This window comes from Anastrepha ludens, chromosome 2 (assembly GCF_028408465.1).
Source record: "Anastrepha ludens isolate Willacy chromosome 2, idAnaLude1.1, whole genome shotgun sequence".
NCBI lineage: Eukaryota > Metazoa > Arthropoda > Insecta > Diptera > Tephritidae > Anastrepha > Anastrepha ludens.
The window spans coordinates 21,821,019-22,397,734 of NC_071498.1; the positions used below are offsets into that span (position 1 = coordinate 21,821,019).

General features: G+C 36.9%; 16 protein-coding genes and 1 long non-coding RNA gene across 47 annotated transcripts; 10 read left to right on the forward strand and 7 right to left on the reverse strand.

Moving 5' to 3' along the window:
* The first annotated feature begins 9,815 nt into the window (after positions 1-9,815).
* On the forward strand, positions 9,816-12,226 carry LOC128864700 (vacuolar protein sorting-associated protein 33B). The gene is made up of 2 exons (XM_054104452.1): positions 9,816-10,509; positions 10,581-12,226. The coding sequence occupies exons 1-2, from the start codon at positions 10,024-10,026 to the stop codon at positions 12,081-12,083; spliced, it is 1,989 nt and encodes a 662-aa protein (XP_053960427.1). The 5' UTR covers positions 9,816-10,023; the 3' UTR covers positions 12,084-12,226.
* A 1,699-nt stretch (positions 12,227-13,925) lies between these two features.
* LOC128864708 (uncharacterized) lies at positions 13,926-15,415 on the forward strand. The gene has a single exon (XM_054104462.1). It carries the CDS (start codon positions 14,071-14,073, stop codon positions 15,268-15,270), a length of 1,200 nt encoding a protein of 399 aa, XP_053960437.1. The 5' UTR covers positions 13,926-14,070; the 3' UTR covers positions 15,271-15,415.
* Positions 15,416-19,650: 4,235 nt separating this feature from the next.
* On the reverse strand, positions 19,651-59,459 carry LOC128864718 (F-BAR domain only protein 2). Of its 10 annotated transcripts, XM_054104518.1 has the most exons (17): positions 59,285-59,445; positions 37,628-37,884; positions 36,985-37,551; positions 36,814-36,912; positions 36,644-36,740; positions 35,887-36,555; positions 29,393-29,656; positions 25,755-25,860; positions 25,324-25,688; positions 25,076-25,248; positions 24,836-24,993; positions 24,406-24,771; positions 24,164-24,337; positions 23,659-23,994; positions 23,357-23,586; positions 21,105-21,287; positions 19,651-21,021 (listed from the first exon to the last, which is right to left on the reverse strand). In XM_054104518.1, exons 2-16 carry the CDS (start codon positions 37,655-37,657, stop codon positions 21,190-21,192), a joined length of 3,732 nt encoding a protein of 1,243 aa, XP_053960493.1. In that variant the 5' UTR covers positions 37,658-37,884; positions 59,285-59,445; the 3' UTR covers positions 19,651-21,021; positions 21,105-21,189. The 10 variants fall into 10 exon arrangements, with proteins under 10 accessions (XP_053960493.1, XP_053960486.1, XP_053960461.1 ...); XM_054104511.1 differs by lacking the exon at positions 29,393-29,656 and having other exon boundaries at positions 59,285-59,444; XM_054104486.1 differs by lacking the exon at positions 29,393-29,656 and having other exon boundaries at positions 35,755-36,555; positions 59,285-59,444.
* A 1,155-nt stretch (positions 59,460-60,614) lies between these two features.
* Positions 60,615-66,140, reverse strand: LOC128864766 (ras-like protein 1). Of its 2 annotated transcripts, none has more exons than XM_054104527.1 (5): positions 65,967-66,140; positions 64,882-65,313; positions 64,575-64,715; positions 64,401-64,516; positions 60,615-63,180 (listed from the first exon to the last, which is right to left on the reverse strand). In XM_054104527.1, the coding sequence occupies exons 2-5, from the start codon at positions 65,018-65,020 to the stop codon at positions 63,004-63,006; spliced, it is 573 nt and encodes a 190-aa protein (XP_053960502.1). In that variant the 5' UTR covers positions 65,021-65,313; positions 65,967-66,140; the 3' UTR covers positions 60,615-63,003. The 2 variants fall into 2 exon arrangements, with proteins under 2 accessions (XP_053960502.1, XP_053960509.1); XM_054104534.1 differs by lacking the exon at positions 65,967-66,140 and adding an exon at positions 65,643-65,865.
* Positions 66,141-69,245: 3,105 nt separating this feature from the next.
* LOC128864783 (uncharacterized) lies at positions 69,246-71,376 on the forward strand. Its single transcript, XM_054104545.1, has 3 exons — positions 69,246-69,390; positions 69,454-69,615; positions 69,675-71,376. The coding sequence occupies exons 1-3, from the start codon at positions 69,361-69,363 to the stop codon at positions 71,085-71,087; spliced, it is 1,605 nt and encodes a 534-aa protein (XP_053960520.1). The 5' UTR covers positions 69,246-69,360; the 3' UTR covers positions 71,088-71,376.
* Positions 71,130-72,298, reverse strand: LOC128864794 (39S ribosomal protein L47, mitochondrial). The gene is made up of 5 exons (XM_054104554.1): positions 72,128-72,298; positions 71,770-72,070; positions 71,575-71,711; positions 71,378-71,518; positions 71,130-71,320 (listed from the first exon to the last, which is right to left on the reverse strand). The coding sequence occupies exons 1-5, from the start codon at positions 72,223-72,225 to the stop codon at positions 71,170-71,172; spliced, it is 828 nt and encodes a 275-aa protein (XP_053960529.1). The 5' UTR covers positions 72,226-72,298; the 3' UTR covers positions 71,130-71,169.
* A 2,114-nt stretch (positions 72,299-74,412) lies between these two features.
* Positions 74,413-79,185, forward strand: LOC128864800 (myelin expression factor 2). 2 transcript variants are annotated; one of them, XM_054104565.1, is made up of 7 exons: positions 74,413-74,580; positions 74,724-75,286; positions 76,410-76,548; positions 77,529-77,925; positions 78,079-78,524; positions 78,592-78,727; positions 78,799-79,185. In XM_054104565.1, exons 2-7 carry the CDS (start codon positions 74,730-74,732, stop codon positions 78,852-78,854), a joined length of 1,731 nt encoding a protein of 576 aa, XP_053960540.1. In that variant the 5' UTR covers positions 74,413-74,580; positions 74,724-74,729; the 3' UTR covers positions 78,855-79,185. The 2 variants fall into 2 exon arrangements, with proteins under 2 accessions (XP_053960540.1, XP_053960536.1); XM_054104561.1 differs by having other exon boundaries at positions 77,529-78,524.
* A 1,068-nt stretch (positions 79,186-80,253) lies between these two features.
* LOC128856792 (SAP domain-containing ribonucleoprotein) lies at positions 80,254-81,724 on the reverse strand. The gene is made up of 2 exons (XM_054092135.1): positions 81,585-81,724; positions 80,254-81,522 (listed from the first exon to the last, which is right to left on the reverse strand). Exons 1-2 carry the CDS (start codon positions 81,612-81,614, stop codon positions 80,488-80,490), a joined length of 1,065 nt encoding a protein of 354 aa, XP_053948110.1. The 5' UTR covers positions 81,615-81,724; the 3' UTR covers positions 80,254-80,487.
* A 6,801-nt stretch (positions 81,725-88,525) lies between these two features.
* Positions 88,526-93,968, forward strand: LOC128864811 (uncharacterized). The gene is made up of 3 exons (XR_008454718.1): positions 88,526-88,730; positions 93,573-93,631; positions 93,702-93,968. It is a non-coding gene; the product is annotated as an uncharacterized LOC128864811 (long non-coding RNA).
* Positions 93,969-95,465: 1,497 nt separating this feature from the next.
* LOC128864814 (ras-related protein Rab-23) lies at positions 95,466-120,671 on the forward strand. 4 transcript variants are annotated; one of them, XM_054104573.1, is made up of 3 exons: positions 95,466-95,794; positions 118,030-119,984; positions 120,152-120,671. In XM_054104573.1, the coding sequence occupies exon 2, from the start codon at positions 118,471-118,473 to the stop codon at positions 119,209-119,211; it is 741 nt and encodes a 246-aa protein (XP_053960548.1). In that variant the 5' UTR covers positions 95,466-95,794; positions 118,030-118,470; the 3' UTR covers positions 119,212-119,984; positions 120,152-120,671. The 4 variants fall into 4 exon arrangements, with proteins under 4 accessions (XP_053960548.1, XP_053960564.1, XP_053960553.1 ...); XM_054104589.1 differs by having other exon boundaries at positions 118,030-119,353; XM_054104578.1 differs by having other exon boundaries at positions 118,075-119,984.
* Positions 120,672-134,257: 13,586 nt separating this feature from the next.
* LOC128864836 (RB1-inducible coiled-coil protein 1) lies at positions 134,258-171,666 on the reverse strand. 3 transcript variants are annotated; one of them, XM_054104610.1, is made up of 7 exons: positions 162,816-162,991; positions 162,533-162,695; positions 137,288-139,106; positions 135,617-137,226; positions 135,281-135,551; positions 135,048-135,153; positions 134,258-134,979 (listed from the first exon to the last, which is right to left on the reverse strand). In XM_054104610.1, the coding sequence occupies exons 3-7, from the start codon at positions 138,815-138,817 to the stop codon at positions 134,357-134,359; spliced, it is 4,140 nt and encodes a 1,379-aa protein (XP_053960585.1). In that variant the 5' UTR covers positions 138,818-139,106; positions 162,533-162,695; positions 162,816-162,991; the 3' UTR covers positions 134,258-134,356. The 3 variants fall into 3 exon arrangements, with proteins under 3 accessions (XP_053960585.1, XP_053960579.1, XP_053960571.1); XM_054104604.1 differs by having other exon boundaries at positions 162,533-162,747; XM_054104596.1 differs by lacking the exons at positions 162,533-162,695; positions 162,816-162,991 and adding an exon at positions 170,701-171,666.
* Positions 171,667-174,315: 2,649 nt separating this feature from the next.
* LOC128864858 (pre-mRNA 3' end processing protein WDR33) lies at positions 174,316-183,215 on the forward strand. 2 transcript variants are annotated; one of them, XM_054104623.1, is made up of 9 exons: positions 174,316-174,578; positions 174,704-175,094; positions 175,164-175,433; positions 175,756-175,907; positions 179,363-179,460; positions 180,357-180,483; positions 180,551-180,784; positions 180,849-181,060; positions 181,135-183,215. In XM_054104623.1, exons 2-9 carry the CDS (start codon positions 174,762-174,764, stop codon positions 182,352-182,354), a joined length of 2,646 nt encoding a protein of 881 aa, XP_053960598.1. In that variant the 5' UTR covers positions 174,316-174,578; positions 174,704-174,761; the 3' UTR covers positions 182,355-183,215. The 2 variants fall into 2 exon arrangements, with proteins under 2 accessions (XP_053960598.1, XP_053960594.1); XM_054104619.1 differs by having other exon boundaries at positions 174,318-174,578; positions 174,707-175,094.
* Positions 183,216-187,447: 4,232 nt separating this feature from the next.
* On the reverse strand, positions 187,448-191,822 carry LOC128864872 (A-kinase anchor protein 17A). Of its 2 annotated transcripts, XM_054104641.1 has the most exons (7): positions 191,621-191,822; positions 191,155-191,340; positions 190,626-191,086; positions 190,315-190,572; positions 189,831-190,038; positions 188,435-189,084; positions 187,448-188,374 (listed from the first exon to the last, which is right to left on the reverse strand). In XM_054104641.1, exons 2-7 carry the CDS (start codon positions 191,266-191,268, stop codon positions 187,558-187,560), a joined length of 2,508 nt encoding a protein of 835 aa, XP_053960616.1. In that variant the 5' UTR covers positions 191,269-191,340; positions 191,621-191,822; the 3' UTR covers positions 187,448-187,557. The 2 variants fall into 2 exon arrangements, with proteins under 2 accessions (XP_053960616.1, XP_053960607.1); XM_054104632.1 differs by having other exon boundaries at positions 191,155-191,822.
* A 7,859-nt stretch (positions 191,823-199,681) lies between these two features.
* Positions 199,682-293,164, forward strand: LOC128864889 (neprilysin-2). Of its 3 annotated transcripts, XM_054104658.1 has the most exons (12): positions 199,682-199,783; positions 200,318-200,434; positions 274,969-275,102; positions 279,281-279,658; positions 279,736-279,950; positions 280,030-280,206; positions 280,281-280,657; positions 281,051-281,083; positions 288,457-288,866; positions 288,930-289,180; positions 292,730-292,916; positions 292,990-293,164. In XM_054104658.1, the coding sequence occupies exons 2-12, from the start codon at positions 200,418-200,420 to the stop codon at positions 293,139-293,141; spliced, it is 2,331 nt and encodes a 776-aa protein (XP_053960633.1). In that variant the 5' UTR covers positions 199,682-199,783; positions 200,318-200,417; the 3' UTR covers positions 293,142-293,164. The 3 variants fall into 3 exon arrangements, with proteins under 3 accessions (XP_053960633.1, XP_053960627.1, XP_053960638.1); XM_054104652.1 differs by lacking the exons at positions 199,682-199,783; positions 200,318-200,434 and adding an exon at positions 260,557-260,738; XM_054104663.1 differs by lacking the exons at positions 199,682-199,783; positions 200,318-200,434; positions 281,051-281,083 and adding an exon at positions 260,558-260,738.
* A 4,443-nt stretch (positions 293,165-297,607) lies between these two features.
* Positions 297,608-306,676, forward strand: LOC128864908 (kelch-like protein diablo). Of its 2 annotated transcripts, XM_054104680.1 has the most exons (7): positions 297,608-297,721; positions 297,785-298,031; positions 298,162-298,258; positions 298,320-298,556; positions 298,633-298,739; positions 303,777-304,428; positions 304,485-306,676. In XM_054104680.1, the coding sequence occupies exons 2-7, from the start codon at positions 297,903-297,905 to the stop codon at positions 304,892-304,894; spliced, it is 1,632 nt and encodes a 543-aa protein (XP_053960655.1). In that variant the 5' UTR covers positions 297,608-297,721; positions 297,785-297,902; the 3' UTR covers positions 304,895-306,676. The 2 variants fall into 2 exon arrangements, with proteins under 2 accessions (XP_053960655.1, XP_053960646.1); XM_054104671.1 differs by having other exon boundaries at positions 297,608-298,031.
* A 5,995-nt stretch (positions 306,677-312,671) lies between these two features.
* Positions 312,672-457,769, reverse strand: LOC128864919 (uncharacterized). Of its 10 annotated transcripts, none has more exons than XM_054104705.1 (12): positions 457,425-457,769; positions 444,632-444,770; positions 423,116-423,178; positions 372,589-373,420; positions 364,066-364,272; positions 349,473-349,615; positions 348,119-348,272; positions 341,239-342,525; positions 320,997-322,671; positions 319,442-320,918; positions 319,063-319,376; positions 312,672-315,715 (listed from the first exon to the last, which is right to left on the reverse strand). In XM_054104705.1, exons 4-12 carry the CDS (start codon positions 372,865-372,867, stop codon positions 315,528-315,530), a joined length of 5,724 nt encoding a protein of 1,907 aa, XP_053960680.1. In that variant the 5' UTR covers positions 372,868-373,420; positions 423,116-423,178; positions 444,632-444,770; positions 457,425-457,769; the 3' UTR covers positions 312,672-315,527. The 10 variants fall into 10 exon arrangements, with proteins under 10 accessions (XP_053960680.1, XP_053960689.1, XP_053960697.1 ...); XM_054104714.1 differs by lacking the exon at positions 457,425-457,769 and adding an exon at positions 445,066-445,496; XM_054104722.1 differs by lacking the exon at positions 444,632-444,770.
* A 96,179-nt stretch (positions 457,770-553,948) lies between these two features.
* LOC128864961 (uncharacterized) lies at positions 553,949-555,022 on the forward strand. The gene is made up of 2 exons (XM_054104780.1): positions 553,949-554,152; positions 554,209-555,022. Exons 1-2 carry the CDS (start codon positions 553,988-553,990, stop codon positions 554,347-554,349), a joined length of 306 nt encoding a protein of 101 aa, XP_053960755.1. The 5' UTR covers positions 553,949-553,987; the 3' UTR covers positions 554,350-555,022.
* The last annotated feature ends 21,694 nt before the right edge of the window (positions 555,023-576,716 follow it).

The following is a 576,716-nucleotide window of genomic DNA, read 5'->3' on the forward strand; positions in this document are numbered from 1 at the left end:
TTAAACACCCACGAAAATGGTGGCATAGTATTTCAATTACAAATTGTGCACAAGGGCAATTTGCAGTGAGTTTTACGAATGGATACCAAAACGAAAATTACAAAACTACATACCAGAACATTGGCATTCACTGTGCCGGTGAAGGTAACTTAATTTGTAGCGCATCAGTAACTCTGCGGTACTACAGGTAACGCGTAGCATTTGTAAAGGCTTTTTGCTGTTCTGAGCTTTGTCGAGCTGTTAAATTTGTGAAATCGTATATTGCAATCACTAATCTTTTCGCGTTCAATATCGGTGCTATTTTCTATCGCATTGTAATATAAATTGTGATCCAATTTCTAAACTATGCACGGTTTCCAAAAACTGTTAACGCATCGTTGAAAATAAAATGTTATGTGTTCAAATTGTCCAAACCGGCATGGTTTTATGCCTGGGCACACCACGGTCTCCAATCTGACAGTTCTTAGCGAAAATTGTATGTCGACTTTTTCTTTTGGATACCTGGTAGTATTTCTCCACAGTAGGTGGATTCACTATGTGGTGCAAAACTCTTGTAAAGTGCCAAAAAATCACAATGTTTTCAAGACGTGCAATGATACACTAACAAAGCACATACAAGAAAAGAGTCCAATACATGCAAAAATTGCTACTCCTACATATGTCCGTGCATATTTCCTTACAACAAAGCGTAGGTAAAAAAATGCGACTCTGTGCTAGCTGTTTATTGTTGTTTCTTTTAAGAATGCTACAATTCTGCAAAACGGGTGCTCTCGTTATCTTGCATATTTTAGTATAGGATCTTTGCAGACTTTTGGAGGATTCTTGTCTTTTCGAAAGCTTTTGACTTGATATACTTCCATTTTGATTTTCTAAGTCATATTTGTGTCGCAGGCGGTGCGTTGTTATTTTAAAAGAGTTTTCGTTTGATACTTTCGTTGCCGCTTCAGGCGTTTCCCAATGGAGTATTCGCTAGCCGCTACTTTTTGTTTCTTTATAAACGACATTAGTTTATGCTTCCCTTTCTCCAACAATATGTTATACGCCGTTGAAATAAAACTATTGTCGAAGCTAACGAGAATCGCTGACACGATTATAATTTAAATTTAGGTTGGTAAACCGCGCTCCTGGAGCCTAAATCGGGTCTCTCTCTCTCTCAATGTCAACAAATGATTTCATGTTACTTTAATGACGTTTACCATTTTGAAAAATATTTCGAAGGTGTGGCGAATATCAGACCGTTAACCGGCTCTCAGCGAATTCGAAAGAATCAGCTGATGGGCTGCCGCATGATGCAAAGAATAATGAGATAGCGCCCATCGTGGTCCCGTTACTTTGCGCTCAGCGAATTTGACAACTAGTTACGTGATTTTAGCTCCAGTATGGCCAGATTACCATTTTCGTAACTTGATTTATCTTTTTTTTTTTTGTTATTTTTATTATTTTGTGTCTCGGAGTTTTAGTTCTTTCTTCATGACATTTTTCTAGTTGTTCTAATTAAAATGTCATGTTTATAATTTTGTAAAATATACATTTTTTAATAATTATTTAAATAATTCACTCAGTTTTATTTAGCTTTACTTTTTTTTAACATCTGGTGGCATTGCCCGCGATTTGCGGTGTTGTTGGTGTTCTTCTGCTTTCGGCAGTCAAATCTCTCTCTCGGTACTGCAGAGTTGCCTAGCTTTGGATATAAAAATGCACTAAATGCCCATTTAAAGAAAATAAAACACGAAATTTTTATTGTGTTACTTAAAGAACTTTGTATGCGTGACAAATTGTCTGTAGAATGTGCGTTTTTTTTTAAATAAATGTGTTATGCTTATGTACAATTTAATTTATGAGTTTTTTTGTTAAGCGAAACTTTTTTGTTAAGGGAACGACTTTTTTGCTATATTTGAAGTTCTGTAACTAGATAAGGTACTCTTTTCGTAAAAAAGTCAGTATAGTTTCTTTAGTATTTTCTGGTATTTTGTGGCTTATTTTTACAATGAATACATCTATTGATGCCCTATGTCCCACTAAGGATTGATGGCCGGGAGGAACGATTACACCTCTATGGTTTCAATTCGCATTCAGTAAATTCAAAGGCTTTTTAAAATGTGTAAAAAGGTTTTCAATCTTAAGAAGAGTTGAGAGAGGGGCATTTAATATTTTTGCATAGCCTTAAATGGAGCCAAAAATAAAATTTTCACTTTCAAATTATCAAATTTTTTAAGAGTAAAAAAATTGTGAAGAGCAAATGATTGACAGCACTGAATGTAATGTTTATAATTTTGTAAAATATACATTTTTTAAAAATTAGTTCAATAATTCACTTAGTTTTATTTAACTTTCTCAGAGTGGCCTTTTTTAAACTTCTTCTGTATAATAATACAGTTTTTTTTTAACCTAAAGTCTCGGTAGCCTTAAATTAAAAACAAAAAGAAACAAACACCAAACTTAAAAATTGTCGCATTTTCGGTATAAAAAAGCACTAAATTTATTGCGAAGAGCAAATGGTTGGCAATACTGCACAACTCAGCAAACGTGACGTCACGTACGCTCTGATGGGCGCAATCTTGTTTATATCATTCTTGGGGCTGCCGTAACAGGCGTCATGAGAGCAGTTTGTTTAAAAAAAACTGAGATCTTGTTGATGATATACGAAAAAAAATTAACAGTCTTCACTCATGTTGCTTCGTTGCGGGCTGAATGACTGATTAAACGAGTGTGTGAATACGTGTGTAATGAGTGGTCAGAATTCTGCTACCGATTACCCGGTGACGTGGCAGCCGAAATCCTCGCTTGACCATAGCGGAAGGCCAAACCTGGTAATCTATCATCCTTGAACATTTTCGGTACCACGTATTGCATTTTTTAAGGTGTACGCGGCAGCCTATGAAATAAATTAAGAATCTAAGATGTATAGTATGTAGCTGGGAATTAAGCATTGAAGAACGGTCTGTGGGAAAACAAGCAGCCAAAATGGGCATCCCTCAGAACACATACTGTCACAGTTGCAAACAACTGGAGAAAAAGGAAACAATCTTCCGTTTCCGCTGCGAATGCCTTACCCTATGGAAGGACAGAATGTTAACCCTGGGCAAACACCGCTGATAAGGTTCCTGAACTGCACAGACTGGATATAGTCATGCTGTAAATAACTGGTAAACAAGTTGGTAACGAGGATGTGGCAACAAAATGGTGCGGAAGCGCTAGTTTGATTCTAGACGAATCACCACTTAAACCAATCAACCAACCAAGATTTATGTTTAACCATTTAGCAGCCATGTTGGTTTTATAGTCTTAAAATCAAAGGCTGTGTTTGGCTTCGTCAGAAGAAATAGTACTGAGTTTTCTAGTTCTTAGCCCCTCAAATTGTACACTTTAAACTTTCTTAGTACGCTCCTTTCTATTTGCCATCCGTTTCATCAATTTAAGATAGATGGGATTGGACGCCTTGAAAATGTTTTAAGGAGAACGCCACTGTGAAAATTCAAAAAAAAAAAAAAAAAAACCATTTTGTTTTGCATAAATTGTTAGCGTAACTACTCAAGAAAATGTGGTAAAACTTTTAAAGCGAAATTCGCTTTATTCCCGAATATATGTGCACTTAAGTGAACGCCCGTCGGTTCGGCCCCGTAGCGCTTACGATACGATGATTTATTTCAAACGCGTTTTTCTCGAAACAACTTTTTTTGATACGGTGGCAACAATTTTTCGAAGACTAATGAACCGATTTTAATTTTCTTTTTTTTCAAAATTTTTGTTATCGCATTGGCTATCGTTGTACGTAGCCGATTTTCCAAATTTTGAAAATAACTATTTTTTTGGGCCTGTTGAAAATCAAAAAAATGGTGAAAAACACTTACAAAAAAAATTTCCCAAAAATCTACTATTTTTTGACCCCTCACAGTGGCGTTCCCCCTTAAATACGCTTTACGCTCCTTATAGTTCTTTGAGCCGATTCCGATTGATCTGTTCTTCATAGAAGAAATCACTTCATGCCTTTCCTTTGTTTTCGCACTTGGAATTTTTCAAGGAACCGTTGATTGCCCTTACATTTTGGAATTGTAATTTTCCCTAAAAGGCCCTTTGATTTTGCTATACCTTTTTGGGTGGCAATGATAAAACAAATTACATTTAGAGCGTTTTTCTAAATCACTAATTCGATTGATCTCGATTTTCCACTTTTCTGTCGAAGTCATCTTTTGTGAATAATCCAAATTCAATTTTTTAATTTATGCCGTTAAAATGCTACTTTTTTCACTTTCTGATAGTATGTAAGAACATTTTGATTATAGACTAAGCACAAAAAAATAATTTAAATGTTCAATTCCACGAAGTATTTTTGTTGGTCGTACATAGACCATATAATACGCAATGATAGCACCACTTAACACAATGAAAATCAGCTAGCCAGTACCTCGTAAGTCAACGCTATATTGCTTGCTTTGCTCACCTTTCTCTCTCTTTCTTTAAACTTTGTTATTTCGAACTTTTACAATTTTTAAGCGTACATTTTAAATGCATATTTGTTTGCTAAAAGTTAAATGAAATAAATGTTTATTTTCACTGCAATTGCAAAAAAAAAAAAAATATTTCGCATTTCTGCTGGATGCACACGCATACATATACACAATTATAAATACATTTAGTCGACTTGATTAACCACATTTTCTCCGCAGGTTTTTCTTTTCGTAACAGTGCCTATACAAATACAAATTCCAATCTAATTTTTTGTATTGCCATAAAAGCGTGAATAATTTCCCTTCGCGCCGCTGCATACTACAACAAAAATTTAAAGATATTTCTGCTCCCATACATACAGAAGTGGGCAACTAAACAGAAACTAAACTTCATAATGTGGATTTGGTGCTATTAGAGTTTACTTTGAACACTTGAGACGCAAAAATTTCGACAGATTCGCCGGTTATCTATCAACACGCGCCAAGTCAACACGCTTCCTTCTTACTCGGAACTCGTTAAAGACCACTTTTTTCTTCCTTAAAACTGCGCTTGATAAAGAAACTGTCACTTCATTTAATATTTCATTCGATTTATAACAGCCGATCAACTTATAGCGCGGATCAACATGTGACATCCGCACACAACTCGACACATGAATGCCGATGTTTTTTGTGGAACAATCAAAGCGGGTAGCAATTTTCCTTTGAGAATTTTCAGCCTTACTGAACTCAATAATTGGTGTTCATGGACTTGGAGTATTGTTTAGATATTCCCATGGTTCTCTGAATGGACTGCACAATTCAAGTAGTAAAAGTTTATGTTCACTTGTCTACAAAATTTTCCATTAGCAAGATATTTATGTCCACAAAAATACACCTAAGATATTAATAATTTTAATTCGCATTAAAAAAGGAAAGTACAACTCTTTACAAAAAATTATAAAATTTAATAATGACTCTATTTAGTTTTCTACATCTGTACGTAAATTTGTGTACCATTGCACTTGGGAGCAAACGTTGTTTAGATAACCATGTATTTTTTCTTTCTTTCTTTCTTTTTGTCGTATGTTGTGGAAGTGTAGTAGGAGCAGCGGCAATTTTTTTTTTTTTGGAAGGTTGCCAAATAATGTAAATGAAAGCATTTTGCTGCGAGTACATTTGGATTTTCAGCACACTTTCAGAAATATTAATAACTCAGCAAGTAATTAGAGATTGAGTAATAAGTAATTTCTTCACATCTTAAATGGAAATTTCGTAATGCATTTCAGTGGCATGAATTATGAGTGAACTCAATATTTATAAAATGCATTCTTAAGTATGCAGGATTATGTTTCTTGCATGCAGTTTAATTAACTTATTGGAGCTCAACATACTTACAGGCATATTAATACTTCAGTAATTACATGCTATTAAATAATAGCTAACTGAGAAAAGCGTATATAAATCTTTACTACAATTAACTTTTACAGTGATTAAAGTCATCAGTAAAATATAATTGTTTCTAACATAAAGCAAAGCACTACCTATAATAGCATGATTCCTAATTACTAGTCTAACAAACACTTAAAGTAGTATTGTATTGAATAAATAAGTCTTCTGACTTTCCCATATAATCTAGTGGCAAGGGTATCCTTCTGCATATACGTCCATTTGTATGTGTTTTAATACCTCACACACCTTTTCACTTTCTTTCACCTTCGCTTTAACATCTCAACAATTCGAAACTACAACACAATAACAAAATTTAATTTTAATCATCTTTTGCCGATTAGGCAATCGGTTTTATTACTGGTCTCAGGCCAGTCGTCTGGCGCCTTAATAATTCAGCTGCAGACAGCCTCCAAAGGAAGCGAGAAGTGCACATGTGAACTATTTTTTTTTTCATCTGTACATTTATTATTATTATAGCTTCTAGAATAAATAAAAAAAAAACATTAAATTTTTGATTTGCCGAAATAAACAACAAATGCTTCATAATTTTCCAGAACTCTCATTGATGAGAGTTTAAAACGGCATTTTCGACAACCAACGAGCATGAGATTTGGAGAGAGCGGGCATATTTTGGTGTGAGCGGTAAACGAAATACCAGAAGTAAGAAAATCCAAAACATTTGACAACCTCCACCTCCGCCAACTGCCCGCATCTTTGCTAACAGACTTTGAGCAGTATGTTGTTACATCGACTGTCATTGCTTCTGCCGCTGCCACTGTCGCCGTAGCTATTATCTTGCTGACCAGAAGACACGAGACGAGCCGGACAGAAGCGCTAGCCGCTGTTACTAAAAATGTGGTGAGCGAATAAGCACACAATTGTGACGAAAAGGTGAATAGGGGATATAACAACTACGGCCACTTTAATGTTGACTGCGGCGCCAACATCTACCACAAACGTCATTTTGCTTCTTTTGCATATTCTTTTTCTAATAGTTTTTTTCGTCTGCTGTTTAAACGTGTTACTTCTCAATTTGTCTTAATTTGTGGTATTGTGTATATAATAAGTATGTGGGTCTTTAGTGGTAATTTGTTAGTCCTTATGTGCATGATTAAATTCCTCAAGAAGTGATGATGCTCTTCCAGGAGTATTTACCTTAGAATAATTTTTAGGAATCGTTTTTTCGCCTCTTTCTGAATATCAATACACTTTGTTTTGTTTATTTTCTGCTGTGAGTTGTACGATGCTCGGCTCACAGGCTCGTTGTTATATTTTTTTCTATTCTCTTTACTTCGCTCTTCTTTAGCGAATTTCACTCACTAACCACTTCACTATATCGCCGTTTGCAATTATTTATGAAATTTATTTAATGGTATCTACTTTATCAATTGTGAACACACACTTTAAACTAAGACCTCTAAAAATTTACCTTCAACGACACTATTATGTTAATACACTCCCGTATTCATTATTAATATTTCTTCACAAATTTTTCATACATCGAATTTTCGAATTTAACAAGCAACAACCATCAATAGGAAATTACTTTGTATTTACTTCTCGTTAAATGTTGTTGCTTGATTTCAATCACAATTTCACCCACTGCTGCTTTAACTATTTGCAAGAGGCTCACACTCACTCAATGCAATTAATTAATAAAATCAAACTCAAATTGAACGTGTGTGTAGAGCGAGAAAATCACAGCAACGCGTTGAAAATTTCGTACACCTTAAACATGCGTCTTAATATGCGAGCACGATGGCGTTTACAGAGCGACTGACTGTAATTTTGACATACATTTCTCCATCGAAAACTTGTTTTACCTCACTTGTTTCGCGATGTCTCAAACTCTGCTGTTATGCTGCCTTTACGCTGTTTATTCTTGTTGGGTTTTATACAGTGCTGCGCCGCTAGCAGCTGTACATTTATGTTCGTTTGAATATGTGCTACTGGCAATTCGTGTTTTTCGCCATGTGTTGGTTACGTCGTTGGAGCACTTTTGAGGGGGCGCGACAAGGTAACATAGTTCTGAAATGTTTTCGCAAATAACATGAGCGCAGCTGAATTCGCCGTAACATATGACAATTGGAATTGTAACAAAAACAAATGCGCACGGTTGTATTTTGAGGGTATTTTAGAATACAGAAAGCTTTCCAAAAACCGGTACTTTATTTTTCGCGATTTTGACAACCAGTTGACGTCACCATAGATTGGGAATATTGTGATTTTTAAATATAACAAACTAAAATAATAAAGTACCACGTGTTAAATTGTGAAACCAAAAATTAAATGTTAAATTGTGAAAGCAAGTGGGTTTTTTGCGTTTGTTTGCCGATGACGCCGTGTTAAGAAAGTTTGTATGATTTCTTATGCTTAACTGTTTCTATTGCTTTCCTTTACTCTTCCTCTTTTCAAATTGGTAATTTCTCTTCCTTTCCTTTGTATATTCGCAGCGTTAACGTCAAAGGGAATTCAGAGAGTGCATTCTTATATTCCATTATTCTTGACTTAGCAAGCGCAATTGAAGCAATGGAGAATATATTCAAAATATATCATACATTTTTCAGTTGTTTAAATTAAGTTCAAACTTCTTTTTATGTGGCCCAGAAAACAGTATAAGGTTCCTCAAATATGCTTAACTTTTACCAAATTGACGCCGCAACCGCCTGAGCGATTTTAACCCAATCCAGCAAAGCGCTCCATTTATTTCTCAAGCTAACTGCATCCCGAGTGTAGAAGCTAAGTGAAGCCAAGTATTTGCCAGCTTCAACTTTTCTTCCCACTACCAGCAGGTAACGCATTTAACACTTTATTTCCTTCGCACAATCTAAATAACACGACTTTATTGTTATTGTCATTATACGGCGTAATTTTTGTGAGGTTTCTATGCATTATCAATAGGACATGATGAAAAAGGACTTTATTTCTCAATTTCCGATTTAGTAAAAAGTATCATTCATTGGAAAGCGCATTCTTTTTTAAAATATTATTGAGCCGAAGAGTTTTTAAAAAGTATACCTATGCTACTTACTCCCATAAAAACGGACGTGTTGATAAAGATTTCCATTCTAATCCATTACAAGTAATACTCATTTCATGCTATTCTTCGACACAACAGCAGATGTACTTTCTTTTGTCCTTTCGTAGGCTACATTAGGATGTCAGCACAAAATGAATTGATGAAAAGCCGTTACTTACGCACAAGCATAATATGGTTCTAGCTTCAACAGCGATTCGGCTGTTCAACGTATTTCGTCCTGTTCTTTTGTTTTCCTACCTTCTTTCGTCGTGACATTATAAGGTAGAAAACTTTATGCTGATCTAATGACTTTTGGTATATCTCCTTTACTGAATTCACCTTGAATACGAGCATGCACGACTTGGAAAACTTGTAGGAGCAATTAAGAAACGTATAAATACAAGAAGGCGCAGTTGTCGATCCGTTTCACTAACAAAACTCGACTGAAGCACCCAAATTCCAATTGGAACTAATTTGAATCAGTTTAGATTCTTTACGTGTTCTTTGGCGCTATATTCATTTAAGCTAGAAAATAGAGAACTTACTTCTAAACTACCTTTTATCACAGCTTTCTAAATATCAAACATTTAATTTGTTTATTTCATTAGGATATTGTTCTTAATACAAAATCCACGGAAGTAACAATTTTGCAAGTGAAAGCATATGTTGTTGTTGTAGCAGCAGAAACATTCCCCGTACATGTACGAGAAATGCTGCTGGAGTGCCAGTTCCAGACTGACGTGAGAACCAAATCGCTCAAAATGCCTTTTTTTGGGTTCGAAAACACGTGAGTAAACTATTCAGAACAACACACAGATATTTATTATTGCTTGAACAGCACTGATACCATTTGTAATGCAACACTTTTTATTCACCTCTCTCCCTCAAACAGTTTTCTTGTTTTCTTTGTTTGTGGTATTGACAAAACAGCTGTTTCTGACATCGCTTGTATCATCTGAAAACAACACGTCTACAATGTTTTGATTATTACTCTATATTGAGTCATAATTCGGAAAACTTGTAGAAATCGCATCTAACTATAGTTATGGCCAAGTAATCAGCGAACAAATTATTTTGCTGGAGAGGTGTTTTAAAGCAATTGCCACAGCATCAACTATAAGCATAATGGAGTTCACCCTGGATAAAAGATTGCAGGGGTTCCAACTTATTGCACAAGAAAAATTGCAGGCTATAATTTGTTCGATACCAGGCAAAAAAGACCTTATTATCGAGCAGGCCCTCATTAAGCCTTTGGAACATGTTTGTGCTGCCTCCTGGCTAAAACTGAAAGGTATTCAGCGTATTTTCAAATTTGATGCAGAGCATATTATTCCGCGCACAGCTGAACATCAAGTACTTGTGTACATAATACATAGCAAATTGCAAATATTTCAACATGTACTGCGGCACATACACCAATTAGAACGGCAAGAGCCCACCGACATGGATGCAGCTGTAAAGAATTTTCATATTATTTGTGTGCCCAGCTGTTTTAGTCACTTCCATAATTTGTTAGAAGAAGAAGGACTATACGGATTGGTACAGCTACATCGTTACAATTGGGATTTCATCTGTCTTGACCAAGGTGTACTCAGCATGGAAATCCCAAATGTGAGTACCTGCCAGATTAGTTTTGAATTAGCTTGAAATTTAACAATAAAGAGAATCATGTACATATGTAGGTATTCTCAACGCTCTTTTTACGTAAGGACACATCCTTGTTACCAGCAATAGCACAATCGTTACGCCTGTTGCAAGCTGTGTGCGGACGACCTGAATTGGTGCTCACCTTCGGTGAACATTCAGCAAATTTAGTGAAAATGTTGCACAAACTTGGAAAACTTGGCAATGACAGCAGCAGCAAAGAAGTACCGTCAGAGTTCAGCACTATGCTCATTATTGATCGTGACAAAGATTACGCTTCAAGTTTACTTACGCCCGCTATTTATGCTGGATTACTATTAGAAGTGTTTGGTCGTCGTGCAACTGAAATAGAATTACAAACGACTTCAAATAAAATTTCACTGCAGAAATTGGCAATTTTCCAACTACCTCGAACTGAGCAGCAAAAACAAACTGCAAATCCACCAGCCGACAAGTTGAGGTCTGCCAAACCGCCTAGTATACGCATGAACGTGCTAAGCGATCAAATATATGGCGAGAATCGTTACAAACACTTCGCACAGGCCAGCAGTCAAGTACGCGCACAAGCGAAAACCATTGGCTTGGAGGTGCAAAAACTTAACGATATGAAGCTTGATGAGATGCACGACTATGTAGCGCGTAAGCTACCCAAAATTACCGAGTTAAAAACGAAGGTAATGCACCATTTAAACGCCAGCGAACAAGTAATAGAGATGCTAGGCGGCAACTTTCGACGCATACAGTCACTTGAGGAAGACATACTCAACAATGTGGCGCGCAAACGTATACTCAGTGAAATCGATGAGCTGCTCACATCCGATGGCCAAAAATACAATACTCTGCGCTTACTTTGCCTCTTACACATCTGTGCTGGTATAAGTAGTGATGAGGTGATACAATTTGCGCGCAACTATTGCAACTACTTTGGCCAAGAGCACCTAGCCGCTTTCCAACAATTGGCAATGGCTGGATTATTACCGGTTGCTTGGGAGGAGGAGCGAGCAAACACGCCGGCCAAATTGCTGTCAAATCTACCAATACCAAAATTCCAACAAACCGAATTTCAAGCAAATGCTAACCGGCTCAGATTAATGGTATCGTCTGCTGGTGCTGAGCCGCCGCCCGCGAGTTTGGGAGCAGCGAGTAGTAGTGGTACTACAGCGAATGGAGCTAGCGGCTGCCCTAGTTATGTGTTCAACAATCTATATATCCCCATTACAGCACAACTGTGTTCCTACTTACTAAAAGCACAATCCGCAGAAGATTTCGCCACAAAATTGGGTATGGTAGACAAGTTAACGATGCACTTAGCAGACGGCACAGCACTCAATGCAAAGTCTTACGCCAACTCCGTCAAACTAAACGAGTTTAGGGATATCTTCCCGATGCGTAAGCAGAATATCTTTGTTTTCGTACTTGGAGGAGTCACATATGCAGAGATTGGTGCTTGCGAATTAATTTCGCGTATTAATGGGTCTCAAATTATTGTGGCCTCTGACACTATTATTACCGGTGGCGATCTCATTGCAGGAGCTTTCTGACACAACTCGAATATTTCTAAAAATCTCACTCAAAAGACAACCCACTTACATTTTAAGTTTATTTCACAAATTTGTATAAAACATTTACAATTTTTTTATTATAATAAAATTATACACACTTATTAAAATAGCGTGCACATTTAAGAAAATAGTTGTGGACTAACTTGACGTTAACAAAGCAAATTCAAAGAACAACTGTAACGGTAAAATTCTTGAATCGATTAATCGCGCACTTCACCCTCAGTTTTGAACAAGTCGAATTTATTCATAATGAAAAAATTTCTCTTTAACAGGTCGTTTTTGGGCTCTGACAAAGCGCATCCATTAAAGGTGGTGGCACTAGACCAACAACACTGTCCTGTACAATTGATTGTCAAATCAATTGTGAATTCGCCTTGTTTCATTCTGAGCTGACAGCCACATGGACACGGCGAAAGAAAAAAACAACTCAGCTGATTTACCAACACCCCCCCAAGGTGGATTTATTACGGTGACAGCATTCACCCAGCTGAATTTTTCGCCGTAGATATGGCTTACGTCAAAATGATATGCTTTGTTTGTATGTATTGGTATGTTTACATTCGTATGTTTACATTTGATTACTGATTTTGACGAGATGCTTGGACAAAACGCAACAACAAATACATGTAGGGTTTTACTTATATGTGGTTGCTGTCACATATAATAAATCCACCTTGCACCACCCGTAATAATTCGCCTTGGCTCTGAACGAATTTGACAGATTAGCTGATGGGCCGACATTACTCGAGGTGTGTTTACAAAAAAACTGATATTGTGTTGGTGATATACGAAAAAAAAAAATTAACACAATATTTGCTCATGCTGCTTCATTGCTATTGAACAACGACTAATTGGACGAGTGTGTGAATAGATGTGAAATGATCATGTAGAATTCGGCTGCCGAGTCCCCAAATGACGTGCAAGCCAAAGTTCCCTCACTATTGCTAAATATCAAACCTGGTAATCTATCATCCTTAGAATTTGTTTAAGGTGAAAGCAGCAGACCAGCTGATTTCTTTATTGTTTTTTTTTTTTCCTTCGCACTGTACATTAGAATCCCAGCACAAAATGAAATGACGAAAAACAGTTCCATTCACACCATTGCCGTAAGCTTCTAGATCCAACTGCATGTCGGCTGTTCATGTTTCATAGTTCTTCCTTTTCTTCTACAATTTCGCCCTTTTGTCGTAACATTTTACTAAACGTTATTGTTGGTCTAGAGACACCACCTTTAATGAATTTGCCTTGGTTTTATAGCAAAATTAATAAAATACAAATAAACAAACAAAAGAAAGGCAATTTCTTGTTTGTGAAGTGGAAGAGTAAGCAATTCTTGCCATCGCATTATCGACAAAAAAAAAAAAAAAAAAAAAACTTAATTAGTTTGTATAATTTAAAAATCACAAATCTTGAAACCAAAATATATATTACCAGCCATTCACTGAATATTTGCAAACAACTAACTTCTCTTCTTTTTGTTTATATTGTTTTGAATTATTATGAGGATGATGATGTCAAAATCGCGAAAAATATTCTTCTGTATTCTATTCGCCTCGATAGTTTGTAACAACTGTCATAAGGCGCATGCATTAAAACTGGTGGCAATAGACCAACAACAATGTTTTATATGTTTGATTGTAACGGCAAAATATAGGCAAATTAGAAAACAAATAATGAATTCGCCATGTTTCGTTCTGCGCTGACACCAAGAAAAGAAAAACAAATCAACTGATTTACCGATACCAGCTTAAATAGATTCGCCTTGAACCGTTACAAATTATCGTGTACATGTACAAAACTATGTAAAGAAACATAGCTATGATTAGTGCTGAAACCAACATGGGTTAAATACAACCAGCTGTTGATCATCTGTCTGCTTAAAGGGGAATTGCGTTTAGTTTTTCGTTGTACGATGAATCTTAATTGGAAATAATTAGTTTATTGATATTGATATTGACATATTAAAATGTTATCCACATCTCAAATTCGTTGCTTTCACACTGCCGTATCGCGCCTGGCGCGTGGTGTTGGGCGACGTTCTAACCCCGGCATCGGCCATCAACTCACTATGGCAGAAACGGTCGACGAACGGCTCGTACAGGATCCCGAGGGATTTGGTGACTTGGAATCTGACTTTATGACAGCCAGCCAGGCACATCGTGAGCATGAACGTGAAATGATTCAGCAACGTGAGCGCATTCGGCACCATATGATTAAGCACAAATACTTCCGGGAACCCAAACTACCAAACTTACTCACCTATGCTGAGAAGGAGCAAATACGTACCTTACATTTGAGTGATCCTGATGAGTGGACTGCAGAGCGTTTGGCGGAAAGTTTTCCCGCTACTATCGAAATTGTACAGAAAATAATATCAGCCAAGTGGCAGGCTCGTAGCACTAAGCGTATCCATAAACATGATGAGGTAGTCATACGAAATTGGGAAACATTGCGAACAAATCCAAAACTGTTGCAATTGCCACCGGATTTGCAGGCACATGTGCAAAAATTTGCCACAAGGCGCGCGGAAGACTTGCGTGTGTTGTCCGCAAAGTCGAGTGAGATACCGACATTGCCCCGCCCGAAAAAAGATGAATTCTTATCCATTATTACAAGTTGCGATAAGTATGCAGAAAAAAAGGAGGCACCGCTGCTGTCGGCAGGAAAATCGACCAATCTTATGCCAGCACCGGAAGCGGCGGCTGAGGATGAGACGTATTTGTTGGAAAAAGTTCACGATAAAAGGAGAATGCGTCTACAAGAGTTAAAAAAATACAAACTACCACCAACTGAATCGGACTTGTCTTCTACCTCAACTGATTTAACTGCTGCGAATAACGAAGTCCAGCACTCAACAGGAACACACAGTATAGAGCAGCAAGCAGCAGCTAAACTACAAAATCCGAGTGGTACTGGCATAATTTCCACGAGCGAACACGACAACACATTAGCTGATCTAAATCTGCTTGAGAAATATGAAAGCAGCGAAATTGTTATTAGCGTTGAGGATCAAAAACGATTCGAAATAACGCGCGTCAAAGATCGCATACATATTCCACGCAAAGTATGGCGCAAAGGAGCTACCTATCGAGTCGAGGATGTGTACTATGATGATGATGGAGAATTTCTCTACCGAGTGCCGGGAATGATAGGAAACAAGAAATAGACTGGCTTCATCGTGGTGCAAAACTAAACATTTAAAAGCTTTGTAGTTAAACATATAAGAGTTAAATAATTTTACTGTAAATTTATGCTCAAATCACTGTTTGAAGGAAAATATAAATATATACGTTTTAAAAAGTGTATCGTTACATTACTCGGCTTATCATACATTTATCCGTGCTACGACAGTAACGCAATAAATTACAAGCCACGAAATTTACTTATGTACGTCAACACTTGACGTATGTGCCTTAATAAACATTCATTGAAGAATTTGTTTCAATAATATAAAATATTCGATCTCTAAACATGAAACGGTTAAAAATATACGAAAACCAACCAGTAACGGAAGAAAAACATACAAGATATTATTTGTTTACTACCAGATATCCCTCCAGTTTATCATGAACATTTTAAGAATCTTAAAAACTAGAAAAATTTGGTAAAAATGGATTAATTTTTAAAAATAATTAATAAATGTTCATTTCATGTAAATTATTTCATTAAAGTCATTGTTTCAAATAAAACTCATAGTTCTTGATTGCATTAAGTCATTTATAGGACATTCAATTAATTCTGAAAATGGTCTAAGTCAATTAGAGCTTTAAAAACAACATTTTCGTATGAAATTCATACAAAATTTCTTATTGATAATAAATTGCCATTCATCAAGACTAAAAAAATTATAAATTAAAATGTCGCATAATATGAAAATATTTTTTAACTCATTCAAACGCAATTCATTAAATATCACTAAAGAAGAAATATATGACTTAGACCGCTTTGATAATTATGGGCACAAATATCTATTTGCTTCTGCATTGAGTGGCTTGTGAACAATTGTTGAGTACTATCGGACCGCTCTATTCAAATAGAAGATACCACTTTCAAGGTGAAAGTGCTAAAAAGCTATTGTTTTAAAATTACAATATAAAAATAATTTTTTTTTTTTGCTTTTACATGCATAAAAAATTAATGTGATTGAAACTTACATATGTTCATTGTTGTTTTTTTATTCAAAAAAATATGATTTTTTAAAGCCAAAGCTTGTTTGGAATCTTAAAAATGTCCGGGTCCACCTCGACCGAAGTTCGGTTCGGCCTGTTCGCTTATTGTCAATTTGGCATGATCACTTGAAGCATATGGATGTATTCAAGCTATGCAATAATTTTGGCCATATTGCAATCCTGTTACTGGTTTAACCTTCAAGCAATGTTTGTGCCAATGTGACATATTGAATTGATTTCGAGTTGAAGTATATGTGGTGGGTCTTTTAAGAGCTGGAGCACTTAAAATGATAAAACAAAACAGAAATATTCTTGGAATGAATTTTATTTTATTATAATCTATCTTTCATAGAATTTTTTGTAATATGACATCCGGCATATGTCCGCCTCGGCTACCAGTTAAATACATGGCCCATTCGACCAATGCAATTTTTGCTAATTTTTCCAATAAATCTGGCTGTATGACGTTAAGAGTGGCTTAATTTATTTTTCATTGCGGACTCAGTACTTGCGACATTAGGAAATTTTTACCTCAATACTTGCAACATTTTTGGTATTGTCTTTCTTTTTTGCTCTTTTTACGTAGTGTTTGTGAGAATAAAGTTCAGGGAAGTAACGTCGATGTCATTCATTTAATGAAAATTTCTGAATTGAACCAGCTGAATGAATTTAGGTAAACAGATTTTTAGAGGGCCATTATTCGGCTCTGAGCGAATTTGACAGAACCGGGTGACGTTACTTGGGATGTGTTTAACAAAATTTAACACTTCCCACCAAACCATTACGGAGGCTGGGTGGTAATGGTAATGATTGTACGAGTTAGGCTAAGGCCTTTATGCACTGCGACCAGATTCATCTGTTGTGCGCCCCTAGGATATATTCAGAAACGCATTATAATGCGCAACGTACTTTTGCAGTGTTGGCAATGCGTTCAGAAATGCAAATATGGCAGTACTGCAAATGCATCGCGTTCCAAAACGCCATTTTTGTATCAAACGTCACGCATTATTTGCAGGAAAAATTTTAATACTGCCGCTGATTACGCTAATATGATGTCTGATGAAAAGTGAGTATAAAACTAATTTTTTTAGCTTTTAATGCAAAGATATATTAAATATACGTTATTAAAACAATATTTTATTACATTTTTCTTGATTTTAGCGATTATCTAAGTACATCGGAAGTAAAGTTGCTTCTCAGAGTCCGACTGAGCATGGAAAGTGAATTTGCTTCAGGGAGGAGGAAAAAGAGTGTTTTGTGGAATAAGGTGGCGGAAGAAATAAAAAAAGTGAATAAAGATTTGAAAATAGACGGGCAAATCGCGCAGCGAAAATTTTCTAATTGTTTCAAAAAAAGATTTTTTTTTTTGAAAATTGGAAAAGTAATGAATTACAATCACAATAAATTAAAAAGCATTAGGGACTAGGGAAAAAAGATTTGTTTTTGGGAATTTTTCGTTTTAATGAACATCTTACTATATGTGATCTTCTTTTTAGCTTTACACGTCTTTTACTTCAAATATATCGTCAACAACTAAACTCAATAATACTTCCATTTTAGTGTAAAACGCGTTCATAAATGCAACAAATCTTTTTGCAAATCGTCAACAAATCTATCAATTGGCAGTGTTGCCAGCGCTGCAATTACTGCGCATTTATAATGCGTTTCTGAATATATCCCTATTTACTTAATTATAATTATTTAGTATACTGAGGAATCGAACCAGCTCCTTTGTAGGTCTTCGACCTATAGTAGGCCCGAGCCCAGGATTCTGTGTCTCCTATGGCCTAATGCCTCACAGTTGGTAATTAAGTCTTCCATAGACTCCTCTTCATCACAGCAGAACCTGCGTGATCTTGTACTAGATAACCCTATTGTATTAAAGTGTTTATTACAGGCAAAGTGACCTGTTTTTGGAGTGATTAAGGCCGCTTGTGCCGTTCCAGTTCCAGTGTTCCCTGATTTTAGTTTGGATCCATTTTTTGGTTTCCTGTTTTATATTATTTTTGTTAAAGCCGAAAAATGGGGTTGGTCCAATAAATAGCCCTTCAGCCCCTTTTTTGGCATAAAAGTCTGCCTTCTCGTTTCCTTCGTGTCGCTGGTATCCACATCAACGAGACCTGATTATGAGTGCATTGTTACACTCTATTAGGACTGGATGGTGGCCACCCTGAATCCTTGGAACAACATTTTTTGCGTCTATAAAAGTTTTAGCATAGATTTTGTCGTTTCTTCTTCAACAGTGAAAATTTTCTCATCTGTGGAAAGAATATTTTCATAGCCGTTGACCGCGTGCCACCGAAGAAGTTGCTTGCATTTGACGAGTCTAATTTTCTGCAAGCGCGTTGTTAAAAGATGACCAGTTGAGCGACAGAAGGCTTTCATCTGAAGATCAACTGGGAATGACTTTCTACTTTCTAAGGTGATTTCTGAGAATTTTTTCTCGAACGGCTTGGCTGCACTGGTACGAACCACTTCTTTTTCTGTCTATCACTTCAGAATTTATGGCAAGACTAAGTATTTAACAGCTGATGAGATAATCTAGAAAAGCAAACACGCAAAAAAATTTCTTTATAGGTTGTAACTATGGTTAAGATCTAGAGCAGCTTTCATGTAACCCTCAGTACTTTGGCTCAAAGCATCGTTTTCCGACCTACTAATGACTTTCCGAAATATTTACTCAAGATTTCTGAACCTCTCTTAAAATCATCCGACTTGAAGCATTTCTGTTCCAGAGAACTTTGGACGATTTTGCGAACCTGCCTGGTTGAGGTGTTGCGTTCCCGGCGACAATTTTGGCAATTGTTTGAAGTTACCGCTAAAACGTTGTTGGTATTTTTCCACTTTTTGGCAACATTTACGGCAGACGCCTTGGATATTCCATCGGTTCTTGCTATGTCTGCATAGTTTAGGTTCTTGGCTTAAAAAAGAACTGCAATTTGTTGCTTTTGTCCCGATTTCAAATCCGACTTTCGACCCATTTTCTAAAAAAAAAATGGTTAAATTGAAAAAAAGAATAAGGATCAGTAATCATAGCAGGCCAATTGACCGGAAATTCTTAAAAACATATAAGAACAGGTTAAAAACCCCCTAATACCCATTAATTAGATTAAACATTTTACCTGATATTTGAAGTTTTCAGGAAAAATGCCATCGGTCATAATTCAATGGACAGGTACTGTAACCCTCAGTACTTTGGCTCAAAGCATCGTTATCCGACCTGACTAATAACTAATAAATTCGTTCCACACGAGCTTCATTTTTAGATAAAAAATGGTGAATAAGCTCTGTTTATCATAGCATATTAATTTAGCTTTATTACTAACTTTACTTACTTTTCGTGCTGCATCTCAATTTTGCAGTGAAGAGTTTAGAAGTGATGTTGTCTCATAAAATATAACACGCCCGCAATTATTGCAGCTCGAGCACATCTTATATTGTACATATTTTACACCGGTTACAGTTAAAGCTCATTTACAATTCAATTTAATTAAACATAAGGGTAAAAATTAGGATAGTTATTTCATTGGCTTTCCAAAACAAGAACAAAAAAAAACACAACTTCACATTAAACATCAAGGCATCTCTCTTTGAACTACATAAGAATTCTAAATAAAAGCGAATTATTTGTTTATATGTGTGTGTATTTATGCATGTTTACATGCGCCGTTATTAAAGCGGTAATGAGCAAAGCAAATGGATGAATACATTGCAACTAAAACTAGTTTTAAATTACTGGAAAATGGCTGCAAGCTCAACAACAAAGTTAGACTAAAGAAATTATTTGAAATAATTCTCACTCACTATCTTACAGAATTTATTTTAAAATTAAGTTGGAAAATGCATATTTTTACATATTGATGTCATGTGTATTTTTGCGAATATAATAAATTTCTATTGGCGTTATCGCGTATGCACGTAAATAGTAGGTTTCATGAATGTAGGTATGTCGGCATGTATGTACGTACCATTACATTCACATACAACTTCGGCTTCGAAAAGTGGACTCTTCTTTTTATTTGCTTTATATCATTTAAAAAATAAACATAAAATCAACACTTAGTGTTCTACAGGTATATTAGCATATACAAATACATATGTATATATAAAAATCTACATACACACATACTCTTTAATATAGTTATGTTTACAGTAATAATAAAGAGTTTAACAATACAATACGTAAAAGTGCAATCCTCTCGCGCTAAATATTCATAATCGCTCCAAATTTTAATGGAATACAAAAAACGGTAGACAATTCAATAATCTGGCTCGTTTTTTCGCAATGCTATACACAAAAACTTAGGCGTAGCCATATAAAGAAACAAAACAAGTTCATATTTATAATACAAAAGAGAAAATAAAAAGAATGTAGCGCGCACAAACTTCTCGCTTAAATTCGGCATTCCCCCACAAGCAATTGTAGTTGCTCCGTTCGTCTATTCAGCAGCATCAGCATTTAAAACAAATAAAGCTAAGCAACAAATACATCTGTTACAAAATTTTCTTAGCACATTATAGTGTTCTTCAAGTGGCATATTCAGGTGCCCTCATTGAGTTTTTTTTTTGTTTGTTTTTTTTTGTTAAATAAATTTTTACTAATTCACGAGCCTATTTTTCTACTTTACATTATGTAGCAAATGTTTAGCGCGTTTTCAAATGTTTATTCGGTTGTTTAGCTGTGTGTGTGTGTGTGTGTGTAGGTATGCATATTTGTGTTGATTTTCAAAAATGTCGTTGCTTTTATGCTGTTGAATAATTGAAGATAATTAAATTGAATCATTTTTATTTTTGGCTACTTAGACTCTGTGGTAGTATCGGGTACACTTACGAAAAATCGTGTAACACATTTGCTGTTGCTAGTTTATATAGTTTGTTGTTGTTCTTCTTTCTTATTAATTTTAAATAGTTTTCAACTAATTCGATTTTGCTGAAAATGGACTAGACGACCCCACAGACGGTGGTGTTGGTGTGGCGCCACTGCGCACGCCATCCCCCTCGCAAACATATTTGCCTGAAAACAGCAAATAAAATTAATATAAGTACTACTGTATGATGCGCATATTGTAAAGGGTGATCAGATTGGAGGTATTTTTTCCACAATAGTATTTTTTTGACAGATCACGCCGCCTAACTGCTGTCAAACTAAATATATATTTTTTTAAGTATATAAAGGGTTTTCCAATAAGAGGTGTTATTCCCGCAAAAGATCGATGGTTTCGTTGCTTGTGTGGCACGTAGTGCCGTCTTGTTGAAAATAAACGTTGTCCAGATCAATACCATCCAATTCTGACCATAAAAAATCATTAATCATCTCTCGATAGCGCAATCCATTCACCGTAACTGTTGCCCCAGCTTCATTTCCGAAAAAGTAAGGTACAATGACTCTGCCTTACCATAGACCGCACCAAACAGTCACACGCTGAGGAGAGAGAGGCTTTTCAACAATAACTCTTGGATACAAGGATAAGGTACAATGACTCCGCCTTACCATAGACCGCACCAAACAGTCACACGCTGAGGATAGAGAGGCTTTTCAACAATAACTCTTGGATTTTCTGAGCCCCAGATCCGACAATTTTGCTTGTTGACGAAGCCACCGAGGTGGAAATGGGCCACATCACTCAAGATGATTTTTCGATGGAATTCCGGATCATTTTTATGCATTTCAACGCCCCAATCAGCAAAGACACGACGTTGTTGATGGTCGGCCGGCTTCAGTTCTTGTGTTAACTGGACTTTATAAGCCTTAAGACCCAAATCTTTATGCAAAATACGGATTAGTAGAATGCCTAATTCCAAAGAACGACGAGGAATGGACAAACTTGGGTTTTCTTCAACACTTTCGGCTACAACAGCAACATTTTCGGCTGTTCTCGAGCGACATGCACGAGTTTTATTCTTCACATCACTAACTTGTCCCAACAGCTCGAATTTTTTCACCAATTTCTGTATTGCGGTCCGACAAGGTGCTTCACGATGACCCAAAAATATTCGAGTTTTACGAACCGTCTCTGCCAAATGTTCACCATTTTTATAGTGCATTTTAAAAATTTCAATGCGTTGTTTAAGCGTGTATCGTTCCATTTTTATTATTTTGGCGTAGTTTCTACTTGTCAAATATCAAAAAATGACAGCTTCAAAAGTGGCATCTACCGAAATAGCGGGCTATTCAAAATAACACCTGTTATTGGAAAACTCTTTATATATATATATACATGCAATATATATATATATTATATATATAATTGGCGCGTACACCCTTTTTGGATGTTTGGTCGAGCTCCTCCTCCTATTTGTGGTGTGCGTCTTGATGTTGTTCCACAAATGGAGGGACCTACAGTTTCAAATCGATTCCGAACGGCAGATATTTTTTTTTTAAGAAGAGCTTTTTCATGGCAGAAATACACTCGGAAGTTTGCCATTGCCTGCCGAGGGGCGACCGCTTAGAAACAACTTATTTTCCATTTTGATCTTTCACCGAGATTCGACCCTACGTTCTCTCTGAATTCCGAATGATAGTCACGCACCAACCCGTTCGGCTACGACGGCCGCATATTTTTCAGTATTCATTGGCATTTCATCGTTTACAAATCGTACAAATGTATTACGAAAATCGACGCTCTGTGAAAAGGTCATCGCGCTCTCAGACCAACTTATGGTGTACATAACCGACGAGGCCAATTTTTGGCTTAATGTCCACGTCAATAAGCAAAATTGCCGTATTTGGGCTGAAGAGCAACTCGAAGCCATTACATCCGAGCCATTAAAAACAAGCGTTTGGTGCGGCCTATCTGGCGCCAGTTAACAGTGAATGGAGATCGTTCAAACAGGACGGCGGACGGCGCTACTTGTCATATAGCCCGTGAAACAATGGATTTTCTGCGTCGTCGTTTCGTTTTAAAATCCGATACCTCCAAATTGATCACCCTTTACAAGTCGATGAAGCAGCTCAATGATTCGAATCGAGATTTTTGTTTTGAATAATCAATTAAAAATTAATCATTTCACTTATCGCCATCGAATTATTAAGAAAGGCTAAATTGTAATTTTTTAGATTTTAAGAAATCCTTCACCACTTACCCGACACAAAACGACGCTTCACCAACGATAGCCGATAACCACTACCCTGCAGCTCAAACTCAATGCCCGATAGTGTAGTGCCCTCACAATTGAATTGTGTAGTCAATAGGGCCGGTATGGATGGACCTTCGTTCAGTTCGAGACGCGCACGTAACGTACCGACGCCTCCATCTTGGGAATTTTGTGAGATGTCAGTGAAATTCCAAACCAAGCGATTCGACTCACCGAGCCTATAAAAACGAAACATTTTAATTTTTCTGTCAACTAAGTAAAATGAGTAGGCAAAGTGCAATAGGACCCACCAAGCGGAATGTGGTTTCGACTGCACGTTGCGCACCGAACCGTTCACCGGCACCGACAGCGTGACATTCAGCAACGGTGAGGCGCTTGCCATTGCGTGATTATTGTACTTGTAATCGATTTTGAGTGCCGTAAATGTGGACTCACACTTCCAATACGATACCAGCTGGAAGGGACATGACGAGGCGCCTGGTTTGGAACGCACTTGATACTTGAGTATGTCCACATTGAAATACGACGCGTTGGGACTGTGTTCCGCTTGGTGGCGCAGCAAAGCGGTCAAAGCGGGCATATTGAATTCCAACATTGTACTGAAGGAGCTCGATTGATTGCGATCGCTGGCGGGGTATACGACATTTGGTTAATTTATATAAATCGATAACAAGAAATTTGATATTTAACTCAAGTGTCACATTAGCTTTGTTTATATAATATTATTACACAAAGTGTCAGTTTAACAAACACATCTGTTGTCTGAATATCTTTCCAAGTGGGTTTGGTACTTACATTTGAACTAATTTCGAATTCGGTATCAAATTTTCCAAGTTTTGCACATTTTTGATGCGAAAACCAAGTTTCGCTGGATTCGGATTATTTGCTAGAAGGCCAACAATGCCGGCAGGGAATGATAACATCATATCGCCAGAAATTTTCACCTGACAGCGCGACTCGTCGCTACCTCTGTTGGAAACAAAATAAAAACAAAATATCACAAGAGTTGATAGCATTTGCACCACGCTTTGACGCACCTAAAGTAGGCGTGTATGATCTCATGGAATGCTACTGCTATTGGGATCGTATCCGAAATGCCAATGGTGAGCGGCGATGGGCCACGCGATGACCCAATACCACCGATAGCAGTACGAAACTCTAAACTACCAATACTGTCTGCACGGTTCATCGCCGGTGATGGACTTATACGCCCACGAGCCGCCACCACTGTGGGCGCCATGCCCATCTCAGAACGGCGCGAAGGTGGTCGCGGTATTGCAATACTACTAGTTGATGTAGGTGTCGGTATCTGACGACTGTTGGATTTTGATAGTGTGGCGGAGGCGGGCGCCGAGGCACTTACATCGCCCAACTCAGAGAAAATATCTCCTAAGTCGGCGTATCTGCTCAAAAGTGAAAATGTTTTCAAAATATGTTAAAATGTAAATCGAATCGAATGCAAATCACCTAGAATTATTCGACATGGAGAGTGTGGGGCTCTGCAGTGGCGCATATGGATGCACCGTGGCCGTTGGTGTGGATGCGTTGGATATCTCAGGCGATTGCTGACGTGAAGCGATGCGAGATTGTTGCAGCTGCTGATTGCTGTGCTGTTGGTTGAAAGTCTAAATGTAAGTGCAAAACGCAAGCATATAAGAAAGCTTATTGAAATGAGCATAATTGATAGGCAATATGTTCTATGTTTACCGAAAAGACGCTGGTGGGCGATAGTGAGATATTCTCCACCGTAGCGCGCAACTCATCCACACTTGCAGACATTGGCGCTTGGCCATTATTCAGTGGCTTGATTTTCACATGAATGCGCCGCTCCGGCTTATCGTTATCTGAGTCTGAGTCTGAGTCAGAGTAGAAACTGCCAGCTAGAAAAATGGAAAAGTAGGTATTTAGAAAAAAAAAAAAATTTAAAACTTTATTTTTGATATTTTTTCACATACTTTTATCGTGATTTTCATTCCAAGCATTATCTTTCGGTGGCTGCATGCTGTAACCATCTTCATCAACCTCATTTGCGCCATATGCTTTAGTGGTGGCTGCACCACCTGCAGCCGTGCCATTTCCAGTTGCGCTGCTGCTGGCATTCGCATTGCCCGCCGCATTAGCAGCGCTGCTTGTTAAGCCACCTGCACTATTGCCAGAAGCGTTAATACCCAGTACTCCGGCGCCACCGCCTGACGAGTCTACACTACCCGGCGCTGAAGCAGAAGATATGCCTAGGCCACCGGCGCTGCTGCCGCTGGAATTCTGCGCCTTCATTTTATTGTTTTCGTCATTATCGTAGGAATTGTTGGACCGATCCACACTAAACACGGGGGCGAAAAAAAGGAGGAATTAGTAAATGAATTAAGAAAATTTTAAAGGAAACTACCTTCCGAGTCGCTCCTCTTGGATATTGTCTGCAGCTTCGCCATCTTTCTTCTTTTTAGATTTTTTAGTTTTCGCTTTGTCACGACGGCTACGCAAAATGCCAGACACTGTGCAAGGGGAAGAGATGAACGGTTGGAAATTGTAATTGATTTTCAGTGCCTAGCATTTTGTTTCATAATTTATTGGGATATACACGAAATTTACGTATGCAAATTATTTAATTATTATGCATCAAACCGAATAGTGGCAGCCCGAAAGAAAATCTGTACTTTGGATACATCACCGTTTTTTTTTTTTAATTATACTTAAATTTTCTATAAAGTAAGTTAATCTGCTCGCTTTTCATCTTTATCAACTTTATGATAGGAGGCTTCCATTCAGATAATAGATCTGTTGATGAAGCAATAATTTGTAACAAATTACAAACTATCAAGTTTTGGTGATCATGTATTGCAAAGTAGGGGAAAGGGCGAGAGCAAAATGTCATTTCATTTTGAGGGGAAGTTGCAAGTTTTTATTGGATAAATTTTTACTTGAAAGAATTTGCAAGAGAGAAACAGCTAACCGCAAAGTAAAAATAAACACGAATTAAAATTTACGAATTGACTCAAAGTTCTAAATTTAAATAAAAGTGGTGGCCAAAATGGAAAACGTAAGTAAATATATTTCAGAAAAAATGTATAAAGTTTATTTGAATGACAATTGCGGCGGAGTGTCTAGCAGCTAAATCCGCCGTAAGACTCAGCGCCTGTAGAGCATTCGGACATAGGAGGGATGGAAAAAAGGAATGAAACCTAATCCAAATACTCTTAATATATTTACTGATGGCTCAAAAATGTTAGACGGAGTAGGGGCAAGGATCTATTGCGCAGAGCTAAACATCAGGCAGCCATTTAAGCTTTTTGAGCGCTGCATAATCTTTCAAGCTGAAGTATTTATTTGCTGTAGGTAAGGCTGCGAAAATAGCATTCGCAAAGACATCAAGCAACGCCAAAATAAATATGATATATACGTTGACAGCCAAGCGGCGATAAAAGCAATAAACTCGTATGAAATTTCATCTAAAAATGTTTAAAAAAGCAGGGAAACCATAGAGAGATTAGCGGTTGCATATCTATTGGGTACCCGGACATAAGGGCATTGCAGGAAACGAAATTGTAGATGAGATTGCCAAAAGCGCTGTTTACAGACAATTCGAACAAGAAAACGACATACTGAAACCTTTAAATACGGTATACAATCACATCGCTGCGGACATGAAAATACGGATAGACAGGAGGTGGAAAATCATGTCTATGCGAGTTTTCATGTCCGCAGCGATGTCATTGTACACCGTATTTAAAGGAGGTGGAAAATCATGTGTACCCAGAATGCGAATAAATACGCCAGATTCGTATTAGCCCTGTCAAGAAAGGAAAGCAGAACTATGGTAGGTATACTGACAGGCCACAATTTGCTAGCGGCGCACGCATACAAGATAGAAATTACAAACAACGATAGCAGATTTTGCAATGAACTGGAAGAGAGGGATACTCTTGAACACTTTCTATGCTCTTGCCCTGCATTAGCTAGAACCCGAATGAAATGTTTAGGAGCTTTACAATATGAGAAGTTAGAATGCCTCTCGGGGATAGAGCTTCAGAGTTTACTTAGATTCGCAAAAGACGCATACGTATTACAAGATGTCTACTACAAGGAAACGTAGGGGTCAAGCTCCATCTGGTAACACTAAGGATCAATAGGTCTATGTGATGGCTTTCAGCCAGCCAGGTCAACCTAACCTAACCTATTTGAATGACAATGACATAGAGGTTCATACGTATGCACTTCTGCACCACAGCCTCCAGTCACGGTTGCTACAGTTTCCGAAATACAAAACGAAACGCTTGTGCTTCTTGATTATTAACTAATTCGGCAATAGGAAGCAAGGAAAATATGAAGAAAGCTGTGATTGCCACAACAATACAATTGCTAATGCAATGTTCTGCATCTGACAGCGATGATGAAACGGAACAAATTATTGTGGACAAAATAAAATCAAGTGTTGCTAACCTCGTTAATTTGCATTCTATGTGCTTTTGTTTTTTAATTTAATACGAGTTAGCTCAGCTGAAAAAATGTTTAATTTTAGTGATTTTTTCCGCCAACAATTTAATCAGCTGTTCTTAAAACTTAGAAATTGTTATTGGTTTAGCGTGCATGTACTTTTTTGATATTTTTCTCTTTGAGAGCGATTTCTTAGAAATTAACTTACTAGCAAGTTGCCGGATAATTTTCAGATACTAATATACAAAACACTAAAATTTTGTTTCGTGAGTTTTGAGTATACTATATACAGTTATATACTTGTGCAAGGTGGCGCAAAATTAATGACTCCATAGGAAGATGGCGTCGTACGTCAATCATAATTGACACTTGTGAACTAAACGGCTGGTATCTGGTTGTAGTGGAGCCCAAAAAGGTCAAAATAAAGATTCCCATCACTCAAAATCTTTTGTTTTTTTTGTTTAGTAATAAAAAAACTTATTCAAAAACCAAATTGTATGATTAATTTTGCGCTACATTGTACATAGAACATAAAATATTTTCTATTTAAATTTCCTTCGCCTTTATGTGGCTTTCAACGTCGTTTAATTTTTACTTGCACTCAATATTTGTAAGTAAATTTGTGTATATCCCATTATACGATAAAATAACAAATTTGATAGACGTTAGGGGGTTAGTATTCGCAGAAGAAAAATTAGTCAATATATGACCGATGGCATAATGAAGATTATAAACATATGTATGTATGTATGTAGTTGGCAAAATCGCATGCGTTGAAATAAATAAGTTTATAGAAAAGGGATGTGAGACGACAATAAGAGCAAAATGCAGAAATCTACAAGTACTATAAACGAGCAACGAGACAAAAAGTAGCAGATATGTACACGTACTCCTTTCACCCTAACATGAAATAAAATGAATAATAAAAAAACATGGATAATTATTTTTCTAAATTATATAGAAAATATCATAAAATTAAATACTTATTTATTAGTGTATGTGAATTTTCAAGTGTATTGAATTTCTGAAATACTATAAAAGTGTCACCCTGCAAAAGTGGACGTTTGGATTAAGTTAAGCTAATTAAGTAATCTCGCACTAAAAAGCTAAATAACTAACTAAAAATAAATAGCGAGTAAATATAGTTTTAACTTTTCGATAATTTCCCCAAGAGTTTATAATTGAATTATTTGCATAAAACACTTTAAATAAGCAAATATAAAAAAAAACCAAATTAATATACAGAATAATACCAATCAAGCCAAATATATAAGAGAACAAATTCTTATTGTGCCCGAGAGGCTAATACAGAAGCAAATCACCGACAAAATATTCCAGTGCAGAAATTATGAGAAGAGTTATGAGAGAAAAAAAACTGTACCACCAACAAATATTATGCATCCGCATAAAGTTTAAGTTTGTAGGTAAAAGTAAACAAAAAAAACTCAGTGTTAGAAGAAAATATGTATGTATGTATGCATATAAATTTCCGCATTCCAGCGCACAACTTCAGTAGTGTTGGTAATTTACAAAATATAAAACACTTAATTTGTGTATTTTGCATTATTTCTTTTGTTTGGATTTCCTCCTCACCCTGAGAATTTGATGTGAAAATATTCAATAGTGATGTTGTGCGGCGTGAATTTCCCGCAGCCGCACCCGCACTCGATGCTGAGACAACAGAAGCGCCGCCACTAGCAGACGTTTGATGTGGATGATGATGATGTAGATGATTTGAACGTTCGTTAAGTGATGTAGAAATTGGTTCAGTGTATTTCCGACTCGATGCGGGCTTAGTGGCGGTTGGTGTTGGCGATGACGTGCGTTTTTGTAGGTGCTGTTCGATAGCAGCTTGATCTAGATATAAGCACAGGTTGTTTTTGTTTTGGTAGAAAGTTAATGGGGAGTTGGTTAATCACATAAAAACAGGCACAGCAAATCAGAAATTTTTAAATATTTAGTCAAAATAAAAACAGTATAAGGGCAGAATATATATACAATAGCAGTCCGTAGTAAATGGCCAGCTGAGGCAGAGCTTCCGTTGCAAGACAAAATAAATATGTTATAGACTATTGTGCATAATAGGGATGCCAAACCTAATTTTTTTTTTTTTTTTTTTGAATATCGAAAATGTAGAGGAAGTTTAGTAATTTTTTGTAAGATTTGAAATGAAAGAAAGAAAAATTTATATTACAAAATTTTACACTTTCGCCCTGCAAAAGACCAGTAAGAGTGTGCATCACTGCTAATTCGAAAATATATGTAACGCTTGCTTTCAGGGCGGTGGCTTTGTCAACAAGTTTTATACGCAATTTGTTAAGAATACAGTTAAAAAACCTTTTAATTGTGATAAACTGAATCTCACTGGTTGTTTTAAACTCATTATTAGTATTTTCATAATTTTGTAAATATTTTTTTTTTGACTAAAAATACTTTTTAGTTATGAAAAAAATGAGTATTTCTAGTTATTTTAAGCTCGTTATTAGTATTTTAGTAATTTTTTAAATATTTTTTTTGACTAAAAATACTTTTTAGTTGTGATAAACTGAGTATTTCTGGTTGTTTTAAACTCGTTATTAGTATTTTCATAATTTTTTTAATATTTTTTTTACTAAAAATTTAGTCGTGATAAACTGCGTTTCTCTGTTTCTTTTTGTAACTCGTTAATATTTTTTTATACTAAAACATGAATTTTTGGGGATATATGTACATACAATTTGCTCGATTTGTTTAACGGAGTGCAGTAAATATGTGTGCAAGCTATTTATGTTTTTGCAGGTGTTAAGTTCATTATTTTTCGTATCGTACTTAATTTAAATAAATACTTTAAAAAGTACTTTTGTAATTAAACTTAGCCAAACTAGACTTAAATAAATAGTATTACATTTTTTAACTAATTTGAATTGACGAACTAGTTCCTAAACTAAATAAACTAAATAAATAACATTCAAAACCTTTTTACCTATTCGGAAAGGTTAATACAAGGTGCAAATGACGAAATGTCTACAAGTAGACAAGCAATGGAGCGCGCTCACTAATTCCACTATTCACAAAATTACGTACAACACTGAACCGTTAATGCGGCTTCATTATCACTGCTTCAAACTTTCGGCAGCAAAGTGCGACAAAATTCAAAGCATTTTCAATTAAATCATCATCTCTTACAAGATTTGAATTGTCTAAAAATTATTTTTTTATTTAGTAAAAAAAGTTATTCAAAAACAAAATTGGATGATTAATTTTGCGCCACCTTGTAAAAGAGCACAACATGAGAGATAAGTTAAAATGACGCTCTTTTTTTTTATAAAACATTGGCTCATTGTATTGAAAGTAATACCAAGATTCCGAGATTACATTAAAATATCCCTAAAAATCTCAGGATCAAAACTTGCCGCTAATATTGGCATCCCTAACGAATAATCATGGGAAGACTATAATGCTAGTATTGAGTTTTTGAAGGTATTACACTACTTCAACCCTTTTGCATAATTCGGCAGAATAATCCGCAAATAAAAACTCTCTCTTCCAAGAATATAATAATCCGCAATAAGTTATTTTTTTGTTTGAGGGAAGTTTGAGGAAAACAAATAATTTTGGAAATCATGTAACATTCTTTTTCATTAGAACAAACAGTAAAAGTCTTGCCGTTGCAAGGTATTTTGAGTACAACTCGCACTTCGGCTGGTGATGCGAAGAGTTAAAGTTGTAAAAAATAAATTAAAGGCTTGTGGGGAAGTTATTTGTGTGTTTTTCGCGTCAAGATTTCTTTAAACCCTTATGGGATATTTTAAAATTTTTCATAATTTTTGTACGTTTTTGTCGATTACACAAAGAAAGCGCAACGTTATTATAAAAAAAAATTAAAACAAAAAAAAAATGTGGCCAATAAAAATCAGCATCATCCAGCTGCGTAAAGCATTTCGAATTTGAGCGATATGAATAAAAACTATAATTACTTATTTATTTAGATATATTTTTTCCGGATATGCAAAGCCAAATAATAGAAAAAGTCAGGCAATGCCAAACCTCCCAGTGTATTTGTGCCATAAAAAACTGCTCATAAAAAACCATCTGCCGTTCGGAGTAGGCATAAAACTGTGGGTCCCTCCATTTGTGAAGCAACATCAAGACGCGCACTACAAATAGGAGGAGCACTGGGCCAAATACCCCACAAAAGGGGCAAGCGCCATTTATATTTATATGCATCAGCCCGTCTAATGGAAGCGTGACCCCCGTGACTTCGAAACTATTTGAACAATCCGATTCTAACAAACTGCATTATATAATAATATTTATTTTCTTCTAATATTTCTTATGTGCAAAAAATCCAATAATATGTATAGACACCAACATTAGCTATAATGGCTTCAAATCTTCGAGTCTTATTAGGTGTTAATTTCTGCGCACGCGCAAATTGTGGAAGTAATTGGCTACAAACGAGCCGAATTTGTGTCGATAACTTTTTGACCGTCCACATTTGTTTTCCTTTGAGTTTTTGCTTAACTAATTGCCCAAACATTTTAAACAGGGCTGCCATCAGGCGACTGTGAAAGTCAATCCAATTTTCATGCCCATTTTGCTGTTTCCATTCACACAACTTCGGCTTCGAACGAAGAGTTGGAATTATTGGCTTTTTCTAAAATCCAAGGTTGGCTAGTTCTTCCAAACATCTTCGCAGCTGATACTAATCATGATTTTTGGTAAATTTTATACATGAAAGCTGCATTCAAATTGGCGCTAAACACAAATAAACGACCAAATCCTGCTCCGGAAAATAGCCCCAAATATGAACCTTAGCTAAATGCTTAACAATTCGTTGAAGTTGTCGTTTATAAGCAGGACACCAGGACTGACGTATGCAGCTAAATTCTCAAAAGGAATATTCACCCGGGAATATTAGGTTAGGTTAGGTTGACCTGGCTGGCTGAAAGCCATCACATAGACCTTAGTGGTACCAGATGGAGCTTGACCCTTATGTTTCCTTTTGGTAGGCTTCTTGTAATAAGCCTGCATCTTTTGCAAATCTAAGTAAGCTATGAAACTCAAACCCGAGAGACATTCTAACCTCTCATATTGCAGAGCTCCTAAACATTTCATTCGGGTTCTAGTTAATGCAGGGCAAGAACATAGAAGGTGTTCAAGAGTTTCCATCTCTTTTAGTTCAATATATTAAATTATATATGAATATTAAATTTGTCCAATTCCGTTCTGAATTTTCCTTAGCCCATTCAAGCTTTTTTTTCAATGCGCTCCGTAATTTTAGGTCTTCTGCACACGTAAACCTGCTCGAATCGTGTCTTTGTATGCATTAACACGACTTTTCCTTAAAACTGTTTCAGCTTTACTCAACGTTAACCTGGACTTCATCACAAAAAAAAAAAAAAAAAAAAATTAAAATAAATTTTCTGATTTTGCTTTGCAAAGGTGTTTTTTCTTAGAGCTGCTCTGGGGAAGTCTCAACGTTTTTAACCCTCCGTTGGACACTTTTTTTAAAATCTTCGGTTGGGCACCCGGGTCTGGCCTTTTTTCGTCCTGTTCGAGGATCCGCTTTTAAAGTTTATATCTATAAATCGATAGAAAATAAAATTTTTGAAAGCTACCTGAAAGCTTAAATCGTTAGCTATAAAAGAAATATGTTAAATTCACGACCAAAGTCGAAAAAGTCATCTCCAGTCGCAGGTGCCCAACACGCGGTTAACTTCGGTATACCATTGCACGCATTTATTTATGAACTTTTTCGAGTTCTTAACACTAAACCTACCTATACTTTATGTATAGACGTCTTTAAAATGTTAGAGCAGATCATATATATTTCTCTGTAAAAGAGTTGGCAAGAGAGAGGCGTAAATCTTGAAAAATACATTCGATGTACTTTTTAAAAAAAATCGTGATTTAACAATGTTATCTCAAAGAACTTCTGACAAAAAGTTTAAAATGGGTCATTTGACCCCTCATGGTAGGTTTAGTTTTAAAATATTTTGCTATAGGATGCACGTGACATTTATGGATCTTTAGGTTCTGTACACAAGAACACTGCTGCAAAAAGTTGTTCATTCATTTTGTAGAAAAATTTACGCTTTCTAAATTTCTCCGAAAACTAACAAATTGCACAATGCGTATTGCGAGAAGGATACGCCTATTTAACAGCATTTACATTCTTTTATAACGGAACTTTAATTCTGAATTGTGCCGGTCACGCTTTCATTAGACAGACTGTATATAAATTTTTTGTTACAAAATAATTATTATTTTGTTTTTATGTAATTTTGGGATTTTCCAATGGTAATATTTTTTCGATTTTAATTTTTCTTCTTCTTTGCGGAAGAATAATGATCATTTCCTTTTTTTATATTCTCAACATTAAACATGGGACATCAAACAGCGAGATATACCCAATCAGATCAGAAAGTACCGGAAATGTTTAATTTAAACGAACCGCGCACGTGGAAACCGGTCCATATTTTTTTCTTAGGTATGTTGGTAGACCAGACAGTCAATAAAGAATAATTTTTATCCGTTTTGAAGTGTTTGAGCAATGCTGTTCGTCGCAAACGGCCGGAAATGTGGGCAAACAAATCTTGGATTTTGCATGAGGATAACGCGCTATCGCATCAAACCCAAATTGTGCTGGATTATTTGACCAAACACCAAGTAAATACCATGATGCCAGCACCGTATTCACCTGATATGGCCCCGTGCGACTTCTTTTTGTTTCCCAAGTTGAAGTTATCACTCACTTCGTGGAAGGAGATTTCAGTCGATAGCGGAGATCAAAGAGAATGCGACGAAGGAGCTGAAGCCACCCCTTCGTCAGCCTACCAGGGGTGCATCGAGGACTGGGTTAAACGTTGGCAAATGTGTGTTGCTTCAGACGGGTCATATTTTGAAGGAGATAAAATAAATTTGCCTGAAATTTAACTCTGTTTAGTTTTATTTAAACATTCGCGGTACTTTCTGATCATAGAGTATGTCGGCCGTTTGCTAAAAGCTTAGTGTTAAGAAAAGGAATATTTTTTTTTAACAAAAATTATTAAAATTAACAATGATTACTTGTTCTTGCGCAAAAAAGAAAAACAATATTAAAAATTTAGTATCATTTTTAAATAAAATACGATACTGAACAAAAAATTAAAATCGACTAGTGTTATTTTTAATGATAAATATAAGAACTAATTAATATATTGATCGGAAAAAGGTCTAAAACAAAATTATGCCTGGTTGTGATTTTTCTTTTATAACTTAAAATAATTACCATATCTACTTCATGGAATTATCGAATCTTAATTTTTATTACTTAGTGCGTTAAATTATAAGAAACCAAATATTCTGGACTCGCTATCGCAACTTTTTCTTAACAAAATATTTTTCTAAATGAAGACTATCTAAAATGCTTCGCAAATATACATAAAAGTGTGCTACTATGTATTTACAAGTAAAACGAAACGAGTGACGAACGACCGATCTGCTTTCATCACGGCACATACACAAATAAAATGCGGCATCAAACGAGATAAATTATAAATAGAAACCAAATGCTAAAATAAACTCAATTAACAAACAAAAAATTAAATTCGAAAGTAGTAGCAAAGGCGATAAAGAACGTAAATCAAATTTAAGCAAATAAAAGGGAAGCCATGATAAAAAGACTATAAGGTGAGGCTGCTGAAAGTTGGCATGAATATTTTGAGCTTCTGTGGCTTTGTAATAATTGGCTTGCTCTTCACTCCTAAAATATAGCCAATTTCCACTTTTTAATTTTTTTTTCTAATTATACGACATTTGTTTCGCTCTCCTTTTAGGGTAAACAAATGTCAAACAAAAACAAAAAAAAATCAACCGTTCACCGGTTTTGCTTTATAGCCTTTTTATCATGGTGAAAACTGAAAATTAAAAATTCAAAAACGAAATATAATAAAAATAAATTGAAAAAGAACAAAAATAAATGAAAAACCTACTTGTTAAAGAGGAGGATGTGGATGATGTAGTGGTATTGTTGGTAGTAGTAGAAAGAATAGGAGGACTAGCGGTAGTAGTAGTGGCATTTTGTTCGGACAGTAATTGTGTTAAAGCAGACGACATAAATGAACCTTGATTATTATTGTCCTGCAGTGACTGAAGCTCTGAATTAAGGGAATTTTTGATGATGGCTGTGCCGGTGTGGGTAGAACCATTACTATCCGTACCGAAATTCCCACCACCACTATTAGCGGTTGTTGTTGTTGTTGTCGCTGTTGCCGCTGCTGCAGCGTTTGCGCCTGTTGTGGCATTTGTTGGCTGCTTATTGCTTGGAATGCTGGATGAAAACCAATTCAAGAAATTGCTGCGCACAGTAGAGGTAGCAGTCGACGTGCTTGACGATGATACTCCTGCCGGCGTAGTGCTGATGCTGCTGGTAGTGGTGGTAGCGTATGTCGTTGTAGCATTTACTAGAATTGGTGATGTTGCACGTGGTGATGCCTGTATACCGAGTATGGTATCGTCGGCGTTTAGTAGGCTATTGCTGCCACTGCCACTGCCACCGGCCGCGCCGATACCGCCACCGCCACTACCCAGTGAACCGGCCTCAACATTGCCACGTTGATCTATTGACACACTACCGCTGGTAATTCGTGATATGGCACCTTGTATGCTTGTTGCTGAGTTGGAATTGGAAGCAGCCGCAGCAGAGCCGCCCGATTGATTCAAGCGTGTGGCTGAGGCGGACTGTTGTTGTTGTTGTTGTATAGAGAGTGGAGTAATTTCGAGTTCGGGCACTTCTGCAATCCCAGCGGCGCATGGAAAAGTGTGAAAAAAGATTTATTAATTATTAAAATATATTTTAAATCGAGTTTAAGCCAAACGAACTTGGTTTCTCTAAGCCAGTGTACTTGTTGAGCACAAATTGCTCCAAAAGCTTGTCCACCGTCATGTCGTTAAATTGACGCTTAAAATCTGAATGCACCTGTTGGCGAAAAACACAAAATGATGCTGCTTGCCGTAAGCATGAAGCTTTTATTAATACTTGATAAACGCACCTGTCCAACCATGTCATGATTATTTTGAAGCATCTCTAAGAATGTAGACAAAAATTCCTTCATTTGCCGCAAGTGGACCTCTTCAATTTCCTGAAAACGCTGCAAAATAAGTTCATGTGTATAAATAGACGTTGAGAGCATTAAATTTCACACAAGTTTTATTTGTCACACCTTACACGTCTGCGTCATGCGCCGCTCGAAATCATTTTTGATCGGATTATGCTTGTCAAGCAGCGTTTTGTACTCTTCTTGCAACTTGCGCAATTTCGTTTCGATTTTTTCGATGTCCTTTTGTGATGCATTATCCTTGCGCACCTTCTCCAATTCTAATACTTTGCTGTTGTAGAGATCGCGTAGCTTTTGCACGGCCGCCGTTGATGCTTGCATAGCTTGTACGCATTCCAGGGTGTGTGATTCCTCTTCCTTAACCGTTTTATGTTTTTTATGTAACTCATCGGCATACTTGGCGACATCCTTCACCAGCTCGGTGAGCTTTTGTACCATTTGTAGATGCAGCGTGGAGAGCTTCTCTGCCGAAGTGCGCAGTATGGTCCAGACGGGCGCAAAGGTGCTGTTTAATGTGCCAGTGCTGGCTTTGTGTGCTAGCTTGGCCATTAGTTTGGAGTTTTGTTCTTCGATATTGGACTTTTCGCGAAAGAACTCCGAGAGTTCTTTGCTCGCTACCCAGCCAAATTTCATATTATGATAGAGTACATCGAACCCATTGTTCTTCTCCCCCTTTACGACACAGAAAAGGAAAAAATATGCAAAATATTAAACAAAATTAAAAAAGAAATCTGCAATTGGTATATACCCAAAAATAATCGTTGAAATCGACCGTCATTTTGTCGTCGTTCTCCTTTTCGGTAATGTATCAAAAGTTATTTTTTAGACTATATATTTTTTTATTAAAGACCATTAACCATTTATGTAGTTGCTTTTCATTAATTGACCTCTTGTAGCTGGATTTGCTATCATCATTTTAAGTACCAAATTCGTTCGTTCATTTTCTTCAAATAAATCGATCTTTCTGGAGACACAAATATTGCCCGGACGTTTGCGGTAGTTCTTCTGTAAAATGGAATAAAAAATTCTGTTTAAGTATACACAAAGATATGATATATATTTCTAAACAAAACATGCACCCGTATTAACCCTTTGGGGACGGAGCCGCTCGACGGGCGAGCGTCGCTGAGGACGAGAGGTATTGGAGTGCGCAGTCAAGAAAATAAATATGTTGAACGTTAAAAAAACTAAGACTTTATTTAACACAAGAAAAAAATTTCATAAAATCAAAAAATAATTATAAACAAAGAAATTAAAAAAAAGGAAAAAACAAAAAGAATTTTGGTTGTATTTATGTAAACATTTTTTTTTTTTAATTTTTTTTTATTTTATTTTATTTTATTTTTTATTTGAAAATTGGAAAAGTAATGAATTACAATCACAATGAATTAAAAAGCATTAGCGACTAGGCCATCAGCTTTACGTAACATAAGTATTTATATAATAATATTCGTGTATAATTTAATTTTCTACGTTAACTTCGGACAGAAGTTCTTCTATTGTGTGGCTTGATATTGATTGTCTTATTGAATGTAATGCTTCACAATTTGTAACGATGTGTTGGATAGAAAGTGTCTCTTCGTTGCAGAATTGACAAACGTGGTTTTGTGGGTTGTTGTTTTGGAAGAGGTTGCTGTGGGTCAGGCGTGTATGTCCAAGCCGAAAACGGGTATAAATAATCGTGTTTCGCCTTGTGGTTGTTGCTGGGAAGATTGGAGGGTTGAAGCTTGGATTAATGCATTTATAATAATGGTTTATGTTTTGCCATCGTTGAAACATTTGTTGTCGATTTGCTTTGTTAGTTGCGTTTTTAGGTCGACCTTGTTAAAATTGTATATTGTGTGTAACGGCGATTTAGTGGCAAGTTTTGCTGCTGCGTCTGCTAAGGTGTTTCCACGTATTCCAATATGGCTAGGGATCCAAAACAACTTTATTTTTTCAGGGTTTGAAATTAGCGTATCTCTGATTTGAGATATCAATATATCATTTTATATTCCGGCATTGGGTGGTATGGTTCACATTGACGAAGTAATGCCGGCATCTTCCGTCTTATCAGATTCAAAATAATATTCGTCAGAACTGTCACTATCTAACGTATCATCTTTAAAGGGTGAACGATATGGAGTGTTACCAACTTCACACTGCTTTAATCTGTAAAACAGCTCATGACATCAACGTCAAAATTGTTCTAATGACAGTTCAATATATTGTTTATAAGCCATCAAAAGCATTTGCGTCTCAGTTGTGTTGAATTTTTTTTTTTTTTTTCTGTGATGGAATTCAAACGTAATAGTGTGATTGCATTATATTTGGCTGGAAAATCACAACCAGCCATTGTTTGTGAGCTCAGTCACCTCAAAGTGAATAAAATGTTTGTGTATCGCACTATAAAACGTTACAATGATACTGGTAGCATTGCAAAACGCTATGGAGGTGGACCAAAAAACACCGCAACAACGCCAGAAATGGTTCGGAAAGTGAAGGCTCGACTTGAACGAAATTCACGTCGAAGTGGAAGAAAAATGGCCAAAAAACTGAAAAAATCGCCAGACAGCATTCGAAGCATTTTGAAAATGAGCTCAAGGTCAAGGCTTACAAGTTCCAAAAAGAACACGATCTTTCACCCCAGCAAAAAAAAGTTTGGAGCGAAAGAGCAAAGGAGTTGTTGCGCTTGCACGAACGTGGCGAATTTCCTAACATTGTGTTTTCTAATGAAAAAAATTTCCTAATTGAGCAATTCATAAACACTCAAAACGATTATGTTTACTTGACCAAACGCTCATAGGAGAATTTGAGCCTACGTGTGGCCACTCGAAGCAATTTCCCATCGCAAGTAATGGTTTCGGCCGCAGTGACCGCTGATGGACGCTCTTCAATCATTTTTATTGGGCCTGGTGTCAAAGTGAATGCGACTTATTATCGGGAAAATCAGAAGTTGCTTTAGAGCCGTGGACACGCAAACATTTCGGTCGTAGAGCATGGACGTTCCAACAGGACTCGGCACCGTCTCATAAAGCTCGTGTGAACCAAAAATCGTTAAAAAATCGTGTTACACACTTCATTTCGTCTACACTATGACTTTCGCATTCGCCAGACGCAAATCCGATGGACTATTCCATCTGGTCCGTTTTGGGGAGCAAGGTGAGGACTAAAAAATATGCCAGTATGGATGCGTTGAAAAAAGCGATTATACGAGGATGAGCCAAAATACCTCAAGATCACATTCGTGCAGCATGCAACTCATGTTTTGACCGTTTGAAGGCTATAGTCAAGGCAAAAGGTGGTCATATCGAGCTAAAGTGAATATACCTATGTTAAAATTTTAATCATTTTTGAACAATTTTGTCTTTGAAATCAATAAAAGCTAATTTCACACAAAAAAGTTATGGTGTTTTGAATAAGTAACACTTCATATCGTTCACCTTGTAGATCGCTTAGCCATCGTGCTTAGGATAAAATATGAAATACGAGTATATAAAAAGCCTGCTGGTTCTTCTGGCAGTGACCCTGAGAGACTAAATTGAAGAACTGAAATTCGTTCTGACTCTACCGTCGTCTCACATCGTCAGTTTACATTACAAGGAAGATAAGACTTAATCGCTAATGGCCCTTCTTTCAATAAAAACGTGACTCTTGTACTATACCTATGCGTATCTTATCGCTCAGAACGACTGACGTAGCGAGCCCTACAGCTACGAACTAATTTGGGAGGCTAAATGCCGACACGCGTCTGGTACGGTAAAGCGGCTTGGGCGGCTATGTGCCGACACTCGTCCCCAAAGGATTAATAAACTGAACTAAAATAAATATGTATGTATGTATGTACATATATTAACACATTAATAAGTTTAAATGGTTACATGCGTCCAGACAGATTAATATTCTTTATAGTTTTAGGCGTATTTCTGTGTTAGTCGATTATAAAAATTCCCCATAGATACGAAGTTATGGTAGAAAATGTAACTGCCCAACGAGAGTTTGATGCGCACAGGTAGCTGACCTTCGTTTGTGGCACTTGAACTTTTGCATATTTAAACTCGTTTTTCTCGAAACTACTTTTCCGGCACTCATAGTTTTTTAAATTTTTTATGTGGTTTTTTTTTAATATTCGAAAGTATTTTCTTTATAGTCTGTCGAGCCGGCTTTTTGATATTTTTATTAAAAAAATTTTATAAACATAATAAAAATGTGACATTTATGACGTAAAACGCATATTTTTTTTTTTAAATACCGTAAATTGCAAAATTTTTCGACTACAACTTTATTCTACGAGATTTGAGAAATAATGCAGACCGTGGAGCAACTTTTTTTTTCCATTGTACTTTTATATACTAATTTTTATAAAGAAAAATTAAAATAAATCTTTTTATAAAGTTTAAGTACTAATAAACAATGTATAAAATTTTTTTATAATATATTTACTTCTATTTTTATCCCTTTTAAAAACAGTTTTTATTTCAGCGCATTTTTGTCGCTGCTGGACGCATGTAACCCCTTTAACACTAAAGCTGGGTTAAAAATACTGCGTCGAAAAAATGACCCTAAATATATACAGCTGTGAAGCCTATAAATCATATAAAAGAAAATTTCATTTTCAAATATCTATGAAGGGTTAAGGGATTCGAGATGTGTAGAGTTTATTTGAATAAATCTGGCGACTCCGTAAATAACCGTTCTTTATTGGCGTCGTTTTAAGTGAAACATTGAAATGGCAGTACCTTGAATTTTTTAAGGTTATACAAAGAATATTGATCAAATTTTGCACAGATTTAGACCAAGGATGATAGATATCAGGTTTGCTCGTTAGATGTGGCGAAAAAAAATTTTGAGGCGAACTTTGGATTCTAGGTATGTTATTCGTTTTGTGTTTCACTAAAGCTAAATTTTGTGAAACACAAAATGAATGACGTCGGAATATCTGTCAAATTCGCTCAGAGCAGAATAACGGTCTACTGTGAAGCCTATAAATCAATCTGTAGTACACCTCTAAAAATCTTTTCACCATGGATTTAGACGAAAGTTCGTTTTTTATTATTTATTTCCATTTTTTTTTTTAATTTTAGTGAGTGCCATGCATACATTTCTTATGTTTTGACTATATTGAGTCGAGCGAAGCACCACAGAACAACCGGAGCAGATTCTGAAATTGATGAAAGATAGAAGATCTTACACAAAAATACAAAATATTATTTCATTTTCAGCAAAAATAATTTCAAATGTAATCAAATTTGTGAAAAAGCCCGGAAAAAAGAGGAGGAAATCGAAAAAGCTTCCTACAAGACGATCGCAGAATTGTAAGGTCCCCCAAAGATAATCCCATGAAGTCAGCGACACAAATTAAAAAAAAAAAAATTGAATGTTTCTGACATGACAGTACATAGAATACTACGGAAAGCTGGATTAGCCGCTCGCAGCCCACGGAAAATCCACTCCTGAAACCAAAACATAAGGGAAAACGTTTGGAATTTGCGAGAAAACATGCTAGCTGGACAGCTGACATGTGGCGTGATATTTTATGGACTGACGAGTATAAAATAAGTTTGTATGGCTTCACGAGTTCACGATAATATGGAATATGTATGCCCACCTCCGAAAATTAGCCCCAATACCTCTAAAACCATTAAAAGTGGGGCTCAAGAATAGTGGTATGGGGATGTTTATCATATTATGACACAGATCTCATTCACAAAATTGGAAAATCCAACTAAATATTAATTAGAAATCATTGCAGTTTTTCTTTAATTTTCTATAAACTTGGTCGGAATGCGTTACTTACATGGCCCCTGCCATTTTTAATGTGAAGCTTGAATTTCTATCTTTGGATAATACAAAATTTTGTTTGTCGTTCTAGACTTGATTTATAATGTATTCAGTTAAAGAATAGAATATTTCAAAACATTTCAAAATAAAAATAATCAGATCATGGATTAACCATTTTTAGATTTTTGTATTCTTTTTTTGGTAATGCTATTTTCATGTTCGCCACTGTGCCTCATGTGGTAAGAACTACAAAGGCAGATCTGCGATGACTTTGCCACCGAAGGAAACCAGCAAAATCCTTAGAATTGCATCAAATTTCGCCCTTCGAACAGCAAAAATTAAAGAAATAGCAAACGTTGCAGCCTGCAAATCCATCGTTCAAAGGGCTATTCTGAGAGCGCCACATCTGAAGCATTCAAAATTACAAAAAAAAATCGAAAAGAAGTTCAATCTGGATGACATTCCATGATTTAAGAAACGAGGAAGGGTACTTGAGTCGACATGGCAGCCGCGAAGGTGGTGTTATGATGCATGATGAAAAGATTTTTAGAGGTGTGCTGTGTAGCAAACCGTTATTCGGCTCTGTGCGAATTTGATGGGGTTGATGTCACTTGAGCCGCGAAGCGGTTTGTTTACGAAAGAACTGAGATTGTGTTAGTGTTATACGAATCAACCAATGACAACACTTCGTTGCCATCTGAACAACGGCTGATTGGACGAATGTGTGAATGCATGTGAAATGATTGTGCAAAATCTCTCAAGTGGCGTGCAGCCAAAGTTCCCCTCACAATTTTTTTTTTCACCATAGCTAAATAGCAAACCTGACAATCTACATCTTTCGATGTTATGATATATGATATTGTCACACACACTTCTTTACTCATTCTCTCCTTACCTCTCGTACTTATATTCTCACATCTCTTCTTCACGTTTCTTAATTTGCTCCCTTATTAACTGATCTTTAACTTTATCTAAACCAATCTCTTCTTACGTAACAACAACAACATTTTACACTCTCTCCCACCATTAGTTTTAAGCTCTTCCTTGTTAACTTAGTTGTAAGAATTGTGCAATATTTGAATAAATGTATAAAGTTGACGTCAAAAGGAACGGATCATTATTATATGTTACGATACTATGACCCGTTCGAATTGAAAATTGTTTACTACAAAATGATGGAAACAGCTGATTAATGCCAAATGAACCAATAAATCAAGCACAGTTTCACAGCTACTGCATTTTTACTACTGCGAAATACAGTTAGATGAAATATTTTGATGCTCATTTGAAATCGACGGAAAGTACATAGAGAGAGAGAGAGTTGGCAAGTTTAAATAGCTAGGCCTATGTATCGGTAATAATACTGGCATATTGGTAGCAATTGCGAATCACAAACTGGAAAGACGTAGTTGAGGATTAATCGAAGTGAAGAACTGTAGTTGCAGAAGCAATTGTCTGCACAAGACTGTCTTGCTATGATGATGATCATCATGATTCACCTTCGCCTATCTAAGCCAAATATTTCGTAAATGGCTCTTCAAAAAACTATTTAGTCTTAATTAAGAGAATGGATGATCAGCCTGGAACATGCGCTCCCATCTGAGTAATTCTTTTTTCTGCCTCCAGCTTTCAGGTTTCTGGTAATTGACTTTGACACCATCACGGTATCAGCAGTATCCCTTGCAATGGCACTCTCTCTGCGCATGATACAACAAAGAGGGCAGGGCAGATAGTTCGATACATTGCTATATTTTTTGTTAAAAAATCAAACGTTCCGAGAGGCGTAAACATTTGCTTGGTGCATTTTTTGGTAGAGCGGAGATTTTATATTTAATGATAATTAAGCTTCTCTTGCACACAGTAGTATTTATTTTGTTAATATTGTACTATTGGGTTGTTCGGAAAGTAATTTCGTTTTTTTCCCGACAGAGGATTTTATTGTATTTTTTCACATTTCTCAATTAAGTCGCATTGCCATTTTATGTTTTGACAGCTGATATAGCAAGGCTTGTGTGTGAATAAATTCAATTGACTCTACGCAGTAATTTTTGGTTGGTGCCCTTTTAAATATGGAGAGCAATAAGCAGCATTTTCGTCATATTTTACTTCTTTACAATAGAAAAGGTAAAAATGCTGATCAAGCCAGAAATAAATTAATCGATGTGTATGGAGAAGATGTGTTGACAATACGCCAGTGCCAGAACTGGTTTGCAAAATTTCGATCCGCCAATTTTGATGTCGAAGACGCGATAAAGGCATTAGTTGATAACAACACGTGAGATCGGTGGGAGGTGAAATTCATCGAATTCAACTGTTTATGACCACATGAAAGGCCTGGGTTTAACATCGAAGCTCGGTATATGGGTTCCATTTGTCCTGACGGAGAAAAATTTGTGTCGTCGCGTTGACGTCTGTGCTTCACTCCTCAAACGTCACGAAAATGATCCATTTTTGAAGCGCATCATTACTGGGGACGAAAAATGGGTTGTCTATAACAATGTCAAACGCAAGAGATCATGAAGCAGAAAGATGAACCGGCTGAAAGGGTTTCAAAAGCCGATATCCATCAAATAAAGGTGATGCTGTCTGTTTGATGGAATTTTAAAGGAGTCACTTTTTGGTACCTACTTTTACCGGATAACACAACAATTAATTCGGAAGTCTACTGTCATCAGCTGGGCAAACTGAATGATGCACATCAACAGAAAAGGCCAGAATTAATAAACAGAAAAGGTGTAGTGTTCCACCAAGATAATGCGAGACCTCATACTAGTTTGGTCACTCGCCAAAAGCTTTTACAGCTTGGATGGGATGTACTGCCACACCCACCATATTATCCAGACCTGGCTCTTTCGGATTATTATTTATTCCAGTCACTGCAAAATTTTTTGGACCTTTACTTCAAATGAACACGTCAAACATCACCTGGATCAGTTTTTTTCCAGCAAAGGCCAAACATTTTATTAGCGTCGAATCATGCTACTACCAGAAAGATGGCAAAAGGTGTTGGATCAGAATGGCCAATATATAATATAATTTAATTAAATATAATATTTATTCATTATACGAAGATCGTCTTTCATTTTTTCCACAAAAAACGAAATTACTTTCCGAACAACCCAATATTTATTTAAATTGACGCTTACTTAGGGTCTGGAACTTAACCATCAAATTCCTTAACAATACTAGGTATTCATTCCGAGTACAATAACCGCTTTTTCGCCCCATCAGAGCCCAGCCAATAAAGAAAAACACATTTCACAAAAATTACAGATAATTATATTTTTATTACGAAACATAAACTTACCAAACTACGATATTATAATGCACTTTCATAAATTTTGAGATGGTAAATATGTGGAATAAAAAATGTTATTGAAAAAAATGGGTGCCGTGATAAAATTACTTTACTTGTCCTTAATTACACCTCCGCCGGTAAGTTTAGCTGCAAGTTCTGTTGCTTCAATGAGACTCATTTGCGCCTTTGCATTCTGTTCCTCTACTTTAGCTAACTCTTCGTCGAGTCGCTGGTCCAGCTCGCTCACCAGTATATGGCAACAATCTTTGATGGCATGATAAATTATGTTCTTAATCTGCAATTTGTCTTCGTGATTTGTGTGGGAGTGCGACAAATGCCGAAACTCATGCGTCAAATGATAGCAATGCGTGATATTCTCTGGTGAGACGAAGTCCTCTGCCACTTTGATGCAGTTATGTAGATTTTGTACTTGATGTGGCGCACCTGCGGGAATGAAAACTGCATCACCAAGACACTGTACAATGGGATAACCCTCGACACCGTATTCCTTGAAGAGCCGTGCACGCAATTTATCATCCAAATACCAATTCTGATCGTGTATGGGATCGTGATCGGGTTCCAAACGAAAGCCTTTTTCGATAGTTACACGATTAAGCAAGTCGCGGATTTTATCAGCGTCACGTGCAGGAAAGATGTGCCACAAGGCGCCTGGAAGAACGTTAGGCGATTGACAGCGTGCGCGTGTCAGATAATCGCAACCACCCAAGGCGATTGCTCTTTGTGTGGCCACTAATTGTGGTTTGCTGTCTGCATCTTGTGGTACGCCCACATAAACCATAATATTGACAGCATCCGAGATGTCCAAGTGTAGATTTGTGGTGCCCTTGTCAGGATGTAGTGCAGAGCCATAGGCGTTGTACATCTTTGGACCCAAGTCAGGTGGCACAAACATCTTCGGCAAAGAGCTGGCAATATTTAGATTACCTGTACGCAACGTGTACTCTGGCATGGGCAAACCGGTCATAAGATCAGCAAAACGCGTTGGTAAGATTTCAGCAAAATCGTCGCCTGGCGGCCAATCCTTCAACTTCAACAACATCGGTTTGCCATATGCGTCAAGCAATCGCTTCTTAATGCATTGGAATCCCTCCCAAAAATAGCGCATCGGTTGATTTGGCACTAGATTACCATTCAAACAGTTTATCAAGTCGTTCGGCTTGTCACCAAAATCATTGCAGAAAGCTTCTGGGCGCCACAAATCGAGGTTCAGCGAACGCGCCACCTCCGAGATCACTACTGGTTGTCCGCATTTCCATACCTCCTGAAAGAGTATGCGATTGTCAGGATGCATTGCGTTAGTGAGTCGTAACAACTTGCCATCACATAGCCATTCGTGTGGTACACCGGGAGCCAACAAGGTCGAATATGTTAGTGTCATTGCGCGCGGCGGTAAAAAGCGACGCAGACCGGCCAAACCTTTGCGTAAAAAGTTAATGTGTTTGAAGTTGTCAAAAGCTGTTGTGATTGGATCCTTTCCCAGTGTCTCCTTGGTCCATACGCGCCCGGGCACATAATCGATACCTCTGGCACGCGCGAATTCCAACTTCTTGGCGTGCAGCTCCTCCATGCGTGCCTGTTTGCGCAAAGTTTCTTCAGTAGCCAGTGATGAAGCGCTCGTTTGCTGTTTTAATTGTGACTCCTTGATCATGTCTTGTATTAAAGTTCCCAATTCCGTGTCCGGCGGTAGATCCTGTTTACTTAACAAGCAGCCGCACATCTGCGGCACTTGCCACATAGCGCGTATATCGTGCAACAGTCGACCCAACACATTCAGTGCGTCGCCAGCAATAATCTGCGTCAGCATGAGCTCACGTAGCTCGTGTTTTTGATGGGAGGGTGTGGTGGCGGTACACAGCATCCAGTGAAACTCGTCGTGGCCACGTTGCGTTTTATCGCCCGTACGCCTCTTGCGACAGCTACGCTGTTCTTTGCGATCTTTGAAACAATCGAGGCACACACCAAATCCACACTTATCGCATGTCCAGTGAAAATTAAAAAGTGTTGTGTCGCAGACATCACAAATTTCTCGCAAACCCTGCACCACCTTTTTCCAAGCGATAACTGTATTGGGGTTTTCATGTAAACGCAAAGCCTCGGCTTCTTGCTGCCATAAGTAACAGAACTGATCGCCTGCATGCAACAGAATATAGCGCGCAACTTGAATGTCCATCCAACCTGCAGTAGGTTCACTCAGCTTGTCCGGTTGCCAAATCCGCAAGTCATCAGGCGTGGGATCCTTATAGGGGTTGGGGAAACCGGCCACAAGCAATTCACCCACCTCATTATACTGTAAACGACGAAATTCATAAAAACGACAGTAGACATCTGAAACTCCCTGGGTATTGCGCCGTCGGCACTCGCGGCACCTGGGTATGGGTTGGCTTCTGGCAGCATTGTCATTGGAGTCTACCTCGCTGCTGCTAGCGCTGACTGAGTTCCGCTGCAACTTGAAACAGGGTAAGTGTTGCAAAAATGTCGCACGTGAAGCGCGCAATTCACGATCGCGTTCTTCCTCTTCGGCAGTGAGTTCTTCTGGCGGCAAATTATGATCAGGCTCGCCTGTGATGGAATGATTACTGCTCTCATCGGGCGGAATTGAAGTAGATGGTGCAGTTGTTGAAGTGGTGGTAACTGCTGTCGATGTTGCTGCTACTTCTATTGATGTCGTTGGCATCGTAATTGCGTCAGTTGTAACGCCAGGAGATATGTCAGTAGCGGTGACATTCTTATTTTCGTCGCCAGTGTTTGAATTGGTAGATTCTTTATGGTTAACAGATTCAGTGGATGGTACAGATTTAGGACTAGCTGGTGCCGACGGCACTGGTACTGCGCAGGCTGCCGCTCCTATATTCCCTTCCGTTTCCGCATCAGTGTGTGCCTTCAGTATTTCGACGGCGTTATTTGAATTCGGCAATTCTTCTTCACGGGTCACATTCTCAGATGCTGTTGCAATCTCCGTAGCAGTGATGGTACTCATTTCGACGTCGGTGGTTAAATTCGTCGGATCTTCACTATTAACATTCTCGATGGATGGTAAAGATTCAGCGCACGCTGGCGTCGACGCCGTAGTTACCACGGTTACTGTCTCCTCTGCACTCCCTTCGTCAACTTTGTTTTTTGTTTCAATTTTCTTTTCAGTTTCTTCTTCCCCTTTCTCTTCCACAACTACTTTCTTCTTTTCAATAATTTCCTCGTTTTCACTAGTCGGAACATCGCATACTTTCTTCTTTTCAATAATTCCCTCGTTCTCATTAGTCGTAACATCGCATTTGTGCTCTATATTTCTTTGCAATTGCTTATTTATAGTCTCGATTCTGAGCAGCTTATCTTCCTGACATTTCAATCGATTTAATTCGATAATCGTTTGCTCCTTAAGCTTGCGTATACGCTCTAACTCTGCTAGTGCTTCTTTATCGTCGACCACCTTATTGGCGATATGAATTTCAATAATCGACTTTCGTTCGGTGGGAATTTCCAACTTTGGCTTCTTAGCAGCGATCGGGCAGTCGTCTGTATTCAGCTTAACATCTTCGGAACTTTTGTTCTCACAAATTGTAGTTTCTGTTTTAATTTGCTCAGTGCATGTTTCATTAACCTCCTGCTTCTCCACCTTTTTCTCCTTCTCCTCGTTCCCACACTCTGTTGAGCTAATTTTTACTTCCTTAACCTCCAGCATATCTGTCGATTCCATTGCTTTCACATCGCCATTAGCAGGCGTGTCAATAGATATGCTCGGACATGAATTTTCTAAGTCCAGTTCTACATCAGCTGAGTTTTTACTTTCTTCTACAGCATCCACATTTTCTGACATTTTTGATGGTTCTTCTTGTATTGCTGAATCAGTGTCAGGACTTTCTTTGGCTGCTGGCGCTTTCGCATCGTCTTCTTCTTTATTTTCTTCGATGTTATCATTACTTTTCGACAATGCATCTTTTAATTCCTGTTCGATCTCGTCTTTCATATCGGGCATTTCACGCAGCAGCTCCTCTGCCAAACTGCGGCAAGTATCCTCTGCTTCCAGATCTTTGTCATTTTCTTCAGACATTTTTTTTCTACGTACATGGTTTGCGGTTCGGCCAGTGAGGAAGCGAAAAAAGATAAAGAAAAATGAAGAGAAAATAGCCATGTTAATCTCCACTGCTCAAACGTGCACATATCGCTATGTATCAAATGCGGTCGTATGCGGGTAATGCTTGGGCGGAAGTGAGTACTCAGTAATCGGTGCCAGCTTTGTAAATTGTTTTTAACGCAGTTTTCACAACTATATTTCTTTCTTATTCTTATGCTAAAGTGTAAATTAATATTTTTTGTAACATAAATATTGTGCCAATTTGAAATATGAAACGGATGAAAGGTAATGTGGCTGGCAGTTAAACCGTATCTTTAAATATTACCTACTAACTGTAATTTATTGCGAAATCTTGCAAGACAGTTTTTCGTATATACGAATTTTATTTTTGACAACCAAACGGCAAGAAATGTTGAAAAATGTATATTGGATGTAAAGGATGGACTCTCTCACACCAGACGGTAAAAAATCTACTGGGGGAGTCTTATCGGATTTGACCAAGATCGTTTTTGCGAATATAGACGGGCACAACAAAAGAATCTAGATAGTCATAAAGCAAGCAAAATATATATTTATACATAAAAAGCGACTGCTAAAAGTATTAAACGATTTTAAGTTTCAATTTCTGGACATAAACGGGCTTTGCCCACTCACTACCACCACATTACCTGCACTTACCGTATTTACTTTAAAATTATTCTAAAATCAACAGGTGTCTAAATCTATGAAAACCATAACGCAAAGAAATGAAAATAAACGATAAAAATGTATGCGAAAAGAAATGCATCGCTGCAACTTCGATCGAAGCGATCAACTTTTGAACGAGACTTGCCACCGACGTATGAGGCCAAAGATAAAAAAATTGACTCGGGGAAAATATTTGCCAAATTTCAATCAGCTAAATTGTAGCCTTAGAGATATTTTCGACACTAATGCGGTTTTGGGCCGTCTCCGACCGACAGATAATTTTAATAAGTAAAATTTGCAAAGCAGAAATACACTCTAGAGGGATACCCATTATTATTGGATATGGGAATAAGTTTTCGCCCTCGTAAAGGAGATGGCGCAGCTGATACTATTTTTGTGTTCGCTCTAATAATATACTGGTGATTTGAAGGTGTATATGTGAAGTCTCGATCGTAGTAATTGACATTCGTTTGAGGTGTAAATATCCTTTTTTATCTGACATCACAAATGTCTACGTTCGTCCCAAAATAAAACAGCATTTGCGGGAAGTCATGCTTCACTATTACCTTTTAAGGAAAAGAGCAGCTGGAACGTGACGTATATTAACCAATATTTACGGTAATCACGCTCCATCAAGTACAACTTGTAAAGAGTAGTTTCGACGTTTCCAAAGTGGCAATTTGGAATGGTCCAGAAAGCAAGTAACTGGGTGCTACATCAATTGAAGTAAAGGGATATTGGGAGACGTTTGGTGGCGTGGGAGATGCTTCTTGAACGACAGAAAAGAAAAGGTTTTCTGCATCGCACCGTCACTGGCGATGAAAAATGGATATCTTATGATAACCCTATGCATCGAAAATGTTGGAGCCTACCAGGTGTAAACCTGGTTCGACAGCGAAAAAAAAAATTCATATTCATATTGTCAGCTATTTTGAACTTCTTAAACCATCTGAAACCATGACTGGCGATCGTTACCGACTGCAGCTAATAAGTTTGAATCGAGCTCTTTAAGAAAAGCGGCCGAAATGAGACGGTAGACATGACAAACTGATTTTGCCGCATGACAACGCCAGGCCACACGTTGCTAAATCGGTTCAGACATATTTAGAGGGTCTGACTTGGGAAATCTCGCCGCACCCGCCGTATTCCCCAGACATTGCACCTTCGCATTACCATATGTTGCGATCAATGCAGTCAGCCCCTATTGGCGAGTGGTTCACTTCTCACGAAAGAAAGCATCGCAAAATGGCTCAATGAATGGATCAAATCAAAAGAACTCGAATTTTTCGTCAGAAGAATCAGTATGCTGCCTGAAAGATGGAGTAAAGTTGTAGCTTCCAATGGCATTGGTGCATTGTTTAACACGTTGGCTGCCACGTCGCACGTTTTCATGCGACACCTAAATGTTACCCTGAGGCCACGTCTCACATTTGCGTGCGACACCTAAATGTTACCCTGAGGCCACGTCGCACATTTTCATGCGACACGTAAATGTTACCCCGAGGCCACGTCACACATTTTTGTACATTTTAATATAGAATTTTACATAGAATTTGGATTCTCTGGCCTGTGGTGAACATTTTGGTGTATTTCCCATGGCCGTTGTGTATTTTTAATGGTATTTTTTTGGATAATAAAAAAGTTGTAAATTAAAATTTGTCTTTTTATTAATTCTTTTAAAAATTAATTCATTCATGAACAAAACAAATATAAAAATGTATATGTATGTAAATTCAAATGGAAATCAGTAGAAAAACAATAAACTTAAAATTAAAAATTCAATTTTTTAATGGAGATCAGTGCAAAAATTAATTTTTCTGGTGGGAATATTTAGGAAAACATTCTACACATAGTTGCGGTTTATTGTTTGTTTGTGGCCTTTTTATATATTATAAAGGCATTTACGGCAGACGTTCCTAGTAACAGTTCAAAAGGCACTTTGCGGTACCACTTAACACCTCTGTGGTGGCGTAGGCGGTCATTTGATCGGATATATCAACACCTAATTTGGCTTTGTTGTAATCAATAACAGCAAGAGGTTTTTCAAAAGCTCGTTGCCTTCGCTTCCTGGTGAAAAACTAAGTAAAATAAACCAAAAATATCAAATACAACTCAAAAACTACAAAAAATTACTGTCGCACATTTTCGTGCGACGTGGCCCCACGACATGTTTTATGATCTCCCAGGCCATGTCGCACGAAAATGTGCGACACAAAAAAACCATTATAACTGCAAAATTAGCGACCAAAATAAAGTCGCGAGTAGTCAAAACTTATTTTTAAGCACTAAGAAACAAAAAAGAACATAAATAAGTTGTTGGCCTCAGGTGACCGAAATTGTTAAATGACACTGCTACTGAACGATGAAAATTCTAAAAAGGCTTTGGCAGCCAACGTGTTAAGTAATTCGTAACTTTTTTCTAAGAAAGGACGGAAACTTATTCTCATACCCAATAAAAAAACACTTTTCAAACATAGTGACGTTTTAAACCCAGAACAAACTGTTGGCCGTAACGATATTTACAGACGGATTAGAAAACGAAAAAAAAATATTTCGATTGGGGTCAGTGTCGCATATTTTATACCGCACCTACCGCACCCATGTCTTGTACAAATAGTAAAAGTTTGTGTCTATACATAAGAAGACACAATCAACATAGCGCGAGTTACTGAATATAAAGATAAAAACGCATTCTTTCGTTAGTATTCAGATAGGGCTCATTTGGATTCTGCTTTATTACGCAAACGATAATTTTTTACAAACAAATGAGCATCATATAACAAGAAAAAGTAGACAGAAAGGTTTAGGAAAAGCATTCGCCTGAGATAGCATGAGAATGTGGCGTAAACGTTTTTCGTAAGTTGCGAACTACACTGAAACCTCGATACATGGAATTTTTTTAACACAAAAAACTGAAGATTTTAGCGATATTAGTGTATCGCTGAGTTAGCTAAATTATTTACAAAAAAAAAAACAGCGAGTGTGTTCGACCTAGAATAATTGCGGCAGTGTTACTTTTTTTGAGATGGCTTCATATAATATGTACAGAGAGTCAAAAAAGTATTGGCACACTCGAAAAATCAAAGTTCTCAGTACTAAAACTTTTCTTCTTATGAAAGAATAAAAAAATGGAAAACTGTATGTTCTAAATGTATTTATTTATTACGTATCTGAACAAAAAAAAAATTTATTTCGACTTAGGTTTACAAGCTCAATCTTGAACGGTAAAATAAGGCACAAATTCACATCAAAAAAGTATTGGCACAGGTAGCGTAATCAGCTTGCTCAATTGCAGCTGTAATGCGCTAATACTTTGTGGGTCCTCCTTTAGACTGAATAACGGCGTGCAAACGTCTCTTCATACTATTTACCAGATTTGAAGTTTCGGAAGGTGTTATTTTATTCCATTCAGCAATTATTGCCTCTTTTAGAGAATCCTTTGACGTTATGTGGTGAGATCGTATCTCCCGTTCCAGAAGATGCCACACATGCTCGATAGGATTTAAGTCCGGCGATTAGGGGGGTGTTTTAAGCTGTTTGCAATGGTACTCCTGTACAAGATAAGACGAATATTTTGGGTCATTATCTTGTTGAAATTGCCAAATTGTCCCATTAAGGCCCAGTTTTTCGACACTTGGACTTAAATTTTCTTTAAGAATGTCACGATACACATGCTTATCCATTGTCTCATCTATGAACACGAGCTTTCCGACACCAGATGCCACGAAACACCCCCAAACCATCACATTTCCTCCACCGTGTTTAACTGTTTTGAACAGGTTGTTCTCTTAAAGCTCTTTATTTGGCTTTCGCCAAATCTTTTGTGCTCCATCTGACCTAAATAAAATGAATTTTGATTCATCACTAAATATGGTGGTGTTCCAAAAAGCGTTGGGCTTATTGAAATGCTGTTTAGAAAATCCGAGCCTCTTTTTCTTATTTACCTTCGAAATTAAGGGTTTGCGTCGAGGAGCTCAAATCTCCCACCAAGGATAAACTGAGAATGCTCACGGGCATTCTCATAGACCATTGCAGCCTGCGAACGCAACTTCTCAGGAGAACTATAGCGCAGGGATATTTCAGACATCTCGGTAATTTGCAGCCAGAAGAAAGACACATACGCTCAGTCCAACCCAGCTCATAAGGAAACTGGGTCTGGATGAGGTACTGTGATGAGTAGAGGGCACAAAAGACAATGAGTTCGAGGTGCAAACCTCCAATAAATATAAATCTTAAAATATACCTTTTTTGTGAAAGAAATGAAATTTAATATTATCTTTTAATTTTAATTTAAAAGCTAAACCTTTAATGTACATACATAAAAAAATTGTGGAAGATTGTGTGAAAAATTGTGTTTTGTATGGAAGAAAATGCGTGAATAATAAAACTTTTCAAAAATCAACGGTAATGTGCACCCACTTGCAACTTGCGGACTTTGTTGTACAAAATAGAATGGACTAGAGTAAAACTTTATACCAAAAATTATCCTGATAAAAAAGTTTGAAGTTTTAATCAAAATTTCCAAATTTTTTATAATTTTTACACAAAGTTTGATGAAACAATTATATGGTTTTTATTATACTACGAATTAAACTTTTATAAAAAATAATACACTTAATAAACAAAAGTAGTATAAATAAACAAATAAACAAAACTAGCCAAAATATCACACACCTATTTTACTCCATGAATATAAATTACTTAGTAAACATTAAGACAGTTAAAAAATAAATCTGAATCAAACCAGGATTTTTAAAATTTATTACGTCTTCCTTTCTTTGGAAAGTGCTGCTATTAATATGAGCGCAACTTTACAAACTTATTAAAAGTGCTTAATTAAGTTTTCATCATTAGCAACGTAAATTTGCAACAAATAAATTCTGTAGAAAAAAAGTGATGTTGTTAATGGTGTGGTTCCTCTTCAGCAAACAACAGTATTTGTCGAAAAAACTATTCGTAATGGCCTTCATCTGACGTCAACGCAAATGAACAACACAAACCAGCAACGACATCCAATTCAAAAAAAAAATTCTAGTCCAAAAATACGATTGTGCTGCGCAAAATTTCAATCGGATCTCCAGTCTGCCAGCAATGGCGATTAAATGGTCGCTTCCTATTTGCATTACAATTACCTTTGATGGAAGAAACCCTTATGTTCGTTCAGTTAGCGTCCTACACATTCAAATATGTACATATCTACTAAGCTAAAGTCTGTTCTCCCTGCTTCGCAACATGTCATCAGCAGCAACAACGGTCAACATTTTAATCGAGCTGCTGATAATTTTATTTTCGAGTACACCCCATGACAAATTGATACAAATTGAAAAAGTTCAAATGCCAAATGACCTTATTGTATGTTAAATACATTAGTCTGATTGAGCTAAGTGTAAAGTCAAAGTGTTGAGCCACTCCGTAAGGCGTTGGTTCTTGTGGTCGGAGCAAGAAAGAGACGTACAATTAGTTGTTCGCTACCCACAATTTCGCAAACCAAAATTGATTGTATTTAGTAAATAACTGCTGTCAATAACAGCTGAATGTGGGGAAAATGACAATTAGCAGCTATTGTAAAGTATATACTCGTATGTGAAATTCTTGTATGTGTGTACGTTGTTTTTATTTGGCGTTCTTTGATTGTTTTGTTTTGATTTTTGACGATTCGCGTTTCCCGCTTGGGTATGTTGCGAAAGCTATTACCAGTATGCGATAACCAGAATGCCGCAGCGAAAGTAAATTAAAAAATAAAATTATATACATACATTTGTTGATTTTTATTGCATATTAAATATTATTGCATGAAGCTATTTTAAAAAAGATTTGCATGTAAACAAGAAAATCACAAAAAACAAAAAATATAAGAATAAGAAAAATAAATAAAAAAAAAGTGGGAAAAATTCCCGTAATCCCATGCCATGATAGAATATAAATGATATTGTCGTAAAGCTTTCAACTCAGTGCATTTTTAGAATACATGTACATATTTAATTATTGTATATAACGACAACGAAGTATGACTATGTTGATTTTTTTTTTCACCAACACAATCCCGGTTATGTCAGCCAATCAACTGACTTCTTCAAAATCGCTGAGAGCCGATTAACGGTCACATCTCTCCATTGTACACACCGTGATCTGCACAACGAATGATTCGACGAGTGTGTGTAGTTGCCGAGTACCCGTAACGTGGCAGCCAAGGTTACTATAACAATTTTACTTCCGATGGCCAAATATTGTAGCCTATATTTCTTGATATGTAGCATGACATCCCTGACATCCGCCAGGGATAATAGTTTACAAAGTTTGGACCTCTGAAACAAAATTGTGAGAGTAGCTTCTGCTGCCATATCACCAGGGATTCAGCATGAGAAGTATGGCCGCTCATTTCGCACGTATTCACACAGTCGTCCAATCAGTCGTTGTTCAGACGGTAGGACGAAGTAACAGGAGTAATGGCTGAGTTAATTTTTTACGTATATCACCAACACAATCTTAGATTTTCTGAGCTATTTTCATTATGACATCCGCCAAACGCTATCCCGCTCACAGTGAATTTGAAAGAATCAGCTGAGTTTCTGACATAATAATAAGGCATTTTAATTTATTGCTTACAGGCAATTCTTTACTGTAGCGTACTCGCATAAAATGATTGCTGAGGAAAGGCATTACTGGGCGAAATAGTTGTACTACGCCGTTCTCTCTCTTGTTTGCAGAATTGTTACGTCACAACCAAAAATACTCTCACAAATCTTGTAGTCTGTCATCCTTGACAGCTCCAATACGCGTTTTAGAAGACCATCCTATTTTGGCAGAATTAAGTAATATTGCCCAAAGAATACCGATTGAGAAAGCGAGCTGTTGAACTAACTTGATTTCTTGTTTTGTGTGTTTTTCCCCCCAAAAAGAAAGAAACAGATTATAAGACGAAAAACTTGCATATCCAAATAAGCCGAGAGTGCCTTGCCGTTGATCTATGCTAATCAGCACTACTTCAACTTACCTACATAAGTACGAGTATGTATGGATGTATGTATGTATATTAAAAGCTACAAAAAAAAGAGTATGACAAATATGCGACCAATGTGAACGCCCTCAAATTACAAATTCGTACATACATATATGTATACACAAATATATATATACATAGATATGAAAGTACATATAATTGAATCTACAACGCAAGCATGTTAAAGTTCAAACAAGTGGTTTTATAATACAACTCGTGTATATAGTCCTCTAAGTATTATTTATAAATATTTATTATTTCTTTTAGTATCATTTATTTATTTTATTTTATTATTACAGGAACGTAATACCTCGCACATATATGTATGAATATACCCACGAAATTTAATTAGAGAGAGCGTACAACTATTTACTATTTCTGGTGGTTTATACATTAAGTTAAGAAGAAAGTTTAAATATGTAAATCGGTTCAATCAGCAAAATAACTTTGTTCCAGAAATGAACTGAGTATGGGGTTTAAAAAAATACAAGTACCTTTCAATGACCAAATGTTATTGCTGTAATTGGTTACCGTTGCCATGCTATTAAACTGTTCGTTTTAAAGCACTAGCATATAAATAAATTTATTTACTTATTTCCAAGTTTTCCCGGCTCACCCCATTAGACAAACACTTATACACACACAAACTGAAATAAAACTCCCAGGCGTTTTAAAGCTTTGGATTTGCTGTCCTTTTTTATGTAATTTTGTGGTTTCGCTTAGGCACTTTTCCCATCACACTTACGCTATTTTACGAAGGAAGAAAGTGATTTGCAATTCAGCTACAGAAGCACTAATTTGAAAACCAGCATACATTAAGCAAATACCTTCAAGAATTCACAAATTGTCACTTTTGCAAAACCCGTGGCCTTTGAATTTAATCAATTTCTTCCCCACCCTTTTGCTTAATTTTTGATTACTTTTTGTGGCACAAACACGTACTACGGTTTTCAACAGCAAACTGCATCATTGAGCGTACACACATTTTTGTGCTGTAGCGCTGAATGGAAAAAACACTTTATACGATAACATTGAATAACCGAGGGAAAAACGATACGTCCGAAATGAATGTACAAAATCAGTCATTAAGGGACAGAATCAAAATTTTCAAATTACTTCGTTAGCAAATTTTATTAAAAATTTATTTTAAACGAGATTTAATGTACTAAATCAAATAAATGTTCTTGAATTACAAGAACTTAAAAATCGAAGCTCATAAAATTTATCTGAAATGCACACAATACCCATACAATTCTTCCAAAGGCAGAAGATAAAATTTAAAACTTATTGGAGCACAAGGCAACTCTGGTTAAAGGCTTCTTTTCATGTTTTTTCAATTTGCGTGCCTTCTTTCAATTATATCTTTCTCTTAACAATATTATAGTTTCCAATCAATACAAATTTGTTTAAATTACACTTTGCACTCATTGAATACAAACATTTTACTTGTGACTTTCGGATGTGAATACATTTGTCATTACCACAGAAAAAATAAGAACGGTGCGAGTGTCAGCAGATGTGCTTGACTAAACTCAATAACTATGTCTTTTACCGAATGCCTTTTACTTACATTTTATTATCCGCTAATAGTAAACAAGTTCTTTTGACTTTACAAGCTCCTTTTGTAAATTTTAAAACGATTTTACCACATTTCAAGGCGTTTAAATTAAGCACTAGTATTCATTCCGCTTATCGCTTTTAATCTTCTTTCGTTCCTTGCCGTTTTCATATACGTGCACAGAGTTGCCATCACTCCACAATGTTTATGCAATGGTGGCCAATTAATACGAATAGAGTGCTTTGTGCCATTTAATTTTCGAACTATTGGAAATAAACTTTACTCACTTTTGAATCCGTTGATATGTCGTGAGTTGTTTCCCTTTTCAAAATGTTTTTGTGTGGGAAAGGAGAATCCAATTTCATTAATTTCCAAAAACGTGATGTTGTGGCTGCTGTATCAGCAAGAAACACTCGTCAAATTTCAGGCATAGCTCCGGCTGATTGCGAAGGCGTAGACCCAATGGTCCTAGGAATAATAAAAATACTTCCTGTAAGGAATGCTGCTGACCTCATATCAGATCGAATGAAATACGTGCATGTATGGTTGAATTTGATTCAATGGTTATAAAAAGGCATGTACTTGTGATTCCACGTTTATTCTCTAAAATTATAGCAGATTCTCTTCTATCATCCCAAACGTGGGCATAGATCTTTTAACCGATTGAGCTTATTCTTGCAAAGATTTTAATTTTAGCATCTCGTGGAAAATAAAAAATAAATAATTGTCGCGTACCCTTTAGTTAGGTTTTTGGCCCAGCTCTTCCTTCTATTTGTATTGTTGTTACATGTTATTTTTCATGGCAGAAATCCACTCGGAGGTTTGCCATTGCCGAGCCAGGGCGATCGCTATTAGAAAAAACTTGTTCTATCATTTTGCTGTTTCATGCACGAAGATTCGAAGCTACGCGCTCTCGAATGGTAATCAGGCACCAACCATTCGTCTACGGCGGTCGCGGCGGTAGAAAATCGTAATATCAAGTATTTTATTTTTCATAAATCTGTAATAAAAGATATAGTTGACACCAAATCTACTTAACTTATCTCAAATATGAAAAACAGCATCTTATACTGTATGTGTTATTTTATTTATTTATAATTGTCCTTTAATTTACATTTCTTGTTATCATATATCGAAACATATTTTGAAATCAATTGGTTTTTTATTTTTGCATACCATATTTATGGATTAATTTTAATAATAATAATTAAATAATATCGATTACAAAAGTTTTTTATATCCCCAATACTCAAAAAATAAAAAGCAATCCAAAAACTTCTTGACAAAAAAGTTAACTTACATCCGGCGCGCATTTTCACAGAATAATTCAAATTTATTTAAATGTAATATTAAAAAAAAAAATTTTTTTTTGCAAAGATACAATGCACAACGATACAGAAAATTTAGCACATTTTTTTGTTCCTTAAAACAGATATTATATGAAGTTTTGTTTTACTTCAACATTACATTTATTATACTCGAAGTGAAATACATATCTGGATTAGTTTCAGACTTGCGATTTGTAAACAAATACGTATATTAGAAATGATAATAATATTAAGCCAAATATGTAAGTATGTATTTGGTTAAATGAACCAAAAATTACTCTCTGATGTCCAACAAAATGGATTTATTGGAACTAAATACACAATATGAAGCAAATAGACGGTGAATATAGATACGCTTTATGACTGATTTCCATAGAAAGAATCTGTCAAGGCACGAAACTATTTTTAAAACCGACTTTTTCCAATATGAATATGCGCTAAAGAATTCTAATTGAATACTCATTGCTGGCAAAATCAAATCGCTTTATTAATTTAGCTTAGAGTTATAGAATTAGCGAAGTTCGCATTCTTCATTTTTTTTAAAGAGCTACGTAGTTACAATCTCATAAGAATCGGCGATTTTAGCTCTTTTTATAATACAACATTTAAATTAATCAAATAAAGTATGATTTATCGACTATTGTTTCTTTGACTGACAAAATTCGGAAAAATGTTTATACTATTAAATTATTTAATTGAACCGTTTTCATGCACAAGGCAAAACCAACCGTTTAATTTTTTTTAAACTTATGTGGATAATTTGATATATATGGAAAAATGTACATAAGCACATGTGCGCCTACATATGAATAAACTATAAAAAATATAATATGCAGTGACACTCAAATACATCACTTCTTAGACATGGAAACTGCAACTATATAAAAGGTTTAGAACACACATTGAGTGGGTAATCGCTTATGGAAACTTTACACCCTCTTCTGCCGTAATTACTTATTCATTGATAAAAATTCATGTTCCCATGAAAATATTGATTAAAAGTAAATATGAGTAATTTTTTATGATTATAAAAAATGCACACTAATTTTCACTTCAGCACCAAAAAGTAGAAAACCGCCTTTAAAATTCAATTTCAAACACAAAATATGTTGAGAACAAAGTTTACATAGTGTTTGCCTTTTGTGCGTTACAGTTGGTCCACTTATCTTCATACCCTTTTATTTTGTTATAGTTATTTACTTTAAAATATATGTACTTAAACGAATTTATTTCATAATTAACCATATGTTTTATCTATGTGTCAACGAACAATAGATAAAAAGCAGGCACATATACACAAACGACACATAAAAAATATTGAATTGGGGCAAGTGATATTTTTCATATAAAAAATTGATTTACTATATTAAATACAATTGAAACGCGATAACTTGCACGACCATGATTTTAAGTTTTATAACTATAATCAGATACTAAATGATGGGAGTTTTTTTTTGTTTTGTTTTGATAAATCGTTTGAGGCAAATATCACTGCAGCGATAAAGTTTCGTCCACATTACCGAAAAAATTCTTAAAAAATATACAATTACTCAATACATAAAGCGGCACAATATTTAGTACATGACATTGCATAGTTATAGGCGTAAATACCATTTTTTAATATCCTATAGCAATCTATACGTGCATACAACATATAGAAATCACAAATAGTCCGCAATAAAAATAGTAAATAGAATAAACAATTGATCATACTAGGTAAAATTAAAAATTATTTTTAAGCCATGGGTGACAATTTTAAATGAGTAAATGAAAACGTATTAAAAAGCAACGTGCGCAGTACCATAGGGAAAAGATAGTACACATAAATACTTAATATTTTTTCTTTTTTACTTTCGATATCTTATAACTTTCTTTTTGCATTCATTTCCTTTAGCCGGACAGCACTTAACACAATTTCTTAATAAAATCGTAAGTGTTATGATCAATAAATTGATTTCTTTTTTATCAAAATTAGTAAATGTTTCCCATTTTACTTGTTTTATGCCTGGCAAAGGTTTCTTTCTTTAATTGATTATACTTGAATTTGTTAAACTTTCTTTCACTTTTATACACAGTTTCTATGTTTTCCTTTTTATGTTTCTGTGCGCATAATAGTTCGTCTGTGTACGTAAAGTTTGCGTTTCTTATGCGTGTACGTATATTATGTGTTATGCTGGTTTATAGTTGAAAAAATATGTACTTTGTGTTGATTAATTTCCAGTTCTCGGAATAACCACTGTTTTTATTTATTGGCTTCCTATTACAGCCTCCTCATCACAGGCTATCTCACTGATTGAATGTCTGTATGGTTTTTTTTTCGTTGTGCCGTTTGGTTTGTTGTAATAGTCCGGTTGTCCGAATGTGTGGGTTATTCAATCTCTTTTTGCCTTCCTACAGGATCATTTAAAGTAGCTCGCATTTAAATTTATGATGGGGCAGCTTGTGATGTTTGCGACCCTTTTTCCCTCTATGCTCCTTGTCTTTGCGAATCTCACGCACCAATGTATAAAATGCGTCATCTACACCCATTCTTGTCTTCGCAGAAGTCTCAACAAATGGAATGCCGTATTGTTTAGCAACCTGAAAAATAAATAGTGTTTAGATAAAATGCAGTTTGTACAATAAATATTTGCACATGTATGTATATCAGTGAACTTTTGACCAAATAACCAATTTCGTCACACTACTTCATGCCTATGAGACAATGGATTCAGCTTTTATATAGGGTTCCACAAAACTCTTGCAGGAAATTTTCTTTTAAATTAGAAAAAAAAATTTGTAGAGAACCACTTTTTGCTTTTTAGATTAGTTTTCTAAATACATCCCTAACATAAACAATATCGAAACCACTTTTTGAAAACATCTCGTACATTACTTGCCCATCATCTTATTTTCATTTGATTTTTAAATTCGCTTTTTGGATGGAGCTAATTTAAATTTTGAATTCGCTTACACAAATTATATTTTTAAAATAATATAATATACATATTTATATTGAGTATAAAGAAATAGAACGATGTATATCCATTTTTTTTTTTTATAACATTTTTCATACAAATATTTTAATGAACTTGTGTTCACACGTAAACAAAAACACACATTCGCCTGGTCAGAGTACAACAGTTGGAGAAACCAAAACGAAAATTTGACAGCGCTAGCGCAGGGTGGAATAAATGCAACATTATTGCGAGAAAAGAAAATACCCTAGTTTTTTTTGTGTAGCGGCAAACAGGAACACAAAGCATAAACGAAAAATGAGTGCATGTGTGTAGAAACAGTAGGTGTGTAGGGAGGCACTCGTATGCATGCAAGAATGTATGCGCGTTGCTGAAGGAACGATAGACCGCTTTCCATTGGTACATACATGCATATATTCATCGGTATGTCAACGAAGCACGCTTGCTGCTTTTGGACGTTCTTTTTTCATTTTATGCAAAACAAAGTAGTGTTACTAGAACAGATTATTGAATTTGTTTGATCTATACTACTTCGACACTTAATATGAGTTCGTCTTTGTTTAGACTTGAAAGCCATCCCTGGCATAGCTGCCAACAATACACCAAAATTTCAACGCAATCGGTTGAACGGTATAGAAGTGTAAACGAACAAAAATTAACATTTTTTTTAGTTGCTTACATACATATATGTATATACAAATGATAGATTGCAATTTATATACCCGAAAGAAGAAGGGATAGATAGATAAGGTGTAAGTTCACGAAATTTTTTCTGTTGGTATTTTTGAAAAATAAAAAGGACCTCAAATCATTTGAGGACTCCTTATTCAATTGTACACTTACCTCTCTAGCTTGGCCCATATTCACCGCCCAGGCTTGCAGATCACACTTGTTGCCCACCAGCACCATTGGTACCTCCTCGGCGTCTTTCACTCGCTTTATTTGCTCTCGGTATGTGCCTGTCATAAAACAAATAAAAACAATAATTCGCAGATTTTTGGAATGTTTAAAACTCACCAATATCTTCAAAGGATTTTGCACTGTTCACGGCAAATACGAGCAGGAAGCCCTCACCAGTACGCATATATTGGTCACGCATAGCCGAGTATTCTTCTTGGCCAGCTGTGTCCAAAATATCCAATAGACACGTTTCGCCATCTGCAAAGTAGAAATGGTGTTTGGTTGGCTTTAACAAATTGTATAGCATAATAGTTTGACATCAACTTAATATAGTTTCAGGATTTTATTCTTTATTGTTCACAAACGTACTTTAGATTATGTGTAGTTTCGAAATGATAACAAAAAATTGTATTTGCTTACTCACCGATAACTACTTGCTTCCTGTAGGAATCTTCGATCGTAGGGTCGTATTCGTCTACGAAATGATTTTGTATTAATTGGATAGTGAGTGCAGATTTACCAACACCTCCGGCACCCACGACAACCAATTTGTACTCTGTCATTATATTTTGTGTATATTTTCTGCTCCTAATAAATCAGTGATCCTTGTGCTTTGTATTGCTGTCTTATTTATTTATTTACTTAGGGCGGCTTAATGTTTATTTAAGTGTGTATGGGGAATTCCGTTTACTACCTTGCTGATTCTTGCAAGTAACTGGCAGTACTTGCCTTTGTCGATTTTCGTTGCTTTATTAATTTGTTCCCCCTTAAATGCTTTACAATATTTGTGCTTTGCAATCCAGCAGCCAGTGCTCTTTCTAAACTTCGTCGTTCTTGTTTTCCTTAGCAGCAAAAGCTAAAAGAAAATTAATTTAATTGAAAAAGTGTGTAAGGAATAAATAAAAAAAGAGATGTTTATGCAGGTATAAGTTCTTTTAAAATAAATAAAATAAGGTACAACAAGGCTAATACTGCGATTGGGTGGTAGCCGCTTGTTTGTTGTTGTCTTCTTATTGAATTGTTCGGCGCTACGAGTGACTCATGTTGAGTCAATTAAGTCCCAAATTTATATGAAATAAAAACAGTGCTACATACAATATAGTGTATTGCACTTCTCCATCAACTGCACATACGCCCATAAGATATGTCAGTGCAGCGAAAAGTATATACGAAGATGAAACGCACCCGTTATCCCACTCAACTATTTCTCATCTAAGGCGCGCTGATTTCTGATGTGGGATTTTGTAAAGTATGTACTAGAGTTTTTTTTTATCGGTCGGGAAAACAATAGTTGCAGCAACTTTAAAACTTCTGCACTTTAACGCGTAATCTTCATCACCATTTGCTGCACGAATACTACCTGCACCTTTAGATTTTTTTTGCTATAAATCGCAAAAAATCATGTTTCTATTGTTAATCTTTCTATCTGTTCTTGTTCTTCTTCCGACTTTTTATTCACATCATTTGCCCTTATATTAGCTAATATTTCGTAATAGAATGTAAACTCACTATCGTTCCCTTACTGCACCAGCCGCACCTAAGTTATAAAACTAATTTGTTTATGTTTTTCCACAATTTCACAGCAAGATATTCGTTTTCAAAAAATCAACAAGACACTTTCCGCCCCGTTTTTTTCGTTTTAGCTTTTAACACAACTTCGTCGCCATTTTGCCTTTACAGGGCTGCATTAGCTGTGCACTAAACCACACGAATAAGATAATAGGTGCATTCAAGTCACGAAATTGTATAGTAGAATTACTGTAATGGATATTTGAATAGAATCGAATAAATTTGGAATTCGATTGAACTTAAAAATTATATGCTTGAAGTAATCTGAAAATTCTCATGTGTTATCCTTCGAATACACAGGTATAAAGCTAGTGTGTATAAGGATTTTACCTGTAATGTTGTGAAATTAGGACTCTGTCTCTATTAAATTCTTCTCTATTAAATCAATTTTCTCTAGCTTCAGTCCTGGCCCGTTTCATTATTTTTTGTTAAATTTTTACCACAATTTGACAGCAAGATATGAAAAATAACAAGGTTAAAGAGGAAATAAAAGGTACGCTTATATTTTATGTTACGTATAGGGTTATTCAATAGGTGCGCTTCAACTTTTTTCCGATAGGGAGGGCGAACGACGCAATATTTTTTATTTTTCGCTTGTCATTAGTAAACTTCATTAGTATACATTTCATCATGGAACGCTACACACTTGAGCAACGATTGCAAATCGTGCAAATTTTTTATGAAAATAATCGTTCTGTTGCTGCTACTTTAAGAGCATTACGGCCATTTTACGGTCATTTTACGGCCGTCCCGTTTTGGGGTTATGTGAAGTCATTGGTCTACAGTAACAAGCCGGCGACGATTTGTGAGCTCAGAGCCAATATTGAAAGCGAAATTGCTGGAATTTCGGCCGATTTATGCAAAAGAGTGGTCGAAAATTGGGTTTAACGATTGGACTTCGTAAAACGTGCACGCGGTGGTCATGCAAAAAAAATCGAATTTCATACTTAAATGTATATGTTCAAACTCGATAATAAAAAAAAATTAGTTAAAAAAGTCAAACCGTTTGTGTTTTATTCAAAAAAGTTCAAAAGTTGAAGCGCTCTTACTGAAAAACCCCATATAATTTTATTGTATCTCTTTGCTCACATAATTGATTGCCTTTGAATTACATATTTCATTTGCTCTTTGTTCAATAAAATTAAAAACATAATATTTTCAATCCAAAACAAAGTATAGTAGTTAAATTGATAAAAGTCAATTGATAAAAATAAATTAGGTAAACTTTCATACCATTAAACCAAATTAATAGCTGCATATGGAAAGGGAAATACTCATTCATAAATAAATAAATCGTTATACACACAATCTGAAAATAACTACCATTCGTCGAAAATAAAGAAAAATATACATACATTTGATGCTGCGCGCACTTGCCACAGAGAGATTATAACTATACGTCTCACCTATTATAAGAGAATAAAAATGAATGGCTTAGAAATTTTTCATAGTATCGAAAAATGCAAAAGCTAACGTATCGCTGTTTCTGTGCATCTTATAGGACTGACTATTTTTAAATGTGTATTTAATACATTTACTTCTTATTATTTACTTACCTCCAAATGTACATTTATTCATACAAAATACCTTACCTAAATGCAACAAAATGATTTTTTGCATTAAAAATATAAATGCTGAAAGCAACTCTGTCATCTTCGAAAAATTGATTAATTCGAACAACATTTTGAGCGCTTTCGTAATAATCCACGGCTTCCAAGATTGTTATAGAATTTTCGTTAACTTCGCAAATCGAAATGTTTATTTCCTCATTTATAAAAACACTTTATATGTGTCTACAATTTTGTTTTTGAATAACTTCTTTACTTTTTAAAAATGATTTTGAGTGATTGAATTAATTTTGTCCTTTACGAGCTCTTTGCTTTTCTGTTTGTATACTGCAGCTGTTGTTGTGGTTATAGCAGTATAAACAACTCCTATGCAAGCTGGAGTGACAGTCAATGGCCGGATATAAATCTGGGCCGTTTCGATACAGCAGCCTGTTTAGGTCACGAGTATCAAATATGATAGACATAGGAGGTCATTTGCAAAAATTATAAATCTTCCGATAGGGTGATTAATTTTGGGTCACCTTCTATATTGATAGTATAATATATGGAGGGAAAATATATCGTTATATGGCGGACTCTTAGTCAAAACTTTTCAACTTGGTGTACACTTTCTTTTGCCGCTGACATTATATATAAAAAATAGAATGTAAAACAAAAACTCGCATGAATGTTTGTTACATACATATATCCACACACACGAAAATACGCATTTCAAACGTTCAATATTTTGGATCGCAATATGCGTTGAACGAACCGATTGATATCCAAATATCGCAATATATTTTGAACGTCTGAAATGTGCCATACATATAAATGCTGGAAACAGTCACCGACGTAAACTCAGTCCGCTGTCAGCTGTTACGATCAAACTAATGAAAAATTACTTCCTCCCGTATCGCAGTATCGTAGATTTCATTGCAGGATTTTTGAAAATTGCCGTAGAACCCTGTCAGCTGATTACTCTCTCACCACGCAGTGTTGCCAAGCAGTACATTTCGAAATCATTTACAAAGTAAACTTAGAAAAGCTATATATCTTATTAAAATAACTTAAAAACACTGTTGAATAATGTTAATTATAGATAAATGAACTATTTGCATTTGTCGGTTTTTGGCTTTGGTTTAATAAACAATGAAAAATTGTAACTGATAACGCGGATGTGTGAAAAAGTGTGTAAGCAAAAATATCAATGGCAACATTGTGTAGATACAACCAAACACATACACACACAAACCGATGTATTGTGTAAATATGTAACTAAAAGAACGCAGTTGTTCTCTACGGGATGAGTTTTGCTCAGTTTTGAGCTCGTTAGGGGCTGCGGTAAGGGATTACGTACGTCGGTCACTGTTTTCAGCAAAAGCCGTGAAACCTGTATATTCGCAAAACATACTTAAAGTGTCTCCCTTAGATTTCTGAGTCCAAACACATAATGCAGATTAGTTACCGTCAAATCGGATTTTTAAATGCACATGCCTGACAGTATCACAATGGTAAGAGAACAATACGCGATTTTTCGGGGACTTAAACAAAAATGAGAAGTTCGCTAAGCACCTTCCATAATGTTTATTTAAAACAAATCTCTGGTAGCACTACTAGTTCATTATGGTCAGAACGCCATCTACCGCTGAACTTTGCAATGAACACGGCCATACAAAATAGCAACAAATAACAAATCTCAAATCGCAACAGCGTGCGAAAGTTGATAATAGAAACTAACTGCCAAAGATTACTTGTTCTGAGGGAATGTTTTAGAAAACTAAAAGATGTTTAATAAATTGGAATTCAATAACCTAGTAAATGATCTTACAGTCAATGGTATAAAGTAAGTTTTCTAATTATTATAATTATATCTGCAGGTGATCAGCAACAAGAGGAAAATACAACGTGCAAAGACTCAGACTATCCAGAAATTGGTACAAAAAATAAAGAAACTGAAATATTTATTGGATAAAAAGCCAGACCATGTCAAAAATAAGGAACGTTACCGCAAGGCGACGTTAAGTTTCGAGGAATTGAAGGTAGGTAAAGAGACAACATCGGGAAAATTAAATACACCAAGTTTTAAATTTTCCAATAGAAATTGAAGTCCGTCGATTTGATGAAACATGTACTGGTATTAGAGAAATCTCCTTCTGCAATTTTAACGAATGGACTATGTTCACCAGAAGAGATGGCTTTTGCAATGCTTGCTGTCAACAAGATCATACACGAGCTAGTAAGCATTTTTCGGGAGAAATTACAACTTGATGATGGAAACCAAGCATGGAAAAAAGAGCTCATGCAAACTAGTAGACGACGGATCAAAATTCTACGCACGGAACAGAAACGCAAAAGTCGACAAGATTTAAAAGCCCAAAAAATTATAGCGCGTAAACGCACGGAATGGTTGCAGAATCAAAGTGGTACACAAACAAATGAAGATAAAAATAAGGGGAAAGATCTGCTCGATGAGGGGGCTAACATTTCTACACTAGGCTATTGGAAGATTGAGTCCATCGAAGACGAATCCAGCAAAAAATCAAAAAAACAAATAAAGGACAAAAAGATCATTTCTAAGGTAAACCGCACAGTAGTGAGCGGTTCTAGTCCCAGCTCAAAAAGCGGAAATGTTTCAAAAAACACACAAACTGTTTTGCATCAGGCAGAGAGAAATACATTTAGTAACGCTGAAAATGAAGCGATATCAAAATATGACGATTCTGTTGGCATAGCAGCTTCAGATTTTAATATTAATTTAGAAAGCCGTAATTCTCCGGAGAAAACAAAAGAAGACATAACACACGTAGTCGATCCATTCTTTATTACAAACTCTGGTGAAAATTATAGGTCTTCTGCGGTTATTATCAGAAATGGAAATGTTTTGGATTTGCAAGCAAATGAAAACAACGAAAAAAGTAAAGCCGATGGAAATGCACAAAAGAGGCCTAGAAATAATTACAATAAACGTGAAAATTCCACTCATTTTAAAGCGGATTATACACCAATTCAGGCAAAGAATGTTCACAGAAGCGTGAAAGAAAGTCATGTAGAAGGTTTTCATCCTTCTTGGGAAGCAAAAAAGAAATTTAAAGCAGTGATAGGAAGTTTCCAAGGGAAGAAAATAAAATTCGAGGATGGAGCTAATAATGATGTTGGAGTAACCTACCAAAATAATAATGAATCAGTTGGTAAAGAAAGTCAATATAAAAAGCAGTTAACGGCAAAAAAAATAGAATCTAAAAGTGATGATAAAGACTTGCATCCTTCCTGGGCGGCTAAACAAAAATTTAAAACGGCCATTACGGATTTCAAGGGGAAGAAAATAATTTTTGACGAAGACGAAAAAAGAAGTAAGCCTGAAGAAACGACAAAAATAGTTGCACCAACGAAAACTGTTGGAAAATCGAATACAACTGATGCAGTTCACCCTTCTTGGGAAGCAAAAAAGAAGCAGAAATGTTCAATCACCGCATTTCAGGGTAAAAAAATCACTTTCGAAGACGGTGATTAGGCCCTACATTAGTTTTTGTTTTATAGAAAATAAAAAAAAAAGTTACATATTTTTGAACTTTTATTTATCCGTTGAAAACTTTTCAGGCGCCGATTTTTGGCACAAAGTGTCCACGTGTTTTATCATCCTTCAGTATCTTGTTAACGTCCACATCTGGATATTTGCGTCGTAACACATGTACATCTATGTTCGGATTGCGTCGTAACATCATCATAACTTCATTGCGCGATCGACTAATAAGAAAATAATTTTTAGAAAAAATATAATAAAAAGTACTTTTTAAAACATACTTCTTAGCCTTGCGTTTCATATTGTAGAGCTTTTCGCGATACAGTAACAGGAATTTGCGGACTGCTCGTCCACCAAAGCCAATATTTCGGGATTTTATCCATTTGACGTTCATATAAGGTGGTAATACATGCTCACAGGATCTGAAATATTCACTGATTTAGATTGCTTTCTTAAAATCGGATTTTAAGGATTGTACCTGTACAAATGCCTCATACCAAGAGCACTGTATACCATACGAGTTGGTCGTTCACCGGTTTCGCCAGTTTCCAGTAGATGATAGGCCTTATTTCTTTCACGTACGACAGTTTCTAGATTTGCCATCGATATCTTTACCTATAAAAAAAAAAAAAAAATTTTAGGTTTCACATTATTTAAATAAGACACACCTCACCTTGTCCAAACGTTCCGGACTGGGAAATAATTCCATTTTATCATTGCATTCATGTTCCATGGTAAGTAACATGTTTCGCTCTTTGAGCAGGACGTACCACAATTGATGTAGCTCTTTGTTGGACTTGATACGCAGCTCTTCCAATTTCCATGCGCGTCCGACTTTTACTTCATTTTCTGGCCAATTTTTGGGGTCATCGAAGAATTCCATTAAATTTCGGCAAGGGCTTGTTGAATGGAATGACCGCGCCACCATCGCACCCATAATGGCATTATGCTCGTTTTGTTGTGTGCATTGTATTCTGCGTACAGGTTATGTAAAAGTAAATCTCTAAAAAAAATTTCCCACATTTTCTTACCGGCTTAAGCCTGAACTAGATATGGATTTGGTTGCGACACAATTCAAAATGGTTTTCGCGTTTCTCACTACATTTAATATTTTTATAAGGGAGGACATCCTTATTTTTACAAAGATTATAAAGGGACTTACAACAACAAGAACAGCAATCAGCTGTGACTCTTGTAAGAACCAATTAATTCACAATAATACTTTGCATTCATTTCGAATTATTCGAAAAATTAAAAAAGGTAATAAGGGGTAGCTCACACCGAATTTGTTAAAGTTGTATGCGTATTCGAAAACTCCGTAAACTTTTTTATATGTGAACGAAATGTTGTCGTAGTCTTTGTTGAAGTCTTTGGTCGTCGTTGTCTGTCTCATCTAATGGTATCGATGGAAACCTGCTGCTCTGTTCTATAGTGGGATTAAGAGGAGATGTGAATAGGTGTTGAGCGTCGTTCGTGGTATCTCCACATGCTAGGCGTATGTTGAGCATGTTAGGGTCGACACTCGATAAATAGTCCGGAAGGTAATTATTCCAGAATAACGCAGCTCTCACGAGGCAGCTAAAGCTCTTTTCCTCTCCGATAGTGTCTTCAATGACTTTTTTCTCGCAAGGAATCTTCCCCACTAAATTCACGTCGACCCTATTTACAACCTGGACGAGGTCAAACTATTACTGGAGGTCGAAACAAATGATACATCAATATTGATAGTAAATAATCCCAAGTTTATGGAGGAAACCTTCGATAATGCGCATAAAACCTCTATCGCCAGTAAGATCAAAAATCGCAACCAAGTTCTCTCGTCGCCAACCAGTAGCACTTGGGATAAGGACAAAGAAACGTTACGTTGCTTAGGACATTTAAGGCAATTGGTCGACCGGTTCTAAATTATGAAGCACCCATCTGATCTGAATCTAGGGAGACGCAGTGACGCAAGCTACACACCTGCTAAAATACTGCAATCAGGGCGGTGACGGTATGCCTCCGGATGTACCCGATACAAAATCTGTACAGTCGAGGAACATAATATAATAGTATACCCAGAAAGTAGTTCGTGCTATGATGCTACCGTAAAAATTCTGTTGGTAAAACTTGGACATAATTTTCCAGCTCATGTTTCTGGTTAGCCTAAACTCCACTTACCTTAGGCTTTAGATCTTAGGTTATGCATTTTATGTTAATTGAGAGCCGCGATAGAATCATATTGCCATATAATTTTTTCACTTATTTTGAATAATATTCCTCCGAATATACTATATACGTACAAAACATTGTTATCATGGACAATGAAAAATAACGCTGGTGTTCTGGTTAACAGAACAAAAGTTTTTATGAAAACTAAGTCAAGTCCAATTCTTGGCTAACTGGCCTCAAAATCTGAAAATTTTTGACAAAAAAAAGTTAAAGAATAGGGAATACAACTTGAATGAGCGTTGTCAGCTCGAGCATCATCTTCATTGCAGCTGTAGAACAGATGCGCATCAATCCCATATGTTATCGTTGTCCTTTTATCGTGATTTAGATCCATCTCCGGCCCAGGATTTTCCTACTAAATATTTTCATACCATGAGAGCTTTAGTTTCTTTGCGCCAGCAGGTCTTTTCCAAGGCCAGTATAATTAACTTCGCCGACCATTCCATTAGCAATCCCGTCTAACTAAGTTCCGCAGGGGGGGAGGGGGGGGGTTGGTCCTGTCACGCACCCTTTACTTGTTTGAAGTTAAATGGTACTTCCCACCGTTGAGGTTAGCTTTCCTTATCTGTAGCAGGAACTTTATCCATTTGCACGTTTCTTTTTTCTGAAAGCCGATATACTCTTGAGTGAGAAGCATTGTCGATAGCTCCCTCGATGTCAAAGATAGCACAGAGTATTGTTTCGTCGCAGTCAAATACATTCTGGACCTCGGTAGATAAGTGATACAGCGTAGTGTCCGTAGATCTTCCTGCTCTGTATGACATCTTATTTCAACAAGATGTGGTAGTGGTTTCTGTTCCTAACTCAAACTAGGTGATCCTGCGGTCTGAAAGGGAGTGCTCGAAGGATGCCAGTCTGTCACATAAAGAACTTCCTGTCTGTTTCTTGTGACAAATGTCGGTGTTTAGCCAAATTTAGTATGTACAAATGGTTAGTAATGATAAATTTCGCCCATTTTCATATAAGCAGCCTTCAAATAAAAGGTTGAATCATGTGAAACAGACTTATGAGTATCATAGCATGAACAATAAAGACATGATGCTATTCACGGTAAGTTTTGGACGATTATCAACACTAAATCTCTTCGGGTGGCATTCAATAGTCCGCCATTTTTATTATTTCTGTATCTGTCGGCGTTGGGCTTTGTAAGCATTTAATAAAAAAGTTTTCTGGCGAGAAGTTATAAGATTTGTAGATAAAAATTATTATATATATTGGTGAAAATAAAAATAAGTGTCTGCAAAAAAAGTGATCACGTAAATTTCATATTTTGGTAAGTAAAATGTCCTATGTTTTAACTTAAAGGTGAATAATGCCCGCCATTTTATTTTTGCAAAAATCGATACCGGCATCGTTATATCTCATTGAATAAGTCGTTACATATTTAATATTTGATATTTTTATCACCGAAAATAGGTCAAGATGAAAAGCGAAGGCAATGAGAATTCTAACGATAGCCGCGAGAAAGAACGCGATCGTCGTGGACGTGGAGCACGTGCGTCAAGGTTTTCCGACGCCGATGCCAGTGGTGGTGGAAGCGGAGGCGCTGGTGGCAGTAGCAACTCTGGTGGAAACGCTAACCGTGATCGCAGTCGTGAGCGCCGCAATTGCCGAGTTTATATTTCCAATATACCCTACGACTATCGTTGGCAAGATCTAAAGGACTTATTCCGGCGTATTGTTGGATCTGTAGAATACGTTGAATTATTCCACGATGAAAATGGCAAGGCTCGTGGATGTGGTATTGTTGAATTTAAAGATCCAGATAATGTAGAGAAAGCTTTGGAAAAGATGAATCGCTACGAGATAAATGGACGTGAACTTGTGGTGAAAGAGGATCATGGTGAGCAGCGCGATCAGTATGGTCGTATTGTGCGCGATGGAGGTGGATCTGTACGTGGAGGTGGTGGTGGCGGCGGTATGGTCGGTGGGGACATGGGCGACCGGGATAGAGGATTTTCTCGCCGAGATGATGACAGGTATATAATTAAAAATATAAATATGATACATTTTGATACATTCCACCATGAAGAGAGTGTGGAAATAGGTACAATGTTGGGAAATGGACATTTTCTTTCGAATATTTGTTGCTAGACTCGTTAAATAGGAATTTCGTTGTGTTAGGGATGGTTTCGATAACATTTTCAACGCGGTTTATTTGTACTTTATACAGTTTATTGATCATAGGTGAATATAATGGCAATTTTAATTACGTTTCTTTGGTATTAGGTCGAGTTACAGTATATTCCATTCGAAATAACAAAATTATAAAGAAATTAGTTATTTATCTAAAATTGCATGCTTCGGAAAACTAATGATTGCTTAGAAGATTTACTGCGATGAATTTGCTATGGTGCGGCGGTTATATGTGGTGCTAGTAATATTTTTTAGGCTTTTTTTCTATGCAATATGGAGTCATCATATAAATCTCAAAATGTCCTGGAAATGTTCTGAAGTTTTTGAGCTCAATTAAAAAAGTTCCACTAAATGAGACCGCCTTTTATATTCTTAGTGCTAGAATGAAATCTTTGACTACAAAAATCTAGCTTAGTAGCAGAATTAATTTTTCCAGAGATATCACAAGTTGAATTTTGTAAAGGGTTTTCATACAGAAGATGCCCAGAAAATGTATGGTAATTTTTCTTATATTTACGTATTGAGATTTGTGTTTTGTTTTGTGGAAATTTATGAAATGGAGATTTTGTGTAAGGCATAGTTTTGATTTGTAGGGTGTAGTATGTATTTTATTCAGATTTTGAAATCGATATATGATTATAAGTTATACAGGAATAATTGATGGCTCTCAATGCATGTCTTATGGTAGGTACAACTTTTTTGATCAGTTCTTATTTAGCCTTCACAGGACGATTCTTATGTCGAAATAGAATTTCTTCATTCATTCATAAAATTTTTATAGCATGGGCGTCACACAAGAGTATATCTATGATATTTACATTGTAACCCTCTATTCGCACGCTACCAAAAAAACACGACGGCGCGGCAGTTGTTTTAGTTTTTTTTTTTATCTGCTGATCTTCGTCTTTGTGTCACTGGATGATGTGTTTACCGTTGACTTTTTCCGATAACGTGTTCTTTTTCTAGATCTGGACGTAATAATTTTAACATGATGTCCAATGATTTTAATAATTCATCGAATTACAATTTGTATGGTCTTTCTGCTTCGTTTTTGGAGAGTCTGGGCATAAGTGGACCTTTGCATAATAAGGTCTTTGTTGCTAATGTGAGTATACAATTTTTAAGTAAATAAAGAATAACAAAAAAATGAGCAGGGATTTGTAAAAAGTTCAGTAGACGTGAATAAATCATTGCAGCGTTTTTCCACGAAGTTGTGCCAAGAAATAGCAAATGCGTGTGATGTTACCTTCTGAGCCGTACGAACGCATCCGAAAATTATCTTTGTAATTTCTGGTTTGATCAGTTTTATACCGTTGTAAGTTATGGCAATGCCAATCTTGTTGAACAAGTTTCTTGTGTTTATTTCCCAAAAGGACAACTCTTTTAATAAAATCTTCCTAACTACTGTGCCAATTCACCAATCAGGTGGTAAGTTGACCAATCTTAAAGAAAATTTTCGTTTGTTTGAATGCCTCTATTTCTTTCCAACGGTTTGTCGGATCATCTTTTATCTTGCTTGAATGTTTTGTCCTTGATCTATCGCTTACAGCGGCGTCGTCGTTCCATTTCTGGCAAATAGTGTAGTTCAATATTCGTATATAAGTATCAGTTATTTTTTTCTTTATAAGAAACACGTCTACTAATTAATTGTATTGTAGCTTATGACGCAAAATGGTAACTATTTTCAACTTGCACAGTTCTAATTAAGACGTATGATATTTACTTCTTGTTATAATTTTGAAATCGGAATCGCAACTTCGCCTAGCATATTTTGTGGGTTACAATTTTTGCCGATGTCTAAGAAGGGGCAAGGTCTGTAATTCACTACCGATTGATTTTTTAATATAATTTCCAGAAAATTTATGTTGGAATTCACTCGGCGATAAATTACAGAAGTTGCTCGAAAAACTTGACCAAGTTTTTTATTATGATATCCGAAAACAACTCGTTTGGGGTCTCCTAATGTTGGCACTCAACCCATGCGTCTCACTGGCTTTTCACTACGTCGTTATAGCAAATGTTTTTAAATTTTATTTCTATTTACATGATTACTAACTAATTGACTTCTAAAAAACATTTCAACAGCTGGATTATAAAGTCGATACCAAGAAACTTAAACAAGTTTTCAAATTGGCTGGGAAAGTACAGAGCGTGGATTTATCTGTTGACAAAGAGGGCAATAGTCGCGGCTTCGCAGTTGTAGAGTACGACCATCCGGTAGAAGCTGTACAGGCCATATCCATGCTGGACCGGCAAATGCTCTTCGATCGTCGCATGACAGTGCGCTTGGATCGCATTCCAGACAAGGGTGAAGGATTAAAATTACCCGAAGGTTTGGGCGGTGTAGGTATTGGGCTCGGTCCGAATGGTGAACCATTAAAGGATGTTGCGCGGAACTTGCCGAGCATTATTCAACAACAACAGAATCAACCGACGCAAGCGCCGATGTCCTCGCAAGGTGGTGGAGGCTCTAATATTCTGGGTAATATGGTGGCTAATTTGAGCGGTGGTGGGGCCGGCGGTGGTGGTAATAGCGGAATGTTCAACAATCAACCCGTGCAGCCATCACCGGTTGCACCAGTTGTGCAGGCTGCAGCAAAGTCACTGAGCAATAATTCAGCCGGACTCAATTTAGGTAATCTGTCTTCAACGAATTTGGCGGCTTTGTCTAATGTAGTTGGCGGTCTCGGTGCTGCACTTTCCAATCCATTGCTTACCACGTCTCTGAGTAATCTTGGCTTGAATTTGGGACAGTCATCAGGCGGGAATGATGACTCCATGTCGTCAGCCAATGCAGCATTGTCCAACAACTACAGCACTGGCGGCAATAACTACCCTTCAGGATTTGGATCTTCGGGTTTTAATTCGGGTAGTGGCGGTAATACTGGTGGAGGTGGTGGCTTCAACGCATACAACACCGGTAGTGGTAACAGTGGTGGTGGTGGAGGCGCTATGGATGGCAACGACTACAGTGGTGGTGGTGGTAGCATGGACATGTATGTTGGCGGAGGCAGCGGCGGTGGTAATGCAGGCAACGTAGGAAATAATCCACGCAAGTCAGATACCATTATTATTAAGAATGTAAGATGCTTAATTTTATATCCATTTAAGATATATTGATATACATAGTAAGAATTTATAATTTTAGATCCCACTAAGCTGCACTTGGCAGACTTTGCGCGACAAATTTCGCGACGTCGGTGAAGTAAAATTTGCTGAGATTCGAGGAAACGACTTGGGTGTCGTACGATTTTTCAAGGAGCGAGACGCTGAGCTGGCTATAGGTAAATATGCGCATATAAATTACACATCAATGAGGAAAATTTATAAATGGTACTTTCTCTTTCCATATCAGCATTGATGGATGGTTCTCGCATGGATGGTAGAACGATTAAAGTTACATATTTCTAAGCTGGGGGATGTTATTCCCTTTAAAGCATCATAGGAAGATAAGACGAATTCTAGCCCGTAGATTTCATTATTATAAATCACTAACATCGCAACAATCCCTGATACTTTTTTGATGACGTTAATAGACGTTTGTGGGTGTACTTGTATTATTTATATTTTTTTTATAAAATAAGAAAACCTTTCTGAAAATATTGTAGGAACGACAAAACATGGTAATAGAGATTGAGAAATTTTACTTCCTGATGATTGAAATATATTTCCATTGTCGTTTAAACTGAAAACCATGATTAAAATTATATGCTTTATGACTCTGAATAAAAGTAGAAAATAATGGGTATGCTTTTATTTTAAAAATCATATAATTGCAGGTTGTTGTCGTTGTTGTAGCGGCATAAACATTCCGCATATATATACGGTGAATAGTGCTAAGTGGCAGTCCTTGGCCGGATATAAATGAGGGTCGGTTCCGGTCACGTAGAACCGACTGTCGTGGGGAGGTTTATTGTAGGTAGCTACTGCTTATTTAAATCGCTTAAATAGCATACAAATATTGGGAATGGTGTAAAAAGATAGCGGCCTTTATTATGAGCAACATTTGATCTTCGACTGTAGTCATTCGCCGAAGAATAGGACTATTTGATTTGGTATTTATAGTGATTAACCCTCCGTTGAGCACCTGGATCCGGCCAGACTTTGGACGTGAATTTAGCATACTTTTATTGTTGCTAACGACTTGAGCTTCCAGGTAGCTTCCTAAAATTTAATTTTCTATCGATTTGTGGATATAACCTTTTAAAAAGGATCCTCGCACAGGATGAAAAAAGGCCAGACCCGGGTGCCCATGTTTTAAAAAAGGTGTCCAATGGAGGGTTAATTATGTGAGCAAAAATATTTGTATATTCGAAGAAAAATTTTGAACGGGGCTTATGGAGTCGTTGAATGAAATGGAATATTTCACTCCCTCGACAATCGGTTTTACGTTATGGGGAAGTTGTGGATTTATACGCAACCAATCGACGAATTGCGCTTCACCAGTGTTCGCCAGATCATGTTTCATATTGGCACACCAACAACAATAAATGCTTCTTCAAATGTAGATTTCTTAACTTTTGGAATAAATAGTTGGAATACATGTCCGAAATTATATTTCTCTGCTTATAATTTTGCCCAAGCGGCGGAAACAAATGTGGGCAAGCTGCTGAAATAAATGCTCTTGGTCTGATATATCTTGGATCTGATGTTGTAGCAGCAAAAATATTCCCCATATAAGTTCAGGGAGTGCTGCTGTAGTTATCGACTGTCGGGGGAACGATCTTGGATCTGATAATCTACATCTGTGTACTCAGGCAGTATTAAAAAATTTTGTGATTTCATTTATTGATTTATTCAAAGTATTATTGAATGGTTAATAAGAAAGGCATGTTTTTGAAACAATACATTTTTATTTCAAACAAGATTACATTTTCACTTGAATATAAAGTGTTATGCTTACATTTGCCGATTGCAATTTAGTGTTTATGGATACAAAATATAACTCGCATATTTCATGCGAGTTCGGCTGTTGAACTGGATAGTGTACGGTAGTACTTTGTCGGTGTTGGTATGAATTATTATAGTTTATTGATGGTTGATCTTAATTGCCGACAGCTGTAGTTTGTGGTGTGACTATTGGTGCGGGTTCCTTTTTTCCGTCGGCTCCTTCCATACTTTCGCTGGTCGCCTCCAGAGCAACTTTCTTGCCACCTGCCGATGTCGTCGTGTTTTTAAAACGTTCTAATCGAGCTCGCGCCTTCTCTGCCCATACGTCATTTGTTTTTGCGGATCCAGCGACAGCACCTGTGGTAGCTGCACTCCCCGCTCCAAAACGTTCTTTTCGTTTCTGCAACTTTTCGGCCGCATCGATTTGAGCCATTTTTGAAGATACCACACAACCAAAGCGTTCCGCTCGTTTCTTAAGCATCTCAATTTGTTTGGCATCATTTACAACGGGTCCTCCAGTGCCACTACTTACTTGTGTATTTCCCGTCAGTTTAGTTACTACTTTATCTGGTGCTGCGCTGGAGTTTGTGCCCAGACCGAATTTTTTGGCACGTAGTTCTAAACGCTCCATTTGACTCAACTCTACAACCTTTTTGCCATGCGCTGCTTCTTTGGCGTTCGTACCATTGTTTGTTTTGGTATTAGGTGGTTCTGTAGAATTGAGATCAGTTACTGTAATTGGATTACGTTCACTCATTTTCAACACTTTTTCCTTCGAAGGTTCTGTATTCTCCTTTGATGTGGTTGAGACAGCAGTACCTTCCGGACCTGTCGTAGTGTTATCGCCGTCACTTGTTTTGCGCTTCAATATGATTTTTTTAGGATTAATTGGCGTATTTGCGGTCTCAATGCTTGGCTTCTTTTCGTTTAAAGGCGAAGCTAGCTCGGAAGCTGTTGGAGTACTGGTTGGGCTTTTAAGCAGCTCGTTTTCATCTGCAGCGATCGGCGACTCCTCTTCATCGGTCAATACAGCATCTTCATCAAGAAGTGCATCTTCATTCGTTATAGCTGAATCTTCCAATGAAATGTCACCATCAAGTAGCGCTGTCTGTAGGCGGTCTTGAAGTTCCGTTTTGTTACCCGTAATAGCGAGGCCACGCAGCTTCAGCTCACGTTTCAAATCGGCTACCTAGTAAAAAGAAAATCCATATTAAAAAATACATTGCTTAAATATATGTTTACTGAACTTACCTTCATTTTAGTGACGTCCGACTCAGGCATGGTTCTGTGTATTATTAATTTTTATAAATATAAATCCGCGACTATAGCCTCCTATTTGTTTTTCCTTCAATCTCCCAAATACATATAAGTGTCATCGATTTGACAGTTTCCCCTTTAAGTACGTTCAGAGCAAGCGCAGCAGAGCAAGTTGCCGTTATTGAGGAATAAAAATGAACACACGAGTTAAATTGTATGCTTATATATTTCTTAACATATTGTTATGTAGAGTACACACGCTCTAACTTTGTACCAACACGTTGTACACTGAGTTGGATGGTCGTGTTGTAACGTTTGTCAATAATACGAAATGAACTTAAAATTGAATTTAAAAAACTATATAATACATTAAGTAACTAATAAAAATATTAGTAGCACCTTTAAATTATTCAAATTAAATAAATAAATATGTAAATTATGTTTAAGCATAATATTAAGATATATATATATATATATAATACGGCGGCCGCCGTAGCCGAATGGGTTGGTGCGTGACTACCATTCGGAATTCAGAGAGAACGTAGATTCGAATCTCGGTGAAACACCAAAAAAAGAAACGTTTTTTTCTAATAGCGGCCCCTTGGCATGCAATGGCAAACCTCCGAATGTATTTCTGCTATATGTACAATATATATATATATATATGATGCGTACACCCTTTCTGGGTGTTTGGTCGAGCTCCTCCTCTTATTTGTGGCGTGCGTCTTGATGTTGTTCCATGATGATGTTTCAAATAGACTTCGAACGGCAGCTATTTTTTATGGAGGAGTTTTTTTATGGCAGAAATACCCTCGGAGGTTTGCCATTGCCTGCCGATATGTATACATATATATATATATATATTTCTCCTTTTAGTTACCTTTTGCTATTTACTTTCGTTCGTTGACTATATTTCTATTTACTTACCGATATTCACTCTAACTTTCCAGTTACTGTTCTTTCGTTGTCGCTATTTTTCTAATCCTTGTTTCAAGTACTAATATAAGGATAGAAAATAATAAAAATAAGTACTTTAATTGTTACATCGGACGAGTTCGGTTTTAATTCTTTTAATTTCATTCCGGGCAATATTTGCGTATATTTCGCGCCTCTCGAGTTAAAGATTTTGTAACTTAGTATCGTAGTAATTTAGAAAGGATAATGGATAGTCCTTCCAAGAATACATAAGCAAACAAAGAAAAAGGTTACACAGGGTTAAGTGCGCCCTTGGGGAGATCGACCCAAATCACCTATTTCTATTATGTTTTAGCCGAGGTACATTCCCGTTTGTCTGGCAGCCGGACTACAAACCCGAGGCTACAATCAAGGGATACACACGGTCGGACACAGGCAGAAATACACAGTGACACAGGTAGAAAACACGGTTGTTGGCAAGCAAGCAAGGCGGTCAGTTAGACTTAGTTGTTGGCAAGTAACCATCGAGAGCAAGCAGAGGAGTTATTGAGAAACGTTATTTGGGTAAAAACGTAACAATTATTCAGCGTGTAGAAGTAGAAGATGAAGTGCTGAAAATAATTCAAACAAGTTGTGTTGAGACTTTTATTTAATAATCCAGTGATCGAAACCAGAGGAGTAATAGAGACGTTATTTGGGTAAAAACGTATCAAATTCGTATCAATATGTTTTTTACTTAATGTTAAGTTAATTTATTTCTAGTCATCGTATACTTATTTACTTTGAACACATAGTCCGATTGGAAGAGTTCTAAAAAAATCAGTGATGAGATGTTTACATACATAGATATAAAGAGAACAACGTTATTCAGTGTAGTGGGCATCCTTTTTTTATTGGTTAGACATATCCGTTTTATTAAAGCGCAGCGGATTAGACGCATTGGCCATATCATAAGAATGCGCAACGAAAGAATCCAAAAAAGGGTGTTTACTTTGCGTCAATTCGAGTAAGAAAGAGAGGCCGACCAAGAAAGAGATGACTTGATGATGTCGAAGCAGACTTAAAAGTGATGAAAGTTCGTAATTGGAGAAATGAGGCAAGAGAGAGACTGAATTGGAGGAGGATTGTTGATGAAGCTATGGTCCACCACAGACTGTGAAGCTAAAAGAGAGAGAGAGAGGGAGATATCCAACAGCAGGTCTGTTATATGAAAAATCGTAAATGAACAATCGAAACTATTGTGGGAACACAGATGAAAGCGTCGTACGGGAACACACCTATACCTATCAGTGTGGCCACACTGATTTCATTATTCATTTTTATTCACTATTCAACTGAATTTAACGTCGTTATGAATTCGAAGAATTAGATGATTCGAGAAGCGTTCTTACAACTAATATACAAGACACATAAAAATTAGAGTTCTTTTACAAGTTAATATATTTATCTTAATCTTGAGTTTTCATAGGAAATAAAGCGTGTTAATTTTAATATAAAAGTATATGTGGAGTTTTATTCCCCCACATAATTGGTGACCCCTACAATTTATCAACACGCATCATGGAAACAGGGCAAACAGACATTGAGAAAACTGGCGATACTGACCCCGTCGTACGCAGCGGAGCGTCCAACGAAGAATTTTTCGAAGCAATTAATACCTCCCAGCTACAAACACCCTTGACCGCACACATTGACCGGTTCGAACGATTGGAGCTGCCACCGTTTTGGAGCCAACAAGTCCAATTATGGTTTGCCGCAATCGAGGCGCAGTTCCAGCTCAGGAAGATCACAGCGGATGCAACGAAATACTATGCAGTAGTCGCCCGCCTTGACCAAGACGCGCTTATGATTGTGGAGAACATCGTTGCGAACCCACCCTTATCAGATAAGTATATTGCGCTAAAGGAGGCTCTGGTCAACCATTTTGAAATTCCGCAGGAGCGCAGGTTCAAAATGCTGCTGTCTGGAATTGAGTTGCGGGAACGACGCCCTACTGAACTGTTGGCAGAAATTAATCGGCTTGGAGGAAACAATCTGGACCCAGCATTCGTCCGCTCGATGTGGCTGGATCGACTTCCTCTACAGATTCAATTAGCACTCACCGCCACTGGTGAACAGGACAATGCTAAACTCGCACAGACAGCAAACAGGCTTATGGCAATTCAGCGTGACTCCGAAAACCACTGCGTAATGCCAATCGCCCGAGAGACTGTCGCCAGCAGTGGGATACAGAAGCAACTGGACGAGCTAGCTAAGCAGATCGAGAAACTATCACAGAAAGTTAACAGATCGACAGTGGGCGATGACAGCCAGAAACGCTTCAACAACTCGACCAACGTATCTCGCAGCACCACCGACAATACCTCAACATCCACGTGCTATTATCATCGGAGATTCGGCGAAAGTGCCAAAAAGTGTACGCAGTCTTGTGCTTTTCAGGGAAACGCCAATCGCCCCCAGTAGACACGGCGGATACTGGTGGCAAGTCAATTCCTCGTCGATTATTTGTATACGACCGTACAACAGGTACGAAATTCCTCGTCGATACCGGCGCGGATATTTCGGTTACCCCACCTTCGCGCCAAGACCAAACAACACCAACACAGTTTCGACTTCAAGCTGCAAACGGCAGCAAAATAGAAACGCATGGTGAGAAGGTCATCGTGCTCAACATCGGCTTACAGCGACCGATCCGTTGGATTTTCCGCATCGCTAAGGTGCCTTATCCGATCATAGGTGCAGATCTCATTCACGCTCTCGGGCTAATAGTGGACCTCAAGCGCGGTCACTTAATAGACCCCAACTCAGACTCGCACAGCATAGGATCGTACGCTACGGCTCCGGTCACGGCCATCACAGCACTTACTCAAACCAACAAATTTACAGCCATCCTCAAGGCTTTTCCGGAATTGCTGGGTAATCCTTCCAACCTCACGGCATCCAAGCATTCCGTCAAACACTTTATACCAACCACTGGGCCACCGTGCGTACAACGCGTCCGACAGTTATGCCCGGAGCGCCTGAAAGTGGCCAAGAGGGAATTTGAACTAATGGTCGAGTTGGGACATGCCAGACCGTCAAACAGCCCTTGGGCTAGCCCACTGCACATGGCTAAAAAGAAGAACGGGGACTGGAGACCATGCGGCGACTACCGTAGGCTTAATGAGAAAACCATTCCCGACCGGTACCCGATAGCGCTCTCAATGACTATTCAACAATTTTAGCAGGGAAAGTCATATTCTCCACCATCGACCTTCGGCGGGCATTCCATCATATCCCGGTGGCAGAGGAAGATATACCAAAAACCGCTGTAATAACCCCGTTTGGTTTGTTCGAATTCGTTAGCATGCCTTTCGGACTACGCAACGCAGCACAATCGTTCCAACGTTTCATTAACGAAGCGCTCACTGGACTCGACTTCGTCTATGCTTACATCGACGACTTGCTCGTAGCATCGAGTGATGAACAGCAACACATACAGCACCTCCGATTAGTATTTCAACGGCTCAGCAAATACGGCCTTTGCATTAATGCGGAAAAGTGTGTGTTGGGAGCTGCTGAAGTAGATTTTTTGGGTTATCGGGTAACAGCGCTCGGGTCAGCCCCACTTCCTACCCGAGTCCAAGCACTACGTGACTTTCCCAAGCCTAAAACGATTATTGAACTAAGGAGATTCATCGGATCAATAAACTTCTACAGGCGACACATTAGAAATGCCGCTACAACACAGGCGCCTCTCAACGAATTTCTGAAAGATTCAAAGAAGAATGATCGGAGGCCAGTACCATGGACAGCAGAGGCCGACAAAGCGTTCGCATCTATCAAGGATCAACTCGCAACCGCAACTTTACTGGCACACCCTTCACCATCCGCTGAACTTCGTATCACTTGCGACGCATCCAGCACCGCTTTAGGGGCGGTATTAGAGCAAAATAACAATAACGTTTGGCAGCCGCCAAACAACAAACAACAATGTAGCAGACACGTTTTCTCGCGTGGAGACTATGCACATGCCAGCAGTGATCGACTACGACGAACTATCGCACGCCCAGGCTTCGGACGAAGAGTTACAGTACCTGTTGACTCACAATGAAACATCGCTTAAACTGCAATCACTGATTTTTGGTCCTAATAGTCAGACTGTGTTCTGTGACGTCTCAACCAACAACATCAGACCATTCGTGCCAACATCGCTACGCCGAAAGATCTTTGAAGCCCTACACAACCTCGCACACCCCAGCGGCAGGGTAACAGTCAAAATCATAGCTCAACGGTATGTGTGGCCATGCATGAATAAGGATGTAACTCAGTGGGCTCGCGAGTGTGTTCCCTGCCAGCGCTCCAAAGTAGGTCGCCACGTACATCCGATTCCTGCCGAATTTCCTAGCCCAGACGAGAGATTCGACCACGTCCATCTGGATTTGGTTGGACCTTTGCCGGAATCTCAGGGGTACAGATACTGCATGACTATGGTCGACCGATTCACGAAATGGCCCGAAGCAGTACCCATTAGAGACATCACGGCAAACACGGTTGCCAATACATTCTACGGTAGCTGGATTGCTCTATACGGATGCCCCAAGCTGCTCACCACTGATCAGGGCACACAATTTGAAAGTGCGCTCTTTACGGCCCTATCTCGCTTAGTGGGTGGAAAACGCATTCGAACCACGGCATACCACCCTGCAGCAAACGGGTTGGTAGAAAGATGGCACCGCACTCTTAAGGCGTCAATCATGTGCCACCAGATTCCACAGTGGACTCAGGTTCTACCATCGGTACTTTTAGGCCTAAGGACCTGCTATAAAGAAGACCTTAAAGCTTCACCGCGGAGTACCTCTACGGAACAACCCTCCGAGTACCAGGTGAGTTTTTTTCAGACGGAGACCCACCAGTGGATTCCCAGTTTTTCCTCGAAGATTTCCGCGCACATATGAGAAGAATCAGGCCAGCTCCAACAACACACCACGGTCGACAGAAAACGTTCTATTTCAAAGAGTTGTCCGCGTGCACACACGTATTTTTGAGAGTCGATGCAAACAAACGACCTCTCGAGCCACCGTACTCAGGTCCGCATAAAGTTATCAAGAGATTGGATGAACGGGTCTTCACCATAGAAGTGAATGGCAGAGAAATAAACGTAAATATCGAACGCCTCAAGCCAGCCCATCTAGCCAGCAGCGAAGTTTTCGACTCTATATCCCACCGACGAGTTCTCATCAGACCAGGGAGTTTGCAGCCTTGCACCTCAACGAGCCTACCCGTACAACACTAGGTGGAAACCCGCTCCACGGGGTAATCTGAGCATTAAACTCAACCTTATCGGTTCCCAGATAAGGCTTTCATTTGGGGGGAGTTGTGTGGGAACACAGATGAAAGCGTCGTACGGGAACACACCTATACCTATCAGTGTGGCCACACTGATTTCATTATTCATTTTTATTCACTATTCAACTGAATTTAACGTCGTTATGAATTCGAAGAATTAGATGATTCGAGAAGCGTTCTTACAACTAATATACAAGACACATAAAAATTAGAGTTCTTTTACAAGTTAATATATTTATCTTAATCTTGAGTTTTCATAGGAAATAAAGCGTGTTAATTTTAATATAAAAGTATATGTGGAGTTTTATTCCCCCACACTATTATCAACAAAATACGAACATAGAATGTTTCAAAATGTGAGCACACCTCAATTTTGTTTTTGTAATTGCCAGTGCATACATAAAGGCGCATAAAAGGATTGCCATCCGTAGAAAAATTGTGTGAGTATTTTAATATTGTTATTTTTAGCAAGAAAATGCGAAAAGCAAAGAATGAGTGGGTTCGAGAATAGGTTGGGGTCAGTGAGTTTTCAACTTCCTAATAATACATTCACATATAAGTAGATGTTCTACTTTTTCGTGCTTAACTCCCAATCCGTAATTAAAAAGCGAGATTTCCCATACAAAATTTCTCTTCCAAAATCTGAGATTATAAAGTAATCCCAGATAATAATCATATTTTAGGACATACAACCCTGTGTCTTCTGTGTAATAGATCATTATTTTTAGTGCAAAGAAAAACGTCAAAGTAAAAACTAAATAAAATGGATAAATGTTGATGACTTTTCCGAGCGTAACTTGAAGCGAGAAGGATAAAGTGATCGTCCAACTTTTTAAGAGCCATCCTTCTTTATGACTACGCCAATCCCGATTAGTTCTTGCTGAAAAGGGAATAGATGTGAGTATCAACACCATCGAACGAATGAAGGAGGCGAACATATCCTACCGTCCCACATCATCAAAGCCACTGCTCTCAGAAAAACACATTGAAAAGCAACAAAACAAAAAAAAAATGGCGTTACAGTATTGGGCTGGCCTTCCCAGTCCCCTGACGCCAAACCCATTGAAAATGTGTGGGGAACTATGAAAACGCATCTTGTCGAAAATATAGTCTACGATTTAAAGCAATTCGTGCGTCAAGTTCGCAAAATCTGGTCCTCTTTGTTGACGAGCTACGCAGAAAACAGAAAAAAGACTTCACAGCTTATTGAGTAATTGTAATTTTGTAGTGATAGATTCTGGATTAATTAGCTTTAGCCGAGAATTACAGGATGGAACAGGCGACTCAAATCGGAGGGAACGTAATGCTTGCTTAAGAAAAATTTTTTGAACGCGTTCTATTCTAAAGGGTGGTTAAATTTCAAGGGCCGATGTTGAATGTGAACCACACCTAAACGTCAATGACACCGGACTTCTTTCTTTGGGGTAAAGGTGTACGTCGATAAGCCAGAAACAATTCAAGAGTTAAAGGATGAGATAATTCGGCACATTAACGGCATAGAACCTCAATTATGCCTCAGCGTTATCGAAAATTGGGACCATCAGATGGAGGTATGCCGCCGAGGCCGCGGCGACTATTTGGCCGATATTTTGTCCCCAACGTAATTGAACCATACCAATATTATCATAATAAAGAGAAATGACAATAATTTCCTAAAAAAAATGTATTTCATTCAAAATCATGACCGGCCCTTGAAACTTAACCACCCTTATTAATCGAGAGTTGATTGTAAGGTCGTAATGGTAACAGCGTACTCTAGGTGAGAACGAATTTTGCTCCACCTTTTATAATCAGTGGTGTTCTTGTAGAGTGGCTTCAGTTTTTTTCCGTTTTGTTGGGATGCACTCCGAACCCTTCCCACCACTATAACCAGCACTGGTGGTGCTTTGTTTGCTATTCTCACTGTGCTATTTTCCGGAGTTTTGGATTATTTTTTAATAACACAGGCCAACAACCAAAAAACTTTTTCGATAATTTTAACTAATTACTTTGTAATTTGGTGTCCTGATTACGAAAAAAATTATTAAGAAGTTATATCACTCATCAATTTTTCACATTTTACAATTAAGTAAAAATAAAGTTTATGTACCAAAATGTATCGGATATATTTCACAGTCCTGCGAGGTACAGTTTCTAAAACGGCTATGGGTGTTTCCTGAAGGTTTTTTTATGCTGAAAACGAATATGACCTTGAAAATGCTCCAGCACGTCAGGATTTTTGGCAATTTGAGGTTAAATAGTCAAAAATGCAGATTTTGGCCATTTTTTTAATTTTTTTTTGAGCAAGGTAAAGTTTTTTTTTAATTTTCCACAACGGCATCGCAAAGTACTAGTCTTCAGCTTTAAAATCCATTTTTAAAAATATTTTTGCGATTAATATGAAAAAAGTTATACTATTTTGAATTCGCCCTTTACAGGGGCGTTAGAGAGTTAGAAAGGTTGAATTTGCATATCTAAAAGTCTCTAATTCAAAATAGAATAACTTTTTTTACATTAATCGTAAAAATATTTTTAAAGAAGGACCTTAAAGTTAAAGAGTAGTACTTTGCGATGCCGTTGTGGAAAATTAAAAAAAAACTTTACCTTGCTCAAAAAAAAAATTAAAAAAATGGCCAAAATCTGCATTTTTTGACTATTTAACCTCAAATTGCCAAAAATCCTGACGTGCTGGAGCATTTTCAAGGTCATATTCGTTTTCAGCATAAAAAAAACTTCCGGAAACACCCATAGCCGTTTTAGAAGCTGTAAAAAAGCGAGATTTTGCAGGCCTGTGTAATTAGTGGTGTGCATTGATTGCTTTATATAGTAGATATAAAAAAACAAAACACTTCAAAACAAGACTAAAAAATAAAGATACCAAGATTTTTTAATTATCAAGTATACCCAACTCTATTTTTACACGGCAGATACGCTCCTTAGAAATACGTGCAAAAAAAAAATCGTGTAAAAAATACATGCGACATATGGTAAATTTGGGGATATGTTCCACAACGTGTAAAATGAAAAAAACTTTAAATATTTTCCCAAAAAAATTTACAAAAGAAATAATAAAGAAATCTGTATAACCCCTTTTATATATATGTATGTACAGTGCACTCGCCATAACTCGAACTAATTAAAACAGGCGCTGTTCGATTTATCGAATTTGTTCGACTTATCAATTGAGTGTGCTATGTTAAAAAAACAGTCATCGATATCGATTTTTTTCAATTAAATTTATTTATTTATTTACATATGGATATGAACATGAATATGTTTAAAATAATTAATTCGTTTCAATATTTTTCATCAAATATTTGGCAGTCTTTGTGTCAGTTACACAAAAAAGTCAGCTTTAACAGAAAAGTTAGGCCGAAAAGAATGCTGTAATGTGTGTTTGTCTTTTCTTGCCTGCAGCAATGTTGAATATGGCTTTTTCACGCAGCAATTGAAGAGTGTTAACCTTTGCGGGGCTTACTTGTTCAGTTGTGGCCCACTGAATTACCTTATTGATAGAGCTAACTGCCTCCTCAGATGATATCCGCTCACATGTCTCAGTTGTGTTGTTAAACTCAGACTCAGAATCACTAGTTTCAATTATTTCTTCTGTGTCGGTAAATTCGGCACCATCATTCCATTTGTTAACATCATGAAGCGTAAATTCGACCTGTAAATTATGTTTTTCATAAAGAAGTCAAAGTTTTAAAACATATATTCCAGTCAGAATACCTGTGGGGCTAAATTGTTAAGCTTATTAAGAATAGAGTCTGTTACTATCTGGTTTTCTTCCAACAATTGTTTTTTTAAAACGCTCAATGGAATATTATCTTCATCAGAGTCGCCTAAGTTATCAAAACTCAAAATGTTTTTCCAACATTTGGATACAGTTTCCTTTTCTAACCGACTCCAAGCTGCATCTAATAAAGTTGCTGAATCTCTTAAATTAATTTTTTTCATAGATTCGGTTATATCGCAATTATTGTTGAAAATGGAAGCCAGTAGAAAATTTCTGTAGTATAGTTTCGTTATACGAATTACATTTTGGTCCATTGGCTGGATCAATGGTGTCACATTCGGCGGCATAAACATAGTTAAAATTAAACCATCCTCGGACTTTAATTCGATTTCGTTGGGATGTGATGGGGCATTATCAATTAGAAGAAGAGCCTTCTCAGGTAGTCCCCCATCTTTCAAATATTTTCTTACCTAAATATTAAAGTCATTTAACTTGGTTAAAAAAATTGTTTTAATGAATCTGGATTTTACCTGCGGCACGAACGAATTATGAAACCAGTCTTTGAAAATCGCCGAAGTCATCCAGGCTGATTTGGAAATTTTGTACTCCACCGGACAGTTAAAATTTTTGAAAACACGAGGATTTCTTGCTTTGCCAATAACGAGAAGTTTAAGCTTATGGTTGCCGGTGGCGTTAGTGCATGCCATAAATGTAAAACGCTGCTTTTCAGACTTTCTTCCCGGTGCTTGTTTTTCCGACAACGAAACATAAGTTTTCTCAGGAAGAAGTTTCCAGTACAATCCGGACTCGTCGGCGTTATAGATTTGGTCGGCACATATCTCCATTTCCTTTATTTTTTCTTGTAAAGCCATTTTGAAAGGGTCTACCAGCTCTGGCTGTGATGACAGTTTTTCTCCAGAAATTTTTAACAAGCGTACTCCATAACGTTTCTTAAAGTTTTGAAGCCACCCGTCACTGGTAAAAAATGTAGAATTTTCTCCACACAACTGGGTATGAAAAGCTTTCGCTTTTTCTTTCAAGATGAGTCCACTTATTGGGTAATTCTTTTTTCTTTGGGACAGAAACCATTTGTATAAAGCGGCTTCCATTTTAGGAAACTCAGAAGCTTTTAAAGTTCTCCTCTTCCCAGGACCCAAAAACGTGTTGTTTACTGCTTTTAAAATTGCCTTATCTTTCTTTTTTATAAGACTTATGGTGGACTTGGCTACCCCATATTCCTTCGCTAGAGAAGTAACACTACGTCCACGTTTAATTTTGTTAAGGACTTCAGCCCTCACTTCAACCTTTTACGATCCATTACTCACGTGCACTGTTACACTACAAATGACAAATTTAAAGCAATTTGGTCAATGCAAGATGTTGTTCCCATAAAACTAACGGGATATTAACGTCGAAATATTCATATGGACAATACACTAGTATACATATAATTTATATACATGTACTATTACATATGTATGTATGTACAAAATGTACATGTTTGAAAAGAATGTGTGTACAAATAAATTTGTTTGTTTGTTCGAGTTATAGCGCTTTAATATTGTTCGAGTTACAAAGAAGTCAATAGGGAAAAAAATGTGTTCGAGTTAGCACGTCGTTCGACTTAGCGGCTATTCGAGTTACCGCGAGTGCACTGTATATACCTTGTGTTGGACTAAAAAATCGAAACTTTTTTAATGGCATATTCTAAAAGTACATCATCTTAAAAATATAAATTCAAAAAATCATAAAGATCGGAGCACTAGAACGAAAGTTATAGACCGTGGAAGCGCGCGACCTTATCCATAAATGAAGTGCACTCAAAAGCTTAGATGCGATTACCTCGAAGTCGTGTTTTTTGAAAATTACCGTCGCGGTGATCATTATTTATCAAAAACTATTTGACCGATTTGCATAAACTTTTTTTTAATTATTCGAAGTTACAACCTCGTGAATCTGAACGGTTCACTTTTTATAAATATTTGCATAGTTCGCTGGATTTAATTTTTTTTTTAATTATTCAGCCGCTCAAAATCGTTTTTTTCGTGCAAAGTGGTTTCGTCATCGAGAAAATTTTTTTTGGGTAAATAAAGCCTTCAGATTCACTAAAAAACATTTTTCTGCAATAATCATTTAATTTTTTTTGATTTCAGTTGAGCTGCTCATGCGCTACCGTAATCACCGCAAGCCTCTTCTAAAAAACGGCGTTTCGGGGGAGGGGCGATACCAACAATAAATAATAAAATTTTTTTAAATAAAAACACCAAAATGTATTGTAGAGTAAGAGTTACCCACATGCTTCATTTGAATAAAAGTTCTAAAACATATTTAAAAAAAAGTATGACAATCGTCCATTTTTAGGGCTCACAAGGTATATAACCCCTTAAATATACGAGTATAAGTATTTATAAAACAAAAGGTATTAATTCTTATTAAAAAAAAAAAAAATAAATTAAAATTAGTGTAAGGTTAAAATTCAACCCATAAGTACAAATCATATAAAAATTCAAAACAAAATTCAATTTTGCAACTATTCAACTTCACAACAAGCGTGCAAATTTATTATGGACCAAAAATGCTACGAGTATCATTTATTCAAAATTAATCACCCTATCGTAAAGTTTATATTTTTTCAAATGGCGGCGTACGTTAGTCATATTTGACACTTGGGAACTAAACAAGTGCAATATACAAACAGACAAGCGTAAAGGTCAAATAAAAAGTTGCATTACTCAAAATCACTTTTTTTGTATTTGTAAAAACTGATTTCGAGGTTGTAGAAGACTTCGTGTATTTAGGAACCAGCATTAACACCGAAAACAATGTCAGCCTTGAAATCAACGTAGAATCTCTCTTGCCAACAAGTGCTACTTTGGACCAAGTAGGCAACTGAGCAGTAAAGTCCTCACTCGACGAACAAAACTAACACTCTACAAGGCTCTCATCATGCCCGTCCTAAAGTATGGCGCAGAAGCTTGGACGATGACAACATCTGATGAAGCGATGCGTGGAGTGTTTGAGAGAAAGATTCTACGCACGATTTTTGGACCTTTGCACCTTGGCAGCGGCGAATATCGCAGGCGATGGAACGATGAGCTGTATGAGCTTTACGACGACATAGACATAGCGCAGCGAATAAAGATCCAGCGGCTACGCTGCATGTTGTCCGAATGGATACATACGCCCCGGCTTTGAAAGTATTCGATGCGGTACCGTTTGGAAAGATCAGGTGGAGAAGGACTTGGCTTCACTTGGTGTGTCCAACTGGCGCCGGTTAGCACGAGAAAGAAACGACTGTTCTTTGTTAACTCCGCCAAAATCGCCTAAGCGGTTATAGCGCCAATTAAGAAGAAGAAGAAGATTCAAAGACGAAACTGGACTTATGTACTTATTGCCCTTACACGAACACTTTTAAGCTTGATAAGACATCCTTTTATTGTGTTTTGTTTAAAAAAAAACTTTTTTTATTTTGAGATTCGTGCAAGAACGAAAATTTCGTGTAAAACAATTGATTACTGAGCCGTGTTATTTCAAAATCGTGTAAAAAGAGAGTTGAGTGTATACAATAAATTTTCGACATTGGCTTACGCCGTCTGTTGGTGTATCACAGTTAGGTAGAATCTTGCCATTCTTCACAATTTCAATTCTACAATGAGTTTCTCCCAGCACTCATTGGCATTAGATAATTTATAAATAATAATAAAAAGCAAATAAATTAATTAAGTATGATCAATAAATGTTTTTTCTCTTATAAAAATGAATGTCTTTGAGACTATGCTGTGAGAGCCTATTTCCTCATGCAACATTTTTTAAAAGAATATTTTTACGTTTGTTGACATTTAGCCATAGCCTCTTGGCTTAAAAATAAAGAAACAACACTGGCTTCTTTTAAGCCAGGTTTGGTGAGAAACGACAGACTGCTTTGTGGCCAAATACCAAGGTGGCCGCAACGGAAATTGGGTGAGCGCAGTCGCAACCAACCTTCGAGTGTAAGCGCACGTACTCAAACGGCAAAGGAAGATCTTAACGCGCCCGCAAGCGCAATTGGAAAAGCGGATAAACTCACATGCACACACATGCATACACCGTAGATAATATGTTCTTAAATACATATGTTTGTATATGTATGTTTCGTTTAGTACATCCATAGGGAAAATATGACATGAAAATATGAAGTGAAGTGATAAGTGTATACGAGTACTGTGAGACTTTCACTGAGTCAGAGTATGCAGCAAATGCATGCAGAGTATGTAAATCAAAGTGTAGGAAAAACAAATTAAACAAAAAAAAAAAAAACAACAAAAAAAAAAAGCAGAAGAAACGCATTAATGAAACTTAAAATATGTGAGAACGGAACGAAATTGATTTCTTGACATAGTGCAACAGAAACCTGCAGCAACAACTAAGTTAACCAAAGCGCAATAGCGCTAACACCAAAGTCATTCACAGCGTGGATTTTGTAGTTTTGCAACATTTTTGTTTTGAGAAAAAGATGAGAAAATCCTAACTTTTCTTTAAGGCAGAGTATATACATATATTTGTACGTGTAGATATGCGCATATCTGTAATCGTAGGTTTTATCTGCATACGAGTATACGCAATATCTGAATACATCTGTATATAGGCATCGAATAAGATCGGCATCAAACATGAATTGAATACGCGAAAAAAGCTAAAAAAGCGAATGGTGGCGCTGAAAGAAAAGATCTCTGCGATTTAAATATGATACACACACACATTCTCGTATATATGTTTTCACAGCTTTGCCGGCGATGAAGCCGTTGCTCATTTGAGATGGTTAAGAAATTGTGGTAAACTACAGTTAGCGGTGTCTACTATATTTCAACTAATTTCTAATGCTAATATACACGCATATGCACGTACATATGTATATGCGAGTATATATGTATAAGTGTGCTCACATTAATTAGAATTAACTTTACATTCTCCGAGCCATTTCTTCATAATTGATTTATGCTAGAGAAATGTGGATAGGTGGGTTGACAAGCGAGTGCAGAGCAAACAATGACTAATAATACTCGTATGTACTAACTTAGATTAAAAGTAGTTTTAGGAAAGGCGGTGGCGATGTCAGTAATCAACTGCAATCAAATACTCGTATTGCATGCAACAACCGGCCATAATCAGCGATCCACAAATGCCTTTGGAATGAAACAAGATTAAAATGCTTTGTTGAACAGGCCACGGCGATCATCAGCAGCAGTTATGTATGTATGTATGTACATATGCAGCTCCGTCAAGGAGCGATTAAGAACAGGTGTTTGCTGGTCTAACTAAACCACACCAGAGCAGTCGTTATATGCTGGCTGGCTAGTGGTTGGTTGGCTGGTTGCTGGTTGTGAGGCGAGGGCTTTAGTGGCAATCGTCTTATGCGCTAATGAAATCGTACCACCAAAATCCAATTAATGTTTGTACATGTGTGCATACATACAATGAACACAATTACTACCACACACGCAATGCTGGAATCTGCGAAATTTTGCTGCAATGGCGAAAAGGCTGAGTAGTAGCCAAACTTAGATTTAGAGAAAAATGTGTAACTCATTGAGTACCGTTTATAGACGATGCAACACTGCAAAAAGATTGAAGCGGAGCAAAGGAAAATACAGGGTCCGGCACCTGATGTGTAACCAATTAAAAAGGACATACATTTATTTGGGAAAATTACTTTTATTCAATTTAAAGTAAGAAATGTGTGAAAGTAATACAAAATTAAGAATCAATTTACTTTTACTCGATATGACCACCTTTTGCCTTGACTATGGCCTTGAGACGGTCCAGAAACGAATCGCAAACTCCTCTATTGTGACTTGCAGGTATTTTGGCCCACTCGCGGGCAATGGCTTTTTTCAGCGCCTCGAGACTGGTGAATCTTTTAGTTCGTACCTTGCTCTCCAAAGTGGCCCAAGAAGAATAATCCATCGGATTCGCGTCTGGTGAATTTGAGAGTCATTGTGTGGATGTTATGAAGTTCGGAACGTTATTTTTTAACCATTCTTGGTTCACTCGAAGTTTGTAAGATGGTGCCGTCTCGCAGTGCCGCGCCCTGTTGAAACGTCCATGGTCTGTCCATGGAAATGTTTGTCTGCCCACGGCTTCAAAGCAACCTCCAGAATACTTTTCCGATAAAATTACGCATTTACCTTGACGCCAGGCTCGATGAAAACGATTGGAGAGCGCCCATTTGCGGTTACAGCGCCCCAAACTATTACCTGTGGCGGATGCTGCCTCCTGGTGACCAATCGATAACTCAAATTCTCGTATGAACAGTCGGTCAAATAAGAACTATCGCTTTGGGAGTTTACGAATTACTCAATTAGAAAAATCTTCTCATCAGAAAACACAATCTTCGGAAATTGACCACTTTCGGTCAAGCGAAGCAACTCCTTCGCTCTCTCAGGTCTGACTTGTTGTTGCTTTGGTGGGCGATCCTGCGCCTTTTGGAATTTGTAAGGCTTGTCTTTGAGATCAATATTCAGTATGCGGCGGATGCTACGGTCAGATATTTTCAATTCTTTCGCCATTTGATTGGCACTTCGTCGGGGATTTCGCTCCAGTCGCTTCTTCACTTTTTGAACCATTTCATGTGACGTTGCCGTCTTCTGATGACCACTTTCGTGACATTTCGCGATGCTACCAGTATCATTGTGACGAGCAATGATTTTCTGATTTTCTTTTTTCGCATTTACTCTCGGCAAAATGCTTCCGCGCGCTTGTAATCAATACTCTGGACTGTCATAAAGTCAATTAACAGACAGCTGATGCACGTACATCAGCTGTGCGAGCGGCCTGACGTTGGTTACACTTCGAGTGCCGGACCCTGTAGATGAATAGGTAAATTTAAAAGTACATAAAGATAATTTCGTAGCATTTTTTCGTTGCGGCAGGTGTGTGTTTTGGTAGTAAAATAAGTAAGGATGCCGCGTAAAAAATTGAACAAAGTTACATACGAAATCAACTATTTTTCATCCAAAAAATGTATTTCATTCACATAGAAAAAAAGGCGGCTTTAAAAGTTCAAGACCCAAAGTGCTCAGCATTTCATATAAATTTGCATTCCCAGCGGCAAAATAAGTGGGCGAAATAAAATTGTTGTCCCACTGCACTTTGGCGAAATTTGATTCGCTTCATACATATGTAACGCGGAACAGTCTGCCAAATCGTAAATTTTACGGCATTACTTTAAAGAAAATAAAAATGTCTTGATTTCAGTTAGTAATTATGAGTTAAAGAAATTTTGAAATAATCAAGTAACTTTGAGTGAATTCAAAGATGCAAGTATAAGGGGTTAGGGGTAGTCAGAGACCCGAAAAAATTATGATTTTAAATCATTTTTGTTTGCTTTATTTTACAAAAATAAAAACATAGCATTAATACATTATGTTTCGACTTGACTTGAGCAAAATTTCAACAAAAAAAGTTAATAATTGTAAAAGTTATCGCTGTTTTTTGTTTTTCAAAATTAACAATATGGCGGCCTCAGGAAATATTTCTCAGATTTTCGAAAAAAAAAACTGACAATTAATTGTTTAAAAAAATCGAAATTTTTGGAAAAAAAATCCTTCGATCAGGCACAAAATCGAAATGAAATCTACCAAGCGGCTTATAAGTTACAGTGATCACCAGTTCAAAAAACATAGTTTTGAGAAAAACGCATTAAAAGTTTTGCTATCGATTTATGTAGAGTTATACGAATTGTTTAATTACTTACACTGTGCCATCTATTCCTGGACCATATAATAGTTTTTCAGCCGTCATAGCAGCTTCCAAAATATCGATTTGCTGTTGCCTATGTTATGTAGCATTCTACCCTATTTGCTCTCGAACGCTCCGGAGCGCTCTTTGTTAATTGTTGAATAACACGAAAAGTATTTGTGGGATTCACTTCAAATTTTCACACAATATTTTTAAGATATTATACTTTAAGAAATTGCAAAAAAAAAAATTTTTTGGAAGATTCTAACTACCATTAACCCCTTAAATGAATCTGCAGCATTATGAGTATTTTTTTTGCGTCTTGATGTTATTTCACAAAATGGAGAGACCTACAGTTGTATTCCGCCTCCGAACGGTAAATGGCTTTTTATGAGAAGCTTTTTTATGGCAAAAATACACTCGGAGGCTTGCCATTGCAGAAAAAACTATTTCTATAATTTTGCTCTTTCATGCACGGATATTTGAACCTACGGGATTGTGGCGGACGAGCTTAAACATGAGAAAAATGTACTTGAATATGGGTAATTTTTTAAATGCTACTCGTGAACGTGCATGTACGTGAGCCAAAATCACTAACGCTCTCAATTTATAATATTTCGTCCATTTTTAAATTATTGTCTATTAAAATAATCATTTATTTTACTCCTTTACACAATGCTCTGACCTAATGTCAAAAAGTGTTGTCCTTAAAATGCAGAAATTGTTTTTCCGATAGTTCCGATCGTTTTTTGCAATGATATCCATATGTAGAGTCTTCAGGATGCGCTAACAATAATAGACCATGTCCAAAAAAAAAAAAATTATAATGTACCAAAACTGGCTAGATAATTCCCATATAATAAGATTTGAGTAGTATTTTCTTGTACCTTCATTATGGACCACCGAACCATCGAACCCCCGGACATGAAACATCAAACGATAAAAAAGTTTTTTTAAAAGCTGTCGCGCTTTGGCAGGCAATGCCACACCTCCGAGTGTATTTCTGCTATGAAAAACTTCCTTTTAAAAAACTATCTGCCGTTCGGAGGCGGCATACAATTGTAGGTCTCCCCATTTTGTGGAATAACATCAAGACGCACTTGGCACAAATACGAGGAGGAGCTCACCAGCTTAGAGTGAAAAATTGCTAAATCCACTTTTCTAAAAACTATATTTTCTTTTAAAGTTGCCCAGCCCAGATGGTGTGCATCCGAAGGTTCTTAAGTCGGGGGAGACAAGTTTATGAGGGCTCCTATAAGAGTTTTAGCGCTTGCTGGCCACATCCCCCCCATACTTCAAAGGACGGGGAAAGATGGCTATGCGCTGGCAAGAAGTTTATGACCAATCAGTATGATATTCTTGATGCTAAAGAGTAAACAGCTTTACTGGGCAGCCCTCTTATTGTGCACCAACATACATATCAAAACGTTAAGTCGTTCTAATCATAAACAAAGATCAAAGTGGGTCTGGACATAAGTGACTCCACAATTAGAATCTTTGCTGATATTCAGGGGATATGTGTGTCTGAGATCTGCTGTGGTATTCTGGGTACACATAGCTCTAGCCAGGCCAATCGTTACGTATTCTGCTGTACTATGCTGGCGCAGAATCATGGCTAAAACCACGGTTTCTATGTTAATCGTATACGAGTCTGCGTTAAATAAAAGAACTTACTGATCAGTTGTGATACTCGTAATTTATTTGTTTCAAATTTTATTTTAATTTTTTGTTTTTTAAATATAGTCGTAGTTAATTTTCCTGGAAGTTAAAAAAAAGTTCAACAAATTTTCATTTGCAACAAAATTTCAAACTTAAAAAGAAATCGAGTTTGCAGTTGTATTGACTTTTAGTACAATAAAGCGCAGATTTCAAGTGACACAAGAAACGCGTTGATTTTTGAAATTGATTTTGTTTTGTCAATGGCGGTCTTTTGCATTTCCGTCATATAATAAACACCCGAGATTTAACGCAGAAAGATGCTGTTAGACAGATTGATAAAAAATAAAAAATATTGTACGTACATACATACATATACGTATAAACCGTACCACCTTACAAGAGAAAAAGTTCACCCTGAGTCTAAAGTATTTTTGCAGTTTCGATTTTTTTTGGCTTTTACATTTTGCGTCACATCGGAATCACTTTTTTTGCTTTGTTCCAAAGGTCATCATTTAGCAAATCTGCTTCCAGTACAAAGGGCTGCTTTCGCCACTCGTGCGTACTGCATTCTCTATGACAAACATACAGTGGTCACACAATTTATTCGTACACCCTGCGTAGTAAGTAAAAAACTTTAGCTTTGCGCAAAATATGATATTTGCTGTGACAAAATATTTCTTTTGGGTCATTGTAAGAATGCTACATTCTTAATGAATTGCAAAGAAATTGGCAAATCGCATTCTACGGTGTAAAGTTTTAATGCTAATTACGTTAATACTGGTAAATTGGAAGCTAATCACCATCAAGCCGGAAGGCGCATCAGTCGCGCAAAATCCAAAAACAACCTTCACGATACTAAGACGAAATATTCTAGAGTCTCTGCATAAAAAAGTAAGCCCATAAACAGTCGGTAATTGTCTGTACAACGCTGATGTGGTAGAGTGGCACGCCGCAAGCTCTACATTTCAGATATTAACAGAAAGAAGAGATTAGAGTTCGCCAAACGCTACATAAATGAGGCATATTATTTTTAGAAAAACGTCATTTTCAACGATAAGTCAAAATTGAATGTTTTCGGATCAGATGACCCGCCAAAAGTTTGGCGAAAAGAAAATACAGAACTGAATGAAAAAATCGTATTCCCACCGTTAGGCATGGATGAAGGAATGCAGTGGTTTGGGATGCATAGTTGCATTTGGAGAAGGAAAAATGGTTTTTATTGATGATAAAATGAATTAACATCTCTATTTAAATATTTTGAAGAATAACTTGCATGATGGTGTCGTTAAACTTGGACTGGATGCTTAAGGGTTCTTGTTTCTATAAGACAATGACCCAAAACTCTCATCTTATCTCGTGCAAGAATGGCTTAATTACCACTGTAAGCAGCTTAAAACTCCACCTCAATCACCGCTTTAAGTGTTGAGTGGAAGAAAATGGCAGATAATGAAACCAAGGTATTGATAAAAAGTATGCATCGACGTTTGGTTATTAAAGCTAAAGGCGGCCCAACAAAGTACTAAATACTCGTTTTTTCTATAATTTTTTTAATAATAACTTCTTTATATGACTATGTACGAATAACATTTTTGCCTTATTGAAATTGTGCCTTATTTCGTTATTGCCTTAAGTTCTCTAATTCCAAAAATGAATTTGAAAGTGTTTTTCACTAAATATTTAATAAAAATGTTATTTTTACGAATATGTCCAATAACAGAATTTTTATAAATCGAGCTAAGTATCAGGTATATCTGTTTATAAACTGTGAGTGTACGAATAAATTGTGTGACCACTGTACATATTTACCCCTACGTTCAGGTCTATATCGATTTTCTTCAAGTTTCTGTTTCAATGCAAACTGCAGCTACAAATCCTCAAAGAGTAACGGTTAAAACATTTTTTTTCCTTGAATAAGCACATATGTACATACATGCACACTAGAGCTGGAAAAAGATTCAATCAACGGAGATTTAATTCACCCATAATTAATTTCAGAAACACGATTGTTTGATTACAAATACTGCGTAAAAGCCACTTTTCAAAAGAATTGAAAAATTTCAATTAAATGTCTTTAGTGTGTTATTGAATAGAAGAAAAGCACTCAGTGGCGAATGTGAATGCAACAGAATCATTCCCAAAAATACATAAATGCTAATTTGAGTGAATTGCAATCATTTATATTATTCAGTTTTACTACTTCTATATAAAACAGCGTAATTAAGTAATTGTACGTTGTGGGTCAATAAAACATTTTTTCTCGTTTGTTTGGTCTGAATCTTCTGGAAAACCATGAATGCAAAATGCAACTTGGTATATTTTTACGCAATGCGAGGGGGGTTTTAAACAATTTGTCCTGAATGAGTGGGAGTGTAGGAATGAATGCTCTTTCAGTGTTTTTATAAGCAATGGGCGGTGTCACACCCACTTTTGAGTAAGAGCGTGCATCTCGACAGCAACTTAATAAAACTCGCTCAAACTTGGTGCATGTATTTTCAATAAGTGCGTGTAGAATTAAAGAAAAAACACTTTCGCAAGCACGAGAAAACAGTGAAATCTCAATGGCGTATTACTAGGAATTTCGGAGTGCAAATGACTTCGCACTTTTGCAACAACGCCACCCAGAGTTCTTGCACGATTCGTATAAACATATACAAATGTATGTATGTACCCATATATTGGGTGTTTTTTTAGCTGCATGAGAACTATCGATATCGATAACTATGGTTTGACAGCTGAGTATGGTAAACTGTATTGAAATTTCTGTTCAGTAAGATTTGGCAAGTCATGATGAATCGCCAGAACAATGCGTTCAAATTGTTGAAATTTATTTTGAAAAATGTATACTCGTATTAGAAAAAATAAATCTGTTCTCGAAGTTCATAGAGCACTGGCGACATCATCGGTACTTACATATTTCTTTCAAAATGAGGAAGGAGCTGCCGTTACGGTGAATGGCGAGCACAATCGAGCCATGCTGGTTGTATTTTTGTTTCCAAAAATTAATCAGTTAAGCATCGGCGACATTTGGTTCCAACAACACGGCGCAACTTGCCATACAGCGCGCTTAACGATCGATTTATTGCAATATTCAAGCCACCCTTGATATCATACGGCCAGATTTGCAGATTTATTGGAAAAAGTAGTTACAAATTGTATTGATTAAACGGATCATGAAATTATCTACCATCTTATAATAAATACCAAGTGAAACCAAGTCTTTATCCGCCTGATCTTTTCAATGCAAAGAAGCCTTCCTCTTCCTCTGCCACTACCAGCTGTATCGAATACTTTTAGAGCCGCAGCGTTTGTATCCATTCGCATGACATGACTCGGCTAACGAAGCCACTAGATTTTTATCCGCTGCGCTATGTTTATGCCGTGTTAAAGCTCCTATAGCCCAATGATCCATCGCCTACGATACTCGCTGTGACCAACGTGCAAAGGTCCAAAAACCTTCCACAGAATCTTTCTCCAAGGGACGCCTCATCGAATGTTGTCATTGTCCAAGCTTCTGCGCCATGCAATAGGACGGACATGAGAGACTTATAAAGTGGTAGTTTTATTCGTCGAGAGAAGATTTTACTACTCAGCTGGCCACTCAGTTCAAAGTAGCACTTGTCGGCAAGAGCGATTTTCCACAGGATTTCAAAGTTGACATTATTATCGATGTTAATTCTGGTGCCTGAATAAACCAAGTATCTTAATAGAAGTCTCATCATAACTGTACATACTATTAACTCCTTAAATAGTTTACATTATATTTTTAACAACCTATATATCGGCTCAATGTCCACAAATAGTAAAATATGCTTCATAATACGAATTTACCAAATTCTTTAATATTTCGCAAAAACTGATAATTCCGATAAGTCAAATATTGCGCCCGAGCAACGTCAATAATTTAAGTGTATTAATTCCGCCTTCTATATGAATGTATGAACATCCATTTACTTCTTAAGGTCATTTTTAACAACAAAAAAGTAAGAATAAACAAAAAAGTAAGATTCGAAGACAGTTATTGCAAGAAAGGTTGATCTAGAAACATTGAAATCTAACCATTTATGCAAGTATACATGCATACACACATACATACATACATATATTAATGCCCAGATGCGGAGATTTACCTTTAATTAACGGACACAAGGGGTACATTAAATGCCATACTCTCAGCGCCAGCAACAACGTCTACGCTACAAGCGGGCCAATCTGCTTAGCCTCTTTCTTAGTGTGCCGCGACGACCTTAATTATCAGCCCAGTGGTGTAGGCAAGTGCGGAATAGGCCAGTAAAACCTACTAAGAGTGACAATAAGCACAACAATCATAAAAGCCACACAGCAAAATGGCTCCAACAAATAGATAAATTATAAAAATAGGAGAAAATATTATAAGACACTATCACAAAATAGCAGTGGCAAGAGTAATAACAATACAATAACAAATTGAATATGATGAGACAAGTGTAAACCACAGCGGCGCACAGAAGTAGGAGAAGTGATCAAGCATACAGCAATAGGAAACAAGGAAATAATAAAATAAAAAAATATGCTAGAGAAGTGGGAAGCAAAGAATAGCCACAAAAACACCCAAGAGGAATAAAAATAGAAACTAGAAGCACTGAGTACGCACATACCAACCAACGAGTTTGTTGGTGAATTGCAATAACAACAATAATGAAAATAAAATGGCCTACGCCGAACACTCTAACCACATCCATCCATACATATCATACATACATATGTACATATATGTAACTGGTGGCAATGAAACTCGCTCTAACGAAGTGCCACTCTACAATAATGAAGAAAAAAGAAAAGAAAACAAAAAATTTAATTTCGTATATGTATTTATACATATTCATACTATGTACATATGTAAATGTATATTATATAGTATTATATTATATTATACTTGCACATAATCTCGGTACTATCGGCAAGAATGCTACCCCTTCTAATCTTAAGATCGACATCATTTTTGAATCCTCAACTAATCCGGTACAAAACTGTTGAAAGTGATACTTTTGAATTTAACGACAGAAGCTAATTTTGTTTGGTTATTTTAATGGAAAGTGAATCAAATATCAATCACACCGCCAACAAAGAGAAAATTCGTTGCATTTTACAGTTTTTCTTTGATAAAGCCGAAAATGCAAGCAAGACCGCTGAAATTATGAATGGTGTTTATGGTGCCGATACTGTAACAGCTAATAGGTGCAATTTTGGTTTCGTCGATTCTGTTAAGGGATTTTTGATCGGTTATATCGAAAATGTCGATAAAATCACAGAAATAATCGAAGTTGAGGAGAAGTGGCATTACAGTAAGGAAAATATACAGACTGTTTCTCGATGTACTTACTTGGGAGTTGAAATAACACCTCAGATGAATTTAACAAAATCATGTTGAAAACAGAACAGCTGTAGCAAAAAATGTTATTAATACTTCGTGAACTTGTCATTTAAAAGAGGAAAAAATTTCAATTGATGCTAAATGGAAACTTTTTCTTGCACTTTGTCGTTCAATACAATCATACGCAGCACAGGTGTGGGGTTTTGGGTGGTTTGAAGAAGTTGATATATTGCAAAAGTATTTTGTAAAGCGAGTTCTGAACCCTCCATCACATATGCCAACATACTATACATACTTCTTTTGGAAACCGGCAGCAAGAAAATTATTTTAACAAAAAATGGCGCGCCTCACCTACCCCGATTGCAAGCGTTCTAATAATCTGAAACAAAAAAATAAAAAAGATTAATAATCTTGATGAATGCTGCTATCGCACTCACTATAAAAAAGTCGATACAAATTTTTTTTTGGCCAAATTACGGCTGCCCAAAAAAATTATAAATTTATTTACTACTTTTTGTTACTTTTCGGAATTTTTTAAAAATAGTAAGAATTTTATTTTGTTTATAATAATAGTAGATAGATATATATATTGAGAAGGCTCACACCAAATTTCACGTAAATCGGTTAAGTAGAACCTGAGAAATCAAGGTAAACATTTTGAAATATAAAACTAGTTTCGAGAAAAACGCGTTTAAAGTTTTGGGTGGCAATTACGCCCTGTGGCGTTCCAGCCGAGCCAGTTTAGAAGTCGTGACACTAAAATAGCAATATCTCTGGAAATAATTAAAATGTTAACCAATCCTTTTAAGAACACATTATTGAAAGGTTAAGCTTTGAGAATATAAAAAAAAACGATTTTTTCGAATTTCTACACTAGAATACCCCCTTATTAAGAACTTTTTTAGTAAAAACGATGTCATTTGGCGAACAGATAACATACAATTAGAAAGCTGGATAGAAGATGCAAAATTGCTTTTAACAAACCACAGCCAAGCAAGGATGAATGTGTGCATACAAAATGCCTTAAGTACTAGTAGGACATAACGTGGAATTTTTTAGCTATTATCTTTTTAAACAGTTGGTTTAAACAGCTGACGCACGTTTCGTGTTTTGTTTCACTGTCAAACATCTTCAGTTTGGTCTATAATTTAACCATGAATCGTCTTACAAATGAACAACGCTTGCAAATCATTGAATTTTATTATAAAAATGCGTGTTCTGTTAAGAAAGTTTATCGCACGCTTCTTCCATTTTATGGTCAGTTTAATCGACCCACTGAAGCGGCTATTCGAGCTATTGTGGCTAAATTTAGAACCAAATTTACATTATTGGACATCAAACCACCAACACGCTTACGTAGAGTGCGAACTGAAGAAAATATCGCAGCTATTTCGGCCAGTGTTAATGATGACATCAATTATCGATTCGTCGCCGTTCGCAGCAATTGGACCTCTGTTACTCAACAATGTGGAACATTTTGCGAAAGGATTTAGGGGTGAAGCCTTTTCGAAATACAGCTGGTGCAAGAATTGAACGACCTACCGCAACGTAGAATTTTTGGTGAATGGGCTCTTGGAAAGTTGGCCAAAGATCCACTTTTTTATCGAAAAATTGTGTGCAGCGACGAAGCTCATTTTCGGATCAATGGGTACGTAAATAAGCAGAATTGTCGATTTTGGAGTGAAGATCAGCCAGAAGAATGTAACCAGAAAAGGTCACAGTTTGGTGCGCTTTATGGGCTGGAGGTATCATTGGACCGTACTTCTTCAAAGATGCTGCGAATCGTAACGTATCTGTGAATGGTGAGCGCTACCGTGAAATCATATCCAACTTTTTTTTTTGCTCAAAATGCAAGAGCTTGACTTGCATGACATGTGGTTTCAGCAAGACGGTGCCACATGCCACACAGCACGCGTAACAATGGACTTGTTGAGAGGCGAGTTCGGTGAACATTTTATTTCACGTTCGAGACCTGTCAATTGGCCACCCAGAACGTGCGATATAACGCCTTTAGATTATTTTTTGTGGGGCTATGTTAAAGCTCATGTCTATTCAGACAAGCCTGCTTCAATTAACGCATTGGAAGACAACATTTAAGCATTTATATGTGAGATACCGGCTGAAACATTGGAAAGAGTATGCCAAAATTGGACTAAGCGGATGGACCATTTGAAGCGCAGTCGCGGTCAACATTTGCATGAAATAATCTTGAAACATTAAATTATATGGACTGTACTATCGATTTAAATAAAAATTTCATGCATTTTTCTGAATTTTACATATGTTTTTTTGAAAAACTTTCCTATAGCTCTTAAAAAATCACTCTTTATAAGGAATTAGTTTGGTTAACAGGTCTGATTTATAAAAAAATATGATATAGAATCAAGCATGTGGATAATGAGAGCTAGAAGTGACATGGTCATTTTAAATAACAACAGATTTGACACAGAAAATAAAACTTGCTCAATGTGTTATTTAGGCGAGCTTGAAAACATAGCACATTTCCTGGCGCACTGTCCAATATTAAGAGAATATAGAAAAGTCTTTTTCGGAAAATTTACCTTAAATGATTCACAACTGATTGAGATTCTCGTTGGGGAAAATGATCATTGGGATAAACTTTTGCGTTTCATTAGATATGCCTCTAGATACAGAGATTACTTACTAAAAGAGTTTAACTGGTTTTAAAAACCGTAAACCGAATAATTGTTTTCCACGAAAAATAAATCGACAGACGGCTCATGCCTTTGTCGTTAAATTATTGTAAATATTTTTTTTTCTTACTATTACAATAAGTAAATTTCAAATTTTGTAACAGGTGGCGCAAAATTAATCAATTATGGAAAGATTTATAATATTTGCAAATGTCGTCCTACGGCAATCATATTTGACACTTGTGAGCTAGACAGCTGCAGCATACAAACATACAAGCAATGGAGCACGTAAGGGTCAAAATAAAGATTTCCGTCATTCAAAATATTTTTTTTTTAGTAAAAAGTTGAATGGTTAATTTTGCGCCACCCGATTAATTTTATTTTATTTGCAATAAATACTACTACTACTACTAATCGAAGTTGACCGGCATGTTAGTAGTCGTAGCATCGCTCAAGAGCTAAAAATCCCCCTTAAACAATTTTAAGCCATTTGCGGAAATATTTTACACAAAAATATAATGTAAAAAATGATGGATTTCGTTTTCCGCAAACTAGTTTGAATAGTGAAATAAAGGTTGGTTAAGTTTCAAGGGCCGGTGTTAATTTTGAATAAAATAAAATTTTTTTAGGAAATTATTGTCATTTCTCTTTATTATGATAATACTGGTATGATTCAATTACGTATAGAACAAAATATCGTGAAAATGGTCGCCGCGGCCTCGCTGGCACACCTCCATCCGATGGTCCCAATTTTCGATGACGCTGAGGCATAATTGAGGTTCTATGTCGTTAATGTGCCGAATTATCTCATCCTTTAGCTCTTGAATTGTTGCTGGCTTATTGACGTACACCTTTTCTTTGAAATAACTCCAAAGAAAGAAGTCCAACGGTGTGAAATCACATGATCTTGGCGGCCGATTGACATCGCCGCGACGTGAGATTAGTCAGCCAACAAATTTTTCGCGCAAAAGTGCCACTGTTTCGTTAGCTGTGTGACAAGTGGCACCGTCCTGTTGAAACCACATATTGTTCACATCCATATCTTCCAATTCGGGCCATAAAAAGTTCGTTATCATCTCACGATAGCGACCACTATTTTGGAAAAAATACGGCCCAATGATGCCGCCGGTCCATAAACCGCACCAAACAGTCACTCTTTGTGGGGCATAGGTTTTTCGCGCAAATGCGGCATTCTGCTTACGAGTATTGACGAATCCACTGAGGTGAAAATGTGCCTCATCACTGAAGATAATTTTCTTCACGAAGTGCGTGATATGCATTTTGATTTGAACGCCCGTTTTTATAATAAGGTTGAATAACTTTAACGCGTTGCTTGATTGTGTATCTTTCTATGGTTCAAATTGAGTTAATCTGAAATTGAAAAATGTCAAATGAAATGCAGAAAAAAACTTGACGTTTAGGTGTGGTTCACTTTCAACATCGGTCCTTAAAATTTAACCACCCTTTATATAAATAAAAATAAATAATATAATAAAAGTAGGCGCCTTTGCTGCTAAAAAAGAGCTGAACTGCGGAATGTGCTGTGGCGATGGATTGAAGAGGCAAACAGGTTCCGAAAATATTTGCGTGGAAGCGCCCATTTCTAACTCGTGCGAAGTGGCGCGTGTCAAACACATAGTAAGCAAGTCAATGTCGAGACCGTTAATAAAACCAGCGATGCGAAAATTATTTAAGCTTAAATTTAATTTAAGTAAAGAACGAATGGATGAGGAATGTAGAATAAAGTGTAAAACGCATTTGCACATGGGCATATGTATTTTCGTACATATTTATGTAAGAAATTTACAGCTTCTTTTGTATAGAAATTTTAGAGTATCTTCCAAAATTGCGAATGCCATAAAAAAAAACAAAAAAATATAAAAAAAAAACAAAGAATGGCAATTTAAAAATCTTCCTACTTATGTAAAAGCTTAAACTTGTGCTATGAACATATTTTTGCGAAATAGTATTATAATTTTATGCTTTGGCATTTTTTGAGTATTTGTGGATGGCGACCGAACGATAACTCAGTTACAGTTGTGTAAACCGTTTCAGGCTGCTGATGAAGTTCATCGGGTTTTTAATATTATGACCTGCTATATCAGCAGGTGTAGCAAAGAAATTAAAGCCAAGATGCCTAAGTTTTAGCCCCGCGAAAGCAGGGCAGTTAAGGAAAATGCGCTGAGATGATTCCACATTCAAACTGCTGACGCAAAAAGGGCTCGACGTAATTTCGAGTCTCACAACATGTATATCTCGCGGACTCCCAGGAAATTCGTGAGCTAAGATTTAGTTAACCTCGGACGATTCCTCGAGCACCTCCGCAACCTTACAAGTTATTGTACCCGATAAGGGTTCGCTGAATTGACGTGAAGCTCACCTCTCCAGGAGCAGATAGCAGGTAGTCAGGGGGATCCCTTTCGCGGGGAAACCACTTCACAGGTTCCTTGTCTAGTCAGCTCATCCGCCTCGCAGTTCCCTGCAATGTGGCTATGCCCAGGTACCCAGATGAGCTTCACTTCAAGGAATTCGGATGCGATCGAAAGTGAAGTCAAGTAATCCCTGACCAGTTTCGAGTGCGGCATAATCGAGCCTTGGGTCCTGATTGCCGCTCCTGTCGGAGTAGCTATTTAGATATTTACTGTTACAGTTATTACACAAGTGTGGCAGCCAGTCAGTTGCTTCTTTGATTACGGCTATCTATGGAACAGTGGTCCAGTAACCCGAATTTGAGTTGATTTACTTCTCACAGAATACTCCCCCACAAGCCCTTCCATCTAATTTCAAGTCATCCGTGAATAGGTTCACCAAGTCCTGTTTCTAAATGCTGCACTACGTCCACTCTTCCCTTGATGGAATGTGAGTGGAGCATGTTCCGCTTGGACTAAGCGAGGCGCTACACTGATCAGTCGTCAAGGGGATGAGTCCAAAGTTTCTAAGGATGCTTGTGTGCCCGTAAGTGAGGTGAAGCCTGCAGCCTGAGCCTCTCAGTTTTGCCTACTTCTGGCCTAACAATGAAGAAATGAACATTAATGGTTTAAAAAGGGTTACATTGTTTTTCAAAATATTCTCCATGATGATCGATACAGTTTTGCATTCGTTTGAACAAATTTTCGAAGCACTTGACAAGGGTCATTTTTTAATTGTGTGGGATCTTACTCGAACACACGTTTACCACAAGGTGATCATGCAAAATTTCATTGATGCTCGTCATACCAATGCCCATGGATGCCTCAATCTCGCGCTGTGTGATTGAGGTTCTTGCACAACTGAATTTTGATGAACTTCCCGGGATTCGTCAGTGAGTGAACAGCGACAACGAGAAAATCCATTGTTCTAGTTTTTTACGATGCTTAAGAATGGAGCTTTTTTACTGCATAATGCTTTAAGTTCATTCATGTATTCTTGTCTTGTTAGTCTACGTCTAAATTGTGAAAAATAAATGCATGAAAATGTTCTTGGGTTAAGAAGAAATTTTTTGCAGAGATGAATTTTTAAAGTCATTGTAAACAACACTAATATGGCGCACACATCAAAACGTTCTGAATGCGCTTATGGAAAAATATGTCAAACTTTCCAAGGACAAGGCCAGATGTCGCCAGACAATACTAGAAGTACACAAGACCAGAAATATAAAATGCAACCCTCGTATTTACTTAAGGGAATTTCTGGAAGAAAAAATTTAAATTTGATAAGAAAAATTTAGCGTTTATTTGAAAGGCTCTGATGTCTTCGTTATAAAAAATATTTTAGTTATGAGAATTGTAAATGGCACGAATTATTCGATAAACGGTCTGCAAGAAGCGATGACATTTGTTGGCGTGTTTACCGAAATATTCGACAACATTTTTGCATTGTGTTGCCTTAATTTTATCAGGAGCTTCCCGAATCTTACATTTAGTTCAGGAATTGTTCTTCAACTATGCAGTTGCATATAAAAATACCTCAAAAGAAAAAGAAAGAAAAGCAGGTGCGTGAACTCGTATGATTTTAGTGGACAATTATTAAAGATATTTTCGAAACATTGCCGCAAAACCTTTCCAATTTCGGTTGTGGATTTTCAGAATTTCTATATTTTGTGCATCCAAGTTTTGTTTTTCTCCTTGTTTTTGAGTTTTTTTTTGTTTTGAACCACGGGAAGTAGGTAAATTTGGAAAAGTGCGAGGACCGTGTTTTACGTGGGATTCGAACCCACAACCTCTGAGATAGCAGGCTAGTGCACTTACGCTAGACTACGGAGGCCGCATCCAAGTAATTATCTCTTATTAAATCTCAACATCCAAACATGTCAACTGTCAAACAACTACGCTGACACAAAACTAAATGAGTCTAGGTAAGGTGAGGTTAGCCAGGTTGCTTGTCTTGCATAAGTAAGTTGCTTAAATCACTTGGATCTTTTTAGCAAGCTAACTAGTCCCTCCAGTGAGACATTTTGCCAATTTCTCAGCTCTTCAAAGAAATACTCGCCAAGATATTTGGCTACAGCTACTGCAGAAGTCATCGTGAGGTACACCCATTCTACTGGCGAGAGTGTCAATAGTGCAGTGGACCCGTTATAACACCTGTGAGGGCGTTGATAGTTGATCTGTTGAATCCAAGCAGACATTTTGTTCTTTTAAGATTCAGTTTAGGCCAGAGCGCTTTGGAGACCCGGCAGTTAGTAGTCAGAGACCGCTTTCTATTCTCAAGTCAATCGCAGTGTATAGTTCATTAGAGGAATGCTTATGTCCGCTACCACTCGCTGAAAGTCAAACTCAGAGCCTTTCCAAGCACACTTATCTGCCCTTTCAATTCCTACCGCTCCAGAGTGCCCGAGAACCCAACAAAGAGTGGGGTTGTGTTGTTGGATAAGCGACAGCGATCTCCTGCATTCTTTAACACATCTTGAATTGATGCGCGTTGAGGTCAGAGTCTTGATCGCTGATCGCGACTACGTTTGCTGAAGGTAAACCCATCGGTCTTATCGTTTTTGCTGCTTTGTCTATAACGTAGATCTCAGCTTGAAAGACGCTATATCAGTCACCAAATGAGGCTAAGTTCAAAATAAGTGCTCTTAATGGGACACCTATGAGCGCTGATCTACATACACATATGCATACATACATAAGGTGCTTGCACAAACTCACACACAAAATTGCCTTTGTCCATGTGCAGACCTAAAAATGTAAATAACTACATGCAAATTTTTGTACATACATACATTTGCACCAACTTACATATGCACATGTATGTATATATTCACATACATATGTATTTACATAAAACTTCCCAACATATTTGAGAAATCAGCTCATTTGTGTGAACGTTTCTGTGTTTGCACTTAATTCCCAAGCTCATGTGTGGCGGCTTCATTAATTGTGTAGCATCTTAATTGAGTGTTTCATGTCAACTTGCTCTCACTCGTAATGTTTCACCTACAACAACACACATAATAAATGTAATACGGAAATGTTTGTCTCAAATGCACTGGCATCCATTTTACCGCGAGGTTTAAATTGCATGCTCAGCAAAAAAAAAAATTAAAAAAATGGAGCAGTATTAAAAAATCGAATGTTTCCCGAATAGCTAAAGAAATTTAAGTATGCATATACGTATGTATGTATGTATATCCTAGAGCAATGCTACCTCCACACATGCATATGTACGCGTATATATTTGCATACATACATACATATGTATGCACAATTGCATCTTCCGATCAATGAAAAGCTGTTACGGAAGAGAAGCTGTTGAAGTCAGTCGAAATTCGTTAGTGAAGAACAATGGCATTCTTGTGGAACTTGTTATTGCAGAAGTTTTCAACTTTCTAATTTGTCTTTGAATAACAACCATAAAAAATGGAATTTAACAATTAAACACTCACAAGCAAATGAATGTAAATATGTATATGTACAAGAACAGATGGATGCGCGTATGAACGTAGTATAGCCATAGGTCCGTTTCGATTGAATCGGTCTACCCCTCATGTCTCTTAGGATGATTTTTATTATATTCGTTTGGGGAAAGCGAAATTCATTATTTTTGCGCAAATGGTTTAAAACTATTTGTGAGGATATATGTTCGCCGTACTGATTCTGGGCAAGAGTGTACCTGCCTTAGCAAGCTTTCAACTCTCTCATTTCCTTCTATTCCCTTGTGCCTTGCTACCTAATAAATTATGACCTGTCTATTCTGGCAGAGAGATATTTAGTAGTTTGACTATCGATGAAGATGTTTCTGCGATTGTCGAGGGGAGTAAATTCCAACGCTAATTCAGCTGCTTTGGTTACAGCATAGATCTCAGCTTGAAATACGCTATAGATGCTTTCCATTTCAATTCAACCGGGCTATTCGGGTCATGTTCTTCGATTTCGATATAACTCAAATATGTTGCTCTCTGGTCAAAATAATGAGACACGTATTTTTTTGTTCGCCCGAAAAAAAATTGTTTCAAGATTTATTGCCAATTTTGTTTTTCGGCTCAAAATCGATTTTTTTAATTATATAAGAAATTTTTTTTTTTAAATGCTCATAACTTAGTCAAAAATGAACCGATTTTAATGATTCTGGGTTCAAAATGATCGTCATTACTTGCAAAAGTAACTTCATGTAGAAACAATTGCAAAAACGTAGTTGAAAATTTTTTATTTTGCAAAAAAAAAAAATTTGAAATTTTTACGAAATTCAATATTTCAAAAAGTGTATATTTTTTTTTAACTTTTTCCAAATCAAAAGGACATCTCAAACTTTAATTGAGCTGAACGCCCAGTAGCTAAAATGAGTTGTTTCTGAGTAATGAATTTTTGAGTAAAAAACTTGTTTCGCACTTTTGGGTTTTTGCAAAATAAAAAAAGTTCAACTACTTTTTTGCAATTGTTTCTACATGAAATCGCCCGTGTAAGTAATGACGATCATTTTGAACCCAAAATTATTAAAATCGGTTCATTTTTGACTAAGTTATGACCCTTTAAAAAAAATCGATTTTGAGCCGAAAAACCAAATTGGCTATAAATCTTGAAACAAATTTTTTTCGGGCGAACAAAAAAATACGTATCTAATTATTTTGACCAGAGAGCAACACATATCGCACCCTAAATACAAAAGGGTCACAACTCAAAATGTACGTTCTGCTCAAATATGAACGAGACGTTATCAATAAAACGGTCCGCGGATGACATATGGCAAAAATAAATTTTTTGTTTTTTGGTAGGACTGTTATAAGCTTACATGGCAAATTTCAGCGTGATATGTCACATAGTTTGTTTTCTGTGCTACTGTAAACAAGTCAAGCTCGAGTGTGGAAAATTTTGAGTTGTGACCCTTTTGTATTTAGGGTGCGATATGTGTTATATCGAGATCGAAGAACATGACCCGAATAGCCCGGTTGAATTGAAATGGAAAGCACCTATAGTGATTATGAAGCCCGAAAAGCTTTTGGAGCTCAAACTGTGGGCTGAAGACAGCCGATCTTACTTCTTCCGTCATTTTGCATCCATCTGTAAAGAAATTGTATGCGTGTATGCGTATCGGATTCTAAACTCTTCTACCAGCCAAAATGTTCTATTACGAAATCAGGCCTCTTGCCAAAGTTCACTTGTGGAATAACGTAGTCGGACCGTTTATGTCCTTTATGTTACTGTGGCCAAAAAGCCTTTGTGATAATTGTTCAGTCATCAGACTTAGTGCAGATGTTTTGATTGAGTTTCCTACTACTAATTTGATTGGATGCCAGTCGAGAAGTCTTTCTATTGCCGCTGTTACAATTGTGCTCATGGCACTGGTTGTTTTTTTTTTTTTTTGTATTTCTTGTCAAAGATGATATATAGTAAAAAAGGTACCGTCCAAGAATTATTCAAGAATGATAGAAACAACATTGCGTCCATTAGAGAGTGCGTGACGCCCCATCGGTGCAGTTGCATGAGAGAGATGAGAGAATGAGTGCAAGAAGGAGAATAAATTTCACAAACAACACACGAATAATTTCCCCAAGTGCGACGCCACACACACAGGGATTCTGCTGAGAGCAAAGTAGCGGTACCACGATCGGCACTATTTTATTGTTCTCTCCATCGCGGAAATTATGCACTTTTGAAATCTAGGTGGCTCTTTTCAAATACGCTTTATGTTAATTTATGGGAAAAAGAAAACCATTACTTTCTCGATAGGTGGCTGTAGAGACCGATATCTCGTAAAGTATCGATCAAACAATTTCAAGTTTATGCTCGTTGTTAAGGTGACATTTGATGTTAAAGAAAATGTCGCAAATGTCGATAAAATCACAGATCGACAATAAAACAGTGTTAAACCATTCGCGCAAAAATTTTGGCCAAAAATAATGGATTTATTTTCTCTCAAAACTGATATTTAAACGTATATAAGTAAATGCATAGGATTCTTAGCGCTGTAACAAACAAAAGCTAATCCAACAAAGTTATAATTGCACGCTAACGAATATGACTGGTATACGAGTACAAATTTTGACACTAGCCTCACTCTCCGCCAGTGCTTCGCTTCTAGGTCGAGCAGTGTCCAACTGCATTCATGCATTGGGTATAATTATACGTTTTTCTTGTGGCAACAAGTAACTTAAACACTTGGAAACACCTACCATCAACCGCTGACTGTTGCATGAGCGAAGCTGCCAAATCGTAATCGGAATTATGTTAACCGCACTGCCATCTAAGATAGCCTATGCATTAGCAATGCTGGTTATTGAACATTAATGATTGTGATTATGTGCATTCGGAGCTTGGTGGAGTGCTTTAGTAAGCAAAACTGATAGGCTGTCGTTGCTGGCAAGACGCTGTGATGTTGGAAACTTTTACTGCTGCCCCTGATGATTAACAACTTTAGTGGCATTGCGTGTTGGTAGTTAGTTATTTAGTTTATTGGTTAATTGTTTTATTTTTGATGCGCATATGTATGTATGTATGCGTATGAATATGAAGAGTAACATGAATGCACTGGCTTAGTTGTTGTTGCTGCTGGTGTACGAAGTTGAAAGTGCAGAGAAATCATTTAATAGAAAGTGAATGAAAAATGCGCGCCTGCAAGCTATTAGTCAAAAACTAACGGGAATAATATATATGTATGCACGTATTATTACATTGATTTATAAAATAGAAAAACTTACTCATAAACTAAACATAACACTTTTTCAAATAATAGATAAATTGGTTGAAACCTAATGAATATCCATGGAAGTGAATGAATATTGAAAAATCTGCTAACATCCATACATCACAGGTATTACCAAATGCTAATTGGTGTCTGAAAACAATTAAAACGAGCATCGATAAAATAACCGTTCAAAATTGCTTGTTATAATCAATGTCGGCGTTTTAACTTCAACTATAACCGTTACCCATTGTTGGTAATTATAAAAGGCAAATCTCGTTCGTTCGTAAATTTAATTACTCATTCGCAAGAGTGTTGAGCGGAAAACTAAACGAGCGCTCATTCACTTTGTTGCAGTGTGAAGTACGCGAGTAGGCAGTTTTATAACATCACCTCACTGCTTAAACAAAAACATCAACAACGGCTCCCTCCAACGCTTATGATATAATGCGCGAGGACGACATAGAAATCGCCATCAAGGTGGTGATTGTGGGCAATGGCGGTGTGGGGAAATCATCGATGATTCAACGCTACTGCAAAGGCATTTTCACTAAGGATTATAAAAAGACGATTGGCGTGGACTTTCTGGAACGACAAATCGAAATCGACGGCGAGGACGTGCGCATAATGCTGTGGGATACTGCCGGCCAAGAGGAGTTCGACGCCATAACCAAAGCTTATTATCGCGGCGCACAGGCGTGCGTGCTAACCTTTAGCACGACAGATCGCGCCTCCTTCGAGGCAATCAGGGATTGGAAGCGCAAAGTGGAAAACGAATGCAATGAGATACCAACGGTGATTGTGCAAAACAAAATTGATCTTATTGAACAGTCGGTTGTGAGCGCAGATGAGGTGGAAACTTTGGCGCGCCAATTAAATTGCCGTCTCATACGTACTTCCGTGAAGGAAGATGTGAATGTGGCCTCCGTTTTCCGGTATTTGGCCACAAAATGTCATCAGTTGATGCTCAGCGAAAGCACTGAACAGACAAATGCCCATTCAGGTGGAAGTGGTGGTGGCATGGGGGCCGGCTTGAATGGCGCTTCAAGCGGTCATCAGCCCACAATTAGTGCATTCAGTCCGACATTTACGAAAAACAATAGCGGCACAATTGTGTTGCGCGCTGCCAAAAAGAGTTCAGCGGCGCGAAAACGTAAAATTGTGCTGAAAAAATGTGGCATTTTGTGATTTGCGTGACAACGACTGGCGAACGACGGACTACAGGTGATGGACGAGTGGTGAAGGATTACACGTTGCTGAGCTGCGGGCACGAATTCGATGTGTAAAGGAATTGTTGGCGAGTGTGGGGAAGCGGAACCAGTTGCTTGCTGTGAGTGTAAGCCAAGAAGCGGTGCACTAAAAAGCATGTACAGGTGTGTGTGTGTGTGTGTGCGCATGCATAGGTGCATTATTTAAAGTATAGACTCGCGAAGAATAATAAAAAGAGAGCAAGCGGCAAGTGACGATGATTCCACAACATTTTTTTTTTTTTAAATAATATATGCATTGAGTTATTGGAGCATATTTAACTGTAAAACATATTAGACTAATTAAAAATGAATACCAAATGAAGTGCGCGCGCGCGCGCGAGTAGCCAACTTGAAAGCAATGAAATATGAAAGCAAAAAAAAACTTCAAATGGAATAAATAAAAACTGAAAATTCAACAAAGTGCATCTCAGTATGTCCGTCCACATGTACATGTGCTGGTGTGTTGGCAGAATCGTGCAACCAACATTAAAGAATACTAAAAACAAAAAAGAAAACTAAGCTGGGCGGCATGCGCAGCTCCTTTCAGATTTTATAACACGAACAAATTGCATAAACTTTTTGGCAGCAGCCTGCCTTGCTAGTCTTCTAAACAATACTTTTAACACGAAAAGCGCCAACCTGAGGAAACTAATGAAGATCTTCTTGTCAAGAGGCAGAGTTGGTGGTCTTATTTCTGGAAATTTGCGTGCGGTAGGCAAATAAGATTTCATGGAAATTTTTTCATAACCATGAGATACTTTGAAATTTTGTACAATATATAATTATTAGTAAAAAAAATTGTTGTTATTTAAGTAAAAATCAGTTGTTGTTTAACGACTTGCATGCAGTTATTTTAGTTTCTTCATTTCTCTTTTCAGATGCAGTATCCCACGGCTCGGCGGTAATTGAACTCAACCAACATATGCTAAACCTTTTTGAATTGCTAGACTGATATACATACATACATACATACATACATATACGGTACATAGACGTACACACATACATATGTAAATATTTACATACATACAGTACACACACACCTGGAAAATAATGAACTAATTTTAATGGAAATTTGCATGATGATCTTTGAATTAATTAAACAAAAAAATTATGAGTAATACATGAATATGAAATTATTAATTAATGGTTATTATGTTGATTGGTACAAACATACGTTGTATTTGTGTATTATATTTTGAATGTAATTTAAAGTAGGGAAGTCATTTTGTATGTGTATATGCGACAAGCGCGTGTGTATTGTTTTTTAACAATTACTACTAACTTAAAATACCTATGCGATAATTGGGATATATTTAGTTATATAATTTATGTATTTTTTAATTGAAAATGAATATAATATTAATAATGTGTGAAATAAAATTGATTTGCATGTAACCTTACAGATACTTGAACTCGTTTTTAATTTATTATTTTTACAAAGGCTTGCTTATCTACAGGGCGGACCATATACCAAACAAAATTTAAAAAATTAACTATCGATTTTATAAACTCTGACAATTTTTATGGAAACGAATTTCACCACATTACGAAAATGTTGCCATACGCCCAGTGGTGTTTCCAACATGAATCTAAAACTAAGCATTAAAGTGCCGAATGGAAGGCCCCAGACGAGCCACCACCCAAAAAATCGCGTTTGGGAAGTCAAAAATCGACTCGATGCTCATTTGTGTTTACGATTCCAAGGGAATTGTCCACAAGGAGCTCGTGCTAACGGACCAAACCGTCAATTCAATTCTCTATCTTGGCGTTTTGAAGCGTTTGTTGCATCGCATTTGTCGAATTCGCCCTGAATACCGCGAAGGAGGAATTTGGCGCTTATTGCATGATAATGCACCATCTCATCGATTCACTCTTGTGACTGATTTTTTGACAAGAAATCGCATTTTAACCATCAATCACTCACCGTATTCACCTGATATGGCTCCCTGTGACTTCTATATACCTGCTCGGAAAATTATTTGGCCATGAAAGGAAAACGTTTTGCGTCCGTAGATGTCATCCAAAAGGCTTGTACCGACATCCTGAAGGACATTCCGGTCAATGACTGAAACACTCTTTCGAAAAGCTTTTGAGATCACGCAAAACAGTGTATCCAGGCCAGAGGGGACTATTTTGAATAAATAAACTCGAAGTTATCAGAACAAAGTTCCTGTCGTTTCTATTTTAGCTTAGTCTTGTTTACTTTGGACTTCACTTATATATTGAATGTAATAATGCGAAGTTTTTACTATGTATAATTTTTTCAACTAAATTTTTTAGAATTATTTTTTTTATATAATTTATACTAAAAAAAAATCAGTTTTCAAGGTAGGTACATAAATAGGCTATAGTAGATGGCAAGAGAACCACGGGTACACTACAAGTGTCATTAGAGTGCCGTTTTGATACCATAATATAGACCACTACCTGCGAAAAATTACAAAACTTAAAAGAAAAACTTTCTACAACTATCCAATCCTGTTCATGTAGTGAAGGAGAGAAAAGGCTGGAGAACTGCCTCATGCTATTCCCAAACAGCCCACTAAGGAACGTGGCGTGTGATCTCCAGCACTTTAAGGGCCCTGCTTCTGTCGCACTATGGCCAAAGTGTGTTTGAGATAAGATGTCGATAAGATAGAACTCCATCCGTCTTGCGCTTTTTTAAGAAATAAGTTGTGCAGTTTCCTTTTAACAATGGTTAGCTGGTTTAGAGAAAACCCCCGCTTTAACTCCAGATTCCATCTTGAATGCGTTGGGAAAAACCGAGGTACCTATGTTCGTACAGACTCTCCCCCTTCTTCTAATCCTGCCTACTTGGAAAGATTGCGGCACGACCCTCAAACTCCAGTTTGCAGATAGAGGGATCGGTAAGAAGTTCAGAGAAATGCGGTGTTAACTGCCTAAAAATATTACCATGTCCCTTGAAAGATTGCCTCCAAAGACTAACCTCTTTCAACCTAAAAACGCTCTTAACAGTAATGGATTGGATTTGAAGATCAACAGTACTGTGCAGAATGACGTTGAGGCTCTACACGCCCCAGTGATACCAATGCTTATATTCCGCTGCACACTCCATAATTTAGTGGGGTTATAGCCCTTCCGAAGAGCTACCCACCACACTAGGCAACCATATGTCAAAATTGGACCGCAGAACCACTAAATTGTACATTCAGAGCACGACACATTGGCTTGAGACTCCATTTTTTGCCAAACATAGATTTACAGGAGTAGAAAGCTATACTGGTCTTCATAATTCTATATCCGATGCGCAGCTTCCAATGGAGCTTGAGGTCAAGTATTACACCAAGATACTGACTTCCGACGAGAGCGTAAGAAACTGGTGGTTTAATCTAGAAATTCTAATTTCCGGGAACTCTTTAATCGAGGGGTAATACAGATACAGGCGGCCGCCGTAGCCGAATGTGTTGGTGTGTGACTACTATTCGGAATTCACAGGGAGAACGTCGGTTCGAATCTCGGTGAAAACACCAAAATTAAGAAAAACATTTTTCTAATAGCGGTCGCCCCTTGGCAGGCAATGGCAAACCTCCGAGTGCATTTCTGCCATGAAAAAGCTCCTCATAAAAATATCTGCCGTTCGGAGTCGGCTTGAAACTTTAGGTCCCTCCATTTGTGGAACAACATCAAGACGCACACCACAAATAGGAGGAGGAGCTCGGCCAAACACCCAAAAAGGGTGTACGCGCCAATTATATATATATAATACAGGTAAGTACTGCAATTCGTTTTCGTATAAAATTGTCCCCGAAAACGTGTTGACACGCGCTGAATTTCACTGTTCCGTTTTCGAACATCAAATTGCAACAATTCGGTATGCGTCAGAAATCGAAATCGCCATTCTTACCCTATGCCCAGCTTTCAATCCAAAGGATAGGATTGGACTCTTAGAAGACGTCGCTCATGATATTTCAACTTGCTTTGATATGTGAAATAAACCAAAAGAATAAAAATGCTAGTTCTAACGCAAATACTTAATTCAAAATTCAATCAAAATTTCTGTTGTCTGACAATCAGCTGATTCGAATTAAACTTCGAAAATCTTTGAAATCACATGCGATTCGCCAGATATCGCTTTCGTCTAGATGTTTCGTTGTTGTATTTCAGAATTCTTTAAACGATTAAACTTTGGTTTGTTCAGAAAATTGTAAAAATCTTAAGCACTTCAATGCAACGACGCCAGCTTACAAATGACACACACAAATTTGTTTTTATAAGGCTCATATCTGTCAGGCAAATGGCAGTTTATCGACATTATGGGATTGCCTAGGGGATACACCGTTATGAGTGTGTTATGTAAATGGAAACCCACCAACACACACTGTAAACGTAAGAATCTGCGAAACGTTAACTTTCCTTTTAGAATCGATAACTCGCTGAAATAAAAATTATCATAAATACTTGACCACATCTGAACCCGAAAACATTAAGAATTCATCAAACCAGACTTAGTTGAAAAGTGCGTTGAAAGACCATGCAGAAAGACCGCATAGAAAGACAACCAATCAGGAGCACATTTTTTGCGAAGAAAGAGAATTTTTTCGCATATCGATTCTCTTAGCCGAGTGTTTTGAGCTGGATAAAAAAAAATACACAAAAACCCCCAGGACGTCCATTTCTCTCGAAAACATCAATATCCAAATTTGAGGAAAAGCTCGGCTTTGGCATAAATTGCGGATGAGGATAGGACACCCTTTAGTCATTATATATAAATAATATTATTCTCGTGATCAGATAAGAAATATATAATTTGCACAGACAGTAAAACGGCAATAGAGGCTCTCCTAAACCCGAGGAATAATTCAATCCTCATAGACAATATTCGCGATATGGTATATCGCTGCAAAAGCACAATAAAAATTATGTGGGTTCCGGGTCACGCTGGTATCCGAGGCAATCACCTAACAGACGAGCGGGCTAAAGAAGCAGCCAGAGAACCACTGGCACTGTTTACGTATATTGCAACGAATGATATTCGAAACCATGTGGCAAAATACTTCGCTGCTAAACATAATACAGAGTGGAGAAACTGCCAACACCATTACAAAGAGCATAATCCTATTGGTTTGAAGCCTAACCACCAACCAAATTGTTTATGCAGAGATTTAAGAACGTTTACTCGCCATAGAATAGGCCACACTTTAAAAACACATTGCCACCTTTTAAATGGTTCCGACAGGCCGAACTGCTCACAGTGTAACTCAAACTCCCTAACTGTTATTCACATCCAACCTTCTTAAAGCTACCACCTATGAAAACATCAGTGCCATTAACAAATTTCTTAAACTAATATTACAGACATTTAGATATATTTCCATAGACATAAGGTATTTATTAATATATAAAATCAGTTTGTAAACCAATTTTGTATATAACGTAAGCCGAAGGTTCTCTTGTAAATAAATAAAATAAAATAAATTATATTCATACATACATACATATACAAGTATCAAATTTTCTGTCGAGTTCAGTGATTTGATTTTTCGCTTGAATTTTTAACATTTTTGCTAGAGTAGGAGTACTCCACTGATTCCAATGAGGACATGATGAAGCGAGTTCTACCAAACGAGAACTCCAAACAACATTATTAGCTTGAAAATAGTATAAAGAAGACTACATGCGATGAGAGGTCCAACCTTTCGCACTGCAGCAATACAAGTCGACTGATGATGTCTTGATCCTCTAGTCGGGAGCACATCTGACAAATAAGTTTAAGTAGCCTGTCATCAGCGCATACAGATTACTAAAAAACTTTCCTTGTACGTCCCCAATCATCAGCGAAGGTAACCATCCGAGAGCCTATTTTTCCTAGTTTATCTAGAAAATTTTTAACAAAGTTAAGCTAGAGTAACGATGAGTGAACAACACCTCAGAGTGCCACTATTCACCTACCAAGGCTGTTCTATCGCTTAGCATCTGATGCATAACCCTGACACAGTTTAACCAGAGATTTCTTGATTGCCTTCAGTAGGATTTTATTAAAAGCCCCTCGATATCGAGGAAGGCCTCCAAAGCTGAGCTGCTCCTTCAGTCTATGCTGACACAGTTCACATAAGAAATCTTCATCGGTTCCAATGAACATGTCGGTTTTTTTGCTTCTAGCCTCAGTTGGAGTCTCCCTTAGAGGCATGGGAAATTCTTCCCACCTGATCCTCGTACGCCGTATGGAAGATATCAGCTAGAGATCCCCAGTAGGACATCCAAGGCAATATCCTCATTGGCGCAACTAAGCACGATAAATGTCTTCAGTACTTCTTGATGAGTTTATAGCAACACTATGCCCCATCGGTTTATACATGTATGTCTTCGTCCTCATTCCGAAATGTGTAGTCGTTCCTTAATGGTCCCATGATTATATATGCCGAGGCAGACCGGGCGTAAAGACGAGAGTAACTTGAACGGTTCACTAGACAGGGCTAGTTTACTGGGGCGGCAGCCCTTGGTCGGGAAAAATCCGAGTCATTCCGGTAACGTAGAACCGGCTGTCATAGGAATGAACATTGCCGACGAGATCCAGGACGAAATTATTAGGCATTTACTGGACCAGACAGGGTTTAGACAGACAATAAACGACATTCATCGGTAGACCATCACCACCTTCCTAAGCTCCCGACCCCCGAATACCGTAATCGAAGTCCAACCACCATCTACAGCAGATGAAGAGCTCCAGCTTCCCCGTGAGACCCGCGTAACACTGGCACAACTACGTTCTCGATATTGTAGCAGGTTAAACTCCTACCTATCCAGAATTGATCCCGACATACTAAACATATGTCCGGCATGTGAAGGCTTCCCTGGCAGGGTGTTTATGGCGCGCTGTAAAAAATTCACTATAGTTCAAATTGTATTGGAAACTTGAACCTGCAATAATACCTCAAGGGCCGTTTTCTCAAAATCTGGCTAATATGGCTTGTAACAGGCGCTAGCTTAACCAAGTTGCGACTTGAATTGACAGTTCAACGTTCAATAAAGTGTGCTTAGCTGACGTCAGGTAAATTGCACCATTGTGAATATTTTACAAAAGAGCTCACAAAAACTCATTGTGAATGGGCGAAAGCTGAAGATTGCATTTACAATTATTGCAAACGTTGAGTGCCTTTTTGAGTGCTTTTCTGTTCTTTTGGTATTTTCTAAATTAATATTAGGTAATAATAAAATTTATAAACAAGAAATCGGCTACCTCTAATCTTTGAAACATCTTTCACTTTTGTTTTCGCAGCTTGCGATGCCCACACTTATTCCACAGCAATTAGATATAAAATAAGAACAATAATTAAAAAATCTCTCACATGCATAAACGGTGACATGCTTGAAGCTTTTTTGTGGTAATTTATGGAATCAAAAATATGTAAATATGTAGTATACTATTGTAATTTGCTTGGATTTACCGCCGCTAGCGTCTTTAACCCTTTAAGCGTTTTTTTTTTATTCTGAAGTTGTGCATGGCTGTTCTTCAGGGCACAGAGGAAATGGAACATAGTTTCCTTTTCCTCCGGTTGGTCAGAAGACAGTTTTCCCTGCCGTGCGCCTGCAGGCATCCCCTCGTTTCATATTTATCAGTGATGACATCTGTTTGTGGTTGTAGGTTGGCCAGAACAATCTACTGACTTTGCATGTCGTCTGATCCCTCCATCTACAATGTGCGATTCGTAGATATTTTGAGGAGATTGCATTCTTGATTGCACCCAGTGGTTGCAAACCGATTCTGCAAGAATGTTACCCATGGCAGATCCCCCTCTTCCTAGTTCGTCTGTTTTTTCGTTTCATTCAATGTTACCAAATTAAGGTAACGTTATGGTTCTCGCTCAAGGTGGTAAGGCTATTCCAGCTTTGTTCCGTCAGTTTAGAGGTTGTTGTAGCCGAATCCAGTGCCAGAATTGCAGATTGGCTATCCGAAAGAATATCGATATTCCACTCTGCTATCAGTAGCCTACAAGCTTCCCTATGCCAATACTTCCGCCTGGAAGATACTGCAAGTATTATGCTGAAAACAGTGAAGCCCGTAAGGGACTGCGGTAAGGGATTCCGGGTGGTGTTCACTGTTTTCAGCATTAGAAAGACCCAGATACTTTTCCAATTCTAGGTCTATGATATTTTATTGCTGATTCAACCCCATAATCCATTTTTAAACCATCTATAGTGACGTCCCTTACTATGTACACTCCTCCCGAGATGGAAAAGAGAGTGGGAAAATTCCTATTGAATGTCAACGTTCGGACGATTTAATCAGCCCTCCCCGAGGTGTACTGAGTTTGTCGCAGTAATAGACGGACATGACCATAAACGCTTAAATGGTTAAGCGTAAACACCCGTGAAAATATTTGTCAAATCCAATACAAATATTATAATCCAAACCTACTTTTTTTCAATAACTGTCGTCACCTCACTATTATTTTAAAATAAAATTTAAAAGTCCACATGATAATTTTGATTTGATACATCATTTTAGAATTGTAGCAATTCACAATAAAAATAAATAAACAAGCGAGTTACAGTATAACGCAAAATGTCCATTAAACAAGCAGTAGAAACAGTTAACAATTCACTCAAACTTAACCCTCCGTTGGGCACACGGGTCTGGCTTTTCAACTTTGGACGTGAATTTAACATATTTCTGTTATAGCTAACGACTTGAGCTGCCTAAAATTTTATTTTCTATCGATTTATGGATATAACCTTTTAAAAATGATCCTCGAGCAAGATGACGTTTTAAAAAAAGTTGAAGGATTAAATCTTCCAAATCCAGGGCTTGTCTTTGGTGGATGCGTATCATTACGTCCACAATGGTGTGACGCTGTTCGTTATCACGCTGAATGTTCGTGCATGCCTAACGGCATACCCGATTGTACTTGTTCGATTTGTTTCTTTGTGTTTACGGTTTTGTAAAGGGAACAACTACATATTTCATACGATCCTACAGCTAATTTAAAGCGAAATTTAAACATTCTCATTAGTGGCGTCCTTCAAATTTGTTTAAAAGTGGTTTTGACCTTCATTCCTTTTAATTTAAGGTCTCTTTATCAACCAAATTGCTATTTATATTGCTTATAAGGGTTTTATTTGAATTATTGTTTGAAAATGTATTTGTATAATTGGCATACATGCATAACAATGCATTACTATTCAGAAGCGATGAACTCCGTCTCATTCTTGGGTTCCAAAGAAACCATTGCCTATGACCTGATGGAGTTGGTTGCTGTTGGCTATGTTCAGAAATGCATTATATTGCGCAGTACTTGCAGCGCTGGCATCACTGTCAATGTGACAATTCATGCAACTGATAGATTTGTTGCATTTATGAACGCGCTGTGCAGTAAAATGGAATTGTTACTAAGTTTGGTCATGGACGATGTATGTGAGGAAAAACCGACAGTCTTTTATTAAATTTAAGAAAAAAAAAAACCGTGTAAAGCTTAAAAGAAGGACATATCTTGTCAAAAGTTTAATATAAAAATGGAAAATACCCAAAAATAAGTATTTTTTTGAAGCCGTGATGTTGATTCTCTACCGGATGTATTGTTTCTTTTTTTTATTCGCTTATATGTGATGAGTAAATTAGAAAATTTTCGCTGGGCGATGTTTCTACCTATTTTTAAATCTTTATTAACTTTTTTTACTTCATCTACGACCTTAGCCCAGAGCACGCTCTTTTTCCTCCTTCCCGACGTGAACTCGTTCTCCATGCTCAGTCGGACTCTGAGCAGTAATTTTATCTCCGATGTACTAAAGTAATCACTAAAACCAAGAAAAGTACAATATAATAAAATAAAGTTTAAGTATCGTATTTTTCATCAAATTTTGTATTAAAAGCTGCAAATAATGCACGACTTTTGATACAAAAATGACGTTTGAGAACGCGTTGCATTTGCAGTACTGCCATATTTGCATTTTTGAACGCACTGCTCACTCTGAAATGGTATGTTGCGCATTATAATGCATTGTTGAACATACCCGTTATCACAGTCTGTAGCAATAACCGTTGAGTAGGTGCGAGTAACTTAATTTCTGAGAATTCGCTCTCATAGAGAAAAAAAAAAACATAACGGCAAACCAGGAAAAATTTTGCAAATTTTCCGAACAGCTGATTAAATTGTTAACGGGGAAAATCACAAAAAGTAAAAAAAAAAAAATCAGTTGAGCTACCTTATTAGGCTACAATAATTTGTTCCATTTCATCATCGTTGTTAGATGAAAAATATTGCATTAGCAGTTGCATTGTTGTGGCAATCACAGCTTTCTTCATTTTTTCCTTGCTTCCGTCGATGCATTTATGTTACATGTGTTTTGTATATGTACAGTGGTGGTCACGATTTTAGCACACTATAATGCAGAAACATTCATTTTGCGTTTATTGCTTATATTCAAATAATCTAGCGGCAATATTTATTCCTGGCGGGTCTTTGTAGAAAGGAGAAAGAGAGACCTTATAATCAGAACCTTGTTTTTTTCTCCTTACTTATTAAAACTGGTTTATATTAAATACAAGCACCCTATAATAATGGAGGACACGAATTTAGCACACAGATGGATATTTCTCATTTATTTTCAAAGAACAACACATTAGTGATAGAAAAACTTAATATTTAGTTGGATATCCACCACTCTTGAGAACAGCATCGCATCGGCGTGGTAGACTTTCTACTAGGGCAGCACATCTCGTCTGGGGTATTCCATACCAAGCAGTCTTAATCTCCGACCACAAATCGTTCAAATTCCTCGGTTTCACGGCTCGAATATGCTTCTCGACATCATTCCATAAATTCTCAATCGGATTGAGATCCGGTGATTGAGCTGGCCACTTCAAAACACTAATTTTGTGATCCTCCAAGCAACTCTTCACCAATCGTGAAGTGTGCTTAGGATCATTGTCATGCATGAAGCGTCATATTAAGGGCATATTTTCCTCCGCATAAGGAATCATGACATCAGTTAGTATGTTTTTGTAAACATATTGATCCATACGCGAATCTATTTTGTGTATGGGTCCAACATCTCGCCCGGAAAATGATGCCCAAACCATGACGCTTCCACCACCATGCTTCACTGTTTTTAATGTGTAGCGAGGATCATGTTCCTTATTTTGCGGTCTCCAAACATATTGTTTCCCGTCAGATCCGAGACGACAGAACTTCAATTTATCGCTCCATAAAATATTTTTCCAGAAATTTATTGGTTTATGGATATGTTCCCTTGCAAAGTTCAGCCTGGCTTCCAAATTTTTTTTTGACACCAAAGGTTTGTGTTGAGCTATGCACCCATGCAACCCGTTTTCATTTAAACGCCTTCTAATGGTTTTGGAAGAAACATTTATTCCATATTCCGATAAAACTTGCGACTTTATGGCATTAGAACTCTTAAAAGGGTCTGTTCGCGAGGCTTTGCATATTAGTAAATCCTCCCTAGCTGTTGTCCTTCGGCGTCGTGGGCGTTGTTTTACCTTCTTAAATGTCTTATGGCGCTTAATATGAGCAAGAGCATTATAAATCATTTTGCGTGAACACCTTAGAAGTCGGGATATCTCAGACACAGAGCTCCCAGAAGAGTTCATACGTTGAATTACTTCCCGCTGCGCTTCGGAGCACCAAGAACCTTTCGCCATGTCTAACATATTTTTTTTTCACATTAATTACAATCAACATAATAGCTAAAATATAAAAACTTACCATAAAGTTCAAATACTTAGAAAAAATTTAGTGGGAGGAATTATTTATTGATATGTGCTAACTTCGTGTCCAGCTCAAACAAGCAGCTCTTGCACTCAACTGAATTTTAAGAAAAAAATTGCAAAACAAATGCTACGGATTATAACGGTTCTTGTTATTTTAATTGTAAACAACACCCAGAGAAAAATATTCGTAGTGAATTGTCGAAAAGCAAAGAGGAAAGTGGGACAGTGTCAAGGTTGTGTATAGTGTGCTAAAATCGTGACCACCACTGTATATACATATTGCTAAATTAGTTAATAACCAAGAAGTGTAAGCATAAAACACGAGAGATACCTTCAATGCTTTCGATTTGTATTTCGGAAGTTGCAGCAACGCCTATTCCTATTTAATATATGACTTCAAATAAACTTTTTAAATTTTATTTACTTACATTCTTCATTTTAATCAGGATTTTTATTTAAATAATATATATAACTTTGACTCAAATCGCAAATTTTAATTCGTAATTATTTTTACTTTGCCATCAGCTGTTTTTCTCATTTGCAAGTTCTTATAAGTAAAAATTTTTCCAGTAAGAACTTGCAACTGCCCCTCAAAATGAAATGTTATTTTGAACACCAAAACTTGATCATTTGTTAGAATGGGAAAACACAAATTATTGTTAATTATTTCCTTCAGGAAGAGGCACAGTATGTATAACCTTTTCTTGAGGATATGCAGCGCATAAATTTTAAACTTTACGTTCCAACTTCCTTATATACCAAACTTTTGGATCCTAATATATGACCACCAGGTATTTAATGCCAGGCCATTTCGCTTTTTTCCAAAGGATCAGAGCGGATCACAGCAAGCAGTCCAAATTTAATTATCTTACGAATTCTAATAGTATAAACATACAGTCACCGGTTCACTTGATTATGGATAATGGTTACTAAGCCAACCATATTTGATCTAGTAATCTAAGGCTTTCTGATAATTCAAGTAAAGCCTCGAAAATAAACATGCAGCAAAACATTAACGGTATTTGGCAGCAGTAAAACTCCAGCAGTTGCACAATAATATTTTGCTTGATTCATTGGTTCACTTGAATAGGGGCACTCAGTTTGCCTACATTATTTGCGCATTAAAGGATATCGTTTTTTTAGGAGGAAGAAAGGAGAGAAGGAAAAGAATCAGTCAGGTAAAAAAAGGTAGTAGGAACTTTGCATTAGAGGCTGGCGCTAATGACACTGGCTAATTACGTTCGAATGAATCGCTTCAAACTACTGATGAATTTCACCAGGTGTGTAATATTTGAACCCGCAATATCCGCAGGTGTAGCGAAAACGTGAGAGCCCAGATGTCTAAATTTTTGCCCGACCAGAACAGGAGAGATGAGAAGGTGCTGAGATGATTCCACCTCGTATTTTAGACAGCTTCTTCAGAAAGGGCTTGAAGCAACCCCAAGTCTCACCGCATGAAGACCTAATGGACAATGTGCGATAAGGATTCCAACTTGGAGAGCTGCGGCTTTTTTAGCCTTAGAAGTTCCCTCGAGCGCCTCCGATCCGCTCGTGGCCAGAACGATTTCGCGACTTTGCAAGCATACTCACTAGCACAGCGCTCGCTGAGCTGACACGCGGTCCATCTTTCCAGGAACAGACCACTGGTTCTCAAGGGAACCTCAATCCTATCATTTTGCAATGAAACCATCTTTGGGGTCCTCTGCTTAGCCAGCTCATCAGCCCAATCTGTAATAATAGTCCTCGCTCATTTAATTTTCGAGACGCCTTAAACTCAATTTTCTCAGTAGTTGCTTGAAAAACAGTTGTCACTTCAAAAAATTTCTCGGAATGCTTTGAAACTTTTTTACTCAATATTTTTTAAGTTTTAGACTGTATTTTTGCTTTACTCCCTTTGCGGTTCCATAGTTTATGGTTGGCATACTAAAAACTGAAGAGGTTGACATACAACAGAAACAAATATTTTAAACTCCTCAAGTCCACCAACAACATCATTTATAAAGTACAGTACATAAAGTTTATGAATGAGTTTAGTAACTTGATTATTTTTTTTCCTTGTTCACTCCTCTCGTCGATGACTCAGTCTTCCATTGGTTTCGTTAATCTAATTTGATTTCTGACAGGGTTGGTGATTAGCCTGTCACTACCAGTCCTAAATAGTGGGAATGCCCACCTCCCGTTGCTTAGGAACAACGCCTTCTTATTGATTGGCGCAACATCTGTGTTTCACATTTTTCTGCCAGAAAGATGGAAAGGATAAGTTTGGGTTTGAGAAGTGAGTTTTGAAAATGTTTTTGGAATGGAAGATTATTAGAAAGAGGGAAAGTAGGTAAATTTGAAAAAATGCGTGAACCGTGCTTCCCGTGGCATTTGAACCCATAGCCGCTGGGATGGCAGGCTAGTGCACTTACGCTAGACTACTACAGATGAGCTAAAGGCTAAGCCCAAAGCCTTTTGGAATTACCTTCGGTCCAAGCGTGCTGCGATATCCCAATGTGCAAGAGTTTCAACGACAAATCTTCTGCTAGCATATCGGATTCAGTAAATCTTTTTGCAGATTACTTTAAATCCAATTTTGTTACTGATTCTGCATCAAAGTTTTACAGCTTTTGTATCTGTGGCAACGACTTCCGTAAGTAGACCTGAAAAGTGACTTTGATGGGCTCTCATCTTTTTTACGTCTTTTACCCTGATATTTAAGTATGGTAATAAAAACAACCGCCGTAAGCCGATTGGTCGGTGCGTAGCTTCGAATCTCTGTGCATGAAACACCAAAATGATAGAAAAAGTTTTCTAATAGCGGTCGCCCCTCGCCAGGTAATGGCAAACCTCCGAATATATTTCTGCAATGAAAAAACTCCTCATAAAAAACCATCTGCCGTTCGGAGTCGGCATAAAAGTGTAGGTCCCTCCATTGATATTTCAAAGCGCACAACACAAATAGGAGGAGCTCGGCCAAACACCTACCAGAAGTGTTCCTGCCAATTTTTTATTTATTTTTTTTTATATATTTATTTATAGGCCAATATCTACGCTAACTAATCAAAACTTTTTGAAAAGATGGTAAAAGAAAAATTATCATTTGCAATAAAAGAATTAATTGATCCACATCAACATGATTTTGTTTGTGGATATTCTACAGCTGCCAACTTGGCTGTCTATTCCGAGTACTGCATCTCAGCATTTAATTGAGTTTAATTTTCGGATTTTCACGCATTGTTCCTAATGTGGTTAGGTTCATATAGTATCTCCCCAACAATTATTCCTTTCTAGAAATTGAGAACACTAAATCGTACTCATTTTTGGCCACCTCAAGCGTATCTCAAGGTAGTATTTTTTAGTTCCGATCTTATTTGTTAAAGAATATTTAATAAAGAAATGAAATAATGCATCACTATTCCGAAACGGTGAACTCCGTCTCATCCTTGGGTTCCAAAGAGCGATACTCATCCGAATCTTCGCTGCAGGTGGTGGCAAACGATGTGTTCTTCATATCCGCTGAACAGCCGCTAATGTCTCCAGCCTCAGTGTCGGGACCCGTTATTATGGGGATGGCATGCTGATTACCCGATGCGGTTGGTTGCTCTGTTATCACAGTCTGTAGCAGTAATTGTTGAGTAGGAGTGGGTATCATAGTCGTTGGCGTCTCTTCCTCTACACTAATGCTAGTGTAGCGACAACGTTCACTCAAGGATGTCGAAGCGGCATTATTATCATCATCATCCTCTGTGTGCATTGAGGTGATCTCTGTTCCTAAATTGCCAGCAGTTGTGGGGCGTGCTGTGGTGAAATCAACTACATCGTTTGTTGATGTTGTTGCCGTCGTGGTTATAATGCTCTCCTCAATAGCGCTGATGTTCGGGAAAAACTGTTGTAGTCGCTGTGTTGGCGAAGCTGGATTACAACTACTAACGGCAACAAGAGCCTTACAGCCAGTGGGCATCAATGCAGTGGACTCGTTGTCAGTGCTTGTATCACATTGCGATATAGACGTGGACGTGGACGCGCAAAAGGATGCTGAATAAAAAAAAATATGAATGTTAGCAATGCAAGTGATGCGCAATTTAGATGTCTTTTAAACCTACACTCAATTTTTTCTCGACGAGGCATCAAATGTTGCATGCTGGACAATGGGGCTAGTTTTATGCGATAGAATCTTGTACCCTTAGAGACGCGATAGCGATTTTCATCCTAATAAGGTGAAGAAAAGAAATGTGTGGGCATTAATGTTCGGTTTAGACCTTTTTCTTTAGAATTAAATAAAGATGGATTATTAATAGCTCTCTGATGTTGAAAACAAAAAATATTATCTACTAACCTTCTTAGCCTGACAGTACTCTCTATCGACAACACGCCCGATAGCATAATAAGGCACCGGTAGGAGCATATTTTCCAACGTTGTACTTTCGCTCGGTGCAGGGAGCGGCATACGCAGATTCATTGCTGACAGGCTGTCCCCGTGGACAAAGTATAAAACTGGTGAGTCCTGCACCACCATGTACTGATTATGACGCACACTCCACACGACGAACACGATATCGCCCTTATTGCATGAGTCCAACAGCATATACTTGTGACTAGAACTTGAACTGCAAAGCAATTGAAATTAAAAAGGGTAAATTGTAGCTGTTTATCGAAGTGAATTCAAACTTACGCCCTTAAAGCTGCGTATGAGGTCTCCATCTCTAAGCGTTTCGAACGCTCTTTTTCAACGGTAAGCTCTTCCTCCAGACGATTTTTGTCGCGATTCAAATATTCTATTTTCTCCTTTAGCCAACTGTTGCCCTCTTCATTGGTGAGTGCATCGATTCGTGTTTTCAACTGATAGATCTCTTTAGTAAGCAAGAGATTCTGCTTACGCACCAGATCTAGCTGTCGATCTTTCTCTTCGAGCATCTCCTTCAATATGTTTACATTTCCCATCACAGATTCTGAGTTCAAATTGAGTTTTGCTTGCCAAATGGTGCGTTCTATATCGACTGCTGCGGCGATCGACCTTTCTTTTTCACTCTCAAAAGTGGCACGCAATTGGGATACAATTGCTTCATGTTCACTGTGGTCGATCATGTGCTGGTCGATGTTGGATGGCGGGCGCTCTATCTTTTCGAGACTCGTTTCGGACGGCGAGAGCTCCATGGAAGTCATGAGTTTATAGCGGCAACGCAGTGATTCGATTTCCGATTTGTGCTCGTGTAAGAGTTCTTCTCGTGCTGCAGCAACCGCACGTTGCTGCTCCATTTGAGCTGCACTAAGTTGATCTTTCAATTCTTGTAGCTGCGAGTGTAGAGCTTCTGTGTCGCAAAGTTGGTGACGCAAAATGGCAAATTCATTGTCATGCTGCTGCACCGTATCACTTAGCATAGTTTTCGTTTGGAGCAGTTGTTGCTCGCGCTGCTCACTTTGCATGCGAATTAAGTTCCACTGATCGTGGAGCATTTGTAATTCGGATTGGAGATCTTCGCGGTATGTCGCAGTTCCGGTGCGGCATTGTTCCAAGTCAGCACGAGCTAATCGTATGCATTCTGACGAAAGCTTATACATGGCGCTTAAAATGCTACGTAAACGTTCCACCTCAGCACGGGCGGACGATTCCGTTTCATCTGTGAGTGTCTCAGCGCTCTGCATTAATAATGTGGAAGTTGCTGCGCTGCGTGCAACTGTTTCCACGATAGTAGTAGATGTGGCTGTCGTGATCAACATCGGTGTTGCTGATTGTGTTGCTTCATCTACCATAACTGGCAGCTTTTCGAACTCGGTCTCCGTATCGGTTTCGGATCCCTCACAGCAAACGCCGACCTTTTGCAGCTCCCCGAGCCTTGGGTGTTGCAATGGCTTTTCGCCAGTACTCATTGCTTCCTCCACCGAGGCTGAGCTGCCTAGAGCGGCAGCTAATTGCAAACGCAGCAGTTCTTCCATGCGCTCCTTCTGATGCGGGCCCGAACGTGAGACGAAAAAATTTATCACAGGTCCCATGTCGGGTAACTGGATTTCTGGAGCCAAATCTGGCAGGTGGGACGATAGAACATCAATGTCGGACTTGGTGATGTTCGGCAAGCGCGCATCGAAAAGTAAGGGAGTTTCGTTCGCAAAGGTAGGTGGCATATCGTTCATGCCGGGGAATAGAATGTTTAAAAAGTGTCCGTCGAAATTAGCGTTGAATTGCTGTCTTCGTTTGATCTCTTCGTTGTGAATGATATCGAAGTCTTCAGCGAGTTTCGAGGCCCACAAACGGAACTCACCGGAAAAGATTTTGCGGCGCACCACCTGGAAATTTTCAAAATTAGTTCACTTCTATCAACCATAAATTTATTTCATGTTCATTTACCTCAGTGACGGCGGCCACATAAATACATGGTGCTTGATGTATCTGTTCGATAATCTGTATGTGCCGTTCGGCACGACGCAGGCAACGCAAATAGAACAACAATCGATTATCGAACTCACTCATGCTGTTCTCAACGTGCACAATGCGATTTAAGCGCATGTGAATATTTAAGCTTAGCTCGTCCTTTGCTCTGGCAATGATGCGTCTGTATTCGCGAATTTTTTGATGGTTTCCAACCATTACCGCCAATTGCGATTGATGCGAGGCGCAAAGGTCCGGTAATATAGATGCATCACGCAAATTGTTTGCTCGATTTTGATTTTGTTGGAACGCAGTGGATAGCTCTTTTTGATCCTGTCCCATGCGCTTGATTTTAAACCGGAACTCCTCCAGTTTGCAGAGCCGATCACCTAGACCCTTAATCTCTCTAATATCTTGCTGCCCTGCCTGTTTGAGGATATATTGAGCTTCACTCCTGAGCTGGGCGTAGACATCCTTATCGAAAGTTGCTAGACCTTGGATACATTCCTCACACATGGTCATAAGCCGATTTTGATTCTCTTTGGATGTAATCCACTGTAAGAGATTCAGTTTGGGGCGCGTGCAACTGTTAGACGAACTTTCATGATTAACGGTTGGTATCGAAGTGGTCGTCGCCGCCGTTGTCATTGGATCCTCAGCTGAATCTGTACCCATTTTCAGTTTCTTGTTGGGCGATGTTGAATTTTTATCATCGGCGGTGTTATTATCCTCCCCATCTGGCTCAGCCGTCTCCTCAGGCTGTTCACCGCTTACCGTTTGTTGAGCAGGAATACCACCTGCCACTAGCACCGATTCTTGTGTTGAATGAGACCGCGAAAATACATCGTCGGGCTCCAGAAATTCATCGAATCCATGGAAATCTTCCTCAGCCAAAGACATTAAGCCAGGTAAAATGGGAATGCGTGCCAACATGGTCAAGTCATCGTTGAAGTTATGTAATAACTCCAGATAATTTTCGCGATTTTCCAGATGTCGTTCGAAGGCCGAACTAAAGTTTTTAAAGCGTTGCCTAAATTCCCCAATCAAATCCTCCATATTGGCTACAACAGTCTGCCAACCTTGCTGTTGTAGATGCTGCTCGTGCACCAGTCGCTCAGAAAGGCGCTCCTCATCGCGGGCGTACTCGAACATCTTCAGTGCCAATTGAGCACGTTTCTCCACCGAAGAATATATTGGTGGCATTTGCTTGCATCGCTCCACCTGTTCACTCAAATCTCGATCGGGTTCATTTGGCTGCAACGGCGGTGGCGCACGTGGCTCCCCAGTCATAAACATATAGATGGGATTCGTATCGGTGCCAGCCGAATAGTAAGACACCTGTGTAGATGGGGCCAGCATCTCACCGCCGCTCACCAATAGCACAATATTTGCAGCCGGTATGCCATGAAGGCGCTCGATGGTCTCCTTAAGGTTTTCGACAGAAGACAGTGCCACTGTCATGTCAAAGGACATCATACGTCCAATGTCGACATTGAACACATACAACATCCTGAAATTGTGGTTAACCACCGGTAGTGTGCGATGTGTGTGTGATGACCCAAGCTATTGGCAGTGCTTCAAAGAGTATAGGTATTGGTTGATATTTCTTCCCTTATAGCGCCGAAGTGCAGTTGAAACGAAAGCGTATGGCTCAGCGGGGTAAAAGAGAGAGCGTAAACAAAGGAGGATATAGAGGCTTTAAGAGTGATTGCTGTGCGCTTTGCTGGTGGTTGTGGCGATCGGCATAGGAATCGAGTTATTGCACACAATCACAAAAATGTTATTGATAGTGAACCATCTGCATGAAGAAAGAATAAGAAAAATAATAATAAATAGTAAATATTGTAGCAAATGGTAAATGAGATAAGATATAATATTTATGTATATAAAAAATGTTGTTTGTTTTATGTACCTGTGCAACAAGGAGTGGTAGTACATACAAAATGAGAGCAGTGAAAAGAACAAGTACACAGGGTGGGCCAAAACAAGTGTTTTTAGATTAAACAAAATGAGCAAACAAACTCAATTTCTTTTGACTTGATTAGAAATAACAAATATGCCCAATATTTATGCAAAACTTTATGCCATCAATGTGGCTACCTCGGATGGCTTTGTAGCAACGCATCCTGTCTATCGCTTTTCCCAAGATTTTGTTGACGGTTTCTGACTGTTGTCTCACAAGCGGATGGGAAGTTATTTTAACTGCTTTAAGGGGGTGGTAGGGTTTAGCGCTAAAAAAAACACTTTTTTTTTTAATTTTTTACAGAAATATGGCTTAAGATACTTTAATAAAATCAGTTGCATGTTATTGTACATCTTTTCAATAAGTTTTTAAAAAATATTAATAATAAAATATTGACAAATAAGCCCATGACAGAGTTTTTTTGGAGATATGTTTTTCGAGAGGTGCCAATCGGCATTCGTCGTAGAATCATCTGAAACTAAAAAAGTCGACTTTTTCAGTTAAAGTATGACGTAATGCTCCCCCCCCCCCCCCATTAATAAAATTTTTATTTTTTTTATTTTTGTAGTTTTGGTGGCAAAAAAACGTAAAACGAGCATTTTTGGCGAACAATTTCGCCATATTTGTAAGTGAAAAACAACCTTAAAACAATAAAATTAAAAAAAAAAAAAAACAGTGGGGTGAAAAGAATCGGTTGAATAGTTTCGGAGTTGTGATTGGCACCGACTTTTAAGAAGTCGTTTCGGGAAAAACGCGTTTGAAAAAATGACGCCGACAGCCGAGCCCTTGGGAATTGCCAAGCATCTATCGATGCTCCGCATTCGAGGTAGAGTGCCTACAAAGGCTATAACTTTGAGAGTTCTGCTCCGATCCACTTAAAATTTTGACACAACATTCTTGAAATGATTTACTATAAGATGAGTGAAGAAAAAAATTTCGATTTTGTGACCCTACCCCTCCCCTTAAAGGGCTGCATAGTTTCTGAATCAACTGGCAATATCTGCGACACCTCTCAAAAAATGAACTGATGAGGGCTGACGCTACGATTACCGAACTTAGTGCGCAAAAGTTTGATTGCTTAACCCCTTGAGTATGGATTTATTTGATAAAATATTTTTTTGGTTGCTTGAAGTAGTATGTAAAAGCAGTTCATTTTACGTAGGAATTCATTTATTTCTAGGACAAATAAGTGAATGACATGTCTCAGACGTCAAATGTATAGCCTATGTAACGAAGCACGCCATCCGACCGAAACCAAAGATCTTCAAGTTCATATCTCAAATTTAAGCCTACAAAAACTCAGTTATCATGGCTCTTCAACGAAATGGTGTTTGGTTCCGTGATTGGTTTCGTCGCTTCAAAGACGGTGATTTTAATGCTGTCGACAGTCCGCGTGAAGGATCGACAAAAACCTTCGAAGACGCGGAATTGGAGGCATTGCTCAATGAGGATAAGGAGGTAAGAAGAGCTTGCTTCAGTATTACGAGTTACCCGTCAATCCATTTCCAAGCGATTGCATGCTTTGGGAATGATTCAGAAATAGGGGACTTGGGTTCTTCCTTAAAACCAGGGGATGTTGAACATCGTTTTGTCGCCTGTAAACAACTGCTACAGCGGCAAAAAAGGAAGGGTTTTCTTCATCGCATCGTGACGGGTGATGAAAAATGGATTCATTACAGCAAACCAAAGAAAAGAAAACTATAGGGACCTTCCGGAAATGCTTCTACGTCGTCACCTCGGCCGAATATTCACGCTGCGAAGGTTATGCTATGTATTTGGTGGAACCAAGTTGGTGTTATGGCGAAACCATCACTGGGGATCGGTATCGACTTCAATTGATGCGATTGAGCCGAGCACTGCACGAGAAGGGGCCGCAATGCGCGGAGAGGCATGAAAAAGTGATTCTGCAGCATGACAACGATCGGCCTCACGTTGCCCAACCCGTTAAAATCTACCTGGAAACATTGAAATGGGAAATCGTACCCCATCCGCCATATTCTCCAGATATTGCGCCGTTCGATTATCACCTGTTCCGATAGATGGCACATGGTTTAGCTGACCAGCAGTTCCATTCATATGAAGACATCAAAAAATGGCTTGATCCGTGGGTAGCCACAAAAACGATCAGTTTTATCGCGAGGGTATGCGAAATCTACTAGAAAGATGGGAAAAAGTAGTAGCCAGCTATGGGCAATACTTTCAATGATTCGTTGGAAACCATTTTTTCAGAATAAAGTTGTATTTTCATAAAAAAACAACAGTGAGAACTTAGTTGCGCCCCTAATAATATTAATAATAATAAAAAATGGAGGGATCTACAGTTTTAAGCCATCTCCGAACGGCAAATGGTTTTTATGAGGTCCTTTTTCATGGCAGAAATACACTTGGAGGCCTGCCGATGGGCGACCGCTATTAGAAAAATTTTATATTTTTTGATGTTCATGCACGGAGATTCGAGTCTACGCACTCCCGACTGGTATTCATGCACCAATCCATTCGGCAACTGCGGCCACCGAATAATAAAACTTAATTTGGGCTGGCTGTTAATTTTATTTACCGTTACGTAGCGATAGTTTTTGACCGATTACGACCATTTTCAATACCAAGCTTCATTTCAGTTCATTTCATTTCATTTAAATATATTTATTTTTGCTCATGGTAACGTGCGCAAGGACGGACAGATAGACATAATAAAATGGACTTCTCTCAAAATTATGATACCCTTGGACACTAGTGCGCGCGTGCATAAAATCAACAAAAACAAATTATTCTAAAATTGCTTTTATTAATTCCTTATATCTATTTGTAGCGACTTTATAATATCTAGCAAGAAACAAAGAGACCTGGAGAAATATCGTAGAGAAGGAGAGAAGAGAAGAAAAAATATTTTTCTCTTATTTAATGCTTCGTATTGGCAACGGTCATCGAACCAATGGCCAATCGAATGGCAGTCACGCACAAATTCACTCGCCTTGGGGAACAGTTTTTTATTTCATAGAATATTTTCAGTCAATTGCGAACAGTATGTAATGTAGTCAACCACAAACACATAGATAACACAGTCAACGGAACAATAATACATAACAATAACAATAATAATGACAATGATGGAACAACACAATTATTCCAACAAATTGCATGTGTACGAGTGTGTGCGCAATCACACAAAAAAGCAAAACGAAAAAAAAACGAAAACTAGTCTATGAATTGTTTAAATATCAAAAACAAATAAGTAGCAAAGCACGCGAAAAAAAATGTACAATAAGAGAAAAAAAAACATAGGCAAACAACATAAACGCATGGAATGATAAGGAGAATAGTCAGCGGATGACATATGTACATATTACACCTGTGCTCACATAATTAAGTCACTTTATCTGTTTTACAATATTTGCATTGTTTTTCATGGTAATTTTTTTCGTAAATTTTTTTTATAAAATTATAGTTCATTTCTGAATAAAAACCTTGAAAATCAAAATTCCAAAGCACAAAAAAAAACAAATTTAAAAAAATTGTTAACTTTTGAATCAAAATCTTTATGGAGAATAGCCTATTCAGTTTTAGTATAATTAATGTAAGTTTGAAGTCGCTCAAAAATTGAATAATTTTTGAAAATTTGTTTTGCAAGATGTTGAGCATTTGCGTTCACATAAAAGACTTCCGAACATGTGCTTTATAAAGGGGTTTCCAATAACAGGTGTTATTTTCATTTTAGGTCACTTTTGAAGCTGTAATTTTTTGATATCTGACAAGTAGAAATTTCGCCATTAATAAAAGTGGAACGATACATTATAAAAATGGTGAAAATTTGGCAGAGAGGGTTTGTAAAACTCGAACATTTTTGGGTCATCGTGAAGCATCTTGTCGGACTGCAATACAGAAATTGGTGAAAAAATTCGAGCTGTTGGGACAAGTTAGTGATGTGAAGAATAATACCCGTGCACGTCGCTCAAGAACAGCCGAAAAAATTGCTGTTGTAGCCGAAAGTTTTGAAGAAAACCCAGGTTTGTACATTCCTCGTCGTTCATTTCCTTTCTTTCTTTACACTGTATTTTGCATAAAGATTTGGGTCTTAAGGCTTATAAAGTCCAGTTAACAAAAGAACTCAAGCCGATCATCAACAACGTCGTGCCTTTGCTGATTGGATCGTTGAAATGCATAAAAATGATCCAAAATTCCAACGAAAAATCATCTTGAGTGATGAGGCCCATTTCCACCTCGGTGGCTTCTTCAACAAGCAAAATTGTTGGTTCTGGGACTCAGAAAATCGTAGAGTTATTGTTGAAAAGCCTCTCTATCCTCAACGTGTGATTGGAGACGGAGTCATTGGACCTTACTTTTTCGAAAATGAAGGTGGAGCAACAGTTACGGTGAATGGATTACGCTATCGAGAGATGATTAACGATTTGTTATGGCCGGAATTAAATGGTATTGATCTGGACAACGTTTATTTTCAACAAGACGGCGCTACCTGCCACACAAGCAACGAAATCATTGATCTTTTACGGGAATAACAACTTTTATTGGAAAACCCTTTATGAGGGTTGCCTTTTATATCTTGCGCATTTGCAACACTATGTGTGATGAGCCGTAATTCGTTATTTTTATCGAAAAGTCTGGTATTTTCTAGCATAAATGTACATATAACGTTTTCACTTACGACCTTTATTGTTTCATATTTCAGTGAGCCGAAAAATGTATTTCGGCAAAAAAGATGGAAATAACTCGAAAATGAAAATTTTTGTGCGATGATTTATGACGATTTTTGACGTGGATTATCGAGACAGAAGTGCATTGGATGAACTTACTTCGGCTTTTGGCCTTAGCCACTGTGAAACGCTGGTCCCGAGTTCAAACGTGGCCGTCGATCCTTGTAAGATGAATTTCGTGAAGGCCGGCCAAAAAGGTACTGTCGCCAGTTGAGAACATAAGATCGTCATGTGACATATCGCGAGATAGAGGCATCCTTGGGCATACATTAAATATTACATGAAAATTTGTTCTCGTTGAATACTTCATAAATTGAAAATTGCACAAAAAAAAGGATTCGTGGCGATTTGTGTAAAGAAATGTTGAAGAAATTCAGTCGCAGTGTTGCAATGCACGTCTGCCGCAGTATGCATGTGCCAAGATGAGCTTAATCCAACAAAAGTTGTTCGCGACGAGCCTCAAAGTAAATGGTTGCCTGTTTTTTCGGAAAATCGGGTCATATCGCAATTGTACTACTAGAGAAACTTAAAACAGTCAATCGTGCGCGGTGCACAACCAGAAGTTTTCGGATAATTAAGGAAAGCCAACCACGGAAGACAAACCATCCTTCAACAAGGCAATGCGAGCTCTCACGCATCGGCTCATACAAGCATGTTTTTGAGCACTCAAAATATTGAATTATAGTCTTGATTTGGCAACTAGTCATTTATTTTTGTTCCCGAACATTAAAAATAAAATGCGAGGTCAACGGTTTTCAACGCCTGAAAAAGCTGTTGAAGCTTTTAAACAGCACGTTCTGGAGGTATCCATTTCTTAGTGGCAAAAGTGCTTTGAAAATTGGTTCGAACGAATGCAGAAGTGTATTGACTTTCAAGAATATTTTGAAAAATAATAATGCAATTTTCATTACATTTTTTAAAGACTCCACCAAAAAGTTGAAATTTTTGATAATTTTTTTTTTTAATTTGTTAAGCTTTGTGCAAAGTTGGAAAGCTTAATTCATAAGGTTTTTGTTATGCAAAGAACCATATTTTTATAAAAAATTTACAAAAAATTGTAGCTTCAAAAATATTGCGAACATTGTAAATAGGTAAATTGGCTTAATTGTGTGACCACAAGTGTATGCACAATATACAAACATCACCTTTTGATGCAACAACAATTATTGTACTATTATGTGGAAAACATTAGCTAAAAACGGGTTTAACGCGAGCGAAGTGAATTTGAAAAATAACTATGAATATATGAGGTACGAGCGTGATTTACATACATACGTGCATACATACATACATATCTAAAACATATTGCAGAAATGGGGAAAATATGCATATGGAAGAAAGGAGTTTCAAAAGGGACACAACATTTTTTAATTCTAACAAATTCTTTAATTTTCATGTATTACGAGTATCTGGCAAGGTCAGAATGCCATTCAAGGCACATTTTTATAATAATGAATGAGAAGTTCACAAAACGCCATTTGGAAATTTTAAAAAATTGTTACCTAATAATTAGGATCTCGAATCGACACTAAATTTTTGATTACTTTCGATGGTCAATTTCAATAAATTTGCCACTCGACACAGCAAATTGAATGAAGTTGGCGATTCATGTAATGATTTACATATTTTAAGGCATATATGTATTGCCAACATCTGTGAAGTAATGAACTGCCATTTTGCATGTTATTTTTCAGTAACGCTTGATAATTTTAATTTTCCAGACTGTGCATTTCACTTCTTTGCACAAAAGGATTCACCGCGAATCTCAGCGTCCTTCTTTCCTCTTCATTGTATAAATCAAACAAGGCTTTCAAACAATCAAAAGCGTGCGCATAACGTACTGGCTTACTTGACGAAACCTTCAAAATGGCGAGATGGCAATGCCCACACTTTAAATATTGCCATTACTTTCAATCCAATTTGGCAGTTGTTATAAAATGAACAATTGAGTGCCGAAATGTTGAGTAATTACGGGTCAGTGGACGAGGCAACGCATTTACTCAGTTCACTGGCCGTCCACACTAATTGGAAATCTCTTAATTCGCATTATAACGAATTTTGCGTAAAGATCTTGACCTAGACCCTTAGTTGAAGAAATGGAGTATCCTAATCATACGAAAATACTTAGAGGAAAGTGAAATTGTCAACGTTGCGGCGGCCGATATGTGTGCAAGAGTGATGGCCATTGTAAGGTCAATTCCCATTATTGCTAGTGACAGAGCAGTACTCACTTTGTGCAAAACATAGAACAATTCAAACCGTCGAAAGACCCAGGTATGTGTATATGTATATGTGTAGTATTATGTAATAGTATTTAGTATACAAAAGCAAAGCATACCGTGCGAAATGTAGCAAAATTATTTTGAATAATTTTTTACTTCACAGCGTCTACGTGCGCCGCCTGCAATATAACGGGACAATAATCATTTTCATATACCGATTAACAGTATATACTACAAAATGTTTATTTCTAGCAATGAATTATTTTTGTACCTAAACTTTATTGATTCACTGTATAATGCATACTTAGTTCGAGAAACTAAAAATAATTCTAGTTTATATATAGCATAAAAATAAATCAATGTGTGTGTACATACATACGTAAGTATGTATGTAAATAAAATGAAAAAATTAAACAATGAAATGGAATTGAACTGTCTGATGGGTATGAAAAACAAAATCATATTTAAGAGTGGGCTCAAATTCACTTGCTATTGTAATTTAGAAATGCATACAGTGGGTCACATAAGTATTTTGCATGCGAAGATGAAAAATATTCAACGTTTTGTATATTTTTATGATTCACTTATAAATTAATTACTACTACTACACATGTTATTAAAATCAAAGTTTACTACCAAAGGGTTATCAGATTGGAGGTACTTTTTCCCATTAGGGTTTTTTGACAGCTCACGCGTGACTACTGTCAAACTAAATGCATAATTTTTTTCAGTATTCATTGTAATTTCATCATGGAAAGACTTACATAGGTATATCTCAACTAAGTTTACAAATCGCATAATTGTATTACGAAAATCGACGCTCTGTGAAAAGTGTTCATCGCGCGCTCAGACCAACTTATGGCCCATTTGAGGCTTAATGACTACGTCAACAAGCAAAATTGCCGTATTTGGGCTAAAGACCAACCCGGAGCCATTCAAGAGACGAGGCTGGCTCCAATGTAACAGTGAATGGCGATCGCTATCGCGCCATGATAAACTTTGACGACTTTTTGATGCGGGAAATTGAAGCCCGCGATCTCCACAACTTTTAGTTCCAATAAAACGGCGGACGGCGTTACTTGTCATATAGCCCGTGAAACAATGGATTTACTGCGCCGTGGTTTCGGTGAGTAATTTATCTCTCATCTCAGTCGAGTGGATTGGCCACCAAGAGAGTGTAAAATCACACGTTTGGACTTGGGTTGCGTAAAGTCTATATGCTTTGTGAAAAAACCAAGTTCGATTGAGGCATCGGAAGCCAACGCTACTTAAGTTATACACGAAATACCGATCGAATTCCTCCAGCGAGTCATTCAAAATTGGTGATTACGGATGGCGATTTACGAATTGCGGTGCAGTTGCGGCCAACATTTCAAAGTAATAATCTATATCTATATACATACAGTGAAATTCCCCATTACGGACAGTCCTTATAACCGGACAGCTCCAATAACCGGACAAATTTTGGGCACACAGGTTTTTCATTCATTTTTTCATACAAATATCATCCTAATAAACGGACACTCTAATAACCGGACGCGGACAAAGTATTTCAAACCATTTTCATAAAAAAAAACGGACAAAATTCAAAAATATCACACGCAAGCTTTGTTGTTCATTATAAAAATGAAATAGGTGATTCCCCTTTTAACATGTATGCACACATTCAAGCCCTGTGTTTTAAATTAAGAGTAGTTTTCCATTCAGTTTGTTAAGTCAGTTGCATGCGAATGGTTTTGTTCAAAATTCGTAATAATATGGCGCCGAAAAAGAAAGTACTTTCTATTAAAGAAAAAATGGAAATTATTAATGTTTTCGAAAAAGATAAATTATCAGTAGGTGGAATTGCAAAAAGGTAAAGTATACTGAGCCCAAAAATTTAATGGTAGGTACACGTTTCTATTGCTTTGAAAGGTTCAATATTGGCAAAACACAAGCTGCTGAAATCAATAAAAATAAAAAAAAAATTCGTTCTAAATGGGAGTCTGGAGTTAATGTTCATCAAAAGCGAGGCTTTCTTAAAGAAGGCGGCTCTGGGTGTACCTAATTTTAATGCTTCAGATGGATGGTTAAACAAATGGCGAATAAGGAATAATGTTGCTTTCAAATGCGTATCTGGTGAAGCTGCAGATGTAAACTAGGATGGTGTCGAACAGTTTAGGACAAAACTGCCATCTCTGTTGACCGGTTACAAGCCTCAAGGCATTTACAACGCAGACGAAAGTGGGCTTTTTTTCGTGCCTTACCTGACAAACCCCTCGCTCTTAAATCCGAAAAATGCGTGGGCGGTACACTATTAAAGGAAAGACTCACAATTTTGTTCTGTGCTAACATGGCTGGAGATAAGGAGCATTTGGTTATAGGCAAAGCAGTCCGTCCTCGATCTTTTAAACATGTTCCAATCGCAAAACTGCCAGTTGATTGGAAGTCTAATAAAAAAGCATGGATGACTCGAGAAGTAATGAGGGAATGGCTGCAGCAGGTCAATCGAAGAATGAAAGCCCAGAATCGAAAAATTATCTTGTTTTTAGATAACGCGGCTTCTCACCCAAAGGAATTAAACTTAACCAACATAAAAATTATTTTCTTGCCGCCAAATACAACGGCAGTTAGCCAACCCTTTGATCAAGGTATAGTCCAAAATTTTAAAACTTTGTATAGAAGCTTAGTTTTAAAACACTTGCTATCTAAAATTGACAATGCAAGTTCAGCCTCAGAGCTTTCAAAATCGATTAATGTACTAGAAGCTGTGTATTTCATCAAAGCATCTTGGGATAAAGTGGAAGCCACAACCGTCCGAAATTGCTTCCGTAAAGCAGGATTTTTGGAAACTTATGAGGATCTTCCAGATTTTGATTCTGAAGATGATATTCCACTGGCAATCTATAATAGGCTTCAGGAAGGACTAGACTTGGCAAACGATTTGGAAGGTTTTCTCCAAATGGATCAAAATGTTTTCACTGAGGACAACAATATAGAAATTCAATTTGACCAACAAGATGATACTATGGACATAAGTGATTCAGAAGACGAATTTTCTGAAGAAATAAGTAAGCCTATAACATCATATGATGAGGCTTTAAAACTTGTTGCGGGCTTGAAACAATTTGCAAAAAATGACTATGTAGCTTTTCAGCACATTAAAAATATCGAGAGTCACTTTGAAAATGAACATTTTAAATTAAAGCAATCAATGTTTAAGCAATCAAGCATTACCGAATTTTTTCAATCAAACTAGTATTGAAATGTAAAGACTTGTACAATGCACTTAATCGATATATGTACATACTATATATATTTATATGTGATACTAAAGTATGCAAATATTCTTTACTTCCAAAAATTTCTTAAATAAACTATGTACAATACAATTTATATGTATGGTATATATTTTGTGACTTCATCCCTTATAAGCGGACATCTCCCATAGCCGGACAAAAACACTGCGACGGTGAGTGTCCGGTTATAAGGAATTTCACTGTATATATATATGTATATAAAAAGAAGTTACATTTCCTTGGTAATCTTATAACTCAAGAACGGGCTCACCTATCCAAACCAAATTTTTAGGCTTTGTTTGGACTATTCAGTAGATGGTTTGTGTTTTAAAATTTTAAGAATCGGATACCAGGGTCTCGAGAAATAGGCCAAAACGTGGACCCGGGTAACCCTAGGATGTGTTTGTACAATATGGGTAGCAAACGGAAGCTGCTGATGATTCTATAGTATAGAGTATTTTTAATGCTCCTCCGTAACTAGGGTCTCGAGATATCGTCCAAAATGTGGACCCCGATAACTTAAGGATGTCTTTGTACAATATGGGTAGCAAATGGAAGCTGTTGATGATTTCTATAGTATAGAGTATTTTTCATACCGTTCCGTGACTAGGGTCTCGAGATATAATCCAAAACGTGGACCCGGGTAACCCTAGGATGTGTTTGTACAATATGGGTAGCAAATGGAAGCTGCTGATGATTCTATAATATAGAGTATTTTTAATGCCCCTCCGTAACTAGGGTCTCGAGATATAACCCTAGGATGTGTTTGAACCACATGAGTATCCATTTCGGCAAAAATGTAAAGCACTTATGGATTTAATTGTGAAATTATATGTATTTGGGGAGGTGTGTTGCCATATGTACTCCGTCGAATGGCAGAAAAGGGGGGTGCAGCCGTTCCTGAGTTATGATATTTTATGTGAGTAATGGTTTCCTCTCATACGAAATGCCTGTATGGGAAAAACAATAACAAATACACAGCCGCTTATGAGCGTTTCTGTTGTACTGTTGTGGTTGTAAATGTATTATGTTAATATTAATTTTGGGCGAAAATATAATAAAAACTGGAGCATTCTAGGAGCTGGAAAAACATTTTTAACTTTATTTATTTTAGCATAATTTATTTAGCGTAAAAATTGAAATGGAAATTAAAGAATCAAAGTTTAATTACAAGTTTTTATCGACTCTTTCACCTTACCTGTAAATAGGTATCAATAAAATTTTAAAAAAGTACAGAAAAGGCTATTGTGACATCTTTAGAAAGTATGTTGAATGAAAAAAATCAACTAATTCAACTGTTTAAACATTTTACGAGTTCTATAAAGAGAACTTAATATGAAAAATTTCTTGCGATATAAAAAAAACATTTTATGTATGGTGGTGCGAAGCCCACTGGGAAATGCTAGTATAAGTATATATATAACTGGCGCATATACCCTTTTTGGGTGTTTAGCCGAGTTCCTCCTTCTATTTGTGGCGTGCGTCTTGATGTTATTCCACAAATGGAGGGACCTACAGTTTCAAGCCGACTCCGAACGGTAGATATTTTTTTAAGAGGAGCTTTTCCATGGCAGAAATACACTCGGAAGTTTGCCATTACCTGCCGAGGGCCGACCACTATTAGAAAAAACCTTATTTCATTTTGGTGTTTCACCGAGATTCGAAACTACGTTCTCTCTGAATTTCGAATGGTAGTCACGCACCAACCCATTCGGCTACGGTGTTCCCTAGTGATTATCTTTAAAAAATAAATATCAAGAATGTTTCTAGACAAAAATAATAAAGATTGCCCAATCGATTTGAATTTTCGTTCTTTTATTGCAATTTAAAATCCGATTCCTCTAAATTAATCAACCTTTATAAGTTATATTAATAATAATACACACCAGTAATTCCCAGTTTAGCTAAAAATAAATAAACAAAAGCAACTTTGTCAAGTAACGGTTTCAAAAACAACAATCAAAATATTTTTGTGAGCACAGAATTTCATTACCACGCACGTTTCTTGTTATAATTTCTTTTCGAGCCTGATAATTCCCCAGTTTCTTGAGGAGATGTGCATTAATTAAAATACGCATTAAAAAATAAATAAATTCGTTTATTTAATACATAAGAAATTTGAAATTGGGCATGCAAGGGGCTATGCAAAATACTTTTGTGAGCCACTGTATGTATTTACATACACGCTTATGCACTTTCGTGCATACATACATATGTACACATGTATGTAAATCATAGCGAAATCATTGAAATGAATGAGCTTATTTATTGCCGCGACGTTGTTAGACTTTGGCAGCCGCTGAGGCGCTTTGCTTACACGTGTTCGACGCAAAAACCAGCCAACAACAACTACAAAACATAGCAAATGTAAATATGTAAACAAGTAGAAAGGCAAAAGTAAAAGGCAATTCTTTATAGAAATATAAATCTATTCATGGTGAAGTTGGTGTGTGCGCGGGAAGCACACGGGAATGTGAAAATATATAGGTACATACATATATGTAAATATGTATGTGTATATTATTTTCTTATAGCCACACTCGATTATGCTTGTCAGTATGTTTGCGCCATATTTTTGTTTTGTCTTGAATGAAAGATTACGTTCTACAACAGAGGTACATAGAGGTATATAGTGTTGTGCAAAACAGCAGCAATAACAAACTCACACAATTTTAATAGACGTTTTGACAAGCAAAAAAGTTCAACTAAACAAAATTCCATACCCAAATGTATTTATGCTAATAGGTCACCACATAAAATATTATACTTCCGATGCCCTCGTCAACGCGACTTCAAAGTCATTTCATTCAACTAAAATTGAACGAGCTATAAAACTGCACAGCCGAAAGTTTTCTACAAACTCTAATTAAAAAATTTAAAATTTTGACGATAATTTTTTTTAATTTAAGTTCTTGCGGCTGCCGTAGCCGATTGGGTTGGTGCATGACGATTTTTCGACAATAAAGCGATCGCCCCTCGGTAGCTCCTCATAAAAAAACTATATGCCATTCAGAGCCGGCATAAAATGGTAGGTCGCTCCATTTGTGGAATAACATCAAAGCGCGCAGCACCAATAGGAGGAAAAGCTCGAGCAAACACCCAATAAAGGATGCCAGCACCAATTACATATGTACGTATACATTTTTTCCAAATGTTGTATTTGATTTACAAAGCCTTGGTTATACAATGAGCTACATTTTAATAAAAATATAAAAAAAATCGAAAAAAAATTAGCCCGCAAAATATTGGTAAAAAGATGAAGTGACTCAAAATATGGGACCACAAGTGTATACATATATTTAAAAACTAGCGCATTTAGGAGTAAACCCCATTAAAGCTAACGCGCGAAGTGTCTACATAAACGCTTTGGCCTATTGTTGCTTATTATAAAATTAAATATCGAATTTTTTGCAAATTTTTAGCAAATTAACTATTGATTCAATTTGCCTTTTCTTCACTTCGTTAATAATAATTCAACAAACCAAAAATACTAAAATATTCCACCAAACCAGTTTATAAGAAGAAAAACATTTCAAAGCAGTCTTGACAAGTCAATTTTCAAGAGTCAATTTTGCTGCTAATCTGTCCTATGTGAACGGGTAGATTAATTTTTGTGGATTTATTGCTAATCACTGCATATGAGAATGTACTCTAAGAAATAAAATTGATTTAGATTAAAGGTGCTCACCCTCACCAACGTAAACGTACGCCCTTATCAGCTGATACGATGAAAGTAATGAGAGCCCCATGTAAATGAATTCTCACCATCGTTCCGTTCCGTACTATTTACTATCGTAGATCTTTGTTTCATCGTGGCAGATGATACGGGCGTACGTTTACGTTGGTGAGTGTGGGCACCATGAGGTATATTAAATCATCATATTTTTGTAAAACTGTTTGTGATTGGTTCTGTCGGTACAAATATTCTGTACACTAATGTCGCCAACACAGTTCAAACAAAGAATTTCGTTTTTAATAAATTCCGTGGTATTTTCGCAAATAGGTCAAGCAAAATAATTGCGTATAAATTTCGAAAATTGGTCTATCTGCATACATATGTATGTACATATCGCCCATTTAGTTCAATAGTGACATAACTCAAAAATCAAAATGTCGAGAAAAATGGCTGCAAATTTTCAATTTACTATTCCCCCCTAAGTAAAAGTACGGACATACATATTTTCGTCTAATGCGATACCCTTAATAAATATCGCCATGAAATTTGTACACAGCATAAAAGAAGAGTTTGTGGTAATTTTTGCATACTTATTTGAACAACCTTTTTTTTTGAAGTATTGAACAACCACTATTGAAGTAAAGTTGAGCGATTTGTAAATTTTTTGTCACATTCATCAATTCCACGAATTTTTCGAAAACTTAGGAAATAAATATGATACTAAAATCATGTCTATGTTATCTTAATCGATTTTCAGGTGTAGGAAAATTTCGAAACATGAAAATTTCAAAATGCGATATCTCTGCGAAAAAAAAATGATATTTGAGCAAACAAAACGCCATTTGAAAAAAGAAAGATTGTATTTAAAGCCATCCTTTAATTTTGGTGAAAGAAAACATCTGCAAGGCTACATAACCTCAAATATGGGCAAAAATGGTGTTTTTTGCACTTTTAGGTTAGGATATCTCGAAAACCAGAGCTGATAGAGCAATTCTGAGGCCAGATTTGGATTCAGCGCATCATAAACCTTCGGAAATATATAGTCTGGTTTCTGGGTCTGAATGTTGGTTAAATTTTGTCGGCCTAGTTCCATTAAACACGAAAGATACGATTATCGTAAAAACTCAAACTAATAAATTAATTTTAGTTATCAATCCGAATTTTGCATGGACAGAGAAGCAGATATTAGTTTAAATTATTTCGGATACTTTTCCTTGTAGACTAGTGTTATTGTTGTATTTCATCAGATTACTTAATGAGCGGTATCTTTATTGATACCTAAACGTATCTATGTGCATACCACATATGCATACCCGGCAGGAAATGTTAAACTAGTGGAGACATGAACAAATTCTTCTATTAAAGCAGAGATCTTCAGATCTATTAAATTCCTTAACCTAGTACAGAGAACGTTTAGTATTGAGACGTCGCCTCAAAGAGGGGAACGCATGGAATTGTAAGGGGTACTCGTCTTACGAAGATAGAGTTCACCCACCATGTACGCATTGTCCTCCATAAAATAAGAGACTCAACTGCTCAAATTTAACAGCCTGTAATTAAGAACAAGGAATGTTAACGATGTAGGCTAGCTACAGGTGGTTTTTTTTTTAATATTTATGTATGTACATTAATAACATATTTCATATTTTTTCTATTTATTTTTCATTTCATTCACATTTCTTTCTTTTTGAGTTATTTCATATTTGGTTACATATTTTGCCTCATTTTTTCTATTTATTTTTCATTTCATTTACAAATCTTTCTTCTTGTATTATTTCATATTTTGTTACATACAAGGTGTTGCCAAATTAATCAACCTATCAGAAGATTTATAATTTTTGGCAACGGCGTTTGACACTTGCGAGCTAGACAGCTGCAGTTTCCCAAACAGATAAATAATGGAGCGCGTAAAGATCAAAGCAAAGATATCCATCACCCAAATTAATTTTTATGGCTTATTTTCTTTTGCAGATAATCAAGAGTAAAATTCGGTAGGAAAAAGCAATTTTTTCAGTGGCTTAATACAATCTGAAATCTCAACTCTCATCACTGCTTTAAACTCCAAGTCTAACGAAAAAAAATTCAACTACAACTATTAGACATGAAAGTTTCAGTGTATTGTTTTTTAAGGTGCGGTATAGCATTCCTATTGGTTGAATGCATTTCACTTATTTTGTGTCGAAATAAACCGATTCTCCAATCACTTATAATTTTGGTTTATTTTTTTTATTTCTTGACATGTTTACTGAGTTACGCGTGTATAGACAAAAAATTAAATAAAAATTATTTCAGTTCTTGCAAGTCTTATTCACAGCTACTCTCACGAGAGTTGTAAGTGCCGCTAGTAATGGAAATCAACTAATTTCTAATAGTGGTCGGCCCTCGGCAGGTAATGGCAAACTTCCGAGTGTATTTCTGCCATGGAAAAGCTCCTCTTAAAAAAATATTACGCGTGTATAGACAAAAAATTAAATAAAAATTATTTCAGTTCTTGCAAGTCTTATTCACAGCTACTCTCACGAGAGTTGTAAGTGCCGCTAGTAATGGAAATCAACTAATAAACAACAAATCTGAGCTGTCGTTCCAAAAGAATTGGAGGTGATTTCTTTCTGACCATTTAACTTTTGAATACTATGAATATTTTTGTTGTAATATATGGTATACTGTACATTCATATTGTACACATAATAAGAGAGAGAAAGATAAGTTGCTCTACACCTAAGTACAGTGGCTCACAGAAGTATTTTGCATAATAGCGCGTATGTACAAATTTAAGATTTTGTATGTACTAAGTATCCGAAAATAAAAATGTTAATACTTACACGCATTATTGAGCACTGTCTTAGCAATTGGGCTACACATCATGCACAAAAATTGTACCGTTAGGTGCATATAATAAAAAACGTGCGTAGCAATGAAAATGTGTGCTCACAAAAGTATTTTGCTTATTGTTTATAGATACCGTTACTGGACGCAGTTCAGTTACTTTTTCTGTTTTCGCTGAAGTTGTGGCTAAAAGTGCGTATTATAATCAATTTTATTTGTAATTGAGTTCATTTCGTTTGTAATTGTGGTACTGTGCATATCGGAAATGCCAAAGGGTAAAGAACTAACTACAGCTGAAAAAAAAATTATTTTACATCTCCATACTGAAGGAAAATCTACGAAATATATTTGCAATATGTTTAGTCGATGCCGCCAAACGATAGAAAATGTAATAAAACGGTATAAAGAACGCGGTAATTTAGAAAATTTAACCCGTTTTGGTCGACCAAAGTTGCTAACTGAGAGAGAAGAACGCCAAATATTGAAAGAAAATCGCAAAAACCCACATTTCTCAGCCCCAAAAATCAATGACAAAATAAAAGCAACCTTTCAGATTGAAGTATCCGATGAGACAGTGCGCAGAGCCCTCAGAAGCAACAATATTCACGGTCGTGCAGCAAGGAAAAAACCACTGATTTCCCAAGTCAATAAAGCAAAGCGGCTTTTATTCGCCAACACCTATAAAACCAAAAGTTTTGAGTTTTGGAAAACCGTCATATTTAGTGATGAAAGCAAATACAACATTTTTGGTCCGGACGGACGTCGTATGGTATGGCGGAAGCCAAATGAAGAGCTGCGATTGAAAAATGTTAAATCCACTGTTAAGCACGGTGGAGGTTCCGTCATGGTGTGGGGTTGTATGTCGGCCCAAGGAGTCGGAAAGCTGGTGTTTATAGATGGAACGATGGATAAACATCTTTATTTGTCTATTCTCAAAGGCAACTTACATTCCAGTGCAGAAAAAATGGGAATGTCGTCTAACCACTTTTTGTTTCAACACGACAACGACCCCAAACATACAGCTCATGATGTCAAAATGTGGATACTTTTTAATACAAAACATTTGCCAACACCTCCCCAAAATCCCGATATCAACCCCATAGAAAATCTGTGGGCCTATCTCGAAGAAAGGGTGCGAGAACACAAAATTTCGTCAAAAAGTGACCTTAAAGATGTTTTACTCCAAGAATGGGAAAAAATACCTCTTGACTTTTGTCGCAAGTTAATAGAATCTATGCCAAGGCGCTTGGAAGCAGTTTCCAAAAATAATGGTTATCATACGAAATATTGAATTAATAGAAATTAGTATATTTGTACACCACCTAGTCAAAAGCAAAATACTTTTGTGAGCAATGAATTCTATTTTATTTTACTTTTTTTACGTTTACATTGGAACATATTTTTCTTTTAAAGTTTTAATACATTGTTTATATAGATATAAGGTTTATGTTTAAGAATTTATGAAATAATTAACAAATGAATTTAAAAAATATACAGGAATTGAAGCGTGAACTTATTTGTCTTCTCATGCAAAATACTTATGTGAGTCACTGTATGTATGTAAAATAAGATATGTATTATATTTCTTAACTGAACATAATAAATGAATCACTTTTGTCAACAATTTTAAATAAAAAATGTTTATATCAAAAATTTTGTAAGTCCTCGTTACATTTTATTAATACCGAATTAATTAAGAAAACACAAAGTGTAAAAGTATGAAATATTTTACGTTGTTTTATTGAATTATTTGGGATTATTTGAAATTCGGTAATTTGATGCTTTATGTGGGCTAAAGAGTTGTAGTGATACTTTTTTTAGCACTTTACCGCGAAATTTTTCAACTTTAACACTGTTCATTATATTTTAAATTTGTATTATATGTATCTAATTTTGAATACTATTACCAAATATGACAAGTCATCACTTATTAGAGCAAATGACAAATATGATGAGAACTGTGAAATGTTGCTTGGCTAAAAATAAATTGCCTTAAAAAGAAATATTTTCTCTTCGAAAGCAATGGATATTGGAAATAAAAATCAGTTAATTTGCCTTTTTAAGATCTTTACAGTGAGTCAACTAATTCGACTCAAGCTTGAAAACAAAGCTGCCATTCCAACTATCAGGAGATAAACTATATAGGGCTAAAGACAAAATGAATCAGAAACTGAGAAGACTCTTAGAATTTATAAGAAACTAGCAAACCCGGCCCCTTCGCTGGGGACACTAAAATAGAATAGATATGGTTTAGAACAGAAAATATATGATTTTCATATTATTTATTTCTTTATTCAAGCGCTTTGACATTAACAATATTTTTTGTTTTTCTATTTGTTTTTGAGTAAATATAAAATATAAATTGAAAATCAGGAAAAAAGAAGATTGTTTTTAAATTTCAAATCAACGCATATGAATAAACAATCGTCTTTTTTCCTGATCATCCATGAATTTTTCGTTTCAATTTATGTGTTTTGTTAAGCATTGGAGCTTTTTTAACCATTATCCATTTATATTTTTCAAAAAAAAAAAAAAAAACCAAAAAAAATTGTTTTTCCACGAACACATAATTTCATTCGGATTTCACATTAAATTCTCAAATTTCGTAAGAAATTATTCACTGTTCCAAAATCTACTCCAAAAAAATTCACAAACAATTTTTACATGTTGCACTTACGTTTTTTCCTTATGGCATCCAAATCAGAAAGAAATATTGACACATTGTAACTCACACTGTCAATTTGACAGTTCAGTTCCGTCCCAAGCGTTAAAAAAGTAAGCGACATTATGGCTGGTTCAAAAGAACGCTGTACCCGTTGCCAGTGCTCCGAATTACAACCAAACTTTACGAAACCCATTTTCAATACTTACTTAACAATGTGCGTAAGTTTGGTTTAATTCGGTGCAAAGACACGGCGGGTCCACGTTTTGGCATATATTTCGAGACCCTAGTCATCAATAGGTATGAAAATTACCCCGTATGAAAGCACTTATCAACAGCTTTTATTTGATATCCATATTGTACAAACACATTCTAGGGTCCACGTTTTGACCTATATCTCGAGACCCCAGTCACGGAGCGGCATGAAAAATACTCTGTACTAAAGCATTCACCAACAGCTTTCATTTGATACCACATACACGTCCGAAGGTTACCCGGGTCCACGTTTTGACCTATATCTCGAGACCCTATCTACCAATAGGTATTCAAACTATACGGAAATCATCTTCAATACCTACTTAACAATGTGTGTAAGTTTGGTTTCATTCGGTTCAAAGACACGGCGGGTCCACGTTTTGGCATATATTTCGAGACCCTAGTCATCAATAGGTATAAAAATTACCCCGTATTAAAGCACTTATCAACAGCTTTTATTTGATATCCATATTGTACAAACACATTCTAGGGTTCACGTTTTGACCTATATCTCGAGACCCCAGTCACGGAGCGGCATGAAAAATACTCTGTACTAAAGCATTCACCAACAGCTTTCATTTGATACCCATATTGTACATACACGTCCGAAGGTTACCCGGGTCCACGTTTTGACCTATATCTCGAGACCCTATCTACCAATAGGTATTCAAACTGTACGGAAATCATCTTCAATACCTACTTAACAATGTGTGTAAGTTTGGTTTAATTCGGTTCAAAGACACGGCGGGTCCACGTTTTGGCATATATTTCGGGACCCTAGTCATCAATAGGTATAAAAATTACCCCGTATTAAAGCACTTATCAACAGCTTTCATTTGATATCCATATTGTACAAACACATTCTAGGGTCCATGTTTTGGTCTCTATCTCGAGACCCTAGTCACGGAGCGGATGGAAATACTCTGAACTAAAGCATTCACCAACAGCTTCCATTTGATACCCATATTGTACATACACATCCGAAGGTTACCCGGGTCCACGTTTTGACCTATATCTCGAGACCCTATCTACCAATAGGTATCCAAACTATACGGAAACCATCTTCAATACCTCCTTAACAATGTGTGTAAGTTTGGTTTAATTCGGTGCAAAGACACGGCGGGTCCACGTTTTGGCATATATTTCCAGACCCTAGTCATCAATAGGTATTAAAGCACTTATCAACAGCTTTCATTTGATACCCATATTGTACACACACAACCAAAGGTTACCCGGGCCCACGTTTTGACCTATATCTCGAGACCCCAGTCACGGAGCGGCATGAAAAATACTCTGTACTAAAGCATTCACCAACAGCTTCAATTTGATATCCATATTGTACAAACACATTCTAGGGTCCACGTTTTGGTCTCTATCTCGAGACCCTAGTCACGGAGCGGCATGAAAAATACTCTGGACTAAAGCATTCACCAACAGCTTCCATTTGATACCCATATTGTACATACACATCCAAAGGTTACCCGGGTCCACGTTTTGACCTATATCTCGAGCCCTACTTCCAAAATAAAGTATAATCCTTGTTACTCGTGGATGATGTAGCTTTCGAATGGTGAAAGAATTTTTAAAATCGGTCCAGTAGTTTTTGAGCCTATTCGTTACAAGCAAACAAACAAAGTTTTCCTCTTTATAATATTAGTGTATATATTCGAAATCAGTTAAGTGTCGCTAAGCTTTTCCGCATGGTACGTGTCTGCCAATACTCCGATGACTGTAGTCATTAAAACCACTGGAATACATACACACATACATACACGTACTTGTAGATACATTTATTCTTATTCCTTTGTTCCGATTTCACCAAATAAAGCAATCGTTGTGGCGCGATAAGAAGTTACGAACAAGACAAGTGAATTGGCATTGGCCTAAAATCTTGGACATTGTCTAAATAATATTGGAAAATGATGCTGATCCAAGAATATGCCCTTGAAAATATATGTATGAAACAGATGCCTCAAACTAAATATAGATCGAGTCCGATGACATGAAATATAATATTTGATTGTTATTCTTTGCGTACGGTGTCCGGCTATAAAATTTGATATTTAAATTAAGAAAAAAAAGTATGTATACAGTGTCAGAAAATATGATTGGATTTTTTGAAAGTTTTGTCAAATGCCTGTGTATTTTTATTTATTTACGATTGTCGATTGTCAAATACAAAATACATAGCAAATGATAGAATTCATAGCAAATAATAACATCAACACAAGAGCTGATAGCCTCTGATGCTAGTGCAAAATTAGAAAAAAAAAAAATTTATATAAACTAGTAATATCTTATTTATTTTTTGAGTCGATCAATTGTAGCAAATTTTCAAAATTTTGCATTACATCTTTTTTTGTTTTTGAAAATTATCGTAGTAAGGAAAATGAGGATATTGGTCGATTTCGCTTGCTTGGATGAAGAATAAAATGTGTATCAGGTTTCACTAAAACCTATTAATTCTCGCTTAAGTTAGCGATCAGATATGGCTACATTCCATTTCCATCATAACTACATATCTCGATCTCTTTATTACACTACAGTTATGTGCACAAAATTATAATACCCTTGTGCACACCACAACACTTTTTCAAATAGAGAAAGGTTTGGTAACAAAAAACTGGGAAATGAGAGTAACTGCACCTAAAGCTACGGCGACACGCTCATACATTTGCTGTCCAGCAATTTATATGTGTGCGTGTCGGGTGCATGACGCTTGCCTGCGAAAAAATCTAAAATTTTTGATTTTCATCATGCAAAAGCCGACAACAAGTATGTGTGACACGAAGCAAGTACGTGTGTCACCCGACACGCACACATACATATAACCTGCTGGGCAGCAAATGCATGAGCGTATCGTCGTAGCTTAAAAATTAACGAAAATAGCACTTTACATACAACAAAGTCTTAATTTTTAATTTCCACCTTTTCTTTCACTTCCTTCACAAGCACTAAACATAACAAAAATGTGATCTCACAAAGAAACTTAGTTTACATTGGCTCCATTTAATGGCCATTTTGAGATCGTATGTTTTTAATATGCACGAACAATCTAATTACTCTCAAATTTCTCCTCAAACGCACTCGTTCTTCGCACTCTTTCTATTGGTCTCGCCAAACGACATGGCTTGAATCATAAGGGGTGCTCGCATCAATTTCGTTACTTCGCCGCTCGGTTAGTTGGTTGTCCGGCAAATGTTTTTTTTTTTTACTTATTTCTGTTAGTTTAATCATTTTGCACTACCACTATTTTTTTAATGTTTTCATTACCACTAAATTTTTCAGTTTTTCAGTGTTTTAACTATCCGCTTATTGCATTAATTATTTAGTGCACTATGCACTCAACCCTGGTTTTGTAATGCTCTTACACACCAGCTGATTTATAGCAATTTCATTATATACCAGCAAAATCTAAAACAAAAAACTAAAAATGTCGGAACATAGCGAGAAAGCAAAAATTATTGATCAACTTATTTAATTGAATTATTAATTATTTAAAAGCGCTGCGAAGCAACTTGCTTTGATTGAAGCTAAATAAATAAATATATCAGAATTCATTGTATAAACTTAAGCCAACAGTACATATTTTTTATTCAGTATCACAGAAATTTTTCAAAAACAAAAAATTACCTATTTAGTTTTTTCCTTCACTTTTGATATTTTGAACTTCAACTTCGGATCCGACTATTAAGTGCTAATTGTCGAACAGCTGACTTGTAGTTTACCAACTACCGATCAAATTGTCAAGTTTGCCACCGCGACACTTCGTTACTTGGCGCTTTCGTTGGATTTACTAAAACAAAATAAATAACGACTGATTGCTTTGTTGCTCCGTGTAAAGACCACTATTGAGTAAGTAAAAACACTAACTAACCGTTTGAAACTTCTTTTAGCACTTTACGAGTATACTTACATACAACATTAGCGCGCACATCCCTTGTTGAATGTTTAGTATTTCGTATGAATATTCGCCATTAATATTCCTGGCTCATTCAGCTAGCATATGATGTTAATTTTTGAATATGTCCCTATGTAAATGATTATGCAGGTAGTAAAATAGGGATTTCTTGAAGAAACGTAGTTTCATCGACCATAGGACGACTGTTACTGTTTGCCTGGAAAAAATTGATGGACCGAAATTTGTAAGACACATATGTATGTACGTATGTATCTACTACTAAGTACACATAGTCAGCATTGCAGATGTGGAAGACGAGCTACCTCAGCTGGAAAGAAAACTTGTTTTAAGGTACTTCACGCGAACCGCGTTTGAAAAACTGCAAGCATAATAGGCCCGCCAAAATGAGTTTGTTGCGTCCACATATGAATTGTTGGCACCACATTTAACTAACATCCAGCCGTATTGATTAAGTGTATTTGTATAGAGAATGCCAAATTCATCTCGGACGTTTTGTCGGCCAATTCGCTACTTTTGTCGCACGGAAAGTCCCGTGCTACAACAACAAACATATGTACTATACATAGATGTCATGCAAAACAGCTGATTTGTATGTATCCAGCAATACTTTCATTGTGGCATCGTTTGCGTTTGGTTTCTGCCATAGCCGACGCAACGGACTCATTCTGGCGCGCCAATACCCGATATTGCGACAGTAAAAGATTCTACGAAATGAGAAAATCTCTTTCAAACCACAAAAATTCAAACTGAAAGAAGTAGACCGCTCGCTTACCGCCAAATAAATTCGCCTTGCTTTGGCATTTGCTATCGCTATGCTGCCGTGCTGAAACAAGCTTCGCAGCAAAGCAACAGAAGTTTCTTGTTTTGGTTTTTTTTTTCTTTCGCTGTAGCAAATTAATTTTTCGCAGTCGTAGAAGAGTTAAAGAAAAAACTGAACACAATTTCAAACGCGATTATAAGTATATACACATACATATACAGTTGCGGAAATAAAAATTCAAACAGGTCACACTCTCCATAAAAAAAACCTGAACTTTTTATAAACAGAAACAACTATTTTTTTTGTTTGCCATATTGAAAGCCTTGAGCGTTCCAAAAGGTATTTGTTCGCTTCGCCGCCCGATCACTGATCTTTGTGGATCCAATCCCATCCTACAGTGACAGATGGAAGCTAAAAAACTTAAAAACATTAAACAGCAGAAAAACTATTCTCTTCCTCTCCCTCTCTATTGTGAAGATAAGTACATGAAAGACCTGATTCAATTCTAGTTTACACCAACAAGTTCGAAATTAATTACATAAATTTTTTTGATATTTCGGAGCAGTTTAAGAAATTGCAATTTAAGATTTTTAGTACAATATATTATATAAATTATTATTTCTTAGTATGAGGGCAGCTAATACCCGTATGTGTTGTCTGCGGTCTTTTACTGATAAAACTATCCAATAAGCAAATCAGCTGTTCGCTAATCCGTGTAGCAACCGTCTGTCACACTAGAATTTTAATCAGAATTAACTGCGCCGGTAATCCTGATTAACGTTGCCGTCTGTCTAGATTTTAAAGTTTTTTTGAATAAAACAAATTGAATCTGTAAAAATTATTTTTCTTCTAAATTATGGAAGAATAATTTTAGTGCCGCTCGTAGTTTAAGCACGGAATTGGTAATAGCCAGTAAATGAACTATTGTTAATAAAAAAATAAAATATAAATAAAGAAATAAACAAAAACAAAAAAAAAATAAAAAAATAAATAAAAAAATAAATAAAAACAAAAAATAATAATAATAAAAAATAAAATAAAAATAAATAAAAAATAAACAAAAAAAAAATAAACAAATAAATAATTTGTAACAAGTAATAGATTTTTTATTTTCTCGGATAAAATGCTTCCTCCTTATATAATCTTTCTTATTTTTATATTACTAGAATATTGCCCTAATAAATTTAAAACAAAACAACTAAAAAATAAATAAAAAATAGAAATAAATAAATAAAAAATAGAAATAAATAAAAAAAAAAAACAAATAAATATTTTGTAACAAGTAATAGCGTTTTCTTTTCTCGAATAAAATGCTTCCTCCTTATATTATCTTTCTTATTTTTATATTACAAAAATATTGCCATACGCCTAGTGAAATTGTTTGGTTTTCCATATGAGAAGTATAGAACAATAAAAAATTAACACTTCCACATTTACATTTACATTATATTTAATAATAATAAAATAAATGCGCATTATATCATATATCAGAACAAAAAACTACCACTTTTTGTAACAATTAAAGTCTTCATACAATTATTTGGATGAACTCGTGTACGCAGTCAAACAAGAATCACTCACTTTTTGTATGGGGTAGAAATGCCACATATCCGTCAGTGCAAAAAAGTTTGAGAAAAGAATATGCTGAGAATAGAATACGATAATTGTACAGGTCTGGCACAGGGTGGAATAAACACGAGAAAAGAAAACACCATTAGCTAATTAATAAAATATATGTATATGCAAATGCTCTATTGTAAACGTAAAAAAATTTAAAAACATAAAAATAATATTATTTTAAAAATATTTTTATTTTGTTGTTAAAAAAATTTCAATATATTCGCGCGCAAAAATCTAATGCACTCGTTTGGCATTTACATTTTTATGATCGTAACTGTATATACTCCCTTTGGCTTGAAACTCCCCAGTGCTAAATGCATTTCAGGTTTCTCCTTTTTTGTAAATAACGCAATTTAATTGTAAGTACATGTCATTAGCCATGTAGTGAAAATATGATTTTGTTTATGAGTATGTATATACTTATACATGCATGCACATGTATGTGAGAGTACATAGCTACATACCTACATACTTCCGCATACATACATACTACGTGCATATGAAAATACACATTTATTTTGCGCTCCATCGCTTTGCTACCACCTTTCGCCACTTTTCTTTATTTTCCCCTGCTGAGGGTGAAACTAAGTGTTGTTGGTAGAGTAACTACTAACAGTGGATACTGCGCAAACAATAATGAACAAATAGGATTTTTGATATGTGTGACAAACAATTGTAATTTGAAATAAACTCGAACTATCAGATTAAATAAATGGATTTATATATGAATTTATAAACTATATGAAGGGGTTTGGGCTACTAGGCCATTTTTCCCCCGCAAGAAGTGCAGACGTTATGGATCTTATTATGTTTTGATAGGATAATTCGATGGGTGTTTTTTTTTGCGAAATAGCCCACCTTAGAATTAAATTGCTGAAATATTTGCGTAATTTCTGGCATTTATATAGGTGCACCTGTGTGCGATGAATTACCAAGCGTTTAATAATTTTAATCACAAAAGTTTTAATAAAATGTAAACAAACAATTTTCAACTTTTTATACAGGTTATGCAGTTTTATAGCCCATTCAATATTAGTGCAACTTTCAAGTGACTCAAAATTTTCGTTGATTTTTGTCAATTTTTACGCTGAAGTGTTGAACCTTTTCTTCCACATAAAAGCCTAGAATATAAAGAGAAAATTACCGAAATTTGTTCTAGTGTTGTATTGCGATTTGTGGGAGTATTTGCTCAGACGGAAACTCACGATAAGGTCGAAAAAGGCAAAGCGGAATAAACGTTCACTGGAAAGACAATACCTGTAATGATTGCGTCATGACCCAAAGTGGGTATCGAACCCAGGTTAAGTTATATACGGACCGTACCACACATATATTGAACAACTAAGCAAACAAATATACTCGAAGTAATATTGCCACATATTCGTTTATAAGTCAAGTACATACATTCATCGTCGAGAAGGTGCAACTTCCGACTCAAAATACACCATACCTGTATTACTAGAAAAACGTGGTCGTTCTCTTTCTTATGCCCGCAGCTGTATCTGTGGCGTGAGTAGGTAAATAAACTTATTTGTTTGCATAAGCTTTCTTATCGATATTTTCCCAGCCACCTGCACTTATTGCATCATGACCCACTATGGGTATCGCACCCGGACCGACCTAACGCATAAATAAAATGGCGTTTTCTGAAACATCTTAACCATTATTTCTTATAAGGAACTTGAAGCGTTTTATTTTTTTTTTGGTAAATTTTCTCGTAGCCGTGCACATTTTTGTGGGAAGTTGTACGTTAACGGATATGACTGCCGTATTTAATTAAAGATACATCAAAACAATGTGCTATTTTAAAAATAAATAAAGTTGAAAATGTTTAGTGAGCTGCTCGTGATCAACCGCATTTGATGCTTGCCAACAACAAAATGTTTGCCTTTTTCAAAATATGTAGGTCAAAAATTAAGTGAACTCTAATAATTTAACGTTATTCAACCACTGTACAAATCTACCACACAAAATACAAACTAAAAACTCCAATAATTTGTTTACACAAAATAAGGTCAACGTATGGGGTTTTGAGAGTCGTTTTATCTTTTTGCTGAAAAGCTTTGGTTAAAAAGGAATAATAAAAAAAAATAGAAGCCGAACGGAAAATTATTAATGTATGCAAGCAAGCTTGATTCTCTTTTGTTGTTGCATTTGTTGCTTATTTTTTACGCTTTCACAGGGATTATTGCTTATCTCTCCGTGTTTACTACCACTCTTTGAACGTAGTGAATATCTAGAAAGCCATGGTATCAACGAAATTAGCGGGCATGATAAGCTGCGATGCTATGCTGAGTCTGCATAATAATCGCGCTGCCACATTTTGAAAAGCTTTAGTTTTGACGATTTATTTATTTTTTATTTAATTTAATTTTATAAAAATATTGTTCGTAACTTTTTTTTATTAAAATATTGTTCGTAACTTTTTTTTCATAAAAATATGATTTGTAACTTTTTTTTTATAAAAATATTGTTCGTAATTTTTTTTATAAAAATATTGTTCGTAATTTTTTTCTCATAAAAATCTGATTCGTAACTTTTTTTTTTATAAAAATATTCGTAAATTTTTTTCATAAAAATATGATTCGTAACTTTTTTTTTGATAAAAATGTTGTTTGTAATATAACTTTTTTTTATAAAAATATTGTTCGTAACTTTTTTTTTATAAAATATTGTTCGTAACTTTTTTTTTATAAAAATATTTTTCGTAGCTTTTTTTATAAAAATGTTGCAACTGTTTTTCATAAAAATATTATTCGTAACTTTTTTTTTCATAAAAATATTGTTCGTAACTTTTTCTTATAAAAATATTGTTCGTAACTTTTTTTTACAAAAATATTGTTCGTAACTTTTTTTTTATAAAAATATTGTTCGTAACTTTCTTTTTATAAAAATATTGTTCGTAACTTTTTTTTTATAAAAATATTGTTTGTTACTTTTTTTTATAAAAATATTGTTCGTAAAATTCCAAACTTTCTACAAAATTAAAAAAAATCTCACCAAATTAAAAACAACAAGTTTTCATAATTTGTAGAATAAATCTTTATCTGCAGTTTCGTAGCCCGTTCATTTTTGGTTTAATATTGTGTATGCTTAAATATGCACAAAATTCGCATTTATTTTGGACAATTATTTGGTAATCGTGTTGCGTCTGTTTTCCCATATACAAAAAGTTCGTGCATTTGTTTTATAGAAACTACATAACAACAAAATAATTATCAAAAATCAACACGAATTTTGAGCCATTTTAAACTTGAACCATATTGTGCCGAAATTAAATGGGCTATAACAATTTCTGAACATTGCGAAAAAACAGTTTGAAATTTGTATGACAATTAGTTCAAATTTTTTCAATTTTATACAAAGTTTGAAACTTTGAGTTATACTCGTATGAGTTCTCTTGTAATATGAGCAATGCATATTTTTAGTAAGAAAAAATATTGTATATGTAAATAGTTAAAACTTTGCTGAATGTTACACTGCAATTTTTTGAACGCCTCTGTGTGCCCGTAAAATTTGTGCTTTCGTTTTGAACTTTTTGCATACATATTTCCCTCCATTTTGAAATAATTAGTGATAGTGGTCGCCCTATTTTTCAGTTAAGACATTTTTTATGGTAATTACACCATAACTTAACCCTTATATTATCAACTTTTGTTCTCCTTTTCTTTAGAAAACACTACAGTAATCTGGCTGTCTGGCATGTTTCCCACAAGGAAAGTGAAGGAAGATGACAGATTTTCTTAATCATTTCTACCACGGAAGGTAACTGTTAAACACGATACTGAAATCGATCTCCAAGAGATCTGCTGGCCACATTTTCATTGCACAATACTTGTCCAGTTCAAAGTAGAGGCCTGCTCTTTGTGCGTTACTTGCCTTTCAAAGTCTTGAGACTCGTGCAAATCCCTATATTATCAACTTCAACTTACAGTGGAATGAGGTGTTAAGTGACATGAATACATTTTTGTCTTTTTCTACGAGTTTGCTTATCACTAGAAAAAAAAAAAAAAAAAAAAAAAACGCCGGTAATATGCATACTTGATGATTAAATCAATTAAGATTTTTCGCCTTTCGTATACGTAGTAATAAATTAAATATTTTCAGTTTTATATATTTATTAATAAAGTTTATTGCGTAAACTCTGAAACTTTCGCACTAAAACTAAAAAAAAAACCTCAAAAGTAGGCTACGGAATACAACTTTGCCGATAATCAACATGTCGATCATTGAGTTGTATTACTTTTATAGGGTAGTTCAAAAGTGATAAATATCACTATTTGTAATATAAATAAAATATACAGTGGCGAACACGAAAATCTGAGTATTTTCTTAACCTTTAACTTACTACTTTTTCTTATCTCTGTTTTTTGTTTGTATAAAAAGGAAGTTGAAATAAACCAACAATGTTTCAGAGAAACAAAGAAAGTTTATTTAATTAAAAGAAAGAAAATTATGTAAAATTTATTACCACCTCTACGTTTAAAAGTTCCCCCTCATAAGTTGAAACTTAAACAAATTTTTTGTGTCGCACGAGGTTTAGTTTTGATTTTGATTCAAAATTATATCTTATAATATGCATATATACAAACGTACAAGTCAATATATTTAGTTTAAATTCAAAAAAAAAAGAAGGAAAAATGAAGTAATAATAAACTCACGGTTGGCAAAAATTGGCAGTCAATTTATATTCTTAATGTATTTCTTTTAAATCATCTATTAATTGAAAAAAAAAAATTATTTATCAACATATTCGCTCTCACAAAGCAAATTAGTAAAACCTATAATAGTTTTAGTGTCCGGATTTCAATGTCTAAAACTGTATAAAAGCACTCGTTTTTCCTGCATAACCCTGATATAAATATGAAATAAGTAGGTGGTGTTACCGCGTGGTTAAAAGAGAAAGAAGTGCTATCACATTTTCATAGGCCGAAAATCATTGTAAATAAAGGACTCGAATATTAAAATCTGCATTGAAAGAAAATATATGTACATGCATATATGTATGTATGTATATGTGTGGATATATAAATACAAATGCATTAACATTAATGCATGCATACACAACAAATTCATACAATTTGTTTTGTGGGGGAGCGTTTGAAGGGCTATGATTTGTCTGTCTAAAATGAATGCTCTAGCTGCAGGCGCGCAAGGGTTACGACGGTTATACCTGACATATTCATAGATATGTATGTACTATACATTCAGCTGTATGTAACAAACTAAAAACAACGACCAACTCACATATGAATTTGATTCATATGTATACAGGTACATGGTTGCAGTTGCAGTCGCACGTACAAGCGTTAGAGCGAAACAGCGACAAAAACAATGACAAAATGCATGTAAATGGGGAAACTGAGCGTGATTGAATAGAAAAGTAGTCAAGAAGAGATGAAATATTCTTTAGAGAGCAAATTGAAAACGGAAAATGGAAAATAGAGAAAACAGAAACGGAAAAAATAAACGAGAAAACTAAATGAAGGAACTACTTACCCAGCAATTTGGCTGATGATTGATTAATATGAACTTTGCTAGTATAGCAAAATTTAAAGTTCAACAGCAAAATTTCATGGGAAAGCTGATTTCGTTTATTCATAAATCAGCTGGAACTCAAGGAGTTGCTTATTTCCATCCAACCTCCATATACTTGTGGATACTTGGTCCTTTATGATTTTGTAATAGGCGAGTTTGTCAACGAATATGTCGATTTCCAAACTCGTACAGCAAGTGATTTTTATATTTTCTTTTATTTCTACGTTGTCTTCTTGTATAAACTTCTTTCACAGCTCTTTAGCCAGTTTTTCTTCGACGACTTGCTCGTTGTTTAATGCTTAGCGTTGCCCGTTTACAAGTACTGCGTATATATTTATTTGCTTTTTTTTGGAGCTTGATTGCGTGTGTGTATGTTCTTTATTTATGCTTGCTCTTTATCTGTTTCGCTTCTTATATGCTTCGGTCCCTTACAATTGCTCTATTCATTATTTTTTCTATTAGTTATCTCGTTCCTTCGATTTACCTAATTCTCAATTCAATCGCGTGAAGAATTAAAGATGTCACCATCGAATCGAATTTTTTACACCCAAAAAGAAACTTCAAGACGAATATATAATACCAACTCCAATGTTATTCCATAATTTCAAATATTCTTCCTTTCGTTTATTTTCGTATTTTCTTTGAATTGCACTAATACTTTGTTCGAATCACACAAATACGGTTCTCCTTGTATATGTATTCATTATATTTTTATTTTTGCTGGCCTCAATGGGGCTTTCAGCTGATTTTTTGAAAATTTATTATCATCTAACTAACCTTCACTTACAGAATCGTTCTCATCACTTTTATCTTGATTACGATAGCATTTCGCGTTTAATTTTTCTAATAAAAATTAAAAATTAGAGCATATAAAAAATTTCTAGCACAACAACGCACTTTTCGACTTCCAATGTGTAATGAGGGAAGAAAAACTCTGCTGACTGCATTGAAGGGGCAAAAGATTTTTAATTACATAGCTGCAGAGTTGCATTTGCTTATGGTAATAAGCATATATAGCGTACGGAACGGATGTATTCTTACGCAGATACGCATTAAATATATTCATCGATGAACTAGAAAACGTCTTAGCCTTCTGCGAATAATTATAGGAGTGAATATTGAGCCGATTTAGAGTTAATTCATAAATAAAGGACAGTCATCGAAATAACCCGGACATTGTCTACGATGAAGAGAATGCAAAGGTGTTAATTGGCTCTCAGCAAATTTGAAGTAATCAGCTGATTTGTTGACTTAAAAAAGGAATATGACAGCGATTTGTTTACAACAGAAGTCGCCAAAAATTAAGATTGTGTTTTTTATACATGAATTTCGTTGCGGCTTGAAAAAATACACATCTTTATCCACCCATTTATATACATTAAGCCGCTAATTGTGGTAATACACAAAACAGTGTACAAAACGCAAACAATAATACCCCATTGGCCAGTGAAGTTTGCTATCAATGCTGGCCATGTTCACAAATGAAGAACCAAATTGAAAGTCCTAGACCATGCTGTGCTTCTCGCAAATTGCTGCTGATGATAGCTGTCATGTATAATTTGTATTTGCATGAAATGAATGCAACACAACATTTTTTTTTATACCCGCATCTAAATTTCATTTTATCTATTTAATTCATTTTGATCACGATTTATATTTAACAACAATATTGAAAACTTGGTTAATACAAATATGACTACCTTTTGCTCATCCGGGCAAAGTTTTACTAATATTTACCTCGAATAATTTAAATGCAAAAATTGAAGTACTTAATTTATATTTCTAATTTTCTTTGCATAAGTAATGGATCCAAAAAGCAAAATTAAATATGTGTAATTGTTTAGTTATATGTAGATTCCATCGCCTGTAATACATTCAAAACCATTACATCGCAAGAAAAAACTTATCAGACCAATCATCACTTACGCCTCTGTTGCCTGGTGGCGACGGGACTTGGTTAAGTACACACTCCGCGAACTATACAGGCTGCAAAGAAGCGTATGTTTATGCATTACGGGTGCCATGAGTACAACCTTCGGTGATGCCCTAAATGCTATGCTTGAATTGCTCCCCTTGGATCTTAAGATACAACAAGAAGCAATGTGTAGACTCCAGCAATATGGTTTCTGGCCCGAAGACGAAACTTCGGGGCACAAAGAAATCTTTAAGTTGCTATCTGAGCAGTATCCACTGTTTTTTGGCACCTAAAGACGACCTGATACCCATAGTTTCATTAGGAAGGAAATTTGAAGAAAGATTTCCATTACGTGAACAATGGAGCAATCCAGAATGCATTGGAGGTTTGACGGATATTTTCTTTACCGATGGGTCCAAGAATGAAATAGGGTCTGGAGCCAGATGGTACTTAAACGATAGTAATAAGTATCACTATGCTGTGGGGGAAATGGCAACTGTTTTCCAAACGGAAATTTTTGCCAGCCTGAAGTAGCCGAATGGATAATCGAGAGGAGATGGAGCGGGAAACAAATTGGAGTTTTCAGTGACTGTCAGGCTGAACTGAAGGCCCTGGAGAAGGCCCAGAGCCAATAATAGCGATCAGCGATTATATATGCAATTTACATATAGAGCGATGGGCTGTGACAAATTCGAACAGAAAACTGTTAAACTTTCTACTAAAACTTGAAAGGAAAGACGTTCGGTTGATGGTCGGTGTTATTATTACAGGACACATCTCATGGGGTCAGCATATGACCACCATTGGAATCATTGAGAACCCAATGTGCCTGTTTTGCTTGAAGGAGGCGGATAGCACGTAACACTTTCTCTGTGAGTATCCTGTCTTTGCTAGAGCAAGCCTACGAGTTTTGTGTTCTGATGTCGTGAGAATGAGTAATATTCGTTCTCTTAAACTGGAGGATATTTACAGGGTTGCCAAAAAATCTGGAAAATTCTCACAGGACTAACTACCTTTATATCTGTCTCTATTCTTTCCTATCTATTTCTCTGACACTTTTCCCCTTCCCCCCTTGACTATCTACCCTCTTTTCAGAGCTTTATATCCACTGTTTTTTTGAGCCTGAGTATATAGGAGCCACGAAATCTCTTGATGCTCCTGGGCTCGACATATTCAAATTTTAATTTCAAGAAAAAACTAAGTCATTTTGTTCGGATACGCCTTGGAAATATAGGCGTCCTTCATTATGGAATAAAGGAAAAGTCACATCGTTGGGCTCTTCTGTTTTGGGGCTGTCAATTACCAAATGTCAAAGTTTCTTCAGCACTTGAGGCCGAACCGAACTAAAGGAACCACAGGAAAATATACTCGCATATATATGTATATGCTATTATATTTTACACACAAAAAATTATAACAACATTTCTATTGAGAGGCCCGTACTAGTCTTAAGTTCTTAATATATGTTATAGTGTTGGTTTCGTTTAGGGTTTTTCCTTTTAATTTGACTGTTATATTTATTTATTGTCTGTTAACAAAGTTAAGACCTTAAATTGGAATTTCAAAGTATATTTTACTACTCGCTTTTAATTGTTTATATTGCATTAAACTCAGGTGGTTGGAAATAATTTTGCACATTAATAGCCCTTTACGAATACAACAGAGAAACTGTGAAACATAACTGCAGCTAACTTCGTTGACTTTTAGACGTAAAAGATTTTTCACGCGATGTCTTCAACCTTCATTCGCACAGAAAATTTGCAAGAGTTTCTATTTGATTTCCAATTTTGATAAAAAATGTCTTAATATTTAGATTTAGAAGCATATAAAGCAAAAATTGAAGATAACTTTTATTTGAAAAGTTGTATATTCAGTGTAGTAATTGTGAATATTTGCCAGCGTGTCTCGCCCGGAAAGTAGAAGCGTGAGTGTACCGCCAGACAAAAGCTAAAATGTATTTGCTACAGCGTCACGCTTGCAAACTCAAAATGAATATGCTTAATTCATGCGTTATATTTCAATTGTTTAATAAGTCTGTATTGTTATTAGCAGATTCATCGTTAGTGGAATTTGGATCTACCAATTAGTTTTAGGTATAGTTTAAGACATGGAATTCCAGCAGCCTCCACCACTTCCACAAACTGATGTTTCCCAACCGCCACCACAATTGACAGCACCCTCGGCATTAGCTACAAATGCAACACTATTGCCATCTCAATCTGGTGGCGCCAATTCTTATGGCTCACATCACCGCAATCACTATCATCCACATCATGGCGGTGCCGGCAAACCGGGCCACCCATATTTTAAACCCTTCAATCCCGGTGGTTTTCAGAGGCCATTCGGCATGACACAGGATGATTTTGATGGCAAGCGTTTGCGAAAAAGTGTCATGCGTAAAACGGTTGATTACAACGCATCTATTGTAAAAGCATTAGAGGTAAATGTATAATATATTTGTTAACAACTTGTTTAACGTCTGAAAATTAAATGGTTTTTTTCGTCTTAGACGCGTTTATGGACACGTGATCAACGAGATCGACATGCGCCACAACCCGAAAGTATTTATGTACCCGAGCTTCTGCCACCGTCCAGTTACTTAGATAACCCGTCGAATGCAGTGACTACCCGCTTTGTAAAAACTGCCACAAATAAAATGCGTTGTCCTATTTTTACACTCGCCTGGACACCAGAAGGCAGACGTTTGGTCACCGGTGCCAGCTCAGGTGAATTCACTCTATGGAATGGATTGACTTTCAATTTTGAAACCATTTTGCAGGTTAGTGAAATAAAAATTATAGTGGAGAGAACTAAAAGTTCCAAAAGAAACAATCTTGATTTTGAGTTCGACTAGAAAAATTAATGACTTGCTAAAATTGTGAAAATTGTATGCAACTTTTTAGTAATACCAAAAGTTTTTAGAAACACATTGTAATCGACATTATTTTTGATGCTATTATTTTGACACAAACTAAGTATACATATATTTTTTTCTTAATCTTATAATTTTGCTGACTTTTATCATCACATCGAATGACTTTGTTGGATACGCGTTGAAATGAATGTAACTACTATATGCACCGATGATTTGCTCACAACAGGCACATGATGTTCCCGTACGTACAATGGTATGGTCCCACAATGACAGTTGGATGGTGACTGGCGATCACTCGGGCTATGTCAAATATTGGCAATCGAATATGAATAACGTGAAAATGTTTCAGGCACACAAGGAGGCGATTAGGGGAATAAGGTATAGCTTACTAATTCCAATACTATTCTACTTTTATTACTCGTACATGAAATTACGTTTACTACAAACACCACCACAGCTACAGTGCCCTCTCTTATTAGTGTACAATTTCTTAAAACTATATCTACTATTTCTGAATATCTCATTAAACACTTTAGTGCTCCCCTTAATATGTTTGAAACATTGCTATTTTTAACTTCAATTTGTTTGAGTAATACCTAACAGTAATAAAATATTTAGTTTGATTTCAATAAAGTATATCGAGTTTAACAAAATGTGCGATGAAATAAAAAGTATTAGGTATACGTTTTGCGACCTTGATGGTACGAACGCAAACGTTATATTTTTTGTGTATTTCGGAGAGGCACTGTTTAATTATAATTTTCTCTTTGATACGAGTAGTTGCTAAAACTTATTTGAATTTCATTGATACAAAATATTTTAACAATATAATATTGTTGTTGTTTGTTTGCTGTCGATAATATAAAAATAAAGAAATGAATGAGTGATACAATAAGCGTGCGTGTGCATGTGTTTGTGTGAATGTGAAAGTCGAGGTTTTGAAAATAAGCGTGACAGTTTTGACGTCTTCAAATGGAGGTAATTAATCAAAAAGATTATTAAAAGAAAAAATGTTGAGTAATGTTCAGGGATCACCGAGTGTATTTTTGGCACGAATAAACTATTTCATTAAAAGCCAACAAAAGTTATTACACAGCAGGTCGGCCCGTTTGTGAAACACTTCTAGGCATATACAACAAAATGTAGAAGTGAAGCTTGACCGAACACCTAATAAAGTATGTGTGTATGTGTCAAATGTATATAATATATACGTACATATGTGTATATAGCTACAGGAACAAAAATTAATGAAAATGAATAGCAACAATGAACAAAGTGAGGGACTTTGTTTTTGGAGGCAAGCATCTAAGCCATAACCTAACTTTTGTTAGTTGCATCGACCACAAGCAATTGAAACTCTTTTCTACTATTTTTGCTTGCTTAGTTTTTTGAGAATAAAAATCACAGCATTGACGTTTTTAATTTATTAATTTGGCGATAGGCTGAGTTGTTGTTGTTGTAGTAGTATAAACTTTCCCCATACATGTAGGGGAATGTTGTTGGAGTGACAGTCCTTGGCGGGGCATAAATTCGGGTCGTTCCAGTAACGCAGAACGGACTGTCGTGCGAACCAGACGGGGTGGGTTGTTATTGTAGCAGTTTACTAAGTCAGGTTAGTTCAAATAACCTGTGATATTTTCAAATGCGCGTTTTTTGGTTTTAGAGTAAAAGTGTGAAGGTGTGTAGAATAAGTTTTTCACCGAAATATACTAATTTAAGAAGTTTATATATCATTTCAAAGACAAATCCTTAAATTTAGAACATTAGAACGTTAGAAATTTGATGCGATTCATAATCTGGGTCACGATGACCGGGTTAATTTTCTATCACACTGATGATGGGTTAAAAAAACATTTTTCCTTAATAAATTTCGTTGAGTAAATGAAAGTTTTTTTTTTAATTAAATTGTGAACTTTCAGTACAGGCATCGATGAGAGAGTTACAAGGAGTAGGAATCAGTGAACCCGAGCATTCTTCAGGGCAGCTTCAGGGCGGCATTAAATTTAATTTGTGATATAGGCTTAAGCTGTGATATGTTAGAGTTGTTCGAAATGTTGACGTTTGAAGGAAATATTACTACCAAACCAGGTTGTATTTGCAGTTTGATATATATTTTATTGTGTTTTTTCGCTTTTGTATGGATGTATGTGCGATGTTGAATGTGTGTTTTTCTAAACTTTTATATATAGTATAAACTTTAATAATAGTAATATAGTCTTACTACGTATTTATTGGTAGGGATAAGGCGAATTTTGTTAATAAATAAATAAAGAAGACTTTGAGCCTTAAAAGTATATTTTTTTTTATTTCCATAAAAAATAATTTTGTTAACGTATCTAACCAATTACAAGAAAAATGTACAAGCAAATTACTATTGTTACCAAACATTTCTTTGAAATAAAGCGCAAACGACAACTTTTTTTCATACGATTCCTTAGCGTACAAATAAAGCAAAACAAATTCAGAAAAATAATTAAAAGTTGATTTTTTTATTCAATACTAAAAAATTGGAAATTTCAACATTTTTGCTGCGTTTTCCCTTCTCGTTCACAATTCCCGCCTGCCGCTTTGGTTTGTTGACAATTAATTGCAATAAAAAGAGGCAAAGCGTTGTTCACCTGCTTGAATGGGACACCCACACATTTGATCATTTGTCCACACGACAATTGCGTGACGTCGCTTAGGCAGCAATTTGTGTTTACTGTTGATTCCGAAGCACGCATAGAGAGGATAATTCTTTTTGTAGACAAAGTACAAAAAGTAAACAGAGTACAAAAATTAGGGTTCCTCTCGCATAACTTAATGATTTTGCAATGAAAATTGGTTTTAGGCCGCATGCGGAAACCCGGATAATGCGTACCAAATAAATAATAATATTTCACAAAGATTTTGCCTTTTTATTCCAAATGTGGGTTGGGTGTTTTTTTTTGTTTTTGTTCATTAAAACTCAATAAAAGATTTTTGCATAAAAATTCAATCGGACTTTTTATTACAATTTGACAAAATGTTTTTTAGGTATATTTTAATAGATTAAATAAAAAGTCAAAATACAGCTAATAAATAAAAGTGAACTGCAGTGATATTTTAATATATTATGGGAAGGCAGAAATTTGTGTTTCCACATATATTTTGAATTGGTTTTCGGGGATTTCAAGTGTGTAATCCTGAATTCAGCACTGATAAGTGAGCCATTTCTGCAGCGTCGCCCTTAATACAACTTTAAATGCAAAGGGAGTTTATTAATTTGTAATTACTAAGTTAACTTATTTGACAATCGTTAATATTTATTTACAAATAACAACATTGTAAGAATTATACGTAGGTCTGAATTATTCCTAACAAGTCCACGCAATAAAACACTAACCAATATTCACTTCACTCGAGCTGCATTTCGCCTATCACCGTGCGCAGTGAACGGACTGCTCGTATTTCAGCTTCGTAATTTGCTGTACCGTTATTGTAATTGTCAGTGCCTACAGATGCTCTCTTATTGTATACATGTGTGTGTAAAAGTGTCATCACAAAAAACAAAATAAAAATACATACATATAACGAATTTAATATAAATTAGCCCTAACCATAGTTATTTGTATATTAACATATTTTTAGTGGAGTAATTTTGAAAATAAATTCTTTTTTTTTCCTTTTGACTAATTTTTTATGTTTGGGTGCATAATCTAATTTTGCAATTAAAATAAATAAAAACAAATATATTCTTCCATTAAATATGCACAAAACATTGCTACGTAAAACAAAATTGAAAAAAAAATCGTCGCCTAACGCCTGCCTTCGACATTATCGTTTGACATCTTCTTTTTTCCTACGACTTCCAGTTTCAGTCCGACGGATAGTAAATTTGTGAGCTGCAGCGACGATGGCACATTGCGTATATGGGATTTTCTACGCTGTCAGGAGGAGCGCGTTTTGAGAGGTAATAAAATGTTAGATGTATAAAAGTAAATAAAAATAAATAATAGAAATTGCAACAGTATTGAGAAGTATAATAAGGATGCTAGCCCAATTTCCTAACGGCATTGATTGAAAATTTGTCCACCACAAAGTATCCAATTAGCAGAAATCCAAAGTAAATCATGTAAGAGTGGTTTAGTATGATTAGAAATTTGTCAAGCTTTTTTTTATTTTTGAATATTTTTTATTTTTAAAGTTTATTTTAATTTTTTTTATTATAATTTTTTTTTATTTAAATTTTTTTTTTTTTAATATTTTAATATTTTTTTAAATATTTTTATATATTTTTTTTATATTTTTATATTTTGTTTTAATATTTTTATATATTTTTTAATATTTTTATTTTTTTTTAATATTTTTATATTTTTTTGTTTTCAATATTTTTTTCCCCAATTTTTTTTATTTATTAAATTTTTACATAATAATAAATTATTAAATAAACTAAAGCAAATGCAGCGCTAGCAGCAGCGACTTTCGCCTTTTAAAAGTTGAAATGCATTACAAAGAGAGAAAGCCGAGTCGTCTTCGTTTTTTCCCCAGCGCAGCCACTGCAGACGTTTAAAACTGAAAATTTAGCTAAAATGATTTTGACAATGCGCTTATCGCTCCCTTAAACATAATGAAACTAAAATCTAAAGCTAAATCGAAACCTGAGCCTGAGCTTGGCACACAAGTTTAGTATGATTGAAATTAATAAATTAAATGCAGAGCCACTCGAAAATTTCTATTATTGCCCTTTTTAAGAAAATTTAGCGCATTTGCTCTTGTGAAATCTAAAACAAAATAATAAAATAAAAATACTCAGTCGCTTAAATATCTTTTTGTTTTATCCTACTTTTTACTTTCTCTCACATCCAGGACATGGCGCCGACGTCAAATGTGTGCATTGGCATCCACAAAAAGGACTGATTGTGTCGGGCAGTAAAGATAACCAGCAGCCCATAAAGTTGTGGGATCCAAAGAGCGGGAGCGCGCTGGCTACTCTGTAAGTCAATTGCAATGAATTACTTTAACCTGATCTTCATTGACTCCTTTCTTTGCCGCTAATCTAGTCATGCGCATAAGTCGACAGTGATGGATTTGAAATGGAACGACAACGGTAACTGGCTGGTTACTGCGTCACGTGACCATTTGCTCAAATTGTTCGATTTGCGCAATTTGCGCGAAGAGATGCAAGTATTTCGCGGTCACAAAAAGGAGGCCAGCTCAGTGTCGTGGCATCCGATACACGAGGGCCTCTTCTGTTCGGGTGGCTCTGATGGCTCGATACTGTTTTGGAATGTTGGGTAATTTGAGTGTACAAAACAGAATTTTATTTGTATCATTTAAAAAATGTTAATGTGTTTTTAGCACCGATAAGGAAATTGGCTGTGTAGAGACCGCACATGACAGCATCGTCTGGACACTAGCTTGGCACCCGTTGGGCCATATACTTTGCTCAGGTTCAAATGATCACACTATCAAGTTCTGGACACGTAACCGTCCCGGTGATTTGATGCGCGATAAGTATAATTTGAATACGCTGCCTGCGAGCTTAGCAGCGTTGGATGACTGTGAATATGGTGAGGATGCAGAGGCGTCTTTTTATTGTTTAGCGCTGAACGGCCAACTAATTTACTAACAAATATGCTTCCAGATGACGCTGTCATTCCCGGCATGGGTCCTGAGGATAAGGTCGAGTTTACCGAAAGTCTCACTGCCGATAAGGGATTCATTCCTGGCCTGGATTTGGATCCGTCGCGCTCAGGTGACAAGGATCGCGAGAAGAAAGTGCCCTACAGTAAGCCTATACCACGTAACTTCCAAGCACAATGGGCTGGCGCCCGTCGCTCTGATGAAAGCAGCTTTCACGACGAGCTGTCCATACGGGAGCCCAAAGACACTAGCGGCCTGTCGCACCAACAGATTAGTGAGAGCACTATTGAAGGAATGTTGGCCAGTGGCGTGCTGACCACCATGGATCCGCAGGCCATTGTTGGTCTACTCGTTTACAATCGCTTCATACGCGTTCATCCCGATTCGCGTGTAATGGTTGCCATACGGCAGGGGCCTGACTACTTGAATAAGTATATCGATGCAGGTAAATTAGACGAGTTGCGCGATGTGGTGCCGATTCGCGATCGTTCACGTTCGTTGTCGCCCACATTAGAGGGGCGTGAGAGCTCACCACCGTCGAAGCGCACACGCTTCGAACCGCGACAACATAGCGCCCAACTGGTGTGCGTACGCGAGCTGCTAAGTCTTAAGAAACCGTTTTTGCCTTGCTTGCTGCAGTTGAAATCTCAACAGGGGCCACAAAAGTCTGAGTTCTTGGATGATGCGCGCGATTCACCTCAGCCTCAGTCACAGCAGCAGCAGCAACAAAACTTTCAGCAACAACAGCATTATCAACAGCAGCAGCAACAGCAATCCCCAATGCAGCAAACGCAACAGAACCGACCTAGTCCATGGGCAGTGGGTCCGCCTTTCCAGCAGCAGCAGCAGCAACAACAACAACAACAACCGATGAATCCTTGGAGCGCACCGCTCTTGGCTGGTGGCTCAAATGGCGGTCCGAGCATGGTGCCGCCGCCTAATCAAAATGGCTATAATGGCAACAATGGACCCTATAATGGCCCAAGCTCGGGTTACAATGATGGCATGAATTATGGCGACAATAATATGTTCTCCAAAGGGGGTGGCGGCGGACCAGGTCCGGACGACAACAATGGCGGCATGCACATGAATAATATGAACATGAATAGCAACAACAACTACGGCAACAATCAGCGTCGCGGTAACCGTCGGGGCGGCGGCGCTGGTGGCGGCGGAGGTGGGCGTAACCGCGGTGGGCGGAACAATAACCGACGGTTTTAGAAAAAATAAAGATAAACAGAAAAGGTGTAAACTATTTCTGAATTATTACGCGGAGGTGAGACAAAAAACAAAATCAACTAAAGCTCACGCAGCGTTGGACGATTTTTCTTAGACTCTAAGTCCACCTTATGTAACAGTAGAACGAATGATATGGCCGCCAAAATCAACGGCTGACGGCCGGACATGCTGCTAAAGGGACAGACAAGCGTAGAAAATCAAATGTAGTTAAAAGTGTAAAATTTTTCCGGCGCACTTGATTCTTGGTTAGCATCCTGTTGCATATAGTGTAGGTATGTATGTAGTTTTTAAATGTTAAATGGATGTACACATGCACGTACGTCTTCATATGCCAATGCTACATAATATTTATAATATAAAATATAAAGATAATGTCATCACTGGAGTACATTTAAGATTTTTCATTAGTACGAGTATATTGAAAAAAATAAATAAAAATAAAAGAATCATTCTGTGATGTCTGCACAGATTTTCATAGACGCGTGTATACTAAGAAGAGAAAATATGACCGCTTTAGTGGAATGTAATAAATATATAACTTTGTATGTATGAGAAGATATGAAAGAAAAACTAAGCAATCATTGTTGTAAATTAATTTATAGCATATTTTGGTGTCCTTTGAAAGCATTCAAATTAAATTCTTATTTACTTTCTTTTTGTCAACTATTTCTCAAAGAAATCATTAAAAAAATGTATGTATAAATATGTGAACAAAGGAACAAATGCGTAGCTGAGCCTTTTATGTTTTCGGATTGAAATTGATTGTGGGAAATGAGTTGAATGATTGTTTTTTACACTTAAATATTTAATAAATTATTTGCGGGTCAAGCATGCACAAATGTACATATATTGAAAGTATCAAAAATTAGTTGTCGATTTCGTAGACTGATCGAGAGTATTAACGCCCACGAAGTCCACGGCGACCCTCTTCACCACCTAGACAAAGGAGTTTGCTCTTTTTCTTTATTGCCACTAAAGTACAAAATCGCAATAAGGTCCTCAATCGCTTGCCGACAGCACTTAAGGCAAAGACAAAGAAATGTTGCTATCGACATTTGAGGCAATAGGCCGACCGGTTTTAAACTATGCTGCGCCTGTCTGGTAGACTTGTCAAAACACTGTACTGATGTCCCCACTACAACATCTACATGACGAGGCCTATATGCTCCCTGTGAAGGACCATAATAAACTGCTCAGCAAGCAGTTCCTGTGAGGGTGTTACCGCTGGTCACACGCATGCAGACACCTGCTTGAGTCTGAGTCACCTCCCAGGCATGTCAGGTGGCAACTCCTTAACTACGCGGACGGGATCCAGGACAAAACAGACCGACAATTACTGGATCGGACAGTGTAAAGACAGACAATTAACAACATTCATCGGGAGACTCTTACCACCTTCTTAAACTACCGACCCCCGAATGCCGTCATCGAAGTCCAACCACCACCCATTGCAGACGAAGAGCTTCAACTTCCCCGAGAATACCGCGTAACTTGGCGCAATTACGTTCTGGATACTGTAGCAGGTTAAACTCCTAGCTATCCCGAATCGACCCCGACATACTAAACATATGTTCGGCATGTGAAGGCACCTCGCACGATACTAACCACCTCGTTTCCACGACAGTCGGTTCTACGTTACCGAAGCGACCCGGATTTATATCCGGCCAAAGACTGTCACTCCAGCAGCATTCTCCGTATGTAGGTAGGGGGAATGTTTATGCTGCTACAACAACAACAACAACAACACTAACCACCTTTTCACATGCCCCATCAAACTCACTCATCTAACACCCCTCTCGCTCTAGACCCAACCTGTCGAAACAGCAAGTTTCCTGGGCCTACAGTTAGATGAGCTAGACTAAGACGACCGGTGATTACACTACATTGACAGGACAAAGTTACAACAACAACAAAGTATTAAACCAATATATATATATATAATTGGCGCGTATACCCTTTTTGGGTGTTTAGCCGAGCTCCTCCTCCTATTTGTGGTGTGCGTCTTGATGTTGTTCCACAAATGGAGGGACCTACAGTTTAAAGCCGACTCCGAACGGTAGATATTTTTATGAGGAGCTTTTTCATGGCAGAAATACTCTCGGAGGTTTGTCACTGCTTGCTGAGGAGCGACCGCTATTAGAAAAATGTTTTTCTTCATTTTGGTCTTTCATCGAGATTCGAACCTACGTTCTCTCTGAATTCCGAATGGTAGTCACACACCAACCCATTCGGCAACTGCGGCCGATAGCCGGTGCTATATTACCAGAACGGCTGGAATTTTCAGCTAACTGGGGACTGACATGTCAACAGCATTCCTCGAAAATGTAAGGGGAATGTTCACCCATATACCGTTACAACCAATCGAGGGCGAGAACTGTACACAGCTAACTTATACTCGTCAACAGATGACATCACTGGTGTTAATGCTGGTGTTCAAGTCGATGAAGTGTTCTACTACATCAATTTATGGCATACCACAATTCTACATTTTTTTATGAGACTGCATTCTGATGTATGAGGGTCCTTCGAGAAGTCGTAGAGATGGCACCACTGGCACGTATTGAGATTATGTTTAGTTAGTAACATATCTTGTAAGATCACACACCAAATTTCAATCGGATCGGCCAATTTCTTTGTGTTTGGCATTTGTTTGAATCGAGGAAGTCGAGTAATTTTCCTTTTCCATGACATCAACGCACCGACTCACGCTTTAGCAGTTGTGGTCGCAAAATTAATGGAAATAGGGTCCCAAATCGTTTCAAATCCCCTCTATTATCCAGATTTGGCTCCCTCTGACTACTATTTGTTCCCCATTTTGAAGAAATTAACAAATCATTTCAGACTTCGACTAATCCTATTATTCGGAAAAAAGGTTTACCCCAAACAATTAAGTAGTTTTTTATTTTTGTACGGATCTTTCAAACGACCCTCATAATTTTCTGCGCTGGACACGTAACTGGTGTCTGAAAATGTCTATATCACGTCATTGACATGCTTTTATGGGTTTTAACCTCCACTTACCTGAAAGACTGATGTGTCGAGGACTGAAACTTTCCTTCAAATTAAAACTTGAATTTTTATAATAAGGAAAATTAAATAAATAAAATGAACCTTGGCCTACTTAAACCAAATATGGTTAACCACAGCTTTGACATAAGTTTAGGATGTAGTCTTTGGTACGTCAGCTTTTTAAGAAAATCAGTGGCAAGCAATCCCCAAAACACAGGAGAATTTTACGCCACCTTTCTCAAATCCGGATATAAAAGCTGACTGGCAGCTACTGGAAAACCGATCAAGCGGTGATTTTCAGAACTTAACATTTTTGAGCTGTAGTCCATCATATTGGATCAGTCACTTTGAATTTAGAGAAATAGCGCTCGGATTTGTAATCAGCGATCCCAAACCCCCGAGCTCAGGCAAGAATTACCAGATTTTGCTATCCGCGATGGTGAAAAATCAAATTGTGGGAGTAACTTTGGCTGCCATGTCACATAGGACTCGGCAGCAGAATTATGCTTGCTCATTTAAGTTTTGCCGTTGCCTGCAAAGGGGCGACAGCTATTAGAAAAGACTTCTTCTTAATTTTGGTGCTTCGCCGGGATTCGAACCTACGGTCATTCTGAATTCCGAATGGTACTCACGTACCAACCCATTCGGCTACTGCGGCCGAAGAGTCTAGATTGTGTTAATTTGTTTTGTATATTACCAGCACAACTCAGTTTTTTCGTAAACAAACTGTTGTTGTGACCCATGTGACGTCAGTCGATTATTTCAAGCTCGCTGAGAGTCGGTTAATGGTCTGATCTTTCTGCCTCTCTTTTAGGGTCTTTTCAATATTTGGCGTGTTCCGAATTCCAGTCACTAGGTCCGCATTCTTAATTTTAAAAGAAATTGTCTCAGTTTTAATATCTTCTGGCCGGACATAAATCCGGGTATAAAAAGATAAATATGCCAGATCCTTACTAGCTCTATCTAGTAAAGAAAACAGAACTATCGCAAGTATACTGACAGGCCACAATTTGCTATGAATTTCGCAATGAACTGGAAGGGAGGGAAACTTTAGAACAGCTTCTGTGTTCTTCCTCTGCATTAGATAGAGCATGAATACGATACTTAGGAGCTTTAAAATGTATCTCGGGATTAGAGTTTCAGAGTTTACTTAGATTCGTAAAAGACTACGTTACCGGAACGATCCGGATTTACTATACATCCGGCCAAGGACTGTCACTCCAGCAGCACTCCCCGTACATGTATGGGAAATGTTTTTGATGCTACAACAACCAATAGGTCTACGTTCCCACGACAGTCGGTTCTACGTAACCGGAACGACCCGGATTTACTATACATCCGGCCAAGGACTTTCACTTCAGCAGCATTCCCTGTACATGTATGGGGAATGTTTATGCTGCTACAACAACAACAAGGTATATGTGATGACTTTCAGCCAGCCAGGTCAACCTAACCTAAAAAGTCGAATACCACACATCATTGAAAAGTTAGAAAAATTGTTTTCTAATAGCAATCGCCCTTCGGCAAGCAATGGCAATCCTCCGAGCGCATTTTTGCCATGAAAAAGCTCCTCATAAGAAACCTTTTGCCATTCGGAGGCAGCATAAAACTGTTGGCTCTTCCATTTGGAATCCCACAAAGGGTATAAGCGCCTATAATATATGTATATACAAGTGAAAGTAACGAATTTTTAACTTAATACTATACATACTTACGCATTAGGAGCTCCATGCGTTGCAGTCAACCTTGGATTTTTGACCTAATGTGGTTTATCACTTCACCAAACACTAACAAATGTGAAATAACAGCAACAAAATTAAGTAAAATCGTTTCCGATGGAAGTTAAGGCATTTCCGCGATTAGTAAGTGAAATTTCCGCATTTTCCAAATTAGGTTTTTAGTAATTGTTGTTTTTGCAACTTTCTTTTTTTTACTTAACCTTCAAAATTTAATATGTAAAACTAAACTCTCATTTTAAATACATATAATAATATATGGTTTGAAGTAATTTACTGTGGTCTAAGAAGTCTACTCTGCAGTTATCAGATTTAAGTGACACATACATATACATAGCTGTATCTTTCTTTAAATTTTAGTTAATGTTATTATGTGTGGGACTTTTTTTTAACAATTACAATTATAACTAATTATATCTCAATAAATAACTTCGACGCATTTAATACGCATCAGCTTCGCGTTCGTATGAATTGCGCCTTGAATGAGACGAGTGGTATGAATGTGTGCGCACGCGTTCCCTGCTCTGACTGCGCTCTGCCTGCTCGTCTGCTTTACTAGCTGCGGGCGAGCTGACTGCAGTTCCAGTACAGCCGTTTTTTGGAATAGAATTCGTATCCTTCATATCGTTTTCAGAACTAGTCACAATCGCATTCGCCACATCTGTGCTGGCAGCATTCGTTGGATTGTGTTTGCAGTGGCGGAAGTTTTCCTTTATTACGCGCTCTTCTTGCCGCATGCGATCCTGGGTGACCTTTTCGATTGTGCGCTTCATTTCTTCAGCTGAACGGACTAGTTTATCAGTTTCCAGCACAATGTGTCGTTTCATCGGGAATCGTTCTCCACGTCGTGACCAGGAGCGTTTCGAGCGTGTGCGCGATCGCGATTTGGATCTCGAGCGAGATGAATCGGATGTGGAGTATGAACGACGTGTAGATACAAGTTTCTTATTGGCGCGTGGTTGCGTCGGACTCTTTGTACGTGACCTACGCGACTTGGAATCCTCACGACTGCGCGAAGTACGTCTTGTTTTCGATTTAGAATTAGATCGGGAGCGCGTGTAAGAACGCGAACGTGCACGGCGCTCCGAGCGTGATCGACTACGCGTACGACGCTGTCTGGAACGTGAATGAGAAGGCGTACGACTACGAGAACGACTTCGCGAACGAGAACGTGAGCGACTGCGTTTAGAGTAGTGCCGTTTACGTGAACGTGAGCGTGAGTGGGACCGAGAGTAGGAGCGGCTCCGTGAACGATTTCTGAAATAACGCAGCTTTATTGGTTTTATGTAAACTTTGCATGCAGCTTAGTTAAGTTACCTGGAGCGTGAATATGATTCTTTACGATAATCGCCGTCGTCGTACTGTTCGTCTTCATAACTATTTTTGTAGCTGTTGTAGTATGAAGTATCGTAAGAGCCTCTGCCGCGTCCCCGACCACCACGTCCCCTTCCTCGTATACGCGGTGCATAGCCACGATAGTTCACGGAAACTGGAAAGGGAGTGGGCGCTCGGTAAAGCGCAGACATGCCCCCAAACACGGGTGGTACATAGGGAAACATAGAAAACGATTTCATCCATTCGCTGGCCGCTTCAGGTGGATAGCCCGGTGGCAAAGTTCCTGGGGTAGCGCCACCAGCAGCGGCTAGTGCTGCCACAGCTTTGAAGGGATTTAACGGATTCAGACCGACAGCAGGTATTGCAGGCACATTGCTGGCTTCGGTGGGAGCTACAGTGGTTTTCTGTTTTGCCTTCTCCTCATCAACATCGGAGCTTTCAGATCGGCGAGATCTACCGCTTTTCAAAAGTCCCATTAATGGAGTTTTAGTTTTTATTTCTTCCACTTTCTTTTTCTGCTCGGTGAGCAGTTTTTCGGTGGCCAACTTATACTTTTCGACCAGCCGACCACGCATATCAGTTTTGGGCGCTTGATTATTACCATGTTTAGAGTACTTGCCCTCATGTTTCAGCTAGAGGAGTATAGAAAAATGGTGTTTTTATTAAAAACAAAAAAGTAATACAACAAAAAAACAATAAAAAACAAATATTAAAAAAAAAAAAAAATAAAAAAAAAACAAGTAAATTAAAAAAAAAAAAAAATTAAATACATCAAAATATATTAAGATATTAAAAACATTAAAACAAAAACAAAAAACATTAAAAAAAAAAAACAAATATTAAATACATTAAAAAAACTAATATAAAAAACATAAAAAAAAAAACAAATATTAAAAACATTAAAAAAACAAAAAAAAATTAAACAAAAAAAAAACAAATATTAAATACACCAAAAAATATTAAAAAACATTAAAACAAAAAAAAAAAACATTAAAAAACAAAACCAATATTAAAGACATTAAAAAAAAACACAAATATTAAAAACAAAAAAAATATTAAAAATATATATTAAATACTTAAAAAACAAAAAATTTAATACATCAAAAAAAAAATATTATATTCATTACAAAAGAAACAAACACTAAAAACATAAAAGAACACAAATATTAAAACCAATAAAAAAGCAAATATTAAAAGCATTAATTACGAAAAAATATTTAAAGCATAAAATAAAAACAACAAATATTAAAAGCTTTATTTAAGAAAAACATATCAAAAGCATTTTTAAAACAAAAAAAAAAAAAACAAAAAATATTAAAAGTCTTATTAAAAAACAAAACAAATAGCATACACATTTTACGAAAAAAAATTTATTTACTTTGATGCGGTTGAATAGCTGCTCCAATATGCGTATACTCTCCAGTTTTCTTTGCGCTATCATTAACTTCCGTTCCTCGATGCGTATCTTCTGTGAGATTTCAATTTGGCCCCTCTCTTGTATTTTCTTCAGGTGTTTCTCCTTGCGTTTCTCTTCTCGTTCGCGTTGCTTCTCTAATTCAGCTAATTTTAATTGCTCTTCTTTTTGCCTGTAATTTTTTTTAATTCGCTACTCTTCTTTCTATTGAGCTTACAGCATAATTTGTTTTCAGTTCTACTGACATTTTACGTGGCTTCCCAAAGTTCTTAAGCTTAATTTTATGATAGAACTTGTATACGGAAAATAATTTCTATAGTAATATAAGCGTATTTGAAGATAACAGCAAATGAGAAAACAATTCTCAATTGATGCACTTCATTTACACAAAATGTTACCAAAATAAAAAAATGCATATTTTAAAACGAAACCTTGAACGAATGCAAACCTTTCATGCTCTTGTCTTTCAATCTCCTCCTTCTTTTTCTTTTCCAGCTCCTCTTCTTCGCTTTGTGCCTTCTGTATTAGACGCTTACGCACCCGTTCCCGACGCTGAATCTGTGCATCGCTGAGATGTTTTGTTTTGTCAAAAACAACGCTAATATTGATGGTTTGTGTTTTGTCTACAAATTTCCGCACCAATTTCATGCCGCGAAACTCATCCATGGCGCGTACAAACCCCATGTATTCGTCAAATTGTACATAACTTGAGATAATTATTTTATTATTGGTATTTTCTTTACCTGGTGAGCTACTTACGCTTCGAAGAGCACGCCATGCTCGTAGCTGAATGTCTTCATGCCATTGATGTCGGTGTTCATTTTATTGCGGTAAGGATCGCATATTGGTATATCAACACAACGTACGCTGCCGAACTTCTCGAAAATGCGTTTGAAGATGCTTTCGCTCGGCTTCACGTTATCGTCGTTTTCCATATGTCTGGGGCAGAACCATCGTATTGGCAAATGTGTTAGATGTATGGTGTCTGGGCGTTCGCCCGCCTTCATCTCATCCATATTGCTGGCATCACGAAAGAATGAGTCCCAATCGTGTCGCGTAGGAAAGTCATCTTTTGGTTCCGTTGCGCGCACCCGAAACGATTCACTAAAGCCAGATAAACGCAGTGACACTCCATCTAGACGAGAAATGGCACTGCGCAACCGTGTGCGATCTTCTAATTCAGCTTCGAAACGTATAAACTCCAATGTGCTTTTTGATGTCTTAAATTATTTTAGTATTAAATGTCAAAAAAAGGTTAAGCAAAATCTATATAAATAATTTTACGCACTTTCAAAACGAAGAATTTGTCTGGCTTCAACGCGGCGCTTAATTTCTCCATTAAATCCAAATGAGAAATGGATTTGCCCGTTTTATTAACGGGTAGTGACACTGATATCGTCATCTTGGCCAGCGGCTTGAGATATAAACTATGTGGCAGATAAAGCGGCACACAGTCTGATACATTTTGTATATTCTGAATTTCGGTCATTTTTAAACAAATGTTTTTGAATTATCAATTAGTTGTTTTTAATTGAACGAAGTTAAACGATATTTAATTGTGTAAATTACATGAAGAGACATTAGCTCGTGGGAAAAAGAAATATTAGTATATGAAATTATCTAAAAATTGCTGAAAATGCACTTTGATAAAAAGAAATATCCTAGCAACGACACACAAAATTTGATTATTAATTCTGTTAAAATGTTCGCGGAAATTCTTATGAAAATCAGGAGGCTGCCATAATGATCTAGACCTTATTATACTAAAGAGGAAAAAAAAAGTAAATGCTAGATATGAATATTTAACAAAACACAACGACTTCTGATCTCCTTAGCGACTCTTTGATTCTAAATTGAATTATTTGCGGAATATACGCGTAATCACGACTTTTGCATTAAAATATTGCAAGGTGAAAATGCTGAAGTGAAAATAACAACGTTGCGTAAATTTCCACATTGAAATGAAGGAAATTAAGAGAACGGCCCACAGAGAACGTAAAATAAAAATTTCTTTCCAACAATAGGGTGATTGAGAAATTTATATTTAGGTGGCTTTGAAAACTAAAAAAACCGTGAGAATAACGTTCCATCAAATAGTAAAGGTGTGGGTAAAACATAAAAACTTACCCTGCAAGAGAATGCTGAGCACTTTCGTCAAAAATTTCAACACATTTACAAGCATTTTATAAGTGTATAATACATGCCAGCCGGTCGCCGTAGCCGAATGCGTTGGTGCGTGACTACCATTCGGAATTCACAGAGAGAACGTCGGTTCGAATCTCGGTGAAAACACCAAAATGAAGACATAAAAATATCTGGTCACTCCATTTGTGGAACAACATCAAGACGCACACCACAAATGGGAGGAGGAGCTCGGTCAAACACCCAAAAAGGGTGTACGCGCCAATTATAAAGGGGTTTTCAATTCGCGCGGGTTGATTTTGGCGCCCTGTGGCAGCCATTTTGTTTTGGTGACATCTGTCAAATCTTTTGTTTATTATTTAGTTGTTTATGCCAAATCATCATGGCAAGTTACACGATTGAACAGCACGTTCAAATGATAAATCTTTATGATCAAAATGAGTGTTCATTAACGCAAACGTTGCGCGCATTGCGCCCATTTTTCGGTAGACGTGGTGGCCCTTCCCATTTCTTATGGCCCATATTGAACCATATGGACCTAGACGACATCTAGTTCCAGCAGGACGGCGCTACGTGCCACACAGCAAACGCCATTTCATTCCATTTCAACATCTACCCGCTCTTATTGAAAAACCCTTTATATATATATAATACATGCCAATTAGCAGAACGGCATACACAACTTTTTTTATTGGGGAAATCAAATATTTCATTTGATATTCCTTTCCCCTTGTCGGCGTGAATTCTATCTCTCTTTTACCAATAGCAATTTCATATAAGTGAAAAATATATCTAAAATGACAAGGCAATTCATTTGTATGCTTATAATTTGGCTGCTCTGAAAAACGTACTAGTGTGAAATTTTGTTATGTTCGTTGTGTGGTCCCCCTAACCAAATGAGTAGGTGCTTGGCTAACATTTGAAAATGCGTAAGTTCGAATCTCCGTGTATGAAACACCGAATGTATATGTAAGAGTTTTCTAATGAATACAAAAAAATATTAATTTTGTATATTTCTAAATAAAACATTTTATGATAACGAAAATGAGGAGAGTTTTGCCATCAGTGCTGATTACTTTTTGATAACAAAAATGGGAAGTTTGATTATTGGTGCTGAGAAGTTTGTGATGCCGACAGTGAGAAGTTTAGTTGCGAACAGTTATTATATTGTAAGAATGAAACTTTCGTAACATTCGATTGATCTGTGTTCAAGTTTTTTTTTTTTTTTTTTTTTTTTTTTTTTTTTTTTTTTTGTCGGGACAACGAGCAAGTGCAGCATTGAAATGAATAAAATTCACTATAAAAATGGTGAAAATTTGGCAGAGACGGTGCGTAAAACTCGAAGATTTTTGGGTCATCGTGAAGCATATTGTCGGACTGCAATACAGAAATTGGTGAAAAAATTCGAGCTGTTGGGACAAGTTAGCGATGTGAAGAATAATACCCGTGCACGTCGCTCAAGAACAGCCGAAAAAATTGCTGTTGTAGACAAAAGTGTTGAAGAAAACCCAGGTTTTTCCACTCCTCGTCGTTCTTTAGAATTAGACATTCCACAAATCCGTATTTTGGGTAAAGATTGGGGTCTTAAGGCTTATAAAGTCCAGTTAACACTAGAACTCAAGCCGGGCGATCATCAACAACGTCGTGTCTTTGCTGATTGGGTCGTTGAAATGCATGAAAATGATCCGAAATTCCATCCAAAAATCATCTTGAGTGATGAGGCCCATTTCCACTTCGATGGCTTCGTCAACAAGCAAAATTGTCGGATCTGGGGCTCAGAAAATCCAAGAGTTATTGTTGAAGAGTCTCTCTATCCTCAACGTGTAACTGTTTGGTGCTGTTTATAGTCCGGCGGAGTTATTGGACCTTACTTTTTCGAAAATGAAGCTGGAGCAACAGTTACGGTGAATAGATTGCGCTATCGAGAGAGGATTAACAATTTTTTATGGCCGGAATTGGATGGTATTGATCTGGACAACGTTTATTTTCAACAAGACGGCGCTACGTGCCACACAAGCAACAAAACCATTGATCTTTTACGGGAATAACACCTCTTATTGGAAACCCCTTTATAATCGGCGCGTACATCCTTTGTTATTTGTTTAGCCGGGTAAATTTTTTTTATTAAGAGTTTTTTCATGGCAGAAATGCACTCGGATGTTTGCGGGCACACGGTTTAGAAAAAACCGTTTCAATCCATTATTTCTCATGCCCATAGTGAGTTTCGAATGGTAGTTCCAAACCCATTCGGCTGTTATAGAAATATATCTTAGTACATTTTAAATATGAAATCAAGAAATTTTACACTACTTCCTGGTTTTTGATACTCTGAAAGAAGCACTGTTTAACGGTTATAGGGTGGTGACCTGGTAGGAAATCGAAATGTGGATAAATATTTTTTAAGCTTTTTCAAAAAAAAAAAAAAAAAAATTTAATGCGTCCTTGATAATAAAGATAACCGTTAACAAAAATAAATTTGTTGCTGAAAAGTTCAGCAAATAAGGCCACAACTGGCAAATAAAATTTTTCAATTTTATTTTTCCCCTTTTGAAGTCAACGTCTTTTTAAAAATGTCCAAAAAACCTCTTGAGTTCATTAAAATTCCATTCAGCGTTTATTGTTTGCCTGAAATAAAAGCAGACATTACATAAATTCAAAGCCGCTGTACGCACTTACAGGCCCGCTGCAGCTGGACATACAAACAAGGCAAATAAAAGAATGATGCTATGCGCTGAGTGACAGCGGGAAAACTTTATAACATTTGCATTGGAATGCAAAGTAGTCAGCTCGGTTACATGAGCTCGAAAAAGCTTACTTATTTACGATACACAAAGAGCAAGTAAAGTTTAAAAAAATTTACAACGAGTAATCCTTCGTACGTAAGGTTCTTTTCAATGGGCGGCCATTAATTTGAAGATAAGAATGGAAGAGTGTGGTGTTGTACAATGAGTGCAAGTGTCTTTTGGTGTAGGAGTTATACAACTTTTTCTCTTGATTGTTGTTATTGTTATTATAGGAACATAACTAAACTCCAAGAATGATATAATACAAGATTAGGGCTTGCCAAAGGCCGTGACGTCAGAACAGAAGGGAGAAATAAACGAAAAGAAGAGGAATAATAAGCAAAAGTAAGTTAAAAAAAGAGGTTGTCTGTAAAGTCGGTTTACTGACGATAGTTTAACGTGACAACGTCATAAGAAAATACTGATGTAATGGTTGCAATTTTCAAAACAAAATTTTAATTTTATATGTTTGACAGATATTTTGTATGGATATAGAGAAGGAGGTAAATGGAATCGCAATGGATTAGGTCAACACATTTACACAAACGTGAAAAATGACGACACATTTATCAAATTTATGAAAGATATGTTTAATTTCGATTGTGCATCAGACGTTAATAAGTCAACAACACGAAGAGGCACCGTCATCGATTTGACTTTTTCGAGAAACATTACACTCGAAACACTCCCTTTCATATTTCCTACTTTTCCTCTCATCGTCCTATTCTCAACAGAGAAATGGTTCATTACCATGCACACAGGAAGAAGGCATATGCAAATACAAGTATGTGAATTTATATACCTACATATGCGCATATACATACATATATATGCTCACTCAAGTAGGAGAGAGCCAGATGTCGAACGTTGCCGAATGCGGGGGCCGATTGTGCTCTTTGTCGTTCGCTCCGCGCTATCGCTTGCAGTTCAAGCAAGGTAACGACACATTTTTTCGTGCGTGCAGCCGGCTAAATCGAATTATAAGACGTTATCGAGTCAAATCCACGAATGAAAAAAACTGCATTTGAATCCTTCATTATCATTCCTGCTGTCACAATTTAGTACGCGGAACTTATTTTTTATTATTTAGTTTAATTTGAAATCAAAATATTCATTAATTGATTCACAAACAATTCACTAAGTGATTCCTGTGTTGACGTCACCCCAATGTCAAATTCGCCAAGAGCAAACTAGCGGTTTGCGGATGGTGTCACGTTTATATTCTTATATATTATACATCGAGGTAAGAGAATATCAAAATTCTTCATGATGAATGTCATTGCATGGAAGGAAGCTGCGGAAAAACCTGCTTTGCTTTAACTACGTGGGCCGTTTGAAAAGTACATGCAAATCCAGAGAAATGGCACTACGAGGTTATGTTTGATTAGTAACATCTCTTCAAAGAATACACACCAACTTTCAGCCAGATCGATCTATTTTTTTGTGTTTGACATTCGTTTGAATCGAAGATGTCTAGTGATTTTCCTTTTCCATCACGGCAACGCAAATGCTTACGCCTCATCAGTTGTAGTCGCAAAATTAATGGAGATAGGATGCCAACTCGTTTCACATCCCCCCTATTCTCCAGATGTGGCTCCCTTGGACTACTATTTGATCCCCAATTTGAAGAAATGGCTGATGGGAAAAAGATTTCATTCAAACGGTGAGTTGACTGCAAAGACGAATGACTATTTTTCTGACTTGAACAAATTCTAATATTTTGAAGGGACCAATAAATTAGAAGAGCGTTGGACGAAGTGTATAAGCTTAAAAAGAGATTATGTCGAAAGAAAAAAGTTGTATCCCAAACAATTTTCAAACGACATTCATATCTGGGAGATATGCAATCAGCAGTCTTTAAAATACAGTAGTCGTCATAATTGTGGGGTATATGGCGGGCGACATCATACCCTAATTCACATGGCTAGTGAGAAGTATGAAGCATTCTTCTCAGTTCTTGCCATCCCTGCTGGGGCATAGGGCCTCAAGTATGAAGTGTGATTTGCATTTATTATTTATTCTTAATCGTAGCTTTATAGTTAAATTATGAAGTCGGTTAAGGTGTTAAGAAGTTAGAGCGACTACTATTAGCATAATCAACGGGTACTGCCTGGTGGGTACTGCGCTTGGGGCTCCCTCTTATGATCTCTGTCGCAGCGGCAGGAACGAGCAGCAAGTGGAGGGTGTTGGACATTTTCTCAACCACTGTCTCGCTTTTGCCAGAACACAACCTCGCTGTCTAAACTGTTACTTCTTTGGATGCCTGGTAGGCTTAAAATTCGCAGTCGTCCCCAATATTTCATCGTTTATTATAGAGGCGATGTGGTTTCACAACATTGGAAATTAGAGGGTGAGACTTGAGCATAAACAAATGGTATCACAGTGGGCCCCTAAGTGGGCCACTTTACGCTAACCTAACTTACTTCAGCCATTTTTATAGGATGAGTTAGTTATTTAGAATCTTAATGAATCAAAAATCTCTGGCTATATTTCTATAGGAAAGAACAGTACCGACGCTTGGCCTTCATTTCACACGTATTCATACACTCGTCCAATCAGTCCGTTGTTCAGTTGACAACGAAGCAAAATGCGTGAAGACTGTGTTTATTTTTTTTTTATATATCACCACTACAATCTCAGTTTTTTGGTAAAAACCCATGGCGAAAAGATTTTTATAGCTTTTCTACCTAGCAGGCCGTTATTCGGCTCTGAGCGAATTTGACAGATATGCCGACGTCATTCGTTTTGTGTTTCACTAAGCTAAAGCTTAATTTTGTGAAACACAAAACGAATGACGTAAATCCAAAGTTCCCCTCAAAAAACATACCTAACGAGCAAACCTGGTATCTATCATCCTTGTGAAAAACAGCTGCCATGACCCCAAGGCGAATTTATTACAGGTGACAGCAAACACATATAAGTAAAACCCTACATGTATTTGTTGTTGCGTTTGGTCCAACCATCACGTCAAAATCAGCAAGCAAATGTAAACATACGAATGTAAGCATACCAATACATACAAACAAAGCATATCATTTTGACGTAAGCCACACCTACGGTGAAAAATTCAGCTGGGTGAATGCTGTCACCTTAATAAATCCACCTTGCATGACCCCAGCCACGTTAGTCAATCAATTGGTTCTTTTAAATTCGTTGAGAGCCGGTTAACGGTACAATTTTTTTTCCTCATGCTAAGTACTCGCATACAGCAGCATTCCCTGTTACAACAAAAATAACGATATTCACACCAACAAATCACAAGAAAAAAAAAACAAATCAGCTGCTATAGTGAAATCTCCTTAAGCGGATTTGCTTTGCTTCTGGCATCAAAATAAAATTAAAACCATTTTGGACCATTTGGTTCCATGAGGAACCGTGTTCGCTGTGATCAGTTAGTCAATCGATAAAAGATAAATTAAAATTTTTTATTTAAACTTAAAGTTTTTTTGAAGTGAAACTTCTTTAGGCGCGTCGGGGGCCCCAAGGCAGATTGAAAATAGGCGAGTGAAACGGTAAGTTCGGAGCGTTACCGAAATCCGTCAAATGGGCGGGGCCAAGGAGCAGCTGCTCCTTCCCACTCTCGCCTATTGCAAATGAGTGCTGTGTGTGAGTATCAGATAAAGCGCCGATTGAATGTGTGTAAGCGGGAAAGCAATAAGAAACTGCTGTGAAGTAAATAGATGGTAGGTATGGAGGAGACGAAGCGATACAATGAGTGCGTTTGCCAAACGAGTGACGATAGTTGAAGTAGAAGGTTGTAAAATGACATTTCAACCGTTTCGGTGATCAAAGCAAATTGATTAACGCGCCAAAAGTAGGCAAAAAATACCATTGGAAGTGCAAAGAAATGTCAGCGTCAAGTGCAACACTGCACCCAAGTGTCAAATTTGAAGCTAATAAGGACAAAAGTAAATATATTAGTACAAATTTATGTGGAGTGATATAGAAAAAAAATATGAAAACCTGAATTTAACACGAGAGAGGGGGGAGAGATCTAAACCGGGGCTCCCATGCATGGAACAACCAACTTAGAAGTTTCACTTCTACCGTGCGTGAGTCTGACAGACCCTAGTTTTTTTAAAACCATCGAACTGTCATATTAAAGGTACCCTGTACAAAAAATTAGTTGAATAGTGAAACAGTACTACAGGGAGCCACAACTAAGTTAATTTTTTAATGATTGAAAGCCTATTTGGGCAAACTGTTTGCACAAAACTCCCCAATTTGCGCAAGCTCACAAAAATTTAAATTCAAATTATTTGCAGTCTCGCATATACATATGTATATTGAGCAAAAAGAAATACAAACACATTTTTACTGAACCATCAACAGTAACCTGTAAATTTAACAAGAAGCAGGCAATAATTTTACTGCCTACCAGCAAATTTACCAATGGCCAAATACATACATACGTACGTGTATTTTAGTAATATTCCTATGGTGTGGATGTTGGGCGGTGCGCGCGCTCAGCGTCGCTCATCAATGCTCCAAGCGCCTATTCATACATACATACTATACATACATGCATACTTAGGCATCCACTATCAACAGTTATCGGTAATAGTGACTGCTAAGCTACTCCACTGAACAAGTGAACTACACGAATTGGCTGATGTGCATACCTGTATACAACTATACATACACACACCCACACACACGTGGCATAAGCAACGCGTTCACGTTCGCCCATTTCACGTTTGTATTGCCGTGAGGCCGATGTCTTATCCGTTGGATGAGTCGTTGACAGCCTGTCGTTGTTTTTATTTTTGTTGTTGCTGCTGCTGCTGGATAAAGCACTACTTGCTGTTGGCTCTTATTGCTGGTGCTGCTGCTGCTGCTGCGGCAGCAATATTTAACTATTGTTTTTGCTTTTGTTGCGTTTAGCTCTCGTCTGTGAAATTCGCATATAAAACCGTTGCTTGATTGTAGCACCAACTTCAGTTGATCGCTGCCAGTGTTGTCGAACGGTTGTTGTTTAACGCTAATATTTAGGTAACAATTTTCTAAACATTCACTATAAACGCTTCGCTTAAGCTTTTTCACTCTATATTTGATTGGGGTTGGTGCTCCAAGAAGTGCGTGCTGATTCTATACTTCTATACATGTGCGTGTGTAGGTGCACATATGCGCGCGCTGCTGTTTAACAGTTAAAATATTCCGAATTTGAACATTTGTCAACAAATTTGTTTAAACAAAAAGCGCAAAAGAGAAACAAAGTTATAAAAATCTAAAAAAAAAGCCACCGCAAAGATAAAACAGAATAAAAAAAGTAATTAAATATTTAGACAAGCAAAGGCGACGGTTGTGGTTGTAACAAAATTGCAAACTGTGCGCGCAGAAGTAAATTGGCAAAGTTTTTGCATTGAAACATTGAAACAAATAAAAAAGTGAATAACTTAAAACTAAAAATAGCACAAACAATAACAAAAAACTATTATACATAGAATTCATTACAGCTATTGCGTGATTTCACATTAATACATTTTATTAATTACTGCTAATCCGCATAAACAATTTTTTTTACAGTTTCGCGCTAAGAAATATCTACGAATTTAATTTTTTTTGTGTGGCGTATTGCATTTAAAGGCAGCAGCAGTGTTCGACCGCAATTCATAAGCGAACAAACATGCAGACCGTAATTAAGTAAGTCTCAAATCTCAATTTTTACAATTTTCAAATTTTTATAATTTTTTTTTAATTCTGTCTGATTTCGATTTTAATTGCGCGCGGCAAGTAAAAACTTCAGACTCTCACCTACACACATACCTGTGTAAATATTTCGTACCTTTTGCGCCTCGTCGCTCAACTGCAAGCGCGCTCACAACAGCCCAGTGCCAAATGAATTGTGTTAATACATATTAAGTAATTTTCTTGATTTTAGCGTTTTTGCCACCGCTGGGCTTTTGGTTTTGCCGCTCTTTTTTTGTTGCAAAACAAAAGAAAAATAAAACAAAAAAAAGTTCAAGGTTTAAAAGTGAAAACAAAAATGTCTCTAGTTAAATATAATTTAATTGCTAACACCAGCGACTCACGCGAGTGAAGGCGTGCAGTGCGGACGGCTGGTTTGTAATGCAGAAATCAAATGCAGAAAAATTTAAAACTTTTTGCTAGTCTAAGCAAATATTGGCATTTTTAGGTAGACAAACAAAATTGTTTACAACAGGCACTGGAGCTGTGTAAAATATTTTTTACAGGGCGTTAAAAAAATTAAAAATTAAAATGACTATGGCACAGGGACCTATTGACAAGGTTTGACAATTTATTTGTTTCTTATTTAATTTTAGCACTTTTCTTTATGAAAATAAAGGGGGATTTTTTAGGAGCTATAGTAGAGTTTTTCAAAAAAACACACGTAAAATTCAGAAAATGCATACAATTTTTATTTAAATCGATAGTACAGTCCATATATTTTAATGTTTGAAGATCTTTTCATGCAAATGTTGACCGCGACTGCGCTTCAAATGGTCCATCCGCTTAGTCCAATTTGGGCATACTCTTTCCAATGTTTCGGCCGGTATCTCACATATATGTAAATGCTTTAATGTTGTCTTTCAATGCGCTAATTGAAGCAGGCTTGTCTGAATAGACATGAGCTTTAACATAGCCCCACAAAAAATAATCTAAAGGCATTATATCGCACGATCTGGGTGGCCAATTGACAGGTCCCGAACGTGAAATAAAATTTTCACCGAACTCGCCTCTCAACAAGTCCATTGTTACGCGTGCTGTGTGGCATGTGGCACCGTCTTGCTGAAACCACATGTCATGCAAGTCAAGCTCTTGCATTTTGGGCAAAAAAAAAAGTTGGATATGATTTCACGGTAGCGCTCACCATTCACAGTTACGTTACGATTCGCAGCATCTTTGAAGAAGTACGGTCCAATGATACCTCCAGCCCATAAAGCGCACCAAACTGTGACCTTTTCTGGTTACATTCTTCTGGCTGATCTTCACTTCAAAATCGACAATTCTGCTTATTTACGTACCCATTGATCCGAAAATGAGCTTCGTCGCTGCACACAATTTTTCGATAAAAAAGTGGATCTTTGGCCAACTTTCCAAGATCCCATTCACCAAAAATTCTACGTTGCGGTAGGTCGTTCAATTCTTGCACCAGCTGTATTTCGAAAAGGCTTCACACCTAAATCCTTTCGCAAAATGTTCCACATTGTTGAGTAACAGAGGTCCAATTGCTGCGAACGGCGACGAATCGATAATTGATGTCATCATTAACACTGGCCGATACAGCTGCGATATTTTCTTCAGTTCGCACTCTACGTAAGCGTGTTGGTGGTTTGATGTCCAATAATGTAAATTTGGTTCTAAATTTAGTCACAATAGCTCGAATAGCTGCTTCAATGGGTCGATTAAACTGACCATAAAATGGAAGAAGCGCGCGATAAACTTTCTTAACAAAACTTCCATTTTTATAATAAAATTCAATGATTTGCAAGCGTTGTTCGTTTGTAAGGCGATTTATGGTTAAATTATAGACCAAACTGAAGATGTTTGACAGTGAAACAAAACACGAAACGTGCGTTAGCTGTTTAAACCAACTGTTTAAAAATATAATAGCTAAAAAATCACCCGTTATATGCAGTTCATTCTACTACAAAAATCATACAAAACCAAGGTACAAATTTTGTGCAAAAACAAAACAAAAACAAATTCAAAAGAATTTCATTACAATTTAAAATTTCTGAAGGGGCTAGGGGTAGTCAGAGGTCCCAAAATGATGATTTTCAATAACTTTGTTTTGCTAGTCAATGCTTTTTTTTTAGAAAAATAAAACGTAGCATAAATACATCATGTTTCGACTTGACTTTAGCAAAATTTCTAAAAAAAAAAAATTAATAATTATAAAAGTTATCGCTGTTTGTTTGGAACCCGTTTCTCCAGAAGTCCCTTGCGGTGATCATCACTAGTCCTTGGAGATTCATCTAAAATCAATCGGACAAGAGAAAATAGATTTAAGAAAAATAACTTTAAAGAAAAATCCGTACACAAATATTCAATTCATTCTACACCATTTTATTGATTCTAAAAAATTGTGATATTACAAAGTTTAATTTCAATTCGATGTTTATTGAAGTGCTGTGGGATACACAATATTTCTTGTTTTTCCATTTGGTGCGTGGACGAATAAATCAGAAGATTTTTCGACACGTGAGCAAGTCACATAGAGCTGTCCATGTGAGAAGCATGGATTCTCCAAATTTAATCCACACACTTGTAACGATAGTTCTTGTGCTTTGTTAATAGTCATTGCGAAAGCGAGTCGCACCGGGAACTGTAAACGTTTGAATTCCAATGGCATATCTGTCGGGATCATTGGGATTCGTGGCAACAGTACGTCTTCACCTTTGAATTTTCCAGTCAAAATTGTGGCCTCGATAACATTAAAAATAAATAAATAATTGGCGCGTACACTTCTGTTAGGTGTTTGGCCGAGCTCCTCCTCCTATTTGTGGTGTGCGTCTTGATATTGTTCCACAAATGGAGGGACCTACAGTTTCAAGCCGACTCCGAACGGCAGATATTTTTATGAGGAGCTTTTTCATGGCAGAAATACACTCGGAGGTTTGCCATTGCCTGCCGAGGGGCGACCGCTATTAGACAAATGTTTTTTTTATTAGTTTTGCTTTCACCGAGATTCGAACCAACGACCTCTCTGTGAATTCCGAATGGTAATCACGCACCAACCCATTCGGCTACGGCGGCCGATAACATTGTTCAGTGCTTATTCGAACATTTTGCAGCCTTCTTTGCCGTAGTTCAGCCAGAAAATATTTTTCAGATTTTCGAGAAAAAAACCGACAATTAATTGTTTAAAAAAATTTGCAATTTTTGGGTAAAAAATAAATCTTTGATCAGGCACGAGTTTTTTATGTTTTTCAAAAGCAGTATAAATTTTATTGAAATCTACCAAGCGGTTTTTAAGTTACAGTGATCACCAGTTCAAAAAGCATAGTTAAAGTTTTGCTATTGATTTTCGATTTGACCGAGCGCTCTTTGTTAATTGTTGAATAACTCGAAAAGTATTTCTTGGATTCACTTAAATTTTCACTTTTTCATATTTTTCATATTTCATATTTTTAAGATAATATACTTTAAGAAAATGCAAAAAAACCAATCCAACTTTTTGAAAATTCTGACTACCCCTAACCCCTTAGATATGTAGTAGAAATATACTACAGATACTTAGTAGAAATATATAGAAAATGCTAGGCCTAGTGACTGTTGAATTTTGGCATTTGCTTTTCTTATTTATTCATTTAATAATCTAAAAATGCAGTACTTCTTACAGACTGTGAAAAACAGAGTAATGCCAAATAAAACAATCAAAATCAAAATTAAACTTATAATTTACTAGTTTCATTGTAATGAATTAACGAAAATGTAACATTTCTTATAATTTACAGAGAATTAAAGAATACTTAGAAGCTAATTAAAAATTCATTTTGTAACAATTTGAAGCGGTTCTTTGTGGAAGAAAAATCTAGACCAATATGAATTGAAAGCGAATTGAATTCTCTCAAAGCTATAGAACTTGGAACATTGGAGGCATAGTTTTACCTATCCCTAATCAGAAAACATCATAATTTTGTAATTTCTGAGAAATATTGAAATTAATATCCTCGAGTAGTGATGGGGAATCAACCGTCCCACTTATCAAATTGAAAAGAAAAGTCAGGTAGAGAATAGCCCTTCTAATGTGTGTAGTGTTTTTAAATGCATGAGCAAGCTCCTACTTTTATAAGATGAAATTCAAAGAACGCAAAGCATAGTGCACAAAAGCTTTCTGGGCACGTTCAAGCCTATTACTATGAGAAGCAAAATCATCATCATCTTGGCGTTACAGTCAGGGGTAGATCATTGCCTCTTCTACAATACGTCTTCATTCTTCTGAACAGCCCACTTTCGCTGTATGTTGTGAGATTTTCATTTTTCGTATATTGTCTTCTACGTTTTACAACCATCGTCTTCTTGGCCAGCCTCTCCTTCTTGCTCCTCCAGGGTTTCCTTTAAATATTTTTTTGGTCATTCTTTCGCTGCTCAATCTTAAAACGAGTTCATGCCACCGCAATCTTTGGTATTTTATGAACCGCGTAACATTTCCTCCCGCAATTAAAACACTGAGCTCGTGGTTATACTCAAAATATGGTCTCCAAATAGAGTGTTTTCTTTGTTAAATTAAAATGGAAAATAAAATGTAGTCTATCCCTTTCTTATCTCTACAACCCCTTCTTGATATTACTTATCACATATAATCAATAATTCTAGTGGCCTCTTGATATTAATAGTTGGCTTATCGATCTCTTAAACTACATTATGTTAATTTTACCGTTATGCGTTTGCTGAGCGCTGTTGAAAATGCATCGCAATACTTTATTGATGTCCAAATTAGTCTAATTTCTGCCTACAATTAATTATTCTTGCGTTTTTCACGACTTTGGAAAGCCCAACGAAACTTGAATCGATTATTTGAAATTGAAATGCTCCTATAAAACATTGTTTCCTATCTTGTTTCCAAGGCCGATAGCTGTTGGCCTGTTAAAAAGATACACCTGTGTAAAGACCAAAATTTCCTTTGTTCTTCTTTCCCTTTTCCCATATTGGGCCCATCAGTCACCTGTAGAGTTATGATAGCCACAACTTATTCGTTCAATCCGCGCTCTATCCTCTCTTGTACTCTGTGGGATATTCGCAACCTGTTGGCTGCTCTAATTATACACTGCTAAGGTGCTCTTCACTGTAGCGCTGATATTTTTTTCTTATCTAGTATAAATAACAAAAAAAAAAAAAAATTGTGTCACTCTCCTTCTATTTCTCCAGCACACTGACACAAGATGGTGAATATCAATAAAGCTGAGAAAGTTAATGAATAAAAACAACAATTTAAATAAAAATAAGCAGCCCTGCTATAAATTAAAATCATATACAAATGCATGTAAATAAAGTCTCAACAAGTTTTTTAACTTCAAGATTTTGATCAGTGCGTTCGTTTGAAATATTTAAACAAATTTGTATTCTGTATAAATGAAGTGTATATGTATGTATAAGTAGTTAGCGTAATGAATCATGATTTAGGCTATTATAATTAATTCCCTTTTATCAAAAAACGAATCACGAAAAATCACGCGATTTATTTCCAATGGTTGAAAATAAGCTAATAGAGATTCAATTATTTTTTACGCGTTTAACCAATTATTTTGAATTACGACAATACAATAGAGGCTATTCAGTTAGCTGGATCAAGGGGTCAATGTAAGTCGCAGCGGATACACAAAAGCTTCGTTAAAATTTAACATTTTCACTACAACAAATGGGAAACTTATGCAAATCGACATAATTTGGGTTTTAGAAAACTTAAACCACAAAAAAAAAAAAAATATTAGGGACGTCCTAGCCTTCGGCTGTGTGAAAGGCTGCAAATCTTTGTTGAAGATCAAAAGAAAAAGCGGTTTAGATTTAGAACTTAAATCATTTTCACTGTATATAAAACTAAAAATTGGCGCGTACACTTCTGGTAGGTGTTTTCCTGAATTCCTCCTCCTATTTGTCGCATGCGTCTTGATGCTATTTCACAAATGGAGGGACCTACAGTTTCAAGCCGACTCCGAACGGCAGATATTTTTTATGAGCAGCTTTTTCATGCCAAAAATACACTCGGAGGCTTGCCATTGCCTTCCAAGGGGCGGCCGCAATTAGAAAAAAACTTTTTATATCATTTTGGTGTTTCATTCACTTAGATTCGAACAGACGCACTTCCGAATGGCAGTCACGCACTAACCCCTTCGGCTATGATGGAAACGAGGAAGTGCCAACCCACAAAGTTTGCTCGAAATACTCGTAATTCACACGGAGGCTACACAGGTTTACTATAGCAGCTAGGGAAATAGTTTTCCTCTGTCTGTATTTCCTATGTTCTCCAAGCATTCTGACCAGGAATACAAGTAGCCACTCAGACGAGCCTATGCTTAAGTTCTGGAGGAAGCGTTTCCTCAGAAATTTGAAGCGTATTCTTTGAAATGGGGGACATTTGCACTGGAGGTAAGTGAATGAATTCTGCCCTTACTCATCCGAACAGCTGCTGCGAAATTCGTTATACGGAGCTCTAAATGCCACGTTTAGTATCAACTTGAGTTGCTATTCGTTAAGTGCTGGCCAAAACCGCCTGCGGCTAACTATTGTACTAGGCTTTTCTAGTGAATACAGAAATTCCCGACTGGATTCTCTAAATTCTGCTTCACATTCTCTAATCGCACACTTAATTGTCATCTTTTTAACCTGAAAATCACTATAACTCATGTCCATATACAATACGAAAAACATATCTCCATCTTTCAAATTACACAGCTCGAACTCCTATAGTTTGCTGCCGTCTCCGAATGGCAAATATGACAGATTTTTAACCGAATACATAATATATAGGGCTTTCCAAACAGAGGTGTTATTTTGATATTCAAAGAAAAATGCTATTTTTTAATATAAATGATCGGATGTTATTTCATTATTAAGAGGAAGGTATGCCGTTAATAGTGGAAAAGAACATCAGGCAAATGACCACCACGACCACGCTTACAGGACAATATCCTTTTCATGAAATTTTCCATAACCGAATTGCAAAGTGGCTGCCCTATGCCCTCGATAGCCTCACGAATTCCATTTTTGACGTCTTTAATCGACCCTGGGCTGTTGGCATAGACCTTCTCTTTCACGTGGTCCCAAAGAAAAAAGTCACAAGGTGTTGAATCACAAGTTTTCGGTGGCCAATTTTCCCGTAAAGGATCAATGGTTTCGTTGCTTGTGTGGCACGTAGCGCCGTCTTGTTGAAAATAAACTTTGTCCAGACCAATACCATCTAATTCCGGCCATAAAAAGTCGTTAATCATCTCTCGATAGCGCAATCCATTCACCAATAACACCTGTTATTGGAAAACCCTTTATATAAGATTCTCATTAATATCTCATTTTCTTATAGCATAGACAGACAGTGACGTTGATCGGGATTAAAGACTTAATTCGGAACTATCTCAGGAATTGAGTGCAACTAATCCGCATCAACAATTAGACTTAATTCTCATAGTTGAAGTGGATTCGAAAAATCTTCGATGACAAACCTGCCGAAGAATTACAGTTAATAACTATTGTGAATGAAAAATAATAAACTTAAACAAAAAAGAAAGAAAGACTGAGTGCAATGTCAGTTTGCACTAACACGTTCGAAATTATACTAGTTGTTTTGAGATTTCGGAGCAGTTTGACAAATTCCTATTTAAGATTTTTAATTAAAAAAAAAAAAAAAATAAATAATAATTTTTAGTATCAGCGCCTGTTGTTGCCTGCTGTTCTTTTACTGACAAAACTATCCAATAAACAAATCAGCTGTTCACTAATCCGCGTAACAACCGTCTTTTCAAGGCGTATTCATTAAAGGTGGGGTGGCACTAGCCCAACAACAATGTTTTGTATGTTTGATTGTCAAAGCAAAGTATTGGCAAAGTAGAAAACAAATAATGAATTCGCCTTGTTTGAGTCTTGGCTGACAGCCACATAGACACGGCGAAAGAAAAAAACAAAATCGGCTGATTTACCTATCACCTTTAATAGATTCGCCTTGCGTCTTTCGCACTACTCTTCACTTTCACTTTTAATCAGAATTAACTGCGCCGGTAATACCGATTAACGCAGCCGTCTGTCAATGCTATTACACTCCTACTACTTATAACTGTTGCTGGTAAAAGTTGAACTGTTTATCCTCTATTATTTTCTCTTATCGCCCATGGGGGAGTTTCCGCTGACTTGGCTATTTTTTCCTTACATTTAGCAGGAATTCTATCAATTCTTAGAGCAGTCAATTTTATTATTATATTTTTATTTTATTATTACTACAGTAATTAATATCCGATCCTTTGGTAACTGAAAAATCGAGGTATTATCAAACGTTGATGTAGATATACGACATTTCTTATCTCATCATGGCCTCATCTCTTCACTCTGCACATTTTGACATTTTCTTATTGGTGAGCCGACATCACTCACCATCTTGTTGGGCACAAATATCAAAAAATAATCTATAAAATATTATACTCTTCATAAACGGTATAGAAATGTTGAATTATATATATTTTTTACGCCATAGACTAAACCAGTTTCTACTAGCGATGGCAACATCTTCCAACAACCCATCATATTGCCTTTGTTGAGTATCGCCGATTGTCATTGCGCGGCGATCAATAAAATTGCCTTTAAGTCGAACAGGCAGGCGGCGAAACCGCCGATCGTGTAAACTAGTCAGGTTAGATTTTATCGCAGCCACGTTTGTAGGCAAGTTGCAGAGTTCAATGTACAAGTTTTTACTGACTTTTTATTTATTTTTTTTTTGCTATGCATCTAAGGCTTCTTAGCCTGCGGCCAGCTAAGATACAGGTATATCTACATACATAAAGCTGCGACGTTGAGTGCATGTGGCATGTAGGCATATACTGTTAAAGCATCTTACTGGTTCACGATATTTACATAATCAATTTTCGGTGTGATACAGCATTTTTGGAATACTAAAAATCTATGTAAATCGAAGTACATTAAAAAAGCAAATTGAATAATGCACGCCTTTGTCGGCTGCTATTTACCCAAATCTATATTTTTGAGTTTCTTACGTAGACCTTTTCGCCTTAAATTGATTTTAGCTTAACAAAATATTTTATTTATTCATTTCGTAGTGTCACTGCCATGGCCGTTTTAACGCTCTCGCCCAAACCACTTTCTAACATGTTGCTGATCATTGGCGATCACTAAATTTTCGGTACTGGAATGGCCAAACTTGATATTCACACCTCTTTCACCGTCCATATTTTTTCTATCGGTCTTTTTCGACAAGTATTTTATTTACCGTTTTGCTTGGTTTTCTTTTTCCCATATCTTTAAAATGCGTCAGTGCAACGTCGCTTGGGTGCTAATCAAATGGCGCTGGTCGGTCTGTTTGCCACCCTGTCGCGTGATCGCCATGTAACCGGTATGAGACGCGTTGGTTGTTAATGAATAGGTGAAACTGCTTTAATTCTCCGCTTTTTCTACCTTCTTCTGCTTTCATTGATAATTTATTTGCACGCCTAGCTGGTAGTGGAATGCTTGTAGATTTTTAAAATACGATTTTCGAAAATTTAAGTATGTTTTTGTCTTTTTTTACCCAAAAGTTATCTGGTGTGAATTTTTATTAAAGGTATACGAGTGACATTATTTTATGTACACATAATGTATGTACAAGGTGGCGCAAAATTCATCACCCTATCGTAAGATACATAATTTTTGCAGATGGCCGCGTAGTTCAATCATATTTGACACTTATGAACTGCATAGCTGCAGTATACAAAGAGACAAGCAATGGAGCGCGTAAAGGTTAAAGCAAAGACTTCCAACACTAAAAATCAGTTTTTTATTTATTAAAAAATTATTAAAAACAAAAATTGGATGATTAATTTTATGCCACCTTGTACAATAATAATATAAAATAGGCACGAATCCTTGATTGGTAACTTGTCTCGCGCTTTTAGAGGCATGTACTTTGAAATATCGCGGTTACATTTTTATAAAATTTGCATAGATTAAACGAAAGGAGCACCATTGAGCAAATTATGTGGCATACAATGAAAATAAAATTAGTTCCTATATGAGGTAGGCAGGTGAAATGGTTCAAGTACCACTCTGACACTCCCCAAGTAGCACTAAAATGCCATTTTGATACCAGTAGGAGTCCTCCAACAGGCAGATATACTTGGTTGCCCAAATTCGACGGACCCGACGGATTTCGATGACTCTTAGGGCCCATTCCAATCGACGAGACTTATCCGCAGGCAACAATCTTTGCGTCAATTGAATCTTATACGGGAATAAATGCAAATCAATGCGGATAATTTGTTGTAAAGTGGTCCGAGCAATGCCCAACTACTGAGAACGGCGATTTTGGGATGTCCTTGGCGACGTCTCAACACTGGCCCGTACAAGAGCAATATTCTCATCCGATCGCCTTGGTCCGATTTGATTTGGCCTCTTTGGATTAGTAAGAGCATCACCAGTCGAAAACCTTTCGTACAAACGTTTAATGGTGTTCTTAGAAGGCGCACTTTTCACATTATTTAATTTTTTATACGCACGTTGAGTTTTCTCAATTGACTTCTTTTGTTGAATGTAAATTTCAACAATTTGGGAGCGCTCGCATGGCGTGTACTGTTCCATGGTAAAAATCTGCTTGGACTGACGCTTCCAACGCGGTATGTCATTAAGCGATCTGACGTCTCTGTCAAACGATACAGGGTTACCAAATAGGTCCGTCGAATATGTTCAACCCTGTATACAGCCAGCCAGAGCTGTTGCTATAATGGGGAAGATTGATGGGATTTAGGTTGGTGCATTGCCGCAGGCTGTCGAAGAAAGGAATAAGAAAGTGACGTAATTGTTTAACTGCCAAACTCGAACATTTACAGAGAAAGTGCTCAACAGCCTCTTTCCCTGAAAGGTTTCCACTGCTTCCGCAATAGAGGTTAAATGGTAAGCCTAAACTTGCCGACCGCCCAATGACTGGCAAACACAGCTATGAGCTATGAGTTTGAGAACTTTCTGCATCCTGGGCCTATTGTACTGGCACCAAAGAGTTTTCGAAATAGCACTCGACGAAATGCAGCTCTGCTTTTTCTGCGCTCTCCTGAGAGGTAAGTTTTGCAATTCCCCTCTAACGACAGTTACGGTTATGCCAATGACCAATTCAGTTCACCCCTTCCTGGCAAGCTCATCAGAAATTTAATTTTCCTCTATTTTCCTATGCCCTAGAACCCAGATCAGAGAAATATTACCTGTACACCCAAGAGATTTGATCTCCTACTCGCAGCAGTTGACTAGTTTGGATCTGCACATGGCGACATCAGAGCCTTGATCGCAGATTGACTATCGGAAGAAATATTGATATTTCCCGCGCTTTCACGTTCTCTAAGCATTTTGCATGGCTGCAGGATCGCAAAGACTTCCATCTGAAAAACAGCAGTATTCGACAATTTTGAGTAAATATATAAATTGGCTGATTTAGAGAAAACCCGATTCCATCTGGGAGCCGTCAGGGAAGACAGAGGTACCAGCTTCGATGCAGATTTTTGCCTGATTTGCCGATGATAGGTCGTGGATATTCAAGAGATATAGCAGTAGAGCTAAAATGCTTCCCTGTAGAATGCCTGCGTTTATATTTTTCAGAGATGAATACGCATTTTCATGTTTTACGCAAAAGTACCTGTCATTCAGATATGGCGAGATCACCTTGCACTATTGTGTTGGCAGCGTGCACTTGAGCTTTTGGTGGAGACCTTTCCGCCACGCAAAAAAAAAAACAACGGCTGAACATACATACTTTTTTCTTTTCCATAGCGTTTTCTCTGGTGCTTTCGAATTTGTGTATTTGATCGAGCGTTGCGTGATGGTTTCTGAAACCAAATTGGTGAATGGGAATCAGATGTTTGTTTTCAATGAGTGACTGTAGACGTTTTAAAAGTGTTTTTGTTTTTTCAAAAAGTTTCGAAATTACTGGTAACAGAGCTATTGGCCTGTAAGAGAACACTTCCTTGGGTGTTTTATATTACCAGATTTAAATATTAGGGTAACTTCGGCGAATTTCCAGTATATAGGCTTGTACTTGAAGCTGAGGCATTTGTTAAATAAACTGGTCAACTAGGCAATGCAATTTGTTTGACAGTTTACGAAGGACTTCAGCCACTAAGGGGACTTTTACAGATTCATTTTATTTATTTCCTTATTCTCTTCTTCTCGTGTAACTGGAATAATATATTATATTCATCGCACTCAGGGCAGTTTACCTTCTACTTCATCAGTGCCTTCATTAGCAACAATAAGTGAATTGCTAGATTAGATTAGATTTGTGGGGGGTTGGACAAGGCCAAGCACTACACCCGGATATATTTCAGTAGAAATAATAGGGATAGGAAAGATAAAAAGTGGGTGGTAAGACGGATAAATTAGTTTGAGGTCACTCTTCCAAAATCTCTTTGACTCTTCCGAGTATAAACCTTATCCATACTCAGTATATCGCAACCCAATATCCTAAGTCTGATTCTGGAGAACGCCGCACAGCTACAGAGAAAATGCTCTGCCGTGCCGTCATTCTCAAGACAGGATAGGCATATCGCGCTGTCTACGACCCTCATGACAGCCATTTGATGACCACAGGCGTTGTGCTCTGTGATTACACCCACCAGTACTCTTAGGTTATTTCTGCTGAGCTTTAGGAGAAAGGTTCCTATTTTCCTGTTTAGGTCTTTCACAAAGCACTTAGCTACTCTGCACGAGATCAACCCAGACCAACGTCTTCTATGGGTAGACCTCATGAGGTCGTCAATCCATAGTTGAATCGACGCGGAATTGACACCTAGAAAGGGTTCAAGGCCTAGTGGTATACTTGCAGAGCCTTTATCACCCAAATAAGACTAACTTTGTTGTGCAACACTGTTCAGTTTTGTCTTACATACACCGACTAACTTCGAAGAGCAGCGTAGGTTAGAAAGGGCTTTCAGTATAGCTTGACTGCTCCTACAAATTCCAATACTGATACGCCGCCACTTTTTCTCAATTAGCCAGAATGCCACATTCAAGTTGACATAGATTTCCGTAAGGAATACCGTGGCCATCTGTCCTGTAGCATAGCAGTACTTAGTGTCTTCGTCTAAGATCCTTACCATCACTGGTTTTGGATCCGTTGGTGTAGAAAGTGTGCTGATATCTCGTTAATAGGTTCTCTGGACTTAACCATTGATCTCTATCTGGGATCAAGGCACCCGATTGTCCACTAGTATCGATAACAGTGTGCACCGCTCCGACAACTGGTGGTATATCTGATAGTGACCAGTGCTTCCTGCATTTGCCCAGACTTCGTTTAACTTGAGCCTGTACGCCGCCTTCCTCGCATTCTTTCGAATTTGAAGACCTAGAGGTTGCAAGCTCAGAATGGTATTAAGGGCATCACCAGATGTTGTACTCATGGCACCTGTGATACCCAAGCACACACTTCTCTGTAGCCTGTTTAGGGGTTTTACTTTGGATTTAACCATTGTAGCCTTCCACCATACAACAGAGGCGTATGTAATAATGGGTATAATCAGGGTGATGTACAACCAGTGTACTATCACCGGTCTTAGACCCCATGTCTTGCCAAAGGTTCTCTTACACTGCCAGAAGACTTTTAGGGTTCGAGAGACCTTCTACTCGACGTGCTTCTTCCAGGTAAGCTTACTATCTAGGATTACTCCTGAGTATTTAACCTCAGAAAACAGTTGCAGTGTTACCCCTTTCAATGTGGGTAGTAACAGGCCTTCCGTTTGCGTTTCCTAATGAAAAGCACCAAGGTACATTTTGTAGGATTCACCGAAAGACCATGCAATAAGTGAATGGTAAAATATCTTGTATGAGTAGCTGGTGCGGAATTTAATATTTAAATAGAAAAACAAAAATTTGTATTGAAAACAAAAAAAACAAAAAAAATAAATTTTTTTATTAAAAAATTTGCTTTGCAAATAATTTTTTTTAAGTTTAAAATTTAAAAGTTTTTTTTATTTAATTTTTTTTTTAATTTTAAATTAAAAAAAATAAAATTTTTATTTTTAAATAAAAAAACCGTTTTATTGGGCTACCCCACATTTAGCGAATTTTATCTACAATAGAAAATTATGAGAAACATGCTTTTCGGTTTCCACTAAATTTTTGCAGCAAAAGCAATTAAAAATGTTTAAAGTTGCGAAAAACAAACTCATACGAAGACCTCCAAAGGATAAAAGGTATGCATGCACTTACATATGTACGTATGCACGCACCTTAAGGTCATTCACCAGTAGGCAGCAGAGCTGCATTAATAATCGCTGTGACACCTTTTTTGAAGAAAAACGTCAAGTCAAGAACCATTGGCTTACTAAAGAGTCTATCTTTGCCTCATTGATTTCTTTGTTGTTTTTTGCTTTTTACATTTTTCAAAGTGAAGGGTATGTAAAGTAAATAAAGTGTAGTCGGGTACTTTTCGAGTATACTTGAGACTGGGGGGCTTCGACACCTTTAATAAACAAGAACAACTACAGAACAATTTACGGTTACGTTTTGTTTTAATTAAAGTCTATTTTTAATATTTTTGTCATGATAAACCTTTTACTTAACTTTGTGTCAAATGAAAAGTACAGCAAGCACAAGTCAGCGCATTACTTGCATTATGGCCGCTAAAACAAGCATAAAAACAAAGAAAAGCACACAGTTACACATTGCATCAGTGGTGCCAGCAAGAGGAAACGGTCAATCGCGGTAATAGCGCAGACCCACCAAATTTAGCGAAGTCCTCAACAATCTGTGCGATCCTTCTGGCAGAAAAATGTGAAACACAGATGGCGCTCTAAAGAGTTAGAGGGTGTTGTTTTTAAACAGCGACAGGTGGGCATTCATTCCTACTATTTAGGACTGGTAGCGGCGGACTAATCACCAACCCTTCCAGGAAGCAAAATAGATTAACGAAACCAACGCAAGACTAAGTCTTGTCTATGCTTCCGAGTGGAAAAAAAGACAAAGTCAAAAATGAAGATAAATTTGGTTGAACTTCCACCACTGAACGAACCGTAGTTTATAGAAATATTTGTTTGAGTACCTAATAGACTTACACTCGGCAATCATTCACAACATTTTCTACTTCATAATGACATTGCCAGACGCGCTGTTAATCCGCATTACAGGGGCAGTTAATCCGATTAAAATCGTAGTGTGACAAACGGTTATTACGCGAATTAAACTTTAAGTCGACTCCGAATGGCGGATATTTTGTTTTTTTGTTTTTGGGAGGTGCTTTTCCATCGTCTACCGAGGATTTTAGGATTCCTCCGGATGCTCAAAAAATGCTCTGAAATGCTCCCATAAATGAGAATTTACCTTCACAATAGTCCAAAACTCTTCAGGGAAAGGTTAATATTTTGAACTTCGCAAAAACACTCGAAAAAAAGCTTAAAAATAGTACTATTTTTGGATCCTTATTTCGAAATGCTCTGTTGTTGTTGTTGTTGCAGCAGTAACTTTGCTCTATCAGTGTAGTGTAATCACCGGTCGTCTTAGTCTAGCTCATCTAACGGCAGGGTCAGGAAACTTGCTGTTCCCACAGGTTGGGTCCAGAGGGAGAGGGGTGTTAGATGAGTGGGTTTGATGGGGCATGTGAAAAGGTGGTTAGTGTCGTGCGAGGTGCCGTCACATGCTCGACATATGTTGGTCTGTAAATGTCGGTCTGTTTTATCCTCGATCGGAATGCTCTCTGCTGGGCTGGCCGGGTTTTGTTTGGTTGAGTTGAAACTCTGCGTACGAGATCAAACTCATATCTGCGTGAGTAAGAGCTGGCGAACTTAATTGTAACTTTTTACCCAGAATATTTTATGGAGAATTAAAAAGAAATCAAACTTAAAAGTGAACATTAATTTTTATTTCGTCACTAATAATGAAAAAAAAAAAATTATAATGAAGACAAGTTGCCTGAAATTACTTATGAAAAAAAAAACTAAAAAAAAAATTAACAAAAACAAAAAATAATTCACCTGAAATGACGTAAAGAAATATTTCATTTCAATTTTCTTTCGTCAGCTCCAGTCTTGTGAGCTAATTTATATAATCACTCGCAAAACCGCTTATTAAAATGTTTAGAAACATGAACGATATTAATTTTAGAAATTACAAAAAAAAAAAAAAAAATTGGTTTCCGATTAGCTGAAATATAAATTCAGAAAGAAGAAAATTTTTCGTTTTGCAAATTATTTGCGTGCTTTAGTATAAATAAAATATAAAAAATATCAAAAAAGAGTTAATTTAAAAATTCAGAAAATTAAAAACATATCAAAAAAGGGTTGATTTAAAAATTTACAATTTTAAAAATTCAGAAAGCTACTGCAATTTTTTTACCGTCTCCAAAATTTTAAAATTTTTTATTTCTTATTTTCATATAAATTCATATGCCTTTCAATTGCGTGATATTTAAATTATATTAACATAAAAAACTGCGATTTGGCATTAAAACGTTTTAATGGGTGACTTTGGTTTTGTGTTTTTTAATTATAAAAACAAGTTGTTTTGAACAATGACACTGCATAGAATGGCATTGATTAAGTAATTTTAAAACTCATTATAACAGCCATTTTTAACTTAATTTATTTCATTTGAATTTGAATTTGCCTAATCTATAAAAAAAGTCATCTACAAAAAATATTTTGAATTTTGGCAATTTAAAGTTAGAAAAAAAATGTATATACATATATAAATAATATTTTGCATTCTTGCATTTCGTTTTTTTCGCTGTAGCATGTGTTTAAATTTTCTATGTTTCATATCAATTAGTTGGATTCGGATGATCTTCCGAGGAGAGTTCAAAACATTTCATACTATTAAAAGCGAATGGTTATTTTTAAAAGTCGTCCGCCATATTGGATTCGCCATTTTGAATTTTGTAAAACTAACTTCAGATCCGTAATCAGCAACCTCAAAACCCCTCTATACGAAATTTAATTAAAGTCGGATGATTACTTTTAAAATCCGTCGGCTATATAGGATCCGCAATTTTCAATTGCCACAGCTTGCGATTACCAATAGTTTGACCATCTTTTGCGGATTACAACCCATTGACATTGTCGAGTAGTTCAAGACCGGAGAGAGGCAATTAAATTGGCTGACAATGCAAAATGGAATTTATGAAGATAAGATAAAATACAAAAATTCAAGAGATAGTTCGAATTTGTGAGCACCGTAAGTAAACAGTATCTTTGACATTGAAAATATGAAAATCAAGACGTGCACGGCACAAACCACACTTCAACCTGCAAACTTGACCATATCTCTATTTGTTTAACGCTCACATGCAAGCCCGCTTTCGGAATCATTGCAATATCTTATCGAATTTTCCTAGCCTATATTCAGATAAAATGAGAATTTCTCACGATGACCTTCAGAACGTCTGACGCAGCGAACTTTACCGCATTGTTGACAAAGACAACCAAATTCATTTGATGCTCTGGATGTTTAGCAAATATTTTGAGCGCTGTTATGCATTTTGAAAGCATACCTTAGAGCAGCAATGACTGTAGATCGGCTAAGCGACTTTGTCTCACTTGGTATTCATCTATAAAGGGTGATTAATTTAGAGGCATGCGATTTTAAATTAAAACAAAGCAACGAAAATTCAAATGATTGGCAATCTTTATTATTTTTGTGTAAAACCATTCACGACATTTATTTTTTAAAAATAATCTCTTTCAAATGTTGGTCGCAACTGCGCCGTAAAATTTTGAATGACTCGCTGGAGCACTTTGGTCGGTATCTCATAAAAAACTTTAATAACGTTGGCTTTATCCACAAAATAGTTCGACTTTACATGCTCCGGCAAATAAAAGTCCAAAGGAGTGATATCACACGATCTTGGTGGCCAATCCACGAGACGAGAGATAAACTGCTCACCGAAACGACGACGTAGTAAATCCCTCGTTTCACGGGGTGTATGGCAAGTAAAGAGTTTTCCAATAAGAGGTGTTATTTTGATATTCAGAGAAAAATGCTCCTTTTTAATATAAATGATCGGATGTTTATTTCGTTATAAAGAGGAAAGTGTGCCGTTAATAGTGGAAAATAACATCGGGCAAATGACCACCACGACCACGCTAACAGGACAATATCCTTTTCATGAAATTTTCAATAACCGAATTGAAAAGTGGCTGCCCTATGTCCTCGAAAGTCTCACGAATTCCATCTTTTAGGTCTTGAATCGATCCTGGGCTCTTGGCGTAGAATTTCTCTTTCACGTGGCCCCAAAGAAAAAAGCCACAAGGTGTTAAATCACATGATCTCGGTGGCCAATTGCGATCACCTCTTCGAGAGATAACACTGTCCGGAAACTTTTCGTTGCTTGTTTGGCACGTAGCGTCGTCTTGTTGAAAATAAACGGTGTCCAGATCAATAACATCCAATTCCGGCCATAAAAAACCATTAATCAGCTCTCGATAGCACCGAATAACACCTGCTATTGGAAAACCCTTAAGGCCCCTCTTGTAGGATCCAAATACTGTGGAGATCGCGGGCTTCAATCTCCGGTATCAAAAAGTCGTTAATCATGGCTCGATAGCGATCGCCATTCGCTGTTATATTGGCGCCCGCCTCGTCTGATGATTTCTCCAGCCAACCGTTTATTTCCAATGGATTTAGTGGCTGTTCTTGAATGACTTCGCGTTGCTCTTCAGCCCAAATACGGCAAATTTTACTTATTGAGCCAAAAATGGGCCTCATCGCTGAACAGCATCAGTTGGCCTGAGCACGCGATGAACACTTTTCACAGAACGTCAATTTTCGTATTACAATTCTACGATTTGTAAACGTCGTTGAGGCATAAGTCTTTCCATGATGAAATGTCAATGAGTACTGACAAAAATTATGTATTTAATTTGACAGTAGTCACGCGTGATGTGTCTAAAAACCAATATTACCTCCAATCTGATCACCCTTTACTTATTAATGGAGGGATCTATAGTAGATAGTATGCCGACTTTGAATACACGTAGTAGATTGCTTTTAGAATCATTGTTCCGCAGAAATACATCCAGAGGTTTGCCTTGACGGCTCAACAGACTGACCCAATCAATGTAGAATCAAAGCAAGAGCAAAATGTATGGATGATATTGACAGTAAACCAACAGATGTGTTGAATGTAGAAAATCATGTGGCAAGCCTGAATATGCAACAAAATTATAGGCAACACCTCTTATTTATTTTCACAGTCAATTTATAACCCTTATCCAGGCTCTATGCCTCACTGTGCAACAAAAGGAATAAATATATCCAGGTTTAACTGTAAACAAAAAATATCAAAGAATTTAAACTCCTTAATTCTTGAACAGCTCACATCAGTGAAACCAGTGAATTGCCAATCTCAGCAGTTGAACTTCATGTAGGCTTTATAGTAAAAACTTAAAAGCAACCGTTTATATGTGTCAAAAGAAAAACAAATAAATCTTATTTAACCACTTAGTTTCCTTTTTTTTTGAAAGTGAAACGTGCGATCTTTTTTATGCTAGTTCTTTCGTTTTGATTAACTTTATTTTTTTCTGTTTTTTTTTGTTTAAAAATAACCTTCGTGTAAACGAAAATATTTGCATGAAAGTCGTTGTACGTCTCGTTCAAATTATCTCAGACGATAAAAAAAAATATTTATATAAACAAGCAAAAAGACAAAAATTAAACGAAAAACCAAAACAGAAATGAAACGAAATAAAATAAAAACAAAGTCGAATGTACCTGAACTTAAAAGACTGAATAAGAAAAATATGGGAAACGAAATGGGAAAAACGAAAACACAATTTTTAGTTTAGTTTTAGTTTTGATGCTGGCAAATTAAAATTCTGAGATTCATTGAACTTTCACGGCTAGGTAGCGGCCTTGTGTTTGATTCTGAGACTTATAATTACTTTTATAATCCAAACATTATTATAATTTAAAAAAAAAAAAAAAAATACAAGCCGATATATGATTCCCAGCCATGATGAAAAGAATAATGGAGTTTTAGTTCTTTCTTCATGACATTTTTCTAGCCTGTTCTAATTAAAATGTAATGTTTATAATTTTGTAAAATATACATTTTCTAATAATTAGTTAAATAATTCGCTCAGTTTTATTTAGCTTTACTTTTTTTAATATCTGGTGGCATTGCCCGCGATTGCAGAAGTTCTTGGTGTTCTTCTGCTTTCGGCACTCAAATCGCTACTGCAGTGTTGCCTTGCTTTGGGTATAAAAACGCACTAAAATGCCCATTTAAAGAAAATAACCCAACAAATTTTTATTGAATCACTTAAAGAACTTTGTATGCGTGACAAATTGTCTTTATAATGTGTGTTTTTTAAAATAAATGTGTTATGGTTATGTACAATTTAATTTCTGAGTTTTTTTTGTTAAGCGAGACTCTTTTGTTAAGGGAACGACTTATTTGCTATATTTGAGGTTATGTAACTAGATAATGTTTTCTTTTTGTAAAAATGTCAGTGTGGTTTCTTTAGTATTTTCTGGTATTTTGTGGCTTATTATTACAATGAATACACCTCTTGATGCCCTATGTCCCACTAAGGATTGATGGCCGGAAGAAACGATTACACCTCTATGGTTTTAATCCGCATTCAGTAAATTCAAACGCCTTTTTAAATGTGTAAAAAGGTTTTCAATCTTAAGAAGAGTTGAGAGAGGGACATTTAATATTATTGCATAACCTTAAAAGGAACAAAAAATTAAATTTACACTTTCAAAATATAAAATTTTGTAAGAACCAACAAATTTTCATTAGCACTAAAATCTTCTCAGAGTGGCCTTTTTTAACCTTCTTTTGTATAATAATACAGTTTTTTTTTAACTTAAAGTTTCGGTTGCTTTAAATTAAAAAAAGGAAACAAATACGAAACTTCAAAATTTTCGCATTTTCGGTATGAAAAAGCACTAAATTTATTGCGAAGAGCAAATGGTTGGCAACACTGCACAACTCGAAAAAACGTGACGCCACACACTCTTGATGGGCGCAATCTTCTTTCTATCATTCTTGATTCCCAGCTAATTTCAAAGTTTGAGCATCTACGTACATCTAATAATACATTAAATCAATTTATTTGGAGTTTGGGCCTAACGGACCTTTATTTTTATGTGATATGGTAGTCTAGTCCATTTAGCCAAGTGCGGAACTTTATTTCGGCGAATTCGCGCCACTTGTGAGTGAGTGGCTTCTGGCCCGTAGCTTCGTAAAGACTTGTACAATTTTCCTGAAAACAAATGCCATGAAGAATTGGTAGTAAAAGTCTTAAGATAGGATACCTTCTTAGCGTAGTAATAAAGGCGATGTAATAAGCCAGCTTTCTCTGTTCATTCTGACATTCGGCTGCTGTATATTTTAGAATGTTGCCTTAATTCGTTAGCTGTTTCATGTGTTGCTTCTTTGGAGCCATTTTTTTTCCTTGTTTACGCCTCGCGGGATCATAGGGCCTCGACAAGACTCTTCCATCGTACACGGATCTGTGCTGTGCTTTTTGCACCGTCCCATGAGATGTCGGCACCTGCTAGTTGGCGCAACATCGACCTTCTCCAAGTGTTTTTTGGTCGACCGCGACCATTGCTCCCTTGCGTATTTCAGTTGAGTGTCGTTCTCGTGATGCTATCTGGTGGTTTTCTCAACGTGTGACCTATCAATCGCCACTTTCTGCGCTTGATTTGCCTAAGGATGGGTTTCTCATTCGTTAATCTCCACAGTGCGTCGTTACTGATGGCGCTTGGCAAGAATATTCTGCAGATGATGCGGAGGCATTTGTTGACGAAGGCTTGTAGCCTCTGTGTGTTGGTGTTAGAGGCATGTTAGGAGGCATTTACATATGTTTAATAGGTGGCGCAAAATTAATCATACAATTTTTTTTATTATAGTAAGTTTTTACCAGTGGTATGCCACATACCCAGCATTCGAGAGTATACGAGCTTCACTTTTCTTTGATCATTGTTTCTTTTTTTTATTTATTGAAGGGGTTATTTCTAATGTTCAATGGCGAAATAATTTTTGGTGCTGTGAATTTCTGCCACAGCCATGAAATAGACTTTCCAATAAATGTGAAAAGGCTATCTTTCAAATGCAGGACAATGGCTTTTTTTCAGCGTCTCGAGACAGGTCAACCTTTTAGTTCGGACCATGCTCTCCGCAATGGCCCAAAGAGAATAATCCATCGGATACGCGTCTGGTGAATTTGAGAGCCATTTTGTGGATGTTATGAAGTTCGGAACGCTATTTTTTAGCCATTTTTGGTTCACTCGCGCTATGTGAGACGGTGCCGAGTCCTGTTGAAACGTCCATGGTCTGCCAACGAAATGTTTGTCTGTCCACGGCTTCAAAGTAGCCTCCAGAATGCTTTCCCGATAATATTTCGCATTTACCTTGAGCCAGACTCGATGAAAACGATTGAAGAGCGTCCATCTGCGGTTACAGCGGCCCAAACTATTACCTGTAGCGGGTGCTGCCTCCTGGTGACTAATCGATGACTCAAATTCTCGGATGAACGGACGGTCAAATAACCCCTATCGTTTTGGGAGTTTACGAATTGCTCTATTTGAAAAATTTTCTCGTCAGAAAACACAAAGTTCGGAAATTGACCGCATTCGGCCAAGCGAAGCAACTCCTTCGCTCTCTCAAGTCTGACTTGTTGCTGCTTTGGTGTGAGATTATGCGCCATTTAGATCTTGTAAGACTTGATCTTGACATCATTTTTCAGTATGCGGCGGATGCTACGGTCAGATATTTTCAGTTCTTTCGATTTGCATTTGATTGGCACTTCGTCGGGGATTTCACTCAAGTCGCTCCATCTCCATGACGTTTCGCGATGCTGCCAGTATCATTGTAACGAGTAATGGTGCGGTAAAAAAAATCTTTATTTACTTTAAGGAGCTCGAGCTCACGAACAATCGCTGGTTGTGATTTTCCAGCAAAATATAATGCAATCACACTTTAGCGTTTGAAATCCATTACTGATTTTCTGATTTCAATACTCCGGACTGTCTTTTAGCCAACTATCAGACAGCTGATGCCCATGAGTCAGCTGCACGAGCGGTCTGCAGTTGGTTACATTTCGAGTGCCAAACCCTGTAGACTGGCAATGCCGTGCGATGTACGCCTGCTGAATTAACTGTAAGAAAACTGGTTGTTTAGTTCGAAAAGCAAATCAAATTTTAAATTCTAAGAAATATGCATTTTCAAAGCTTCGACTGGACATTGCTGAAGAAATTGTATAAAATGTTTATATTCCTGAATACCCAACACGCGAGGACTTATTTAGATGACGCACCATTGCATTTGCAGGCAAAACAGTGGGAACAATTCCCAAGAAAAAGGCCTCAGGTATGCGCGAAGCAGGATAAACGCAGTGAAACTGTATGGGAATGTAGGAAATGTCCTGCTGCACTCCACATTCTTGATTGTTTTGACTATGTCACACTGTACAAAATTATTAATAAAATTCTTGAAAATATCATACATTTCATTTATATTCATTTAAATATTGTGACTATATGAATTTGTTGAATACACTCAGCTAAAAGCTTTGTTAAAAATTTATTCAAGCAAGAGCTCGTTATAAATTGACGGAAGAGGTTAACCCTTTGGAGATGGAGCCGCTCGACCGGCGAGCGTCGCGGAGGACGAGAGGTATTGGAGTGCGCATTAAAAAAAATAAATACGTTGAACGTTATAAAAACTAAGGCATTTTTAACACGAGAAAAAAATTTCATAAAATCAAAAAATAATTATAAACAAACAAATTGAAAAAAAGGAAAAAACAAAAAGAAGTTTGGTTGTATTTATGTAAACATTGTATATTCCGTCATTGTGTGGTATCATTCAAATTGACGAAGTAATGCCGTCATCTTCCGTCTTATTAGAATCAAAGTAATATTCGTCAGAACTGTCACTCTCTAACGTATCATCTCTAGAGCGCTTAGCCATCGTGCTTAGGATAAAATATTAAATATATAAAAAACCTGCTGGTTACTCTGGCAGTGAAATTCTTTCTGACTCTACCGCCGTCTCACATCGTAAGTTTACATTATAAGGAAGATAAGACTTCATCGCTAATGGCCCCTAAGTCTTTGAATGAAAACGTGACTCTTTTACTATACATATGCGTATCTTATCGCTCAGAACGACAGACGTCACGAGCCTTGCAGCTATGACCTAATTTGGGCGGCTATATGCCGACACTCGTCCCGAAAGGGTTAATAGTTAGAAAGGGTAACAATTTTTTCAAATTTCTCTTCTTGACCCCTTTTAGAAAACAGTGGAGACACACACTTCCAATAAGACGGTTCCAAATCTATTGTACTGCTCTTATTTCGATACCTCTATAATTCCACCATGGGACACCCTTAATTAAAATCACTTTCTCTGCATGCTTATATATTCCCATTTTTTTATATAAATTAACCCGCACTTACGTCAATTTATTGTTTCAAAAGAATTTTTTAAATAAAATCCTATAATAAATTCCCTGAATTACGATAATTTGAAGCAGTTACGAGTAATAACCCAAGCCAAGTCACGAAGTCCCGTTTCTTTATGATTCATGGCAGTTTTTTTTATCTCATTTCGTTTCATTGCATTTATTAAATTTGTGACTTACAGACTAGAGATACGAAATGACTTAAAGATAATATATACAAGGTGGCGCAAAATGAATTACCCTATAGGAAGATCTATAATTTTTGCAAATGTCGTCGTGCAGTGTCAAACATATTTGACACTTGTGAACTAAGTGGCTGGTATCTGGTTGCGCGTGGAGCGCGAAAAGGTCAAAATAAAGATTTCCATCACTCAAAATCAGTTTTTTTACTAATAAAAAAGTTTCTCAAAACAAAATTGGATGATTAATTTGGCGCCACCTTGTATAATCGATATAATTCAAGAAAATATGCAACCTGCCAAGTTCCTTAATATTTTTGTATACATTTTTTTACATTCAAAAAAGGATATAAAATAATTCAGTTTTGTTTTCTTCTACGCGGATGTTTCTGCCTCTGCTTCTTTTTCTGCTTCTGCTTCTGCTTCTCTTTCTACTTCTGCTTTTTTTGTTCTTTGTTTTCTTGCGGAAACGCAAAGGTGGTGCATGCTTGTGTTCTTATTACCTATGCTGTTACAATGTAATGGCTTCCTTGAAGTGTGCATGCGATTGTTGTTGGTGTTGCTGCCAGCATATTATTATTATTGCTATTTGGCCTTTGCGCTTTTATGGGATAATTTTTTTAATATTTCGCGCGTCCATAAATGGCGTGGCTGCAAACATTGCCGAGATAAGCGACAAGTGACAAGCGGCGCGCTATGAGGAGGCGAGCCAACAATGGGGCATTGAGTTGGGGCTGACAGCCGCACAAGCTTAGTAGAGCCAACTTGGAAATCCATGTCCAAAAAAGACTTTGGCTTATGGTTGGTCTCTTTGCCGACGGTTGGTTGCGACGCTTGGTCCGGCGGGCGGGTGTTACCTTCACAAAGCGATTACATGATTTCGATTGTTGTGAACTGCTTTTATGCAGCGCCATTGAGTTTATGGCCTCTCCTTTTTTCTAACCGAGTTAATATTTTACAGCGTAATGCTACTTTGTGTTTTCGTTTATTTCTGCTTATTTTTTGCTTTTTGTTTTTGTTTTGTCTCATTTGTTTTTTGGTTACAAACCGCAAATTACAGGCAGCGTGCAGTACAACAAGTTGCAGCTTAATCGAATATGGCATTTTGCGCCACAGAGGTTATATTTTTTTTTCTTGTTGTACTTTTAGTTTCTACATTTCATTTTGTGTCTTAGTGTGGCTTTGTAGAGGCCCTACATACGTCACATTAGCACACGCCACCTTGCTGTTGGCCGTAACAACAGTTGGCACTTCAAGGCGCCTGCATATTCTAGCGAGTACCAGCAAATACAAATAAGTTTATATGCAAATTGTAAAGTAAAATCGAACGAATAATCATTACACTCATCAGCAGCGTATAATTCGCATGCCTAATGCACACACTTACACGTAAGAGCGCACGCGTGACTCAGCGCCACCGCCCATAAAGGAATACGTCGCCAAATTTGGCGTTTACCCTTACGCCTTTTTACTATCAAGGAATTTTCGGTTATTCAATACACTTTCGGCGTTTTCACTGCGAAGCATGCGGTCTGATGTTGCATGACTTTTAACAAATACATGCATAAATACTTTGTAGTAAATGCCCTGTAGTAAAATGAACTGGTGGGAGTACGGAACTGGCGCAGAACTACCATTCAAGGCTACGGCACTACTTACGCTTAAGGTGCAATCAGCTATGGCAAGAAGAGTACTTTTTCAACTCAAAATGCTTACATTCCCTGAAAATTATTGCTAATCCACGCTGCTCTTCGAAATTAGTCGGTGAATGTAAGACAAAACTGAACAAAGCTTGTGTTATTTGGTTGCCTGGTCATTGTGGTATTACAGTGAACGAGTTGGCTAGCGAATGAAGGCTCTGAAAGCATACCAATGGGCCCTGAACCCCTTCTATGTGCCAATTCTGCATCTATTCAACTATAGCGAGCATAGAAGACTAACCATTGACGACGTTTGTCTGAGTAGAACTCCTGCTGAGTATCCAAGTGCCTTGTGAAATTAGCAACCTTTTTCTTAAAATTTAGTAGGAAGGATCTGATAGTACTGGTGGGAATTATTGGGGACCCAATATGCCTATCCTGTCGTGAGATTGAGGACACTGCAGAAAATTTTCTCCGTAGCTGTTGGGCTATTTCTAGAATCAGACTTAGGCTGCTGGATCTTGCCCCTCTGTCTTCACTGACGGTTCTTCTGACTGGGAGTCGGAGCAGAGGTTTTCTCTTAATCAGCCAACTTATCTATCGCCTTTAAACTGCCGAATACTGCTAGTGTTTTTCAAGCAGAAGTTTTTGCGATCCTGCAGTATGCAAAATGCTTAGGGAACGGGGGAGCGAGGGAGATATGAACTTTTTCTCCGATAGTCAAGCCGTGATCAAGGCTCTGATGTCGCCATGTGCAGAACGAAATTAGTAAACTCCTGTAAGGAGGAGATCAAATCTCTTGGGTGTGGAGGTAACATTTCTCTGATCTGGGTTCCAGGACATAGGAACATAAAGGGAAATGAAATTGCTGATGAGCTTGCCAGGAAGGGGACTGAATTGGCCTCAGAGACCTCCTACCCGGTCATCGGCATCCCCCTGACAATTGTTAAAGAGGAGCTGCACAAATTATTTCTCAGGAAAGAGCAGAAAAGATGCTCCATTTCTTCATGTGCTATTTCGAAAATTCTTTCGCTCCAGTACAATAGACACAGGAAGCAGAAAGTTTTGGGGACTCATAGCTTTGTTTACCGGTCACTGGACGATCGGCATACACGCAGAAAAGCTAGGTTTACCATTTAATGCCATTGAAAAAGCGGTGGAAACCTTTCAGAGAAGGAGACTGTAGAGCATTTTCTCTGTAAAAAACGAGTTTGGCAGTTTAACAATTAGGTCACTGGGTGTTGCTTTCTTCCGCAGCCTGCGGCAGTGCACCAACCTAAATCTCATCTAGCTTCCTCATTACATCAACAGCTCTGGCTGGCTGTAAATATCTGTCTGTTGGAGGTCTCATAATAGTATCAAAACGGCGCTTCAGTGCTACTTGAGGAGTGCCAGACAGGCACTTCAACCATTTCACCTACTTTCCTAGGCTGCTGGGTTGCGATGTACTCGTACTTACGGATAACGTTCATAGTCTTCCTTTTCCGGATTTCTTAAGATTTATCAATGAATCCAGAAAATTTGCTGAAGAGTGAAGAGATGAGAAATCATTTTTTTTTTAGTTTTTTTATACTCCAAAAGTTCTCTGGTTATAAGTGCTTGAGAAAGATAAGTGGCTGTTAGCACATGGGGATAAAATAGATTTTGAACACGAAGAGATTTGCTGGGGATATTAAAAATAATCACCGCGAGAAGTTCAGAACAGTAAATGGAACCACTGATTACTGCGTAACCAAAGGTAAGAATCTGGATTATTTTGGCCTTCTTCTTTCAAGCGTTTTTACACGAATTAACATACAGCGTGGGTCTTTCATAAGACGTGCCTAGATGTTCCTCCTTCAAAATAAAACATGCCAAAATTCGATAAAATTTCACTATTTTGGTTAAAATACGGCCCTTAAAAATTATATGTGAAAAATTACATCATTGAAACCACCATGGCCACGTCTATAGAAAATTGCGCCAAACAATCGATTCATGAATGAATAATCGGTGCGAACGTCGAGATATCGATGTTGAAGGTTGCTCAGCAACATTTTGCGAAACAGCGGCGATTTTCTGAACAGAACGTTCAGTTTTTCATCCATCACACCGTTTCGCACCAGTTCGCAAATAGTCACCGAGTGTGCAGTATAGGACCAGGCCATTAAGAGACTGCCGCATATAAAGTCTTCTTGCAGGATAAGCACACACCTACTTATGCATACATATATATGTGTGTGTGTGTGAACATATGAGTATTTTGGCACTTAGCTCAGTTTAAGCTAAGCGTTTGCCGCCATTTAAGCCTCTAAGCGCGAAAGCGGTCGACACAGTTATTTTTGGTTGGCGTGACATTGAAACGTGTTGGCACACAAAAAAAAAATAGACTTGCTGTAATCGACTCGCTGATATTGCTTGTTGTTTCTATGATTTATGGTGCATGCTACTTTTGGAAAAAAAACCGCATTTAATTGCAAAAGTAAATGTTTGAAAAAAATACGTATTTATGTTTACGTACATATAGTATTTGTGTGTAAGTATATGTATTTTATAACGGATTTGCAAACAAATCGTATTTGCAGGCACAAAGTGATAAGGAAGAATTTGGGTGAAGGCCAGTGAAAAGAAACTGTAAGCCATTAACGAGTATTTGGACAAAAATGTGGGCTGTCATAAATTTTGCTGAAAATTGGTTTATTTGTATGTTTGGGTGTAATAAGAAGTAAATTGAAACAGTTTTGAAAAAAAATTTATAATCTTTATATTGTAATTATTCAATGTTGAAAATTTTGGGATATAGTTTTTTAAAGTAAATTGTCTTGCGTTTTTTTAAATATTTTTATAAATTTAAGGGGTTAGGGGTAGTCAGAGGCCCGAAAAAATGATGATTTTCCATAATTTTTTTTGGAGGTCAGTTGCGTTATTTTATAAAAATAAAAACTTAGCATCAATACGTCATGTTTCGTCTTGACTTAAGCAAGGTTAGGTTAGGTAGTAATGGTTGCCCAGAGAGTGGGCCCACTTGGACGAGAAAAGTTTGGTTCATCCTCTGTTATACCATTGCAAGAGGGGGAAAAGAGGTGAAGGAAAAACGATAGGACGAAAAGGAGAGGGGTGTGGAGGGTTTTGAGTACGGTGACTGAATTTGTGGTTGTGTTAGCCTCTTTATGCTGCTGATGAAGTTCATCAGATTTTTGATGTCAAGACCTACTATATTAGGCGCAGGAAAGAAGTGAGAACCAAGATGCTTGAATCTTAGTCCCGCGAGAGCTGGGCATCTAAGGAGCAGGTGCTGAGATGATTCTACCTTATCCTCCATACAGCTGACGCAAAAAGGACTCGAAATAATTCCGAGTCTAACGGCATGTATACCCCGCGGATAACTCCCCGTGAGGATGTCCACGAAATTTGAGAGATGAGATTTTGTCCTCCTCAGAATTGCCCTCGAACGCCTCCTATCCAAACGTGGCCAGAAGGGCTTCGCGACCTTACACGTTCGCGTACTTGCCCAGCGCTCGCTGAGTTGGTGCAAAGCCCATCCTTCCAGAAGTAGAGCGCAGGTTGTCAAAGGGATCCCGATCCTCTCCTTTCCCAGGCACACTGCCTCACAAGTCCCTTGTCTGGCCAGCTCGTCGGCTTCGCAGTTTCCAGCAATGCCACCATGACCATGTAACCAAATTATCCTTATGTCGAAGAATTCTGATGCAATCGAAAGAGAGAACAGGCATTTCCTGACCAGTTTCGAATGCACCATAATAGAGCCTATATTTACCTCCTTAACAGTTATTACGCAAGTAAGTAGCCAGTCAGCTGCTTCTTTGATTGCGGCCACCTCTGCTTGGAACACACTGCAGTGCTCCGGTAACCTGAATTTGAGTTTGATAGGGAGCTCTTTGCAGAATACTCCTCCTCCAACCCTACCATCCATGACTTAAGCAAAATTTCCAAAAAAAAAATTAATAATCGTAAAGTTATCGCTGTTTGTGTGGAGCCCATTTCTTCAGAAGTCCCTTGCGGTGATCATCAAAAGTCCTTGGAGATTTAGCTAAAATCAATTGGACAAAAGAAATTAGTTTTACTAATAGATAATTTTGCGCTTGAGCGAAGCTGTTTTTCAAAATTAACAATATGGAGGCCTCAGGAAATATTTTTCCGATTTTCGAGAAAAAACCGACAATTAGTTGTTAAAAAAAAAATTGGAATTAAACAAAAAAAAATCCTTCGATCAGGCACGAGTTTTTTATGTTTTTCAAAAGCAGTATAAATTTTATTGAAATCTACCAAGCGGTTTTTAAGTTACAGTGATCACCAGTTCCAAAAACATAGTTTTGAGAAAAACGCATTTAATATTTTGCTCTCGATTTCCCGATCGCCCGAGCGCCCTTTGTTAATTGTTGAATAGCTCGAAAACCATTTGTCGGATTCCCTTCAAATTTTCACACAGTATTTTTAAGATATTATACTTTAAGAAAATATAAAAAAAAAGGCAAGAGTTTGAAAATTCTGACTACACCTAACCACTTAATAAATTTTCTCCTTAAATTTTTTTTTTTAATTTTTGGGGGCATATTTTTTGTGTAATTTTTGAAAAAGAATCCCCACTAGATTTTTTTTGTTTTATTGCTAAGACTAGCAATAAAAGTTTTTGTTTTATTGCATGCTCAGTCATCCTTGAAAGTCTCGTATTCTGATTCTCATAAATTTCCGAGTTATATTCAAATTCGTATTGCGAATCAGTGAACTGGTTTGGAAAGTCCAAGTGACCGAGAGGAAGGTTTTGGCGCGAATTAGCACTCGGAGGAAGGCGTGACTGGTGCACTATGGCGAATTCGACTAAAATCGTTTAGTTGTTGTTGTTGTTGTTGTGGCAGCATAAACATTCCCCTTACATGTACGGGGAATGCTACTGGAATTACTGCCCTTTGCCGCAGTCGTTCCGCTAACATAGAACAATCGAAACTGAAAGAAATCGTTCAAACGGTTTTTGGGCCAATCAAGAAGATGAAGAAGAAGAAAAGGAAGCACAATAATAAGAAGAAGCATGTAAAAAACATTAAAATTGATTAAAGCAAATGGCAATTTCAAACAAATCAGTCTCAAATTCTGTCGCACATTAACAAAATTTAAATATTCAATCTGTTACATAACTAAGTAACTGATAATACCTTTCCATTGCACAGTTTGTTTACTTAAATTATTTTTCAAGCGTAATTGGAGTACTGATTTTTGTTCTTATAAATGTAGTAATGAGCTCTGAGACTAATTGCGCGCAGATAAAAATTAGATAACGGAATTATACGAATGTATTTGAGGCCCACATGCATACATACCCAAATAGTACAATATAAGTGCATATATAAACACATATACATATGTACATATGTATGTATATACACAAGTATTCAAATAAGGCACTTTCTCATTTGTTTTCCAAATATGAATAAATAAGCCCAAAAATGGATTAAAAAAAAGCCATGAAATTTACGTTTACTCTAACAGCATACAAAAGTACAATAGTACAGAACTGTAACATTTTTGATGAAGTATTGCACTTGATAGCAAAACAAAAAAACGTAGACTCAGACGAAATGAAAGCGTCAAGTCGCGTGTTAAGCGTTGATTGAATAATAATTTACGCCAAAATACACTCAGACAACTCGCCAACAGCGCAGGCCAGCCGGCAGGCGAGTGAATGGCCAGTCAAGCAGTATGTCAGCCGGCCAACTGTATGCAAGTACTGTCGTGTGTGTATGTATGTACAGTCGTACTATAACTTTATCTTTGTATGCATGTAGGTAACAAGCGGAAACTGTTAATATGCAATGAATATTTAATTAAAAGAAAATGATTTGCAAAATCACTTTTGAAATGCGCTAAAAATAGATTAACTGAAAATGCATATAAGTGCGCGCTCGCTTGCATAGCTGCAAAGTGGCAGCGAGCGTGTAGTGCTTGGAATGGCATGAGAAATCGGCTAGCAAGATGCGCAAATATGTACGTGTGCCTGACAGCTGACAGCGTTACATATGCGCATACATACATACCCACATATGTATCTCGTCTTCCTTGTTATCCTAATGCAAAGAGGCGATTTTTGTAATTTTTTTTTTCGCCATCACAATTCGATTTCAAGGCATTGCACTCCTGAAATGTGTCGTAAATTCACAAAAATGGTGTGTTGTTTTTGTTTTTTTTTAATCGCCTTTAATGCTCTAAATGCCTTCAAATAACTTGCAATAATAAGAGTTGTAAAAGTGATTTGCGAGTTGGCAAGTCAAAATGCCGAAATGCTCGTAAAAATGTCAATACGAATTACAAGGTGATCGGTGTTGATGTGAAGTGACCGCGCAGCAAGTCAATGCAATGTGCATTGGCAGGGCAGTGTTGCTTTTTTCTCAAAGAATTTGTTGTTTTGTGCCGTCGTTGAAACTTTTATTGTTTGCAATTCTTTACTTCTGTGCTGTTATATCGCCTCTTGTTATTGTTGTCGTTGTAGAAATTATGCCACTATTGTTTTTGTTGCTATTACTCATTCTACAGGTAAGCCTTGCCGGCTTGACGCAACCAAATTTGTTCACAATTGAGTGCAAGCACACACTTACGCAGGCATACTTCCCCTTACAGGCAGCATTTTAACACGAATGCCTTTCAACAACAATCATAACGATCATGACATTAATCGTCAGTCTGACTTATCGCAGTAATACCATATTTCGAAACAAACGGCAACAGTTGTGGTAAACAATGCCGAAAACAGAAACAATGTCTGTTTTTGTTTCTTTTTTTGTATTTTTAACTGCGAAGTTGATTTCAGGCATTTTCTATACCATTCTCAATTTTGTTAAGAGACAATTTCAAAGATCTTCTCCGTAGACCGATTTGCAGAGAGAATTTTTCTCCATTTATTTATTAGTATTTAAGCCAGGCGTGGTTCCTTTCGATTATCTCATTCAACAAGCATACATGCATGCATTTCTCAATAGATTTCTAAAAGCATTTCTGGAAAGACCAAACAAATATACAACACCTTCACCTGCCCTATTTCCTCTAATTTTTCTCATGTACCTGTATGTATTTTTCCCTCTTATGTAATGTTTAGGTGGGCGGGGTAGGACTTACAAACTATGCAGAGCTGTTAATATGACTTTAATCGCCTTCCTAGTGTATTGCTAGGCTGATCACTGATAGCAAGAGATTTTATGCTCTCAGCAAACTGAAATAAATACATAGGGTGCCTCAGAGCTCAATAAACAAAAACTCTAAAGTGGTTAGAAACGAAATGCATATACATATATACATGTAGAAAATGTTCTCATACTAAGCTCTCCCTTCTCCTTTCCACTTGTACAAACGGTGCATCACCCTCCCACAATCGTGCACCACTCTCGCTGAGATAAGCTACATTAGCATACATATACATATATACATGTGCATGCATACATATACGTATAATTTAATTAGTTTTATTCCATAGCAGTTATTTAGTTGCTTGTTTTATAGCGTAAGAAATTTACGTGAAATCATTTGTTTGCTAGTTTTCAATTTATAATTAATCGCAAATTTTATAATTAATCACAATCGGATATAATTTTTTCAAACTCAAGTTTGAATGCGGGCACCCGCTCAATAAGTTGCAAAGATTGTTTACAGTATACTGGTAAATCACTGTAAGTGTAAGCCTTGTTAATCATGCAAGGCATACGATTTTCAACTGAAGACCAGCTATATTGTGTATCTTAAATAATTATTCTTGCAGTACGCAAACACGTAGCATCATTTTCAGCCCGGTTCAATAACCCTGCAATTGGGGTTTTGTTTTCACAATTGGTTGCGTTTCATTGTATTGTTGTTGCTTAAATGCACATAAGAATGTATGTACATACTACCATAAAGTTATGTTCACTTAGTGCGACAAAAATCTAAACAGAATTAAAGCATTGCATTTAAATTACAATCCCTATAAAATTTAGAATTTTAAATTTTTGTAAATTCGTCAACACTTGCAAGTAAGAATTATATTAGTGAGCTGAAAACAAGTGCACTAGTCTGTTCACAAATTTTGCAATCTTTATTTGTTTTTTCAAATCTATTTCGGCACCTTCAACCCTTTAAAGCAATCACCCTTACGCCCTTAACATTTGCCATGAAAAAACTCCTCATAAAAAACCATATGCCATTTGGAGACGACATAAAAATGTAGGTCCCTCCATTTGTGGAAAAACATTCAGAGTCATACCACAAATCGGAGGGGAAGCTCGGCCAAATTACCAACAAAAGACTTAAGCGCTAATTCTATACATAAATACATATTTCGATACAGTTAGGTTATTACAAACAACCGTAATGTGAAAAAAGTCATAATCTCTTTGTGCCGTCTGAGTTCGGTCCTACGAATCGAAAAATAATGTTAGCCGCTTTTCTGAAACAGCAAAATTTTTGTGGCAAATATAAAACATTTTTCATAGCACCAAAAAAATATTTACTGTAAACTTAAATTTATGTTTATACATGTATATTTATACTATATATATATATTTTTTAATTCTCTTCTTTGCTCAATCTCGCGTTTTCACTGAAATTGAAGTTTGACGCATTTGATTTGCACTAAAATGCTAAATAAGTAGTTGATGTGTAAAAGAGTCGTAAAAATTAACATATTTCACTTTTTTTATTGATAAAATCTGGAAAATATAAAAATAGTTAATACTAAATTTTTATACAGCGCATATTCATGCCCGTTTTTCATTAACACAATTAAAAAAAAAACTGGCTGGATAATAAAATTTTTTTAAAACCGAAATAACGGCATAAGTAATAAAAATAACAAAATAATAATAATATGAAAAGTAAACACGAAGACATTAATGTCTTAAAAATCTACCAAAAGTCATATTGATACACATATGTGTGAATGTGTAAGTGTGTGCGCTCTAATTCGTCAAATTGTGAAGCCCCCGCCGGCAGTGCAGGAGAAAGAAGAAAAACAAATACACTAACGCACACAGAGTTTGCTAATGACGTATGCATGTATGCATGTGCGTGTATATGATCATAAAATTATTGCGAACAGATGCAACAAAAACAAAAAAAACAAAAACTGCGATAGAAACTTTTATAACAATATTAAAAAACAACAACACATTTCACGCTTTCAACAACTCATTTTGGTATTTCGACAAGTAATTGTTTATGTGCGTACGTACGCACGTAAGTATGTATGTGTGTATTTATGTCCGCAAAGACACTTGTGAGCAAAAAAGTTATAACTTCCGCTAGCCGTAATTGGCTTTGTTGGAAAGCAAATTGACAATTTCATTTACCGCACACTCGCAATGCATACATACATACATACATACATATATACATACATACATATATACATACATATATATGCAAATATGTACATACCCGGCAAACGGAAGAAAAATATCCTACAACGCTTGATTTGATTTGATGATTAATTTTGCGCCACCTCTTATTTTCCTAGCAATTGTATTTTATATACAAAATTTTTATTTAAAAAAGTTATAATTTATTCAAAAAGTGGCTGATATTTGGCTACGGATCGTATCTTACGTATTTACTTACATTTTTTTTGTCATTGCTAAAAAATGTACTTCTAGAATAACTTGTAAGTTTTTATATCAATGAAATGGTTCGATTGTAATCATTTAATTTTTATTAAAAAAAATAAATAAATAAATAAAAACATATATATATATAATTGGCGCTTACATCTTGTTTGGGTCTTTGCTTGAATTCCTCCTCCTATTTGTGGTGTGCGCCTTGATGTTGTTCCACAAATGGAGGGACCTACCGATACCGAACGCCAAATGGTTTTTTATGAGAAGCTTTTTTCATGGTAGAAATACAATCGCAGGCTTGCCATAGCCTGCCGAGTATCGACCGCTATTATATTATGTAATTTATCTTTTGTTTTTAATTTATATAATATAATTAATTTTCAATCTACATAAATAATTTATTGAAAGTATTTAATAAAGGACGTGTAAGGTTATGTTACCTTTATATGTCACAACAATATTTCAACAGAAAAAATTATGTAATATATACAAGGAGACATAGAGCTATATATTCTGCCTCCATTGTACTGTGGACAATGATAGACTGCTTTTTTAATTCCCAAGAAACCATGCAATCAGACATGAATACCACATAACCGCCGTATGATTTGCGATCAGATATGTCACCCCCCAGTCGGAATCTGTATAGCAAACCAAATTTTCGCCTGTAGATGAATAAGTAATTTTCGCTGCTGAACTCTGCTTCAAATAGCGTAAGACGTGCTTCGCGGCTTTAAAATGTTCTTCATGTGGATGATTATTAAATTGTGGTAATTTAGGTACAACATGAACGATATCTGGCCTAGATATTACCACCAGGTACATCAACCCTCCGATTAAACTTTGGTATCGCATCGCGTTAATGTCGCTATACTGCTTCTCACACTTCTTGAGCACCGTACCATCAACCCACGGTGTAGTTGCTGACTTGCATGAATCCATTCCCCATGGTTTTAAGAAGTTGCTTCACATACTATAATGTTCTTGAAGAATTGATATTGCGCCCGTTGATGCTTCTCTCTCTATTTCCATACCTAAATAAAACGATGCCGGCTCTTTATCTACAGCTTCAACAAACTCATTTAGTTGCTTTAAAATAATTTTCGTCTGCCCTGTATTAGAGCAAGGTAATAGCATATCATCCACATATAAACCAATAAGACACATGGAACCGTACTCCCTCTTAAAATATACACAACTATCTGCTTCACATCTTTTGAAGCCCATAGTCGTGAGGATTTCCGAGATCTTTTTGTTCCAGTCGCAGCAAGCCGTGTTTAAGGCCGTAGAAGGGTTTCATTAATTTGCACACCTGGTTAGGATATCTCGAACTTTTAAACGCTATTGGTTGCACCATGTAGACTTCTTCGTTCAAGTCACCATCTAAATACGCTGACACTACATCGACGTGATTAACCACAAGTTGGTAATTCGCTGCAAAAGCCAACAACAATCGAATAGTCGAATGCCGTACAACAGGCGCGTAAGTCTCGGTGTAATCAATGTTGTGCCTTTGGGAGGACACCTGAGCTACAAATCTCGCTTTGTACTTTTCCATACGACCACATGGTTTTCGCTGCCCATCTACAACCAATGACGTTTTTATGCTTTAGTCGGTCCACCAACACCCACGTATTATTTTGAGTAAGTGAATTGAACTCTATTTGTATGGCTTCCTCCCAATATTCGCGGTCTGGCGAAGACAAGGCTTCTTCTACTGTTTCCGGACTCTCAGCAATGTAATTTAAAATGTCTACCTCATTAGACCGTCTTTTTGGCCTACCACTTCTTGAGATGCTGTTGAGAGTTAACGTTAGATATGTGTGAAAGCTTTCCCATATCAAATGATCTTAAGTTGATATCAAACAAGAAGATTTGTTGCACAAGGTGGATGCACAAGGTGGTGCCGGATTAATCATTTATTCAAGTTTTTCTTAAATCTGTCTTCCGAAAAACGGAAAGAAAGATCAAAAAACTTAAAATTTTACAATCTGACCTTAAAATACAAAATTAATCATACAATTTTTTTAATAACTTTTTTAGTAAATGCCAAAACAAAAAAAAGTTTTAAGTGACAGAAATCTTTATTTTGAGCTTCACACACTCCATTGCTTGTCTGTTTGTATACTGCAGCTGTCTAGTTCACAAGCGTCGAATATGATTGGCGTACAACGGCATACGCAAAAATAATAAATCTTCCGATGGGGTGATTAATTTTGCGCCACCTTGTGTTTTAAGGTTTATATTTTTTTAAGATTTTTGACCATTTTTTCTTTTTAATTTTCTTTTGTTTCCTTTTTTCGGAAGACCATTTAAGAAAAATTGAGTAAATGATTAATCTTGTGCCACCTTGTGCATACACCTTGTGCAACAAACCTTTTTGTTTGATATCAACTTAAGATCATTTGATATGGAATAGCTTTCTCACATATCCAACAAACAGGCACTCAGCTGAGGCACTTTCGCCATCAAAGGTTACTCATACGCCCGAGGCTGATTGCAGGTGCTGATGAGCAATGGGTTAAAGTTCATACATTTACATATTTACGCTATATACATTGTTTGTGCAGTGGTAGTAGATTTGATTGCACGTTTGCATGTGGACGATAAAAATTAATTGTCATATGCTTTGTATATACATACACATATATATATAAGTGTAAGTACACTTCTTTTCTTACCCTTATATCTACTCCTTCATCCGTTTATCGCTTTGCGATAGCTTTGTTTGCTGTGTTTAAGTTAAGTTAAATCTATAAAAATGTGCATGCATGAGTTTATGTGTATATGTAAATACCAGTTATTAAGTGGCGTAGGTATGTGTAATAATTTTCAAATATTTGCCCATAAATCTAAGCAAACGGCACATTAAAGAAAACAATTAACAACAGTAATTTGTTGCAGTTAATTGTGATCATGCACGTTTGCCGCTACCTGTGTGTGCATGAATGTAAGCATGTGTGTACACGCTTGAGATTCTACAAAATATTAATGGATTGGATGCTGTGAGAAATTGGTGTTAGCCCAAATTTTCGTAAAATGTCTACAAGAGAGTTAAAAAATTACGCGCCATTTACTTTATTAATTAATAAAAGCTTAATAGAAATAGGCGCTCGAAATCGGTAGAAAAATGTGTGAGAGATGATGAAAGTGGATGGCATGAACTAAATGGTCTCTTTTATTAGGCAGCCTAATCACCTGCACTGCCAGAAATCCAATAGATTAATGATACCAACGCAAAACAAGTCTTGTCGAGGCCCTTTGCTCCCGAGAGGAGTGAATAAGGGGGAAAAATAGGCAACGTATGCGCGCTTCCTACGCCCAAGCTCAATTTTGAGTAAAAGAAAAGGTTCGTTAATTAGAAATCAATTTTGCCAACAGAAATTGTTTTTGCCAACAAGTTCTGCCACGGCAAAAATAAGTTCTCCTTGTAGATGCATAGCTTTTTCGTGCATAAAATGTGGATTTTCAGCACCTCAAGTGTGAAAATTTTGCTTGTTAACCTAACCGTTTAGATAAAAATTTTGACTGGAAAAATCCCCCCGTGCGTGAAATGCACTTCTTGCAGAACGACCTTCTTCACAAATCTTTTGGATCACTTTTGCGCATTGTTCAACTAAATAACTAAGTTTGTCGAAACCGGTAGTGCCAGTTGTCTGGGAAAAATTAGCATATCACAAATAATTGCTGCCATCCTATACCCTTGAATCTGCCCAAATTTCGTTAAACTTCGATTAATCTCCTTGTTTTACACCACACAAAAGCAAATCAACTCATGAAGTGAAATCTTTTGATGAGTTAAATCATCGAAAACTGCTCTTTGTGAGGCTCTGGAAAAGTTTGAAGAAAATTCTGAATTTCAGCGAAATATCATCTTCAGCGATGAAGCTCAATTTTGATTTAATTCGTTTTCTTCTTCACCTTGAGTGGCGCGCTAACCGTTTATACGATTTTGGCCGAGTTTAACAAAGCGCACCAGTCGTTTCTTTTTTCGTGCTAACCAGCGCCTCGTCTGCTAGATCTTTATGTGTATGTCGTTGTAATTTATCATTGCTCCATCGCTTATGACACTCGCCGTTGCCAACGTGAAAAGGTTCAAAAATGTTGCGCATCGCTTATGTGATTTACCGCTATTAGATTTCTGTATGCGTTTATGTTAAGATAGCAATGCTAGAGGAGCTCAGGAATAATAAAAAAATCGCATGCGAGATTGTCAATGGCTGGTGGAGTGGAATAGTGGTCCTAAAGAACTGATCTCTGCAAAAGCGCTAAGTTATGGAGTTCCATACTTAAATTGAATATTTAAAATAAAAATTTAATATATCTGCTGAACCTGGAGCAACTTAACTCCATAATTCTGTGTTTTATTGAAAAAGAAGTTTGTTTTCCTGAATTATTCTATTTCCATTTGTCGAAAAGCGCTTCTTTGCGTCAAAAATATTGATCAATTTATTATAGCCAAACAACTTGGAATTGCCTCCTACACCAGCATGAAGATTAAGTGAAATTTTTCATATTTTTTTCGATGTAATACATAACTTTCGCATCACACACACGCACACACGGGTGCGCTCGCACAGCAGTCAATCGCCCGCATTAAAAGCTCAAGGCTTTTGTAAACAATAGGCAAAATATGTTGATGTGCGCGTAAAAATGTCAGCAACATACAAAACAGCAACAAACAAAGTAACAGCAACATGCGAAATATTGCAACCGAGTGCGAGTGCATTTTAATATTATGACCAGGCCAATTTTTATCGGCGCTACTAAATAAAACAAGAGAAATGAGGGGTATGAGCAACAGTAGCCGAACTCTAACTTTAACAACAGCCAATAGGAGTACAAGAAAATTAAACAAACAAAAAATATTATAATGAAAAAAAAAAACAAAAATAAATGGCAGCAATAAAAATCATTCCATTACACTAAACATAATTTAGTCATAAAAGGCGAACACTGAGCATTGACTGAGCGAATGTTAAATGGCCAAATGGCCAAGAAAAAATATTTGAGTTCGCTGGCAGAGAAATTCCATTCCATTTTGCGCACACTTGGCAAGGCGTACACGGATGGCCGACCTTCGTCGGGAGTGAGGTTGCCCAAAACTGTTGAGTGGCAACATCCTTCAAAACAGGTAAAAAAGCAAAAGAAAAAAGTATGCTGCTAATAGGCGCAGCAGTCACCGAGGTGAGCCCGTTTAATATTTTTATTTTTGCTTCTACTTTTTTTATTAGATTTCACTCATTTTATTGCCTTATTTCCGTTCGCCTGCGCTCCGTTCAAGCGTTTGCGACTGCAACAAAAAGTGAATTAAATAAACGACAAACGCAAAGGCGACCCATTGCCGTTGGGGGGTAAAATGTGGCGATGTGGCGCCAACAAGTTCCTTCCTGTTTAAATAGTGGAAACAAATTTTTCAGAATTATCGTTTACGATTATTTCAAAAACTGATGCGCCATGAGATCTGTCACCACCTCTTATCCCACCGTTTGCTTATTATTTGGCTTCGTTTTTGATTAACTGTTCAAGTAGTTTCCTGCTAAGCGCTAAAGTGTCACATTAAATCGCAAAATTAAAATCTTAATATACAATAAAAAAAAAGTGAATTTGTTGTCGGGACGTTTTAGTAATGTTGTTGTTGTTATTGTCATTGTTTTTGTTGTCCAAAAACGCTGCACTTTTTATGTGAGCGCTTAAAAATGTGGCAGAGGGTCCCAACAAAATTAAAGTGGGTGACACCATTTTTTTTATGTGAAAAAATGAAAATGAGATGATAAACGACCAACACTGAAATAACCGCGAGCGCTTTGAATGCTTACTGCCCTGCACTGCTGTGTTTTAATTAGAACTAGCAACGGCTATTTACAACCAAACCCGTTATTTTGGCAATTTCAGAAAGTCACGAAAAACTTTGATAAATGTGGAAGTGAAACACAAATTTGTATGCGACTTGGCGCAAAATTAGTCATCAGATTTTGTTTTTGAATAACTTTTTTACTAAATGAACAAAAAAAAAGTAATATTTTGAGTGATGGAAATCTTTATTTTGACCCATCAAAATATATTCATAATACTTTTTTTTCAGAATATTTTAAAAAATTCTGGGTTTGCAGTTTTATAGCCTATTCAATATTAGTGCAACAAAGTGCACGTTTCAAGTGGCTCAAAATTCTCATGCAAAAAAAGTTGAGAAAAAAAAGTGAATTTTTTCAAAATTTATTTGTGTGATAATTTTGTGTTCAAATGCTTGGAAATTTGTTTTTTGGCTTGTTTTGTTTCTTCGCTTTTCTCTAGTAAATTCATTCATTTGTGCTTCATTTTTAAGCGCTTCAATGGAACGAATAAATATGCCTAGTTGACTCCATCTCACAAATGCTTATTCAAGATTCCAAATGCTTAGGCACAAAAATTTCTCCTGTTATGCCATATATCTGGCAGGCGAGACCGATTTACTGTGGGTATGAGGTATATAAAAAAAGCAGCTACTACGAGTATTACAAATTCACTCAGAGGTTACCAGTCTCGAACTAGTAAATTTCACTGTAGGTATTCTACTCCACATTTTTGTATGCTTGCACATATGTACATTAGGGTGCAAATAAAAACAAAAAAAAAAAATATATATATAAAAAAATAAAAAAGAAAAAAATTTAAAAAAATTGGAAGAGAACACCAAGTTTCAACCAGATCGTTCTACTTCTTTTTGTTTGGCGTTCGTTTTGAATCGAGGAAGTCGAGTGATCTTCTTTTTTGTATTTTCGTTTATTTTTTCCATCACGACAACGCACCGCTTCATGCGACAGCAGTGTGGACACAAAACGTTTTACATCTCAATTAATCTCCAAAAGTGGTTCTTTCGGATTTCTGGCACCACTATTTGTTCTCTAATTCGAAGAAATGGCACACAAAAAAATTTCATTCAAACGAGGACATGATTTCAGAAACAAATCGGATCAACAACAGGATCAACAAATTAGAACAGCATTGGACGAGGTGTATAAGCCTAAAAGCGGACTATATCGAAAACTTGAAAAAGGTTTAACCCAAACAATTCGCACCCTAAATACAAAAGGGGCACAACTCAAAATTTTCCACACTCGAGCTTGACTTGTTTACAGTAACACAGAAAACAAACTATGTGACATATCACGCTGAAATTTGCCATGTAAGCTTGTAACAGTCCTACCAAAAAACAAAAAATTTATTTTTGCCATATGTCATCCGCGGACCGTTTTATTGATAACGTCTCGTTCATATTTGAGCAGAAGTACATTTTGAGTTGTGACCCTTTTGTATTTAGGGTGCGAATTAAGTAGTTTTTACTTTCGCACGGACATTTCAAACGACCCAAGTACTTTCAAAAATTTCATTACTTAAATTTTTGTGATAAAATGATAAACATTTTTTAATTTTTTTAATTTTTTTATTTTTTATTTTATTTTTTTACTTAAACGGTCTTAAGTTTAAACCCTGCTATCTAAAGTGATTTTTTTTTTAATATTTTTGAAAACTAATTTTTGCTTATAAAAAGCTGGTATTTGGAAAGCACTTTCAAATCGGTCCAGATCACGGATATCTTACTTTTTCTCCGAAATATTTTGGTGGAAGTCATAAAATAAAGTATTATAAATTTTATAATTCCGCAAGAAAGCTGCAACTTTTTTTGATGAGCCACCCTAATGTACGCATACATATGTACGTAGACATGCATCTATGCTTAGTAGCTAAGGCGACACATTGCTTATTGACAAATATTCAGTTCCACAGTTTCAAACGAAAACTTGAAATCGATTTGTGGGTCAAGTGAGCTCTACAATAAGTGATTTTCTCCAAAACCTTTCACATCGATTTATTTTGTTAAAATGTAAAAAAAAATCAAATTTTCGTCTGCGCACTGAAAGCTGCAAATCTTTAGCCGAAGCCAAAGTTCATATTCAAATTGCATGAATTCAAAGGGTAGTGGCAAAAATCGAGGTCGAAGCACCCACTAAACGCACTGAGGTTAAATGGGTTCGCGGGCTTTCTTTTGTTGTTATTGTGCGATCTTATCCACATGCAAGCGAGCACAAAAAGGCAACTACGTTAACATGAAAATATTACAATAACAAAAAATGCAAAAAATAAGATAACATGAACTGGAATGCCAATGAAAATATTTTCAACGTCAGCCGATTTTGTCTCATTTTTTGTTTGTTGCTCTGTTTATGATGCGCAAGATTTATCGGTTCAATTAACTACGTATTTGGTTATGGGATTTGTGCGCATAATTACAGCCAGTGATCTCATTAAACTTAAAACAGGAAGCAACAATAATTACTTTTACATATGCGACGCTGAAAAATTACAATCGATATGTAAATGAGGTGTCTGTAAGAAATTTTTTTGTAACAACACTTTTTTTTGCATTGTAAAATGCGTTAAGTTCAAAAATTGGAACTAATCAATTATTTATAGCTATTTAATGCAAACTAATTAATTAATTATTTTGCGCTTTTATATTTTTATAATTATTAAGTGGTGATTGACACGGCGATCGCTGCGCTAAGATGCGATTAGTAGTCAATGAACTTTTGCGTGTTGACAGCTGATTTGTTGCAGCCGCATGCTGAAACTTGCAAAATGTGGCAACTGCAAGGAGCAAGCGGGGCACTGTAAACGGCAAACATGCACACAGACACTTACATGTTCAAGCTCCCATCCATATATGCACACATACATACATACATACACATGTAATGAGGCAACAATCAAAAAATATTAATTGAGTGCAGAGTGCAATGAACAACTACATTCACCGATGTAAAATTGGCTAAGGTGTGGTTCATGCAACAGCGATTTTACATAAGTTTTCATTGCTTTTGACCTGACTGCAAGGTGAGGCTCCAAATTTGTATCAAACTGAAGGTTACATTTTTAAAATGCTTGAAGATCCAACTAAGAGACCGACTGTTGTGAGTCTTCCAAGTTATGAAAGTAGAGCTGAACGGACTTATGTTGTGTGTGATGCATGCAGTAGCGCGCAAAATAATAGAACTGCTGCGTATTGCAAAGTTTTGCCTGCTTATTTATTTTGTATTTAATTTTTTTATTTTTTATAAAAATTTAGTTCATTCTACAACAAAAAGCAGCTAACCTAAAGTTGCAAATTTTTTTTTAATTTGTAAATATTTCTATGAAAATTTAGTTTATTCTGCAACAAAAACCATGTAACTCAAAGCTGCAAATTATGTACAAAATTAAAAAAAAATCAACAAAATTTTTATCAAAATATCAAACCTTTTAGTCAGATGTTGTCATCGTCCACGCTTCTGAGCCATACGTTAAGACGGACATGATGAGAGCCTTGTAGAGTGTTAGGTTTTGTTCGTCGAGAGAGGACTTTACTACTAATTTGCTTACTTAGTCCAAAGTACAGGGTGGGCGATGTAAAATTTGCTTTTTGAATCGGCTATAAAAAAAAACTAATCAATATTTTTTCAAACTTTTTTTTTATTTTGAAGATTAAATATTGTAATTTATGAATTAAAAATAATATCGTTCAAATGACTGTTACGACTGGCTTTACAGTAGGCCATTCGATCACCCCAATTTTTAAGCACATTTTCGATTGTTTGGGCTCCAATTTCATGAATGGCAACTTCGATTTCGTGTTTTAAAGCATCAATCGTCTCTGGATGGTTCGCATAGCATTTGTCCTTAACGGCTCCCCACAAAAAATAATTCAACGGGCTTAAATCACAGCTCCGAGGTGGCCAATTGATATCGGAATTTCGGCTGATTATTCGGTTTTCAAAAACGGTAGCTAAAACTTCGAGTGTAACTTTGACAGTGTGACAAGTTGCACTGTCCTGTTGAAACCAAATGTCGTCCATGTCATCCTCTTCAATTTTTGGAAACAAAAACTTGTTGAGCATGTCACGGAAACGCTCGCCATTTACTGTAACCGCGGCTCCTCGCTCATTTTCGAAAAAAAATGGCCCGATGATGCCGCCAGACCAAAAACCGCACCAAACAGTGACTGGTTGTGGATGCATTTGCTTCTCTACAGTAACGTGTGGATTTTCTGAGCCCCAAATCCGACAATTTTGCTTATTGACGTAGCCACCGATGTGAAAATCGGAAAAGAAGAAGAAGGCTCACCACTTTGGAAAACGGTTTTCAATATTTCCCAATTTTGTTCAAGGGTATAGCGTTTCATTTCGTAAATGTCAAACCTTTAAGTAAATTATGAATACCATTCTCAAAAAAATTGGTGGTTCAAAAAGCCAATGCTATATGGCCAACCCTATAGCACTTGTTGGCAAGAGAGATTCTGCGTTGGATTTCAAGGCTGACATTGTTATTGAAGACAGGAGGTACTTTGTTTTGTCCTTGTTCACCATTAAACCCATTCGCTTTGCCTCTTTATCCAGTTTGGAGAAGGCAGAATTAACAGCGATGTTGTTAAAGCCGATGATGCCAATATCATCGGCACACGCCGACAATTGTATGCTCTTTTAAAAAAATTGAACCTGAGCGATTAAGTTCTGCGGCTCGTACGATGCTCTCCAACATCAGGTTAAAAAGTCACACGACAGCGAGTCAAACTTCGTTTGGTATAAAACGGCTCGGAGAGGTCCTTCCCAATTCTGAAGGTGCTGCTCGTATTGAGCAACGTCATCTTGCATAGCCGTATTAGTTTTGCGGGGATACCAAATTTAGACATCGCCGCATACAGGTAACTCCTCTTCGTACTGTCGAATGCAGCTTTGAAATCGACGAGAATATGTTGTGTGTCGATTCTCCTTTCATGGGTCTTTTCCAAGATTTGGCGTATTGCGAATATTTGGTCGATGGTAGACTTTCCAAGTCTAAAGCCACACTGATAAGGTCCAATCAGTTGGTTGACTGTGGGCTTCAGCCTTTCACACAATACAGTCGCTAGAACCTTATAGGCGATATTAAGAAGACTAATCCCGCAGTAATTGGCACCGATTGCAGGATCGCCCTTCTTATGGATTGGGCAGAGCACGCTTAATCTCCAATCGCAATCCAGCAGCTCAAGTTCCTTTCACTTACGTATTTCGGCCTCTCGTTTCTTCTTTCGGATAATACTTCTCTTTCTTACCTCTCGGTAGCGATCTCAAATAGCTTGCGTTGCGCCCGATCGTGGCGTGGTTCTATAGGGAGTATCTTTTTTTTTTCTGCGGCAGCATGACATTCCTCGACGTACCAACACTTTTTCCGGGCTCGCCGGAACCCAATTTCTTCTTCGGAGGGGGTACGTAGAGAACGAGAAATGTTGCTCCATTGCTCGTGGATGCCGATTTGGTGGGCTTTTCAAAAAAAAACGAAAATTCAACGAAACGAAGCAAAAGTCAAAATAATTTAAATCCACCACTAGTTCGAGCAGCGATATTAGAAGAAAGGAAATATTATTTCGCTCTTTTAGGAGAAGAATTTTCAAGTTGGCTTGTTCCATATAGTCCCATTTCGCTTAGTGTAGTGACACTTGCTTTCGCAGTCCCATGAACAAAATTTCAAACTTCTCAGCCAGTCGCCAATACAGGCAAGGATACATTTTGTGGCAAGGCAGCAAAAAATTGGTCATTGCTCTAAAAAACTGAATAGTTTTAATGAATTTTGTCACGCCCAATTTCATTACTATTCCAAGCGTTTTCGAGGTAATGCACACGTAAAATATGATTACAGTTCATTGGATTCTGCTTTACATATAATAAAACAAAGGTACACGCGTGCGTGCGTATGTATGTATTTAGAAGTATTATTAAGATTTAATTATAAAATTCATTGTAAACACTATTTTGGGTATTTTACGCACGTTTTAGGAGACACGCCAGCGAACGCACGACATTCAAACCGCATCGGCGAATATTGAAACGCATATTCGCATTTTTACAACGCCAAGGAAATTGTTAAAACTTGTGAATTTGCATGCTCAATAAATTTGTCGATTTTAAAATCGATTATATCGATTAATGAGGCCACAAAAAAGCAATAAGCCGGGCAAAGATAAATAAACAAAAGTGCATTTTAACAATAAAAGTGCAAATGATGATTAATTTATTATCCAACTGATTGATTTACACCATTTTTTTGGCATAGTGACAAATTGTTTGGAAAATTTTTATTAATTTTAGCGGGCATTACAAGCAACAATGCAGCGATAAGAATAGCAAATTTGCAAATTTGCAAAAGCGCAAAAGCTTTCTCTTTCAATGTCGGCTTGCATGTAACTTAGGAAATGATAATATTTGTAATTTAGAAAAAAGCAACTCTACAGTCACGAACTCGTAGTTAAGTAGCCGAATTACAAAAGGCGGAATAAAATTCTAGCTGCTTAATAACTAAATACTGCGCTTAAATTTTAATTTATGACTATATCCGCATGAGATTCCGCTTGTCTGTTGCGAGTGTACCGTGAAATACAAGCGTTTAGCGTGCTTTTGTCAAACTGATCGTATTCTGGTGGCAGCGATAGTCGCCGCTAGGATTGCATTCGCCACGTTTTTTAGTATTTCAGTGACAAATAAGTCAGTGATGTCAGCGTGCATGCAACGTGTAGCTACACTTGACTGTGCTTTGTTGTTGCTGTTACAATGAAATGCCTACGCATGCGTAGGTTGTGTCGGCGTCTATCAAGTTATGAATTTAGGTAGCAATTTCTCTGTGATTATTCAAGCTTCGTGGTTATTCAAGTTGCACGCTACTCACACACAACGATGCTACGGCGACAGGTCATTAAGGCAACAGACAACAAAATTAATCAACTTTTTTATTACACAACGGCAACAAAGGAGCAGTTGTTGCTATTTTAAATAATACATAAAGAAAATGAAAAAATAAAAAAATAAAAATAAATTATATGTCAACAAGATAAAAACTAGTTTTAATTACTGTTGCACAAAAATTAAAGCAGCAAATGCGAAGAGAAGCAGGGAAAACATTTCCAAAGTAAATAAAAAGCGGCCGATGCGCAGTGTGTTCGACTGCTTACAGTCAAACTGATTGGCTGACCGACTCACTGAGTGACATGGCTGACGTTTGGCTGACTGAACTGCTTGATTGTCTGATGAATTGCCCAAAAGGCTCAACATTTTAAAAACGCATTCGGGCAATTCACAATTCTGTGCATATGGCGTTTGTATCTAAATTATGAAAGCGAATATGCGGCATATAAAATGAAGTAAAGGGTCTTCCAATAACGAGCAATGAAACCATTGATCTTTTACGGGAAAAGTTTCCGGACCGTGCTATCTCTCGAAGAGACAGGTTGCACAGACTACATGACTCCGTCCTTTAATAGGAAGAGATGGCTTCGCACTACAATTGAAGAGGAGGCATGGCGCAAATGCATGAAGCCTGACCATAGAACTTTTCACATCTATACAGACGGCTCTAAAACTTAAGACGGAGTGGGAGCGGGTATTTACTGCTCAAAACTAGGGATAAGGCATCCTATCAAGCTGCCAGACCACAGCAGTATTTTCCAAGTGGAAGTTTTTGCTGTGGGTAAAGCCGCAGCGCTAGCCTACACTAGAACAAGAAAGAACTCAACAATTAATATATACGTGGACAGTCAAGCAGCTATAAAAGCAATAAGCTCATATTGTATTAAGTCCAAAAATGTTCGACGGAGCGGGGAGGCCATAGAAAGGCTAGCCGCAAACACTAGGCTGCATATCTATTGGGTATCTGGTCACAAAGGCATTATGGGGAACGAAATAGTAGATGAGATAGCAAAAAGTGCTGTTAGACTACCTTTCGAGCAAGAGAACGACATACCAAAACCGCTAAATACAACATACAATGAAATGGACGACCACATGAAAAGGCGAGTGGAAGCTAGGTGGACCAATCTGACTACATGCAAAACAGCAAAAGTTTGGTGTAGAACCAACGAGAAAAAGCTGACTCAATTCGTATTTATGCTCTCGCGAAAGGACTGCAGAACTATCATAGGTATGCTAACAGGTCATAATCTATTGGCTGCACATGCGTACAAGATAGGGATTGCTAACACGGACAAATGCAGGAAATGCAGAGAAGATTCCTCAAGAAGTTGAGGAAACTTTAGAACACCTTCTGTGCGTTTGTCCGGCAGAATTAAAAAAGCCGACTAAAATGCCTGGGAGCCCCACTGTCTCAAAAGCGGAGCTCCCAGCTCTACTGAGATTCGCCAAAAGCGCTGACATCCTACATGATGTCTACTTTAGGTATTCATAGAGGTCGGTCGCTTAGCCTAGGAGTTCCAGCAAAACTTATAAGGCTAATCATCGCTACGCTCACGGATACAAAAGCAAAAGTAATCATCCAAGGGAAGCTCACAGAGTCATTCGCAATTGAATCTGGTGTCAAACAAGGTGATGCACTATCCTCTGCCATATTCAATTTGATGCTGCATTTTGTTATAAAAGAAGTCAACAAAGGTGGTACATTACTAATTAAAACAACGCAAATATGTGCCTATGCAGACGATATCGCCAATTTTTCGAGGAACACGAACGACTTAAATGAAACCTTTTTAAAAATTGACAAAACTGCCAACGATATTGGCCTCTTCGTTAACGAGTGTAAAACGCAATACATGCTGAAATCAAGACGGCACACAAATGCACAGAATCTTCATGTAGGTGCATGTACTTTTGAAGCGGTGCAACAATTTAAATATCTAGGTGTTATATTCACTACTATTCACACCTTAGTTTTTTCAGGTCTCGTCTTTTATCTAGATCTACGAAGCTGACCATGTATAAAACTCTTTTACGACCAATTTTGACATATGGTTGCGACGTGTGGACTATGAAAATTAATGAAATTGCGCTTATTGCTAACTTCGAAAGGAAAATTTTAATGAAAGTGTTCGGACCCATTAAAAATAAAGATGGCAGCTACAGAATTAGGTACAACTCGGAATTGAACGAACTTATCCAAGACAAGACAGCTGTGCGTTTTTTATAGGCGCAGCGTATGCGGCTAGGTCACGTGCTCCGTATGCCTGCTGAATCCGCCGTAAGGAAAGCCATGACTGGAAAGATAATTGGTGCGAAGGCGAAGGGATGACCGAGAAACCGATGGATAGACGCAGTAGGAAGCGATCTCACAGCAATGGGAATTCGCAAAAAATGTTAATGTCTCCTTCCCAACAGCGATCCTATGCATTTTGCATGCTTGCAGGATCGCGAAGACCTCTGCTTGAAAAACGCTGCTCGTTTCCGGCAGTTTAAAGGAGATTGAAATGCTGGCTGATTTAGAGAAAGCCCCCGCTCCCATTCCAGATTCCATCTTGGATCCGTAAGTGAAAACAGAGGTACCTATACAAAACAAAAAAATTACAAACAAAAAAAAACAAATTATCAAGTGATGGAAATTTTTCATTTGAGCTTTCTGCGCTCTACTGCTCGTCTGTTTGTATACTGCGGCTGTCTAGTTGACGAGTGTCAAATATGACTGACGTACGACGCCATTTGTAAAAATTATAAACCTTCCGATAGGGTGATTAATTTTGCGCCACCTTTTACATACTTCATATTATGAAACAATTCGAATACTTTTTGATATAAAAAATAAATGGCAACGCCTTTCAAAAAATGTTGTCAATCATAATTTGCATGCGTGATACCCCCAACCTATTCCCTTGTGCTATAATTCATCATTCGCACCTTAAGAGCTAGGTGACAACACCACATACAAAGCATTTTAATTAAAGCTTTGTTCATTCTTTTGGACACATTTTATTTCACACCCATGTCCTAACCTATAATTAAATTTTCTAATTATTTTAAATGTTTTCTTTAAAATTAGGTGGCAATGCCATTTAAAATATTATTCGATTAAAGTGAGTTGAAAAAAGTCACCCGCTCTAATATACGCATACATATTTATTTACTATTAATATATTTTTATATTAAATTTCTTACCTTAAAAAAAACTAGATGGCAACATCAGGTGAATTTTGTGTTTTATGAAACCTTGGGTAAATACCTTACCTTTGAAACCTACATAGGTCCCAACACATTACCTACCGTGTGCACATATTTGTGCTTTTCGTTAAATTTCACGAAACTCCCGTGTGCATGCATTGAATGTGCCGAAATCCGTTAATTTTAATTTCGAATGAAATGAAATTTCATTCCTTTGTTTCAGCTAAAATTCTACAGAATGGCATTTTTCAGTTGTACTTTTGTCACGTCCAATAATTCTTTGTCTAGAGTCTCTATGCGGTATGGGTTAGCACATATTTCCACTGTTACTTGGAAACTATTTTAGGCAGGGTAAAAAAGTTGTTGCAAAACCGTTAGAATATCAAAACTTGCAAGAAAATGTAACGGTTATCGGGCATCATGGCAAAAAAATTGTAAAAATTTAAAAAATTTAAGAAATTTCTTCCAATTTTTTCAATTTCACATCCCATAACTCCTGGCAGAAGGGAAGTCGGGTGTTGACGAAGCATTTGTTGAAGAACCTAGATTATTAGCTATTATTAGAGATAAATATAATCTTCATAGAATCTGCTCCAAGGAAATTATAGGGTGCTAGTTTTGATGAAATGGAAGTAGAATCTAGAGCATTGATACCTGCTTGACTGTCAGAAATATAGCTACTCCTCCACCAATTTCTTTGTAGTGTTTTGGTGATTTGCATGCTTCTCTGATTACTAATAGTTCTACCTGCAATACGCTGGCGTAGTTAGGAAGTCGAATTAATTTGGATAATTTGAAAAACTCCGAATAGAGGCCAGCTCCCACACCACAGTTCAACGTAGACCAACGGTTTAGTGCTCGAAGTTTTTGAGAGATGCTCTTTGGAAGAATTTTTTTGTGGTCTTATAAATATATGGATATCCTAATTTGAAAATGCCATAATGCCAAACTTAATTAAATAGCTGACTATTAGACAACTGATTGATGAACTTTCTAACCTTCTGAAATTTCTCTAAATGCAAGAGTTATCTTTTTCGTAACAACATTCTATGTCCCTCTGTCCCATAGGACCGTACGTAAGAGCGTAAACTAAGTGTTTGTAGAAAGTAAAAAAAAAAGTTCTTTCTTTGTCTGATGATGCCAGTCTATTTGCACTTAGTTTTAAACTGCATTATTGTATTTCTTTTCACTTGAAGATCACGTACGAGTATTCTTCTGGGTGTTCAAAAGTCATTTTATATGTGAAGCTTTTACGCTCTAGTATATGGGATATCATGCACTTTAGCCAGCCGCTCCTAGAAATACTCGACTACTGCTACTGCATTTCTCTACTGAAATCACGAATCGCTGCTATTCAGAAGAAGTTGTCAAAAAATTCTAGTTTATACTTTGATAATTCTGAATACCGTGAATACCACTTCAAAGTCAACTATAAACCTAGTCAACGGTTTCGTTTTCTTTACAAATATCTTCACTTACATATTTAATGTATGAGGGTCGTTTGAAAAGCCCATGCAAAGTCACAGAGATGCCGCAACTGGTGCGTATCAAGGTTATGTTTGGGTAGTAGCATCTCTTGCAAGAACATACACCAAGTTTCAGCCAGATCAGACTATTTCTTTATGCCATTTCTCTTTACTATGATAATATTGGTATGGCTCAATTACGCATGGAACAAAATATCGGCCAAATGGCCGCCGCGGCACACCTCCAACCGATGCCCCAAATTTTCGATGACGCTGAGGCATAATTGAGGTTCTTTGCCGTTAATGTGCCGAATTATCTCATCCTTTAGCTCTTGAATTGTTGCTGGCTTATCGACGTACACCTTTTCGTTCGAATAACCCCAAAGAATTAAGTCCAACGGTGTCAAATCACATGATCTTGGCGGCCAATTGACATCGCCGCGACGTGAGATTATTCGGCCATCAAATTTTTCGCGCAAAAGAGCCATTGTTTCGTTAGCTGTGCGACAAGCGGCCTCATTTTGGAAAAAATACGGCCCAATGATGCCGCCGGCCCATAAACCGCACCAAACAGTCACTCTTTGTGGGTGCTTTGGTTTTTCGGCAATCACTCTTGGATTATCATTTGCCCAAATGCGGCAATTCTGCTTATTGACGAATCCACTGAGGTGAAAATGTGTCTCATCACTGAAGATGATTTTCTTCACGAAGTGTGCGATATGCATTTTGATGATGAATCTTTCCATGTTTCAAATTGAGTTAGTTTGAAATTGAAAAACGTCAAATGAAATGCAGAAAAAAACTTGACGTTTAGGTGTGGTTCACTTTCAATATTGGCCCTTAAAATTTAACCACCCTTTATTCGGCATTCGTTTCGAAGAAGTCTAGTGGTTTTATTTTTCCATCACGACAACGCATCAGCTCACGCCTCAGCAGCTGTGACCGCAAAATTAATGGAAATTAGGTTACAACTCGTTTCGCATCTCCTCTATTTTTCAGATCATAACACCGCCTGTATATTCTGATTGTTCTAAATTTAATTTATATTTATTTAGTCAAATCCAAGTTTGAAGTTGCTAGAAAATCTAATTGATATTTCATAGGCGTTTTCTTTTCCCCCGGTATTGTCCATTCCCTCTGTATAAAATTCCATCACAGTTTTTTGATATGGTGAAAAAACGCAACACCGTCAGGGGAAAAAATAATCAAAAATCAACAATAGCTTTGAGCTACTTTAAACTTGCTTTTTATTACGATAAAATTTAATGCGCTGTAAAACTGCATATGCAATTTTTTTTTTAATTCAAATAAAAAATTTTGAAGTTTTCAAGAACAATTTTCGAATTTTTACGAATCTTCTACCAAGTTTGCCACTTGAAAAAAATTTTAATTAAAATATAAACAAATAAGTAATCAAGGCTTGTCAAAATCTTGAAGTGATGTACGTATATATGTATGTATGTATGAGACTGACCTGGTGGAGTAGCGAGATGCGCACATTCTTGGCCACGATTTTATGGATTTTATGGATTTAATGGATTAATCAAAAATATTTTCAATGTGTGTGATGTCTGTATGTATGTTGTATGTTGCTTTGCCTTCTCATTTGAAGCCTTGTGCGCGTCTCTCTAAATTCTTTACAAACTACGTATGTATGTATGTGTATGTAAATTATTTTGTTATTACATGTACTTATTGTGTTTTTTATTGTACTATTTTTTTTCTTAAGCAACAAAAGTTACAAAAGTTGTTAATTCGATTGTCAAGATTCTTATCTGCTACCTTATTTTATTCCTTTTAGCTTTTTACTACGCTTCTTAATTGGCCTTTGATAGCCCTCAAGTGGTTTGCCCCTCCAGTCGATGCCACTCACTTAGTTGACCGCAGATTCATTTGCTGCGATTTACGTACCTATTCAATTATCTGTTTACTATTTGTCTTGTATTCATTTTTTGTAGTTACATACATACATACATAAGTACATATCTAAGTACGGATATTTTTATTTATTCGATTGCAATTAATGCCATATGTAAGTTGAATCTCAATAATTCTTAATTAAACAATGAAAGTCAATTTGTTCAAAGCCTGCTTGCCGCCACCTACAAAATTATGCAGATATAGGTAAAATACGCTAATTATACAATATTTATTTTGCTTGAGGTACAGAGGGTACCCAGGTAGATGAAAATGAAAATTTCCTCACTACCACTTTGCTTGTGTTTATTGCCTGAAATCGTGCTCAAAGAGGGTTTAAGATGAAGATAGGTATGTATGTATGTGTGTGGGTCTTTTATTTCTGTGATCGAAGCGAGTTTTGACAACAGACGTGTGCTTTGCAAGTTTACAAGTTTCCAGATTTTTTAATGCAACTGATTTTACTATGATATGAAAATTCCGTGTTACTTTGTGCCCGTAATGGTGTGGTTGAAAAGTTTTATTTTTCTTATATGTACGTATTTTGCATTAATGGTGTACGAGGTGGTGCTATTAAATAACTAGGCTGACGCTGTAGAATATTTTATTTATATTTCACACCTATTTGCTTATTATAATCCTCAATACAAGTACGTATATATCCCTTCTATGCCCTTAAAATGCGCATCTTCCATTAATCGAAACAGTGATGGCAGTTTTTTTCTGTTAACCCCTTCACGTGCGCCGTTCACTCTTTCGCAGTTTCAGTAGGGCATTTTTCAATGAAATTCTAGAATAAAGAAACAAAACTCCAATGAGCACTAAGTTAGGGCTACACTAATTTGCTTATGGAAACGAGATCTCCGTGCGAAGGAAAAGGTTTCACACTAAACTGTAGGTGGTCGTTAGCGCTCGGCGCAAGCGGACTTCTTCCACAGCAGTGCTAGTTTTGTTGCTGATTGTTGATATAATTTCGTGTTTACTTTTTTATAAAATATCAGCTAATTTCTTTAGTAAAAAAGTTATTCAAAACCAAATTGGATGATTATTTTTGCGCCACCTTGTACAGCCCAATTTCGAACATTATGCGAACATTTCAAAAATTAATTTAACAAAAATTGTAATATATAACATTTTTTTAATTAGATTTTTTTTAAATTAGAATTTCTAGAAAAAATTTTCGTACGCTGTTTAATAGCCACTAAAGTTTTGTATAATAAAATGCTAGTTTGAAAATGTTAAACAATTTCGTTGATGTTTAATAACTTTTATTCGCTGACGGTGCTGCGTTTTTTTCTCCAAAAAAAAGGAAAAGATGAGGTGCAGCCGTAGACGAGGCATGCCAACATGCACTTGGAAAGAAAACGGTTGTTGGATTTAGAACGCGCGAGCAGAAATTGATCAGAAATGACGATAAGAGGCTGGCGCAGAATAGATCTGAACGGAAAGAATTTGTTGTGGCCGTTTATTCTTTTCTGGAGCCATAGGATATAATAATAATAAAAAAATTCGTTATATGAAGGAAATCCGCAACTCTATAGAGAAAAAAAATGATCAAAAATCAATGGGACTTTTTAACAAATTCAAACTTGCTCTTTATTTTACTACTATTAAATATACTATGAAGCTGCATATCCGAAAAATTTCTAAAAATTCTAAATGAAGTGTGAAAATATGATGGAAGTTGGCTGAATGTTTGGAAATTTGCGTAAAATTTCAAAGTTTGATTTATGTGGTTTTTGTTGTAGCATGAAATATAATTTTATAACAAAAAAAGTAACTCAAATTAATTTAAAATAAACTTTTTTTTTTCTTGTTCACACCTCTCGCGAGCATAGGGCCTCAACAAGGCTTGTCTTGCGTTAGATTCGTTAATCTATTTGATTTATGACAAGGTAGGTGATTAGCCTGCCGCTACCAGTCCTAAGTAGTGGAAATGCGCACCTGTTGTTGCTTGGAAACAACGCCTTCTTTATTGACTGGAGCGCCATCTGTGTTTCAGATTTTTCTGCCAAAGGGATCGCCCAGATGGGAGCAAGGATGGAATGGACAAGGTTTTGAGTTTGAGGAATGAGATTTTTTGTTTTTAGAAACAGGGAAAGTAGAACAATTAGGAAAAGTGCGGGGACGTGCTTTAGGTGGGATTCGAGCACACAACCTCTGGGATGGCATGCACTTACGCTACACTACCGAGGCTATATGTAGGTATATAGTCGAAATTTATCAATACCATTATGCCATTCGCTGTGTATTGGATACTCTGCGTTTCCTAAATACATAAAACTCGCCTTTCTATTTCTATTGCTAGGCATATTTGGTCCTTAATTGCTGTTGTTTTTGTCTTTATTGTTATTGTTATTGTAGATACAAAAGTCACGGCTTTTAGTCACATATTGAACCAACTATTTATTTAATATTTATATATTTAATACGTTATTTGTGTTTAATGCAAATGATTGCTAAAATGTTCCGACCGCCATTATTTCAGCTGCATTAATTCAAATGATTGCCCATTAGGGGTTGGTGAAGCGTTGAAATAATTCGGCGAAATTAGAGTACGAGTGCGCCACATAATAATGGAAACCTCTGGTATGGGCACAAGGCAAAAAAAAAAAAAAACTAATAAAATAAAGTAAAACAAAACAACAAACAATATACAAAATTAGCATAGTGTCTATTTTAATGAATGAATTCGGATAATTGAATTGCTGATACGCAAGGCTTTGAACTGAAGAGCACTAAAACCCAATTTTTTTCACACATTTTACACTTTTTTCATTTCATACTCTCCAACTTTTCTATTCAGCTCAATTTCAGGTGTAAATTTTACCCAACCTGCTGAATGTTAAAGCTGGTAACCTTAATGAGTTATTGAAATACCAGCTAGAACTGAGTGCTACTTGCTTAGATTAGCAATTTAGCGCCTATAATCGCAACACACATTCTTACACACACACACGCTTTTAACGCGTTTCAACAACAACTTTTCTCAAGAAAGTGTTGAATAAATTTTCACTCTGAGCTGTTGTACGCTGCACTCTCCATTCAGTTGCAGGCGACATATACATACGCACACATATATATCTTCCAATATGCACAAATGCTTGTATATCCTTTGTTAGGAGTTTGGCCGTGCTTCTCCTCCAATTTGTGTTGTGCGTTTGGTTGTTGTTCCTCTAAAAGAGAGAGCTGCAGTTTTATGCAAATTTCGAGGGGCAGAAAATTTGCTCTTGGCGAAAAGGCTGTCTGAGGCGCAAAACCTTTTCTATCATTTCATATGAACTCCTTTGCGTACAGCGAATCTGGTGCCAACAAATTGATAATCAAGCGCAAATTCATTTGACTTTGGCTGCTGCTCGCATGCGACATATGCTTGTATAGTATATTTATGTGCATATACATACATACATACATACCTACATATATTTATGAGTAATGCTCTCCTCTTGAAGCTTTCAAGCTGATCAATTGTGTTTACGCGCAAAATCTCAATACTTCTCAATCGATAAGCTCTAAACCGGTCTCCGGGCATTTTAAGAAATTTCAAGCTGTGATTTGCTAAATAAAATTAATATTAATTCTGCTTCGCATTCAACTGTTTACATACAAACATACATACATTTGAGATTAATTAGAAATCGTGCTTGTGACGACAGTAAAAATAGCAGATACAATTCTGGTGCATTACTCGTATTAATATGAAGCAACTTTGGTTTTACATAGTAGCGTAAAATTTAGACTACTTAGACAACGCATTAAAATCATCAAATTTTTTATTTTTTTAATAAAAAAATAAATTGGAAATCCAAAAAAGCGACACAGTGACAATATCAAAATAATTACATTTTGGTTTCTACTGTAACGGAATCGAAACGTTTATATTAGATGTTAAATTTAGTCGACAGGCTGCGCCTTAACTAGCGATTAGCTACTTATGAATACATACAGCTACGGACAGAGAAATAGAACCCCATCATTTTTATTTTTATTTCGCGTAAATGGTTTAAAACTATTTTATGGCCGATCTTTAGCACCTGGCCGGTGCTACTACTACTAACATGCCGGTCACCTTCGATTATTTCTGTGTTTTTATCAACATTTTCGATATTATCGACGTTTTCTTTAACATCAAAAATGCCTGAACAGCATCGCCGAAACAGTTACAGTATCGGTACCCAAGACAACATTCACCATTTCAGCAGCCTGGCTTGCATTTTCGCCTTTATCAAAGAAAAACTGTAAAATGTACCGAATTTTCTCTTTGTTGATTTCCATTGCTAATTCCCTGTAACTCACAACCGAATGTGAGAAACAAAAAAAACAACAAACGATTTTTTTAGTGTGAAATGTTACGTTGACAACGCGCATAAACTTTAAATTGTTTGATCGATAATTTACGACTTATCGATCGCTACAGCTACATATCTACCGAGAAAATAATGACATTCTTTTGTAAAGTTATTTTTACTCGTTAACGAAACGAATTCAATTCATTATGTCTGTTGAGCTACTCAGAAGTGAACGAAAATTAAACGAACGTTAAGAAAATGAGCCACGAGCAACTACCTCTCAGCCGGTCACCGTCTGGCAACAAAACGTTGCAGAAGTTTCCAAATTCTTTTCATGGCTCTTTGCAGTTATTTAAAATATTTTATAAATTAACCAAATGCCAGATACGCATTTTAAGCACGGCCTCATACAGTTAGTCACTTTCATATCGATCCTTAGTTCCCCGCGTCATTTATTCATTCACTCCCATTTACATTCATTCTATAAGCGGCCAGCAGAAATCGCAAAAACTGCAACATGTTTTAATACTTGTTGAAAGCCTTCACCTCTTCTCAGAATTCTAGTACGAGTGAAGTGTTTACAAGTATGTGCATATGTATGTGTATGCATATTAGCTTGTGAGAAAAAATCACCACTCAGCGGCGCAGGGGGAGATGCGAACATATGTGCAAACATATTCATATGTAGATAGGAGTATGCAGGGGAATCGCTGTGGTTGCGCCTTTTAACAAATTCACTCGTATTTATTTTCCGACGCGGTGCAGACGTGTAATTGGTGTGTCATTATCATTATCAAAAACAATAGTAAACAGAGAGCACCAAATATCTCTAATATAAAAACAAAAAATAATAATAAAAAACAACAAAAAATCTGCAAAGTATGAGTTGAGATGCGATATCATCTTTTGTGTTGTAGGTAATGCAAAAATAATGCTCAGTATAATTTTTTTAACGGTTTCAATATACAAGTAACTGCATGCGATCATTTGAGAGCGCGGGACCAAAAAAACAAAAAACGAAATTAAACAATTAAAATTATAAAAGTGTGCAGTGTTGAATAACTATTATTATCATAGTAGTAACAGCGATTCTGATTACGCTCCTCTTTGCACTAAGTAGCGCGAATCTTTTACACGCTTAAAATGATTGCTTTGCATTGGTAATTGCTTTGTTGTTGTAGTGTATAATTAGTTTTATTAAAAATTTACATTTCAATAATGCTGTTCATCTACTTATTTTCTCCGTATGTCACCAATTAGCGAAACAGTGCTCATATATTTGCATCTTCGTCTGAACGCAATATGTATATAAGTTCATTAGACCGGGTCGGTCGCCAATAAAAAAAAAATTATTTGGGGCTTATGTTGAGAGGATTTCGGCACCAAGAAAATTTTTTTGGTTTATATTTATGCTCATTAGACCGGGTCGGTTGCCATACAAAAAAAAAAAAAAAAAAACAAAAACAAACTTTAGAAAAGTCCAACCTTGCATTTGAAGCTAATGTTCAGAAGATTTCGGCAACATAAACAGTAATGTTTTTTTTACATCTGAATGCAAAATACAGTCAGACGGGTCAGTTGCATAAATAAAAGAAAAACTCGGAAAAGTCCACCTCTGTATTTGAAGATGTACTATAAGTTGAGAAGATTTTCGGCACCATAAACAAGTTGCTTTTTTTGACATCGGAATGCATGATAAATTAGACCGGAGCGGTTGCCTACAAAAAAATTTTAAATATCCACCCCTGTATTTGAAGCTAATATTCAGAAGATTTTGGCAACATAAACAATACATTTTTTTTACATCTGACCACAAGGTGTAGACACACTAGACCGGGTCGGTTGCCATTCAAAAAAACAAAAAAATGATTGGAAAAGTCTACTCATGATGCCAGGTCTTCGGCACCATAAAACCATTTTTTTCAAACTTTTAAAAATCGCCAAAATGGGGTACGATGAAAGTCCTGTTTTTTAAAGCATTGTATTATTATTTTATGTTGAAAAGTTCTAAATTTCGTTGTTATGTCCTTTTAAGCTCCGTAGTCGTTTTCGCATAGTTGACTAAGTTCTGCAATGATGTAACTGCCACCCTAACATAGGTTTTTTGTTTCATCAGTTTCAAGCACTTAAAAATTTATTAAAAGTTAGCTTTTAAACTGCTTTGCTAAATTCATAAACAAAAATATTTTATTACTTCAAATAATTCTGAAGACTTGAATAATGGCAACCTGTTCTACATAATCGGAACGACCCGGATTAATGTTCGTCCGAGGACTGTGATTCCAGCAGCATTCCTCAAACATTTATTGGGAATGTTTATGCTGCTACCAATACAAAAACTAGAATTTGGACCTATTGCTTTTAAACATCAATTAAAAAATTATTCGCTTATAATAAAAATAAATCATTTCAGCGGTTTTTGAAAGTATCAAAAAAATCATTTTTACGATACTGAAATCCTCTTAATATAAACTTTAAATATAGGCGATCACTTTTCCAACCTTTTTTTTTTATGAGAACCGACCTGGTCTAATGTATATACACACATATTGCCTTCAGGTGTACAAAACAAAAATAATTTTTTCATGCTACTAAAATCCTCTCACCATAAACTTCAAATAACACACAGGTACTGCTCCAACTTTTTTTCGTCCCACTCTAATGTACATCTGCGTGTATACAATAATTGTTTATATACAACATATCGATGGTTTTCGAGAAAAGTGACATAATTCAAAAATACAAAGTACTGAGTTGGGTCAGTTTTCTAGATAAGTGACGCGCCAATTCGATCACCTGACAAAACGACACTAACGCCATCTCTCAGAATTGCTTCAAGATTCGCTTATGACGCTTTTCCAGATAAAAATGTATAAACTCTGTAGTTGATTTTTGCTTTTAACGGCAAAACTCCGAATTTGAGTTAATTTTGAGTTGTGTCGTTTTTCTCGAAAACCATCGATATAAAGCGCCATCAGTGGGTTTTTCTCAGATCAGCTTTTAATAAAAAAGTGGATGCGCTCTTCATTCAGCGATTTAATATTATTATCTGATTAAAATACTATACACAGAGCCATTACGAGCCGTTCTGCTCACTCTTGGAAGCTTTCGCTCTCTTCCTTCCCTTTAAAGCGTGGCTAACCGGTGCAATAAGGCCTGCAACTGCCTTTCGCTTCTCATTTAAACAAATAATCGATTTGCTGGAATCGTATGGGTTTTGCCTCTACCGAAGCATCTGATTTTATATCACTTAGACGTTTGAGATTCTGGTGCTGCGTTAGCAGCAACAGCTGGAGATAAAGGAATTGTTAGTGGGCTTGACTTGCAAATTGTGAGAAGCGATAATGGACGGCCTCTTTTGCGCAATGCAGTTTTATAAATATTAATATAGTTGAGCAACTCGTTTGCGATATACATATATAAGGTGAAGTCCAAAATTAAAAAGACTGAGCTAATTAAAATAGAAACGTCAGGAACTTTGCTCTGATAACTTCGAGTTTATTTATTCAAAATAGTCTCCTCTGGCCTCGATTCATTGTTTTACGCGATCTAAAAGCTTTTCGAGAGAGTATTTCAGGTCATTGACCGGAATGCTCTTCAGGATGTCGGCACAAGCCTTTTGGATGGCCTCTACGGGCATAAAACGTTTTCCTTTCGTGGCCAGATCCAATTTTTCATATAGGTAGAAGTCACAGGGATCCATATCAGATGAATACGGTGAGTAATTCATGGTTAAAATGCGATTTCTAGTCAAAAAATCAGTCATAAGGGCGAATTCGACGAATGCGAATTGAATTTGAATATGAAAAAATTGTGCCTATAGGAAACTATGCGTTTGGAAAGCAATGCGTCCTGAGAAACAACTAAGTAAAAAAATTCAATATATCTTTTCTTGCAAAATGCATTAATTGTGAGTCTGACAAAACCGCGTTGTTTGGCACAAGATAAACAAAAAATAAGAACAAATATAAAGGCTAGTTTGTTTATATAAAGGGTGGTTAAGTTTCAAAGGCCGGTGTTGATTTTGAATAAAATAAAATTTTTTTAGGAAATGATTGTCATTTCTCTTTATTATGATAATATTGGTATAGCTCAATTACGCATGGAACAAAATATCGGCCAAATGGCCGCCGCGGCACACCTCCAACCGATGGTCCAAATTTTCGATGACGCTGAGGCATAATTGAGGTTCTTTGCCGTTAATGTGCCGAATTTTCTCATCCTTTAGCTCTTGAATTGTTGCTGGCTTATCGACGTACACCTTTTCGTTCGAATAACCCCAAAGAAAGAAGTCCAACGGTGTCAAATTACATGATCTTGGCGGCCAATTGACATCGCCGCGACGAGAGATTATTCGGCTATCAAATTTTTCGCGCAAAAGAGCCATTGTTTCGTTCGCTGTGTGACAAGCGGCACCGTCCTGTTGAAACCACATATCGTCCACATCCATATCTTCCAATTCGGGCCATAAAAAAGTTCGTTATCATCTCACGATAGCGACCACTATTCTCAGTAACTGCCTGACCGGCCTCATTTTGGAAAAAATACGGCCCAATGATGCCGCCGGCCCATAAACCGCACCAAACAGTCACTCTTTGTGGGTGCTTTGGTTTTTCGGCAATCACTCTTGGATTATCATTTGCCCAAATGCGGCAATTCTGCTTATTGACGAATTCACTGAGGTGAAAATGTGTCTCATCACTGAAGATGATTTTCTTCACGAAGTGTGCGATATGCATTTTGATTTGAACGCCCGTTTTCATAATAAGCCTGAATAACTTTAACGCGTTGCTCGATTGTGTATCTTTCCATGGTTGAAATTGAGTTAGTCTGAAATTGAAAAATGTCAAATGAAATGCAGAAAAAACTTGACGTTTAAGTGTGGTTCACATTCAACATCGACCCTTAAAATTTAATCACCCTTTATATTATGAAAGGATCAGATTTGTGATTATGTATCTAGATGTAAGTTAAGGCTATAAGACACACTGTCGTTTTTATTATACTAATAGCCGAAGGCCATAGTAGCCAGTGCTTTAGCTCTTTAAGTGGAATAGTTATTTATAATTGTTACTCTTTTAATAAATAAATAAATAAATATATTATGAAAGGATCATTATTAGTATTCCAGTAATTTTTACCTAAATAATAAAAAATTAAAATGACATAAATAACTAATAAAATGTGTAATTTTCGTCACTACGGACTGAGCGTTTGAACAGTTTACTCGATTGCCAAATAAACCCTTTGTGATGTCCAGGAAAGATTGCCATATTTCTGTTCTTAAGTGTTTGTAAACAAAACCGTCGTTTTGGCGAATTGCATTGGTTACTCTATCGATAGTGTTAAATAAGTCTGTAAGGATTATTTTCTATCCAAGAAAAAATGCCCCAGTGTATCAAAATCGTATATGTACGTAAAAATGGCGTAATGATGGTGACGAGCTTCATTTAACTGAGATGAATGTCTGTATTGGCCTGCTGCCATGCTACAGGACACACGGTTGAGAGATCGTGAACCAACTCTAAGCGATTTTGAAGATATTAGCTGATCTGCTCGTGTAACAGGGGATGGAAGAGGGGTGTGTTTACGACAAAACTGAGCCTTTGTTGCTTACTTCGTTGACGTCTGAACAACGACTGATTTGAAGAGCGTAAGAATTCTCGTGAAATGAGCGGGCACAATTCTGCTGCCGAATGTTCAATTTACTCTCACAATTTTGGTTCGGATGACAAAACCTTGTAATCTATTATCCTTGTACAAGAATGCCTGGACTTATAATCGGCCGATTAAACAAAAAATATCACCATAATCTTGCCTCAACCGCCGTACTCACTGGATTTGTCCTCTTGTGAGCATCGTTTCAAGAGTTCAGGCCATTCCAAAGCGCGTTTTGGGGTCAGAGTTGTTTCGAGAATTGGGGAAAAACGTTGGCACAAGTTTATTATATCTGAGGGTGATAAAATAGATATAGATGAATAAATACATTTTTTCGAGAAAAATAAAGAAGTCACCTTACTTGGGGTGTGGCCGATCCATTGCCATTTTCTTCTGCGGATTTCAGTCGCCACATCGGATTGATTAGCCTTCCTCCGTAAATCGGTGTTGCATATAGTTCGAGGTCAGAAAATTCGCATTATGCGGCGCGAGCAGCGGTTGATGGACGTTTGGAGACGCCTTGTGATCATTGCGGGGACTTTCGACGTTGTACAGCTTTATAGTAGGACCGACTTCACGCATGCGATGAAAATTCGCAGTTTCGTGTGCGTAATTATGTTATTATTTTGTCTAGAGTGGTGCAAGAGTGCCGAATGTCACTTTGGCTTTGGTAATTCTGCTTTCAACGTCAGACTCACTTTCTCCATCTGCGGCGATTATACATCCCAAGTAATAGAAATTATCCACGCTTTCAAGGACATGCGCACACACTTTTACAGAATCTGATGGCGGGGGAAAAAGGGTTAAAAAAGTTAGTTGAAAAATTTTGGCCGGGCCCCTTGGGACAAAGCATAAAAACACCAGTGCACATTCATATTGGCCTCTTAATTGAAAATATCGTTGCTCTGATAGAAAAATATTAAATGTGTGCAGCTCAGAATGTGTGAATAATGTTACGATATCTGCAACCTGTTGTTGTTGGCGTTATATATATTTTTTTTTACCAGGACAGCTATGAGAATTAACTATAAACGAAACATCAAAGATTTCACCCAAAGAATCGACACCTGTAAGTGTGAACGCGAGGTTCATGTGGAAAATACCATTGAGGATTCTAAAAATGTGGACTCTTAATAAAAAGATAATAGATTTCTTTGCACGAAAGAGAAACTCGAACTTGAAAGACCCTGTACAATATAAATATATTCTCGCAAGTTAACAAGAAATGCAGTGATTCTTGATTTCAAAATCATGTTCGCTGTGTACTTTCCCATGTTTTGTTTGTTGTTTGTGAATTTGCTGTTGATATTCTTGTTCTTGTTGTTGGCTTGCGTGTTACCTGTTGTGCACACTTAACGAAAAAGCCAAGTTGACATGCGAAATGCTGAGGGGCCTGCCTCAATTGCTAAATGATATTCAAATAGTAAGGAAATTTAGAGATGACAACAGAGTTGAGAAAATAATACATACATACATACATACATACTCGCACATAGGTGTAATGGAAATAATAACTACAGTAGCCACGGAAAAATAAAATCACAGAGGAAGTAAATTCAAATTGACAAATTGCTATGCTTCGTTTTTTTGTTGTTTTGTTGGGAAACAATATTTGCGATCGGCGTGCACACATACTTTTATACACATACATATATTTATGTAAGTATAAGTAGTAACTTACTAGACCCTGCAGGGAAATTTAGTGGTACCGAACCGGTGTACCTCTAGTGAATTTAAAGCCAAAGTAAGGGCACTCACTTCTCTCTTTATGGAAGCAATTGGCGCATGACACTGAAAACTGAGTAGTAAAGTCCTCTCTCGACGAACAAAACTTTTGAGACCTTTGGACGTTGGCAACGGCGAATATCGCAGGCGATGGAACGATGAGTTGTATGAGGTTTACGGCGACATAGACATATCGCAGCGAATAAAGATGTAGCGACTACGTTGGCTGGGTCATTTCGTCCGAATGGATACAAACGCTCCGGCTCTGAAAGTATTCGATGCGGTATCAGCTGGTGGTAGCAGAGGAAGAGGAAGGCCTCCTTTGCCTTGGAAAGATCAGGTGGAGAAGGACTTGGCTTCACTTGGTGTATCCAATTGGCACCGGTTAGCACCAGAAAGAAACGACTGGCGCGTTTTGTTAAACTCGGCCAAAATCGCGCAAGCGGTTATCGCGCCAATTAATAAGAATTGGCAGTTTACATACCAGGCTTCAAAGTAGCACCTGTTGGCAAGAGCTATCCTTAGCTTGTTTTCAATGCTGACATCTTTGTTGTTGGTAATAGGGGAACCAAGATAAATGAAGTCCTTGACCACATCGTATTTATAGATGTTAATTTCGATCTTCGACGGCGCCATCCCGCTTGGTATGACCGATGATGTGAAGCTATCAGCATAGGCAAAGAGCTGGACACCCGTTCCCACGACAGTCGGTTCTGCGTAACCGGAACGACCCGGATTTATATCCGGCCAAGGACTGTCACTTCAGCAGCATTTCTCGTATATGCACGGGGAATGTTTATGCTGCTACAACAACAACAGCTGGACACTTTAATAGAAAAAAGTTCCCTTTCCTTCTTCTCACACTCGAACCACACTCTTCATAATAAAGTTGAAGAGTTCGCATGACAATGGGCCACCTTGTCTGAAGCCTCGAACGGTATCAACAGGTTCGGAGAGGTCTTTTCCTATCTTGACGGAGCTTTTTGTGTTACTCAACGTCATTCTGCACAGCCGTATCAGCTTAGCAGGATATCGAACACAAACGTTCTGCGATATATACTTGGTCGAATCGGGCTATCAAAGGCGAAAAGAAACAATTGAGTGCGTAAAGGTCGAAATAAATATTTCCATCACTCAAAATTATTTTTATTAAGTATTAACAGTTATTCAAAAGCATAATTGGACGACTAATTTTGCGCCATACATATTTTTTTATTGATTCATTCCATACTCGATCTCAAGACATAGATGTGCTCCGAAAAACGATCAAGCAGACTATTTTCCGCGGACTAGAAGGTCGGATAATCTGACAGAAATTAGCGAGCCTCTCAAAAACGAACTCAAAAGAGACATTGGTAGGTAGGTTAGATGGTAAGAGTACCCCACGTACACTACAAGTAGCACTTACGTGGCGTTTTGATACCATAATGTGGACCACTACCTGCGAAAAAAAAATTAGGGAAGGGAAACCCGTCTACAGCCATCCAGTGCTGTTGATGTAGTGGAGGAGAGAAAAGGGATCTAGGCTGCAGAATTTCTTCAAGCCATCCGCAAAGGGCACGCTAAGGAATCTCAAGCGCCTGGCCGCCAGAGCCGGACATTTGTAGAGAAAGTGTTCAACAGTCTCTTTCTCTGCAGGATCCCCACAGCTTCTGCTATAGTTGTTGTACGGAATTCCAAGCTTCTCCGCATGAGTACCAATCACCCAGTGATCAGTGAACACCGCAATGAGTTTGGAAATTGAATGGCGGGGGATTTCCATTCGAAATAGCACACGATGAAACAGACCTCCATCTGTCTTGCGCTTTTTTAACACACTTTTATTAGGTCGGGTTGTATGTATGTATGTAATGAAATCTTTGAGCTTAATTTTCACTGGCTTCTAAAAATCTGATCGACTTGGAATTTTGCACACCTATCAAGGACCGATGACAATGCAATAATTTGATAAAAGTTTTCCATTATCCTTATTAGGATTGCCAGGATTAATATTTTCTTTTTTTATCTGTGGGCAAAAAGTAAGGTGAATTTGGTTGTAAAATGAAAAATCTTTATTTATTCTTGTAAATCAATTTCATCCCCTTCAAAATAATATATTTTATCCCCTCTCGATGAAATACACTTATGCCAACGATTTTTCCAATTCCCGAAACATGCCAAATAGTCCATTTCCGGTATAGCCATCAGCACCTTCTTCGATTCAGCTTTTATCTCCTCAATCGACTTGAAACGCGTTCCCCGGAGTGGTCTCTTGAGTTTTGGGAATAGCCAGAAGTCACACGGAGCCAAATCAGGCGAATACGGTGGTTGCGGAACGATATGCGTGGCATTTTTGGCGAAATGGTCACGAAGAACGAGTGCAGTGTGAGACGGTGCATTATCGTGATGCAAAAACCAAGAGTTGTTGGCCCATAATTCTGGTCTTTTTAGACGAATTGCTTCACGTAAACGACGCATAACGCTCAAATAATATTCCTTATTAACAGTTTGGCCAGGTGGAAGGAATTCATAGTGCACCACACCACGAAAATCGAAAAAAACTAGCCAATGGAGTGGGGTAGCCGTTTCTCAGGCTCCCTCCACGAAATAAGTTCTTCATCCCGATTACTTCTTTATCACGGCAGATAACTGCATAGCTTTAGACTCACAGTCGATAAGAAAGGAATTAAATATAACACGAATATATCGAATCATTAATTCACTGACGGCAATGATAACAATAATTTTCATTCATAATAAAAAATAGTTAAAAAAAAACTAAAAAACACGCTTTTTTGCTAATCGAACTAAAAAGTAGCAAATAAAAATAGTTTAAAAAAACTAAAAAACACGCTTTTATTGCCAATCGAACTAAAAAGTATAAAATAAATTTTAATGACAAAGAGACCTATAATGAAGTAATAGCAAATCGAACGATCAGTCACAGTCAACTACCTCAGAACAGAATTATAAAAAAAATTAATATACAAATAGAGTAATTCAAATTAGAGTTAAAAGCGTGGTGCAAGGGTCGCAATGTTCGAGTAAGAAAATATTTTGCCTGTGAGCTCGGCTGTGACTCCGTCATACTGTAAACACAAATGCCACTACGTGCGGAATTGAAAACCAAGTGGTTCGCCATGTGGGAACACTCTGGTTGCTCTTTTCTTGCTGGGTATTCATCTAACGACTTACACATGTTAACGTGCATGCAATTAACGCAAAAAATTACGGCTTAAAATAAACTGAAATGAAACGACTGTTTTTTTTCGGCTCTACACATAAAAAGGAAGCTGCAAATTATAAATATTGCCAAACAAGTTTCCAACAATGGCTAGCAACATTTCTGTGGCAAAGTCGCGAGCCTTACAAGAGTGCAAATGCACCGCTGCACATGAAAATGTATCTGTATATATGCATGCATGTATGTGCAAACTTCAGTAGTGTTGAAAAAGCATCTGTTGCATGCAGCCAATTCCTTGCCAGCAACTGCTGTTGGCTCTTTGAACGAGAGTGCAAGCCAGTTTCAGTGGTAGCTTTGCTACTTAATGTGTTTTTTCACTGCTTTTTTGCAATTAAAGACAGCTTGCAATGTTTTTTTTTTGTTACTGATTACATGTTGCTACATATTTCTATTTTTAAACCACAACCGGCAGCTGTAAAGGCAGGCGCCAAAGCAATGATTGCTGCCGCAATTTGGAAGTTTGCAACGCCCAAATGCGCACATGCGAGTGTGTGTGTGTGCGTGTATTTGTAAGATTTATGTACATATGTAAGTAGTCACTTCACTAGGAGTAAGCTGGAGATCAGATTGTGGGTAGCTGAAGTTGTGTAGTAAAATAAATAAATGCTACAATAGCAAATTGCAAAAGAGACAACAACAAAAATACCTTTGAATGTGCGCCTATTGCTTTGATTGCGCATCAACACAGCTTGTCGCTAATCCCGACTAATTAAGATAAATATTTTCACCAAGCACAGGTAATTTTTGTTTTCGAAGTTAAAGTGATAATTTTTCTTTTAAATTTATACCTTTGCTTAGCAAAAAGTAATCCGAGCACGGCTCCGGTTCTGGGGTCTACGTGGAAACCAGCGGGACAAAAGTGCACTTTGCTCTTGGAATGAATGCATCTGTGTTTCAAGCGGAGGTGTATGCTGTTCAAGAAGCGATGAACTTTGTTGTGGAAAACAGGTGGAGCGGCAGATCTATATGGGCCTGCAGCGACAGCCAAGCTGCGCTCATGGGCTTAGTCAGCCCCCCAACCACTTCAAGGGTAGTCGAGTCCTCTAAATCCAGGCTGAACTTTGTCGATAGACATAATAGCCTGATGCTAACATGGGCCCCGGGACACGTGGGTATTGCGGGTAACGAAATCTCTGACTCTTTAGCCAGAATGGGCTCTGAGGCCAACTTTTTTGGCCTGGAGCCCGTTCTGCCACTCCCTTCTTCAGTAACCAAAGCCACGGTTGGCAAACGGGTTACTCTAACCCACGAGTGAGCTGGGCAGGCTGAGAGAGGCTGCAGGTGGACAAAATTGATGTCACCTGTCATGTTTGACTGACTGTCACAGTTCGTCCTGTCACTAAGCAGAGGGAACTGTAGGAGGCTGGTTGGATTGATGACGGGCCACTTTCTATGGGCAAAGCACATGGAAAAGATGGACATCTCAGACAGTGCATTCTGCCCAGCACGTGGGGAGGAGGATGAGACAGCGGACCATTTTCTGTGCGTCTGCCCCGCCTTCGCTCGAATCAGGCTTGAGGTCTTTGGCATTGATGTGTTCAGAAGCGACCACCTTGGCTCCTTGGCACCACAAGATCTACTAAGATATCTTCGGAGGTCGAGTAGATTTAAAGAAAATTAAAAAGGGAACCCGAGGACTTAATTATGTCTGAGTGCTGTACTTGCTTGTCTGTCCCGACAAGAAAAAAGAAGAAAAAAGACGTAATTGCTTACAACTCGTAAAATTTTATTTATTCTTCTAAGCTTTTACCATCGCCTTCAAAGTACTCCCCCAATTCAAAGGTATTGTCACTACCAGGATATATTGGGTTGGGGAATAAGTTCATACCGCTTTTACCGAAAACTTTTATTTAAACAAAAACAATAATTATATCAATAATTTAATCAATTATATATTTGCCGTTGCTGTTTGCAACCTTTTCCTACCTCTCGACCAATTTGTTGATGCTGTTGAGCCTGTTGTTAAGAAACTCTTTGTTATTGAAGGTGACGCCCTTCATATGGTTTGACTGGGAGTGGAAAATATGGTAATCGGTCGGTGCAAGGTCCGAAGAATACGGCGGATGCTGAAGGACCTTCTATTCGAGCTCTTGGAGTGCGGCTTTAACTACTTGGAGAACATAGAGACTCCGCGTGGTCGTGAGGAGTATGGTTTGATCATGTTGATCAGATATTTTCAGTCGAATAGCCTCATTTACGCGGTGTAGCTGGGCAACGTAGAGCTCTTTGTTGACAGTGGCATTCTTTTCGAGCATTTTCAGGTGCCCCGTGCCCTCCCATTCCCCCAAGCACGTGATCATGATCTTCTTTGGATGAATATCCGGCTTGACTCTCGCCTTTTGCGTATCTCCTGGAGCCAGTCACTTCTTTCCTTGCTTCATTTTGATGTATTGGCACCATTTTTCATTTCTTGAGACGATTCGGTGCGAAATGCGCTATTTAAAACCGCGTGTTGCTCGATGGCAGGCGAGATGCTGAGAAGAAATTTGAAGGCGACTTTCTTGGTTTTTTTCGTTGAGCTCGTGAGGCACCCAGGCTCCAAGTTAATTTTTCGGTAAAATCCCATTGAATGAAGGGGATTGCGAATCGTTTTATGATCGCAGAGCTTTTTTTGGTTCTGGTTCGCCTTTAAAAGTGATTTGAGACGTTTTTCATCGAATTCAGAAGGCCTTCCGCTGCGAGACGTGTCGTCGACGTCAAAGTCGCCATTTTTGTACTTTGCAAAGTATTTACGTGCTTTAGACGCGCCTGTGACACCTTCTTCACACACGTCGCAACTGTCCCGTGCTGCTTCGGGCAGCTTTTTGACCTCTATGAAAAGCAAAGAAGAGCAGGTGTCGAAAATGTTGATTTTTAACTGCTGGGTATTCCATTTCTAAGCCTCAAAATTAATAAAAAATTAAATAACTCTAAAATATAATTAACATAGTTTTGTAGAGCAGAAAGAGTTCTAACGAATGAATACTTACCCTCTGCCAAACAGCTAATCAATCGTTGTAAAACAAAAGAAAATTTAAAACCGCTATGAACCCAATAAAATGCGTGTCACACACAAAGCATCTACGACCTGTTGGATTTCCAGCGGCGGAAAAAAAATTTTAAATCGGTGTAGTAATTTTTGAGTGATACGGTTTTTGAATGCATGGTGACGCAAAAGTAATCACCGCGAAAAAAGATTTTTTATTTTTGCAAATGGCGTATTTACACTTGTAAACTATTTAGATAGCTGCAGTGTACAAACAGACAAGCAATGGAGCGCGTAAAGGTCAAAATAAGGACTTCCATTACTTAAAATTGTTAACTTACTTTATTTAGTAAAAAAGTTGTTCAAAAACAAAATTGGACAATTAAATTTGCGCCAACTTATATTGTATGTTTTATATTTATTTAATTAATTGAGCATACTGAAATTTCTCACAGACTAATAAAATCATTTTGGTTTTATTTAGTAAAAAAGTTACTCAAAAACAAAATTGGATGAATAATTTTGTGTCACCTTGTAAATGCAGAGACAAAATAAATAATAGAAAGTAGAAATATATAAACAAATACATTTTCTTAGAAGAATATAATTATTTCAATACATTTCTTTACTTAAAATCGGTCAGAAGCGATGAAATCGAACGAAGTGTAATATAAAAAAAAAAAAATCCTAGAGAGAAACTCGAACTTGCAATACCCTCTATATTTAGTGTTTTGCTTTGTAATATATTAACATTAAATTTCACTATTTTAGCTCATTTCTAGCATGACAATAAAAATATTTTTATTTTCAGTTATTAAAAGTTTTTTGAAATAAAAAAACAATTTATTGCAAAAAAAAAAAAAAACATATTTTATATTTTTCTACCAGTTACGCAAAATTTTTCCAAGTGTTTGGCGTGGTTTGTACATACTTACGTGGTAAATAAATAAAATAAACAAGTTTCTATGTGTACTCCTTGTTTAACTACCGTCAAACATAATATCTATCCTATACCCCATACTCGTTTAAAAGCCGTCCCCTTTAGGAGATACGCGTAGTAACTACCGTTTCTGGCCTCAGCAGGAGTTAATTTGCCAAAGCATAAATTAATGTCCGCACGTGAGTTGCTTTGACTTCCTACTTACGTTTGCGCTGCCACTTCCCCTTCTGCTATCTTCCCATTCACTATCAGTCCTTATATACAAGTGTGTGTGTGCATACATGCATATGTGTGTACCTCGCTCCTCCTGTGCGTATGGCTTGACTGTAATTGAATAAAAAGTGTGATTTGCTTACGGGCCGAGTTGTTTGGTTGGAGGTTGAACTTGAATTATTGCAAGCAGAAAAACAAGTAAAGCAGGCAATTTTCTGTATTTTCTTTTTATATAACTTCTTATTACTCGTCTTCAATTGCCGAGAAACGAAACTCCTTTAATTGAAATCAGTATTTGCTATTTGGCTTTGGTGTTATTAACTATCGAAAATCTATGCTTGAAATCAAGCAACTTTTAAAATAAAATATAAAATATTTATGCACTCATATTAAATTTGTACTTCTTTGTTTTTTTCTTTTTAGAAATCCCAATTGGTGGCGTAGACGTACTACACTGGAGCGATGCCTTGTACTGATCAGTATTATTGCTTTGATCGCCGTGATTGGTCTAGTCATTGGACTGGTTTCTGTAATACTCTCAAATCGTTTGGCCGAAGGTGAGTGAAATAACAAAAAATATTCCTAATACTAGAAGAATGTAGAAAGCTTTTACCTTTGTATTAATTGTGTCAGTTCATTGATCGTTGAGGCTTGAAAAATTAATTATCTGAGTAGGATAACTCGGGTGGGCACTTTCTGCTCGCATCACAGCTGATCTACGTAAGTAGTTTATTAAGGTCAGTTTAACACTTCCACTTGGTTTGTTGGTCTTGCAGATTATCAGGCAGAGCTCAGAGATGTGCCCATATGATTTGTTAGTACGCACAAAGTGCTTTTTAGAAGCCTGAAGAGAATTGCATACAATAGTTGGGGAGAGGGGAGAATAAAAAATAGCGCAAGATGCGACTAACTCTCATTTATGAATGAAAGATATGCCCAGGATATTGCCTTGAGTTGAAAGTTCAGGAAGCCGTCGGCAAGAGCGGGATTATAATATGTAGGTACACGCGTTTGAGAATAGAGTTCAAAAGGTCAACATTGCATTGCATACAGGCAAAAAAGCGGTCCGAATGGAATAGGAATTAATATACCTCGTATGACAGATTGGCTTTACACTTCGGTATTTCAGCCTATTTTGCAATATGGAATACTTGCGTGGTGGCCATCAAATCAATAGGCAAGTTATATGAAACTGCTGAGTAAGGTCCAAAGAATTGCCATTTTGTGTATCATCGACGTTTTAAGGACTAACCCAAATAAAGCGCTCGAGATGCTAGTCAAGTTGCCTGCCCTAAATCTCATAGGAAAACAAGGTGCCGCCGCTTCAGTGCTTACATTTAATACTACACACTATGGGCAGTTATAATCAAGAAATCGACCAGCCTTTCCCTAAACCCACTTACGATAGGCTTTTCAAGACTAATAATACGTCAAGGAGAGAGTGGCAAAGTTAAAGACCATGGAAAAGGGAGAAAATAAATTTTTACATGAATGGATCCAAGCTAGAATATAAAGTAGGCTATGGAGTTTTTTTCGAAAGAACTAGGAATAGAATCATCTGTCCGACTTCCGGATTACTGTAGCGTCTAGGAGCAGAAGTCTTAGCCATAAAGGAGGGCAATAGTGTACCTTAACACACACGATGTAGTAAAAACTACGATAAATACAGGTGGCTGATGAATTTTGCTACATTAAGAAACTCAAATAACTTTTTTTTTAGTGTATGGAATTCATTTATTTTTTTTTTCAAGTTGAAGGTCATTAAATTTTATTAAATGTAGCTTAACTAGTTTTAAAAATAATTGAATTTAAATGCCCGCCATGCTCGTTGACACAAGTGCGGCATCTTAGTAAAAAGTTGTTCATTGCTGCTTTGAGAGTTGCGACAGGAATAGCCGCAATTGTTGCCCGAATGGATTGTTTTAGTTCATCCAAATTTGTTGGCTTTGTTTTATAAACTTCTTGTTTACATAAACCCCACAAGAAAAAGTCAGGTGCAGTAAGGTCAGGCGACCTCGGGGGCCAACGAAATTCGAAGTTTCTTGAAATCAGTTTATTGGGAAATTTTCGTCGCAACTCTGTCATAACAGTCTGGGCTATGTGAGACGTTGCCCCATCTTGTTGAAACCACACAGAGTTGAAAGGAATTCTCTTTCGGTGTAGTTCTGGATAGAAAAATTCTTTCAGCATTTTCAAATAACGGTCTCCAGTAACCGTAACGGTGTGACCATTTTCTTCAAAAAAATAAGGCCCGACAATACAACGTGAAGAAACCGCACACCACACTGTCACGCGAAGAGGATGCAATTCCGTCTCGTGGAGTATCTGTGGGTTAGAAGTACTCCATATTCGACAATTTTGTTTGTTCACATTGCCGTTTAAATCGAAATGGGCCTCATCAGACATGAAAAGGCAGTTTAACATGTTTTGGTCTTCTTCCACCATTTGCAGGATCTTCTGGCAAAATTCCAAGCGAATCGGCAAGTCTGCTGCATTCAGTTTGTTAACCATTTGAATTTTGTAGGGAAATAAGTCTAAATCTTTGTGCATTATTGTTTGCAAAGACTGTCGGCTGACACCAAGTTGAGCAGATAAGCTTCTTGTTGAAACCCTTGGATTGCTTTGTATAGCTGCAGCTACAGCAGCGATCGTTTCCTCCGTCCGAACTGGTGGGTTTCGATGATAAGGCCTTCTTGCGACTGTTCCTTGCTCAGCAAAATTATTCACCAGTCTCATTATGGTCCATCTGCTCGGGGGATCGCCGCCAAACATCCGCCTGTACTCTCTCTGTACCAAAACTACGGACTCCAGTGCGTGATAGCGGCGGACTATCCAAATTCTTGTTTGCGTGTCCCAGTTATCCATTTTAATAAATTCTAAAGATCAATCTGCAAATTAAAACAAAAATGGAACAGATAACTTAAAAAGAAAAAAAGTTATTCAATTTTTTTTTGGTAGCGGCTTTCATCAGCCACCCTGTATGTTCTTGAATAGCCAGGCGGCCATCAAATCAATGGAGGTATTTAATTATAAAGGGTGGTTAAGTTTCAAGGGCCGGTGTTGATTTTGAATAAAATACAATTTTTTTTAGAAATTATTGTCATTTCTTTTTATTAATTTTTGGTATGGCTCAATTACATATGGAAGAAAATATCGGCCAAATGGCCGCCGCGGCCTCGGCGGTACACCTCCATCCGATGGTCCAAATTTTCGATGACGCTGAGGCATAATTGAGGTTCTATGCCGTTAATGTGCCGAATTATCGCATCCTTTAGCTCTTGAATTGTTGCTGGCTTATCGACGTACACCTTTTCTTTCAAATAACCCCAAAGAAAGAAGCCCAACGGTGTCGTTGACGTTTAGGTGTGGTTAACATTCAACATCGGCCCTTGAAATTTAACCACCCTTTACTAAGATCAAAGGTTGCACAGGAATGCCCGGCAGCTCTAAATGATATTAGCACAGTTTCCAAGGCCAGCTTTATGTGGGTGCCAGAGGCTAGAAAGGGTACTAACCTATGGCATCTTCCAAATTAAGGATAAAAAATTATATTCTCCAGGAGGCCAATAGGACATGGAGAGAAGAAAATATAGGGTTGTTCAATAGGTGCGATTCAACTTTTTTCCGATAGGGAGGGCGAACGACGCAATATTTTTTATTTTTCGCTTGTCATTTGTAAACTTCATTAGTATACATTTCATCATGGAACGCTACACGCTTGAGCAACGATTGTAAATCGTGCAAATTTTTTATGAAAATAATCGTTCTGTTGCTGCTACTTTAAGAGCATTACGGCCATTTTACGGTCCATTTAACAAGCCGTCCCGTTTTGGGGTTATGTGAAGTCATTGGTCTACAGTAACAAGCCGGCGACGATTTGTGAGCTCAGAGCCAATATTGAACGCGAAATTGCTGGAATTTCGGCCGATTTATGCAAAAGAGTGGTCGAAAATTGGGTTCAACGATTGGACTTCGTAAAACGTGAACGCGGTGGTCATGCAAAATAAATCGAATTTCATACTTAAATGTATATGTTCAAACTCGATAATACAAAAAAAAATTAGTTAAAAAAGTCAAACCGTTTGTGTTTTATTCAAAAAAATTCAAAAGTTGAAGCGCTCTTACTGAAAACCCCTATACTTGTGTGAATAGAATTTAAATAGATAAGAAAATGTGAGTAGAATTACTCAACCTCTCAAGAGAGAACATCTCGAAGGTCGTGGCTTGTATCACTGGCTTATCATTGTATAATTGGCTGTTAGGTAGGCTCATGAATACTACAGAAGTTGTAGAGGTCAGGAAGAGGAAGAAACAATAGAACACTTGCTTTGTAATTGTCCAGCTTTAGCTGAGAGCAAGGTTTTTAGAAAAATACTCTTTTCACTCTCTTACGGAACTATCCGGTGTTGGGATAAAACCTATCCTACCTTTCATAAGGGCATCTAAATTGTTCCTTGATGAATAAGCACTGAGGTTTCCCTGCTGCACAATGGTACCATAATGGGTCTATATGGTCTAAGTGAGTTGGCTATTCTAAAGCGACTGCCATAAAAACCTAACCTAACTTAACACGCTTTTTCACATGACTGTTGAAAACTACAGATCCATACACATGCATGTGTGTATTTAGCGCGTAAAATATGAAGGAAATGACACAACTCGCACACACAATATTTTCAAATATAGTTTTAAAATTAAGATAATTGTATTTTCTCCTCCTCTTTTTGTCTATTAGAGCTGAAAACATCCGCCAGCCCACCAGAAGCGCTACAAGGCCCTAGCCGACCTTCAGACAATGAAGTCATTGTACCACCACAAAAGTCACCGAAAGAAGATGTCTGCCTTTCAGCCGAGTGCATACACACCGCTTCTGCGGTATTGAGCAAAATGAAACCGGAGGTGGAACCCTGTGATGATTTCTACCAATTCGTTTGCGGCACTTACATTGAGGAACAGCTAATACCCGATGACAAAGATTCCCTGAATACGTTCTCGCTCATCTCGGATAAACTGCATGAACAATTGAAGGAGATTATTACCGAAAAGCGACCGGTAACTGAGCCCAAGCACTTCCAGCTGCCGAATGCGCTTTACATGGCGTGTATGAACAAAAGTAAGAGACCGCAGAAGCGTTTGGATTTACTTAATGTAATTTATTTTTTCTCTTCGCACTCTCAAAACTCCCCCTAGCGCTTATTGAACAACTGGACGCCTCACCTATTGCCAATATTGCCAAATCACTTGGCGGCTGGCCTGTAATTGAAGGCGATTCTTGGAATGAAGACAACAGCTGGAACTGGCAAGAGACTGTGAAGAAGTTCCGCAAGATAGGTTTCAGCATGGATTACATAATGGATTTCTCGATTAGTGTGGATCTGAAAAATAGTGTAACGCGTATTATTGATGTGAGTGAGATCTGCGTATCTTTGTGAGGGCTCTGTGAAATGTAATTTTTTTTAATTATATATTGTTTTTCTTCCTCAGTTTGATCAGTCGGCTATTGGCTTGAGCCGCGAGTATCTTGTCAAGGGCTTCAATGAAACTCTGGTGAGCTCTTACTATGATTACATGGTCGATATGGCAGTGCTGTTCGGCGCTGATAAGGAAAAAGCGAAACAGGAATTGCGTGAGTCGCTCGAGTTCGAGATGGCGTTGGCTAATGTGAGCGTTGCAAATTTGTTGATAACTCTTATGGGTTCTCACTCGATTCGCAAATTGTTTTTTATGTTCTTCAGATCTCGTGGCCTGCTGAGAAGCGTCGCAACACAAATGATCTCTACAACATACGCACGCTGAAGGAACTGCAAGAGACCTATCCTTACGTGCAATGGGTGGACTACACGAACGCCTTGCTGCCGGATAAGTTAACAGTGGACGAAGATGAGCCTGTGAATCTATCTGTGCCCAGTTTCTTTGAGGCCTTAGGTCCTTTGTTGGAGCGTACACCCAATCGCGTGATTGCGAATTATATGATGTGGCGCATTCACGCTTTCTCCGTAGTCTTCCTCTCCGAACAGTTCCGCAAGCGACAATTGCAATATGCGACCGCTTTGTCGGGTCGTCAGGAACAGGAGGCGCGCTGGAAGGAGTGCGTGGATATCACTAGTGGCAGGTAGGTGTTTGTTTAGCCTTACGTCTTCTAGAAATTGTGAATGCTGCAGAAATGTTTAGGTGTGTGCTGCTCGTCAATACGTAGATAAATGTTGCTATGCACTTGTTACCTGATGCTTCGGTCCGTAGTTAGTTTTGAATCTTATGAATTTGTACAAATATATATTTTTCACGTTAAAATACATATCCCCCCCTGAAAGCGCGATTCCAATTGGTGATTAATATTCGCATTGGTGTTTTTTTGCAACGAATTAAAAATTGTTCCTTGTCATTTATTTTACTTACGTCTGTATGTGTTTTATGCATTTACTTGTATTCTGTCTTAATCTGATTCTATGCTAATAATTTGTAAATATATATCAGTATTTGTTTTGTTTCTATTTTTATTTTGCAGCGATTTCGGTGATATCGAAGAAGAAGTAGATGGGTATTAAAATTATTAACAGAATTATCTGCTTTTCTTTTGATTTGATTTGTTTTTTTTTTCTTCGTTTCATTCTTTTTGTTTGTTTTAACTGTTTGTGTTGGTTTTTATGATTATGGTTATGCACAATTTGATCCTAATAGCATATTTACACACACTTTTGTTATTAGCACCAACGGAATGGTAATGAACTCACAAATTTCAGCACTATTCAACAGAAGAAGATTTGTAGGGCTTGTAAAAAATTTTTTTTGTATTAGATATATGTAGGTCAAATAACTGCATATTATGCTTACACTGCCACGTTTTATAGGCTAAACAGTTTTGAAGCGTGCTTAGCTTTTTTAACATTTGTAGAATTTTTACTCAAAGTAAACAATGCAAATTTTTTGTGAAATACTTTCAATCTGCTGCGTAAAATTCTTATTGCAGTGTGATAAAATGTATAGCTTGTCAGTGTAAACGTAGTATAAAGTTAAATTTTTTTTTAATTCATAAAATTCTTATTTTAGTGTAATAAAATGTACTACATAGCTTGTCAGTGTAAACGTAGTATAAGGCTAAGTTAGGGGCATACTTTGTTTTTTTTTTTTAATTTTCAGAAAACTCTTATTGCAGTGCGATAAATATTAAAAATAGTCGTCAGTGTAAACGTAGTATAAGGCTAAGTTAGGGGGCAAACTTTGTTTTTTTTTTTTTAATTTTCATAAAATTCTTATTGCAGTGCGATGAATATTAAATATAGCTCGTCAGTGTAAACATAGTGTAAGGTAATGCTAGGCGGCACACTTTTCAATTTTTAGTCATTGTAAACGAAGTATAAGTTTATGTGGGAGGCACACTTTTCAATTGAAAAAAGAAAAAAAATCATAAAATTCTTATTGCAGTGCGATAAATATTACATATAGTCGTCAGTGTAAACGTAGTATAAGGCTAAGTTAGGGGGCAAACTTTGTTTTTTTTTTTTAATTTTCATAAAATTCTTATTGCAGTGCGATGAATATTAAATATAGCTCGTCAGTGTAAACATAGTGTAAGGTAATGCTAGGCGGCACACTTTTCAATTTTTAGTCATTGTAAACGAAGTATAAGTTTATGTGGGAGGCACACTTTTTAATTGAAAAAAGAAAAAAATCATAAAATTCTTATTGCAGTGCGATAAATATTAAATATAGTCGTCAGTGTAAACGTAGTATAAGGCTAAGTTAGGGGGCAAACTTTGTTATTTTTTTTTTTAATTTTCATAAAATTCTTATTGCAGTGCGATGAATAGTAAATACAGCTCGTCAGGGTAAACGTAGCAGTACTAGGCGGCACATTTTTTAACTTTTTGTAAACTTTATAATGAGATGAAGTCAGCGCCAATGTTTCATAATTTAGCTTAGAAGATATCAAATTTGCGTATTGGAGCACTAGTGAGTTATAACTTACATAAACGTTCAGGATGACGAGAGGAATCGATTGAGCTACGCAAGTCTTTTCGCCAGGCTGTGTACAACGATAACTCGAGAGAGAACTAAGATTTCTCTCTTATGAAGCATAGGATTAAGTTTATCCCAATACCGGATAGTTGTGTAAGAGATTCAAAAGAGTATTTTCCTAACAACCTTGTTCTACTCCTAGTTAAGGCAGGGCAATTACAGGGAAAGTGTTCTACTGCTTCTTCTTTTTTCTTGTCTTTACAACTTCTGCAGTATTCATGAGAAAATACTCCTAGCTTAGAAGAGTGACCGGGGACACAAGCAGCGACCTTCGAGATATTCTCTCTTGAGAGGTTGAGCACTTCTCCTGAACTTTTCTTATCTATCCTATATTGCCTCTGTTTTCAAGCAGTGGAAGATTAGTATCTAACCTTTCTGGCTAGCTCATCGCCTTGCAATTTTCTTCAATACCTCTATGTCCCGAAGTCCGTATAAGACTGACCTTGATGACGGTGCTTATATCATTTACAGCTGCCGGGCATTCCTGTGTAACCTTTGATCTTAGTATCACAGCCTCCATTGATATGATGGCCGCCTGGCTGTCCGAGAAGATATTTATCGTAGTTTTTGTTATGGCCTTTGTCTACTTGGTAGACGCTACAGTAGTCCAACAGTCAAGCAGAAAATTATAGTCCTAAATTTTTTGAAAAAATTCCATAGCCTATTTTATTTTCTAATATCTGGCAGGCTTCTAAGGAGCAGCCATTCACATTTTATCATGGGGAATTGACGAGAAAGTCTCGAGCCCAAACAAATTGTTTCATAATGTGCCTTCAGGCTTAAGTGGGCCTCTCTACACTCTCATGTAGTGTGAAAACCGCCGTATCCTAATCCAACCTTAGTACACATATTGGACTTTGCAATTTTAATGATGTGAACTCGTATTCTTTTCGTATGTTTGGGACATTTCACTAAAATCACTTGCAGTGTATTTAGTTTGAGTTGCATTCGAACTAAGGCACGCGTTTGTTTCTTTAACTTGACCTATCACCTTCCTTCCTGTATGGAATCATAGCTTCTAATCCTCTTCTAGTAGGCGATTATTAGTGCACTTTTGTGATCTCTCGCACGTATTTTGGCACTCGCTTTAGCTGTGTTGTATTCGTCACCATTTAATAGTTTAACTAATGAAAATTAATAATTTGTATATAAGTATATATCTTTTATCTCTATTTCTTTGTTTTACAGCGGAGTAAATGAAATCGAATTTGATGTAGATGGGTATTGAGTTTTACTAATTTAAACTCTGCTCTCGCTAATCGTTTATGCCGTACTAATAGGACTATGAATAAGTTCGTGCGGTTTTACAACAGATGGCGTAACTTTATTATTATTCCATCGATCCACATTTCCAAACATTCATTGGAGAGCTACTGTCGTAAGGCACAAACGTCAGTATAAGTTTTTTATTTGAAGCGTAAACAACAATATTTTTACCACACTTGAAAATGTCGAATTTCGTGCCAAATAATGTGTTTTTGCGGGGAATTCTTCTTCATTATTTTAATATGAAGAAAAAAGCAGCCGAAAGTCATCGTATCTTGGTGGAAGTTTATGGTGAGCATGCTCTATCTGAGCGAACGTGCCAGAAGTGGTTTGCACGCTTTAAAAGTGGTGATTTTGGCTTGGAAGACGAAGAACGCGAGGGTGCGCCGCCAAAGTTCATGGATACCGAATTGGAGGAATTGCTCGATCAAGATCCGGCTCAAACGCAAGAAGAGGTTGCAAAAACTTTGGGAGTTGATCAATCAACCATTTCCAAACGTTTAAAAGCCATGGGAATGATCCGAAAGGTAGGCCATTGGGTGCCGTATGAATTGAAGCCAAGAGACGTTGAACGCCGTTTTATGGCATGCGAACAACTGCTTCAACGGCACAAAAGAAAGGGTTTTTTGCATCGAATTGTGACTGGCGATGAAAAGTGGGTCCATTACGACAATCCAAAACGTCGGGCAACGTATGGATACCCTGGCCATGCTTCAACATCGACGTCGGCTCAGAATATTCATGGCCTGAAGGTTATGCTGTGTATCTGGTGGGACCAGCTGGGTGTTGTGTATTATGAGCTACTGAAACCGAATGAAACGATTACGGGGGATGTCTACCGACGACAATTGATGCGTTTGAGCCGAGCACTGCGAGAAAAACGGTCGCAATACGCCGATAGACACGACAAAGTTATTTTGCAACATGACAATGCTCGGCCACATGTTGCACAAGTGGTCAAAACATACTTAGAAACGCTCAAATGGGATGTCCTACCCCACCCGCCGTATAGTCCAGACCTTGCGCCATCCGATTACTATCTCTTCCGATCGATGCAACATGGCCTGGCTGACCAGCACTTCCGTAATTACGATGAAGTCAAAAAATGGATCGATTCGTGGATTGCGGCAAAACCGACCGAATTTTTCACAAAGGGAATGCGTGAATTGCCAGAAAGATGGGAAAAAGTAGTAGTAAGCGATGGACAATATTTTGAATATTAAATTTGTAACCATTTTACGTCAATAAGGTTTCAAATTTCGAAAAAAACCGCACGAACTTATTCATAGTCCTATTATATTGCTTTACTTCAACCGCTTAATCGTTTCAAATTATCTATTCAAAGTTATTGCTTTTATATTGCCTAAGATTTTATAAGTTGGCTTCAGCTTTCTTAATTTTCATACAAAATCATTTTCATACCCCAGTTCGTAGAAAGAGGTCTTTGAAAGCAAGGAAAATATCAGACATCATCTACCTTTTTACTCAGCAGTGTGAAAGTTTGGATAGTTTAGAGACGACTATTAAAAAATAGTTATGCTATTCAGGGCTTGAAGCTTCCAAATGTTAATGATCTAACTTTAGTAATAATATTATATTCATACGCGTGCAGATATCTAAGAGTCTTATCAAGAGAGAGAGAGAGAGGCATAGAGTAAACGAGGCGGACTTAAATCAAAGCGAATGTTGCGTGGTGATGTTTCCAATAATTTTGCTAGGGATTAACAAATTGTGCCAGCCAGTTTGACGAACGCACAGTTGAAGTTTCTTTATTTTCATTTTAAAGTGTTTTTTTGGAAGAAGGAGGCAGAATAAGGGGGAAAAAACTGTTTGGTTATGAAGTTTGCTTACTAAAACCGAATGTCGTTGCTACCTTGAATAAATATTGCATCGATTAGAAAGTATACAATGATGATAGATTTACCACGTTTCCTCTTTGACTGTGGCGAAAAAGAAATTAGTAATGGGAACTTCGGCGTCACTTGAGAGATTCAGCCGTATTCTGGACGATCATTTCACATGTACTCACAGATTCCTTCAATCAGTCGTTGTTCACTTCGTAGCAACGAAGTGTCATTGGTTGATTTTTTTCGCATATCACCAACGCAATCTCGGTTTTTTTCTAAATACAGCCCAATTGACGTCAGCCCATCAGCAGATTCTGTTAAATTCGTTGAGCGCCGAATAACGGTCTGTTAAAGAGCTCAACTCAAAAAGTCTTTTCACAAAGAGAAGTGTGTAGAAAATGCACGGTGGGACTAACAACAGTTCGGTAAATTGAATTGAAAAAGGAAACATTTTATTTTTAATCCTCATTATTTTTTATCTACTCCACATAATCACTATTAGTTTCAATATATTTGTTTTTAATCTGTAAGTGCTCTGTTGAACACAGGACTCAAAATCGCGTTTTTGCAGCTTGTTAAGTTCAGTTTAACCGCATTTATTAGCCATTTATTGCTACCAAAGACTTTTCCCCTCAAATTTTAAAGAATTTTTGGAAACAACAAAAATTATACGCCGCCAAATCCAGAGAATGTGGCGATGGACGAGTTTTTTCAGCGCAATGAAGTTACTTCTCACTTCAGCGGTATGAACTGGTGTATTGCTATGGTGTAAGAAGTAGCGGCAGTCTCTCGTTTTTCCCATTTTTAAATACATTTTTAAACACTTTTGCTTAGCAGTTTTCAGTATATCATTTGGTAGTCACTGTCTGAGAATAGCAGCAAAAATTTTGCTGACTTTTGCTGTCAGGCTTTCACAGGTGGATTTGCGCCTTTCGGGCGCCATACCATGGACTGCGGTTTGGTTTCCGGGATGATTGTTTTTTGCCTAAAAAACCAACTTTAGTCAACTATTACAATCATATTAAAGTTTCTACATTCTCTGTTTTCGCATTTTCTTAAACAAAATTGAGCAAAATTTACTCTAGCTTCTTTTTGACTCTCATTCAAATCTCGATTCTCATTCAAATTATTATGCAATATTGCGATACTGCCATAGCATTCAAGTCGAATTCACTACATATCATTTTTGGTGTCATTCGTGAGTTGATGGCGAAAGCTGTAAAGTATTGAGTAACGAATTTCCCGCTGTGTCGCTGGCGGAATTTCTACCGGCATTGCATTAATTATTTTACATTAGAATTGTCCCGCCATTAGGGCTTAGGGGTAGTCAAAGGCCCGATAAAATGATGATTTTGAATAATTTTGTTTTGCTAATCAGTTGCTTTATTTTACAAAAATAAAAATATAGTATTAATACATCATTACGACTTGACTTAAGCAAAATTAAAAGAAAAAATATAATTGTAAAAGTTATCGCTGTTTGTATGAAGCCCGTTTCTCCAGAAGTCCCTTGAGAAATTAGTTTTATTAAGAGATATATTTATGCCTGATCGAAGCTTTTTATTTTTTTCAAAATTAGCAATATGGCGGCCTCAGAAAATGTTTTTCAGATTTTCGAGAAAAAACCCGACAATTAATTGTTCCAAAAAATCAAAAAAGTTTGAAAAAAACCTTCGATTAGCACGAGTTTTTTATGTTTTTCAAAAGCTGTGTAAATTTTGTTGAAATCTAGCAAGTGGTTTTTAAGTTACAGCGATCACCAGTTCAAAAAACATAGTTAAAGTTTTGCTATCGATTGCCGATTCGCCTGAGCGCCCTTTGTTAATTCTTGAATAATTCAAAAAGTATTTGTCGGATTCATTTCAAATTTTCACAAAATATTTTTAAGATATTATGTTTTAAGAAAATGCAAAAAAATACAATTTTTTGAAAATTCTGACTACCCCTAACACCCTAATACACGTATTTGCTTTTGTTCATTGATTTGTGGGTATGGTTAGGTGTACTTTCATCCAGTACGCATCAGTGGCGGATTTCATTACAAATTTTAGAATAAGTCTAGTTTTAGAAATATGTAGGCTTTGAAATTTGCATCAACTCACATTTTTGAATTTTTTTTGTCTGAAAATTTTTGAAATATTTCGAACTTTATTATTTTGCATTCATATCCTGTTTGTGCTTGTATTTTGCTGGGCACTTTCGCGCTTTTCAGACGCATATTTTACTCCGATTTTGGCACGGTTTTAAAATTTATGCACGACTTCTCGCACTTTTGTTCAAACGATTGGCTTTCCAGTCTATTTATGCAAAATACTAACAACGCTTCACCCATTTGTTCGATTGCCTCCATTATATAGCATTTGCATTTTTATAGGATTTGCAATTACAAAATTTTCAAATTTTTCGTTTTTGAATATTTTTAAAATTATTTTTTATTTTTACCAATTAAAATTTACTTATTGTATTTTATTATTCTTTTTTATGTCCAATTTCTAACACATTTGAACAACGTCCATATGGGCACATCGTTCGTTCCTCATGGTCCTTCATCGTGCCACATCGTATATAATCGTCTCTCATTGTTTCACAACGTATTTTATCATCTCACATCGTTTACGACCGTTAAACATCGCCTTTTATTGTTGTTATCATTATTGTTTTAAATTAACATACCCCACCTTTCCACGTTCGTTTCCTCATGTGCCCATGTATTATCCATCTCTTTGCGCCAATATTTTGCCTACCACCATCCTCCCCTCACATGGCTCCATTTGGCGCACAGCTTGGCCATTGCCGTTGGTTCGCTGTATGTGCGCAAGCACTTCAAACAAGATTCCAAAGCCATTGCGTTGGATATGGTAAACCAAATTCGTGGCGTCTTCGATAATATACTCAGCGAGGTTGATTGGATGGACGAGGTGACCAAGAAGGAGGCTAAGAAGAAGTTGCACTCGATGACTACACACATCGGCTATCCAGATGAGATGTTGGATAATTCGAAATTGGAGGAATACTATCGCAACTTGGATATTGATCCCAGCAAGTATTTTGAGTCCTTCCTAAAGATGAATGTCTTCGGCACCGACTACTCGTTCAATAAGCTGCGCTTGCCGGTCAACAAAACGGATTGGGTGCGTCATGCCCGGCCAGCCGTTGTGAATGCTTACTACTCGTCGATTGAGAATAGCATACGTAAGTTGGTGGTTGTCTTGTCTAATGATATTAAGGCTTTCAACTAAATTTCTCTGCTTTTAGAATTCCCCGCTGGTATTCTGCAAGGTCACTTCTTCCACGCTGCCCGTCCCAAGTACATGAATTACGGTGCTATCGGTTTTGTTATTGGCCATGAGATTACACACGGCTTTGACGATCAGGGTCGACGTTTCGATTTGCAGGGCAACTTGTTAGACTGGTGGGCGGATAATACGCAGAAAGCCTACCTGGATAAGGCCAAGTGTGTCATTGAGCAGTACGGCAACTTCACGGATCAGCAAACGGGCTTGAATGTAAGTAGAATTTTAAATAAATTAATGGAGGAAAACATTTTGTGCACATTCCACGATCTAATTTTGTATTTAGCTTAGCTTAGAACGAGTATTGAGGAAGTCTTACCTGAGCTTCTGGATGAGCTCGTTTACAGATTTATTTATTTGAGCTTCATAGCTCATAACGGTTGTTAGCGCACATTAGCTTTTTGCCTCTAATCACCTTTTGAGAAATGTGAATGAAACCTAGTAAAGTGTCTTGTTCTTCGGTAGAGTTGGATGCTGCGAGGAGGTGCAATGCATTATTTAAGCTACGGGATGAGCTCTGGATCGAGTGTAGGAATTGAGTCTTATGGCTCGGGGGGTATTGTAATAAGTCGCGCTTTTTGAGAATAGCTGGATGCTACGATGATATGCGAGGGAGGGAACCCACTTAGAGCAACAGAAAGGGCAAAATATCTAGAACTTGCACTAGATAGGAAGCTAAATTGGGGGCTCACAGTCGTAGACAGAGCACGCAAAGCTACATATGACCGCATTGCACTCCTGCGGAAGGCTTATTGGGAAGAAATGGTGAGTGGAACCCAGAATGATACAACGGCTCTACACAGCAGTGGTTAGGCCAATTGTCTACTATGGTATTGTAATATGGTGGGATGCCCTTGAGAAGGATGTGAACATCAAAAAACTTGACAAGGTTCAAAGACTGGCATCTGTTCTGATAACCGGTGCCATGTCAACCACACCATTGAAATCATTATATGCGACACTAAACTTCCTTCTGGTGGATCTGTAAGCAATATATAACGCACGCAGTGCGGCAATAAGGCCGAACGCTCTAAGTAAGTGGTCAAACACGGATTATGGTCACGGTAAAATCCTGACTGGCTCTTTGGGGCTTTCTGGACTGATGGAATATGCACTTCCGTCTATATTTGGCATTACAACGTTTATGACCCTCCTACCCTTAAGGGAAGAGTGGGAACGGGACGAAGTAAGACAGGGCGAGTCCATCCATGTATACTCAGATGGCTCACAGTCGAGGGCAGGGTAGGCGGAGGTGCATATTCCGCACATCGGGGGATCTCCTTCAGTTTTCGGCTCCCCGACTACTGTAGTGTCTTTCAGGCAGAACTGATGGCAATAATGAAAGCGGCGACACTGATACAGTGTGATGCGATGTCCGGATATGATATCTACATTTTCACCGATAGCCAAACGGTGATAAAATCCCTCACAAAATAGTCGACAATCTCCAAGGGAGCCATGAAATGCTGCACATCTCTTAACGAGATGGCTGAGTCATTTCACCTAAAGGTAACATGGGTTCCTGGCCATCGCGATATTGAGGATAACTGTAGAGCCGATGAACCAGCGAGACTCGGCACCTAATTGACTGATGAGTACATAGATAATGACATAGGGATACCCTTACAAACATGTAAGCTACTCATCCTTGAAGAAACTGAAGGGAAAGCAAACGAAAGATGGCGTAATGAAGCCACCTGCAAAATCGCCCGCCTACTGTGGCCGACTCTAAATGCTAAACGCACAGAATCTCTGCTAAGCCACAATAAATACAGTCGTAGCACATTGATCCCAGTCATAACGAGGCACTGCCTAATAGGTAGACATGCCCAAAGGAGGGGTGTGCAAGCACATGACTTTTGTAGAAGTTGTCTAGATAAGGACGAGGAAGAGACAATCTCGCACCTACTGTGCCACTGTCCTGCTCTATCCAGACTCAGGTTTACTATTCTGGGTAAACAATTTTTTAATGAGTTGGAAGATCTCAGTCCTACAAAAATCAGAGATATTCTAAAATTTTTGAAAAGCACACACTGGTTTTAGGAGAGTTAGAGACAAGCTCCCCACGCGGCATCAGAATGGGCTATGAGCCTGAGTGTGTTCCACAGGACAACCGCTTCAACCTAACCTAACCTAGTCATATGTGGGCGATTATCTTGCAATACAACTAAGAAAAAAGTTGAAAGAAAAAAAATATACTAAAATAAATATTGAATGGTAACGATTTTTAAGTCTTTATAGAAACCAGGCGTCTCGATTAGAAAGTTTTATTAGGTTGGTAGAAGTGGCGGTCGGTCTCTAAGCCAATTCACTTAGACCGTTGCCGATCCATTGACGTTCTACTGGAGTGTTAGTGAAGAGAGCACCAAGATCTTCGAGTCTTAACATCGCAAAAGCAAGGCAAGTCTCAATACTTAGGTTCAAATTAAACAATGCCTGCCTCCACTATTCAATTTAGAGATATCCGATTTTAAATTGAAATAAAACAACGAAAATTCAAATTGATTGGGCAATCTTTATTATTTTTGTGTAGAACTATTCATGACATTTATTTTTTAAAGATAATCACTATCAAATGTTGGCCGCAACTGCACCGTAGTCCATAAACTCCAATTTTGAATGATTCGCTGAAGGACTTCGGTCGGTATCTCCTGAATAACTTTGATAAATATTGTCTTCCAATGCCTCAATCAAAGCTGATTTATCCACAAAGCATTTAGACTTTATATGCTCCCACAAATAAAAGCACAAAGATGTGATATCATACGATCTTGGTGGCCAAACGGCTGGTCCGTGGTCCGACGCAGTAAAACCATTTTCTCACTGGCTGTAGGAAAGTAGCGCCTTCCACCGTCTTGATGGAACCAAATGTTGTGGAAATGACAGGCTTAAATTTTCGGTATCAAAAAGCCAATTATCATGGCGCGATAGTGTTCTCCATTCAACATTACATTGGCACGCGCCTTGTCTTTGAAGAAATATGGGCCGATGATTCCTCCAGCCCACATGCAGCACCAAACGGTTGCTTTCTATGGATGCAATGGCTGTTCTGGCATGAATTCGGGCTTTGGTTTGATCTTCAGCCCAAATACGGCAATTCTGCTTATTGAGGTAGCCAGTAAGTCAAAAATGGGCCTCATCGCAGCAGCATAATTTGGCCTCAGCGTGCGATGAACAATTTTCGATTTTCGTAATAAAAATTTTACTATTTGTAAACGTTGTTGAGGCGTAGGTCTTTCCATGATGAAATGTCAATGAATACTGAAAAAATTATGTATTTGGTTCGACAGTAGTCGCGCGTGAAAAAAGAAGGTTTTGTTCCTGATGTGAATTCGAATGTAAGCAAGTTACAATTTGAATTAGGATCCTTTTGGGCACATTAGTCTGAAATTGCTTCTGACCTAATGGAGGCGGCTGTTCAATGTTTAAAGTAACCTACTACTTTGCTAACTTTACTTTTCAAGGTTTGGGTTTGGTCTTTTGCGCAATACTTTGCAATAGGCCCATACCGGAATCCCATTAAAAATTATTTAAATTTGTTTTACTACTTTTTTTACAAGAAAATTAAAATATTATATAATATAAAATGTAATATTTCTCAAAACAACAAAAAAAAAAAAAAATTATTTAAAAAATTTTAATTTCAGCATTTCTTAGAAAATAATTTCATACATAAAAACTTTCTCCATAGTTTCATTTTTAATTTCAGTTTTTTACTCTACCCATCCATTTTTTACTAATCCAACTAATTTTTCTTTGAAGGTCAATGGCGTCAATACTCAAGGTGAGAATATTGCCGACAATGGTGGCGCGAAGGAGTCTTACAGAGCCTATCGCCAATGGGCGGAAAAGAATGGCCCAGAACCGAAGTTGCCCGGCTTGGAATACACGCCCGAGCAGATGTTCTGGATATCGGCGGGTCAAACGTGGTGTGCCAAATATCGCACAGGTTTGTTTGAATTTTGTATTCTTGTTTGTTTCGTATTGGACATTTTTAAAAATTCCTTCTTCCTTCTTCTCAGAAACGCTCAAAATGCGCATCACAACTGGCGTTCATTCGCCCTCGCAATTCCGCGTCATGGGCACATTCAGTAATATGAAAGATTTCGCGCGCGATTTCAATTGTCCCGAAGGCTCGCCAATGAATCCGATACAGAAGTGTGAGGTCTGGTAAACCAGAGCCGCGCCGCAACAAAAGCAATAGTTCATTAGCGCACATGCCAGCATGGTGACATACTCATACATACGCACACACTCACATACATACACTTGCACTGCACGCGCTATCTCTGTTACTGGCAGTGAGGGCGGTGCAAAAAGTTTGTAACTTCTGTTTTTATTACAACAAAGAAAAAAATTTAAAATAAAATAAATAAAAATATACTTATTATTTAGGTATGTCTGTAGTGATTAGTTGCAATTTGCTTTATTTTCGAAGCTTAAATTTGTTTTTAATGTATTTAGTTAATTTTGTGTAATTGCAAAAACAGAAGCAGTAGCAAATATTTGTTTCTGATTTGCTACTCACTCTAATGCTTTCTTTTTCTACACTAAAAACAGTGTTCGTTGTAAGTTTTAATGTATTACATTGTGTTAAAAATAAAATAATAAATTAACTACCTAACTGTTTTGTGTATTTACTTGTATGAGTTATTAAAGAACAATGCCCAGGCAACAAAGGGATGTTTTGATCCAAGAAGAGGCCTTGAAGGCCATCTGCAGGCTGAAACACAATGGGAATTGGTACGGGCCCTGTCCGGCATTGGACAACAGAGTTGGCATTGACTTCGATCCAACTATCCTCGCCATGCGCCTTGACTCCATGCCATCCAGAGTCGTTCTTGACAAGAGATACACAATGGGAATTGGTACGGGCCCTGTCCGCCTCCAGCACCGAGCACGGCTGCAGTTCTGGGATCTACATACCTGGAATTCAGCGGGACAAAACTGCACTTTGCTCTTGGAATGCATGCATCTGTGTTTCAAGCGGAGGTGTATGCTGTTCAAGAAGCGATGAACTTTGTTGTGGTAAACAGATGGAGAGGCAGATCTATACGTGTCTGCAGCGACAGTCAAGCTGCGCTCATAGGCTTCGACAGCGCCCCAACCACTTCAAGGGTAGTCGAGTCCTGTAAATCCAGGCTAAACTATGTCGGTAGAAATAATAGCCTGATGCTAACATGGGTTCTGGGACACGTGGGTATCGCGGGTAACGAGATCTATGACTCTTTAGCCAGAATGAGCTCTGAGGCCTACTTCCTTGACCCGGAGCCTGTTTTGCCACTCCCTTCTGCAGTCATCAAAGCCACGGTTAGCAAACGGGTTACTCTAACCCACAAGTGAGCTTGGCAGGCTGAGACAGGCTGCAGGTGGACAAAACTGATGTTACCTGTCATGTTACCTGTCAGGCGACCGCAGGAGGCTGGTTGAACTTATGACGAGCCACTTTCTGTGGGCGAAGCACCTGGAAAAGGTGGACATCTTATACAGTGCACTCTGTCCAGCATGTGGAGAGGAGGATGAGACGGCGTCTGCCCCGCCTTCGCTCGAATCAGGCTTGAGGTTTTTGGCACTGATGTGTTCAGAAGCGACCACCTTGGCTCATTGGCACCACAAGATCTACTCAGATTTCTTCGGAGGTCGAGTAGATTAGATTTAAAGAAAATTAAAAAGGGAATCCGAGTGCAGTACAATGGACTTAATTGTGTCTGAGTGCTGTACTTGTTAGTCTGTCCCAACAAAAAAAAGGGAAGAGTACCGCGAGAGCAAAACTTCAAATTCTGAGCCTTACTCCCTCTTACTTACTCTCTTAAATATATTAGAGCTCAATAGCGTTGTGTAGGGAAAGTTGTATTATTACTAAGTTGTTCAATAAGTTATACGGTTCGATAAAAGAGAGCGTTGCTACTAGCCTAAACTGTTTTTGGAGTGATAAAGCCCATTTTCACCTAAATGGAAGTGCAAGTAAGCGAAAATGGCGTTGTTGGCTACCAAAAGTACGAAACCCACTATTAAAACATCAGCAGTCTCTTCACAGTGTCAAAGTGACGGCTTGGTGTGCATTGTCAAACAGTGAATTAATCGGACCATATTTCTGCGCCAAACTATTTCTGTGGACGGTGTCTCTTACAGGCGCAAGCTGAACCTTTATTTTCTGCCAAGAATGAGAGATCATCCTACCATGGTTTCAGTAGGATGGCGTCATACCGCTTACGGCCAGAGAGACCATGACGATACTGCGTGGTTTCTTCCCTGGCCAACTGATAAACCGTTTCATAAGCCGCCGACATTTCTAGGCCACCCAGGTCGCTCGATTCTAACTCTATGGACTTTTTTCTGTGCGAGTACGTTAAAAGTTTATTTATTCCCTGGAGCAATTGAAAGTAAAACATTCAATAAGTAATTGCATCTGCAGTTTAAAAGTGTTCCGCTCTTAGTCTAAGCATAAGGGGCAGACTAGCGTGGTCCAACGTCTTCTGTCATATGCATAACTCCTTAACCAAACTCCCAAAACCAAAACTCTCGCTTTCAGTATGCACCCTTCGCACGCACGTCATCTTTGGTCGACACGCGCTATTTTCCTTTGTGGATTCCACTCAAATATCGCAATTCTCGCAATATCGGTGTTGTCTTCTCGAAGCGTATGGCCAATCTAGTTTAATTTTCTTCTTTTGATTTCTGGGTTGATGGGCCGTAGTCTGTGAGACAGTAGTCTGTGACCGCGTAGAGGTCTTCATTTGCAATGGTTTTTGGCCAGAAAACTCGGCAAATTATTCGTAGGCATTTGTTAATAAAAACGAGCAATTTATTGTAGATCTGAGCCGTAGAGAAGGACTGATTTGATACTTGTGTTCAAGATCGTTAGTTTGGTGTTCCCGGATATAGAGTCGGAGTTCTAGATTTTTTCATCTTGGAGAACGCTGCGCGAGTTTTGCCAATGCGTCAGAGTATGTCAGCCATCCTGTGCTATCACACTGCCCAGATAAGTGAACCGTTCAACAACATGGATTACTAAAGTGTAAGCACCCAAATAGAGGGTTAGAGCTTCTGCCACCGTTGTCTCCATCCTCTTGGGCTTGTTTACTTTCAGCCCCTCCCGAAAGTGAAGGTTAAAAGTAAAGTCTATGAAACACAAACAGCAACCACGGCCTGGTTAATGATATCCCGACATCACATCTTCAGTCAGTGGCACGTAGTATGGAGGCCAGGTTCCAAGAGTGCAACTGACGTAATGGTCAGCATTTAGAGGAAATAATCTAAAAAAAATCGTCATTTGTCTTCTTTCCATTTGTTTATTTGAATATAAACTTGTATCATTAGCTATCCTCTTTTTATAATAATTTAGCTTTTAATTCCTAATTCTGCTACCGCTCAGCCTGTGATAGCTAGTTATAAGGCGATGGGAAGACTGAAGCCCCTTTCCTTGATGATGTTACTTGAATCGTAATGCTTCGCGCGGCTCGCTCGTCACGATCCGTCATGCATTCGATAAAGCTCAATCTGTTGTGTGTGGTTCGGTGTGCTGCTAAAAGCCAACTGAGCAATCAAGTTCAAATAAATGGCTTTCCTCTCTTACTCCTTTCTGCCCTATAATCTATGGTACAGTCTGTGCCAGAAAAAAGGAACCGCGATTATTAATGCGGTATAAAAAATATATATTTAAAAAACATGAAAGTATGTACAAAACTACGAGTCGCAATTACTCAATAAGCCGTGTAGTCTTCAGCGTTGTCGAGTATAGCCTGGCATATTCTTCATGCTTTGAACCAGCTTTACTGCGTAGTTCGTCGACTGATTTTGCGAACTTGACCACGAGTTGCTATTTTCTTGTTTTGTTGTTTCTCAATGTGTTTTTCTGAGAGCAGTGGTTTTGATGATGTGAGACGGTAGGATATGTTCACCTCCTTCAGCAGTCGTTCGATGGTGTTGATACTCACATCTATTCCCTTTTTAGGAAGAATTGTACCTGCTTTGCGTAGTCGCAAAGAAGGGTCCCGCTTAAAAAGTTGGACGATCATTTTATCCTGCTTTTTTCTCGTCACTCGCTTCAAGCCGCGCTGGGAAAAATAATCAACACTTTTGTACACCTTTTACCGCTGATTCCACATCACAGCCAACTTTTTTGATTGTTTAATTACTTTTGCAGCCGCGGCCCATGATAATTTTTGTTTGGTTGCGTTTACGGAAAAGTTTAGAACGACACTAACCTGAGTTAGCACTAGCGTCGTAGCCGTTAAGTGGGACTATTACGCAGCAAAAAGCAGAACGCAATATATTTTCAAGTGACAAGAAAAAAACTGGTTCTTTCCTTCTGACACAGACTGTAAATCCACTTAGAAGTATTAAAGTTCGAAAAAACCAAATAATACTAATAGTTGAAAATAACGGTTATTACAGGAAACAGTTATTATCGATATCTGCCGAATTAACGTTAAAACATTCGTATTTGTGTCTATGCACGGAAGACAAATCTCTGCGAAAGCAACAGCTGTTGCCATTGCTTGTCTTGATGTTACTTTGCCTTCCAGTGGCGCGTTGGAAATATTTACTATTTGAACACCAAAGCGCATGCCCGCATTTTTTGGCGTTTCATTTTACGTGACAGTGGAAATATGTATGTATGTATAAGCAGTTGTAATAACAATCGCTATCAATAACAGTGTAAATAAGAATCTCCGGACAACTTCAAATCAAAATAGCAAAATAAAAAAGTGCCGTTTAGCAGCAGAAGCAAAGAGAGCAGCAGAAAATGTGGTCAGTAAAAAATTTGTGCGCTAAATTGAAAAACAAATGCAGCTAATTAAATCGAATAATCAGAGCGAAATTCGGCGAACGCAGTATTCGTAGCAATAACTACAACAACATCAACAACGGCAATAATACCAATAACGGGCACAGCATAATTTGCAGAAGACGTAGAAATTTGTTGTGGAAAATGAGTGGTAGCGGTGGGGGTGGTGGTGGCGGCAGCGGCAGCGGACGTTTGGCGGCAGCACAATCACTGCAAAATGAGCACGCCGAAGCGCTACTGGTGCAGCTTAATGAGTTTCGCAAAAGTGAGCAGGTAAAGTGTGCTAAGGGGAATGGCGCCAAAAAGGGGGCGTAATTGGCAATGCAGCTGACTGGCAGTTGCCACGCCCAAATTGTTAAGAGTTCTAAATACTTTTCGTTTGTTGCTTGTTTCATTTTTGTAGTACACGGATGTTTGCTTGATTTGCGGCGATGTGCGGATTATGGCCCATCGAAATATACTCGCCGCTGCGAGTCCCTATTTCCAGGCGATGTTTGGCGGTAAGTGTCTACACAAGTATGTATTAACGTTTTTGTTTCATCAATTTTATTGCTTGCTCAGGCAACTTCCCGGAGAGCTCTCAGCGTGAGGTGCATATTCATGAAATGGATCCGCGCTGCTTGGAACTGGCGGTGGATTTCATTTACACCGGTCATTTGGATAACTACGTCGATTGTGTGCAGCAGCTCCTTGAGACAGCTGCCTTTCTGCAGTTGGAACACTTGCTCGATTTGTGTACAGATTATATGTGCGCGCAGCTGGACGCAGACAATTGTCTGGGCTTCAAACATTTCGCAGGTGAAAGCGATGCTAAATTGTTTTTTATAAAAACCATCAAATTAAATTCGGACTCCATCATTTCTTTTGATTTCAGAAAAGCAAAACAACTTCACACTGCTTGACTCGGCTTGTCAATACATTATTACACATTTTAAGGAGGTGGTTCAGAGTGAAGAGTTTTTGGAGATGACCTACTCAGAGGTAAGAATCTAAGAGCTAATGGTTTGAGCACATTTAGGCGGAAATTCATGGGTAGAGTGTGATAATTATAATAAGTAATATTCACAAATATCATAAGTAATACTGTGCAACAACAAGGGGACAACAAGGCTCTGAAATATGTATATTCTGGTAGGTAGGAACTTAAATTGGTTTTCGGCGCAGTTTTTGATCCAGAATTTATTGATTTCGAAGCTTCAGACACTTCTACTTTCCCTAAGGGTTATGCCCTTCATTCTGGGCTGTTTTACGTAACGCTAGGTTTCCTTGCCTCTGGAGCACACATGGCGTGGCCTGCTTGGCGTCCTTTGGAGTTAAGCCTTCTTTGAGATGCGTCGATACTATTTGGGGCCTGATCTACTATAAGGCCTTAGTATGGTGTACTGCGACAAGAAAACTGACATACTTAATGCCACTGGAAAGGATTCAACGATTCGCTGCTCTGTGCATAACAGGAGTGATGAAAACCACTCCAACGGCGGCGCTGGAAATGGTAGTCAGCATGCTGCCTATTGACCTTATGGCGGAAAACCTGGCAGCGAAATTCGCGAGGAGGTTGGAGTATTCACCTATGGAACCTTTGGGCATAGCTCAATAGGAAAGTGGAGCTCAGGTTGCACAGACTACATGACTCCGTCCTTTAATTGGAAGAGATGGTTTCGCACTACAATTGAAGAGGAGCGATGGCACAAAGGCATGAAGCCTGACCATAGAACATTTCACATCTATACAGACGGCTCTAAAACTTTAGACGGAGTGGGAGGGACCATTTACTGCTCAAAAATAGGGATAAGGCATCCTATCAAGCTGCCAGACCACAGCAGTATTTTCCAAGCGGAAGTTTTTGCTGTGGCGAAAGCCGCGGAGTTGGCCTACACCAGAACAAGAAAGAACTCAACAATTAATATATACGTGGACAGTCAAGCAGCAATAAAAGCAATATGCTCATATTGTATTAAGTCCAAAAATGTTCGACGGACCAGGGAGGCCATAGAAAGGCTAGCCGCAAACAGTAGGCTGCATATCTACTGGGTACCTAGTCACAAAGGCATTATGGGGCATTATTAAAAACGCGTTTAAAATGCCTGGGAGCCCCATTGTCTTTGAAAACTGAATACTTTCGGTATTCATAGAGGTCGGTCTCCATCTGGTATCGCTAGGGACCAAAAGGTCTATGCGTGGCTTGTTGCCAACCAGGCTAACCTAACCTAACCTACTCAGACAAGTATGGTTTCTGGCCTCCCCGAAGCTGGAAGTTTACACAGAAACCTGTCCAGTACTCAGGCTTGGCTTTGGGATAGCCCCATTGGATGTTGAAGCTTCTTTGGAGCCCAGTTTCTTTGTATTCTTCTTCCGTGGACAAACGGATCGTAGTTTCTGTCAGAGTCGATCCAAATTTATGAAATATCTACTTTCATATCATTACTCTTCGTCAGTCTTGCTGCTCTCCGTTAAGGAGTTAGATTTAGTGGAGGTTTGCTCTTCGACCTCTTGGTCTGTTGTGCTCCTATTATGCAGTTAGTACTTAGCGATCTTGGAGATGTAACTCAGTAACTGCAGTTTGCGTGCGTCTTGATGTTACTCGACAAATGGGCTCCGATCAGCAGATACTTTTTATGAGCAGCTTTTTCATGGCAGAAATACACTTGGAAATTTGCCATTGCCTGCCGAGAGGCGACCGCTATTATAAAAATGTTTTTATTCATTTTGCTGTTTCACCGAGATTCGAACCTACGTTCTCTGAATTTTGAATAGTAGTCACGCACCAATCCATTCGGCTAAGGCGGCCGCAGGTATAGGCAGACTTTACAAATAAGTAAAAATTAATAAGTTAAAAAATTCGTTCATTGCGACACCTTTCCGGTTAAATTTCAATATCTCTGTAAATTTTTCTCTGAATTCAAATCATCAGCTCTTCGCTACTGGCTTTCAATAGTTTAGATGATACAACAGCGGATTCAATGGTTTTATCGTTTTAAAGCCGCTTTGCTCATGAGTCGTTTGGTGGTATGAGTCGTTTGGTGAATATGTGAACCGCTGGAGTGAATGTCATTGTGCGTTACATAGTACCTTGGAGTGTTTTCCGATATGTGCATAAGTGTACTGCGGCCGTCTGTTGCAAAATTTCTTTACCTACATATCTTTAAGGGAAATATAGTTTTAGTCTTGAAACCATTTGCTTTCTGCCCTATTTTCAACAGAACTTTGCGCTACTTATCTTCTTGCAAGGCAATCAAGTGCTCAGCACCAGGTACTTTCGGTAGCACTTTCATCGTTTTTAGTAAAGAGCTTCCGTCCTAGTTCGTCTCTCGATATTGTTCAATTCTGGCTATCATTCTTGAAGATGGAGTCGCACTACTCGTACTTATCTGAGTGATGAAGAGTTAATTGTTAAATCGGAATCGGAGTTCATGGGAATCGAGTGCGCAAACTCCCCTTTTCTCGACGTAAAGTTTTCGCTGGGTTTTTGTTACAAAGAACTTCAGAAGTACCTTAGCTGAAAAACAGAGATTTTCTCGCTATTCCAGAAGCAAGCCGTTGAAATATGGACTACTATGGATAACTGCAAAATAACTAAACAAACGTGGCTCAATTTTAACAAATCCAGAACTGACGAGTTGTTAAGAAAGCAACGAGCAGATATATTCCGAACTACGTCAACAATAACTGGCCACTAGCCTATTGGAGACTATGCCAGGAAGATGAGGCGGCACAACGATAGATGTGGAAGCTGCAATCAAGAAGAATCTAAGGAAACAGTCTTTCATAATCTGTATGAGTACACCAAAAGCTGGGTGAAAGCACGTGGATTTTCGGAGGGCAGACTGAACTCGCCAATTAAGCTTTGGGCCATTGTTCGTCTCTTGGTCAACTGAACAGAATTTCAATCTTTGGTTAAAGCTAGAGTAGTTTGCTTATTTTTTAGTTTAAGCGGTCCCGGTGGTCCCGAGCTTGAAAATTTAGGATATTTTCAGGAATTTTACAATTTTACAAGAAAAGAAAAATGAAAGACGATATTTTAATTTTTTAGGCTTTCATATCTTTAACATACAAGAATGAAAAAAGCATTAATATCAATAATTTTAAAAATTTAATAAATTTTGAAATGGTCCTGAAAAGTTGGACCTGGACGGTGCTGTCCATTTTAGCTCTTCTATTTACCTGAAACACAAGAACCAAAAAAATTATTAATCAGTAGGACTGTAGCTATGTCCCCTACTAAAATAAAAAAAAAACAAAAAAATTTGATAAACTGGCGTGGTCTTGAATTTTGCACTCTAAAAATCGGGTTTTTTTCAGTTTTTTAATAAAAAAAATACGAAATAATTGAAATAAAAATATGATTCTAGTACAGGCTATAGCCATTGACGTTGTGAAAAACAAATTACTATTCAGACGATTCAGATGATTCGGTTGAATAGGCCGAAAAAAGTCGTTTCGAGATAAATGAGTAAAAAATCTGAGGTACAGGAGCGCGCGGACCGCTCTCTACCTATTTAATGGGCTGTAGAAGCTATAATATTGGGAAATTTTGCATGAAAATTTCGCAGTATATTCTTAGGATACAATATTTTCGAAATATCGAAAAAGCAATAAATCAATTTTTTGAATTTTCTAGACTTAAGAGAACCAGTTTTTGATATCATACTACGCCGTGAACTAAGAAGAACTAAGTAATTGGGAATTTTGTTTTAGATTAGAAAATCAAAGACAATTTCTTCATGGTACTAAATAACTTCATTCTGTAATGTATATCCCATTTTAGTCAATGACCTTTTGCCATCTTTCAGGCAGCATTATAGTTCCACGCTCATAAAACTTCTGGTGTTTATTAGCAAAAACTGAATCAGGTACGATTTGACATCATCAACTTTATTGAAATTTTTACCATTCAAGGAGTTTGCTAAGATCGAAACAAAAAGTAATCAGATGTTGCAAGGTCATGACTATATGGGGGGATGTGGCAAAATATCCCAACTAATAATTTTTGTCGAGTGGCCAAAGATGTGTGTGGCCTTGCATTGTCATGATGGAATACAATACTTTTCCGATTTGTCAATTCGGGCCGCTTTTCTTCAACTGCATTGCTTAATTTTGTTAGTTGCTCAATGTAGACATCAGAATTGAGCGTTCGGTTAGGTGGTAAGAGTTCAAACTAGACAATTCCTTTGTAATCCCACCAAACTGATAACAAAACCTTCTTTTGATGAATATCAGCTTTTGATGTTGTTTGAGTTGGTTCACCTGGCCTGCTCCACGATCTTTTCCGCTTGATATTGTTGTAAAGAACCCATTTTTCATCGCCAGTTATCAGTCGTTTTAAAAATGGATCATTTTCATTACGTCTCTTTAGCAAATCACAGCTGTTAATGCGTTGCGTTAAATGCGTTTCTTTCAGTTCGTGAGGAGCCCATGTATCGAGTTTTCGAACATAGCCAAGTTCTTTGAAGTGATTTTCAATGCATGTATGTGATACATGAAGCTTCTCTGCAATCTCACGTGTTGTACTGTACAATGCGAATCTATTATTGCTTTGATTAAAGCGTCATCAACTTCAACTGGACGACCAGAGCGTTTTACCTCTTTGAGTAAAAAATCACCAGAACGAAATTTGGTAAACTGCCGTTCTTTTAAGGCTTCGTCACCATAAACAGCACATAACTTTTTATGAGTTTGCGATTCGGTTTTCGCTTTGCGGAAATAAAAAAGCAAAATATGACGAAAATATTCCTTTTGATTTTCCAATTTTCAACGAACGCCAAATGAAAACTACGCAACCGATAAAAAAACTTTTTTTACTGATTGGCAGCTGAATTACCAGCTATCAAATAACAAAATGTGTTTTACATTTGTATTACATCTGCAAACCTAAAAATTCAACTGGAGCCATCTATGAGTGAAATCCGCAATTACTTAGTTGCCAACCCAATAGAATGCTGCTAAAGCTCCCATTTGTATGCTGCCCACAGGAGTATTAAATATCCAATACAATGCTCTTTTTTGTTATTTTATTTTCAGCTCAGCAATATTTTGGCCAACGATGCGCTCTACGTACACTCCGATGACGCTGTGCTTTGCGGCTTGACACGTTGGACTGAGCATCGGCCTGCAGAGCGCACAGCTAACTTGGCGCCGCTGCTTCGTTACATACACCCCGCCTGCGTAACAGCTGAGGTGGCACGCTCACTGCCCATTCTCAAACAGAGCGCGGAGAGCCAGAACTGGCTGCGCGATGTGCTGCACAGCGCCGACAGTGTGGAATGGCAAATTTTTGTGCTCGATAAAATGGGTCGCACACCAGATCTGCAACGCTTCGACTTGACATTCAATGAGGCCACGCAGCTCCAACCGCTGCCACGTCCAGCATTTGCAGTAAGTTTGACGGCACATAAGAATATTTTGTACGCCCAAGGTGGCAGTGTGGGTCGCAGCACATGCGAGTGTTTTTACTACAACATCTATCGTGATCAGTGGCATGAGTTGCATCCATTGCTGATGGAGCGTTCGCATCATCGGTCGGTCGTATTGAACGGGTGTTTGTATGCGCTTGGCGGGAATACTTTGCAAGGAGCAACCTGCTCAGTGGAATGTTTGAATTTGGTGACAAACAAGGCGACTTTCCGGGAGAATATGCTGGCGAAACGAAATGCAATGGGAGCGGTGGTGTGTGGTGAGTTTGTTCGTAGGCGAAAGGGGATTCAATATCTCAAACATTTATTCACACAGATCACACGCTCTATGTGATGGGCGGCGAGACGGATCATCGTTCACTTTACTCGGTGGAACGCTATGATCCGCGCGTGGGTCAGTGGCACGAGATGCCCGCCATGCGTGAGGTGAACAGCTATTGCTCGAGTGCGGCCATTGGTTCGCATATTTATTGCTGCGAGGGTCTAGGCAGTTGTATGGAACGTTTCGATTTGCGCGCCAATCGTTGGGACGTAATCAATTTTTGGGAAGAGCGCGAGTTCTATGAAATCTTCGCTGTGGACAATAAGTTGTATAGTGTTTCGGGTGAGGCCATCTCACGCTACGATGAGACGGAGAACAAATGGCAATGCGAATTTAAATTCACGGAATCGCGCGAATGGGACACAGCCATCGGCTTGCAAATGGTCAACTATTTGCGACTCTAAGATTTCTTAGAAATATGAAGTAGCAAAGTAATAGAGAGAGAGAAAAGTTTGATTGGTAGCTGGTAATTGGTAAGTGAATCCACATACAAATACAGTGGACGCCGGAAAAAAGTAACACCTATATTATCTGCTATGCAGCTTTTGCTGTGAAGATTGATGCGGCAACAACTTTTGTGTAATAAAAGTAGCAGAAAGGTGTTTACTTTTTTTGACGAAAAAAATGCGAAATGACATTTTTACGCGCTCGACCGAATTTCTATTTTTGTTGTGTTGTGCATTCGGAGCGAATGCACTTTAAAATGTATCCTTAATAGTTATTTACTAAGAATATGCATAAACATACATACACTGCGTTAAAAAGCTATAGCACTGGGATTTATTGACAATACTTGACAACTTATTTGTTTCTTATTTAATTTTAGTAATTTTTCTATGAAAATAAAGTTTATTCACCTACAAAAACCGCTAAAATCCGAGTTTAAAACGAAATTCAACAAATTTGCATTACAAAAATTTTTAAACTTTGTAATCAGCGGCAGGCTAATCTCCTACCCTGTCAAAAATCAAAACAGACTAACGAAACCAACACAAGACTGAGAATTGTCGAGGCCCTATGCTCCCGAGAGGAGTGAACAAGGAAAAAAAATCAGAATTTTTAGCAAAAAAAAAATAGAGTACATAGTCTTATAGCTTATTGAGTTTTACTACAATAAAGGACAAGTTCCAAATGGCTAAAAAGTCGCGTTGCTTTTTGACAATTTCGTTTTTCTGCAAACGTTTTCTTTTCTACGCTTTTGAGTACCTTTTCTTTAGAATTTGCTCTAAAATAAAGAGTAGCTTTTCCAAGCGCACGCCACGGATTTATCAAGCACCTCAAGATGACTGACACTGAGTGAAAATTAGACATCTTACATCGCTTTTAATTATTGCTAATGATAAAGAGAAAAAGCGGAGCACCGCTTGCAAAAAAAAACAAAAAATCAAAAATCAAAACAATTTTCATTTCAAAATTACACTACCAAAATTCGATGGACTATAAGACTGCCGCCGTAGCCGAATGGGCTGGAATTTAGAGAGAACGTAGGCTCGAATCTCGGTGAAAGGCCAAAATGAAGAAAAAGTTGTTTCTCATAGCGGTCGTTACTCGACAGGCAATGGTAAGCCTCCGAGTGCATTTCTGCTATGAAAAAACTCCTCTTAAAAAAAATATCTGCCGTTCGGAGGAGACTTGAAACTGTAGGTCTCTCCATTTGTGGAACAACATCAAGACGTACACCCCGAATAGGAGGATGAGCTCGGCCAAACATCCAAGAAGGGTGTACGCGCCAATTATATATATATATATAAGACTGCGTACTCGAAATTTTTCTTAAAATTTGGGTTAACAAGTGTGAAGTATTGATGAAAATTTGTTGATTTTTTTCATAAATTTGCTAGGAAAATGAATTAGATTTTCTTAAAAAATTATTAAAATTACCAAGAAGCAAATTAATTACCAAAATTCGTCAATAAGTCCTTCTGCTATAGTTATTTAAGGCACTACATATTAGTGGCACGTGCATATTATATGTACGTGCGTATATACATATATAAATCTAAAAGTTGTATTGCCAGTTGTATTGGCGTACAAGTGATTTTAATTGCATTAATTATTATACGAAAACGTAGTTTAAAAACTAATACAACTCAAAAGGAAAGAATGTTGATACACTCTGAAAATTGTATGGCAGAGTGATTTTAAGATTTTGATTAAATTTGAATAAAATAAATTTTAACGTTACATACTCCCCATAAATGGTGGCAGCCCTTGTTTTATTTAATGCGAAATGAATATTTATTGAATATTTGTTTTGTAATACCAAAACCACACACACATATTTCATATAGCGATGCTGCATACTCAGTTTTTCATACTCACAACAACTTAACGTTTTAAAGGACTTTAGAGTTTCTAAGGGTAGGCAGAGTTATCCATTGCGTATACGTAATTTGATGGAGGGGAAGCTCAACTAATCTTACGTTTATAGAAAAAAGTAAGAAGAACGGGTTTGATGCTTGTAGTACCATGTCATACACAAGGTGGCGCAAAATTAATCACTCTATCGAAAGATTTATCATTTTTGCAAATGTCGTCGTACGTCACTCATATTTGCCATTTGAGAATCAAAGTGCTGCAGTATACAAAGAACCAAGCAAAGGAGCGCGAAAAGCACAAAATAAAGATTTACCCCACTTAAAATAATTTTTTTATTTAGTATAAAAAAGTTATTAAAAAAAATATTGGATGATTAATTTTGCGCCACTTTGTATTAGCAACTACATATAATTAAGACAGCTCAAATTACTTTCTCATTTTGATTACCTGTTACGATAGTAGCTCCTAATCTGGTCTCTACATTGGTCCTCTCTTCTACTTGTAATACAGGGCGGGCCAAATAAGACCTACTAATGATAAACACAAATAACTTTTCTTTTTGTTTTTATACATTGAATATATTTTATGGAAATTATGTATGAAATATTACATCAGACAAATGCCCACCATTTTTCTCGCTACAAATATTGGCTATTTTTAACGCCTTTTCCATTACACCACGTAATGTTTCTGGTTGAAAGCTCAGTATTTCCTCTCGAATATTTTGCTTCAGCTGTCTAATAGTCTCTGGTCTATTAAGTTACACTTTGTCTTTTAAATATCCCCATAAAAAGAAGTCGGGCGCAGTCAAATCTGGCGAACGGAAGTCCAAGGCCAAGGGAAATCTGAATTTTTGGAAATCAGACGTTCGCCAAAAATTTCACGCAGCAAGTCCATAGTTTGCCTAGCAGTATGCGCAGTTGCTCCATCTTGAAACCATCTGAAACCACAAATTAGGATATTGCTCCGCCATTGGCTGCAAAAAGTTTTCACTTAATGTTCTGTAAGAAGCTCCTGAAATCGATTCCGGCATTTCATCCTCATTTTCGAAGAAATATGGACCGATACCTCTACATAGTGGCTATAACACGGCACCAAATAGTACATTTAAATGGATGCAACTGATGTTGGTGTGTTGCCCTTGGATTTTCAGAGCCCCACAATCTACAGTTTTGTTTGTTGACATAACCTTTTAAATGGAAATGCGCTTCATCCGTCATCAAAACATTATTTAACAAATCAATTTGTGTGGCTAATTGTGTAAAACGAATAGCATTTTGTAGTCGTTGTTGGTGGTCTTGCGGTAGCAGTGCTTGCACAATTTGAATTTTATATGGGTACATAAAGATAATTTCGGTACCTGGTCACAGTGACATTGCTGGAAACTGTGAAGCCGACGAGCTGGCCAGACAAGGGACCTGTGAGGCGGTGTGCCCGCGAAAGAAAAGGATCGGGATACGCGCTCTACTCCTGGAAGGATGGGCTTTGCACCAACTCAGCGAGCGCTGGGTAAGTACACGAACGTGTAGGGTCGCGAAGTCCTTCTGGCCACGTTTGGATAGGAGGCGTTCGAGGGATATTCTGAGGATGACAAAATCTCATCTGTCAAATTTCGTGGACATCCTCACGGGGCACTATCCGCGGGATACATGTACATGCCGTGAGACTCGGAATTATTTCGAGTTCTTTTCCCATCAGCTGTATGGAGGGTGAGATGGAATCATCTCAGCACCTGCTCCTTAGCTGCCCAGCTCTCGCGGGACTAAGATTCAAGCATCTTGGTTCTCACTTCTATCCTGCGCCTGCTGATATAGTAGGTCTTGATATCAAAAATCTGATGAACTTCATTAGCAGCATAGAGAGGTTAACACAACCGCAGACCAGTCACCGTTCATAGTCCACAAACACTCAACCCTCCCCAACCCTTTCCCTTTCGTCCTATCGACCTTTTCCTTCACCTCTTTTTCCCCTCTTGCAATGGTATAGCAAAGGTTGAACTAAACGTCTCTCGTCCAAATGGGCCCACTCTCTGGGCAACCATCAACGACGGCGAGTTGACACAGGTGGATCATCTGCAACACTCTGCCGCGCAGTTTCCACGTTGTCTTCAGTGCGAATATTTCGATGGGCACCTCGTCGAGGACGGTCGGCCACTAAACCCAGTTCATCAAAACGACCGACCAAACTCCTAATCATGAAGGCTGTGTGAGCTGATCTGGAATTAAAATGTTGCCGATATTTACGCTGCGTTAAAACAAATGATCGTTGGCAAGAATAGAAAAACTCGATCATTTTAACGCGTTGTGTTGTACTGTAGGGTTCCATAATAAATTTCCAACAATTCAATTATAACCTACAAAAAGAGAAAAATAAATATGTCAAAAAATCAAAAAGTTATTTCTGCTTAACATTAGTAGGTCTTATTTGGCCCACCCTGTAGTTTGCAACTACTTACTTACTGCATGCGCTGATCACCTGGTGGAGCATAGCGTCTCTATGGTTTTTTCATCATGTCGGTATTTGTGCATGAATTTGACACCTCTATATCTGTTGTTGCGGCTGCATTTCGTGCAGTGGGATTTTCGGGAATTAACCGATTACCCCGTAGAGTCATATTTTTATTAGGGTTTGGATCAATGCCTAAAAATCAGTTTTGGGTAAACAGTAAATATTTGATGAGTTCAAGGACCGTTGGGCACATTTACATAGCGAGCCGCTTGATTCAAGGCCGACATCCGCTCCAGCCGCACATAGCAGATGGTGACAGATGCTCAGGTTTAGAATGTTTTTTAACGAAGTTTTCCTTCTTCGGGCTTGTTTGGTCCACGGAAGATTTTCCAATGCTCTCCTACCACCTATATCTGGGAAGCACTCGCTATCCGCCACTATGATACGTTACATCGTTGCGTAATGCTTGTCCAAATACGTTTCAATTAAGCCTGATATTTATTTAGTTGAGTTCGAAAAATACATAGTTGCTCGTTTGGGTGCATTATTAATGAATATATTGGGTAGTCGAAAAAGTCTTTTCGTATTTCTAATCAAACTTCAACTCATTTTTTTTATATTTATAATGAACTTTATTAAGCCACATATGTACCATTTTGGTCGACCACCTTTTGCCATTTTTCTTCTAGAGACATTATTCAGTGTAAAACTTTTGAGGTTTCTCGGCGAAAAACTGCGACAAGTAATTTTCACAGGCTTCTCTTGAAGCCAACTTTACTCCATTAAGGGAGTTCTGCATTGACCGAAACAAATGGTAGTCCGATTCTGCAAGGTCAGAGCTATATGGTGGATGCATCAAAACTTCCCAGCCAAGCTCTCCCAGTTTTTGCCGAGTCATCAAAGATTTGTGTGGCCTAGCGTTGTCCTGATGAAAGACGACACCCTTTCTACTGATCAGTTCTGGCCGTTTTTTTTTCGATTGCTTGCTTCAATCTCATCAGTTCTTGACAGTAAAGTGTAGAATCAATCGTTCGAGCAGGCTGGAGCAGCTCATAGTGGATGATTCCTTTCCAATCCCACCAAACACACAGCATAACCTTTCGAGGCGTCAATCCTGGCTTTGCGACCATTTGTTGAGCTTCACCAACCTTGCACCATGATTTTTTTCGCACATTATTGTCGTATTTGATCCACTTTTCGTCTCCTGTTACCATTCGCTTCAGAAATGGTTCGATTTCATTTCGTTTCAGCAAAGAATCGCAGATGTTAGTTCGGTCCATTCATGTGGTACCCAAACATCGAGCTTCTTTTTGTAACCAGCGTTTTTTAAATGGTTCAAAACCGTTTGATGATGAATGTTTAGTGCCTTGGCGATGTCATGGCAGCTTATGTGACGGTCCTGGTCAATCTTTTCCATAATTTCATCGACTTTTTCAACGATAGGTTGACCGGAGCGAGGTGCATCTCTCACATCGAAATTTCCAGAACGGAAGCGAGCGAACCATTGTTGTGCTACTCGAGCTGATACAGCATCGTCTCCGTAAACTTCGCAAATTTCATTGGTGGCTTGCGTGGCATTCTTCCCTTTTCTATACAAAAATTTCCAAATATAGCGAATTTCTTTATTATTTTCACTAATTTTTGAACAGCTATAACTTTTTTCAACTTCTCCGAATTTAATTTTTTTTTGTTAAATGAAGCTTAAAATGTCACCTTTCTAACCATATGATATGACACAATGTGATTAGTAGCACTGGTGATAGATAACTCCAACGACATCTATTGACAAAATACGAAAAGACTTTTTCGACTACTCAATATTTGATTGAAACTCGTTGACATGGCTTTGAAGTAAAAACGAAATTAACAAATTTTCTAATCCTCAGTTTCAAAAATTTTTTTTGTATGTACACACAAAAATTCCTGTGTATTCATCGCACTCCATTCGTGAATTAATTGATGCTTGAATAGAGGACCAGATTTTGGTTCTCTATGCTCATTTAACGGTTGCGCCTAAATGTACACCACAGCTGAAAATGGCTATAATCTATGCGATATCCAGCAGCAGCAGCCATTCCAACAACGAACCCCTGCGAGTGCACCAGACGATACCTGGCTCAAGTGTATATGTTGCTGAATGAATAATGCGCAACAATATTACATGAAGCGGCCGTTAGCAACAAAAACATGTGTCTAACTACGTTTGTGTGAGATAATTGCTTGCTTAGGCGTTGCGCTTAAGGAGAAAAAGCTAGTATTAACTGCAGAGGCGTAAAATGTTGCTAGCCGCATTGATTGTCGAATTCACGAAAATCGCCCAAGAACCATTGACAGGTTTGAGAAAAAAATGTTTTTAAACAAATTAATAGCCATACATACATATATTGACACACACAAATTTTAAACCACTTTTTGCGAGCACGTTTTGCATAAAAATGCCATGTCTTCGGAGTATTTGAACTCACGCACTTCACTCGAAAACGAAATGCCAATTTTCGCTCACTATTAAATGACATTTGTATTTTAAATAGATGTGAAAGAAAGTTGCGCGTTGCTTTCACGGCGTGAATTGAGTAGTAAAGGGTTTTCCAATAAGAGGTGTTATTTTGATATTCAAAGAAAAATGCTATTTTTTAATATCATATAAATGATCGGATGATGATTTCATTACAAAGAGGAAGGTATGCCGTTAATAGTGGCAAATACCATCAGGAAAATGATCACTATGACCACGCTTACAGGACAATGTCCTTTTCATCAAATTTTCCATAACCGAATTGCAAAGTGGCTGTTCTATGTCGTCGATAGCCTCACGAATACCATCTTTGAGGTCTTGGGCCTGTTGGCGTATACCTTCTCTTTCACGTGGCCCCAAAGAAAAAAGTCACAAGGTGTTAAATCACAATATCTCGGTGGCCAATTGTGATCACCTCTTCGAGAGATAACATTGTCCGGAAACTTTTCCCGTAAAAGATCAAGGGTTTCGTTGCTTGGGTGGCACGTAGCGCCGCCTTTTTGAAAATAAACGTTGTCCAGATGGTATTGACCATCCAATTCCGGCCATAAAAAATCGTTAATTATCTCTCGATAGCGCAATCCATTTACCTGTCACACCTGTTATTGGAAAACCCTTTACTTTGCCGATACATACGAAATTTTGCGCATATTTCACGGATGGATTTTGACAGCCATTTCACGTGAAACGCGAACTCAATACTATGCTTTAGGCGTTGTGTTTGAGGAGTAATAGAAGTAGAAATTACTATAAATTACTCATACGATCCTTATTTGAAATTAACTTAACAGACAACTACCCCACGGCGTATACTTATCCTTTGCGCTGCACACAGAGTTTGCGAAATAAGTAAGTAAAACCACATGATTAAATTTAAAATTAATTTGCTTAAGCATCGATTGTGTGTGTATACATATAATATATATTTTAAATATATTTATTATTATAAATTTTGTAATAAAATTTTATCGTTTCATATAATAAAAACTCGTCTACAAACTAAGAATAGCCAGTACAACAATGGTTACCTTTATACAGAAAAAATTATGCAAACAAATTAGCATCGAAACTGAGAGAAAAATATGTAAGTTCAGTAAAAGTTTACGCAATTACAAAGTGTGTACGCAAAGTGTACCGGGTGTTGTTAGTAAACAAAAATACGCGTGAGTAAGTATGCGCTTGCAGATATGTGTGTACGTAAGTAAGTAAGTAAGTGTATGTACAAGGCTGTTAAATGATATGTGGGTGTATGTATATGAATTCATGTACGAGTATGCCACTCATACATATATTTGAAGTGAGCGCAAAAAGTATTGAAGGAGCGTAAAATGAAAAAAGCGTGTTAAGAAAAAAATGTAGGAATTGTTGCTAGTCTGTATTTTTCAAAAAGAGTTTGTGCCAAGTAGAGTTAGAAATGGATTTGGATTTGAAATGCTCAGAAAAAAATTGAAATTTACAAATTACTTTTAAATTATGTTTTTTCTTGCTGTTTTTTTTATAAATTTTATACGTTTACTTATTTAAATACAATTTTAAAAATTACTTAAAATTATTAGAAAAGACGAAAAACATTAATTTATTAAAAATTATTTAATTTTACATTTAAGATAAAATGTATTTATTTTTCATAATGTAATTATGAACGTGCAGATACATATACATATATGCGTGGGTATGTGTTTGGGGACTTTGTTTGTATATTTAGGTACATTTAACTCCATTTTTGTTTTTTTTTTCAATAAGCTTTAAATTTTTTCACGCGAAACAACAATTGCATGCTTAGGTAATTAGTTGCGCCGTGAATTGAGTTTTTGTTTTTATAGTCAATACGAGAATAGCGCTCAACAAATTATGTCCGATTGATTTAACAAAAAAACAAAAAAAAATACAACATGCGAAAGTTTTTGGCTTAACACTGAAAGCGATGGAGGCCTAAATTGTTGTAAAATTCAAATGCTAAGCAATTTTTTTAACGCAAATATTCATTGTTTTCACAAATACTTTTCAATTTAAAAAAATTTATTGGGTAGAAAAAGCACTGAAGAAAGGAATTTTAGATTTTTTAATAGCAAATTAATATTTTTTGATCAAAAAATCCTTTGTTGTAATTGAATTCTTGCAAATTTCATTGTAGCCAATTCCAAAGTAGCCAATTTCGAGAACAAAGTTTTGTCTTGCTATAAAACATAAAAAGTTGTTGTGTTTGTCAATTACAAAAAAAACAATCTGTATGCACTTTTATTTTAAACATTTTTTTTACTATTTTTATTGGTTGCACGTAGATATTATAAATAAATATATTCAGCGAAAAACTATTTACAAAAAAAATTTCATTAAACCTATAGTAACAGAGGAGTAAATAAAATGTGTGTGCATATGTGTTAATATGTGTATGTTTGCTTGTATGCATGTATGTATGTATATATGTGTATATATGTAAATGTCAGTATATATGCATATGTGTTTAATTACATAGTGTTAAATAAGCTGCTTAAATACAAATTGAAAATATTATATATGTATAATTGTTTTTGTTTTTTGCTTGTTTTCAATTTTTCTTGTACATGCAAATCAAAGAAATACAGTGTACATATGTATGTATGTGTATATTACAATTTAGAAAAAAGAAATTATAAAGTATTGAATACATTTTTTTTAAATTTTCGGTTTTTTAAATTTCATTTTTTGATTAAATTTTCTTCTTGAATTGACTTCCTTAGTTCAGTTTCAGTTTTTCGCATTTTTTTTTATCGATAAAGCAAAAAGTACTTCTTACCATACTTTTGTTCAACATGTAACAACAATCGAGAGATTTTCAAATTCAACATTCATTCAGAGCATAAAAATTTACAATTTACCATAAAGAGCATAAATGTACCCATGCAAATGTATTTTGTTTTTGTTTTGTATTTTTCTCTTTTGCACAACTACTGCATTAGACATAGTATATAATACGTGTAGGTGTGTATGTGCATGAACATGCATATGCCTAATCTCCTACTCGTTCGGGCTATGTGTGTGTTAATGCGTTCGCTTTTTATTAATTTATTTTATTCAATTTGCTATTTCAACTAGCATTGCTCGTTTGTTTTCAACAATTTAATATTCATAAATACATAACTACTATTGGATATGATAGTTGCAATTGCAATTCCGCATCGATGAACATTTTCTCAAGAGTGAAAAAACAAAAAAAATTCGATTAGCGTATAACTTTCAACAATTCGTCTTTCGTTATTAGCTGCATATATGTATGTATGTAAGTATACGTATAATTGTACATATGTATGTATTTTGCGTTTTACACATATTATTGTTGAATAATTTCCATCTTTTTGATTTTTCTTTGATTCATAAGCAATTAGCGCGAATTTGTTAAATTTATACCTAAATTTTTTGTAAAATTCATTTAAAGTAAAATTTGAAACATTCTTACTTTTAAAAAGTGTATGTTGTAAATATAAACATGCAAATAATTAACTTTCACTAATTATTTAATATTTTCAGCACGAGCTGAAACATAGTACTCGTATGTATGTATATTTGACTTGTCACATTCAACGGCATTTCAGTGCTTAAGGCCACTCTCAACCAACCAACCAACCACTCGCTGAAATGCTCGTAAGTGTTGCTATTTCAGGAGAGTCTTTTTTCTCCACTCCCATTTCTCTCAAACATTCCACCAACATTTCGCTCTAATTCATTGGCAGCTGCATTAAATTATGGCTCGATTTATAGTTTTTTCCCTTTTTCGCTCAGACGCAGCTGAATTTGATGCCATCGTCGCTGGAGTAACAATTCTGGCAGTGTAATTTGTGATTGCGTACGCGTACATCCGTTCCGTTAAGTCCGTCGCCGAGCTGTACATGACACACGCAACATTTGAAGCAATTGATGTGATAGAAGAGCAGCAGAGATTCGATGATCATAGCGGCGCCGCGTCCTGGTTTATGTGGGAGAGTAGTAAAAGAAAAGTTGTTTTATTTATGCACTTTGGAGAGAGGATGCATGTATGGTGTATATGTGTGTGTGTAAAATACTATGTAGCTTGTGAGAATTCATTAAATTAGGTGTTGTTCCTTCAATTCCTGTTCAATATATGCACACCGCAAAAGCTAACTGCTGCGTAGTATTGAAATAAATTTGGCACAAAATAAAATTCATTGTGTTTTGCTGCGACTCATAAGTAAAAACAACTTCGAAGGTAAGTATGTAAATTTACAGCTGCATTTGATTGTGATTTTTATCAGATCTTCAATTCTTGCTTCCTAGATTTCTCAGTCTCAAAGAAATAATTTTCTGTACCATTGAAGTCTATCTTTTAGTTTAGTTAGATGTAAGTTTGGCCCTGTGTTCCACACTGGAAGTCTAGGAATTTATGAAGAAGTTTGTAATTTAAATTTGTACATAGTTTCATTATTCTCTAGTTTTAGTTGTCAACCCGAGTTCATGTTTTCTTGACTGCTTAAAATAAATAACATAATTAAATACATTTGACATTAATTCCCTAATACCCTTTTTGCAGTGCTTTAAGTTCTACCAGGCATAATTGAATCAAGCACGCAGACATGAAGGTCCGTTTTCGTTATCTTTGGCATAGCAGGTAATCCCACTTTGTGTTTTAATAACTTTGTTGCTAAATGCAAAAAACAAAAAAAAATTATTTTGAGTGCTGAAAATCTTTATTTTGACCTTCATGCGCTCGTCTGTTTGTATACTGCGGCTGTCTAGTTGCCAAGTGCCAAATATGATTTGACTAAGGCGAATCTATTAAAGATGGTGTTGGTAAATCATCTGATTTGTTGTTTTCTTTCGCCGTGTCCATGTGGCTGTCAGCCCGGAATGAAACAAGGCGAATTCATTATTTGTTTTCTAGTTGCCCCAATACTTTGCTTTGACAACCAAACGTACAGAATATTGTTGTTGGCCTAGTGCCACCACCTTTAGTGAATGCGCCTTGGATTTGACCCACGACGCCATTTGCAAATATTAAAACGCTTTCAAGAGTGTAAAATCGTATATATTGGGTGTTTTTTAAGAGCTTGACAACTCACATTCTACAAAACGGAAATATTGTTGGAATGATTTTTTACATGGTCCGTCTATTCGATTAGCCCAGTTTTTGACTACTTTTCTCAATAAATCTAAATGAGCCCAATTTGCCCAAAAAGGGACGCAAACGAGTTACTTCGCTTCAATGTTTGCACGACCTGTATTTTATAAGCATGTAGTAAGTTACGATCTTTACTTAAAATTTTCCACATAGTCGAAGAGAAAAGCCCAACAAATTGAGAACGACGACGAATCGAGATTTCGGCCTCTTCTTCAGCACTTCCGTCCATGAACTTTCCGCACAGATTTATTTTTCTTAAAGTAAATTTCCATAATTTGGAAGTGTTGCTCTGGCATTAAACGATTCATGATGACTTGCATACGATTTTTTTCTCCTTGTTCACTCCACTCGGAGCATAGCGCCTCGACAAGGGTTGTCTTGCGTTGGTTTCGTTAATCTGTTTGATTTCTGACAGGGTAGGTGATTAGCCTGCCGCTACTGCATACCTTACTGAACAGAAAAGTCAGCATAGTTTGCCATTCTTAGCTGTCAAACCACAGTTATCGACATCAATAGTTCTAATGCAGTTAAAAAACACCCGATATAATTAGCGCTTACACCCTATACTGGGTGTTTGGCTGACCTTCTCCTCGTATTTGAGGTGTGCGGCTTGATGTTTTTTACCACAAACGGAGGGACCTACACTTCTATGCCGCGTCGGAACGGTAAATGGTTTTTATGAGGCAGAAATGTATTCGGAGGCTTACCATTGCCTGCCGAGGGGTGATCGCTATTATATAGAAAAAAAATTTCTATATTTTGGATTTTCATGCACTCTCGAATGGTCAGCACGCACCAACCCAGTTTGTTTGTTTTTGTTTGTTTGTTAACAGTAAGAGTAGCCCCGCCAGTGTCGGGCATATCACCGGTCATCTTCGTCTAGCTCAGCTAAAGATAGGTCCAGGAAATATGCTGTTTCGACGGGTTGGGTCCAGAGAGAGAGGGGTGTTAGATGAGTCGGTTTTAGGGGGCATGTGAAAAGGTGGTTAGTGTCGTGCGGGGTGCCTTCACATGCTGGACATATGCGTATGTTTGGTATGTCGGGGTCGATTCTGGATAAGTAGGAATTTAACCTGCTACAATATCCAGAACGTAATTGTGCCAGTGTTACACGTGTCTCACGAGGAAGCTGGCGCTCTTCATCTGCTATAGGTGGTGGTTGGACTCCGATTACAGCATTCACAGGACGGGAGCTTAAGAAGGTGGTGACGGACTCCCGGTGAATGTGGTTTATTGACTGTCTAAACACTGTCAAGTCCTGTAGATTACGGTCAGCTTTGTCCTGGATTTCGTCAGCGTAGTTTAAGAGATGTCTCCTGCCGTGCCTGGGAGGCGGCTCAGGCTCCACCAGGCTCTGTACCGCCAGGGAAAATTTTTCAAACACGCATTTTTTACCGAATTAACCTTACCCTCTACTCCTCTTAAGCAACTGCTATATCGCGCCTTGGAAATTCAAGTTTATAGTTGGTCTCTATTTAAAGCTCACTATTTTTACTATCTCACTACCTTTCAAAAGTGTAGTTCCTAATTTTGATATATACATTTTTTGCTTTTACGTTTCCTGACTAGCAATCCTTATAAGAACTATGCTATCAAAAATTCGAAAACATACATTGCGTTTTTTTTAAGATGAACATTACACCCAAACTATGTATTTGAGAGCTTTATGTACGCGCCGACAAGTTGTCCCCGTGCAACCGTTGGCGTCTGCGCATTGCGGAAAGGCATGTAAAGAAGAAATTTTTGCATTAGAAAATTGTAAACATAAATCTTACGTTCGATTGAAATTGGCAATGCAGCGGCAACTCTATTGACTACACAATGAAGGCAGAAACACAAAGATAAAAATATGTACAATCAAGAAAAATTCAAGAAAAACTTATGTACGTATATCAAACACGAATTACTCCACATATACATATGCACTTGGGGACACCGAAGAGCGATAATGACTTTGAAGCCAATCGTATTGATATCTGTATGTATGGATGTCCCAATGAATGATTTCTATTGACTAAATATTATATTAACTCATCTAGAATGACAGCTTCGAAAGAAGTGATGCTCCGTGAGCGATTAATGTCAACTACGAAAATACTTGATTCAACTCGATTTTTTTACTTTTTAAAGGAATTTGAAATTTAAACACTCACAACCAACGTAGTAGCAAATTTTACCTAATTCGTCACCACAATGCGAACACTTCTTCTTGCCGCTGACACTCAACACTTTGTCTTGCTGTTGCAGCTGTTGTTGTTGCTGTTGTTGCTGCTGTGCTTGTGCTTGCTGATGCGCCGGCGAAGCGTTCACATTGGCTTGTGGTGGTATTGCGGCAATGGGCGCGCCAACGCCACCACCACCACCGCTAAGATGGCGCTGGTGTGACGGCGTTAGCGGCTGTGACAGCTGGTGCTGATGCTGGTAGTAAGTGGAGGCAGCATGCAGCGGACTTTTATCCGACACAGCGCTCTGTGTGTTGTAGTTGTCAAATCTGTAAAATTAAAGCATAAACAATTAAAAAAAATTGGAGTTTGTAGTTGATTGCCTTTAGCTTACCGTTTTCGCTCACCAATGCCCTTGCTCTGCACTCGCTCTGTGAGCGTTTGTATAATTGAATCAGGCAGTGGTTTGCCGTTGCTATTAGCGCTGGTGGCGTTCTTCATGCCACCACCACCACCTACAGCGCTGCTATTTTGCTTATGTACCGGCGTTGTGCCGGTCGAACCACCGCAACGCTGCTCAGTAATGCGGCGCTGTTCGGCCTCCTGCACTAGCCAGTGGTTGTTGTAGGCGTGGTAGGCTTCTGGCATGGATTTGCGCTTTTGCTGGTATGCGGACAGCCAAGCGGGATCGTTGGCTAAATTCGAGTCGTACGATTTGCGTTGCTGCACTTGCACCCAGCCGTCGGTGTACTTGGGCTTTGGTGTGGCGCTGAGTGCATGCAGCGTGTTGCGCGACATGTTGCCAGGCAGCGCTGCATGTCCATTGGCGACGGGTGCTAGCGTTGCTGTAGTTATGGCGCTAATGCTGTTGCTGCTGCCGCTGCCACTGCTGTTGCTCAAATTCTGCGTGGACTGATGGTGGTATTGGTGATTGGTGTAAACCGTGTGTCCGCGCGGCGCTGCAGTGGGAGCGGCGATTTTTACCAGCGATCCGCCGTAACCCTGTGCGTTTAAGGTGTGCCGTTGCGCTACAAAGTCATCGGGTGCATTGGTTGCAAGCGCGTTGGCTGAAGTAGCCACATGCATGGCACGCATTGGTTTGGTTGGCGGTGTGGGCGGCAACATGTGTCGTTTGGAGAATTCTTGCAGGTCGGACATGGACTTGCGATAGTCAATGTCTACCTGATAGTACTGCTCTTGTAGATTTGGCACATTTGCATAGATCTGCTGGGGCTGTTGCGCAGCTAACAGCGGTACGCCGAATTGTTGTTGTGGCTGTTGTTGAATGCTGTGATGTGCGGCAAGCGCATACTGTGGCACGGCTGTGTGGTAGGCCAAATTTGTGCCGCCATTTGGCAGTGGTAGTCCACCGGCCACTGACATGCCCACGCCATTGAGGTCCTGTAATGAACGACGATTGGCGGACATTAGCATTTTGGCGCCATGTTGTAGCTCTCGACGTGCCATATTTTCGCGTAGCATCAAATTCTCGCGTTGACGCTTCAACTCTTCCTGCTCCAGTTGCAGCAGCTCGCGTTCTACGCGCAATACCTCCTCTTGCTCGCGTATCTTCTCCTCGATGGAAAGCATTTTGGCAGTGGCTGTGGCGGTGGCCTCTGTCAGCGATTTGGTGGCCGCAGCAGCGACGGTGGCGGACTCGGTCCATGATTCGGCGGAGTTGCCCTTCACTGTTTGCAAAAGCGGTGTCTGCGCAGCAGTGAGCAGCGCTTCATTCTGGTAGATGAGTTCATTCGATTTAAGACTATGAGGCGGTGAGTCCATTTGCCGATCGTTGTCCTCCGAAGAGTTCGTGTAGTGTTCGCTGCTCTGGCGCGAATGATTCTCGGATACACCCGAATCGCGACTCTCGCCTGAAATGCAGAGATTGAATAAATACGAATTAAGTATTTTTTGATTCATCAGACTGTAGTACAAATTTCAGCACTCACCTGTATCTGAGCTGTCGCACAGTCCCGCCTTCAGGTACAATTGCTTCTCCAAGCGACGCTCCTCCTGCAATAACTGAGCCATGTCTGGCGGGGGTGCCACCGTCAACTCCAAATAGCTCTCCTCATCATCAATATTCGTCGTGTCGATACCCAAGAAACTCGAACGCTTATTGCGTAACTCCTTCTTGATGCGCTTCGTCGAGTTCATGCGCTTGATGGGTGGCGAAGGATGATCACCAGCCAGGCCGTTTACGTGTGCTAGGCGCGATGAAATCGTCTCATATGTATTGTCCGAAGACCAAGTGTCTGTGTTATTGTCAATGCTGTCGACATCATCGAATGGCGGCGGAGACTCAATGGGCGGCGGTGGTGGCTTCTCTTTTGGTGGCTCCAAATTGAAGCTGCCATTAAGGACGGCACCAGTGCCACCGGCCAAAGTGGAATTTTCCAACCCAGTGTAGAAAACTTCGATATTCTCGTAAAGCGGCACCGGACGCAGATGTTTGGGTGCGTCGTAGTAGGGCTCGCTAGACTTGGGCACTTGATAGTAGGGTTCATGATCCACCAGCTCCGTTGGGTTGTGCACTAACGAATCTGAGGCTAAGGTTGAGGAGTTGTTGACATTTGGCAGATTTGAGGAAGTCATGGGTGCTAAATTAGACTCTGATTGCTGTGTTGTTGATGCAATTTGAGTAAATACGGTTGTTGGCGTAGTTGTTGCAACTTGCGTTGCTGCCATTGATGCAACACTGTTGAGAGTAGCATGCGATTTTTCGCTGGCTATGAGCGAAGCAGTAGCAGTAGCAGAAGCTGTCGTGTTTGTTGTTGTTGTTGTTGCTGTTGCTTTTGCTGCTATGCCGTTGGCTGTTGTTATTGTTGTAGCATTAGCGAAAGCATTTGTTAGATCAATAAGAGTTTCATCGACATTATTTGTGTTGTTGTTATCGCTAGTGTTATAGCTATTGTTGCTGTTAGTCAGAGTACTTAGCAAATTATTGGCGTTATTAGCTATTGAATTATCACTAATATGGTTATTATTATTATTGTTGTTGCTTTTATTATACTTGTTTACTTGATTGATTTGATTAACAGTTTGATTATGGATGTCATTGTTGACCTTGTTGTTGGTGTCATACATTGCGCTCACCGGAATGATTCGTGTCGCTTCAGCATCTACTTGTCGCGTAGATGCTGCTGAGATATTCTCGTAAATAGGTTCCTGCGCGATGAGCAACTCGCGAGCTACTTCGTCCGCATTATCAACAGCATTGCTGTTGCTGTTGTTATTGTTATTGTTATTAGCATTACAAGTGAGTTTATTGCTTAGTTCATCATAGTTATTTGTTGTGTTGCTATTGTTGCTGTTTACGTAGTTTTGTAGAGTTGCTGCAGTTTCTTGTTTGTATTTGAGTTTCTTCTCTTCGTCGGTTTTGTTCGCATTATCCTTTGGACTCAAGCAATTGACTTGTGCATTATTGCTTGAAATTGTTGTTGCCATTTCTGTTGTTGATCTTATTGTTGATGTTGTTGTTGTTATTGTTAGTTTTTCTGTGATTGTATGATTGCTCTTAGCAGTGTTCAATGATTTGGTTGTTGCTTTTATTACTGTATCATTCATGGTGAATTTGCTCTCTTTGTCAATTGCTTCCAGCGCCAATTCAAGTGCTTCGTTGATCTGCAGGGACACCATTGTTTTTGATTTTTTTGTTTTTTTTTGTTGTTGGTTTATGGTTTCATTTGCGTTATTTTGTTCAATTTTGCATTAATATTATTACAAATTTTGCATTTATTTATTATTCATTTTAATTGATTTACCGAAACAGTCACACAATTCATATTCATAGCCATTTCAAATTCAATTTCGAATTCAATTTAGATTTCAGTTTTGCAATTTCAATCGCACATTAATTGAATAATTCAAATTAGCCAGTCAACAAGCACAATGAGTATATGGAAAAAAGACGAAATCATGAAATTAATAAATTCATTAGTTGTTAAATACATATTTTCCATCAAACTAATCAAAGAACTTAAAATTAATTACAAATAAATGAAAGCAAAATGGCATGCAAGTACTCATTCTAAGTACAATTAATGCATTTATTAAATATGAAAAATAATAATAATTAATAATAATTATTAACAGCTTGCAAAACCTTTAAATAAAATTTCAATAAAACTGATTTACGTGCTTTAAGCGATAGGTATTACAAAAGCTTTAGAGACATTCACAGAGAGCAAACAAAAAATCAATTAAAAGATGGGGAACGCGCCATGAGTACTGAAGCTCAATTAAAAATATGACACAAGTGCAAATACATACATACATATATGTGTAAGTGCATAGGCGCATCTGTCCATGTCACTATGCAAATATGCAAGTGTAATCAATTTGACTTCAATGTGAGCAGGTGGACAGACAAGTAAGAAATTAGTTTTGGAAAAATTAAAAAAGAGGCAATGAGGGAGGCATCCAATAAATACAGACACATGCAAACGTAGCACAGTGACAGAGAGAGACACACAAATCCCAATGTAGGTAAGTGAAATATGAGAATAAGTATATTTTAGATATTATATTATGTTAGTAGAAATTTCAGAAGAAAACAATACAAGTAATAGTACAAGGTGGCACAAAATTAATCACCCTTTCGAAAGTTTAATTGGCCCTTTTCTCCTTAATGGAATAATAGCACTATATGGACATACCCTATGATCAGAAAGTACCGGGGGAATGTTTAATTTAAACGAACCGCGCACGTGTGAACCGATCCACATTTTTTTCTTATGTTGGTAGGGCTGTAAGACACACTTTTAATTGCCACTTTTTAGCGCCATCGGATCATTAGTGTCTGCCTGTACGTCGCAAACGGCCGGAAATGTGGGCAAACAATTCTTGGACTTCGCATGATGATAACGCGCCATTGCACCGAGCCCAAATTGTGCTGGATTATTTGACCAAACACCAAGTAAATACCAGCGTGTAAGCACCGCATTCACCTGATATGACCCCGTGCGACTGCTTTTTGTTTCCCAAGTTGAAGTTACCACTCATTTCGTGGAAGGAGAATTCAGTCGATAGAGGAGATCAAAGAGAATGCGACGGAGGAGCTGAAGGCGATCCCTTCGTCGGCCTACCAGTGGTGCATTGAGGACTGGGCTAAAAGTTGGCACATGTGTATTGCTTCAGGCGGGTCATATTTTGAAGGAGATAAAATAAATTTGCCTGAAATTTAATTGTGTTTTGTTGTATTTAAACATTCCTGGTACTTTCAGATCATAGGGTATATAAGTATATCGCAAGATTTATAATTTTTGCACATGACGTCGTACGCCAATCATTTTTGACACTTGTCAACTACACAGCTGCAGTATACAAACAGACAAGCAATGGAGCTGGTAAAGCTTAAAAGAAAGATTTCCATCACTCAAAGTCATTTCATTCATTCATTTTTTGGTTTTGGTTATTTAGTAAAAAAGTTATTAAAAAAATGGATGATTGATTTTGCGCCTCTTTAGATACAAAACCATGCACGTACAATAACAAATTGAGATGCCAAATAATTTTCCCACATACATTCCACAAAATTGACTGATTGATATTGATTAGACAATAATCAAAATCGCTCGATTAGGGACAAATACAAAGCAAGAGTTTTATGATCCATGGTCAATTCTTTTTGCTGCTATTTTTGATTGGCTGACATTTATCAGTCGTAGAGGATAATCAACAATAATTTATTAAGAAAGTCGAATACAGCAAGAATGTGTTGAAATTATTGAAATATTTTAATTGATTTGATGAAATTGGGAGTATGTACGACACAGGCTGGCCCATCCAACGCTTGAAACTTCATTTTCCAACTTTTTATTTGAAAGCTCAATCCTGACTGTTAATTAAGGATTATTTGCACGGCTGGCCTTGCCTCATAGCCTCATCCCGAGATCTTTGTTAAAAATTCGCCTCAAAGAAGTGCGTAAAATGTGCAAATAAAAATAAAATCAAATATTGAGTATGGGAATTAGTTTTTCGTAAAAGAGGTGTCGCTGCTGATACTACTTTTGTGTTCACTTTAGTAATAGACTGGTGATTTGAAGGGGTGTATGTGAGGTCCCGATCGCAGTAGTTGTCATTCGTTTGAAGCGTAAATATCCTTTTTTATCTAACGTCAAAAATGTCTACGTTCGTCCTGGAAAAACAACATTTCCGGGAAGTCATGCTTCATTATTACCTTTTAAAGAAAAGTGCAGCTGAAACGTGTCGTACGAGGTGTGTTCAAAAAGTTCGCGAATTTTGAATTTTCGCAGGTTACGTATATTCGAATTTGGATTTTTTATGGCGATATGTTGGTACTCATGTCTCTCACTCATGTCGACGAGTTCGGCCATTTTGAATTTTGAGTTAATTGTTGACAGCTGCTTTGCCTGCACGTGTTTCGGCTTTTCATCGATTTTTACCTATTCAAAAAGATGGATCAAAGAACCTGTATCAAATTTTGTGTGAAAAACGAAATTAAATGCGCGGATGCATTCCGAATGTTGACTGTGTCATACGGAGAAGCTAGGCAACTTTGGACCAAAGCAACGTTTATCGATGGTACAAAATGTTCTCAGAAGGCCGAGAAGATGTGAACGACGAAAAGTGTGCCCGGCAACTTCAACAACAGACGAAAAAATTTATGAAGCGAAGAAAAGGTCGAATCCCCGTTAGAGAAGTTGCTGAGGACCTAGATATATCGAGTGGCTTGTGCCATTCAATTTTTTTCAATGATTTGGGCTTGAGATGGGTCGCCGCAAAATTCGTACGAAAACTGCTCAATGTCGACCAAAAGCAGCATCGTATTAACATTGCTAATGAGATGTTGGACTCTGTCCGCGATGACCCAAATTTGCTCCAGAGGGTCACAACTGGTGACGGACGAATCGCGGATTTATGGTTATGACGTGGAAACCAAAGCTCAATCATCTCAATGCTGCCGCACGAATAAAATAAACATTAAAGTATAAGTAAATAGTTTTTGAAAAACACAAAATTCGCGATACTTTTTGCACACACCTCGTATATTGATCAATATTTACGGTAACTACGCTCCATCAAATACAACTTGTAAAGAATGGTTTCGACGCGTCCAAAGTGGCAATTTCGACGTGAGTGATAAAGATCGCGACGGAGCACCGAAAACATTCGAAGATACTCAACTACCAGAATTATTGGATGAAGACGCATGTCGAACCCTTGATGATATGTCTGTATGTCGAACCCTAAATTATATTTGAAAGAGTTGGATGTTGACAGATCAACCGTCGGTAAATGTTTGCACGCGATGGGAATGGTCCAGGAAGCAGGTACTTGGGTGCCACATCAATTGAGAGAAAGAGGGGTATCGAGAGACGTTTGGTGACGTGTGAGATATTTCTTGAACGACAGAAAAGAAAAGCGTTTCTGCATCGCATCGTCACTGGTGACGAAAAATGGAACTATTATGATATTATGAGCCTGCCAAGTGAACCACGTCCATCGACAGCGAAAAAAAATCATGCTTTCTAATTTTATGTTGTGCATCTGGGAGTATCAGAAAGGGGTCATCTATTATGAACTCCTTAAACTATCTGAAACTAACACTGGTGCTCGTTAACGACTGCAGGTAATGAGTTTGAGCGTCGAGCTCTCAAAGAAAAACGGCCGGAATGGGACGGTAGACATGACAAACTGATTTTGTTGCTAAATCGGTTCAAAAATATTTAGAGGGACTGAATTGGTAAATCTTGCCCCAACCGCCGTATTCGACAGACATTGCACCTTCGGATTACCATCTCTTCCGATCAATACAGTCAGTCCATATTGGAGAGTGGTTCACTTCTTACGAGAGCATCGCAAAGTGGCTCAATGAGTGGATCAAGTCAAAAGAACTCGAATTTTTCGTCAGAGGAATCCGTATGCTGCCTGAAAGTTGGAGTAAAGTTGTACTTTCCTGTGTTATTTAATTGTTTAAATAATTCATAACTAAGAAAGGACGCAAACTTATATCCATACCCAATAAAATACAAATTTAAAGTCGTCATCAGAATTATTTTGTTATTTAAGATTTATCAAAAGTATTCAAATAATTTGCAAAGAAACTTTTCAATACCAGCCTACAAAGTTTTTATTTATATTTTATTTTTTTATTTCTACAGCTTACACAAACTTTGCGTTTGTGCACTAAATCAATGCAAATTCCACGAAGAAAAAATAAACCTTAAAGCTTTTAATCAATCAGGCTGCATCAGACTAAATATAACAAATGTAAATGCAATTATTTGCACACACACAAACACGCTCATGTATGTGAATATGGATTTATTTGGATTTACTTTGCACACAGTAAGTCACACATATACCTATACATACAAATACATAAGTACGTGTGCAAGTGCTTATGTAATTAAATGGCAAGTTAACATTTGGCTGGTTTAATTGGCGAGTGGCTTCTTTGAAATCCCCTTCTAATGCCAGGCTAGGTTTGCAATGCTTTGTGTGAGCACATACATACATACATACGAGTATGCACACCTAAATGCATGAAAATACAAACCTCCGTATGTACATTAGACTGTTCCGAGAAAAACCGAGTAGTTGTGGAATTATTTCAGAAATCATTCAGAGATCATTTTAGTAGTTCATACCTACTGAAGTTAGGGTAATAAGAACTGGGGTATAAAGGGTAAGTATGATACTAAAACGGGGTACTTCATCTCAATTAATTTTGAAACAAAAAAATTGCCTCCCTCCGACTATAAACGTCGACGATATGACGAGAAATGGCGATCCTTCAGTTTGGGGGAAAAAACATTAAATTTGCTTTCGAATCGAAAAACTTCATTAGCAAAAGTTGACTGAGTTTCGGCGAGCTTTAATAAACTGGCGTTATTATCGTCCTTTAGGGTGATACCTTTGGGTGATAGGAACTAAGATCTGGTGGGTAAGTTCTAGTACCGGGTACTTAAGACCAATCATCATTATAACGAAAACAAAACAGTCGTCTTGAAGCGAAAACATTGATATATCATACTTTAAGATCCGTCTGTTAACGCCGCATATATACCGATAAATATAAAAAAGCGATCCCTACATTCCGCATAAAAAAAATGTTTATTTTTCCAAATTGCCTTGCAAAAATATTGTACTTCAGGTGGTACGGTCTAATGTACATATGTATATATATATATACCTATATATATATATTTGTATGACCAGTGCTTCATACTGTATTTGTTGATATGTTCTACTTTGGGCTCCTGGATATTGAAACAAATCGCGACTAAGGTGGGCTGCGGTTTTTTTATAATTTGGTATTTCTGGATGAGGATAAGAATTGCAACCTTTTACAAACGTCCGCTTTATTTTTATAAAGAAAGTGTACAGCGAAAATGTATTTAATAGTAGTACTTGATAGACGAAGTTCAACGTCAATGCCAAAAACAAGCTCGAGTCCCTGGTTGTTTACAAGACGTCAAATGGCAAAACAACCACTAATAACGTATGTCATTGAGACACGCGCAGACAAAACAGCTACAGAACCTCCTATCTCAACTAACGAAATGCGAACTATTAGAGCTATAACCGGTCATATTTTACGAGATTTTATGAGGAATTAAATCATAAGAGAAATGTGTGAAACGCCCGATATAGTAAAATGGAGCCGCAAAAGAAGACGAGATTGGAAGGAACATATCCTCAGAATGGCCGACGACCGCTTGGCAAAATGGGTGATGACCGAGAAACCAAGCACTACACGCACGCGAGGAAGATCACTAAAGAGTGCTACACATCGCGATCAACATCCGATCACTATTAGCACTGATTTTTGAATTGCATTTTTATGTGTTTATAAGCTTTTATTAGAAACAAGATCATTATCCTAAATACAAATGAGGAAGAAGAAGAAGAAAAAGTCCTTATTTAACCGTACGGGGCTGCTTTGTAGGGATATCTCCGCAATGTTGTTGAACAGAACTTCTGTCTAAATTCTTTTAAATTTCGTTTGAAGTTGGAAATTTTGATTTATATGATTCTCGTAAAAGATTGAACAATATTAAAAAAAAAATTATAAAAACAAAATTCTGTTTGCAGAAACATTACAAATACATTCTGTCAAAAAAGTACCAGGAATTGTTCAATAAAACGCAAAATAATTGTTTAAGCATCAAAATTTATTTTGTCGCCTTCAAAACAGGCTCCATTCGAGGCAATACACATATGTTATTAGTTATCAAAGTACATTTTGAACGCATTTGAAGAGATCTTTTTCAGCTCCTTAAGCGAATTCGTCCTCGGAGTGGCAATTTAAGTTGTGGGAAATGGAAAAAGTCACAGGGGCTAAATCCGGTGAGTACGGTGGTTGTTCGATGATATTTGTCGAGTTTTTGGTCAAAATAGTGTTCACAATATGATCCTTGTGTGTCACATAACTTCCAAATAATATTCTATATCTGCCGTAGAACCATTTGGAACGAATTCCGAGTGCACTTTTGACCAACTTTAACGACGTTTTTTTGGGTTTCGGCTCATGTGGATAGCGCCATTCAGCCGCCTGTTGACTGGTTTGCATGTCAAACTCATATACCCACGTCTCATCACCTATTATGATGCGCTGGATAAACGTTTGGTCCGAATTGACTTGACTTCAGCCACCATCTTCTGATGAATTTTTTAAAGAAATTCAGCTCTCTTGGAACGAGTTGAGCAGCAGCGCGTCTCATACCCAATTGGTGGTGTAAAATGTTGCGAATTGATTCATGAGACACGCTAAGATCACGAGCTACCTCCCTCAAACTTAAATGATGGTTTTTCAATACCATTTCATTTGACTTTTTCGACGTTTTCATCCGTTGAAGACGTTGATGAGCGACCAGATCGGGGGAAATCTTCCACGATTGTCCGGTCTTCTGCAAAAACCTTATACCACTCGCAGACCCGTGTTTTTGATAAAACATAGGCTTTCTGCAACATTTTCAACTATTCGGCATACGAAATCCGTTCAAAACTTAACGTTCAAAAATTTAAGACAAATTCTTTGTTCGATATTTTTATCCGTAGTGAAAATCGCAGAGCTCTCCTGCGGTTGACTGATATAATTAAATGCCAAAAACAAGCTAATTAATAGATCACTGCCAAACTCTGCGAAACTATACAGAGTGTACCAACATTCCAGCAAAAAAAATTTAGACAAATGTGTAACGCTCGCTTTTTAAATGAACAATATATTTTTGACAGAATTTTTAAGCAAACATCATCATGTACTCAGTTATGCTCGCCACTGTACCTACAATATCTGTGGAATCAGGTTTTGAAATTTTACAGCGGCTGATAAGCATTTCTTGTTTTCATTCGATTTCAGTTTATTTGCTCAGTAAAATAAATATTTTATGACAAAGGGGTTGAAATAAAATAATGAAAAGATAGAATAGTAAAATAATTAGCAAATTCCAAGTGTCCCGATTGAGGGTTTGGTTATTTTCTGATAATAAAATATATGAAAAAGAAAAAAATATTGCACAAGTAAATTATTTCATTATAAAGGGGTTTCCAATAACAGGTGTTATTGGTGAATGGATGGCGTTATCGAGGGATGATTAATGATTTTTTATGGCCGGAATTGGATGGTATTGATCTGAGCAACGTTTATTTTCAACAAGACGGTGCTACATGCCACACAAGCAACGCAGCTGACCATCATTATGCCGATTGAAATTATTTTACATAATTTTGGACACATATGAAAATATTATATAATAATGATGGTCAGCTGCGTTTATAGCGGTGGAAAGACCGTCAGCCGAAGCAAGAATGTATCATTGCGTTCATCTGACGTATTTTCCCCCATCTACGGTGCAGCTGACTATTTTTTTTTATTCTACTAAATGTCAACAATACACAGCAAAAATTTCAGCCGGTTTAATTGAGTTGTTAAACATTTTTTTTCGACACGTTTCGCAGCATCCCACGCACGTACCCACCGCTACTAGACCAGATGACGGTTGGTTTCGTTACCCATGGGTGGCGTCTGCCTTCAGTATTAAAATCAGTCGGCATGAAATGATGAGGTCAAAATGACCCCTGGCTCTCGGACTAAAAAGATGATTTTTCGATGGAATTCCGGATCATTTTCATGCATTTCAACGACCCAATCAGCAAAGACACGACGTTGTTGATGATCGGCCGGCTTGAGTTCTTGTGTTAACTGGACTTTATAAGTTTTAAGATCCAAATCTTTATGCAAAATACGGTGTAATATATTCTTTCTCCCTCTCTCTCTCTCTCTTGAAAGTTGCACTTCTGTCATGTGTACTACGCTGCACGCACTTTTTTTCTTGAATCTTTTTGAGCAAAATGTAGAAATCTTCAAAAGTTAGAGGCATAATTTTTAATTTCTTGTGCGGTCTGTACCTGCTGGTTTGTCTGTTTATCTTAAGCTTGCTAACAACTTGTTACGAAATCTCTTTAAAATTGCTTTTTCTAGAAGTAATGAGGGTATCAACGCCTGTGTGTCTAGAACCTGTGCTGAACTAAACTAAGTCTTCAATGCTTTAGATTTCGATTTCACGCAATCAAGACCCACTATAGTTAAATATTTGCGTATGTTTTTTAAGTGTAAGACCGAGTTCCTCCTCCTATTTGTGGTGTGGGTTTAGATGTTTTTCCAAAAATGGAGGCACCTACAGTTTTAAGGCGACTCCCAACGCCAAATGATTTTTTATGAGGAACTTTTTCGTGGCAGAAATACACTCGCAGGTTTGCGATTGCCTGCTGTGGACCGTCCGCTATTAGAAAAAACTAGTTTTGTGTTTTTTATCTCAGTTCATGTATTTAATATTTGTCCTAATTTTAGGGTTGATTTATACTTAGATTAATGTTTGCTGTGTAGTCTGTAAGAAAATGTTGTATTCCAAAGTTTGAAATAAAAATAAAATAAACTGCAAATCGTAAGGATTTTATTAATTTATTATTAACTATTAAAGTTTCATTTAAAATAGCAAATAGCTGATTGGGACACTACGTTAAAATTTGCACAACCCATTCATAGGTACACAGCTGCTTTCATGTAATAATAGTTCATGATGCGAAGTTGTCTATTTTCACATACGTGAAACTTATCAGCTTAACTGAGTACACCTTGATTAATTTCTTTTTTTGTCTTTCTTGTGCGAATCATACAATGATAGGGCAGATATGAGAGATACGCGATGAAATGCAATGAGTGGTAAAATGAAGAAATAAAAAGAGCTAATTAGATTAAGCCCAATGACGATAAAAGTTTATTAGCGCTAAGTTTGTTGCTGGAAAATAAACTCGGATGAAAAGTAGGATAACAGTTTCACCAGCTTACCATTGGTTTGCGATCCATCCAATCTAAAGAAGAGACGCTGTGTAAACTTTTGCACACAAATACTTTTCGTAATTTGCTTAACGCTTGAAAACCTAAAAATTTACACTGTTTACGTTTTTTGACGGTATAGTGGATTAATTAAGATAAAGTCAGTTTTTGCATTTGCTAGTAGACACTTGCATATGTCATTCTCATCTTTCATATAGTAAAACACAAGCCAAGGAATAATTCACTACACCGCAGTTGGATATTTTTACCAAGAATACGTCGCACTTCTTGAAACGTCTAGCGCACGAATGACCCAGCAAAATAATCTGGCACTACATCAGCGGCAGTTCGAAGGCGACTGGCTGGGTGAGTGAATGAATGAATGCAACTAAACTATTTCAGTAGGGCATTAAATGGGCATTTAGATAAAGCAAATTGCTGTTGACATATGACGAACAAATAGAGAAACATAGCAATAGCACAAATGATATTTGCTTTTTACGACAATGAGTAATGAAATTAAGAGTTGCGAAAATTCAATGGACATGAAAGTGTGAGTGTGTGTGGGTGTGTGAGGGTACGTTGAGTGCACAAATGCGCCGTTGGGGTAGTTGAAAAGGTTATTTTAGTAGGTGTTTTGCGCTATTTTCGTATGCTCCTACAAGTATGCTACTAGCAGCGGCACTTAGCATAGCAAACGGCAACGTACGGCAATGATGATGACGATGGGTTATGCGCCTGCCAGTATGCAATGAGCTGAGGAAATAAACTTATTTTTGCATTTTGTGCGTTGATTTTTTTTAAATTTTTAACTTTTTTCTTCTAATTTGCGCTGTGTTATTATTTATTTGTGCATTTGCCATTGCTACGTGCTGGGTGCATATTGTATTTTGTCTTATGCGTCTAGAGGTGGCATTAAATGGTCGTTGAGGTTCACTAAACGCAGCCCCTAAGCGGGTTTCTCGCATTACAAACATGACATTTGACGTTCGAAAGAAATGGGTGAAGAAAATTGTAAAAAAAGATGGCCATAAGATAAATACATACCACGCATACGTACATTTGTGGGTATGCTTTGGTATGAAAAACATAAAAAGAACAGTGCAAATGAATGCAATTTGTGTGCTGGCAGTTAAACATTTCAAAGGCATGCAATAAAACGCAAAAGAAGCGCCAAGTGATAAATTACATACAAGAGGGGTACATACAGAGCAAAGAACAAAGGGAAAAGGCAAACATTTTTAAATAAAAAAAATTAAATTTTAGCAATGGAAACAACTAGAAGAGAAGGTAAATAGCAATGAAAACACATAGAGGAAACTTAACGGAAAGGGACAATAACAAAACACAAGGCAAAGCACACACATAAATATATAGAATTTTCTGGTAAATGCACACATAGTTTTTCTTTCAATAAATCCGCTTACCTTTGGCATTGCATAAAAGCTTTTGCTGACAGAAATTTTGCAAATTTAACTACTTTAACGCAAAAGTAGTTGAGGCGAGCAACCGAAAATAGTCAATGCATTTTTTTTGTTTTTTTTGTGACACCGTTATTCCAAATGTTGGAAAAGTTTCGCAAATTTTTTCAATTCGTATTTTCCGTATGTGTCATATATTTTTTTTGAATTTTTTTAAGCGGTAGAATGCAGCGCAGCAGTGCAGAACATAGAGCGAGAAGAAATGTTGCGAGAGCAGAACGCGGGCAGATTTTATAAATGTTACACATACATATATATATATATATATATATTTTGTTTATATTTTTCAAGTCATAAGCGTTGCAGAAGAGAAAAGTTTTTCGACATTTTTTAGCATACATTTGGGCGTTTAACGAACGAACATACGAACGAACGAGCACATTATGCGCAGGCATGTAAAGAGAGATACAAGAAATACATATGTTTGTATGTATGTATACATATATTATATATAGGGCAGACTTTATGCAGTAAACTACACTACCGTACATTAGATTAAGTTATTATGCAGGTACACACGCATACATATGCAAATATGTATGTACAATAAATGTGTACTATAAACCTAAATCTATCTAAAAATTATATTGAGTGCAAATCAATTAGCGCATGTTTGAACAGATATGATTGATTATAACTAACACATACACAAATTATATCTAAAATAGTTCTATAATAATCAACAAGCGGCAAGAAAATTGTAAGTCCTGCCATTCAATCTATTATCATTAGTTGACGCGCATCGTATAAGCTGCACGTTTATATAAAAAAGTAATATAAAAAAAAACTAATTAATCCAACGAAAAGATAAAGTTAAAAAATGTTCACCATCAACTGATAGATGAGGTGAATACCGACGGAGGCAAAGTAATGCTGGAAACAGTCAGACGTACGTAGCCCCTTACCGCAGCCCGCAGAGAGCACAAAATTGAGCAAAACTCATCCCGTACAAAACAACTGCGTTCTTTTAGTTAGATATCTACACAACACATCGATTTGTGTGCGTATGTGTTTGGTTGTATCTACACAATGTTGCCATTGATATTTTTGCTTACACACTTTTTCACACATCCGCGTTATCAGTTAAAATTTTTCATTGTTTAATAAACCAAAGCCAGAAACCAACAAATGCAAATAGTTCATTTATCTATAATTAACATTAATCAATATTATTTTTAAGTTTAGCCGACAGCCCTGGTAGCTAGTGCTGTAAATATATTCCTTTATAATTTTAATTATAATTTAATAAATAAATAATAATAATAATATTTTTAAGTTATTTTAACAAAATTAAAAATTTTTCAAGCTTATTTTGTAAATGATTTCGAAATGCGCTGTTTGGCAACACTGTGTGGTGAGAGAGCAATCCGGAGAGGAGTTTTGAAAATTCCTGCAATACTACGATACAGAAGGGAAGTCATTTTTTATTTACATGGGGCTCTCATTAGTTTGATCGTAACAGCTGACAGGGGACTGCGTTTACGTGGTTGACTGTTTTCAGCATAAGCAATACTAAAACGGCACCACATCGAGGTTATGCCTACCCTAGATTATCACCAAATTCTTTAAATTGATTTACAATTGAATGCCGGAATTTCTCTTCAACGCAAAGAAGAATCAATTCGAATTAAACTGCTTTTGAATATTATCATCAAAGGGGCTATAGTAGACTGTGTTTGGTAGGTGAATTTGACACTTTCCGTTATATTTGCGACAGTCGATGCCACATTACTGAAACGACCCCGATTTATATCTGACCTGAGATCGTCACTCCAGCAGCATTCCCCTTACGCATGGTGAAAAGATTTTTAGAGATGTAGATCGTTATTTGGCTCTCAGCGAATTTAAAACAGAATTAGCTAATGTGCCTCGGGGTATGTTTACAAAAAAACTGAGATTATATTGGTGATATTTGAAAAAAATCAACCAATAACAACATTTCGTTGCCATCTGAACAACGACTGATTGGACGAGTGTGTGAGTATTGGTAAGCGATCGTGCCGAATTTCCAAGTGACGTGGCTGCCAAAGTTCCCGCCTGCTAGGTAGTACACCTCTAAAAATCTTTTCACTGTTTCCTAGGTGTTTTTTATTAGTTTACCTTTCTCGACTGTTAGTGTTAGCACTTACGCGGACTTTTACAGAAAATATGTGCGGCTAAGTTTATTTAGATTATAGTGGAAATAACAGTGAGGGGTGTAACATCCTTTAGGTGTGTTTAACGCCTCACCTCACCTCGGAGAGGCGAACGCTATTAGAAACTTTTTTTCTATTATTTGTTGTTTGATGTCCGGGGGTTTTAACCTGGACAGAAATCGTGGAAAGCTTACATTTTCAAGTAGGATAAATTTTAAAATGATGAAATACTAAGCCAGAAAAAACAATTTTTGTTTGGAGGTACCCAAATTAATACCTTAAATAGGGTCCAATATATCAAAGCGGCATGGATCTTTAAGCAGGTTATTTCGCAAAAAAAACGCATTTTATTGATAAATCGTAACTATTATTTTTTTGTCAATTATCGCACAAATGCCGCTTATCTTAATTTTAATTTAATAGCAAGCTCCTAACCGATTTTACCTGAAGTGATGAAGTTCATTTTACTAATATATTTTCTTCTTTTATTAAACTCAGTTTTATCCTAAATGCTTTACACTCCGCTACAGTGTATCGCAACAGTAAACGTATGCAAAAAAATATAAAAAAAAAAACTGTTGGCTGAAGCGGAAAGCTTAAGCGAATCGGCACCGCTCTCAAAAGCTTTCTAGGAGTGAAAAATTGAGCTAAAGTGGTTGAAATGATAAGAATATGAAACAAATGGGAATGAAAACGTGTGGATGAAAGCCAGAGTGGGCGAGAATGTGCATGAGCTTGTGTTCGCATGATATGAAAAATGGGAGATGTGTTTTTAGGTGAAAAAAAAGAAAAACGTTTTCAGTTTTTAGAAAAATAATTATAAAGAAAAACGTTTATTTTGTTGCATTTTTTTTTTTTGTTTGATGGTACATACATATACATTTGTTGCAATACGAATATATCATTGCTATTGTGCGCCACAACGTGCACACTCTGACATATGACAGCTTGGCATGTAAGAAAAAAATACAATTCCGTTGTGAGTAATTAAAATGCATTCGTTTCGAAAATATGTTTATTGAGTATTTAAGAATTTAGTACCTGCTTGAGATTTTAAAATTTTGCCTTCCAAATTAAACTTTTTTCTGATTCCGGTACATTTTTCGCATGTTAATGCCCTGTTACAGAATATATTCGAGTTTGCAAAAAAGCTTCAACATTTTATTGTATTGCGTTACAGCATAAAATAAAGTAGAAGTAGAAAAAATTAAAATTTTCTCGAAACATATACAGAAAATAATATACAAAAGAATAGCGGTAAATACATACATATATATGTATAAATATATCCTACTGAACGCACGAACGAGAGAGTGTGGTCGCACGACTGAGTGGGGGAATAAACGAGTGAGAGCGTGGCTGACTGAGGGAATCAGTATTTTTTGTTTTGTTGTTTTTGCAAAATTCAATATTTGGTGAGCAGTTGAGGGGTAAAGAAACTTTTAAACACGCTCACCGAGAAGTGCAATAAAAAGCTTTTAACCAAAGCTTCGTGAATTAAAGTGGTGGATTTGAGATAAGGAATATTTTGGGTGTTGTATTAGGTGTTGAAAGTCGAAAGGAAAAAATCTAAAAATAGTTTAGGATTTAAAATACATCTTTTTTTAATTATGTAATGTAATCAGTCACACAAAGCCGTAAACTTCTAGCGCTCCTTTCGTAGAGGCTTGAAAGTGTAAGCAACGTATTGATTAGAGAGACTTACAGCTGATTTACAATTACACAGGCTAGTTGGTAGGTGCTCAGAGAAATTTGCAGTAAATAGCATTTGCAACCACTGTATCTACAGCTACAGTTCAAACAGATAGGGCACATCTAAGGAGCCTCAAATGAAAGGTATTTAAATTTTGCTAACCTTCATAAAGCCATTTATAGCCCTTAATATATAAGTAGCACACTCGAATCATAAGTAGCACCGGCACCGCTTCTCCACTTCACACCAACATCAACATCAATAGAAAAGTAACAACTATTTGCTTGCACCTCCTCCAATCGTTCCACCGCTTACACTCGAGCCACTCTCCAAAGTTAACCTATTCAGCTCATCGTCCAACATATCGTTAATCTCCTGCACCAAAGCCTGCTCGCTAGTGCCCTCCTCTACTAACTCATCTGTGGTGAAAGTTTTTGTTATTTCGATGTTCACAGGCGCCGGCGTCTTTGGCAATGGTGGCGGTGGCGTATCATCTGCAGATATGTAGAATTTTGAGTTATCCACTGTAAATATCTCATCCACTTTCACCACATCCTTTTCGGCCACCGGTGCCAATACTATCGGCGTTACTTCCTTTGCGGCAACCGCATCAATTTCGGCCGCCGGTGGGTTATCATCGCCAAGTCCGAAATTTTTACGCAAGAAGTCGAAAATATTCTTCGTTTTCTTTGTATTTTGGTTCGTTGTTGCTTTTGAGTTTGCTTTTGGTGTTACGATTGGTGAAGCCGGCGGTGTGGTGGTGGTGACTTTAATTTGTGTTTCCACCACATGCAGGCGTCCGATTATCATATTTTCATCAATTGATTCAGGTGTAGATGGTCCGCTACTTTGTTTGAGTATAGGCTTCTCGGGCTGATCGGCCTGATTCATTGAATCGGAACCGCTAATACAGCATGGGATCGGTTTGGGTATCTTCGATTTGCGTTGTAAAATGGGTGTGCCACTGCTCTTGGGTACAGTTGTTGGTAGTGCGGACTTTATTTGGCTGCTGTGTAGACGCTCCTCGGCGATAATACGCTCGCAGGTCTCTATCAGCGCACGCGAGTGTGCGGCGCGCGCTACCATAATTGGTGAATTTGGTTTGGAGTTGGGACGTGAATTATTGGATTTGGAGTTATTTGTAAAGTTGCTAGTAGCGGAAGTTATGTTCTTCACAGTAGCTGGTGTATCCGGTGTACTGACTGTGCTCGTACTTTTAGCAGATGTAGGTGTGTTTGGGGGGCTAGCCGTATTTGGTGGTTTCGAATAGAGACCGTCACAACGTCGTACTTGTTCGGCGGTGACTTCGTCGTAGCCAGTCAATGGTATCTGATCGAATGGCGGAAGATCATTCACGTCGATCTTTTGGCAAATCTTTTCCTCCACGGTGTGCTGGCGCTGTGTATGAGTTGGTGCAGACTTGAGTACAATTTCAGCTGGCTTACCTGAATCATCGCATTCTTTCACCTTTTTGTGACTGATGTCTGAATAGAAGGTGCAAGGTGGACGCTTATTAGGTGGTAAATCATTAACGTCTAGCTTATCGCATGGGGACTCATCAACGGATTTCTGTTTTGTAGGCAGAAAAGAGTTTGTGGGTTCGAAAGAGTTCAAAAAATTGCTGCAAAGTGTGATATCGGTAGGGGAGAGGGGCGAGCGGGGTGAGTGGGGTGACGCCGGTGGCGTGGCTAGTTTAAATAGCGTTGACTGATTTGGCTTGCACGCCACGAGCGGGGGCATCTCAGAGGGTACTGTTATAACGGGTGTTAACGAGTCATTGGGTGTTAGCGGATCTCCAGTGGGGCGCAGGGCCACCGCTGGCTTATTTGCGCTGTTGGGTATATTGCGTACGAGTGGTAATGGCTTAAGACTTGAGCGGTGTGGCTCTTTGCTTTTCTCAACCACAACTGGTGCTGTGTGTATTTGTGCCGTGGTTTCAAAGGGGCCTGTATAGGTGGTGGAGTCACTCGACACCGTCGAAGTTTCTGAGATAATAGAAAGTTTTTTCAACTCATCTGCATTTTGTGTCAAATTAGCTGTGGCTTCAGCTGTTGCTGTCAGCTTAGCCTGCGGTTGCTGCTCTAATGCATTATTTGCCGTTTTTGCGCACTCTTTCACCGTTACTTCGGTAGTGGTTGTTGGTGAGTTGAGGAAATTTCTCTTTGCCGGTGTGGGCGAATGAGGAGGTGTTTGTGGTATGCGACAGCGTGGCAAAGGCTTCGGTCCCGGTACTGGTGGTGTCGCCTTACCAGGTTGTTGATTAGACGCTGCGTCTTGTGAGAAGCAGCTGGAAAGAGCTTTGACGGTGTTGGGTTTCGGCAGCTCATCCGGATTTAAGATAGTTACCGGCGGTGCACACATAACAATCTCAGCATGGTTTTGTTGCTGTTGTTGCGGTGAATGCTGCACGCTTGTCGCATTGGGTAATCGTTTTTCATCTGAAGGTTCATTGACTACAAGCGCGCTTGGCATTGATTTCTCTACATTTGCAGCGGCTGCCATTTGCAGCATTTGATTAGACTCCGACAGCGTCTCGGCGCTCGCGGGTAATGCGGTCACTGTTGTTGGTGATTGTTGCTGCTGTTGCTTAGGAAACCCGACACCGCTGTTGTGCGTAGCATTCACGGGTGATGGCGAACGACCAAGTAATGGTGACGTTGCTGTTGTTGCATTCAAATGTGGCACAAATGATTTTTTCGCACTCATCGTTGGCGTTGGCGGTTTACCAGTCGGATTTGAGCTCAAATTCTTTGAATTGAAAATCTCCACACGTCCATTGATGCTGAACGGGCTGTTCTCCGGTGATTTGCGTGCGGGCGGTGGACTGTTAACGGGACTCTTCACGGTATAACGTGTCGACTTTGGTGACATGGGTGGTTTGCCGATGGGATTAACGGCACGCGGAATCATCGAGAAACCGTTAGACATAAGCACGCTGGGCGAAGAGCGCGGTGGAGGTGTGGGAGCACGTGCGGCTGAGGGAGACAACGGCTTTTGTGATATTGCAATTGGAGAAGTAGAATGGGTGAAGGGCAAAGTAGAGGTCGGAGCCAAGGGTGAATGGGGTATGGTGGAAGATTGAAATATTTGTGTACTTATTGGAGCGTCAGTTGTTAGTGTAAACGCTGTGGGCGTTTGCGCCCGTTCCGTTTCACCACTGATTGGTGGTGATTTTGGAGAAAGTTGCAACTCATTTGAGTTTAGTGGTCTAACTTTGGGTATGGCACCGCTGCTTGAAGGTTCGACTATTGCCTTCACCTCATGCTCCTGTGCCTCATCTAGCTCAATGTCACTCTTAAATGTCTCTTTGAACATGCGCAAGAGGTTGCGCGCGTGCACCATCTCGTTCGAAGGTTTTCTTTGTAAATTGGAAGGTGAAGCGACAGTTAAACTATTTCCCAACACCTCCTGCTCAGTTTTAGCACTAACTGTATTGTTCACTTTTTGTTGTTCTTTTTCGGTATTAGCTACTTTTTCACCAAGACTACGACTACTATTATCATCACTAGTATTTGCAAAACTACTTGTAAAACTACTTCTAGAGGGTTCAAGCAAGGACTTGTTAGTAGAACTTACACTAAATTCCATTTCGCATGGCTGTTCGTTGGTTGTTTTTGCTGACACTGCCGTTAGGTCGCTGGCGATGGCGTTCACTGCGCTGGTGGAGAGTTCATCGAATTCCGCCTCTATTTGGTTTACCGCATTGGCCGCTTCGGTTAGCTGTTGTTCCTCCAGCGCCAGTGCTGCAATTGCCGCATTAAGTTGCTGTTCCTGCTCGGAGAGTCCATCTTCGGCTGATGCGATTTCACCGTCGGCAGTGTGGATTCCGCTGTCGTCGCGATCGACTTCTTCATCGGGTGCATCGATTTTCACGATTAGCTCCTGTGGCATTGGTGTTTCATTTGTCAGCGCTGCTATTTCAATCTTTTTCGCGTTACTTTGTTCCTCCTGCTGCTCCTCTATCTTCTTCTCACTCGCCATTAATTTAATGCGTTGCTCATCCTCGTTCTTCATTATCTCCAGTTGACGGGCATCAACAAGTGCTACGGGCGCCTTCTTCACTTCTTCTTTGGTAACGGCATTTTGTAAACTTGATAAACGATCCTTTAGCGGTGGCACTGGTATATCGACCAACTTTGCGCTGGTCGCCTTGCCAGTGCTGCCACCATTTGTTGTATTGACTAAGTTCTGTTGTTGTTCGAGACTTTGCATACGCGAACGTATGCTTGTAATGTCACCCGATAGACGTTTGACCTCGCGCTTCAGCGTGGAATCTTGTATCTCGCCGTTGCCGGACGCACTTTCGTCTAACTTAAAGCGATCGCGCAGTGTAACGCGCGGCACGGCAACGCCACCACCGCCACTGTTGCTCAGTGACTTTGGTTCTGAATTGGCATTTTGATTTTCGAAAATCTCCTTACGTTTCGAAATATCAATTTTTGGTACATCAACTTTCTTTTCTAAACCCTCTTGACTATCACTAGGTGAGGTAACTTCGAAGCCGATTAGACGATCTTCAATTTTACTGCCTCGGCGTGTGGGATATGCATCGCTCATAGCGGCATTGCCGCAGTCCGGTGACGTTTCTTTCGAGGAGGCGCTTTTAGAATTTAGCCCTGCGCTTGTATTGACGCTATTGAGCTTGAAATTTGCTAAAGTGTTGCCACCACTAGCGCGCGAGACGCGTTGTTTATAGTCTTGGATTGCGCCCTCATAGGTGTATTCGCATGGGTCGGGAGAGCTGCCGGGGGCGGTGCTGGATGAGGTATCGTAGCCGGGTGAGGAGATGTATTCGCGTGCAGGAATGCTGCTCGGTTTTTGGTTGCTCTCGAATATGGCCTTATCCAGTTCGGCGTTGTCGCTCTGAAAGAAAGTAGAGAGAATAAGAAAAATCATTTATTTTCATTCAAGTACACATGAAAATATTATAGCCCCTAGGTTTTACATAAAAAACAAGCCTGAAATTGGAATAAGAAAGCAGCATCCTTGAACAATGTGTTCAACAAATTAGCCTTGTGAGTTTGCATGACTGGACAATGTAAGCTGTCACACGTCAAACTCTAAGGGCTACCCTCGGTCCCACCCGAATCACCATTCGATGCGTTTAAGTCACCTATTCGTATGTGCGCTCCCCTTATAATTTGCAGTCATCCAGCGATGAATGAGACGATCTCAAATGGCAGTGGGGCACCAAGTGTCAAACTGTCTACTGATCGAAGTGACAAGCTTGAGTACGTAAGTAGGAAGAAAGTAGAAGCAGGGAAAGAACTTTAAAGCGAAACCATCTGGCGTTGATCTGCGATACATGGAAGCCCCTCGCCGGCTGTAAACGCATGTCGCATCCATTGACATGCGAATGATCGTTAAAATTGTTTGTACTTATATTTTTGTTGTTGTTAATTTTCACAGCATTTATGAGAACTTTATTTGGTGTGGTTGTTGTTGTAGAATCAGCACTGACATGTAGAACGTGCGGGTAGAACGTAAGGTCGCTAAGCTGGTCGACGCGTTCTCAGCTGTTGTGAACAACAAAAGATCAATCAGAACAAATGTTCGGCAATCGCATTACAAGTGAATTTATGTTCACAAAACAAAAACAAAAACATGCAAAGATTGAATGAAGCGAACGTTCAACGTGCGCAGCTGACGTGTGCGACATGACTTTGACACTAAAATCGAATTTTGAACACAATAAACAATGCAATGAAATGGAAACTAAAAAAACAAAAAAAAAAAAAAAAAATTAGGGCAGTATTTAAAAATTAAGGGGGAAAAGCAGAGAACAAATTGAAGATGAAAGAGGAAACGTTCTGAAACTTTGTTGAATTGTGGTAATTGGTTTTACGCTATCAAATCGATTTCGATTGGTAAATCTTATTTCTTCTTAGGAAATTTTTTGAATTTTGTTTTATTGAAGTGCACGCATATACCGGGAGTGGCTATTAAAAAATAAGACTGACTCAGCTCTAGAAGAAGTAGAAGTCGCGCTTCTGTAATCAAATCAGTACATCAAAGTTGGTCAAAAAAAAAGAGCAGATCAAAAAATTAGCAGCCTACTTAAATTATCTAAACTGTGTATTAAGGACAAAATATGTATAAAGTTCTGAAACTCTCCATACAAACACTTTGTATCACTATGGATCAATTTCTGGTCTATCTGCGATCTACAGGATCAGCGAAGTCCAAACTAACCTAACCTAAAGTTGGTCCCAAAGAACCTGGATTAAATATTCAAAATGGACCGCGTTGATATCGCCAAAGACATGATTTCCAAGGCTGAAGCCGACTCAACATTTATCAAATGCATCATTACTGGAGACGAGACGTGGGGTTATGAGTGCGACACACGTTAAAGGTATCAGGCGAGTCCAAAAAACCATCTTGTTTTCAGTCAATACAGAAAGCGATGCTCACGGTTTTTATAAATTTCAATGGGCAACATTTTACTAGAAGCTCAAACAGTTAAGAAATACTATTATTTGAGGGTTATGAGACGTTTTCGTGAAGCAATTCGCCAAAAAAGCAAGGATTTGTGGGAAAACCACTCTTCGATTTTGCATCGTGATAACGCGCACCGGCACACAGTGTCATCGTTATCCGTGATTTTTTTAGCAAGAACGAAGCGGATGGTATTCGAATTCACCTGAAATGGCTCCATGCGATTTTTTTTTCCGTTTGATCGAGTCCAAAACCACTACGGGGAGTGCGTTTCAACAGCCGAAAAGAAGTAATGAAAAATCGAAGACGGCTCTGATGGTTATACCGAAAGTAGAGTTCCAGAAATGGTTCGGGAGCTGAATCAAGTGCAGCTGGCATAAGTGCGCTGCAGTTGATGGTGAGTACTTTGAGGGCGAGAATATCACTTTTGAGGATAGATAAATTTGTATTTTGAATTTTCTGAACATAATTCGCGAACTTTTTCTTCAAGATGGTAGTTATTAGAACTCTTGATGCCCTGGGTATCGAGCAGAACGAATAGCTTTGTATGAGTTTGAAAGTCGTTCATTGATCAACTGCCGAAATGTTTGTCCGAAATTTTGGAGCTTTCGAACAATTTGAGAAGCTAAAAAAATTGTAAATTTTATTCGTCAACATTTCTTTAGCTTTTCAGCGATGTTAGCACTGCGTTTGAGCAATTTGTAAAACTTAAAAAAGGGAAATGAAATTGCAGATGAATTTGCCAGCTGCGGCTCAGCCAATAATTGGAATCAGTTCTACAGGAAGAGCGATGTTCCAGCCTAGAACGTTGCAGAAAGGGAAAGTGGTTTGTGACAACAGAAAACTTTCAAACTTTCTTGTAAGACATGGAAGAAAAGACGTTCGGTTGATGGTAGGTATTACTACAGGACACAACCCATGGGGTCAGCAAATGACCACCATTGGAATCATTGAGGACCCGATTTGCCTGTTTTGCTTAGAGTAGGCGGATAGCTTTGAGCATTTTTTCTGCGAGTGTACTGAACTTGCTAGAGTAAGACTACGAATTTTGGCTTCCGATGTCATGAGAATGAATAAAATTCGTTCTCTCAAACTGGAGGATATTTTCTGCTTTGCCAAAGAATCTGGAAAATTCTCACAGGACTACTTATCTACAATATGTCTTTGTTTTTATTCTATCTTATCTCCATCTCTCTGTTACTTCTCTCATTTCCTCTTTGACTATCTACCCTTTATTTTCCACACCTTTGAATACAAAGGGCTTTTTAGCCTGAGTGTTTTAGGAGTTACCAATCTCTCGGTGCTTCTTAGCTCGCCTTTTTCAAATTTCAATTTCAACACTTAAAAAAAATTGCTGACAAAAAAGTTAAAATAATCAAAACAAGTACTCCTTGAATTACTCGAAAAAACTTGATATACTCAAGCTCACGCTCGACAATTTTCGTGTAGTGAACATTGAACAGGTGTCCGAGCACTCGTTGCTAAATAGTCCGGGTTGCTCGAAAATGGGGGAACAAAATCGACAGCTCTAACAAAGACGATTTGGCTCTCATTTACCCGCCGTAGTCGAATTAGTTGGTGCGTTACTATCATTCGGAATGCAGAGAGAACGTAGGTTCGAATCTCAGTGAATCACCAAAATGAAGAAAAAAGTTTTTTTTAATAGCAAACCTCCAAATACCTGCCGTTCGGAGTTGGCTTGAAACTGTGGGTCCCTCCATCCTCCATTTGTGGAACAACATCAAGACGCACACCAAAAATAGGAGGAGGAGGTCGGCCAAACACCCAAAAAGTGTGTGCGCGCCAATTATATATATGTTTTTTTTTTTAACAGCACAGCAAGCTAATATGCAGGTTCATTCCGTATTTTCTATCAAAAATCTTCTAGGCAGTTCCAGCATCTTAGTCTTACACCTTTCGCCTTATAACAAAAATTCAAACTTTGTACAAAACTTATAAAAATTCTGCAAATTTTTATTAAAATTTCAAACTTTTTAACAGATTTTCTGGCAAAATTTCCGGTACGCCAGTTTTATAGCTCATTGAAGTTGCAGGTGCAAGTTTCAAATGACTCCAAATTCGCGCCGATTTTTGACATTATTTTCTGTTGACGGTGTTGAATGTTTTTCTTGGCGAGTTGGCTAAATGATAGTCCAAGGTATTGTTTATAAGCGCGCGGAACATTTTGCCGAGAGTAATTCGAAAAAATAAAATCAGTAATGGATTTCAAACGTAATACAGCGATTGTTCGTGAGCTCGAGCACTTCAAAGTAAATAATGTTTTTGTTTATTGCACCATTACTCGTTACAATGATACTGGTAGCATCGCGAAACGTCATGGAGGTGATCATTAAAATATTGCAACATCTCATGAAATGATTCTAAAAGTGAAGAAGCGACTTGAGCGAAGTCCCCGACGAAGTGCCAATCAAATGGCGAAAGCACTGAAAAAGCTGACCGTAGCACCCACCGCATACTGAAAAATGATCTCAAAGTGAAGCCTTAAAAGTTCCAAATGGCGCAGGATATGACACTAAAGCAGCAGCAAGTCAGACTTGAGAGAGCGAAGGAGTTGTTTCGCTTGGCCGAAAGCGGTCAATTTCCGAGCATTGTGATTTCTGACGAGACAATTTTTCAAATTGAGCAATTCGTGAACTTCCAAACTGATAAGGCTTATTTAAGCCACCGTTCATACGAGAATTTGAGTCATCGATTGGCCACCAGGAGGCAGCACCCGCCGCAAGTAATGGTTTGGGCCGCTGTAACCGCAGATGGGCGCTCTCCGATCGTTTTCATCGAGTCTGGCGTCAAGGTAAAAGCAAAATATTATCGGGAAGGCATTCTAGAGGTTGCTTTGAAGCCATGGGCAGACAAACATTTCAGTGGCAGACCATAAACGTTTCAACAGGACTCGTCTCACAAAGCTCGAGTGAGCCTAGAATAGCTAAAAACCAACGTTCCGAACTCCATAACGTCAACACAATGGTTCTCAAAGTCACCAGACGCGAACCCGATTGATTATTCTTTTTGAGCCATTTTGGAGAGAAAGGTACGAACTAAAAGATTCACCAGTCTCGAGGCGCTGATAAAAGCCATTGCCCCCGACTGGGCCAAAATACATACCTGCAAGTCACAATATGGGAGTTTGCGATTCGTTTCTGGATCGTCACAAGGCCATAGTCAAGACAAAAGGTGGCCATATCGAGCAAAAGTAAATTGATTCTTCACACTTTTTTATTGAATAAAATAAATTTTTCAAACTAAATTTATGGCTTTTTTAATTGGTTACACTTCGAGTGCCGAACTCGTTATAATAAATTTTATAATCGTGAGACACCCTAATATACATAAATATTTAACTGTTTGGTGAAAATCAGGTAGATGTGATTATGAAGTTAGAAAAGTGGTTAGTGGTTAGCAGCAAGAGCAATTAACCATTTGCTAATGAGTCTCCGGCCCATTTAGGCAAACAAACTGCTGCTAATTTGTCTTTGTGCAGAACTTCCGATTTGTCTCCACTTTTTTTAATGTGAAATATGTGTGAAATAAACATAACTAATACTTTTCCAGCACTGACCCAAATTTGTGACCATTTTAAAGACAATGAGAACATTTCACGGTAGTTAGCAAAAAAAAAAACAATCAGCAACAGCGGAGACTTTCAAATTATTGAAAAAATGCGGCCACTTGATAAATGGAATGTAGCAGCTCCAAGTGTGAAGAATATGCAGGAAAAGAAAATTTAAATTAATCAGATGCGGTAAAGATTCTGGCTAATTGCAGAATTACAAGAAAGTTTAAAAGGGCGGCCCGTGGGCACCACTGTAATTGATAAGCTCATACCTTCTTTCAGTTATTTAGTCAACCGACAATCAGGTCGTAGTTGCAATACCTTTGTAATGCTAAATTATTTATATACTATAAATATATATGTAAGTATCATATATATGTAGATATGTCTATAAACGCTTTGTAAAAGCTACGCTAAATTTAATTTGCTTTGCATTCGCCCACTTACCAGTACACTGTTGTTGTCGTAGTCCTCCGATTGGCTGCTCTTGCCGCTGGCGCTGCTTGTCCCAATGCCAAGATCGCTTAAATCGTTCGATTCATCTTCATTGTAAACAGCTAATGAGGCCAATTTGACGCGTCCGCGACCACCACGTTCACCTCTGCAAAGACAATTGTTTTTGCTGCTTTGTTAATATATTCATGTGAGGTACACAAAAGAGATAGAAAATAATTGTTAAGGATTTAAGGTATGTGCATAAAGGCTCTTAAATATTTGAGTCAATTGATCCACTTTTTCGACTTAAAAAAGTTTATTTTTGACATCTTACTAAACTTCGCCTTAGGTTAGGATTGGCAGCCGTGTTGCACATAGAGACAGCGATTCCACTTAGATCACAAAGTGGGCCCGTTGTGACAAAGCGTAAAAGGTTGTTGATACCTAAAGTGTATAGATTATCTATATTCATTAAGAAGTAGGATCTTAAATAACGGTTTCTGTTTCTGGCTAGAGCCGAGTATATGCAAAAAAGGAGTTGAACTGTTTCCAAATCCTCCTTGTTCCTACAGCTGTGACAGATATAATGCATGCAAACGCCTATTCCTCTAGCTTGAATTTCTATGAGACAAAGACCTGTGAGGGCGTCTACTAAGGTCCTAATTTGAGTTCTACTCAAGTCAAGGTATTGGTACTAATCCATCTTATGTTTGGGGTACAGGTACCTTATCTTGCAAGTTGGTTAGCCCTACAGTTCCCTTGTATATCTCTGTGGCCTGGAACCCAGCATAAGGTAATACATTATTATTTAGCCATTTAATTAAGAGATTGGCGACAATGTAAGAAATTCCTTGATGTTATTTGGAATACATCCAACGCCTGTAGGGTAGCTCGGTTCTCTGATAGAATGCAGATATCTTTTGATCATATTCTGTTTATCTCTAAACATCTTAAGAATTTATGAAGAGCGTTTATTTCCGCTTGAAAAACACTACAGTGATCCGGTAGTTTGAGCGTTTACTGATAAAAAGCTCTTCGCAATATAACCCTGATCCTACACGATTACCCATTTTAAATCCGTCTTAACAGGTGTTTTGGGTGATGGATCCTTTTCAAGCCCTGCCAGTCTAAAAGAGATTTTCACTGAGAAGTTAATTTCGAAGCACAGAATGGGTGGGTGATAATCAAAATCAATGGGTATATCCGTATAGGAGTCTAAGATGGTTGAATGCCCATGAGTGACAGTCGTCGATTGTGAGCTCGGCGCAAAATATATATTAAAAAGCAGCCACATACGCTTGTAAGCTTTTTAAGCCTCGACAACTGCATTCTAATGCGTTAAAATATTTAAAATTTGTATGCCTACCTTTCTTCGATCATTTCAGAGAACGTTTTCGATTTTCTTCGTGTACGGTCGTGTTCTTCTAATTCGAGTTTTTTAACTTCTACAACTCGATCGATGATGTGCTCGACACGTTTTCTACGCGACGATTTCCAATTGTCCAAGTTCTGTAAAGATTTGAAAAGAAAAAAAAACAACATTTTTAGTAGAGAAAAATAAGTTTTAGTATATAAAAGTAAATTTGATGGAAATTTAATGGTAATTTGATATATGAAATAAACATCCAAATATCTTGAAGATTCACAAAGCAATGCATTTATTTGGTAGCAACATTGCAGTATGCATATTTCACTTATTTTCTATTACCAACGTTGCCATATTATTACTAGAATAATTATGATATTGTGCCATATTAATCGACTACAAATAACAGTTTGGGGCAGAACCAAACTTTTTCTAAAATAAAAAAAAATTTCGACAATTTATTCTGGTAGATGCGGCAAACGAAAACATACGAACGTGCATCGGCGATTTCAAAGTTTTACGTGTGCATATTATTTTAAGGAGTTATAAGGACGTTTTTCTTTTTTAATTTTTTGAATGCAGCACACGTGGCTGTTTCACTTTTTTCCAAAATATTTCCTTTCATGTAGTTAATATGCACACATACAAAGTGGCGCAAGATTAACCATCCAATACTGTTGGTTTTTCTGAAAAACAAAAACAAAAGCAAATTTTTTTTCTAAAGAACAAAAAAATTTTTTCTTAAAAACAATAGCAAGAAAAAAGTTGTTTTCTTAGAAACCTTGAAATTTTTTCCTTAAAACTTTTCTTTTGTTTTTTTTTTCTTAACAACAAAAAAATATTTTTTAAAAACAAAAACAAACAAAGAAATTTTTTCCTTAAAAACAAAGAAAATATATTTTTTTCTTAAAAACAAAAGCAAAAACAAAAATGTTTCTTAAAAACACCAAAAAAGGATAATAAAAGATAAAGCAATAATAAAAAATTTTTTTTTTCTTAGTAACTTAGAAATTTTTTCCTTAAAAACGAAAGAAAAACAAATTTTTTTCTTAACAAGAAAAAATAAATTTATTTTTTAAAAACAAAAACAAACAAAGAAATGTTTTCCTTAAAAACAAAGAAAAGAAGTTTTTTTCTTAAAAACAAAAGCAAAAAGAAGAAAAAAATTCTTTTCTTAGAAACCTTGAATTTTTTTTCTCAAAACTTTGCTTTTGAGTTTTTTTCTTAACCAAAAAAAAATATTTTTTAAAAACAAAAAAAAAGAAATTTTTTCTTTAAAAACAAAGAAAAGAAATTTTTTTTTTTAACAAAAGCAAAAACAAAAATGTTTCTTAAAACCACAAAAAACAGGAAATTAATTTCTTAAAAACAAAAAAAAATGTATTTTCTTAAAAACAAAAAAAAAAAAATTTTTCTAAAAAGTAAACAAAATTTTTTTGTAAAAAAAAGAGATTTTTATCTTAAAAACATACAAAACAAGAAATTTGTTTCTTAAGAACAAAAAAAAAATTGTTTCTTACAGACAAAAGAAAAGAAATTTATTTCTTATTTCTCTTATTGTTTTTTTTTTTTTCTTCTTAAAAACGTACAAAAATATAAAATTTTTTCTTAACAACATAAAAAAAGATGTATTGCTTAGACAGAAACAAAAAGCAATTTTTTTTTAAACAATAACAAAAATTCTTTTCTGGAAAACAAAAAAATTTTTTTTTTTAAAACAAAAAAGGGGATTTTGTTTCTTAAAAACAAAGAAAAAAAAATGTTTTTCTTACCAAAAAAAAAAAAATTTCTTAAAAACAAAAACAACCAAAAAAATTCTTTCTTAAAGCAGAAAACGAAAAGGAATTTGTTCTTAAAAAGAGCAAAAAAAAATTGTTTTTTTCTTAAAACAAAAACAAAAAAATTCTTTTGTGGAAAACAAAATAAAAGAATTTTTTTATAAACAAAAAAAGAAAGAGGTCTAAATCTTTATATTGACCTTTACGCGCTCCACTGCTTTTCGGTATGTGTACTGCAGCTGTCTACTTCACAAGTGTCAAATACGATTGACGTACGCCCCTGTTGGCAAAAATTATAAATCTTCGTGTAAGGTGATTAATTTTGCGCCACCTTGTACGTATAAGTGCAATAGGTACATGCATTCAGCTTAGACACTTTCGCCATCAAAGGTTGCTCGCATGTCACTTTGAATAAGGGTATTTTGCGTCATCTGGTATATTCTGACTACGAACTGAATGCACTAAAGAATAATTCTTTGAAATATCTCCAACACAAGAAAACCTGTAGATGGGTTAAGAAACTTTCGAAGAAGCCGTAATCAAAACTATGAAGCGAAAACGTTTTTACTCTGTAAGTTGTTTCTAGTTAAGGAATCTATTCGTGACAAATGTGAACTGCAAACGAGCCGTCGATTGAGCAATAGATGAAGTGGTGGATAAAATATGAATGCCTTGTTGTCGTTTTCAATGTATATTTTTTTTTAATAAATCTCTTGTCTTGAGTCATTGACGACTATTAATAAATTTTTGTGCGTTTGAGTGCGTACATATGTATGTGTGTATGTATACGCACATGCGCACGTTTGTTGCATTTGTGAACTTGTAGTCAATGCATTTTCCTGCTTAGCTCGTATGAATGTGAATTAAAAATAAATTACATTCATACATACAAATAAATATCCGAACTTTCTCCAAAAACATGTAACAATACGGCAGTAATGACAAACAAATAAAATAAATATAAAACCACAAGCAAAAAAAAAAACCAAGTAAATGCTTTAAGACAAACAGCAAAATGTAGCGATCAAAAAAATAGTATTACAAAAACTACAGTTAACTTATGCAATGCTTACTAAACGCTGATTTAAGTACCTGTATGCATAGTTTTTTAGCCGATAACAACTTCCTTTCCCACCAGTTGGCCAAGTAAGAAAATTTACTCAAATACTCAAATCAGTTTCATACTATTTAAGCAAACAAGTGCATATGCACGTATGTATATACATACATACATACTCACAAAGCATGTATCAGTGTATTGAGAATGCCAAGTGAGCCGAATCAAAAGACCAAACAGAAGAAATAGTCAATGGGCCAATAGACCAATCGGACTAACAATGCTGGGCGCGTATTAATTGATTTTCACACGCATAAACAGTAGCTGCAAATCGTGTGATTACAAGCAGAAAAGTGGGAAGAAAAAAATGGGAAAATATCAACGAGGTAAGGAATTGTGCTCAGCAGAGGATGACTTTGCGTTTGTATTTATTAAAAAGTTAAATATTCATTTATATCCCATCAATTCAGCGGTGTTCAATATGAACTGATTAACACAAGCAAAAAAAAAAAAGAAAAAAAGAAAGAAACAGAAACAGAATTTAAGAATGGGTCAAGTGTTGCTGGTGAAGAGAAAGTAATCGGGTAGCGGGAAAACCAAAAGTGAGAAAAATAAAAAATTGAAATCATAAAAAGCGGGCTATGTTCATATGACTGCAATAATTGAATTTACATGCACGAATATACGTGAATGGAAATTCAAAAAGTATCTAAAGATAATTTGAAAAACTATGTTGCATTTGAAAAAAAAAAAAAAAAAAAAAATGTAACCACCGGCCCACGTGTTCAATCTTACGGGCGTTCTAAGGTATCCAAACTTTTATTTGAATTTTCATATTTACTTAAATTTTTCCAGGTGAGTTATATGAATTGCTGAAAAACTTAATATTGCGAAAATGTTTTGTCTACCGCACTATCAATCGTCCAAACGTCTGAAGTCACTCACAGAAAAAGAAGTGGTCGTTCTCGCGTGGTTCGAACCATTGCAGCCATAAAAGCCGTTCGAGAAATAATTCGCAGGAATCACCTTAGAAAGCAGAAAATCAACTGAATCAACAAGATGCTTTCCATTTCAATTCAACCGGGCTATTCGGGTCATGTTCTTCGATTTCGATGTAACTTAAATATGTTGCTCTCTGGTCAAAATAATGAGACACGTATTTTTTTGTTCGCCCGAAAAAATTTTTTTTCAAGAGTTATCGGCAATTTTGTTTTTCGCCTCAAACTCGATTTTTTTTAATTATATAAGAACAAATTTTTTTTAAATGCCCATAACTTAGTCAAAAATGAACCGATTTTAATAATTCTGGGTTCAAAATGATCGTAATAACATACACAAGCGACTTCATGTAGAAACAATTGCAAAAAAGTAGTTAAAATTTTTTTATTTAGCAAAAAAGAAAAAAAATTGAAATTTTTTCGAAATTCAATATTTCAAAAAGTGTATTTTTTTTTTTTTTATAACTTTTTCCAAATTAAAAGGACATCTCAAACTTTAATTGAGCTGCATGCCTAGTAGCTAAAATGAGTTGTTTTTGAGTAATGAATTTTTGAGTAAACACCCTGTTTCGCACTTTTAGTTTTTTGCAAAATAAAAAATTTTCAACAACTTTTTTGCAACTATTTCTATATGAAATCGCTCGTGTAGGTAATTACGATTATTTTGAACCCAGAATCATTCAAATCGGCTTAGTTTTGACTAAGCTATGAGCAATTAAAAAAAATTTTCTTATATAGATTCTTTCCATTTCAATTCAAAAGGGCTATTCGGGACATGTTCTTCGATTTCGATGTAACTCAAATATGTTGCTCTCTGGTCAAAATAATGAGACACGTATTTTTTTTTCGCCCAAAAAAAATTTTTTTCAAGCTTTATCGGCAATTTTGTTTTTCGGCTCAAAATCGATTTTTTTTTAATTATATAAGAACAAATTTTTTTTAAATGCTCATATCTTAGTCAAAAATGAACCGATTTTAATAATTTTGGGTTCAAAATGATCGTCATTACTTACACGAGCGATTTCATATAGAAATAGTTGCAAAAAAGTTGTTGAAAATTTTTTATTTTGCAAAAAACTAAAAGTGCGAAACAGGGTGTTTACTCAAAAATTCATTACTCAAAAACAACTCATTTTAGCTACTAGGCATGCAGCACTTTTTGAAATATTGAATTTCGAAAAAATTTCAATTTTTTTTCTTTTTTGCTAAATAAAAAAATTTTAACTACTTTTTTGCAATTGTTTCTACATGAAGTCGCTTGTGTATGTTATTACGATCATTTTGAACCCAGAATTATTAAAATCGGTTCATTTTTGACTAAGTTATGGGCATTTAAAAAAAATTTGTTCTTATATAATTAAAAAAAATCGAGTTTGAGGCGAAAAACAAAATTGCCGATAACTCTTGAAAAAAAATTTTTTCGGGCGAACAAAAAAATACGTGTCTCATTATTTTGACCAGAGAGCAACATATTTAAGTTACATCGAAGTCGAAGAACATGACCCGAATAGCCCGGTTGAATTTAAATGGAAAGCATCACAAATGTATCGACCAGATCCAAGTCAAGAGTAATTAGAGATGATCTTCAAATGAAAGTCTTCCGTCGCTCATTTGGCCATCTTTTGACAACGCACTTGAAGAAAATTATACTCGATAGACGCAAACAGCTTCTTCGGTGGCACGTCGTCAACGGCCATGAAAATATTCTTTTTACAGATGAGAAAATTTTCATTGTTGAAAAAGTTTTTAATCAGCAAAACGACGAAATCTATGCTAAAACTTCTAAAGCCGCAAAAAATGTTGTTTCAAGGGTTTAGCGTGGCCACCATCCAGCCTCCATAATGGTTTAGTGGGGGGTGTCTTGTAAAGGCGTTGCCGCTCTTTATTTCTACGAATAAGAGGTTAGACCGGGGCAAAGGTGTACTAGAAGGATGTCTTAGAAGGCGTGGTGAAATAGAAACAGAAAGATTTCGCTCCAGCCCATGAGACGAAATCCACCCAGCAGTGGCTAAAAAAAAAAAAATCCTGGGTTCATAGTCGCAGAAGATTGGCTGTCTGGAAGTCCAGATCTGAATTCATTGGACTATAGTTTGTGGTCAGAATTTGAGAACGCGGTCTGTCAAAGAACTCACAGAAATTTTGCGAGTCTCAAACAATGTTTGGTTCGAGTAGCGACGTGCTTTAGTTGAATGGCCTATCAGTTTGAAGGCTTGTGTAAAAGCAAATTTTTTTTAATATTTACTTGATTAAATAAAACTAACTTCATTGCAAAATTTATTATAATTTCATATCTATAACGAACTTAATTTATAACAGAACTTATGGCAGGATTAAGTATAGTATCTTAAGAATATTGTGTCGAAATTTCAATTCGATCGTATGCGTACTTTGGTAAGGCCGTGGTTGGTGCGTGACTATTAATCGGAGCCGCACAGGTGCAAAACACCGGGTATGAAGCACTATTTGATAGAACAAGTTTTTCTATTAGTGGTCGCTTCTCGGCCGCAATGGCAAACCTCCAAGTGAATTTCCGCTCCTCATAAATATTTATCTGTCGTTTGGTGGCGGTGTAAAACTGTAGGCGGGGGAGACAGTAGGCCGGTAGGAGGCGGCTTAACTCTAGCACAACCACCAAATTCATCGGATTTAGAGAACGACGACGACTACTGGATATTCAACAGACCCAAAGGATTACGTTTCGAGCCCATAACATAGAGGCAACTGATGCACGGGCATCACCTGTCTGTTAGTTGGCTAAATGACAGTCCAGAGTATTGTTTACAAGCGCACCGAAGCATTTTGCCGAGAGTAAACGAGAAAAAACAAAATCAGTAATGGATTTTAAACGTAATAGTGGGATTGTATTATATTTCGATGGAAAATCACAACCGGCGATTGTTCGTGAGCTCGGGCACCTTAAAGTAAATAAAGTGTTTGTTTATCGCACCATTGCTCGTTACAATGCCATCGCCAAACGTCATGGAAGTGGTCATCAAAAGACGGCAACGTCACGTGAAATGGTTCAAAAAGTGAAAAAGCGAGTTGAGCAAAATCCCCGACGAAGTGTCAATCAAATGTCGAAATCACTGAAAATATCTGATCATAGCATCCGTCGCATACTGAAAAATTATCTCAAAGTTAAGCCTTACAAGATTCAAAAGGCGCATGATCTCAAACCAAAGCAGCAATAAATCAAACTTGAGAGAGCGAAGGAGTTGCTTCGCTTGGCAGAAAGCGGTCAATTTCCGAACATTGTGTTTTCTAACGAGACAATTTTTCAAATTGAGCAATTCGTAAACTTCCAAAACGATAGGGGTTATTTGACCGACCGTTCATACGAGAATTTGAGTTATCGATTGGCCACCAGGAGGCAACACCCGCCGCAGGTAATGGTTTGGGCCGTTGTAACCGCAGATGGGCGCCCCAATCGTTTTTATCGAGCTTGGTGTCAAGTTGAATGCGAAATGTTATCGGGAAAGTATTCTGGAGGTTGCTTTGAAGCCGTGGGCAGACAAACATTTCAGTGGCAGACCATGGACGTTTTAACAGGACTCTTCTCACAAAGCTCGAGTGAGCCAAGAATGGATAAAACACAACGTTCCGAACTTCATAATGTCCACACAATGCCTCTCAAATTCACCAGATGCGAATTCGACGGATTATTCTCTTTGAGCCATTTTGGAAAGCAAGGTCCGAACTAAAAGATTCACCAGTCTCGAGGCGCTGGAAACAGCCATGTTCGCGAATGGGCCAAAATACCCGCAAGTCACATTCGGGCGGCTTGCGATTCGTTTCTGGACCGTCTCAAGGCCATAATCAAGACAAAAGGTGGTCATATCGAGTAAAAGTACTTTTACTTTGAATTGAATCAAAATAATTTTCCAACCTAAATGTATGGCCTTTTTAATTGGTTATATAGTACATCCAGTACCGGACGCTGTAGATAGCTGCAGCATACAAACAGACAAGCAGTGGAGCGCGTGAATCTCTAAGTAAAGATTTCCATCATACAAATTGGATGATTCATTTTGCGCCGTGTTCTGTATATGCCTTGAAATTGCGCTGCAACTTGAGACACCTACAGTTTTTTATGCCGCCTCCCTAGGGTGGATTGAGGATTTTATAAATTTTATGAGCAGCTTTTTCCCAGTATTCGGTGCTTTGTCATTGCTTGCGGAGGGGCGAAAAAATATTTTTCTATCGGGCCTCCAAACCGTGAATGGAAGTTATGCACAAACCCATCCGTAGAAAATGTAATAAAGTGAAATAAATTTAAAAAAGGTAATAACTAACGTAAGCAATAAAGCAATGAGAAGGAAGTAAATGTTGACAGCTTGCTTGACTAATAACTAATCATGATTACGTGAATGTTTATACGAGTGTATGTATGTATGTGTGCATGCATATTTTGTACATACATATATGGCTAATGGGGATACTATTGCCACCGCTGCAGTAAAATGCAAGTACACGACAATAATATAAATGTTTTTGTCAATTGACTTACAAAATTTGCATTAGTAAATTACCACGATTAACTTTAAAAGAGTAACAACGAGTTTAAATAACCGTTTGAGGTGTCAACTGCATGCAATAACACGAAATGATTGCCCAACAAAGAAAGTAACTCATGAGCGGATTACGAGCACTAAATTTATTACTCTGTGTATCCGCACATATATACATACATACATATATCAGTTGGACTAATGTTATTGTGTAATTGCATGAATTTCGGTAAAATTTGCAGTCATGATGTCTGGTAGAAATTTTGTGTAAAAAAATTACATAACAACTGCAAGTACCTACTGTGAGTGCTGTGACCAAACTACAGAAAAATGCCATAAACTGCAACAAAGCGCTCTTGTCCATGTTTGTATGCAAATGTTTGTGCTAGTATGCCAACCACGCCCCATATATGTATGTGTTTCTCCTTTTTGTAGAAAACTGAAAACTGTAACGTAGGTATACACAAACGAGTAGTTACTAGTACAAATACGAGTCCCCTTTCTGAAACTACGATACAAAGTACAATAACAAATTATATTGGCGAGTCTTTGATACCTGAGCGGAATTTTTCATGCAGCAGCAAAATGCAATAACACTCGTTTTTCAATTCAAAGCATTTAGCACAAGCGCAAGCGCCGGTATTGAATAATTATTGTTGCTGTATACGAATGAGTTGACCAAATTTCGACGGCGATAACTCAGTCGCTCAAATGCCATGAAATGCTGTGTTTGCATTCAAACTGTTTTATACCAGTTAAATGTTTAATGTTTAATGTGACAAATTACAAAAACAAAATTAAAAAAATAAAAGTTGAAAAAATGAAAATAAGCTCAACATACAAATTACCGTCTTTTATCGCCATTTTTGTGCGTATTTGTCTGCTATTTTCGAAAATTTGTCACGACTCGCGTTTATGATTTCTATGTTCGCATTGTGTCCGCCGGCTGCCTTTCAATTTTTATTAACATTTTTTATCTAACTTACTTCACTTTAAACAAAGATACCAACTCGAAAAAGAAAACAATAGTTAAGCAAATGCATAGCTGCGCGTAATTACACAACTCCAATACATTTCAAAGCGTCCATCAGCTAATGCGATTTTCGTAGGCAAATTTTAAATTATACACACCCAAATTATTTCGATCGTAAATACCGTAATTCGTGAGCATTCAAAATTAGTTTGTTGCTGCCTTCATTTCTGTCATTTCCTTATTTATGCATTCATTATGGTGAAATGACGAGCAAATAAAAAACAAAACAACAACAAAAATTAAATGTGAATGAGGTTAAGATAAAATTTTATTTTTTTAAAGTATTTTTGAAACATTTGAGTTCTTTTAAGCAACAAGTAATGGATATTATTATTACGGCGGCTGCCCTAGCCGAATGGGTTGGTGCGTGACTATCCCCGGGTTTTGAACCCGAGCATCCAACATACATACATATATACATATATATATATATAATAGGTCTATTTATAAGTTCGTGCGGTTTTACAACAGATGGCGTAACTTGATTATTATTCCATCGATCCACATTTCCAAACATTCATTGGAGAGCTACTGTCGTAAGGCACAAACGTCAGTATAAGTTTTTTATTTGAAGCGTAAACAACAATATTTTTACCACACTTGAAAATGTCGAATTTCGTGCCAAATAATGTGTTTTTGCGGGGAATTCTTCTTCATTATTTTAATATGAAGAAAAAAGCAGCCGAAAGTCATCGTATCTTGGTGGAAGTTTATGGTGAGCATGCTCTATCTGAGCGAACGTGCCAGAAGTGGTTTGCACGCTTTAAAAGTGGTGATTTTGGCTTGGAAGACGAAGAACGCGAGGGTGCGCCGCCAAAGTTCATGGATACCGAATTGGAGGAATTGCTCGATCAAGATCCGGCTCAAACGCAAGAAGAGGTTGCAAAAACTTTGGGAGTTGATCAATCAACCATTTCCAAACGTTTAAAAGCCATGGGAATGATCCGAAAGGTAGGCCATTGGGTGCCGTATGAATTGAAGCCAAGAGACGTTGAACGCCGTTTTATGGCATGCGAACAACTGCTTCAACGGCACAAAAGAAAGGGTTTTTTGCATCGAATTGTGACTGGCGATGAAAAGTGGGTCCATTACGACAATCCAAAACGTCGGGCAACGTATGGATACCCTGGCCATGCTTCAACATCGACGTCGGCGCAGAATATTCATGGCCTGAAGGTTATGCTGTGTATCTGGTGGGACCAGCTGGGTGTTGTGTATTATGAGCTACTGAAACCGAATGAAACGATTACGGGGGATGTCTACCGACGACAATTGATGCGTTTGAGCCGAGCACTGCGAGAAAAACGGCCGCAATACGCCGATAGACACGACAAAGTTATTTTGCAACATGACAATGTTCGGCCACATGTTGCACAAGTGGTCAAAACATACTTAGAAACGCTCAAATGGGATGTCCTACCCCACCCGCCGTATAGTCCAGACCTTGCGCCATCCGATTACTATCTCTTCCGATCGATGCAACATGGCCTGGCTGACCAGCACTTCCGTAATTACGATGAAGTCAAAAAATGGATCGATTCGTGGATTGCGGCAAAACCGACCGAATTTTTCACAAAGGGAATCCGTGAATTGCCAGAAAGATGGGAAAAAGTAGTAGTAAGCGATGGACAATATTTTGAATATTAAATTTGTAACCATTTTACGTCAATAAAGTTTCAAATTTCGAAAAAAAACCGCACGAACTTATTCATAGTCCTATTATATATATATAATTGGCGCGTATACCCTTTTTGGGTGTTTGGCCGAGCTCCTCCTCCTATTTGTGGCGAGAGTCTTGTTGTTGTTCCACAAATGGAGGGGTCTAGAGTTTCAAGCCGACTCCGAACGGCAGATATTTTTATGAGGAGCTTTTTCATGGCAAAAATACACTCGGAGGTTTGCCATTGCCTGCCGAGGGGCGACTGCTATTAGAAAAATGTTTTTCTAAATTTTTGTTTTTCACCGATATTCGAATCTACGTTCTCTCTGTGAATTCCGAATGCTAGTCACGCACCAACCCATTCGGCTACGACGGTCGAGCATCAAACACCAAATGATAAAATAGCGGCTGCCTCTCGGCAGTTAATGGCAAACCTCTGAGTGAATTTCTGCTATGAAAAATATTCTCATAAAAACTATCTGTCATTCGAAGGGGGCATAAAACTGTAGGTTCTTTTATTCATCATCATCATAGCAATTACAGCTCGGCGTGAGCCAGTGTTTCCTTCACAATCGCGGTCCATACGACTCGGTTCATTGCGTCGCTTCTTCTAGCATTTATTAGGCGTAATTCTGTCTCAACATTGTCTGCCTATCTGCTTGACGGTCTTCTACGCTTTTTACTGCCTCTTTACTGCCTTTTACTGCCATAAGAGAGTTGAAGGTATTTTTCGTAATCCCGCTATCGTCCATTCAGAGTAGGTGTCCAAACTTTCTCTGCCGCTAAGCTTTAGCGACCTTATATCAGCTATTCGATCTCATCATTGTATCTTATTCTGTAAGATCCATCAGCTTCCTTTACTGGTTAAAAATATCCTTCTCAGGATTTTACGCTCAAAGCGGAGAAGGAAGTTCTTTATGTTAGGTGTCAGTACCCATGCTTCGCAGCAGTATGTTGCTATTGGTCTGATCAGCGTCCTGTAGATTTGTAGGTTACACGACAACGATAATAATTTAATTTTGAAAAGTTCAGGTGAGCAAAATAACTTCAATTAGCAGTCTATCTTTTACGCCGATTAGGGGGCCTGCAGCGCTGCTAAAGCCTATACCCAGGTATTTAAAACTCTCCACTTTTTTAAAAATATATGGTCCGATCTCCAGGTTGCCATAGTGCGTGGCGCTTAAAGACCTAACGAGGTATTTTGTCTTATCAACATTAATCTCAAGGCTGACTAGCTTTGATATGACGGAAGAGAGTGTGTGCGTGAGCAGTTTATTATTAGTTTCCAATGTTGGATACTTTTTCTTTCTATTTCTATACGATTTTTGTTTAAATTTTTTATATTTTGCATTTAAGAAAAAAAAAAATGTTTTCCATTTACCGCGTAGGAAAATCATTCTATTTTGTTTTCTATTTTTCGCTTATCATCGACCAACAAAAAATCAATTCTCTTCGTTGCTATTAAGACCAGAATTTATGCATTGAAATACATCATCATCATAATCATTGTATCTTAGAATCCCTAGCTTGACATTTGGCACCAACAGCGCCTATGTGCCATGTCGTCCGATTACTGGATAACGCCTTCACCTGCTTCCAGCTTAATCCGATCTGAGCCGTTTCGCTATCCACAGTTTTGTTTTAGGTTTCTCTTGGCCTGGCAGGCGCTCTTACTCTCGGTGTGAGTGAGTTCCGTTCCATTGCCTTCTTCGTCTTCCTTGCGTAAAGTGTAACCATTCCATTTCCATTTCTGTCTTCTAATCCAGAGGCTCTTCTAATCCTTTGTCTAGAGGCTCGATGTTTGCTTTTTCGAGCAGTTTCTTGTGTGACGTTATTTTTGGCCAGAAAATTCGGAATACAATCCTTGGACAGCGGTTGATAAAAGTTTGTAAGCGACTGGTTATAGCGGTGGTGATCGCTGATCCAGGTAGAGCTAATGTACAGCAGTACCGACAGCACATTCAACCTGAAGAGCCCAACCTTTAAACGGGAGCTCAGGTTGTTGTTTCGGCATACAGAGTACAACATCCTGAATGCCTCTCTGGTTCTTTTGATTCGGGAGCGTATGCCTACATCCGTGGCACCGCTCGGGGCAACTTTGCTGCCGAGGTAAGTAAATTCCTCCGCTGTTTCGATAGGGCTACCTACAATCTCTATACACCCACCCCTCTTACTTGCCAGAGTCATCACCTTCGACTTGTGAAAATGGATTTTAAGGCTGGCAGACTTAGCTTCCCTATGAAGCGCACAACCCATTTCCTTAAGTTCGGTTAGGCGATGTGCCGGGAGGCATATGTAGCCAGCATAATTGATGTGTTGTAGCGTACTAGTCATCGCCAATTTAAGATCATCCCCCATTGTGAAGAGGGCTTAAGGCTGCTTTGAAGACGCCTCCTATTACTAGACACGAAAGAACTAATCTTTGGGGAACTCCACTTCGAATGACTCCGATAGCTTGCCTAGTAGCACACATTACAATACATAGAATACCACAGAAAAAGTTTTTTTGTCGACCTGTGTTATTTACCATTTATACAAATGTCTGCATGAGGGGTGGATGTTTTTTTATATTAAAATTCAAAACCACAAAATTTCAGTAAAAACTAATAAAACTGGAAAAAGGAGGTATTATGCCTCTTCTCCCTTCCTAGGTTATAATTGTCACGTCTGCAGATTCGACTCTATTATATTCAAGACTAAGTGTGGCAATTTTCACAAAATCGGTATAAAAAGAAAATTCGGATTCATTCTTCAGTATCACTACGGTTAAGGTGAAAAGTCAGAGTAGAAAGGCGACAAAAAAGGTGAATACGTTTCTTGCTTATGGACCCGCTACAACATCGAGTGCAATAGAAATGCGGTCACTCTAACAAATCTGTTCTGGCTGGCCAAACATCGAACATCATGTCGATAAAATCATGGAAATCGTCGAGTTGGACTGGCGGGGACTTGTTCCACTGCTGAGTAATTGAAGATTACTTAGTAAATTGTTTGGAATCATTTGCATTAGCAAATCTATAACTGGGCTAATTTCGTCGTTGAAATTATGTTGAAAAGATTTGAGAAGGTTGGGCCAATAACAGACCGTTAGCCGGCTCTCCACGAATTTGAGAGGCTCAGCTGATAGGCTGACGTAACTGGAGTCACGAAGCGGTTGGTTTACGAAAAATTGGGGGAAAATCAACACAATGGCACGTTTTTGCTATCTGAACAACGAATGATTGGATGAAAGAGTGAATACATGTGAAATGAACGTGTAGATTTCGGCTGCCGAATCCCCCCTGACGTGGCAGCCGACTTAACCCTCACAGTTTTCTTTTTCACCATAGTTATTGACTAAACCGCGTAAATCTATCATCCTTGGTCGAAATAAAGCAAACAAAATATGGAAAACCTTTTACTTCACCTGCATTACTCCCACTTATGTATAACAGATTTATGTATGATAAAATCGTGCAGCTTAGAGCTATTGAGTTTTCTTAAGTAGCTGACCCAGAATAAATCTGACTTTATCTGCTATTACTAAATACTTTTTACAAATTGAAATCATTTTACTTACATTTTGCCAATCTTCGGGATCCTCCTTCTTTATCTCCTTTATCTTTTTCACTTCCTCAGCCTTCTTAAGCTGCTCCTGTGCGGTCTGGTAGAGATTACATGGTTTGATCTGTACAAATTGCATTGGATTGTATGACGGTGGCGGCGGAGTCGGACGTGTGACGCGCGCCTTGGTCACGTAAGGGGTGGGATCCGGCGATATTATGGACTGTAAAAATACAAATACAAAAATAGAGACGCAATGAGAAAAATTTGTATAAATAAAATCGGAATTAAACGCAAATATTAATGAGCCACACAAAATATGTTAATGGAATTCCCACAGTACATTAATTAAATTTTATTTAAATTATGCATTCTATCTTCAAGATATGGGTGGCACCAGCCAGACAGCCAGCCAGTCAGCCAGTAGCCATTCCATGCGATTGGGTGTGTGTGGCGGGTTTGAGTAGGCGCTACGGAATTTTCTTTGCTATGATTTGCATTTTTTATTAGCAGAACGTGTTTTAGTGTTCGAAGTGACAGCGAATCTACATTTTGCATTATTATCTTTGCTCACTCTTATTTTGTATAGCACAGGGTACGCTGATACCTCGTTGTTTCCGACATTATTTCACTCACCTTCCACTTCAGTGCAAACGCTTGCCCTATTGTCACCTTCAAGTGCACTTCGACGGGCACTCGAGCATTTAGCCGCACACTCTTTGCTTCACTGAGACATTTATTCATTCATTCAATATTGTGTGCAACATACAGTTATGACAATATGGCCTTTAACGCCCCATTGGCGCGAGGGCTTATCGCTTGGATGCTTGGTTGGTTGGTTGGTTGCAAGTTTGATGTGGCACATATGCGCTTTAACCCTTTGTTAGCCACTTAAGTGTTCAACAACCCAATAAAAAGAAATTTTACCACTCTTTACATATCTCCGTCAACATTAGAGAACTCTGTGTATGCATTTTCTCTCCCTACTTTCAGTCTTCAATTACTCTTTGCATTTCGATTATTCAGCTATACACATCTGAGAGAAGTTACGATGCCGTTGTTGGCTGTTTGATTTGTTACATTATCGTTCCCCATTATTAATTCCTTGGGGAGCGCAAGGAGGGTTATACACATAGACCTCAAGAAGTGGGTTAAATGTTATTAGGGGACTACTAGTCACTAATTGAAATAAAATACCGAAGATCGAGCATCCTTCATGGGACGGTAATATAATTTCTCTGTCTATAATTGACAGATGCTACGAGCTCCTGTAAGATGAGAGCCTAAATTCCTGTGAAAAACTCTTCAGCATACTACAGGGGTTGAAACTAAAGCTTATTATGTGGATGTGACTTCCTGGCATGGTCACCTGGCTTACGCAGACAACACAGAAGTAATGTCAGTCAACTAAGTAGATTACAAATAGCAGCAGTTGTGGAGTGCAATCAGATTTTGTCATAAGGAAGCACTAAACGTTTTCCAGCACATGACTCCTATTGAAGTACATCCACAAGAAATGACGGCTTGCTTGATAAGAAGGTCCATGAGCTAAATTGTGGATAGGAAGCCGCCTGTCTCTCCTCCGGCACGTGCAAGCTGGACTTTGGTATTGGGGTAAGTATTTATTACGAGAAACTTGATGGCGTCATTGCGTCTAAGAAACTACAGGAGCATCTTCCAAGCGGAAGTGTCAAGTGTTTTTGCGTAGTCAACAAGATCTTAAGAAATATATTTATGAATAGAAAGGAAGGTCCAATATATTCCCAGAACCAGGCAGGCAATATGGGTAATATCTTCTTCTATGACCACATCCAAGCTAGTTAGGAAGTGTAAGATAGAATTGCGTTGCTTAACTCGATTGTTATCTGTCTTGTTTCGTCATAGGAATCAGAGATCGGATGTATAGCTAAATAGTATAGCATGAATCCCTGTCTAAATGAACTCTTAGCGGTAGCACAGAGATGCAAGAAATAATACAGGGATAATAAAAATACCAAAAATCCTATGCACTTGGCTCTAAGAGCCTGTGATATGAAAGCTCTGGGTATATTGATACCGATATGTCCATTCGTTAATACCAAAAGTTTGCCAGTAACCAGAAATCGAGGTAGCAATACCACAGTACGATTTGAGAGGAAGATTTGTTCGCGGAAGAAACACCTCAAAGCAAATTGGCGGCTGTTTTTCGCATAAATCTGGTTATGTCGCCACTGTACCACTACAGAAATTTAAAACAGTCAACTCTGAGTCTCCCGGGAGCCGCCGTAGCCGAATGGGTTGGGGCGTGACTACCATTCGGAACTCAGAGAGAAGGTTCGAATCTCGGTGAAACACCAAAATGAGGAAAACGTTTTTTCGTTAGCGCTCGCCCCTCGGCAGTCAATGGAAACCTCCAAGTGTACTTCTGCCATGAAAAAGCTCCTCACAAAAAAAATTATCTGCCGTTTAGAGTCGGCTTGAAACTGTAGGGGTCTCCATTAGTGGAACAACATCAAGACGCACACCACAAATAGGAGGAGGAGCTCGGTCAAACACACAGGAGGAGTTAAGCTCCAATTATATATATATATATATATACTCGTATATATAACTCTGAGTTGTACACAATAATTTTTTACTACAAGTTTTTGGAGAATTAACGAAAACCAACCACCGAAGACGAATCGTCCTTCATCAAGACACTGCGAGCTCTCACATATCGGCTCACACGAGAGAGATTTTGAGCACTCAAAATATCGAATTAATAGGTCATCCGCTTTACAGCCCTGATTTGGCACCTAATGATTTATTTTTGCTCCTGAACATGAACAATAAAAAAATAAGAGGTCAACGATTTTCAATGCCTGAAGAAGCCTTAAACGCCTTATTTTGGAGGTATTCATTTCTGAGTATGAAAAATTGCTTTGAAAATTGGTTCAAGCGGATGCAGAACTACATATATTGACTTCCAAGAAGAATATTTTGAGACTTTACAATTTGCGTTTAAAATCAAAAACGTTATCATGAGCCAATTACTGCTTTCTGTAATGTTCCCGGTGAACTTTTAACGTTCAGCAACCTTTTTCCTTCCACAGCAAATTTGAATTGACTTAAAACAAACTAGATTATCAACTTGTTAGACTTCTATTTGCTTTTGCTAATGAAATCTTGGATTTGCTAAGAATTTTTGGTACATATTCCTGCTTTTGAGGGAGGATTCTTGCTTAGGCACTTGATTTTCATTGCTTGCTGGTGCTGGCTACTTTTCGTATCAAATTAATAATATTATTTTTAAAATCGTTTGGTTTCTTACAGAATTGTCAACCTATGAAATACGAAAGTAAAGGGTTTTCCAATAAGAGGTGTTATTTTGATATTCAAAGAAAAATGCTATTTTTTAATATGAATGATCGGATGTTTATTTCATTATATAGAGGAAAGTGTGCCGTTAGTAGTGAAAAATAACATCAGGCAAATGACCACCACGACCACGCTTACAGGAAAATATCCTTTTCATGAAATTTTCCATAACCGAATTGCAAAGTGGCTGCCCATGCCCTCGATAGCCTCACGAATTCCATGTTTGAGGTCTTGAATCGACCCTGGGCCATTGGCGTAGACCTTCTCTATCACGTGGCCCCAAAGGAAAAAGTCACAAGATGTTAAATCAAAAGATCTCGGTGGCCAATAGTGATCTCCTCTTCAAAAGATAACACGGTCCGGAAACTTTTCCCATAAAAGATCAATGGTTTCGTAGCTTGTGTGGCACGTAGCGCCGTCTTGTTGAAAATGAACGTTGTCCAGATCAATACCATCCAATTCCGTTCATAAAAAATCGTCAATCATCTCTCGACAGCGCAATCCATTCATTCATATACCTGTTATTGGAAACCCCTTTAGATATTTCCAATCAGATAATGAGTCAAAAAATTTTTATGATTCATAAAACTAGAAGGCAGCGTGTTTGCGAACTCATCAATTCATCACAAACGAATTTTCCTGCAGGGTATCTACGTGCAAAGCCCACCATCATATGTATATATGTATGTATGTATACACACATACACCTTCACGTAGCTAAGTTAATGGCTGCAGTTAAAGTGCCGGTCGATCGGTCGTTGCGATGGAGGCGTCTCAGTGCACCGTTTTAATGTGGTTTATTGACTTTTCGAGTGCTTCTTTTCCTGCTCAACGTTTTTTGCTTCTTGGCGCTGGTATCTTCTTGGCCCAAGCTGTCTGCGGATACCGGTACTTAAGAAGTGCTGCCGACAACGTTTTGTCGAGTGAGACTCTGATGACTCTTTTACCTACTTATGTGCGTACATACATACATACATACATGCATACGAGCATATTGACAAACAGATTTTAAAAAGCAAACAATTCCAAGAGTGAGAAAAAATTCCGCAAGTTAACGACATTTGTTGGAATTACTTGCATTACAGCAGCCATTTTATCAATATTAGTTTTGCATTATCTTTCGCTACTCAGCCTAAGGGGAAATGAACTGCCCGGCAGCTGGCTTTAATATCTAATTGCACAAATAAATAAATTAATCGTGTTTGTGTTTCTTGCACTGCGCTTGACTAATTTAAATGATTGCTAATGGCAGCTTATTAAAGCTGATGGGCAAAGCCACAAGTGAAATTTTCAAATTTGGATACATCGAAAAAGATGTATGTATGTATGTAAAAAGAGCAGCACTAAGTGCCTCAAAGTTCTATTAATTATCTACGTCAATCGTTGGCCGCAAGAGAGTCGCAAAAAATCTTAATGACTTTTTGTGAAAAGTGACAACGTTGTATAAAAAAAAAAACAAAAAAAAAAAGATGTGATGGTACCATAGCAGTGAAGTTTCGGCTGCCTTTTAGAGTCACTTTTACAATTCAAAATGAAGTCAATAAATCGATTTATAAATAGTTGCCAAGTTTTATGAATGTGGGAAAATGGTTTGCTGCTCGTGAAGGCAACTGTTAGAGTCTAACGGATGTATCATAGATTGTTGTTTTGTAAAATTTGCATTTGCCCCTTTGCATAAGTCAATTCATTCGAATAACTTTGATTTTTAAGTTGTTGTGTTAAGTAAATTATTTGCATTTAAGTAGTTTATTTATGCAAATTTCTAGCACCGAAATCTGCTTCTATATATTAATGTAAATTAAGAATAATTGCTTTAGGCAAAAACGCGAGAGCCTCAAAACGAAATTTAAAAAATCTTTAATAAAAAAATAAAGAAATATTTAGGCATATTTTTCTTTAGTTATTAGTTAATCGCCGTGGCCGAAAGGGTTGGTGCGTGATTGCCATTCGGTAGCCTCGGGTTGGAAACTCACAGCAGTCATGAAAAATCAAGTGATAGATGCTAACACGAAGGGCATCTAAAGATATATAGTATTAGGTATTTTGGGCCGCCGAAGTCGAAAGACCTGGTACGTGACTGACATTCGCAAGTGTACAGGTTCGAAACCTCGTGTAAAAAACAGCAAATTGATAAAAAAAAGGTTTTTCTACTAGAGGTGCATGAAACACCAAAATGAAGAAAACGATTTTTCTAAAAGCGGTTGCTTCTCGGCAGTCAATGGCAAGTTTTCGAGTGTATTTCGGCCATGAAAAAGCTTCTCGTAAGCAAACATAGAAGGAGATTGGCTAAACACCTAACAAAAAGTTATATATTAGTATAACAGGTGGCGGAAAATTAATCATCCGATTTCGTTTTCCAATAAATGTCTACTAATTCAAAAGAAAACAGATTTTGAGTGGTGGAAATCTTTATTTTGACCTTTGATTAGTATGGCGTAAGGCCAACGTGGTATTTATCCCCAAAATGGGCAAGAGGGACCTCGAATTTCTTAAATCGTGCAGACCAATTAGTCTTACTTCTTTCCTCCTAAAAATTATGGAAAGATGAGTGGATACTAGAGAGAAGCTGGGAGTAGAAACACCACTGTATCGATCTCAATTTGTATATAATAAAGGAAAATCCACGGAAGGAGCACTTAACTATGTTGTAATAAGGATAGAAAAGGCGCTAAATTCTAGGCGAATTGCTTTATGTGTATTTAAGATATTGAAGGCGCCTTTGATAAACAGTGTATCGCTCTATAGAAAGAACTCTTCTTAATAGGAAATCCGATACACCAACTATAGGGTGGGAAAAAACGATGCTTGGCGGCATTATTAGCTCAACTAACTCAAGAATTAACTCAACTCTAGCGACTGAAACTGTCTCAGTTAAGGCAATGAAAGGCTGCCCACAGGAAGCTGTTTTCTGGTTTTTAGTTATTGATGATCTCCTAATAATAAATCTATAGAAGACAAGCTTTGAAGCTATTAGATATGCTGCGATCTAACGGTCATTGTTTGAGACAAGTTTGGAGGTACAATTTCTAATATTATAAGCCAAGCGCTGATCTGCATACCAGACTGGTGTCTTCAATCCTAGCAAGACAATCATTGCTCCGTTTACTAGCATATCAAAGTGGGACCTTGGTACAATAATTTTAGAAGGAATTGCTATGAGCTATTCCAACGAAGTAAAATATCTAAATGTGATCTTAGATAAATGTCTAAATAGGAACTCTCACCTCGGAACGGTGATAGAAAAAGTCACTAGAGCAATGTGGTACTGCCGAAGCCTTTATGACAGAACATGGGGCCTAGACTTCAAAATGATTCATTGGATGCATGCAATGATGATTAGACCGCTCATCACGTACACCTTCCTTGTTTGGTGGACGAAAGACAAACAATTAACCACTAAAAAACTGCTTGGTAGTTTTGAAAGACAAGCCTGCTTGGCAATAACTGATGGATGGAGAGCTATTCCACTGTTGCTATAGATGCGATAGTAGGATTATTTCCACTGCATATTTTCCGCAAAAATTGTGCAGTCAGGAGTGCAATAAAAATGCAAATCTTACTTGTGAAATATGTTCCTGACTTTGGTCATACAAGTATCATAACAGAGATACTGGGTTAGAATATAATCTGTTCATTAATAGACTATGTATATGATTCCAAAATGTGTTTTTAACCGTAGGTTTGAAATCATAATCTCAGATGCGATGAATGGGAACTGGGAGGATCTTGGGACGTACCAGAAGTCTCGATATAGTCTCGCATTGACGATTTGAAAATAAATACTGGAATCGGTGCGGGAATCTGTCATCCAAAGACGGAAGTCTCCGAAACAATGAACAAATAGTATAGCGAATTTCAGGCTGAAATTCAAGCAATTTCAATCAGTGCGATAATAAATCATATGAGATGCAACAAGGGGGCACACATAGTTATACTAGTATAATCGGACAGTCAAGCTGCACAAACACCACAAGCTTCTCATTCTGTGCTATCGAACCTAACGTACGAATGCCTTAACAACCTAAACCAACTTAGTGCAACAAACAAAATTGTACTTTGCCGTGTTCCGGGTCACGCTGGTATAAAAGGTAATGAAATTGCTGATGAACTGGATAGGGCGATGTCATCGCGGCAGAAGCTAAATGAGGAGAGAATACATACTCAAAGAATTATTCACAGCCACAGAAGAACTACGTCAAGCCAAAGGCCTTTTACCTACAATAGGAAAATGCTTAATATGCGTAAAGTAGATATCAGGACCTCTTTTCGGTCTGTTAATGTCTCTAAAATTCGGATTGGAAATGAGACTGGGTGTAGACTCTGTCCGAAGAAAGATGAAACTACAAGTGGCACAAAATTAATCACCCTATCGGAATATTTATATTTTTTTCAAATGGCGTCGAACGTCAATCATATTTGAGACTTGTGAACTAGACACCTGCAGTATAAAAACAAACAAGCAGACAACCGACAGAGTGCGTAAAGGGCAAAATAAATATTTCCATCACTTAATCATTTACATAGTAAAAAGTTATTCAGAAATAAAATAATGGTTGGCCGCCGTAGCCGAATGGGTTGGTGCATGACTACCATTCGGAATTCAGAGGGAACGTAGGTTCGGATCTCGGTAAAACACCAGAATTAAGGAAAAGTTTTTTCTAATAGCGGTCGCCCCTCTAACTAGGGCAGGCAATGGAAAATCTCCGCGTGTATTTCTGCAATGAAAAAGCTCCTCATAAAAACATCTGCCGTTCGGAGTCGGCTTGAAACTGTTGGTCCCTCCATTTGTGGAACATCAAGACGCACGCCACAAATAGGAGGAGGAACTCGGCCAAATACACAAAAAGGGTGTATGCGCCAATTATATAATATATATAATGTTGCGCCACCCTGTAGAATTCAATGAGCTACAAAAGCGCTTATCGAAAATAGTTCTAAAAAAATCTAATAACTTTTGATGATTTTCTATTAAATTTTCATATACTTTTTTCCAAAAGTTTGAGACTTTGGTTTCGACTCTATTTTTTTTTATAATAAGTGCGTGAAAAAAGTAAACATTGCAACAAATAGTTGTACGATTTTAAGTGCCCATCACTCAATAATTGTTTAACACGCAAGAAAACACTAAACAGTGAAATAACAAAAACAAAAAAACAGAAAAACGCGGTAAATTCTGCAGGATGTCTGCCACGCAACTTACCGTTTTCTTTCCAACACCATTTGTGTTGTTGCTGCCATTGTGACCATTTGTAGCGGACGTTGACATTTTGCCACCATTCAACTCTTTGCCCTCCATGTCGTCATAAAACTCAAGCTGAGCTGCTGCCGCTGCTGCTTCTTCTGCTTGCAATTGATCAGCTTGCAGTTGCTCTTCTTCTTGTGGCTGCTGCTGTTGTTGATGTTGCTGCTGCTGCTGCTGCTGCGTCTGTTGCACGTTTTGGCTCGTGTTGGCGGTCGTACGTTCACATTCTGTAGGCATTTCAAGTTCAGCTAAAAATACTTGCCGGGCTATGCGTTTTTCCTGACTTGAATTTTACTTTGTTTTGCTTTTGCTTGCAATTGTTCTTGGTATTTTTATTTCCCTTTTCGTTTGTTTTTCTGCATGTGCAACATCATAAAAATCACGTCGCGTGCCACAAAACACAAACAAATTTCGATTTACTTCTTTCGATAATTTGAGTTGTATGTACTATAGTTTTTCACGCTTATTTAAAATTGAAAAGAATCTTATTTCTTTATTTTTTGTTGTTGGGATTTTGGTATATATTTTCCTTTTTCTCTTTGGCACGTGCTTTTTACAAAATCCAACGTTTTTAATATTTATTTTTTCTAAATTATCTTTGATTTCCTTCTCTTTTCCGGGGTGTCAAGTTTTCGATTACCGCCACTGTTGCCGGAGCTTGACTGCGTTGCGTTTTCAACTGGCCGCTTATGCACGTCTCGTTGTTTACTCAGCTGTGGTATGCTTGCTTGTTTTTGTTGTTAACTTACATAGTATTGTTTGTGCTGCATTTAGCTACGATTTTCAATATCTGTGAATGATAAGAGAAAAACGAAAAGGTGAGTGCTTAAATTATCGAACAGATTGTACGGTAGATATGTGAGGATATCTTACATAAAAAATTGTATGTTTTTATTAATACAAATTTGTTTAATTTTTCAGCTGCATTTGTAGTTACTTTATTGCAAACATGGCTATGCGCCCGTATAAATCGCTCAAAGGCGGAAATCATTTAATAAATACAAAGTATCGCTAGTTGGTGTGGGCGTACCACATAAATAGGCCGAAAAGGGCCAGAAAGTAAAAGAAACATCAATCGCCATCAAAAGAAGTGCGTGTTAAATTTCTAATAAAATGCTTTTTAATGCCAATCATGGCTCATGTGCATACGTAGGCAGGCAGTGGAGTATCAGCGACAAGCTTTTATAGCCGATATTTATTCCGAACTATCAAAAACAAAAACGAACAAAAAATAAAAACAAACAAAAAAACAGAAATGGTCAAAGCTGTATTTTAGCGCTTAGACATTTTAATGACTTAATTACTATTAGAGAGGCACTAAAAAGAGTGAAAAATAGTATTTTCTGTGGAATTAAATTTGCGATTGTAAAACTTGGCAAAAGTGCCGTTGGTCTAATCATTAGGCCCTATTGCCGTATGCTACTATGGGTATTGCTTTGAAAATTTGTTAGAAAGTTAAATTAATGTATGTATGTAGATATGTATGAGTATATATGTATGTATGCAAGTTTATGTTTATGTTTTCTATTTATGAGTAATGGATTTTTGAGTAACTGAAACTTACATAAAGGTTTGAAAAAGATCACTTTTCAAATGCGTATTTTTTTGTTTTTTTTTCCAAGTGACCAGTTTTGAACATTAATCTACTTTGTAGCTTGCATAGAAATGGACAATAGTTATAAATAACAACAAATTAAGTGTTAATGGAAAATACCCTACAAACTATTTTTGATTTATCGTCCAAGTGGGTCTGCCCTTTGGCAAGCATTCAACCTAAGCTAAGCTGGTAGTGAGAATCACAGCCAAGCCGCGCTTATGGCCTTAGATAGCCCCCCAACCATTTCAAGGGTAGTCGAGTCCTGTAAATCCAGGCTGAACTATGTCGGTAGAAATAATAGCCTGATGCTAACATGGGTTCTGGGACACGTGGGTATAGCGGGTAAGGAGATCTATGACTCTTTAGCCAGAATGGGCTCTGAGGCCTACTTCCTTGACCCGGAGCCTGTTTAGCCACTCCTTTCTGTAGCCATCAAAGCTACGGTTAGCAAACGGGTCACTCTAACTCACAAGCGAGTTTGATAGGCTGAGAGAGGCCGCAGATGGACTAAACTAATGTTACATGTCATGTCCGACTGACTATCGCAAATTCTGATACGCATATGCAAATACAAATACGTGAATTTATATATGTACATAAGCGCATATACATACATATATACGCTCACTTAAGTAGGGGAGAGCAAGATGTCGAACGTTGCCGTTCGTTTGCTTTGTTTGCTTTGTCGTTCGTTCCGCGCTTTCGCTTGCAGTTCATTCAATGCAATGAGCAAGGTAACGGCAATGAGCAAGGTAACGACATATGAGCAAGGTAACACTAATGAGTAAGGTAACGACATATGAGCAAGGTAACGACACATTTTTTCGTGCGTGCAGCCTGTTAAATCGAATTATAAGACGTTATCACGTCAAAAAAAATAAAAAAAGGAGTAGTGGATTTGATGTCGCACAATTAACGAAACTAGTCGCTTAAGAAGCCCCGATGACCCCTCGGCCATATCTGATCTATCTTTGGCGATAAGAAGTATACAACATGCACTGGTGTTGGTCTAGCGCTCTCTGACTAAAACCCATCTGCCCGCAGACAGTTCGTAGGTAGCAATTCCACTTTACTCTGCCTTTATTGGGAATTTTTTCGCAAGAAGTCATATTCAAATTATTTTATAGTAAAATTTGTACTCGTATGTAGAAAACCAAAGAGTCCGACTGACTGCCCTTCAAATTAGCTCAACTGTTTCATCTTAATCCGCCTATCATTGAATTAATTAACCCTATCTGATGAATTGCAATTAATTGGCGGCATATTTCAACAATCCAATTCTTCGTAACACTACTCAGTGCAAAGCAGCCGCACTCGTAACTGCAGAAGGAGGATACCAAAAATAAATAAAGAAGTGGCCGACAGTACGTGGAAGCAAATAAATGACACATTGTTGCATGAGAGTTTGATGACAGACACAAACACGACTCCCGACGCATGCAAGTACATTCATTTACATCTGTATGTGTGATAAAGTATGTGGAACTGTAAGCATTTGAATAAGTTTACTATGAAACAAGCAATTAATAATTAATTAAGATGAAATAACATAAATTCATTTTTAATTAGCGAGGAGTGACAACAACGAACAACAAAAATATGTTAAAACAGCAGGGGGCAAGTTAACTATTTTCAAGTCAACAAACTGCGTGGTGCGACCAAATAGAGATGTTAAGCTCCATATGCACCCAGCAAGAAAATCTACCCACTGCTGCGGTGCACTTAAAAATTCGGATTCTTGTCTGAAGAAAGTCAAGCCACACTCAATCAGTGACATCCTTGAGTGACATGAGCTGTAAATAAGCAGGAAAAAGATAGAGGCCATGCGTTGTATGTTTTCTACCAATTCCAACACCAATACGCAGATCGCAGATTCTGCTAGATGGCAGCCCGCTAAACGAGATCGCCATGTTTAAGTAGCTGGGCTCTACTATAACAAGTACCGGAGTAGTTAATGAAGACGGAATGGAAAATCCTAACCGGCGGTGGATTGAGTATGACCAGCAGGATAAGCAAAGATGAAAAATTCACTGTCCGAAAGGTATTGGAGTAGAATCTTCTTGTGAGTACCTGGTAGATCAAGGGAAACTTGGAGGCGAACAGTCGAAAGGGAAGATAGAAACATCAGGTATAGCTGGAGCGAATGAAAATACATTGCCAAGAATCGCACAAGATGGCGTACAGGCCGCCCACAGTCGCAGTCCCGCAGTCGATTATACGTAACCGGAACGACCCGGATATATGTCCGACCAAGGACGGTCACTTTAGCAGTGTTCCCTGTATATGTATGAGGAATGTTTATGCTGCTACAACCACAACAACATGGCGTGTATGCGTGCTTGATGCTCTATTTGCCACAAAGCACTGAGGACCGGAAGAGTTATGCGACAGATGGCAGAAAGGCGAAATATTATATATAAAATGGCTGTGTGCCCCACTCCGTTATATGGAGCCGAATGCTGGCCTCTAAAAAGGCTACACGAGAGAAAACTTCAAACGGCAGAAATTAAAATGCTCATACGGTCAACATCGGTCACAACGCTGGAAAAAGTATCAAATCGATACGTTGGTGGAAGGTTTCAAATTGTGTCAATTGAGCAAAAAATGCAAGCAAACCATTTTAACTGCTGTGGCCATGTCCAGAGAAAGCAAATAAAGTTCTAGACATTATTACCGTGCCGAGCCCAACATACATGGACGAAGTAGTTGAAAAGCGAAACCTGCGAATTTGAAGGCCGAGACGAGCCAAGATCGAAAAATCTAACGATTACGAATCAGGAGAGCTGACCCCAAATGAAACGCCATGAATGCAAGGAAGAAGAAGTTTGATACATGTCGCATCGTTTTTGTTTTTTTTTTTTGTACAAACAACTAGCCAGGTCTCTGAGATGACCTAGATACTATGAATTTTACACCCACTACAACCCCTTAAAAATAAGTAAAGAATTGGCGCTTACACCCTTTTTGCGTGTTTGGCTGAGCACCTCCTCTTATTTGTGGTGCGTGTCTTGATGTTGTTCCACAAATGGAGGGACCTACAGTCCAACAGTTTTATGCCGACTCTGAATGGCAAATGTTTTTTATGAGCAGCTTTTTCATGGCCGAAAAACACTCAGGGGTTTGCTATTGCCTGCCAAGGGGCGACTGCTTTTGGGAAAAACTTTTTCTATCGCTTGGTGTTGCATGCCCGAAGTGCAATTACTTCCTGGAAAACTGCATTTTAATATAATGAAAATGTTGAACTTTTTTTGAACAATTCATCATTGGCACTTGCTGAAAGTATTCTGCTGTATTCTCAAGCATCATTGTTCCGAAGATTTTCATTAAGAATTGAACACATATTAGTACAGTTCCATTTGAAGCAGTTTGTTAAAAAATTCAAATACTTTTTAACTCATGAAGTTCCAGCTCATAGCGGCACTAAGCAGCGGCAGTTAGAATGCAAACTTAAACAGACATTTTTCGCAGTAGTTCAGGTTTTCACTGTGCGCCTGGAGGACAACCGCTCTCAAAAACCCTTTTTAAGGTTAACCTGGCTTGACCAAGTCATATCTGACCTGAAAAAGCTACGAGTTAGGAACTGGAAGTCTATTGTTATGAACCGTGCAGATTGGAAGAGGATTGTAGATGACGCTAAAGCTCACCCTGAGCTGTAATCGCCACTTGATTATGAGTTCAGATTTTCCTGCGTGCATATCTTTGGTGCATACATAATTATGATCCTCTGAGGTCTTTGAGAAATTTACGCAAATTTAAAATTTGTTGCTCTTAGCAAATCAATCAGGTTCTTCCACATACAAAATGTAGTCCCTAACATAGAGAAAGTGCTAAGTAAACTTAAGTTGCTTCAACAGAAGTCCAAAGTTTATGCACAGAGAGCGCGCGTTGCGTCTTGTAAACGATAGCTGTGCGACAGCAGCTACTTGCATATAATTTCCGCTGGACTCCTTGCTGACATCTGAGAAGTGCGGCCAGCGAAGTACGTAATGATGAAACGACAGTTTTTTCAATAAAATCTATTCGCTACTCTTTCTTGAGAAAGGCAATTGACTTTCGGTCGCGTTCGCTTGTAGTTGGTGACTGCTGTTGGTGGCGTTAATTGTATTTTTTATTGTGCGTGATGGGGTGGTAATAGTAGACGATCTGGTCACATTACAGAGCATTCACATTCCCGCTGCAACGCCCTGTTTCAGCAGCGCCCCTGCTCTCTGTTGATGCCGAACAATGCCAACTCATTTTCTTAATAAGTTTGACCTGCATAACACCAAAGACGTTGGGAGGTGGCGGCAGAAGGCCTATGCTATACTACTTGCATTGCAACAACACTCCACCACAGCCACTGCAGCAACTTCAATTTTAGCGTACAACAACAGCAATAAAGCATTAGCTAATAATAATGACCACACACGCACTTCATTGCATTCATTGCAATGGTGAAAATGTTGAACTTTTTTTGAGCAATTCATCATTGCTGTTGGTGTTGCTGTTGTGGGTCTTTATATGCTTTGAAGTTTTATTGAATGCATGCAGTTAATGTGAATTCAAATGGAAAATTATTGAAAAATAAAGTGTCTGAAATATGTGGTCGAGGTGCAATTGGAATTTGTCTCGGTAAGCGGATACCTTGCTTTACTTTTTGTTCAGATTTACAGCCATGAACTGCATAGGAGATTTTTTGTGTGTAAAAATGAGTGTGAAAAATAGTACAATGGTAAATAAATAACCTCTTTGCACTGTGTTAATTGCCATCATTAATTAACGCGCGCTAAACTTCCTTTCTAAAAAGTGGCCACATTTATGGTTTGTGATCCTTTTAACGGGTGACCGATAAATTCTATGGAGTGATGAAATATTTGAAATAGTAATTGAAAACCATTTAGGTGCATATATATAGTTGACGGTGTTGCGCAATTTTTTCATATAAAAACAAAGCAAAAATAAAAATAAAAATTGTCGTGCGTACGTTACAGAAAATTGGCGAAAATTACACGGAAAAAATCATAAAATTTCAAAATAGCGACAAAAAATTTAAGGTGTAAGTTTCCACAACTAAACAAGTCGCCTTAACTTTGAAATGCCTCTGGCACGACCGTCACCTACGTAAAGAACTCATAAATGGCAAAAAGCATTGACATGTGCAGAAACGACATAATCTCCCCTAATAGATAATATCTACAGGGTGGCACAAAATTAATCATCCAACTTTGTCTTTGAATTACTTTTTTACGAAATAGAAGAAAAAGATTTTTATTAGTCTGTAAGAAACTTTTTACGCTCAAGTAAATAAAAAAAATATATAATGCAAGGTGGCGCAAAATTAATCATCAAATTTTGTTTTTAAAGAACTTTTTTACAAAATAAATGTTAGGTGCGCTGTTTGTCAATAGATGCCGACATCAGTGTGTGCTAGTCGATTCTAACATAACCTAAACGTCATAAACTAAGCTTAGACATATGGTAAGCCAACTGCTTCGACACATTAGTGATTTTCTTTTGGCATCATATACTTTTGGTTTCGTGAAAATATCTGATTTTGTGATTTTCCTCTTTCATTCGAAAAAAACTGCGGCTGAAGCGCATCGAGAGCTACAAAAACTTTATGGAGATGCTGCTTTAAGTGAAAGAACGTGCCGAGATTGGTTCCGTCGCTTCAAAGACGGTGATTTTAATGTTAACCGTCCGCGTGAAGGAAGACCAAAAACCTTCGAAGACGTTGAATTGGAGGCATTGCTCAATGAGGATCCGTGTCAAACGCAAGAAGAGCTTGCTTCAGTATTAGGATTTACCCGCCAATCCATTCCCAAGCGATTGCATGCTTTGGGAATGATTTAGAAACAGGGGACTTGGGTTCCTTATGAGTTAAAAGCAAAGGATGTTGAACGTCGTTTTTCCGCCTGTGATCAACTGCTCCAGCCGCAAAAAATGAAGAATTTTCTTCATCGCATCGTGACGGGTGATGAAAAATGGATTCATTACAGGAATCCAAAGAAAAGAAAGACATGGGGACTGCCCGGTCATGCTTATACGTCGTCGCCTCGGCCGAATATTCACGCTGCGTAGGTTATGCTATGTATTTGGTGGGACCAAGTTGGTGTTATTTATTATGAACTATTAAAAACAAGCAAAACCATCACTGGGGATCGGTATCAACTTCAATTGATGCAATTGAGCCGAGCACTGCGCGATAAGCGGCCGCAATACGCGGAGAGGCATGAAAAAGTGATTCTACAGCATGACAACGCTCGCCCTCACGTTGCCAAACCCATTAAAACCTACCTGGCAACACTGAAATGGGAAATCCTGCCCCACCCGCCATATTCTCCAGATATTGCGCCGTTCGTTTATCCCCTGTTCCGATCGATGGCGCATGGTCTAGCTGACCAGCAGTTCCATTCATATGAAGACATAAAAAAATGGTTTGATCCGTGGATAGCCTCAAAAGATGAACAGTTTTACCGCGACGGTATACGAGATTGACCAGAAAGATGGGAAAAAGTAGTAGCCAACGATGGGCAATACTTTTAGAATAAAGTTGTATTTTCATCAAAAAAAGCGAAAACTTAGTTGCGCCCCTAATAAATAATGCATAATACAGGATGACGGCGCAAAACTAATCATCCAATTTAGTTTTTGAATAAAGGAAAAATAATTTTGAATGATTAAAATATGTGGCGCAAAACTAATCATCCAATTTATTTTTTGAAAAAAGGAAAAATAATTTTGAATGATTTAAATCTGTATTTTGACCCTTACGCGCTCCATTGCTTGTCTGTGTGCTGCAGCTGTCTAGCTCAGAAGTGTCAAACATGAATGGCCTATGGCCACATCTGCAAAAAAATATAAATCTTCCCATAGGGTGATTAATTTTCCGCCACCTGGTTTAAATTTAATAAGCAATCAAACTGAATACCAGCAATTTTTCCAGAGATTCTAAAATATTCTACAAAAGTTGAAAAGTTTGTGGATTTTTTCTACATTTTGCATAAAGTTTAAAAACTCGATTTATATGGGTTTTGTTAGACAATGAGATAGACTTTTATACTTTTTTTACCAGAATAGGGAACATTCAAAAAACAAAAACAAAAATTGGTAAAATTGTTAATGGCCCACGAATATTAAAAAAAAATTTAATTTTTATTTTTTTTTTAATTTAAATTTTCTTAAATCTTTTTTTAAACCTTTTTTAATATTTTTGTTTATTTCTTTTTTTTTTTTTTGTTTTTATTATATATGAACATATTTTCGTACATATATTTCTGCTCTTTAACAAAGCGCTTGCAAATTGTCGAGTAAAGCAGGTTTCTTTCACCGAACAGATTAGCATACCTTCAATATGGCCGTAATCAATGGATTAAGAAAAAAAAGGTAATAATTTGTTTGTTTCTCAATCTTTAAATAACTCAATAAGTGCTTAACCTTTTTCAGCTCAGTAACGTTAAGGTTTTAAGATTTTTACTAACTCATCGCCAGCCATTCTCAAAGTACAAAAGCAGCGGAAGAGTTAATTTTACGACAGCGAACATTTTCTCACTACTAATTTGGTCAGTGACAACAACTATCATGCAAATTTGTGTTTTTAACCGCAATCCAGCCTTTACGAATTTTTAATATCTTGTAAAATGTCAAAATATAAATTAACTACTTATCTGGATGGCTAATTTGAATTTGAATAACTGGCACCCTAAGCACGAGTTTGGGAAAAAACAAAAGAATTAACAGTGCAGCAGCACAGAACGACAAATGTTAATAATAATGGGGAATAACAACAAAGGAAATATGAGAAAATGTAACAGAGGCAAAAAAAAAATCACTATAACGAGGCCATACATACACACATATATACATATGCACATTTCTTTGTGTGCTATTTAAAGAGTTAGACTAAAAGGAAAAACAAAAGGAGCAAATAAAAAATAACAAAAAAAAATAAAAAAAACTTCACTTTGCATAAAACGAGGCGACATTATCCGCAAAAAGAGATCTGTAGAGATTATACCCATAATTACATTGTACTATCACAACATACATATCTACACACATACTCAGAGGTAATTATTGGAGTATTCAAAAAAGGGGAAAAGAAAAGTACAGCTGTGAGCAGCGCTGTAAGCTCGAAGCTCTTAAAACTACATAAGCAAATAGAAATAAAAACTTATAAATATGAAATAATAAAAAACCACATAAAAATATCATAAAAAGTAGTTGATAAATAATAATTATTTGGTTATGAAAAAAAGCTTGACAAACTTAACGAGTGAAAGAAAGCCAAAGAGACCTTCATGGTAAATTATAACTGTTTCAGGTGATTAAGTCAAAACATTACGGTGAAATTAACAATGACTTGTCAAAAAAAAAACTAAAAAAAAAACACATTGTAATGCATAAATAAAGCTCACATAAAAATAAAAAGAAAAATCATCATAAAAGTAGCTCCTTTGACCTCCACATAAAGTTACTTCAAATATCAAGTTATTAAACCAGTGACCGATTCAAACCAACGACAGTTTAATAGGTGCAGTCACTCAAAGTGGCTTCAACTCGTATTCGTACTTATGAATATGTCGGTCGATTTGAATGCTAGTGTCGTTAATACTTTTTTTTGTGTAGAAGAGAAAATTTTATGCCATTTGATTCTAATGTAAATTATGTTTACAATTCTCCGTCTCATTGTCTGCTTAAGCTGTTATTTGTGTTGATGTTTTAGAGTTCGTTGTCACTCGAAAAGTGTCAGCTATGCCAGCAAAAGAAGTGGTTAATAGTACACAGGTGGCAGGCAATAAAAATGTCATAAAAAGCATAATGTCGAAAAACGTTTCATATTTTACATATTCGTACATTGACATTAATTGGGTAAAAGATACCATTGCTTCTGTTATTTATATTATTTCTATCTTTGTAAATCGTTTTGACCAGTTTTATAGAAAGTGAGTTTTTAAATAATGCAAAATGAACAGAGAACTGACGGAGGGGAATATTTGAAGAAAACTGAAACATTATAAATTCTCGTTCCAACTCGTAAATATAAAATCATTTTTTTTATTTATGGTAAAATTGCAAATTACAAATTCTAATACCAGTTACCAAGTTAAAAATTATAACAGTGCATTTTGCCGCATCTCAATCGCTCTGCTTCCATTACTCTCCCTCTCTTTCTTGATAACCAAAATGTGTTCCCCAACTTTTGCTAATCATTTTTTGCAAAAATATGTAAAGACAGTCTACACTGTTTTCAAATATAGCTAAATTGCTCCAAGGCAGCTTATGTCGGCATTATCCTATTTTCATTCTATTTTTTTTTTTTGTTGAACGCTCGATTTATTTTTGAATGAAAAAAAACAACAAACAAAGGCGCCAAAAAAAAAAACTTGGCAAAAATCAATGCGATTTTCGAAGCCGGCTCTGATGGCTATACCGAAAATAGAGTTGGAGAAATGTTTGGAGAGTTGGATCAAACGCTGGCTCAAGTGCGTTGCAATTGAAAGAGAGTACTTTGAAGGTGATTGGTGAGGACTTGAGGCATGTACAAGAATGATAGAAACAACATTGCGCCCATCAGAGAGTGCGTGACATCACTTTTGCCAAGTTGTGCAGTGTTGCCAACCATTTGCTCTTCACAATAAATTTAGTGCTTTTTATACTCAAAATGCGAAAATGTTTAAGTTTGGTGCTTATTTCCTTTTGTTTTTAATTTAAAGCTACCGAAACTGTAAGTTAAAAAAAAAAACTTTATTATTCAACAAAAGAATGTTAAAAAGGTCACTCTGAGAAGATTTTAGTGTTAATGAAAACTTGTTGGTTTTTTTTTTTTTTTATTTGAAAATTGGAAAAGTAATGAATTACAATCACAATGAATTAAAAAGCATTAGCGACTAGGCCATCAGCTTTAAGTAACATAAGTATTTATATAATAATATTCGTGTATAATTTAGATTTCAAAATACAAATTAATTTTGTAAATAAAGTGTATAAAACTTTTAATGTTTTCTGCGCTAACTTCGGACAGAAGTTCTTCTATTGTGTGGCTTGATATTGATTGTCTTATTGAATGTAACGCTTCACAATTTGTAACGATGTGTTGGATAGAAAGTGCCTCTTTGTTGCAGAATTGACAAACGTGGTTTTGTAGGTTGTTGTTTTGAAAGAGGTTGCTGTGGGTAAGACGTGTATGTCCAAGCCGAAAACGGGTATAAATAATCGTGTTTCGCCTTGCGGTTGTTGCTGGGAAGATTGGAGGGTTGAAGCTTGGATAAATGCATTTATAATAATGGTTTATGTTTTGCCATCGTTATAACATTTGTTGTCGATTTGCTTTGTTAGTTGCGTTTTTAGGTCGACCTTGTTAAAACTGTATATTGTGTGTAACGGCGACTTAGTGGCAAGTTTTGCTGCAGCGTCTGCTAAGGTGTTTCCATGTATTCCAATATGGCTAGGGATCCAAAACAACTTTATTTTTTCAGGGTTTGAAATTAGCGTATCTCTGATTTGAGATATCAATATATCGTTGTTGTTTATATTTTTTATTGAAGTCAAAGTTGATAGTGAGTCACTGCAGATAAGCCATTTTCCTCCGTTTTTTTCTGCTATTTTACAGGCGTTATATATGGTAATAAGGCGGAAGATAGTGTTGCATTTTCGTTAACAATGCTGAAGGCGAGTACATCTTCATTTTTCGAGCCGTCAGTATATAGTGTGGACCAATTATTGTAATTGTTGCGTATGCGTTGAAAGTTTTGCAGAAATACGGACACCGGAGTTATTTCTTTTTTATATTGTGTTAACTGTAGTAGAATGCTGTTCGTCGGTAGTGTCCATGGAGGATTCTTTATGTTGGAGGTGATATTGTTTTCCAACGGCATTTCAAGGTGTTTCGCTATCTCTATTAGCCTTTCTATTGCTGGTTTTTTACATGATTTTCGTTTGAGCCTGTTTTTTACTATTGATTTTAACGCAGGGTCATCATTTTGTGTTAGTTTGATTGCCGTTCGTCCGGATATATAACTGATTCTATCTTTTATTAGCGGAAATCCCGCTTCGGCGAGAATGTTGAGGATGGGAGTGGTTCTTATAAAGTTTGATATTTTGAAAGTGAAAATTTAATTGTTTGCTCCGTTTAAGGTTATGTTAAAATATTAAATCTTCTTCTCTCAACTTTTCTTAACATTAACAACCTTTTTACACATTTTGAAAAGCGTTTGATTTACTGAATGCGAATTAAAACCGTAGAGGGGTAATCGTTTCGTCCGGTCCTCAATCCTTAGTGGGACATAGGGCATCAAGAGGTGCATTCACAGTAAAAATGAGCAACAAAATACCAGAAAATACTAAAGAATCCATGCTGACATTTTGACAAAAAGAGTACTTTAGCTTGTTACATAACCTCAAATATAGCAAAAAAGTCGTTCCCTTAACAAAAGAGTTTCTCTTAACAAAAAAACTCATAACTTAAATTGTACATAACCATAACACATTTATTTTAAAAAACACACATTATAAAGACAATTTGTCACGCATACAAAATTCTTGAAGTAATTCAATAAAAATTTGGTGTTTTATTTTCTCTAAATGGGCATTTGAGAGAGTTTTTATATCCAAAGCTAGGCAATACTACAGTAGCGAGAGAGAGATTTAACTGCTGAAAGCAGAAGAACACCAACAACAACTGCAATCGCGGGCAATGTGACTAAAAAAAGTAAAAAACTAAGTGAATTATTCAACTAATTTTTAAAAAATGTATACCTTCTGCTCAAATATGAACGAGACTTTATCAATAAAACGGTCCGCGGATGACATATGGCAAAAATAAATTTTTTGTTGGATGGTAGGACTGTTATAAGCTTACATGGCAAATTTCAGCGTGATATGTCACATAGTTTGTTTTCTGTGCTACTGTAAACAAGAGAAGCTCGAGTGTGTTCTTCGAATTTAACGATGGAAATTCAAGTTGAACAAAGAATTTGTTTGAAATTTTGTTATTCCAACAAAATTTCGGCTTCAGACGCCTTAAAAATGTTGCAGACAACCTATGGGGACTCTGCTCTATCGCGTGCACATGTTTTCCAGTGGTACAAATCGTTCAAAGAGGGCCGTACATCAACCCAAAAAACCACGCCAAAGTGGCTCAAAAATTAAGGTTATGCTGACTGTTTTTTTCGATTACGAAGGTGTGGTGCACTCGGAGTTCCTTCCGCAAGGCCGATTGGTTAACGCTGAATATTATTTAGACGTTTTAAAGCGTTTGCGCGAGAACATTCGTCTTAAAAGGAAGGAATTGTCGGACAACAAGTCATGGTTCTTGCATCACGATAATGCACCAGCTCACACATCACGTCTTGTTCGCGATTATTTGAACAAAAATAATGTTAATATCGTTCCGCAAGCACCGTATTCGCCTGATATGGCTCCATGTGACTTTTTCCTGTTTCCCAAGCTCAAGTTGCCGCTCCGTGGAAAACATTTTGAGACAATTGAAATCATAAAAGAGAATTCGAAGAAGGAACTGAGGTCCATACCGAAATCGGCCTTCCAGAAATGCTATGATGATTGGAAAAAACGTTGGCATATGTGTATCGCCTCCAATGTGATTACTTTGAAGGAGATAAAATAAAAATTGAAAAATAATTAACCGTTTGTGTTTTATTAAATCAGTCTCGTTCATATTTGAGCAGAAGGTATTTGTAATGTATGATGAGTAGCATGCTTAGCAGCAAACGTCACTTGCATTCTTCCGTTAATTGTGAACAGACGTGTTTCTCTTGATACATTTTATGGCGACGAGTAAAAAGAACCAACGTGCAAAGAAAAATTAAATTTGCCTTTATTGAATAAATTGTGATGAGTATTAGTGCACCTAAAAAGGAAAATTTAGAATTATCACTAGAAGAAAAGAAAAATAGTGAAGGTGAAGCAAGTCCGCTGTTGATTAGCGAAAACAACAATACAAGTGTCCCGCCCGCAATAATAAATAGAAATAAAAGTGATAAAATCACAATGTCAAATAGTTTTATTGGATTTATAGAACCATTTGTTCCCGGTGGCGATTTCCCTGGATACAAGGACAGAATGGATCAATTTTTTATATGTAACAAAGTTTCCGATGAACTTAAAGCACCTCTATTCATCACCATGTGCGGAGCCGAAGTTTATGAGCTGTGCAAGAAGCTAACAACACCTCAATTACCGAGTCAGAAAACATACGGGGAATTGATGAAAATCCTAAGCGAATATTATCAACCGAAAAGGAATAAGCGTTCGGAGAGGTACAAGTTTTTTAATGCCATGCAAGAAGAAGGTGAGACAATTTCTGATTATATTGTGAGGTTAAAATTCTTATCGCAAGAATGTGAGTTTGGTGATTTTATTACAAATGAACATGCTAAAGATGTTGCTTATTTACAACAAAAGCACCTAAATGAGGAATTATTAGATCAGCTAATAAGAGGTCTTAGAAGTGAAAGAATTCAACAGAAATTAATGGATGACCTAACCTCAAATTTTGACAAAGCATGTGAAATTGCACTGCAGTTAGAGTTAACCAAACAAGGTCAAATCGAAATGCGTTCGAATACAGTAAATAGTCTAAAAAATGAAAGTAACGGAAACAGAGAGAAACATTCGTCACAAAAGAAGTCTGATTGGAAGCATAAAAATCAAAAAATACCACAGAAGTCTAAAAAGCAACCTGATGAAATTTCAGTACAAAAGTTCAACAAATGTAAACGATGTGGAAGAAAGCACGACGAGAAGATGTGTCCCGCGGTCAACTGGGAATGTTTTAAATGCAAACGTAAAGGTCACACTTCATCAGTCTGTACATCTGAGTCGATCAAAGTCATCAACAACATCCACGGTGCCAGTGAAGCTTGCTACGTTACTGTCAACGTCAACAAAATCATTATCGAAATGGAAGTGGATAGTGGAGCTTGCACTTCAATTATTTCAAAGGATGAGTTTGATGAAAAATTTAAAAATGTCGAATTGGTCAAATCAAATAATAATTTAATAACTTTTTCAGGTCAGAAAATATTAGAATGTGGATCATTCATTGCTGAAGTGTGCCATCGGAATGTTGTTGTCAGTCTAAAAATGTCAGTCGTCAATATTGGAAAAAGGTTCAAGCCACTAATGGGCAGACCATGGTTGGATAAATTATTTAGTGGTTGGCGTAAAAGGTTTGAAACCAATATAATTAGCTTGATCAAACATAATGATATATTTGATAATATTAAAAGCAGATATCCGAATATAGTCGATGAAAAAATGAATGAGTTTATTAGAAACTTTGAGGTGGATTTAGTTTTACAAGAAAATAAGACACCAGTTTTTCATGCCGCGTATACTGTTCCATTTAAATTGCGTGAAAAGGTCGGTCAAGAACTTGAGCGTTTGTGTAAAGAAGAAATTTTAGAACCTGTTCAATATAGCCAATGGGCAAGTCCCGTTGTAATTGTTGCGAAACCGAACGGGGAAATAAGGATTTGTCTCGATGGAAAAGCATCGCTAAATAAATGTCTCGAATTTGCTCATTATCCTTTACCTTTGGTAGAAGATATATTCGCGGAATTCGCAAACTGCAAGTATTTTTCTGTTATAGACTTAAAGGGTGCATACCAACAATTGAAATTATCCAATTACTCTAAAAAAATTCTGGTTGTTAATACCCAAAATGGTTTGTATGCTTACAAGAGATTAACCTTTGGAGTAAACTGCGCTGCGTCTATATTTCAATCTGTTATGGACCAAATTTTAAATGGTTTGCAATTCGTTAGAGCCTTTCAGGACGATATAATTATTGGAGGCTTAAATCAACAACAAGCCATTGAAAACGTTTACAGAGTCTGCGATCGTCTGTCAAAATTCAATGTTAAAATTAATATTGAAAAATGTCGTTTCTTAAAAACATCTGTTGAGTATTTGGGTCATTGCTTAACAGATGGTGGGGTCAAACCGAATCCAAATAGAGTCAAGGCCATTGTAAGTGCCCCAGCACCAACAAATTTGCAACAACTGCAGTCGTACTTGGGTCTTATAAATTATTATAGGAAATTCGTTCCAAACATGTCCGCTGAACTAAATGTCTTATATCGACTGCTGCAAAAAGAAACTCCTTTTCACTGGAGTGAAGAATGTCAAAGGGTTTTTGAAAAAAGTAAACAGTTCATTGTTGAAAATAATTTATTAGAACTTTATGACCCTAAGAAACCTATTGTTGTATCAACTGACGCAAGTCCTTACGGCGTGGGTGCAGTTCTCTCACATATCGTAAATGGTATTGAGAAGCCGGTCATGTTTGCTTCATCCACACTGTCACCGGCAGAGCAAAATTATTCACAAGTTCACCGTGAAGGATTAGCAATTATTTTTGCTGTACGAAAGTTTCATAAGTATTTGTTTGGGCAGCCATTCACCATTTTTACAGATAACTCAGTAATTAAAGAAATTTTCAGCCCAAAAAAGTTGAATAGTGCGGTGGCAGTGGCACGTTTGCAGCGATGGTCGGTTGAATTGTCTATGTATCAATATGAAATTAAACATAAAAGTGCTAAGGAAATGTCTCATGTAGATGCATTGTCTCGCTTACCATTGGAAAATGAAAAAACGGAAATAAAAAATATTTCAATTAATTTTTTAAATGTTTCCAATGAATTACTTTTAAATTTAAAAGAAATAGCCAATGAAACAAAGGTTGATCCAATTTTGTCAAAAATTTATTATTTCGTTAAAAACAAATGGCCAATTAAAGTTGAAGACAAATATAAAAAATATTTTGCTAATAGATCCAGATTGTCAATTGAAGACAATTGTCTGTTCTACTTTTCAAGAGTAATTATTCCAGAATGTTTGCGAGATCGTATGTTGAAAATGCTTCATGAGAGTCACATGGGCATTATTCGTATGAAAATGGTAGCAAGATCTTATGTTTGGTGGAATAATTGCGATAAAGACATCGAGAAATATGTTAGCAATTGCCAAGTATGTCAACAAACTAGAACTCCAAATAAACTCAAAACCGAAACACTTTGGAAAAAATCTGAATTTCCATTTGAGAGAATCCATATTGACTTTTTTGATTTCGCAGGAAAAAAATTTTTCTTAATAGTAGACTCATTTACGAAATTTTGTGAAATAAAAGTGATGAGTACTACCATAGCATCACGCGTCATAGATCAATTAGTCAGTGTATTTGAATACTTTGGTTATCCTAAAAATATAGTTAGTGATAATGGTCCACCATTTCAAAGTAGAGAATTCATTCAGTTTTGTAGAAACAATGGTATTAATGTGTGTAAGAGTCCACCGTATCATCCAGAGTCAAACGGATTAGCGGAACGCTGTGTTCGCACGATAAAAACAGTTTTCAAAAAATATTGCTTGAGTAAAGAAAATTCACTATCCATGGAACAAAAAGTAAAAAAGTTCTTGCTTTACTATCGTAATACACCAACTACAGCAACCGGTCAGTCACCTTCAGCAATGTTGTTCGCATACAAGCCTAGAATTGTATTAGATTTGTTGAAAAGTGAAAAAAAAACTTAAGCTTAAGAACACTAACAAAAGAAATTGGAAATCAAATAAGAATAATACACAATCCAAAGTAAAAAGAGCAAATCATGAATATAAAGTAGGGGAAATAGTATATTATTTAAACCATTTCAAAGAATTTGTTAAATGGATACCTGCTGTCATTGAAAAAAAGATATCTAACTTAAGGTACTTAATAAGAGTAAATAATCATATTCGTTATATTCATGTAAACCAAATACGAAAAAAGAAAACTTCAAAAAAATTTGTAAATTTAAAGGAAAATGTGAGATCTCAGCATGATTCTGAAAAGTGTATTCAGGATGATTTTTATAAAAACAAAGAAATCGAAAAACATGAAGATGTAATTATAAGTGGTGACAATCAATTAGCGATATCTGATTCCTTACGCAGGAGCGAACGCCGTGCAAAACCAATTGATTGTTACCAATCATTAGATTTTAGAAATAAAAAGGGGAAGATGTAATGTATGATGAGTAGCATGCTTAGCAGCAAACGTCACTTGCATTCTTCCGTTAATTGTGAACAGACGTGTTTCTCTTGATACATTTTAGTATTTTACAAAATTATAAACATTACTTTTAATTAGAACAGGCTAGAAAAATGTCATGAAGAAAGAACTAAAACTCCGAGACTAAATAGCAAAAATAAAAAAAATGCTAAATCAAGTTACGAAAATGGTAATCTGGCCATATTGGTGCTAAAACGACGTAACTCATTGTCAAATTCGCTGAGAGCAAAGTAACGGTACCACGATAGGCGCCATCTCCTTATTCTTTCCATTATGAGGCATGCACCTGTTTAATGTACTTAGCTCAATGCTGGGTGTTCACATGGTGAAAAGATTTTTAGAGATGTACTACCCAGCACACCGTTATTCGTCTCTGGGCGAATTTGTCAGATATGCCGACGACATTCGTTTTGTGTTTCAGAAAATTTAGCTTCAGTTTAGTGAAATACAAAACGAATGACGTAGAATCCGAAGTTCCCCTGAACAATATTTTTTCACCATACTTAAGGAGCAAACCTGGTTTCCACGACAGTCGGCTCTACGTTACCGAAACGACCCGGATTTATATCAGGCCAAGGACTGTCACTCCAGCAGCATTCACCGTATATAAGTATGGGGAATGTTAATGCTGCTACAACAACAACAACAGCAAACCTGGTATCTTTCATCCTTGGCCAGGTAGACCTGTAATTGGGGCAACGGAATACTTTCTCTTGCGCGTTGATGGTGGTCAGAGTCTAGCTGTTGCGCTGTTCTCACAGTTAAGTAAAAATAAAAACTTTTGCATGAAATTAAAATGAGTAGTTATTAATTATAACTAAAAGATATATTTAAATAAAATCTATATTTTAAATTAAAATATTTTTCAATATTATTTGTCATGAATGAATTGCTGTTTTGAAATATTGAACAGTGATAATCCCACTTTTGAGGAATGAACTTTATTTTGAATTTTCTGAAGATATTTCGGGAACTTTTTGATTAAGTTGGTATGACTGCTTTTTTTACTAAGCATTGGGACAACCTGAATAAACCACCCAGAGAGTTACGCAAGCTCTCTTTCTATACCAAAAAATCAAATGTTGATAATATAAAGAAAGAAACTTTTTAGAAAAACATCCATGCTAATCAAACAATTACAATAATAGAGGTCATTGTTCAATTGCCTACTGCATATCGCATGTGAATATCTATAATTACAAGCCTACTGATAAACAAGCGTATGTAAATTTCAAAGATGCACTTTTATTTCCATTGTCCGACACTCCCTACGCATCGGTGCGTTTGCGCATGCGCAGCCTGCTATTTTATTTATTTAACTGCCAGCGCTCGCTGCCACAGATTGTTAAAAACATAGGTTATCTAAGTGCATAATTTGTGTGTGTGTAATGGAATTCATACTCCACAAAAAGTGAGGGAGGCGGCAACGCAGTGGGCATTAACGATAGAGGCAATGCACTCTGCCGAGCCACTGAGACAGTGCAATTGTGGTATGCCGCACATTTGAGATGCTTAGATAAGCGGCAAAGATACCAACCCAGCTATGCGGAGATACGCGCAGTGACTGCAGGTACAAAATGACTAGAAGCACTGACCGTCGGCTCAAATTAACTATAATGGCATTAGTACGCAGCGAAAAAAGGAAAAGCGCAAACAATTATGATAGCGCGGCAACAACAACAACAACAACAAGTTAACGAGTAGCCAGCAACTCTGTGATACCAACAACTTCAATTATGATAACCACGCTAATAAAGCGCGCAACGGAGTAGTCAGCCACATATGCACGTATTTATATATACATTTTAATAGCAGGCACCTGTGGCAGGCGCGTAATTGCAACAGGTTGTACGCAGCAAAAATGCGAAAAAACAAAACATTAATAAAGATCATACAAGTGTGTGGGCATGCACCCTGGAGAGAATCGAGCTGGTACTGTATTGGCGTGATTCCATGGTGAAAACATTTTTAGAGGTGTACTACCTAGCAGACCGTTATTCGTCTCTGAGTGAATTTGACAGATATGCCGACGACATTCATTTTGTGTTTCACTAAGCTATAGCTAAATTTTGTGAAACCCAAAGCGAATGACGTAGAATCCAAAGTTCCCCTCAAACTTTTTTTTCCCCATACCTAACGAGCAAACCTGGTATCTATCATCCTTGGGTATCTATCATCCTTAGCGTGACTCTGTAGTGGTGAATTTGGAGTCAAAGCTGTGCTCGCATTTCCCCTGTTTTTTTTATAAAAGCAACTCAGACGAAGTGTAGTTCGCTTTCCGCTACATCTCTCGTTCGTTCGTTGAAACTTATTCGGGTTAATATTTTTATCATAAATAAAAGTGGAACCCAACTTGTGCTGGGTGTAGCTTTCAAGCCGTTTTGGTTCGATTCTTCGAGAAGTCAAAAAAATTGTATTTTTCTTTTTTATTATAGATTTTTTCACTTAGTTTCGCAGTAAAAATTATCCAACAGCGAAATTCTGGCGCATAGGCATCTGATTTCTCATTAAGTGTAAAATATTCGAAATAGTAAATGAATAGAAAATCAGTAAAAATTTGCAAGTTTCACAACCATCTGCTGCGATCAAGGAACTGGCGTTTTTCGTACGCGAATGCTAACAGCTAACAGTTTTTAACAATTATCGAACGCGAACACAACTTTTTTCTCAAATTTGTCGAAATATTCTACAACAAATTTAGTGAACTCGAAAAATTGCATCGCCTTTCAATTGCATTCGAACCAACAGTTGAGCAGCGAATTGATTTGCCGAGTGCGAAATCGTTCTAGTTTTGAGCCACGATCTTTTCACATTAGCTCAGATTTTCTCTGCGGGGTATGTGCGTGCGCACACTAGCGCACGCACATGTGCCGCCAATCTGCCATCATTGCTATCGTTTGCTGGTTGCGCATGCACACGACACTATTATCATTAACTGTGAGCGTCATTGCCACCTTTTTGCGCTTTATTGTAGTTATAATTGTTGGTGTTGATTATGTTGATTATTTTTTGTCTCATTTTCAGCGGAACAGTGCTTTTATTGTTATTATCGCATGCTTTTTTCGTTCATAATTGTTGCTGCTGCTCTAAGAGTTGCTACTTGCCGCAAATTATGTGTGTATTTGTTGCTGCTTTTGCCTGTTGGCACTGTACAGGCACACAGCCACGCGCACAGTTACCACGCAACAGCAACAACAATCCAATTACTGTTTTTTTCTACTTTTGTTTGGGCTTTTTTGCTTTGCACTTCTAATTCGCTTTTCACACCTGAAAAAAATGGCCCAAAAATCTTTGGCCTTTCTAATTAACATTACCCGCAAAACCACTAAGTTTGCCAACAGACCATGGCGGACAGCGTATGAGAAACAACAGTAAATAAAAATGTTGATAAATCAAGGCTAATTTTTCAAAGTTACAGCAGGTCTGAAAAAATTTACAACTTTTGTACCAACACACTTACATACAAGCAGCAAGTGAAGAAGTGTTGTAGTTCCGAAGTGGACTGATAAAAAGCTAGCTTATCGGGGCATACCCAACTTTATTCCAGGCGGCGGTTTTGAAGATTCATTTCTCTGACTACGACTGTTTGCGTAGATGGAAAAATCGAAGAGCAAATGAATAGTCTTTAGAATTTTACGAGTCTTACTGCCGCACACAGACTCATTTAACGATCACTTAAGCCGTCCTTTAGTGAGATTTAAAAAAATTACTCCAGAGTCAATTAATGATAAGACAGGGCCTCTAAACAGTACTTAAATTTAAGTACGGAAAAGTCTTTACTTTACTGATGATGGTCAATTTTAATTTTATTTATTTTTTTTTTTTTGAAGTCGCTGTCTATGAGATCATCCTGGTTCCTTTACCAAATAGTCGCTCAAAAAAAAATTTTCTGGGAAGTTTCAAAAATTTCATTATACAGCGCCGCGTCGTTGTCAATGAGCTAAAAAAAGTATATAATTTATTGCCGTTGAAAAAGATATTTTGGGATTTTTTAAATTTTCAAAAATAAAACTTTATGCCAAGAACAATTTCTGAACTGAATCACGAGCTTGAAACGGCGAAAATGCCTTGGAAATACCAATGTAACGCGGTAATCATTTATTGGATATGTGTATACAAAACACATCAATTTTTATTAGAAAAATGTGACACCCTATATTAAAGAGATTTCAAGTGCTAATTCTCATTTCAAATACTTTTTGAGACTTTATGATTTGTGTTTTTCCAAAATTCATATTCACTGAGATCTGTTTTGTATTCAGGGCGAAAAAAATATATGAGATTAAAAAAAAATATTCCGTTGAGCCTAATATCAAACAACTAACTGTTCTTAAACACCTGCACTAACGCAATAAACCTGTCTTTGAAGATTAATAATAGTTTTTGCAAACAATTAGCAAAGCCCGAGTGTGGGCTGGTTATGCCAAGTAGGCGTCCGTCGGACTAGCTTCTGGTTGTGCGTAGATACAATAAATGTCTGCCAATGCAAATTGCCTGATGAATTATAAAATATCAAGAATAAATTAAGATGTGTTGAGCCAATCAAATGTAAATAATTAATTTACAAGATTTTATCATTGGACAACGAGACGAATTCCAAGTGAGATTTGCTTAGCAGTGAAGAAATCGAGGTAGACGCTAGCGGAAATGCCGCAAACAGGCTAAATTATTATACTTTATTTAGAACTGAGCTTATTTTCTTTACCACCATAGCCAATTTACTACAATGTTTTAGTAAGCACCAGCTTTAACACAAATCTTTTATTTATTTGTATAAAGTCTATGAACAACAAATTCTTACAGACTACGAGGTTAGGCTAGGATAAATGGCTGCCCAGACGAGGGCCTACTTGAGCAGAGAATCAAATTCGTTTATTCTGATGTCATACAGAAGAAAAATAGAGGGAGAGAAACAAAACAAAACAAAACAAAAACTGAAAAGGGGGGAAGAAGGAGGATGATGAGCAAACGGTGACTAATTACTTTAATCACTGCAATCTGCTTAAATCTGCTATTTCTGCAGGAGTAGCAAAAAAGTAAGTGCACAGATATCTGAATCTTAGCACGACAAGTGCAGAGCAACTGAGAAGAAGGTGCTAAGACGATTCTACCTCGTTGTTGTTGTTGTAGCATTAATACAAGCCCTCTCAGTGTAGTGTAATCACCGGTCGTTTTCGTCTAACTCATTTAAAGGTAGGCCCAGGAAACATGCTGTGTCGACAGGTTGAGGCGATATATCAATTCGCACTGCATGGATACCTAACGGGTAAGCACACCCACCAAATTTGAGAACTGCGACTTTGTGAGCCTCAGAAGTTCCCTCGAGTGCCCACGATTTACCCATGGTCAGAAGAATATCGCGAGTTTGCACGTCTGTGCAATAATCCAGCGCTCACAAAGGTTGATGCGAGAGCCCATCTTTTCAGGAGCAGACCGCAGGTCAAGGGAACACCAATCCTGTCATTTTGCTGTGAAACCTTCTCTAGCGTCTTCTTTCTGGCCAGCTCATCAGTGCAGGAGTTTCCCGCTATGCTACTGTGGCCGTGGATCCAAATGAATTTAATGTGGAAGTATTTGGATGCCGCCGGGAGAGTAGTCAGGCATTCCCTGACTAATTTCGAGCGCGCAAACAACGAGCCCAAGTCCCAAATAAGACTATATAAGCAGAGAAAAATAAACAAAAATCATGCTCAACAATTTCGGTATGCGTACGAGAAGATGAAGAAACCGGACAGATTTGTTCGTTGTTCTTTTCTTCTTCTCTCCTTCTTGGAGAAAAAACTATTGTGGGAAGAAAACCTTTTTCATCTTCAAAAGTTCGAAATCAAGGCGAATCTACCGTGACAATCAAACAAAAACATTGTCGTTGGCCTAATGACACCACCTGGCGCTTTGCTCGAAACGAAAGTGTTTTAGATTATAAGTTCAACTATTGAATACTAAAGCTCTCTCTTTCAATAAAACGATATATTTAAAATCTCTCATTATTTGACGCCGAAGCTTGAAGCGGCGCCAACATATTTCGGGCAATCAACAAAAAATATCGAATTTATGGAACGTTACGCATTGCGAATACTCCAGTCAGATGAAATTTACGACCCTATAAGTGCGGATAATCGGATACAAATCTATTCGCCCTGCTGACAAAAACGCATCTTCCGGATGGAAGAAACATTCTTTGGTAATGACTGAGAGGTCAGGTGACAGGTGCCTAATATCGTTTAGCGGGTTAAATCAAACCTTGCCAAGTTCGCTGTTAATTAATATGAATATTGATTTCTAGTTTGACTTGCACTTTTAAATTTATTCCTTTGGATTTTTCTAATTACTTCACTTTTAACTGATTTGTTGCTTTATTATTGTAATATGTAGTTCTTTTTAATCCACCTGCAGACTTTGTAAGAAGTTTTCAATAGGAAATTGGCCATTGTGTATATGAATACATACATACGAGTGTGTGCTGTTTTGAGGTGGTAATAAATGAATGCAAATAAAGCAAAGGTGTTGAATACAGTTGCATAAATGGCGGTCGACAGACAATTTTATATTAAAGGGTCTTTCAAAAAGGTCACGAGACTGTGTCAAAAAACTAATATTTCTTTGTTCTTATTTGAAAGAGTATTTTATATCGCTCATATGTCCATCATTGGCTTGCTTGGTGTCAAGCTCGATGGGTCTAAGTATTGATGATTTTGTGGTATAAATCTGGCGGATTTTGCTGGATGGCATGCGCTACGTTGTCCTTAAGGGAATTGATTGTTTGTAGTTCATTTGTGTAGATCTGCGATTTGAGATAGAATAAAGTTGAAGTTTGCACTTCGACCTCATGATTTTTTGTGCCCTCTACTCATCACAGTTTCTCAGTCAAACTCAGTCCCCTTAATAAACTTAAGATAGAGCAGCCTTTAACATTGCGGCATTAACTAATTTAAACCATTACATTGAACAATCCGTCGCTCCAGAAGGGCATTGCCACTAACGATACTAATTTTGGCGCTACAGAACCCAATCAGCAAGCACACAGTGTTCCTCAAGATACTTGACTTAGGTTTCTGCATTATCTGGGCTTCGCTTGCGTGTATGGGCGCAAGTTCCGACGTAGCCGAATGGGTTGCTGAGTGACTACGATTCGCAAGTGCACCGGCTCCAAACCTCGGGTGCAAAACATCAACTGATACAACAATTTTTTTCCCGTTAGCAATGGCAATCCCCGAGCTAATTTCTGCCATGAAAAAGTTCCTTATAAAACAATCATTTGCCGTTCGGAGTCGACTTACAACTAAGGCTCCCTGCATTTGTTTAACAACATCAAAACGCACACCTCATTAGAGCAAACACATTACAAATATAGCAAGAGCGCTGGGAGTCAGAGATGAAAGGCGAGACTTATACCGGAGAGGTGAACTTCAATATTACTCAGGTGCTATCTGGACATGGGTATTTTCGCAAATATCTAAACAACATAGGGAAATCTGAAACCACTGAATGCATTTACGGAGATGCACCCATTGATGATGCAGATCACACATTCTTCAAATGTGAGCGATGGAGACTAGATCGCAAAGCTGTCGAAGGTAGGCTGGGACGCTCAAGAGCAGACAACATCACCGAAAAAATGGTAGAAAGTACAGAAAATTCGCAGCATTGGCACGTACATAGAGCGAGTCCAGGGCGCCAGAAAACTTTACATGGACAGAGATGCTTAAGCGACATGCTAAACTACCTATCTAATTAGAAGATGGGTCTAGAGCATCATGCTGGCTCCAAAACTGGCGTTTCTGGACGCAGTGAGAGTAGAAGAGGCAGTCTTTATCAGAACGCCTACTTGGATCTTCCTTGCCTGCGATGAAATGCTATTGTAGTCCCCGGGCATAAAGCCCCGGGTATAAAGCCAGGAGTTGAAGAGGAGGGATAGTTTTAGAGGCACACCACTCGTGTAGAGACGATGGCCACTATATGGTGCGAATACATTTTAAATCCTACCTCAGCACCACAAAAAAAAAGAAAAAAATCACAAATAGGAGGACGAGCTTGGCCAAACATCCAACGATGGGTGTAAGTGCCAATTGTACTATATATATAAGAAATGAAAATTTTGATTAGGAACAGGGACGTTGATATCGAGAACGAGCTCTAATGAATAAATAAATTCAAAGTTACATTTTTTTTTCTTCCTATGAAATTTTACCCTTCCCTACTTGAGTCGGCAATCCGCCTACGGGTACTACCTTAATTGCAATGTTATACCGTTATTTACTCGTAAAAAGACGTACTAGTTTTTAAAATAACCCTGTATATGCCTTCGTAGCTAAATTTAATTTTCCACTTAGTAAGGATGACAAAGGTTTGGAATGTGAATTACCGACAAAAAAGTGAAGGGAGTTTAAAAGAGTATAATAGAAAAATGCTATTGATTTGAGTGTTTATTAATAACCTTACATACATGCACACATATTTACGCCCATATTTATCTGCATATTTCATTTACTATCATTTACATGCAGTGGCCTTTTGTAAATCCAGTAGTACCAGTTGCTTGTCGATCTGTCTTTTGCATAGCAAATTCATTTTAATCTTGTCTGCAATAATTGCCAAGTGCTGCCAACAGGCAATTATGATTTAATTGCAAAGAATGCCGATCAAATGGAAAATGCAGTTAGTGCCCGAATGGCGGAATTTTTATAAGAAGTGAGAGTAAAATATTTACACATACATAGGCACACACTTATACATGAGGCCAGTGTGCTTGAATGGGTCAAAAAAAATATGCGGTAGTGCAGATGCATCTTTCATTTTAAATACTAAAAATGTGTGAAAATGAAGAAAACATCTGAACGATCGAGCTTTGTTTTGTGTATACCCGCAATTAATGTAAATATTGCATTTCTAAATTATTGAAATATCACAAATGAGGGTATTCAATGCGTAGTTTTCAAGTTGCTATCTGAGAAGGAATATGAAAATCCTACCTACAAAGGGTTAAATTTGTTTACCGCCAATATAAAAAGAACTAAAGCTCGGATGGTACTTCACCAAAGAAAATTTGTACTAGCAATGCCTGTTAAAATTAAAATTAATATTAAAAAAATTAAAAATTAAAAATAATAATTTGTACAAAAAGAACAAAGTTACAGAACTTAAAAACATCAGATATTGATAAGGGAATACAATAAAACCTCATGCGGGTCCATTGGACAAATGACTACCACTAATACTTGCGTCAAATGCCACTTAAATTGATTTGGCTACAGAGCTCGTACACGAAAAAAGGTTTCAATAATATTTTTCTGAAATTTGCAATTTTTCGCAAGCGCTCCGGCTCTGAAAGTATTCGATGCGGTACCAGCTGGTGGTAGCAGAGGAAGAGGAAGGCCTCCTCTGCACTGGAAAGATCAGATGGAGAAGAACTTGGCTTCACTTGGTGTTTCCAACTGGTTTAATATGAAAAAGAAACGACTGGCGCACTTTGTTAAAGTCGGTCAAAATCGTTTAAGCGGTTAACGTACCAATCTAGAAGAGAAGAAGCTCTCTTACGACTACGAGTGCTGGACAAAACGATAACCAAAGACAAAATAAGCTTAAGAGTTTTCTAAAGAAAAGTACACCGAAGAGTGTTGGGCCCCACACCCGGCACTGAATACGCTGCAATGACGAACTTCTGAACTTATGCCGGGAAGACATCGTTAAACACATAAAATCCCACAGAATATTGGGAGAGAGCCGCGCATAGTGGACAGCCGCCCTCAAATATTAGCAAATTTTTTAGCAACAAATTTCCTGACGACTCGTGTCCGAAGACGTCCAAGATTAACCGGACTTGACCAATTCATAGCCACTCTGAAGAAGCTGGAGGTCTTTTGCTATGTATCGAACAGAATGGAAGGGGATTGTTGGCGAACCTAAAGCTTACTCTGAGCTGTGGTCGCTGTTCGACGATGATGCTGATGATTACTGCTGTTTTCAGCAGGTTTTATGTTTTAATGATTAACGATGATTATTACTGGGTTTGTTAGCGCATGAACTATATGTTTACAATATATCAACCGAAAGAGTAAACATTGCAAACATACAATCAATCATAGCTGATCGTCTTTCAGTTCCACTGACTGCCCTTGAATCTGTCCAAGGATCTGTCCTTGGTCCAACACTTTAGAATATCATATACGACGGGGTCCTCAAACTAAAACTACCAGACGTTCCTACTATCGTAGGCTATACGGATGAAATTGCTCTTTTAGTAACGGATAGACGCATAGACCCGGTGGCAGCAAAAAGATGAGACTATGGTTGGCAAAGGCCGGATAGGAGTTGGAAGCCCAAAAAACCGAGGCGAAGAAAAAAGAAGCAAATAAAACTACGTATCAGCACCCCTGAAATAATCTCTAAGGAGTCGATAAAGTATCTTAACGTGATAATAGATAGGCTACTTAGCTACAAGCAGCACTTATCTGCGGTAAGCGCAAGAGCTGATGCTCTCAGTGGAGCGCTAGCGCGAACACTGCCTAATATTGGCTGGCCGCAAGGCAGCAGAAGATGTCTCTTTTCGACGGTAGTAGACTCCGTAGTCTTTTAAGTTGCCACGATATACGCCGGAGCCCAAACGTCCAGCATATAATACGCAGCACCTGCACTACGCTGAAGTGCAGTAAGGGTGGTTTGTAAATACAGAACGGTCTCAAGTGACGCAATAGGCATTATCGCAGGCAAACTAACAGCTGACATTCAGGCAAAGGAATTGATCTGTCTCTATAGCAGGCGAGGAGCTAAGCCGTTGTTAGAAGAAGAAGTTGCAGAGTGACTGCATTCGATAGTAGTTCGGCAAAACAGATGGGATTCGTGCCAACTAACGGACGCTTAACTCATAGACTTATGCCTTATGCCAAATATTAGTCAATGGGTGGCCAGGAAACAAGGAGACGTTGACTACTCTCTCACTCAAATACTGAGTGGTAACAGTGGTTTTTTGGAGTACCTCCATCGATTTAATCTGGAGAACACCTCGTTGTGCGCAAACTACCACAAAGCGATTGAGAGTGTGGAACACATGTTCTTCTACTGCGATCGTCTCAGAGAGAAGCATCTAATGCTTAAAGAACTTCTGGGTGGACAGCTGTGGACAGCGAATTACCAAGATGATCGCATCAAATACTTGCTGGAATGCAGTACAAAATTTTACAACAATGATAGAGCTATACCTTCAACGCACAGAGTGGCAATGCTTCACAGCAGCTTTCGACTGAAAGTAGACTGCCTACTAACTGTCGACAAATCACAGACGTCTTAGCCAAATGCTCACGACGGTATCCGACCACGACATGTCGGTAATAGTTACGAATTTTTTTTTAGTTCCATTTGCTGCAGAACCACTTATGAAGCGTAAGCAATGGATGCTATCGCTAGCGTATATCCTCCATACGCCCATGTGAGAGAAACCTGTACGCCAGAACCTGTTGTGCCAATAGAAATAAACGCGGCTTCACCTGGATGAAATGCTATCACGGTCCCAGGGTGGAATTTAGCCGAGGAGGTTTGCTAGATTATAGAGTTAGTGGGTGTATGCCCCACATACATGTTTCTGACATTTTGATTTTAAACTCACTACAAAACAAATAAACAAAAATAATGGGCCACTCACTTCAAATTTCATAGTTTTATGCGAATTATTATAATGCCAAAAAATTGCATATTCCATTTATTACCTATAAAAAATTTAATATATACTTGTAATATGGAAATATGTGTTTTTAGCCACTTTTACATAATCTCGGTGAGTCTAGCGGTGTTGCCACAGCACCAGCAGCAGCAGCACTTCAAATACATTTTTTTCACCATCGATGCTATTTGTTTGTGGGAGCGTAGGCCGAGCCCCACAGCCAAGTGTGCGCATTGACTTTTTTGCTATCGCTTGGAATGTGAAAATTATTATTATTATCATTTTGCGAAAAAGGCAAATAAAAGATATGAGGCAAAAAATATATATAAAAAAAAAAACAAGTAAGCAGCGCATCGCTTTCAGCCGAAAAAAGTGGTGTAGTGAGACGTTGTGAGAGCTAATCCCCTGTTACCACTGTGTTATATGACAGAAATACTCGTAGTCGCAGTATTAATTGTGGTAGTTACAGTTTTTGCTATTGTCGCTGCTGCTGCAACGGGCCACACATGTGTGCCACAAAATGCGATTTCAAAGACTCCTCGGCTCGCATCTGTGGATCTGAGTTTTTGCGCATCTAACAGACACACGCTTTTGTTTTTATATGCATGCACGTGTATGTGTATGTGTGCTTTCTTTATATAAACATACATACACATATGCACACACTCCCATATTTACTTAAATGCCTTCACATATGGCAAACACAGCTACCAGTGCGTGTGGCGTTAATTAATTGTTGTAGAAAGATTTCACCGCTACCCAATGCAATGGCGTTGAATTAAATTCGCTCGTAACGTTTAAGCGGCTGATAAGGCGGCTAATGTTGCTGTTGCATAAATGTACGAACACATTGACAAGAGTACAATATTGTACAACGGTACATATGCAAACAATGTTGACGTCTGTTTTATATACTTTTTTGATGCACGGTTACTAACTGCCAAAGCTACTGCCATGGAAAAGGGGTTTAAGGCACATAGAGATGTTCAGCGAATTTGTATTTGAGGGTTTTGTGAAGCATTTTATGTAAATGAATAATTGGCGCTTAAGCCCTTTTACACGGCCAAAAAGGGCCGAGCTCCTTCTGGGATTTGTGGTGTGCGTTTAGATGTTTTTCCACAAATGGACGAACCTACAGTTTTATGCCATATCCGAACGGCAGATGGTTTGTATGAGGAGCTTTTTCATGACAGAAATACACTCGAAGGTTTGCCATTGCCTGCCGAGTGGCGAATTAGAAAAAACGTTTCCTATCATTTTGGAGTTTCATACACGGAGATTCGAACCTACGTACTTCGTCGAAAATTGTCATGTTTTGAAGCTACGTAAATTTCAGCAGACCCCAAATTTGATCTCAGCTTTTCTTCACACCAGAGAGTTTATTTTGCAAGCCTTTGTGCGCACAATTCATTCTATATTCTTGGATTTCCAATCACTTTCGTTTAGTCTTCCCCTTCTTTTTGTGTTCTGTTTATTTCTGTGCCGACGCTACGGCACTATATTCCATCAGGCAATGTCATGCCGGCGCGTGACTACCATTCGGCAGTGACCGGGTTAAAAACACTGAACAGGAAGCAACAAATGATGGAAAAAGGTTTTCCAATAGCGATCGTCCCTCGGCAGACAATGACAAGCTCCTCATAAAAACCATCTGACGCACGCAAAAATAGAAGGAAGTGCTCGGTTAAATGAAAAACAAAAAGTGTAAGTGATAGGTATTTCATCAGGTAATAGGAGAGTAAAATTCACTTGGCCCGATTGTAGTCGTAAGGAAAGACACATTTTGTTGGCACAGCCTGATTCTATAATACATTACCGTATTTCCTGACTTTTTAGTTGCCATTACTCACCACAAAAATCTACGAGATTATTGTAGAAGCTGAGTGCGTAAAAATAAGCAAGAGGCAGTGGATGGAGATGGCCAACCTTTATACAGAAAGGGAGATACATCATGGGAGCTTATATGTTCCCATGTCAGCCGGTGCTGCTTTACTGGAACAACCTGGATTTATATCCGGCCAAGGACTGTCACTCCAGCAGCATTCTCCGCAAATGTATAGGGAGTGCTTATGCTGCTACAACAACATTGGAGCTTGTAAAGGGTCTTCCGACATCATTTCCATAATGAGCACTTCTGCAGGTGAAATCCACCAAACAGTCGATTCATGAATGCCTCATGGTTGAGAATATCGAGATAGCAAGGTTGAAGTTTATTCAGCAACACTTTGCGCTACAGCAGCAAGTAGTGAAAGTAGTAGTGAAATACTTAGGTATTCAACTTGACTGTAGGCTTACTTTCTTACGGCATGCGGCTACCAAAGCAGCAAAGGTCACGGGTACGCTAAGTAGATCAATGGCAAGCATCGGTGGGCCAACACAGAGCAAAAGAAAGTTAACTATGGCGGCTACAATGCGGCTCAATTCTCCTGTACGGCAGCGAAGTATGGGGAATTGCGCTAAACTGCAAAGCCAAGCGCAAAGCACTGGAGACTGTGCAACGAACAGCGGCACTCAGAGTTGCCTTAGCCTACCGCACTGGTACGGGACCTCATGGTCCGGGAACGAATGGATACGTGGGACTCCAAGAAGAAGCACGTCATCACTAGCTTCTCAGAACGGATATGCCAAACCATGCTGCGGTGGCAAAGTCGATGGGACACTGAACCGAGTGGCAGATGGACGACGAAACTTATTCCATCCATTGACAAATGGGTCCAAAGGAATTTCGGGGAAGTGAGCTACTTCTTAACTCAATTCTTCTCGGGCTACGGTACTTCCGGAGATACCTATACCACATGGGTATATACTGCGAACGCTGAGCGATGACGCTGAAAACACGTGTTTTAGTTGTAACAGATAGCTCGCGGAAAGAAATGCTCTGAGGGAGCAGATTGGCGACATCGGTAAAGAAATACATCGAGAACGACAACAAAGCGAGGCCGCACAGATAGAGACACAAGAAGACGAGCCTATAGCATGAAAGTTGGCTACAAATATGGTGCACCCAGACGTGGGTGAATAGAACTGGTTCTTTATGGATGCCGTTCTGGGCCCTGCCGAAATAATATAGAAAGCAGTTCCACGACGCAGTGAACGACGGTCGCAATAATTTTAACGTATTTTTTTGTCGTGTAAAATTATACATCTGTCTACTTGACAAATGTCAAAGATGGCATAAAAAAAATACCTACTGACATCTAGGCGTCAATTTTGCAAGACCATTTACATATATACAAATGGTATATACTGAACTCTGCAGAATCTGCCCAAGGAAACAGACTCCATAAATTACCCTAGTCGACTTAACATATCCACCCGACACATAAGGAAATTCGGTGTTTAGTGCTTCCGCCTTTTCATATCCTAACCTAGCCTAATTTTGCAAAAAATCGTATCATACCCTCATGGTACCTTGTAGCAAGTTTTTAATAGGTAGAGAGTCTTATAAGAAATTAAACTCTAGCTGAGTTTCTTTACTATTTTGTAAACTTTTAGAAAACCTGTAGTTTAGCCATTCATTGTAAACCTCCCTCTTATGAGTACTCTGACTATGCAAGCTAAGAACTGTGGAGTGTTTCCCAGTATTTATGAGATTTTCTGTAATTTATTGTCGCATCGGAAAGTACCCACTTGATACTGGACCTACGGCCATGGGACTTCATTGATATACTCATTTACGAATTTACATTCAACAAAGAATTAATAAATTGTCCAACACAACAGCTGTTGCGTTGAAAACCAAACCCATTAAAAGCCTCAAGGACTAAAAATAATAAATAAAATGAAAAAATTTAATAAACGGCATAAATTCGTGCATAAAATGCGCAAAAGCTCTACTTTTGTGGTGAGAATACTTGAACAAAAAAAAAAAAAATAAAGTGAGGCAACAAAGTATCAATCAGGAGCAAAGTAGCACAAAGTAAACTAGTGAAGATGGCGAATATGTAGATTTATGTGTTGCCTTGCACGCAGCACTTTGCGAATAAATTGCATTGACTGCAAACACTTTAAAAGCTGCAGATGAAAAGTGAATTAATGGCTTTTGCAAAAGAAAAAGCGAAAAATACTTAAATAAAAATTGATTGTAATTCAATTATGTGAATGAATGAATGCAAATATAAGTAATTTTCCGAGTTGCAGACAAATAAACAACAAATACTCAAAGCAGACAATTGACAACAGACAACAGCAGGCCGACAGCAGACGGTGGATGACTACAAAGGAATGGACAGAGAGCAGTGAAGGTTTGAGGTTAGTGCAAAATATAGACAACTGGAAAGGTGAAGTGATGAATTACCAAACAGAATGTAGAAAATATTCAGTCAGCAATGTGGAAAAGTCAAAGGATGGATCTGGAAGGCGGGTGCAGTTCGAGGCAAAGATGGAGGATACAAATGATTTGCTGCGGTGCTGCAGCGAGGAGTGGTAGGAGCATCAGCTGTCAGGCGTATCGACAATCAATCAATCGACGTGTTGAGAACCAACCCGACAACTGGAAAGGAACACTGGCAAATGGCAGCAGAGAAACAATTGCAATAATAAAAAGGAGGTAATGCAAAAAAGCTATTGGTAAGAGTGCATTTCATATTGATTGACTTGTTTGAGGACGTAGTTGCAATTCTGTAAAGTTAGAAACACTTCCGTTCAGCGATAGCCTGTGAAGGAAGTACGGTAGCACACTATTTTTTTTTTTCAACTGGAAAATAATCGTAAAATATTAGATGGCATTTGTGCCATGAAAAATATTTTCATAAACACCATCTGCTTTATGGCTATGGACTAACACTGTTTGTATAATTCTTTATTATTTGCTTCCAGTATTTTATCCAGTAATACTAGCTATGGATTGACTTTGGATTGTTCATTACAATTTTTAGCAAATAAAAGATTTTTTTTAATAGCTGATAGCTTAATAGCTGATTTTAATAAATAGCTAATACTAAGCTCTCAATAATAAAGTTGCATAGTGATATTCCCACAACTTTTCGAATTATATTCAATTACGTACAGAGAATCAAAAATGGCAAAACATTTTCCCAAAAAATTTTAATAAAAAAATAAGATTAAAAAAAAATTCTAAAAAATATTTTATCTTAAAAAATTAAAAACATTTTTTTTATTTTAATTGAAAAACATTCTTTTTAATTTTTGAATAAAAAAAAATCACAAAAAAAAAAATAAAAAAAAAAAAATTTAATGCTGAAAAGAACTGAACACATTTCAGATATTTTTCCAAAAAACTTTAATAAACAAAATAACAGTTGAAAAATATTTTATCTTAAAAAATTAAACAAAAAATTTAATGCTCATAAGAACTGAAAATATTTCAGATATTTTTCTTTATTAAAGTTGCCAAAAAACTTTAATAAAGAAAATAAGATTTTTTCAAAAAAATATTTTATCTTAAAAAATTAAAAAAAAAAACATTTTAGTGCTAAAAAGAACTCAACATATTTCACTTTAAAAACTTTGTTTACAAATTATCAAAATTGAATAAATCTCCAAATCTTCTATACTATAAAGGTGAATGTCTGTACGTTGTCCGCGCATCACCACGAAACGACAACACCAAATGACGTAAAAATTTTTATACATTCATATTTTTACCCAATGAGGGTTATAGGCATGTTTTTATGATGGAACTCCCTTCCCACAGCCCCCAGGTCGCCCCACCACTCTCATTCGTCACTAATAATCGAATATTTGCTTCAATTTAATCTAAAAAACCTTAGTTTTTCCTATTTTCCACTATTTATAGCACACTTTAGACTTCATAATCCGCATAAGCTGTTCAACTATGACCCAAATGCAAAGTTCAAGAACGGTTTGAGATAGAAAATTAATAAAAATAATTTTGCTTGATATTTTTCTGATTGGTTGGTTTCATTTAGATTTCTTCAAAAAAAATTTGTTCGCCAAAAAATATTTTATCTTAAAAAATATATTAATAAACGTTTAAAAACATTTTTTGTTTAATTTTAATTAAAAAACATTATTTTTTTAATTTTTAAATAAAAAATTTTTTTTTCCAAAATATATTTAACCTTAAAAAATTAAAAAAAAAATTTAATACTGAAAAGAGCTGAAGATATTTCAGATATTTTCCCTTATTAAAGTTCCAAAAAAAACTTTAATAAAGAAAATAGGAGTTTTTCGAAAAAAAAATTTTTCCAAAAAATATTAATCTTAAAAAGTTAAAAAACATTTTTTTTTAATAAATAAAAAAATTCTAAATAGAAAAAACCTAAAAAAAAATATTGAAAAAATATATCTTGAAAAATTAAAAAAAAATTTAGTGCTGAAATGAACTGAAGATATTTCAGATATTTTTCTTTATTAAAGTTTCCAAAAAACGAAATAAATAAAAAAATTTTAAATAAGAAAAATTTTTCCAAAATATATTTTATTGTATCTTAAAAAACCAAAAACAAGAATTTAATCCTGAAAAGAACTGAAGACACATACGAGCCCAAACCACTATTAATTCGAACAGCATGTTTTTTTTTTCAGTGCGCAATGTTTAACACATTATATTATCAATACTACTAAATATAGCGCATACCAATGTATTTTGTCTTAAAGAGAATTTTATTCTCTTAACGATTGAAAAAAGAGATTTGTTCTACATCCAACAACAACAACAATATGAGTAATTTATTCAAAGGGTAGTCTTAAGAGATAAGAAAAAAATTACCACTATTAATTCGAACGCTGCGTAAGCCCACCTTTATCTCAAAAGAAGAGCAAAACAAAAGCAACCAATGTAACGGAATCGCTATCTACAGTTATAATCTGCAAATAATATCACAATACAGCATGCAAAAAATTTAAAAATTGCTGCAATTTAGTGCAAGTTTAGCAACGATGGTACGTGGTAAGCCTATTTGCAACGAAATCAGAGTATTGATTAGAGATTATTTTAAATCTGGGAAGACACTTACGGAGATCAGCAAGCAATTAAATTTGTCTAAATCATCTGTGCATGGAGTGATAAAAATTAAAAAAAAAACTGGGAATATTGAAAATAACATTGAAAATAGAGGCCGAACATCAGCCATAACACCCCGCGACAAAAGTCAACTGGCCAAAATTGTTAAGGCTGATCGACGCCAATCTTTGAGAAATTTGGCTTCTGAGTGGTCGCAGAAAATTGGCAAAACTGTAAAGCGAGAATGGACGCGACTACATTTAAAAAATATTGGATATGGTTTTTTTAAAGTATGTTTTGTTATTAGCTATGTATGCATCGTACTCAATAACTTATCTTACTCGTAGGCCAAGGAAAAACCCTTGCTTACGCTTCGTCAAAGAAAGAAACGTTTGCAATGGGCTCGGGAAAGGATGTCTTGGACTCAAAGGCAATGGGATACCATCATATTTAGTGATGAAGCTAAATTTGATGTTTGTGTCGGCGATTCGAGAAAACGCGTTATCCGTAAGAGGGCAGACACATACCATAAAGACTGCCTTAAAAGAACAGTAAAGTTTTCTGCAAGCACTATGGTATGGGGATGTATGTCTGCCAAAGGATTGGGAAAACTGCATTTCATTGAAGGGACGCTTAATGCTGAAAAATACATGCATATTTTAGAAGATAGTTTGCTGTCATCAATACCAAAACTGGCAGATTGCAGTGAATTCACTTTTCAGCAGGACGGAGCATCATCGCACACAGCCAAACGAACCAAAAATTGGCTGGAATATAATCAAATGGAGATTTTAGACTGGCCATCAAACAGCCCAGATCTAAGCCCAATTGAAAATATTTGGTGGCTAATGAAGGCTAAAAATGAAGTTGCAGGAGATGTGGGACTCAATTTCTCAAGAACACTGCAAAAATTTGTTAAATTTAATGCCAAAACGGGTTAAATGCGTAATGCAAGCCAAAGGCGACATTACACAATTCTAATGTTAATTAAATTAATGTATTAAGTACGATAAGCAATCATATTACGCAGCGTTCGAATTAATAATGGTAATTTTTATCTTATCTCTTAAGACTACCGTTTGAATAAATTACTCATATTGTTGTTGTTGTTGGATATAGAACAAATCTCTTTTTTCAATCGTTAAGAGAATAAAATTCTCTTTAAGACAAAATACATTGGTATGCGCTGTATTTAGTAGTATTGATAATATAATGTGTTAAACATTGCGCACTGAAAAAAAACATGCTGTTCGAATTATAGTGGTTTGGGCTCGTATTCCACTTTAAAAAATGTTACTTACAAATTTTTAACATTGAATAAATTTCAAAATTGTAAATATTTTTCAAAAGCTTTTCATTTTACTTCTTATTTCAATCAATCCCTTAAATAAACCAAGTTTCAGAAAAATTTACGACAATGTCCAAGCAACTTGAATCACTTGACTGGGAATCGGTCACTTGTAGAAACTTATACCAAAATGTTTTCTTTGTTATTGTTGTTGCTTGCTAAAATCTGGCAAACGCTGCCAAATCCATTCTCCATTCTGCCAATTGAAATTTAGTGCAAATGCACCCAAAACTACTACATAAACTTCATTCCCATTCACATCCAAGCCTGCGACGCTCTAAGTGCGGCCACTGTGGCAGCAAAAGTTGTTAGCCGATTGTCGCGGCACATTTGCTGTGGATAATGTTGCGGCAGTAATTACACACATCCGTTAACACTTAGACATATATTACCTACACATGCGCATATGTAAACTCATACATACATACACACGTTCGCGTTTCCGCTGATTTGCATTCAAAGCGTCGACGAATTTGAATTCCATTTGCGTTGCAGCAACCTGTTGTTATTGTTGCTACTGCTGTTGCAATTTCAACTACTGTAGTATTTTCTGGAGTTTGTTGGTGCATATGACTGCCCATACGGGCATTTTCACTATCTTTTGGTTTCTTTTTCGACATTTCCTTTTCACCAACTTATTCTTTCTATTGTTTTTTCCAATTTCGATTATTATCATGTGTGATACGGTGTTGCAAGCGACTCCGTGTTAATATTTTGTTGCATAATTGTGACAGCGACTCCAAGCATAACAAAACGCAAACAACAATAACAACAATAGTTCACGAAAGCTAACAAATAAGTGGAGCTAAACGGCGCGAAATGATCCAGAGGAAATTAACCAGCTGGTGGTTCTATTATACTCGAAGTTGCGACACGAAAAAACAAAGCAAAATAAAAAAATATTGTTCATAAATGTACTGTGAAATGTTTATAGCTATTACAACAATAAGAAAAGTATGATTACAATAAAATTAGCAAAACTCGATGTTGAAATTGTGTAAAATTATTTAAAAAGTGATATTTGGCTGGGGGTAGCTTTCGTGAATGGAAAATGGAATGGAATGATATTTTCTTACTTAGGCCATTTGATAACGAAAAATATGAAATTTACATTTACAATTGTAATAAAATTTTCATATTTACTGTATGCAATCGAGTATTACGTCCAGCTAGTAAGTATCTCCAGCACTTAACTGATGTTCGGCATACGACGTAGCCCCGTAAATTATACATGCACGGCTGCTAAGTGAGCTCTAATGATTAAGGCTCTAACAGGCTGTGGTTGACGCACACCTGTCATGCACCCCTTCAGATTAAAGATATGGTGAATGCAGAGACTATCAGTTCTTGAATTTCGTCATCACTGCGATGTTCTTCTACTCCACAGAATCTCAGAAGTGACAGCGAATTTTATATTATTCTAAGAATTTTTCAATTTTTCCAGATGGCTCCAAAATGGAACTCGTATTCTCACTTAGAGAAGCTCATGGACTTGTAGATCGATGTAATGCTTCTCGTCTAAGCAATTGACATGGCAGCAAAGCTGGTGAGCAGGTTGTAAATCTTTCACAACGCACATTTTTGTAGGGTTTTTTATTTTTGTAGGCCTTCAGCCGATAGTGCACAACTCGTAAGTGCGTTTAAGAATTTCGCAGAATCCTACGATTTTCAGCGGCAGCACTGCACCAATTTTAACTGTGTAGCGCGACATGTTGTTGTTGTTGTTCAAGTGATTGAATATTTCTACTGAAATAATCCTAGTTAGCGACCAGCACCGTTTTAACGGGACATAGTAGATGATTTTGTTTTGTGAGGAGCTTTTTCAAGGCAGAAATACGGTCGGTGGTTTGCCATTGCCTACCGAGGGTCTATCACTATTAGAAAACACTTTTTCTATCATTTGATGTTTCATACTCGGAAACTTGAACCAGTGCACTTCCAAAGGGTAATCACGCACCAACCTATTTGGCTACTGGCACCATCTGCCGTTCGGAGTGGGTTTAAAATTGTAGGTACCTCCATTCGTGGAACAAAATCAAGACGTACACCACAAATGAGAGGAAGAGCTCAGCCAAACACCCAATAAAGGGCCAAGTGCCAGTGCTCACGAGAAGTTTCGGAAACTGTTCTGGAACAATGTATTTTCCCGCAATATTCCTATGTGCAGAGCTTAGAGCAGATCAAGTGGTACAAATTCAGCACAATCATAGTAGTTTAGTACTGGTGCATTTCCTACAGGGCGTCTATCATAATGCAGTATGTGACTTAAACATAATGCAGTATGGGAATGGCACAAAGATAGTGGTTTGGTATTAAGAACCTGCGAGTGAAACATTTTTGGACATTGGAACTGATGAGCTTACTTTTTGGTTGCTCGAATGTATGAATCGTTAATTAATAAAAAAAAAAAATCAAATAAATCTGTGAAATGGCTGAAAATGAGACTATATTATTTTTATTAACAAAATATAACAGATTAAAAACTGTGCGATCAAGAAGGGGGGGAAAAGTACATACAGACTATAATTAATCAAAATGATTTCTACTATCCAATTTTCAGCGAGTATTGGCTCACGAAACTTTTATTAATTTTGATTTGGATTTGTTTTCCATTTTATGGCATTGAAAAGAAAGTATGTGATTACGAGATACGTGTTGGCACAAAAAAATAGTTGGTATCTGTCAGATACTTCTTCCATTTGCTGCAATTCGACAGCTGGACGCACATTGCTGCCGCTCAGCGGGATAGCGCAAATAAACAATGGCAAAAGCGAATACGTTTGTGTTTAGTAAAAACTCCACGCCAATCTATTCAATTGTATCTAGTTACGAGCGCGCGGCACATAGCCAAGCAGTGCATAGATACTCTGAGGCAATGTACATATGTGTGTGTGTGTAGATAATTGTAAGCGAAGCCACATTGTTACTGTCAATATCCAATTGTTTGTCGCCGTCACGCCGACACGCTGATAAGTTAATTGCATTCCTTGCAGTTTATTAACATTTCAATTTCAATTTGAAACAAAAGCCTAGTATAAGTGTAAAAGCTGCATATACAGGGTGGCCCAACAAAAGTTTGGAGTTGGAACTATAGATGTTTTTGACTTTTACTACTAAATAACATCACTGGTCTGCCAAAAAATTAGGTTGCGTCGCTTTTTGTTTGAACAATGTTGGGAAATATTAAATTCCACTACCGAATAATCGAATCAGTCGAAAAGGTGATATCAACTGGCCATTCGACTGTTTTTGGAAATGCTATGAAGGTGTAGTAGTTAAGGATAAGTGTTGCACTAACCTTGCAGGCATGACTGAAGAGTTGAAATAAAAATAAAAAAAATAAATCAAAGCGGCTTTGGTGGGATAATTGCCGAAACTCACGGAAATGTTCTGAAAAATTAAATCAACAGAATGGACTACTGTAAAGCCAGCGGAAGGCATTTTAATGAAATTGTGTACCATAATGCTAGCGGCGTCGAACATCAATCATATTTGACACTTGAGAACTAGACAGCTGCAGTATATAAAAAGAAAAAACAAAAAAAAAACGCGTAATGGAGCGCGTGAAGGGCAAAATAAGGATATCCACCCTGTACATTTTGCATTTATTTATTTATTTAAGTCTCTTACTGACTAATAAAATAATTTCTTTTATTTAGTAAAAGAAGATATTTAAAAACAAAATCGGATGATTAATTTTGCGCCACCTTGTATTACACATTTTTTATTTATTTATTTACTTGAGCATGCAAAAATCTTTTATAGACTAATACATTTTTTTTTATTTAGAGAAAAAAGTATTCAAAAACAAAATTGGATGATTAATTTTGCGCCACCTTGTACTAAACATTTTGGTTTATTTATTTATTTGAGCGTGCAAAAGTCTCTTACAGACTTATAAAATCATTTTTTTTTGTTATTTACAATAGTAAAAAATTTATTCGAAAACCAAATCGGTTATTAATTTTGCGCCACCTTGTGTTATACATTTTGATTTATTTTAGCACACAAATTTCTCTCACAGACTAATAAAATCCTTTTTTTTAATTAGTAAAAAAGTCATTCCAAAATAAAATCGGGTGATTAATTTTACGCCACCTTGTATTATACATATTTTATTTATTTTAGCACACAAAATTCTCCTTACAGACTAATAAAATCCTTTTTTCTCATTTAGTAAAAGAATTATTCAAAAACAAATTGGACGATTAACTTTGCGCCACCTTGTATGGAAAAAAAAACATATTGAAAAATATTCGTGCGCATTTTAGTCACAATTGAATTAAATTCCAAGTGCAATAGGGACCCCATTGCACAATCTGTGGACTTAAGTAAGTATTTATTTGATTTTTCATATAAGTGGTAGCGTAAACATATCAAAAGAGAGGCATCTAAGCCCTACAAAAGCGGTCATGTCGTGGCACTGAAAATGTGGGACTGTTTCGATCAGCGAACGTGGAGTAGATATGGGAAGGCTACATTGTTAAGAAAACTTCAAGAATTTGATGAAATTTGACTTGTTGCCCAGCAAAAGAAGGTCGCGAGATCTCTGAAGATGAGCTCGGCTAGGGATCAACTTATGGTACGAAATGATACGCAGTCGCTGTATGACATATTGAGTGTCAAGCGGATTTGACGAAAATCTGCACTGGCGGCCAAGCACGCTTTTTGGTTAAAAAGCGATAGTAAAGTAATATGATATCTGAGCATTATCCCTTCTGATTTGTTGCTTATTTTTTGTGCCGCAAATTGTTGTATGGCCCTGTGTGGTCCTGTATGACGTAAAAATCATCAGAGCGCTAATCAAATTGAACTAAAGTTGCCTGTAAATATAAGCCTACTCTAAAAACATGGATACATTTTTTGCGGAAAGTATTTAGAGAAATTAGAAAACCCAACCGTCAACGACGGACTTCCAGACAATGCAAATTCGTGGCTTGAAAGTGTCCAGAACACCTTTGTGCGTTATGCTTTGCGTTTTTTGAATTTCACAAAACCATTTCCATTCTATAAAAGTCGCTGTTTGCTCATTAATCTAAAAACTATAGATATTTTCAAAGGACTATTCTCTCCCTCGCTTTTGTTTTCGATTTGATAAGTGGAGCGATTGACTACCCATCGCAACTCGAGAAAATTAATTTCAATACTCCTCAGCGAAGCTTACAAAATCATGATAATTTCTGGTAATCTGATAATTTCGTTAGAACGAATTATGCTTCCAATGCTCCGATTTCTAAAACTTTGAGAGAATTTGTTTCGCTTTCAAATCATATGGGTCTCGGATTTTTCTTCCACAAAGTGCCACATACTTTATTTGCCTATTATTTTTATTATTTATTTTAATTTTAATTTTATTATATAATTATTTATTATAATTTAAATTATTTTTATTTTAATTACAATAATTAATTAATTTAATTATTTTTTATTATTTCATAAATATTTATACAGTTTTATTTTTATAAATTTATTTAAAACATTTATTTGTTTATTTTTTGGAAATTTTATTTTAATTTATTTATTTGGTTTTACAAAAATTGTTCGCTTATTATTTAAAAATTGTTTTTATTTTAATTAATTAATTAATTTGTTTATTATTTCAAAATTTTTTATTATTTTACTTTATATTTTTAAAGAATTTATTTATTTATTATTTCTTAATTTTATGTTACTTATTATTTAAAAATTATTTGTATTTATTTATTTATTTAAATAGTGTATTTGTTTATTTTTTAAAAACTATTTTTATTTTAATGAATTAATTTAAATAATTTATTTGTTTATTATTTCAAAATCATTTTTAATTTAATTTATTTATTTTAAAAATTTATTTTATTTTTATAAATTTATTTAAATAATTTACAGTAGGTTCTGTTTTTATGCGGCTTTTTTTTATGCGGTTTTGAAATAGTGCGGTTTTTTTTTAATTACAAAATGCATGTCGACCTATCGGGAATTGTACATATAAACAAGATTCTAAACCAGCTAAGCAAAAACTCATCACAGATTACATCAGAAATGCTAACCCTACAAGTATGGAAGATATATAAAGATATAATTTTCAAAGATACAATATTTTGTTTATGCGATTTTATTACATTATTTCAGATTTATGCGGTTTTAGCATTTGAAACGTATCTATAGTTTTACTATAGAACTAGTAGCTTTTTTTATGATGTTTTTTTATGCTGTTTCTTGCGGAACGTATCTACCGCATAAAAACAGAACCTACTGTATTTGTTTTTTACTTAAAAATTTTATTTTAATTAATTTGTTTGTTTTTACAAAAATTGTTCAGTTATTATTTAAAAATTATTTTCATTTATTTAGTTAATTTATTTAAAAAATGCATTCGCTTATTATTTCAAACTTAGTTTTATATTATATTAATTTATGTATTTATTTAAGTAATTTATTTGTTTATTATTTCAAAATTATTTTTAATTTAATTAATTATTTGATTTAAATAATTTATTTATTTATTATTTTCAAATTAATTTTATTAATTTATTTATTTCAATAATTTATTTGTTTATTATTTCAAAATTATTTTTATTTTAATTTATTTATTTGTTTATTATTTCGACATTTTATTTTAATTAATTTATTTGTTTTAACGAAAATTGTTCACTTATTATTTAAAAACTATTTTCATTTTAATTAATTTTTTTTTTAATATATTCGCTTATTGTTTCAAAATTATTTTTATTTTAATTGATTAAATTAATTAATTTCTTTATTATTTCAAAAACTGCATTGCCAAAAATTTTTCCTGCATCGAGTTGCTCTCTCCCTCATAGCATAATTCAGGCAACCTATTAGCCGATTCATTACACGTAAGTCTGGAATTATATAACTACTTGCTTGTCGATATAAAAATCTTAACCAAAAGCGAAGCCAATAAAAAAAATCATCAACTGAATCACTATCACTTGCATCACGTCAGCGTTAAATTCGAACATTTTTTCAATTGCTGCCATTTGCAGATTTTATTGAAAGAAAATCATTTTGCTGAAAAAAATAATTGCTTTGTATTTTTTTTTCTTCTGTTTTTTTTTTTTTTGTTTTTGTTTCTGCAATTTTTCAAAGTTGCTTAATGTGTAAATTCAGTTGAATTCATAACATTTTCCTTTTTGTTCACTTTTTCAGTTATTGTTGTTATTACGATTTCTGATTTGGCAATAATTTGGTGGTTGGCGGTTGGCCGGTCGGTGGTCGGCGGTCGGCGATATCGTGTCGTATTCACTCAATCAAACTGCCAGTCAAATTGGTCTGTAACAGACAATCAGCAGACAGACAGAAGTGATTTTCACATATGGAGCAACAAATTTACACACATACATGCATACATAGGCACATACGTGCATTTTTTGCATAATCACTTTGCTGAAGTTCAGCTGGGGCGCAAAAGCTCGATATCACTTTATAACCTCTTTCGACATTTCAGTTCAAAATTTGTTGCATTTGTTTTTTTTTAATTCTTTTTTTTTTGTATATTACATTTTTTTTTTAATTTTCAAACTGCACTCACTTTAACCGCGATAATTTGAGTTTCCTTTCCATTTCACTATCTATCACGTTTTCTTTAATTTTATCTGATTGCAGAAATATTTAATTTTTTTTCGTATTTTGCTTTTTGTTTCCTCTCACTCACCACTTACGCGTTCATCGGCACTGAGCAGCCTTCAATTGTGCTGACAACAGCTCATTACACTAACGCGGCAACCAGCAAACTAACTGACTGGATGACGACTGATCTCAACAGCTCGGCGGCCACAAACCATTTGCTTAGTCAACTTTTCTTTTGTCATCGCAGCCGTTAAGCGCTGCCACTGCCGCTGTCGCTGTCGCTGCTTTTGCGCTTATCGAAGTGATCACATTGGCCGATGGCGCTGGTATATGCGATAAATTTTATTATTAGCTTTTGCACGTAAATACAAGCATTTTCAAGTATAGATATATGTACGTACTCGCACAAATACGCTTGCAAATATCTATGTGTGTATTTATGAATAGAAATTGTTTATATTAATTTTTTATTTGTCCACTTAAAGCCGCTATTCGATAAACGACTATCGCTGTGCTATGCTATGCTATTTTATTATTTGTTTTACGTGTTTATATTGGTTTTACCGGTGATGATTTGCACAGGTGATTTTTTACTCACCCAATTCACACCCTCCACCGACACAAATATGTTTGTTGTTTACTTTATCAATAACACTGATAAGATGCCGTTATGCTTTATTTTAAATGACTTTCTGGATTTCGTTTTGGTACATCGGCCGTCATTTCAAGCCAAAACAATGATTGATTACTTCTTTCCAAAGCTTTATTTTACCAGATAGCCTTTTTTCTTTTATTTTTATTGAGATATTATAGAGAATGAACGTTTTACTTTTATCATGGAATTCCTTCAAATAATTTTGCTTTTGATTATGCGCATTTGTCGAGGCGACTGTAACTATTTCAATATTTTGCAATTTGAAATTTGACTTTATTACATTCGTTTGAAACGAGGAAGTTGAGTGACTTTCTTTTTCTCACCGCGACTAAAACTGCGTTTACATAAGGCGATTTTCTATGTGATTCAATATCATCTGATAAGACGCCTGTGATGTTGCTTACCATAAGCATTTACAGAGGCAAAAAAGTCGGACAAGTGCTGTGAATTTTTCAGCGTGTTTACATTTTGATAAACCGGAAAATATAAAGATTTATTCCATGATTCAATTATTAAAGGTTTGCTCACTTGTGACGTTAGATTTTTGACACTCCCTTACAAAAGGTTGTATTTAAGAAGTTGAATAAAGGGAACAAATTAAATCCTTTTTGGCAAAAGTGGTAGCGAAAAAGTATTTTCTTACTTAAATGGAAACAAACTACGAATGGTTTAAAAAATAAATTTTAACTAATATTTGAATGTAATAGAAGTTATTGGGCGAAATTGCCAAGTCTAATATTAAAACAAGAAATCATTTCACTTAATCCAAGATTTTATTTTGTGAATTAATTATTAAATTTAAATCCGATCGCGAAGTTGCAAAGCTTCGTCAATATGAAACTATTTTGTTCACAATAAATAAATAATTGGCACGCACAATTCTGTTAGGTGTTTGGCCGAGATCCTCCTCCTATTTGTAGCGCGCGTCTTGATGTTGTCCCACAAATGGAAGAACCTACAGTTTTAAGCCGATTCCGGCAGATGGTTTTTTATGAGGACACCTCATCTATCCAGGGCAAGGTGGGCTCATTAGAAACAAGTTCCGTCAATCCCATCTTTTTTATAATGAGGTCTGCAATGTTATCGATCGCGTCGGGACTATCCAATTATTCTCCCTGTTGTAACTCTTTGGGAAATGCTAGCTCTTTGCAAAACATGAATTCCGTCTAAATCACCACATCATAAGAAATGAAGCTTTGTAAATTCTCCGCTCATCGATCTTGGATTGCGTCAATCTATCATGTCCTGACTTAAGCGGTATGTACTTCATGTCGTACTACCATAGTCCTTTACATACCGATGAAAACTCTTTAACGAGTAATTGCTCGTAAGCAGAACAATCTGAAAATGAAATGTTTTTCTACAAATTTTACTTTTCCTCCACTTTTACTTAAAATATCTAGAGCTAGCAACCCCGTGCCTTGCTAAGGGAGCTGATTTGTCAAGAGAAAACGAGAAAGCTGCTTACTGAGCAAACCTTTTATCATTGAATCATGGATTTATTCATCTTTTTCTATTAATTTTCAATTTGACAACTAAAGTAAACAAAGTTGAATAGTCAATAAATCGCCTGCCTAGTTTGGCCAAATGTCTACTGGGAGCACAACTCATATAAGCGATTTTGCGGAATGGTTGCTGTGCTGAACTATTACGCTTTTTCGTATTCAGTTGGAATTTTTCAACGATATTAAGTGCAAAAACTACGCTGGTCGGCAAGTGGGTTTGTTTATGACTGGCATTCGATTTGTTCCGGGCTCAATGCCGAATGTGGGCATAAAAATTGTATCCCAATAGCGGTCGCCGGACATAAAACTAAAGGTTTATTTCTTTGTAGAATCGGATGTACGTACCAATATATGCCTTATATTATCTTCTATACTATAACTGTCTGACTGTCTGTACGTTGTCCCCGCATCACTACGAAACGACAACACCAAATGACGTAAAAATTGTTATACATTCATATTTTCACCCAATGAAGGTTATAGGCATGCTTTTATGATGAAACTCCCTTCCCACAGCCCCCAGGCCGCGCCTCTACTCTCATTCGTCACTAATAATCGAATATTTGCTTAAATTTAATCTAAAAGATCTTCCTATTTTTCCTATTTCCCACTATTTATAGCACACTCTAGACTTCATAATCCGCATAAGCTGTTCAACTATGACCCAAATGCAAAGTTCAAAAACTGTTTGAGATAGAAAATTAATAAAAATAATTTTGCTTGATATTTTTCTGATTGGTTGTTTTGATTTTATTCAACGAGGCATAGCAACGGATGCCGGGTGTTGTAATATTATGGTTATTAATAAAAAATTATTTTCTACGAAATTATTGTTTGTAATTCTTTTATATGCATATCCTAAATCCCTCCAAATTACTCCTACGCGAACGGGACCGCGGGTTAAAACTAGTATATATAATATATATATATTTATAACTGTAAATATATATTTTTGTGAGTATGTAGTTGAATGTCTGAATGTAGTAGTTGAATGCTTCAGATTTGCGGAACTATATGGATACCCTACATTGTTGTTGCCAGCACTTGTTTAGCGGTTTCATCTTCCTCTCTACAGAACCTGCAAGTTCTATCCAGCCTTCGAATTGGAGACAAAATACTGACACTATTAAGTAAAGAGACAGTTGAACTTAGTAGTTAATAAAGGGAACATGAAACGTGCTCTGTTAATCCTTTAGCAATAAGACAACATTCTACAAAAAATTCCATCAGCTTCTTACTCAGTTTCTTTTTATAATAATCTCTGTGGAATCGTAGGTGTAAATTTCTTCCACAGATAGGCGAAGAATTAAGGGACATCTAATCAACATTTTGTGATTCGAAACAGAGGTTAGGCTAGGAGAAGTGGCTGCCTTCGAAGCACGTAGGCCAGTTAGATGCATCTTGTGAAACCACCGGAACTATCCTATCCTTACTCTAATTGGTCCTGTTTAAGCCATTGCAATGGTTGTGTGGGCTTTAAAAAGCTGGTTATATGATACTAGTTAGTTTGAGATGCGCAACATCGGCAATGTTGTCCGGAAAAGCGATACCGAGCAATCTCAACCGTCTTCTACACAAAGCCATGCAGCCGCATAGAAGGTGTTCGCCTTCCCTTCTTCTTAATTGGTGCGAGTTTAACAAAGCGCGCCAGTCGTTTCTTTCTCGTTGGACACACCAAGTGAAGCCAAGTCCTTCTCCACCTGATCTTTCCAACGCAGAGGAGGCCTTCCTCTTGCTCTACTACCACCAGCTGGTACCGCATCGAATACTTTCAGAGCCGGAGCGTTTGTTTCCATTCGGACGACATGACCCAGCCAACGAAGCCGCTGGATCTTTATTCGCTGCGCTATGTTTATGTCGTCGTAAAGCTCATACTGCTCAGGTGTACAGGAAGGTGTTCGACTGTCTCTTCTTATTTTATATCCTGACAGCTTCCGCAATAGTCATTGGATGGTGCCCAGATAGGTTAACTACTACGATTCTTGAATCCTTTCTTCATAATTTAAGTAGACTCTTAGTGCGACCCCTGCTCCATGTGGGCCACGCTTGTCTAATGTTGACGCAGGTGTTTAGCTGTTTCCAGTTGGAATTTATAACATTTATTTAGAATATAAATTATAAAACCATAGTAGTTATAAAAAATAATTATAGCTGTTATTCTATTTTCTGTACAAGCTCACCAATGCTGGCCCAAGGTTCCTCCTCTAAAGTATTTTCATATGCTTTGTAAGCAATTTTCGTACCTGTAATAACAATAAAAAAAGAGCTAGTTATTTATATTGATTTATTTATTGATACCTTATAATTCTAAAAGTGTAATTTTGTGATCTGAAGTAATGCTGTTAACTACTGGGTTGTTATAGAAAATCTGCAGGATTACATTTTCGCTTCTTCGTATTTTTATTTTATCAATAAAATATCAGTAGCCACACCTATAAGCTCATTAGGATTTGTAGAAAAAAATCTCAATAAAAAAATGCTTCCGGAATAACTTTTGTGTGGCGTCATTTTAACAGTTATAGACTTAAGACTTCCATCAATTGTTTCTGGTGCGAAAGCTTACTGTATTTTGTAGAACCGTTATCTTTTTCCAAGCAGCTGCACTTTTGCTAGTCTTTTCGGCGTTTCATAATGATACTAGTCGAGACACAAGTCGAATATAAGCTTCTGAAGAGATAGAATGTGCTGATTGTTGTTTTGGATGACTTTAATTATAATTTTATTCAATTAGAAACATAAAATGCCGAGGGGCTCAATATTATCAAAAGAGGAGCGTGGAAAAAGTTTGGCCTACAAGGACTTAGGCTTATCAATTAAATTAATTGCAAAAGAAAATAGCCAGAAGTCGTTGTGTTATCCGGAATTTTTTACGGAGTCCTGAGAATTACAACATTTTGAAGCCCGTTGGAAGAAAATTATCACTATCAACTCGAGAATAGCGAGCAATCATAAGAAAAGCTTCTAACTCGACTAAGTCTTGCTCCAATTTGGCCGCTGTTGTTCAAAATAAGGTTTCAGAAACAACAGTTTGGCGCACATTACAGAGTTGCAATCATTTAAAATTATCAAAAATAAAAAAAGGACCCCATCTTTTGCCACGTCACAAGCTGGTGTGTCTTCAGCTTGAAGAAAAACTCCTAGACACCAACTGGGGCACAGTAAGATATTTGGAATATTTTTAATGTTGCCCAGTTTCATATTATTTCTTAAAAAATGAATGAAAAAAAAATGAACCCTTGATGGACCCGATGGTTTTTACATTATTGGAAAGATTTGCGCGAGAGCCCCCTCTTATTTTCCAAGCGCTGATGTAAACTTACTAAAAAAGTTAGCAGAATCGATGCAAAAAAAAGTTATTTTGTGTCGCTGAAGCAAATGATGCTTCCATAGTATACTAAAATATTCTAGACAACAGAAAAAAAATTGAAAAAGTTAAACGATCACGTTAATTAAACAGTGTCTTATCCTTTTGAAACACCTGGAAATTAGTTTTTTGCTAAAAATGTTCTTCATGTATTAAAAAAAGTTCTAAATTCTGTAATGAAACAGACAACTTTTGTTACATTAATCGATGTGCAAAAGTTTTATTTTCCTCTGAAATCTATAAATTAAAATACTTTGAAAAATTAGGGGTGTCTTATGATAATGAAACGCACTTTATGTATGTATAAAAAATTTTGGGTAAGCAAGCCAATTTATCGATTTAACCACTCTTTAAGAACTAACTCCAAGCTACGCAGATAGCCTGACATTTCGCAAGTGACTCTCAGTAGTGAAAACTTAGTTTAAGTTAACAAACGAAAATGAACCATAAAGCCACCAATTAAAATGCAATTCAGCTTAAGGAAACATGGATATAAAACGCATTTTCTAAGCGTAATCAAATTTGGTTATTCATTTAACTAATTACTCCTTGCCTTACAAGAACCTCCCCTTCCCCATTCCAACTACAAATGCACCACGACCATCTGATGCAATCAATAACTGTATAGAAACCTATTATTAGGTAACCATCAATTAGCGCATTTGTAGGCGATTTCAACACGCTTTGATTTATCTAATTTTGTAGTCATAAAGCACGCCTTCAACGCGCGAGAAATTAAAATCAAACTATTGGATTTAGTTTTTCGCAGCCTAAATCCGCTGGCGGCCTTAGGCAGAAGCAAATATGTTACAAAAAAAAAAGAAGAGAAATGTATTTTTTTTACGGGAATTTCATTTGAAATGCAACACAAATACAATATTTAGTCACGTAAGTAAATAATTAATAATTAAATATTCAGCACAGGCGTCTGAAGGCACAAATATGCCCGAAGATTTTTTTCCTTAAAAAATAAAAATCGATTAAAAAAAAAACAATGAATTCAACAAAAATTTAAGCGACTTGCACATTGACCCATTTCAAGTCGCTGAAAAATGTAAAATAGAAGAAATTAGTTATTTAAGTATGCAATTTACATAAAAGAGTTGTCAGGGCATTACTGGCTGAAAACCAAAAGCATTAAGCGGCGTGCGTACACTGGCAGGTACAACAGTTACACGCGCACGCATTTGTAATTACGCAGGTACATATGTATGTACGCACACACATGCATTTACAAACACACACATGCTCTTATACACACTTGCGTCAGCTTGGCATATTTCCACACCCACTAGTCGACGCCTCAATATTGCAAAAAAAAAAAAAAATTATGAAAGGCGTCAGAAGTATGAAGAAAGTTAAGAATGACACACATGAAGGTATGCAGCAGGCATGCGAGCGGCAGCAATTAAATAATGAATGAAATGCTAAATGTTGATGACAGCAAACCAATAAATACAGTTACAGTGACTCCCATGATTGTTCATACAGTTGTAAGCCGAAACAAAAAAACCTTAAATATTGAAAAAAATCTGAAATGTTGCCAGTTTTGAATGTAAAGAAAAATCGAACTCCTTTAAATTTTTAAAATTTCGTACTTATTGTAAAGGATTTTCCAATAACAGGTGCTATTTTGAATAGCCCGCTATTTCGGTAGATGCCACTTTTGAAGCTGTCATTTTTTGATATTTGACAAGTAGAAACTACACCCTTTATAAAAATGGAACGCTTAAACAACGCATTGAAATTATTAAAATTCACTATAAAAATTGTGAAATTTGGCAGAGACGGTTCGTAAAACTCAGAAATTGGCGAAAAAATTCGAGCTGTTGGGACAAGTTAGTGATGTGAAGAATAGAACCCGTGCACGTCGCTCAAGAACAGCCGAAAATATTGCTGTTGTAGCCGAAAATTGTGAGGAAAACCCACGTTTGCCCATTCCTCATCGTTCTTTGGAATTAAGCATTCCACAAACGTCATTACACCGTATTTTGCATTAAGATTTGGGGCTTAAGGTTTATAGAGTCCAGTTAACATAAGAACTCAAGCCGGCCGATCATCAACAACGGAGTTCCATAGAAAAATCATCTTGAGTGATGAGGCCCATTTGCAGCTCGGTGGCTTCGTCAACAAGTAAAATTGTCGCATCTGGGTCTCAGAAAATCCAAGACTTATTGTTGAAAAACTTCTCTATCCTCAACGTGTGACTGTTTGGTGGGGTTTATGGCCCGGCGGAGTCATTGGACCCTACTTTTTCGAAAATGAAGCTGGAGCAACAGTTACGGTGAATGGATTGCACTATCGAGAGATGATTAACGATTTAAGGGCAAAGAAAATTTAGGAACAATTGCTGAAAGCGTATAAGGACTTGTGGCCATCAATTAAAACAGTAGAAAGATGGGTTGCTGAAATTAAACGTGGTCGTGCAAGCCTTGAAGATGATCCACGTCAAGGATCAAACACCAGAAATCGTATAAAAAAATACAGGTTGTCGCATTGGAAAATCATCGAGTGACTCAAAGAGATCTAATGGAAGCCCAAGGCATCTCATTGGGCAGTGTAAACAATAATTTGACTGTATTGGGCTTCGCGGCCGCCGTAGTCGAATGGGTTGGTGCGTGACTACCATTCGCAATTCCCAGAGAGAACGTCGGGTCGAATCTAGGTGAAACACCAAAATTAAGAAAAACATTTTTCTAATAGCGGTCGCCCCTCGGCGGGCAATGGCAAACCTCTGAGTGTATTTCTGCCATGAAAAAGCTCCTCATAAAAATATCTGCCGTTCGGAGTCGGCTTGAAACTGTAGGTCCCTCCATTTGTGGAACAACCTCAAGACGCACACCACAAACAGGAGGAGGAGCTCGGCCAAACACTCAAAAAGGGTGTGCGCGCCAATTATATATATATGTATAAAGTGAGCTTGGTGCGTCACTTCCTCACTATGGATAAGATTTGGGTCCATCACCATGATCCTAAATCAAAACAAGAGACTAAAGAATGCTGTGAAATTGGAATTTCGACTCCGAAATGTGCCAAGAAAGTGTAGGCGTTATTTTGTTAGGATGCCGAAGGAGTTTTGTTTGTTTATTACTTGCCAACTGGTAAAAAAAATAAATTCTGATTATTATTATGACCTTATAGACCAGTTGAAGGAAACGATTCGTGAAGAAAGACCCAGTTTGCAAAAGAACAAAATTTTGTTTCATCAGGGCAATGCACAGTCGTGTCATAAAAGCATTTTGACAATGCCTGAAATCCATGAATTGAAGTTCGAATTGTTGGAGCATCTACTGTATTCACCAGATTTAAACCTTGGTGACTTCCATCTGTTTCCAGACATAAAAAAAATGCATGCAAGGAAAGCGTTTTTCATCAAATGATGGGGTCATAAGGCGTTAAGACTGTGGAAGCGTGTTTTGCCGCCCTTTCAGATTCTCACTTCCAGGGTGGAATTCTTAAATTGGCAACTCGTTGTAAAAAGTGTATAGCTGTTCAGGGAGGCTATACTGAATAATAAAGTTTGTTGTGAACTATAAAATTGTGTTTTTCTTATTTAACCGCTAAACTTATTTAACAGCTTAGTATTATTGGTTTTTTATGAAGAACTTTTCATGACAGAAATACTCCTGGATGTTTGCCATTGCCTGCCGAGGGTCAAACACTATTAGAAAACACTTTAACTATCATTTAGTGTTTCATATCTGAGGTTTCGAGCCCGAGCACTTCCGATTGGCAGTCACACACCAAGCCATTCGGCTACGGTGGCCGATAATGAAGTTTTTTCCTACAAACTGAAGTCTTTTCACACTTAAGACTTCGCTAAATTGTAATGTAATTAATTGTTTGTAGATATTTATGCTTGTACTTACTTTTTTAAGTACATTTATGTACATAAGTAACATTAAACCGAGTAACGAGCGAAAGCAACAAGTAAATAATTTTGGGGCTCTGCTACTCACAAAGAACTCCATGCACACACAGCCATTTGCACGCTCAAACCACATGGATAATCGCGTCAAAAGAGGCGTTAAGGGAAATCAGAACGCACGTATCCGCTCGTATGTGTGCCTATTTGTGCATAAGTTTACTTATGTGTGTATGCATGTACGTTTGTAAGTATACAAGTATGTATGTATGCCCGTCTGCATACAAACACATTTGACTGAAGGTATTTATTTGCGTATAAAAGAAGAATGCGGCCGGCTGGCCAACCACTTTTGATCGGTTTTTTTTTTTTTTGTTTTTATTTGGCTATCCGAATGGCTGAACGACTGGCTTACTGAACGGCGCATGCAATACAAGTGCTGCAGGCGAAAATTAATGAATTAATGCAATAGTAAAAACAAAAACACAACACAAATAAGCTATAAAACACATATCAACACTGATTCGATATGGTAGATATCTGTACATATGTACACGTGTATGTGGCACGCATGCACGACACAAGCGAATAAACACACATATGCACCTACAATCGCACAAACATCTGCAGCCACAACGGTTACTTCGCACCGGTGGCAAACAAACTTAAAAAGCCAACAAAATAATCGTTGAGGCGTAACGCGGTGTCCACCTTGATAGCTATGAGCGCAATACAGCGTACCGAAATACAAATTACAATAAAAACAACATAAAATAAAAACATACAAATACAAATACAAACAAAAAAAACGTCTCCAACTACCAACAAATGAATGAGTTCATTTGGCATTTGTGGCAACATTCGCGCTGGCTAACTGTGTTTTTGTTGTTGCATTTTTCGGTTACAATGCTGTTTGCCTTTATTGTACTTTTGAGGCATGACGAATGTGGCCGCACAGGTAAATACGCGTTCGCATTATAATTACGCGCTCAACACTACATAAATGACTGTGGTGCGTATACGCCCCGATGATCCGTACTAAGCTAAGCTAAGAGAGACAACGAACTAAAGTCAACTGCACTGAGCCAATGCACAGCTGAGAGGCGTGAGCAGCAGAAAAAATGACGGGTGAAATGAAATTAACTTGATATTTACGAGGTTGACTTTTTTATTGTTTCCTTTATAGAAGCTCACTTGACCAAACAACTGCATGCCTGTGTATTTATGTATGTAGCGAAGTGCCACCAACATAGCAGGAGAGTTTGTGTATACATGCATACAGATGTATATCTCTCACCAGCCTCTATATTGAGCGCCCCGCGCGTGCTCGGAATATTTCAAAGATTTATAACTTTGGATTGTAATTAGTGTTATATATAATTATTGCTATATTTAATCATTACACGCTTACATATACAAGAGTGTTTGTTGGTGGCGAGCGGGCGTTAGTCGAAACCACACACATAAATACAACCATAACAACTATACAGCGAGCGCCAAAGTCGTGCGTGTCTAATTCATTGCCCCTGAGCTGTGTTTCTCCTGCGTTGGCGGCCAGTGGTGACCAGTCAGGCGATTGCAGCATTTGAATAATTTTTTGGTTAATGTAGACAGCAAATATGTAATATTTTTTTTTTGTGAGAATGTCACATAGGTGGCGTGGAAAACAAGCAAACACAAACACTAACTAGCACTCGTAATAATGAGCGTATAAAAAATTCTGCTCAGCGATGCGGCAATGCGGCTGAAAAACAACTGGTCATATTAAATTGTTTAACCATTGCGGCACCAGTGTTTTTTATTTTTATATATGGAATTTATGTAGCAAGAACTTGTTATTGGTGTTGTTATCTCTTTGTTAGCTTGATGACGCTTTTAGAAGAGGAAGTTGTGTTTTTTAAACTTATTTTCCATTGAATTGTCCGCGTTCATTTGTGTGCCTCTGTGTCGATCTCGGTCAAAATATTAGTGCTTGAAGTTTGTAATGGGTTTTGGTGATTGGAAACGGAAATGCGATTGCCATTAGTCGCCTAATTTACTAGAGTACAGATAAACAGGCGAGTTAATGTGAATCAGATAAAGTAAAAAAGAACTAAAAATTATAAAAATAAAAATATTGCCGAATTGTTTATTTTCTACCAAAAATACCTATGAGTACGAGTATGCTCATATGTGTGAATTTGGAATATTATTAGATAGTTAGGTACTAAGTTCTCGCTGTTTGTCAATAGATGCCACCAGCAGTGAGTGCTAGTCGATTCTAACATAACCTAAATGTCATAAACCAAGCTTAGACATATGGTAAACAAACTGCTTCGACACATTAGTTATTCTCTTTTGGTATCATGTACTTTTGGTTTCGTGAAAATGTCTGATTTTGTGCCGAATAATCGTCATTTGCGGGAAGTGTTGATTTTCTTCTTTCATTCGGAAAAAACGGCGGCTGAAGCGCATCGAGAGCTACACAAAGTTTACGGAGATGCTGATTTAAGTGAAACAACGTGCCGAGATTGGTTCCGTCTCTTCAAAGACGGTTATTTTAATGTTGACGACCGTCTGCGTGAAGGAAGTCCAAAAACCTTCAAAGACGCTGAATTGGAGGCAATGAAATTGCTCAATGAGGATCCATGTCAAACGCAAGAAGAGCTTGCCTCCGTATTAGGAGTTACCCGCCAATCCATTTCCAAGCGATTGCATGCTTTGGGAATGAATCAGACTTGGGTTCCTTATGAGTTAAAACCAAGGTATGTTGTGGCTCCAGCGGCAAAAAAGGAAGGTTTTTCTTCATCGCATCGTGACGGGTGATGAAAAATGCATTTATTACAGCAATCCAAAGAAAAGAAAGTCATGGGGACTGCCCGGTGATGCTTCTACGTCGTCTCCTCGACCGAATATTAACGCTCCGAAGGTTATGCTATGTATTTGGTGGGACAAAGTTGGTGTTATTTAATATGAACTGTTAAAACCAAGCGAAACCATCACTGGAGATTGGTATCGACTTCAATTGACGCGATTGAGCCGAGCACTGCACGAAAAGCGGCCGCAATACGCGGAGAGGCATGAAAAAGTGATTCTACAGCATGACAACGCTCGGCCTCACGTTGCCAAACTCGTTAAAACCTACCTGGAAACACTGAAATGGGATATTTTAATAATATATAATAATATTTTCCAGATATTGTGCCGTCCGATTATCACCTGTTCCGATCGATGGTACATGGTCAAGCTGACCAGCAGCTCCAATCATATGAAGTCATCAAAAAATGGCTTGATCCGTGGATAGCCTCAAAAGATGAACAAATTTATAGCCAGATCTACCAGAAAGATGGGAAAAAGTGGTAGCCAGCGATGGGGTATACTTTCAATGATTCACTTGTAACCATTTTTTCAGAATAAAGCTATATTTTCATCAAAAACACAGCGAGAACTTAGCTGCGCACCTAATACTTTTCGCGATTTCACTGGTATCGGGATTTTTGGGTCCTCATTCTGTTATAACGCGCTCCGGGGCGTCCTCGAAATTAAACGAAGTATAGATTGAACCGCCTACAATTTTATGCCACCTTCGAGTGGAAAATGGGATTTTATGAGGATCTTTTTCATGGCAGAAATACGATCGGATGTTTACCATTACCTGTCGAGGGGCGACCGCTATTAAAACAAATTCTATGATTTTGTTTCATGCACGGAGATTTAAACCTACGCACTTCTTAGTGGCAGTCACGCATCAACACCTTCGGGCACGACGGTCGCTGTAATTATTTTTAAAATAGTCAAAAGTAACGTTAAAAGTTTGTTTATTTATTTAGATTTAAGTTTGTAAGGAAGGTGCCACGCCCTTCGTTCCAATACCTAATGCTCTTTTTGTCAAGAGTTTGATTTGCCCTGCGGCGCATGGCGGACTATTTACCATTTTGTAAGTCCCCTTATTTCATAGAAACCATTTGAGTCTTTAACATCTTCATAAACGCATTAAACTCATCGCATGAGCCTGAAAAATGAGACCTCATCAAGTAATTACACAAATGTTAAGCAATGCTCTGACATTATGTGAAGTATTTAACGAGGCCTTCTCTTTGATGGCAGCTATAAAGTGTCAAGATCTCATTTGAAGATTTTAAAAACCATCAACATCTTTTTTGGCTGAACTGCAAAAATTCTTGTGGCCTTTTGTGTCATTTTGATATCTTTGAATTGTCCAAAATAATCTGCACTTGCGCTTAATGACAAACCAGTCTCAACGTGAGAAAAAAACTAGCAACAAAATTCGGTAGCAAACATAAAAATAATAACAAGTTGACTGAAGGTTGCCATACGTCATCAAATTCAAATTATGACCAAACTTTCAAACTGCAAGAACCGGCATGGATTTGAATGCAGAAAAAAATGCAAAGCTTCCAAAGGCAGTAGAGCTGCCTCTACCTATCTCTCTCTCTCTCTCTTTCACTATGCATCTGCATGTAAAAGCGCATAGTAATTAATTCGAAAACGTGTACAAAAAGTTTATCAAATTTTTATTGGCTTGTGAATATTGGCCGTTGAAACTTGAATTTTAATAAGCGAATGCAAAGACTTGATCGCCGCAATGACCTTTGCAAACATTTCAGTTCATTTTAGTTTTTATTACATTTTTTGTGGTTTTGGTTTGCGTATGCAAAAATAGGTTGAACTTTTTATATAACTAATACATACTTTTGTAAATACATACATATTGTAAATAGTACTATAATATATTTTATTAAATTTTTTCATTTGGAGTTTAAAGATATTTCGCAAAATATTTTTTAACGCAAAATACTTTAATTACTTTATAACTTTGTTTACTCCAAAAGCTGAAACAATTATTTCACCGCAGCTTTCCTCTTCATTCCCCTTTTTTTATTGACAGTGATGTGCCGTTCTTACAGTTTGATACTCTTTTTACTTGGGACAAGCAATGCTTATGCCCGCAAATGGCTCTGCAGGTTTCTATTTTTACCCAGAGAGGTGACAGTGTTTTTATAGTTGCACCTCAACTTGATTCTTCTAAATAATTTTGGAAACATCTGGGCAGCAAAGATTCAACCAAAATGCGTTACGCAACTGAAATTTATTTTTGCAAATAATTCTTCGAATATCTTAACTCAGTGTGGGTACCGGCGAAACCACAGCAGTCGCCCATTGCCTTAGTCGTAATAAAGTCTCTTGTGCGAAAATTCGTGGCTTGCAGGAATATTTCAACTGTTAACCAACGGGGAGGCTGTTCGTGAATATGGCATCTCCATGAGAACAACGAAATCACATTTCTCATGAAGAAATACTTGCATTTTTCCTCTTTTCATTGCAGTTGGTTCCATATTTGTTGCCTCCGGTTAAGGCGTGTCGCTTGAAATATAACAGAAAGATGCTTCCATTGGCGCACAATTAACAAGATTTTGGAATCGACTCATCATGAGTGATGAGCACATTTCGCTCTCAGCGGAGGGGTAAATAAACAAAATTTGAAATTGGGGTACTGAAAATTCTCGACTCGTGCATGAACAACGTCTACATGATGTTAAAGTTGCTATTTGGAGTGGTACGTGTGCTGAGAACATTATCGGGCCATTCTTTTTCGAGTACTCAATTACCTACTTTGAAGTCACACAAGAACTCCGTCAAGCCAAAAGGCTTAAATGGCCTTTTACCTAAAATGAGGAATTGCGTAACAAGCGTAAAGTACTAAAGTAAAGTAGACATCAGGAAAATAATTGGTTTTCTAACAGGTTAGTATTACTTAAATTAACATTGAGATAAAAGATAGAATAAAATAGAAATGAAACTAATAATAATAAAAAATAATAAAATCCACATTGGAATTGCAGACTCTGTCTGGAGGATGATAAAACCACAGAGCATATCTTATGCAACTTGCCTTTGCCAAGACAAGACTGCTCATTTTTCATCGAGATCAAATGGATTCCAAAGAAATCAAGTTGCTCATATTCTGAAATTTGTAGGCATGGCTGAAAGTTAACTCAAAGAATTTGGCTTTCAACCAATTCCCAAACTGAGGCAAAGAACATCTAGATTAAATAGAGCCTGTGTAATACTTTTAAGGTAGAAGTTCCAGTCAATAGGACTAGTATTAACTACTTCTAAGCCAAGTAGTAGTACACAAAAGATTGTTTTAGTTGAGGTGTCGCCCATTGGGCAAACTACAGATACTAAAATTATTATTATTCTATTTCGAGGAAAAGAAAGCCCAACCGTAACTGACAATGGTATCCGATATCGGTCCATTCATACACGAAAATCAGTTGAGGGGATTATTGGTTACATCAGGATGGTGACACATGTAATACCGCGCAGTAGATGATGAACTTACTCAAGGCAATGTCATCGCATGAAAATTTTCAGGAGTTAGAAGAATTTTTCAACTCACTCAAAAAAGAACAAATGAAGCTGGGAAGTGAACACGTTATTTGGAGGCTTAGGCTAAATCATACCAAACTTTTTGAAATATCGAATTGCAACTCTTCACACGTAGTGCTGCGAAGGCGCAAAATATAAAAGGGGATCCTCGTATTTAAAACAGAGCAATTTTTGTAATTAGTTTCATAACTATTCGGAATTTTTTACTCAAATCTTTAAATATGACAATCTCAATAAAATTTAAAAAAATACTATCGTAGAGTTCCGAAAGCGAATAATAAAACAACCAAAGTTAGCGGCTATAAACAAATATTGAACGCAATAAATGCGCAATAAAAAGTGGAATGAAAGTCTATAAACTTAAAAAATTAGTTCAAAATTGTACAATATGTAATATAAAAACAAAAGCAAAGTGTCAAGTCATAAAAGCAGAGATTGCATCAGGCAAAACTTGTCTAATATGATACCTTAGTAGGAAACTTATACAAGGTGGCGCAAAATTAAACGCCCTATCGAAATATTTGTAATCCATATTTCACACTGCAGTACATAAGCCGACAAGCAATGGAGCGCATAAAGGTCAAAATAAAGATTTCGATCACTCAAAATAATTTTTAAAATTTTAGAAAAAAGTGGTGAAAAAAAAAATTGGATGATTAATTTTGTGCCACCTTGTATTATACATTCTTTATTTATTTGAGCATGCAAAAGTCTCTTCCAGACTAAAAAAATTATTTCCTTTTTAATTTAGTAAAAAAGTTATTTAAAAACAAAATCGGATGATTAATTTTGCGCTACCTTGTATAACACATTATTTATTTGAGCATACAAAAGTCTCTTACAGACTAAAAAAATTATTTCTTTTTTTATTTATTAAAAAAGTTATTCAAAAATAAAATCGGATGATTAATTTTGCGCCACCTAGTACTATAAATTTTTTGTTTATTTATTTATTTGAGCATGTAAAAGTCTCTTAGTAGTTTTTTTAATTTAATATAGTATGTTTAAAGTTATTCAAAAACAAAATCGGCTGATTAATTTTGCGCCACCTTGTATGACACATTATTTATTTCAGCATGCAAAAGTCTCTTACAGATTGATGAAATCTTTTTTATGTAGTAAAAAAGTTATTCAAAAACCAAATCGGATGATTAATTTTGCGCCACTTTGTTTATTATTATTATTTATTTGAGCATACAAAAGTGCCTTATAGACAAATAAATCATTAATAAAAATAAAAATTAAAAATAATAATTAAAAAATAATTCAAAAACGAAATTCGCTGATTAATTTTGCGCCATCTTGTATTATAAATTTTTTGTTTATTTATTTGAGCATGCAAAAGTCTCTTACAAACTAATAAAATCATTTTTTTGTAAATTTATATTAGTAAAAAAGTTTTTCAAAAACAAAATCGGCTGATTAATTTTGCGCCACTTTGTTTTATAAATTTATTGTTTATTTATTTATTTGAGCATGCAAAAGTCTCTTACAAACTAAACAAATCATTTTTTTTTGTTTTGATTTAGTAAAAATGTAATTCAAAAACAAAATCGAATGATTAATTTTGCGCCACCTTGTACATACAACATTCAAGAATGGCGAAAGAGCGTCAAAAATTGATTGATAGCCACTGTGAAGGCGTTAGATTTATATTGTTTTATTTTTATAGCTTCAGCTTTTATTAAAATACAGCATTTAGGCAATGCTCCTACAGCCACACATACAAACATTGCAGTAAAAGTTCATAAAAAAAACGTTAAGAAAAATTGCTGCAATCACCTGGCAAGTGCGAAACGCTGCCGACGCCATTGACGATTGTGGGCGCAAGCAACAGAAAACAAAAACTGATGTTTTATTAAAATCGTTTGATAAGCCACACCATAGACGTTAAGTAGGCAGGTAGGCGGCTGGAAGACAGTATCGAAACACGTATAAAACAACTACACACACACGCGCACATGTACCCATGGTATCGTCTCCGTCATCAGTAGCGTTACTGCAACGCACACCCACTTCAAAGCTGGAGAATGAGCTATGGCTGTTGCTGAAATTGGCTGCCGCTGAAGGTGACGCCGGTGTTGTGAGCATTTTGAATGTCAAAGGTGCCTCGAAATTTCGTAAATTGCAAAGCAACGAGAAAAACATGTTTTTGTTTTTCATAAAATCAAAAAAAGAAATATGAAAAAAATTTTGAAAAATATAATACATGGTAATGCACAAATATTTCAGTGTGGTTGTAAATCAAATAACAACTAGAACCGTCAACTTTTCACTTATACGCTTTCGGTGTCTAAAAGCACTGTTGCATGCCATTAATCTTGAGCGGTTGCTAAGTGGGTAACTGAATGTGGACAGACATGCATACACGTATATATGTACATATACATGTGAATATATAATTATAAGTTCTGTTGTACATACACACATACATACACAAACGTACAGTAATTTTGAAAAGGCTAAAGTTTATCAGATAAGAGTGGATTGAGTTGCATTATTGCTCAAGTGGAAAATTAAAATATTTACTAATATTCACTGAAAAATAATCTTTCGACTGGCCTTGCATTCGACAAGACTCGCAACCTTTCCCTAAGGCTGCGTTATATGATTCACATGCACGGGTATTGAGTGAATAATAGCCAAGTATAAGAAATTTTTTCGTCTCCCTTTTGAGTTGAAGGGCTAGCTAGACTTGAGCGCTTCGGCATATCTAAAGCTGTGAGTCACGCACTTCCAGGAGGGTTGAATTTGAATTTCCCACAATTATGTTTCAATTCATTTTTAGGCTCCCAAGCCGGTGCAGCGTCTCCCAATATGAGATCTACTATAGACATAGCAGCTAAGGCTAATGGACTTACTTCCAGTAAATCTTACCATTTTTGTTGAGAGTCAAACAGCGATAAAGGCACTAGCCTCCACGTGCATCAACTCAAGATGTGTTAAAGAGTGCATGAGGTCGCTCTCGCTTATCCAACAATACAACACCACACTTTGTTGGCGCCCCGGCCACCACTTGGAGTGGAGGGAACGAAGGAGCGGATGAGTGTGTAAGACCTTCAACGAGTGGTAGAGGGCATAAACATTCCTCTGAACGAACTATAAACTGCGATTATGGTAACTTGAGAATAGCAAGCGGTCTCTGACTACTAACGGTCGGGTCTCCAAAGCGCTCTGGCCTAAATTGAATCTGAAAAGCAGAAAATATCTGCTTGGATTCAACAGATCAACTATCAACGTCCTCACTGGTGTTATAACGGGTCACTGCACTATTGACACTCTCGCCAGTAAAAGGGATGTACCTCACAATGCCCTCTGCAGTAGTTGTGAAGTGAAGAAGAAATTGAGTCGGTAAAACACCTCCTCTGTGAATGTCCTCCACTTCAAAGAAGACGTGCCAAATATCTTGGCGATTATTTCTTTGAAGACAAGGAAAATTTGCAAAATGTCTCACTGGAGGAAGTAGTTACCTTCTTAAAAAGATTTAAGTGGTTTAAGCAACTTAGTTACGAGTTGGAAATCAAATGCAGGTATCACAAAGGGCCTCCGAGTGTCTTGTCTTACACAAGCAACCCGGCTAACCTAACCTAAATTTCCTACCGCTACATGTTTTCATTGGCGGTCGCCGTAGCCGAATGGGTTGGTGCGTGACTACCATTCGGGATTCAGAGAGAATGTAGTTTCAAGTCTCGGGGAAACACCAAAATTAAGAAAAAGTTTTTTTCTAATAGCGGTCGTCCCTCGTCAGGCCATGAAAAAGCTCCTCATAAAAAATATCTGCCGTTCGGAGTCGGCTAGAAACTCTAGGCCCCTCCATTTGTGGAATAACATCAAGACGTACGCCACAAATAGGAGGAGTAGCTCGGCCAAACACCCAGAAAGGGTGTATGCTTTCATTCCCAGTGGCCGTAAATGGGGACCTTAAACTAAGTGAAATATGTGAAAGCTAACCAACTACGGAGAGTATTGGTTGAAAGTGAAAGGATATGGTTCTAAACCTAAGCTTGTTGAGAAATGCTTCACTGATCTTAATACCCTGAGAGCAAGAAACACTGTCTTGCCAGACTGCACATGCACATGCCCATTCTCAAAGCGTTACTAAGCTAAGAAATGATCGACATTCTTAAACGCATTTCGAATTCGTCATTACTGATATAAAGGCATGAATTTCTACGAGCTGAGTTTGAAGGAGAAAGGCCCATCCAGCTGTCATATTGCATAGGCTTGAAAATCCTTTTTTTTAAGAAGCTGTGAAGACGCACACACATAAATATTACTTGGTTTTCTATGCCTTTTACCGCCAAAATTTCGGTTGATTGCTATTCAGTGCTAGAAGGCAGTAAGCTGGATCACGCTGGATACTTCCCACTATACTACTATACTACTTCATTCTTCGCTTGATGATTTACTCAACTCCTAAAAAAATTGTTGTTGAAATGAAAAAAAAACACGCAGAGCACTTTATTGACAAATAATTAAAATTACTTAGAATAAGATTGCAAATAAATAAAAAACAAAAATGCAGAATATCGAAAGAAATGCAATTGCGCTTGACAGCTCCGAATAGAAAACTTGAAATATTAAACTACTTGCTTTCTGACGTTAAATATAGTAGCTCAATAACAATTACGAAAAGTCATTATGAATGAGAAGAAAACTGGTTAGAACAGAAATAAACCAGCTAGAAAAAGGTAAACAGCAATTACAGACTTCAGACTTCAGGCTTCGAGCTTGGCTGCCGCTAGCTGGACGAGTAGCGCTGTCGATAAACGTGTAAGTCGGTCAGTTGGTTAAATTTACGATAGTTGAATTTGCCATGAACGAACTGGAATCGAAAGCGGCTTAGAATTCTTAACTGAAATGCCAAAAGAGATGCAATTAAGACCGCGGAATGTATGCAGAGGGGGAACGTGGAGTTGGTGAGGAAAGGCGTAAAATGAAAGAGAAAGACTGGTAGTGTAAAGAAATAAGTTGATTGATATTCGCATAAACAGACTTAGTCAGTAGTTCTCAACTTTAGATCTTACATTTTCTTCGAAAAGTGAATATACTCCAATTATGTGAATGGTATTTGGATTGAGGGCATTTTAGTTGGTCTTCGAGGTTCACTAACTTATACACACACACGTGCAGGTAAGAAAGCAAAATAACGCGTCATAGGCTTTGGAGCCTAAATAAATATTGAACGATGCACATAACTTTCATAGCTTACATTTTGTTTGGGTGTTGGGTTTTTTTTCTACAAATTACAGTGTACTCCCTCCTAACGGATACCTCTCTTAAGCGGAAATTTTTTTCAGTACATACCAAAAATCCTTAAAAATTTTGTAAACTTATTTTATCTCCAGCGGACACCCCTCTCATAGCACGTAAACCTTCCCTTAAATATTATTAACTCTTTTTACATTTTTTTCATAACCCGACACCTCTCATAAGCGGACAAATTGTTCTGTCCCTTTGGTGTACAACAGGTTTATGCCACCCCTGAACGGCAACAGATGTCAAGAAACCTGTTTTCTGGCCGATATGCTGATCATCAAGCTGCCGATTTAAGTCGTGCTTCGATGCTGTAAGAAGCATTTTTTCTGATCTTTTAAAGTTTAAAAAGTATATGGAGAGTGTTGGATGAGGGATTTCGGTGACGGAATGAGCGGGCAATTCAAATTTTTTTTGCTTCTGAAGTTTCGGAATTCTTCTTGATTGGCACGACAACTGCATACGCGATTTTAGCCGAGTTTAACAAAGCGCGCCAGTCGTTTCTTTCTCGTGTCGGAGCGTTTGTACCCAGCAAACGAAGCCGCTGGATCTTTATTCGCTGTGCTATGTCTATGTCTTCGTAAAGCTGACACAGCTCATTGTCCTTTCTCATACGATACTTGCATCGCCAACGTGCAAAGGGCCAAAAATCTTACGCAGATTCTTTCTCTCGAACACTCCAAGTGACGCCTCATTTTATATTGGCATCGTGCAAGCTTTTGCGCCATACGTTACGACGGATATGATTAGAGCCTTGTAGAGTGTTAGTTTTGTTCGTCGAGAAAGAACCTTATTACTCAATTGCCTACTTAGTCTAAACTAGCACTTGTTGGCAAGAGATATTCTCCGTTGGATTTTAAGGCTGTGACAATTCTTGGCCGGATATAAAACTGAGTCGTTCCGCTAACGTAGAAGTGACTGTCGTGGGAACGCTATCATCATCTGCATTCCTTCTAGTTTTTAGTCACAGAAGAAGAAGGCATGCCTTCAAATTTGTTCACGGTTCCGTTTATTGGGATTATTATAGTTATTGCTGGGACGTAAAATTCCTAAACATTCAGAGAACCCAGAGTTCTTCAAAGAATGGACTCATGTGAATCTTCACAACTGTATTCGAGATTTTCTATGCTCAGATGATGCAAAGTGGTCGGAAGTTCCAGACCAGAGTGATTAAAATTAGCTCAGATAACACAATTTCGAGAAATACTCCACCAATCTAATTTTAGTTTAGAATATTAAATTTGTCAGTTGTGTGCAGAATAAATGCAGACAGTCAAATATATAATGCAACGGTGGCCTAAGGTAGAGCGATACGAATTGTCACGCAACGCCGAACTTAATCTTCAGGAAAGAGGCTAAAAAAAGATGACTTATTCCATTCGAAGAATACTTTTACACTCCTACTATGGGAATGCGAAATTGAAAAACAGTTATGGGTTCCAGGTTTAACAGTTCAATCACTTAACAGTACTTTGTAGCGGTAAACCGTTAATGCTTTTAACACTTCCGCAAAGAAAATTTGCTGCGAACAAAAGCTGGTAACTGCGAAAAATAGCATATCTTCTACTGCAAATACGCATCTTACTTATCTAATCTGCCATGGACGAGAAAATAGAAGAAATTCCAAGAACTTGAACTAACACTCAAGCGCTTAAGTACTCAATTAAATTGCTTAAGCACGTCCAGCTCACTATACTTAAGTATTGTAAATGTCAATGCAGAAGGTTTAAGTTTGGCTAAGCTGCAGCACAATATTTTTTTCTTGTGGCGAGCAAAGAGTGAAGAGTTCCCCTGTAGGGAAAAGCTTTGTTGTCAAGACATTATCCAGCTCTGAAGTAGTGCGATTTCGCTAAAGGTGTGTAACTATGCCAGTCACTGCACGAGGAACGTCTGTAGACTGTGACAGTTCCAAAGCATTACAACCCTGGCGTCGTGTGATTACTGTAGCTTTTGATGCAGTAAATTTCTGGTTCGTGTTTGGTCGAAGGTGTCCCATTTGATTTCCAATAAAGTGCAAATAATCAAATTTATAACTTATAAATTATAGCTTAATAATTAAAAAAAAATCATGCAAATTTGAGTGCCTGTTACAATAAATGGACCTAGCATCCTTGCATGGATTCTACTACTTTTTGTGACTATTTTGGCAGAAACCATTTACGATTTTGTTATATTAAGAAGGCTTTGTTTCCCATCGACGCTTTACACCAAGTTTCATCTATCCAATTTTGTATTATAGAAAAATGGCTGAAGATCCACCAGCTGTTTTTTTTTAAATCGCATCTTAGTTTGACAATGAATGTCAATCGCAAAATTGTCAGTAATTTTGCGTTCAAAAAAGTTTACCGAGTTTCAGGTTTCAAACCGAAACTGCGTTACGAAATAGATCACTTTACGCTCGAACGTTTCCAAACTTTAAAAACTTACTTCAAGAGTGAATTCTCAATTTCCCAAACCATGCGTGTATTGAAAATAAGGTTTTAAAGAGGCACATTTTCATTTCGTTGGCTATGATAAGGAAAAAAATTGCGACATCAGCTGATCGGGAAACTCGCAAGTGAAGAAATTAATCCATTCATAATTGGCCATAGTTTTTATTTTGTTGCTGTAAGCACCATTTTACATACACATATATTTATTAAGTTAAGGAATACAATACATTCTGACAGGCTAAGTAAGCATTAAGGTTCATAGACATTCGAAAAACGTGGAAATAAACTATTTATAATAAATATTCAAAAATTTCAATAGGCGATTTGTGAACATGAAAAATATATGTCAACAAATTTAGAGATTTTATTAAACTAAGGCTAGTAATAGGAGCATTTTGCGTCTAAAGAGATTTTGAGAGACCAACGTAAAAAACTGCCGAACTACGAAAAGCTCTGGCCGGAATATTAAAGAAAATCCTTTGAAGAAGTATCCGACAGTGAACAACACCACCGGTCAAATAAAAAAAGAAAGGTTAGGATAAGATTATTCTACTGTTCTGCAACGATTATAAGTTAATCAATAAGCAACGCGTTCCATAGGTAGGGATAGGATCCGAAAACTGTAAATTACACAACGCTTGGAGTCGTAATTATTGTCTTCTTGTGGGCTCAAATTGCCGATATGAACTGGGACGACTTTTAACTTGAGTCGCACAAGATACACCAAGTCATAGAAAAAGTGGTTTCCAATAGCGGACGTCGTCCGGAAAGTAATAGAAAATCTTCGAGTGAAAAAGCTCCTCATAAAAATTTATCTGCCATTCGGAGGTGGCTGTATGTCTCTCCATTTGTGGAAAACAAGTAAAACGTACAATATAAAATTGGAGGCGGAGCTCGATCAAACAACCAAAAAGGGATGCAAGCGCCAAGAAATATATGAGATTTCGCGCTTTGTCACTTAGCTCATAAAACCTTATAGGCCGCGATTAGATAAATTAAATATCTTATATTTTAAATATTAAATATGTTTTGTGAGTTGCTGTCAAATATCGATAGAAACAAGAGATGAATATCGAAAGAGAGATACCTGAGATAGAATCAGAATGGGCTAGCAGATACCTTTGTGTCAAAACTAGTCAGAAAACTAATCGGTTTACTTTTTCTGAATAAGCTTAAGTTATTCAAAAATACTGCCTTTCATTAATTTTTTACAAAGTGGTGCAATATTAAATATCCAATTTTTTGTTTCTTTAACTTTTTTATTAAATAAAAAAAAAAAATTTTATTAGTCTGTAAGAGACTTTTGTATGCTCAAATAATTGAATAAATTAATACGAAATATATCATATAATACAAGGTGGCACAAAATTATGATACAATTGTGTTTTTGAATATCTTTTTTACTAAATACAAAAAATGATTTTTTAGTCAGTAAGAAACTTCAGTATGATCAAATAAAAAAAAAATATATAATACAAGGTGGCGCAAAAGTAATCATCCGATTGTGTTTTTGAATATCTTTTTTACTAAATACAAAAAATGATTTTTTAGCCAGTAAGAAACTTCACTATAATCAAATAAATAAAAAATATACAATACAAGGTGGCGCAAAATTAATCATCCGATTGTGTTGTTGAATATCTTTTTTACTAAATGCAAAAAATGACTTTTTAGTCAGTAAGAAACTTCACTATGATCAAATAAATAAAAAATATGCAACACAAGGTGGCACAATCATTCAATTGTGTGTTTGAATACCCTTTGTATTAAATAAAAAAATTATTTTGAGCGCTGAAATTTTTATTTTGACCTCCAATGCTTGTATTCTAGAGCTGTCTAGTTCACAAGTTCACAAGTGCCAAATATGATTGATGTACAGCGAAATTCGAATAAATTATAAACTTTCCGATAGGGTGATTAATTTTGCGCCACCTTTTGTAAAAATATAAATTTATGGGATCCACAGGATGGGCTTATGAGCAAAATAAACCTACACAGCTGCTTGTATATCCCAACTATTCGGAACACTAATCGGTTTACTCTTTCTAAACCAGTTTAAGCCATTCACAAATACTGCACGGTGTTCCTTTCATTTATTTTTATTTGATTTGCCTTTAAAAAGAAACTAAGGCAGGCCGGCCGCCTTTTAATTCAGTGCGGTACACTCACTATTCCTTAGATGCCGCTGTGTTAATTCAGCATGAAAATTATAAGAAAATCGAACTAGTCAAGCTTCTAAATTCACCAGTCGCGCACTGCTGCGGTGCTAGTTGATTTCCCTACAGGGGGCATTTCAGTGCGTGTGTATGTGTGTGGGGGTATGTGAAGAAAAATAGCAAATAAAATAAAATTATTTGTATGTAAACAACAAACCAAAGTTGCTGACCTCGAGTTGGTTTCGCTCTCGATACAAACACAATTACAACAATAACAAATAAATGGCTTCAACGCTTCAACACCCGAACAATGAAGGCTTGAGATGTCATTGTGAATTTTCAATGGAATTACAATGGTAGATGGCTTACCTGCAATGAAAAGAAGAGCAAGACGAGGAGAAACATTATTACATGGCAAGGAGGTGTATTTTATAATATGGTAAATATAATTTGGTAATTTCAAACAAACAAATAATTATTATTACAATAAACAACTAAAACTACTCGTTTTCTGTAGATTGGATTACCAACAAAGAGATTTAAAGTAATTTTTTCTTGCATTACGAAGCTTTGCAAAAATCGAGTTTTATGAAAAAATACATATTTATGTGTGTATGTATGTAGATGGCATTATAAAAAACCACAACCAAATAATTACACGTACAACAACCCCAACGGCGACACACTGCACTGCGCTCAGCTGCCAGCAGCCACACCAAAAAGAGCAGCGTCTACAACCTGGCCACAGACATGATGAATGTACTGTTGTTGCTAATATTATATTTCGTGTGCTGCTCGGCGCAGGTGGAATGGGTGGCTTTTGGCTGTTGGTGGGACGACGACATTTGAATCTGATTAAGGCTGAGCTGAGCTTTGCGCGAACCAAAGCCAAATCGGACGTGCGGCATGATTAGTTGGTGGTTGTTGTTGGCTTATGGAATGGAATGCAAGCTTCTTATGGAGATCTCATACATTTCAATGCTAATGGTTGCTGTTGTTGCTTATGCTACTTAGTTTGTGGTTATGCGTTGTTATGATTCTCTGTCTTTAGGCGACTTATTGGCCGCATTTGTGAGTAGTCGCGCAATTACCAGTTGTTGACTATTTTTATTTTTTTTTTGTTATTTTTGTTTGTTGTTTATTTTCGGTTTTATTTCTATTTGACATTTTGTTGGAATTTTTGCTTTGTTTTTGCAAAAACCTGCATATTGACAAATCACTGAATTGTTGAATTATTGCAGCAACTTTGGAGAACAACAAAACCCAGCCACTAGTTGGTATACTAACGCCGGCAAGAGACATTGGCACCATTACAAAAACACGGTCGTACACACATCCACACGCTTTTGCTTTGCACAGCACCAGACTAGAAACCGAACGAAAAAAAAGTATGCACAAATTACGCCATCCATCGAATTGGTTATTTAATAAATACCAACCAGCGACCGACAAGCGACAATTGGCCAATTGGTAATATGGTAATTGTCTTTGTCAGCCATCGAAACAAACAAGCAGCCACGACGCTACAGTTAGCAGTGAGATAAAAACAATGCCCAGAATAAAAAATATCCACATTTAGGGTTGTGTTTGCGACCGCGCCAGCGTCTGTGGCAGTTTTTAATGATAATCGTTCGACAGCGCGTACGTTTTTTTTAGTAAAGTTTTATGTAAAAAATACTTCAAAATTTCATTATTAAAACTTTTATTTACAAAATTTTCTGTCACAGTTTCAACAGCTTGGCTTCAAGGGTATTTATGATTTTTTTCTGCTTGTCTTTTTTCTGTGTCATATAAAATTGAGTTTGTAATTTAAATTTTAAATTCGAAGTGTTTTGGCGCCAATTCACGGTGAGTAGTTCTTAGTGTAGGCGTCGTTGTTTTTTTTTTTATTTGTTTTTGATTTGTTTGTTTGCTGTATTTTAGGGCTGGGCCCGCACTTGGGGATTATTTATTGATTTGGGAGTTGCCTATTAAAACAAATATTATTAGTCAGAGTATACACTAACGAGACTATGGCCAGCTAACGAGTTCTATGAAGACCGCCAGTTTTAAAAGTAGCGAAACTTTTTGTTGTTGTATCGATCGTAGAGCGTTATTGCTTAAAAATTGTCACGTGCGAGTATTGCCGTTTGATCAAAAACAAAGATGCCTAGAAATTCTCAAATTTCACTGCCTTAAAGAGAGTTTCGCCGTTGTGGAAAAACATCAGGACGCACGCCAGATACCCAAACATTGCTCTCTCAAGTCTGACTTGTTGTTGCTTTGGTGTGAGATCATGCGCCTTTTGGATCTTGTAAGGCTTCACTTTGAGATAATTTTTCAGTATGCCGCGGATGCTATGGTCAGATATTTTCAGTTCTATCGCCATTTGAATGGCACTTCGTTGGGAATTTCACTCAAGTCGTCTCTTCACTTTTTGAACCATTTCACCTGACGTTGCAGTCTTTTGATGACCACTTCCATGACGTTTAGTGCTCCAGCCAGATAACACTGTTACGTTTGAAATCCATTACTGATTTTCTTTTTCCTCGTTTACTCTCAGCAAAATGCTTTCGCGCTCTTGGAAACAATACTCTGGACTGTCGTTTAGCCAACTAATAGACAGCTGATGCCCGTGATTAGCAGCGAGAGCGATCTGAAGTTGGTTACAACTCGAGTGCTGGACCCTGTAATAGATTACCACCAATTGACAATTAATGTTGTGCGACAAACCCTTTTCGGGAGTTGCTGTACTTTTGTAAGATTCAAATTTAAATATTCTTGTTTGCACCCTAGGAAGGATATTTTGGGTTTTGTAACCAATCGATTTTGTGGCGTAAAACTTAATAAAAATACTCATAATTGCTGAGCGCTTTGTTGGGTGTTTGGCCGAGCTTCTCCTACTATTTTAGGTGCGACCTCCGTACGCCAGATGATTTTTATGAGAACCCTTTTCATTGCAGAAACTCACTCAGAGGTTTACCATTGCCTGCCAAGGAGCGACGACTCTTAGCAAAAAATGTTGGTGTTTCAATAAACTTTAAAGTACTTTTTTTTGAGTCTACTGAATAGCAGTTCTACTCAACTTTGCATTGATGCCCCCCCAGAATATTTGTGGGTTTAAAAAATATATGCATGTTTGTATATGCAAAGTATTTTTCATACATTTGCAACGAACCAGCAAAAAAAATTTTAATTCAAACTAGCAAAAGAATCGTCATTAGCTTAATAACATTAATTTGCGCAAAACCTAAACCGCCATTAGTATTATCATTCAATGGGATTTTTGTTTCGCAACTCTTCACACATATGCACCTACTTACGAACGTGCAAATGTTTGTATGTGACTGTCAATGGGTTGTTGGTTGTCCGCAAGAATGCAAATTTTCCATCAACAACCAACTGGCAATAATAGTCAATCAACAACTTCATTGTAAGTAGAATGAAGACGATAAATGTCTGCAAGAATGTAAAGAGTTGGTTAAATGGAATGCTTGTCTGACAACCCGACAACCAGGCAACCGGGCAATCATCATCCAGCGTGCCGGGATGTGGCGAGCGCTATCGCACTTTGCGCAGCCTGATGACTGGCCTTTTATGTTAATTAAATGAACCACACGCGACTGATGAGTCTTGCGGTTAAGGCGCTGCCTCGCTTGAGAATATTTTCGCTTGCATATGTAAGTGTGTGTGTGTATGTATGTATGTAAGCAATTACATATATAAGCAGTAAATGCGCATGCACTACACACACACATATAGTATACAGACCCATCTAATGCTTCCTCGTTCGCCATTTGAAAGACTGCGTCCAGTATGGCTTAGCTCCGGCAGTGCGCCTGTATTGAACGCCCAATTAATATGTTTTTTTTTTTGCTTTTCATTCCACCCCCCTTGAACTGTGGAGGCATTTTGTGCGGTAGCTGAATATTCAAATTGATAAATTTACGTTATGTGAATTTTTAATTGAGAAACCACTTAACGATAGGCAAATAAAGTTGGCCACACAACCAAATGCTTGCAAAACTGGCCCTGTCTGTTTTGTGAAATTCATGCAAGACAACATTCTTGCCATTCGCGCCAAATGATTTACTGCCATCTGCTGCCACATACTGTCACTTGGCAAGCTTTTTAAATGCCCATAGAATTCCAGCACTGGTATTCAAGCTGTGTCTGTGTTCAAAGAAAAAAATTAGCACATTAACTTAGTTCGTGGTGGACAAGTGGTGGAATAGGCAAAATTTAAGTGAGTGAAAAAATGCGTGAAGGCCTAACAGTGAGTCATCCGGCAGGCATGACTCAATCCACCGAAGCTCTGCCTGCGTTGCGTACTCTGGCTGATCTTGCGCGGCTGATAGCAAGAAGTGGCTGGTTCTTGCACATCGCACAGATAAGTATTTTATTCACGCATGCCTTTGTTTTCAATTATTATGGTGACCATATTTTAGTCGCCCAAAACCCAAATGGCAAAGCGTTTGGAGTAACGCGAGATATTGGAATGCCAGCAAAGCGCTGTGAAATGGAACTTTCTGCTACTATAGTGCGGCCATTTCGCAATCTTTCATGCAATTCATTACTTTACGCAACATCTCTCCTTGCTAGTTTTAACAAAAAGATTTCGCCGGTCTTAAGTTGTAATTTTTTGTGGGTTTGTGTAAGCCAGGCGACTCAGCGGCAGTCCAAACACTCAAACGCTGCACGTTTTAATGAAAAAACTAGGAGAAACAAGGTTAACTCCCTTTAAAGTTATACTCTTTAAGGGATTTAAGAAATCAGTGAAGGAATGAAGAATATAGTTGATTCATTTTCAATACATCTCTTCATTAAATTATTTTTTATGTTTATCCAAAATTTTCTTTTCTTATTTTTATTTTATCCCCACGACTAGAGCAGTCTGTCTATCAAACAACTTATAGAAAACTAGATCTTGATTTTGCCATGGCAAGATCCCATTTTGCTACAAGGGTTAGGTTAGCTAAGGTTAGCTCGTAGTAGCTTTTCACTATGGGGCACAGTCATGCTCATAACCCACTTTGATGCCGCGCGGAGAGCTTGTCCTTCTTCTTCCCGACTGACACGATAACCGCTTACGCGATTTTGCTGAGTTTAACAAAGTGCGGCAGTCGTTTCTTTCTCGCGCTAACCGGCGCCAATTGGACACATCAAGTGAAGTCAAGTCCAGATGATATTACCAACGCAGAGGAGGCCTTCCTCTTGCTCTGCTATCTCCAGCTGGTACCACATCGAATAGTTTCAGAGCCGTAGCTTTTGTATCCATTCCGACGATATGACCCAGCCAACTAAGCCGCTGTATCTGTATTCGTTGCACTATGTCTATGTCGTCGTAAAGCTCTTACAGCTCATTGTTTCATTGCCTACGATACGCGCCGTATTCAATATGCAAAGGTCCAAAAATCTTTCTCTCAAACACTCTAAGGAAGTGACCAGGACTATTCTTCTGCATACGGTTAAAGCAGCTCAAAACTTCCGGACTTCGCCCAAATATCATCTGGATAGCTTCCGAGCATCCGTTTAAGAGCGGGCTAATGTGAGAAGATGAAGCAACCAAGGATATCTGGTTGTGCGTTGGCTTTTGGACCCGCCACATAAAAATTCTCCCCCAATGAAAAACTAAACTTGGCCTTATCTCTCCTAAAACCTGTGTGAACTTTTCAAAAACTTTGAAGATCCCTGATTTCCACAGTATTGAAATCTTCCGACTCATTAAAAAAAATCTCTTCCGCATTAAACAGTTTCTGCAGACGTCATGTGTCTGCACACCCAACCTCTGTGCGTGCTTGCCTTTCAGGCAGTACGTCGTTATAACGGAAATCAGTGCACTAAAACTATGCTTATTTTGGCTTAGTAGAGTTTCTGTGCGTTTAGCATTGAAAGTCGGCCACAATTGTCGGGCGAATCGGCATGTGGGTTCGTAACGCCTTCTTTTATTCATTGCTCTTACGATTTGCTCAAAGCTATGTACGTAGTTCACATGTTTGTAAGGGTATGCCTATGTCATTGCCTGCATATTCATCAGTCAACTTGTCAAGTCTCGCTAGTTCATAGGCCCTGCAGTTCCGCTCGATATCGCAATGGACAGTAACCAATGTTACTTTTGAGTGAAATGGCTCAGCTATCTTGTTAGGAGATGTCCGGCATTTCAGAGTTACATTATAGGTTGTTGACTGCTTTGTTAGGCATTGAAAATGTAGATACATCTGCAACACACTGCAGTAGTCGGGGAACCGAAAATTAAAAGAGATCCGCAGGTGTTCGAAATTTACAGTCGAGCTTTGAGGATAGACTCGCGCTATCTTACTATCCGTTGACACTTTCCTTGAGTTTAGAATTTATAAAATAGTCTACCAGTCCGGGAACCTCTGAAATACCTGTTAGGACCTTACCGTGGCCATAGGCCACGTTTGACTACTTAAGGTACTCAATCTTATTGCCTTACCGCTAGAGATATATTTTGTGCACGCAGATCTACTGGAAGCAAGTTTAGTGGCGCATAACAGATTGATAAGTGCCTACTGCAACTAATAACGCGTTTCAATTTGTATCGCAGTGCATCTGATGAACATCAGCAGGCCTTCAACATCGGTTTTCACTACTTGAATTGAGCGCGCAACACAGTTGCCGAAGCCACACAGGGGATTTTACACAGCCAATTGCCTGAACCACTTTTTCCTTGAGCACACAAACTCATTCCCGTTTATTTGCTAAAATGGCAAAGTCACATGTGACTAAATGAAGAGAAAAAAACATTTTGCCATTTCCGGTAATTATTTGCGGCAAATAAACAAATTATTGCCTTGCATGGACGAAAAAAAGAGTCAATTCCAATTTCAACGATGGAAATGTTTAGCAGAGGAAATAAAGTTTATAAATAAAGATTTCGAAACCGCAGAATTTTGCGCTGTCAAATGGACCGAATTGAAAACAATGTGAAAGAAAATGTGAGATATTTAATCCACGCCTTCTGCGGCCCACGAGCGCAAGAGAAAAATATAAACAAAGAATATTGAATGGAGTGCAAAGGCGGGCAATTGAAATGAACGAACAAACGAGTGGCCAGTTGTTGGGGATCAATTTGTTGTTTTTGTTTGCTGAGTTTGCAAAAGTTCATATTTTCATTTCGGATTGGATAAACAATTATTATTATTTTTTTTTGATATTTTTCTTTTTTTGCTTCATCTTCAAGACTAAAAAGTAATGCTTGAGATGGCAAGTGAACAGATGTGAGGGCGTAGCTGCTGAGTTGTGGCGTAATACAAGAAAAAATATAAAAATTAAAAGTACGAGTAAAGGAAAAAGATCTAAAATTTGAAAAGTAAAACTGATGAAAATAAACTGAAAAAATCAAGAAAAAAATAATAGAAAAAAAAGCAAAAAATTGTCATTGAATGAGCAAAAATTTTTTATAAATATAAATATGACTGCATCTACAATTCATCGCAATCGTACGTACTGCAACTTTTAAAATAAATATACAATTCACACACGTAACCTCTTTAAAAAATATTACTAATAAAGGGTGGTCGAATTGACGGTACGTTTCTCAATACTTTTTTGACAAATCACGCGTAACTACTGTCAAACTAAATATATAATTTTTTTCGGTATTCATTGACATTTGAACATGGAAAGACTTACGCTACAACAATGTTTACAAATCGTAGAATTGTATTACGAAAATCGACGCTCTGTTAAAATTGTTCATCGCGCGCTCAGGCCAATTTATTATGTACATATCTGTCCTACCGAACGCACTATTCGGCGAACCATCGGCAAAATTGAGAATAATTTAACATTACAGCCCGGAATAAAGGGAATATTACGGCTGTAAATGAGAGTGGACCGAGGATCCGGAAAAATCGATTCGGTGCCGATCTCAACAATTTGGCCTATCTTATGGCACTCCTTGGACGATTTTACGCAAAAGATCTTGGTTTGAAAGCGTATTAAATACAGCAAGTCCAAGACTTGAAGCATGCCGACCTTCCAAAGCGTCATAATTTCCGTCGTTGGGCTCTTGAAAAACACGCCGAAGATCCGATGAGGCCCATTTTTCTTTTAATGGATATGTCGATAAGCAAAATCGCCGTACTTGGGCTGAAGAGCAACCCGAAGTCATGTGATATCACATCATTGGTCTCTTATTTGTGGGAGCATGTAAAGTCTAAGCGCTTTGTGGATAACCTAGCTTCGATTGAGGCATTGAAAGCCAACATTGCTCAGGTTAATCTCGAGATACCGACCGAAGACCTCCAGAATGTCATTGAAAAAATTGGATCTTACGAATGGCCAAATTACGGTGCAGTTGCGGCCAACATTTGAAAGGTATTATCTTTAAAAAAGAAATGTCATGAATGTTTCTACACCAAAAAAAATGAAGATTGCCCAATCAATTTAAATTTTCGTTGTTTTATTTCCATTTAAAATCCGATACCTCTAAATTGATCACCCTTCATTTAAGTTTTTATTTTTTCTTGTAAAATTATATTAGCATAAGGTGAAAATTGCTTGTTGATATACGAGTAGGCGCAAAATATTCATCTAGTTTTCTTTTTGAATAACTTTTTTACAAAACACAAAAACAAAAATGTGGATGATGGAAATCTTTATTTTGATTACATTGCACGTTCGATTGCTTGTCTCTTTACATTGCGGCTGTCTAGTTCACAAGTGTCAAATATGATTGCCAAGTGGAAACATTAGAAATCTCCCATTAGGATGATTAATTTTGCGCCACCTTCTACTACTGAAGTAAAATGTTTTACTGAAACCTTCAAAATACGCAAAAATTGCCAAGTAGTTCAACAAGCAAACTTTTTTCTCGAAGTTCTTGTAAAATTTATGAAAATAAATAATAAGCCGAATGAACTATATTTGGACTAACAACGCTCCGTGTTAACCTCACATCTCCACCTTCTATAGATTTTACTTTTACTATTTGTTCTAATATGTTATAGGATTTCTAAAATTATTTATTTTCCTCAAATTTTAACAAACAACAAATTTAATTTGGATTATTCCGCTTTTGGTGATAAGAGAAAGTTTTTGTTCTCGGATTATTCCGTCGAATGCAAAAGGGTTAAAAGATATTTGTCTCACCGAATTTGCCGCTGTCTTAACATCAACTGTCATTTCGTATTTCGACAACTCAATTTTGGTTTTACTGCGCCAAAGTCAAAACAGAAATTTGTCAGGTGTTAAGGTACATTTAGTAAAAGGTGTATAGTAAGTGATTTAAAGTCGATAATGTTTAAATAGGACAGCCTTCGAAATTTGTTTTTCCATTAATAACATATTTTAGTTTTTCCTAATATGTGGCGCAGCGTTTTTCTATAGTATTGGCATCGTTTTTTGTTTCAAAACTCTCGTGAACATATCCCGCGCTATTGCTTCTGAACTGAAGAGAGCATTCTGGGCATCCCTCATCAGATATACGAAGGTGATCACTGAGAACACACAAAATAGGCGAAAATAATACTTCAACATTTTTTACAATTTATTTCTTTCCCAAACGTGTATCTTCTAGAACAATTTTTCCAATATTTACAGCAATGTGTAAGAACATCGCCTGAATTGGGCGCCCTGAGCCCCTATAGTCTTGAATTGTCACTATAACTTTTAAATAGACCAATCTTGCACATATAAATAATTATTTTTTTCACCATAAACAGGACAAATATCTATCAAAATAATTTGTGTTGGTTGGTTAGTGAATTGATCCTAGAACGAAACTAAATTTTATAGCTGATATTCATAGCTGAATTCATAGCTCATATTTTGCTACCCTGACTAATTATCCTAGAATATCTCAAAGTTTAAAGAGCTGACTAGACTGAAACTTAGTATTTATGCTTAGTTCTATGTAATGCGTACTGAAGCAAACTTTCTGTAATCCCTCCATTCGGCGCTCTTTTTAACCTCCCCTCGTATGTGTATTTGCTAGTATTTTTAATCTCCGCCACAGCTGCGCGCAATTTGCGCCTTATGCCTCAATGCACTTGTTCCGCAGAAAATTTTAAAATACTGAAACGTCATTGTACACACATTCAAACATACACATTGTAATATGTAGTAATCATAAAATATCGAGTATACGACATGGGCATACATACATAGACCGTATACAGGCATACACCAACAGTACCCCAACAGGCGTACACAGAGAATCACAGAGTCGTCGCGCTAATACCACTTGTGCATGATAAATTAATGAGTAAGATTTTGAGAGTAATACGAGAGAGAGCACGGCGTTTAACTAGCGAATTAATTACTTACATATAATTGTACACGCGGTGATCCAAACCACAACAACAACAATGTGTGTAGGTTTGTGCTATGTAAGCGTATATTTGTGCCTATTGTTGATCTGATCAACTGACTAAGAGGCTGAGTGACTAAGTGGGCTATAATGAGGCGAGTCAAGTCAATGTGGTGTAGTGACAACAACAAAAACTATTAATATATACCAGTATGACAATTGCAACATCGCAATAACATGAACTTTATGGTATTGCAAGTCAGCGCTGTTGCTTGCTTTGTATGTAATAACACTAAAAAATTCAGCAACAGTTAGTATTAGGAAGAAGCCTAGTAAACAGAAGAAAATTAAGTTTTTGCTTAGGTCCAATGCCTTCAAATACGGAAAAGTGAATATTTAATGCGTTTTCCCTTCACAACTCTTGTTTAAGGTCAGTTTTATAATAAAAACATTTATGTCACTGTTATGTAAAAAAAAAATCGTCAAAATATTTATATAACATTTAAATATACAAAATTCTGCGTGCTTATGTTAATGCTACTAAATAATTTTGGTATGTTTGTCAGGGAATCACTTCTTTCTGTGAACCTGTTACTTAACACTACTAGCGTTTCTGACAAAATTCCATACAGATAAGGCTGTGCAACAACAGAAACCACCCCGGATTTTGTTATTATTTAGGGTAGGTATTATCCAGTAATAAATCACTGTAGCTAAATCAATTCATGTCTCGTTTCAGTTAGCTGAATTTTTTCTTTGCGGCCTCCTGAACATTTCACGTCTCGACCTAAGCTGTTTTCATAAAAGTGGAAAAATTATTAAAATATATGCCCGAATGAAATTTCGTGAAAAATATTTTCGCAGAACATTTTAACGCGTTAGCTCTCCAACTCAACTTTTCCAAAGCATTTTCCGGAATGTACTTCATTTCTCTCTACTATATCTCTTTTATGCCTTCTTTCAACTGAGAACGATAATGATTTGATAATTGATGATAATTTGATCCTTGAAAAACAAGAGTCAGCCGTGACTCTATCAGCTGATTGCAGTGGTTCTAAAAGTATATAAATACATCGGTTGTTGTTGTTGTTGTTTTGAAGTGGTTGAGTATGTCTACTTAAGTAATCCTAATTAGCGACTAGCGCCGTTTTATTACCACTGTTTTCGTGTGATGTCTTGTTTTCTTTGTTTTTTATTAAGTCAGATCAATTTCGTGAGATCCAGATGTAACAGCAACATTTGTATCTCTATATCTGAGATTTCATTAATTTGTTATAGCAAAGGCTTACTGAAAGAGCGATGTCTTTTTCTGGGCATTCGCATAAGTAGTGGAAAAGACTTTCCCTCACCCGCTACGCCTGACAGCTTCTTCAAATGGGATTGAAAGGAAGGTTGAGTCTGGCTGCAAGATCCCCTACCTTCCACTGAGCTGTAAGGCGGGCAGTGATACGTGGGATGCTTGGGCAAGAACATCTTAACAGATAATTCGTCCTTTGGATTTTGTACGGTGGTCATGAGTTTTTTGGTGTAATACATGTAATTAATTGCTTCCATCTTCTTACGGATAAAGCATAGGTGTATGACGCATGGATGTTTTTATTGTATTGAATGGGGTAGCAACTGCGACCGGCTCTGATGTTTAGCGCCGAACCTTTTCTTGCTAGGTCGTCTGCTTTCTCATTACCCTCTATATTCCGGGGTCCGGGAACCCATATCAGAGTAATTTGAAGCCAAAGACCAATCAAGTTTAGTTCCTCTCTAGTTTCGATGAAATGGAATTAGAATCTAAGGCTTTGATAGCTGCTTGACTGCCTGAAAAGATAGCTACTCCTCGTAAAGTCAATCAATACCATTCTCTACAGCAGCTAGGAAGGGCTCCAGTTGTGTAAACTGCAAATCTATAAGAGCCTAATAAATCAATAGCAACCATCAACATTAAGAACAACATCCTACACTTTGAGCGAAAGATACTAAGGAGAATATTTGGGGCAGTAAAAGAAGCTGATGGGACTTATAGAAAAAGATATACCAGCGAAATAGAACAACTGATAACGACTCAAAACACTGTGCGCTTTGCTAAGGCGCAAAAGTTACGATGCTTTGGGCATCTACTCAGAATGGACGACATAAGGATAACGAAGGCACCTACGAATATAGATTGTTTATATCCAAGAAGACCTACGATACATAAGGAGTGATGCTAGAAGGAGCGATGCAACAAATCTAGACGTATGGAAAGATATTGTAAAGGAATCACTGGGTCACTCCGAGCTTGAATGAAAATTTTATACCAGAGAATATTCCCTGAAAGAGTTAAAAAGTTCGATTTCAAATTTACTTGAGACTCAAACGTCTCGTAACTGTACGCCTTGGCCAAAATTATTAGGCACCCATTAGGTCTTACTAGTGTAAGGGAAGACCGAGAACTTGTACGCAAGGCTCACAAGGATCGTAAAAAATCCTCTTCTGCCATTGTTGCTGCCCTGTCCGAAGAAATTAGAAAATCCGTTAGTGCTCGAACAGCTAGAAGAAAGCAGGTTCAAAAGGATGCAAAGCCCGAAAGACTGGCTCACCCCGAGCTGTAATTGCTATGATGATGGTGAAGATAATGAGGTATTATGGAGTTATATAGGTCGAGTTTTTTAAATTTTAAGACTCAAACACCGTCTTAATTGTTAAAAAAACTGTGTAAAGTCTTTTTCTTCCAAAATTTGGCTTTTGTCGGCAAATTTGCACGCTAAAACGCCTAGATGGTATGCTTTATTTACCCGTCTGATCTTTTATTTGTTATTTTTCGAATTTGAACTCTCTCTTTAATAGTGATTTTATTGAACCGAATGTCTTGCAAATATCGATACTTTACTTTCGAGGTGTTAATTCTTTGATCGCCACTGTACATTTTATATATAAAATACGCAATTTGCGCCCACATCACTTTTGCTTTGGTTTGCGTTTGCTTTGCTTGCTGTTTTCATTTAATTTTATTTTTTTTCATTAACGAAAAGAATTAAGTAAATCGTCTCTGATTGCAATTCGCAGAGCCGACAACGCCGCACGTCACTCCACCAACTGCACTCCGCTTCGTATTTAGTTTCACAACCACACTCTGCCATCCAATCAACAACTAACTCTCGCTTTTCTGGCTAACTGCGGCTGACAATGAGCTCAGTCGGCGACGCCGTCGTCGGCAAATTACAAATTGCAAATTCGCAAATGTTGCATATTTACTTAGCTTAGTTTATTTGCTAGTAACTTTTATAAACAGACGGCATGACTGACAAACTGTCTGTCTGCCTGTTTGTTGGGTTGTCTGCTTCCCTCAGTTTGCATATCTTCTGTATATCCTCCCTGCCACCCATCTTCCTGTCCAGTTTCCCTTGCTTCGCAAACACTCTTGCCCAGTCTGTCGCGCACATTCTCTAGTAGATATTGCAGCAGTTGCATATTTCGCATTTTAATATATGGATGTACATCCCAGCAAACACAAGAAAAAATATTCTTCTTCTTCTTCTTCTTAATTGGCGCGATAACCGCTTACGCGATTTTGGCCGAGTTTAACAAAGCGCGCCAGTCGTTTCTTTCTCGTGCTAACCGGCGCCAATTGGACACACCAAGTGAAGCCAAGTCCTTCTCCACCTGATCTTTCCAACGCAGAGGAGGCCTTCCTCTTCCTCTACTACCACCAGCTGGTACCGCATCGAATACTTTCAAAGCCGGAGCGTTTGTATCCATTCGGACGACATGACCCAGCCAACGAAGCCGCTGGATCTTTATTCGCTGCGCTATGTCTATGTCGTCGTAAAGCTCATACAGCTCATCGTTCCATCGTCTGCGATATTCGCCGTTGCCAACGTGCAAAGGTCCAAAAATCTTACGCAGAATCTTTCTCTCGAACACTCCAAGCGTCGCTTCATCGGATGTTGCCATCGTCCAAGCTTCTGCGCCATACGTTAATAAATATTCTTCTACATTTGATAAAACTTTAGCTCTGAATTTGAGTTTCAGCACTACTTATCATTTGGGCTTAACCATTTTTTTCAAACTTTACTCCTCAACTTCTGCTGTGTGTGAAATATTTGAGAAATCGTTAACAAATTTCTGGCAGCACTTTTATTTTCCTGGGCTCTTATTTTATGTACAAAACTTTTATTGAAAAAAGTTTATATAATTCACTCAAAAAGTGGCTGATATTTTGGTTCGAAGCCTGCTAGTGTATTTACTTTAAGTTTTATTTTTGTCGTCGCTTAGTAAATGAACTTCTCGATTAACTGATAAGTTTTCATATCAATTTTATGTAGAAAATGGAATGAATTTTATTTTACAAATTTACTTAAAAAAATGTATATAATTAATTTTTAATCTAAATAATTTATTCAGGGAAATTAGTTTTATTAAGTAGAAAAGCATTACATTTTAAATTTAAGCATCGCACTTATTGAAAGTAAGAAAATATAAAAAACTAGCAAACCCCGCCCGCTTCGCTGGGCACACTAAAATAGAATAGATATGGTTTAGAACAGAAAATATATGGTTTTCATATTATTTATTTCTTTATTCTTTATTCAAGCGCTTTGGCATAAACAATATTTTTTGTTTTTCTATTTTTTGAGTAAATATATAATGCTGTTGGCTTCCCAACACGTGAACAGCCAACGTATAGTTGACCATGGGTGAATACTGGTTCTTCTAAATTCATCCCGCATATTTCTAAAGTTTGCCCTTGTGATTTATTGATAGTTATTGCAAATGCTAAACGAATGGGCAGTTGCAAACGCTTGAATTCAAATGGCTATTCAGGTGGAATCATTGGAATTCTCGGTATTAGAACGTCTTCATTCTTGAATTTGCCAATTAAAATAGTTGCTTCGATAACATTATTCATCAGTCGTTTGACTACAAGTCCAGTTCCTTTACATAGCAGCTTTGTTCAAATTGATGTCTCTTGGTCGATTTGATCTGGACCGTGCCATTCGTTGCCGATTTGCTTCATTTTCTTCTTGAGGTTCTTCTGATGTCGCGTTATTCCGAACATTTCTCATGCGCCTATTATTATTTGTCGAGCGACTAATATGAATACGCGATTGTCTTGGCATTTGTACTGTAATAAACATTATTGTAATTATGGTATTCTGAAATTTTGTGGATTATATTTTTTTTTTTTTTATTTGATTCACTCCACTAAATTTGATGAAAACTTACATTAATTAATTCCAATTTACACGTGAAAATTCCTAAATGTATAAGAAAAATATAAGCACGTGAGCGATTGTTAATTGAAAAAATAATAAATTTCTTTTTTCTTTTTGACGATTGTTTCTTAGTTATTCATTTGCGTTGATTTGAAATTTAAAAAAAATCTTCTTTTTTCATGATCATCAAGTGTTAACAATGTGTGTAAGTTGGGTTTAATTCGGCGCAAAGACACGGCGGGTCCTCGTTTTAGCATATATTTCGAGACCCTAGTCATCAATAGGTATGAAAATTACCCCGTATTAAAGCACTTATCAACAGCTTTCATTTGATGCCCATATTGTACATACACAACCAAAGGTTACCCGGGCCCACGTTTTGACCTATATCTCGAGACCCCAGTCACGGCGCGGCATGAAAAATACTTTGTACTAAAGCATTCGCCAACAGCTTCAATTTGATATCCATATTGTACAAACACATTCTAGGTTCCACGTTTTGGTCTCTATATCGAGACCCTAGTCACGGAGCGGCATGAAAAATACTCTGTACTAAAGCATTCACCAACAGCTTCCATTTGATATCCATATTGTACAAACACATTCTAGGGTCCACGTGTTGGTCTCTATCTCGAGACCCTAGTCACGGAGCGGCATGAAAAATACTCTGTACTAAAGCATTCACCAACAGCTTCAATTTGATATTCATATTGTACAAACACATTCTAGGGTCCACGTGTTGGTCTCTATCTCGAGACCCTAGTCACGGAGCGGCATGAAAAATACTCTGAACTAAAGCATTCACCAACAGCTTCCATCTGATACCCATATTGTACATACACATCCGAAGGTTACCCGGGTCCACGCTTTGACCTATATCTCGAGCCCTATCCACCAATAGGCATCCAAACTATACGTAAACTATCTTCAATACCTACTTAACAATGTGTGTAAGTTTGGTTTAATTCGGTGCAAAGACACGGCCGGTTAGCGAACACACACAAAAAGTTGACTTTATTTTATATATAAGATTAATCAAAATTATAAAATAAAAAAAAATAAAAGTATAATTTTATTTGATAGCAATCGGAGAAACCCCTTTGAGTTCAAGCGGAAAATTACTAATTTTTCAACTTGAATTCTAATCGTCTTTCCTTTTCTCGAAAAAAATGCCACCTACGAAAATGTTTCGTATTTCATATAAGAATAAAGCAAGAAAAATTATATACAGGGTGGCGCAAAATTAAGCATCCTATCGGAAAATGTTATAATTTTTACGAATGAGCTGCGGTATGCAAAGAGACAAGTAATGGAGCGCCATGGAGGTATAAATAAAAATTTCCATCACTCAAAAACATATTAAAATTCAGTAAAAAAGTTATTCAAAAACAAAATGGAATGATTAATTTTGCGCCACCTTGTGTTATGAGTTTTTATTTATCGATTTTGATTTGGTAAAAAAGTTATTCAAAGAAAGAATTGGATGATTAATTTTGCGCCACCTTGTATTATACGTTTTTTATTTATTTACTTAATCGATCATAATGAAATTTCTTACAGACTAATAAAATCATTTTTTTATTTAGTAAAATAGTTATTCAAAAACAATATTGGATGATTAATTTTATGCCACCTTATATTATAATTTTTCTTATTTATTTTCTTAATTCTTATTTATTTATAATATATCAACAAACAATTCTAATCTTAATCTCTCAAAATAACTTTTTTTTTATTTAGTAAAAAAATTATTCAAAAATAAAATTGGATGATTAATTTTGTACCATCTTGAATAATGAAAAAGAGCGATTTACTTAAACTTTTTGTAAGAATTAAAGTTTCCATACAACTGTCGGGGAAAACTTATACAGACAGGTAAATAAAAATCAGCTGGGCAACGCCCACCTTCACTTTTTGTATAGCTAAAATTGCCGCACATTCGCCTAGTCAGAGTAAAACAGTTTGGAAAAATACACCGAAAATTGTACAACTCCGACGCAAGGTGAAATGAATGTGACATTATTGCGAGAAAAGAAAACACTTTAAGAAAGTCTCCAGCTAAATAAGATGTGCCTTTTAAATTGGGAACACTATACGCCGCTTGTTGGAAAATTGCCGTGATTTAACGTTCGAGATTTGAGAAAGCTGTGCGATGTTACAAGTTGATATCAAACAAAAAGGTCTGCTGGGTAAATACCCAACCCAATGCACTGTATGTGTGCATGCGTGTGTATACGCTAGCTGATTTTTCCATTCCCGTTCCCCAAGTGCCCGCACAAACGCCATGACTGTTACCTTGGCTTGCCAAATGGCCTTCAGGCGTGCCATGGTTTCTTTTCGGATGCCGCCAATTCCAACGCTTGCAATGCGTCTTTTTTCGTTATTGTTTACAAACACAACTACTTTGGATTTGTTTATTCAAAGATTTGTTTATTCCGTTTTTAGCAGAAGTAAGTGCATGCTGGCATACACTTTAAAATTTTGCAAGATTCGCTGGATTCGCACTTGAATGAAAATTTTATACCAGAGAATATTCCCTGAAAGAGGAAAAGAGCTCGTAGCTGTACGGCTTAGCCAAAAGTATTAGGCACCCCATTACGCCTTACTAGTGTAAGGGAAGACCGAAAACTTGACGCGAGGCTCACAAGGATCGTACAAAATTTCTCTTCTGCCCTTGTAGCTACCCTGTCGAATGAAATTAGAAAATCCGTTAGTGCTCGAACAGGTAGAAGAAGGCAGGTTCAAAATGCTGCAAAGCCCGAAAGAAGCCATGGGTTTCAGAATAAAATCAGAAAAAGCGTTTCAAATGGGCTCTCCGATAGCAATATTTTATGGCGGAAGATTGGTCGAATGTTCCTTGGTCTGATCAATCGAACTTTGAGGGAGGCTTAGTTTACATAATTTTAAATAACTACAAACGATTTCTTGCTTTTCCTTCAGGTATTTGAAAACCTGGTGTGACGTTCGTGAGCGACGGGTTGCCGAGGATTTCCAGATTTCGTGGTACACTCTGTTAAGTATGGAGAGGCAGCATTATTCTCTGGGGCTGTATGGATGCTAATGGTGTTGGCGAAATCTTCATTTGCGGGTGTCGCATGCAGGCAGGCAAAATAACATAAATATTATATATTAGAAACTGTACTTCGTTAACGCGCGTTTTCGGCGACACTAATTTAGATAGAGGTCAATTCCAAACAAGACAATGCTCCTTGTCACAAATCAGCGACTGTGATGCGTTGGCTTAGAGGCAATAACTTTCATCAAATTGAAGCTCTAAAAATTCTCTTTGTAATTTTTTACTATCGTAGTATTGGTCTTGGTGAAAAGAATTCAGGAGATTTGTCCAATATCAGACCGTTAACCGGCTCTTAGCGAATTTCCAGGAATCAACTGATTTATTGACGTTACAGGGGATGTTACGGCGGTTTGTTTACGGCAAAACAGAGATTGTGTGAAATAACAAAAAATCAACACAGCCATTGTTACTTCGTTGTCGGCTGAATAGTTATTTTAGAGTAGAATTACTTGTTTGTGCTAACGTTTTTTAATAAAAATAACTTTTAATTTGCCTATCAGCAATTTTAATAAACTATTTTTAACTTACCTATGATCAGAAAGTACCGGGAATGATTAAATTCTCTTGGTCACATTCTCTTTGATCTCCTCTATCGAATGAAATCTCCTTCCACGAAGTGGTAACTTCAACTTGGGAAACAAAAAGCACTCGCACGGGGCTGTATCAGGTGAATACGGTGCTTACACGATGGTATTTACTTAGTGTTTGGTCAACTAACCCAGCACAATTTTGACTCGGTGCGATGGCACGGACCGTTTAAATTAAACATTCCAGGTACTTTTTGATCATAAGCTATATATTGCTTTTTTGGTTCTAAGACGTGGAGGAATGCAGTGCACATAGAAAAATCGAAAAATTATCAATAGGCTAAGAAATCAAAAGGAAACATTCAAGGAAATTCAAGATTCCAAAGAAGGCTCTACTCAGATGGTAGAAAATGTCTTAAAATGTAAAAATAAGCATGAAACTCGCGCACAAAAGCACAAAATATACGCTAAAGACAATCACAATATAATAAGTTACTGGAAAAGTAATCAATTTGCATCAACCAGGGTCATCCGCGACGACCTTAGCTTGCCAATAAGCACCGAAACTGTGCGTAGACGTTTAGTGCACCACAAATTATTCGCAAGAAATCCACAAAGTACAGCTACTAACAAAAATACATGAAAGTCTTTATAGAGTTGTTGTCCTGACCCGTGAGTAAGTAACGAAATATGATATATATTGTGGTCAAATGAAAACAGAATCGAGTTGTTTTGAAGTGCAAGCCCCAGAAATATAATCCGCGACTAACAGTCAAACATGGCGGATGTAAGTTAATAATACGGGGCAAGTTTTCATATAGCGGACTCGGCCGAAATCATTTGATTGAACGCATCATGGACCACAGGCCATAAGTATGTGGAAATATTAGAGGTAATGTTCCCTTAAGCTACATGGAATATGCCACTGAAATGGGTATACCAGCAGGATAAGGATCCCAAACAAGCCTCAAGGCCGTCAAAGAATGGTTTAGGACCAACGGTGTTGAGTTTATGAGTTGGCCTGCTCAGTCTCCTGTGGTCAACCCCATAGAAAGCTTCTGAAACGATATCAAAACAGTGTTGCCGAACAGAAACAACCCAATTCTAGAGATGTATGGAAGGTAGTGAAAGAAGCTTGGAAAGAAATCACGTTTTCAGGATGCAGTGCTGAAAATTCGAGAGTATTCAACGGAATATTAGTGATTTTTTTTTTATAAAGCCTTGAAGGGAAAAATCGTGTATTACGATAATAAGTCCATTTTTTATGTAGAGCTAACTTTTAATTTGTTATACTTAAATTGAAATTTTAATTTTTGTTCACGTTTGATTGAAATATGCGAACTCCTGAAAGATGAATGCAAGAATGAGATTTATTTTGTGCCAAAAATTTGTAAATAGAAAGGTTCTTTTATTGAAAATTTAACCTTCCATATTTTTCATGCCGAAACTCCTATTTTTTTGTGGGCATTCCTATTATTTATTTTGTATATATGTATGTACAAATATTTCTACATATCCGACAACTATATTGTATATTTTCTGAAACACTTTGACCAACAATATTAACCAGAAGCTCTCGATCCTGCAGCTTCCTACATGAAAATATGAAGAGTGTCCTCAACGCACACACCGATTCCGCAATCGAGCGTTTATCTAGCCGAAACATGACGGTTTTTTATAACATTTTCTCCCACCTCACCTCTTATAAATCGATTAACTTTGAATCCAAGCCCTTAAGCGATAAAAGGGCTCCTGCAGTATTCATTCAGGCACTGCGCCCAGATGCTAATCGTATCAAGATTCGTTTTATATGTTCTTGTCAACGGCATGAGAATATCGAATACATTATTATTATGATTCTTATATAAGAATTTATAAATTTTTCCAATATTTTTTTATAATACGTACTCTGCCTGTAGCTTTTGCCTGGCTGTGCCATTGGTTTTAATTGCTTTTGTAGAGCTCAAATACAAATTCTTTGATGGGAAAACCCACCGTCTTACCGAGCGATTTTTAATATATAATATCTGCCTCTGCTTCTATTTCGTGCACTTTGTCCCACACTTTTTTACTATTTGCATTATATATATGTAATAATGGCATATTCTATTATTTCCTTCAGCTCCTTTGACGGGCATAATATTTGAATTACATATATTCAGCTATTTTTCTAGCTATTGAAGCAAATTAAATCGATGCTCTGCGTTGCTTATTGTTTTTATTTTTATTTTAGCGCAAAATTGCATTGTCGTGCTGATCCGCTCTTGTGTCCTCTTACCTCTGTTCATCGTCTTTATACGTACTTTTGCTTTGTGCTGCCTTTTGAATTGCTCAACTTATTTTTGCCATATTACGTAAATTCTATAATTGTTTCAATTCAAATGTTTGGTGGCAGGAAGGCGAGGGGGCAATGGATTGAGTTCTTTGTGCGCCCATTTGGCGTTACGCTCGATTGAAGGCCAAAAGGAAAAAAAAGAGTAAAAACACATTTACTAAAGCAATAGATCATATAAGGAATTTGCTACCTTTAAATTGCTGACGAGTAGCTTGAATGAAAATATTTTTAAACTCACAGAAAATTGTATTTACTTTTTTCTACATTAGTGATGGAAGGTAGTGAGAGCTTTTGAGAATCGAGTACTTCGGTATCGATTCTTTTAAGTATCGGGTATTTTTAAAGGTAGAAAGTACTTTATTCTCAAGCTGGTAAAAGAAAGAGTTGATTGTGGATGACTACAAGGTCTGCAACATCTTTCACTGTGATGATGTTCAGCCTGTAACATTTTTCACTTAGCGCTTAGATCCATTTTCTTTTTTCCAAAAAATATTTTCTACAAGCTATTTGTGCTTGCTATAGCTATTTTCGAAATGTTTTTTAAAGTTATTTTTTGGTTTAAATAACACTCTTAAATACCAATACTAATTTACGATTATTACTTTTTCCCCGATGTACTGCCATTTTTCTTCTTTTCCTAGCTTTACGCCTTTTCTAAAAACCAATATCGCCGGTTTTGCAAGATCCACCTCCGTATTCCATTTTCCCAATTCCTTTCTAAATTTTTTATAATTTTTCATAATATATATCTGATTATATCAACCGCATAAAGTAAAAGCCTTATATTGTAATTATCAATTAACCAGGCTCCTCCTAATTCTTCACGCAAGTCATTGAGGCATAAGGCGAAAAGCATTGGTGGCAATACACAACCTTGTTTAATTCCACAAGTTGTTTCAAATTGTTCAGACATATTATTGCCCGAACAAATGGTTAAGATTTCTGATATATTTTCTCAATAAAGGTAGCAAATTTTGCTCAAATTCTCATTGCGTGCAATTTGTGATTAAGCGTTTCGCAGTTACCTTGTCAAAGGGGGTTTTAGAATCAACAAAAAAAAAACGCATACACCTCTTTCTCTCTCATTAAACTTTAAGTGAGCTATTGACGCCAGATTGTAAATTATCAACCGTCGAGTAATTCTTTTAAAATCCTGCTAGAAATTATTGTGAAATTCGATTTTCTTCTACCCAGTCAATCAACCTTGTACTTAAAGTTCCCATTCAGATTTTAGCTACGCAATTCATAAAAATATTCCTCGATATTTCCTTGAAAAGGTCGAGCCAAGGAGCACCAGGAGATTTGGTGGCTCCTAAAACACTCAGGCTAAAGAGCCCATTGTATTTTGTAGTTCCTTACTTCTTTAAAAAAAGGGAAACAATAAATTTGTTATAAAACGTTCATCTATAATACCGGTGTTAATATATTCTATCAAAAGTGTAGCTAACTGCTCTAGAAGATGATGACTTGCACATTTAAAGAATTCGTATGGGGTATATTCAGTCCTGGGGTCTTGTTCGACTTTGGCTTATTTAGCACGGCTATAACCTCCTTTTTGGTAATTCGTCTATCTGAACTAATATATCAAACCTTCATCGCAGTATGTCTTTTGCCGTCTGTATTTGGTTTAAGAGATCTTTAAAGTAATCCTTGAATTTATTTGCGTCTATAGTTGCCCCATTGATAAGTCATTACTCTGAATTTTTTTTGTTTTTTTTTGCAGGGCAGTCAATTACACCACTGCTGATATCAAAGGAAGAAAGAATAATTCTTCTATTTTGCAACGGCTTCAAATTTATTAAGGCACATCTTGTGGGACGCGCAAGAATCGGATCAACAAAAATTAAGGGATCACAAAGTGAAGCGCAGAAAATGCTTTCGAATTCGTTCAAGCCTATTAACAGGGCAAAGGTGGTGCGGCCTCAATATAAAGACCGCACACCATATTCCAACTTAGGACGTGGAAGTGAGGTATGTAAATAATAATTTCAGAATATATGGTTCAATAAATTCTGAACCAAATCGTCGAATAAAGTTGAGTGAAGAAAATAGCATAAAAATTACATATCATTTAAATGACTCAGAAGTAGAAATAAAAATTGCACCCGGATCTGAAACTGCATTCCTAAAACGTGAGACGAGATTCACTAATTAAATACGAGGTACCAAGTAACTGACTAGACTAAAAAAACGCTATCTGAAAGTATTTATTAAGCTGAAAGCATTTAAGCTTAAGCTGATTTTTATCACACCAAGCCGGGACGTTATTGAGCTTACATGACTGGAGCTTTTACGAGTACTTTGTGTACTCAATATCGACACTTTTAAAATCGGGTACTGCCGATTCTTTTGAGTATCGAGTACTTCTTACTTTAAGTATCGATACGGCCCAACACTTCATATGTATTATACAGTTATATAAATAAGTATGTGTCTATGTGCCTGCAGACAGCACTTGAATTTGTTAGTCCTAATGAATAATGAATGAATTGGTGAACTGATTCACTAAATTTATAAGTAATTACGCTGAGATAGCAGATCTGAAAAAATTATAATAATACATGGTCATATAAAATAGGTTTTGCTGTACATACATTAATACATTTATATACACCAAGGTCACTCCTTTCTTTCAAAATTTCTGAGAAAGAATCTATTAAAAGATTACTAAAGAAAATATAAATAGATTGACGATTGTTTTTACAAATTCTCTGCCAAATGGAAGAAGTATGCTGTACAGGAGGAGTATGTATGCGTACACCGTTAATAGTAAGTTATACAAGGTGGCGCAAATTTAAACATCAAATTCCGTTATTAAATAACTTTTTTACTAAACAAAAAAGAAATGATTTTATTAGTCTGTAAGAAACCTCAGTATACTCAATTAAGTAAATAAATAAAAAACTTACAATACAAGGTGGCGCAAAATTAATCATCCAATTTTGTTTTTGAATAACTTTTATACAAAATAAAAAAAGATTTCATTAGTCAAATAAATAAAAAAACTTATAATACAAGGTGGCGCAAAATTAATCATACACTTTTTAATAACTTTCTTACTAAATAAAACAAATGATTTTATTAGTCTTTAAGAAACTTCAGTATGCTTAATGAAGTAAATAAATAAAAAACGTGTACTACAAGGTGGCGCAAAATTAATCATACACTATTTTAATAACTTTCTTACTTAATAAAAAAATTATTTTATTAGTCTTTAAGACAATTAAGTATGTTCAATTACGCAAATAAATGAAAAAAATGTGTAATACAAGGTAGCGCCAAATTAATCATTCAATTTGGTTTTTGAATAACTTTTTTACTAAATAAAAAAATAAGATTTTAATAGTCTTTAAGAAACTTCATTATGCTCAATGAAGTAAATAAATAAAAGGAATTTATAATACAAGGTGGCGCAACATTATTCATCCAATTTTGTTTTTGAATAACTTTTTTACTAAATAAAAGCCAAAATTATTTTGAGTTATAGAAATATTTATTTTTATCATTACGCAATCCATTGCCTTTCATTTAGTATACGGCAGCTGTCTAGTTCACAAGTGTCACATATGATTGACGTACGACGGCATTTGCAAAAGTTATAAATTTTTCGAGAGGGTGACTAATTTTGCAAACCGTAAGCAATCGAACTTGAAATTAAATTTGAAAAACTTTTTTTTTTGCACTAATAAAGCGAGATTCCTTACTTTTGGCATCAACTGATACAAACGCATTAAAAAGGGCTACTTTCAGGACTAACTAACTTAGATGAGTGATTCTCCTCTGCCATAGGCAGAACTTAAGAGAAACTAGAAGCAGTATTTGGGCCTGCGAAAGCCGCTTGGGTCAGCGCGCTCGGGTCTGATTGTAGAGTATGAACGGAAAACGAACGTGGTGTATGCGCCTGCAGTCTGAAAGCACCATTGCATCCTTAGACGAGCCCACCCTCAACGGACGTTGCCCCAGAATTGGTGCACGGTGTTGTCAAGAGGCTACTTGCATATGAAGACGTAGACTCTTTTCGCGAGTTTAAATAAATATTAAATTATTTAAAAAAATAATGATTCAACTCCTGCACTTAATTAATGTGGAAAGAACGCAGAACGAAAACAGATGTAAGCGACAATTCCTTCACAGCAGGCAAAGTTGGTGGTTTCTTTTTTCTTTTCAAAGCATTGGAACCATTTGTGCAGTTGGTTTTCAGAGGAGTTGTATTGTATTTTTTTTTTTTTTTCATTTTAAAGTTTTTTCCAGAAAAACAAACTAGTTGCGAAATTCGCTTCAATTATTTTTACATTTACATATATTAATATTTTGTATTAATTAATATATGTAAAAATAAATAAAAAATAAAAAAATAATTTATTGTTATTTTCCATATATTAAATTAATTAATTAATATATGTAAATACAGCAGATAAGCCCGCTGGCTTTTTTAGAATTTTATTGAAAAAAATCCAACTGATTAGACACTAAAAACCTGCTGTAATGCACAGAGATTTTGCGAAATCCAACCAATAATTAATTAAGTTACATATTCGCATTCTTTTATACATACAAATGCTTATATGTATGCATGTATTTGTAATAATTTAGTTGACAAAAGCAACAATGGAGAAATAAAAGCAAATAACTAACAAAAAGATTTCAATGACTCATATTTGTATACACAACAACAGAATAAGAAAAAATCTTAAATACATTATAATGACCAAAGTTGCGCAAAATTAATTGCTCTAACGGAAGATTTATAATTTTTGCAAATGGCATCATACGTCAATCATTTTTGACACTTGTCAACTAGACAGCTGCAGGAAAATAACAGACAAGCAATGGAGCGCGTAACAGTTAAATACAAATTTCCATCACTCAAAATCATTTTTTTATTTAGTAAAAAAGTTACTCAAACTAAATTTTTATGACTCATTTTATAAGGGCCTTTCCATCATCTTTCCATCCAGGGTCTAATTTTTGTTGTATTTGGGGTGTATTTGTATTTATTGTAAATTTTTACTCTAAGTTGAATCCTTGAAAAAACCCAAGAAAACCGAGTAGCCACATTTCAATTCTTTATAGACTTCAAAGCTGAAAATGATAGTATCCTACGAACCCATCGCATCGCTGCTATGCACGAATTTGGAAACCCACACAAACTTATTCGACTAACAAAATTAACCGATGAAATTGAAAAATTGCCGATGAATTGGCTAACTGCGGATCAGCGGTTACCCCACAGTGACCAGCAATGACCAGCGGTTACACCACAGAGCCACTAATCGGAATTAGTTGTGTAGAAATCATGAATTAGATCAGCGATTTTGTATGCAATTTACATAAAGCGCGATGGTAAAGTCTAGAACTTTGCGGAACTGGAAAGTGTTTTGTGACAAGTCTAAACAGAAAGCTGTCAAACTTTCATCTAAAATTTGGATGAAAACACGTTCTGTTTATGGTTGATATTATTACAGAGCACAACTTATGGGGTCAACCACCATTGGAATCATTGAGGACCCAATTTGCATGTCTTGCTTAGGGAGGCGGATAGCACTGACCATTTTCTCTGCGAGTCTTCTGCCTTTGCTAGAGCCTTAGCTTTGGGTTTCGATGTCATGAGAATGAGTAATATCTGGACTGAGTAAACTGGAGGATATTTTCAGCTTTGCCAAAGAATCAGGAAAATTCTCACAGGACTAGCTATCTCGGTATCTGTCTCTTTTTTATCCTATCTCTTTCTTTCTCTCTTCTCCTTCCCCCCTTTACTATCTACCCTTTTACTTTCCACAGCTTTGAATACAATAAACTTTTTAGCTTGAGTTTTTTAGGAGTTACCAATCTATCGGTGCTTCTTGGCTCGCCTTTTATTTCAAATTTCAATTTAATCAACAATTCAATAAAATCAACACCAGAAAATTTTAGAAATGTCGTCAAAATTGGAAATTCGCTGTCATCCGAATTCATATCAAGAAACGGCCTCAAACAAGGAGATGATGGTCTTTCATGTCTGCAGTTTTATCTCGCCATTGAAATAGTAGTGAGCGTAGTTGGCGTACCCACAGACGGAACTAAAATCTTTAAATCGGTACAAATCCAAGCGCATGCAGATGATTTGGACATTATCGGAACATCCCTTGGCGACCTTAAACAAGCCTTTATAAAAATTGATAAAACGGCAAGAAAAAAGAGATTATCACTTAACGCAGACAAGACGAAGGCAATGGTGCCATCACCACCAGGACAAGGAATGAAGAACATCGGCTAGAGATTTAAAAGAGGTTCCTACATTTTCGAAAATTTTCAGGTATTCAAATATCTCGGTGTCAAAATCGACAATAAAAACAGCATAACGGCTGAAATTGGTCAAAGAATACTTGCCGGGAACCGATGCTACTTTGCAAACAAACACATCTTCGTCTTTACAAACTCATCTTCATATCGTGGACACAAACCCGACAGTGGGTTCACTTCAGTCGTATTTCATAGATTTGCTTCAATTAGTGAAATTAGTGCTAAATTAGTGAAACCTATCCGGCGACAAGTATATACTTACTTATATTAAAAAAAAAAACATTGTTCACTGTGGAGCGCCTTACATATACTCGTACATACATACATATGGACACACATTCACAAATGATAATGCTCAATTTTGAAAACTCATTTTGCGTCATAAAAACTCGTTCAATTTATGGAAGTGGCTATTAAGCATTGCTTAAACACTTAACAATACAAAAGTACTGTTACTATAAATGTAAGCCGGTGCTTGAACTGCAACAACTACTATAAAAGCTAATATTAAAAAACTATTTATTGATCTATTCGCTCTGGAAATTGGCGATTATTGTTTTGCTGATTACAAAGGATAGTCTTAATAGTCAACATATGAACGAGAGATAATCAATACGGCATTAACATAATTAATGACAATACACCCAAAAAGAATTAAATATTTTTTGTATTGAAACTGTTTTTGTTGTTTTACGTGAGTCCGGATTTGAGTGTTTAGCGTAATGGAAAATTGCTTCATCATGTTTCGTGAGAGGTGTAAAATTTCGGCATAGAATTGCTTGGAAGTAGATTTAAGTCCTTTGCTGGTTATTTGGCCAAGCTCCTGTTCCAATTAGTGGTGTGCGTTTTGGTGTTTTTCTTCCAATGGTGGAGTCTGCAGTTTTATGCTGCCTCAGAACGGCAGACGTTTTTTTAAGAGGAGATTTTTCATGCGAGAAATACACTCGGAGGTTTGCCATTACCAGAAGAAGGGTGACCGCTATTATAAAAAACTTTCTCCATCATAAATATGTTTCATGTGTATATGTTCCCGAGCACAACCGAATGGTAGCCACGTACATTTGGCTACGGAAGTCGCTCTGGTTGGCTTCCATATAGTTTGGGCAAAGTTTACAAAGATTTTCATTTAGGATATCAGAGGCAAAAATACATCGTTGATTTTTTTTTTAATTTGATGCATGGGTGGACATACATCGATGCATTGATTTGCGATGGATTTTCTAATGTTCACAGACTACAATCAAGAGCTTTTCCTACCAAACCAAAAAGTAATAGAGAATCTTTGATGACTTAATAATAAAAATTCTTATGATTTCTATGGGTCTTCAAAAAGATGTTAACCTCATTCAACAGTTCGTTAGAAACATAATTAACTATGATTTAGCAACTGATTTGAAATTTCGCATAATAACACTGAAATGGCAGTTCAAAGAGATGTCAGCTTTCAAAAGGTACCGTTACATAGGCTGTTTATACAAGAAGTAATAATTTTTGGTGCACCGAAGGAAAATATCCATATTTTCGATGCCTAATACGCATTTCGAGCGACTGGTGAAAAACATCAATATGTGTACGTTGAAGAGGTTGGAACTAGACGAAAATCCGTGAAATGAATCTCTCAAGACTATAAAATTTCAATTTGAAAATTCTTAAGGGGTTAGGGGTAGTCAGAGGCCCGATAAAATGATGATTTTCAATAATTTCTTTTTTGCTAGTCTGTTGCTTTATTTTACAAAAATAAACACGTAGCATTAATACATCATGTTTCGGCTTGACTTTATCAAAATTTCAAAAAACAAAATTAATAATTGTAAAAGTTATCGCTGTTTGTGTGGAACCGGTTTCTCCAGAAGTCCCTTGCGGTGATCATCACAAGTCCTTGGAGATTCAGATAAAATTAATCGGGCAAGAGGAATTAGTTTTATTAATAGGTAATCTTGTGCCTGATCGAAGCTTTTTTTCAAAATTAACAATATGGCGGCCTCAGGAAATATTTTTCAGATTTTCGAGAAAAAAACCGACAATTAATTGCTTTAAAAAATCTAAATTTTGAAAAAAAAAATCCTGCAATCAGGCATGGGTTTTTTATGTTTTTCAAAAGCAGTATAAATTTTATTGAAATCTACCAAACGGTTTTTAAATTACAGTGATCACCAGTTCAAAAAACATGAAAACGCATTTAAAGTTTTGCTTGAATTCAAATTTTCACACAACATTTTTAAGAAAATTATTTATTCTTTAAGAAAGTCCGAAAAAAAGTCCAATTTTTTTTTAATTCTGACTATCCCTTCCTTACCCCTTAAGTTCAACAGGCAAATAAAGACAAATAATGTTTTTCTCACCAAAATGGGCTTGGAAGGCAAAGAGTTGCGAATGGTCTTTCAAAAAACACACCTAGGAGTTTTTTTAATGCAGTTTTGAGTCTGTCAGTCCTTTTCTATCCTCGAGAGAACCAGTTTCCTGAAATTTTTCCATAAATATTTGAATTGTCAACTCATTCGGACGATTATTTCCACCAAAAAATTCACAAATTTTGTGATATGTAGTACTTAGGTTAGGTTGACCTGGCTGGCTGAAAGCCATCACATACATAGATCTTGTGATCTTTAGTGTGACCAGATGGAGCTAGACCTTTACGTTTCTTTATAGTAGACATTTTGTAATAAGCCTGCGTCTTTTGCGAATCTAAGTAAGCTCTGAAGCTCTAACCCCGAAAGACATTCTAACCTCTCATATCGTAGAGCTGCTAAGCATTTCATTCGGGTTCTAGCTAATGCAGGGCAAGAACATAGAAGTTGTTCTAACGTTCATTGCAAAATCTGCAGCTATCGTTGTTTGTAACTCCTATCTTGTATGCGTGCGCCGCTAGCAATTTGTGGTCTGTCAGTATACCTACGATAGTTCTGCTTTCTTTTCTGGACAGAGCTAGTACGAATCGGACTTTATCTGCGTTCTATGTACGGACGATTTTCGCGTAGTACTCGTAGCACCTCAAAATCAACCATTTTCGTAAAAAGTTTCAATAATTTTAACGCGTTGTGACGTGTAAAAATGTACATTTGTCTACTTGACAAATGCCAAAGATGATACAAAAAAGGATATACAGTCGAACCTCAATAAATCGAACTTCGATATCTCGAATATTTGATATCTCGAATCAAATTGCTTGGCAATAGCGTTTAGAGTAAGAATTGTGGGTAATTTTTACTTGATAACTCGAACTTCTATTACTCGAATATCTTGATAACTCGAACAGAATATTTGGCGCCAGCTTTGATAAGTCGAATTTCCGGGGGAATCCCCTTATTACGTGTTGCTTATTTTATAGCAAACAGGTATTTTATTAGTAGTTTTTACGCGAAAATAAACTCTGTTGACATGTCATCAAAACGTTGTTTAAAAACTTTATCTATTGATGAAAAATTTAAACTAATAAAGGAAGTAGAAATGGAAAAAAAGATGTAGCTGTAAAGTATGCTATTCCAGTGTCAACTATTTTAAAAAATAAACAAACGGTTATTAGTGCAATCGAAAATGGTGGTGCAAGTGGGAGTTCAAAGAGACTAAAAAAGCCAACATACGTAAATGTGGACAAAGCAGTTTTAGAATGGTTTAAAACGGCCAGAACACGGAATTTGCCTATATCCGGAGGATTACTTAAAGAAAAAGCATTGGAATTTACTCAAAAATTAGAACAACCGAATTTCAAGGCAAGCACTGGTTGGCTCGATAATTGGAAACGAAGGTATGTACATTCATAAAATAAATGTGCAAGCTGGCACCTAAAGTTTTTTTTTTTTTCTAAGATCTGGTATATGTCATAAAAAGGTGTGTGGTGAGAGTAATGATGTAAGCGAAGATGACTGCATGAAATGGCAACGTGATGTTTTACCTCATTTATTAGAAGGTTATCAAGCACGGGACGTATTCAATGAGGGTGAGACGGGTTTATTCTTTAAATGTCTTCCAGATAACACCTTAACTTTAAAAAACCAGAAATGCCATGGAGGAAAGCACAGTAAAGAGAGAGTTACGTTGATGATTGCCGCAAACATGGATGGATCAGAAAAATTGAAATTACTCTTGATAGGTAAAAGTAATCAACGCCGCTGTTTTAGAGGTGTTAAATGGTTACCTCTCGACTATAAAGCAAATTCAAAGGCGTGGATGACGGGAGCCTTTTTTGAGAACGGCTTCTTAACTTAGACCAACAATTTGGAAAAGCCGGAAGAAATATTCTACTTTTTATTGACAACTGCCCAGCCCATCCTAAAGACATCCAACAGAGATTAAAGTTTCAAACTTGCATTTTTTCCCCCGAATATGACATCAAAATTACAACCACTCGATCAAGGTGTCATACAAAATTTAAAATGTCATTATCGTCGCAGAATTTTAAAAACTACTATAAAATGCTTTGAAGTAAACAAAAATCTTAGCATTACATTAATGGACTGTGTCGATAAAATAACTAATGCATGGAATATCGATGTTAAGCCTGAAACCATCTCTAATTGTTTTAGAAAAGCCGGCTTCGGTCAATATTCTGAATGGGTGGAAGAAGGTGACATTCCTTTGGTTTTCATAAGCGAACGCATAAAAGAAAGGAGTAAGGAAGAAATTCAACTGCAGAATGAATATGAAGCTTGGCAAATTATCAGAGGTACCGAAGGTGTCACCTTTAATGACTTTATACATGTGGATGACGATATTGTTACTTCAGAGTTTCCCACAGATGAAGCTATTATGGAGCTATTGGGATCTAAATTCGAATTTGAGCATGATAGCGAAAGTGATATAGAAGATGATTTGCAAGATGATATGCTGCAACCAGTTGCAACGAGCTAGTTGCAAATTCGTTCAAGATTTTGCGGTCATATTTAAAAACCAATGAACATACAACCGATTCTCTGTACAATGGTTTAAATAATATTGAAGCTTTTTTTGAAGATCATAATAAAAAATCCTCTTGTCAATCCCAAATAACTGACTTTTTTACTTTAAACGAATGAAAGCTATACATCTATTCACACAATGTTCTTAATTATGTATATATAATTTTAGAATATACACATACAATAATATATAGCAACTATACATAATTTGAAGCATGTACTGTTTTATCAATAAAATTGTTTGCTAGCCCTTGAGTTTTATGGATTGTTTTATTTTTCCATCAGGTTTTATTTTGTTTATGGATTTTTATGTATGTATGTACATATGTATATTATATTTGATAACTCGAAATCTTGATAGCTCGATTTTTTTTTGTGGCAAGTCATAGTTCGAGTTATCGAAGTTCGACTGTATTTATATCTATAAGTATCATCTAGGAATTATTCACTTCTAACATGTAGGCGTCACTTTTGAAAGGCCTTTTACTTTGAGAAACTGTAACGGCTTACACAAAATGGTTACCAGTAATAAGTGGCGATGTTATATAGCCTCAAATATAGCCAAGAATGGTAACTTTTTATATTATTAAGCCATACTATCTCGTAAATGACGCTATTCTGACTTCAGATTCTGATTCAGTACAGCAAAAGGCTTTGGAAGAATGTCTGGTTTTTGGTGCAAAATTTTTGTCGACCTGTGTTATCCACATTAAAAATCGTAATCTCTATTCATTAGGTCCATTTCTGGCTGACATAAAACTTTTTAAAAACGATAAACAGCACACATTGCGCTCCATTGATAAAATGTTCTAAATAAGTTTATAGAAAGACGTTTCCAGAAAGTGTTAGTTAGCGATTATAACAGTTTTAGAGGTTCAGAGTTGCCAATGCTGGAAATACATAGAAATGTTAAATCACTCGATAAAATGACAACACTGACCGTGCTGGGCATTTGCTTTGTATGAGAAATCGTAGTGCATCCGTTATATGGGGAAAAATATAAGGATTTTTTAGAAAAAAATTTAAAATTTAATAAGCTATAAAGCGGCGTACCAAACATCTTTCTGGGAACTCTAATTAAAAACTGTGACAGCTTGTGGAATTTTTCTAATTTTTGCATACAATTTTTAATAAAAACATATATATTTTTTAACTTGTTTTTATATGGTTTTCCTTAGACAATGAGCTGTATTTTTGCACAGGGTGCGCCATCTTTGTCATCAACTTGTCAAGCATTTCGGGTTTTATAGCGTCAATGCTGGTCAATAGTCTGCGGCTTGTTGGCGTAAACCTTACTTTTCAGATAACCCCACAAAAAGAAGTCCATGGGGTTAAGTCAGGTGATTTGGGGGACCAGTCGATGCAGCCTCTTTTTGACTAGACGTCCCAGGAATTTTTGTTGCAGAAATTCGATTGTTGCATTCGCAGTGTGGCATGGCGCACCATCTTGTTGAAACCAGTAACCGTCTAAACCTTTCTCACGCATTTGTGGGCAGACATAATGACCCAGCATCCATCGATATCGGTTTCCATCGACCGTTTTGTTTTCTCGGTAAAAATATGGCCCAATGATGGTTTTGGCGCAAATGCCGGCCCAAACAGTTACTTTCCGGTGATGCAATGGCGTTTCATGGATCTCGTGCGGGTTATCAATTCCCCAAATGCAGCAATTTTGTTATTCACGCTGCCGGAGAGGTTAAAATGTGCCTCGTCAGTCATTAAAATTTGCTTCCAAAAATTGGGTTCAGCGTCAACTATTCGAGCGAGTGTTTGGCAGTATTTCAAGCGACATGAAAGGTCTGTCGGCAATATTCTTTGTGTCAATTACACTTTATACGGAAACAAATTTAAATCATCTTTAAAATGCGCCGCATTGTGAATCCACTGACGACAAAATACTGAGCGCGACGACGATACGACACTGTTGGCTCTGGGCAACGCTCTCCCTCAGTGCTTCAACAAGTTCATTGGAACGTTTTGGTCGTTGAAGAACAGCATGTTGACGATCTACCTACTGTTCCGTGCTCAAAAAAATTTTACACCAAACGACGAAAAGTATTGTCAGACGGTGCCTGTTTGCCGCGATACTTTTTGCGATATGTGCGTTGTGTGGGAACAATAGAACGACTATTTTCAATGTATAGCATCACTATTTCAGCGAGTTGTTTCGGTGTAAAGCCATCCATGGTTGAAATTGCACTGAATTGCCGTATCGAAAACAGTCAATATGTATCCAAATGTTGATGCGCTATCATTTTGTCCCGACGCGTATTAAGAAAATCCTCCTGATCCCCTTTTTTTATTCAATTTCTATGCATAACATTTTGATTATTTCGGTATATCAAGTGCCCTTGATCCAAGTTAATACGTGCTTGCTTAATCTAGATTATTAAGTGGTTAAGCCCTATTACTAAGTGCCAGTACACGTAACGTCTACTGTCTACTTAATTGAGTCGGCGTGAGTGCCTAAAACACATAAGAACGTTTATACTTAAAAGAAGAAATATGAAAGTCACCGTGTTTTTATATAAAGGGAAATAATTCACTCGAATAGCAGCAAGAAATGCAAAACAAACTTTGAAAGCTGCTGCTAAATAAAATTGGCTAGACAGAAAGCCGAACGAATGGTTAATAGCTGTGCACTAATGTGTTGAAAGGATGGTTTAATAAACGCTGTGGTATGAGCTGATTAATTGTCTGAACTGAATTGCTCTCAGCCTCAGCCACTCAGTGAATGGGTGTCGAAATGAATGAATGAATGGATGCATTACATACACACAGGCTTATTACATGAATAGCCCAATGTGTCGGGTTATATTTTTAATACAGGCATACAAACGTACGAGGTATGTCTGATGAGTGTAGAAGTACTTAATGAAGAAAAAACGTTTGGCGTTAGCTTTTGCTTTTATTTTTCCTTGTAATCTAACACAAATGAAATACATTTGGCACATAAGGCTTAGAGTGTTTGAAAAGACGGTCAGATTCGTCCCCACAGCACCTTGTTTTAGTTTTTATAACAGCTCTCGGGGAGCCAAATTTAGACTTCTTGGTTCTGGAAACTCTATGTATTTTAAGAACTTGCTTGTTTGCCCTCCAAAAACAGCATACAAAGTGCCAAAAAATTTTCATAAAATTTATTATTCATTTCCATCTCAGAAAATGGTACCCATGAGCTTAGACGCCGTCTTTTCGACTTTGGATTTTATCGCCGACGAGCATCCTGTGGAACCGGTGATGTCACTTCAGAAATATCTTTCGGCATACTCGCTTTCAAAACGATTGGTTTATTCACGGCAATTTCAACCTCACTTGGCATTAACTGCGATAATTTTCAATTTCGGTCGACTTGATAAAGTTTATTGTTCCCCAATTCAATGGTTTATGAGTGAAACAAAAAAGACTTGATATTTATACTACCCTGAATGTCGTAACTGGTGTTAACGGTAACAACATAATTAGTCTCTTTTTTTGTTTTGTTTGATTTTTCTTAAGCTTTTGTGGCTTCACAAGCAACTGGGTCGTTAAAGTAAAGTAAATTTATTTATTTATTTACAAATGAAGTATAATTATAAATAATTACATAACAACCGGAAAAGCACCAGCGACTTTGGCTATCGGCCGCTAAGTAAATTACTATTCACATTACTCTATAGATAGTCAATAAACGAATATGCGATATTTGTGCAATCCGCCGCACTAATTTCAAAAATAAATCATATCAGTAAAGCAAATTGGAAATGAAATGAAATGAAATTCAATGAAAGAGGCACTATTCGAGATAGATTTACTGAACTTTTTATTCTTTACAAAATATGAAGTCACAAAAGAAAAGTTCCAATGCGTATTCATTAAAGGTGGTGGCACTAGACCAACAACAATGTTCTGGGCGTTTGGTTGTCAAAGCAAAGTATTGGGAAACTTGAAAACAAATAATGAATTCGCCTTGTTTCATTCTGAGCAGACAGCCACATGGACACGGCGAAAGAAAAAATATCAGCTGATATACCAACACCACCTATAATAGATTTGCCTTGAAAAGTTCCCTTCAAAGCAAAGCTCCATCCAAAAGTCGAGTAGTTTAGTTAACAGAGGCTTATAAGACTAATGGTCTGAATCTCCGTAAAAAATCTCTTGTAAAAAGGTATGTAAAAAAACTTTGTTGTTTTTGTTAAAAAAAAATTGTTTTTCTTTATATTAACACACTTTTATTAGCTCGGGTTGTATGTATGTAACGGAATCTATGAGCTTAATTTTCACTGGCTTCTAAAAATCTGATCGACTTGAACTTTTGCACACCTATCAAGGACCGATGACAATGCAATAATTTGATAAAAGTTTTCCATTATCCTTATTAGGATTGCCAGGATTAATATTTTTTTTTTTTTTTACTGTGGGCAAAAAGTAAGGTGAATTTGGTTGTAAAATGAAAAATCTTTATTTAGGCTCCCTCCACGAAATAAGTTCTTCATCTCGATTACTTCTTTATCACGGCCGATAACTGCATAGCTTTAGACTCACAGGCGATAAGAAAGGAATTTAATATAACACGAATATATCGAATCATTTATTCACTGACTGCAATGATAACAATAATTTTCATTCATAATAAAAATAGTTAAAAAAAAAAAACTAAAAAACACGCTTTTATTGCTAATCGAACTAAAAAGTAGATAATAAATTTTAATGACAAAGAGACCTATTATGAAGTAATAGCAAATCGAACGATCAGTCATAGTCAACTACCTCAGAACAGAATTATATCAAAAATTAAGATACAAATAGAGTAATTCAAATTAGAGTTAAAAGCGTGGGATGCATTTTGCTTCACTTTCATTACCCTCTGTACATAGGTAGTTGCCAATAGAATGATTGTAATATTTACTATATCAAGCATCCCACGCTTTTAACTCTAATTTGAATTACTCTATTTGTATCCTAATTTTTGTTATAATTCTGTTCTGAGGTAGTTGACTATGACTGATCGTTCGATTTGCTATTACTTCATTATAGGTCCCTTTGTCATTAAAATTTATTTTATACTTTTTCGATCAGCAATAAAAGCGTGTTTTTTAGTTTTTTTTAAATATTTTTTATTTATGTAAAAGATTGTTAAAAAGGCATGTTTTGGAAACATTTTTTATTAAAAACTTTTTTTTAAATGTTTAAATAAATTAAAGATGTGTTAAAAAAATTTTTTGTGATAAAAGATATGTAAAAAATGAACTTGTAGAAAGATAGTTTTGTTGTTTTTGTTTTGTTAAACATTTTTTTCGTTACAAAAGTTTTTGTTGGTAAACATTTTGCTTTGCTTAAAGATATGTATGTACAAAATTTTGTTGCTTTTGTTTTAGTGAATTGTTTTTTTGTAAAGATATATAAAAAACGAAATTGTGGAAAGATATGTTTTTATTAAACATTGTTTTGTTAAAAATAATTTATTTTGTTATAATTTTGTTTTTTTCTTGTTAACATTTTCTTTGCTTAAAGATATGTAGAAAATTTTGTTGTTTTTGTTTTTGTGAACTTTTTTTTAAGATATGTAAAACACGTGCTTGTAAAAAATGCGGTTTTTTTTGTTTGCTAAATGTTTCAAAAAATTTCATCAAGCACCATTTCAAATACTTTCCAACAAATTTTGTTGTTTTTTTATTAATATTTTTTTTGTAAACATTGTTTTTGTTTAAATATATGTAAGAAAACGTGTTATGTTTGCTTTTTTGTAAACAATTTTTTTTTTAGTTTTCTTTTGTTAATTTTTTTTTTTTTGTTAAAATTTTCTTTTAAAAAGATATATAAAACAAATTTGGCTGTTTTTTAAATTCGTTTTTTGTTTGTGTAAGAGTTTATTTTTGTTAAAAAACTGTTTTGGTTTAAAATTAAAAAAAAAATGTTTTTTGCTTGTTAAATTTTTTTTGCTACAAAAATGTTTAAATAATAAAATGTTATCTAAGCACCATTTCAAATACTTTCAAAAAATATTTTTGGTTGTTTTATTAACATTTTTTTTGTTTAAATATATGTAAGCAATGGATGTGGTGTGTTTGTTTTTTTGTAAAAAATTTTTTTTTTTGTTAAAATTTAGTAAACATTTTTTGTAAAAAGATATGTAAAAAAATGTTGTTGTTTTTTTTAATTCTTTTTTTGTTTTTTTTGTTAAAGAGTTTGTTTTTGTTAAAAAACTTTATTGGCTTAAAATTAAAAAAAAAATTTTTTTTTGCTTGTTAAATATTTTTTTGTTACAAGAATGTTTAAATAAATAAACTGTCATCTAAGCAGCATTTCAAATACTTTCCAACTTTATTCTTTGCTTTTATTGTTTAGTCTTTCTTTACTAAAAAATCATGGGTGCCATTATTCGCAAGTATTTATTTAGAAGTTAAAGGTTATATAAAACATAGTTTTTACAAACTAATATAATAACTATTCCCGATAGTGTTTCATAGTCACTATGAGAAATTCACAACTGCCTTCATCGCCTACACAGTGCTATCGCAGATACTAGTGAAAATTTTAAGCCCGTCGCCAAACAAACCGATGGGCCTTATCAGTGTGGCTTCAGGCCTGGCAACTTCTCTATTGAGCAGATTTATATAGCAGTCATTGAGGAGACCGGGATCAGCTTATTGGCACCAGCTTTCATAGATTTTAGATTGTGACAACACGAAGGAAAGCTACCTATACGACGCTACATCTGATTATCTGAAGAATTTAAATGAAGCTAGAACTTCTAATTAAAAACCGTTTAATTGTGGTGAAAAGTTTGTAGAACTTTTTAAATTTTTGTATAAACTTTGAAATTTGAATTTATATGAATCTTATTTATTGTTACATTAATTCTTTACATTGGTTTGAAGATACAATTTATTATATTATTTTTTACTCAACTTTTCAATTCTTTTTTCCAAAACCAACAACAAAGCAGCGCTCATAATGCACACCTGAAGAGAAGGCTCAAGCATGTGTTCGAGGTGTGGAAGCAAAGTCATTTACAGTGCATAAATGGCACAGCAAGAATAAGACTATCACATGCATACACACAATACACACATACATATGCACATTAAAACGCAGCTGTGCGTCCGTAGCTACAGTAGCGAGCGCCTGCAGCTATGAAACGCTGCAATTTAAGCTGCCACAATGAATATAATACTGTTGCTTTATATGATGTCAATTTGAATGTAGATGTGTGTATGTAAGTATGTACACTAGGGTGCCTGACCAACTCTCTGCTCATAAAATTTTTTAACATTTTTGGGCAGACCTTTTAAGCTCAAATTCTTCTATCAGCTGAGCTGATTTTTTGAAAGAAATATTTAAAAAAACAGAATTTTATTTATAAAAATCTCTATTTTTGATGATACTTCCAAATCAGAGCAGCTCATATAAACTTTTATATTTTTGCGAAATATTTTGCCGCGTATCTATTAATATTTCGATGAAAATTCAGTACCAGTTTTTTTTCGTATGTAGAGTGGCGCACCCTAATGTATGCGCATACTAGCAGTAACGTACAAATTAGACCGAGCAGGTGCAGCAGGCGCAGGAGAATAACATAAAAAATAAATAAAAATGAAAATAAAAATAAAAATAAAAGAAAAAATGATGGTGACTACACTAAAAATGGCAACAGCCGCAGCGCAGCACAGTGCAGCATAGCGCATCGCAACGTTTCGGTAGCGTAATCAGGGTGTAACAATTACGCGTTATGAATACGATAGATGGGCATGCAAGCAGACGCCTACCCATACATGAGCACTTTCCAAGTGTGTGCGTGACTGTGTTCCCTCCATGCGCGCGCTCCACTTTGCGGCCAAACGGGACATGCTGCACGCGCAAGCATATAAATAGAAGCCAAAGAAGCATTTGCATGTGTGTGTGTGTGTGTGTGTGCAAACTCAAGCAAGCGGATATTCGAGCTTTGATGTCTGACTTTGTTGATGCAGCATAGTAACCTGACGAGATTTACACGCTCTGTGCTGTTGGTTGTTGTTGTTGTCGGCCTTTGCCGTTGTTGCTTCCTACTATTGCTGGCAGGCTCATGCGCAGGCGTAACATAAAAATTGCTTGAGCAACTCATTTTGCGCGGTTTGTTGCTACTGTTATTTCGCTTGCAACTTTGTTGTTGTTGTAGTTTTTTCTGTTTTTCGTATTGCCACCAATTTAACATAGACCTTAAATATGGCTGTTGCTATTTTCATATTTTCATATTCTCGTTACACTTGGTCGCCGCTATACGTTGCAAGTTGGTTGTTGTAAAGTGTTGCCATTGCAATTTCCATCAAAGATTTTTTATTTATAATTTTTAAGTAGAGTCTAGCGCGTGACTTTTGTGCTTTTTTCTTTTATATTGAAGCTGGGTGCCCACAACGAATTGTGCCATTCTATGCACTGTGTGAATGTATGAGTGCTTTATGAATGTGTGTGGATATGTGGGTGTTGAAAACATGTGAATGTTTTTGCAAATATGCACGATTTTATATGCCCACTGATGTGCAAGAGTTCTAGTGGTTGAACTAAACTTTTGTGATAAAATTCATACTGGTGTTTTATTAACTAGAACTGTACTAGTTGTAAAATGGTTGTTGATAAAATGGTCAATGCTCGAATAAAGATTGAAATCATTGGTCATTGACGAGCTTTTACAAACTCTCGATTAACCCGGATACGAAGTTTAGGGCTTTGCTGACGATCTAGTTATTATAGTTAGATGCAAGTTTGACGCTACTATAACTGATCGCAAGACTGGTGTCAAGAGAAATGACGTTCGATAAATCCGAACAAAATATGTGTGGCACCCTTCACCGGAAGAAAGAAGCTAGGTTTAGGTACCTTAAAACTAGGTGATGCAAACTTAACTCTATCCGGAGATATGAAGTATCTGGGAGTAACCCTAAGTAAAACCTTGACCTGCAAAAATAATTTTTCGTACATCTCAAATAAAGCAACATACTAGTAAATGTGCCAAAGGCTTTGCGGTAAAAATGAGGTTGCGGCCAAAGATGATGGCATGGTCAGACATAAGACAATAAAAGTGCCAATGATCACCTACGCCTCTTTGGTATGGTGGCCAAAAGTAGACCAAATTAAGACTCAGAAGACATTTAACAAGGTACACGAAATAACCTGTCTGAGCATAACGGAAGCAATACGAGCTTACCCCACAAAGGCTTTAGGAATGGTTACTGGACTCATTCCACTCCACGTTGACGCCAAACGGTCGGCTGCTAATGCAGCGCTAAGATTTCCTAATCTATTTCATCTTAAAGAAGGAAATTTTACAGGGCATGTTAGAACTCTGGGCTCAATCCAGAACTCTTCGTGCCTGACGATCGGTGACTAGATAGAAAGAAAATTAGAGTTCTCCAAGAATTTCAAGGTGGTAATCAGTGACCGCTCAGCGTTGCGAAATAATGAAATATTTTAAACACAGTGCGCACAGGTGTGGTTTACTGATGGGCCCAAAATAGAAGATGGCGGTGGCGAGGCTGGAATTTTCAGACCACATTTCAAATGCCTTAGAACAATGTGCCAGAGGATGTGTGCCATTATCAACACTCTCCCTGACAGTCAAGCAGCTCTAAAATCGCCAGAGAGCTTTTCATTCCATTTCCGTCTAGGGAACACTGTAGTGAAACACTAACCCAACATGGATAAATGATGACTCACAAAAATGGTACACAGATGATTCCAAAACGCTTCATGGATAGGAGCAAGAATAGTGGGGCCTAGAGTACACAAATCCCTAACACTAAGTACAGATATCACAATTTTCAACGCGGAGCTCTTCTTCATAATGGAAACAGTGGAAATCATATCCAAAAGAGGGTTCGAGAAAGTAAAAATTAAAGTACTTTCGGACAGCCAATCGGTTCTCAAAGCCTTGAATAGCTTCACATTCAAGTCAAAAGTCCTAATAGAGTGCACTCATCAAACTGGCCACTCACAATCAGGTCTTACTGATTTGGGTACCAGGACATGAGGGACACGAAGGGAATGAGAAGGCAGACTTTTATGCCAAAAAAGGGCCAGAAGGGCTATTTAATAGATCAGCCCCATTTTTCAACTTTAACAAAAATAACATAAAATAGGAAACCAAAAAATGGATCCAAACTAAAATCAGGTCACACTGGAACGGCACAAGTGACCTTAATCACTCCAAAAAATTTTGAACTTCAATGCTAACAGAGCAAAATCTGCTCTAACCCTAGATAAAAAGGGCCTCAGTTTACTCTGTGGAGCACTTACAGGTGATGAAGAGGAGTCTAAACACTTAATCCTCAACTGTGAGGCATTAGGCCACAGGAGACACAGAATCCTGGGCTCGTATCTACTAGAGGAGGAAGACCTACAATTGCTCCCTCCTAAGAAGCTGGTTCGATTTCTCGGTATACTAAATAATTATAATTAAGTAATTAGAGGCGCACAATAGATCAATCTGGTCGCAGTGCATAAAGGCCCAATGAATGTTGGTCTGGGAATGTTTTAAAATTCTCGATACTATAGCACCAAATACTCTGTTACTCTCATGTGGGTACCAAGACAAGTACCCCTCAAGAAGGGAATGAAATTGCGGACACTTTAACAAAAAGGGTGCAAGCACTCCCTTTATACGTTCTAAACCTTACTGCGGAGTAAATAAAAGCTTCAAAAGTGCCTTTCTACGTGAGCGGGAACAGCCAGGCTTAATCGAGTACTGAAGAGCCCAAACGGACATGCGGCAATCAAAAATACTCATTAATTCAGAACGTATAAAGGTAGAGGAAATCCTAAACCTCAGCAAGAATGACATACAACTTTACACTGAACTATTAATAGGACATTGTAAACTTATTTACCGCATGAAAAAAAGAACGTGAATGTAAGAAAAAAGTTAAAGGTGCACAAAAGGATACCAACATCAACCAAATTCAGCGATATTCATGACCGTGCCCTTAATTCCTTAATTAATACCTTAAATATGTAAATAAAATTAATTTAAATAAATTCTCTTGTGCCCATGACAATATCCGATGACTCTGAAATTATTCGATGTGGTACCAGCTGGTGGTAGCAGAGGAAGAGTAAGACCTCCTTTGCGCTGGCAAGATCAGGTGGAGAAGCGCTTGGCTTCACTTGGCGTGTCCAACTGACGCCGGTTAGCACGAGAAAGAAACGACTGGCGCGATTAGTTAAACTCGGCCAGAATCGTTTAAGCGTTTATCGCGCCAATCAAGAAGAAGAAGCTATGAGTTTCGAAAAATTGATTTTCGGTTTTTCATATTTTGTGGTAAAACCGAAATTCGTGAATTTTTCAAGTGCAACGAGCATAGCATTTTTCTCTAGTTGCAACAGCTACTGCAGCAAATAACTATTCACTACTTAGTAGCCAAAAAATAAAAAAAACAACAAAACCACTGTTAAACATTCAAGCATTTCAAATGCAGCCAATTCACGCACAAACGAATGCGTGCACACATTTTTATATTCACAAGCATTCACAAGCAGCAGTGCTTATGTAAAATTGTATTGATTTGTTGTTCGAGTCGTAAAGAGGGCTATTGTATAACTGAGAAAAGTGGATCGATTGAATGAATGCGTGTCAGTTTGCTCATATTTATGTAAGTATGTTTGTGTGTATGTAAGTACATAGATAATTCATAGTTCGCGATGCACAGCCTTAAGCCACATACATACATACGTACTTATACATATTTTCTTTAAATTTAATTCCTAAGTATTGGAGCGGTGCGTACTCGACGCACACAAGTCAATCGCTTTGAAACAGAAGAGTTGACAAAAGCGAACAATGCAAGCTACTTGTGCACTTTCCCGTCGATGATGCAACATTTTCCGTTTTGTTTTTGTATTATTATTAGTTGATGTGTTTATATGCATGGCATTGTTTTGATGCAATTATCACAGTTATTGTATTACTTACGAATTGGACCGGACATTTTTTAACATACCTGCAAATGAAAAGGAAAAATGGAGTTATTAAAATTGATTGATCCATAGTTAATGAATTATATTATGTAAAATTATATCTATGCTTATACATATATATATGTATTTATGATATTTATATGCAAGTACAGCGATGCGGAAAATTGCGATTATTTTAGTTATTTCACTACCATTTCACAAATGTTTGTCTATTTTGAAATCTGATTACTGGCTAAGACGTTTTGAATTTTGAAATGAAAATTTCGAAAATAAATAAAGCCAAAAGTGCACCGCAAACTTTTCTGATCACTCATTAGAATTTTGACACTCGCTTACAAAAGGTTGCATTTAAAAGGGTGAAGAAGGTGGAAAAAATAAATCCCTTTTTTTAAAATGGTAGCAAAAAAGGGTTTTTTACTTAAATGGATACAAACTGCGAACGGTTTAAAAAATAAATTTAAATTAATATTTGAAGATAAATATCATATTTCATGGACAATGTCAAAATGTATATTTCGTATACATGAAATCTTTGTGTAATAAATGTGAATGGGAAAAGTTCAGTTCGGTCGGTTAAACTAAAATAAATCGAGTTTGCAGCCGAAAGCCTCCGATGCTAGCGCTGCACTACTTTCAGTTTGTATAATAATTTTATTTTTATGTAAACCTTTATAAAATAAAAAAAAAAATATTTCGTATATGTACAAATTTATACAGGGTCCGGCACTCGAAGTGTAACCATCTTCAGACCGCTCGCACACCTGGGAGAAGGTGCACGGGCATCAGCTGTTTGTTAGTTGGCTAAATGACAGTCCAGAGTATTGTTTACAAGTGCGCGGAAGCATTTTGCCGAGAGTAAACGCGAAAAAAGAAATTCATTAATGGGTTTCAAACGTAATAGTGGGATTGCATTATATTTGGCTAGAAAATCACAACCAGAGATTGTTCGTGAGCTTGAGCACCTCAAAGTAAATAAAGTTTTTGTTTATCGCGCCATTACTAGTCACAATGATACTGGTAGCACCGCGAAACGTCATGGAAGTGGTCATCAGAAGACTGCAACGTCATGTGAAATGGTTCAAAAAGTGAAGAAGCGAGTTGAGTGAAATCCCCGACGAAGTGCCAATGAAATGGCGAAAGATCTGAAAATATCTGACCATAGCATCCGCCGCATACTGAAAAATTATCTCAAGTGATCCAAATGGCGCATGATCTCACACCAAAGCAACAACAAGCCAGACTTGAGAGAGCGAAGCAGTTGCCTCGCTTAGCCGAAAGCGGTCAATCTCCGCACATTGTGTTTTCTGACGAGACAATTTTTCAAATTGAGCAATTCGTGAACTTCCACACCGATAAGGTTTATTTAAGCGACCTTTCATTCGAGAATTTGAGTCATAGATTGGCCAGCAGGATGCAGCACCCACCACAGGTAATGGTTTGCGCCGCTGTAACCGCAGATGGGCGCTCTTCAATAGTTTTCATCAAGCCTGGCGTCAAGGTAAATGCGAAATATTATCGGGAAAGTGTTCTGGAGGTTGCTTTGAAGCCGTCGCAGACAAACATTTCGGTGGCAGACCATGGACGTTTCAACAGGACTCGGCTCCCTCTCACAAAGCTCGAGTGAACCAAGAATCGCTAAAAAACAACTTTCCGAACTTCATAATGTCCACACAATGGCTCTCACATTCACCAGACGGGAATCCGATGGATATTCTTTTTGGACTATTTTGGAGCTCAAGGTCCGAACTAAAAGATTCACCAGTCTCGATGTTGCCTGAGCATTATGATCCTAATGAATTCTTTCATAGAAGAACCGGAATTATCATAAATTTCAAGTACGTTACCACAAGCAGCGTATAACCGGCCCGTTTAGGCCCATTATTTCGCATAACTGATTACTGAGCAAACCTCTCATTATTGAACCATGACTCAAATCTAACATTTTTGACTGTATAAGGAAGATTTGGGCAAAATTTCGGAAAAAAGTTAATTATTACTACTTATTAAATATATAAAAAATCCTTATATCCACTGTCCGCGAAATACTATTGCTCTCAACATTTTGACATGTTTTGACTATTTATTTATTTATTTTTCATTTTATTAATTTTTTCATGAAAACACAACTCATTCCATGAGAAATATCATACAAAGCAAAGTTTCAAACTGTGTACAAAATTTGTAAAAATTCTCATTGCAATTTCAAACTTTTCAATCAGAATTTAAAAAAAAAACGAAAAATTTGGTTCGAAGTTCTGTGCGAAGTTTAACAAGGTGAATCAGCTGACTTATTTTCGTGTCCATATGGCTGTCAGCACAGAATGAAACAAGGCGAATTCATTATTTGTTTTCTACTTTGCCAATACTTTGCTTTGACAATCAAATGCACAGAACATTGTTGTTGGTCTAGTGCCACCACCTTTAATGAATACGCCTTGGAGTTTAATAAATTTGGTTTATTAACTTTTTTGTTAATCTTTTTCATTACTTTCATTAAATTTTATAATTTATAATCTTAATTATAATAAAGTGCGAGTTTAAAGTAAATCAAAGTTCCAAGGCGAATTTATATATAGGTGACAGCAACCACATACATATAAGTAAAACCCTTCATGTATTTGTTGTTGCGTTTGGTCCAAGCATCACGTCAACGTACAATCGCAAATGTAAACATACGAATGTAAACAAACCAATACATATAAACAAAGCATATCATTTTGACGTAAAAAATTCAGCTGGGTGAATGCTGTCACCTATAATAAATCCACCTTGCAAAGTTCTCAGTGATTTTTAATAATTATTTTCCTTAGAATAAAAAAGTCGAGCATTTGTTATATGGAGAGTATGCACAACTCATCAGCGCGATGTGTAAGCAACTTCAAACTTGTATTTTATTATAACATAATTCAATAAGCAACAAATGAGCTTATCAAAAAATTTTCTAGAAATTCTAACTAAAAATTGTGGAATTGTGATGAAAACTTTGTGGAATTTTTCTAATTTTTGCTATAAAGTTTTAAATTTGGATTAATATAGTTTTTGTTAGATGTATGAAAGTATAGCTTATTGCTTTTATAAAAAAAAAATAATGACCATCAAAAATAAGAAAAATAATGAGGTGCTTTATTTTTTGCGTAGCCTTTAGGTTAGGTTAGGGATATCGGGCTAATCTGAATAGATCTCTCACATAGACCACCGGTGTTGTTGAAGTCGTGTTAAACATAGTTTGTGATACATGTCTCGGCGAATTTAAGCAAACAGTTTAAATTCCGTGTCCTGCCAAGGCTTGCGACCCGTAAAAAAATTTTATTTCATGACACTTGTATTGTATGTAAATTTCTTCGATACCAACATCCTTCCAACTCATTGTTGGCATAAGTTTGCATAGAAAAGAAATTAAGTTTTCTGTAGTAACATTCAAGTAATTTTATATTTTCACAATCCCTGTTTTATTAATAATACGAATACACTCCAAGAACAAACCTCCTGGAACAGAATCACACATCGCAAAGCCCAACTTTCGAACTACCCTCCAGTACGCGCGATAGCGATTGTCGTTTCGTAAATAGAATAAAGCGTTCCCTGGGGTCAATCGCCAGCGCAGGATTACATTGTAGATACAAAAATAGGTGATCAGGGTTTGCCCTAAGACATTTTTTTCTTCCACACTAAAGACACAAGACGAATGGAAGGCAAAGAAAAATTTTGATCTACCTTTGAATTGTCGAATCATTCGGGCAATTAATTCCATAAAAAATTACGAATTTTGTGTTATGTTGTTATTCAAGTTTGTGTTATGTTGTTATTAAAGATCGACCACTTTCATATGTAATAAGTTTCAATAATTTTAACTTATTGTTCTAACGTCAAATTGTACATCTGTCTACTTGATAAATATCAAAAAATGACACCAAATGACACCGTCTAGGAATTATTCACTACTGACATCTAGGCGTCACTTTTGAAAGACGCTTGACTTTTTTGGCAGCATCAGACGGCGAAATGTATGCAGAATTTTATGCTGGTATAAAAAATAACAAATATGCCTCGGATTCAAAATAATCAATATCCTAGTAAACAGAGACTTTTAATGAAATAATTTAAGATGGAAGAAAATAATCAATACCCAGTGAACAGAGACTTTTAATGAAATAATTTAATATGAATCTGCATGCATGGGAAGAAAGCGCGTATAAAGAAATCAGTTATGGAAAATCAAGAAGAAAAAATACTAAAAAAAATGAAACATTTTATCAACAACTCCGGCTGTAACCATTTGGCATATTCGCTTAGTGCCACAGATTTCAGTGCGTGGCTAAATAAAACAAGCATTCCGCGTAAATTCATTGAGCAGCATGAAAATGAAAAATCAAAAAACAAAAACGGAAGAACAAAAATATCATAAAAATCCACAATTTATAATTTCCGATTTACGACTGGCCATTTTGTTTATGAGTGGAAATGGAAGTGTGTAAATTTAATCGCCAGCATTTGGCATTGACCGTTCGCTTTTGACGACTTGGTGGAGAATATGGTACGCGTCAGCTGTTGTTGCAGAAGTGTGAGGTTTTCACAATTTTTATTTATTGTATTATTATTTTTTTTTTTTTGAAGTTTGCATTGTGCGCGTTTGCTCAGCGCTAATAGTTTGGGGTACTAAAAGTGAAATAGCTTTATTTAATTGAAAACAACATACACGCATACATACGCAAAATGTATATGTGTGCATACAAGTTTTTCCTAAGTCGTTTTGTTGCAAATACGAAGCAGAAAAGTGAAATCAGCGCAGCTGTTGAACGAAAAAGGCCAACGTTGTTGTTGACTGGAAAATGAAAATATACGAAACTGAGAAAACGGAAAATGTTAATAGCTTTGGGTAGCAAACAAAAAACATTAAACGCAATTTAATATATTTATTTAAAGTAAATTTTTAAATGCGAACTCATCAGCTAAATGAGAAAATAATATGTGCGAGTAAGTATGCACTAAACGAGCGTATAAATGAGGTACTCAGTGGAGGAAATGAGGCGAGACTAATTGAAAAAAAAGAAAACTAAAAAAATGACCAAGTATGGACCAAGTAAAATGGCACAAAAAAGTGAGTAGAATAATAGAAACATTTGAACAGTTATAAAAATACAAAATCTATAGCAGACTGTATTTTTATTTTCATAAAACAGAATCTGAATTAACTTCAGCACATGAGTGGTGCTCATAAATTTCTATACGCACTAGAGTAGCACACACAAGAGGCTTATTTTCATATGGGAGCAGCAGCAGTAAAACTCTTTGAATGCGGAGATTTCCAGAATTAGCACAAATCGAGTATAAAAAAAGGCCATAAACTATGCATTACTTTCGCTTTGCATGCGTACACACACATAGATACTCGTGCATATACGCACGCTGCACTTATTTCTTTTGCTTGTTCATTATTTTATTTTTACGACTTTAGTTGAAAAAGAATTTCATTGCATTGGCTACATCTGATAGTTCGAATTTTTTGAAGCTTATCAATAGACCTGACACACTTTTCTTTAGAGCTTTTATGAGTTAAAACACTTCCCATATAAAAAAAAAAATACATTTAAAGAGTGGTCCACATACAAGTTGATTCAAGGAGAAATAAAAATAATAATTCAAAAAATTAAATATTCTTCTCATATTATCTTCTTCTTCTGCGGGCCCTATGAGAGGACATCCGAAGTTTCGCTGGCACAAAAATTTTGAGGAAAATAGGACGCCAGCCTATTTACCTCTATTCTCGTGGCGGAACTTACCCTTCTTATTAACTCTAGACATCCTTAATTTACCCGTAACCTTCTGCCGGAGCTTAGTACGCTACCGTTGACCCACAGGGAACTTCTCCGCCGCCATCTCCATATGACCAAAGAGTCTGGTGTGAAACTTAGTACCTATCCTAACCTCGGCTTCAAATCTGTTAAAGTAGCTCAGAATAGGAAAATAAGAAGGATGGTATTCATTCGCCTCCAACTACCGTTTTCGCCCTCTGAGCTAACGTTGGCCCCGTCGTTGGGTTCAGCTGAGTCCATGAGCTACAACTATGACTACTGCACACTGCTGCTCTACTCTCGCAGAATACAATGTGGTTCATCGCCCGCTGCATTGACCAGGGTGCGCAAGCGTTCGTAAGTACTTCTAGCAGGTAGAGAGTACGACTTACACCCTCTCAAAATATTTCAGATATATTTTATGACGAGCTTTTTCATGGCAGAAGTGCACTGGGAGGTTAACCATTGCCTGCCGAGGTGCGACCGCTATTAGAAAAAGTCTTTTATATTAATTGGTGTTGCATGCCGTTGGTGTTTCGAACCCGAGCACTATCAAATGGTAGTCACGCACCAACTCATACGCCTGTGGTGGCCGCCGAGTTTTTGGATTGGCCATCTAAAAACCATCTTTGAAGCTGCCCTACAAAAAACGCTTAAAAGAAATATTGCATCTTCGAGGCATTCAATCAACATCACCAAACAACTCGGCAACACTACCACTGAGCTTAGCAAAAGGGTGTGTGGTGTGAATCTGTAAAGTAACGAACACCTTGAACCGAAACGGTATTCCATTTCTTAGCTACGCTGAAAACTGGGAATTACTCAGTGAAGAATTATCCCAAACTTTCAACTATCATTAGGAGCGGCTGAAGCAGCAAATTTTAAGCCCCTGGAAGCATTGAGATTCATACCAATGCAAGGAAATTGGATGACATAAGACTATAAGCCTCGCGAGGACGAATGGCGGTCAAAAACCGCTTCAACGCAACAAAAATCAATTTTTGTCTCGAAGAACAACTGAGAACGCTAAATTTATGTATTAAAATAATCATAAGCGCAAGAAGGCTTTTGTCATCGAACCTGACATAACGACTCCGAAAACGATTATGTCCAGATTTACACAGGGAAACATTTGGAAGGGAAATTATTTAGTCGTGGCAGAAGGACGGACGGGGAAGCGAGAGAGAGGTGTTTGTTTCCCGTACTGGTGAAACGCTTTGTGCATTTTATTTCTATTGTTAAGCAACTATTGTTGCCGAAAACAATTTTGCCCGTGTGACCGTGAATGAAACATAAAAAGAGAAATTCCAGTGTGTCACTTCAAGAAGTATCTGTGTGTAAATCAGAACTATTTAGATTATGGGTTGCTGACAGGACTGTGAGCTGTTGAAACCTAGTAAAACTAATATGGGGCAATTGGAACTAAGCTGTGGTTAGGTTGTCTTAATGCACCCGTCGTAATGGCAAAGCGTGCCCTACTAATTTTTACTTGCTTCGGTTAATTCGAAGTAGGATACTATTTCAAGAATGCGGCTCACCTCAAATGAAACATGCAACAATCATACTTATTCTTTCTCGATCTCAAAAGGTGACACATTTTCCTTGGATAGATGCCCATAAATTACCAGAGAGATGGAATAAAATTATGGATTCCTGAGCGCACTACTTAAAAAAATGTTTTCATTGATGTGTTAAGGAAAGAGGGCCATTTTCTTCGAATCACGGACCCAATATGATTCTATGTAGGTAGGTAGGTGAGGTATCCGTCGCAATGACACACTTAGAATATGATTCTAACCGGCAGCCAAGATTTCAGTTCACAAAAGAATGTCAGTGTCAAATAAATCTGTAAGCTTAAAAGCTGACACTTGCATATTTTTTTTTCATATTCTAGCACTTAAAATCGTAATTTAGAAAACACCGAACTGTCTAAAGAAATTTCGAATAGAACACTGGCATTCACTCACTTTCCATTGGCATTCCGCATTTCGGATTTCGCATAAATTTGCTCATTCACTGTTTACGCATTTCATTTTTCGCTCATTATGACATGCCTCGTTTCATTTCCGTTCTGGCGTTGCGAGCTAAATATGCGTACACTTTCCTTCACATTCTCGTTTATAAGTCAAGGGCAGCGATGACAACATATGCTCATGTCTATACGTATACATAAATAATGAAATGGTATAACAAGAATAAAAAAAATAAAAAATTAAAATTTCAAAAAATTATATATCTGGCTGTTTACATAATTTGCATTTAACGGTCTAGAAAAACACGATCGCAATTCGGCAGAAGTTTGTAGGAAGTCAAGCCAAGCATTGCGAAATGCAAAATAAAAAAAATAAAAATTTTAAATACTGTCACTATTAACGAAATGAAATAATACCATTTTATTGTTGCGAAATTTGTTAGTCTTCATTTTTTCCTCACTGATGCTTCATGGCCAAAATAAATATTTGCACAAATGTTGACATTGAAATGAATTTTTATGAAGCCACAAATTAAGCGTTTGGACAAATAAACATAATGAACACAGCTCTGGTTTTAGCGAGCTATTAAAAATATATTTTTGAGGTAATTAAAAAAATGTTAGCGACTTTTTTTCGTTTCATTGTCTCAGAATTTAAAAACCGGATTCAACACTTGCACCTTAGTAACTTTCTTCATATGTGAAGTTAATGCGAAAAATCAATAGCCAGTTAACGAGTTCTGCGGGCTGACTGACTGGTTGAAATAAATGTTAATTAACCATCTCAGCAGTCTGTGAATCATCTTGACCGCCAAGCATTTAGAGTCTCTTTGGAGCAATTGGCACTTTTACGCTCGAGAAGTTATTTGAGAAAATACGCTTCAGCTGATCGGTAATCAGCTATAAAAAAAGATGCATTGCGCGGCAAAATAATAGCACATCGGCATTTTGAACAGTTTTGACTATTTTGACATTTCCCAACTGCTCGATTTTTATTGGAATTTCTAGAAAGATTTTTGCTATGCAGTTTTATAGTCCATACAATTTTAGTATAACAAAGTGCAATTGGAAGTTGCTAAAAAATTCTCTTAATTTTTCATAATTTTTTTCCTTCATAGTACACTGTGCGACAGTGATTTTATACTTTTATGGAGACCTAGTACAACTTGTAGGTATAGTAAAACTAAGAAAAATGGTATAGGAGAAATTTCCAATACACCCCCAAAATCTCGTTTTATGGCCATAAAACCGTTTTTCAGTAGGTTGATGTGAAGAATCACTCCTAACTTGGCCAATTTACATCCGATTTCGAATTTGTTTTTTTAGTTCGAATGAACAAAAACAAGCCTTTTTGACAGTGTGTTGACAATTTTTCTGAAATGACAACTGACGAGACTGTAGGCGGAAGTATTTGGAATTTTTTTATTTTTTCTCTATTTTTTCAACTTTGACATAATTTTTACGATATTATCCGATATTGAGGATTTTTTTTAGTACACTACTGTTATAGTAAACTTAATTTTGCGTCGAATGAGCTATATTTGTAATTGAATTTTAAGATTTTTTTTTTTTTTTTTTTACTAATTTGGTATGTAGGTATAACTTACGCTAAATGGGAATAAGGACGTGTTTTGATGCGTTATTATAGATACGTAATATTTATTGGAGTATATATGTACTGTACTGCATACAACAGAACTGGTTAAAACTTACGAAAATATCTGACATATTATCACACTTTTTTTTTTCAATAATAATATGAAAAAGCTTCCAAGTGTACCAAAGTTCACACTGTACATTGATTAACAAAAGAAGTTTGTTATTATAATTTAACCTTATTAAAACGTCAAAGTTTTATTGTTTGTTTCATTGAAATTCAAGAGATATAAATCAAAACGTTGTCAGAAAAGTCGAATTTCTCAATATTCTCCGATGATGTGGCATCATCAGCCTTATCTTAAATCAGATGATTGTTATTTTTATAAAACGGACGTAAACGGTCATCATTAGAAAGCTCGAAAGCACATAAAGTATGCTGATGTTGCAACTGTTAAGAACCCCGTAGTCTTGGACGATATGATTGACTCAACTGCAGGACATGAACTGAAGGAAGTTCAACTCATTGCTGATGATGATCAAACTGATAACAATAAACCTGATAATGAAGAGTACTTTCCGTCTGGTTCTAAGTCTTCAGAACGTGACATTGTATCAAATTCAGATTTTCAGGATCTTTCTCGTGATTTACTTCTATCGGGAAGACAATCTGAAACGCTCGCTTCTCCATTTAAGTAATGGAATTTAGTTGATGACGACTTCAGATGAATGATGATGATCGAATTTCTTACAGAGAAGTATTCAAAACTGATGAAGAGAATGACAAATGTACCGTACCATACTAAACTCCAAAGGGCCGTTTCCAATGCATTTTTAAGTTCGGAACCAGTTCCGTTGTGTACTGCACCGTACCGCACCGTACCATACCGTACAATGCTGCACTGCACAATACTCCAATAAATATTATGTGTTTATAATGGCACTTGTTATCATTTTCATGCTTCGATGCCTACATACCAAATTAGTAAAAAAAAATTAAATCTTAAAACTCACACAACTCTATTAATTTTAATTCGATTACAGTCAAATATAGCTCATTCGACGCAAAATTAAATTTACTATAACAGTAGTGTACTAAAAAAAATCCTCAATATCGGATAATAGTTGAAGTTGAAAAAATAGAGAAAAAATAAAGAAACTCCAAATACTTCCGCCTACCGTCTCGTCAGTTGTAATTTCAGAAAAATTGTCAACACACTGTCAAAAAGGCTTGTTTTTTTTCTTTCGAACTAAAAAAACAAATTCGAAATCGGATTTAAATTGGCCAAGTTAGGAGTGATTCTTCACATCAACCTACTGAAAAACGGTTTTATGGCCCTAAAACGAGATTTTGGGGGTGTATTTGAAATTTCTCTTATACCATTTTGTTTAGATTTTCCGTAGCCACAAGTTGTGCTAGGTCTCCATAAAAGTATATTCAATTTTTTTTTTTTTTTGCCACACAGTGGTATTGCTCATTTTCTACATGCGCGATATTTCTTTCAAATGAGGAAAATGTGCAAAACCATTAGAAAAAAATTATTAAAAACCAAGAATTTGTATCCACTTTAAGCTTGCCCTTTGCGTACTAAAATTTAATGGACTGTGAAATTGTATACCAAAAGTTTTAAAAAATTTTGATTAAATTGTAGGAAATTTTGAAGAAAATTTGTGGAATTTTTAGAAATCTCGTGCAGGTTTTGTAACTGGGATAAATATGGCCTTTGTTATGGAATGAGCTGTGGTTTTATAAAAAAATAGATGAAATAAAAAACATACAAAAAATCGTTAAAGCTTTTCAGAATATTGAGGACTGCATACCGTGCCGTTCGCCGTATTTTAAAAGGCTATTCAGAAACAATTTCGGATGATTAATTTTGTGCCACCTTGTATCTTCCAATTTATTTTGTTTATCGCTAAACTCTGCTAAAAAAATGTGCAAAGAATGAAGATTTTTAGAATTTTTTTTCTTGAGCAAAAATTGACAAAGTCGCTATAATTTATTTAGAGATATTTGGTAATTGAGTTTTAGCGATAGCGAATGCTGGAATCTGTATGCTGGGCAGTTCAGTCACAGACTCGTCGGAATTTGGGAAATATTTCCAATCTAGGCATTGCAATGCACCTCTCTGTCATCTTTTAGTTTACTTTTTAGGTTAGATTAGATTTGGTGGGGGTTGAACAAGTACAAGCTCTCAGTCAGAAAGACCATTGTACTGCACCCGGATAGATTACAGTAGAAGGAATAGAGAGACAGGATAGATACAATAGGGATGGTAAAACGTGCAAATTGATTGGAGGTCACTCTTCCGCGAATCTTTTGGATTCATTGATGAACCTTAAGAAATCCGGAAGAGGAAAAGTATGAACACTATCCATGCTCAAGGCATCGCACCCCAATAGCCTAAGTCTGATTCTAGAGAATGCCGTACAGCTGCAGAGAAAGAGCTCTCTCGTTTTCACAGGCATATTGGGTCGCCGATGATTCCCATGGTAGCCATATGCTGACCACAGGCGTTGTGTCCTGTGATAACACCTGCCAGTACTCTTAGGTCCTTTTTTAGGATAAATGTTGCTAATTTCCTGTTTAGTTTTTTCGCAAAGCACTTAACTACTCTGCAGGAGCCCAACTCCGAACCAACGCCTTCTATGGAGAGACCTCATGAAGTCGTCAATCCATAATTGAACCGATGCAGAATTGACCTCTAAGAAGGGCCCAGTGGTGTGCATGCAAAGCCTTCATTAGCTAATATAGTTTATCATAAAACACGTTCCCTGTAATACCGCAGTGTCCAGGCACCCAAATAACACAAACTTTGTTGTGTTTTGAAACACTGTTCAGTTTTGTCTTACATTCACCGACCAATTTCGAAGAGCAGCGTGGAATCATTGGAATTTAGCAACACGTTTTGTTTTTTTAGTTTCTTGAGGTTTTTTCGATAACTATCGTAAAAAATGTGGTTGTATGCACTTTTAATATTTTTAGTTTTACCAATTTTTCGCGTCACACTTAACTAGTTTTTCGAAGGCCTAAAATCTCGTTTCCAGGCCGCGATTTAGACAAACGATTTTTTGACAGCAATAAATAGACTTAAGCGAGTAACAGATAAAAACTCGTTTCGTCTTCGTCTTATTTTTTCCTTTTTTGAATGAAAAGTTTTTTACGTGACTACTTAATAAATATTTAATATTCACATATCGCTTGCCCAAATTCCCAATCTCAGCCATATATTAAGACACAATCTAAATTGTGTCGTAAAATAAATTTACTAATAAAATATGCAAAGTGGATGATATTCGTTTAAAAGCATTTTTTTTTAATTTATGCATTAGCGCAAGAAGATGAAATAAATTATGAGAGAATAATTTTTGATTTTCGGTTTTTTTTTAATAATGGCCCACCAAAACGAGCAGATTTTCTATTATTTTGGTAGGCAAGTATTTTATTGGTGTATTTGGTTTGTAGCAATGCCGTTATGCGATATCTTATAAAACCATCATGAAAAAGGTTAATTAATACCGGCGTTGATTTAAAAATTTCCAGATTTTTTTCTGAAATATTTATTACACAACTTAGCAACAAATGAGAAAACATTTGTTCATTTTGTCAGTTCTATGTTTACAGATAGGTATTTTTATGAACAATTTCGATATGCATGCACATTAGGGTGGGTCAGTTTGTATGGAACAATTTATCTCGATTTTGTTGCTAGCCGATGCGGATTTTACATTAAACTCTAAGACAAAAGGTATATTAGAGCATAACCTTAAAGTCAATTTCGAGATATTTTAAAATAATTTTTTTTTACTTAATACAAGAATTGAGAGGGAGTTATGGAGATGAAAAGTAGAATAAATGCAACGTCTGTTAAAAGTAAAAAGGAACTAAAACAATCATAATTTTATAAACGTTGTTAATTGTACAATAAGAAAAAAAATTTATGATACAAAACAAAAATTTTTAAAAACACTAAAAAAAAGTTTTGAAAAATTAAAAACAAAATTGTATTTAAAATTTTGTATTTTTAATAAGATGGAGATTTTTTGGCACGAAGAATTTATTTTGTATATATGTAATTTTTCTTCTGTAAATTGTGAGAAAAAAATTAAAAAAAAAAGGTTTTTTAATCCCAATATTTTTTTATTTAAAAATAAAAAGCTTTTAATATAAAAAAAACGGCACACATACAAAACAAATTATTTGTGCCGACAAATATCCAAGTACAAGTTTTTTAAAATGATCCAAAACCAAATAATTCCACACACGTTTTTAATTGTAAGAAAAAAAATTAAAACAAAAAACATTTTTTAATCAATTTTTTTTTTTAAATAAAAAGCTTTTAATATAAAAAAATGGCACACATCCAAACAAATTCTTTGTGCCAAAAAATCTCCAAGTACAAATTTTTTAAAAGGATCTAAAATCAAAGTAATTCCACATACGCTTTTAATTGTAACAAAAAAAATTTAAAAGTAAATTTTTGCATTACATATTAAAAAAATTTACATACAGCCACTTTGCTTTTTAGCGACATCTGACGATTCTTTAAACACAACATAGTATCGAAAATTATATCTTCGTACCAAAAAAACTGCAAGAACGCTCCCCTATATAGAAGATTCTCTAATTCCTAGTTGGAGCATAGGGCGTCAACAACTCCTCTTCACCATCGAACCCGGATTTGTGCAAGGGCTCTAACGATTGGCGAAGGGCTCTTGACGATGTTACCATCAGTCTTCCGCAGGGTATGGCCGATCCATTGTCATTGCCTTCAGCGGATTTCAGTCCCCACATCGGTTTGATTTGCCTTGCTCAATAGTTCAGTATTAAATATAGGTAGTTCGAGACCAGGAAATTCGCATTACGCCGCGCAAGCATCTGCTATGAATGATGTCGAAAAAAAATGTATGACCCTAATGTGCTTATGCTTGTAGTCTCCTGCTAGTTGCTGTTGAAACAGTTTTAATTCTTTTTGCTGAAATTTGAGCAGTAAGGGGCCTTGGTTCTATTTGTTGGAATGCAAAAAGTTGTTTGCTCTCATTTGCTGTTGTTTTCTTTTTATTTGTTTCGGTATGAGAGGCACACTCGCATAGTTGTCAATTACAAATCGTTTAAATTTAAATCAAACATTTTATTAATGGCATTGGCAACGTTCGGATGGTAGGCAAAGACGACAATAAAATCTGCAAATTATAAAATTACTTAAGTGCGCCAAGGATTTAAATGCGGATATGTGTTAAACTATGCATAGGTAGATATGTAGCGTTGTCGTCGATTTTATTTGGCATGAGAAGTGCGGCACACCCAGAAATTTTCATCAAATGGCAAATGCGTGTTTTTATGGTATTTTGCAATTTCACTAAGAAACGCATTAATTATTCTAGTTCAAGAGGCTATGGGTAATACAGGGTGGTAAAGCTTTATTCAATGATCGTAATCTTGACCTTTGAAGATTGTAGCTTAGTATCAGGTTAGATAAAGATGAAACACCAGAACCGACCACTAGAGATGGCCTTCACCACAAGAAGATTCTCCTGTCTATTTGGTGGAATATGCCCATATTGCTTATTATGAACTTCTGGAACCCAACCAGACGATAACTGCTGATTATTATTCCCATCAGCTATCAAGCCTGAATGAGGCACTTAACAAAAATCGATCGTCTTTAGTGAATAGACGCAAAGTTTTGTTTCACCACGACAACGCAAGACCTCATACCGCAAGGCAAACATTAGGCAAGCTGAAGGAGCTCGGATGGGAGCTAATGCCGCATCAACCATACTCTCCGGATATTGCACCTTGTGATTATCACCTTTTCAGTCGACTTCAATCCCATATGAGTAACAAGACCTACTCCTCAAAAGAAGCTATAAAAAGGGTTATCGAAGCGTATTTTGGCTCCAAGGACAAAAATTTTTTGAGCAGGGAATTAAAAATTTGCCTAAATGTTGGAAAGACATTGTAAATAATGAAGGAAAATAGATATATTATTGATTAATAAACACTTTAAACATCTTTTTTATTAATTTTAAAACCACTTTTAAAAAACGCACGAACTTATGGACTGACCTATAGTTACCCAGAGCCATACAAGAATATCAAATATTTCTTCTCTATAGAAACTAAATAAAAGAAATTTAATGGCGGTACCTAAATGCCAACTCCCTCAGACGCATGGCGAGTTTTCCGCGAAACAAGCTAAGTTATTCCGCCTCAGCTTTACTACTCGCGTCTCCCCTCCAACTACATTCGGCAATCCGCTCTCTTAAGCAAACAATTAACTTACTTGCTAAACTGTTTTATGGACCACCCTTTGTATCGAAATCTTGTTTTTTTTTTATTTAACGAATAAATCTTTGCTGATAGCAAGTTAAATATTCTCAAAATTCATGGCAGACCTCTTTTTTTCTTTCATTCTTCTCAATGACTATCGGCAACTTTGTCTGCATAATTTTACAGCATTTTTGGCAATTTTTCGCGGCATTAAAATAACTGAAAAGCAGTCAAGCATCGCTTGTCGGACAACCACAAATTTTCAATTGCCAACATAATTAAAATATTTTCCTATTGGAAAATTTTATGGAAAAAATATGAAAAACAAATCAGAAAAACGAATAAAATAAAACAAAAGCAAGAGGGGAATATAATTCGCGCAACTATAAAATGTTTGCAAGTTTTTTAATATGTATTCGCATACTTTTATGTTACGCCTCGCGCGAATGGCATCAAAAAGCCGTCAAAGCGTTAGGCGGCGATCCATAGAAAAGTAATTAAAAGTAAAATAAAAAATAAAATGTCATGTATGGATAATTTTACTAGCAAAGAAGAATATCAAAATTACCTTTGAAATCACCACTTAGATTTTAGAAACAATTCATCCATGAATTTACAACTGAATGCTATTGCTAAGAATCATGGCTGAGCGTCCTAGGATATGTCTGTGTTAAATTCATTAACAAAATCAGGCGCAGGGTAATTACTGGTGCTGAACAAGGAACCAATGATTTTCTCCGGCATTCTTTGCTAATGCATACCGGGTGCTTTTTCTAAGAGCTTCAGACTTTAAAATGATAATACGAAAGGGAAATATTGTTGAAATGATTTCTTTATTATAATCTGGTAGATAATTTCATGGTATTTACTTTTGAAATGATATCCGGAATATGTCCGCCGTGGCTAGGAGTTACATCGTCAACGGTGCCTTAAATATTGCAATAAATCGATTTTTAAGGGTGCTGCTGTACGGTGGGTCCGCGTTTCGAAATACACTGTGGGCATGAAACATCGGCATAAACCCGTAGGCCTCCGCGTGCGTAGCAGAATTTTCAGATGCACAACGCAAACTAGAGGAAAATTACGGTCAAACACCTACTAAAGAATTTACTCCCCAATAATATAGGTATACAATATATTCACACGTCCCTACATACATATGCATGTGTATTTACATACATATGTATATATGTATGTAGCTAATTATGCTTAACAAATCAGCGTTTTTTAACTGTTGTTTTTGGGAAAAGTTTCTTGAACTTTGAAGATCTGCGGAGCAAACCAATAAAAAGAAAGACACACGCAAATGTACGCTTCTCGCAGTGATCAAAGACGCCTACAACAACAACTCTCTATTTAGTTTCCTACAATTCGTATACCCAATAGTTACTTCATTTGTTAGCTGATCGGTTGGGTAGATTGATCAACGGACAGACAGATGGCCGGTAGCTGAGAGCAACAAAACAATTAGAATATGTTAAACGCAAAGATATTCATCAAAATCCACATCAAAGAGGGTTTGCACAGAGGAGAAGGGCGAGTTAAAGAACGCAGTGAAATGAGTGGTGAGCATTGAAGTGTTGGAGCAAAATCAAATAATCTCAAGTACATACATAGAAAAAAAAAATAAAAACAATAAAAAAATAAATAAGAGGGCAAACCTTAAGGCAAATAATTCCGGCGAAGAGAATTAGAATGTTAAAAAGATAAATAAACAGTACCAACAAAGGCACCGCAAAACCAGCAAATGACAAACAACCGCCGCTAAATAGAGAACAAATGTTTAGATACACGCCGCCGCCGCTAGTTGACACAAGTTGATATGCTATTTCATTTGGTTACCAAGCCTAATGCCGGTAAAATGGGCTCTCCAATTATTTTTAAATATTACTTGTACAAGGTGGCACAAAATAAAACATCAAACTTTTTTACCAATTAAAGAAAAGATTTCGTTAGTTTGTAAGAAATTTTAGTGCGCTCAAATAAATAAATGAATAAATAAAAAAAAATGTTTAATACAAGGTGGCGCAAAATTAATCATCCAATGTTGATTTTCAAACATTTTTTTATTAAATAAAAAAGTAGTTTACGAGTCTGTAAGAAACTTTTGTATGCTAAAATAAATAAATAAGAAATGTATAAAACGAGGTGGCACAAAATTAATCATCCAATTTTGTTTTTGAGTAACTTTTCTACTAAATATTATAAAAAAAATTACTTTATAAGTCTGTAAGAAATTTTCGCATGCTAAAATAAATAAATAAAAAAAATGTATAATACAAGATTGCGCAAAATCAATCATTCAAATTTGTTTTTGAATAACTTTTTTACTAAATATATCAAATCATTTTATTAATCCGTAGGAAATCTCGGTATGTTCATATAAATACAATAAATAAATAAAAGTGGTATAATACAGGGTGGCGCAAAATTAATCATTTGTTTTGAAATAATTTTTTTACTACACAAAAATAAAGATTTTATTAGTCTGCAAGAAACATCAGTATGATCAAATAAATAAATAATGTAAGATACAAGGTGGCGCAAAATTAATCATCCAATTTTGTTTTGGAATATTTTTTACTGTATAAAAAAACAAAATTTTTTTAGTTTGCAAAAAACTTCGGTATGCTCAAATAAATACATAAAAAATGTATAATACAAGGTGGCGCAAAATTAATCATCCAATTCTGTCTTTTACTAAATAAAAAATGATTTTATTGCTATTTTTTGTTTTTGAGGCTAAGAAATCCCTTTTTCGATGCCTGTTTGAATTGCAAAGCTTGCTTCAGGCGATGTTACAAAAATCACTTGATTACTTTGTGTTCGCAAAATTATTATTGTCATGAGAAAAAATATTTATGTTAAATTTTTAATGAAAAAGATTAAATTTTTTTAGAGAAAATTACGTTTCTCATTCATAAACTAATATTCTTTATTACAAAATGCGTTTTGTTATTGAAACAAACAAACAAAATTGGGGAAGTACAAAAAAAAGATCGCGAAAAAACAATGAAAATTAGATCCACAAGAATTCCCAAACAAAAATCATTACTTTGTCGAAATTTATAAAATTTTTCCCAAATGCAGATATAATTTAAACTGTCTTACTAGCCCCAAATATTTATTTTTCGTATTTTTATTTTATGAGCTCAAGGCCAGTTTAACAATAAAATTTAATTAAGATTTTTATTTCTTTGTTTGTCGATATTCGTCCTCAATTAGAAGTTAAACTGGCTTAGAGCACACAAAATAAAAATACGTAGGCAGGTATTTTGAAGATTTAAAAAAAAAAATGTAATGATCAAATAAAATAAATTAAAAAAAAGACCTACAGGCTGAAAATTTCTTTTGGGATTTTGTTACGGAAGGTGTAAAATTTCACGTACTTTTGTTTTCATCAAATACGGAGACATACTCGTACACCTCCGCTTCGTAACACTGAGTTATTGAGGGAAATACAAGCGGCATTGGAAAGATTTGGTGATATGGCTGACTAAAAGCTCACTCGACTAAAAAATAAAGTTCCTTTATCACGTTAACCGTTTCAAGCTACCGCTGAAATTCATCAGCTGTGTAATGCATATCCGCAAGTGCAGCAAAAAAGTAAGAGCCAGGACGTGCAGTGGAAGCAGGACAACTACTGTAGAAAGGACTTGAGGAAATACCAAGTCTCAATTGTGTAAGCTCTTCTTTCCACTGGTTTTCACGGGTACCATATATAATTAATGATAGTGGAACAAAAATAATTGATAACATTGGAATAGAGTCATCTTTCAGATTATTTAAAGCACAATTAAGGAATCAAAATTTGGAAAAAATAGGTTCTTGCTAAAAACATAGAGGCATAGGCATAGACAAAGAAAGAGGGAGAATCCCGAGAGAGATTGAGAGAGAGAGAGAGAGAAAGAATGTATATCTAAATAAATTCACAACATTTGCAGAGAATACAATTAGACAAAATTTACAAAAAACGGAGAAGGGTCGACCAGTGTAGGTAAACGCCGGACACAATCCGTGGCAACAACGCGCACTAGTCCGAGCGTTTATCACCCGCACAAACGCAGCGATTCCAGGACCGCAGCAACGGCACAAATTACTGCAAGGCAATACCAATAAATCCAACGCCAGAATGGATAGCACTTTATAGTACGCACAAGCACTAGCCAGGGAACGGAAATAAGCGCCAAAAAGTAGGCACCAAAAAAATTGGGACCAAAAAACGTCCCAGACAGTAGGCACCAAAAATATATTTCCTACAAGTTTGCACCAACAAACAAGCACCAAAAAGTAGGCAGTGTTATTTCTCACTAGAAATTAGCAGCCTCAAGGAAAAACTCAGGAAAAATAGCCTCTCTTCCTTCCCTCTACGTTATATCGTTTTTCTCTCTCGCGGAACGAAAATGCCCAAAACGTTGCTGGCTTTGAAATTTTACTTTCCATTCTCGCTCGTCCATCGTCGTCTAAGAAGTTTCACTTCAAAAAGACATCGAAATATTTGAGGATTTTGAACTGCGTTCTGTGAAGTTTTTTCGCAATCTGCTTCCGATGGGCATTTTCTAAAAATTTGAAAACATTATTTTAAGCAGCTTCGGTTTTTTTTTTGTTGGTTTTGCTTTTAGTTATTAACTCTTTTCTTTTATCAAAATTGGTTACATATAAAATAGCTGCATTCAGTCAAGTAGCCCATGGTGTTATGAAATATCTAGAAAAATAGGCATAAGTATTGTGCAAAATATGATATATGAAAAAACATGTAAATCTGCTAATTTGTACAGGCCTGTATTTCCTGTTTTCAATGAAACGAATTTCTGTCTTCGACCGGAATCTCTTGGATGCTAAACGAAAATACCCAATTTCATAGAACACCGACCTCTTAGAGATCACAAAAATGTGCTGAAGACAAATGTCACTGGTCGTAAAGTAGTTTGAAATTGGTGAAATCATACTAGTTTTGACCCGCGCATTTGCTTTACTAGTCCCGGTTTCCACTACAGGGTTACTTTAAATTTTAATAGCTTATTTCTTGCGCATCGGAAATTTGTTTTTATTTAGTATTTGGTATAGAGGTATGTGTGTACTATTACAAAAATCTAATGAGTTTTGATATTTGTTTTATTTTGTTTTTAATTTTTTTTTGTCTTTTTTTTCTATTACGTGTTCCAATTTTAATGGCAGTCAATTTCAGATTTTTTAGCTACTTATATATAATTTTTACTTAAAAATGTTGTGTATTTTTGCATGGCCCCTCAGCGTCTCTTTTCGTTTGATCCTCATTTTAATTTCAGTCCCAAATGTCTTTTTGAAGCGCCACCGCAAGTGATTAGCAATTTTTAGCTATTGTTTTGTTTTTTATGACTTCGCTTCTTAGAGTGCTTGTGTAAAGCAATTTTGAATAACTTAAAGCCATATGTTTCTAATTTCGAAAATTATGCAACTATCGCCACATCTAACGGTTTAAGTATTGTATGTAATTCATCATCTTTTATATTCATTCCTTTTCTTGTTTTGCAGGATAGCGAACATTTGCTGAATTTGTACAAAAGTTGTGCTTTGACTTGACGATAAGCAGCTTGCCTATAATTTTATTCGTCGAGCTGATATCTGCAATTCTCAAATGGTGTATGAAATAGAAAACTAAAGTGTATACATGCTGGACCCTCGGTCAATGCAACGATGCATCGCCTTAAGACCTTGCATCCGATCCACTCTTCGCATGACGTCCCAGGCTCGCAAGGTTCACACAATTTATAGTTTGATTTGTACCTGCAAGTCACGGTGGAAATAATACAGAGGCGGTGATATCCCAAAACCGCTATTCTGAGTGATTTTCACAGGAACAGCTGATTTGCTGACGTAATAGTGGGTATTTGTTTTCATTTTCTGGTTTTATTGTTGTATTGTTTTTTATTTTTATTGCTATTAACAGGCAAATTTTTCCTTAAATCCCGTTCTCTTTTTTGTTTTTTATTCTGGAACACTTTACTCCTAAAAATTAGAAACATAAAGGGGACTATGTGCTTCAGATATGAAAATTCGTTACTTTATTTTGAGTTTTTGAGCACCCAAACGATCGCATCAATAGGTTATCTGCCTTACAACTCGGATATGGCACCTAATTATTTCTTTTTGTTCGCGAGAATTAAATATAAAATGCGAGGTCAACGTTTTTCAACGCCTGAAAAAGCTGTTGAAGCCTTTAAACAACTCGTTTTGGAAGTATCCACTTCTGAATGGCAAAAGTATGAAACTGAAAAATGATTCCAGCGAATGCAACAGTGTACGAGTATTGGCTTCCAACGAAAATATTTTGAAAAACAATAAAATCAGTTTCTGCGTTACGTTGCGCTAAATTCCATTACGGTACGTTACATTAAGTTAATTTCATTATATTACGTTAAATTACGTTTACGTAACGTTTCATTAAGTTACATTGCGTTACGTTAAGTTCCTTTACGGTACGTTACGTTATGTGGAAGGTACGTTGTGAGCTTCTACTTTTAATCCCTTCCACCTTCTGACCATAGCCGCCTCGAATCTGCACTACCGGTTCCCGTTATTCCCATATCCTGACACTTTCATCTGTTGTAAACCCCCACTTCAAAGGCAATCTTCGTATTTATTATTACTTTATCTACTTTTCAAGGTCAAACATTTTAAAAATATCTTTTATAACTTACTTAAGAACTAAAGATTACCGTCGCCTGCCGAGGTGCGACCGCTGTTTGAAAAAACGTTTTCTATTAATTAATGTTTAATGCACGGAGATTCGAGCCCGTACAATTCCAAATGGTAGTCACGCACCAACTTATTCGGCTCCAGCGACCGCCCCGAAGTTATATAGGCTCATATCTGAGCTCTATAAATTCTCATATCGAAATGGCAACAACTCACAAATTCTCTCTCTTTTCCTCTCAGTGGATCTGTGCTCTCTGTATGCTAATTTGATATTCTATTCTACTCTTTTTTATTCTGTTCTATCAAAAGTTGCGCAACATGCCGCCTTGGTTTGAAGCTAATACGAAATTTTAAATCACTGCAGCGCCTTCAAAACAAATTAAAATTATATTTTACGACTCATATGTTTTTTAAGACATTTTCAACTAGTCTAGGTTTCACTGATCGGTGACAACGATTGCACAACTACCAAACATCATTTACAATTACAAAAGCTGCAGCGATCGAATGTTCTGCGCCTTCGCAACATGCTGCTGACATTTTAACGACGACGACAACGAGCAATAACAATAAATACTTGTATAATTGCACAATTGCAGCATTAACAGAAATGTTTATTAATTAATCAATTGTGCATATTATGAAATATTAAACATTCGTAAGCGGCCAAGCAAAACCAGTCAGCCGATTTAGGCGCTGCACTCTATGCTCTGCTACCGAAGACGATGGTGCAACTCCCAACCACCGCATAGACACGTAAACTTGAAATGTACAATACGTACCACATTTGCCGGTTTATTATAAGCAAAGGCGCATTTGTGTGGCAGTAAACGTCGATAGGACGGCGTAATAAATTTGTGTTATTTTAATTCCTTGTTGTTGGCTGTGATTTACCGCTTGCCGTCTAATTACTCCTTGCAGAGCAGAGCCAAGCTGTTAGGGAGCATCATCGATCATAAATTTTTGTTTACAATGAATTTTGTATTTGACTTTGAATGCTATCGGCAGGCACCCAAATGCATTGTCGAATGTTTTTTTACTGCAGCATTTGCTCCAAAACCATTTGCCGTCGCAGCTTTGTTGTGGCCATTGTTATGGTTTGTGAGTGACGTTTACGCATTTAGTAAATTAATTTTTATTTTTAGCTAAGTTGGAAAGTAGTTTTTTAGGTTTATTTGGTACATTTTCCCCCCATTCTCTGCTTGACGCACTCATTTGTTTATTCACCTGTTTTAATTAGGTTCAGCTATTGTATAATAATTTGAGCCATGGCAGTGCATACAATTTCACCCTGAATTTGAACTTCAATTGGTCTTACAATTTATTATTATTATTTATTTTTTTCTCAAACGAGTGCCAGCCAATCCGACACACCAACGTGTAAACTTTATTTTTGAATGACCGAAACCAAATGTGAAACCGTAAAACAATTTCGAACTGTAATGACACAATATGCAGCAGCAAATGAAACCACAGCTAACGGCTGCTGCTATAATAGCTATATTACAACTGTGAATGCAACAAAAACAACTTGGAGTTCAATGCTCCCAGAAAGTGACGTTGCCGGCTGATTTGCTTCGACGTGTTCAGCTGAAATGTTGCGTTTGTGAACTCTTTTTTCTGCTATTTTTCTATTTCACTAAAAGACATTTGAGACTTCTCGGTATTTTGGAGAAATTAGAGAAGAATACATAATTCACTTTTTTTAATTTTTTTTTTTGTTTGACGGATTCCATACGAGGACGAAAAAGCAATTAGCTGAGATAAGCTCATCGAACTGAACACTCTGATATTTTCGGAGTCGCTGACTACCAGCATTTTTCAAGCTGCTAGTTAGTATCACCTGGGACAAACAGATTTTGCTGGCAACATACAAAACGATCGGCAAATTATCGATCTAAACTGCACAACGTCAATTGAACCACCGGAAACTAATGTACAAAAGTGAATAAAGCTGTAGACATTGGATGGAAAGGAGTGGATGCGGCTGTAGACCTGTCAAAATGTGGCATGTAAGACCCAAAAGGGATGCCTTCTGAGGTACCTGAAATATACGAGTAAAATACAGAGCTTGACAAGCTCTTTCTGCTTGAAAGCTGCCGTATAGCCTACCCTGGCTGTCTTCTTGGGGAGTTAGAGGAAATATCTTTGAATTTACTAATGAGACACAGAAATATAATTTTTTTTAGCTGCATGAGAACTGTGGTTTGACAGCTGAGAATGGCAAACTGTGTCGACATTTCGGTTTCGTAAAGCTTGGTAAGTCATCGGGAATCGCTTAACGCCAGAACAACGTATCCAAACTGTGGAAATTCACTTTGAAAAAAAGTGTTCGCGAAGTTCGCAGAGTACTGGCTGCATCATTCGGTCCTTATTTCTTTTGAAATGAGGAAGGAGCCGCCGTTACGGCGAATAACGAGCGCTATCGAGACATGCGAACTGAATTTTCGTTTCCAAAAATTGAATCAATTTATTGTGATATTCAAGCCACCATTGACGCCATACAGCCAGATTTATTGGAAAAAGTAGTCAACAATTAGACTGATCGAATGGGTCGTGTAACTAGACGGATCAAATAAATCACAAATGTATTGACATGATAAACGGAAAAAAGGAGAAAGAATGTCTCATCATTTCGGGCTGGGTTCTCTCATGGTTTGGGTAGCCATTAGTGTCAAAGGCTAAACGCTTTTATGTTTCATATCCACAAAAATGAATAGCGTCAAGTAATGGGTGTTTTTAATAAGAGGTGTTATTTTGATATTCAAAGAAAATGCTATTTTTTAATATAAATTATCGGATGTTTCTTTCATTATAAAGAGGAAGGTATGCCGTTTATAGTGGAAAATAATATAACATCAGGCAAATGACCACCACGACCAGGTTTACAGGACAATATCCTTTTCATGAAATTTTCCATAACCGAATTGCAAAGTGACTGCCCTATGTCCTCGATAGCCTCACGAATTCCATCTTTGAGGTCGTGGGCTGTTGGCGTAGACCTTCTTTTTCACGTGGCCTCAAAGAAAAAAGGACCAAGGTGTTAAATCACAAGAGCTCGGTGGTATCCCTCTTCGAGAGATAAGACGGTCCGAAAACTTTTCCCGTAAAAGATCCCGTAAAAGCTTGTTGTAGCACCGTCTTGTTGAAAATAAATGTTGTCCCGGTCTCCGGCCTCGGTCCAGATCTCCAGCCTAGACGACCTCAACAAGTTAAAATCAAAGGACAACACCAACACCATTACTAAGCCCCGAATTATGAACTAACCCCAAGAATTCTATTTGTTTATTTTAAATACAATAACATTGGTCTTATGGTTTTTTCGTTCTATATAGTTCCCTTTTTAATAATTAATTTAGGGTTTACTTAATAATAAATTTAGATTTCGTGAAATCTGTGCGGCCTCGGTAGTCTAGAGTAAGTACACTAGCCTGTCATCCCAGAGGTTGTGGATTCGAATCCCACATAAAGCACGGTCATTGCACTACACATTGCATCAGTGGCGTCAGCAACAGGAAGCGGGCAGTCGCGGTAACAGCGCAGACACACCACTTTAGCGAAGTCCTCAACCATCTGTGCAATCCTTCCGGCAGAAAAATGTGAAACACAGATGGCGCTTCAATTAGTAAGAAGGCGTTGTTCCTAAGCAACGACAGGTGGGCATTCCAACTACTTAGGATAGGCTAATCACCTGCCCTGTCAGAAATCAACACAGATCAACGAAACCAACGCAAGACTGAAGCCCTATGCTCCCGAGAGGAGTGAATAAGGAGAAAAAAATCATTAAAATTTTATACAATATATAATATTAAAAATGTAGATTGTTGGCCATAAACTGATAATAAAAATATAAGAAATATAGTTTGTCTTATAATTTTTTCATGTGACTGCTTGGTCGAGCTCTTCCTTCAACTTGTGGAATTCCACTTGTGTGCCGTCTCGGAACGATTGATGATTTTTTTCTTATCAGAACCTTTTCTCGTCGCAGGGTCTTATAATTGAATGCCGAGGAACGACCGCTATTAGAAAAACAAATATTTCTACCAAATAGTAATGAAACACAAACTCATTCGGTTACGGCGGTAAAAGACATAAATATATTTATAGAGCTGCCTCATTACTACAGTGTTTACCAAATTGTTAGGCGCATTATCGCCTGAACATCTGCTCTAGCAAATTTCTTACAAACATACAAATTTGTATGCACGAAGTCTTAGCTCGAATATTTGCTTCCTAGTCATTGTACTCCCAAATGATGGGCACAGAAGGCGACACCCGCGCCTTAAACATATCAACATATAAAAACATTTTCAATTTAAATATCTCCGGTTTTTGCACAATTTCATTTTAATTTATGTTTGTATGTTTGTATGTAGCGCAAAAGAAGTGTTGCTGTCGCATGCGATATGTTGCTTGGGGAATTTCGAAGTCATTTTGATGTTGTTCACTGCCAGTTCGCTGTCAGTTGCTAAGTTGCAGTGAAATGCAACTTGAATAGAGTATAAGTACATACATACACACACGCTTGATTTGATATGTGTACCTTTATTATCCCAGTTGGTAATGGCAGCAACTGAAATCTCTTCTAGAAGTACTTCTAGTCCTTCTTTTCTCAGACTGCAAGAATGGCGCTATCCCTTCTCTTTTTTTTATATGAGATGGCTCACTTAGTAAGGCTTTATGCTGCTTTTCGCTGAGAAGGGCTGCCATACAAAAATAGTCTTCTTTAAGAAATATTCTAGAACCCTTTGTTTTACAGATAATCTGCTATTAATATTTGTTTTTAATACCATGAATATATGATACATATAAAGAGTTTTTTAGCTGCATCGCTAAATATAGTTTGACAGCTAAGAATAGCAAAGTTATCATGAATCATTTAACGCCAGAATAACGCTTCCAAATGGTTGGAATTTTCTTTGAAAAAAAATAAATTTATTCGCGAAGTTCATAAAGCGAAGTATTGAAGAGGACGCTGAAATGTCGATTCGTGGTCGTTCTCAACTTCGACTACGTGGAAAATTTTATGTCAAGATCTTGACTTACATGCTTATAAAATATGGCTCATACAAGAGTTGAAACCGAATGATCATTGTTTGGGTCTCATTTTTGCTGATTTCGCTCATTTAGATTTATTATTAAAATTTAATGCAAGAAGTAGGCAATTACCTAATTAATTACCTCTGCTTAAGCTAAAAGGAGTCACAATCCCGCTATCCAAAGAAATCAAATATATTAGAGTAATACTCCATAGTAAACTTCTTTGGAAGTCACACGTTGAAACAAAGATATCCAAAGCTTTCTTGCAGTCCAAAGGTGTCTTTGGGAAAACGTTGGTCTTTCTCCCAGCAATGCCCAATGGATCTACACGGTTATGATAAGACCTATTAGCACCTTTACATCAGTAGTCTGGATGAGTAGAGAAGGAGGACCTTATCGAGACTACAACGCACTATGGCCATCTGTTGCACCGGAGCTTTTCCGACTACTACGGGACCGGCATTAGATGCTCTGATCACGTGATGATTTTATCCAAGGAGAGGTCTTGAAGGCCATCTACAGGCTGAAACACAATGGGAACTGGTACGACCTCTGTCCGGCATTGGAAAACAGAGAAGGCATAAACTTCGATCCAACGATTCTCTCCATGCCCATTGACTCCATGCCATCAAGAGTCGTACTTGAAAAGAGATACAGTGTGGTGCTGCCAGAGACTCAGTTGTGGTAAAACACTGAAAATAAGCCCGGCAAAGACTGTTTTCGTATTTTCAAGGATGGCTCCAGGACCGAGCACGGCTCTTGGAATGCATGCATCTGTGTTTGAAGTGGAGGTGTATGCTGTTCAAGAAGGGATGAACTTTGTTTTGGGAAAACAGATGGAGAGGCAGTTCTATATGTGTTTGCAGCGACAGCCAAGCTGCGCTCATGGCCTTAGACAGCCCCCCAACCACATCAGGGGTAGTCGAGTCCTGTAAATCCAGGCTAAACTATGTTGGTAGACATAATAGTCTGACGCTAATAGGTTACTACAACCCACAATCGAGCTTGGCAGGCTGAGAGAGGCTGCAGATGGAGTAAACTGATGTTTCCTGTCATGTCCGATCGACTGTCGCAAATCCTCCTGTCATTAAGCAGAAAGGACTGCAGCTGGTTGGACTGATGACGGGCCACTTTCTGTGGGCGAAGCACATGGAAAAGGTAGACATCTCAGACAGTGTACTCTGCCCATCTTGTGAAGGGGAGGATGAGACGGCGGACCACTACCTGTGCGTCTGCCCCGCCTTCGCTCGAATCAGTTTTGAGGTCTTTGGCACTGATGTGTTAAGAAGCGACCACCTTGGCTCCTTGGCACCACAAGACCTACTCAGATTTCTTCGCAGATCGGATAGATTTAAAGAAAATTAATAGGGAATCCGAGTATAGTACAATGGACTTATTTGTGTCTGAGTGCTGCACTTGCTAGTTGTCCAGAGAAAAAAAAAATTGAACTGATCCAATGGAGCATGTAATTAGAAAGCCAATCAAATTATCTACTAGATAACGTTCAAATTGTTTTTGTTTCTTATTAGACACTTAAAATGAACAAGAAAAGTGAAAATATAAAGAAATAAAAATAAAGAAATTTTAAGCTTTATGTTTACTATTTTTTAAGCTATAGTTGTTGGAACTTGAACTTGCTTTGCAAAGCTCTCTAAAGTTTGGGGGTTTTAAGAGCGGGGCAATCAAGTAAGGCTTGAAAATAAATCAATTATCATTACAAAAGTATGGAAAAAAATTGTGTTGCGTCATGTTTTCAAAAGTGTTAACTGTTTATTAATTTGTAAAAAGTTATAGTAACTACTTAAAAAACAATGGGCACAGCTTCGTGTTGAGGCAAAATAAAAATGTCTGCCATTCTGAGAGCTGTCGAGTTGGACCTTACGTTTTAAGTCTCTTTCGACATGAAATTAACCACAGAATGTAGCCTTAAAGTGTTTGTAGTGGGTAACAAAATAGCCTGTATACCACCTTGATCAAAAAGTTCCCAGAACAACCGCCGTCTACGCCGCCTACTTCGCATGTGTTTTTGATTTTTACAGTTTTAAAAATAGATTTAAATTTGCACCAACGAGTTTGTACTAAATTATGAGTGCAAAATGGATGGTGCGAAACCCTCAGAAAAGTTGGAAAAATGTTTTGGTAATGATATTCTAAAGAAAACAGCCATTTACGAGCGGCCTGAACACCTCAGAAGAGATCGTGAGTCCATCGAGAACGGCAGAATGGCAGGCAGTCGACATCGAAACTATAAAATGAGAGGTTGGTAAATAACCGCAAATTAAATCAGAGAGCTGACAGAGGACTTGTGCTGTGTTACTGCAAAGTTGGTCCCAAAGGACCTGAATTCCATGCAAAAAATAGACTGCGTTGATATCGTCAAATACATGATTTCCAATGCTGAATCCCACCCAACATTCATCAAATGCATCATTACTGGAGACGACACGGGGGTTTATGAGTATGAAACACAATACAGATATTCGACGTGTAAGTGGAGAGCTCCGAATGGCCAAGACCAAAAAACCAACGTCGTTTTCAGTCGAAAAAGAAAGCGATGCTCGCGAGTTTTATGGATTACAATGATAATTTGCACAACGAACTTATGCCAGAAGTTCAGATAATTAATAAGGACTATGGGCGTTTACGTAAGTGATTCGTCTGAAGAGAAAAGACTTGTGAGAAAATAACTTGTGGACTTTGGACCATGAACAAAGTTTCTAACTTTGTACCGTCGCACAGTGTCATCATTATCTATGAATTTTTGTCGAAGAAAGAAACACATATCATCCAACAAGCATTGAGTTCACCTGATATGCCTCCCTGCGATTTTTTTTTTCTAACCCACTACGGCGGATGCGTTTTAACAGCTGAAAGGAAGTAATGGAAAAATCGAAGACGGGTCTGACTGCTATACCGAAAATAGAGTTCCAGAAAGAGAGCTGGATCAAATTCTATCATATATAAGTGCGTTGCAGTTGATGGGGCATACTTTGAAGCCGATAATATCAATTTTAAGGAATCAGCTTTTGAATTTGCTGAATATATTCCGGGAACTTTTCGATCAAGATGGTATGTGCCTTATTACATAAATTGTCTAAGCAAATATAAAAAAAAAACAACAAGAAAATAATTGTAAACTGTGACAGCTTTTGCAGGTTGAACAGGGATGCATTTGAGCAAATAACTTCCAATTCAGCTACTCAGGAAGCACTTTGTTGGAGAAGCTCTTTCGCAAATGCCAACTGGGAAGCATAATTTTGCCAGAGCTGGCATATGGTTGTGTCTATATGTGTGCGCCCCTGTGTGCCTGTATGTGAAAATGCTCATCAACGGCATTCGTTGTATAACCACCTCCCAGCATTGTTTTATGAGCGGCATTTTTGCCTTCTTCATTGTTGTTGTTTTTGCGCTTTATTGCATTGCGCTGCCCCATTATAGTGCCGCAACTTCCTTTCTCCCGCGCCAATCATAATTTAATTATATTTTCCTGACTTTTTGCCATTTTATTGTTGGTTGCTTGTTGGAGCCTCTACATTTTTCCTTTCTTAATTCGTTTATTATTTCATTGTTCTACAGCTGTTTTCATGGTTTTGTTTTTTCAAGCATTTACATTATTTATTGCATAAATAATTTTTTGTTGCACGCACTTTTAATTTAAACTTCGCATACACACACACACAGATGCATTCGATTTTCATCGCATTCAATTTAATCAAATTAATCGATTGGCGAGTGATTGCCGACTGCGCAAATCGGCACACATTCGTTGATGTTGAGCACTTTTACAGGTATTACAAAAATAAAGCAAAAACTTGAGTGTGCAGTCGGATGCATTAACCAATTAATTGCTCACTTTGGCGCATATTTTATGAAGTTATTTTGCAATTCTTTTTTTTATAATAAATATTGCAATATTTTTTCTTTGCCTTTTTTTTTTAATTGTTGTTTTTTTTTCGTTTCCTTCTCTTTACTTATTAGTGTTTTTTTTTTTCTTTTTTTCTTAATCGCTTGCTTATCGATGCCAGGGGCAAGTAAGGCCTGAGAGTTTCGCTTTTGTTTTCGTTTGTTTGCATTGTTAATATTTAATACGTTTTTTCTCATCAAATTTTAACTTTAATATGCCTTAATTGCGCGTTTCATTAGCATTTCAGTGTGAAATATTTTATAAATAGTTGTTGGAAAAATACTTGCGTGTAACTTTTTATTACAGAATGCCGAATGTTGTTTGACAGCATCAATCAAAACTAAGCATTATATGAATATTTTTTTTTAATTTACATATCATTTCAATTTTTAAATATATACACACGTATGTATGTAAGTTCATCAATTCTCTTTATATCATATACAGTCAGCGCCAAAATAAAGTACACACCACACATTGATAAGTTTTGACCATTTATTTATTTATTTTGTAATTTCAGTTACTTTCTTATAGAAATATAGTTCACAATACAATAACTACCATATAGACAAAAGTTTCTAACTTTGTATAAAAGTTGCAAAAATTCGGCAAATTGTCATCAATATTTGAAAATTTTACTTAGAATGCTTAGAAAAATTTCGAGTATGCAGTTGTATAGATCATTGAATTTTGCTATAACAAAGTGCAAGTTTCAAGTAGATCAAGAATCAGACTGATTTTTGAGTATTTTTTTTCGGAGGCGGTCTTGTGCATTTTAGCCATTTGAAAGAAAATACCCAACATCGTCAGCAGAAAAAATTGTCAAAAATCAACGCAAAATTCGTACCACTTGAAACTTGCACTTTATTACACCAATTGTTTGAGCTAAAAAGCTGCATGTCTGGAAGTTTTCTAAAGATTCTGATTCAAAAGTTGAAATCATTCGTGAAATCTCTTTGGAATTTGTTAATTTTTTGTGTATTTGGTACAAAGTTTAGACCTACAAAGTGGCGCAAAATTAATTCATCAATAAATTAGCCGGCACAGGTCATAGATATTGATGGATATTGTATGCGACAGGTTTCTGGATGCTGTTGCGTTACCCAATCGATTAGTAGCCACTGCTTACCTAAACTTTCTGCAGCACACAATGGTTCATTTTTTAGTTGATGTTCCTTGGATCAATTAGAATAACAAACTGCCTTAGAATTTGAGAGAAATAAAATTTTCTTATCCGGTACAAAGTTTCATTATGATGAAAAATAATTTCAGATATATATGGAATACCCCACCGTGAAACAACATTCCAACACGCTTCATACGTACGAAGCAGTAACTCCACGTACCGCTTGTGTGCTCTCAGAGTCTGCTCTGCCTTCAGGACAGTCTCAGAAGATGCGGCGCTCATCATAGCTGGTCTATGCCCACTCGACCTGATAGCGCAGGAGATGTGCGAAATGATGCGACCAGCTGGCACTGAGAAAATCAATAAACCACCGCTGCATGAACCAGTGGCAGACGCGATGGGACAGTGCAAATAAAAGGAGGTGGACCCACCGTCTCATCTCCAACGTTGAAGCTTGGCTCTAGAGAAAGCACGGAGAAGTAGACTTCTATCTCTGCCAAATCCTAAGTATTCATGGCTGCTTTAAAGCGTACCTTCACCGCTTTGGGCACGAAGAAAGTCCATACTGCGAGCAGTGCACACCAGCAGTTGAGGATGACGCAGGACATGTGCTTCTCCCGTGTCCCCGCTTCAGAAAAGTAAGGGCTAAACTGGAAGACAGCCTTGGCAGCAGCATCACGCCCGAGAACTTAGTGCCACTGATGTTGAAGAGCCAGGACAACTGGAGCAAAGCCCAGCACATGGCTGCTGAAATAATGCAGCAACTCCGACATAGCGAACAGGCAAGGAGGATGCGCGAACGCCAAATAAAATCGTGAAGCAGCAAAGCTATCCAGAGATGATAACGAACAGGGACATGGGGGGAGGGGGCGTATAGACCCGACAGGGATGGGTCTCTTCAGATATGACTAAACAGGGGTGGCAATAAGCAGATGCAACTTGTGACATTTTGCATCAGAACAGTAACTGACGATGAGTGCAACGCTCAAAGCCTCCCGACGAAATACTTAACTGTAGTACCGGGGGGATCGGTATTTTGTCTGTAGGAGGTTTAGTTCGGGTTAAAGTCTCACACTGACGGGGTATAGCTTTCGATGCTTCCTCCTCATAAAAAAAAAGAAAACCATGGAAAAAAAGTTGTTAACCATTTTTTTTAGCATTTTAGGTATTTAGGTAGGTGAAATGGTTGAAGTACCAGTCTGGCACTCTCCAAGTACCACTAAAGCGCCGTTTTGATAGCATTTCGCGCAGCTATCTGCAACCAACCATATAATGTAGAATGCTAATGGGATTTAGGTTGGAGCACTGTCGATTGGAGGCTATCGAAGAAATAAGCACCAGTGGCCTTAATCGTCTGGAAAGAAAGAAGATAGTTTCCCTCTCTGAAAGGTTTCTCACAAATGTTGCACTTGATGCTGATTTCCAAACGTGAAATAGCTGTTGCCTTGCTCAGGTAGTCCAACAAAACTCAACCCTATGGGAAGATTTATGATCGTACGTCAATCATATTTGACACTAGTGAACTGTACAGCTGCAGTATACAAATGGAACGCGTAAAGGTCAAAATAAAGATTACTCACAGTTTTTTTGTTTTTTATTTCGTTGTAAAGTTACTCACAACAAAATTGGATGATACATTTTGTGCCACCTTGTGTTATAAATTTTTTATTTATTTATTAATTTATTTATTTGTACAAACTGATCTTTTTTACAGTCTAATCGAACCATTTTTTTAATTTAGTAAAAAATTATTCAAAAACAAAATTGGATGATTGATTTTGCGCCACCTTGTATAACACATTATTTTTTATTTATTCTTTAATTTACTTATTTCAGCATACTAAAGTTTCTTACAGACTAATAAAACCACTTTGTTTTTATTTAGTAAACAAATTATTCAAAAACAAACTTGGATGATTGATTTTGCGCCATCTTATATCAAACATGTTTTTTTTTATTTATTTATTTATTTCAGCATACTAAAGTCTCTTACAGACTAATAAAATCACTTTGTTTTTATTTAATATAGTAAAAAAAGTTATTCAAAAACAAAATTGGATGATTAATTCTGCGCCACCTTGAACTGTAAACTTTTTATTTATTTATATGTTTGAGCACACTGAAGTTTCTTACAGACAAGTAGCATAATTCTTTTTATTTAGTAAAAAATTACTCAAAAACGAAATTGGATGATTAATTTTGCGCCACTTTGTAATGGACATTTCTCATTTATTCATAATTAATATTAATCTAATATTAGATTATTAGACTAATAACGAAATTCAGCTCAGTTTCTAATTGATTAAATAAAAATGAGGGCTAGAAAGTGGAAACCAATGAATGTTTAAAATCACTGCACACTTCCTTTAAAAAATTGCTCCCAGTATGCTGAGACAAGAGGTCCTCCACACAATGTTGACACACTTTTATGAGGAATGAATCATCAGGTACCGAAATATTCCATAGCGGTAGTTGTTGTTTCGACTTTGTTTAAAAACATTCGCTGTAAGCAAATTTCGGCATGAAGCGCAAAACATCTCTTACAATGTCCCCATTGAAAAACGATCTCAAAATCACATTTTAATATTTCTTGCAAATCAAATTCTGAGTATTTGTCACACACTTCAGCTGCATCGATGGCATTATTTATCTTACATTTAATGGCATGCCACATTTTATGTTTAATGGAGTTTGAAATTCCTGCCACTAAAGGCGCCCCAATTACAAATAAATTTCAGTCGCATAGAATTTATTGCGCAACTTCATCTATGGACAGGCAGTCAAAAAACCCATCTAAGCGACATCTTGACCCAAGCGATGGCACAGTGTACGTGCGCATATACAAATGTTTCGTGGAGTATTGGCTGGCAGCTGTATGGTTTTTATCCATCAAGCTGACACCTACACAAATACGCGAATGCTACACTTTCTAAAAAACTTTCGAAAGCAAGAACAGAGCCAGCATAGCGCGCAAAAACAAAAAAATCTAATCTAAAACAGTTTCCGACAGTTGATTAAGAGAAAATATAATTTATTGCGTGTTTGTGGCATTGAAGCGGACAGAATGTCGAACGCATATCCATACATATTATATATGCCTGTATTGTGCAACAGAGGGGCAGCGGCGTGGAATATGCTGTGCTATTAAAGAGGCAAATATGTAGGTGTTGGTGTTGGTGTTGGTCGGAAATTTGACGCTATAACGGTTATACGTACACATATGTGCGCGTATGTATGTATGTAAATTAGCGGCAGTCTCCAAAGTCACAAGCGAATATTCATTAGACGCGCAGCGATAGCAGGCGAGCGGCATGCCGTGTACGTGCGTGTGTGCAACATTTCATTTGCATCATGCCACGAGCGCCCAACCCAAATGCGCGCGACACATTTCTGTCGCTATCAATAACGCCGCCGAAGAGTGCGTTCAGCCGCAAGCAGGCAATACTATTTTCCAACATACTGGCTGCAAGCATATGGACATGCATATGTGCCTATGTGTGTGTGCATGTATGCCAGCACTTATACCTAAAGATGCATCACTGTTGTTGTGTTGCAAGGCATTTCTCTCGTCCTTTTCAACGTTTCTGCTCCAGAAAATCCCAACTCTTTTGTGAAGGCTGCCGTGTCTGCGCAGCTGCACAACGAAATGTCAGTCAGTCATTTGCGATTTGCAGCAGCTTTGGCGATGGTGGAGGCGGTGGCAGAGTTGTTGGTGATGATGGCGAAATAGCAACAATGTGTCGATATGTACACTCATATGAATGTGTGTGCGGTAAAATGTTCCCGTTTTCATTGTTGGAGTTATATGTAACGGTGGCGGCGACGGCGGCATGTTGCTGTGCAATTTTCATTTATGATTACAAATAGTTGAGATATTTGGCACATTTATCATAAATTCTGCAAATAGCATATCGATGCGATATGACGCTTGGCTCCAAAGGAAATGCAGCAACAAAAACACATAATTGCAAGAATAAAAAACTGAAAACCAAAGTAACAGTAACTGTGTGCATACGTTGCCGAGATTGCGCGCCAACAATGTAACAGCAACACTCGCCTGGCGTCACTTTGTTATTCTTGCTCTTGTTTTTGTGCTGCCCAGGTTGCCAGCCGTTTGTTGTTGCCTGTGCAGCCTTGCGTCGTAACTTTGCTATACTTTGTGGCATTGCGCTTGAATTTTTGTCCAAGTGTGCCGTAACTTTCGCGCTATCCAACAGCTACGGCGTCCCCACTTCCCCATGAGTGGCACGTAGTGTTCGAGAAATGCCCAAAGTGTGCATTGTTGTCGGCACAATGTGCTAAAATCAAATAAAATATACAACCAAATATGTTTTTCGTTCAAAGCACGCGGCCAAAAAGCACTTTTTTCTTTCATTTTTGCTTATTTTTCCTTTTGCACTTTGTAGGCGTTAGTGGGCTCGTTAGTCGTTGCCGATAGTATCGCGATTTTAGTTGTTGGTTTGAAAATTTTTCCAATTTCTTTTTCTTCTTTTCCCCGCTATGACTGCTTCGCGCCGACTGCGCATGTGCCACTTGAAGGCATGACAACAACTACAATAATGTAGTGAAGTATAAATTAATAAAAAAACAACAGCAATAACGGCAGCATATGTCGGCGCAGTAATGGCAGCAAAAGCAAGTAAATGCCTCCAAAATGGTCCATCTACTGTCAAGGCGAACGATATTTATTGCCACTGTGTTTGTATTTGTAAGTGAAATAAAGGATATTGCAGTCGAGCTTGTCAAGGGTCGGTTAGTGAATTGAAGTTGTGAGTTTTAAGAAAAAGAAAGGAGAATTTAGAGTGAGGACTTTCTAGGAACCAAAATCTAGGGGAATTGCGTCTCTGCTCTGTTGTATATTAGTATTTTGTAGTTAAAAAAATAATCAAGGTATATATACATATGTATATGCATGTATAGACAAACTGGCGCAAAATTAATCACCCAATTTCGTTTTTAAGGCCGGCGGACCAATTAGATGTCCTAAATTCAGTAGTTTTCGCGAAGCGTTGTAGGATGAGAAAAAAAACAATTAGCCAAATGAAGTTTTGGGGATAGTTTAATATATATTTGAACTAAAAAAAAAATGTGTACAATCTCCAACAATATATTGTAAGCCGAGTTATCAATAGATTCCCAGAGCGCCTTGCCACTGAAGTATCCAACTTCTGTACAAGATACAACTTGCAATTTTCATCTGAAAACAAAAAAAAGAAAGATTATTAATTTTGATGTAATTATCTTCTATGTGAACTAGAAAACATCCAAAAACTTTTTTCAAGCGACTTTTTTACCCAGTTGAAGAGTTTTTTTTTTCCTTGAAAAACCACTTTTTTTTCTACCTTCCCCAAAAATTCGAATTTTACGTGTTTCTCCCAATTTTCTTAGTTCACATCGAAGATAATTACATCAAAATTAATAATCTTTTTTTTTTTTGTTTTCAGATGAAAATTGCAAGTTGTATCTTGTACAGAAGTTGGATACTTCAGTGGCAAGGCGCTCTGGGAATCTATTGATAACTCGGCTTACAATATATTGTTGGAGATTGTACACATTTTTTTTTAGTTCAAATATATATTAAACTATCCCCAAAACTTCATTTGACTAATTGTTTTTTTCTCATCCTACAACGCTTCGCGATAACTACTGAATTTAGGACATCTAATTGGCCCGCCGGCCTTAAATCATTTTTTACCGAATAAAAAATAAAACATTTTGTTAATCTGCAAGAAACTTTAGTATAATCAAATAAATAAATAAGAAAAAAGTATTACACAAGGCGGCACAAAATAATTCATCCTATATTGTTTTAAAAATTTTTTTTTTTACTAAATAAAAAAAATACGTTACTAGTTTATAAGAAACTTTCGTGTGCTCAAATAAATAAATAAATAACAAATGTATAAAACGAGGTGGCTCAAAATTAATTATCCAATTTTCTTATTGAATAATTTTTTTACCAAATAAAAATAATAATTTTGAAAGATCGAAATCTTATTTTAACTTTTAGTGCTCCATTGCTTGTCTGTTTGTATACTTCGGCTATATAGTTCCCAAGTGTCAAATATGATTGACGCATAACGGCATTTGCAAAAATTATAAATCTTCCGATAGGATGATTAATTTTGCGCCACCTTGTATCATATTTAAATCCTTTCATAAAAGTACAAATATTATGGAACATTAATTGTTTGTGCTTTTATTGTTATTTTTTCGTTTTAGCACATTAAATACGTACACTTGTGAATAACCAAGTTTCAACAATGTTTTCTTTTTATAATTTTTATAATTTTTTTTATTTTTATTTAATTTTTTTCATAAAAGTATAGTGCATTCTACACCGAAAACCACAAAACTCAAAGTGCCCAACTGTGCGCAAAAATCACAAAAATTTAACGAATACAAAAATTCCTGAACATTCGCAACTTTTTATGCAGAACTTTTAGAAACATTTTCAGTATGCAGTTTTATAGCCCTTCAATTTTGGTATATTATTTAAATTAAAATGTAAGTTTGAAGTCGCTGAAAAATTGCGCTAATTTTTTTAATTTTTCTTCCATATAAAGCGGCTGTTTGAAAGTCTTTTACATGGAAGAAAATGCTCATAAACTCTGTTATAAAAAAATTTAAAAATTTACGAAAAATATTAATTATTATATTATTTTTCTAAAAACTATGAAATAAAGGTGTGCAATTTTCACGGGCATTCTTTTAATTTGTTTAAATTTTGTGAATTTCGATGGAAATTTAAAAAACATTTAAAATTTTTCTGAATTTTGATGGCAATACATTTTAATTTTTTAAATTTTTGGCAAATTTTAATGCAATTTATTTTAATTCTTTACATTTTTGGGAATTTAGATGACAAATTATTTTAATTTTTTAAATTATTCCGAGTTTTTATGACAATTTTTTAAATATTTAAAATTTTTTTAATTTTGATGGCAATTCTTTTCAATTTCTTTTTTTTAAATTTTTTTAAATTTTGTGTATTTTGATGACAATTTTTTTTAATTTTTAAATTTTTTAAATTTTGACGGCAATCTATTTTAATTTCTTAAATTTTTGGCAAATTTTAATGCATTTTATTTTAATTTTTAAAATTTTTGTGAATTTTTATGACAATTTTTTTAAATTTTAATGGCAATTTATTTTAATTTTTTAAATTTTTGTGAATTTTGATTTGTTTTAATTTTTTAAATTTTTGTGAATTTTGATGGCAATTTATTTAAATGTTTTTAATTTTTGTGAATTTTGATGGCAATTTATTTTACTTTTTTCAATTTTTGGCAAATTTTAATGCAATATATTTTAATTTTTAAAATTTTTGTGAACTTCTATGACAATTTTTTTAAATTTTGATGGCAATTTATTTGAATTTTTTAAATTTTTGTGAATTTTGATGGCAGTTTATTTTAATTTTTAAAATTTTTGCGAATTTGATGGCAATTCTATTCAATTTTTTTTTTTAATTTTTAAAATTTTTGTGAATTTAGATGGCAATTTATTTAAATTTTTTTAATTTTTGTGCATTTTGATGGCAATTTATTTTAATTTTTTCAATTTTTGTGAATTTTAATGGTAATTTATTTTAATTTTTTCAATTTTGCTGGCTTTTTTTAATTTTTGTGATTTTTGATGGAGATTTATTTTAATTTTCAAAAATTTTGTGAATTTGTATAAAGTTTGGAGCTTTGAGTTATATGACTTTTGTTGTGTTGTACTTTTATAAAAAATAAGAAAATAATTAAAAAAAACATTTAAAAAAATAGCTAAAACTGGGTAATTCATCGCGCTCCTACTATTTTGAACAAAATCCACTTGTATCTTTTAGATGAGATTAGATTACTTCGAGATTCGCACTTCGACCTTATGGTCTTCCGTGCCCCCTACTCATCCTAGTACCTCATCCAGACCCAGCTCCCTTATTAATACTTGTATTTTTTACTTCACTTCCTTGAATCTTTTACTACGTTTATTCATTTTTTTCCACTATTTATCTGGGCCTTTGCCAGCTCTCAGTTTAGAGAGTTGTCAACTCTGCAGTTTTCTATGCATTGATACAATAAATTTGAATTCAATATTCATGCATTTCTCAATGGTGAATTGATGAATGATGAACGATGATATTCTTCAGTACGAATTAGTTGATTTTTGCTTTTAGTACACCCTCTTTTCTACTTTCTTCCTCAAGTTCTTCTTCTCACAAGTTCTAATAGATTTGATGCCAGTGTAGTATCAATAGCTTCTCCGGCTTTCCTCTTAATTCACACCCACAGTTAATTTGCTAAATTTCGATCTTGGTATGGCTTAATTTGTGCAGTAGTTGGTATAGGTTTTCCTCAAATTTTAATGGATTGCTCTTTGCTGAAAAGTATTAGCACGGCTTCGTCGCAGAAAATCACCTCAGACCATTCTTTAGTCCTACAATTCATATCCTCTAATAAACTCGAAGACCCCAATTAGCGTTTTACGCATATAAAAGTAAAATAAATGTCCACTCCAAGTTAAAAGCCAAACGTAACCAAGAATTTATTGCCCTCTTAATTTTGTAGGAAATAAATTATGAAATTATCGCTACACCGCCACATTAAAAGTTAAGCATATTTCTAGTTGTCAAATCCTAACACTTAAAAATAAGTAAATACATATTTTTTTATTATATAATTTTTTATGACATAAAACAACAAGAATTGGCAATTCCCGAAGGGAGCGTGAAAAAAGTTCGAAATGAAGTTGCAAAAACCCGCTCTAATGGAGTTTCGCAAAAACCAGAATACCAAAAACACAAGAAATAAAGAAAGTAATATAATAGAAATTTATGCCATGATAATTTGAGCAAATAAAATTTGGCAGAACTAAACACAAACCATAAAATTAAGAGAAATCATTGCTAATAAAAGTACAGTTAGTAGAACGGGCATAAAAAGGTTCCAGAAATACAGGCTAACTTATATTCGCATGGCTTGTGTGTGTGTGTACGAGTGTGCAGCGCAATTTAAAAACAAAACAGATGGAAACTCCACACCAATAAAAGTTTATACATGGTTTTTTTTGTCATAACTTTTAATTCGATGCCAAAAGCGTCAAATCGAACTGCAAAGGCTGTTGTAGGCCAATGTCAAGCCGGTAGCTGAGCGCTTAATGCTCTTCTTTAACGCTACTCCTTTTTTAAAGCCAACAAAAGTTGCTATTAAATTTCTTATTATGTACTTCTTGCAATTGTTTTTGTTACTTCGGCAAATTTACGACAAGCTTCAGTGAAACGCATTCAGAGTGAATTTAGTAAGCATTTAATTAAAAGGCTTGGTACAGCCGCAATTCGAAGCCAGAAAAAACAAAAAGCTCTAAAACTGTTCAATGCTCACAGAACGAGAAAAAAAACCATAAAAATAAATTAGTTAAACTAACAACAACAACTGCGTATGAGTACATGCAAAGAATGAATTGCAAAAACAAAAAAAACCCATTCCTAGAATTCGTTATTCGTTTGTGATTTGTTGTTATTGGCTAGTGAGCCCTTTTCGCTTTCAGCATATCAGCGACATAAAATTGTTAAAGTTGTTGAGCTCCACTGAGTTGCTTGATATTCCACACTACAAATGATCATATTATAAGTATGTGTATGTGCGTGCGTGTGTATGCTGCAGGTTTGTCAAACAAGTCAACAGCTACAAAAAAATTAAAATAAAAAAACCAGCAGTCCATGTGTGAAGTAACCAAAGAAAAAATTCAAATTTGTTGTCGTTAATATGGTTAACCGGAAGTTTGCATACGCACACACACAGCCAAACCTAAAATTATAGTATACACCCTGCAGGGAAAAGCCACACGAAGTAGTACGGAAACATTCTAGTGCACTTACGGGTAGAAGAAGAAATCATACTAATCCGCCATTAACTAGAATAATGCAATAGTAAAATGACCGATTGGTCTGCAAATAAGTTGATTTTGTCAAAAATTATTTTGAGTTAATCATCAATTATTCAATCGCCGTGAATTGGAGCATCAGGCGACGATGCAGAATCTGTTGCAAAACGCAAAAAACACGAGGAAAGTTCTGGCACTGCTCGATCTGCAGAAATTATTCAACAACTACAAGCGAGCATTGACGAGGACCTTTGAGAATCAATGAGGGCCCTTCCGAGGGAACTTAATGTTTCTGAGCGTCTTATCCGTCGAGTTGTTCATGAAGATCGCCGGCATAAATCCTACGTCATGCACAGAATATACAATAGTTTATGTCAGAGCAAACACAAAAACAGCAAGTAATCCGATGAAAACGCCTTTTAAACAAAATTAAGCATCTTGAAGCACCTGGGATGTTATGGCTTTTTTATGACGAGACAAATGTTGGCCAAGACCAAACGGCCAACCGCAGATATGACAGATGGCTATGTTCCAATCCTGGAAAGGTTCCTGGGTTCCTGTTGTCATGCACATGAAGTTTCCAGCGACTGTTATGGTTTTAGGTGTTGTGAGCTACAAAAGACATGTTTCGTTACTCAAGGATTTCGAGTGAATTCTGCTGCCTATATCAAGGTTCTAGAGACAGTAGTGAAACCCTGGATTGATAGTACATGCGATGATAGCCCATACCCATACATATTTCAGCAAGGCTCTGCTTCTTCACACAAAGCGATAGCGACGCAAGATTTGTTGGCTGAAAATTTCCATGACCATATAATATCGAACTTATGGCCGTCCAAATCCCCATATGGGGCGTAGTTGAGCGTGAAATCAATAAGCATTCTCATAACACCATTTCTTATCTGCAGGCCGCCATTAATACCGTTATTGTCAACATGAATAAGTAGCAATTGATTCGGGCATGCAATCGTTTCCGTACCCTGATTGAGGAGGTTATTGTAGCTAATGGAAATTTTATTGAATGATTTTATATGTAGATACATACAGATTTGTTGTTGTATATATCTATAAAATCTCAAGTTGTCTCAAAAGTGGTGAGTACCCTGTATATTTAAATTCAGAGAGCTACAAAACTGCGTACTCAAAATTGTTCTAAAAATTCTGATTAAAATGTGTGAAATTCTAAAGAAAATTTTTGGATTTTTTTTTAATTTACACAATGTTTGAAACTTGGATATCTATAACTTTTGTAGGAGAATGAACTATATTTTCATTCAAAAATTATTAAAATTAAATTAAAAACAAATAAATTGTTAAAACTTGTCAATAAATCTATTGTAGTACTTTAGGTATTTAATGCAATGTATTTCAACTGGTTCGAAACTGGTTCGAAACTGGTTACTTTAGAAGCATAATGGACTAGAATTCTTTGGCTAGTATGAACTGGCATTTTTCTGATGTAAAGCAGTGAAATTGACATTTCGTAGGATATTGCCGTGTTAAAAATACCACTTGTCAACTTGGAAATAATACAGAACACGAACTGGTTGAGCTAAAAAGTGAGCTGGTACTATTCTAATTCACAACTAGTATTTTTCCCTACAGGGTGCATACACAAAGTTCACGGTAAGTGCAGCCAATATCCAACTTGCAACAGCAAAAAACAAGTTAAATAAAATATCAGAGAGAATGCAACATTGTTGCTGTTCTTTTGACGTTTTGATGTGATTGCCGTTGAAGTGCTGGTCCCGGTGTCGCTGCTGGCCAGCATGACAGCCCGCTTGTTGAGGCATCGCGTACATCGTTGAAGCGTATGGGACGAGTACAATGCAGCGCTCAAAGCATGCGTACCAACAAGCACTCACGCACACATACACACACACACTGCTACTTAGGTGCAAAGCGCTATAAATTTCATTTGTGCATTCAGGCATAACCATATGGTAAGTATATTTATGAGTTTATGAATTGCAGCACAGCGACACAGCACGCAAGTTGTTGTCAAAGTGATGATCGGCAGCAACAAAAACAGCAGCAGCAATGGCAGGCACTCGCTGAAAGAAGTTGTATGCAAAAAAAGAAATAAAAAAAATACAAAAAAAATAAAATAAAAAACCCTGATGTCAAAAACTTTTGCCTTCATCGGTGCTCAGAATGCGGAAATTTATGTAGCCTGATACCATCAGCAATAGAAGCGGAAGTTTAGAAGCAGGCTGCGGTATATAGGAAATCCTTTGTTAATACTCTAAAGTGCTAATGAAATTCATCAGGATCACCAAGTCTAGTTGGGGTATTGCACACAACAATTCAAATAAATTAATAAGAAATTGAAACCTTAATTCATCATCAGCTATGTCATCGGAGTATTTTCGTTATCGTCTTAAATTTTTGTTTATTTGTAGGCTTGAATATAACTCGAAAAGTTAATGGAATCCTACTATGAAAATTTCAGGGATTACTCTTTACTATTAAATAACAGAAATAGACAAAAATTACAAACAAAATTTTAACCAAAAAAAAAAAAAACAAAAATAGAAAAAAAATGTTAAAAAACAATTTTAGAAAACAAAATTAAAAAAAAAAATTTTGGAAAAAAAAGTTTTAGAAGAAAAAAGTTTTGTCATTAAAAAAAATTGTTCTTTACAATTTTTGGGAAATTTTTTTTCTAAATTTTTTTTTTTTTCAATATATTTTATCCTAAGCAATAAAAACCATTATCGAGATGTTAAGATGTTTTTTTTATTCACCTTTTTTTTAATTTGTGTTTTTGTAAAATTTTTTTGACGAAAAAAATTACAAAAAAATTTCCCAAAAATTGCAAGCAAAAAAAAATTTTAGAAAAAAACATTCCCAAAATTGTAAAGAATATCCTTCTAGAATTTGACTATCACAAATGGAAATAAGACGTTTAAATTCATTTCGTTGATAACCTAAACAACAACCCTAATAATATTCCTCATATTCATATTCCCTTCCCATTTGTAACAAATGTACGCAAGGTAGCGCAAAATTAATCATTCTTGAATAAATTTTACTAAATAAAAAAAATTATTTTTCAGTGATGGAAATCTTTATTTTTGGCACTCCCCAAGTAGCACTAAAGCGCCGTTGATTTAACAGAGAAGGTTGATGGGACTTATGTTGGAGTACTGCCCAAGGCTGTCGAGGAAAAGAGTACTCAGTTATGTCTAGTTGCCGAACCCGGACGTTTACTGAGAAAATGCTCAATATTCTCTTTGTCTGAAAAGTCCACACAGCTTCTGCAATGGGGATTAAATGGTATACCCAGCTTTTCTGCGTGAGTGTCGACGGTCCAATGGTCGGTAAGCACAGCATACTAGTAAAGGATACTTAAAAAAAGTTAATGTCGCCCTTCCCATTTACAGCTGCGTTTATGGTTTTCTTTTCTTCGTTTTGTTTTTCCGTACTCTTCATTGAAGTCAATTTGTTTATCACGGGCTCGTAAACACAACATTAAAGGTCAGCAATGAAACTAAATAACCTCAACGATCAGCAACATGAACAGCAGCAACATTAACGTGACGATCACAGCCCACCCTCGGGCAACATGCAGACGATGGATAAGCCGGCTTGAAAAAGAAGAAATATTCTTCGAGGTAAAGCTATTAGTGACATAGTAAGTATTAAATAGCAAAAACTTGGACGTTTTTAAGACGATTGCGCAGAAGGAAGTATTTTTGCTTGATTTAAAATTTTTTTTCTTCATATTTTTGCTTCTTAACTCTTCAATCTCACACCTCTATATTTATTTTTTATTAATGTTTAATATACAAGCTGAAAATTATCATCATCGTCATACTCATCTTAGCCCTCGTAGACTTTGCAGAACGCACAGGATCGACCCACAGCCGCAGCCGCAGATAATTTATGCACTGCATTAATTTAAAATGATTCAGGTTTTGACTGGTTTGAAATGCTGAAAACCACGACAAGCAGACATACAAATAGTGAAACAAACAAACAGGCAGACAGACAGATGCCATCAGATATTTCGGCAGAGAGCTTGACAGTGAGTTGGCGAACGACCTTGCGCGCATGCGTAAATATGAGCACTTCATGAAGGTTTAATCGCATTAAGAGCACGCACCAATTCGGCTCAAAGCAGGTAAATAAGAAAAGGCTATAATTTTCGACTGAACTTGCTGGAAGGCAAAGACAATCCTTGTTCGTTGTGTCCGATTATTAAATGAGGCGCAAAAACGAAATCATGGGTAAGTCTATAAAATGCCCCGGGCGCTTGCGCTTTATTCATTGCGTATGTAGTGAAGTAATTTACAAAGCAATTGGGGCGACAAGTTTCGGATTCCGTGCTTTGTTATACTGAGTGGATGTATATAAATCTTGTAGCATGGGGTGTGAAATTAAGATCGCGTAAAAAGTTGCAGTTTTTTATGCTCCTTTGATTGCAGAACAAAACCTCGCTGAAATTTTGCTATTCGCCGACTTATTTTTATCAATGGCGCATCGAACAGAATGGGATGATCTTGCTAGCCAACTCCTATTCCTGATGTGTGAGATAAATGCCGCTATCGATTCACCACTTCTCTACTCGTTAAAGAATTCTGCTGCTTGCCAAATGCAAAATTTGTATGAGAAGGTAACAATAATTTAGCGATGATACATCTACTTTATTTATTTAGTCACTCAACACGAATAGCATACAGATTTTAACAAGGCAGATTGTATTCCATCATTCTTGATAGTCGCTTAGCTCACAAGCGTTATGCTTAGGCCAGTGCTTCCAAGTATAAATAGGGATAATTTTTTGTTGTATTTTGTTTTTCAGGTGAGTCGCTCTGAAAAGCAATGGAATTCCTTAAAATTTGTGCGATTTGTGGTGAAGAGCGGGACGCTTGTCTCTTTGACCTACTACGGGATCAAACCATTTTGTGCACTTTCAGGCGCGACGCCTTGAAAGAAATGCTATTATATCAAAAAATAATTTCTCAAAACAAGAATAATGCAGTGCTGCCAATTACTTTTATATGCAACGCTGGATTCAGTAGAATTTTAGTTTTCTTCACTACTCTCTAAGTGTTGGGGAATCGAAAGCAGCTAATATTATTTTTGAAAAATTTATTAAAAACTGTAAAGGAAAAGTGATGTCATCTAAGAAGTTAGAATTGTTGAATCTGCAGCGCCCACTTGCCCAGCTACCCAGGAACGATATCACTAAATTCATTAAATTTGAAAAGAAGTTCAGAATTGAACTGGGTGAAGTACACCAAGATTTGAAAGGAAACTCCAAGAGTGGACCCTGCTCTGGTACACAAATGACTCGAAGACACCAGAAGGCATGGGCGCTGGAATATATGGTCCCAGAACCGATGGTAGTACTGCGCCCATTGGTAACTTTCCAAGCATCTTCTAAGCGGAAGTGTATGCCATTTGTCTATGTGCTGATATCAATTTAGACAGGAATCTCCGGAATGAGCGAATTGCCATTCTGAGCGGCAATCAGGCGGCACTCAAAGCACTGTCATTCTGTGAGCTTAAATCCTCACTGGTGCTTGAATATATCGAGAAACTGAATTTGTTACGAACGCACAATCGCATCCGGCTAATTTGGGTCTCAAGACACAGGAGTATTACTAGGAGCGAAGTAGCGGTAGCATTGGTAAGAGAAACTACGGCTTCATTACTAATAGGACCCGATCCCTTCCTTGCTACTGGACAACACACCATCAAGGAGAAACTTAGGAGTGAAGAGCTAAGGCTAAGAGAGGTTAGCTGGCACCAAATTGCAAAAAATCGCCAAACAAATTATGCAAAATGCGAAATAAGTAGTCTCAATTAGACACCCAATACAGAAGCTTAAGGTGAGCCATGAAATGCTATGCCTTTTTCAAAGTCAAATAACTTCCACGTGCGAGATTCGAATTCCGCTTGCCACCGTCGTTAAAGTTAACTTTAATTACATGCCCAGCATTTTTTTATGTCCGCAGTCGCTTTTATTTAAGCTTTTCAAATCAGTCTAATGAGATATTTTTATATTCATTCAACGCGCACATACGAATATGGTTTCCAATGTCCACTAAACCTATTTACATATTAATTTTCGATCATTACTTTTAAATTTGTCTTATCTTTTTAATGAAGGTTTTTTCGTGATCGTGATGATCGCATTGCGATTGTCATACAACCAAACCCATTGCATAATTAGCGATCGTAATACTCACATCAGCTGCTAATTAGTTGCATTATGATCAACCATTTGTAGCTTGATTCAACAGTATATTTATCGTCAAAGGTGTGGCAAGGCTTAACTTAATAGAAAAACATAAAGCGCTAGTTTGCCCAGTAGGTATAGAATTTCTGCAGGTAACGTAAGTTCTTTATGAATCGAAAGTGACAAAACCTCCATTCCAAAGCTGACCAAATCAGCAACTTCAGAAGGAAACGATATCCTGCGGAAAATCCAAGCAGCCTAAATCCTGAATCTCTTTTTAGATGAGTTGCCCTACTTGCTTTTTATTTATTTTGCCCAGCTCAAATATCAGTGATATTCAACGTGATTGAGACATATTTCATCGCTTGCATGTTATATACTTCCACTTACTTCAAAGCCCAGGAGGCATAGTGCTCATCCCAATATAGGCATTAACCGAGGCAGTAGGAGTTTCTCGTTTATACCATCATACTCGCAAATATGAACTGCTTAGGCCTCATAGTCAGATTCGCCATGCGCTACCGCTTCATTAGTCAGCTTCTGACATCTACAATTCTCAGTGGGCTTATGAAATGTGATTCAACAAATCACATTAGCTCACCGGAGTCCTCCTTGGCGGTTCGCGTGGCATACTACCAAACGGAGGTGGTAATCTGGATGGTGATGGAACAATAAGCTGTAAGAGCTTTACGCCGCCATAGACAAAAGGCAGTGAATACAGATCCAGCGGCTTCGTTGGCTAGGTCATGTCGTCAGAGTTGATACAGACGCTCCGGAAAATATTCAAAGCGGTACTAGTAGGTGGCAGCAGAGAAAGAGTAAGGCCTTCGCTGTGGTGTAACGATCAGGTGGAGAAAGATTTGGCTTCACTTGGTGCGTCCAACTAGCGCCTGTTATCAAGAAAAAGAAACGGCTGGCGCTCTTTGTTAAACTCGGTCAAAAGCGCTTAAGCAGTTATCGCACCAATCAAGAATAAGAAGAAGAATATCGAAAAACTTATTCCGCTATGAGGATGGACGATGGGCCAAAAATGTTTTACACCGTCAACAATCTCAATATATTTTTCCCTATTGGCTTGGGCTGCCGGTTGATTGAGCAGAAAAGTCGAAAATATTACCATTCCAATTTACAACTTAATCAGTTAGCAATAAAATATGAATCGCCGTAGTTGACGCGAAAAAATTTGACAAGCCAGGGTCAAAAGTATAAGAGAATAAAAAATGGATTGCTAAGCGAAGCGAATATCATTAAATCTCTGTCAAAACCAAGATCATCCTTGTGCTTATCCGCCTTTTCAGTTGCAGCGCGAACTTAAAGATTCACTACTCATTTCAAAAGAAGTGAAGGCAATGACTCTCAGAAACTTTAAAAGAAAATATGTACACTTCACACCCTCCGTTTTGTTAGGTAAGCATTTACAATACTGACACACTGTATTCTGTAGGTGAAGCGAATAAAATAAATTTATGTAGAAAAATTAATCACTCGGAAGTTATTAAAAGTGACGCATCAGTTAAGGGAACCACCAATAGGGCTGAAATTAATTGAATTGTATAATGAAATATTGATGTGCATATATTACAAACAACAAATAAATGAATAAATATTTTGCCAATCAACAGGCAAGTGCATGCCGTCAAACGAGTACTGCAATGAAAAAAAGTAAAATTGAAAAAAAAAGAATTTAACATTCATTGATTACAAAATATATTGAAAAATATTAAGTAAAAATCAATCCAGCAAGTTAAACGGGTTTAAAAAATCGCCGGACTAGGATGACATAATGCAATTTTTGCGCTGCCATGTAAACGACATTTTTTCACATTCCACACAAAAAATTAGCGCAGCGTAAAAAGAGCCCAACTCTCAGGTATTACTTCATCATCTTTAGATGTTACCTGGCCCTACATGCACTCACACATACAGGCATATCGTATGCATCACCACTAAGTGCAGAAAATTGGAAAATTGGGTAGCATTCGAGGATGCGAAAAATGTACAACCACAGCAACACCTTTCAGATATTATCATTCCAATGTACAGTAGCGGCCAAAATTTATGCACTGCATTCATGGTACAATTTAGTCAAATCGTAATATTTCCTTTAAAATAAAATTTGATACTGGAATTTTTTAATTATTTCTTTTTTTTCTACCCTTTAATTATTAACAATTGAAATAGGAAATTAGAAAATAAATCACAGCTTCACCAAAAAAGTTGAAATGAAAAAAAAAAATTCTAAATAAAAAAATTTTTTATACCAATAATATACCTACCCCGCTAGCTGAGCATAGAATACCATAATCACCCAGATTTATAACTGGCTGAGGGCTGTCGTTCTAGCAGCATTCCTCACAAGTTTTAAGAGAACATTTTTTGCTGCTTTAATATAAGCACCGAAAAGGAAGCAATGATCTTTGTAAGTTATACTTATTAACGAATATATTTTTCTGGTTGATACTTAGACTTCTTTTTTGTAGAAAAAAATCAAGCCACACCAACTCCACGTAGGGGAAAGAGGAAGAGTTTGGCCAAAACCACTAGCAAAGAGTGTAAGAGCCAATTACGCTTGCACTTCTCTAGGCAATTTGAGGCAGTTAGCTAAATTCGTATATCCTGAACAAGGTTGAGCATTTTGCACCACCACTTGTTTTTTAGTGGTGGTTCAAATACAGGTTTCATCATCACTAAATCTGCAGTTTTTCAGTGTCTTAACTATCCGCGGCCGCCGTAGCCAAATGGTTTGGTGCGCGACTACCATTCGGAATTCAGAGAGAACGTACGTTCGAATCTCGGTGGAAGATCAAAATAAAGAAAAAAGTTTTTTCTAATAGCGGTTGCCCCTCGGCAGGCAATGGCAAACCTCCGAGGGTATTTCTGTCATGAAAAAGCTCCTCATAAAAAATATCTGCCGTTCGAAGTCGGCTTTAAACTGTAGGTATTTCCACTTGTGGAACAACATCAAGATGCACACCACAAATAGGAGGAGCAGCTCGGCCAAACACCTAGAAAGAGTGTACGCGCCAATTATGTATGTATGACGGATGCAAGACTGAAACTAACATCTTCTATGCAGTAGTTAATAGGGACAAAATCAAACATGGCATACTGCACTCGATATGCTCGGTTTTTATCTCAGAAGCTGCTAAGGTGTTCGAAGCAGTCATCTAGGCCAATATAAACAAAAGCAAATTCATTGTCTATACAGATAGCTACTTGTAGCTCATCGCCGTCGTCACTCAGAGTGAATTGGTGATCATCCGCAACACAATAATAAGCTGTTCGAAGAAAATTAAACTTATGTGGATCCCCGGTCACGTAGGCATTGCCGAGAATGAATGCGCTGAAAACATCGCCAACCCGCCCTCACTAATGTATGACTTTGTATCCAAGCGAAACATTTGTGCCGTGATAAGAAGACAAACACGAACTTCACTAAACATGGACTGGGCAATGCACGCCCCCCACTACTCTGCAATCAACCCGAGCAGAAAGAGGCCAGTCTACGACCCAAACATAACACTCTATGTGCTAAGACCCTTTACTCGTCTGCTACCTGGCCATTCAATTATAACCCATGCCCATCTATTTCAAAGATCCTTGAGCAACACTTGTGCCCGTTGCGTGGAAACCGCAACGCCTAGACACATCCCAACAATAGATACTCGCCGAATGAGATGTACCAATAAATGAAAAATTAAAAGAAATAAATTGTCTAGCCCACAAGTGTCGAAAATGATTGACGTATGATGTCATTTGCAAAAAAATATAGATCTTCAGATAGGGTGATTAATTTTGCGCCACCTTGTATATACAAGTACACTGTATTAAATAACTATAACACAGTGTTTTATGGGCAAGTGTTGATAAATTATTTGTTTTTTATGTAATTTTAATAATTATTGTATGAAAATACGGCTCATCTCCTCCATTTATTCTCCATATAAGTACAGGTTTCAAACTATGTGAAAATTTCAAGAAATTCAACAAATTTTCGTCAATGTTTCATAGTTCTTAATCAGAATCTATAGACAAATTATAAGTACGCAGTTTTATAGCCCATTAAATTTTGATATAATAAAGTGCAAGTTTGAAGTGGCTCAAAAATCCTCAAAAAATTCTTGGTTTTTAAGAATTTTTTTGAAGACGGTGTTGGATGCTTTCTTTCATACAAAAAAAACTGTCGAACACGCGGAAATGCACAAAAAAAATTGCATAAAAAAAATTGTCAGAAATCAACACGACTTTACGCTACTTACGAGGTCTGTTAGAAAAGTTTCCGACTTTGTTTTTTATCTCTAACACCTGAAAAATTTGAATTACGCGCGCTTGCATAAGCAGACCTGTAACCTTCCTGCACATGTGTGAATTTTTTCCCGCCTGTCGCTAGCGTCAGTTGCTGTCAAGCAGTGTGAACGTAACATGGTATTTAGTGCTCTCGTCGGTTTTTGAATACGTCTTGGTGACGTGGAATGCTTCCACTTTGACGACTGCATTTTGGTTTCCGGGTCGTACCCGTACACCCAGGACTCATCACCAGTGATAATGGTGTTCATGAAGTCAGGATCACTGTTATGGATATTATGAAATTTGTTGCAGTAACGCTGCTCCAATCGTTCCGTCATTTTGCTTGTATTAAAACCCGAGGTGCCAGTTTCGCCCTTTGTGGGTATTTGGTCGAACTCCTCTTCTCATTTGTGGTGTACGTCTTGAAGTTTTTCCACAAATAGAAAGACCTACTGCCTCCGATCGGAAGATAGTTTTTTATGAGTAGCTTTTTTATAGCATAAATCGAGTCGGAGATTTGCCATTGCCAGTCAAGGAGCGATGGTTGTTAGAAAGCACTTTTTCTATAAATTGTTGTTTCGTGCACGGGGTTTCGAACCAGCGCTCTTCCAAGTGGTAGTCACGAACCCAACCATTCGGCTACGACGGCCTTCTAATCTTATAGAAAACATTAAAAACAACAGTACTGCAAAATCGCAGCAACTCCATGAACGTTTGTTAGAATTGTGCCTTAGTTCTATTCTCCTAATCTTGCGTTTTAAATTTTTTTTCCACATCTACTTAGTCATTTACAAAATCCGAAATTTAAAAGTTTTTGTTTCTCAACAACAAACATAGTTAGACATAAATAAAATAAGTTTACATTAAAAAAGAAATAAGAGCGTAAGCGTACAAGATAGGGGAGCCTGGGAGCCCCATTGCTTGAGGGTCTGGAGGATGTCGCAAAAGCGGATCTCCCAGCGCTGCTTAGATTCGCCAAAAGCGCTGACGTCCTACATGATGTCTACTTTCAGTAGGCTAACCTAACCTAACCTAAAAATGAATAACGGCGATTCTAAAACAATTTCTATTTGAAAAAAAAAAAATGTTTTCACGTGGTATTTCAGTTTTGGTCATTACTGTAATACTACTTATATATACACATACACTCAAATATAATTTAAATAGGGTTTTTAAGCACCAATTTAGTGGCTTCATTCATTTCCTCTCACCATTCCATTTTTTGTTTTTTTGTTTTTGTTGACTTATTAGCATTTAAATGTGCCCTATTGTGGTTTTGTGAATAACGTCAACATACCCTCCACACACACATATGCACATTCTGAATAATGCATGACCAATTATGTGCCTTTGTTTGTATTTATGTGCATATGTATGTAGGCATGTATGAAACCTGCACAAATGTATGTCAGCTTCAATGGGAGTCACAATGCCCACGGAACAAGGTCATGACTAACCAAATAACCGGCAAAACGGCAATCAAGAAAAGACCAAAATAAATGCATTAAAAAACAATAACAATAAAAGATCAGCGGGTTTAGGCGAGAGCAGTAGAAGACGCAGCAGAAATGGAACCCTTATATAGGCTCTCGCACTATCTTTTACGAGTATGCATGTGTTGCCACATTATGCTGCAACATTGTCAAAACGAACATAGGCGTTATGGTATTTCGGTTAAATTTTAACAAAAACAAAGAGAAAAGATCACAGAAATAAGGCACATAAAAGTGGAGGAAAAAGGGTAATCAAAAACACGAATAGGCAAGCAAACGGTTTATGAGCCGAAAATAATAAAAAAATAGAATGTAAATGAAAGGAGTGCTTTCAAAAAGATTATGCGCATAAAACACGGGAAACACAATGAAAGAAAATCAAGTCGCAGAGCAGAGCATTTGCAGAACATAATATCACACCAGAAGGAGACAAACACCACAAGCGGGCAACTTTAAAATTATACTCTAGTATATTAGTAGTATGTTTTTTTCATAATTTTTTTGTTTTAATAACAATATTTATTAAATCGATATTATAATAAAAAATTTAATATAAGGTAAAACTTATATTAAATTAAGAATTAGGAATTTACAAAATAAAAATATTTAACAAATTTTTTTTGGTGCCACAAAATTAATCACCCTATCGAAGATTTCTAACTTTTGCAAATGACGTCAAAAGTCAAACATTTTTGACGCATGTTAACTAAACAGTTGCAGTATATAAACAGACAAAGAAGATTGAAATAAAGATTTCCATCATTCAGAATAATTTTTTTTATTTATTCAAAAGTTATTCAAAAACAACATTGGGTGATTAATTTTGCGCCACCTTATATTTTATATTTTTTATTTATGTATTTATTTGAGCATACAAAAGTCTCTTACAGACTAATAAAATATTTTTTTTTAATTAAAAAAGTTATTCAAAAACCCAATTGGATGACTAATTTTGGGCCACTTCGTATTACACATATTTTATTTATTTATTTATATGAGCATCCAAAAGTCTCTTACAGACTAATAAAATCATTTTTTTTTATTTAGTAAAGAAGTTATTAAAAAACTAAATTGGGTGACTAATTTTGTGCCACCTTGTATTACAGATTTATAAGCTAATAAAATCATTTTTTCTTATTTAGTAAAAAAGTTATTCAAAAACCCAATCGCATGACTAATTTTGCGTCACCTTGTATTACAGATTTATAAGCTAATAAAATCATTTTTTCTTATTTAGTAAAAAAGTTATTCAAAAACGCATTCGGATGACTAATTTTGTGCCACCTTGTATTAAACATTATTCAATTATTTGAGCATACAAAAGTCTCTTGCGGCCTAATAAAATAACTTTTTTTTATTTAGTAAGAAAGTGATTCATAAACATAATTGGATGATTAATTTTGTGCCAACTTGTATTACCCATTTATAAAGCAATAAAATCATTTTCTCTTATTTAGTAAACAAGTTATTCAAAAACCCAATCGGATGATTAATTTTGGGCCACCTTGTATTATACATTATTTAATTATTTGAGCATACAAAAGTCTCTTACAGACTAATAAAAACATTTTTTCTTTTATTTATATTAGTAAAACAGTTACTCTAAACCAAAATTGGATGATAAATTTTGCGACACCTTGTATTATATATTTTTTATTTATTTACTTATTTGAGCATTCAAAAGTCTCTTACAGACTAATGAAATCATTTTTTGTCATTTAGTAAAAAGTTATTGAAAAATAAAACTAGATGCTATTTTTAAATCTTGTACTCGTATTCTTAAGCTGCCTCAAAACTGTTCTAAGTTAGACAGGACGACAAAATAAATTTTTTTTTCAAAATAACAGAAATCTAGCAGATTCTGGCAGAGGGAGTAAGAAAATATTTTTGCATGTGCGATTTGACGGCTTACGTGTGAATTTTTTCAGCCAATCCAAATTTACCACTTTTTGCGCACTCGTACGGTGAATTGGCATAGGAAACTATGTGATCTTTATATTCCCGATATTTGATGTGTTCAGCGGGTCCATGTAAGAAACAACCTTGAACATTTTTGTAGAACATTTTAATTCCTCGATAGATGGGCATTTTTTTTTTTTTTTTTTTTTTTGGAAAAGGGCAAAAAATACACATACATTTAATTCGTAAAAATATACCACAAAAATATTTGCTATACAATTATAAGTCTCTCAAGGCGAAAAAAAACTCAAAATTCAACTTAACCCCAGAAATAAGTCGAAACGGAAAATGTGTACGTGCTAACTTCGTTAGTATGTATTGAAATCACTGTTTTAGTCAAATTTCAATCTAAACTGTAAGCATCAAATTGTTTTCTCGGGCTCATTCCACGAATGCAAAATTTCGATAGGTATCAGAAGATTATCACTAGACTACATACAAAGGGCCCTCTTCCGCACAGGCCCGATCTCGAAATCTGTTGCCGAAAAGTGATGCAGGTTAAATTTTTTGCCTGGTTTCCATGAAGTTCCGCATGAGTTTACCAAATTTTTGCTTTTTATTTTGCCTTTTGAGACATGAACAAACTTGACGTTCCACGTTTTGTGGTACAACAAAGGCAGTTAATGCACGCTAATTTTTTAGCAAAAGTTTTCATTCCTATGCTGTTCTTTGCACTTTTTCTTTAGAACTTGCTCTGAAATAAAATTAGCTTTTCAAAGAGGACGTCGCGGATTTATTAAGTTGCTAAAGATGGCTGACAGTGTGAAAAATAGACATTTTACATCACCTTTAATCCTCCCGAGTCTGGCAAGACTTGTTTTTTCGACTGCATTTGACGTGAATTTAACATATTTCTATTATAGCTAACGGCTTGAGCTTTCACTTAGTTTCCTAAAATTTAATTTTCCAACGATTTATGGATATAAGGGCCAGAACAGGGTGCCCAACCGAAGGTTTTAAAAAAGGTGCCCAACGGAGGGTTATTTATTGCTTCATGGTTATCGACTTGCTCCTTCAACCTAAATTTATAAAGATCGATTTAAGATGAAAACAAATTAAAATTTTTTTGTTTTATTTTAAAACTTTAATTTTTCTAAATCGAGCCAATCTGGAAGCATAAAACATGACCAAGGTTTCCACGACAGTCGGTTCTACGTTACCGAAACGACCCGGATTTATATCCGGCCAAGGACTGTCACTCCAGCAGCATTCACCTTATGTAAGTATGGAGAATGTTTATGCTGCTACAACAACAACCAAGGTTTCAGCAGGGCTTAAATATTTTTGGTAGCTACATAAAAGTAAGTGCGCCGAATATAACCAAAAAAGTTCCCGTTTCAACGTCTGTAACGGCTTTTTATCTGCCACTGCGCCAAGACATTATTCACTCCATGACACAAAGAATATTTTTTATTTCTTCTAAATTTCAGTTTTCGCTGTGTCAGCGCGGGTAAACATTTTTGTATTTTTCTGCTGGCTTTACGAGTATTATTTTTTCAACAGCCTTTTAGTTTTTGTTTCTTATTTTTCCAAGACCATTATTTTTGCTTTAATATGCAGTTTCTACAACATTATTCTTGCTTCATATTATTTTTTAATTCTACACAGTAAACGCCCACACCCAAGCATGCCGCGCGTTACTCATGTCTTACGAACACCGTGATTTGTTTCTTTGTATTTTTTGTTTTTGTATTTTATTTTGTTTTTGTATTTTTATAATTTTTGTATTTCTGTATTACTTTTTTTTGTATTTTTTATATGTAGCTTTCCATTTTCGTTATTTTGGTTCTCGCATTCTGCCGTTAGGTCACCGAGGCTTGTTTCACTTGGCTCTTTATTTAATTTTATTTCACGTTGCTTTTATTGCATTTGCATATTTCATGTTTTATTTTTTATGGTCGCTTCTGGCCTTTCTTTGACATTGACAGTAGCTTTTCGCATTAAAGATTTTTTCCTTTTTGCATTGCTCTGCATTTCAGCTGTTCTTTTGCTTTAGCATTGTTTGTGTGGTTTTTTGGCGTGTGTCTTATTTTTGCGCAGATTGCTCGCCATTTTTACACACTCATTTTAAATGCTAAATGCCTCATTGTTTTTTTTTTTCGTTTATTTACGATCTGCTCTGCAGTGCCTTTGTTGATTTTCTTGGTTTTTGCAAGGTTTTTTTTGTTTTGATTTCGATTGTTTTGCTCCACTTTTTTCTTACCTCACTCACCGCATTAATTTGTTTAACAAATTTGCATGGGCACGCACCAACATATGTGCATATGTATACATACAGGTATGCTCATTTCTTTTAGCCTTGCCAATTTGTCGCGTCTTTTGTGTTCATCGATCGCATCGCTTTTGTTTGGATGACTCAGTTTGTGGTTATTTAAAAAAAACATGTTTAAGATAAAAAAATACTTACTGATGGCTCGGTTTTCTTTTTGGGTTATTGCGTAGCATGTAATGTTTTTTCTTTTCTTTTGCTAACTTAACTTTTCTATTTTTTTTTTTTTTTGTTTTTGGTTGACAGCCAGCTCTAACGATTTAATATAAAAATAATTTCCAGCAGTGCTTTGCGAAGATTTTGTATTTAATTTTGTGGACTAGAAACTGTGACATGACTGAGAGTGAAAATTCAAGGTCAGCTAATGGACGTTTCACAGCGAGTTTCTTGAAAAAATCATATTAAAAACAAATTTTTACTAATCTGTCACTCACAAATCTATAAATAAGTACTTTTTCTGGGAAATTTTTAAAAACTCAAAAATATTTGCAAACATAAAAGTGAGTATGATTATTTTGGAATGGAAAGGAATGGAGTAGAACTTTTGGTGGCCATAAATTTTCCTAGCACTAAACAATATTGCTCATCGAATTTAAAGCCAAATGAGAGCATTTAGAGGATAAGGAGAGACTTGTGGGAGGAAAGATAATATAGTTCGTTGATACCCAATAATGTATAACACGAATCATCTAAGTCCAACCATTTTCCAGTGGCTCCTCGACAGACAATGGCAAACCTCCGAAAGTATTTCCGCCATGAAAAAGCTGATCATAAAAAACCATTTGCCGTACGAAGTCGGCGTGAAATTGTAGAAATCTTCATTTATTTATGGAAGAAATCAAGACGCACACCAATTACATAAGAATCCGCATATTCAAATGAAAATTCGAGAGTAACTTTACTGCGACGTAATTTTAGACGAGCTACGGAGTGAACTGAGGAGAAAGAGTCAAAATAGTTCACTCCTGGATTAACTGAATAACTAGTTTAGATTGGTGTAAATATGGACTAAAATTGAAAAGTGAGTATATGGAAAAGAGATGTTTCAAAACAAAATATTCAAACAAGCGATGGCAAACTATACTATCAAATTCATTGAGAAGCGAAGCGCGATACGGTAGTATGAGCCACCTTCAGCACTTCCACAACGAGATAAGCATAGAAATACCGGGCCTCGACAACAACAAAGCTTCTGAAGCTGACGGCATACCAAATGAAGTATACCTGAGACAATACTGAATAGCTGGTGAGGTTGCATTTATCAGTTTTTGGCTAAATTTGGTCTAATAAATACATAACCGAAGTTTGGAATGATCTCGAATTGTGCTCTTCTCAATCTATAAAAGAGGCGATTCTGCATTTTTGCGCCAACTACCGCGTGATAAGCCTTCTCAACATCGCCTATGATATTCATTCGGCGATACTGTGTGAAATACTGAAGCCCATCGTCAATAGACTGTCTAGACTTTACAGGCATTACAGATTAGACATTAGACAGACCTGCCAAATCCTTATTAAAGAATTAGTTCTTACAGTCTTTCGAAACAAAGCGCACTGATAGACATCATTTTTGACTGCACGCAGAGAAGCCACCTATACGACGCCATGTCTGACGTTCCCACGACAGTCGATTCTACGTAATCGGAACGACCCGGATTTATATTCGGTCAAGAACGGTCACTTCAGCGGCACTTCCCGTATATGTACAGGAAATCTTTATGCTGCCACAACAACAACCCCAAGTCTAATTTTGGGGATGTACGGCTATCGGTCTGAAGCACACCAAGCCGGACGAAACCAAATGAAGTTTAAACAAGTCAAATCTTTTTCGTGCAACTCCAATCTGTTTCAACGAAATGTAAAGCAGCCTTGTGGCGTACGCTCATTGACCTAAACACCAGAGCCGTCAGCGCGGCGTCTGGGTCTAGAAACTAAAATTATCAACCAAAAACTCTACATGGATGCTCCTGTAATATAGGGTTTTCCAATAACAGGTGTTATTTTGGAATGGATTGCGCTATCGAGAGATGATTAACGATTTTTTGGCCGGAATTGGATGGTATTGATCTGGGCAACGTTTGTTTTCAACAAGACGGCGCTACGTGCCACACAAGCAACGCAACCATTGATCTTTTAAGGGAAAAGTTTCCGGACCGTGTTAGCTCTCGAAGAGATGATCACAATTGGCCACCGAGATCTTGTGATTTAACACCTTGTGACTTTTTTCTTTGGGGCCACGTGAAAGAGAAGGTCTACGCCAACAGCCCAGGGTCGATTCACGACCTCAAACATGGAATTCGTTAGGCTATCGAGGACATAGGGCACTCACTTTGCAATTCGGTTATGGAAAATTTCATGAAAAGGATATTGTCCTGTAAGCGTGGTCGTGGTGGTCATTTTGCTGATATTATTTTCCACTATTAACGGCATACCTTTATTTATATTAAAAAATAGCATATCATAAAATATAAAATTTACATACCAAGCTTAGAGTTTTCAGATTTGCCACAGGCTCGGCAACTCTGTTTAATCCTTATCCTAATGCAGATTATATTTATGAAAATAAAATATTCACAAAACTCAACCAAAATGTGAGCTATTCCCAATTTAATCACCAGTAGCCTTTTTAGCTTCACGCAAATGACAAACAGGCGTTGTAAACACCGAAAAAAAAAATCATAAATATCAGCAATCACTGAAAAACTTAAATAAATTGTGAGGAAAATTAATTAACACATAGGCGCGCACTGTTCACGTGCTTATCTTCAACAACAATTACACCTCCTTATTGGATTCTCACGAAACAAGGTCAAATGGTGTTTTCTTTCTTTTTTTCCTTCACATTCCGGTAGCTGCTTTTACAACAATTTAACACACGATCATGCCACACACCGATCGACACCGATACCACTGAGCGCGAACACAAACTGGCGAACTGATTAGCCGGCCAGCGCACCAACCAGTTAAGCAATGGCGCCAGGAAAATGAATAAAATACGAAAAGATGAGCCAGCTAGCGGGCAGAAGCGCTGGGCGAAGTGGGAGGCGCAAAATAGTGCTGAACTATTTACTACTTTCTGATGCAACACTTAAGAGTATTAAAGTGTTGGAAAATGGTGAAGAAGCACCACACCACTGACGCGCTGAGCCACTACATAGCTGGAGGGTAGAGGATGGAGAGGAACGCAGGCCAACAGCAACGCACTTCATTTTCTGCGTATTGCAGGCAAAAGCAGTTCCAAAATCTCCCGATGCACTTGCTGCTACTTTTTCCACGTTACAGAAGTAACTACAGATCTATTATGCGAGTACGTATGTTTGTATGGAAGTAGTGTGGAAATGCGCATAGGTATTAGTGCTTCTAACATTTTCCACTTATTATGTTAACACGCAATTAGAGCTGGTGGACCCGAGGCAAAGGCGGATAGTAAATGGAGATCAAGATGCGTTGAAATGAGAAGTGGAAATGTGCTAAAGATGACATGGAAGATGGGAGGATTACATAGAGAAGGGATAGTAGGCAGACAGTGTGTTGACAAATGGCTGGCAGTAGCTTGAGGCGTAAAGTGGACACAAGTGGAGAGTGGAGGTGTGCAAGGCGGTGTAAAAGACGCGCTCGACATAAAAAGGCTAGCGCGGCGGTGGCTTGGTATGTGGAGTGCAGCGTTGATGTAGTGTGGTGAAGTGGAGTAGAGTGAAGTGGTATGGCGTGTATTGGAGTGGCTGGTAAATGCAGTAGCGCAAAGAATTTCTGCGAAAGAACGCGCAACAAACACTCGAGTGTCGGCTCGGCGAGGAAGAACCATAGAGCATAGTTAGGCTATGTAAGTAAAAATGTAAAAACTTTAAACAGCAAAAACTAAATAGAGTGTTGAAAAACAAACACAACAATCGAAGCAAAACAACGCTAAGTGACGCAGCGACTACTAGTCTTCAAAGAAGCGAGAAATAGCACTGAAAAGCAAAGCGAAGACGAAGCCGTGTTGGGGCCACAATAAACGTACGTTAGGTAGGTATGTATGTATGTGTGCGGTGTGTATGAGTATAATATAAATTTTCAAGCATTTTATTCAACACAAACCACTCATCTTTGCTCGTGACAATTGCAACTGCATTAGTAGTGAAAATAAATATTAACGCTTATTATTTCAAGGCGACAAGGGAGCCACGACTGTGATTTGCGTGGGAATTTCATGAATTTTCTGTATTAACCATTTACAAGACGTAACCGCAAGATGAAATGAGCGTAAATGATATTGTAAATTACAACAAAAATAAATAAATGAGGTTGGACAGTGTTGCAGAATAAGAATGAGAAATGAAAATAACAAAACACAACTCAGCCAGCTACCGTACGAGAAAAGCGTTGGAGAAACACAAACAACAGACATACATACATACAAAACAACGAGAAAAGTTCAATAAGATGCAGAAAGTCATAAGAACTCCTTGCCGAACAGGCAAAATATAAGAAAACATGGAAACAGTGTTGCCAGATATATGCATATATGAAATTCGGCGTGGATATGAAAAAATATTTTTTCGAAGCTGAATGCCGCTATTGGCCAGATAAAGTAAAGATTGGTCTCTTGAGAAAACATAAAATAAATTAAGGGCGGATCAGATTGGAGGTGCTTGGCGAATAGGGTTTCCTCGACAGATCCCGCGTGACTCTTGTCAAACTAAATTTAAATTTTAATAATTTGTAATCAATATTCATTGACATTTCATCCTGGAAGAACTTACTACTCAACAACGTTTACAAATCCTACAAATGTACTCGTATTACGAAAATCGACGCTCTGTGCACAGTGTTCATCGCGCGCTCAGGCGCTATCCGTCCTACCGAACGCACAATTCGGCAAACCATCGGCAATATTGAGAATAACTTTACGTTACAGCCCGAAAAGAAGGGAATATTGCGGCTGTAAATGAGAGTTTGGCCGAGGACCCGGAAAAATAGATTCGGAAAAATAGATTTAACGCAAAATACCTTGATTTGAAAACGTATAAAATACAGCAATACCAAGACTTGAACCATGTCGATCTTCCAAAGCGTCATAATTGCCGTCGTTGGGCTCGTGAAAAGCTTGCCGACGATCCGAATGAGGCCCATTTTTGGCTTAAGGGCTACGTCGATAAAAAAATCGCCGTACTTGGGCTGAAGAGCAACCCGAAGCCATTCAAGAGCAACCATAATCCATTGAAAACAACCGTTAGTTTCTTCCAAGAGAAGGCTTGCGCCAATGTAACAGTGAATGGCGAACGCTATCGCGCCATGATAAACTTGGTTGTCTTTTTGAAACCGAAAATTGAAGCCCGTGAACTAAACAACAACAACTTCGTGGTTCCAACAAGACAGCGGATGGCGCTACTTGCCACACAGCCCGTGAAATAATGGATTTACTGCGTCATTGCTTCGGTGAGGAATTTATCTCTCATCTCGGACCAGTGGATTGGCCACCAAGACTGTGAGATATCACAATCTTCGGAATTTTATTTGTGGTGGTATGTAAAGTCTAAGCTTTGTGGATAAACCAGCTTCGATTGAGGCATTGAAAGCCAGCATTACTAAAGTTATTCGCGACCGGATGACCGAATTAAGGTGCGGTTGTGGCCAACATTTGAAAGGAACTATCTTTAAAAAGTAAATGTCATGAATGGTTCCACAATTTGAATTTTGATGTTTCATTTCAATTTAAAATCCGATACCTCTTCATTGATCATCCTTTATTTCCTATTTTAGAGTCACCGTGGCGTGTTCGGGCCAGCAGAGGCGCATTGTCGGAAAATAGTTTTTTTTTTGGAAGAGATACCGAGACTGTGACTCAATAAACTCTTTCTATTATAAGACCTGTTGCGAAAAGGAGCTGGGCACCTCTAATTCACAATTTATCGCAAATCATGCGTCTGGTCATAGCGAGATGGGAGCACTTGGAAAGCGTAATCTATGTAGCTTTGATTATTTAGTCAACCTTTCGTTATTATTTCAAAGTTTTCAAGATGCCACGCATCTAAGCAAAGTGTACATAAATTTTGGAATGAATATGGAATTTCATATCGAATGCTCGCGAAACGTTTCAAATTCTTTGCAAATGCGGTAAAAATTATTAGTATCCTGTTCGGAGAAACTTGCGCACCCAAAGATATGCCAAAAGGCTCCAAAGGACAAGAAACTTGAAACCAAAATGGTTTTTCTATGTGGCTGCCTGAACAAAATCTTAGTTCAATAAAGTTTAGGCAAATATTTCCTATTGAGTTTCTGAAGTATTTATCGCGATTCCTTTATACTGCTACAAACAACCGTTATCTAAACGACTTAGTGCGAACGCGCCCGCTGATATAAAAATACAAAAAAAGGTTTCAATGAAATTGTGAATATAAAATTATTTGGCAACTCTACCGCTAATAGACAACCAAGAAGTCACAAGTCATTGCTACTTTTACACTTCCTCCTCCACTCTTAATAACAATAATAAAAACACTCACACGTTACCACACATGCATACATACATCCACACATACATACATACTTATGTATGTGCGTAATAAATAAAAATAAGTAGGTATGAAACGTGTACTTTGGTGTTTTTTTTACATATTCACGCCCTTTTTTCAACTTTCAAGTCATCCGCGTCCGGAGTTCAATTTACATGCGTTCGCCAACGTTAACGTGGAGCTCTACTACAACAACAAACGCAATCGCAACAACAATTTCTTATGCAGCTACAAATAAGCTGCATACACTGATTGTCGCTGTTTACCTTTGCCTCCGCCACTTCTTCGCCGCCGACCACCACTCGTCACCGTCTTACAAAGTAAATTAAGTAAATTTGCGGTTTCAGTCTCAATGACTTCCACACAAAACACACAGGTACACACAGTTCGAGAATTGCCAATCCCTCGGGCAATGGAGTCGAGTGCAAAGCCCATGAGTATTGTAATTGTACTTGTAAAATCAGCCATGACCTGCGAAGCCGACGAAGGCACCGATCTACGCGAGTATTGCACCTAAACGCGAGTAGGAGTACCTAACTGCAGTGGCTTCTGTGTATTGGATATTTACGAGCTGCAGCTTTTTGCTATGCCTTGGAATTGTTCAACTTCTGTGCTCGAGTTCTCTTAAACTGAAAAATCTTATTTTAAATTCATAAGTTCTATATTTGCGGACTAGATATACATTCACACATACATACATATATGTACCTATACGTGTATATATTTACGTACGTAGCCTTATTGAAGCGAAGTTAAGCAGGGTGTAACACAGTAGCCTCCAACTTCACTTATATATTATATATAATAAAAAATTTTTAATATTTGCGCATTTATTGCATGACACCAAAGAGTGAAAAGCAATAAAAACAAAATAGAAAACCAGTAGCAGTCTGGTATAATAAATGGTCATTAAGTAAATTAAATTACACACCTAATTGTGTACTAATGGTTCTAGAGAAGTGTGTGTAAAGGACTTAGGACTTAGTAAGGAGGCTTAAGCCCCATTGAGGCTTATGTAAATGCTTAATAAAGATTCGAATGCTACTTATTCACTTACAATTCACTATTCGCTTCTATCACCCAAGTAACGAATGTGTGATTTTTTTTAATATTGTTTTAAAATACTTGATTTTTTATGAACACGTGGTGGTTAAAGTTTGAAGCTAAAGCTAATCACATACGATGTAGAGAAGAATTAGGTGACGCCTATCGTGGTACCGTTTTTTTTCTTTGTTTTTTGTCGGGACAGACTAGCAAGTAGAGCACTCAGGCACAATTAAATTCATTGTACTGCACTCGGATTTCCTTTTAATTTTCTTTAAATCTACTCGACCTCCGAAGAAATCTGAGTAGATCTTGTGGTGCCAAGGAGCCAAGGTGGTTGCTTCTTAACACAGCAATCCAAAGAAAAGAAAATCATAGGTAATGCTTCTACGTCGTCGCCTTTGCCGATTATTCATGCTGTGAAGGTTATGCTACGTGTTTGATGGGACCAAGTTGGTGTTATTTATTGTGAGCTGTTAAAACCAAGCGAAACCATCACTGGAGATCGGTATCGACTTCGATTGATGCGATTGAGCCAAGCACTGTGCGAGAAGCGGCCGCAATACGCGGAGAGGCACGAAAAAGTGATTCTACAGCATGACAACGCTCGGCCTCACGTTGCCAAACCCATTAAAACCTACATACTTGGAAACACCGAAATGGGAAATCCTACCCCACCCGCCATATTCTCCAGATATTGCGCCCTCCGCTTATCCCCTGTTCCGATCGATGGCACATGGTCCAGCTGACCAGCAGTTCCATTCATATGAAGACATCAAAAAATGGCCAGTTTCATCAAAATATGAACAGTTTTACCGGGACGGTATACGAGATCTACCAGAAAGATGAGAAAAAGTAGTAGCCAGCGATGGACAATACTTTCAATGATTCACTTGTAACCATTTTTCCAGAATAAAGTTGTATTTTCATCAAAAAAACAGCGACAACTTAGTTACGCACCTAAATTTAAACTGTTTTCAATCTCTATCAGTCTTGTATCTAAGAAAAACATAAATTTTTTAAAATAAATAAAAAAATCGTATTTTGTTACATTTTTTTATCTTTCAATAGAATTTTGAAATTCAAAATATTTGTATACAAACATACATATACATGTACATTTGGTCATATAAGTTACCCTATAAGTTCCCTAAAACTGTAATAATAGTACTAAAAAACCATGTGAAGAAACAAAAAAAAAACAATCTGAACTACATACATAGTTAGAAGTATCTTTGAAAATAACAAATAAAACTACTGAAAAATATGTATCTTACCTTTTTTCTTATATTCCACTTATATTCAGCTGACTCCCTACCATAACTGTAAATAAGAAGACAAAAGAAAAAATATATTAGTTCTTGTTAGACTATTTATGTATTTACAAATAAACTTAGACACAGTGGTACTAAAAATAACACCCAAATCTTATCAAATCTATTAGCAGTTTCTTACACAATCAAACCGAATTCACACCCAATCGTTCAAATCCCATCACCGCCACTCAAATCCACATTAGAACACCCGCCAGTGCCTAGACAAGATTGTAAATGCGTATGTACATATTTACTCATAACTGTACGACCAAAATCAGGTACACGATGACCGACCGGTCTTCCTTGAAATTACGTGTGTAACAATTAGCTTTCTTTCCGGTATGTCACACACAAGTCGGCATGACCCAGAAGCAACAAAACGCTGGGCACTTACGCTGCTAATATGTACATACATACGCATACACACATCCATACATACAAACATACATATATAGTATATGCATATGTAGGTGCAATCAGAAACGTGAAGTTGTTCTGGGTTTGTTTCCATTCACAGAAAATGTTGGTTACCAATTGTTTACTTTTGTACGAAAACTTTTGGAAATGAAAACTAGCGGCAATTTAGTGTTGTAAGAGTTTCTAGGAAATACACTCGAACGGCTAAGTTAATGAAAAGAACAAGCGTTACTGGTGTGGCCCAAAGTGGCGTGTTAAAATTTGACTGGGCATGCAACTCTTTATTAACTTCACTGTAGGAAAAATCTGAGCGAATGAAACGAATTCCTTATGTATTACTGAGACCACTTTGAAGTACTTCGCTGAGAAGCGAAAAATCGCCATTTTCACGCATTGCGACTGTATCCTATTGAGGTGACTAAGGCTTCTGATGAAGTAGTGAAGCAATTGGAATAGGACTGTAGAGAAAATGTGACAAAAGGTGGCGCAAAATTAATTAACAAATTTTTGAATCACTTCTTTACTTCATTTTTTTTTTATCCCGATTTATTACATCTGTCACATTTCGACACTTAGTATTATAATTTTTATAACAATCATGGAAATATAAGCGTAACATTAAATCATTATTTAAAGTACATTTTTTTTTTACGGCAAAAAAATTTTGAGGAACAGAAGACCCGCTTATGTTGAGCTCTACGCTGCCATTTTTCAAAAATTATAACTTTTCCTATAGAATTATTCATTTTACGCCACCTTATATAATTGGCGCTAACACTTTTTAATTTGGTTGCTTGGCCACACTGTTCCTTCTATTTATGGTGAACGCCTTGTTGTTTTCCCACAATTGGAAGGACATACAGTTTCAAGCCGACTCCGAACGTCAGATGGTTTTTCAGTAGGAACTTTTTCATAACAGACATACACTGAGAGATTTGCCATTGCCAGCCTGAGGAGCGACGTTAGTAGACAAATTTTTCTTTCATTTGGTGTTTCAGATTAAATGTAGTTTTGTTCTCTTACTAGGTTGTTCAATAAGTTTTGCTGTTCGATAAAAAAAAACTCAATTTTATGGTTTGAAATACAGTTTCTTATTCAGTAAAGTCTCCCTGAACATCAATACACTTGTTCCAACGAGATTTTAGTTTATGAATATCATACCTAAAGCGAGAATCTGAAAGGGCTGTAAAATACGCCCCACAGCTGTTATGACCTCAACATTTGATGAAAAACCCCTTTCCCCGCATGCATTTTTTAGGTCTGGAAACAGATGGAAGTTCCTAGGGGCCAAAAACTGGTGAATACCATGGATGCTCCAACAATTCGAACTTTAATTCATGGATTTGAGCCATTATCGATATGCTCGTGTGACACAGTGCAAATAATTTTTTTCCTTTTCAAACAGGGTATTTTTTTACAAATTCTTTCCTTCAGCTGGTCTAGAAGGTTACAATAATATTCATAATTTCTATTGTTTTACCAGTTTGCAAGCAGTCCACCGCAACAAAATTCTTGGCGCACCGCAGAAAACCCTTCTTGGCCGATTTCTGGACACGAACTCGCTTCGGCGCCGAAAATCCAGTTTCACACCACTCTTTCACCTCTTGTTTTGATTTACGATCCTGCTGATAGACCCAAGTCTTATCCATAGTAATGAATCAACGCACAAAATCCATGACTGACTAGCACTGATTCGAGACTACCGTGAAGGTTGCCATTTGAGCAATGTAAAGGGTAGTTAAATTTCAAGGGTCGATGTTAAATGTGAACCATGTGACGTGTAGAAGCTGTTTTCTGCATTTCATTTGACATTTTTCAATTTCAGACTACCTGAATTTGAACCATGGAAAGATACATAATCGAGCAACGCGTTAAATCTATTCAGGCTAATTATGAAAACGGGCGTTCAAATCAAAATGCATATCGCGCTCTTCATCTTCAGTGAGGGTCATTTTCACCCAGTGGATTCGTCAATAAGCAGAATTGCCGCATTTGGGCGAATGATAATCCAAGACTGATTGCCGAAAAACCAAAGCACCCACAAAGAGTGACTGTTTGGTGCGGTGAATGGGTCGGCGGCATCATTGGGCCGTATATTTTCCAAAATGAGGCCGATCAGGCAGTTACTGTAAATAGTGTTCGCTTTCGTGAGATGATAACGAACTTTTTATGACCCGAATTGGAAGATATGGATGTGGACGATATGTGGTTTCAACAGGACGGTGCCCCTTGTCACACAGCTAACGAAACAATGGCCCTTTTTCGCGAAAAATTTTATGGCCAAATAATCTCACGTCGCGGCGATGTCAATTGGCCGCCAAGATCATGTGATTTGCTACCGTGAGACTTCTTTCTTTGTGGATATTTGAAAGAAAAGATGTTCGTCGATAAGCCAGCAACAATTCAAGAGCTAAAGGATGAGATAATTCGGCACATTAAGGGCATAGAACCTCAATTATGCCTCAGCGTCTTTGAAAATTTAGACCATCGGATGGAGGTGTGCCGCTGAGGCCGCGGCGGCCAGTTGGCCGATATTTGATTCCATACATAATTGAGCCATACAAATATTATCATAATGAAGAGATGTGACAATAATTTCCTAAAAAAATTGTATCTCATTCAAAATCAACACCGGCCCTTGAAATTTAACCGCCCTTTAGTACTAGTTCTGCACTATTGGAAAACGAATTGGTGGAAAATTCGCACCTACTAGGTCAACTCAAAATTCACCGATTGCCTACAAGAAAATGACTCAATTTAGTCATGACCTTTAATCGTCAAGAAGCGCCCGGTATTAGGTACTAGCGGATTTTCCTGCAAGGTATCTGTTAATTTTGCCTTTCCGAACTTTTTTCTTTTGTTCACGACTACGCTTTACGCTTTTACTATTTTGTCAATTGAATTATAAAAGGAATTGAATTATAACAGATTGCCAAGAACAACATATGCAGATCCCATGCTACCGCTGAAAAAATCTATACACCGAATCAAAGAATCTCTCACGTCAACACCCATCTTTGATAAAATAGAAACCACCACAAAAAACACGAAATCAGGATAATCGAGCGGGCTGGAGATATATTAAAACTGGACCCGAAAGCATCAGCACAAATCCTATTCCCCCGATTTCAATCTATATGGGAGTCGGAAGCACTGCCAGACGACTGGATGTAGGGGATACTCATGAAAGTCCCAAAAAAGAAGCCCCCACCTAGTACGGCAAACGAGGGGTATCACACTGTTCTGTGTAGCAGAGCAAAGTCTTCTGTAAAGTAATTATTAACCGCATAGGCAACAAAATCGACCACACACTACTCAAGCAATAGGCTGGTTTTAGGCCAAGGAAATCATGTGGAGACCAAATATCCGTTACTCGAATTATTGCAGAGCAAGTTAACGAATTGCCAACGCCATTGACGATGTACTGAACAACGTTTTCGATACCAGCTATGGCAGGGAACCTCCAGTATGGAACATCCAGACGACCTTAACTACGCTGATTACATCGCTTTCTTATCACAGCATGGCGGTCACATGCAAAGCAAACTTAATGGTTTAAGCTTCCAAGTTAAAAATGTAGTAATGTGAATCAAGCTAGGGAAAACTAAGTCCAAGGAAATCAACACCTTGCTCCGAAACAGGTTCACAATTTATGGATAACCAATTGGAAACGTCAATAGGTTCAGCTATCTAGGAAGACAAATCACATTGGATGGTGAAACAAAAGACGGTACTGATTCCAGAACCAGAAAAGCCAAGCCAGCCTTTGCAAGCCTCAAAAAGATCTGGTTTTCCAAACCGCTGACAAACGGCGCACGAAGCTACGAATTTTTAATTCGAATGTTAAATAGGTGCTACTGTATGGACAACAACTAGATTTCAAACGAACAACTCCTTGAGCGAAACAGACAAACACCAGCGAAAATGAAAATGGATTGGTCATGCACTGCGCAAGCCAGCGACTGACATATGTAAGTAGAATGGCGCTAGACTGGAACCCACAAGGATCGCGCAGCAGGCGACGCTTTAAATAATCTTGGCGGCGCAGCGTTAATGAGACATTTTTAGAAATTTACGAATCTCTCTCATAGACTCAAATTAAGACGAAGGCGAGAAGTCGACAACTTGGCAAACATTTGTTTCGGCACCATGCGCTCACAGCCGGCGCGATAACAACTGATAATAATAATACAAGGTGGCGCCAAATTCTGTTTCCGAATAACTTTTTTACTAAATAAAAAAAATGTATTTGGGTGAAGATTTACGCGCTCCATTGCTTGTCTTTTTGAATACTGCAACTGTTATTTGCATGGAACAAATTATGTGACGTCACATTAGTACAAATAAAGTTTATTGAGCCGGCGAAACACATGCCGCTCAACGTGCTAAACATCAATATCAGTACAAAACTCCAAAAAATAATAGATTTGTGTTGTTGTAATATTTAATATCTAACATCTAATTTTCTTTGATATTAAAAAAAAATTGAAAAAAAAAAATTAAAAACAAAAAATAAAAATAAATTTCCCGTAGCCTTCTGAAGACCATAAATGCAGATAACTATTTTTTTTAGTCTCTAAGGCTTCCAGAAAATAATAGGATAAAATATTGTCTCTGACATTAAAAAAAAAATTTTTTAAAAATTACAATAAATTTACCGTTGCCTTCTGAAGACTATAAATACACTTAATTTTTGTTGGTATCTGGATTTTTTTTAGTGATTGCTGCATAAAATAATATAATAAAACATGCCACGTCACCTTAGTAAAAATAAACTTTACTCATACCATTCATATGGCACTCAACGTGTTAAATATCAGTATAACTGAATATCGTGCAGTTACTTTTGTTTTTGCAATGTTTACATTTTTTTACTTATTATTTTTAAAAATTTGATTTATATTCTAACAAAAACGTCATAAATCAAATTCCTAATTTTTTTTCAAAAACATGCAAAACACGACAAAATTAAAAAAAAAAAATTGTTTTCTCCATATTTACCATACTAACTTTTCTCTTCTTTTTATCTGTTCTTTTTCTTTGCGTGAAGTGGAAATACGCAGGGCTGTTAGCTGTAAACCTCCTAAGTCGTAAATTTCGACGCCATAGTAAGAGACCCCAATTACACTCATGGAACTAACGGCCCCAAGAAATGTCGGTTTTTGTAATTTAGGTTTGCTTACTTGCACTTTTTTCTATAAATGTATAGACCATGCGCCTCATACCAAAAAGTTTTGAAAAATGTATTGAAAATTAAATTTTTTTGTATTTTTTCTTAGATTTGTATTTTCTTATTTTTTTTTAAGTTTTTATTTTTTGTTTGTAATTTTTTGAAACGTTTTTAGCTTTTTAAATTTTTTTGAAATTTTCAACATTTTTTCAAGGTTTTTAAAAAGTTTGTATGTTCTTGAAAAGTTTTTTAAAAATGTATTGAAAATTTATTTTTTTATATTTTTTGAAGCTTGCATTTTTAACATATGAGGGCTTTAGAACTCGGTAAAACTCACAAAAATGTAGAGTTTTCAAAAATTTGTTGATGTAAAAGTTTTTTTATTTCTAAGTACCCATCCAAAAACTGTTTCTTAACACTAAACCTACCATGGACGGGTCAAATGACCCATTTTAAACTTTTTGTCAGAAGTTCTTTGAAATAACATTATTAAATCGTCGTTTGCCTTCACGACTTTTATTAAAAAATACATCGAATGTATTTTTCAAGATTTACTCTTCTCTTGCTAATTGTTTTACCGAGAAATATATGTGATCTTAATAATATATATAATATTTTAAAGACGGGTCATTTGACCCACATTGGTAGGAATAGGAATACATCAAATACCGGTAGGTTTAGTGTTAAATACAAAAGTGAGTCAAATAAAGAAGGAAAAAACAGCAGAATCTATAAGCAAATACCAAAATTAAAGCTTTATTTTTGTTGTCTTCTTTTTCGCAAAGCTTAGAAATTCCAACCAAGTCACGTTTCCATTGTTTTGTTATTTTTCTTGCTCTTCAAACGACCACAGTTTATTTTTTGTTCAATTTTACTTTTGTTCATTTTTGTTCAATTAACATTTTTTGGTATCATTTTTGTTGAATTTTCGCGTTTTTGTTTATTTTATGTTGAATCTTTTTAATTCTCACTATTAATTTTACTGCTGCTGAATATGAGTTTTTATTAACATAATTTTCTAATGAATCACATAAAAATATGAATTCATTGTGACTACCTGTTTTGTCTGTATTTTTTTGTTTTGCCTTCGTGTTGATTTGCGCAGGGCATTGTTTAATTTTTTCCTCTCTTCTTACAAAATAGTTTACAATTTCTCCGCATTTGTTTGCGATTCTTCTGCGCGTTCTGACTTACTTGTTGACTCACACACGTGTCATTCACTTTGTCATAAACTTTATGCTATTCAAATATTTCTTGCAAACTCGTTTCTCATTCGCATACCAAAGCATGCTCATACATACATACATACATATATACAGGAGCATGAATGCGTTGTGCCAATATTTCTTTACCACGACAAATTACCGAGTTTCAACTATTTTTTAATTTTTGAAGTGAAAACTTCTTTAGAATCGTTGGGAGTGATTTGAGAAAAAGTGAAACGAAAAAAGCGACACTCTTGGCTACGAATATTGCATATACACGTAGCGACGAACTAAATAACTTTTAGGCCAGCGCCGATAGCATGGCGCGCTAGCCGAGCGGCTAGCAATGTGAGCTTCCGATCCAAAATCCTTGGTTCGAATCACAAGAAAAAAATTTTTTTTATACAGTTATTTTATTTTATTTTATGATATGTTTATGAGGAGCTTTTTTTCATAGCAGAAATACACTCGGTGTTTTTCCATTGCCTGCTGAGGGGTGAGCGCTATTAGAAAAATAGTTTTCCTTAATTTTGGTGTTTTCACCGAGATTCGAACTGACGTTCTCTCTGTGAATTCTGAATAGTAGTCACGCACCAACCCATTCGGCTACGGCGTTTGTTTAATTTTACTGATGCAAAAATGAGGAAAAATATATGAATAAAGTTTGCTTACTGTTTACACATTTTCCAAAGGTGACGGAGAACCAAAAAAGAAAGTCGATTTTCAAACAAATACGAGTGCATATGTGTAATTGTGTTAGAGTTTCGGTCACGCCCCAGCAAAACCTGCGTGCATATGTGTTTGTAACATTCAAAAAAATGTAATTGTGTTAGAGTTTCGGTCACGCAGGTTTTGCTGGGGACGCTCATAATAGCAACCGCGTGTGTATTTTTATATTCGTAAATATTTTCATTTTTAAATATTTACCGCAATTATGCCGAAAAATAATGCAGAAAAGTGTCGTGAATATCGACAGAAAAAAAAATCAATAAATAGCATCACGGAATTCATTCACGAAAATTTAATAAAGTATACACCAGAAGTATCGCGGATACTTAGAAAAGATTACAATAAAGTTCAATGATTTTAAGTGGCGATTTTAACGTAAATTTTGCATTGGACACAGCGGTTCCTTTAATTGACGTTCTCAATACAACATTCAATTTAAAAATGTGTAACAATCGCACTGAATCGACAACACGATCAAAAACAACCATTGACGCGGTATTTCAAAGACATGTTGACAACATCGAAACCAAAGCATTTGTATCATATTTTAGCTATCATAAGCCACTCGTATCATTTGTTGAAATTGAAAGCATTGAGGATGAATAATAATAAAATGAAGAAAATAAAATATGAACTTTATAGCAATATTATAATGAACCTATAATTATCTTGCTCCTAATGCTGCTTTCGTCTTATTCTCTCTCAGTTTGTTTTACGGAAGGTTTCACTTCTATCGCGTCTAACCGTTAGACTGGTGTTTTTTTTATTTTTATTTTGTACTTTATTCTTTTTGTCATATTTTTATAAGAGCATAGTGCAATCTACAACAAAAGATCACGTAACTCAAAGCTTCAAACTTAGTACAAAATTCACAAAAATTCAACAAATTTCAAAAAGCATGAAAAATGCCTACAGCAAAATTTCGAAAACTCTGGCTACGCAGTTTTATAGAACATTCAATTTTAGTATAACAAAGTACAAATTTTTAATAGCTCAAAATTCTCGTTGATTTTTGACAATTTTTCCCCCCACAGGTGTTGAGTATTCTCTTCTATCTGCTTTGTATGGAAGAAAATTCTCATGATCGCATGCCGAAAAAAATCATCAAAAATCAACGGTTTTTTTAGTAGCTTTAAACTTGAACTTCGTTATACTAAAATTGAATGGGCTATAAAATTGCACACTCAGAATTTTCGAAATTTTGTTGCATTTTTTTTTAATTTAATGGTTTATAGCCCTTACAAAACCAGAAGATTTCTAAAGTTTCTGATTTAAAAGTTGAAAATGTTAATACATTTTTTAAAATTTGTGTGAATTTTGTACAGAGTAAAAACTTACGCTACTATTATTTTGAACACAGCTGTACATATATAAAGTGCATGAGTGTTTTTTTGTTTCAAACATTCAAGCAAGGGTATTGGTAAATCAGCTGAGTTGTTTTTTTCTTTCACCGTGTCCACGTGGCTGTCAGCTCAGAATGCTTTGACAATCAAAGGTACAGAACAGTGTTGTTGTGCTAGTGCCATTACCTTTAATAAATGCGTCTTGCATTCAAGGTTCGAAAAAATTTGTACTCGCTTACTGGATAGCAAAAATCTCGAATGCCTTAAGCGGCGCTACCTTGACCCAATTCCGTTCACGATATTGTAGAAGGTTAAACTCCTAGCTTTACCGAATTGACCCTGACATAATAGGTCTATTTATAAGTTCGTGCGGTTTTACAACAGATGGCGTAACTTGATTATTATTCCATCGATCCACATTTCCAAACATTCATTGGAGAGCTACTGTCGTAAGGCACAAACGTCAGTATAAGTTTTTTATTTGAAGCGTAAACAACAATATTTTTACCACACTTGAAAATGTCGAATTTCGTGCCAAATAATGTGTTTTTGCGGGGAATTCTTCTTCATTATTTTAATATGAAGAAAAAAGCAGCCGAAAGTCATCGTATCTTGGTGGAAGTTTATGGTGAGCATGCTCTATCTGAGCGAACGTGCCAGAAGTGGTTTGCACGCTTTAAAAGTGGTGATTTTGGCTTGGAAGACGAAGAACGCGAGGGTGCGCCGCCAAAGTTCATGGATACCGAATTGGAGGAATTGCTCGATCAAGATCCGGCTCAAACGCAAGAAGAGGTTGCAAAAACTTTGGGAGTTGATCAATCAACCATTTCCAAACGTTTAAAAGCCATGGGAATGATCCGAAAGGTAGGCCATTGGGTGCCGTATGAATTGAAGCCAAGAGACGTTGAACGCCGTTTTATGGCATGCGAACAACTGCTTCAACGGCACAAAAGAAAGGGTTTTTTGCATCGAATTGTGACTGGCGATGAAAAGTGGGTCCATTACGACAATCCAAAACGTCGGGCAACGTATGGATACCCTGGCCATGCTTCAACATCGACGTCGGCGCAGAATATTCATGGCCTGAAGGTTATGCTGTGTATCTGGTGGGACCAGCTGGGTGTTGTGTATTATGAGCTACTGAAACCGAATGAAACGATTACGGGGGATGTCTACCGACGACAATTGATGCGTTTGAGCCGAGCACTGCGAGAAAAACGGCCGCAATACGCCGATAGACACGACAAAGTTATTTTGCAACATGACAATGCTCGGCCACATGTTGCACAAGTGGTCAAAACATACTTAGAAACGCTCAAATGGGATGTCCTACCCCACCCGCCGTATAGTTCAGACCTTGCGCCATCCGATTACTATCTCTTCCGATCGATGCAACATGGCCTGGCTGACCAGCACTTCCGTAATTACGATGAAGTCAAAAAATGGATCGATTCGTGGATTGCGGCAAAACCGACCGAATTTTTCACAAAGGGAATCCGTGAATTGCCAGAAAGATGGGAAAAAGTAGTAGTAAGCGATGGACAATATTTTGAATATTAAATTTGTAACCATTTTACGCCAATAAAGTTTCAAATTTCGAAAAAAACCCGCACGAACTTATTCATAGTCCTATTAATTAATATATTTCTGGTATGTAAAGGTAACTCACACGACACCAAACACCTATTCACATGCGCCCTTAGATCCACTCATCTAAGACCACCGTCCCTTTTGGACCCAATCCGTCGAAACAGCATGTTTCCACGACCTACTGTTTGATGAGATATACGCTGACGATCGACAGGTCTTGAAGAACTCTGCTACAACAACAACAAAACTTTTAACAAATCCCCACTTCGGACCATTTTTTTCGGAAAGGAAGGAATCTTTAAATGGCTTGACTTGATTTAACTCAGAAAATCATCATCTCCTACTTGCTACAATGGCAGGAGTAGTCAAAAATATTCTCAAACAAATACAAATATTATACAAATGGGGTACAGATCTTCGAATTTATTTTTAAAGTTGAAGTTCAAAACAACCTTACGATTCATTTTGAAGTACTCCTCGTTGCTTCTCAAGTCAAAGAATAAACTTCATCAATGTATACCAGATTTTCGGCTTTCAATCGAATCTTTCTCATTTTTTTTTGGGTTCAAGAGAAATCTTTTGAACACCTCTTCGTTGCTTGTTAGATCTTCTCTTCGGCTAAGGCAACCAAGAAAAAGCAAATACACACATACAGATGTGCTATGAAGAGGCGTTCCATTCAATTGAACGTTTGAACATCCCTCGTGCCGACACTGAATTTTATCATTAAGATGGCGCAAAATTAATTATCGGTTTTTTTTATAATTTTTTTCACTAAATAAAAAAAAGATTGTGAGTGATGCAAATCTTTATTTTGACCTTACGCGCTTCACTACAAACATACACCAGCTGTCCAGCTCACAAGTGTCAAATATTATTGACATACGAGGTGTGTTCAAAGATTATCGCGAATTTTGAATTTTCGCAGGTGACGTATGTATATTCGAATTTCATTTTTTTTTTTTTTGAGGCGATATGTTAGTACTCACGTCTCTCACTCATGCCGACGAGCTCGGCCATTTCGAATGTTCAGTTAATTGTTGACAGCTGCTTTGCTTGCATGTTTTTCGGCTCGTCTTCGATTTTTATCTATTCAAAAAGATGGATCAAAGATCCTGTATCAAATTTTGTGTGAAAAACGAAGTAAGTGCGCGGATGCATTTCGAATGTTGACTGTGTCATACGCAGAAGCTACTTTGGACCAAAGCAACGTTTAACGGTGGTGCAAAGTGTTCTCAGAAGGTCGAGAAGAAAGGGCCGAGGAAAAGCGTGCCGGGCGCCCGAGCACTTCAACAACAGATTTCTTCGCACTTCAACAACAGACGAAAAAATTGATGAAGTAAAGAAAATGGTATTGGCCAATCATCGAATCACCGTTAGAGAAGTTGCTGAGAACCTAGATATATCGATTGGCTCGTGCCATTCGATTTTTTCCAATGATTTGGACATGAGACGGATCTCCACAAAATTCATACCAAAACTGTTCAATTTCGACCAAAAGCAGCATCGCATGAACATTGCTAATAAGTTCTTGGACTTTGCCCGCGACGACCCAAATTTGCTCCAGAGGATCATAACTGGTGACGAATCGTGGGTTTATGGTTATGACGTGGAAACCAAAGCTCAATCATCTCAATGGAAGCTGCTGCTCGAACCAAGTCCGAAAAAAGCGCGACAACTTTGGTCGAATGTAAAAGTTTTGCTTACCGTTTTCTTCGATTGCAGGGGCCTTGTGCATCATGAGTTCTTGCCACATGGTAAAACGGTCAATAAGGAATATTACCTATGAGTTATGCGCAATTTGCGCGAAGCAATCCGCCAGAAACGCCCGCATTTGTGGGAGAACAATAATTGGCTCTTACATCACGATCACGCCCCTGCTCACACATCGTTGCTTGTGCGCGACTTTTTGGCCAAAAACAACATTCTAATGATGCCACAGCCACCGTATTCCCCAGATCTGGCCCCTGTTCCCCTGACTTTTTCTTGTTCCCGAAACTGAAGAGGCCCATGGGCCCATTGGCACAAATGCATTATATCTCATAGGGATTTCTTTGAAGGGGACAAAATAGATATTAATGAATAAATAAATAATTTTTGAAAAAACACAAAATTTGCGATATTTTTTGAACACACCTCGTACGACGCCATTGTAATCTTCCAAAAATTGTAAATCTTCTAATAGGGTGATTAATTTTTCACCACCCTGTACACAAACATGTTGGGCGTACATCTTTGTAAGAGCTTTGACAGAGCTCCTCCTCTAATTTGTGTTGTGAGTCTTAATATTTTCCTCAAACGGAGGGACCTACAGTTTTATGCGGCCTCCAAACAGCAGATGGTTTTTTTAGGTTGAACTTTTTCACAGCAGAAATACACTCGGAGGTTTGTCATTGACTGCAGGGGGCGACTGCTTTTAGTAAAACACTTTTCTATTCCACGGTGGAAATAAATAAATAAATTTTTAACACGAAATACCGAAAAATAAATTGATCATACAAAGCAATTATCGTTACAAATTTTGCTCTGTATTAAAAGAACTTTTTATTGTATTTTTTATTTGCAATTAAAATAGTTAATAATTGAATAATTAATATTAAAACAGTTAATCCTCATTAGTTACTCTGTTCAACATTGGAAAGAAAAATTAGATATTGCACTGAAATATATTTAATACGTGGTTAGCAGTGCTAAACCGTAACGTGACGGAATTCGCGCATTTGTACTACAATAAAGACAAAAACTTCAAATCAAAATTATTGCAAGCAAACTTATTTTTATAATCGTGCACGAAATTATTAGCGCGCATAATTAAAAATTGACTTAATAAATAAATAAATTAAAAACATTTGAAGAAATTGCTTGGCGCCGAATGTGCGCTGTATCACTAAAGAATTGGAGATTTTGTACAAATGCAGAAACAACATACGACCACATACATATGCACTAGGGATGCAAATATGAACTGTTGGTCAAACTGTGAGTCCCGATTTTTTTTGCTAATCTAATTTGTATCGGAACATAACTTGTCTAAATTCATGAAAACTTCAATAGGCAGATTTCATTTTTACGTGGCATGTCATGATATAAAAAATTTGTTGCTGAAAAATAGATATACAAGGTGAAGTCCAAAATAAACAAGACTGGCGTCATAAAAATGATTTTGATGACGCCATCTTTTTAATGAGCTAGTGCGTTGGAAGTTACATCCCTAGCTGACTTCCAGTGAAAGCTTGGTGACATTCGGTTCAATGGAAGCGAAGTTCTTGCGTCTAAAGTGTCGGTATGTTTGTGTCATCGCTACAAAAAAGAAGTTTCGCACAAAGAGTTAATATCAAATTTTGTTTTAAAATCGGTACAACTTTTACCGAAACATTTTAATTGATGAAACAAGTTTATGACGACGGCTGTCTATCTCGTGCCAGAGTTCATGAGTGGTTTACACGTTTCAGAGATGGTTGTGAAGACATAACTGACAATGAACATACGGGCTGCGCAAAATCAGTAACCACCGAAAACTCGATCGAAATTGTTCGTAAATTTATCAAAAAGTACCAAAATCATCATTGAAATTCATGGAATCGGAGTTGAATATCTCCAAAACATCGACTTATCGCATTTTAACTGATCATTTGGGCTTACGAAAGGTCCGTGCACGTTTCAGTCAACTGAGGACCAGAAATTGCTCAGAACTCAACATTCGAAAGACCTCATTAATGAGGCGAGAAAAGACGAAAACTTCCTTTACAACATTGTAATTGTTGATACAAAGAGGTGTTTCCGACATGAACCTGAAACTAAGCGTCAAAGTGCCGAATAGAAGGCCCCAGACGAGCCACCATCCAAAAAGTCGCATTTGGAGATGTCAAAAATCAAGTCGATGCTCATTTGTTTTACGATTCCAAGGGAATTGTCCACAAGGAGTTCGTGCCAATGGGCCAAACCATCAATGCAATTTTCTATCTTGGCGTTTTGAAGCGTTTATTGCATCGCATTCGTCGAATTCACCCTGAATACCGCGAAGAAAGAAGCTGGCGCTTATTGCATGATAATGCACCAACTCAACGATCCACTCTTGTGACAGATTTTTTGACTAGAAATCGCATTTAAATCATCAATCACTCAGGGTATTCGCCTGATATTGCTCTCTGTGACTTCTACCTATTCGGAAAATTGTATTTGGCCATGAAAGGAAAACGTTTTGCGGCCGTGGAGGCCATCTTAAATGCTCGTACCGACATGCTGAAGGACATTCCGGTCAATGACCTGAAACACTCTTTCGAAAAGCTTTTAGATCGCGCAAAACAGTGTATCGAAGCCGGAGGGGACTATCAGAACAAGGCTCCTGTCGTTTCTATTTCAGCTCAATCTTGTTTATTTTGGACTTCACCTTGTAGATATACAGTGTACTCTCTCCTATCTCACTGCTCTTTTAAGCGGGCATCTTTCATTTGCAGACACTTTTTTCAGGCCCTCAGGTGTCCATACTCAGGTACGAGAGAGTACACTGGCCGAACTCCTCCAGCAATTTCTGGTTTTAATAGCTTTTTATGAAGAGTTTTTTCATGGCGAAAATAAACCCTGAGGTTTACCATTGCCTTTCGAGTTGCGAATTGTTTATTTTTATTCAGTAGCAAGAAAGTACTAATGTATAATTTCTTGAAGTAGGAACTTGTTTGCATACGAATGTTGCCTTTTAACAGGGTCGTCTTTGCAACACTACGTGTGATGAGCTGTAATTCGATATTTTTATCGAGAAGTTTGGTAATTTTTAGAATAACCTAAATACAACGATTTAACTTACGAACTTTATTTGTTCTTTTTTCAGTGAGTTGAAAAATGCATCTCGCCGAAAAGATGGAATTATCTCGTCAACATTTTCGTGATGGCTTATTACGATTTTCGACGTGGATTATCGGGACAGGAGTGCATTGATCAACTTACTTCGACCTCATAATCTTAATCCAACAAAAGTTGTTCACAGAAGAAACACCATAAAGCAAATTGTCATGTGTTTTTTCGCATAAACTGGTCATATCGCCACTGTACCACTAGAGAAACTTAAAATAGTCAATTCTGATTGGTACACAACTATTTTTTTGTAAGAAGGTTTCGGAGAATCAAGCAAAACCACCGCCGGAAATGAACCAAACTTCACCAAGACAATCTCACGTATCGGCTCACACGAAAGAGTTTTTGAGCACTCAAAAGGTCAAATTAAGGGACCGTCCGCCTTACAGATTTGATTTGACACCTAATTATTTCTTTTTGCTCCCAGGCATCAAAAATAATATGTGAGATCAACGTTTTTCACTGCTTAAAGAAGCTGTTGAAACCTTTAAACAGCTCGTTTTACAGGTATCCACTTGTGAGTGGCAAAAAGACTTAGAGGATATAAAAGTGTGTTTTCATTAATACCGGGCGCAAAATGTAAAAGGCAACCCTCGCATTAATAAATTTCAATATTTCACAATTTTGGGTTAATTTGAACTGATTTCAAAAATCACCGATCAGCTGAAAGTCTTCGTTGTTAGCGCTGCGTTTTCTAATTTGTATGTTAATTTTGTTTTTATTTACCAGTTTTGTTAAAAAAAACTAATAAAATAAAAATCACTTGTAGCAAATTGCGTAGGTAAATTAAAACAAGCAACTTATAAATTAAAAAAAACTTTTATTGCAATCAAGGATTGTAATGAACACATTTTTTCTGCGTTCACTTCAATATTTTCAAATTTTCGGGATCCCGAGTATAAAAAAAATTGTCCCGAAAACATCACCCTGACACTTTTACTTCCTTCACTTTAACATTTAAAAATGTCCCGAACTTATAACAACAAATCCCGAAAACACCAGAACCTCGGGATTGACCTCCCTCGCCCATACATATGCACGCATTTATGTTGCGCGCCCTATAGACGAAATTGCACGCGGCAAGAATTGGCCACAGCAAATGGCAGGCACCTATTAGCAAGCAGGACGCATTGCATGTTGAACGCTACGTTTTTGCGAGAAATGTCTTATTTTGAGTTTGATTTTTTTAACTAATAATTATTTTTAAATGCGCCGTACAACTCATAAATTGATATTTTTTCCTTAAGAAAAAAAACGAAAATATTTCTATGGGATTAGATTTGTTGTTGCTGAGGCGAGCAATAAAAACGTGGCAACTTTATAAAAAATTAAAAGCAATAAAAACGAAATAAACTATTCAATTTGCTAAAATTGATAATCGTAAATAGTTGAGAAAGTCATCACTACCCAATTTAGCACAGCTACATTTCAAATGGCATGCAATTAATAATTGAAATGCGTGAAAATAGCGAACGAATTGAAACGCAGAGCAATTTATAAAAACAAAGACACCGCAAACAATTTTTCGTAACGAAAAAAAAAACAAATACAAAAAAGCCAAATGCAAGCGAGAATCAAGTGGCGCCTCAAATGCGCCATAAAAGCGCCATTAGATTTTTTTCAAATTTTATTTTTTTCAACATCAGAGACACTCACTTTAAAGCGCCATTATGCCGCTAAAAGCTACAGCTACAGCATACACAGCAGAAATAACAACAACAACAACGCCGTGAGTAATTAATGCTGCCAGGCAACTATTTAATGATTAAATCATTTTCTATGTGGGTACAACGACCAGCCAGCTAGCAGTACATAGCGGTAGGCAGCGAGGAAGGGTGTAAGGCAAAAAAATTAAAAAATAATAAAATAACAAAAATAAGTTTTACATTATTTGAAGAGCACTATTGTGCGAGTATGTTAGTGTTGTTGGCGTACTGACGCCTTTTTCGACTTGATGACATCAACAAATTGTCCAAAAGGAGCGATTAATTCTACTTGTTATTGGTTTTTTTCTTACCATTTTTCGGGCTTTCATCTCTTTTTATACGCAGCCTGTCAATTTGTTATGCTGGTGACAATTAAAATTGATTATGTTTAATAGTTTAGACATTTGTGAGTTGTAAAAGAAAAACCGATATAAAAAATTGACATACAAATTGAATATAAAAAATTGACATAAAAAATGATTACAAAAATTGTCATAAAAAAATTAAAAAGTAATCTCGTACATATGGAACTCAATGAGTACACACGAAAATATTTAATTATTTTGTTTATAATTTTTTGCGCTTTAATCTCAGTTTTTATGCCCTTCACGCACAGGAATTCCAAATTGTTGCTAGAAGTGATTAGAATTTCTACTCCTCTTTGACTGGCGCGGCAATCGCTTAAATCAATGTGAACTTTTTTCATAAGCGAGCCAATAATTTCGCCAATTAGACACACCAAGTGAAGCCAAGTACTTCTCGCGTAGTTTTTCCTAAGCAATGGAGGTCTTCTTTAACCACTGCTACCACCAGAAGGCAACGTATTCACACTGCTAGGGTTAGAGCTGCTAGATATATATGAACTGCACGTTGGCTGTATCTCCGTAAAGCTCATTTTTCCATCGTTTACGCTATTCGCCGTTCGGAAGAGCAAAGGTTTATAAATCTTCTTTTCTCTCGAACTCTCTAACGATCGCCTCCTACCGCAGAGCGCTCACGCTGTTATGACACCTCCAATAAGCAGATATCTACAGCCAGCCAGAGCTGTTGATGTAATTGTGAAAATTGATGGGATTTCGGTTGATGCACTGCGCAAGGCTGTCGAAGAAAGGAGCACCCAGTGACCTTAATCGTCTAGTTGCCAAAACTGGACATTTAGAGGAACCTTCTCTGAAAGGTCCCCGCAGCTACATGATAAACCTAGCTTTTCCGCGAGTGAGCCGATCGTCCAATGACCGGTAAACACAGCTACGAGTTTGGAAATTGAATGGCGTGGAGTCCCTAGAACTTTTTGAGTCTTGCATCTATTGTACTGCATCTTGTGCCAAGGAGTTTTCGAAATAGCACATGAAGCTCCATCTTTTCTGCGCTTTCCTGACCAATAAGTTGTGCAATTCCCCTTAACAACAGTCAGTGGAATGCCGATGACCAGGTAAGAGATCTCTGAGACCAATTCAGTCCCTTTCCTGGCAAGCTCACCAGCAATTTCATTTCCCTCTATGTCCGTATGTGCTGGAGTCCAGATCAGAGAAATGTTACCCGGACACCCAAGAGATTAGATCTCCTCCTTATAAAAGTCGACTAATTTGGTGTCGTCGTATTTTGAGGAAATAGATAAATGGGCTGATTTAGAGAAAACCTCTGCTCTGACTCTCGATACCATCTTGGAACCGTCAGTGAAGACAGACCAGTCTCGGTGCAAATTTTCCCTCCCCATGCTATAGACTTGTGTTCTTATCTCTCTGTCTGTGAGGCTCCGCTTTGCTGTACTGTGTCGAGGTCTATCTTTTCTTTCGTAATACATCTTCAATGTATCTTTTAAACGCATCCCAACTAAACTGGAGAATCTCTTTCCACAAGCCATCTGTCAAAAATTAAGAACGTGTGTTCAGCATCATCGCTCGCTGCTTCGCAATATATACACCTGAGGTCGCTTACCTTACCCATGCGGTATAAGTATTTCCGGAAGTATTCATGGCTCGAGAGGAATTGAGTGTTGAAATAGTTCACTTTCCCGAAGTTCCAATTGAGCCCATTCGCCAATTGTTGGAATGAGTTTCGCCGTCTATCTACCACTGGATGCAGTGTCCCATCGGCTTTGCCCCCGTTGCATGGTTTGACATCTCTGTTCCGCGGCACTAGTGGTGGCGTGTTTCTTCTTGGAGCCCCACGCATCCATTCGTTCACGCACCATGGGGTCCATGGGTATCTCCCCGCTGATTACAAAAACTGCCGCGACTAGGACAGCCTACCGCATGGCTGAAGTAACTCTGAGTGCCGCTTTTCGTTGTACAACCTTCAGTGCTTTGCACTTAGTTTTGCAATTTAGCGCAACTCCCCATGACTCGCCGGCGTACAACAGTCAATACTCTTTGCGGTAGCCATGATCAGCCTTCTTTTGCTCCGTGTTGGTCCGCCGATGTTTGCCGTTAGTCTGCTTAGCACTCCCGTGACCTTCGCCGCTTTGGTAACTTCGTGTCGTATCTGGGCCCAGAACGTAAGCCTGTAATCAAATTGAATGCCCAGGTATTTCAGTGCTTTTTGAGGGACTTGAGACATGTCACATATTTGCATGCCGACCTCGAGTGGCATGTAAATTCGTGTCATCAGAATGACCATAGAACACCATTAAACGTTCGAAATCGGCTACTTGTGGAAAAATATTAAGGCGCCTACCGATGAGAAAATTTGCAGGCGGCAAATATTTAAACTCATTACTGCCTCAAGCTAATTTTAAAGTTTAACTACATCGATCAATCGCTTGAGTTCCTACCTCAAAACCCGCTACTTCATTAAAGGCCAGAAATTCCCACCATTTACTTCCTTCCAAATGCCAAGCTATAACGTCTCATTAAAAACCGTTTCGTAGAAGGTATACAAATTTTCTTTACTTTTCCAATTCCTATTGTGTAATATTTTTTATGTCATCATCAAATATTTCAGTGAACGGCATTGAGTAATTTCTGAATTAATGTTGCCCAAAAAAGCTATAAAAAAATATTATTTGGAATTAAAATTTGACGATTTGATAATCTCAGCCAACAGAAAAGCAAATCGCTATGCCGGCAGTCTGATTACAGCATCTGTGGCGCACACATACATACATACATGCACACGCATTCAATGCAATTACTCTAATTTTAATTTTTTTTGTATTTTTTATTGCATTGTTTTGCCCCCTTCTAAAAATGAATACACAAATTTTTTAGAGTATTTTCCTAACGCCACTCTTGCGCGCTGGCTGCTTGGCTGATGAACAAAAATAGCGGCGAATGCAACTATTTTTACGGCAAACACCTCTTCTCATCCACATTCGAAGTCATACCTACACATACACTCGCATATTCCATGCAACGCCAACATCTGACGACGGCAAATTTTGGTGGCAACAAGCCTTTGCATATGCATGCATTTGACTCTATTACATACACACACACACACACACACACACGCACATGCATGTGCATAGTGGCCAGCACTCAGCAGCCATCAGCCGTTTGCTCTCGTTCAGCG

Bases quoted from the DNA above. Each gene is read 5' to 3' on its own strand.
- LOC128864800 (XM_054104561.1), top strand. From the start codon at position 74,730: ATGAAAAGCGAAGGCAATGAGAATTCTAACGATAGCCGCGAGAAAGAA. The intron at 75,287-76,409 runs GTATATAATTAA...TTCTTTTTCTAG, and splicing joins TCTCGCCGAGATGATGACAG to ATCTGGACGTAATAATTTTA. The intron at 78,728-78,798 runs GTAAATATGCGC...TTTCCATATCAG, and splicing joins AGACGCTGAGCTGGCTATAG to CATTGATGGATGGTTCTCGC.
- LOC128864766 (XM_054104527.1), bottom strand. From the start codon at position 65,020: ATGACAGAGTACAAATTGGTTGTCGTGGGTGCCGGAGGTGTTGGTAAA. The intron at 64,716-64,881 runs GTGAGTAAGCAA...TCTACTTTGCAG, and splicing joins CAGGAAGCAAGTAGTTATCG to ATGGCGAAACGTGTCTATTG. The intron at 64,517-64,574 runs GTGAGTTTTAAA...GTTTTATGACAG, and splicing joins AAAATCCTTTGAAGATATTG to GCACATACCGAGAGCAAATA.
- LOC128864872 (XM_054104632.1), bottom strand. From the start codon at position 191,355: ATGACCGAAATTCAGAATATACAAAATGTATCAGACTGTGTGCCGCTT. The intron at 190,573-190,625 runs GTAAGTAGCTCA...AATTATCTCAAG, and splicing joins CATGGCGTGCTCTTCGAAGC to TTATGTACAATTTGACGAAT. The intron at 189,085-189,830 runs GTAAATAAATTT...ATACTCCTCTAG, and splicing joins AGCTATTCAACCGCATCAAA to CTGAAACATGAGGGCAAGTA.
- LOC128864783 (XM_054104545.1), top strand. From the start codon at position 69,361: ATGTTTAATAAATTGGAATTCAATAACCTA. The intron at 69,391-69,453 runs GTAAATGATCTT...TTATATCTGCAG, and splicing joins AATTGGAATTCAATAACCTA to GTGATCAGCAACAAGAGGAA. The intron at 69,616-69,674 runs GTAGGTAAAGAG...ATTTTCCAATAG, and splicing joins TAAGTTTCGAGGAATTGAAG to AAATTGAAGTCCGTCGATTT.
- LOC128864889 (XM_054104652.1), top strand. From the start codon at position 260,713: ATGCGATATCATCTTTTGTGTTGTAG. The intron at 279,951-280,029 runs GTGAGTGAGATC...TTTCTTCCTCAG, and splicing joins GTGTAACGCGTATTATTGAT to TTTGATCAGTCGGCTATTGG. The intron at 292,917-292,989 runs GTTTGTTTGAAT...CCTTCTTCTCAG, and splicing joins GTGTGCCAAATATCGCACAG to AAACGCTCAAAATGCGCATC.
- LOC128864919 (XM_054104749.1), bottom strand. From the start codon at position 372,867: ATGCCTACAGAATGTGAACGTACGACCGCCAACACGAGCCAAAACGTG. The intron at 364,273-372,588 runs GTAAGTTGCGTG...GTATTTTTACAG, and splicing joins ATGGTGTTGGAAAGAAAACG to TCCATAATATCGCCGGATCC. The intron at 342,526-348,118 runs GTAAGTGGGCGA...ACTTTCTTTCAG, and splicing joins ACGACAACAACAGTGTACTG to AGCGACAACGCCGAACTGGA.
- LOC128864794 (XM_054104554.1), bottom strand. From the start codon at position 72,225: ATGTCCTCCCTTATAAAAATATTAAATGTAGTGAGAAACGCGAAAACC. The intron at 71,712-71,769 runs GTGAGGTGTGTC...TTTTTTTTATAG, and splicing joins GTCCGGAACGTTTGGACAAG to GTAAAGATATCGATGGCAAA. The intron at 71,321-71,377 runs GTATGTTTTAAA...TTTTCTTATTAG, and splicing joins ATGAAACGCAAGGCTAAGAA to TCGATCGCGCAATGAAGTTA.
- LOC128864814 (XM_054104573.1), top strand. From the start codon at position 118,471: ATGCGCGAGGACGACATAGAAATCGCCATCAAGGTGGTGATTGTGGGC.
- LOC128864908 (XM_054104671.1), top strand. From the start codon at position 297,903: ATGAGTGGTAGCGGTGGGGGTGGTGGTGGCGGCAGCGGCAGCGGACGT. The intron at 298,259-298,319 runs GTAAGTGTCTAC...TTGCTTGCTCAG, and splicing joins TTTCCAGGCGATGTTTGGCG to GCAACTTCCCGGAGAGCTCT. The intron at 298,557-298,632 runs GTGAAAGCGATG...TTTTGATTTCAG, and splicing joins GGGCTTCAAACATTTCGCAG to AAAAGCAAAACAACTTCACA.
- LOC128864718 (XM_054104472.1), bottom strand. From the start codon at position 58,530: ATGTATGCTGGTTTTCAAATTAGTGCTTCTGTAGCTGAATTGCAAATC. The intron at 50,011-58,459 runs GTAAGTGTGATG...CCATGTACGTAG, and splicing joins TTCTTCCTTCGTAAAATAGC to AAAAAAAATGTCTGAAGAAA.
- LOC128856792 (XM_054092135.1), bottom strand. From the start codon at position 81,614: ATGCCTGAGTCGGACGTCACTAAAATGAAG. The intron at 81,523-81,584 runs GTAAGTTCAGTA...TCTTTTTACTAG, and splicing joins CGGACGTCACTAAAATGAAG to GTAGCCGATTTGAAACGTGA.
- LOC128864836 (XM_054104596.1), bottom strand. From the start codon at position 138,817: ATGTTGTATGTGTTCAATGTCGACATTGGACGTATGATGTCCTTTGAC. The intron at 135,552-135,616 runs GTAAGTTTGAAT...ATTGCTTTGCAG, and splicing joins TCATACGCAGCTTTAAGGGC to TTCAAGTTCTAGTCACAAGT. The intron at 134,980-135,047 runs GTAGGTTTAAAA...TTTTTTATTCAG, and splicing joins TCGTCGAGAAAAAATTGAGT to CATCCTTTTGCGCGTCCACG.
- LOC128864708 (XM_054104462.1), top strand. From the start codon at position 14,071: ATGTTATCCACATCTCAAATTCGTTGCTTTCACACTGCCGTATCGCGC.
- LOC128864858 (XM_054104623.1), top strand. From the start codon at position 174,762: ATGGAATTCCAGCAGCCTCCACCACTTCCACAAACTGATGTTTCCCAA. The intron at 175,908-179,362 runs GTATAGCTTACT...TACGACTTCCAG, and splicing joins GAGGCGATTAGGGGAATAAG to TTTCAGTCCGACGGATAGTA. The intron at 180,785-180,848 runs GTAATTTGAGTG...ATGTGTTTTTAG, and splicing joins ATACTGTTTTGGAATGTTGG to CACCGATAAGGAAATTGGCT.
- LOC128864961 (XM_054104780.1), top strand. From the start codon at position 553,988: ATGCGTTCGCCAACGTTAACGTGGAGCTCTACTACAACAACAAACGCA. The intron at 554,153-554,208 runs GTAAATTAAGTA...CAAAACACACAG, and splicing joins ACTCGTCACCGTCTTACAAA to GTACACACAGTTCGAGAATT.
- LOC128864700 (XM_054104452.1), top strand. From the start codon at position 10,024: ATGGAGTTCACCCTGGATAAAAGATTGCAGGGGTTCCAACTTATTGCA. The intron at 10,510-10,580 runs GTGAGTACCTGC...GTACATATGTAG, and splicing joins TCAGCATGGAAATCCCAAAT to GTATTCTCAACGCTCTTTTT.